General features: G+C 32.8%; 1 protein-coding gene across 1 annotated transcript; it reads left to right on the top strand.

The window, feature by feature from the left end:
* The first annotated feature begins 10,709 nt into the window (after positions 1–10,709).
* Positions 10,710–438,269, top strand: LOC140447206 (uncharacterized). The gene is made up of 6 exons (XM_072539719.1): positions 10,710–11,100; positions 179,094–179,299; positions 182,209–182,344; positions 271,722–271,855; positions 364,056–364,317; positions 437,840–438,269. The coding sequence occupies exons 1-6, from the start codon at positions 11,025–11,027 to the stop codon at positions 437,911–437,913; spliced, it is 888 nt and encodes a 295-aa protein (XP_072395820.1). The 5' UTR covers positions 10,710–11,024; the 3' UTR covers positions 437,914–438,269.
* The last annotated feature ends 22,296 nt before the right edge of the window (positions 438,270–460,565 follow it).

Genomic DNA, 460,565 nt, shown 5'->3' with positions numbered 1-460,565 from the left:
TATTTGGCGACTACTGTATACAAAAATTACTAAAATCAAGAAAATTTAGACAAAACTTAATGTATTGTCTTTTCGACACGTTACAATAATATATTTTTCAGTCTTATTTAAAAAGACTGTCATAGATTGCATAAAATTTGTATAAAGTTAACTTTACATAAAAAGTTATGACAATCTTCGAACGTTACTTAAAAAAAAATTCGAGCTAGCATTTTAGCTGTGTTTTCTACAGAGTAAATTGGAGAAGAAGTCTATAAAATTACAGATTCTTAAAAGATATAAAATTATATTTTATTTATATTTCGAATGTAACTTTACACTTAGACCATCATGAATATACATCAGCCTGTGTCGAATCAAAGTTAGATCAGCCGTATAATTAAAACAAGTAGAGCACTCAGAAGCCCTTTTATCTCCCCTCAAAGAAACCGTGATGTTCAAAATAAAAAGCAATGTATGACATCGATATGAATGTGCTATTTGTAAATTCATAATTATATTCAATATATTTAGTCTGAATGATAAGATGAATTTTGAGAATTAGAAGTGTGTTTTGAGTGTTACAAATTTGGATAAATTGAATAAAAGTAAGCACTATCTTGGCCCGGATTGGCTCGCGGGCCGGTGCTCCTTTCTAAGCATTTATCCATAAAAAACGCGTCATTGGATCACGTGACTTGTATTTTCAAGACAATGACTTAGTTTAAAAGGATTACAGCGAATTCTGTATTTTTATGTGATCTTTTTTTTATACAATTTGTATGCCTTACTTTTATTTATAAAAAAAAAGATTAAAATAAGAAGAACAATTTGCTATGTCTAGCAGAGGGGATTACAATATTTACTGAGAAAAGATTGGTACAATGATTTCAGTCGTGGTCGGCGCTCTCCAGGATACATTTCGCGTAGGTCGCCCAAAATCGGCTGATTACCAGAAACCAACGATGCTGTGCGTGAATTGATAGAGCAAGATCGTCACGTGACAAACCGTACGATTGAGGCATCCTTGGACATTAGTACGACAAGCATCAATAAAATATTGCATGAACATTTGGGTGTAAAAAAGATTTGTTCTCGTCGGATCACACATAATCTGTCAAAATGTCAAAAAACGGTTCGTGCCAATTGGTGCAATGAAATGTTGAAGAAATAGGATCGCGCTGCATCAACTGCTATGTATCAGATCTGTACAGATGACGAAACGTGGATATATGCATATAAGTCCGAAAGAAAACAGCAATCGATCGTATGGGAGTTCCAAGATGAACCAAATCCAACAAAAGTTGTTCGTGGAAGAAGCTCATCAAAACAAATGGTCGCTTGTTTCTTTGGTATAAATGGTTTTATAGCTACAGTGAAGTTACAAAAACGTACGACTTTCAATTCTGAATGATATACAAACATTTGTTTGCTAGCAGTTTTCAGTGAAATTCGGAAAAAGGGTAGGAACAGAACGGAGTTTTTTAACCGGTCAAAACATCAAATTAACGGCTCATCCTCCGTATAGGTCTGATTTGGCACACAATGACTTCTTTTTATTCCTGCACATCAAAAATAAATCGAGTGATCAACGATTTTCGACGCCCGAAGGAGAGGCTGAAGCGTTCAAAACCAGTGTTTTGAAGTTACATTAATCTGAGTAAAAAAAGTGCTTCGAAAATTAGTTCAAGCGCATGCAAAAGTATATTGATTTTCATTAAGAATATTTTCAAAAGCAATGAAGCTATTTCCGACCATAATTACTTGTTTTTTCATTGATTTACTTTGATTTTAAAAACTTTTTGAGCCTGTTCGGCCCTGGGACTATCTATAGAAAAATATCGACTGGGAAGTCAGTCTATGCGGTTGACATTTTAAATTTGGTCAACGGCGCTATAAACAGTTGTACTCATTAAAACTTTTTAAAAGTGTTTAAATAAAAACTTTATTTTTGTTTTTTTTAGGTTTCAGCGAGTTACGCTCAAAACGAAGTTGGTTATTTTTTTTTTTGGTGAAAAAACGCCCCCTTATTAGCACTCCAAATAAAATTATTCGTTATCTCATTACAATTTACTTTATTTATGTATTATTTATATGATCTGTAAATTTGATTGATCCAAATGTTTATTTTTGAAAAAAAAATATTTTAAATTAAAAGAATTTTTTTTTGAAATTAAAAAAATGCATGATTTTTTGCATGTTAAGCAAAACAACTTAAAAAGTATTAGTGATACGAAAAATCTTAAAGAGTAAAAATATTGTGTTACGATAGATATATCACATTAATATATTACATTGTTCGTTTTTTGCAACTCACTTTTACACTCACTCCCGATTAAACTTCCTAAAAGCAAATTTGCAATATATATACTAATACCGGATTGATTACAGCTGTCGCCGCTTCTCCGCCCCTAATTTCCATCTTTTTCTGTCATATGCAGTTGCCTCTTCTAAGTCTCTTGCCACCACCATCATCATCATTTTGGCTTTACAACCCTGTGTGGGTCCTAGCCTCCCCAAGAATTTTTCTCCAGTCGTCCCTATCCATCGCCTTCCTCCGCCAAGCACGTATTTCCATAACGTATTTCTCTTGCCACCATTGCTTCATCAATATCGTTGCGCCAACTTCCCCATGGTCGTCATCTCTTTCTTCTTGCAGGAGGAAACCATTCCAGTAGGCCACTAGGTACTTTTCTAGGCCATCTGTATTCTGGCATTCAAATTGGAAATTAAGAAAATTAACCAATAAACTTGTAGTACTTCGCCACTTTAAAATTAATTTAATATGATATTCTAATTTATTTGCTTTTCACCTCTATTAAAATTTTATATACAAGGCAAAGGGCGATTCCCTTAGCCAATTTTAAACGGACAAAAAACATTAATCAAGCACACTACATTTTTTTATTTTTCTTCAAAAATATCGGAGGTTTTAGTAAAATGTTTTTTATCGTAAAAAAATACCTTATTAATTTATGAAAAAAAGTCAGTGCCAAAACCATGTTTACAACTTCGTTAAAAATAATTTTAAAATCAGCGCATTAAAATAAATAACTTTTTTGTAATGAATGACAATCCTATTTTTTTTTTATTTCAACTTTAACGTGCTCGGCTACTATGGCCACTTACACAGGTACTATAACATAAATTTTCATTACACAAACATTAAGTGTTACATTAAGAATATGTTACAATAATACGGAATGATAATAATATGTTATACAATATCTAAATTAAAATCTAATTATATTTTTTGATATAAGTGTTCATCTCTAAGGAATTGTAGCACAGCTTTTATTTGGTCAGGGTTGTTTAGGATATCTCGTACTTCACTTTTGAGTTTGTAGTGTAATCTTTTGGCCAAATGTTGATGGCATTCAGTGAGAATATGTTTGATTGTCAAATATGATTGGCAGCTTTGACAGGAGGGACGGATGCTAGAGGACATTAGGTAGCCGTGTGTGAGTTTTTAATGTCCTATCCGAAGTCGTCTTATCACAATGAGATCTCGTCTTGAGAGGGCTGAATAGTCAAATGTAGGCTGATTGGTTATTGACGGTTGTATTTCGTGTAAGATCGAACGGTTAGAGTTCCAATGCTGCTGCCAAGGAGTGTGGTTCTTCTTTTAGTATATGATTTTAGGTCCTTACAAATTTGAATTTTATCGGTGATTTCAGGTGATGCTGTAGGAAGTTTAGCATAGTGATCTGCAGTTTTATTGCCTTCTATACCAATATGAGATGGCAGCCAAATTATGGTAACTGTTATGTTTTGGGACAAGATAATTTGGTAAGAGTCTAGAATCTTTTGGACGATTGGATGATTGGTAAATATATTTTTGATAGAATGGATTGATGCTAAAGAGTCTGTGCATATGGGAACTTGCTTATTAGGTGGAGATATATGGTTAAAAGCTTGCAATATATTAAATAATTCGCCAGTATGAACGCTGCTGACAGCTGGTATAAGTGATGACTTAATTAGTGAATGAGAGGTTGTAACAGAGCAGCCTACTCCTGTGTCATTTTTTGAGGCATCCGTGTATAGTATTAGGTCGTATTTATTTGTATTTATAATGTCTTTAAATGCATTTATAAGGATCTCTTTCGGATGTTTATTTTTATCAAAGTTAGTGAGCGAGGTGTTAAATTTGGGCGTGGACATGATCCAAGCAGGGGATGGAGGGGGATAAAGAGGAAGGGTATGTGTAAGAGAGATATCATTAATTGTCTGTGCTACAATTAGTGGAATAGGTTTTATTGGTGGTAAGGAATTGATATTGTGTAAATTATACGTGGACATTACAAAGAAGGAATGCACTGGATTAGAGCGGTTAGCTGATACCGATGCTGCATAAGAGAGTAGCAGTTGTTTTCGTCTTATACAAAGAGGAGGTTCGTTAGCTTCGCAATAAAGATTATCTACAGGACTAGATCGAAAAGCGTCAATACAAAGACGAAGGGGTGTGTTGTGAATTGAGTTTAGAAGGTTAATATATGTTTTGGAGGCGGATATATATATATATATATATATATATATATATATATATATATATATATATATATATATATATATATATATATATATATATATATATATGTGACAACCATAATCTAGCTTGGAGCGTATTAGTGATCTGTATATTTTAAGAAGTGAGTTTTCGTCAGATCCCCAATAATAATGTGATAGAGTTTTTATTATTTTAAAACATACATTTTAACGTAAAATTATATTTACCTTATTTTTTGAGAAAAATATTTAAAAATGAAAACAGTAATTAAATTAAACATAATACTTACCTTAAAACCGGTCATACTGCAGCCAATTAACTTTTTACTAATTAACTAATATTGATGGAACATAACACTTTTTTTCTATGACCCATTTTTCCCGAAATTTATTAACGTATTTTTTATTTCAAAAATACCGAAGTGGCCGGATCAGATTGCAGAATTAACATGAAAAACGGTGGCCTACTAATACAGGAATATTCATGCAAAACATGGTTATTTACCATCTGCCACTCATATGCATATCTGTCAAGTGTCTAAACGCGTACAAGTCTCCCTAGGCCCGTATTTATATTTTTGTTATGAACAGTGATTGATCAGGATAAAGAACGACAATGTACGCTCATAGTTTAAAAAATATACCTTTATATTTCACCAATATTGTGTACACAATGTGTAGAAATATTTTATGCTTAACTTTGTAATATATGTGTAAGTTAGTACTTTTTATTATATTTAATAAATGTTCTGAGGTTTTATAATTGAGTAAAGTCTACAGAGTGAACGAAAAGTCTGCTGGAAACGCCTAATCATCTCTTAAATTATATATACATAAGAAATACTGGATATTATTGACTGTCGATATAAACAAACACCACAGTTTATTAGGGTTGCAGTCAGAAAATTGGCCATGATGTTACAGAAACACTCTTTTGACTTTTGGTCTAGCTTTCGGAATGGTTTTATTCCTTCTTCAAGACATAGTCGTCGAGATTATTTATATGCAGCTATGACACTCAACATTAATAACACACATATAAAATATACCATATAAAATAATGAACAAAATACATTTTAAAATTTAGTTATGATAGTAAAAATTTCGTTTGTCACATCTTTTAATGGTGTGTTTTAACTGGAAATTTAAATCATTTTATTAATGTTTCCACCAGAAAAACAAACACATCTTGAACATGTATTGATAATTTTTTTAGTAGTTTGGACTTGAATAACATAGAAGTAGGTGACTTATTTCTCTCTGATCATACATATCAAATAGGCTCTTTCATTGTCCCATTAATGCATAACTGTATTCATTCCTTTCAAACCCGTAATTTTACTAAATATAATATAGATGTTTTTCGAAATGTATTATTTAGGGAAACCTGGCATGAAACTTATTTGGCTATCACTTTCAACGATAAAATATCAGCATTTTATAGAACGTTTTTATATCAATATATATAACACAATTTTTCCTAAAATACAAAAACCAGCCAAATTGTATAGCAAAAATAAGTTTCCTAAGGACATCAAAGAAATGCATAATATGCTGTGCGAAATGAACGTATCACTTCTTCTTCTTCTTTAGGTGCCATCTCCGCTACGGAGGTTGGCAATCGTCATAGCTATTTTAATTTTTGAGGCAGTAGCTCTCAATAGTTGTTTTGAGCTGCATCCAAAGCATTCTCTCAGGTTCTTCAGCCATAAAATTCGTCTTCTTCCGATGCTTCTTCTGCCATCTATCTTTCCTTGCATTATAAGTCGCAGGATGCCATATTTATTTTTATTTCTTCAATTGTAAGTTCAACTTCCTTCTCTTTACCTATTCTTCTCAGTACTTCATTATTCGTAACTCTATCTACCCAGGAAACCCTCATAATTCTTCTATAGGTCCAAATTTCAAAGGCCTTAAGAACGTATCTGTCCGAGGCCTACCTTTTATCGTTTATAAAATGCCCTGATCGGCCCCTGGGAGAGACGAGTGTAATCCTTGTGTAATCCTTGTATTGTTCTGTTTTTAAAAATTTGTGTCTGGTTGTGTGAATTGATCAATTTCCCAAGACTTCTGTTTTGTCTCTTACAAATACTGTCACTTACAGTAGTAAGTGAGACCACATCTACACATGCTGAAGGTTTAGATAAAATCAATGGTAAGGTTATAAGATATGTTACCAGTCACATATGTAAATCCTTGTCACATTTAATCAACGAATCTTTTACGACACGCCAATTTCCCAATATAAAGGAATCTAAGGGATTTCCAATTTTTAAAAATAAAGGTTCTGCAAGTAATATTGAGAATTATTGTTTGATTTGTATAGCCAGTCAGATTGCGAAGTTGTTTGAACTGGCATTCTGTGAAGGACTAACAAGCTATCTAGAAGCATTTTATTTACTGCCAGATGTCCAAAATGAGTTCAGGAAAGGCAAATCTATTGTAAGTGCCGTTGATCACTGTCTTAATTATATCTATGAAGCTCTTAATGAAAAACACAACACGTTGGATCTTGGTGGTTTTGACATGGTAGAACACAGGCTGCTTCTGATGAAGATGAAAGGCATGGGAGTTCGAGGTATACCACGTGACTGGATAAGATCATATTTGTCAAATCGTTTGCAAACAATAATATTAGATGGTGCACTATCAGACACAATGAAGTCTTCTGTGGAAGTACCACAAGGTTCGGCTCTTGGTCCTCTCTTCTTTATTGTTTTTATCAACGATATCAACCAAGTTTGCACTACTCCTAATCAAATTATTGAATATGCAGATGATACAAGCTTCATTATATTACATCATCAGTTTGATCAGCTTAGCAAGGTCAATACAGCATCTCAGAAATTTAGTACCTAAGTATAGCAAAGACAATGGCCTTAAATTAAATATAACAAAAACCAGTTTCATGAATTTTTTACCAAATAATTTACCCCCTGATTATGATCCTTATCTATATATTGATCACAAGTCCATTCAAAATGCTGAAGTAATAAAATTTTTAAGAGTGATGCTAGATCCAAAGCTAAGTTCAAGTAAAGAAGGAAGATCACTTAGATAAAGTAACCTCGACACTAAGTAGTCGTTGTTATGTAATTAGAAATATAAGGGATACTGTATCCTTTCAAATATTAAAACTAATGTACTATGGTTTAATGCAGTTAGTCCTTTAGTACTGCTTAATATTGGGGCTCATCTCCATATATAAATAGAGCTTTTATATCTAAAAAAATACTACCAACTATATTTAAAGTATCACCAACTACTTCATGTAAGAACCTATTATAAAAGCTAACATCTTAACTCTTCCTAGCCTATATATTTTACAGCTAATAATGTACATAAAAAAACATGAGCAAACATTCCTTAGGAACGCTGATCTACATCCACATAACGCAGGCCTAAAGGATACCATACATAATCCTTTTTCCCGCCTGAGAGTCGCGCAGCATGCTCCTAGTTACATTGGGAACAAATTAATGTTTTAATAAGTTCAGTGAGATAATAAGAGGCATCTTGGCACTATTAATTGCTTTGAACAAAATCTAAAAACATTTATAGTTAGCCATGTTTTTTACAGTATTGAAGAATTTTTAAATTGTTAATGTATGTCTAGACATACATTAACAATATGACGTATGACAAGACGATGTACGGTGGACGCCTACGCAGAAATGCATGGCACCTTAAGAAGAAGAATGTATGTCTTGTAATGTATTTTTTTAATGTAATTTTTAATGTACTAAACTTTTAATGTGTATACATTTTTTGTACAACATATAATATTTTTTTGTATAAAATAAATTTCTAGACGAATAAATTCTATCTATGTAGATAAATCTGTCATAGACTATCTATGACAAATCTGTTATCTTTATTATTTTAGACGATACTAAAAAGTACATACAACAATAGGATAACAATACCAGTGAACAAAGTGGAACAATATGTGTTCATCATAGGATTGTTTAGATACAGAAATTCCACAGTTCTGGCCGTAACATACTATTGGCCAAGCAATGAAAAGATAAGTTAAGTAATAATATATTTGTTTAATGATTTATTAGTACGTCATATTTCAGGACCATTAGTTTGATTACTAGTTGTTTAAAATCCTAAATTGATGTCGGTTCTAGGTTGCTTGGGAGTATAATAAACGATATTAATAATAAAGGCGGTACTAGTAGTACCATCCCACCAGGAGTACAGCACTATCATTTTAATTCGTTAGTTTAACGAAGGCGGAACTGGTTTGTTACTAATTGATTTTTAAGTACTTCCTTTTTATTTTTTGATTTGATTTGACACACTTTGTAAAAAGGTACTACTTTATGATTCACCAAGAATGTATTGGACGAGAGCATTATGAAGGTTTGGTCTGTACTTTTTTTGGTTTTTGTAATAGTTGAATTTATAAAGTAATAAAAATTCTTAATTAGACATGAGTAACGCCTCCATAATGATCGCTCTCCTTCATTCGCTTGGTAGTGGTTATTATTTTTGTAGGTATTAGAAGTTGAAGTTTTGGTATAAGGTAGTCATTTCCATACTTTAAGAGCTCATTTGTGATTTGGTCTTCTCCTGGCGATTTTTAATTTATTGATTTCTTGTTTTTTTTTTTAGATATTTTGGTCTTTTTGTCATTTATTATATTACAATTTTTTGTTCTATATATGTCAGATGGTGGACGTATATATTTATATATTTTTAGTTTTATAAAAAAAAGTTATTCTTTATCATATATTAATTTAATGAACAAAATAAAACAGACTTGTGATCAGTATGGATTAAAACTAAACGTTAACAGAACTAAATATATGATAGTTAGCAAACAAAATTAAATACAGAATGATGGTATAAAAGTCGGAGATGCTACAATGGGCAGAGTAGAGAAACTCATGTATCTCGGCAGTAATATCAATGAAAGCTGGGATCGATCCAACCGCAGAAATTAAAAGCCGAATAGAACAAGCCCGAGCTGCCTTTGTAAAAATGAGAAACGTACTTTACAGTCACGATCTAAGCATTGACCTTAGAGTTCGAATGACATCTTGCTACATCTTTCGTGTCCTGCTGTATAGAGTGGAAGCGTGGACTCTAACTGAGGCTATCCTTAGACGCTTGACAGCCTTTGAGATGTATGTATACGGACGACTACTGAAAATAAGCTGGGTCGACAGAGTTAGAAATGAGGAGGTCCTTAGACGGCTGAACCAAACAACACAACTGGTCAATATATTAAAGAAACGCAAGCTGGAATACTTCGGTCACATTATGAGACACCCTGAAAAATATGATCTTTTACATCTGATCATTCAGGGAAAGATCCAAGGTAATCGTGGTCCTGGTAGAAGAAGAACATCATGGCTAAAAAATCTAAGGCAATGGTATGGAAAATCAACTACATCGTTATTTAGAGCTGCTGTCAATAAAGTCACGATAGCGAATATATGGTAGCCAACATGATATCCAACGATTGATAACGGTCATGGAACTAGAAGAAGAAGATATATTAATTTATTTAAGTCTGAGGTAAAGCCTCGATTTCTTTTAAATTGCATTTTTTTAATGTCCAAGTCTCAGCTCCATATAATAATATTGAAAATATATGCGATAAATATACAGCGAATGATACGTAAGAGTGAAGTACCTTTATTTTTTAAAAATTTTTACAATCGTTATTAGGAAAATTTGATCCTATCTACAAACTACCCAGATGGTTCTAAGCACAAATAAAGAAAAAAGAAAATAACGACCTCACGTACTCACGACACGAGAAATACTAAAATTATTTTCAAAAGGTAATTATGTATATAACGATATAGATAACGATATAAAAATGTATATAACGAAGCAAGCTTAGGTCTAGAATTTGCGATTCATTTTTTGTGTATTATAATTATAACAATATTAGCATTTAACCAATCAGACAAAACTTCCTTTCAAAAAAGCTTTTGTTAAATAGATTATTTGTAGATATAATGTAAACTTAATGGAAAAAATCCTCGAAATAATGGTCATCAGGTGGGTATTTTCCAAGTAAAATCAGTGTTGTCTTGTACTCTGCGGTGGGAGTGGCACGGGCTCGCCTCCACAGACTCCGTTACCATCTAAATTGGAGACGGCTATTTCGGACGTAGAAAATCGGGCGGCGGCGCACCATCCGAAGAAGCATCAGCAGCTCTGTATCGCCCGTGTACCAAACGCAGTTTTCACGCGTTCGTCCCGCAGGAAGAATCTGCGCTTCTCTTCGGGATCACCACGCGTTTCGTCTCGTTCGACACTTTTCGCCGCCCGGCGCTCCCGCCGTTTGCCGCTAATTAAATCAATTAACGACCGGTTATAATTTGTTTAAATTGTTGATTATACGACACACGAAGAAATGTGCTGGGGTGACTGTAAACGATTTGACGCCAGGAAAATGTTTGTTGGCTAATTTAGACATACGATAAAAAAGGATTTGTTTGACGTGGGAAATTGTGTTTTTCAAGTGAGTTTGTTGATTTTGGTTGATTGGGATTTTGTTGTGGATAAACATGAGCAGTATGGATACATTTTTTGTTGGTGGCTTTAAAAGACTGGTGCTGTTAATTGTGTTGATGTATTTACACGGTCAGTAACTCTTAATTTAATCTTTGAAAATTTGAATATTCTTTTATTTTATGTTAATCTTTGTTAAGATAGAAAAATAGAATAAAAGATATATTTCTGTGGTCCATATTTACATACAAATGTTTATAAATATATATATATATATATATATATATATATATATATATATATATATATATATATATATATATATATATTAGAAGTGATTATTTCGACCAAAAAATAATCTATAAATACGTTGGAAATATCGGGTAAAGTGGTCTCTAATAAAAATCTTTCTTTTTTCTAAGATACTCAATATTTCGGTATTTATTTGATAGCTTCCTCAAGAGTAAACTGAAACAATTTGAACATTACAAAAAATGGCGTACAAATATATTTAAGAATTATCATAGAAATTAAAAGATTTCGCAAATAAAAACTGACATTGAAGTATTTGAAATATTGAAGTATTTGAAATATAAAAAATTAAAATTACTTCAAATGTAAAAATAGGTTAGTTGTTATTAAGGTGAATGTTGGCTATTTTGAATATTTATAAATTTTGTTCAATATATTACAATATATGTTACTTAACTGTCCAGTGTTCGTTTTATAATATAAAGTGTTTTTATTTTTGGTAATGTAATACATCTCAGGAAATAATCTACTTTTGTAGTTATCAGTCTGTGCCAAAATGTGAGCTTTGTTATAGTCTAGCATATGACCAGTGTCTTCATAGTGCTCAACTACTGCGCAAGTATTTTTTCCCAAGCGGCAATCACTTTTATGTTGTGTGATGCGTTGTTTTAGCCATTGTGATGTTTGGCCAATGTATCTATTTTGACATCCTAGACATGGTATTTCATAAACAACATTACTTCTATATAAGGTTGGTACTGGGTCTTTGATTTTTGAAAATAGTTGTTTGCTGTTCATGGTATTATATTCAGCTATACTAATATTTAATACTATTACTATACTATATTTAATACTATATTTAATATTCAGCTATACTAAGGTTTCAATTTGATTCTATAATGTCCGTGACCATATTTAGTGGAATTTTTGTAAATAAGTAATTTTAATTTTTTATCGTATTGCTGTAACGAACGTGCTTAAGACAATTTAATCTTGACATTCAATATTTCAAATACTTCAATGTCAGTTTTTATTTGCGAAATCTTTTAATTTCTGTGAGTGTTTTTAAATGTTTTTGTACGCCATTTTTTGTAATGTTCAATGTGTATTGGTGAATGCGCTTTTACATATCTATGTAATGTTTAATTTATAACTAATATTAATGTTATTATTAAAGACTTAATTTAAATATACTTAGTCTCCGGTCTGAAGTATCATTAAGGGGGCAGTTCGTTTTATTACTGTTCTTGCTTCCACTATATATGCTTTGTAGTGTTAGTAATATTAATAGGAAAATAAATTGAATATCTCCAGAAAGCAGGTTGAAAGTGCAACACAACCAAATATTTATTGTATTGCTGCATGAAATCCCTGAATGCTTAAAGTATTTCTACTTTCTCTTCCTCATTAGTCGTTTTCTATCTTTAAGATATAGGGATCTATGGTTGCTCTCCAATTTCCTCTATTTTGGGCTAACCAGTACCGATTTAGCGCTCTTCTTTTTATGTCGTCGTACCATCTTTGTTCCTATGCTTTTTCTTTCTCCTTATCTCTCTTATCTAGTTACATGTTCACTCCAGCTTTCTTGACTTCTACTGGCATATCAGGCCCACTTCAATATTGAGGAACACACTCTTTGTATTATATATTTGACCTTTGACCATTTATTAGTTTTTTTTATCTATTAAAGATATTCCTAAAAGCTTTCTTTGTGTAGCGCTCTAGTGCACTTGTAGTTTAGTTGTTGTCTTCGTGTTTGTTGAACACCTTCGTTTTAGAGCCATATGTGGCGACTGGTAGGAGACATTTATTGTAGATCTTTATTTTCCACTATAGAAGAAGTTCCAATTTTTAGGAAAAGCGCAAAACACGTTAATGAATATTTGAAGAGGGAGATATTATGTCATATGTAAGATTGCTGGGAAATGCACCATTTCACCCCCCGTATCATCCCTTTATTCTTTATAAATTAGTTTACCCTTCTGTTATTTTATATTTTTGGATTCTCCTTTTTGTACTGATTTCAAAAATGTAAAATAGGTACATTTGGCTTAAATAGATTAGTTTATGAGATAGATAATTTATCTTTTGACAAGGTAGTATCTCTCTCACCATAATCGACTGTAATAAAACAGGTTGCAGCATAATTTAAACTTTTTAAATATTTAACCGTACTATTTGTAATAGCTTCAAAAACCAAGAAACAAAAAAACTTCACTTTTTATTAAAGTTTTATCAAAGGTTTTCGATATTATTTAGACATTCATTTTAATCGGTTAATATCATTATCATCATTGGCTTTTACAACTCTTCGTGAGTTTTTGCCGCGTTTACTATTGCCTTTCATTGATTCCGATCCTGTGCTATTATTTCCCATGGCCTTACTTCCATCTTTTCCAGGTCTTCCCTGACTGCGTCTTTCCACCTTTTTCTAGGCCTTCCTGTCGATCTTCTACCATCTGGTCTTTCCCAAAACACATTGCTAATCAGTCTGTCGTCATCACTCCGTACCACGTGGCCTGCCCATCTTAATCTATTGGCTTTTATCTATCTTACAATGTTTCCTTTCCCGAAGAGAGTCTCTATTTCATTGTTGTATCTGCTCCTCCATTCATTTGTCACGCTGTCCCTGCAAGGACCATATATAATTCGCAGGATTTTGCGTTCCCATACTAATAGCTTATTGATTTCTTTCTTTCTCAATGTCCATGTTTCACTTCCATATGTCACTGCTGGTCGTATTATGGTTTTGTACATTTGGATTTTGGCACGCCTTGAGAGAAGCTTTGACCTCAATAGATCTTGAATGGCAAAGAATGATTTATTCCCCGCCAGTATTCGTATTTCAACGTCCCGTTCTCCTGTGTTTTCACTGGTAATTGTTGCTCCTAGGTATTTGAATTCTTTGACCACCTCAAAATTATGATCGTTTATGGTAATGTTTTGTCTTATTCGCTGTCGTTCCTTTTTTGATACGACCATGTATTTAGTTTTTTCTTCGTTTATTTTCAGGCCTACGCTTAGTGTTGCTTCTTCAAAGTTCGATACTATATCCTTAACTTCCAGTGTTGTCTGTGCTACTGCATCTACATCATCTGCAAATGCGAGAATAATCTTTGCTCCTCTGGCAGTTATGTCTGATTTGACTCTGGTATAGATTTTTCGCATTGCATATTCCAATGCTAGGTTAAATAGTAATGGGGACAGCGGGTCTCCCTGTCTGAGTCCGGTGCTTATGCCGAAAGCGTTTGAAGTTTTGCCTCCTATTCTAATTTGTGCAAAGGAATTGTTGACACACATTCGTGCAATCATGGTTAGCTTCTTTGGTACGGTTAATAGCCAATGGCAATTTGTTATAACTTATAACAGACTATTTTGATACGTGTGCAACTTGATCGCTGAAATGGTTTACACTTTGCAAGAAAGAATCGAAATTGTATGTTTCTACTACAAAAATAATAATTTTGCAAGCGCTGCTGCTAGAATTTTTAATAAAACACACCACAATAGACATGCAACTCATAACTATGTGATTGAATTGATGTAGAAATTTACAGGGCCAGTTTGCAATAAAAGACATAACCGACAGGGATTGCAAATAACGAAGCAATATAAGTAGCCCTTTTAGGACAAGTTAACTTAGAGGCTGAACAATCACTGTCAACAATAAGCTGAGCAATCGGTGTTTCATTTTCTACAGTCTTCCGAGTCCTTCATTAATTTTAAGTTCCATCCATACATGATTAAATTGTTACAAGAGTGAAATGAAGATTTTGATGTTAAAAATCTATATATATCTATAAAATGTATATATATATAATATATATATATATATATATATATATATATATATATATATATATATATATATATATATATATATATATATCCAATCGCCATTTCCCTTGGTCCACCTATAGTTTGTCCTCTATTTTTTTATCTCTTATTTTCCGATTTATGCCTTCTCTCCAACTAATATGACGTCTTTAACTTTTCCTTCAACCATCAGGTTGGCATGTTAGAATTTGTTGTCAAAGTCGATCTTTGGGCATTCTTTGGATGTACATACCATCTTAGTTGTTGCGCACCAATATCTTCTACTATTGTATGATATACTTTCATGATTGCTCTTATTGTACTGTGTTCTCTCCAATCTTGATTTCCCTGAAGAACGTCTCTAGAAAACCATTTTCATTGCCTCAAGTTTTCTCTTATATCATTCCTTTATCTGCCATACTCCACTGCTATAGGTGATTATATTTTTAAACAGTGTGATATATTATATCGTACGATTGGTCTTAAAGTATAGTATTTGGGAAGGATATTGTTTTTCTTCCCTGCTTCTTCCTTTCTTCTTTTATGTCGTCTACATTCCCCTTAAATTCTCCTGTCTAAGTTAAGATAGTCCAAGTTCATTTGGAGAGTTAGCTGGTTTGTGATTGGATGGGCATATATTTTTGTGTCACCAGCATAGCACGATATTTTAGTTGAAACAATAAGGAATATTGCTTGTATAAAGTGTAAAAAGCAGAGGTGCAAGGACATAATACGGAGGCACTTCATTTTTCACTTACCTGTAAAATTCGCCAACTGTAACTTTGTAATATCGATCTGTCAGGAAATTATTTATCCAACGAAGTAAAGTACCGCAAACGCCGAAATGTTCTAGCTTATCTAGAAGTCTGTGCTTAGGAACACGGTCAAAGGCTTTGGAGAAATCTATGTTGACATAACGTCTAGTCGTTAACACAATGAAGGGGATTGATTAGAGTAGAGCGACCAAAGAAAAATCCATGTTGTTGTGTTGGACTAACATGTTTTTGGAGAAGAAATTTGGTCATCTGCTGGGATATAAATGTTCCCACGACTTTTTCCAACTACTCTCAGCAAGCAATTGGACATTATTTTTAGGGAATTATTGCCTTTTTTAAAAATAGGGGTGATGGATTCTAATTTCCAACAAGGGGATAAGGAAATTTGGATACAAGAAGTCTGTATAATTAACGTTAAAGGTATTGCAAGCGTGTCGGCGCAAAAGTTTTGGTTTCAAACCATTTAAACCAGATGAAGAATCTGTGCGAAGTTTAACTTAAGTGTTGTTTGACATGGTGGCCACTTAGTAGAAGGTAAATTGCTATCATTCTATTATTTAGTAAAAACCTGTAAAAATGCTAAAGAGAGTTTCGGAAGACTCTTTGTCAGAAGAATATAAAGTCTGGTTGGGTTTTTAAAGTAGAGGAATCGAAACTTTAGATGTCAAGGAGGATCGTATGTATTTGTAGACTTTTTTAATGTTACCACTTTCAATAACATTTGCTTCAAAAATTTATCTTAAAGTTTTTAAAGATGTTTGTAAGATATTTGAAAATATGCGGTGGTTTTGGAAAAACTAAGAAGCTCGATGTGTATAAATTTCCGCCAGATATGTCATTTGTGATTAATTTGTTGAACTGCTATTTATCTAGGGTTTTAGGTTGTTTTAATAAATCTTACGGAAGGTGGTATTTGTAGAAATTATATTGTGGAATCGAGAAATAAAGTCCTCATTAATATGAGGGGTCGTTTAAGTCCACAAAAAATAAATGCCAGTCGATTTAAGAGAGTTTAGTCTCAATTTCAGAAATGATGGTAAAAGTATATTATGTACCAATAATATTTTTATGGTGTCGTATTTGATCAAACTGAATGTGAGCCGTTATAACTGCACGATCTGACTTTCTTATAGGAGAGCTGATTTCGAGAGATGAAATTAGCTGTTCTTCGTTAATAAGCACTTGATCCAAAGTTGAAGGTTATTTATTAATTCTAAATCTAGTAGGTACTGTGATAAGTTATACCATTTTCGGAGTCAGATAATGAAATTATTGGCCTGTGATCTCTAGGAAATTAAAATCTCCAGTAATGATAAGATTATCAAGAGATAATTCTTCAAGTTTTGTAAAAAAAAGATATTAGATTACCATCTAAATATTGTTATGTCTTTATTAATTCTAATTAATTGTTCTTATTTTAATTTACTAAAACACGATAATTTACATCAATTTATTAAACCACTGTACAACAATTTATTTTACTAATAATTACATAATTTATCTATACGGACGATACAATTTAAACGCAAACGCGAGCTTCTTTTCTGACTAACTGTTTTCTTCAAAAAGGTCCTGATATATACCCAGTACCGTTAGACTAGAAAAGTCAATGGCCTTCTGGACTAGGCCGAGCAGCGAATTGGTCTCAAAACTGGTATGTTTACATCGGCTCGTCTCCAGAAAGTTCGATTGTGGTTTTTTTATAACGGAGGGGGACCCATCGTGTGTCAGGTAGGCATTACCTAGAAAATACGTGAATGAATGAGAATATTAGTAATAAATATATTTACGGTTTTAGATCAGAATTTATCGTAACAATATCTTGCACTACAAGTACCTCTTTGTGCTTAGTACATGAAGATAACAACTTGTGTAGGCTCTATATCCAGAATAATTCAATGTATTTTAAAGATTCTACCTTTCGTACTCCGTATTGTACATCACGTAATATTACTGGTTAAATACACAATTTAATAGGACATGTCTTGTTGCAATATTATTTTTATCAGTTTAGCTGTCGTTTTACAAAAAAAACTGCCAAAACATTCCTGATGTTCTACAGAGCTTGTAGCAATAGCTTTCTAGCCGAACAAATAAAGGCTATTAATAGAATTATCATTAACTCTAACTAATGCAATCTCGTTCACTAACGATATTGTAATTTATTTATATAATGATTCATATCGTGTATGTTAAATAATATCAGTGGTAGTATAAAATCCTGTAAATTACTTTCATGATATTAAAACGGAATCGTTGACTGATTATTATTAATTTTTACCTTTGCTATCTGGTTGCAGTATAAATTTGAGATGAGTTTTATTTATTTTCTATCTACACCGAATACTTGTAGTGTTTGTCAGTAAGTCATGCTTGATATTATAAAAGGTATAACCATAGTTAATAATAGTTATTTATTGTACAAGACGATAAAATTGTACTTTATCTTCGAGAGCGTTTTTTAGCGTCGAGACGTCAGTCTCTCAGAAGATAATGCGATTTTATCGTCGTGTGCAATACAACATTTTTTTTCTATAGCAAGACTTCAAGTTCAGGTGAAAAATAGAATTTCAAAGAAAATTGTAATTTTTAGCACAAAAATCGCAATTGTGTTGCTCCGTTGCTAGGGATATGAATTACTCTGTCAACAAATCGCACCCCTGCGAGAAAAGTGACACAAACCAAAAATACTGAAGTTGAGATAAATCAACTTAAAGATTGCTGTAAAACTTATCCTCATATTTTAAAAGGTTTTTGCTCAAAACAGTTATATTGGTTGATTATGTTATATTGTATAGCATTATTATATGCACATGTAGGTCTACTTTTGTGGAATTTGCGTCACTATCAGGTAGATATAGGTAGGGTCTTTGAGTTATGTCACTTTTCTTGCTTTATTTGTTTATTTTTTTTGTTATGACTGTACTGTTAGTTACTTTATAACACCAAACCATTGTATATTTTAACTGACTGTAACATAATACGACTATCAGACCTTATATACCTGGAAAAACTACAGCTTAAGGAAGATTAAAAAATAAAACACGTCGAAAATTATTGATTTATTAGAAAAATACAAAACGCAAAATTAACACAATTTAATAAAGAATAACTAATAAGATAGAACTAAAGTTATCAATACAATTACAACTAAACTAGAACTAAAGTAATTAACGCAACGTTGAAAATTGATTTATTAGAAAAATACAAAACGCAAAAATGAATACAATTTAATAAAGAACAACTAATAAGATACAACAAACTAAAGTAATTAATGCAATTTAAGAAAACAGATTCATAGATGGGCTTATACAATGTAGAAATGCTTTTCGCTGAGATAAGTGATTCAATTTGAGCTTTCTTTAGATCAGAAATTTGCATTTTTTTCTTATACGCTGCAACGCACTCCGGTGTAGAGTTCTGCATGCTTCTTCTGTTATGATTGACGTTGATCTGCGCAAATTCTTTTTGCTCGTACTATGCGTACTTTGCGCGTACATACTTTGTATGTAGTTTTTACAAAAATAATGCCTGGGTTATTCTTCTGCACTTTAAGTATTTTTATGTCACTTGTTCGGATCAGTTCATTGTCCGATAATTTATTATAGTTTGAACCTATTTGCTGAGACAGTGTCTTCAAATCCATAAAGTCCTGGTAACCTAATTCTGTTACTTTATACGGATTTCCCTTTTTTCTTGCAGACTGAACTAATCTGACGTAATCAGTGGGAATATAGATGGGACCTGATTTAAGTGTTCGCTTAATCTGCTTTTCTATGACAGAATGAACATTATCTCCTTCATTTTGCGTATGACCTGCAATTAGAAATGTATGTGTAATAGATTTAATATTATATTTTTGTACAGCGTATAGGTACATTCCCATTATAAACTTGTTCTTTTGCTGACCACAGCAATTGTCTAAATAAAGTATGATTTCAAGATTATTGTTGTTGGTGGCGTTGGCTTTTTCTTCTAGGTATTTCAGAATGCAAGAACTTATCTCTATTGCTCCTCGAGCACCTTCACCTTCGTGCCAAAAAAACACTGTACATTATCTGACTGCAGTTCAATGGCAGTTAAATTGTAGCTATTAATTTTGCTTTTATAATAAAATGTTGATGAATTCCCTCTTGGTGAAGGCAGAACTGCTTGAAGGTCGTAGGTAGCAACTATAATGTTTCCTTCGCTTAGTACTGCTCTTTTTTCTTCTTCCTCTTTCTCTGCTCTGGATAGAACTTTTTCCCTTAAATGTGTATCATATTTCTGATTTAATACCACTTTTTCGTCTTCTGTGGCATTGTTGTAAGAGTTGCAAAGATCACACATATCTTTTTTCGGGGTGAAAAATGATATATTAAAGTTGTTGTTGAAAATTCGTAAATACATTGTGATATTTCCATAAGGAACGTTTTTTTGAATACATTCATTTTTATAGTCGCGGTGTAAGTCAATAAAATTATTATAGTAGCTGTTAATAATAGAACATTTGGATGAAATATAAACCGCACAACTTCAAAATAGCATTAAAATAATCTGCATAAAAAGAGACCTTACTGTATATAATAATAATATAAAAAAGTGATTTAACACCTAATTAGTTTACTATTACTAAGATAATATTACTAATTATGACCGTATACAAAATTACATTAAACTTACCTTATTTAAGAAAAGTGACACAACTCAAAAGTGACGATTTTCTTGATTGGTTTAGGAACACCTTACAGTATTAACGCTGAAGTGACACTGTTCTTGCTGTAGCGAATTACGAACTAGCCTTCGATAAAAGTGACACAACTGCCCTCACGTGGATAAATTTATAGTTAGAGATGTGACGGTTTTCGTGGACGTTGGGACACTTCATTGATACGTTTCCATGGCATAACCCCAAAATTCCCAATTTTTGACTTGTGTCATTTTTCTTGCCGGCGTGCGAAATGTCAAACAAATGTTACGTTTTGGTTTTTGCGGAGAATATTGTTGCGTTTTGTGTACAAAGTGAATAAATACGAAATGGACGAAAAAAAATTGACACAAGAAAAGGAAAACCTGCCATCAGATGTAGAAAATGCAGCGTTCGAAGCAGAAAGTTTATTGTTACCACAAAAATATAGGATGATGTATGAGAAAGAATACCAGTCTTTTAAAAAGTGGAAAAGCATTAAAAATATCAATGGCGTGAGTGAAAAATACTTCTGGCGTATTTTTCTGAAAAGTCGAAGAAAGCGATGCCATCGTCATTATGGTCGTATTATTCGATGCTGAAGCGTTCATTGTTGGTGAATGAAAATTGTGACATTTCTAAATTCAGCAAGTTAACCACCTTAAAGCTAAAAAGTCCAAAATCCTGGGCTCAGATGACATTATTAAATTTCTAACAGAAGCTCCTGATGACGTCTATTTGTTGACGAAGGTTATTGCTATTTTTTTTGTGCATGGAGCGACTAGGTCCAATGAATTATACAAGTTAGAAGTGTTTAACGTGGACGACAGAAAATCGGTGATAATCGTTTCATTATCTGATACTAAAACCGAGCAAAAAAGGTCGTTTTGTATTACTGACAAGAAAAGTGGACTGAGTTTCTTGGAAATTGTGAGAAAGTATATTGCCTTGCGCCCCAAAAACGTACCTTACAGTAAGTTTTTTGTAAATTACCGACAGCAAAAGTGCACTACTCAACCGGTGGGGATTAACATTATATATAATATCCCCAAGAAGATTGCAGATTTTTTGAAACTTGCAAATTCAGAAATGTACACGGGGCATTGTTTCCGCCGTTCTTTAGCTACTATGTTCGCAAATTCTGGAGCTGATCTAGTAAAAGTTAAACGTTTAGGTGGATGAAAATCGTCATTTGTTGCAGAATCTTACATTGAAGAGTCAATAAGCAATAAGGTTGCTGTATCGAAGTGTATACTTGGCGGACCAGAAAATCAATCAAGTACCTCGAATCAAGTGTTTAAGCAAACGAGTACAAGTTGTAATGCTCCAAAAATAGATATTTCTAATAATGTTAATTGTAAAATTTCAGTTGTTTTTAATCCTTAATGTGTTTGAATTTGTAAATTTTATTTAATAAAAAAAAATTAAAACATTTTATCTACTCTTGCTGTTAAAGTGTCACTTTATCTACCCTTGTGGTTAAAGTGATACTTTATCTACTCAAAACAGTTGTTATAGCAACACTTTAACATTAGCTATGGAAAAAAATATATAAAAACATCCTAAGTTCTATAAAAGAGGAGAAAATTTCTCTAGTAATTAGTATTAATAAAACCACGGTGTGTGTTGAACACTTGAAAACCTATCACAAATTGATTTAAGAGGAAGTTACCTTTTTTGCTATACATTGTACTTTAATACATTTTACTAAATGTATTACTGAACTGCTACCAAATGTAAATTTAAAAAAACATGTTTTAAATACTTTCGAATATCACGCTGCATTTAAAAATTAACCTGTTGTAGAGAAAGCGATAAAGAATATAACTTATTTTAAACCAAATTACAGCTCGCATGGTTTAGTTCGGAATGACAAAAATTTGCACTGAATTTAGGTAATTTTTTTAGATTTACATTTAATTGAGATTTATTTTAAAATGTTTTTCTGGCGTGGATCCCACAAAAGTAAATTAAACAAGATAAGCGTGTTGCTTTCTGCACATACGATAACCTCTCATCACGCTGGTTTCTTCCCTTCGAATTGATTATGTACCGGGTGGTCCAATAAGCCGATCTCCCGGCTATATATCAGAAACTATTCATGTTATAACCAGAGAACAACCGAACACAGAGAAGCGACAGTCCTTTGAAGTTACGTGGCCAAGCCGCCAATGACAGCTAACAACCAGAAAATTAATAGTCAGTGGGCATATCACACAATATAAATTCTTAAGAGGAGCGTAGGCGCAAAATTTCGGGCCAATGTTTTTTAAATGCATTCATTTTTTTCGAATCCTGAAAAAACTAATAAGTATTTTTGAAAAATTTAAACGCAGAATGAAAGACTACATTATTACTGAGGGCCAAAAGTCCCTAAAAACTTCTATAATGTTTATTTTAATAAGTTACAGGGTGAAAAAAAAAAAGAGAAATTTTAGTGTGATTTTTAATTTCAAATATCTCATTCAAAAAAACTTTTTGTTTATTCTAAGGGACTTTCGGCCCTCGGTAATAATGTAATCTTTCATTCTGTGTTTAAATTTTTCAGAAATATTTGTTAGTTTTCTCAGGATTCGAAAAAAATGATTGTATTTAAAAAGCATTGGCCCGAAATTTTGCGCCTACGCTCTTAAGCGAAACAAAGAAATTACTAAAAATCTTAAAATTACAACAGAACAAGACTTCAAAATTGCAAAAACATGGTTGCAAATAAACAAACTTACATTAAATTATGAAAAAACTAAATAGGTACTCATCTACTTTTTGTTATATACAAAAGTTGTCTGCCAATCTTTAATTCGTTAAATATAAATAACAAAGATCATTGAAGGTACTACGTCATGTGCCAATGTTTTTCTTCTATTTCCTTTTACAATAACATTATCTTCAAAATGCAGTTCACAAATCCTATAATTATTATAAAGTGAATCCATTTTGAATAACAAATCTTCTCGTCTGCAAGCTTCTATCCACACTTAGGCACTACAAATTTTTAACAGAACATATTTTAAACAAAGAACTTTTTCTGTATTTATAAATAATACTTTATTACTTACAACTATAAGAGTAGTAGTATATTCTAAGTATATTGTATGTAATGAAATATTTACCTTTTGTCAATATCTAATCTTAATAAATTTACAGTTTTCTCCTGACTAAGTCACAAAAATGTCACTAATATTGAGATATGAAACAAATAAAGTTTTAATATTTTTTATTTGTAATTCCCATTTAAAACTCCTAAATATTTTATGTACTTCGATCCATATATTTGATCTTTTTTATTTATATTTAACGAATTAAAAATTGGCAGACAACTTTTGTATATAGCAAAAAGTAGATGAGTACCTATTTAGTTTTTTCATAATTTAATGTAAGTTTGTTTATTTGCAACCATGTTTTTGCAATTTTGAAGTCTTGTTCTGTCGTAATTTTAAGATTTTCCCAATTATCGGTCTAATTATGTTTAATATATGTATAAATTGTTTCCAACAATTTTTAGTTTGAGCATTTTAGTAATTTCTTTGTTTCGTTTAAGAGCGTAGGCGCAAATTTTCGGGCCAATGCTTTTTAACATTTTTTTGGAATCCTGAGAAAACTAACAAATATTTTTGAAAAATTTAAACACAGAATGAAAGATTACATTATTACCGAGGGCCGAAAGTCCCTTAGAATAAACAAAAAGTTTTTTTAAATGAGATATTTGAAATTAAAAATCACACTAAATTTTCTCTTTTTTTTTCACCCCTGTAACTTATTAATAAAACATTATAGAAGTTTTCGGGGACTTTTGGCCCTCAGTAATAATGTGGTCTTTCATTCTGCGTTTAAATTTTTCAAAAATACTTATTAGTTTTTTCAGGATTCGAAAAAAATGAATATATTTAAAAAACATTTGCCCGAAATTTTGCGCCTACGCTCTTAAATCAAAAATATTCTCGTGTATAAAACCCTCTATATATTTTTATTTCCTAAAAATACTATATTCGTATTCTTGTCTTCGAGCGCGCTGACACCCGGCAACCATCTGTTGATTTTTTGACCTGAGCCTTCGGAGACTTGCGTCTTTCAATAAAAGAAATAGCACTGACACCAAATTTAATGTTTTCATTTTGAACTATCCCTTGGCAGACCAAAGTTTATTTTGTATAGCTCGGACAGACACGTCGGCGTCGGCTTACTGTTCGAAAGTCAAACCAATACTATTATGTAATAACTAATAATAATTACAAAGCAATAGTAATTACCTGTTATTATTCTTAGGAAATCTAAATAAACTTATTCCTTTTCCTGTCACAGATGAACATCCGCGAATCTCACAAATATATCCAGACATTTTAAATATAAATTAAACTTTTAACTATAAACTATAACTATAAACTTATATATTTAACTATAACTATAAACTATAACTATAACCTTTTAACTATAAATAAATTATATAAATGGTCAAATGCACTTGTTGTGTCGAGTATTTACCATAGACGCCTACGGACTATCGAAAACAACCAGAATTAAAGAATAAGCACGTGTTTTTGACAGTTAAACAACCAGAATCGGGCATGCGTATACAAAAATGGTACACGCTTTTGGACCGTTGTGTCGCTTCTATGTGTGTTCGATTATTCTATGTTATAACTTTAGGAGAAAAAATTCCTTAGTAAAAGTAGCCAAGAGAAATTGATGGAAATAACTTTCAAGTTTCTGGGTTAATCGCTAGGGGGCGTAACCTGTGAAGAAAAATTTGAAAACCAGTTTTTTGTTAAATATGCCCAATTATACCAAGTGTTAAATAAGTAAACTAGAAAGAGGCCTAAATTCCGCACAAAGTTGTTTAAGTACTCTTTTTTATTTTTTTAAATTAAGGGTGGGGGAGAGTGGGAAAGTATTTGTGGATAAATACCTATAACTTTGGTTTGGATCAACCGATTTTAACGAAATTAGTGTCATTAAAAATAGCGTGGATGAGTTAATTTACATCTACTATAAAATAATTGCATTTATTTTTAATTGTCATAGGTAGAGGGTACTTTCGAATAGAAAAATTTAAAATTTGTTTTTATTCAAAATGTTTAATGGAAACACCTATTTATTGTAAATTATAGTGGAACTGGATTAAATTCGTAACACAATGGCGCAAACCGCATGTTGATAACTTTTGTCGAACTCGAGATATGAATAAAAACGCATAAACATAACCTAGCGGGTGTATATAGAAATGGTCATCGTAATCTAAAAGATAAAAGACCTATGGCGAACAAATGGTACAGGAATCGATATATTTCGTTCAGTGATGGCACTCAATAGATTTACATTTTTATTGCAGTGCTTACGTTTCGATAATGTAGACAATCGACAAGAAAGAAAGACAACAGTCTGATATGTTGGCTCCTATTAGGACAGTTTTTGAAAAATTTGTCGCAAATTGTCAACAAACTTACTCACCAGGACAGCACTTGAAAAATTGACGAGAAGTTGGAGTCTTTTCGTGGGCGTTGCTCATTCCGGCAGTATATTCCGAATAAGCCCGCGAAATACGGAATAAAAATTCAGGCCCTAGTAGACTCCCGTACTTTTTATGTTTTTAATGTGGAAATTTATGCAGGTACCCAGCCAGATGGGCCGTACCAAATAAGCAATAAACCTATTGATATTGTCTAAGAATGAAAGCACCAATTTCTGGTAAAAATCGAAATATCACTTTCGATAATTGGTATACCTCTTACGAACTTGTGAAAATTTTGTGTGAACGGCATAGTTTAACTTCAGTAGGAACTCTGAGAAAAAACAAGCAGGAGATTTCCCCAGAATTTATACAGATTAAGAACAGACAACCACAGTCCTCGGTATTTGGATTTCAGGAACATATAACTATGGTATCCTTTGTACCAAAAAAAGCGAAAAACGTGATTTTATTATCATCACTTCATCACGATGATGAAATTGATAAATCTACCGGCGAGAAACTTTTACCAGAAATAGTAAGTTTTTATAATTTTACAAAAGGAGGGGTTAATACGGTTAATGAGTTGACAGAAAGTTACAGTATAGCTCGTAATTGTAGAAGGTGGCCAATAAGAATATTTTTTTCAGTAATGGACACAGCTGGAATCAACAACCAGGTAATTTACAGAACAAACACTAAGTGACTATTCAAAGAAACGTTGTATGTTCCTGAAAGATCTGGGATTAGCAAGTAATCCGCGACTTACAAAACATTTACGATCCAAAATAGTTCAAGTTTTGGGAGAAAGTGACCAAGCTCCACCGAAAAAGCAACGTACGGGACGTGGACGGTGTCAAAACTGTTCCAGAAACTCTGACTGAAAAACTAAACAAACGTGCGATCAATGCCAAAATTTTTATTATTTATATCACCTTCATCGCATTTGCGACGAGTGTATCCAGTTTCAGGACTCTTAACTTTTTTCAAGCTTGGATATCCAATGTACTGTTTTTTATATTTTTATTTAAACTTTTTTTGGAAAATCTCTTATTTTGAATCATTATCTTTTGTTTGTGAATTTTTTATATAGACCATATTTATATTTTATTTATTTTTTATATATATTATTTATTTATAACATTTATATAACCATAGAGACCTCTAGTGAGGAAAGATGAAGTTAAATGTGTCGATAGCAATTAAAGTAAACTGTATACCCAAGCTTAATCAAGCCATTCAGAGCGATGCTGGGAATATTTATATTCTTCTAGTAGCATACTCTGGTAATTACTTTTCCTATAATTGCCAGAGTAGTTGGTGCGTTTTGATTTAGATTGAATCTTCTTACAAACTCTCTCTGGTGACGGGTAGACCCAGAAACACGTGTTAGGGAGTGGTAAGAGACTCAAATTAAATCGAAACAGAACCGTCTTCGTATATTTATCGTCCTTACTCGACGCAATGAGTACAAGAATGATGGTAATTTATATGGGTAAATTGTTGATGCATAGTGGAATATAAATATTCCCAGCATCGCTCTGAATGACTTGATTAAGCTTGGGTATACAGTTTACTTTAATTGCTATCGACACATTTAACTTCATCTTTCCTCGCTAGAGGTCTCTAGTAGCATACTCTGGTAATTATTTTTCCTATAATTGTCAGAGTAGTCGATGACGGGTAGACCCAGAAACACGTGTTAGGGAGTGGTAAGAGACTCAAATTAAATGGAAACGCAACCGTCTTTGAAGACATTATTGAACTTTCTGAAGTTGAAGATGTTTGAGCTAACCTTATATAATATTTTATTGTTATAAACAAACCTTAGAAGAATCAATAAACATGTGTTATTTTTTTATTCGTTATTAAATATTTTTTTACATAATTTAATTTATTCCTGCCACTACAAATTGTATAATTAATAGATATGTTAAAACATTTGAGTGATTTCTTTGACAATTAATTATATATTGGAGTGTTCCCAAATAAATTTTACATTTATTTTACAGAAAATAACAGTGAAAAGGCGGGTACATTTTATTTTATGCACAAATATTTCTACTCCTGTTGATCACTTGATTGGTGATCGGTAAAAAATATAATACAAAACTAGAGCTTTCCCAACAAATAAATTACGCTGGTTTTTATAGGTAGATCGATTTCATAAGACGACTTAAAGCAAAAGTTTAGCGATTTTCAAAAATGACTTATTTGTTATGAAGGATAGGAGGAAGACAGGAAAAATTAAATGAAATGACTGTAAATGGCAATTTATTGGATTCACCGTCGCATAGTGTCGGGCAAAACCACTAGTATTTATTATAAAATAATCAAGTTTCAGATTTTAACTGTTACAATTCAAACTTTATTTTGTTATTTCTAATTAAACTTTAATACTTTAAAAATCATATGTAATTAATTGAAAATAATGATAAAATCTCATTCATATCGAGTATTTTTTGTTTTTAATTATGAATTCCTTTTGTTTGTATGTTTAAGTTTATTGTATACAAAAGTTTCCCCTTTTTATCTATTGTGGTAGTACGAAGTGTGCGGGGTCAGCTAGTTCCCAATAAAAATAAAAAATTTACTAGTAATATTGTTTCGTGTCTAATTTAGATAAAGAATTAATACGAAAAAAGTTAAGAGACAAAACCTTGTAGATGGGAATTTCGTTATTTTTGTAATAGTAAATCGTTTGTTTACTTTTCATTCCAACTGCTTCAATCCCTAATCCAGAATAACCATTTTCGTTCTACGTGATGAAAATGTCCAGTTTTATTATTATTTTCTCTTTTTCGTCTGGACTTACACATCCTTTACTGCTGTTTTCATTATTATTAGGCTATTGTATTCCCGGATTTCAGTGTTTGTACAAACATAACAGACGACTTCTAGGGCGAACACTTCATTTTTGTTTGGTGAAATCGAGTGAAATAGGAGGAGTTCAGTTAGAAACATTTTACCCTGAATCAACAAACTGTCTATCATGATTTGATTTATCCCTGTTTACACAAAACAAGAGCGGCGTGGCAGGCATTTGGAAGCTTCGTCGAAAATTAAATGTGCCAAGGGAAAATGTAGTGTGCTCTGATGACACATAAACAAAAGGGAAATAATGTATGGAGGACCTTTTCGATATCATCGGATTATGACTTGTGCTAATATCAAAACAAAGATAGATTGCGTTTTTTATACCTGTTTTTAATACGAATTTGATATATGGCTTTAAAAAACTTTTTGTTTACAATCATTGATGAACTCATAATTGATTTGATCAATTATATTGCTATAAACTAGAAAAATATTTATATATTAATCCATATAAACTTTCCGACAAACGTTATTATTAGACTTAGGAAAATATGCAAATAAAAAAGTATGAAGTATGCGCATAAATATGCAGTATTTTATGCAAAAATATGCAGTATTTTATGCAAAAATATGCAGTCTTTTATGCAAAATATGCATATTTATCTCGAAAATATGCATGTAATAAAAAATATTTACAATATTTTTTTATTTACAAAAATACTTACAATATTATAAATAACATGGACAATTATTTTAACATAATATAAATATTATTTTGAATTGTGGTAACAATAGATTATTAAATGTTCAAAATTTTCTAATAAAAACTTATGGCTTCTATCTGAATACATATATTTGTAAAAAGAAAAACTTCTTTCGACATCAACTGATGTAACTGTATTGTTCAAATTGTTTGTATTGTTCATTGTTCAAATTTACTATAATAGATGGCTCTAAATTAAGTGGTTCGGAAAATGTCCCAGCTAGTACTTGAACCACGTCAGAAAGAACCTGGTAACCAGTATTTTTTTCAATGGTTACTTTAAATTTTTGAAAAATTTCCTTTCCAATAGTACCTTTAACGTTTTGACACAATGACTCAAATTCTTTTATTAAAACTGTACTCTCTAACAATGATAATTTGGAGGATTCTAATTGAGTTATAGTTTTCTGGACAAAATTATAATTTAATTTTATGAATGACAGTAGTTGTTGGAGGATGTTATTTTGGAAGGCTTGCTTAGCTTCCAATAAAGATTGGCAACTATCATCCGTTAAAAGGTTAATTATTTTTTTTAAATCAACGAAATGATCAGCATAGAAATTAGCTGCTTCTACCCATGTTCCCCAAAGTGTTAAAATGGGTTGCGGTGGCAGTGGAACAGCAGGAAGCATATCTCTGTAACATTTTATTCGTACAGGTGATTTCAGGAATACCTTTTTGATGCTCGCTATTAAACTGTGAACTAGTGGAAATTTTTTTCTTACTTCCTCCGCAACTCCATTTCAGTAGATCTACTGATTTCAACTTTAATTTACTGATATACTATACGAAACACTATATCGATCTACTAAAAAATATGTAATGATAAAATCATGTTCAAAAAGTGATCATTATGTCAGTGTTCAATTATAAATTTAAAAAAAATTCTACTTATTGATATCTAACCATTATTCTCAATCTACTGAAGAAATAAAATATGACCTGGCAACCTTTCTGGTGCCGATTAGGCTTCAGTCAATTCCATACGATTACGCGTCCCCTCTCTTTCTTGTCTAAGAGTGGGATGGTATGTAAAAAGAACTGCTAGAAAAGTAACGACTTATTTGTTAAGAAATTTTGGAATTTATTAAAAAAAATAATATTTGACATATCATATTAAAACATCCCCAAACAATTTCGTTTCCTTGTCTTTAATCAACACAAAAACGTTTATAAAGTAAATAGAGCAAACCTCTGAAACCGAATGAATAACACCCGTTCGTTAAAAAAACAAGGGAATAAAGTAGATTTCTACAGTTACTCCAGTGGGAAATGCCGTATTTCGGAATTTAAAACGATTTATTTTAAAATTCATTAACCGCATTTTCCCAGAGGAAAAATCCTGATGTCTGCCGAATTTTATTACAACATCGTCCTACTAATTAAAACACAGAAAATTAGATAATTTCTTTTAAAAAGCTTGGTCTTTTTTCATGCAAAATGGCTAAAGAATTTAAACGAACAACAATCAGAAAAAATTTAAAGGAAATTTTTAAGACGCTACAATCTGTTTCCTACTAAAGGTGCATACTAAAGGTTGCAAATATGTAAAACGCATATATTGCATATGTTATGAAAATATGCAATATATATGCATTATATGCGGGGATTTTGCATATTTATGCCAAAAATTGCATATATATATATATAATATATATATATATATATATATATACAAAAAAGTGCACTCGTAAGTGAATCGGATATTTTCGGTCAATTTGGAAATCTAAAATTTATTTTAAAAATATTTTGGATGAACTGATGATGCCCATTGAACAGTGGGCGAAACGTCTTCAATAAATAGATAAAGTAGCACAACACTTGTCTTTTTTATCTCCAAATTGACCGAAAATATCCCATTCACTTACGAATGCACTTTTTTTTATATTAAATTAAACGGTCATATTCCTTAAAGATATATATATATATATATATATATATATATATATATATATATATATATATATATATATATATTCCGAAATAGATTAATCTATTTCGGAATTTATAGTCAAAGTTACCTATAGTCGAAAAATTAATTTATTGCACAATATTGCCCCTCACTATATATTGTTGCTTCTAAGTCTCTTATAGTAATTACTATTATTTTTCTAGTTTGTTTGGCGTTATAATATTTTGTAAGTCCTGTATCATTTGTTTTCTGAATATATTTGTCAAATTCACGTTTGTAATCTAGGATCAGAAGGAATATTTCTACATCATACGTATAACTCGCTTCCATAATTTGTCTTCATTTGTAGCTGGCATTCAGGTTTCTACTATTGTAGTAGCTTCATGTTCAACAATTCTAAACAATTTTTACCTTAAATGATGTTACGAAAACCTGTTTGTTATGTACATAAAAGACATTTCTCATTTTTTAAAAATTAAAATTTTTTTTGTGGAATTGAGTATATAAATTACTCTCTAGATATACCTCTATCGCCTTTTTTTAATTAAATTAGCGGTCCTACATAATTATCTTGAATGTATGGCTTAAAGGTCTACTAAAAGAACTTAATAATACCGAAAAGTGTAACAAAGTTTTTCCATGAGAGGATTAACGTTAATTTCATAAATCATTAGCGCTTGGCTGGAAAATAGATATCAGGATCAGATTTAGCCCATTTAGAAACATTTTTGATTTGTTCTTTTTCCAAAATCTGACACTTTCAAAATAAAAAGAATGGCTATTTTTCAGAGAATGCTTAGCTAAGGCTGTTTTGTTTGATTTAATGATTTATACCCTATGTTTTTGTTCAACAAGCTTTGTATACAGATATTGGTGTGTTTGCCCAATATAATACATGTTGATTTGCAGCCTTCACAATTTATTTTATAAATAACATCTGACTGACGATCTTTATTATAATTGGGATTAAATTTTAAAAATATTTTCCAGATGTTTTTGACGATTTATGTCCAACATTAATATCATATTTTGCCAACATTTTCGACATTTGTTCAAAGAATCCATTAATGTATGGTAGAGAAATATAATGGTCTCTACACATTGGTCGTCTTATCCCATCATTGCGAAATCTCACTCTGCAAGATACTTTTTACGAAAACGAAGTATGGAGATTAAGGTACAACCATGAACTCTACCAACTGTTTAAAGAGACACCGATCTCAGAATTCGGTAAACTTTAGAAACTTCCATGAGTGGGTCATGGAGTGAGAATAAAGACCGAAAGGTTGCTAAAAAAGCCATAGAGAAAAGTAAGCTCAGGGAAAAGGTGGGAGGATGAAGTGGCAGCTGACGCGCAAAATTTGCTAGACGTCAGAACCTGGAGAAGATTAACCAAGGTTAAAGGTATAGTTTGGAGGAGACTAAGGCTCAATTTGGGCTGTAACATCCTTAGAAAAAGAAAAAAGATACTAAAACGGTCAGGTCCAGAAAATTAATTTGATAATGTTTTCAATTTCTAATGTGAATTTTAGTTTTTGGTGAAAGTTATTAAATTCATTTAGTAAAATATCCATTTTATGATCTGGTGCTGCGCTCAAGCAGTCATCTATATAGCGATAGAAAAAAGGTATATCAAAATCTATTTTATTTAAAACAATTTGCTCTAGATGCTCTAAAACTAATTGAGCGATGGCACTGGATATGCTAGCACCCATAGCACATCCATCTGTTTGTTGGAAGATTTTGTTTTTATATAGGAAATAGGTTGACGTTAATGTTGTTTCGACTGCTAGCAGAAATTCTTCTAGAGGGATGTATGTGAACGCTTTGATTTCATTTCACTTTTTTTTTAAATGTCTTTCGCTAAAGCTATTGGAATATTGGTGTATAAAGACACCACATCGAGAGAAACTAATTTATAATTTGGAGGTAAATGTATATTTTTGAGTTTTAATTTCAGGTGATCAGCGTCTTTTAAATAGTGTGGATTTTTATTTATTACGTTGGAAATAATGTTCTTCAAATATTTTGAAAGGTTTTCAAAAGGAGACTGAATGCATGAAACAATAGCCGTCGCAGCGGCACACCCTCTTTATGTGTTTTGGGTAGACTGTATATTTTTGGAATTACGGCATTATGTATCTTGAGGAATTAGCAGTGTTTGGTGAGATGTAGCACATTTTTTCCCATCTGTCGACTAATTCGTTATTTCTTTTTTGGAAAATATTCATGGATCATTTTTCATTTCACGGTATGTTATATTGTCATTCAATAGAGAATCCATTTTACTGTCATAGTCTTCGGACTCCATAATAATAGTCTTGTTAGTTTTGTCAGATTTCAGAACAACTAAATTGGGGTTCTCGTTTAAAAAAGCTTTTGTCTTTTTAATTTTCTTTTGTATTGTTTTGTTTTCAAAAGGGTATTTGTTTTTGTTTTTAAAGTTTGTCAAAATGTTACAACATTTAGTTCTGATATCATCCTGTACATTGGTACTTAAGTTAGAAATTGAACTCTCAATTGAACAAATAATTTCTGATGTTGGGATATCATTTTTATTACGGATAGGAACTGCAAAATTATCTCCTAAACTTAAAACATCTTGTACGTCACTGGGAATTTCTACATTTGTTAAATTTTCTAACCAAGTATCCTGCAATTTATTATTGTGATATTTATTATCTGATTTTGACGATAGCATATTAATTTTTTTGATATTTCTATCGCGAATTTTACAAAAAATACGTTCATTGTATTGTATGGATGTTTCTTTAAATGTATTAAAAGTAGCAACTGGTAATGATTCGATTAGTTTTGTTTCTAGTTTTTCTAGTTCCGAGTCTAAAGTTTTTAATGAGATAGTGGTATCTGCTATGAGTAAATTCAAGGTTTGTTTCGTGAATACAATAAAAACGTTACCAAATTTACGTGCAAGGTTTACAGAATTAAGAATAATGTGTTCTATATTTAAATTTAAAAAGTTTGGTATTAAATTTTCTGTTTTACATCTAAGTAAAAAAATTCTTCGATTTCTTTGATTTATCCTCTTAGTCAATAATTTTTTGTAGAGTTTCATCTGTTGGACGGTTGTTTTTTCAAAGTTGGTTTCAATACCAAGGTAGAAAGGCATATTTTCACCCATGCCTGCATATATTGTTTGAGTTTAGTTCTTAAACCTTAATATACATTTTTTTAGTGAATTTTCTTGGGCTTAGGTTCATAAAAAAATTTGACTTAATACTAAGACATTTTCATATATTTTTTCGACGTTTCGGCAGGAAATCCATGCCTTTTTCAAGAAGTAATATTGACTAAAAAAACATTTTATGACAGATATAATACGGTTAAAAAGTTAAACTTTTGACTTACCAAGCATGTAAAAATTCGGTAATAAGTAGATGTCACAATTAAAATAATATTAAAAACATAGGACGTACCCACTAAGTCACTACATGTAAAATGTATTTTAAATCTAATGTGTTGTTTATTGATGTTAGTTTATCGTTTAAACAATCAGTTATTTTAACATCATAGGCGTTCTGAGATTGTCTTTTTATGTGTTTTTAAATTAAGTTAAAATATATTTTGTTCAAATTTTTGACATCTTTTTTATCATTTATTGCATTATTATTTTTTTTTATTTGTATAGACTCTAGAAGCTCTCTCTTCTTCCTGTTGGGTTCACTTTTTAGAATCTTGGTTTTCCCAAAATCAAATTTATGTTTTTTTTTCGTTTTCATGTTTTGTGAGGGGGTTGAGTTTTTTTTGTCATATTTGTGGGAACGTATTCTTGAGTTAAGTAGCTGACTGGTTTGTCCAATTTAAACTCCATCACAATTCGAGCAATGAATTTCATATACAACATGCGATCTTTTATATTATATATATAAATATATATATATATATATATATATATATATATATATATATATATATATATGTATATATATATATATATATATATATATATATATAAAATATATATATATATATATATATATACCACACAAGTAACATAACTATTCTACAGTGGCTAAGAAAAGACAAAGAAATTATTAACATCATAGACAACAGAAAATTGACTAACTTCGGCCACATCATGCGTAATGATAAATACAGTTGATTCTACAGTTGATTCTACAAGGTAAGATTGAGGATAAGAGAGATCCTAGTCGTAGACGTATATCCTGGCTGGCCAATCTTAGGAAGTGGAATGGTCTAACGTCAACTGATCTATTTCATCTGCTGTGAATAGAATAAGATGGGTCAATGTGGTCAGCAACATCTCTAGAATATAGGCACATTTAGAAGAAGTCGTCTGGATAAAGCTGCTGCGTTTTTGTTACAGTAACATTGCTAACATCTAACTCCCTAGCAATGCTTCTACTTGAACGTCTTAAATCTACCTCGATTGTTGCACAAATTTGTGTATCCCGGTATTCTCTTTTCTTTTTTTCCCTTTTTATGGTGACACTTCTTAAACGTAACATTTTCTGCAACTTTTAAGGCAATAACAACTCTCAAAATTTTTGACAATATTATGAACTGACTGTACTCAAGGAATTGGTCTCCCCCCAAAGACACAGACAATAAATCTACACACTGTTGTCCAGAATTACCACCAGAAAACCATTTTATTATTTGAACCTTTTCTGCTGGCGTATAACCAGATATGTTGTTTACAAAAATCAATTAAGAATTGACGCTCTTATTGCTTTAAACAACCAATGTATAATGACAAATTATTGGCGAGAGGGCAACCGAGGTTCGTGGAAAGTCTAAGGCGCGCAGTGTTGCCATTTATAGTGTGTATATCTCATATAAAACTAAACGCACTGTATATAGTTTATACACAAAGTGTTTTTTGTGATTTAGGATATATGGAAACGTTGTACAATATTGCAATAATATCCATTTCACATTAGATTGTAGTAATGTTTACATCTCTGTATAGAACTGCATAATATCAGATTGTAATAATGTTTGCGTCCCTGTATAATACAATCTTGAAACAATATATGTTGGGAGAATGTAAAATTTAATCGTCGGTATGCGTACACCATCTTAATTATACAACATTCGTGGGCGCTTGCCGTAGTGAGTCGGACCCTGGAGTAAAGGTAAGGAAGTTGTTAAGGAAGTTGTGAAATTTCGGAGTTTATTCTGGCAGATTTATTCGTGAGGAAGACCGGTTGCTAAGTACTGTATGATAAGTCGTTATGTTTGGTTACTTTGTTCAAGTTATATATTATATTTAAGAGCGGAGTTATTCATGTGAAGATTTCCATTTTATATTCATATAATCACTTGAATTATTGTTGTGACATGGTAGTTTAAATTGAGGTTATGTATTTAAGTTACGGACGGTTTGTAACATATTTTAAACAATTAATAAAGTGTTAAATTGGTAAAATTGTAATATTTTTTTAGATCTACATCAATACTGCCGGTAATTATAGAAAAGGGTTCCTTGTTTCCATAGATAGTAACTAATAGTCTGGTAATTTTTAAGGTTTTTTGGTCCATTTTATTATAGCATCGCCTATATTTTTCTGGATGCCCATAAAGAAAGCTAAGTTAAGCCATATAGTCTCCTTTTGCTTATTGCAACAATAATATGATAATTTGTGATGCTTTATAGGGACACATTTTATTTGCATCTTTTCCCCTGTCTATATTTCTTTAGTTGATCGACTATAGTTGCATGGGTACTTTTACTTTTTTATTTTAGCAAAGGGACCCTAAAGTATTGCTTTGGATGTTACAATTTAAATAATGTAAAATATATACAGTTGGGTCCATGGTTCTTTACCCGTTTGTCATCATTTAATGTATAAGAAATAGCAAGTCTACCCGCGGGTAGCGGGTAGGAACTCCTCTAGATAGTTCTATTAGGGAAAATGATTCAATCCCTGCCCTCCGCAGATTTCGGGGGTTTCCTGACCCGGGAAACTAGTACCTGCTTAGGATCCCTTATCCAGAGTCACGGATGAAGTCTACAATGGCAGCCATGGCGGGAAAGAATTCCTTCGGTACAGTGTGGATGGGGAAAGTGGCAATCCCTTGATTTTAGGGTTTATATAGAATCACTATATGTGATGAAGGGCAGCAGCGATCATCAGTACCAGCTCAAGGCGCAGAGGAAATAATCCTGGATCGGCTTGAAACTAGACTATCACAAACATGACTGGAGCAGTTTAAAGGGAAGGCAACGGGAAACCACCCCATTATTATTCTCTAGTTCAATCATAATGACACTAACATATGTTAAGAATAGGTATACTCTAGGAGAAAATACATTTTTTTTACAACACGCACACACACACACACACACATATATATATATATATATATATATATATATATATTTACATATATATATATATATATATATATATATATATATATATATATATATATATATATATTTAAGACCTATATAACAACCAAGATGCTTAAATGTACATGAGCATGAGAGAGAAAAAATCTATAATGATTTCCATAAATTACCATCCCTATTAGAAGAACTGAAGTTTCTTTAAAACACGTTACTGTGCAATGTGCAACTAAAATCAAGAAAAGTGACAAAAGAAGTGGAGTCACAAAGAGCTTACACCAAAAAATACACTTTTTTCACTGAAAATGGCAGAGTTGATGTGTGTAGAGAATTTTTTCTCGATATTTTAAATATTTCAGATTCACTTACAACTTGAGCTCTTAAAAAGGTTAACTCTAGTGGAATTCTCCTATCTGACCTACAAGGGAAAAAAGATCCACCAAATAAAGTAAACCCTATAAATGAAAAATTCATACGAGATCACATTTTATCGTTTCCAAGAATGGAATCCCACTATGCAAGGAAGAAATCAGAATACCAATATTTAGCCAGTGACCTAAATCTAACATTTATGCACAACTTGTATAAAGAAAGGTGCATTGAAGAAAACAAAAATCCAGTATCTTTAGAAAAGTACAGACAAATTTTTCGTGGGTACAAACTAAAATTTCACAAACCTGCTAAAGATTGTTGTAAGAAATAAAGAGCAAAAAGAAGATACAAACTATGATGATACTCTCTATACTTAGTATATTAAACGCAAGGAAGCAGCATGAAAAAAAATTACAGATTAAGACAGAGAGGATACAAAGGACCCATAAAGTGTTTTGGTAATACAATCAGATATCCGAATTTCCAAGCCGTTCTAAACACACCAAAAGGAGCTAGTGGACCATTCTTATACGTCAGAAAGTTGGCTGTATACAACCCTGTCATTTACAATCTTAAAGATGCCAGTGTTACCTGTTGTATCTGGGACGAAATAGAAAGAAACCGGGGCAGTATAGAAATATCGACATGCATTTATACTTATTTTTGGGCCGAACCAATACATAATTTGTCAGAATGATGTCGAATAGCTGCGGGGAGCAGCAAAAAAATTCCAAATTCATTACCAAGTGTATGAATGTTGTTAACGAGCACTCCTCGATCAATTACATTGATCCCATGTTTTTTGAACCTGGTCATAGCCAAATAGGGTGTTACTCTATTCATGCCAAAATAGAGCAGCAAAGTAAAAATGTCCAAATTTTTACTTCGGAGGGGTGGTGCCAAATAATTCGCAATGCTAGAAGTAAGCCAACACAATTTCAGGTAATTCATTGATGATTTCTGTACTGATAAGATTGGTTTTGAGGACCCTGACAGTGGCAATAAAAAATATAACCACTTACCCTTCAACAAAGCCATTTGGTTTAAGTACCTGTCAACTCATCCAGATGCTGTGTTCGTGAAGACGGATTACTCAGATGACGCACATTTTGTAAAGTATATTGCAAAAAGGATAAAAAACAAACGAGGAAGAACTTCTAATAATTCTCCAATCAAAGCTTACAAATCAAGGTTCCCAATTGCTACCAAAAGCTAAAAGACCTTTAAAAGTTTTGTAAGGATCTTCAAATACCACGTGTTTACCATGTTTTCTACACAAATCTTCCCTCTGAGGACAGTATACGAGATGTCCTTTCACAGCCAGATACCTCTGAAGAATCTGAGAGCGAATCATAACAACTAAACCAATAATCTTCTAAATTTTAAAGTAAAATTATAAAAGTTCTCTATTCTGTTCACCCCCTCATGAGAAAACCAATCAATAGGAGATACATACGTACATTCTCCTTTAACACAATTGCAGATTCGCTATTTTTATAGCCTAACATTCTAATAATAGTCACTTAGGTACCTAAACTAACGAATGATTAGTTAGTAACTATGATTACTTAGCTTATTTTCATTATAAACCTTCTTAGGCATTTTTTTAAGGTTTCCATTTCAGGTGTGTATAGACAAATAACATAACAAACAGACTTTTATTCGAAGCCCAAAGTGTTTTTGAGCTCTCCTGAAAAGTAGCGAATAATATGCACATTCGCTACTTTACCAATTTGGTCACGATATGCAATATATGTATCTATAGGTAGTTTGCATACATTATAATCCGCTCTCTAATGACCAGCGAGCCAAATTACGTCTAAAAACATATCTGGCTAGGTATACAAATTTTTTCACTTACTGTGACGTACAGATTTGGTCGTGAAACATGCAAAAGTTGTTAGAAATTAGAAACTTTCATTATTTAAAACGATGCCTTATTTCGATCAACAACGTTGCTTGCAAAATAAAAATTCGCACAGAAAACTTGTTATAACTAGAGCTCGGATTATAGGCAAAATGCCTTTTTTGCCTATTATAATTGTTTTTTGCACTTTTTGCCTTTTTTCGTAAATTCCGCCTATCTGTGCCTTTTTTAAAATTTTATTCTACTACCCATGATACTAGTATATTACTAAACCATTCTATAATAAAATTTTGGGTCAATAATAAAATATCAATGGTTTGTTTATATAACAGATTTCTAGGAAAATGTGCCTGATCGAGACTTGAAGGTTAACTATTTGGAAATCCCTAAGCTTTATTAGTTTATTATCAGTTGTACAGTCGGTTACTGTATCAGAGTTTAGTCACAAATTGCTATATCCTAGTTTAGTTTTGTTGCGTATGCCGAAAAGCAAAGAACACGTTTTAAAACGTTTTAGACATTTGTGTAAAGAGATGACATATAAATTAAGGCTATGGATCGCACCTTATTCGGAACTTTCTCTAGAAGGAGATGGAGCATTTTGTAAACCATGCCGCAAATCGGTAAGTTTTATTTTTTCTCTTTTTTTCTCGTCCCACAACATAACTAAATTCTAAAGCGGTTTTAGAATTCTAATAATTTTTTTAAATTCTCAGATTTCAAGTAGAAAAAAGTACTTTATTGACCAGCATTGTGGAACCCCACTTCATAAACGTAATTTGGAAAAATTAAATTCCTCTAAGTTAGCCCAAATATCTCCGCGGGATAGTTTAAGCAGTTCAAAAAAAAAAGGAGGAAGACGCATTTAAATTTGATTTATGCCAGATGATAATTGCATCCAACATTCCTCTATATAAAGTTATTAACCCTAGTTTTAAATGCTTCTTTTAAATTGCTAAAAATATCTCGTCCTTACCGGACGAGAGTACATTGAGAAAACACACATTTAATGATTAGAATTTTGAACGAAAACTTTGCGAGAAAACCTTATTTAGCTGCCGTTAAATAATTGGAAAAAACAAACAATTTAACAATAAGTCGATTTATACAAGATAGTTTAACATACCTCTTTTTACCCAACGCTATATCAGTGAATAAAATAGTTTTTATGCTTTCAGATGCTGCGGCATATATGTTAAAAGCTGCTGTTAATTTAAAGATTTTTTATCCTAATATAATTCATTGCACTTGTGTAGCCCACGGGGTAAATAGAATTGCTGAAGAAATAAGAAATCTGTTTCCGTTGGTAAATAATTTTATAAATTTTATGAACAAAGTTTTTGTAAAGGCTCCGTTGAGGGTGCAAATATATAAAGAAAGACTTCCCGATGTCCCTTTGCCACCTAAACCAGTAATTACAAGATGGGGAACCTGGCTCGAAGCAGTTTTTTTTACTTTGAACACTGCAATGAAATAGAATTAGTTATGTCAGAATTTTGATGATGATATTTCCGAAGCCATTCGAGAAGCAAAAAAAATATTAAAAAATCCCAAATTGAAACAGGAACTCGCTTATATCAATGACAATTATAAATTAATAGTTACCACAATTACCTTATTAGAAAAACAAGAGTTAAAATTTTTGTGAGTCAGTAAAATTAATAGATAATTTAAAGACGAAAATTAAATCGGCACCTGGAAGTAACAGTCATTTAAAAAAAAATGAAATATGTTTTCGACAAGAATGAACGTTTTTCGTTTTTATCTAATGTTGCTAAAGTTTTGAATGGGACATTTTCCGAGGAATTTCAAATTATGTCAGATTTATTATCCGCTGTGAAATATGCTCCAATTACATCTGTCGACGTCGAACGTTCGTTTTCAATGTACAAATTAATTTTAAGTGATCGAAGACATAGTTTTAAGACCGAAAATATTGAAAAAGATTTAGTTTTTCTATTAATGATAAAATTTCAAGTGGTTACAATGTTTAATTATTAATTTATAGTTATTTAGTTACTAGTTTATTTATACTAATGTTATGATTATGATGTGTAAATATACCTGCCTTAAGTTAATATTACGTTAATTCACTTTGTACAATAAATAATAAGATATATTCCTTTATTGCCTATATTTTGCCTAAATGTTAATATTCCTGCCTTTTTTAATAAAAATCTTTGCCTATATAGGCGCCTTTTTCTTCAATTTTTGTTGCCTATAAATCCGAGCTTTAGTTATAACTAGACTTCGGCAAATATGCAAATAAAAATGTAGAAAATATGCGCATAAATATGCACGTGTTTACCCGAAAATATGCAAATATTTTACAAAATATGCATACAAATAAATAAAAAAATCGTAAAATAGTAACAATTTTATTTAAAAAAAAAGTGTACATAACTAAATATTTCCTACTATTCATTAAGATTTACATTTATTTTAAGTAACTACATCATTTTTAAGTATGAATAAACTTATTTAGAATTATGGTAACAATAAATGACCAAGTGGTGTTCAAAATTTTCTAACAAAAACTTGTGGCTTCTGTCTGAGTACATATATTTATATATGGAAAAACTTCGTTCAACATCAACTGATGTAACGGGAGCATTTTTCAAACTAACCAAAACATTTGGTTCTAAATTAATTGTTTCCGAAATATTTCCAGCTAGAACACTGACTACTTCAGAAAGAATATGGTAACCTTTATTTTTTTCCATAGTAGCTTCAAATTTTTTTAAAATATCTTTTCCAATATTACCTCTAACGTTCCGACAACATGACGCAAATTCTTTTATTAACGCTGTACTTTCGAACAATGACAGTTTTGGTGATTCTAACTGAGTAATTGTTTTTTGAACAAAACTAAAATTTGATTTTATAAATGAAAGTTCTTGTTGAAGCAAGTTACTCTGAAAAGTTTGTTTAGAATCCAAAAGAGATTGGGAACTTTCATCTGTTAACGTATCAATTATGTTCTTTATTTTAACAAAATGATCTGCATAAAAATTAGCTGCTTCTCACCATGTTCCCCATCGCGTTAAAATAGGTTGTGGTGGAAGAGGAATGTTAGGTAGCATTTCTTTATAAAGTTGAATTCTTATAGGAGATTTAAGAAATACTTTTTTGACACTGGATATCATGGTATTTACAAGAGGAAACTTTTTTCGTATTTCCTCTGCAACTCTGTTTAATCCATGCGCTACACAAGTAACATGTATTAAATCTGGGAAAAATATTTTTAAATTTTGTCCTGCTTTCACCATATAAGGAGCAGCATCCGATAAAATAAGCAGTAATTTATTAGAAGGAATAGTTGTCGGAAGAAAAAAAGTTGCTAATGTTTCTTGTATAAAACGCGAAATTGTTAAAGCATTTGTTTTCTCAAGTTGCTGGCATGAAATAAGATGAGATTTTGGTAAGGTATCTTCTTTAAGAACACCAATCAATAAATGAGCAATATACCTTCCTGAAGAATCAGTGGTTTCGTCTACAGATATGTAAAAATAATTATCTGCAATTTCTTCCTTAATATTAATTAACACCGACGAGTATAGCCCGTTCACATTATTTCTTCTTAGAGACCGATCACTTGGAACATTAAGTTTGCAATATTTTTTTAGAAACGAACTAAAATTTACATTTGCTAATTTTGAAAGCGGTATGTTTGCAGACACTAATGCGCGACACAAGTCTTCATTAAAAGTTTCTTGCTCATCTAATTTTTTTGAAGTAGATTGGAAACATTTAGCCATTGAAGTTTGATGTTTTCCTCCTATTTTTCCTTTTTTTGCAATGTGTGAAGCAGTTCTTACATGTTGGTCTATCTGAAATTTCTTCTCACATGCTATCTATAAATAAAAATAAAAACCTTTATTTTAACCCAACCTTTAAAATATAAAAATATACAAGGTGTTTTTGGTTAATCAAATAACTGGTTTGGAAAAAAAACACTCGCTAAGTGTTTTAAATGCAGTATTAATCCACAAATTAGTTTTTGTTACTAACCATTAGTACATCATATAACTTATTTTAAAATTCAACAAAAGTTTTTTTTTTGTTAATTCAATTACAATAAAAATAATTGTGTTTTAGAATAGATGACTTCATAAAAAGAAGTAAAGGTGAAAAATTTTTCTAAATACACACCATTGTATTGTACCATGGAAAATTTTTTCTCACTAAAGGAAGCTATTTTTCATTTAAAAACAACCTACGAGTACTAAATTTCAAGTAAATACGTTTATTGGTTTTAAAGTTATTGTTGTTATTAACTAAAAGAATTTAATTTTTTTTAATTTTAACACCCTGTATCTCGAAAAGTAAATAAGTTTGACCCCTCATTAACTATATCGTTTTGTTCAATTTTTCGAGAAGTATCTACAGTCAAACGTTGTAAGTGTCATTTGGAAACACCCTGTATGTATGAAATATTAGATATTTAATAGAAAATATTAGATACTTACAATTTTGCCACAGACTGAACAGTAGATTTTTCCCATATCCATAGACAGCTCTTTATAAGGTTTAATCCAAGTTGAAGCACTGGTTGTTTTAGGCATTATAAAATCACAATCTTCCTTTTTGTTACGCACAACGAGTGTTTACGCTTTGAATATCAAAACAAAAATGATTTACAAATCTGAGCATCAAATTAGAAATGTTTAGGTACCTAATTCAATAAACTGGGAGATTTTGGAAAATCCCTAAATTAGGAACAAAACTATTAGCCGTTTACCTGCTGTTAAGATACAATAAATTGTAGATAGATTTGGGGATTAGATCATAAAATGCAAATGAGCGAACCCTTAGCGATTATCCAATAACTGAATGCCTCAATGACCGAGACTTTCTAAGAATGTTGAGGGCTACTTAAATTGATCTTCTTTGAAATTGTAAATGTTTTGTACCTGTAGAGATTACGTACTTAGATCATTTCTTGATTAAAATGACTACAAAATTTTATACAAGAATTGAAATAAATTGGTATGTTTAAAAATTTTCAAATACAGTATAAAAATCTGAACTTTTATGCACTTTATGCAAACTTTTATACAAATATGCCAAAATATGAAATATTTGCATAAAATATGCACAATATGCAAAATATGCAATATGCATATTTGCCGAAGTCTACTTATAACATATCTTATTTAAAGTTAGGACATATTTTTTTTTATCATTTGGCGTTATTTAACTGTGAAGTTATTGGACCTATCGCATAGACGTAATTATTTTGCTATCATTTTAGTTTATTATACTATTTACAAATATGTAAATTAGATAAATTTAATATTAATTACATAATTTACAAACTAAGTTTATATCAAATTAAATGATAAATAGCTCAAATTGTTATTTCATGCATAATTAAGTGTTTAATTAACTGAAATACAACAACAAAGAGAACTGGATAATTTAAAATTATTTAAATTGAACACAAACGAACGGAATCTCATTTTGCTTTCAACAATTTTGAAATAATTACATATGACTAGTAAAGCCGTTGTTTTTAATATTACAAATACTATTTATGTTGTTTAAGCTCTCCCTTTGGATACCCACGGCTTATTCAAATTAGTTATTTAGATTAAACAAGTTTAAAATAAGATAAATAAAGCTTAAAATTAATTTTCTCCTATTTAACCTTTCAGTAGACGCAGCTGGTCTAGGAGACCGGTAGGAGTCAAAGACGGTCAATTCTAAAGCCAATCGGAAGCTCTTGAGTTTCTCCGGCTCTGTACCTTCGTTTGATAGGTACATTTATCGACTGTGTATCATTATCATTGCAGTGTTGATGCTCGAACTGTAAGTTTGTAATTTGTAAAACTGCTACAGTGGACCGTGTGCGTCTATACTATAATTCCACTATTTGGAAGAGTGATTTCATTGTATGAATTATATTATATTTTTTAAATATTATTTGTTCGAAATAGGCCACAATTATTTATTTACAGGTTTTTACTAACGTTTCGATCTCTATATCCAAAGATCGTTTTTAAAGATAAAAATGATAATACATTTATTTTATTTGTTTATTATTAATTATTTATTTTCTTTTTTTTTTCATATTTAAAAACGGTTTCCGGAATAGAGATTGAATCATCAGTAAATTAAATATATAAATAGATATATTGTGGCTTATTTTCAACATTATCCCCAAAAATATAGAATCCAACATGCAAAAAGCTGTAGAAAAATAAATATATCTATATTTTGTGGCTCATTCCCTACATTCCCCTAAAAATACAGAATGTTACAATCAAAAAGCTATAAAAAACAAATAAATTTGCAGAAAGCTTATTGATGCTACTGACCAGGTTCTAATTTTGTTAAGATTCTCTTAAACCAACACCCAAATATTTCGGAAGTCATTTCTTTATCATAATATCCTGTTTCTTTTAATTCAAATTGAAGCAAACCATCAGGTTTGCTCATCAGCACACAAGGAATCCTGCATCACTGCCTATATGGCTAATGATTAAACGTCGTCCTTTTCCTATGGAGCTTTTAATCCTGTAAACCAGCCTGCTATAAATGCTTCTAAAATTTAAATCTTGCCAAACCTTTCCGACTGTATGATCTTCGTAAATCCAGGTTTCATCCAAATAATATATTTTCCTTCCAATGCTTCGAATTCTGCGTATTCCTTTTAAATATTTTCTTCTTGACACAATAATTTCCTTTTTTCTTTCTAATAACATACTTTTTCTGTTGCGTTTTACATATCGAAAGTTCATTTCTCCCATAATCCTATCTCACCACTCTACGAGATATCTTGAGTAAGAAGTGATCGTTTTCGAGCTCTTGAGAACTTTTTCTATGTTGGAATTTTACTCCGAAAATAAAATGAATGCATTTTTTGCCGAATAACACTTTTTGTCTCGTCATCCAAAACAATGTTTTTTCTACCTCTATCTTCTACCTCTTTCTTCACATTTTTCTTGTTTTTTTTTGCCATTTTTCTGCTGACAATTCCTTCATATCGTATCACTACTCCTCCGACGTTAACATTTTCCGTCTCTTTTGCAGCTTTTCATTTAATTTTGCTGTCTTCTCTGGGAATACTCGGTTATTCGTCCATTGTATTTCAATATTCACAGAATATAACTAAAAATTCGCTATAAAACGACAAACTCCAATAACACTCAGTTTAACACCACAAACTTCAAGCGCACAAAATATATTCACAAAATACAACACAAGCACTCCCATCAGAACCGCGTATGTAAATGAATGTTTCTTGCTTCGACACGGGCGGTAGTGATACCGTTGCGTTGCGAGTTTTTTAAAACAGAATGGAAATGAAATCTAAAATATCGATTTTTATTTAATAAACATAAATATGTAACGAAACCATGTAAATAAAATTATTTCATTACAATGTTTGCTCAATTTTTTAGTACTAAAAAAACTCATTTTTTGGTATTTTTATGACGGTAATAATAGCTGTGTCGAAGAATTCAGGTTTGTATGACCATAACTACTACTTGTGAACAAGAATCGGCTACACTGTTGTAACGATGCTCTGATCGTTTAACAGTTCGAACCGTGGGAGTGTCAATATTTGCGCATCCACTTCTACAACGTGACGGCGAAGTGGGATTCAGAACGGCTATTTAAGGCGTGTGAATAGCGGAATTAGACAGTCTCGTAGCTAGCTCTCTAGGCTCCCTGACTGGCCGGTGTAATGAACCTGCGAGCCATCCCGGACAGAGAGATTTCCGTATTGAGGATCATACTATGTCCTTAGCCAAGCGGAACCCATCGGTACTGTGTATTGAACATTACCGTGGATCTGCATAGAGCCAAGCCGGACAGAGAGATTTCCGTATTGAGGATCGTACTCTGTCCTTAGCCAAGCGGAACCCATCGGTATTGTGTATTGAACATTACCGTGGGTCTGCCATTTCATTTCTTTATTAGTAATAATTAGTTTCTTTTCTTGTATAGACGTTCGCCGGGGAATTCATTCATCGCGGGACCCAGACGGGAACGTAGAATTCATTTTATTTTTGTTTTATAAGTATACAACGTAGAATTCCTTTTTTTTTATTTATTGTGTATATACTAAATAGATTTATTTTTATTTCAAACCTGTGTTTTACTGAGTCTGTCGCCCCGAAAGAGCTACCCATCACACTGTACGGTAGCTCGTGTCAAGTCCGCTATAGAGAAGCACAAATAAATGTCCTTATTATACATTCTGTGATTTCTTATGAGAAAACGCAAATTAAACGAGTAGTTTTCGACGGCCGCTGTATATATTTAAATTTGAGGATATTCTGCGTTTAAACGATGAAATCACTCTTCCAAATACTGGATCTTTACTATAGAGAAGTAATAGAATTTTGTAACTCGTAAGTAATTGAAGAACTCGTAAGTAAAGAACTAAAAAAGGATACCAAATGGGAGAAAAACAACTTAAAATAATCTGCTATGCAGACGACCCAATACTACTCTCTCAAAGTGAAGATGATTTACAACGTATGCTGCACCAATTTAATATAACCGCCATGTTTAGAAAAAAGACAAAATGCATGGTTACAACTGCAAATTTACTAAGATGTAAATTGGAGCTGGAATGTTAGATAATAGAACAAGTGATGGAGTTTAAATATCTAGGCATCACATTATCTAGCTACGGAAAGCTCGAAACTGAAATGGAAGATTAAGTGTATAGACCAAACAGAGCCGTACGATCGGTTCGCCAATAGGAAGACGATCAGTAGGAAGACCACGAAAACGATGGAACGACAACTTACTGGAAGCGCATTGAAAAACAGACGGAGTCATGTCTATATAAAATGAAGAAGAAGAAATTATTGATTTGAACTTTTTGTTCAATTTTTTCAGTTCCTAAACTTTCGAAAATACGAAGTAACTCAAATTGATTAAATGGATTTTGCTGTACGTTTATAATTGTCATTTTTCTTTCAGGTTAATTCATATTATCCCTTTGCTACAGAAAAGCAATTTTTAATTATAAATAAACCCCTTAGGGCGACACTGTGCAGAGATACGGATAAGAGGTTGAATTCGGCATGCTTGGACGAAATTTCGATTCCATTCAAAGGTAATTTTGAATACTGCCGCTTCCTAATAAAAGTTCACGATGGGACTTTGCGGTATTTTCATCGAAATTGATGTAAAATTACTTGAAAATTTTCTGGAGTATTCTTATTTTCGACACCGGAACTTCACGCTTCACCAAATCTAATCTGTTAGTAAAAACGTGGGCGAAAAAGGTTTTTTCTATTCGCGTTCCATTTGTTAAATAAGTTTTTGGCTGCTTCTTCTCTTCTGTCATGTATTTTAAACCGTACAGCTTTTATCACGAATTTATTCGATTAGTTAGATGTCAGTGTTATTTTTGAAGTATGTTTACAGATATTTTTTTGAAGAAGCAACTTAAAAAATAAAATGCAATAAAAATTCAAAGCAACTGTTTTTAAATTATTGGAATACATAACAATAATCAAGGTATTTTGTAGAAAATTGAGCAGTGTATTTTGAAGGATATTTTTTTTTATTTTCGCACTTAAAAAATCGAGTTCAATAAATTCCTGGTCATCAAAATCATTTTTATATTTCATTGTCTTCTGACCTCTCGTAAATATCACTTCTACCATATTGTGTAGATATGGCCTAGGCTTTGTGTTACTTAACTTGTAGGTTGAGGAACCATCTTGCCACTGATAAAAGTTCCTCATCTCTATTTAATATGACTAAGTTTTTAATAACACGTCTATGACAACAGAGACAAAATCTTGGAAATCGTAGATCGTTTGTTTTCCGATTTTTGCAAAGACTACAGAAATCCTCCATAACTTAAGTCGATTACACTGTATGATTATCGAAACGCTCATCGATTAGAATCGATTATTATTGACAAGCTACACCTTGTTAATTATCGAACATCACAAAATGTTGTGAGTGATAATGTTAGTGAACAATTCAAAGCTTCAAGAGATAGATACATCACTATAATACAGCGAAGATGATTTTGAAACCTTTCAGATTTTTAAAAGATGTGTATGATAATTTAATCCTAGAATCCAGAAGTCAGGAGCCCAAATAAATATGGATTTATAACCATATATTATTGATTGGAATTATATATCATTGATGTTTGTTTAATAACAAATAATTTTAATAACAATGGGGCATAATCGTAAAAATCGATATGAATTGATATCTGTCATATTCTCCCAAACTTTGGCGCTTGGCTACTTATTGAAAGTCAGACGATTATGTATATTTCGGAGATTGTACAGTCTTCTTCTTCTTTGTCAACCATTTTCCATCCACTCCTGAATGTAGGTCTCTCCCAATTGCTTCCATCTTTCTCTATCTTGCGCCAATCTAATCCACTGTTTGCCTGCCACTGTTCTTATGTCATCTACCCATCTTTTTTGAGGTCTTCCCGTGCTTCTTGTTGTCGTCCTTGGTCTCCATTCTAGAATTCTCCGTGTCCACCTGTTGTCATTATATCGGGCTACGTGACCTGCCCAGCGCCATTTCATTTTTGCAATTTCTTCCACAATATCTCTAATCTTCGTTCTACGTCTTATCTCGGTGTTTCTAATCTTGTCTCTTAGTGATATTCCAAGCATGATTCGTTCCATTGCTCTTTGCGTTGTTTCTAATTTTTTAGCAGTTTTTTTGGTAAGGGCTACTGTCTCCAAGCCGTAAGTACAAACTGGTAGTATGCATGTGTTATACACCTTTTTCTTTAAGTTTACAGTAATGGAGGTGTTTTTCAAGATATATGCTAATTTGCTGAAAGCGCCCCATGCCAGTTGTGTTCTTCTTTTAATTTCAGCATCTTGATTTGGTTTTCCTAGTTTGATAACATGACCTAGATATACACAATGTTCAACATTTTCTATGGTATGATTTTGTATTGTTATATTTGTCTGGTCTCGGCTCAGTATTTTTGTTTTGCTGTAGTTCATTTTTAAGCCTACCGCTCCATAAACTGCATTTAATTGTTGTAACATATCATTTAGTTCTTGGATATTATAGGCTATTAAAACTATGTCATCTGCGAATCGCAAGTGGTTTAAGTATGATCCGTCGACGTTGATACCCTTATTGTTCCATTCTAGTTTCTTAAAAACTAAAATTGTACAGTAAAGGGGTACAATGCTAGAAGTGGACATGATTCTCCGTACAATGCTAGGATTGTCCAATTTCGGACATTGCTCGATACACTCTCGTAATATGAATATTACGAGATATGTATGTCCTAATGTACAAGAACACAGGTCAGTAGGTACTCTTTAATTTGGTTTTTAAAAGCTGTTGAATTAATGTTTTTAAATTTTGGGGGAAGTTGATTATAAAGTAGTATACTAAATACATTGTTATTAGAAACTAAATAACTATAAAAGTCCACTCTTCTGCAAAACCACTTCTTAATTCTAAATCAATATATTTTCAAATATTTTTAACCTATACAGGGTCTTAAAAATTTATGTTCTCATGGTATTTTGCATACAAATATTTATTTTATTTTTGACCTACTCTAGAACTACAACAATATATATATATATATATATATATATATATATATATATATATATATATATATATATATATATATATATATATATATATATATATATATATATATATATATTGTTATGATTCATTTTATCCGCCAAAGATAAAATTAAAATTACTAAATAGACCATCTAAATAAATTTTCAAGATATCCTGGAGAGTTGTTATGCTATGTAAAATTAAAAATAATATTGGTTTGCTCTCTAAAAATACAAACATATGTTTGTATTTTGAGAAGTGGAAATTGAAACGTCAATAAACGTATTTTAACCTTTAATTGTGGCTTATTCCCATTTAAATATAAATTAATTTAAAATGCCACAAGAAAATAGCTTCAGAACAATATGTAGTTAAGGTTGTTGTTTATTATCTAAATGGGGATAAATATGACGAACTTTGATTGGCAAAGAGTAAAAAAAAAGTGGGAGAGATAGATGAATGAGAGTTTAGCTAGATTTTAGAGGAAAAAAAGATCATCAGTTGTTTTCCAAGGGTGCAAGGCGAACAGTCGTAGTTCTTTGGCGGTTCCCAAATGATAGTAAGCATTAGAAGTGAATGTTTGTGAGTTTTCGTGGACTAAGTGTATCCTGACGAAAGCTGATCCAGTAAAATATTGTAAGTCATACTTTTCTACTTATATATTCCAAGAGTCACTGTTCAGGCCGGAACGAGAGATTCAGTTTATCGAGAGGAGAAGAAGTTTATCTTTTGAATGATACGTGCATCTGAAGGAGATCATTGAAGACGAGAGGCTCGCAATAATTTGTTGTAAGATTGCTGATTACCTAGGGAACTGCTAAGAATAGATAGTGTAGGCTACAAGGAACAAGGATTTAGACAACTCATCATCAGAGAGATAGTTTTTTTTTTCATTCGTCAGTTTTTCCTTTATCAACAAAGTTTTTTTTTAATTGCTTCAGAAAAGATAGAAATATTCATCAGGAGATATAGAACAAGAATTTTGATTTGAAATTTTAATTTATATAGTATATAACATTAATTTTTGAAGGTTCACGTACGTAGAACAAAATTTTGATAATCATTGTATGAGATATTTTTTGTTTAAGATATTTGAGTGTGAATTTTATTTCAATATATAATTTGTATCATATATGTTCATTATTCCGGTATTCCATTAGACTTTACCTATCATATATAAAGCATAGATATTGAAGCACGAATATAACCCTGAGATAAGAGAATTAAATGGTGTGATAAAATCATAATTGCATCATTTAAATAAGTTTAATTAATTAATTAATTAGCCAATTAATTGCTTGGCGCAGCTCTGACTTTTAATATCACATTAATATATATATATATATATATATATATATATATATATATAAATATATATATATATATATATATATATATATATAAATATATATATATATATAATTATATATATATATATATATAAATATATATATATACATACATATATATATATATATATATATATATATATATATATATATATATATATATATATATATATATATATATATATATATATTTGCGATATGGTTATGCGATATTGTAGCATGTATTTTATTAGATTAAATGCATGTCCTTTTGGCATCCAATCGTAATTAATCCGCATAAATCACGCTTCTCTACGTTTGGTACGATCCCAAAGTTATACCTCCACATGTGTCCTTAATTGACTAGTCTATTATGCAGAACGTGTTGAAGTCACTTATTGAATACAATTTACTGTGTATTGGTTTCCTTGCCAACACACATTGTTGTGAACACCTAATTGTGCGGTAATTGGGAATATTACAATTTCTAGATTAAATTTCACAGAGATGTAGAGTTAGTGTGTGAATATTAATAAGATTTTATGGTAAACCGCATTTTAAACTTGCTTTAAAATAATCTTCGCATAAAATGTTTATATAGAAGATATAAATTATCAAGGTTTCCTAGTAAAAAGGTAAGCAATTAATTATATACTTCTTCTCCACCTCTCCATACCCTTTCAGATGTCCGAGAGTCATTCTGGTTTATCACTTATCGATTTATACAGCCACACTAGCGATAGGAGACACTAGTGAAGAAGCGACTGATAAGTTGCAAGTATCAGTAAATACAATACATACCTGGACCAGAAAATGGCGGATAAAATTAAATGAGACTAAATTTGAACACATCAACTTTACAAATAAAAATATAGAAATATCCCAGTTGAAATTAATGATACCCAAGTTCCTTATGCAACGTCAGCAAAATACTTGGGCATCACCCTAGACGCGAGGCTACGCTAAAAATCCATGTCAAAAAGAAAAGATGGGAGCTTGATATTAGGTATAAGAAAATGTATTGGCTGATTGGAACAAATGTAACATTATCCATTCATAATAAATTATCCATTTACAAGCAAGAACTGAGTCCAGTATGGGTATCTGGGTGCCAACTCTGGGGCTGTATCAAAACTAGTAATCTACATATTATCCAGAGATTTCAAAAGAAAGTACTGAGGAACGCTGTTGATGCTCTTTGGTATATCCGTAACAGCAACCTCCACCAGGACCTGGGTATGGAAACGATGACCAAACTAATCAAGATAAGAGCAGCAAATCCATCTTCTTGACAACACTGAACTAAAGAAAAGACTCATAAAGACAAAACCATTTAAGTTAGTGTAATTGTGTAACAGTTTAGTGCAAAAAGCAGAGTATAGTCGCTGTGATGTTATTGCATGCTAGTTGTAGTGCATTAGTTAATAGATAAAATAAGAGTAAACCATGGGGTAAGCCCTTAGATTTAAGTATTTGCCGTTCAATAAGTTAGGTCAGAAAATAACTTATAATTGGTCATTTGTGACCAGATAGCAGTATACAAACACCGTACAGGTGTTATATAAAAAAACTTATCCATTTATAGGAAGACACCAGAACTCGTAGTTGAAGGACGAGATGTTTTGACTGCTCCTTCGTAAAAATATTTCGTGCAGCAGTTTCTACAGGACCAATTGTTTGGGTTCAGAGTCTCCCTCTCCTAGACGGATTGCGGGATCTACCGCTAACGGATTCCGTCCACCCTTTTAATTTTATACGAACCCTAAAATCTAGGGGGGGGGGGCACTTCCGCCGTACACACCGTACCGAAGATGCTCTTCTCCGCCGTGGATACCGTTGTGGTCTTCATCCGTGACCCTGGACAAGGGACCCTAAGCAGGTACTAGTTTCTCAGGTCAGGAAACTACTGGAATCTGCGGAGGGCAGGGATTGATTCACTTTCCCTGGTAGGACTATCCAAAGGAGTTCCTACCCGCACCCGATTACATCTTATCTTATAAGGTTAACATTTCGTCTTCAATGTGCACCGAACCTTTAAAATATGACGTTATATGAATTCAGACATTACAATAAGTTGAGAATCATCGGTGCATTACAATTAATAGTATAGGTTATTTATGACAGTGGTTAAAATGAAAGACAGAGATCATAGAATAACCATACCTATATTTAAAATTTACATAAAAATCGTATACAAAGTAAGTTTATATCTCTGATAACCATAAAAAGGAAAAACTTACGATTCGAAATAAAAAAAGTTATGTTACGTTTTGTACCGACGCCGCCGGTACAAATAGTTAGCGTGGTGTTCCAAACCCTTTTGTAAATCGTAGAAGTTGTTGATAGATAAATGTGTGAATGTTACAACACACACTATTTACAAAGCTTTTCGTGTATGTCGAAGACATTTTAAAGTGGGCGATAAAGTGGAAGTTTATTTGTCTATAACAAAAGTTATGTTTAAAATATTTACACTGTTATAAAATACATTTTATAACGAGTATATTTTACTGTTTACTCTGTTTAATAGCTTTAGTATTTTTGAGCAAAGAAAAGTAGCTTATTTTGGCCATATCTTTAGAACTGATAAGTATTAACAATGGAAAATCGACCCGATTTAATTCTTACAACGGCTAATTTTCCGCCATAGTTTTGACATTATGTAGCCAATTATTATCAACTTATCTCTTATGGAATACTTTAAAATTACTACATGACAGTGATCATTTCCTTATTCATGTAACATTTAATAAATCTCAATCTCCTAAATTCCCAATATATCAATCTTGGAAATTAAAGAATGCCAACTGAAACTCTTATCAGATCAACATCCAAAACAAAAATTGAAGTTTTCCAATTAAGCAGTAACATAAACTGTGACATTAGGTCCTTAAATAATTTCGTAACAGAAGCAGCCTTAACTAATATCGGTAAAACTAAAGTTTTTAATAGACAACTAGTGCCTTGGTAAAACAGCGAAATCTCACTAGCTCTATCTGTAACAAATCGCGCGTTTAATAAACTTAAAAAACATAATACGGAAGAAAATTTACTCAATTTTAAAGAACTTAGAGCAAGAATGAGATATCTCATAAAAAAAGAAAAAGAAATACATGGGAAAATTATATATCTTCTATTAATTTATCGACCACTTCAGCTGTCATTTGATCCAAAATTCGTAAACTCAAAGGTTCTTACTTTTTTAGACAAATAAACACCTTAACTCTTGGTCAAACACTAATTACTTGTAACAAAGTTGTTGCAGAAATATTTGCTGATGCTTATCAACAAAATTCTAGCAATAATAATACACCTCAGGAAATTTTAACGCACAAGGAAACTATAGAATCCTCTATTATCACCAAAAACGATAACAATGAGAATTAGAATCTGCCATTTCTGATTTAAAAAATGCCTCGGCTGGATCAGATGACATACCACCAATATTTATAAAAAATTTACAATTTACAGCTAAACTAATTACTAGATTTATTTAATATTTGTTTTCTAAACATAAATTTCGTTACTTTTGATCCCTTCTTCTTCTTCTTCTTCTTCTTCTTCTTCTTCTTCTTCGTCTAGCCATTCACGTCCACATCTGAACATAAGCCTCTTCAAGTCTTCCTTTCCATTGTTTTTTATTGTACGCTACTTGTAGCCAATTTTTCCCGGCAGTCCTTTTCAGATCATCTGTCCATCTCATAGGAGGTCTGCCTCTAAGTCTTTTGTGTTGGTATAGTCTCCAGGTTAAAATTTATCTGTGCCATTTGTTTAGATCGCTCCTAGCTACATGTCCAGCGTATTCCCATTTCCACTTTAATGATTTTTGCACCACATCGGTGACTTTGGTTTTCTGTCTTATCCATGTGTTTGTTTTCTTGTCCTTAAGTGATATACCTAGCATTGCTCTTTCCATCGCGTGTTGGGTGACTCTAAGTATATTCATGATCCCAGGCAGTAATAATTCCCATCATCAAGCCAAATAAACCTAAAGATAAGTCCACTCCTTACCGCCAAGCATTGATCTCTCCATCTTTCGTTGTGTCCTTCTCAATTTTTCGGCTGATGTTTTTGTAAGAGTTAAGGTTTCTGTTCGGTATATGAGGACTGTTAGAACGCACTGGTTAAAAGCTTTTCGTTTTAAATGGATCGGTATATTTGTACGTCTCTCATTTTTCCGAATGCAGCCCAACCCAGACTTATTCTTCTGAGTAGCTCGCATGTTTGGTTATCTCGCGTTAACCTTATTTCGTAACCCAAATACACATATTTTTCCACAAGTTCTATGGGCGACTTTTCGATTTCTATTAGCTCATTGGGGACGAGATTGGTCATCGCTTATCGCTTATCTATAGTATGTGTAAAATCTTTAAAAAATTTTAAACCTTCGCCTAATATGGCACTTGGAAAATAATAATCTCCTCTCCTCTTATCAAAGTGGTTTTCGAAGAGGCGGATCGACGTCAGATAACCATGTTACTTTACAAACCTCAATTAATGAAGCTTTTTCAATCAACCAAAAACTGATTGCAATATTTTTTGATATAAGCCAAGCTTTTGAGAGAAACTTCGGACACTGCATTTTGAAAAATCTAAGCGATAACGGGATTCAAGGTAACATACTAGCATTTGTAAACAATTTTTTAAATAATCGATTAATCGAAATTAAGATCATTGGCCTTAAAAGCTCAACAAGAATATTAGATAACGGAATCCTTCAAGGTTTCATAATAAGCCAAACATTATTCTTAATTGCTAACAATAGCGTTATTCATGAAATTAGAGCACCTATTAAAGCCATGCAGATGACATCGTCGTTTATACTAAATCAGACAATATAGAATCGGCAACTAAAATTTTACAAAATTTTTTACTGGGCTTAACTTTTCTACAGAAAAAACGCAATACATAATTTTTAATAAAAACATATCTCGGTATTCAACTGGCCTAACTATGCATATCAACAAACTAAAACATTTCTCTCAATCTAGGTTAAATATACTCATAATTCTGTCTAATAAAGTTTGGAGCGCAGATACTAAAATATTAATAAACTTATATATAAAATATAAATCACTCATTAGAAGTAAACGAGATTACGGTTGCATTTGTTATAAACGAAAAGTACCTTAAAAAAGCTTAATAGTATTCAATTTACAGCTTTGAGATTGGCACTCGGTGCATTTAGAACTAGTTCCACTAGTACTCTACAAGTTCTAGCTAAAGAGCCACCTCTAAACATAAGGCGACAACAATTATCACTAAACTACATTGCCAAAATTTCAATTCAAAAACAACATCCTCCTTTCTCTCAAATTTTCTACATTGGCACCCTCTCTTTTAAAAAGACAACAAACTGTATACCTCTAATAGAAAGAATAAAAGTAACAAATTTAGCATGGATCAACTTAGTCTATTGCTATATACAAATTCAATCTCTCCTCCATGGACAACCCGCCTACTGACCATTGACCTAACACTAAGAAAGTACTCCAAATCAAATACACACTTCTCGATAATTAAATATCTTTTTGCAGAAATCATATATTATTAACCAAACTAAAACCCCAGATGGACATGCTGCTGCTTACTATTCTGATGAATAAAGCTCCTACAGTATACACTTATCTACAAATTGCAGTATACTCACAGGCGAGACCACAACTATATTAACCCCTTCGCTACCATGTATCCACATATGGATACATGAGAGTAGCTCTCCCACATACCAGTGTATCCATATGTGGATACAAAATTTATTTTATGTTGAGAATCTGGTATTACGAAACCGGGGTCGGAGTACTTTCCGGTGACGATTCATTAGATAAAAATGTTAGCTGGAACAGTATCTCTGACGATGAGAACAGCAACCAGTTACCATGGGAGAGTTTTTTGTCATTTTTTTACCCTTTAGGACTGCAGAACATCAAATTTGATACCCCCAAAATTACTTTACAATGGAGTGCATTCAACAGTAGAAATAAATGGAACGAAAAATACTGAAAAATATTTCAAGGCATTTATGCCCGAAAAAATTGTAAAATTTCTCTGCGACTAGACAAATGTAAGGGCTGGACAGTATTTGACAGAGAAAGATACTCAAAAAATTCACTCGATTGTATATAAAGACGTTACTTAGGATGAAATGTACGTATTTTTGGCGATAAATATGTATATATGAGCATAGTACTACTGGAGTAAAGATTTCTTATTTTTTGGGCCAAAAATATTTTGTTATGAAGTCATGAGTCGAAACAAGTTCTTCTCAATTTTAAAATGGTTTCGATTCAGCTCTCCGAATGCATTTGTGAAAGAAAGACCTCTAATACGATTATCAATGTTTTTTGCTTATCTTAGAGAAAACTGTATAAAGGACGCCTTCACTTCAGAGAGTATATAAAAACCAAAAGGTTGCATTTTAGCTTGAAACTTTTTTGCCTCTATCCCAGTAATCCCCAGTTTCATGGCTACACTTTTAATTTCTCATTGTACATTTGGAAAGGACATTTATACAATAGACCATGTCCCTAATACAGAGCATCTAACTATGTCAGAAAAGGTTGTCGTTTACTTGTTTCACACTTTGTTAGATGAGGGAAAAGAAATTATCCTTGATAACTGGTACATGTTATTACGCCTAGCGGATTTTCTCCTTCAACTAAATACTTACAGCTAGAATAGATACTAAATACAGCTAGAATAGATGCTAAATACTTAGAGCTAGAAGTACAGATATACGACATAGATGCAAGGTGGAGAACATCAAAAACTGGGTAAGAAATAGAAGAGTAGAATGGAACGATCATATAAGCCGAATGACAAAAAATAGAGTAGTAAAGACGGCAAGAGACGGTTCCCCAATAGGAAGACGATCAGTAGGAAGACCACGGAAACGATGGAATGACAACTTGCTGGAGGCACATTGAAAAACAGACAAAGTCATGTCAATATAAAAAGAAGAAGAAGAAGAGAACTAAATACTTATGTTAGTGGTACGATTCTTGTAAACAGGGGAGTGCCAAAAGAGCTCACTCAAATTCCACTTGAGACATTTCAATATTGTTTTATTTGAAAGGGCGACATTCTAATAGTACGTTTCAAAGATAAAAGGGACGTGTATGTACTAACTACAAAACTTTTAGAAGTTTTGTAGTTAGTAGAAAAACAGCAGGATTTATCGATAAAGAAGAAGTTATCAAGCTAGAACCAGCATGAATATATCAGTCCTAAAACCTGAAGTGATTGAAAACTACAACCAACATATGGGAGCCGTGGATGCTATAGATCAAGATATTGAGCCCTACGATATTACTAGAAAAAGTTACACGTGGTTCAAAAAAGTTGGTTTTCATATGATCCAGCGCATGGTACTAAATGCAAAAACGTTTTATACAATTGCTCATAATAAACAAATTAGTTTAGTGGATTTTGAGACACAGTTAGTAAATGACTTTTTTCAAAAACATCAAAAACATTCTTACCAAAAACTGAAAATAGCTTATAAGAATCCGGCTAAAGAAAAATCTCATAAGCACGTTATGGCTTCTCAGTCAAAAAAAGAAGGAACAAGACGAAAGAAAAAGTGTTTTAAAGTATGTTACGCAAATGATAAGAAAAGGAAACTAATATCAAATTTTTGCACGATGTGTCCCGATTTTCCATCATTTTGTTCAAATGAGCATTTCAATGAATTTTATGGCTATGAATAAATTACTTGAAAACATTGTTGGAGTAAGATTTTTGTGTGATAAGATTGTGATTTTTTATTTGTATTAGAAAATTTGTTTATTATTTGCCTTCATGAAACGTTTGAAAAATTATTTTATTTTGTTTTATTTCTCATTTCTACGCCACTGATCAATAAGCTTTTGTATCAAAAATGTGTAAAACTAACACAAAAATATGGAATCGCATCCAAAATACTCGTATGGGTAATTAATATTTTTTTTAAATAATAAAAAATGCTCTCCAAGGCACCAAAAATTTAAACGGACCACGCAAAACAATGTTTTAAAAAAGTTGTATTTTTCGCTAAACCTGGTATAATACCATGCAACTCATCTTTAAGCTTGGTGGTGAAGGGATTAAAAGTCTTAACTTTTTTCAAAACGAGTAACACGATATTAGTTACGATTTCAACAAGTTATTGAAATTAAAGCAAATTTATCCTATTAAGACGCGTCCACACTGGAGCAACATTTTCCAACATAATACAACAAAAACTTGTTACAACATAAAATGTTTATATTATTTATTTTGTTTATTTTATATGTTATGTTGCGTTGCATAAAGTTGGTGTTGCGATTCAACACAAGTTGTAGTATGTTGTATAAATCCGTTTCTAGCGGTAAAGATCAAAGGATAATATGAAACAAAGTGAAACATTTGTCAACATTGCTTCGATGTGGACGGATTGTTGCGAGTTGAGACCTGTTGCAAATTGAGTGACTAGACAGTAGACAGACCGCCGCGTCTATATTTAGTGATGGCGTTTAAGTGGACTTCGGAGAATTGTTTAAATTTAATTGACAATTATAGACAACATCCATGTATTTGGAATCCTAAAAATGTTAAATATAAATGCAGAGAATCAAAAAATGATGCATGGAATGCAGTTTGTTCAGCTATAGGGTGCTCATCTCAGGAAGAGGCAAAAAGAAAAATCCGTAATTTGGTGGCTCAGTTTTATAGAGAGCAAAAAAAAATATCGCAGCATGAAAAAATCTGGAGCAGGCGCTCAGTTTCATTCCAAGTGGTTTGCGTACGATGCATTAGTATTTCTTCGAGACAAAAACAAAGTCCGCCCATGCAAGGAAAGTGAAGCTGAGAACGTGGTAAGTAAACACACAATGTTTTTAGATATTAACTTTTCTGTTATTAATTATTCAAACAAATAAATAGGCAATTTCAATTTATACATGAATTATAATTCAATAATTATTCTGCCACGGCACCATCCCCAAAGGTGTAACGAAAAAATCTGCAAACTCTTGCCTAATATCTTTTGCTTCAGTTGATGCATTTCGTGCAACTTTCTTGTATGAAGTAAATGTATTACTCTGAGTTTCTCTTCTCCACGATCCTTCTAAAACACGTCCTGTATCTTTATCTTCACCGTCATATGTACCTGGGGGATTGTAGGAATTTTTAGATCTTGAACTATTCCTTAAAAAATTATGCAAGTAAATGCAAGCCATAACAACATCTTCTGCAGTTTCTGGTTCTAAAAGTAAGGGTTTTCTAAATATTCTAAAAATCGAAGATAACATTCCAAAAACATTTTCTGATATTCTTCTCGCTCTACTGAGACGGTAATTAAATATCCTTTTGGGAGACCCTTTGTCCTGTGCCCCAGGGTAGGGTTTCAGTAAATTTGGTGATAATGGGAAGTGGGAAGGCATCATCCCCTAAAAATACGTGAGGGACTAATTTCTCACGTCCTGGTAAAGAGCTATATTCTGGAAGGTTGAGTTTGCAGCGAGTTAATAGTTTTTTGAATAATGTATTTTCGAAAACTCCTCCATCAGATATTCTCCCTTGGGAGCCTACATGAAAATACAAAAATCGGTAATTAGCATCCATTACGCCGAACAGAACAATGCTAAAAAACGTTTTGTAATTGAAGAAATCACTTCCACTGTTTTTTGGTGCTTGTATTGCAATGTGCTTGCCATCCATGACGCCTACATATTTTGGAAAATTCCAGAGAACACTGAAACCATTAGTAATTGTTTCCCATTCTTGAGCAGTTTTAGGCATCTGAAATACAAAAATATCATTACTTATGCTAAAAATGTATATCACTGTAATATTAGGCGTTTTCCTACTTTGTAGTGTTTACATTTTATACAATGTATTTTTCTTTTCAGGATGACCTTAATGACTCTTCCTCCGAAACGGATTTAGATGATTCACAAGTAACAGATTGTGATGAAAGTGGAAATGAGACCCAAAAATTTCAAGATGCAGAAAATGGCAATGAAGGCATGAAAGACTTGTATAACGATGGTTCTCAAAACCCATCAACATCTAACGCTGCTTGTGAGAAGCCTTCGGCATCTAACAAATCCTCTCAAGAGCCTCGTAAAAAAACCGTGGAAAATCCGAACAGCACAAATCTTGATGAATTTAAACACCCTAATAAAACTAGATGTGTCACACAAACACTTAGAAAAATGAAGAAAAATCGATGATAACGCTCGAAAAGAAGAGGCATATAAAATAATTCAAGACATACAAAATAAACGACAGCGAGACAAATTCGATGTATTTGGAGAACATATGGCGTGTAAAATTAGGGATTTGAATACCACCTGCGCACAAAATATTGTAGAACATCTTATAGGTAATATTTTGTTCGATGCAAGTATGGGTAAATATGATTATGGAATGCCACAATCAACTAACACATATGAGCAAATTTTATCAATGCAACCTTCCACGAGACCACAATCACATTCATCGTATTGCAGCACACCAGCTATATCACCAGCGGAGACATACATACAAAACTCTTCAGACTCCTCTACTGCTGTTGGTTCCTCAAACATTCTCGCAGAGGCATTTCAATTAAGTAACATGTAAAACTTCTAAAGTTATCAATAAAAAAGTACAATAAAGTTTACTTACCTTAACTTGGTCTTTAATTGCATTTACTAGCGCAGCACATACTTCTGGTACTATCTTTGAGATAGCTTGTCTCGAAATCTTAAATAAATACATCAAGCTGCTGTAGGAATCTCCAGTTGCCAGAAAGCGCAATGTTACAGCTAATCGTTCTTGTGGAGGTATAGCCTTTCTACAGTTAGTATCTGTTTTTCTTATCACTGGTGCAATTTTTTGCAGCAAAAATTCCATATCTGAACTACTCATGCGCAAAAAATTTTTGAAGCACCCATCGGTTCGAAGTTCTAATAAAACGTCATCTTTCTTTAAATCCGATAATATTTCCTTTCCACCATATTTTTCCCTTTTCTTCAAACTTGGACGGACCCAACATTTACGCTTCCGTTTTCGTGAATCACCACACAAAATTAGAAAGCACGCGGTAGCAGTTAATAAGTCTTCCTCCACTATGTCACAAAACTACAGCAGTATGGACAGAATGTTGTACTCAACTAAATTTGTGATTCAACAAGTTCAAACATTCATTAACATTGTTGCACTAGTGAGGACAGTTTGTTTTATGTCAAAAGTTTAATAAATTAAACATTTAGCAACTTGTTGCAACATAAAATTGCTACAAGTTGCCAAATGTTGCTCCAGTGTGGACGCGCCTTTATACAAGCAATAAATAATGGATTTTAGAAATACTTCATTTCATGGAAAAAGACACAGCTTTCATTTGGACACCATCGCACACTGGATTCTGGGGAAATAAAAAAGCAGATCAACTAGCAACTACAAGCCGTATACACTTAGAAGATACTACAAAAATTACAAAATATTCTTGTAGTGACATGAAACATCTAATTAAATTTTGGCAAAATTACTGGGAAAATTCAAGCAACCAAATTAAACTCAATATGCCGAAAGGTGAACAGCTCTTTGAATAATCCTACAAGTAGACGAGATTAAGTAATTATAAACCGTTTTAGAATTGGTTATACTGCTGTCACACTCAAATTTTTAATCACTTCATTTACAGTGAAAAAGTTCCTGCTTGACTGTCCGTGTTTCCAAATTCAAAAAAGAATGCATGGACAAACAGTTTAAAAAATTTTCAAAATTTTATTAGAAGCTACATTGTGGGTGACAGCAGGAGAGATAATGGTCTCTCAGCAGCTCTATTTACTTACTTTTTAATTTATCCTTTGCATTTAAATATTTGCACGTCCCTTCCGGGAAGCAAACATGTGTTTGCGTTGTTAATTTGTTTTCCGAAGTATAGCAACATAACACTATTTTCCATCTGTTAGTGTTTAAGGTAGTTATCTACTGGTCTAAAATAGCTAAGGGGCAAAATAACTTTATATGCAATATTCCAAGAGTTTGGTAGTGCGCACAGATGTGGCTAACAACGTAGATGTCTGGTTTATTATTTTGTTAATTAGTATTCGCAGATTTTATAGACAGAAATCTGTTTTGAATATCTACAGAGTTTCTATTTGATCGTCGTAGATATTACTAGTGCACATATTCTCTAAATTAAACATTACAAAGTAAAATAAATACTGAATAATATTTTATATTCAATTTGAATATTGGGTCTGAAGACTAAAAATATACACTTAAAAAAATTAATTCAAAACGTGTTGTTAAAAATTTTCAGCCTACATACAGTATTTCACCTAATGAAAGGGATAGATTGTATTGATCTCATGAGAATTTTCAAAAATTGCGCCACGTTTATTTATTTATCATCTTTATAAAATGTGAGTTTATTTGAGGCAAAATTTAAAAAGTGCATACGAAATCTCTTTAGCTTTAAAATGTGATAAATAAAATAACTATACTGTCCATATAAAAAGTTTATTAAACAATAATTATTAGCCTGAAAAACTGAGAATATCAATTAAAAACATGTGTAACCGTTTTTACATTAGGAAACATAGATTGTTCTGAAGCTATTTTCTTGTGGCATTTTAAATTAATTACTATTTAAATAGGAATAAGCCACAATTAAAGGTTAAAATACGTTTATTGACGTTTCAATTGCCACTTCGGAAATCGTTCTCAAAATACAAACATTAGTAAATTAAACAAGTTTTGTTTTTTGTTACTTAGTGAAAAATTCTTCTAATAATTTAATTTTATCTGACTCATCTATATTGACAATTCAGACATACATTATACATTTTAAAGTAGACGACTTTAAAATGATATTGCCAATATTGTTGAGTTGCGTTCCTGGGACGACTTTACTTATAAGATAGTTCATTCGATTACATGAAATCAACTTTAACTTGAATTAATTTTATTCAATAATAAAATTTTTATTGTTTCATAAAATAAAATAAATAATTTATTTTATTAAAATAATAAAATAAATCAAATAAAATAAAAGTTCATAAAACGAATATACCACTTAGACCCATTTGTAGTACCATGAATTCTCCTTGTAGTGAACTATCAAAATTTTTATTAAATATTTTAAAACCAATTGCAAATAAAAATGACACATTTATAAAAAATACACATTTTTTAAATAAATTATCAAATATTGAATTTAATTCAAATAATACTTTAGTAAGTTTTGACATAAATAGTTTATTTACGAATGTGCCATTAGATAAGACTTTAAATATAGTCAAGACAAAATTGGAGAGTGATGATACATTGGCAACTAGAACAAGACTAAATATATCAGCTATAATGGAGTTAATAACATTATGTACTGATAATACATATTTTCAACTAAATAATGAATTCTATAAACAAAGTTTTGAACTAGCAATGGGCTCTAGTTTATCTCCATTATTAGCCGATATATTTATGGAAGATTTTGAAACAAATATTATTTCTAAACAAAATTTTAAACCCTCAGTATGGTGGAGATATGTAGATGATGTATTCTCAATATGGCCTCATGGATCAGAGTTGTTGGACACAATCCTAAATGATATAAACGATAAAGAAGAGACAATAACATTTACCATTAAAAAGGAATATAATAACACATTACCTTTTCTGGATGTTTTAATCTCTAAGAACGATACTGGATACGAAACTCAGGTATATAGAAAACCAACACACACCAACAGATATTTAAATTTGAAATCAAATCACAATATTAATATTAAAAAGGGAATCATTAAATCCTTATACGATAGAGCCAAAATTACTTGTTCTAACGAAAATTCGTTCTTGGAGGAAAAACATTTGTTAACATCTGTTTTATTAAAAAATGACTATCCTTTATCGTTTCTAAATAAGGAATTTTCAACAATCGATCGAATAGAATAAAACAACTTAGAACGAGATCCTCCAGCATATACAAGGAATAATACGAGGAAAATAACAATACCATACATAAAAGGATTATCGGAAAAGCTTAAAAGGATAGGAAATAAATTCAACATTTCAACAACATTCAAAACAACAAACACGTTGAGATCTATTTTGTCCAAAACCAAACCTAACAATGAACAAGAAAGGACAAGGAATTGCATTTATAAAATAACTTGTGAATGCGATCAGTTTTATTTAGGTGAAACATCAAGGCCATTAAATATTAGAATAAATTAACATTAATCCTATATTAAAAATAGAGAATTTGATAAATCTCAAATATGTAAACACGCATGGGATAATGAACATAGGGTTCAATAGAATGATTCAAATATAGTTCTAAAAGAAACGGATGGTAAAAAGAGAAAAATCAAAAAAGCGGCTCTAATTATGCTAAATGAGACCAATTGTGTCGCGAATTCCTCGGCAGAATGTAGTAGGATCTGGTTACCCATATTGAAAGAGGAAGTTATTAAAAGAAAAATACCAGTATTGGTAAGTCAGTAACATATAGAGAATACATCATTTATGTTTTTTAAATAACAAACATATAAAATCGGAATTTGGTGTTTATTGAAGGTAAACTAAATGCACGACCAAATAATTACAATGTCGGGATAGTATTATGAGGTTTTTTCCTGGGTTATCCCTCATAATTTACTATGGAATCACTAACAGGAGAATTTTTACTGTCATCATGGCATGTATTTGTCTTTTTAAAGACGAATTACATGTTATGATCTTTTCTGACGGATATTCTCAAGTTAAAGTTGATTTCATGTAATCGAATGAACTATCTTATAAGTAAAGTCGTCCCAGGAACGCAACTCAACAATATTGGCAATATCATTTTAAAGTCGTCTACTTTAAAATGTATAATGTATGTCTGAATTGTCCACATAGATGAGTCAGATAAAATTAAATTATTAGAAGAATTTTTCACTAAGTAACAAAAAACAAAATTTGTTTAATTTACTAATGTTTGTATTTTGAGAACGATTTCCGAAGTGGAAATTGAAACGTCCATAAACGTATTTTAACCTTTAATTGTGGCTTATTCCCATTTAAATAGTAATTAAGGAAACATAGACATAACATAACCTTAAAACTTAATTCTTCTTTTTCTTATATCTTGAATATTACATTCGTACGGGAGCTTATATTACCAAAATGCATTTTGATTTATGTCGATATGTTACTTAAATCAAAATTATCGAATTCTTACCGTAGAGCCGATACAAAGTTTGTTGAACATTGTCGCTCAACGTTGTTTCTGACAAAACGGTTCATTCTACACTAAAAGTGCCAATAAACATTTTTATTTAAAATTATCTCAGCTATATTTTTTATTTAAAACATTATTTTACGGCGATCAGATTCGTGGTAAATCGATTTTTTTGCGTTTTTACCATCTAAAGTTTATTCATTTAGCAAATTCCTATCTGTAAACATGAGCACGTGTTGATATTCGCCCTCTCATTCGTCAAGAGGCTATTAAATATAATTTATTGCCTTAAGAAAATAATATATGATATATATTAGAAAATAATATAATCATAATAATAATATGAAAATGTCACAAGAACCATAAGTCTACATTCAGAAACTAATAAAATAAAGCTGTTCATTACCGTTCTTGAGTATGCATTTAAAAGACTAAGATGGCAACAGAAAGGAATATCCATCGATGGAGAAAGAATAAACCATCTTCGTTTTGCGGACGATATCGTGCTTCTGTCAGATAATCTGGGAGAGATCAAAGACATGCTCCAAAAACTGAATGACATACTACAAGAAACTGGGCTGGAGATAAATTTCGAGAAAACCAAAATGATGACCAATATGGTTCCCAGCGAAGAGATACAGATCAATAACAACAAGGTAGAATCAATCGATAAATACACATACTTGGGTCATGAAATTAGAATAACCAGAGACAACCAAACTTGCGAGCTAAATAGACGAATCACGTTGGGATGGGCGGCATATGGAAGGATGAGAGACATTTTTAAAACAAATACCCCAATTCACCTGAAAAGGAAGGCATTTAACCAATGCATCTTACCAGTCTTGACTTACGGAGCAGAGACCCTAACTTTAACGAAAGATACTGCCGAAAAACTGAGGGTAACACAAAGGCGAATAGAGAGATCAATGCTTGGTCTGACCTCTCAATGGAAGACGGAAGATGAACGAAGAGATTATTGGAGTGGAGACCAAGAGCCGACAAGCGAAGTCGAGGCAGACCACCCACCCGATGGACCGACGACCTTATGAGAATAGAAACAAACTGGATTGCAGCAGCTAGAGATATAGAGAACTGGAGACGTTTGGAGGAGGCCTATATCCAACAATGGATGTGAAAATAGGACTGGATGATGATGATGATTGCCTAAAGGCAGACGGATTCTCATGTTACAGATCCAAACTTGCCAGTCTGTTTAATTTAAATTGTAGCGTGTTGCTTTTTTATTCAAAATGTTTACTTTATTGTGTATCTCTCAGTTAATAAATATTTTATTTTAGCACATTTTTCTTCAATGAAACATTAAATTTTACTCACAGTGATTAAATTTCAAGAAATTCTTATACTAATAGTTTCAAAAGTAAATATTTTAAAAAATCATATAATATACCTTAGTAGGACCCTGTTTGGCTTTCACGTGCGTTTGTTGATGGATGGGAATATGTAAAACGAATGTAGTTTACGATCGGGGTTTTAGGAGGAAGCCCGGTGGTAAAAGTGGTAAACTTTTTGCATCTTTTTGGGGTCCAAAAATTAATATTCTAGGCAAAATTCAGCTTGTTCGTATGATTTTTAGAGGTTTAATGGCATTTTCGTCTCTTACGACTAAAGTCATAATGTCGCCTCGGGGGAACAATTAAGGGCCTAACCACCTTCTGTTGTCTCCGGGTGCTCTGTAGAGGGCTTCGAATATACCGTCGAGAGCTCCCCTACTTAAGTCCATTTTCGGGTTATGGACTTGGAAAATATTTATCTTGAAAAAGGCAAGATATTTCTTACATGACAATTTCTTCGTCGAAATAAAAACACCAAGTTAAGTTAAAACAATTCTCAGCCACAGAGTATGGAAAATAAATGCAGGAAGCAGAGCCCCGAGAGCACTAAGCTCTCGGAGAGCCCGTGAGGGACTGACTTGCTGACCTGAAAATCGCCAATATTTATATGCGCTGTTCGAGCGATAAATAGGGATTTCCAGGTCAAGAGCTAAAGGGAAAATTCGAGGCGGGGCGATGCGCATCGAAATGCGTACTAGTTCACAGACTATGGCATTCGATGACAATAAGTCAATTATAATTACTGAATTTATCACACCTATTTTTCTGCAAAAATCAGAATACCATCCTACATCCAAATGTAGTCATTTTTTTCCAGACCGTTCCTAGTCTAAATATTATTTGTGTAAAAACACTGTGCTATCATTCAATATAGATGGCTAGTCATTACTCTGTTAAGTAGGAAACTTTTAGAAGGAAAGTAGGACTCAGAATCACTCCTTCAATATTCCGTATTTTCTATATCATGTTAATGGTGTGAAGTTAATAGGCTTTTATACAGGAAAAACAGGCATTTATGTATTTTATTGCATTTTGTGCACATCTCTAAATTAACTTACAGAACAAATTTGTTTTTCTGAAAGATAGAGATGCCTTTAAAGTAACTCTATATTAATCACCAGTTTTTTATTTCTAATAAAGGGGACACCGATAATTCGAAATCCAGTTACAGGTTTCGTTCAAATATTACTTTATTAAGAAATATCGCAATAAGAAAACTAGTGCCTTATTAAATTATGTATCAAATTTAATCAGAATATTCCGGATACAAAAATTTATCGAAACACATACCTCTTTGCCTTATTTCGCATTCCAGGGAGTGAAAGGTTCATTAGATAACAGAAACAGGCGAATCCTAAGTTAATAAAATATGAAATGAATATTCTTTCAGTCGCTACTTTTAATGAGAATTTTTCTGGGGTGCTTATTTAAATTCCTTTTCATAAAACTTTGAATCGAAGAGGGGTTGAAAATATGAATTTTTTACGTTTGAAATGTTTATTTTTCTTATTATCATCTTTTAGACGAAAAATGTGTACAGTAGACAATTTCTTGTTTAGCATATATATATATATATATATATATATATATATATATATATATATATATATATATATATATATATATATATATATATATATATATATATATCTGTATCTCGGAGGGATACAACAACACTGTCCATTTTGTTTAATTTTGACATTTTTTTCACTAATAATCAACTTTCATCACTTTATTTAAAGGAATAGAGCACTAGGTCCTAAACCATTTGCTAATTAAGATAGTGACCTTTAAAAGAATACCACGTCCACTTTCATTTAGAGGGATAGAATACCATGTAGACTGTTTTATTCCTCTACATATGTGAATTACCCGCGCACATAGTGTTGCATATTTCTATGATGACAGGTAGACGGTTAGTGATCTAATAATAGTACTTTTGCCATTTATGGTGTATTTATTGTTGTTTGTTACTAATAATAAGAATAATGTACCATAATTCTCGTGGGAGAAAGATTCTTGAACTCCTGAAAAGTTCTGCGAATTCTTCTACTGCATTTACAGGTAAGCTGCCTTATTTGCTCATTATTTCTAAATTATTAACAACATAATCTCAAAAAGTTAATGAAGTGATTTAGTACCATAGACTAGCAATAATATAAAATATATTCTACAACCAATATTATAAGCCTAGTTTTATTTCAGAATCAAATAAGTCACCAAGCAATGATGTTTTAAATAAAGAGCATATTATTAGAGATGCCTTGAGTTTTGATGAAAAAGATGAGTTTTATATAAGCAAAAGTTATGATAAACTACTCGTGATGGGACTGAAATCAGATTTGCATTACTGAAATGGGCAGATACCGTCATTCCTGCCAGTAAGATAGAAGAAATCATACTATGGTCGGCATGGCCAGAATAAAAATTTAAGCATTATTATGTGTTTCTTTTGGATACTCAACAAGTATCCTCAAGTAAAAATCACTCAGAAGTTTATTCAACCCTTGTATGAACCTCGGTAGAATATCAGTTCGATTTTTAACAATATATTCAGGGTTGTTTCGTTAAAAGAAAATCAGTATCCAAAATGTTTATGATAAAAATAATCTAATAAAATAGAGTTGCCATATAGGTAACAATACTAGTACACATAAATACTCACAATTCAATGTTATTACAGTTTGATATGGTTATACTTTACTAACAAACAACTTAATAAAAACAAAAACTTATATATAACAGAATGGAAATTCCTATTAACGAAACTTATTTTATATTAGAAAATACAACCAAACAATACAAATATTTTAATTAATATACAAATCATAAAACAACTGTTTCTATTTTCCTTTTTTACCTAATTTACACATTTTAAAGGATAAAGGATAAATATTATAGGATCCAACTTATAAATACAATACATTTTGGAGACGGCCATCGCGCATTCCGTTCTCCTCCGCCAATCCTCCCAGTCCAAGGCATGCTCCTCCTCCAAACTTCTCGATTCCATCGCTCTTCTAATTCCTTAATTCCATGACCATCGAGGTCTACCTGTTTTTCTTTTTCCAGGGGGCTTCCATCTGTGAAGTTTTTGTGGCCAACGTTCGGCAAAGGCGTTCTCAATAGGTGTCCAAACCATTTGAAACCTCCTCTTTCTTCTCTGTAAATGACCGTTTCTGTAGCATTCATGTTATTTCTTATAGATTCGTTGGTCTTCCTTTCCAGCCTTGATGTTCTAGCACTTTTTCTTAAATATTTCATTTTAACTGCCAACAATCTTCTCTTCAAATCTGCGTTAATTGTCCATACTTCAGAGCCATAACAAAGAACTGATTCAAGCATAGTTTGCCCTATTATTTTTTTGTCCCTTTTGGAAATGTTGCGATTCCACCATAAGGAGTTCCGACATCCTAAAATTTTACATCCCTGATTAATTCGATGTTTAATTTCGATTTCTCTCTTATCGATGAGTGCACCCAAATATTTAAAGCCACATATATATATATATATATATATATATATATATATATATATATATATATATATATATATATATAAAATAAAGTTTTATTTTGAGGTTGCAGTCATTAATAGGGCAGGAAAGTAAAACTCTTTGTTCTTAAATCAAGCTTTCGCAAAATTTATTTGCTTCTTCAGGATATGCTAAAATATGGTATCAGTAAATACAACGAAATTAGAACTAAATAGCATTGTATAAAACTAGTAAAAAAACTTACAACATGAGGTTAATCCATTAAATTTTCAAATTTGCAAAACATTAAAACTTAACTTATTTTAAAAATTATACAGTTATGTAAGTACAATATTCCAATTTAATTTAATTTTGTAAAAATTCATTTTGACATTGATTATGTTGATGTTTGATTTATGTCAGAAAGACACTCGTTTCTGTTTATTATATTTTTTGTTGTTGATAACTAGCTCTTGATTGTTATTATGGTTACGTACAAAGTGGCGCCAAATATGAATATTTAAATTTTTTGAAATTCTAATATTTATAGTCAGAAAATCTAATATTGGAAAATTATAGTATTAATTTTCGTAAGACAGAATGTAATTATAGATATTGCTTAGTTTATCAATATCAGTTTTTTTATTAACGCATTGATATTTATTTATGCATACCATTTCTAAGAATTCTCTTTTATTTAATTGATTTTCGCGTCTTAATATATTAGTTTCATTGAAATTAAATGAATGATTTTTATTAATTGCATGATCTATTAATGCACACGTATTTTTATTATTTCTAAGGTCACTTTTATGTGATGTTAGTCTGCCTATTAGATTTCTAGATGTGTGTCCGATGTATGACTTATCACAATTTTCGCATGGTATTATATAAAACTAAATCACCTATTAGCATTATGGAAAGCTCAAATGTAGTTTATATAATACCATGCGAAAATTGTGATAAGTCATACATCGGACACACATCTAGAAATCTAATAGGCAGACTAACATCACATAAAAGTGACCTTAGAAATAATAAAAATACGTGTGCATTAATAGATCATGCAATTAATAAAAATCATTCATTTAATTTCAATGAAACTAATATATTAAGACGCGAAAATCAATTAAATAAAAGAGAATTCTTAGAAATGGTATGCATAAATAAATATCAATGCGTTAATAAAAAAACTGATATTGATAAACTAAGCAATATCTATAATTACATTCTGTCTTACGAAAATTAATACTATAATTTTCCAATATTAGATTTTCTGACTATAAATATTAGAATTTCAAAAAATTTAAATATTCATATTTGGCGCCACTTTGTACGTAACCATAATAACAATCAAGAGCTAGTTATCAACAACAAAAAATATAATAAACAGAAACGAGTGTCTTTCTGACATAAATCAAACATCAACATAATCAATGTCAAAATGAATTTTTACAAAATTAAATTAAATTGGAATATTGTACTTACATAACTGTATAATTTTTAAAATAAGTTAAGTTTTAATGTTTTGCAAATTTGAAAATTTAATGGATTAACCTCATGTTGTAAGTTTTTTTACTAGTTTTATACAATGCTATTTAGTTCTAATTTCGTTGTATTTACTGATACCATATTTTAGCATATCCTGAAGAAGCAAATAAATTTTGCGAAAGCTTGATTTAAGAACAAAGAGTTTTACTTTCCTGCCCTATTAATGACTGCAACCTCAAAATAAAACTTTATTTTACATAACGTGTCAGTCAATAATACCTAACTACTTTATATATATATATATATATATATATATATATATATATATATATATATATATATATATATATATATATATATATATATATATATATATATATATATATATATATAAGAAAAAAGAAGTACTTGTGACTCGTTTGGAACAAATATATAACTATTTTGGATGGGTTGGAGTCAATAATAGGGCTATTGGTTAACTATTTTTTTATTCTCGAGCTTTCAATTGTGTTTACAATTATTATCAAGAGCTAAAAAAGACAAAATACTTACAAGGTTGAACTAAAAAGAAAAAACAATTTTTGTTAACTTACCAAATAAAAATTAGTTTGGTAAGTAAAAATCACTGCTTACATCTTCAAAATATTTAATACAAAAATGTTTTAATCTAATAAATGTTTCTCCGAAAATTTTTATAATTTTGAAAACATTTTACTTTTGGCAATATAATTGTCAAAAATAAAAAAATTTTATGTTGGCATTTATGACATTAAGGCTATTTGTATTTGGTTGCTATTTGAACTTATTTATAAATTCAATTATTTTTATATTAAAAAAATGTTTTCAAAATTATAAAAATTTTCGGAGGAACATTTATTAGATTAAAACATTTTTGTATTAAATATTTTGAAGATGTAAGCAGTGATTTTTACTTACCAAACTAATTTTTATTTGGTAAGTTAACAAAAATTGTTTTTTCTTTTTAGTTCAACCTTGTAAGTATTTTGTCTTTTTTAGCTCTTGATAATAATTGTAAACACAATTGAAAGCTCGAGAATAAAAAAATAGTTAACCAATAGCCCTATTATTGACTCCAACCCATCCAAAATAGTTATATATTTATATATATATATATATATATATATATATATATATATATATCTATATGGGAGTGAAAAGGTACTATGTCACACAACTAAACTTTTTAGTAGGCTTGTTTAAAGTTTTTTTTTAAATTTCTTTGATTATAGGGAGTATGTCTTTAGAAATATTTGGACAAAACTTTTTAAATATAAACTTAGAACTGGTTACTTTCAAAATAATATAACTGTAATTTTTTTAAATTTATTTTTATTAAAACGATTTATATTTTTGATGAATAGCAGACAAAATGCCCTTTACCACTGAGCATGTCCTTTAATAGTAGGACTAGTGGTTTTATTTTATGGCAATATATACACTACTGTATTTATTAGCCTAGTATATAGCTAGAACAATGATTATTATGGATTAATATTAAGAGAAGGGTAGGCCTATTGTCCATTAGATATCAAAGTTTGAACACTTTAAAAGTTTTGTAAAATATATGACATAGGGTTGGTACAAATGGCAATAAGGAAATAATATTGTCATACTTTTGTTTGTTAATGAAATGCAATTGATTTGATAAAACATTAAGATCCTCAGGCCAGGGTAATATGTTGCTTTTTCGGAATCGTACCTAGTCCATGCATTTAAAATCTTGATTAAAAGATGTTTTGAAAAAGAACTTTCCTTGATTTTCTTTTCTTACTTGTATGTAAATAATAATGTAATGTAAATAATAATGTATGTAATGTAAATGAATACATTTTGAGATTAAAACAGGTGCCTTTTCACAGTTTACTTTTCTGGAAAGAAAGGGGCATTCTTTGCAACAAACAGATCATCAAATAGCATACAATCCACCAATTCTATGTTATACACAGAATATTCTCCAACATTCTACAAATGTTTTTCTTCCTTATATCAAAGTTTGGACAAATGTTGAGACAAAATTCCCAAATCCATGGAAATACAGTTAATATTTACACCATCCCAAAAACATTTCCCATTTTTGGTTCGATTTGTCAAAGACGTCATTCCGAATGAACAACACGAATTCTTTATAAGGACTGTACACGATTTTACATAGGCCAAACCAATCTAAGGATCCTGACTGTGATCTATGATCATTCTAATCCCATTCCCAATTGCGATTTAGATTCAGCCGTAGGAAAACATTATCTTGATACAGATCACAAAATTGGTATTCAAAATTTATAGCCCACATCCGTTTTATAAACCAAAAATTACCCGAGAAGCCATAAAGATTAAAAATTGCTTGAATTATCTCAATAAAGAAATGATCGCACCCGGGTGTCTTCAATGACTATAGTGTATTTTTATGTATGAGAGAGTAATAAAACAATAAATTATGTATGCAAATCCCTAAACTGTTGATACGGGTGACTCAATGAAAAACATATTTGTCAACAAGTTTACAGAAGTATATAGGAAAACAATTTTAAATTGAGTATGACCACCAGGTATAAAGGTTGGAGCAGAATAGAATACAATAGTTGTGAGGGTTACTAATCCCTAAATAAGGTTGCCAGTGTCGGAGTGATGGAGGTTAACAGGTACTAATGAATTTGCAAGAAATGTCAGATGTTTATTTTATTGGTTATATATAACCAATAAAAGTTTAATAAGTACCTACCTATTTGCAAAATAAAGTTTAATTCTTTAGATAAAATAAAACGTTTTATTTTATCTATTTGCAAAATAAAGTTTAATTCTTTGCCTATTTGCAAAATAAAGTTTAATTCTTTAGATAAAATAAAACGTTTTATTTTATCTGAAATGAGTGCATTCCACGAAGTAAGGGTTTCAACAATCAAACATTTAATTCTTTAATTCCAGCAATCTACGACAGTAATTGACTAGATAATTACCTTCTAAACTTATTCCACAGACAATGTGATAGTGGGTTTTTCCATTTTGTATATAGGAAGGTCCAAGTGGCGTATTCAAAATTCTTAACAGTTCACTAAAAGTAGGTACTTCAGTTGCAAGGTGCAGTTTATTGTGTATACTAGTGTTATGGAAAATTTGGAAGACCAAAAATTGGTCCTCTAACAGTTAATGAAAAAACATTAATATTTAATTGTTTTAAATCATTTACAGACAAACGTTTATGTGAAAGTGTTGATGAGACCGTTGAGTTAGTTAGCAGTACACTTGGTGTTGGGAAATCTACTATTTACAGAGTTATTAAAGAAGAGAAATGTGGTAGTTTTCAAATGCCACGTAATGCTCCAGGGAAACCAAAATTTCAAATAGAATGTCATTTTAAAGAAGGACTTCGACGGAAAGTGCATGAATTCTTCTTTAGACAAGAATTTCCAACATTGAATAAAGTTCTTGTCTCAGTTCGAGATGATAAGAATTACCCAGAAATGAGTCGAAGTATGTTATGGAAACTTTTAAAAGAAATAGGCTTCCGCTGGAAAAAGAATCCCAGAAAGTCTATTTTATTAGAAAAAAGGGATATTGTCATATGGAGAAGACATTTTCTAAGAACCATAAAGGAAATGAGAAACCAAAAAAGAAAAATATTTTATCTTGATGAAACATGGATCAACGAGGGTCATACGCCAAATAAATTTTGGCAGGATGAAACTGTTACAAGTCAAAGGCACGCTTTTGTAAATAACTTATCTACTATTTTAAACCCACCATCAGGAAAGGGACGCAGGCTGATAATAGTACACATTGGCAGTTCAGACGGTTTTGTTGAAGGCGGTTTATTAACTTTTGAATCAACTCGTACCGGTGACTACCATGAAGACATGAACGCTGATGTCTTTCAAGAATGGTTCGAACAAATGATAGATCTTCTTCCTAAGAACTGTGTAATAGTAATGGATAATGCAAGTTATCACTCCAGACTTATAGAAGGACTGCCCATAACCAAGTGGTTAAAAAAAGACTTGCAGAGTTGGCTGAGTTCAAAAAATATTACGTACCATCCCGGATCTATAAGAAAGGAACTTTATTCGTTGTGTGCCCTTCATAAAGAAAAATTTAAAAAATACGAAATTGATGAAATTGCCAAAAATCGTGGAATGACAGTACTTAGATCCCCACCATATCATTGTGAATTAAGCCCGATTGAACTGGTATGGGAACAGATAAAGAGTGAAGTTTCAAGAAAAAATACCACTTTTAAAATTCATGATGTTAAACAGTTGTTTTTGGAGGCCGTAAATAATGTAAAACCTGAAAACTGGGAAAAGGCAGTAAATCACACTATTAAAGAAGAGGAAAAAATGTGGAAGCTGGACAATATTACTGATAAAATAATCGAGCCAGTTATTATAAATCTTGGTTCTGAAAGTTCATCTTCTGAATCTGATTTGGATTTGTAACAAGTAGCTGTAAGTTTTATATTAATATTTTTATTCATTTATTTAACATACCTTAGACGGTTTTAAAAACTCTTTTTCTCTTTTATAATTTTTAAAAATTAAAAAAAATGTGAATTTTTTAAAACCCTTTTTAATGTAGGCCAGTCAGTTCTAATATAGTGTGTGATAAAAGAGGTAACTTTTGTTTACATACACATAACACTTTATAACACTGAAATAATTCATTTATTTTTTACAATTATTCAAAGTAATTTTTCAATTAATCTTGAGCACGCCCATGGAGTGGTCGGAGCTACCAGTTAAAATTATGCTAATTACTCTCTCGTTCATAAAAATAAACTTTAGTTAGTTTAATAATATATAACTTTTACTGCCTCAGTCTTTTTGTTTCTCGAGCCATGGTTAAAAGAGAAAGGCCACCCAGCATATAGACCGATGACATAAAAGGAATTGCTAAAAGCTGGATAACAAGGACACAAGATAGAAAGGAATGGCAAAAACTCAGTGAGACTTATATTTATCAGTGGACAATTTAGCCTTTTTAATAATAATAACTTATTTTATTAATCATAGATCAATATAATATACTTCTACCAAATAGGTTTATAATTTATTTAATTTAGTGTTAAGAAACAAACTAATAATTAGCATTCGAGCAACAACGTAATGATTTGTAGTGTGGCTTGTAATTAAAGGGAATTAATAAAATCCCTTATTTCGATTTCAAGTTGTACGAATTTCCATTTTAGTCACATAATGAAACTTAAGCCGAATAAACTATTCTATGCATATTCTACCGTCATTAATTTAGTTTCAAATTAGTCAAATTTCAAGTTAGCTTCACTACATGTTCCATACATATCAACACTAGAAATTCCTTCAAGTCATGATGGATTGTTCAGAAATTGTTTCCAAAGTTTTGAGCACTGATTATGCCAAACTTATTGATGATATGCCAATAAGTTTACTTCTACGTTTGAAATTAGTTCGCGTACAACATAATATAATATATTAATAACCAATAAACAGTAATAAGAACCGTTGCATGAGACAACGTAATAAGAAGCAAATATAAAACTAAGCTCAAATAATTTTAGTTCCTCTGATATTTTCCTATACTGAATTATAATGGATATACTAAAAGATAATAATATACTGAATATAATATTATAAGTATATGTGATAACTAGACTTCGGCAAATATGCATATTGCATATTTTGCATATTGTGCATATTTTATGCAAATATTTCATATTTTGGCATATTTGTATAAAAGTTTGCATAAATGCATAAAAGTTCAGATTTTTATACTGTATTTGAAAATTTTTAAACATACCAATTTATTTCAATTCTTGTATAAAATTTTGTAGTCATTTTAATCAAGAAATGATCTAAGTACGTAATCTCTACAGGTACAAAACATTTACAATTTCAAAGAAGATCAATTTAAGTAGCCCTCAACATTCTTAGAAAGTCTCGGTCACTGAGGCATTCAGTTATTGGATAATCGCTAAGGGTTCGCTCATTTGCATTTTATGATCTAATCCCCAAATCTATCTACAATTTATTGTATCTTAACAGCAGGTAAACGGCTAATAGTTTTGTTCCTAATTTAGGGATTTTCCAAAATCTCCCAGTTTATTGAATTAGGTACCTAAACATTTCTAATTTGATGCTCAGATTTGTAAATCATTTTTGTTTTGATATTCAAAGCGTAAACACTCGTGCGTAACAAAAAGGAAGATTGTGATTTTATAATGCCTAAAACAACCAGTGCTTCAACTTGGATTAAACCTTATAAAGAGCTGTCTATGGATATGGGAAAAATCTACTGTTCAGTCTGTGGCAAAATTGTAAGTATCTAATATTTTCTATTAAATATCTAATATTTCATACATACAGGGTGTTTCCAAATGACACTTACAACGTTTGACTGTAGATACTTCTCGAAAAATTTAACAAAACGATATAGTTAATGAGGGGTCAAACTTATTTACTTTTCGAGATACCGGGTTTTAAAATTAAAAAAAATTAAATTCTTTTAGTTAATAACAACAATAACTTTAAAACCAATAAACGTATTTACTTGAAATTTAGTACTCGTAGGTTGTTTTTAAATGAAAAATAGCTTCCTTTAGTGAGAAAAAATTGTCCATGGTACAATACAATGGTGTGTATTTAGAAAAATTTTTCACCTTTACTTTTTTTTATGAAGTCAGCTATTCTAAAACACAATTATTTTTATTGTAATTGAATTAACAAAAAAAAACTTTTGAATTTTGTTGAATTTTAAAATAAGTTATATGATGTACTAATGGTTAGTAACAAAAACTAATTTGTGGATTAATACTGCATTTAAAAAACTTAGCGAGTGTTTTTTTTCCAAACCAGTTATTTGATTAACCAAAAACACCTTGTATATTTTTATATTTTAAAGGTTGGGTTAAAATAAAGGTTTTTATTTTTATTTATAGATAGCATGTGAGAAGAAATTTCAGATAGGCCAACATGTGAGAACTGCTTCACACACTGCAAAAAAAGGATAAATAGGAGGAAAACATCAAACTTCAATGGCTAAATGTTTCCAATCTACTTCAAAAAAATTAGATGAGCAAGAAACTTTTAATGAAGACTTGTGTCGCGCATTAGTGTCTGCAAACATACCGCTTTCAAAATTAGCAAATGTAAATTTTAGTTCGTTTCTAAAAAAATATTGCAAACTTGATGTTCCAAGTGATCGGTCTCTAAGAAGAAATAATGTGAACGGGCTATACTCGTCGGTGTTAATTAATATTAAGGAAGAAATTGCAGATAATTATTTTTACATATCTGTAGACGAAACCACTGATTCCTCAGGAAAGTATATTGCTCATTTATTGATTGGTGTTCTTAAAGAAGATACCTTACCAAAATCTCATCTTATTCCATGCCAGCAACTTGAGAAAACAAATGCTTTAACAATTTCGCGTTTTATACAAGAAACATTAGCAACTTTTTTTCTTCCGACAACTATTCCTCCTAATAAATTACTGCTTATTTTATCGGATGCTGCTCCTTATATGGTGAAAGCAGGACAAAATTTAAAAATATTTTTCCCAGATTTAATACATGTTACTTGTGTAGCGCATGGATTAAACAGAGTTGCAGAGGAAATACGAAAAAAGTTTCCTCTTGTAAATACCATGATATCCAGTGTCAAAAAAGTATTTCTTAAATCTCCTATAAGAATTCAACTTTATAAAGAAATGCTACCTAACATTCCTCTTCCACCACAACCTATTTTAACGCGATGGGGAACATGGTTAGAAGCAGCTAATTTTTATGCAGATCATTTTGTTAAAATAAAGAACATAATTGATACGTTAACAGATGAAAGTTCCCAATCTCTTTTGGATTCTAAACAAACTTTTCAGAGTAACTTGCTTCAACAAGAACTTTCATTTATAAAATCAAATTTTAGTTTTGTTCAAAAAACAATTACTCAGTTAGAATCACCAAAACTGTCATTGTTCGAAAGTACAGCATTAATAAAAGAATTTGCGTCATGTTGTCGGAACGTTAGAGGTAATATTGGAAAAGATATTTTAAAAAAATTTGAAGCTACTATGGAAAAAAATAAAGGTTACCATATTCTTTCTGAAGTAGTCAGTGTTCTAGCTGGAAATATTTCGGAAACAATTAATTTAGAACCAAATGTTTTGGTTAGTTTGAAAAATGCTCCCGTTACATCAGTTGATGTTGAACAAAGTTTTTCCATATATAAATAAATGTACTCAGACAGAAGCCACAAGTTTTTGTTAGAAAATTTTGAACACCACTTGGTCATTTATTGTTACCATAATTTTAAATAAGTTTATTCATACTTAAAAATGATGTAGTTACTTAAAATAAATGTAAATCTTAATGAATAGTAGGAAATATTTAGTTATGTAAACTTTTTTTTTAAATAAAATTGTTACTATTTTACGATTTTTTTATTTATTTGTATGCATATTTTGTAAAATATTTGCATATTTTCGGGTAAACATGTGCATATTTATGCGCATATTTTCTACATTTTTATTTGAATATTTGCCGAAGTCTAGTGATAACAAAACACCAGATAACACCACAAAGATAAAAGTCGAAAGCTTACAGGATGACTCCACAAGATACCTATTCCAAAAAGGAATAACCGAAAAAAGCAGAATATATATCACAGAAAGTGATGGAGTCAAAGAAAGTTGGGCAAAAATTTAGTCTAATATCTTAGCCTCGGCTAAGAAAGTTCCTGATGAAAGAAATATAAATAAAAATAAATCGTTTCCAAGGCAAAGAACTCCAGGGTTTTGTACAGAAGTGAAGGAAAAATATAAAGAAAAGAAAAAGCTTACCTGAAATACATGTCAACCAAAACACAAGAGGCATACCATAATTACAAGACAATTAGAAACGAAATACATGCACTTGTTGTAGCATTTTATATTGAAGTCCCCTCGTATATGTAATATAAATCATTTTAGAGTTGTTTATTATTTTAAAGATGTGTACTTTCTCAGCATTTTCTTTTAATGTTTTATTCGAAGTCGCCTTATAAATTTTTTATACAAAGTGTTTGTTTATTTTCAACTTATATGAACGAATTTTTAAATTCGTCATTCGTACTTGGGTCGCCGTAGGTGCAGGTGTAGAAGAATTCTTACTTGGTTCGCTGTGTGGATCACAAGTATGGATCCGCAAATTCACCGTCGAATTTGTGTTTTCCTGTTTTTGGCCCCTTTGTGTAGAAGTATGTAGCAGTGAAGCCTTAAGTAGTTAGTGTATCCTAATAGTTGTGGGATTTGTGCAGTACACTGATGAAATTTTGAAGCATTATATAGGATGTCCCACCAGTTTTGTTGTCATTTTCCTGTTTGATCCAACTCCATCTACGTCAGATCTTCGTTCCAGATTATGGAAATGGTTTCCTGTTGTTCCAGTAAGTTCCTGTTTGATTTTCAGAAGTTTGAGTGCAAAATTACTAGTGAAAAATCGAGGTAACATTTAATGTTTTAAATTTTATAGTAAAGACAGACATTTTTTTGCTACAGTAATAATTGCTTTCATTGTTTGAAAGGATAATTTTTTTATTTGTAAAATTTTTATATTTACCACAGTTTATACGTCAGTATCATTAGTAAGTTTTTGTAGCATCTCCTGAATCTGTAGAACGCATGTAGGTTTTTTGTATTTTGCGACTATTGTGGTAATATTTTATTTTTTTTTGAGCATTCTTGTGTTGTGTATGTTTTGTAACTGTTTGCGGTAAGACACTATAAATGTTAAATTTTGTTTCTTAACATTTGTTTATTTTTTAACCAACCCTTTTTTTTTGAGTTTCCATTTGGAAAAAATATGTTTTTTATGTTTAATAATTATATCTCCAGTTACAACTAGCTGTTGTGATGGTTATAATTAGGCACCTTGAAGTGGCGCTCTTTATAAATTACTAGAGGTGTTTCCTGTTTCTTTCTGTTTTGTTTGTCCCAAGAGATTTGTATAAGTACCCCTTTATTTTATTTTTTTGTAGTTGCCCCAATTCAACCCCCTTGTCTTTTACTTATCCACGACCAAAGCTCTCCTACCAAAACCTGAGTACCGTTCGCATATGTTTCGATTATTTTGCTTGCCCTTCTCCACCTCCAGTAGTTTCTTCCCCCAATTTTCTACCCCTTGTATTAATGCCCTGTGTAGTAGACAAAATATTTTCGTTACATTGTAAGAAAAATAATAGTTATTAGTAGTAGATCAAATTCAAACTTGTCATTTTATTACACTTCTGTTTATCGTTAAAAATTAATTGATGGTAGTGGGTTGTATTGGTGTAATTTAATAATTAAGAAAAATACATAATCAGAAAAAATCTTATTTAAAACATGTGAAAGGTTTTTGCAATCACAATCAATGCAGTGTTTTTGCTTGTTTAGTATTGGCTGTTACATAATTTGTGTTCCATTGTTTCGTCTCTATTTCTTCCGTATAACCCTCGTCCTTTTTAGGGTGTAGTAGTTGTAAATAAGTACCTATTTTTTTATAGTATAGTAGTGAAGCGGTACTTTAAAGTAAAATGAGTAATTTGGAAGAAAATAAAATACAGTCGAAACGTAGAGTGTTATCTCCAGAAGAACGGCGTTTAGTTCTGAAAGTCGAAAGTTATTTCAATTTGGAAAAAAATATTATGGATCCATTGACATCTGTTATGGCAGTACAGAAACGCACATGCGATGCTTGCGGTATCTCAGAGAGGATATTTCGAAAAATTAATAACATGAGTGAGGATGAAATAAATAAAGTAAGCAAGAGAAATCGTCGACATCCAAAAACTTCAGATTTGCACCAGTCAATTAAACTTGTAATTAAAAATATTATTTATATAATATGTATAAAGCCTAAGAACATGTAACAATTAGTGCTGTGTTACAAAAAATAAAAGACAAGGAACTGTGTGATATTATTTTAACAAGTTTGTGGAGAGTGCTGAATCATTTAGGTTTTCGATATAAAAAGCTGGAAATGATGATGGTTTTATTCCTGACGCTAGTTTAATTTTTTTGTTCACAAAGAATACAGGTGATTACCATGGAAATATGGATGTAAATATTTTTGAAGAATGGTTTGAACAAAATTTGTTAAAAAAATTGGAGCGATCATCCATAATAGTGTTGGATAATGCATCTTACCACTCAAGAGTCGAACAGAGATTTCCTTCAAGCAGCTGGACAAAAGAAGAAATAAAGTTGTGGTTGACAGAAAAGAAAATTTATCACAGTGACATATTTTTAAAAGTCGATTTACTTAAAAGGTGTGAAGAGCAAAAAATTCAAAAGAAATTTGTTACTGACCAAATGGCTCTTAAATGTGGCCATGAAGTTCTTCGACTTTCGCCCTACCATTGCCACTATAATGTAATTGAGTTAGTTTGGGGTATAGTCAAAATTTTTTATGATAAACATGCATCCAATCAACAGATGACGCTAGCGTTCTTAGTTTATGGAAACAATCGCTAGAACAAATAAATGCAGAACAATGGCAAAATTGTATTAGACATCTCCTTTTTCTTAGAGTGCCATATCCCTACGGAACGTCGGCGACTACCATGCTTATAATATTGTTATACTGATCTCGGCCTTGCGCTACGTGTAGCAATTGGTCCGCTGTCAAACCTGTCCACTGCCGCAAATTCCTCAACCAAGAGAGTTTCTTCCGTCCTATCCACTTCTTTCCTTCGATTTTACCGTTGAGAATTAGCCGAAGGAACTCATATCTTGGTCCTCTAATTATATGTCCAAAATATTCTAGTTTACGCCTCTTAATAATATTTAATAGAGTTCGTTGATGTCCCATTCTTCGAAGAACTTCTTCGTTTCTGGTTCTGCTAGTACATGGACTTTTTAGTATCCGTCGATACAACCACATCTCAAACGCCTCGATTTTATTCATGATATCGGCGTTTAAAGTCCTAGTTTCACATCCATACAAAAGTACAGACCACACGTAACATCTTGTAAACTTTTCACGGATTTCCAAATTTAATGAGTTATTGGATAATAGAGGCTTGGATTTTTGAAATGAGTTTCTTGCCTGTTCAATTCTACATCGAATTTCGAAGGATGGATTCAGATTTTGGGTAATACAACATCCAAGATATTTGAATCTCTGAACTCTCTGCAGCGGTTGTTGGTTTAATATCAGTTGGGTTGCGCCGATATCCACTTTATTGGTCACCATGTATTTAGAGTTTTATCGATATTTATCGACAGTCCCCAATTTGTGCTTTCCATGTCAACTCTATTGATTAGCTCCTGCAGATCGTCGATGTTTTCAGCTAGAATCACAGTATCGTGATTATACGATACTCTTTGGCTTCCCTGATTTTTCTTGGAATCAGATTATGCTTTCGTTTATATTATTTTTAAGCTGTCTTCTTTCGTCCATCATTTCGATTATTTCATCTTTCATCCACGCTTGCTTTTTATAATGGGTGACAGTTCCACTTTGCGTTGCTGTATCGATGATACCAATCTTTATGTTATCCCATCTTTCTTCGACTGTTGGTACATTGTATACTTGTGTGATGTTATCTCGAATTTTTTCGTTTATTGTCTGCTCCAAGTGATGTTTAAATTCTTCTTCTTTTAGTTTTTGTCTATCGTATTTCTTTGTAATGGAAGGCTTTTTGATTGTCTTTAATTTTAGGTTGATTCCAGATGCCAGTAAATTGTGATCGGTGGCTGCGTCGGCACTTGGATATGTCTTAGTACATTTACATGAGTTTCGAAATCTATTGTTAATCATGATATAATCTATTTGGTTACGCATTACACTACCATGGCCATCTCTCGGTGATATCCATGTATATAGACGTCTTTTTGGTTGTTTAAAACATGTGTTGGTGATAACAAAGTTTTCCTCTTGGCAGAACTCCATCAATCTATCACCTCTTTCGTTTCTTTCCCCAAGACCGAATCCTCCAGTAATTCCGGGAGTTATGTCTTCTCCTACTTTAGCGTTTCCCATTATTACACAGATTTCGTGTTTTTTTGTGTTATTTAGTGCTTGCTTTAATACATGGTAAAATTCATTAATTTCGTTGTCTGTACTGTTACTTGTAGGAGCGTATACTTGTATTAAGTTTATATTAATCTTACTTTTAATAGTTATCATCATTATTCGCTCTGAAAGACGAACAAATTTGTCAACCAGGTTTTCAAGTCGTTCCTCGAGAATTATAGCAACACCATTTTCATGAACATCATCCGTTTTTCCGGAGTAATAAGTAATATAACCTCCACTTTTTACAGTTCCCGATCCGGTCCATCTAGCTTCGCTAAATCCAAGGACTTGCAGGGCCAGACGTTTTATTTCGAGTTGTACATTTTTTACCTTTCCTGATTGATATAAAGTTCTAACATTCCACGAAGCAATATGTTTTATTAATGATCTATTTTTATTTTTATTTTTCTCTCCGGAGATTCTTAGCACCCCTGTCCCATTAAAGGGACGCCGGAGACTCGGGGCCGTAGTATGATTTGTATTTGTCATGGAGCTTTTCTTGGGAGATTTAGTGCAGTAGTTTCCCATTGCTTTTTGCACCGCAGTATCACAGCCAGTTAAATCATTATGGGATTGCCGCCTGTGGGTGTCTGTCGTCAGTCGTTCTAACAGCCTTGATTCAGTAACGGCATCACTGCTGCGTACTGCCATGCCCTCAGTTGATCCGCGGGTACTTATTTGGCTAAGCCTTATTAGACATACGGAAGACATAATCGATCAGTCTTTTTAAACCGAGCGAGTTATAGATGAGGTCCGGCCTCTAATTATTCGGATAGACAATTCAGATAGTGACGACTCTTATAGTGAAATATCAGACAGTGAATAGGACTAATCGTTTGCTAAAAAGAAGTAACAAAAAAGTGTTTCGGGAATTCAATTCAGACTTTGTGGTGTGCTTTAGTTAAACGATAAAGTACCTTCGGTCTAAATACTGAACTGCATACTCTGAATAGCTTTGGTATTAATCACTGGACTACACGTGTTTAAACCTTTTGTTTTGCTGAAAACTCGGAAGTGATTTAGTGCCAATTTGTTTCAAGTTTATATTTAATGCAGTGTCTGCAGAAAGTAAAGTCTCGAATGTATTTTATTTCAATTTGGACAAACCAGCAACTTGGCAAGTATTTTCCAATTTTACTTCATGCAAATCCATTCGAATCATTTTTACTCTACGCAAAATAGAGACTTATAGAGACCTTGATGAACATTTGATGACAAATAATTTCGAGTATTCGAAATATTCCATCTCACTTCTTTTAACACGCCCTGTATATACATGTTATATACATTTTATTTGCCTTTGATACAGTAAAATCCAATATTATTACTGAATGTTAAATACAGGAAATTAAATATTTTTATCCTCCTCCACTTGCTGATGCTTTCTAAGAAACTAATGAGTATTCTAATATCTATGGCAAAGAAAAAAGATTACCAATATATAAAGCTAATTTTCAGGTAACATTAAATAAACCAAAAGTCATTATACCAAAGTACACAGAATCCCCACAAATAAACTTTGTCTTACTTAGATCCATATTGAGTGACTATAATGATCACGTAATAATGTATACCGATGGTTCCAAAAAAGAGGATGGTGCCACAGGTTGCGCAGTTTACATTCCACATAAAAGCGAATCTTTGAAAATTAAACTTCCATCACATTGTTCAATATATACTGCTGAAGCGGTAGCTATCGAAAAAGCATTAGATTGGCTAGATTCACACAATTTAAATAAAGCAGTAATATTATCAGATTCATTATCGGTCATTAAAGGATTAAACTCAGATATGACTCAACATAAAAGAAATAATATTCTTTGTGCTATTAAAAATAAAACATATAGTAAAGATATTACAGTTATTTGGGTTAAAAGTCACATTGGTATCGAGGGAAATGAACTGGTTGACCAGCTTACTAAAGATGCGACCCATGTTGGACTCTATATTCCCATATTTACATTGGAGGACTTACAACAACATTATTATAACAAAATTTTTATAAATTGGAAAGAAAAATGGAAAAACATAGCAACGAATTCAAATAATTAATATTATACTATCCACCCTACCTTACCACAAGATGTTGACTATATATTCAAATATGCAATGCCAAAGAAGTTAACATCCACAATTACACGACTGAAAACTAATCACGGTGCATTCCCAGCTCACTTGGCTAAGTTAAATATTATCTCTTCTGGGGTATGCTCATGCGATAATATATCACAATGTGACATCAACCATATTCTTTTTAAGTGCGATAAACATAGGTATGAAACAGATCAGCTGTATTCAAAACTATCAGAACTTAAAATTCAGACTCCCATAAACATCACCCATTTACTCTCCTTAGACAGTAGAGAAGTATACGAACTAATATGTAACTTTTTATTTAAAGCTGGTTACATTATTTAAAAACTAATATCTTACATTACAATTCTGTGGCTAAAGGACTAGTTTCCAAGCCAACTCACCAAACACACACACACACACACATAAATATTTTTACTTTTCAAGCGATCGGAATTAAATATTAACGCCCCACTGTTTGAGGCCCACTGATCATATCTTAATTGCATATCGGTCATCATAGGGTAAAAGGACTTTATACGGAAAATTCCTTATAAATTATCCTTCTATTTGCACGTATTATCATCATTACTATTTAAAGCATCAGTCAATAAAATAATTATAGCCAGAATGATTGCCAATATTCGGAACGAATAGGCACTGAAAGAAGAAGAAGATCATCATTACCGCATTAGCTCGAAATATACCTAAATTATTTATTTAGTTGAATGCCTATTACGCTACATTCACTTGTAAATACTTTTTGAAAAGCTGTGTATACGGCAGTAACATAAAAGAAAAGATACACCCTAAAACACTATTGTACCGCAGTATATAACATTTCGTAGGAAAGCATTAGAGAGCATTCCGGATCGCATATTTTTCCTTTTGAGGTTGCATTTTACCGACTCATTATATCGGCTCATGCAACCAGCTCCCGTGTTATGTGACTGCGTCGCTTGATGAAACTTTTGCACTTGCAGATTTTCCTTCACCATCAAAGGATGTAATGAGGATTTCTCTTCCGTAGAATTTAATGAATATTGCTTTGCACATACTTTTGTCTGCTACATTAATTTTTATGGAAAGTTCTCTCTTAAGTTTTAGAAGAGCAAGTACAAACAGATTATAGTTTCGTCTGGTTTTCAGGTTGCATTAATATATCTGTATTGTTTTACAATATATTGAAAATTGCTCAACGATTAAGGCACAATTACAATTAAATGACGTAATATATATATATATATACATATATATATATATATATATATATATATATATATATATATATATATATATATATATATATATATATGAGTCCGCTAGATGCAAAACTCTGTATTTGCAAAAATTGAGTTTTAGCTGACAGTTATTTGTCACATGTTATAGCTATCTGCTGATGTAGAAATTCAGCAGCAAAGTAAGGTATTTACTAAGAAAAAGGCATTAGAAATCTTGAATCAGACGCAAAACTCTGTATTTGTCTGCCTATGCCAGTTGCATAACTGTGTAATTGCAATTGGCCAATCGCTTACATTGTTTGAGTCACATGACACGTCTCATGTGCACATGTCAATTATTCCATCATTCGCCATTACCGGTTTCACTGTTTGTTATTTGAGTACTAAAAACACCAAGTTTATTGCAAATAATTAACGAGGTAAGAGGTGTCTACAATTAACTAGATAGGTTTGGGACTTATTGTCAATATTTTCAGGCATAAACCTAAGGATTTACCCGGTTTTCCCACCTGTAACCATACAAAGAAAGTGTATTGTTGTATAGATTTAAAGATGCGAGACATTCAGCATTTCCATAATAATCTGTATTCAACAACTGACAAAATAAAACAAGATATTTTTTTGCTGAAATTTTGTAAAGGTCAAAGGCCCAAGAGATCAGGTACAAACCTACATGGAATTTCAATTAAATATTTTGTTCCTACAGTAGAGGGTGGACTTTTAAGAGTATGCAAGACAGCATTTCTTGGAATAACTCATTTAAGTTCTGAAAGAATAGAGCGTGTTGTAAGAACGTTTGTTATCCGGGGTGAAATACCAAAAGAGAGAAGAGGGGGAGATACAACAAAAGTTAGATTTGATTCAATAAAATTATCTATCCAAACATTTATGGGGCGTTTGAACGGTGCAGAGAGTCATTATTATAGAGGACGATCGACTAGATTGTATTTACCATGTGATCTGAATTTTACAAAGCTTTACAGAATGTATTGTCAACGTCATCCACATCATTCCGAAAAGTTATCATATTTCCGAACATACGTTAATGAACACTACAACATATCATTCGGCACTCCCTTAGTAGATGCTTGTTCTGCGTGTCTCAGAGCGAAGGAAATTTTGAGAAAAGAAAATTCAGAAGAAGAAAAGTTAAAGGTTATAACAGAGCAGAGAGTTCATACGTTAAGAGCTAAAGCCTTTTATTCTTTGTTAAAAAATGAATCAAATCATAACATACAAATATTTTCTTTTGATTGTCAAAAAAATCTTTCTTTGCCAAAGCTTCCCGACCAGGCGGCTTATTTCTCACAGCAAATAAATTTTTATAATTTCACCATCGTGGCTGGAAATTCGAAATCCCATCTTTCTTCTGCAAATGTGACGTCATATGTGTGGCTGGAGTTTGAACATCCAAAAGATTCAAATGCTGTTGCCTCTGCTGTACATGATACTCTCATAAAATTCAACTTTAAAAATCAAATCGATAAAGTTCACCTATTTGCAGATGGATGTGGTGGACAGAACAAAAATAGCACGATGATGTCTATGATAATCTACTGGTTGGTTTATGAAGCACCTGGTCACATCAAGGAAGTGGAGTTTACGTTTTCTGTTGTTGGTCATTCCTTTTTGCCACCAGATAGGATTTTCGGTATGATAGTAAGGGAGATATAAAAAGAAGAACGTTGTAATAAACAGAAAAGAATATGAAGACATAATTGGAAAACACTCAAAGGTGCTGAGACTTGGTAAAGACTGGCAGATATCAGACTGGAGAAAGACGAGTGACGTTGTTGTTAAAAAACCTTCCCAGTGGCATTTTAAATGTAATGCAACGAAACGATTTATATTTTCTAAGGACAAAGATTATATGGCTACGGTAAGGGGGGAAATATTTTATCGTTCTGACATAGGGTTCAGCAAGTCTATAATACGAAAAGGGAAAAAGATTTCTTTATTGAAACCAAAGTTACAACAGATTGGATGTTCATTGAAAGGAGATAAATCGTCCATAGGCACTCTCCTTAGAAACCATTTTGGTGAAAATTTTAGAGACCAGCCGGATCTCAAATTTTATAAAATTATAGATACTGGCGTACAAGCAAATAATAACGAGAGTGCTGCAGAAAATGATCATATTGATAATGAGAACCCAGAGGAACTTAGAGTTTAGGAATTAATATAAATATATACATATTATAATTTGTAATACCTTTTGTACTTTGGATAAAAATAAACTTCACTAAAAGTTTACTTCCACATGCTTTCTTCCTTATTCCTAACACACTAGGTTTAGAAAACAGACTAATATAACAACCACTAATATCGTTAATGGTTGACTATTATCATGTATTTGCAAATGTTAGTTGCATAAATCTGTGTTTACATAGTTCACTTGCAAAACTCGGTATTTTCAAATTTTTCTTCCTTTTCTAGCAAACCCCATAACTTTTCTAAGAAAAAAATTATTATATTTTACCTAATAAAGCATTTATCTATCACAAAAAAGTGCCATTTATTATGTGTAAGGTTTTTTGCAAAATTTATCAGTTTTTTGCAAATAACTCAGTTTGACTTATACAGTAAATACAAAGTTTTGCATCTAGCGGACTCATATATATATATATATATATATATATATATATATATATATATATATATATATATATATATATATATATATATATATATACAGGGTGTCCAGAAACTCTCTTGACAAACGAAGACCGGAGAAACCCATCGAGCAAAAAGACAACAGAGGGAATCTTATCGTTATGAAAAGGAGACCAAAATTCATCAAAGTGGCCTCTAATATGGCGGACATATCCGGAAATGCAAAGGAGCCAAATTTAAATTTTACGACACTTCACAATAATCTACACAATGGTGTAGGGGTTCTAATTTATCTAATGGAATTAGTACAAAGTTTGAACGTTTTATTATAATGATTGTTTTAATTAGGAAAATGTTTTTTATAAGGTTTATAAGGAAATATTTTTCAGATTATGTCTTAGACGAGATAGTTTTAATTAAATAATAACGATAATAGTCTAAAATGTGACACAATTGTTAAAAAACTTTAATATAAATAAGCTTTCATGTGACAGTTGGGACAAACAATAACATCAGCAATAACATAACCCAACTAAATTTGATTTTTTAAACAAGGAAAGGGACTCTCTTTCCTTGTTTAATGTGACCTCTCAAAATGGCACTTCCCGTCTAACAATATTTTTGCCCCACTACCTTAACATTCCCTTTTCTGTCTTTTTGCTCGAAGGAGAAACCTCAGATAATTTTACAGTTTGAATGCCAGGTGGTAGTATACGACCGATAGTTCAATAAGTACTTAATGCCACGGTGGTCGTATACGACCGATCTGATACGGTCTGTGCTAGCGGTTGTCGCTAGCAGTAGCAGTAAAATTACGGCGGCAGTAAAGCAGTAAAATCATGGCTCCACGAGCGACAGTTTTCAGCGCGTATATCGCCGCGTTTTGGTCTTGTAGTGGCTCTATGAGCGTTAATATGATGCAGCTACAATCAGTTGTATCTTGCCCGTTTATATAATGTCCGTGTATATAGCAGATAAAATAAATAAATAAATAAGTAAAATAAATTCACACCGATAATACAATAATATAGTATGGATAATCTATCATTTCAACAAAAAATTGCTTTAATATTGGCATTGCGCCGTCGACATAGGGTTAAAAAACAACGGAAATGGTGGATTCACCCTGTTCTAGTGGCTAGACAGACAGAGGGAAATTTTTTTCTTTTACACAACAAATTAAAAGAATATCCTGACAAGTTTTTTGAATATTAAAGGAGGTTATTGTCTTCTTTTAATTTTTTATTATGTGAAATAGAAGATGTCATACGAAAACAGGATACATCAATGCGTGAAAGCCTAAGCCCAAAAGAAAAATTAACAATTACCTACCTTAAAGTAAGATTTAAAATTACATATTTTATAATCCTATACATGTATCTACCTAAAAATAAAAAAAAAAACAAAATATTTAACTATTTAACTTTCATTAGAATAAAAAGGGGCCGCCACCACTTCTTACCTCTGCGTATTCTGTAATTAGCTACTGAATTATCAAGTAGATCGACGGCTCCCATATGTCGATTATATTCATTTATCATATTGGGTTGATGTAATTAATCTTTCTTTTCCAATATCTTACTTGCTTTTTTGTGTTACAATAATTAAAAAAATTCTGATGCGACATAAAATCTGCTTTGTTGCATTCTTTTATTTATGAATTTTACGCCAAGCTATCGAGAACGAAACATTAGTACTAAAGGATAATAAAATTTTACTATAAACAATAATTATTAAAATTTTGTTTATATGACATGATTAGACAACCACTTATATAGAAATGAATCACCAGTTCGAAGAAGGAAATCCAAAAAAATAGATTTTCGGGAAATCAATAAAAACTGTTTATTCTCTCCATTCAACTTTTGTTATCTAGAATACCGATAAAGAAAATATTGGATTTATTTCTTTCTTAGAACTTATAATTTTTTGTTATGATTTGAGACACAAAATTGTACGAAAAAACTTTAAAATAATTTATAAAAACAAAGAAACAACTTAACAAACACAGAGAAATAAAAAAAACAAGAACAAAAATATCCGATTAAATGGCAATTACCGCTACAAGCGACAAATTACTGCTAGTGGAGCCACAAACGCGCTGCAAATTACTGCTAAAAAATAGGTCCGGATCTATTCGAACGCGACACGACCTTGACGACGCGTCTCGGTCTCGAAACGAATCGACAATCTACAGCACGTGGAGCCACTGAGTATCACTGCTGTTGTTTTCATTTATCAAGCTACATTTTACTGCTACTGCTAGCGACAATCTGTCGCTCGTGGAGCCATAGCCTTAGTTCCTATTTTGTCAGAGGTCGTGTAGAGAAGCGGAGTTATTGCAGTATTCGACCGCCGTGGCATACAGTCGTCGCATATACATATCAGTTTTCATTTTGGCTTAATAGGGGAGACTGAAATGATATCGAAATTTTGACATATCTTTATTTCGAGTACAAAATATAAAACTGTAAAAAATATCCATTACAAACTAAAAGATATACAAAAGTTAAATAAGAACATGGAAGAAATTAAAAATTATCGGTTATTTGGAGTGTTTGTTAAAACAATCTAAACAAAGGTGTGGTTAATTTTCTCAAGTTTCACAGTAAGTTACTACTTTTTTGACCCGATTTTTTGTTATTTTTCCCCGAATCTTCTCTTTATAACAACCTTTAGAGTATTTCTTCATTTTATCATATGGTACTTCTCTTTTCACCAAAGTATGAGTTTGTATCGATCTCCTTGTAGTTCGTATTTGTTGTTGTTTCCTTTCGGAATCATTCTGTGACTCAATGTTGTCTTCATAAGTTAGGAGCGACTTTATGACATGCTCTCTAAATTCAGTTATTTTTATCTTTTTATCGGCTATTTGGTTGAAAATAATGTGAGAATTTACGACTGATGTACCAAGAAGAAATTCCACAGCGAGCTTCCTATACCATTTTAGTGACTTTCGTAGAGGTTTATTATCACTTGCCATCTGGTCAATTGAGGACTTTGCCTCATTGTATTCCATTACAACCTAAAGTTTATGAACAACACCACTTAGTCGCTGAATTGCTCGAGTGTCGGTAGTGTGTTTAGTAGCAGTAGTATAAGTAACAAGACATCTCTTTTATCCTTTCACTCAAAACGCAGATATCTCTCTCGTTTTTCAACCCAAACGTTTCCCCTTTTTTCAATTTTTTACTTATTACTTCTTTTGAGTTTCCACGACGATTTGCTCTTAGCATCCCAATGTAGTGAGTTTCCTTGTCAAGTAAAATGTTAGCTAATTCTAGGCTTGTATAGTAGTTACCTGCTACTATCGTACGTCCTGAATTCAAAAGGCATTCTGATAGGTTAATCACTACATTTGTTGTCCCCAGACGAAACTTTTGCCATGATGGAAAAATGAGGCCGTATGGTGGCAAAATGCTGTCACACGCAAAAAAATATATAATTACCGTTTATCGTTAGCTCGAAGATATATTGAATGCACGTTCGGAATTATTTGCAACAAATGGCGAATTTTGCACCGACCCATAGTCGTTAAACTTGACTTTGCTGAAAACATTGTTAAAGCTATTTGTGTCTTGCACAACTTTGTCAGAATTAAAGATGGTATTACACACGAGGATACAGTTCATGTCGCCTCATTGTTGAATATGAATAGATCACACACTGGGCGCGCAATTCGAGATGCAGATAAAGTTCGAACTTCATTTACAGATTAATTTTTAAATGACGGAAGCCTAGACTGGCAGGATGGTATGGTCTAAACAATATAACTTCTTCTTACCTATTTTTTTTTTCTCTTCAGTGTCATCATCATTGCAAAAAATCAAAACTAGTTGCTCCCAAGCTGGTTTCCTCAGTATTTTATTAGAATATTCCTTCGAATTTAAGTTCCATATGGCTGGTATTTTTTCTACTTCATCAATAAACAAGTCAGTGTTAAAATCATCGTCCATCTTGACACACTTCGTACGTCTAACCAGCTCTAATCGCGCTAATCAACTGAACACGTCTATGCCTGATTGTTGTACTTCAATACGCGCGACGTCGCGCAAATTACGAGCGAATTAAAATACTGGCGACGAGCAAAGACAATCGTGGGCGATCGCAAGTTTACGCGCGATGACGCGCGACCATATAAATATTTGTATAGGACTACTCTGCATCTTTAATCGCGCGGTTTGTTGTACGCGGGTTCACGCGCGATCATCTAAACTTAGTCTAAATGTCTATTTGATAGACTTATTAGACAAATAGATTTTTCCCATTAAAATAGTAATTATAGTAATTATGCTGTATTTTTGTTATTTTCCTTAGCTACCCCATCATACTACCCTACCCTAAACTTTATGAAGTAGCTTCGTTATGAGTCTTGTAAAAAATGTTTAAATATATAAGGTTGCTATAATAATTAATTGATTTTTACTATCTTGGTATTGACAAAAAATTTGATTGGGACTTACATAACAATAGAATGACGGTTTAAAAGAAAACAGCCATGTTTTAGGTACAAATCAATTTAGTCTTAGTGAAACAAATACAGGGTGTCCCGAAAAATAGTGCGTTCCTTAACGATATGTGCAGATTGCAGCATTTAAAACAAAAAAGTCTTATAACATTTTTTTATGAAGTTAACCGTTTTCAAAAAAAAAAAAATTATTAATTTTAATCCTTTTGATTATTGTTCGCAGAAAAGGAAATACAGCCGGCAACGTTGCGTTCCTTGTTATTCTTCGTTAATTACTGTAAATCAGGTATCATAAATCATCGATCGTTAGGCATAATATGTATTGATACTGATTACAGTGATAGAGAAAAAGCATGTATTTGTTTTTATTAAATATTTAATAATTAAAGTTTGAATACTGTTTTTACTTACATGGAAAATTATTATTACAATAAATGTTCGAAATGGCCACCATTTGCACAGATACACGCGTTTATTCGACGAATCCAATTAGTCTTAATATTATAAGTATGTAAATTATGTCTAATTATTTCAGCAGCATCAAAAATTCGTTGTCGCAATTGAGCTTCTTTTTTAATTTCATCCTGGTTGTCGTATACTAATGATTTTAGTTGTCTCGAAAAATAAAAGTCCATAACATTGCATTCTGGTGTTCTGGGTGGCCACAGAACGTGTCCATTTCTACCGATGCAACGACGAGGAAAAGTGATGTCGAGGAAATCTTTAATATGTCTTGTAAAATGTGCTGGAGCCCCGTCATGAAGAAACCACATTTCAGAGCGTATTTGTAACGGAACGTCTTCAAGAAGTATCGGTAGAACATGCTGCAAAAAATTTAAATAGGATTCTCCATTCAATCTTCTGGAAAGTTCGTACGGTCCAAACAGACGATTACAAATAATCCCAGCCCATAAATTTATACCAAATTGCTTTTGAAAATTTGTCCTACGTATAGCATACGGGTTTTCATCACTTCACACGTGACAATTGTGAAAATTAAACACACCATTTCTCGTAAAACAAGCTTCATCTGCACACAACACTTTGCACGGAAATAAGGGTTCTCTGGCGATTTTGTTTTGAAATCATCTACAAAATCTTAATCTTCGAGGTAAATCGCCTTGGTAATGGTAAGGATGTAACAGTTGTTCCGTAAATGTCTTGTGAACAATGTTTTTTGAAATGCCAACCATTCTAGCCACAGATCGAGTACTTACTCTTGGATTATTACTGACTATATCCAAAATCACATCTTCTGCATTTAGTCTACGGTTACTTCGTGTTCTACCGCTAGTTTTTTTAGGTATCACACAACCCCTCTCTAATAACCTTTGGGACACGTTCACAAAACTTCGGGCATTAGGATGTCGTCGTTCGGGATAGCGTTCAACATAAAGTCTAACAGCCCTATTACTGTCACAGTGGGCTTCACCGTACGTAATTAACATATTATCGTGATACTCGCGAATCGAAAACATGACAATACTATTTATTCTTGAGCTACGGGTAATTACAACTGATTACAAATAATGTACCTTTTCTGTATCAAAATAAATTAAACTATCGCATTCTGCCCATACCTTTTGGAGCGCAACGTTGCCGGATGTATTTGCTTTTCTGTGGACACTAATCAAATGGATTAAATTTAATATAAATATTTTTTTAAAAATGGTTGACTTTATAAAAAAATGTTATAAGACTTTTTTGTTTTAAATGCTACACTCAGCCCATACCTTTAAGGAACGCACTATTTTCCGGGACACCCTGTATAATAATAATTTTAATAAATGCTGCAGTTGCTGCTACAACATTATTCCATAAACATTTTTTTCTGCTGTTTATGTAGATTGTTTACATAATATATAAAAGTAAAACTAATGTAGATTTCTTTTAAATTTTTAATTAAAAATGCACAACAACATCTAAGCATGTTTCCAGTGAACAAACTTAATATATTTTATGCAAAAGTTAACATTTTTCTAAAGTTGTTAGCCAAGCAACTGAACCTAATATAATTTTGTTTGTGCACCTAAAACATTGTAGGAAAAATATTCATTGCAATTATTCCCAACATAATAGAGCTATAAGTAAATTACTCTATTGAGTTAGAAAACTGGGTCATGCAAATGCGCATTTTTATGATAAGCAAATATTTGAATTTGAAAATTTTGTTTTCCATTATTTTAATCAAAAAGTTAACCTAAAAGTTTATATGCGATAGAAGCGGTTTGAAATTGCAATGTTTTTGTGTCAGAAAGAAAAGCAATAAAATACGAACATTTGGAAAATATATTATTTTTCAATTTCTAAAACATGCAAAAATAATAAAGGGTATTTCGTCGGCTCTATGCAATAGTCCGAAAGCAACAAGTGTGTGCTCAAGATTAATAATCAGAAAACAAAAATCATGATTGTGGACCACGCGAATCTCCTCCAAACAACAGGCGCCCTAAATCAATTCGAGAAAGTAGACGAGTTCACGTATCTAGGATCTTCCTTAAGCAATGCAGCCTCCTCCCATACGGAAATTCGCAGAAGAATAGGGATGGCCAAGAACGCGATGAGTCGACTGTCAAAAATATGGAAGGACCGCTCTTTATCCAAAAAACTCAAAATGAGACTGGTACGGACACTCATTTTTTCAATCTTCAGTTACGGTGCCGAAACATGGACAATAAAATCAGAGGATAGGAAAAGGATTGACGCATTCGAAATGTGGTGCTGGAGACGAATGCTACGCGTCTCGTGGACGGAGCACAGATCCAATCAGTCGATTCTCGAAGAGCTAAACATTCAGACCAGACTCTCCTCTCAGTGTCTTGCAAATGTTTTAAAGTTTTTTGGCCACATTGCGAGAAGAGACAATGACAACTTAGAAAGATTAATTGTATGCGGAAACGTAGAAGGACGTAGAGGCAGAGGACGCTCACCTATCCGATGGTCAGATCAAGTACAGAAAGCCACTGGAGAGACGTTTTCCGAGTCCATGAGAGCAGCCCAAAATCGCAAGAGATGGAGAGAATTGACAGCCCGCATTGTAGGAAATCACGATCCTCAGCAATGAGGAAACGACAAGAGAGAGAGAGAGATGCAATAGTGGCATAACACAAAACTGGCAATTTTTCAAAACAGGGATTTAAAGTTTATGGGCCAATAATTTTGTCTTATTTGTTTTACTACATGGATTAGGATTTTTGAAAAAAATAAAGTTTGGTGTATTTGGGAAAGCGTTAGGTAGCCTTTAATGAATTGTTACGTAACAGAAAAGTGGTAGACTATTAAATTCAACCCTTACTTTGAGTTGTGCCACTATTGCAGATCACCATTTTGTCTTTCAAGACCAATTTAGGCAAAGATAAGACTGACATTTGTTTTGTTATTCCTATCAACTGAAATAAAGGTTCAATAAAAAATATTACAAGTTACTTGAATGAGAAAATGTGTTTATTAACAACTATAAGAAAAAATTTTTGCCAAAATCCTTTATAAAAGGTATATAAAATTAAAAAACCCAAACGGGCTATGTCATGAAGACAAAACGTTTTCGGAACACATATTCCATCATCAGTGTCCTAAAAAGTATATAACCACTTTAATTAAAAAGAACATGAAGTTAAAATTTTGACCAAGGTTAATACAAAATGTGGTTAATACTTACTAGGTGTACATCTTTTGAGCCACTAAATATCTGGGTAAAAACCCGTTAAAAGTTATATGTTGTAATTTGGTTTACATTATTTAGTCTGATGTATTAGAATGTTAAAGTTACCAGTGGATATGATAACATGGCAACGTATGACTCCACATGAAGTTGCTGGTCCTGAGACGAAGTGTCTACGAGGACTTGATGATAGCAACTGATTTGAATGACAAAATTGACATGTTAGGGCGGAAGTCCGAACATAGCAGTCAGGGCCGCCGCTAAGGTATTGGCCGCCCGTGTGCAACTTAATATTTGCCGCCCTCCTTCCAACACTTTAGACATACATACTATTATTTAAAGAAATGTGCAGAAGATGCATAATATAACAAATAATAATAATTTATAAATAGATAAATACTTACTTGAATATTTAGACTAATCTCCATGATCAAACGTCCATATATTAACATCCATTATCCTAATTTAATAACCATGATCCAACGACCAGAATATGTATATCCTAATATCCTAATTTAAACGTCCATTTAATTAAAATAAACCGGGAATAGGTGAAAGACTTTTCGGGCTTTCGTCTCGGAAAACTTTTTGACAATATGTTTAATGTCCAATGTCGCACAATCTTCATGTTCTATAGATAACATTGCAGAAAGCAAAAACACATCTTACTACAATTGTTATTTGTTCTACGTGCTCCCCAATGTTTTTTCTCCATTTCATATAATTTTTGATGAGCAGAGTCGACTGTTAATCCTTTTTTTAATGTTGTACATAGTTTAAACAGTTTCTGAGAATATTTTATATGAGCTGCACCGGATTCATTTCTTTTTAAAATAATAGCTAAATGTTGCCAGTCACTTACCCCATTAATTTCACTAAGTAATTGTCGGCTGCTTTCATCACGATAAAACAGTTTACAAGGTGCACAAAAAACCCTATGTAGTGATAATGAGTAAAGTAACCACGGGCGATGAATTTGGTCTTGATTAGGTAATGTGCGATAATAATAAGTTTCTGAAAATTTTATATTATTTGTATCTCTGGGGAAGTTAATTTTTGTAATTTACTGAGGAAAATTTTCAACAACAAATTGAACTTCACTTGGATCCATATTTGCAGCCCATTTTCCGGGATCATCTGAAATCAAGAATATGCTGGAGCCTTCCTACACTGCAATCCAGATTAACTGGAACATTAATTGTTCTGTCTTGGTTGGTGGTTTCAGGTTCAGCCGTTTCAGCATCAGCACTCGCACTATCGCTATTATTATCATAAAATCATCCGTCTCTATCCGCAGGAATATTCAATTGTTTGGTAATTTTTTCTATGGTTTAGACTTCGCTTGAAGTTGAAGGTCCTAAATTTATACCCGAATCTTCTATATTTTCATGTATGTTTTTCATCAAAAATGATTCCAGTGCACCACTAAGTTTTTTTTTCTCAGGTTTTGCCTCTTTTTTTTTCTATATTAAAAACCTGAAAGTCGTTTTCTTTTTCTTTCGGACATTTTGAAATTATCACTTAAGAACGAAGCCGGGCAAATTTAACAAAATAAATCCAAAAACACTGCAAATAAGTTGTAGAAATAATGTTTCTCTAAATAATATGTAGCCGTAACGCGTATACGAATAAAATTGCTCTGGTCTCGACGTTACTTCGAAATACAGTACCTACTGTGCAAAAGAAACCGGTACACTACTATATTTTACAAACAAAATCGTTTATCAAACGCGTGTCTAAATTCATCGAATTCTCAACTAAGACTGAACATAAGACATAATAACCCATCTATAAACATAACCATATGAACAATATTATAATAGAAACTTTACAATTACTTGCCTAAATTCTTGTAAAGTATCTATTTGTGAAATCTCAAATAACTGAAGTCCGAAAGCCGCCAGCCACTTTGAATTAAAAACTGTTCCCACTGCTTTGTGACTGTACCTGCAAAAGAGTGGCAGTTCATACAATAAATAATATTTTCTGAGATTTTTTTTAGATTAGGATGAAAAAAAGAAGTATAAATGATAAATGAAACGCATTTAAGTATTATCACGTACTGAATAATTATTATTGTTTAGAATATTAGAGTTCACAGAATTATCTGAATCATTACTATTTAATTATTTGAATTAATTTTCATTTTAAAAAAGTATTATCATCAGTGGACTGCTTTTGGCCGCCCCTATTGTTGGCCGCCCTGATACCAGTCAGTGTAACTTAATGTCTGTATCTAAATATAACAGAAGCCTGCAATATTTAAAAATTGAATAAATTAAAGTTAAAATGATTTAACAGCAGCAACCATCAACGTTGTAGTTTTAAATTGTGAATTTGTCCTGAATTTATGTTAGGAACATGGAGAAACGTGTTTTATCGATTAATGTATGTGGAATGAATTGTGGTAAAGAATTGTGTGGGTGCTGATAGGCAACCAACTATACATAGGTCTGATAAATTGGTGTGAAATCAGGATTCTAATAAAAAGCCCTTTATGTTTTGCAACATTTGGTAACTGGAAAATGCAAAATAGACATATGTGGTAAGTTGCATGCTTGAGATTTTATTGTTGATGGGTGAAATAGGAAATAATATTTTTGAAATTGCTATTAAGTGACTACAATAAAATACTTTTGTAATGTGGTGTTCATGTGGTATATAACTTATAACTTGAGTATAGAAGGCCCTGTATGTTAAAAAACAACGTTTGGTACCTGGTAAATATAAAAGAAATCTTAAGTTACAAGGTCATGAACATAAATAACTGATTATCCGTAATATCGGATAAAGTTGGTTAGTTGTTGTATTTGTTAACAACTATATGAGACGAACAGAAATTGATGGTTGGAACTTGGTTTTGTAATATGTTGATCATATATTACTGAGCTTATAACTTAGGAAGAAGAAGCCCTATCTGTTATAAAGCAATACTAGGTACATGAGAAATATAAAAGGTAAGTTATAAGTTCATGAGCTAAAGTGGGTAGATAAAGTTAATAAACTATTGTTGTATATCGACAAGATATTTAAGAACTGCAAAAGTAGAATGTTTGTAGGTGGCTCTGTTAAATTTAAGTAAAAAGGGAGAATAAGTAATTTTAAAAAGTTGTGAGAAGAGGAAAGACTCTACAGGAGGCTGGGCTCTCCAGAGATCCGAAACCAAATCCTGAGGGAGATATATGGATAAGTAAAATAAGATGAGGAAAGGAAAAAGATGATCAGCCTCTTTTTTTTTTAATTAATTAGATGGCTTTGGTAAAACAACTTTACAGAAATTTAAAGAAAACTCATCCTTCTTCACAATAACAATGCTTAAAGTATTAGTAGTGTAAAGTTAAATGTGAGCAGTGTATGTTTTTTTTAACTTTTATTTTCTATTTTTTTATGTCTTTTTTGTGTTTGTGTTTTTTGTTTTGTGTTATTATTGACGTGACAACGTCTTAAATTAGGTTGTGGCTCGGAGTCATTCATGAAAAAGTGTAACGCCCGCTCACGTCTGTTACGATGAGTCACCGAACGAGAGAGAGGCCCGCCGGACCGGCGAATGCCTTGCGTCTCTCTCCCACTCAAACATGATCGGTCCGCTGCGCGCGCAGCACTAGAAAATTAGGCGCGTTGAATCGGTGCGTGCTTGTTTCTCTGTCTTTCTCGAGCGTTCTTGGCGTTCAAGACACATTACAGCAGAAACACTTCCTTTCATTTCATATTTCTCCTATCATCGTCCTATCCTCAACAAAATCACTCAAATAGAAATTAGTTAAGTTTGAGTTTACATGTACAATGTTTTAGTAAACAAAATATATTTCTATAGTTAAAATTTGTGCAATTCTTATTTTCATTCAATTTCTTGTTCCTATTGTGCAATTTAATAATATTCATATCAATAAATATTCTACCGAGAAAAAGACGTTGTCACGTAAAATCTTCGCCCGTAAAACCGACTTTACAGGCAACCGATTTTATTATTTTTTTCTTTTTTTTTTTTTATTTTTTTTTATAATTTTTTCGTCGCCCACTTACAAAATCTAACTAGTTGCAGAATTGCTAACAAAGAAATGGTTAGTAATTTACAATTTCATTTTGCACTTTTTGGCGTGATTATATAAGCAGTACAATATATTAATATTTTTGTTGAAAATTATACAATTTAAATTTATGGACAAGCAAATTTTGTTATTAACAACTTCATTATAAAATTTATTTGTGCTTTGACTATTTAATGAACAACCAAGTAGAATGTGTGTTAAGTCTCCAAGTTCACCACATAAACATGAGGAATCATTAATTAAACCAATTTTACATTTATAGCTTGGTGATATTGCATGACTTGCTCTTATTCTGTTTAAGGTAATAATAAAGTTCCTGTTGTTTTGGTTGTGGAACCATCTTTGGACTTGACATGATTTATAATTTAATCCTATTTGTTTGCAGTCATATAGTTCTTGCCATTTAGTCCTAAGTTGAACTTTAAGTGTGGAATTCAAATCTGTATATGGAATAAAATGATTTTGCAAACTTATAAGCAATTTCGTTTCCTTGTATACCCGAATGCCCTTTGATCCAAACTATTAGCAACTTCCGTTGCGAGCTAAGTATTTCGTGATTGGTCTGTAGTATTTCTACTTCTAGATGACTTAAGTTCTTGGCCGCACTTATATTTTTTAGTCTCTCTATGACACCTCTACAATCCGTAAATATGACACTTTTGAGTCTATACGTCCTACGTATATATTTTAGAGCTTCACTTATTGCAAACATTTCTGCTGTATATATCGTTGCCTCATCTGGTAATCTGAACTCTTCATGATATTTTGAGGTGTGATCGTAAATAGTGAAACCTGTACGAAATTTTTTTGATCCATCGGTGTAAATCTGATAATAGTCAGGCCATCGTTGATTGACCGTTTCGAGGAAGTGGTCGTTTTTGTCAATCTGAAACGTCTTAATTTTTTTAGAAAAAAGGATATGCGGATGTTCTGAAAATATTGGTTGGGTTTTTGATATGTACAGTACCGACCTGAATTGGGAAAGAGTGGTATAACTTTCACAAATTAGCGGAGTTTTCTTTCTTAGCCAATCAGACTGTATGAGTACTGAAATTAACAGTTCTTGGATAGGAATTATATAACTTGCGGATTTAGCAAATGCTTTTGTGATAAACTTGTTACTAATTAGTTGCCTTCTTAGTTGTAGCGGTGGTTCTACAGCTTTTGCTTCCATTATATTTATTGGGGTTGACTTGAGATATCCAAGACATATTTTTAGACTTTCGTTTTTTTTGGGTTTCTATTTTTGCCGCTAATCCATACAAATGACTACCATAATCCAGGATTGATCTTATCATGGTTCTATAAAATAAAAAGGCGATATTTGGGTCAGCCCCCATTTTGTATAACAAAAGGCTCTCAGTATGTTAATAGCATTTTTAGACTTTTTTGTTATTTGATAGATACAATATTTCCATAAAAGTTTCCAATCTAGATATAATCCTAAGTATCTCACAACATTTTTTATTATACTGCCTTGGGGAAGTCCTAGGTTCGTAGTTCTAGGTATAGTGGTTACCTGATTTATTTTTATAAGTTTTTTATTAATTTATTGGTTAAAACATCTAGGTTAACGTTATCAAATGCACCTGTAATATCGTTGAAACCTGCCGTAGTCATGAGGTTACTAGTAAATCCAGCTAAAATATCTGTTACAATTACTGTTAATGCTTCCATTGTTGACCTAGATTTTCTGAAAGAATATGTTCTTTCTCTAACCATTGCTCAAGACGAGTTATCAATATGCGTAGGTAATTTGATCCATGTGTGTCCTCTATTGTTGTCCATGTAAGAAACTGTACAATACCTTGAGAGCACAGAGTTAAGTCAATTGCGCTTTTACTACTTAAGGGAACTAATGTTGGAGATCCGCTATTTAGAAAAATAATATTACAATGGTTTATTGCATCAGATAAAATATTCCCATATGTGCCATTAAAATCGCAACCCCGAGAAACATGATGGGCATTAAAATCACCTGCTATTAGAAAAGATTTTGTTACATTAGCAAAAAATTCATTCCACTCTTGCAGTGTTATTTTCTTTCTTGGTTCAATATATACCGACACGGTAATAGCTTAATAGCAATACATTTATGAGAAAAATTTACTTTAGTATTTATTAGTATTTCTTCATAGTAAATGCTTGCTTTAATTAATATGGCCACCCCTCCATAACCGTCTGGACGGTCTTTACGACTAATATTGTAATTTTTAAAATTATAATACTTTTCCTCTTTGAACCAAGTTTCAGATAACATCGCAAGAGCAGCATCATTCTCAGGAAGAAGGAATTCCAAGTTTTCTTTATTTGAAACTGCTGATCGGCAGTATTTTCTGTGTTGAATCTGCGAATTTGATATGTTTTCTGATAGATCTATAGATATATAGCTCTGATATATAGATAGATCAGCCTCTGAAAGGTGCAAAAATAAGGCAAACAGACAAGTTTTCAGAATGTTGTGAAATGGGTAAAAACAATAAAAAATATTGTTCTGAAGCTATTTTCTTGTGGCATTTTAAATTAATTTATATTTAAATGGGAATAAGCCACAATTAAAGGTTAAAATACGTTTATTGACGTTTCAATTTCCACTTCGGAAATCGTTCTCAAAATACAAACATTAGTAAATTAAACAAATTTTGTTTTTTGTTACTTAGTGAAAAATTCTTCTAATAATTTAATTTTATCTGACTCATCTATATTGACAATTCAGACATCCCTTATACATTTTAAAGTAGACGACTTTAAAATGATATTGCCAATATTGTTGAGTTGCTTTCCTGGGACGACTTTACTTATAAGATAGTTCATTCGATTACATGAAATCAACTTTAACTTGAGAATATCCGTCAGAAAAGATCATAACATGTAATTCGTCTTTAAAAAGACAAATACATGCCATGATGACAGTAAAATTTTCCTGTTAGTGATTCCATAGTAAATTATGAGGGAAAAACCAGGAAAAAAACCTCATAATACTATCCCGACATGGTAAGTATTTGATTTTGCATTTAGTTTACCTTCAATAAACACCAAATTCCGATTTTATATGTTTGTTATTTAAAAAACATAAATGATGTATTCTCCATAGGTTACTGACTTACCAATACTAGTATTTTCCTTTTAATAACTTCCTCTTTCAATATGGGTAACCAGATCCTACTACATTCTGCCGAGGAATTCGCGACACAATTGGTCTCATTTAGCATAATTAGAGCCGCTTCTTTGATTTTTCTCTTTTTACCATTCGTTTCTTTTAGGACTATATTTGAATCATTCCATTGTACCCTATGTTCATTATCCCTAATGGCCTCATGGATCAGAGTTGTTGGACACATTCCTAAATGATATAAACGATAAAGAAGAGACAATAACATTTACCATGGAAAAGGAATATAATAACACATTACCTTTTCTGGATGTTTTAATCTCTAAGAACGATACTGGATACGAAACTCAGGTGTATAGAAAACCAACACACACCAACAGATGTTTAAATTTCAAATCAAATCACAATATTAATATTAAAAAGGGAATTATTAAATCCTTATACGATAGAGCCAAAATTACTTGTTCTAACGAAAATTCGTTCTTGGAGGAAAAACATTTGTTAACAACTGTTTTATTAAAAAATGATTATCCTTTATCGTTTATAAATAAGGAATTTTCAACAATCGATCGAATAGAACAAAACAACTTAGAACGAGATCCTACAGCATATGCAAGGAATAATACGAGGAAAATAACAATACCATACATAAAAGGATTATCGGAAAAGCTTAAAAGGATAGGAAATAAATTCAACATTTCAACAACATTCAAAACAACAAACACGTTGAGATCTATCTTGTCCAAAACCAAACCTAACAATGAACAAGAAAGGACAAAGAATTGCATTTATAAAATACCTTGTGAATGCGATCAGTTTTATTTAGGTGAAACATCAAGACCATTAAATGTTAGAATAAGTAAACATCAATCCTATATTAAAAATAGAGAATTTGATAGATCTCAAATCTGTAAACACGCATGGGATAATGAACATAGGGTTCAATGGAATGACTCAAATATAGTCCTAAAAGAAACGAATGGTAAAAAGAGAAAAATCAAAGAAGCAGCTCTAATTATGCTAAATGAGACCAATTGTGTCGCGAATTCCTCGGCAGAATGTAGTAGGATCTGGTTACCCATATTGAAAGAGGAAGTTATTAAAAGGAAAATACCAGTATTGGTAAGTCAGTAACATATGGAGAATACATCATTTATGTTTTTTAAATAACAAACATATAAAATCGGAATTTGATGTTTATTAAAGGTAAACTAAATGCACAATCAAATACTTACCATGTCGGGATAGTATTATGAGGTTTTTTTCCTGGTTTTCCCTCATAATTTACTATGGAATCACTAACGGGAGAATTTTACTGTCATCATGGCATGTATTTGTCTTTTTAAAGACGAATTACATGTTATGATCTTTTCTGACGGATATTCTCAAGTTAAAGTTGATTTCATGTAATCGAATGAACTATCTTATAAGTAAAGTCGCCCCAGGAACGCAACTCAACAATATTGGCAATATCATTTTAAAGTCGTCTACTTTAAAATGTATAATGTATGTCTGAATTGTCAATATAGATGAGTCAGATAAAATTAAATTATTAGAAGAATTTTTCACTAAGTAACAAAAAACAAAATTTGTTTAATTTACTAATGTTTGTATTTTGAGAACGATTTCCGAAGTGGAAATTGAAACGTCAATAAACGTATTTTAACCTTTAATTGTGGCTTATTCCCATTTAAATATAAATTAATAAAAAATATAATTATTACTGCAATTAATTGTGTTTAAATTCCATCAAAAAAATATATAATTTTAAAATTAGTTCCTTTCCGAAACAAATATTATACAAACTATAATCTTAATAATAATTTCCATTCCGAATACCGGCTTTACGTATAATAAAACTTTATAAGCTAGTAAATCAGAAAAGAGCGCGTCATAAATTTTATTAAAATGAATATGGGACATCTTTTAAACAAAGTTCTAAAGCTTTCAACTGAATGCCAGATGCTAAATGCATCAACAATGCAACTAGTTAACAATAAGTCATTTTATGTGCATTGCTCGGGAAAATTAGATTAAATATGAATGGAAGCAAACCGCAGAGCGGAAGAGCGATTTTACTTCTAAATATGTAAGAGCGCCTTATGCACAAAAATTGTTTTCTCTTTAAACGTTATGAAGTGCATTTTAATCCATTTATGCCCAACGGGCCGCTAACAACTGACGTTGCAAAAATATGTTTTAAATAAAAGTCAATCAGGAAGAATCAGAATTAAATGCGGATTTTGGTTCACTACGCTTGCCAGTGAACATTTACTTCGAAAAGTATTTCACTTATTTAAATTGTTTTGTTGATTAACCCTTTGGGTCATCTTTAGAGAACGGAATATATGTAAAAGGCATTTTTTTGCATATGTGGCATATTTTGCATAAATTTCACATTTTTACAAGAAATTGCATATAAAGTATGTCCACTCTATCTTTTCACATGCAAGAAATTATTCATGAATTACTTTATATACTAGGTCTATTTTTTAGTCACAGAAACTAGTATTGCAAAATTAAGCCGCTTGTCCATAGAAATCATAATAAGTTTAACAATGATCAACAATATGGCATGTCTTTTATACCTTGTTTACTGCAAATTTTGACGTTTATAATTTTCATTGGCAGTAACATTAGCTCATTATTACGTTTTACTCACACGTTTTTTAATACTGGTTGGATTATCTTCAGGAAATAGTATTTGCATATATTTATTTATTTATTTTATTTATTTATTAAAACTTACAAACACCACCTAGGTAGTAATTACATGTAAGAGTGCTCATTACTTGATATAAAAATATACACACAAAAAATACAATATACTACAATATACACACAAGTACAAAATAAAAACACATTAAAAAAAAGACACAAGTTAATAAAATTTTAAAATTCAGTCCATTACTTATCTATTCATAACATTTTTTAATATCCCTTACACTACAGGTAAAGAGGTCTATATCACAGATCTTTATTAACTCATTACACTGATATTGCATATAGTTTATTATTGCACAAGAATTATATGGACTACAAGAAAATAGGTCATTACTGTTTACACTTAGGACGGTTGATCTTTGGCACATGAAACCTAATAAAGTTGATCAAACCACACGTCTTATATTTAACATTGTTAATGATATTATGAATAAATACAACACAATGTATGTTTCTTCTTTGCTTTAATGACTGCAAGCCAAATATTTGAAGCAAATCTTTTGATGGCGTAAGGTGAGTATATACATTGTATTTTTTAAGGTATAAATACCTTAGAAATCTTTTTTGTACCTTTTCTATATGATTAATATGAACTTTGGCTTCTGGAGTCCATACCACTGATGCATATTCCAAGTTTGGTCTGACTAAAGCGTTATATAGTTTAATGGTTGTGTTTATACTAAAGTGTTTGGAATTTATTATTACAAATCCCAATATTTTGTAGGCCTTATTAACAATACTTATATAGTGTTCATTAAATTTCATGTTAGCCTGTAAGTATATTCCCAGATCTTTACATTTGGTTTTCCTAGATACTACACAATTACACAATTGTCAATTCTATAATTATTTTGAATGTAGTCGATTTTGCGCTTAAAAGATAGGACTCTACACTTCTTAATATTCAAGATCATATTGTTGTCCCTAAACCATTTCACAGCTGAGGTCAGGTCCTGCTGTAGTAACTGACAATCATTTGAAGTATGTATAGTCTTAAAAAGCTTAAAATCATCAGCATAGATCAAACTAGAAGAAAATTTAAGAGATTGTCGTAGTTAGTTGACAAAGATTAAGAAAAACAAAGACCCTAAGTTGCTCCCTTGGGGGACAACAGATGTAGCCTGAAATTTATCTGATAAACACCTACCAATTTTGACTCGTTGAAACCTTGAATCCACATACGATTTTATAAATGTACAAGCATCATGCGAAAAACCAAACTCATTCAATCTCGATAAAAGAATGCCATGGTCAACCATATCAAAGGCCTTTGAGCAGTCAGGCATTATTAAATCTAATTGGAGTTTATTATTTATTGCCTCACTAGCAAAATTAGACAGAATGCACAGATTACTAGTTGTGGATAACCCAGGCAAGAAACCATGTTGTTCTGGAGGAAATTCATTTTCAAAATTTTTCAGTATATTCATATAGAGAATAGATTCAAATATTTTAGCCAGGGAATTAAGGATACTTATAGGACGATAGTCGTCTATATTGTTTCTATTACCTAATTTAAAAACTGGAGTAATGGTAGCCTCTTTGAGTTTGTCTGGAAAGGCGTTAGTTTTAAGAGATAGATTAAATAGATGTGATAATGGCTTTTGAAATATATCAGAACATCCTTTAAAGATATAGGCTGGGATATTATCACTACCTGTGGCCTTTTTTTGGCTTTAATTTTTTTATACTAACCTTCACATCTTCTTCACTAATAACTGAAAAGTTAAAAGATCCCTGTGAACTACCCTGATGTGTGGATGATACCTGATAAATTGAGCTAAAATGATGAGAGAAAGCCATCGCAATATCCTGAGGGCCTGTATATGTATGATCATTTAAAGACATCTCGTGAGGAAAACCGCTGGTTTGTCTCCTACTTCTTATGAATGTCCAAAAACTATTTGGGTCATGCAAAATGTTATCTTCAATATTATTTTGATGCTGCATAAATTCATTTTTGATTTGCTTTTTAATAGTATTTCTAAAACTCTTGAATTTATTGTTATCGATAGCACTAGCTTTCCTTATTTTTATATGTTTGCTTAATTTGTTTTTTTGTCTGATTTTTTTAATAAGGTCTATACTAAAATAAGCTGGATATTTCTGTTTTTGTCTATTTTTAATAATTTTTTTTTGGGATGGCTTGATCAATGCAGTCATACAATTTATCGTAAAATTTATTAATACAATCTGTAGCAGTTATACAATTATACATATCTGACCAGTCAGTGTCCCTTATTCATTGATACAGAAGACTAAAGTCCCTCCTGGCATAATCATACCTATAAGACTGTTGTATATTACTCTCAGTGTATGAATTATCTTTATATTCTAGTAACATTTCTAGTGCCGGGTGATAATAATCTTCAGGTACCAAAGGAGACCCAGACCTAGTTAGATTGGTTATGGATATGTTTGACAGTATAAGATCAAGCAGTTTATTTTTACAATTTGAAATTGTATTATATTGATTTAAATTGTTTAGATTTTGAAATTCTTTAAGCAAGCTGCTCTTTTCACAACTTAAGTTAATAAATCCAGGAATATTAAAATCTCAAAATATGATAATATTAACATTTTCTGACAATACTTGGTTATAAAGTTCTAAAAGTTCTTCATAAATATCTAACCTTATACCAGGAGGTATATATACACAGGAGACATAAAATGAATATGTTTTAAACCTTACCTTAAGTAACAAGCACTCAACAATTATATTACAATTAACTTTAATACTTTCTACAATAAATTTCTTTTTTAATGCTATCATAACTCCACCACCCAATGTCTTGCCACTGGCCCTATCTTTGCGGAAGACTGTGTAGCGATATTTAAATACATTGTAAACTATTTCTTTGGATTCTGGTGTCAATCTGATCTGTTTACTCGTACTACACTTATTCTACTCGTACATATTTCTTGTTGAAACTAAACAACATAATGAGACTAAATTACGAACTCGTTAGAAATCCAGTGACTAGAAATTCTCAGAAATAATTCTTTGTATGTCCTTAATCAGTTATAAGTTATGGGAGTTTTTTTATTTGTGTCTAATAAAAATAAGTCTATATTGTATGATATTGTATAAAACAATTTTTACACAATATTACAATACGTTTTGCACAATATGTTAATGGTTTGGCTTTACAATTTTTCCCATCGACATCGTCTTTGTTTTTCACGTTTCTCCATAAAATGATTTTTCTCATCGAGTTTTATGTCCGTAAGTACTTTAGATTTTTATATCACTATATCACTTCTTAGCTTTGATTTTAGTGGAATATTTTTTAACAAACTAGTAGTGTTAATCTATAACCCCTATGAATATATTGTATATTTGCGCTTAAGAAATAAACGTTTTCCTTTGAGCTTGTGATTCCATCTACTAGCTTGTGTAAGAGCTTTAATTTTATCAAAATTAAATGCTGTAATAACACACTTATTATCGTTCCATTTACAAAAAGTATTTTCTCATTTACATTAAATCGAAAATTAAACGACCCAGCTGCTTCTTTGCCAAGATTGTTTGTGTCTTGTATAGGACACTTTGCTAATATATTTTCCCACAAGGTTCCTGTTGCTCGGTATTCAAATTTTTGAGGACCCTTAAGCTAGCGGGGACACATGAGCGGAATGCAATTTAACCTACGTAATATTTTTTCACCCATTTTTCACTAATTTATTACCACCCTAATAATTTTTCACCACCAAACCACCCTTAATGGGAGCGATTCTGCTGGCTTAAGGTTCAAGCTAGCAGAATAATAAAATAAAAAATCTTTTTGTTAATGGCATATTTTTTCACCAATTTTTCACTAATTTATTACCACCCTAATAATTTTTCACCACCAAACCAACCTTAAGGGGAGCGATTCTGCTGGCTTAAGGTTCAAGCTAGCAGAATTCAAAAAAAAACTTTTTGTTGATGGCATATTTTTTCACCAATTTTTCACTAATTTATTACCACCCTAATAATTTTTCACCACCAAACCCCCCTTAATGGGAGCGATTCTGCTGGCTTAAGGTTCAAGCTAGCAGAATTCAAAAAAAAAACTTTTTGTTGATGACATATTTTTTCACCCATTTTTCACTAATTTATTACCACCCTAATAATTTTTCACCACCAAACCACCCTTAATGGGAGCGATTCTGCTGGCTTAAGGTTTAAGCTAGCAGAATTCAAAAAAAAAACTTTTTGTTGATGGCATATTTTTTCACCAATTTTTCACTAATTTATTACCACCCTAATAATTTTTCACCACCAAACCCCCCTTAATGGGAGCGATTCTGCTGGCTTAAGGTTCAAGCTAGCAGAATTCAAAAAAAACTTTTTGTTGATGACATATAGTTTCACCCATTTTTCACTAATTTATTACCACCCTAATAATTTTTCACCACCAAACCATCCTTAATGGGAGCGGTTCTTCTGGCTTAAGGTTCAAGATGGCAGAATTCAAAAATAAAATTTTTGTTGATGGCATATTTTTCACCCATTTTTCACTAATTTATTACCACCCTAATATTATTTCACCATTAAACCACCCTTAAGGGGAGCCATTCTGCTGGCTGGCGGTTCAAGCCAGCAGAATTAAAAAACATATTTATAATATACCACAGTGTTTTGCTAGGTTTTTACGAATTTATTACCATTCTAGTAATTTTTCACCCCTTAACTACCCCTTGTGAAAAGTCAATAAATGTGTTAGATTAAAATTTAAGGAAAAATTTCTTTTCAAATTTACTGTCCACTACTTATAACTGAAATAAAAAAGTGTTTTGTTAAGTTGATACTAAACTTTGACCATCCTGATAATTTTGCTCCCATAAGCCTATTCGAAAACTTTCCTACTAGCTGAATATTTGAACCAGCAAAATAAGAAAAAAACGTATTTTTGAAATACCTCAGGATTCTGCTAAGTTTTTACTAATTTATTACCACCCTAGTAATTTTTCACACCTAAACTACCCCTTGTGATAAGTCAATAATTCTGTTAGGTTAAAATTTAACGTGAAAAAAATCTTTTTCTACAATTTCACTATCCTCTACTTATAACTGACATAAAAAAGTATTTTTACCCTGATAAGTTTCCATCTCTAAACCAATCTTATTTGGAAACATTCCTGCTAGCTTAATATTCGAGCCAGCGTAATTAAAAAAAATTATTTATGATATACCACAGTATTTTGCTAAGTTTTTACGAATTTATTACCAACTTAGTAATTTTTTATCCCTCGACTAACCCTTAGTGGAAGTCAATAGTTCTGCTATGTTTAAATTAAAGGTGAAAAAGTTTTGTTTTATAATTTTACTAAATACTATTTATAAGTAAAATAAGAAACTCTCTGGTTAGTTTTTACTAAATGTTAACGAACTTCACCAATTCCACCATCTACACATTTACGCTGGTTGAACGCAAAGCAAATCTTTTCGGAAATATGAGATACTACAGTATTATGCTAGATTTGTACTAATACATTACCATCCTAGTAATTTTTCACCCTTCAACTACCCTCTATGAGGAGTCAATAATTCTACTACCTTAAAATTTAAGGTGATAAAAAATCTATTTTTATAATTTTACTGTATTCTACTTGTAACTGAAAATATAAATTGCTTGCCTAGTTTTTACTAAATTTGATCCACCCTTATAATTTTTGACCCCCTAAGCTTCAGATAATGGGAAACATTCAACAAGATACACATTGACGCTAGGTGAATAAAAAATCTTTTTGAAAACACAAGAGTGCTCTGCTAGAATTTTACTATATTTTTACCAGCCTAGTCATGTTTTTCTCAACTACCCTAATTGAAAAACATTTTCAAATGTTATTCTATACTAACTAATATTTATTTTTTCAATGTTTAAATATTAAAAATATGAAAATACTTTATTCCAAAAACTATAAATTTTACCCGTTTTAAAAAATTGACTCTGATTCGAGTCGTATTACATGGCTAAGCGAAATCGAATCGTTAGTCCTTTTTATGAATATAAAATAACTGAAATCAAGTTGAGTTTTAGTAAATACAATGGAATTTTTATATTTCACAGAATAAATTACCAGGTAAGAAATATTCAAATTGAAATAATTTTATTACGTCTATTTCATTATTTATCTGATTGTAAAGGAGGGTCGTCGGGATCGTGCGCACCTATTGCACCCTATTGTTAAAAGATTTGCATTCATTAGGTAGATGAAAATTTGAAAAATAATTTAGGTATTTAATATTTTAATAATATTTAAATAAGAAGAGTATTAACGATTGGTCAAAACATAATTTTAAGATTAGGTGTATAACATAAAGAATTTATATTGCAAAACATTTTAAGTAGGTATATTCAAATGAGGCCGAAATTACCGGTTGGTCAGAACAGCTGATATAGATTATTTGCGTAGTAAAATAAATTTATATTAGCAGCATTTTAAAAATTTAAAGATATTTGTATTTTAATTCTTTGTCGATTTTTCATTCATTGTCAGTTGAATATAGGTAAAAATTAAAGGTTATTACAAAAAAATATAACTTATTTATTTTGTTTATGAAAATGTTTGAAAGAATCGCCCACGGAGAGATCTGGTTTCTCGGCACAATCCACACACTCATAAATTGGGTTTTTTTCTTATTTTTAGGATAGGACATACTCTGCATCTTTTCGTTTTCGTTTCGCGTTTGTCCGATTTATTAGCAATTATTTATAGGTAAATGTTCGCGTGCGATATTCCGTCTTTCTTTGCTTTTTTATAAATTAATTTACGAATTAATTCTAACCCTGATATCGTCTTTTATGTCTTTTGTTTAGTATATTGTTTAAAACTAAGTCTAACTTTCCACGGTACCATCGATTCATCTAGCGATAATTATTTTACTGGATAACGCAGAGCAGTCATTTTATTATTAAAAAGTCTATAACTGTTCTTATTCTATAAAACCGATCTTCAGGAATAACATTCGGTCCCATTGGATTATGGATGAAGATTAAGCACCTTAAAATTATAAGAAAAAGATCTCTTCCGATGTTCTGCAAAAAAGATTTTAAGCTGAATAGTGGATCTGTTTTCCAATAACCCTTCAATCTTGAAATCCGTATGTGTCAGTATGGAAGATAATTCCCATAAATACTAGAAATTCAAATAAGAAAAGTAGTTTACATCTTTAAATGCTAGAATTTACACAAACACCAACTTCACCAACTTTTTTATATGCTCAACATTGCAATATTGTTGTTTTGTACACTACCTATTTTTTAACAAAATTTTACAACTTAAAAAGGGATCATTCCCGTGAGTTGGCTGTATACCATATAGTTAAAAAACTAAACATTGAAGTAAAACACTGTTGTGATTGGTATATTTAATTAAATTTTAAAAATCCTAAAAGTAATAGGTAAGTAGTAATTTTTAATTAAATATACCAATTATTACAACAGAAGTGTTTTTCACACATACACACACACACACACACACACTCGCACACACACACCGTGTAAATGTATTCAAGTATTTTTGAAAAAACAAATTTATTTAATTTTTGTTAAAGGGGTAGTAAGGGGTGAAAAATTACTAAAGTTGTAATAAATTCGTAAAAACCTAGCAGAACACTGTGGTAGATCATAAATATTTTTTTAATTCTGCTAGCTTGAACCGTAAGCCAGCAGAATCGCTTCCCTTAAGGGTGGTTTGATGGTGAAAAAATATTAGGGTGGTAATAAATTAGTGAAAAATGGGTGAAAAAATATGCCATCAACAAAAAGTTTTTTTTTTTTTTAATTCTGCTAGCTTAAACCTTAAGCCAGCAGAATCGCTCCCATTAAGGGTGGTTTGGTGGTGAAAAATTATTAGGGTGGTAATAAATTAGTGAAAAATTGGTGAAAAAATATGCCATCAACAAAAAGTTTTTTTTTTTGAATTCTGCTAGCTTGAACCTTAAGCCAGCAGAATCGCTCCCCTTAAGGTTGGTTTGGTGGTGAAAAATTATTAGGGTGGTAATAAATTAGTGAAAAATTGGTGAAAAAATATGCCATTAACAAAAATTTTTTTTTTTTGAATTCTGCTAGCTTAAACCTTAAGCCAGCAAAATCGCTCCCATTAAGGTTGGTTTGGTGGTGAAAAATTATTAGGGTGGTAATAAATTAGTGAAAAATTGGTGAAAAAATATGCCATCAACAAAAAGTTTTTTTTTTGAATTCTGCTAGCTTGAACCTTAAGCCAGCAGAATCGCTCCCATTAAGGGGGGTTTGGTGGTGAAAAATTATTAGGGTGGTAATAAATTAGTGAAAAATTGGTGAAAAAATATGCCATCAACAAAAAGTTTTTTTTTTGAATTCTGCTAGCTTGAACCTTAAGCCAGCAGAATCGCTCCCCTTAAGGTTGGTTTGGTGGTGAAAAATTATTAGGGTGGTAATAAATTAGTGAAAAATTGGTGAAAAAATATGCCATTAACAAAAATTTTTTTTTTTTGAATTCTGCTAGCTTAAACCTTAAGCCAGCAGAATCGCTCCCATTAAGGTTGGTTTGGTGGTGAAAAATTATTAGGGTGGTAATAAATTAGTGAAAAATTGGTGAAAAAATATGCCATCAACAAAAAGTTTTTTTTTTGAATTCTGCTAGCTTGAACCTTAAGCCAGCAGAATCGCTCCCATTAAGGGGGGTTTGGTGGTGAAAAATTATTAGGGTGGTAATAAATTAGTGAAAAATTGGTGAAAAAATATGCCATCAACAAAAAGTTTTTTTTTTGAATTCTGCTAGCTTGAACCTTAAGCCAGCAGAATCGCTCCCCTTAAGGTTGGTTTGGTGGTGAAAAATTATTAGGGTGGTAATAAATTAGTGAAAAATTGGTGAAAAAATATTACGTAGGTTAAATTGGATTCCGCTCATGTGTCCCCGCTAGCTCAAGGGACCTAAATTTTTGTACATGGAATAATAAATCTCTACTGGCAAATAAATAACTAAAAAGAATAACCAGTAGCTTGCAGGTTAAAAAATGCAATCTAACAATGAAGTACTATTCTTGATTAAGGTCAAATATTCGCGATCATTTTTGGCGATTGTTTTGCTAATATGAAAGTCAAAATTATAACAGTATCCGTTACTTTCACAAAGAACGCAACATTTGTAGAGGAATCAAATAATCTTTCAGCAATGACATAAAGTTTTAACAGTATGCTTTTGAAGAATAGAACTATAGGAATGAAACATTTATTACAGTCGCCATCTCATGGATCGGCCCAGGACTTTTGACCGACGTATTATATTTGAGTTAATTCGTTTTCATCAAAAATTAACTTGTCTACTTTTTCACACGCAATAGCACTTCATCAAGATTTTTAATACGACTTTTTTTATTTACAAATTCGCATCAACCCGAAGGTTATTAGCGAGAATCGGATTTACAATATTAAATATATTATATATTAACAAAATTAATAGCTTTTAAGTAGTTTAACATATTTGTGAATGAACAATTGGCACCAAGTGCTTTCTCTAAGTTTATTGAGATACCATAATTGATTTTTGCTGTGGAGAAAACTGGACAGTCTACAACAACATGTTTCACCGAGAGTTTAGCGTTATGACCTAATCTAAGACGAGTTATTGTCACTTGATCCCTTCTTTTAGTGGGGTAACATCTCCATGGTTTAATGTCCGGATTAATATTCCAAAGATTGGACACTGAAAATTCTCACCGGTTTTGCCACTCACTTAGGATCCGCGATTTGATAACACTTGAAACATCACTAGCTATCACGTATTTCACAGTAATAGAGTCAGCTGAATTGACGGCTTTACGCGCACACTTATCTGCTTCTTCATGACCTCTAATACAATTATGTGATGGGATCCAAATAAAGATTACCTCCTTATTACAATTTTCTATCTCTATCAGATTTTGTTTTATTTTTTCAAGAATATGATTCTCTGGGTATATTCTTCCTATAGATTGTAGTGAGTTTAGTGAACAAATAGTTTCGTAAGTTTATATTTTGATTTTGTTTAAAATTGGTCTCTTGTAAACATACAAATCTGGATTTTGTTCTGAAAGAATGATCTGTAGCATAGGTAAATTATTGTAATAGCTGTTGATATTCCACTGTATTAATTTATTAAACTCTATTTTATTAAATAAATTTATTTAATGATTGGTTTGTGAGCAGTCACTGTCTGTATCGGATACTAAGTCGTGTGGGATTTGCATCTGTAAGTGTTTTAGAAGAATTTTTCTTAATTTGGTATTTCGTGTCTTTGTAGATCTATCTTGAGTATAGGGATATATTTTGTTTAACATATCGATGAGAGCTGTAAAGTTGTTTGTATAATTTTCAACGGTAGTAAGTGGATCGGGTGAATTCTTTATGTTGTCGAATAGGTCTTTTATCTGAACTTAGCTTAAAATAAATGGTGGTGACTGCTGGGTTATGAATGCTTCTAGAGATTTACCTTTATTTTGTTTTTTCTTAGGATTAAATGGTATTTCTGCTGGGCTGGTAAACTTCTGTTTATTAGTGGAATCATTGGAAGGCGGAGAAGGACTTAAGGTATCGTCAATAGTTCTTTTTGAACTGTTCTCTGAAGATTCAATTTTCATATGTAAGGTAGTTGTTTTATTCGCAGTTTGTTTTATATTTAGTTGATTTTCTGTCGTTGGGGTATCTGTTTGACATGAAGTAGATGTCGGTGTGATGGTTGATATTTCTGGAGGGCTACATGTTGAGATTTCTTCTGCTGTGGTTGGAGAAGTAGGATTTGGGTTTGGATTGATAGGGTTTTTGCAGTTAGTTGCCGTATGCCCATTTTGTTTACAGTTGTAACACGTTAGGTTGCCGCTTGATAAAAAGATTCTATATGACGTATTATCGTAATTAATTAAAAACGATTCTGGAATTCTGAGATCTGTTGGGCTGATAAAGATTTGTCTCCTAAAGCTCATTATATGATTAAATTCGGGTAACGGTGCACCAATTTTTAAAAAGGACATTGTAGATAGAATAACAAGCCCCATGGATCCAAGTTCTCTAATTAATACATCATGAGGAATGGATGGGCAAACATTAGAGAGAATGATTCTTTCGGAGGGAGTTATATACCGTCGAGCTTGTATAATCTGGTTATTAACTTCAATGTTGCCGTTATTTTCATTCATGAATTTTTCTACGATATTTTCAGATGATAAATATAAACATATTCTACTGTTTGATAATCTAGAGCAGAATAGTATATATTTTGGATGGATGATTTCTTCCAGGGGGAGGAGGTAATCTTGTATTTTCGCATCTTCAATGAAATTAAAAATGATGGCTTGCCGTTTTGACGGAAATTTTTGTTGTGTTAGTGCGGTAGAGAAACTTCTTTGTGTAGAATTATCCATTTGATAATTACCTGGTAAATTTATTTCATTGATTTGCGACATATTCATTGATGTTTAAACATTCCTAAAGACGGACCTGTCCGCCGCCAGAAAAAAACCGGCCGGAGATACAGGTCAATGGTGATTAAATGTTTTTGTTTATCGTCAAGCAAATATGGATATGAAAATTTTCAATGATGTTAAATATGTACTAATTATATATTTTCGGTGAAATTTACAGTAAAACTGTACTTACAGACTAGCAAAAGTAAGTTCAGTTGATCACTAATAACTTCACAAAGCGTAGTTAAATTTTAAAAACTTGTTCTCACTTAATTTAAACTATTTTGGAGAGCCAAAAATAAACACACCGTTCCGATATACTATCACTCTATATAATCACACCAGCTGTCACTCTAATATGACTTTATATTATCATATTTTAAAAAAATATGAGTTAATGTTTCCGATTAACTGACTATTATAAAAATATATTGCAATAAACAATCTTATTTAAATAATAATTTTTAAAATATTTACTCTCTTCTTCATTTTACGTAAACCAACCCATAACAACCAATAAATGTCATTGTAAATTTCAAACAGTTTATCTCAACTTTTTGCACTTATAGATCTGATTTTTTTGTCATTTTCTTGTTTTATAATCAATCACTTACTAGATGTGGGTGCAGTTTACAGGGCAAAACCGTCCGCCATCATTAATCAACGTCTTTTGTTTCCACTGATCCAATTTCTAGTTCTATTGTTTGCAGTAATGTTGGCGAGATGTGATTTCCTACTTGACTGATTTCCTTTTCTCGTAATTTAAAAAACTTTTCTGAATTCTGATAGTTTTCCGCGACGACGATTCATCTGGACCTTTATCCAATCACAAGCGTTACCAGGAAGAGTTTATGCTAGAGTATTACTTTTTAATTATTAAGTAAGATACTTTTTTTTCGTTAAGGATGAGATGGTTAGACATGCCACATCGATGAAGGGGATTATTGTAGGTATAATCAACGAATAAAGTTTGAGAAATTTACCTGACGACGCCGACACCCATGCAAATAAAGGGAGAGGGACTGATGATATTTTTTTCGACAAAACAACGTATCCAAAATATCAACAAATTATACATTTATTAATTTTAGCTTTAAATACCTTGTTCAAAATGCGATGTTAAAAATTCATGTGTATTTTGCTTACAATTTTATTATCAAAAACAAAACAAACTGTACTTTATTAATTTTTTTTCATTCTTCGTAAGCAATAAAGCAGTCGTAGTCCTTGGAAACGTTATAAAAATATAAAAATAACAGCCATTCCTTCTAACAAGCTTAAATAAAAAAGAAAAAGGTCGAGATGAGCGATCCACATCAAACACTGTTCTTTTTAGAGCCATTTCTGACGATAATCTCCATCAATATCGAAAGAATTACCGATGACAAGAAAGTTTTACTTTTGAACATGTGTTAAACTTTTGAATGTGACATCTTGTAGCTCCAGGAAACACATTGCGACCAAAATCAGAGACGACCAAATGCTAATTAGATGAACCGTGTCATCGAGATCCCCCACAGAAGACACGACAACGTTTTTTTCATAAGAATCAGCCTAATGTCAAAACAATCGACAGTTCAAAACAGGATGGTGCAGAAATCCTCTTCAGGAACGAAATTTGTATATCATTCTCCCAAAAACTTCCAATCGGTCAGTCCGAACTAAGTCGTAGGTGACTTCAATAGTCATCACACAGCATGGGAATATGCAGGAACGAACAATTGGGGACAGGCTATCGAAAAATGGCCGGAACTTTATGTCCTATTTCTGATTCACGATCCGAAACTGCTAAAATCATTCTTCAGCAGAATATGGAGGGAGGCGTGCAACCCTGAATTGACCTTTGCAAGTGGCATAATAAATGCTGCAGCACAAGGACGATGTTTCCGTTTGATGGCCAGTTTCGATGTAGTTTTAATTTTAAAAAAGCCACAAAACAACACGACACAAAAAAAAACCATTTTTATCATTAAAACAACCTTTTCGATTCAAATACCGGCTTTGTTTTTCGATTACTCGATTCACGAAATAAACTTCTGTAAAAAACCTTGGTTTTTCTACATACCACCATAAAATGTCAAAAATACGACATATAAACTTAAAATAAAGTATGACCACTAAGTTGGTTTATCACAGCTCTACGTCTACTGTTCATGCTCCGAATCACATTGTTAATGTCGGCTTAAGGTAGTTGTGTCCATTGTTCTCTCAGAAGCTCTTTTAAATAAAACTCATTGTAGATATTGCCCATATGTGGAGTAATTCTTCGTTGGAGGATGTCCCATGCATGCTCAATGGGATTCAAGTCCAGTGCTGGCCACGGCAATACATCAATACTCTTGTTATCCAACCAGTTTGTTACAATGTGCGCAACATGTGGTCGAGCGTTACCATGCATAAAGTAAAAATTGTCTCCAACAGCAGCCGCAAACGGGCGCCCAACAGGTTCAAGAATAGTGTCCAAATATTGCTGACTTGTGAGAAAGCCACGTGGGAAAATGAGGTTAGTTCTTCCGTCAATCATGATTCCGCCCCATACCATTAATGTACCACCTCTGTATGCATACACTTCTTGAAGATGTCGTAATCGTTCTCCATTTCCGGATTGTCTCCAAACTCTTATCCTACAGGATTCTGGATGAAATCCATATCTAGACTCGTCATTAAACAAAAATATGGCCCATTAATCTTACAGCGCGATTGCCTCTAGATAGAGGTGGACATATCATCGGTCACCGACTAAGAAGATTGGTTTCATGGAGATGATTCCTCACAGTACTGCTGCTAATTGTTACATTATGTGCAAGCTGTAATTTATTAACCAGCTCGTGTGCTGTGATTGTTGGCTTCTGGCATTTAAAATTAAGTATCGGTATTAAGCGACGACTCAGGTCGACTCAGCCTGAATAAAAATGAGTACCTTGGGTAAAACCAGGGGTAATAATAGACGGTTGAAGCGTAGCACTGGCCATGTTACCTTCCTTGTATACCGTAGGCCCTAGATATAGCAGACTACCCTGCTATACTCCCAAAGCCGCGACAGCGGTATAAAACGGGAGACTATTATTATTATTAAGCGATGGTTGTAGAGCCACCACGTCCTGGATGTTACTCCAATACTTCCGCCTCGGAACCAGACGGAATCTAAAGTACATATTATTCAATAATATACAGTGATGAGTGTCTTACCACCCGGCTTTTTAACATAAGAGATAGAAAACATAGTTACCTTGTGAAATAAAAAGAGATGAAACTCGTAGAGGTGAGAAATAATCGATAGAAACCTACAATTTACATTACATTACATTACCACTATCGATAGTCTCACACCTTTAGACGTTAGCTTCGAGCTAAATTACCTCGGTCATAATTATTATATGTAACGTCGTATGTGTGACGTATTTCCATTTTTTAATTTCGCATAAAGTAAAAACTGATTGATCACAATAAAGCAAAAATGTGAATAAAATAATTTAATTAATAGTGATTATTTAATCTAAAGTTTTAAATTATTAACGAAGAATAATTTCTACTATGATTTGAACAGCAGCAGAACAATAACCGAAACTGTCACTAAATAGTTATAAAAGTCTGATGGATCAGAGTTCAAGACACGATGTTCTCATCCAGGCGCTCAGCGTTCGAATCCAACATGAAGGTTGTACTTTTTTAAAAATTAAAATTTGAAACATTTATTTCAGTCTTTATTAGAAGTGTTTATAGTAAAACATGAAAATTTTATTGAAAAAACAATGTCGTACTTTCGAAAATAAAGTAAAAATTCTTCAAACATAAAAGAACGTTCTAAATAAATGTACTTACAAAAAATGTTTAAATAGGTAGAAATTCTATAAAAATATTCTAAATAAACGTATTTTATTCTAATGAAATGTATTTACAAAAAATGTTCGAATAAGCCTCCATTAGTAGCAGAACAATAACTCAATCTATTATAAAAGTTTCGTCTAACATAAGTTAATGTTTCTGGACTAATACCTTTCATTGAATCAAAGATCTTTTCTCTTAATTGTTGGAGAGAATTAGGCCTATCGTCTTCAATTCCATATATTTTGAACTTGATATATCCCCACATAAAAAAATCACAAGGTGCAAGATCAGATGATCTTGCAGGCCAAAAAATATCTCCGTGACCACTAATCAATCGATTAGGAAAAGTCGCACTGAGATATTCACTGACGATGCGAGAATTATGTACAGGACAACCATCGTATTGAAACCATATGGAATCGAAAGGTATTGGTAAATTACGAAGGGCTGGGACAATTTGATTTTGCAGAAGTTCCAAGTATTTCTGCCCAGTCAACATACCGTCTATAAAAAATGGACCAATGACATGATTCCCTATTATGCCTCCCCAAACATTTACTTTTCGAGGACGCTGGGTACGAGCGACATAAATCTGACGAGGATTTCCTCGAGACCAATACCGAGCATTCATTGAATTGTGACGGCCATGCAATGAAAACGTACATTCATCGGTGAACAAAACGTTCTCTAAAAAATGTTCATCTTGATGTGACATTTCCATTGCAGTTTTACAAAATTCTAAACGTCTATATTAATCCCCAGGGAATTGTTCGTTGGATTTATGAAGTTTATAGGGACGGTATCCATGTCTTTTCAAAATTTTACCTACTCTAAATCTTGAAATTCCATATTGTTCTCCGAGACGAGATGTTACTTGGGTAGGATTTTGCTCAATACTTGCACAAATTAAAGTGTCCCTTAGTTCCAAATCTGGATTTACCTCCCTTCGTCTACGAACTCCTCTTGGAGCGAACACGGATCCATAAGTAAAAAAAAAAATACGTATAATAGACTGAATTGTTGATCGTGCTGGAGCCGGCCTATTTGGAAACATATTTACAAATTGTTGTCTAATCATGTTATCTGATAATCCATTCACATGCCAGACAACAATTTGCACTTTTTTCTCGACCGTTAAAACCATTTTTACGAATTGTTTTTTCAATAAAAAGTTTCTGTTTACCGTGCAAAAACACTTCTCGATATGTTATTATTTGATGGCTGAAGGCTTGATAATTTGGTTAGCTGTAAAGCAGGCAGCTGTTCGCGCGCATCCATTCCAATGTTATCAATTGTTTTGAAAATTATTACCTATACAGAGGAATTGATATTAACACTGAGAATTTAGTGATGGATTTGACAATAAACAGTCTTCACCGGATTATTTTGCATTCACAACTGAAGACTGTAAAACTGGAATTAAATTATTTTGTATTTCTATTTTATAACATTGGAATAAGAATAAATTGTAAATAATGAGTTTTTCGAAAATTTGTTACCTAATAAGTATCATATTTTTTATTATTTTTTGATTAAATAAAACAAAAATTTTATCCTTGGTGTGAATTGAACCCCAATCTTCTTGTCAATAGACCACGACTCTAACAATTACGCCAATTCCACATACAACAATTGTTTTCGGACTGAATATACCTACCTTTAGTTTAGTCAAATATTTCAGTTGAGTTATTTTTATTATTAAATAAACTTAAAGATTTATAATTTAAAATCGCTACTAATTAATGTTTTTTACTATAGTATATCTTAATTTATTCAATCATTTATTCTAACATGAGAAATTATTAAAATAAAATATTTTCGAGGTCATCCGTATAATTATGACTGAAATCAAATAGTCTAAGCACTAGCTTTATCTCGTACTATCTCACAACTTAATCTGTCTTCTATCCTTTCCGCTATTTTGCCGGGTGGTAAGACACTAATCACTGTATAGTAAATCATTATTATCTAAAGTAAGTAATACTCTTATTGAGTAATTTTTTGGATCTAAATAGATAATTATTAGAAATACATAATCTTCTTGGATTTACAAAACATTGCTGTGTGAATTTGAATATCGAAATCTGAAATTCAATATTTCTGTTTTTTTACGTTTCAATGAACTGATTTGCTTATGTTTGGGTTTTTATTTTCAATTGGCTTCCACGAATCTAAATGCAATACATAAGTAAGAAAATTACCAAAACTCAATATTATGTAATATTTTATTTAAAAAAAATAAGCCGTAAGCTAATATTTTTTATTCCACTTTTTTTCCAGCTAGGATATCGGTTATATTTGTTTTAGATCTGCACACTTCCTTTATGTTTATGTTGGCAAAAAATTCGTAACTACTTCAATCGGCACTGACCGTGGCAAATCTGTGCAATCTTGAAAGTTCATATCAAATCCGAGTAACCGTGAATACTGGGAACAAGATTTAAAATTTACCATTGTAAAAATGCGGCTGAAATATTCTAAACTTTTGCTTCGCAAGGATGATCCGGACATAATTTTCCGTGGAAAATTTTAAAGCGAACAAGAAGAATTTCCATGGGTGCCCGTTATTTTAATAAACAAATACTGCCAAAGAGTATACTCCGAAATTAAATTGCACAGAATCGGTTTTGGTGATTTTGATTTTCATTTGGCTTTGGATTTGTCTTTATAGATATTTGATTCAATATGGAAAAATTGAAACAAAAGTATCACACGATTAATTTTCTTGTCCATTATTAAAATTTTGAATACCATTATTAGCCCAAATTTATATTTTTATAAATCTTCTACGGAAAATTAATAATTTATTGTACAATTGAATATCATCATCGTAAGTGGCTCGACAATCCGTTGAGAATCTTGGCCTGCTCACAAAGAGGTCGCCACTCCTGTCGATTCCTGGCAACTTCCTCCCATCTTCTGACCCTTAGAATCTGTAGGTGTTCTTCTATATATATATATATATATATATATATATACGGGTATATATATATATATATATATATATATATGTTCGGATAATTTTCCGCGGTCAGATAAATGAAAATTACTGAGTTCTCGGGAAGAGAAATTTCAAATAAAATTCTCAACGCGTTCTTCCCGAGAACTCAGTAATTTTCATATATATATATATATATATATATATATATATATATATATATATATACATATATATATATATATATATATATATATATATATATATATATATATATATATATATATATACAAACTTGTTAGTAATAAATGGTGAAAATGGTCTCGAATCATGGACCACTATATATATATATATATATATATATATATATATATATATATATATATATATACATATATATATATATATATATATATATATATATATACATATATATATATATATATATATATATATATATATATATATATATATATATTGTTATGCTATTTAAATTGTATTATATTGCTTACTTAGGAAAAATCCTGTCTATGTTTATTAAATGATCTAATCTCCAATTAATCACAATAAATCAGCATTAATTAATTACAATCTCAGGCTATTTAAATTGTACTATTTACCTTTGATCGTGGATTCAAAATATTTTCCAATTGGCTTCCTAATCGGGATAGGTAATATGACCTGAATAAAATACATAGAATTTCAACTGAACTATATATGAGATGTCCTTTATTTTAATGAAATTTTATATAACAATCAATCCTGTAATATTTGCAATATACTAACTTTAAATATATGAGAAGTTGTTTTCTATCATGGACCCAAATGTTATTTTACATTGATTTTTAATATGTGTTATAACTAAGCTCTTTTTATAATTCTTTTTTTTTTTAAGTGATCGCAATATTAACTGTCTCCATTATTTATTCAATTCATTTAATTAATAAATGAAAATCACACTCCGGCTCTAATGAAAATTGACTGACCTTTCCTTCTCTGCCGTTGCAATTCTATGGCCACGCCACAACAAAAAAATCCTTTCTCTGCTTCTGCTCGTATTGTGGTTCAGATGACGTACACCTTTCTCCTATCTGTCACTGTATCTGCAACCCAACAACTCGTGTTAGTCTATGCAGCCTCCTTTTGAGCAAATCTCCGCGCCTGTTTACAACTCCAAATGTTTCCGGCTTCGTCTGCTATTAATATTCTTATACCCTTTGGTTTTCTATCTCTCTGTACCCCGTTCCTCACACTGGTCAGCTTTTACACAGCAAATAAACACACCCGGTAAATTACGTCTTCGGAACTTCAAACAAACACAAATCACAAAGCTCCTTCCTTCTTGGACGACTAAAACTGACTAACTGACCTTTTTTTCTCTCTCCTATCTCATAGCCAAAACCAACCTCCTTGCATTCAAAAATTGACCAATAAAAATCATCCACCTCTGTGACGTATATCGTTACCAACCAACTCTCTCTATAAAACGTCATTCGGGTAATTCCAGAAAACAACCTTCTTTAATTATTCTAACTAAATCTATCTGCTTTACAAATATTTCTTACTAATAGCTACAAACGATACCTGTTTCTCAATTCAATGTCTTTTGTTAATAAACTTTTACGGATATAATCTTTCGGGGAGAAAAACCACCGCAAATCCCGGTCTATTGTTCAACACTTTCTATATACACTTTTATTCCGGGTAAATCCAATCCACAATAACCGACTTATTTAAATTTCTTATCGATAATATTTGAAAGTCTTGTCTCTGAGGCCTAATGAACAATTCTTCGAACAACTTAAAATACATATTTTGTCTTATACAGGATGTTTGAAAATTTATATGCCCGTGTCTTTATGAAATATCAATAATTTTAATTTTTATTTAAGTAATAAAATTTGTATATCGGTTTTTTATTGCTTATGGACATTCAAAAGTACAACAATATATATATATATATATATATATATATATATATATATATAAGAATAAGAAAAAAAAAAAAAAAAAAAAAAAAAAGAAAAAAGAAGTACTTGTGACTCGTTTGGAAAAAAGTATATAACTGTTTTGGATGGGTTGGAGTCAATAATAGGGCTATTGGTTAACTATTTTTTTTATTCTCGAGCTTTCAATTGTGTTTACAATTATTATCAAGAGCTAAAAAAGACAAAATACTTACAAGGTTGAACTAAAAAGAAAAAACAATTTTTGTTAACTTACCAAATAAAAATTAGTTTGGTAAGTAAAAATCACTGCTTACATCTTCAAAATATTTAATACAAAAATGTTTTTATCTAATAAATGTTTCTCCGAAAATTTTTATATTTTTGCTATCAGCAAACTGGAGTGTATATATACATTCATTGCCAAGCTCTATACCCATCCTTGTATAATCTACCTTTCTTTTCCATCTTTCCAATGCCGCTGCAACAAATATCTTGAATAAGGTTGGTGAGATACCGCATCCCTGTCGCAAGCCTTTTGTAACCAGGAATTCTTCCGTTAGATATTTTCTGTGCCTTAGAGTCTTATCGAATTACTTGAAAAAAAAACTCAGATATGAGAGACATCAGGATCATTAGCGCTATTATAATCAGGTCGCTGTGGTAAAAGAGAACAACGTCTTTTCAAATGAAATACAGATTGAGAGGGGCGTCAGGCAAGGCTATGTCCTGTCTCCTACTTTGTTCAATTTGTATTCAAAGGAAATAATCCAGGAAGCATTAGAATAATTAACTATGGGAATAAAAGTAAAAGGCCGACCAATCAATAATATACCTTTTCCCGACGACACCTGAGGATCTCTGTCAACCAACAAATGGTTGACAGAGTGGTGGAAGTCAGTGAAGAAAACGGACTGTCCTTAAACACAAAAAAGACACAATTTATGGTAATTACAAAAGCCCAACAGCGCCAAGAAACATAACAATACATGGAGAACAAATTAAAAAAGTTGAAAAATATAAATATCTGGGTACAATAATTAACGAAAATAATGAGTACACAGAAGAGATTAAGGCAAGAATAGGACAGGCAATAAATTCTTTCAACAAACTGAAAAAAGTACTCTGCAACAGGGACATTTCAATTTCTTTAGAAGATAAGACTTCTGAGATGCTACGTGTTCTCCGTATTATTTTATGGGTTGGAGACTTGGACATTAAAGAAAGATGTTTCGGACAGATTAAAAGCCTTCGAGTTATGGGCCTATAGAAGAATATTAAGAATAAGTTGGGTGGATAGAGTCACGAATGTCGAGGTGTTGAGAACGGGAAAAGATAAAGAGGTTTTAAATACAATTAACGCCAGAAAACTGCAATATGTGGGACATGTTATGAGGGGCGAGCGTTATAACTTGCAATTAATAATGCAAGGAAGATTACAGAGTAGAAGGAGTCGCGAAAGAAGACGCATCTCCTGGTTAAACAATCTGAGAGCTTGGTTTAACTGCACTTATGCTGACCTTTTTAGAGCAGCGGTATCGAAAGTACGAATTGCCATGATGGTTGCCAACCTTCTTAGAGGAGATGGCACATGAAGAAGAAGAAGAATATCGCCTTCTTATCTACAGTGTATTGTCTGGATAAATTAGCACTAATTGTTTTTTACTGTAAGATTCATATAAACTTGTATATCATACTACAAACCATTTGGTTCTTGTAACACTGATTGTAACGATGGGTTAACACTCTATAGTTAAAAAAAAATACATTTTTTTTATAATTTGTAATTTATGTTTAATTCGCACACTCAATAATCGCTAAAAACGCACTTTGTAGCAAAATTAATTCGATACTGCCAGAAATTTCGGACCCGCTTTACATACGTCTATCACATTAGAGTACCCGTGACAGAGTCTATTTAACTCTTGATTTAGCTTAAATTTACATTTATTGATCAATAACTCTTTGGATTAAAAATAACTTAATCATAATTTCTTAAATATAGTATTTTTTCTCCGATATTACTTGACGTAATTTTTCTGTTTACTCAAGTAGATTAAACTGATTTTAATTAAAAATATTAATTAAAACAAATAAAGTTCAAATCCGATCGGCCCCAGCCGTTGGCACGGCAAATTGATTTTCTCTACCACAAACAGAGATTGATGAAATCGTTTCCATGCACTTTCTGGTGTTAAACTGGAAGCCGGTGTCCATAAAATAACACGGAAGTTATATTAAGTTCGTACCGATTTGGTATCTCGTGAACATATAGATTGTTAATATCAAAAAGCAGATTGAGCGAAAACAGGATGAGGATGATGCGCAAGATGTGGGCGAATATTTACCTTTTGTTTTGTAATAAAGCCTTATACCGACAATAATATTTATGAAGAAGATATTATTATTTTTATAATCTACCTATATATGTATATATAAAATTCTCGTGTGACAATGTTAGTTGCCATCTTAAAGACAGAAAAGATTTATTTTTCACGTTGAGAACGCCTATGAATAGCTGTTCTGATGAGCCCTATTAGAGCGAAATACGTATAAACAGATACATAGACGCTTTGTACGTGAAATCAAATCTTGACTGTCTTTTCATTTTATTCGGATCTACTCTGTATGAGTACAAGAAACCAATACGCTAATGATTTCTGCTTAGTTGAGGAGACGTGTCGTGGAATGCAAATTTTAGATTCCCCATGTCTCTATTAACATCTTTATCAACGTCTGCTTTGCCTTGCAATTTTTAGAAGGCTCAGATTAATGCAGAAATCGGCATTGTGTTTCGAAACTTTTTTACGGATTTGTTATCAGATGTCGCTATTGCATCCATTTCGGAGCCATTTTAGTGTTGCTTCTTAAAGACAGAAAAGATTTATTTTTCACGTCGAGAACGCCTATGAATAGCTGTTCTGATGAGCCCTATTAGAGCGAAATACGTATAAACAGATACATAGACGCTTTGTACGTGAAATCAAATCTTGACTGTCTTTTCATTTTACTCGGATCTACTCTATATGAGTACAAGAAACCAATTCGCTAACGATTTCTGCTTAGTTGACGAGACACGTCGTGGAATGCAAATTTTAGATTCCCCATGTCTCTATTAACATCTTTATCAACGTCTGCTTTGCCTTGCAATTTTTAGAAGGCTCAGATTAAAGCAGAAATCGGAATTGTGTTTCGAAACTTTTTTACGGATTTGTTATCAGATGTCGCTATTGCTTCCATTTCTGAGCCATTTTAGTGTTGCTTCTTAAAGACAGAAAAGATTTATTTTTCACGTCGAGAACGCCTATGAATATCTGTTCTGATGAGCCCTATTAGGCCGAAACACGTATAAACAGATACATAGACGCTTTGTACGTGAAATCAAATCTTGACTGTCTTTTCATTTTATCGGGATCTACTCTGTATGAGTACAAGAAACCAATTCGCTAATGATTTCTGCTTAGTTGAGGAGACATGTCGTGGAATGCAAATTTTAGATTCCCCATGTCTCTATTAACATCTTTATCAACGTCTGCTTTGCCTTGCAATTTTTAGAAGGCTCAGATTAAGGCAGAAGTCTGAATTGTGTTTCGAAACTATTTTACGGATTTGTTATCAGATGTCGCTATTGCGTCCATTTCGGAGCCATTTTAGTGTTGCTTCTTAAAGACAGAAAAGATTTATTTTTCACGTTGAGAACGCCTATGAATAGCTATTCTGATGAGCCCTATTAGGCCGAAATACGTATAAACAGATACATAGACGCTTTGTACGTGAAATCAAATCTTGACTGTCTTTTCATTTTACTCGGATCTACTCTGTATGAGTACAAGAAACCAATTCGCTAACGATTTCTGCTTAGTTGAGGAGACATGTCGTGGAATGCAAATTTTAGATTCCCCATGTCTCTATTAACATCTTTATCAACGTCTGCTTTGCCTTGCAATTTTTAGAAAGCTCAGATTAAAGCAGAAATCGGAATTGTGTTTCGAAACTTTTTTACGGATTTGTTATCAGATGTCGCTATTGCTTCCATTTCTGAGCCATTTTAGTGTTGCTTCTTAAAGACAGAAAAGATTTATTTTTCACGTCGAGAACGCCTATGAATAGCTGTTCTGATGAGCCCTATTAGGCCGAAACACGTATAAACAGATACATAGACGCTTTGTACGTGAAATCAAATCTTGACTGTCTTTTCATTTTATCCGGATCTACTCTGTATGAGTACAAGAAACCAATTCGCTAATGATTTCTGCTTAGTTGAGGAGACATGTCGTGGAATGCAAATTTTAGATTCCCCATGTCTCTATTAACATCTTTATCAACGTCTGCTTTGCCTTGCAATTTTTAGAAGGCTCAGATTAAAGCAGAAATCGGAATTATGTTTCGAAACTTTTTTACGGATTTGTTATCAGATGTCGCTATTGCTTCCATTTCTGAGCCATTTTAGTGTTGCTTATTAAAGACAGAAAAGATTTATTTTTCACGTCGAGAACGCCTATGAATATCTGTTCTGATGAGCCCTATTAGGCCGAAACACGTATAAACAGATACATAGACGCTTTGTACGTGAAATCAAATCTTGACTGTCTTTTCATTTTATCCGGATCTACTCTGTATGAGTACAAGAAACCAATTCGCTAATGATTTCTGCTTAGTTGAGGAGACATGTCGTGGAATGCAAATTTTAGATTCCCCATGTCTCTATTAACATCTTTATCAACGTCTGCTTTGCCTTGCAATTTTTAGAAGGCTCAGATTAAAGCAGAAATCGGAATTGTGTTTCGAAACTTTTTTACGGATTTGTTATCAGATGTCGCTATTGCTTCCATTTCTGAGCCATTTTAGTGTTGCTTCTTAAAGACAGAAAAGATTTATTTTTCACGTCGAGAACGCCTATGAATATCTGTTCTGATGAGCCCTATTAGGCCGAAACACGTATAAACAGATACATAGACGCTTTGTACGTGAAATCAAATCTTGACTGTCTTTTCATTTTATCGGGATCTACTCTGTATGAGTACAAGAAACCAATTCGCTAATGATTTCTGCTTAGTTGAGGAGACATGTCGTGGAATGCAAATTTTAGATTCCCCATGTCTCTATTAACATCTTTATCAACGTCTGCTTTGCCTTGCAATTTTTAGAAGGCTCAGATTAAGGCAGAAGTCTGAATTGTGTTTCGAAACTATTTTACGGATTTGTTATCAGATGTCGCTATTGCGTCCATTTCGGAGCCATTTTAGTGTTGCTTCTTAAAGACAGAAAAGATTTATTTTTCACGTTGAGAACGCCTATGAATAGCTATTCTGATGAGCCCTATTAGGCCGAAATACGTATAAACAGATACATAGACGCTTTGTACGTGAAATCAAATCTTGACTGTCTTTTCATTTTACTCGGATCTACTCTGTATGAGTACAAGAAACCAATTCGCTAACGATTTCTGCTTAGTTGAGGAGACATGTCGTGGAATGCAAATTTTAGATTCCCCATGTCTCTATTAACATCTTTATCAACGTCTGCTTTGCCTTGCAATTTTTAGAAAGCTCAGATTAAAGCAGAAATCGGAATTGTGTTTCGAAACTTTTTTACGGATTTGTTATCAGATGTCGCTATTGCTTCCATTTCTGAGCCATTTTAGTGTTGCTTCTTAAAGACAGAAAAGATTTATTTTTCACGTCGAGAACGCCTATGAATAGCTGTTCTGATGAGCCCTATTAGGCCGAAACACGTATAAACAGATACATAGACGCTTTGTACGTGAAATCAAATCTTGACTGTCTTTTCATTTTATCCGGATCTACTCTGTATGAGTACAAGAAACCAATTCGCTAATGATTTCTGCTTAGTTGAGGAGACATGTCGTGGAATGCAAATTTTAGATTCCCCATGTCTCTATTAACATCTTTATCAACGTCTGCTTTGCCTTGCAATTTTTAGAAGGCTCAGATTAAAGCAGAAATCGGAATTATGTTTCGAAACTTTTTTACGGATTTGTTATCAGATGTCGCTATTGCTTCCATTTCTGAGCCATTTTAGTGTTGCTTATTAAAGACAGAAAAGATTTATTTTTCACGTCGAGAACGCCTATGAATATCTGTTCTGATGAGCCCTATTAGGCCGAAACACGTATAAACAGATACATAGACGCTTTGTACGTGAAATCAAATCTTGACTGTCTTTTCATTTTATCCGGATCTACTCTGTATGAGTACAAGAAACCAATTCGCTAATGATTTCTGCTTAGTTGAGGAGACATGTCGTGGAATGCAAATTTTAGATTCCCCATGTCTCTATTAACATCTTTATCAACGTCTGCTTTGCCTTGCAATTTTTAGAAGGCTCAGATTAAAGCAGAAATCGGAATTGTGTTTTGAAACTATTTTACCGATTTGTTATCAGATGTCGCTATTGCGTCCATTTCGGAGCCATTTTAGTGTTGCTTCTTAAAGACAGAAAAGATTTATTTTTCACGTTGAGAACGCCTATGAATAGCTATTCTGATGAGCCCTATTAGGCCGAAATACGTATAAACAGATACATAGACGCTTTGTACATGAAATCAAGTCTTGACTGTCTTTTCATTTTACTCGGATCTACTCTGTATGAGTACAAGAAACCAATTCGCTAATGATTTCTGCTTAGTTGAGGAGACATGTCGTGGAATGCAAATTTTAGATTCCCCATGTCTCTATTAACATCTTTATCAACGTCTGCTTTGCCTTGCAATTTTTAGAAGGCTCAGATTAAGGCAGAAATCTGAATTGTGTTTTGAAACTATTTTACGGATTTGTTATCAGATGTCGCTATTGCGTCCATTTTGAAGCCATTTTAGTGTTGCTTCTTAAAGACAGAAAATATTTATTTTTCACGTTGAGAACGCCTATAAATAGCTGTACTCATGAGCCCTATTACGGCGAAATACGTATAAACAGATACATAGACGCTTTGTACGTGAAATCAAATCTTGACTGTCTTTTCATTTTATTCGGATCTACTCTGTATGAGTACAAGAAACCAATTCGCTAATGATTTCTGCTTAGTTGAGGAGACATGTCGTGGAATGCAAATTTTAGATTCCTCATGTCTCTATTAACATCTTTATCAACGTCTGCTTTGCCTTGCAATTTTTAGAAGGCTCAGATTAAGGCAGAAATCTGAATTGTGTTTCGAAACTATTTTACGAATTTGTTATCAGGTGTCGCTATTGCGTCCATTTCGAAGCCATTTTAGTGTTGCTTCTTAAAGACAGAAAAGATTTATTTTTCACGTCGAGAACGCCTATGAATATCTGTTCTGATGAGCCCTATTAGGCCGAAACACGTATAAACAGATACATAGACGCTTTGTACGTGAAATCAAATCTTGACTGTCTTTTCATTTTATCCGGATCTACTCTGTATGAGTACAAGAAACCAATTCGCTAATGATTTCTGCTTAGTTGAGGAGACATGTCGTGGAATGCAAATTTTAGATTCCCCATGTCTCTATTAACATCTTTATCAACGTCTGCTTTGCCTTGCAATTTTTAGAAGGCTCAGATTAAAGCAGAAATCGGAATTGTGTTTTGAAACTATTTTACCGATTTGTTATCAGATGTCGCTATTGCGTCCATTTCGGAGCCATTTTAGTGTTGCTTCTTAAAGACAGAAAAGATTTATTTTTCACGTTGAGAACGCCTATGAATAGCTATTCTGATGAGCCCTATTAGGCCGAAATACGTATAAACAGATACATAGACGCTTTGTACATGAAATCAAGTCTTGACTGTCTTTTCATTTTACTCGGATCTACTCTGTATGAGTACAAGAAACCAATTCGCTAATGATTTCTGCTTAGTTGAGGAGACATGTCGTGGAATGCAAATTTTAGATTCCCCATGTCTCTATTAACATCTTTATCAACGTCTGCTTTGCCTTGCAATTTTTAGAAGGCTCAGATTAAGGCAGAAATCTGAATTGTGTTTTGAAACTATTTTACGGATTTGTTATCAGATGTCGCTATTGCGTCCATTTTGAAGCCATTTTAGTGTTGCTTCTTAAAGACAGAAAATATTTATTTTTCACGTTGAGAACGCCTATAAATAGCTGTACTCATGAGCCCTATTACGGCGAAATACGTATAAACAGATACATAGACGCTTTGTACGTGAAATCAAATCTTGACTGTCTTTTCATTTTATTCGGATCTACTCTGTATGAGTACAAGAAACCAATTCGCTAATGATTTCTGCTTAGTTGAGGAGACATGTCGTGGAATGCAAATTTTAGATTCCTCATGTCTCTATTAACATCTTTATCAACGTCTGCTTTGCCTTGCAATTTTTAGAAGGCTCAGATTAAGGCAGAAATCTGAATTGTGTTTCGAAACTATTTTACGAATTTGTTATCAGGTGTCGCTATTGCGTCCATTTCGAAGCCATTTTAGTGTTGCTTCTTAAAGACAGAAAAGATTTATTTTTCACGTCGAGAACGCCTATGAATATCTGTTCTGATGAGCCCTATTAGGCCAAAATACGTATAAACAGATGCATAGACGCTTTGTACGTGAAATCAAATCTTGACTGTCTTTTCATTTTATCCGGATCTAGTCTGTATGAGTACAAGAAACCAATTCGCTAATGATTTCTGCTTAGTTGAGGAGATATGTCGTGAAATGCAAATTTTAGATTCCCCATGTCTCTATTAACGTCTTTATCAACGTCTGCTTTGCCTTCCAATTTTTCGAAGGCTCAGATTAAGGCAGAAATCTTAATTGTGTTTCGAAACTATTTTACGGGTTTTTTTAATTTGGAAAATAAATAAAAGATCAGTTTAACATTTTATTCATTCCACAAGAAAACCAGTGCAAATTACTGTGCCTTTTACTACAACGTCAGGTTTTCTGCGAACTCCGTTAATCGTTTAAATGTGTAAGTTGGTTGAGTGTACTGTAGCTACATGTTATGTCAGCGGTTTGTCTATGGAAAACTTCAAAAAGTAGAATCTAGTGAGATGTTCAGTAACTTTTTTGTATAAAATAAAGTTTTTAAAGTTTATTTTTTGTTTTTAGTTCATGTATATAAGTTAAATATTCAGCAGATTATTAGGCAGTTTCATTTTTATTGACTTCTTTTGGTATAATATACAACTGAAATAAAGGTCCGTACTATGTTGACACAATTTGTAAGTGATCCAACGCCGCAATAAATATTGTATGGACCGAGTGAAATAAATCGGATAGTTACGCAGCTAATGGAAGTTCCTGCTAACTCCCTTTTATTACATTGTTTTCGAATTAACGATCACTATCCTCGCTTGTCGACTCGTAACTTTTTCCATAATTTTTTATTGCCCCACTCGTACTGTGAACGCAATAATCTTGTGGAGAGACTAATTATACTATAAACTCAACTATCACAGTAATAATTCTGAAAGTTCACAAATAAAAGAAGCTTGGAACTTTTATTAACTAAAACTTACCGGTGATTAAAAAAAAATGTAATCTGATGAAGTTTACCACACTAGTCCCATTTTTATTGTAAAAAGAATTTATAAACTTCAAAAAATGTATCACATTATTCTTATTTACACTTATTTTTTAAAACGTACAATGGACTATATCTCATGAACAAAAGCTGATATTGAAAATGCTTGAAACCGTTTTTAGCATAGTAAGGGGAAACTAAAATGGCATGAAAGAGAACTTACCCCCATCAACCCCCTAGGCCCAACTCACAACAATCAAAAAAGCTTAAATTGCAAATCTCCACTTGTGATACATCATTGAAAAGACTATAAAAATGCTATCCAATGGTATAAATAATTATTATACAGAGTGAAGCAATAATTGTAAAACTTTGGCTTCAATGGAAAATCTAATATGGTTTTTTCCCTCCATTTTTTTGGTTCCGTGCTTTCTCTCGCCAATTCCTCACGTATATTTCTGACAAGTCTTGCTTTATTACTTACAACCACTTCTCCTTTGAATGTCCTCTTCTTTTTTTCCCCATTTCTCCCTTCTTCAATATTGTTTTAACATTTCATTCTGTGACATTCTTCTCAATCAATATTTTCCTAATAATTTTTGCAAGTATTTTAAAGACTAATAACAGTGCTATACCTCTATCGTTTTCGCACTCACTTTTCCTTAAAAATCTCAGCTGGATACCACTTTCTCCTGCACTCTTGTTATTTTTTAGGTCTCGTATTATTTCTTTGACTTCATTCAGAGTTGGTTCCTCGCACGTCCCTTCTTTATCTTCTTGCCAATTCTTATTTTCCTCAAGTTCCTCTTGTTGGTCTGTATTTAATAGATCTTCGAAATATTCCGCCCATCTGTTTAATTTCTCTGTTGTTTCACCTAGAAGTAAGCCTTCTTTGTTTCTGCAATACTGAAACAAAAATTTTTCTGAAACTAAGACAAAAATTCTTTACCTCTTTGTTTATGTAGGCTTCTTCTTTGTTTTTCAATTGATTTTCTAGCTGATCTCTTTTTTTTTCTGTAAATTCTTTTTACTTCCCTTTGTCTTGCCACATATTTTTCGATCGCATTTCGGGTATTTTCTTTATCTCTTTGTAGTTTTGCCCTGTATCTTCTTGCCAAAACATTTCTACATTCTTCATCGAACCAGTCTTGCCGTCTTTTTATATGCTCTCTTCCTATACACTTTTCCGCTGCTTCCGACATGGCTGTCTGTTTGGTTTCTTCATCTATATCCTGTTTTACTGAATTCTTTAGTTTTTTATTTATTTCTTCCTCTAGTCTGTTTACAACCTGCTTCTCTTGAAGGCGCTCTAATTGGTAATTTATCTATCTCTAACAGGTTTTGGTAATATTGGTAGTTCTTGTTGTAGTTTTGCTATTATTAGTGTATGGTCATTGTTGGTATCTGCCTCTCTGTAACTCCTGCAATCGGTTATTACCTTATCATGTTTGCTTTCAATTAGGACATAATCTATGAATGTCTTTGTGATCAAATTTTATGATAGCTATCTTCATTTTGTTCCTGTAACAAATTCTATTAATTTTTTCTGTTGTCATTTGATTCCTTATGTAAACTTCACCCTCCTGTTATTCTTAGGGTGGTTAGCTTTTCGTAGAACTCGTTTATTATTTTTCGTTTGTTCGTTTCTTCTCTTCTTTGCTTTATTTCATTCATCATTTTTTCATTTTTTTCCATTAGTTGTTGCAATATTTTAATCATGACATCCTCTTTCTTTTTCTACCTCTCCGTGTCACTTTAAGAAGGTGTACGCTTTGTCATTTTACTTCTAAAATATTCATCCTGGTCTGTTATCTAGCGTTTCGTTTGTTCATCTGTATCTATTTCGCTTCCTGTTCCTTTGTCACTTTTATTCATTTTCCTATATTAATTAAACTTTTTTGTTACAATAACAATTATTATTTATTTTTTTAATTTAATTTAATTCTAATCCTAACATTATTCTAATTTATTTTATGGCCGGATCTGGATTTTTGTAATAAAATGTGGCTTTTATTTTGATATGTAATTTCTTGTCGGCACTAATTACTTTCTTATCTGCCAAAAAATTGCAAAAAATTACAAAAAAACAAAACGTGTAGCAATGCCTAAGTGCCGTTCCACATGTAGCCGACGTTCAGCGCTGATCGTCAGTGATGATGAATATATGCATAAACGCAAATTAATCATTTCACATGCTTTTCGTATGATGTGCTCATCACGTATCGTCCATCGGGTGTCAGCTGAGCCCGAGCTGATACGTAAGATCAGCGCCAAGTAGAGCAGCGCGAGGTAGAGCCATTGTAGATTTGGTATATTTCACATGCAAGCAATGCTATTGTTCATATCAGGCAATTTAAGTGACTACATTTATCTCGATATGCTGGAAAATACCATCGAAACTTTAATTGTGCACGAATTAGAGAAACAAAGGGACGATCAAGGCAACCTAGCTCTAGACGAAGATTTGCTGCAAATTCAACAAGATGGAGTACCTCCTCACTAAGCAGCTCCAGTTAGCACTTGTTGGATACTAATTATCCGAACAAATGGTTTGGAAGGAGAGGTCCTATTGAGTGGCCACCGAGGTCAACAGACTTACCGTCACCTGACTTTTTTCTATGAGGTTACCTCAAGTCATTTGTTTATAAAACTCAACCTGCGTCATTTGGGGAATTGCGAGAAAAAATTATACAAACATGTCGTGCTATTACTAGAACAACATTTGCCAAAGTTCATGCAGAATATGAAAATAGGCTGTATTATTGTTTACAAAACAACGGACGAAACCCACTTTGAACATTTACTTAATTGACATTTTTAACAAATTTGTAGTTCAACAAAAACCTTATTAAATCTTCCATTTAAGCCAAAGTTTCACAATTATTGCTGCACCCTGTATAATTATTATTTATGCCATTCGATAGAATTTTCTATAGTCTTTTCAATGATGTATCACAATTAGGGGATGCAAACTTTTGTAGTTGTGGTGTGTGGGGCCTAAGGGGTTAATGGAGGTGAGTTCTCTTTCATGTCATTTTAATTCCCCTTACTATCCTAGAAACGATTTCAAGCATTCTTCGATATCAGCTTTTGCTCGTCAGATATAGCCCATTGTAAGTTTTAAAATTGACATACTGTATAATTAACAAGGTATTTAAAACTAAAACATTTTTATATGGCTTATGATAAAATATATTTGTCTTAAAATCTCTTGTTATCATAATATGAGTCTTACACCATTTATTTTACATAATCCTGCCAGTTTGTCAGGAATGATTAGTCAGGTTTTTGTTATAATAATTTTTTCTTTATTTTGTTAACTGACGAACATAAAAAAGTTATTGGTCGTTTAAAAAAGCTGGGTATCTAAATTATTATTAACTCAGTATGAATGTTTTATAAAATTGAGAGCTTTTTCGTGTTCTAACGACGTTGCGAAGATGCTCTTTCACGGCCTTCTGGGATGTCGCAATTAATTTTTATTATTTAATAAGGAGTTTGTGACAACGCACTACTGCTCTCCAAATAATTTCGTCAATTTGTCTCGCCCGGCTTTTTTCATTATTTATGGGGAGAAAATAGGGTAAGAGAGGAAAAGAGTGCGAATGATGGGGACTGAAATATTTATGGGCGAGATTATGTTGGGGTTGGATATTAACCGCCTCGTACTAAGGAATTATGCTTGCGATTAACGAAATTTTTTATTTGATTGGAATTTCTTGGGTTCGTGAAGTTTTCGCGTAAAATAAATGGGCACTTTTATATTTTAATACCTGAAGGTGGTTGACTAATTGCAATACGAGCTGGAAAGGGAATGTAGATTAAAACAAGCGATGTATATATATATATATATATATATATATATCTTATTTTGGCAATTAAATACAACTTTTATCGTTGCAAAGTTTTAACAAAAACTATAAATGTTCTGTTCTAAATTTTAAAAACTAAAAAAATGTATTCGTTGGGTTAAATATTATTTCATTTAGTCTTTTTTTTACTAAGTTGTTGTTATCTAGAGGATATTTCTATATTTTCAGGTCAACAAATATTTATTTCTTCTTCTTGTGAGTTTCGGTTAGTTCCATTGTCCTTATTTTTTCTTCTTCTTTTGGTGTGTATCCTCTGTGGATGTTGGCAATCACGTTGGTCTATACAACTTTATTGACTGCTGCTCTAAATAGATGTATGATAGTCATTCCTGCCCACTGTCTGATCTTCTTCAACCACGATGTCCTTCTACGCCCTTGAGATCTTTTGCCTTCTATCTTGCCTTGTAAAATTAGTTGAATTAGTTGATACTTCTCATTGCGCATTACATGCCCTAAGTATGTTATCTTTCTGATTTTCGCGATACGCATAATTTCCAGATCTTTATTCATACGTTGGATCACGGTGTTCTTTGTAATATGATGGATATAGGAAATTTTGAACAAGCGGCGATAGCACCACATTTCGAAGGTTTCTAATCGTTTGGATGTTGCTTCCGTCAAGGTCCAGGCTTCGACTCCATATAAAAGGGTAAAAATCTTATTTCCTGTAAGTAGTCCCATTCCTTATTTACGCTGCATCCAAGGTATGTAATTTTGTCGATTATTTTCAAGGGTTCATTATTAGCTGTGAATTGGTGCTGTATTACGTCGTTTTTACTTACTACAAAAATTTTGGCCTTCTTACAGTTTAATTTCATGCCGTATTTGTCACAGGCTTCCACTACACGGTCTAATAATGTTTGCAGATCCTCCGTATTATCAGTAATCAGAACCGTATCGTCCGCATGTCTTAAATTGTTTTTGATTTCACCATTGATTTTTATACCTTCTCTTAAACCATCAATAGCTTCTCTGAACAGCATTTCCGAGTAAGTATTGAACAACGTCGGTGATAAAATGCAGCCCTGACGTACTCCCCGTTTTATCGTAAATTCTTGTAAGGTTTCGTTGTCTACTCGTACAGTTGCCCTTTGCTGTAAGTATAAATTTTTAATTAGGCGTAAATCTTTGTCATTAATACTAGATTCTGTCAGTATCTGAAATAATTTTTGATGTTGTACCTTGTCAAATGCTTTTCCATAGCCTATAAAGCATTAGTAAACTTCGCAATTTTCGTCTCGAGCTCTTTGTATCAATACTTGTATGAAAAATAGGGCCTCTCGCGTTCCCAGTCCGCTTCTAAACCCAAACTGAACACTGCTAATGTTTTCAAGTTTTCTATATATGCGAGAGTAAATAACAGAAAGTAGGATTTTGAGTGCATGGCTCATTAAGCTTATAATTCTGTAATCAGGTGGCATTTGCCTTTTTGGAGAGAGGAATGAAGGTGGAAACTAGCCAATCTGTAGGAAATTCTGCAGTTTCACAGATTTTGTTCAGTAGACTCGTTAGGAGTTTGAGTTGGTTGTTTTCAAATAGTTTCAATATTTCAGCTTGTATGTTATCAGGTCTAGGTGCTTTGTTGGTTTTTAGTCATTTTATTACATATGTTACTTTCGCTGAGCGTTATTTCTGGTCCTGAACATCCAGGAACACTGCCTTCTGTTTCTTGCTCTTCCTGGAATAATTCTTCCATATATTGCCTCCATCTCTTAAGTATTTTCTCAATTTTGTAGAGCAGATTAATTAATAAATGCAAATTACCGACAGCAATATTGACACAGTTTTGCACTGTACCGCCATATTGAAATCTTCAGAATAGAGTGTTGTGATTGGTCGAAACAAATGTAACGGGATTTGGCAGTAAGTACGAAAGAAACTGGCGGGTTTTGGAACAAATTCGTAAGTTTGTTGTCAAATTTAGTTGGGAGCTGGCGGTTCTAGGCACAAAAAGAACATAATGACATCTAAAAAATTGCACGGCTATCTAAAAGCAAAAATAGTTCAAAATTTGTAAAAAGTGGAGTTAGCGGATATTGGAATTATACGACTCATATTGCAAAATCAAAGTGAAAGAATCTTAAAGATCAGTTCGGACGTGAAGTTCAAAAAATTTCTGTTTTAAAATCCGGATCACAAGCAATACCAACTAAAAGCAAATGGCAGTAGTTTGAAGTATGCAATTTTTAAGAAATTATACCAGACCTGTCCAGACTCAGGGTAATTTAAATGATGCCAGACATTCGCAAGTCGATGAAATACGACGAGATGATAATGAAATTACGGATGATAAAATAGAAAATATGAGAGAAAAACACAAAATATCCACCAGCAATACTTGGAGTTACAAAAAAGAATGTTACCTTGTTGAAAATAGAAATTAACCGAGGTGTAGAACCAGATAGTGCAGATTAGCATTTTTTCAAAAGTTTACTGCCATATATGGAAAGTATGTCCCTTTTTGATAAATTAGAACTCAGGAGTAAAATACAACAATTAGTATTTGACACATTTAAAAAAACCGTGAACCAAAAGCAGCACGAGCAACAGAAACAGCAATTTTTAATTCATCAGCAGTCACTGGTGCAAGAGAAACACCAGTTTTTAACGCCACAGCAGCCACTGGTGCAACAGACACAGCAGTCTGATGAGCCTTTTTTTATCTGAATATGATAAAACATTAACTATCATGAACTTTTGCCCTGTCAGCCATCACAACAGTCACTACCACACAACTACTGCTCCATGCATACCGAAGAAGAGTTCAACGCAGGTCTGACCGTATGTCTTTAAAATAATGTTTTACTTACTATGTCATTAGAATAGTTTTTTATTTACTATGTTAATAAAATAGTTTTTTATTTCCTTATTGTAACCACTAATCTTTCTTCAGTAGAAATTGGTTTTCCAAAATTGGTAGTTTTCTTTCCAATACTTGTTTTAATTTTATTTAGGAGTAGGTCAAATGTGTTTATGCTCATTTTAACGTACTGGAAAAATCTCTCTGGGTATTTTCGCAACTGTTTGTATAAGTGATGAAATTTCCCGTATGCTTTCCTATATCTATTAATGGAATGTACACCATACTTCCTTTTGCTTTTTAACAAATACTATATGAATGGATTATCTTCTAAAAGAAGAGCAATTCGACGTTTTCGTGTGGGAGGCATGACGAAAACTGATATTTGAATCGCTTTTCTGTGGACAGCTTCTCGCTTGTCTCGCATTTGAATCGCTCGCAAGCCTGGCCGTACACGTATATGCTGTGCAGTAGAGTGGACCTTTGGCTATCGAGTGTCTAGCGATAATCCAAAACAATCATAAATTCGTGAAATAGTTAACTATCTAACCAAAATATGGTTTAATGCATATTATTATGCTATAATTGCGATATTTTAAAATGATAAAAAAATATTACGAACTGTCGTACAAAGCTTAACTTGTTTATTAACAATTTGTACTTGTAATATTCTATTTTTTATATGTAATTTACATAAAAATATATTCATATTCATTTTTAATCAGATTTATATTCATATTTTTTTATATAAATCTTAATTTTAAATAATTTAATAAAAAACGTTTTAGAACGCACTTTGCCAGATTAACAGTAAATAAATTTTGAAAATATAAACAATCCAGAGTTCTGAAAAATATAAACCTTTTAACGATTACTACGATTCCGATTTTTATGAACTATATATTGTTGAATATGGGTAGGTAATTTAATACCATTGTTTGCGAAATTATTTGACATGGCACATTTGTTTTGTATATTTAAAAAATGTGTAAACACAGTACTATAGAATTTCCAGTTATTGTTATTTACATTATAATATAACATGCTTTTTTAAAACAACTGAATAAAAGCACCTTTTGATAGTTTTTCGAGCTATCAGTGATGTCGTTCAATTTGTAAAATTATTTTATCTCATTAGGTACATATGATACACTAAACATCTCCATAAATGGAGTCAAGCTCAATAACCTGCGGTATGCAGATGATACAATAGTGTTTTCCATTACCATAGAAGGGCTGCAAAACTTAATGAACAAAATAACGGAAACAATTAGAACATATGGACTGGATAAACACCAACAAAACCACGGTAATGATTAGACTTAGGCAAATATGCAAATTGCATATTTTGCATATATTGCATAAAAAATGCCAAAATATCAAATTTTGCATATTTTTATAAAATTGAGCATAAAATTCATATAATTTGAAAATTTGGTGTTAACTATATATTTTTATATTCAAACTTACAGATAGCATGAAAATGCCAATATTAAATTTTGTTTTATAATCACTTGGTATTAAAATTTTTGATATAGTAACTAATAAAAGACAGCGGCTTATAGTTTTATCACGTTTTGTCTTGGAATTAAGGGTTTGTGTTTGCCAGTTTATGTCTCTAGGTAAAAATTTTTATTGTGACGGTTAGTTTCACTTGGTTTCACTTTTAGTGTAAAATTGGAGGCGTAAACAACGTGTATTTCTAATTGGGAATAATTATTGTGCTTTGAAAATGCCGAAAATAAGTAATGTTTCAACTTGGATAAAACCTTACAAATCTATGGATATGGATAAAGTTTATTGCTCATGTTTGGCAAAACCGTAAGTACATACGTATTATTTTTATTTTATTTTAAAAATTTACACGGTGGTACAAACAAAGAATTTAAAATTGGAGATTATATTTAAGAAAACTACCGACACAAGGCTAATTCTCAATAAATCGATAAATTTTTTCTTTTTTTAAGCATTTTTTAAACTCCTTGCGATAAAAAATAGGATACCTATTTAAAATTCAAATCATTCAATAGTCTACTGAAAGGTCGCTAATATTTTTTTTTCTAAGAATAGCATAGTTTGCTTTAATTTTGCCAAAAACAAAAACATATCATACATTGGACTTAATTAATAAAGTGCTTTTAATTTATGCTCACAGTATTTTTTCTTTAAATGTAAACAGTTTAATAGCGAGCGTTAAAAAGGTATTCCTGAAATCACCTGTAAGAATACAATATTACACAGATATGCTTCCTGCTGTTTCACTGCCACCGCAACCCATTTTAACATGTTGGGGAACATGTTTTGAAACAGCTAATTTCTATGCTGATCATTTTGTTGATTAAAAAAAAAATAATTAACCTTTTAACGGATGATAGTTGCTAATCTTTATTAGAAAACCATAACTCAATTAAAATCCTCCAAATTATCATTGTTAGAGAGTACAGTTTTAATAAAAGAGTTTGTGTCATTGTTAAAGGTTCTATTGGAAACAAAATTTTTCAAAAATTTAAAGTAACCATGGAAAAAAATAGTGGTTACCAGGCTCTTTCTGAAGTGGTTCAAGTACTAGCTGGGACATTTTCCGAACCACTTAATTTAGAACCACATATTATAGTAAATTTGAAAAATGGCCCAGTGACATCAGTTAATGTCGAAAGAAGTTTTTCTATTTACAAATATATGTATTCAGATAGAAGCCGTAAGTTTTTATTAGAAAATTTTGAACATCTTTTGATAATCTATTGTTAACACAATTCAAAATAATATTTATATGTTAAAATAATTATATATGTTATGTATTTATAATATTGTATGTATTTTTGTAAATAAAAAAATTTTATAAATATTTATTACATGCATATTTTCTAGATAAATATGCATACTTTGCATAAAATACTGCATTTTTTGCATAAAATACTACATATTTATGAGCATATTTCATACTTTTTTATTTGCATATTTGCCTATGTCTAGTAATGATCATCAGCAAGGAAAACATAACTGAAGCAAATAGCGCCACCTAGTGTCAATAGTAAAATTAATATAATTTTTATATTAAGCATACTAAATAGTAGCAAGATACCAAATTTCATTTAAATCGGTTAAATAGTTTTCAATATATCCCTAAAAATAATATAAAAAAATATGAATTAATCACCCTGTAGAACGAAAACTAGCAACATTTTGTACAAGCAATTTGAGCTCAAACGCTTGATTTCAATGTCAGCTATCACCCATTAGCTAATGTCTAATTAATTATGGGACACACTGTATTATTTACAATCACTTTATTTTCGAGAAAAACGCTAGTTGGTTCCTTGTTGCAGAACGGGGTCAGTTGTTCATAAAGCTTGTTATTTCCATGCTAATAGTTTATATGTATTTCCCCTGGTCCAAGGGCTCTTCCAAAAATTTAATCTGTTTTACCTCTGTTTTTATTTTACGTAAAATCATACGATTAACCTTTGTCTGTGTAATAAATATTTTTCTGATGCTGCAATTCATGATTCGATGTGTTTGCTCAGTTTATTCTTTGTAAGGTAAGATGGGGCAAGTGCATTATCGGGGCAAGTGCAGAACATTATCATAAAAACCTATCACTTTTGAAATATGGGCTGCCATCTATTATTTGGTATCTTTAATACCCGTGACAACAGTCTTTAACAACAGCGAGCTGCTTTATTACGTTTCACTGATGTTATAGGTACGGTAGTGTCACTTGTGTTTTGCAACTTCTCGAGCAAGGTCACTGATAAAAATTAATCCATTTATATCTACCGAATCTGTGAACATCTTTATATTATTTTTGGTAGGTAAGTATCTTAGGCACAATAGTTTATGATAAACATAATATATTTTTTAAATATTTACTTTTTGACAGTTTTTATGGTTGTACCGCTCTTGCCCCACGTATTTTTAAAGTCGGGGCTAGTGCGGATAAAACTGTGGGGTAAGAGCGGCACATATTACGCACTTGCCCCAAATCTCACACAGTTTTTCTTTATGCTTTTAGTTCCACCATGGTGAGAAATTACATTCGCAGAAGTAGCAGGGGCAAAGGATATACGAAAGAGAGTTTAAAAATTGCACTGTCGGCAATTAAATCTGGGCAAATGACTTTATACCGAGCTACTAAAGTGTACACAATTCCAAGAAGTACTCTCCATGATCACCTTAAAGGTAGGAGAGGACAAAAAAGTTCCAGCTATGGAAGAACTCCGGACATTCCTCAACAGGAAGAAGAAAAACTAGCAAATGGCCTTTGTACTATGGAAAAATAGGGTTTTGGCCTTTCTAGAAAAGAAGTGTTGCAGGTTGTAGCTGAGTTCGTCAAAGAGAATAACATTAAGACACAGTTTAAAGATGGTAAACCAGGAGAAGATTGGTTTCTTAATTTCAAGCGTAGACATAACCTCTCTATTAAAAAACCCCAGAGTGTTGAATTTGCTAGAAAAAAAAAACTTTGACCCATTCCTGATCTACAACTATTTTGATTTACTTGAAAACGTTATAGAAGAACTTGGTTTACAAGAACGCCCGTCGCAAATTTGGATCTTAGATGAAAGCAGTTTTTGCACAGATCCGTCAAAAACAAAAATTGTCGGACAAAGGGGAGCACCATCCACAAGAACTATTAGTGGGCCTGGCAAACAAAATACAACTGTTCTTATGTGCTGCAGCGCAAGTGGCAAAAAAGCACCTCCGCTTATTGTCTTCTTCTTCTTCTTCTTTAGATGCAAATCCACTAATGGATGTTAGCGATCACATTTTCCATTAATTCTCTATTTCTTGCAATATGTATCAGAGATTGTATGTCGTTAATCCCTGTCCATTGCCTTATGTTTCGGAGCCAGGACATTTTCTTGCGTCCCATTCCTCTCTTGCCTTCAATTTTACCCTCGATTATAAGTTGGAGGAACTGTTATTTTTCATTTCGCATGATGTGACCTAGATACGCCGTTTTCCTTTTCTTGATGGTTTCGAAAAGTTGGCGTTCTTGGTTTATTCTTTTAAGGACATCTATATTTGCGATTTTCGCTGTCCATGGTATTTTTAGGATACGGCGATAGAGCCACATTTCGAAATGTGGCTCTTTATTATCGTCTTATCAAATTATTGTCTTCAAAGGTAAACATGTTTGGGACCAGTGGACTGCTCCGCGTGGCACGGAGTTTTTAGATACTACCTACGCTGCCACTCCTAAAGGGTGGATGGAGACAGCTGTATTTAGAAATTATTTTGAAAACAGTTTTTTAAAGTTTATTGGTTCAGAACGACCGGTATTAGTAATTTACGACGGACACGCGAGTCATCTTGGAGCAGATGTCATAAATATAGCTGTTGAAAACCATATTACGATACTTAAGCTCCCTCCTCACACCAGTCATGTACTCCAGCCCTTAGATTTGTGTGTATTTAAATCACTGAAGACCCGTTGGGATGCTAAACTTGTTGAATGGCAGAGAAGAAATGTGGGGGCCGCTGTAACAAAAAGTATGTTTTCCAAGATGATAGGAGAAATATGGCAGGAAACCAGGCCCGAAATATTAGTGAGTGGTTTCATTAAAGCAGGAATAGGAATTCTGCTGAATAGGAATATTATTCAGCAAGATTTTTTTGACCCAGTGGCTCTACAACGTTGGCAAAAAACCCGTAACGTGGCTAGGTTTGATGGTCCTGACTTAACTTTGCCTAGTACATCAGCAAAAAATAATGAAAATCCAATCACAGTCGAAGCACAGTCAACTTCCAGCTCGACAGATATACAAACATTTCAAGAAACTGAGAAGATTCTGGATGTTTCATTCGAAGAGTTGTTATTGAGGTCAACCAAACGTGAAAACAATTCTAATTCGAAGAAAAGAAAACGCATGTGCTTGGGTGCAGAGGTGATAACAAGAGCCGATGTTGAAAAAATTTTAAGTTCAAATACAACAAAAAAATATAAACCAGAAAAAAAATTAAAAAGATTTACAAAAAAAAAATTGCTGAAAGCAGTTCCGAAAATGATAATAGTTCTTGGTACAGTGATTCAAGCGAAAACAGAATTGTTGAATTTGACGAGCTAAGCAAAAGTGATTTGGAAGAGTTTGATGAAAAAAACCCTACCGACAAACTTACATTTACCAAAATACAAATTGGGGATTTTGTATTAGTAAATTTTCCTGGAAAAAAGAAAATGTTCAAATATGTTTGTTTGGTGAAACAACTGATCAATGGCGATGAAGCCGAAGTAACAGGCTTGAAAAGGCTCACAAATAAGTGCCATTTTATTTTAAAACCCAACGATGTCTGCACTATTCTACTGTCGGACATAGAAACAAAACTACCTGTTCCAAAAATATCAATAACTGCTGATTACGAAAAGTATATTTTTGAGACTGCACCTGAAGTGTTTGAAGCATAGCATAAGTATTTTTTCCAATTATTATTATTTTTTGTTACTGTTAACAGGATTTATTCATTCTGGTACGTTTAGTTTATGTTTTTATTTTAAATAAATATTTTTCAGTCAAAATATCTGAAATTGTTTTGACTCTCTCCTAAAAGATATTTCGTAGCATTTTTTTCTTAATATATTATTAAAGTTAAGCATAAAGAATAAAAATAACATATATGTAGGATTTCTGCACTAGCCCCGTATGGAACACTTATTATTATTAGCAAAAATAATGGCACATTCTGCTCTTACCCCGGATCAGTGGGGCAAGTGCGTAACATGTACTTGCGAAAAAAATGTATAGGCAAATTTGGTAGGTAATGTATTTTTGTTATCTAAATAGTTTTAATTGGTCGGTTAATAATCACAATTATACGACAGAAGTTTAAAAAAATCTTAATTTGAAAGAGGCAATTTTTGTAGTTAAACGAATATTAACTATGAATTTTTTCGTTCGCACTTGCCCCATCTTACCTTATTTTAATAACGGCATTTAATTGGTATTTACAAAAATATGTTGTTCGACTGTTATTGTATTCATAATCGAGTGAAAAATGTAAAATTCTACAAAAAAATAGCTGCTTTCGAACATAATAAAGAAGTATTTTGAAACCAAATTATGATTTATTTAATACGCTCCCCTCAATTTCGACCAACAACATCTGAGGACTTTCGTTCAGTATAACCTTCTTACCTTTTAACCCAAAAGGAAACGATATTTCCTAAAATGGGATTAAAGGAAAGCAGATATTATATAAAGAAGGGTCCAGAAGAGATTATCATAAGGTTTTTAGGAATTCCGAGCGGAAACGAAAACCGGAAACGCCAAATCGCCAAATGTTGAACATATTACACAAGAAAATATTATACTAAAGTACGCACTAGGAGAAAATCGTTTCTTGAATTTTTTATCTTTATGAATGTATAGAGGCCTAATGGAGCAAAAATTTTGAGGATTATGTTGAGCTACGAATAAAATGTCAAATATACAAGAGGATAAAATATAAATAGCACAAAAATTGGAAAATACGAGCTACACTTACACGTAGTCACTGAAGTTTTAAAAACATCTACCATAATTTAAAAAAGATATTATTGAAGATAAAACATACCTATTTATTGTTATTGAATATGTAAAAAAATAAAATATCTAGACATTTTCGGAATATTTTTTACATTTATATTAGTTCTTAAATTTTGGCCTTTTGGTAAGAAACATGGACAATGGAAGAAAGATGAAATACATACAGTAAAGTAATAAAGACAACAGCAAATGAAGTGTGTGGAATCAAAAAATATAATAAACAGTTGAAAAGGACAAGATGGTGGAATAAAGAAGTGAAGACAGAAATAAAAAAGAAGAAAATAGCATGGGAAAAATACATCGAAACGGGATTAGAAGAAGATAAAGAAAAATAGGAGAGACGATTGGCAAAAAAGACAGTCACACAAGCAAAAGCAAAAACATGGAAAGAATTTGGAGAAGAACTTCAGGAAGAATATATAACAAATAATAGAAACTTTTGGACGACAATACGACACATAAGGCAAGGAAAACGAAAGGAAATAAACGCAGTAAGAGATACTTCAAACCAAATACAAATAAGCTCAGAACAAATAGCTAGGGTATGGAAAGAATATTATAAGAAAAAATTTGATACATTTGATGATTATTGATCATAATAGTAATAAACGAATTAATAAGAAACACTAGAGTCAGAACAAATCAACTAAAGACAATAATAGGTTACCGCAGATTACAACCGGTAACAATAGAGTCCTTAATGTATGCAGACGACATAATACTAATAGCAGATTCCGAGAATAAAATGCAGAAGTTAATGGATATATGGGTAGAACAAATAGAAGAACTAAAAATGGAGATAAACGAGGAAAAAAGTAAGATAATGATAATCAGCGGCAAAGGAGATAAGGAAGATAATCAAATAAAGATAAAATGTAAAAACTCAAAATTGGAAATAGTAACAACTTACGAATACCTGGGAAGTATAATAACTAATGACGGAAAAATAGACTGGGAAATAACAAATAGAGCAAAGAAATCAAACAAGTTATATTATGCGTTAGCCCCAATAGTGGGAAAAAGAGAACTTGCACGAGAAACAAGAATAAAAATATATAACACAATTGTGATACCGACTGTGCTCTATGCAAGTGAAAACTGGACAATTCTGGAAAAACATAAGAGCAGGATAAACGCAATGGAGATGAGACATCTAAGAAGGATAGTTGGAAAGACAAAATGGGATAGATTAAGCAACGAGACTATTAGGAGAATGGCCAACCAGGAAACGATAATGAACAAAATAGCAAAGAGACAAATGAACTGGTATGGACATCTGATGAGGATGCAATCCAATAGAATAACAAGAAAAATTTATGAAACAAAAAACATCGGAAAAAGAAAAAGAGGCAGACCAAGAAAAAAATGGATACAGCAAGTAGTAGAGGCGGGAAAACTTACACAAAAATCACTCGAGGAATTGAAAATAATGGCAGAAAACAGAAAAGAATGGAAGAGGTGGGTAAATGGAAATTAAAACAGCTAGCCCAGATCCGACACCCTGATAGGGTAAAAGGAAGGGGAGAAAGAAAGAAAGAAATTTTGGCCGGTGCAGTATACGTAATTAAATATGGATATACAAATATACTGTAGCATAAGAATCTAGTGACAAGGCGGAGTTCCCAGTGTGCAGAGAGAGAAAGTATTCGGCCAGAAAAGGACGGAATTTACTTACAAACATTGTACTGCTTGATAGATACTCGCTCCGTATCAAAAATTTTACAATGTTGTCAATATGTGGATGAAATAACTTTCAAATAATTTACACAACAATATATTGACTAAAAGGATAAGGGAATGATTTTTGGAGGGGAACAATATACAGGGAGTCCCAAAAATATTTATACAAATAAAGACAAAGTTTATCCTACATTTTACAAAAAAACTAGTCATGATAAAAAGCTCAACATAGAAGGAAAACAAAAATAATGATTTGGAAAGTAAGTAAGCAAATAAAGTAAGTATTTAAATTTTCAAAATAAACATTTTATTAAAGCAATAATTATAGGATAAAAAACTGTAAATATATTACTGCATAAAACTGTAAATATATTATTTCTAATTCTATTCTATTCTAGTCATTTCGCCGCTCAGCTGAAAGAACTGTTTGCCAACCTAAACTCTGATGGGTCACCCACGATTCGAAATTTCCAGAAGCAGGCGGAACAAAACCAGTATGAGTGACCTTCTCGTCTATTCAAAGGGAATCGCCGGAATTCTCGAATAACGGCATTTTATATTTAAAGAGGGATCTTTGCTGAGAATAGTTAGCCGAAAATAAATTGTTGTATCGAATAAGTTGTGTAATAAAGTAATATAAATTATTGTGTTTTTAGTGAATTGGAATAAGTGTAGAAGACTGTAATAAATTAGAATATATAGAAATAAAGATTAAATAAACTAGGTGTTAGAACATTTTAATAATAAATAAAGACGATAAATTAGATTTAATAAAAATACTACATGATTCTAAATTCTTTTAATGTTGATGAGACGGGTATCAGTAATATTCATATTCCTTGTAAAATTGTTGCTGCCAAAGGCCAGAAACAAATTGGTGCAATTACCAGTGGTGACCGACGCCAAACCACGACGCTAGTATGTGCTTTCAGTGCCTCAGGTCAATATATTCCACCTATGTTTATTTATAGAAGAAATCGGACGAAAGAAGGTTTGGACAAAAACGGTCCTATTGGGGCAATATAGAGATATTCCAAATCAGGGTAGATAACGGAACCACTTTACTTGGAATGATTGAAACATTTTCAGCGGCATCTTAATGCTTCTAAAGACCATCCAGTTCTTTTACTCCTAGATAACCACACAACGTATTTAAGTCTGGCTTCCTACAATTTTTGTCACGACACCGGAATAAATCTCCTTTCACTCCGCACACCTCCCACCGTCTCCAGCATCTAGATATCACGTTTTTTTCTCCATTCAAGACAGCTTACTACCAAGAATGTGACAAGTATATAAAACAAAAGAACTATTAGAAAATCAATACAACAAGACGTTGCGGAACTTGTTAAAAATGCGTTTAATAGGGCTGCGTCTGTTGAGAAGGCTGTAAATGGTTTTCGAACCACAGGGATCTTTTCCTTCAATTTCGATATTTTTCGTGAAAGAGAATTAATATCTATACCAATAGTTAGACAATGTCAAGATATGATGAAAAAGACAGCAAAGATTTGATTTCACGTACAAAGCGTCTATGTATCTGTTGATACGTATTTCGACTTAATAAGTCTCATCAGAATAGTTATTCATAGTCGTTCTCAACGTGAAAAATAATCTTCTATGTTTTTAAGAAGCAACAATAAAATGGCTTCGTTATGGACGCAATAGCGACATCTGATAGAAAAATCGGTAAGATAGTTTCGAAACAAATGCAGATTTCTGCTTTAATCTGAACCTTCTATAAATGCAAGGTATAACAGACGTTGATAAAGATGTTAATAGAGACATGGGGAATCTAAAATTTGCATTCCACGACATGTCTATCAAAAGACAGAGAAGATTATTTTTCACGTTAAGAATGGCTATAAATAACTGTTCTGATGAGACTTATTAAGTCGAAATACGTATCAACAGATACATAGACGCTTTGTACGTGAAATCAAATCTTTGCTGTCTTTTTCATTTTATTCGGATCTACTCTGTATGAGTACAAGAAACAAATTCGTTAAGAATTTCTGCTTAGTTGATAGACATGTCGTGGAATGCAAATTTTAGATTCCCCATGTCTCTATTAACATCTTTATCAACGTCTGTTATACCTTGCATTTATAGAAGGTTCAGATTAAAGCAGAAATCTGAATTTGTTTCGAAACTATCTTACCGATTTTAATATCAAGATAATGTGTCTTCTCTGCCCAATACATATCAAACAGTTCCCCTAGATGAACTACCAGGACCCAGTCAGTAGATATATAGTCAGTATATACTGTATATGCTTTTATATATAAGGAAATACAGCGGAAATTTTGCCAAAATTAAACTGATTATATAAAATAATAATTCTTTCAAGTTAAAGATCTACGTATTGTTATATTACTACAATAATGGTTTCGAAATACACAAGAGAGGATTTAGGTAAATTTAAAAAAACCGTTATTTACGTAAACTCAACTTTCTGATCACCAGTGTATAAATAAACACGCTAGATATTAATACAATTATTGGCAAATGTTTACTCTCCGTTTATATCTCTGAGTATAATATATTATACTAAAGAAAAAGTTCGTCAAAACAATATACAGTAATGTATACCATCAAGAACACTTTAATTTTGCCATAAAACTTGTACTTCGGTCCGAATCTTTCGTAAACTAAAATCTAACTCAAATATATTTGATAAATTATGGACCATTTCGATTTCATTGCTCTATAAAAGCTGTATTAAGGGGATGAAAGAGTATTTTAGTTTGATATAAATACATAAAATACTTAGTCATAGGATATTGCTTAAACTTTTTATGGTTACCTATTTGCCAACTTTTTTTATATAACACGAAAAAGTTTGTGGGCTTTAAAAATATGTACCCATCATTTCTTGGATAATATAAACAGAATAAGGGATGTACTTGATTATAAATGGCATCCCCTTTTTGTGGTTTCATTGCATATTATGTTAACTTTAAATATACCGGATTAAGTAAAACAAGCTGAATTTTGTCGAGAATTTCAATTTTAGGACACCAAAGAAGATGCAAAAATGTTTACCACTTTTATCCTCGGGCTTTCTCCTAACACTTCCCTCGTAGGGGGTAAAAACACAAAAAAAAATCCATTTAATACGAATCTGTACACCATAGAAAAGAATGTTTAGAAAGAAAAAATGTATTTAAGACAATTTTAAACAAAAATGTTTATTAACACTTTTTGTGTAGAATGAACCGTTCTATCACACAAAACGCTTAAAGCGGCAGTCGATTTTGAATGTTAGTAACGCGCGCGAAATCAATGTTAAATGAGATGTATCAGCTCGACGGTAAAAATTCGATATCTTTCTATTGACAACAATGACGTTGTTATCAGTTACGTTATCTTAATCTGAGACGAAACTGTTGATCTCGGACATTATCGACAGTTAGAGAAAGATATAAACCACAACATATCATGCAGATAACTTCGAGTAAAATTATATTCGCTGACAACGTTACATTTTCCGTAGAACTCAAATCTTTATGCCAAAACATTTGAACAGTTTAAAAGTAGGCCTATGATTAATAGTATATTACTTTATGAGGCGGAGAAGCATGACTTTTCTTGACGTGCCCGATATTACGCGCCGAACGAAGTGAGGCGCGTAATAGAGGGCAAGTCAAGAAAAGTCGCTTCTTTGCCAAATAAAGTATACTATTTTTTCTTCAAACGTAATAATTTTCAACCATAAATAGTACAATTCATACGCTATTTTTACTCGAAATTAACTGTGACAACTATCAAAGTCGTCTAGATGTTAGAAATTAAAATAATTAAGTCGTCGGTGGGATTTGCGTCTCCCTGGTTACAGTTGTTTGACAGTTGTTTGCAATTATTAAAGACAGCTTATTGTTGTTGCAACCGCAAGCGCAAATTTAGTGCGAAAATGGAAAACCTAAACGAAATTAAGTCCGCGGCTAATGATGCAGTAGCACGTTTGGGGCCCTCCAAGTCCGGAATAAAGTATCGGTTAGCGTACAAGCACTTCCAAGAGTGGTGCGATACAAGAGGAGTACGGCAAGTTACCAAAGACGTTTTACTGGCATATTTTAATATAATGAAAAATGAAAATAAATGGAAATCTTCTACAATGTGGTCACGATACTCTATGATAAAATCCGAGTTAGGTATTAGAAAAAATGTGGATATAAGCAAATTTTTAAAGTTACGTGCCTTTCTGAAAAAAACAAGCGAAGGATATACTGTAAAGAAGTCTAAAATTTTCACCAAAGACGAGTTTGATACATTTTTGTTTGAAGCACTAGATAAGTTGTATTTAGGATTAAAGGTAAAAAAAATTATATTGCAAAGCATGTAGTATACTCTACTAAATTATAAAAATATTTTAGATTATTTTGTTAATTGGGGTTACCGGCGCCTGTCGATGCGACGAAATGGTAAAAATGAAGACTGTGGACATTGAGGATAAAGAAAATAATAATTATTAAAATCCCAGACAGTAAAACACGACAAATTAGATCTTTTACGATAATTGGTCAAAACTACATTAAACTGTATAAAAAGTATGCATCACTGCGACCTGAAAATTTCACAGAAAACCGATTTTTTATCAAGTACCAAAATGGAAAGTGTTACCGAAGCGTCATGGGAATATATTCGATCAGCGCAGTAGCCCAAAAAGTAGCTAGTTATTTAAATTTAAACGATGCAAGCGCATACACGGGTCACTCTTTACGACGAACTTCAGCAACACTTTTAATTGATGGAGGCGGAAATCTAGAATGCCTCAAACGACATGGGGGCTGGATATCAAGCACGGTTGCCGAAGGATATATAGAGGATTCAATAAGAAATAAGAACGATAATGCTCAAAAAATTTTAAACCCTCATGATTCGCCAACATCGGGAATGATTGCTGAAAGTTGTTCTCGACCATCAGTATCATCAACAATTACCAATGCGTATCAAGAGTCGGGAACATTTTTGCACGGTTTCAATTTTGAAAATGCCTCATTAACTAATTGTACTTTTAATATTACTATAAATAAAAATGATGTTTAATTGTTGTTAATGACATTTGTATTGTTGCTTTGTGACATGTTTCATATTGTTGCCATGACAACATTTTTCCCTCCGCCGTAAAGAAATGGGCAAAAAACTGCTGCTGGCGGAGTCATCAGACTATGACAGCATCAAGTTAGATAAGTAATGTCATCATTATTTGACGTTTGAAGAAAAAATGTATTTCATATAAAATGAGATTTCTTCTATCTGAACGTATATTCTTTGAACAGTCAGAAAATGAAAGTTTTTGTCAATTTTTAAGAGATGAAATAGATACTGCAATAATCCACTGATTTGTTTATTAAATATTAATTAAATTTTTTGCTTTAGTCGGAAAAAAAATATTTCTTTCTTAAGGGAAAACTTCCAATTTTACCGGCCTATAAAAACTATTCAAACATGAGTCAGTCGGTACAATTGTGGTACTTGAAAGGAATATTGAGCAGACTGCATCCTTCGACAGCGACTGGTTCATTGGTTTTGTTCCATTTCACTGAATTTATTTGTTACATTTTGTTTAAATATTTTTGTGAGCAATTATTCCACCAAAAATGCTAATAATTAATTCTGTTATTAAATAAAATCTGTCATAATTATTATTGTTACAAACTGTAACATAATCTTTCATTAATTAGTGTCAAATAAGTGTTTACCATTTTATAATTACTGCTTTGGCAATCAGTTTATCAATTTTGCTTTAATTAGAAAAGCAATTACTCTACTCGTGAAGCAAAAAGTTGTACCAATTTTCTGGGATCTACATGAGCCTGCGGAGAAGATCTAATTTATTTAATATCAAATGTTCAATTTCCTGTGGCTTGGCCAAGATTGATTACTGAAGTAGGAAAACAAGTGAATCAATTTTAGCTCCACAAAGAGGTAAGATTTAAATTGCATTTCTTGTAGACGATGTCGGCTTAAAACTTTTCTGCTGTCGATGCTACAATTTGCGTAATAGGGATATTTATGGTTCAAGGGATCTAAAAGAAGCAAGAATTTGATTAAGTTGCATTTATACTGATATCTGCAAGTTATACAGTGCATTCATAAATACAAACATTAGTAAATTAAACAAATTTTGTTTTTTTTTTTGTTAATTGGTGAAAAATTCTTCTGATAATTACAATTTATCTGACTCATTTATATTGACAATTCAGACATACATTATACATTTTAATGTAGACAACTTTAAAATGATATTGCCAATATTTTGTTAGTTGCGTTCCTGGGACCATTTTACTTGTAAGTTAATTCATTCGATTACATGAAATCAACTTTAACTTGACAATATCCGACAGAAAGAATCATAGCAACAAGACAAACACATGCCATGATGACAGTAAAACTCTCCTGTTAGTGATTTCATACTAAATAAGGAGGGAAAAAACAGGCAGAAAACCTCATAATATTATCTCCACATTGTAAGTATTTGGTCGTGCATATAGTTTATATTCAATAAACACCAAATTCTGATTTTATATGTTTGTTATTTAAAAAACATAAATAATATATCTTCTATATGTTACTGACTTGCTAATACTGGCCAATTTCCTTTTAATAACTTCCTCTTTTAACATGGATAACCAGATCCTACTACATTCTGCCGAAGAATTCGCGACACAATTGGTCTCATTTAGCATAATTACAGCCGCTTTTTTGATTTATCTCTTTTTACCATCCGTTTCTTTTAGGACTATATTTGAATCATTCCATTGAAACCATGGATGTATAAACACATATGGACACAGCAATAAGGTACCTTAAACACACACTGTTTTGAAGCTTCGATATTCCTGGACAAGAGCAAAGGGTCCAGGGCAAAGGGAGTAAAACGGGTATCGATAGAATGTGATGCTTCCTCAATGAGCATAAGCGTACTTGAATTTGTACGGGGATAATTATTCAGTGGATGTCGACCTGGAGAAGATGTAGCTGGTGAAGATTATGTGAACGAATTGCGAAGAAAAATATATACACGAGCTGGTCTGTTGCCATCTTCAGATCACTAGCGACCGAATGAAGAAAGGATGCGATACCCAAGCCAAAAAGGGATATTTTAAGAAGAACGACAAAGTCTGGCTTTATAACCCAAACAAGCCCAACAATGGTTGTTCTTCCAAATTGCAGCAGTTCTGGGAAGACCCTTACCTCATTATGGAGAAGATTAACGGTGTTATCTACCGAATAAGCAAGATTCTGAGGAAAAAGTCGATGCAACTTGCAAAAGTCAACGTTCAAAAGTTAGCCATGTCAAAGCTAGAGTGCCGTCAATTAGATTGGAGGGTTGTCCAAAATATGTTCGAGGAGATCTCTAAAAACATCTAAGTCCAGGACTAGTCTGTTGCAATCCGCATAGCTATTGGTGCGGAAAGGAAACCGTCCCTTGTCACTTTTATATAACTGGTAGTTGTCTAAGATGGTCCAGTTGCTGATAGTAGCAATCAGTTCCAGTCTTATTAAGCTTCCAGGAAAAACCATCTCTTAAGGAGGGTGCAATGTTATATTAGCCGCCGGTCATTGATGTTAATAAAATCGTTACAATATAGTAAAAATGCGTATAAAAAACGTATATGCACAGGCAGTTTCGTGACGATTTCTGGTCCGTACAAAAATTGCATTTTGGAACTAACCTAGTATTACAGGTAGGACAAATAGGAAAGAAAAGAAGGGGCTAATCGCAAAAGAAATGTTTGGACAATGGTTAGTCAAGAGAGACATCGAAATGGAAATACAGGACTAGAGAACACAAGCGAATAGGCCAAGAATCGGCAAATTATTGAAACCGTTTTGTCCAATTTAACATTTGGAACAGGAAATTTTTTACCCTTCGATGAGTAAATAGACCTGTGCCACTCCAACACACGCACAAAACTCTTGCAAACAGATTTCAGCCATTATACACTACAAAACAAGAATAATAGTAGCATAATTAGAAATAGCAGCAATAAGAGGCCCCAACAATAGAGACAGCGCCCTAAATCTTTACTTCAGATATAAATCACTATAATCAGTACATCAGCAGTTTCCTTGTTGGCCAAGGAAGTTATTTCGGTCCATACTACAAAACCAGTTTCTTTTCCAGCATGAAGAAGAACCGAGGGTCTTTTTGGGTTGGAGCTCTCAGTCCAGTAGACAGTCCTTTTATGAAGGCACCTCGTGGATTCTTGATCATTGTGTCCCTCCCTTCCTTTTTAACTGAAGCATCGACGTTAGTCCAAGACTCATCGGTATAAACAAGGTTTACATTATACTCCTTTATCAATGTTTTTATTTGTCTGAGGTACTTATGTCTCCAGGATATTAAATCTTTTCTTTCCATCATTATCGAATTTTGAACTGTTTTACCATATTCAAACCCCATGTCATTTAGGTAGTTTAATAAATGTGGTTTTTAAAAAAGCTAGTAGCTCCTCATCATCCTTAACTCTCATCGTTATGCTGTCGACGGTTGGTGGTATGTTTTCCAAAAAAGTCATGAACAAGTTTCCTTATTCAAGATTTCACTCCCTTATCGTAAGTATTCTCTATACAGTCTAAGTGAATTGGACTGGAAACTGTTTTTTTTTTGTACCGGTTTTAGTTCGCTTTGCTGAAACTTTTCGTGGATGTCATCAATTTTGCGAACACTTACACAGTTTTCGAAAAATTTTTCACAGTAAGAGTAAAACAATCTAGATAAACTCAAAACGGTCCCAGGAAGACATATGTTTAGAGAGGAACTTCAAGTCAAAACAAGAGAACGTGAAATAAATAGCTGGGAAGATTTCGCAGATGTTTTGACAGAAATAGCTGAAGACAAACTGGGTAAAAAGAGAAAGATAGAAAGGAATGGATATCAGATGAAACATGGAATCTTATCGAGGAAAGAAAACAACGGAAAAAAGATATCCTGCAAGCAAGAACTGTAGAAAGAAGAGCACACCGACAACAGGAATATCAAAAAATAAATAAATCAGTTAAAAGAAAAGCAAGAAGAGACAAAAGAAGGTGGGCCGAAGAACTGGCAAAACAAGCAGAAACAGCTGCACAACACAACATAAATTACTAGACCACTAACACAAAAAGGGTCCAACTGTTCGAACATTGTAAGATCCAGGACAGGCGAATTACTTACTACAATAGATGACCAAGTATAGAGATGGAAAGAGCATTTTCAGGAGATGCTAGGTATTTCCAGAGATAACGCAGACGAAATTGTCGAAAACCCGCAGAATATAGACTTGCATATTTCTTGCGAAGCCCCTTCCAAAACGGAGATAATAGCAGCTATCAAATCTCTGAGAAACAACAAGTCACCGGGAATCGATAACATTGCTGCTGAAATACTTAAAGCTGATCTGCATCTAACTGCTGAACTTTTGCTCCTCATAATCCGAGAGTTGTGGGAAACAAACCACATTACAGGGGGCTGGAAAAAAGGTAACATTATCAAGCTTACAAAAAAAGGCAACCTCACACTGTGCAAAAATTGGAGAGGAATAACCTTGCTTACTGTCACAAATAAAATTTTCACGACCATCATACTGAAAAAAATAACAAACAAGGTTGAGTTTCGAGCTAATCAAGCAGGCTTTAGACCAGAATCCTGCTGCATAGACCACATTAATACTGTGAGGGTAATAATAGAATAATCGGTTGAATGCAACACACCCCTATACATTCTATTATAAAGTCACTATATACTGATGCAAAATGCAGCGTGACACACAATAGGATCAACAGTGACGAATTCGACGTACTTACTGGAGTTAGTCAGGGATGCGTGCTTTCTCCGTTTCTTTTTTACATAGCTATAGACTATGTTCTCTCCAAACTAGACTCCGACACAAGAGGGATACAATGGACGTTAACCTCACGCCTAAACGATCTAGAATATGCGGACGATATCTGACTATTAGGTCAAAGGTTCCAAGATCTGGCTTACCAATTGGAAACACTTTCCACTGAAGCCAATAAAATAGGTTTGAAAATCAATATTAGTAAATCCAAGTCCATGAGAATAAATGCAAAGAACAACACGCTATTTACTATCGACAATATGCAGATTGAAAATGTGGAAAACTTTACGTATCTTGGAAGTGTCATAACCGAAAACGGAGGTACAGAAGACAATATTCGTATGAGAATACGAAAAGCCCAACAAGCTTTCAGCACGCTCAACCCTGTTTGGAGATCTGGCGAGTATACTACAAGGACAAAGATCCGAATATTCCGATCAAATGTCATGTCTGTTCTACTCTATGGATGTGAAACCTGGAAAGTGACAAACACCCTCACAGACAAACTGCAGGTCTTTGTTAACAAAGGTCTACGAAGAATTGTTCGTATATTCTGGCCTAACACCATCAGAAACGAAGATCTGCTACACCTGACCGAACAAAAGAGGGTACAAAATGAAATTAAGTCCAGAAAGTGGGGTTGGATCGGTCACACACTCCGAAAAAATAGTTCCAGTATCACAAAGTGCCCTAGAGTGGAATCCTCAAGAAAAAGAAAAAGAGGTCGCCCAGTACAAACTTGGAGAAGATCCATCATGGACGAGATAAGAGGCCAAGGAAAGTCTTGGAATGAGGTGAAGGCCTTAGCGCAAAATAGTACCCGATGACTCGTTTTCACTGAAGCTCTATATATATATATATATATATATATATATATATATATATATATATATATATATATATATATATATATATAAGAGTAAAGCTGTCACCATTTTTTAAGTTCAGATGATAGTTCAATACATTTAACACCACACGTTTTACTTGCAAACTAAGAGTCATATCCTGTTTGAAAGTCACGACAGATACTGGCAACGGCTCCATAATGTAGGTACTTTCATCTGCTTGCGAAAATGAAATAGAACTATAGAACTGCTTGAGAATATAGAATTGCTAGAGCTTTCTTAGTTTTTGCCAACAAGTTTTTGTATAATGGCCAGTAACCAAATCGACAAAGAGAGACATTTGCTTTAATAATGCACTTTTTTTCTCAAATAATGTTTACAATGGAAGTTATTAAAAATTGATAAATATAGATAAGCTATCGACAATGAGTTTTTGATATATTATATTTTTTTTATAGTATTTGTCTTCATGTTATTTGTAGATAAAATTAGTATCTACACAATAGGACAAACATGAAGAATGTCCTAAAATGAGATAGAGAGTCTAACATAGATTGCTAGTTACAAAATATGAGAGCTCTTACCTGTAATATAAGAATGTCTTAAACACTAATGGTTCAAAAACCTATCCAAAGGTACAAAACGATTTATTAAAGTGAAAAAGAGGGAAAAATAAATAGCATAAATAAAATCAGTATAAATACACAAAGAACTAAACAAAATTCCTACTACTAAATACTACTACTAGTTACCAAGTCTTTGAAAAATGTATGTGCACTATTGTCTATCCAAGTTATTATCACGAAGATTGTGAATGTAAAGATGTACCAACCACGTGGGTCTAAGGCTACCAATCCAAAAACTTTAAAAACTTATTATTGACTGCTTTTATACCATAAGCTGGACAAACCTTTCATAGATTCGGAGAGCACTATATAAATGTGCCAAGGAGTAAATCCTTGATGAGATGTTGCACCGTGCGGGACTAAATTCGCTCGGAGAGTAGGCGGGGTGCCTGATTTTTCGGAGTCTTTTTTGTAAGAGTTTTAAGTGCACAAAAAACTATAATTCTAAAAACTGTTGACAAATGGTTAACAATCGTTTGACATTTTTCTTTTTTTTTTAGAGTAGGTGCATTTTTGTCAAAAGTAGAGTTAAATACTAAATTAAAAATATTGATAAATAGTTTTACATGCTCGAATGCATTTATTCGAACATACTTCCCGCCAGGGGGATAAAGGCTTAACATATGAAACTAGAAAGGAGAAAAGAGAAGAAAAAAAATTAACTCTAAGACTATTGCTACTTCCCACTTTAGCGGGGGTAGGTGGGCGTCTATTATGAGTACTATATCATCGACTTGTACGGAACTTTAAGTAACAGTACACCACTTGGATCGAGATTGTATGGTTTGGAGGTAAGAGACACTTCATTTATTTTAGAACAATAATTGTATTTGAGACAATTTCTGGTAGAGGGACAGTCTGTTGTCTGGGATCTCTAAAATATTACTGGGCTCCGGTGGGGTTAATAGAGATTGGCCACCAGAAAATGGGCAAGGCAAAGAAGGGAAAGATCTTCTGGTCATTCTGAGACCCTAAATAGTGGTCTAGAGTTAAGAATCGCCTAAATTTGGCATAGTATTGTATTGAAGGATTCGTAAGTGAGCACTGCGTTTCCGATCACACGACGGAGATGAAACTTAGCTGACTAAATGCCTCTTTCATCTACACTTGCAGGATTAAGAGGAGTAGCGAACTTAAAAGTAATTTGGTTCTGAGCTGCGAAGTCTTTAATGGATGAAGACCACAGTCTTCATTCATAAAAAATTTATAGAGTTCATGGAGCTCGTTTTTTGCCCCATACAAATTAGTCGCATTGTCAGACCAGACACGGTACAGTTAATATCAGATATAAACTGGGTGACTGGTTTTTTTTTCTTTTTTTTTTAATGGCATAGACATTAGTCATTTAGCCAGTTGCAATAGATTCTCCAATCAGACAAATACACAACTCTATCCCTAATAGAAAACTAACAGATAACAGTTTTGCTTTAAACCTGTGGCATACCATGCAGTTGTGAATTACTTGTTTTATTTGAGTTTAACCCGACAAAGGCCAAAATTTCATTCTAAAATGAGACAGACACACTTGTGGGTCACTGTAAAGTAGGTAGGAAGATACAATTCGATTCTTACTAGGAAGAATTATGGGATATTTCTCATTGTAAGAGAGATGGGGAGCATTGAAAAGTCTACCTCCAATACTTCTGATCATAAAAAACATTTAGTTGCCTAAGCGATCTGTTCGAGAGAGGTTTTCCACTTTTTAATTCTGATAGTTCCCTGTGAAATGATCGTAATTGAAGGTATTGTACAATGCTTTAGAGTTGCCTTCAATTTTTTCATTCTGTAAGGAAGACGAGAGCAATGGGAGATTAAAGCTTTTATTCTTCAGATTTTTGATAAATCTAGAAACATAGGCCGATACTCTTTGTATGTGAGAGAAAGTCGAAGAAAATGAATTTTAAGGTTTCATTTACTTGTATTTCAGGGGAGGCCGTGGTTAACGTAACTTGTGTTGACCGAATCTCGGGTAAGTTTTTCGTGATGAGAATAATCTTAAACTGAGAAACATCGAGAGGGTGCTTAATAAGAAACTCTGGACCTGACAACCATACCATTGAGAGTGTGGAATTGAGTGTAATATCAATGAGACGAGTCGAAACATCTGCTACGTTTAGTTGAGACCGAATGTGATGAAAAGAGTAATCCTTACTTAGGGCAATAATCTTCTGCACACGATTATGAACATGAGAATTCAACGACAGCCTCGAAAGCGTAACTCTCTTATTTAAACATCGATGATTAAATCATGCTTTAGTTGAAACAATAAGGATATTCTTTTATACAACCGTATTCAATTGTTGTGTGCGTGTATATTTCAGTGCTGTGATTTTTAAATCCGGTCCTGATGCGCCGCTCGGGGCAAACCGGTAACGTGGTCAGCCATTCTTCCGTAAAAAAACATTGCTTATCTTACCTGTATTGCACTCTAACTGTGGCTTTTACTATAGTTACAAAATCAATATCGAAATTCATACGAAGAATATCGTCATGCCCAGAAAACCAAATCGTAGAGGCCAACTCTGTATCCTACTCTAAGTACTCACTTTTCATTTTCTTCTTTCTAGAAAAGGTAATTTGTAATATAATATAGGTAGCATGACAAAAAAAAACTTAGTTCTCTTACTAAAAGCAAATCAACTTTTAGGTTTCATTTTTAAATCTTATGCTTAAACGCCAATCGATAAGCTCTACTTCTTTTAATAATAAGTTAATTCTTAGCTTGTATAGAACTGGAAATGATTTTAATGAAATTAAATTAGAAGCCAAGCACTTCAGGTTTCTTGCATATTATAATATTCTTCCATTAATTTTAGATTTTCTGGAAGTTTCGCGAGCTAGAAATAGAGAAGTGAATAATTCGAGCTGGGGCGGTATACCTGAGAGAAAAATACATATTTCAGGTGAAGAGATTAGGGGATGACAAGATATTATACGAAAGTTTCAGGATTTTATCTGCTTCGGGCTTTAAGCCCAGTGAAGTTCCAGTTCCGTTCGTAGCTCTCAGCCAGCCGTTGACGAATGTTTTATAGCTCTTGGAGACAACTTTTATATTTTAGTTTTTAGTTTTTTATTTTTGACTTGAGAGTACTATATTTTTATTATGAATTCGAGAATTCGTAGAAGTAAACATGCTTGTACTTGTATACCATGTAAAATATACAATCCCCAATATGACTGAACATGGAAAAATTTGGAAATCTGCGATAAATATTTACAGCAATAAAATTTAATAATAAGTAAACTTTGTGGGTGTTTATTTGTGTTAAAATCTTTTACACATTTTACTTTTCACGTAGATTAAAGTTATCATGTTTTTTGTTAATCTTTTACTTCATAGTTTTCCCTTTTTTATGTCTTCCTTTTTTTGTTGCGCGAGTGTGTTGTAATTTTTGTCGTTTATACTTTTTTCTTGCGGAGAGAAAAAGGGAGAGAAGCGAAAAAGGAAGAGAAGCGAAAACATAAGAAGTGCATGCAATATAGAAGACATAAATGGATGGGTGAAAAAACAGAAACAGGAGTGGAACGAACACATTAGTAGAATGGCAGAGGATATGATAATACGAATAGTACGAGATAAGTCACCAAATGCACGAAGAAGTGTTGGCAGACCAAGAAAAAGATGGTGCGACAATTTAAACAACTTAGGAGGCTAATATTGACGAAGAGACAGGCTTTAAAGCCTACATAAAAGAAGGAAGATGAAAAAGAAGATACTTTTTTTATTTGGTAATAGATATTGTTTTAATATTTTTATTACCTCCATGTAGCATTTTTTCTTTTATAGTATCAATTTTATCCTGCTTGGTTCTTCTCTTCTTCTTTGTCAACCATTTTCCATCCACTCCTGAATGTAGGTCTCTCCCAATTGCTTCCATCTTTTTCTATCTTGCGCCAATCTAATCCACTGTTTGCCTGCCACTGTTCTTATGTCATCTACCCATCATTTTTGAGGTCTTCCCATGCTTCTTGTTGTCGTCCTTGGTCTCCATTCTAGAATTCTCCGTGTCCACCTGTTATCATTATAACGGGCTACGTGGCCTGCCCAGTCATTTTTGTAATTTCTTCCACAATATCCCTAATCTTCCTTCTACGTCTTATCTCGGTGTTTCTAATCTTGTCTCTTAGTGATATTCCAAGCATGATTCGTTCCATTGCTCTTTGCGTTGTTTCTAATTTTTTAGCAGATTTTTTTCTAAGGGCTACTGTCTCCAAGCCGTAAGTACAAACTGGTAGTATGCATGTGTTATACACCTTTTTCTTTAAGTTTACAGGAATGGAGGTGTTTTTCAAGATATATGCTAATTTGCCGAAAGCGCCCCATGCCAGTTGTGTTGTGTGCCTGCTTGGTTAGAGTCTCGAATATAATTTTGAATTTCGTCTTTCAGATTTTTATGATACAGACGTCATCTTTTTTCAGATTTTTTCTTACAAAAGAAAATTTCAATTTTCTTATATTTTTAAATGTACAGGTTGTCCCAAATTGGTATGTTTTGCAGGGTATACCGAAAACTAGAGGAGGTAGCAAAAAAGTAGTTCATATGTCATGACTTCTTTTTTCGTTAAAGTAATGATTGCCCAATCAAATCATCAATAGCACCTCACAGTAGCGAGATAGAGAGCGAATATTTAAAAATGTCGAAAAAGACAATGTTAAATATCAGGAGCTTGGAAGCGCAAAGGCGAACTGCAAAAACATGTTTCTGGAAAACTGACTATAAAGTTTAATAACATGTTATAGAATATAGAATAGTAAGGGCGAACAAGTTTTATTTTATTAACAAAACTTAAAAGAGGATAAGTTCTGAAGCTATTTATTTGTGGCATATTTGATAAATGTATAGTTTTCTGGGATTTAGCCACAATTGGCTGTAATGATAATTACATTTTTTTTTAAACTAAGAAAAAGTTTTTTTTTAAATGTAATTATTACTACAACCAATTGTGGCTTGATTCCATAAAACTATACCCTTATTAACCTTTCCGTGACCGTGCGGGGTATTTTAGGTACCCCAGATGCGGTTTTGTTATTATACCTTTTTAAAATATTTTTATTTTTTTTGTTCCTCCAGGTAATCTAAGAAAATACATTACTAAATCTTTTTTTTAAGTTATTAGATTTAATTTCAATTTTCTACTAAAATTGAAATTGATTACTTGGGGTACCTCCGTTACCCCGCACGTCCTGCTATGTATTGGAATCATATACGTCTATTCCTGTCGTGGGCCAGATAAATACATAAACAATATTCTATTTTTAGATTACTATTAGTCTTTACTTTGCTTTGCTTCACGTATGTGTGTATTTCGGAGAAAATGGCGCGACGTAAATATTATACTGAAGAGGAATTACGTAGAATTTTAGAAGAAAGTGACAATAGTGACGGTGAATGCGAGATTAGTGATAGTGAATCAGAAAATACGGACAATGTCGAAGAACAAGAAATAGTTCTAGATGAACTTACAGTCCTTGAAAACGAAATCGAAAAATCTACTTTTGAGCCAGTTGCCGAAATACTAAAATCGAAATCTTGATATGAATGAAAAACACAACCACCTGCACCTACAAGGCGAAGTGCTCATAATATAGTAAATGGTCGTGAAGGTTTACAAAATAATAGGTGAGTATACATTTTGAAAATAAACAAGCGTTTTAATAAATTCGCCATTTGTTTTAGCATGGCTCTTACTTCAATAAAACAAGCATTCCAATGGTATGTAAATGAGAATATGCTAGCTGACATATGCACGCACACAAATCAACACGGATAAGTATTTAATGAAAAATGATCCTGCTGATCAAATGGTTCGGAAAAATGTTACAATTACTGAATTATACGCTTTCATTGCGGTACTTATAGTCAGTGGAAGGAATCACGGAAGAAAACTTCACTTCGCGGAAATGTGGGACGAAAATTAACAACCATTTTTTACTGCTGTAATGTCTCGAAATAGATTCAAGATGATCTACAGACACATAAGATTTGATGACCCCTCCACAAGAACAAATAGAATAATAGAAACAACAGATAAATTACAAGCAATTCGCAATACATATGATCAATTTGTAAAAAATTGCATTGATAATTATTCACCTAGTGAAAATATCACAGTCGATGAGAGGTTAACTACATACAGAGGAAAATGTCCATTTAGAGTTTATATACAAAGTAAACCTGGTCGATATGGAATAAAAATTTGGGTTTGTTCGGATTCGGATACTGCTTATATTTTGAACAGTCAGATATACACTGGAATGATAGAAAATCAACGAGAAGTGAATCAACGAGAAGAAGGTTTTAGGGTAGTTTTAGATATGGTTAGACCCTATTTTGGATCGGGGCGTGGAGTTACTACAGATAATTCTTTTACCTCAATTCCCCTAGCCGAAGAACTACTAAGATATCAAGTGACAATTATGGGGACTCTAAGGGCTAACAAAAAAGAGATTCCTGCCGAATTTGCTCCGAATTCTGCGCGAAGAACGTTCCTCTATTTTTGGATTTTCCAATGATCTCACATTAGTGTCCTATGTACCTACAAAAAAAAAGCAGTTATTCTTTCACACACATATTCTTTCATACACACTTTCACAGCAACGAAATATCTTCTGATGAAAAAGCAAAACGTAAGCCTGAAATTATTTTACACTATAATAAAACCAAAGGGTCAGTTGACACCGGAGATAAAATGACCAGAGAATATACATGTGATTGTTCAAGGAGTCGATGGCAAAAAGGGAATAGGTAGAAAGAGGAAGTAATGGCTGGGAAATATTCGAGACTGGGCAAACATGACTGTAGACGAATTATTCTACATTGCAAAAGACAGAGAAGCTTTTAAAAATGAGGTCGCCAACCTCCGTTAATAGGGACAGCATAAGAAGAAGAAGATTGATATGGCTGCACTCAATGCCTATATTATATTCACTAAAAAGTTTCCCGATTGGAAAAGTAATGACCAAAGTAGGCGAAGAATTTTTTTACAAAACTTGACGTTCTAAACCGGAAACAAAATAGCAATAATTTTCACAAAACTGTAAAAATCGCGATAGATGTATTTCTTTCTAACAGTAATGCCACAGTATCAGAAAACCCAGTAATCAGACCTTGATATCGAAATAATTAGACTGCGCTCCAGATATCCTCCATTGTTAAGAGCAAACTTCTTACATCAGGAATATTTCAACCTCACCAATGCTTGAAGAAAATAATGGCAGAGCGATTCACCACAGGAAGCACACCAAATGGCCTGTATCGATCAGAAACCGACAGGAGTCGCAATACATGGACAACTCTCAACAGAATAAGAACCAGCAGCGGTAGATGTGCTAACAGCTTATATAAATGGGAAAAAGCTCTTATTCCTGAGTGTGACTGTAGTGCGCAACGACAGACCGTTGCATTGTTGACCGAAGGCGATTCTCTGGAGTTTTCGATGAGTTCCCGAATGCGACCGAAAATGTTTTACATTATTTTAATAATACATTAGATGTTCGTTTGTAATATTTTATGTAACGTTTTATATTGATTTTTAATTATATGTTCTTATTGTATGCCATACTATAAATAAATAAATAATAATATTTTTTTAAATAATGTCGAAGATAATGCAGATTATTCCTCAAGAATTTTTTTTCTTAAAGTGCTATAACCGTTACAGAGGTTGCTAATCACCACAGCCACTCTAAATTTTTAAGCAACTGCTCTAAAGGGTTGTTTTAAGCTACGACAGTATAATTTTCTTAGGTTTATAAGCTATAATATTTCTTGTTTTTCTATACTCGTTCTACACTTTTTTTGCCTTCGACCATTAGCTGCAAGTTGTCGTATCTTTCTCGGCACATGATATATCTAAGATATTGCAATTTTCTCTCACTTATTGTCCTTTCAACTTATTTTTCTTAATTAATTCCTAACAATCTAACGTACTTTAGACATGGAAAGAAGGATAGATAATATCGAACAAGAAAGGGAGAAAACAAGACCCAAATAATTACAGAGAAATACCAAATTCACGATAAACAACATTTTTTGTATAATCCAAGTAATAGAAAAAAGGCTTTCAAGAGCACAAGAATCAAGACGTCCAGTTGGTAGGTGTCTAAAACGTTGGTATGTCAGTCAGGTTATAAGATAGCAGATGACAAAAATGACAGGACCTCTTTCTATTTCAAGAATAACAGGGAAAGCAAAGCGCGCTGTAGCAACCGCTAAGGAAAGATCATCTGCACAGCTGTATGAAGAGTTGAAAACAATTAAGGGGATGAAAAGGTTATACAGCATGGCTAAAGCAAGGGAAAAGTTTTGAAAGGACTTGATCCACGTGCTGCAGATTAAAAATGTAAATGATAGAGTGTTAAGAACCGATGTTAAAATAAAGCAAAAATGGTATAAGTACTTTAAAAAATTTCTAAAGAAAGAACACCAGAGGAGAGACAGAGAACCTCAGTAATAAAGAAAAGTATCAGTAATGCTAGAGGTACTCAACGTTATACAAATCAAAGATGCAGCTTTTGTGCTAGATCACGGGATAGAAAGACTAAAATATTATGTAGTATATGCAGAAAACCCATTTGCAATATACATTGAGAAGAAAGTAAAAAAATTGTGTGCCCTGACTGTAAAAATAATGAATATAAAGATTTTAGTTAAAGGTAAAAATAAAAACAATGTATATTTTTTTAATAATAAAAACAAATTATTTTAGTTACTAGTGCTTGATTGTATAACTTCCCAAACAATATTAAAGTATTTTAGTAAGGTACTATAGTTACCTCACACGGCCTGAAGCGTAAGTTTTTGTAGCACGGTTTCGGAAAGATTAAAAGAGGATTTTGCAAGATTTACAAGATTTTAATAAAATGAAGAGAAAAATGGTTTAATATTTTTTATTCTACAAAAATAAACATAATTTTGTTAACAAAGTATTGTGGAAGCTAATAGCAGTAAAATAATTTGCAAAATTCACAAATAATGCTTCAATTAAACTTAATTCGTCTACAGTTTCTTCAACATCAGTTGTATTAATTCCTTCACTAATAGCTTCTTGTAAAGCACGCTTGTGAGACATGGGTACATAATCAAGAAGATCTTGTAAGTCCTTTTTCTTTACTTCTGTAAGCTTGAGAGCACCCTGCTATTTGAGAGGAAGTTCTATACTATTCAAGTTTAAATTTCTTAAAATCATGAATGTGTTGCTTGTGTGAGTCCATTTCAAATAGGTAAAAGAAATAAATTAGACTTACTCACAATCAATTTAATTTTACTACCCAAAACGACCGGTTTCGCTTTCTAAAATTTGCAAGCATCTTCAGGTCAAGCGGTACAAAGTAAATTAAATGCTGAAATTATAAAAAAGACCATATTAGGGTGCTGTCTTATAAAGATATAGATCAAAAAAGTTATAGTAATTATGTCAATATTACATGTCTGTGTTTCTCAATATGCATAAAATTGATTTAGCAGACAAAGTAACAACAAGAAATAATCTATTAAATTGTAATAAATTAGAAATAAACAAAATACAAGAATTTTTATATAATGATTGGTTATACATAGTTCAAAGTATCCCGTATTGCTGATAATGGGTGATCTTCGGTCAATGTTGTAACTGTCTGACAATTAACGAGGAAGTTTCTTGAGGGGAGAGATGTTAACAGATGATATAGGAGTAAGGTATATGTTATTGTTTGTTGAATGAAAGAGTGATCTTTTATATTATTTAAATTATTAAAGTTATTTATATTTATTAAAGGATTTCATTACATCACTCTTTCATTCAACAAACAATAACAGATTCCTTACACCTACATCATCTGTTAACATCTCTCCCCTCAAGAAACTTCCTCGTTAATTGTCAAACAGTTACAACATTGACCGAAGATCGCCCATTATCTTCTTCTTAGCCATACTATGTAAGCTCCATATACTCCAGTAATTGACGAACCCAGTGGCATATATTTTCGAAAAGAATGTTTGGCTCTGCTATAGTGACTGGAAATGGTAATAAGTGAATCAATGTGATCTCTGACCAACTACTTTATATATCCAACCATTTTATTTCTTGGACTTAGCTTCCCTCTGTTATCACCCAGCACAGTTCCTGTGGTGGTGTGCTTGTCTAAAACAAGGCGCATTCTTTTTTTAGGGGATTTCACTGAAGAAATATAATACCAACAACTTATGTTTTTTTTTATACATGGACACCCAATATATTTTGACATTTTTGATTTACATTTTTAATTCTCTTTCACCTGATTTGACATGCTATATATCTATTTTTAGTTTTTGAAGCTTCTATGCAGATATTATGTTTATAGTTGACGTTATGTTATAGGCACTTAAAAATAAAACAATCGCAACAATAATACCGTATTTTAACATTTTATTATAAATGAATTATTATACACTCAAATTATTCATGATTACTGTTCATTTTTTCATAATATATGTCTGCAACAGTAAGTTTATTATGGCGATAAAAGTCAGAGGTAGGAATTTTCGTGTTGTATGTTTACGACACGGTTGAAATGGACTACCTAAGAAGAGCTTGCCGTATATCAAGAGTAGAACGTATACCTAATTCTGAAATTAGAAGAAAAACAGGTAGAGTACATACAACTTCTGAAAGAATAGAAACTAGACAGTTAATATGGTATGGAGACGTACAGAGGATGGACGACAACAGATGGCCAAAAAGAGCTATGGAATACAATCCAAGTAATAGAAGGAAACGAGGAAGACCAGCCAAGTCTTGGATACAAGGTGTTATGGAAACCATGAAAGATAGAGCAATTGATGAAGACACCTGGAGAGATAGAAAAAGATGGCGATCGAAATGCGGGAAGCGGCAGAAGCTGTAGGATCCCCGCTTATATATAATATATATGTTTACGACAATGAATCTCTCAAAATATTCCAAAGTTGAGTGAAAAGACTATATCTTACTTTTTTAAATATTGTACTACCATAATTTAATAAATAAACGTTTTTTTTCAGGATCAAAAGCCACCAGGCATGTCTCAGTTACCATACCCATTGCAGCGAAGACGAGAGATACTGTTAGCCTTCAATGTAGATATGACCTTGAAGGAGAACCTTTATACACGCTAAAGTGGTATAAGGGACCCAAGGAATTTTATAGATATATTCCAAAAGAATTGCCCAGCACGCAGATTTTTCCTCTCCCAGGGATTAACGTTGATGTAAGTATAAAGACTCTACTTGATATATTTGTTTGATTCGAAATTATTGGTTTATGAAAATATACATCAAGCAATCTTATCATGTGATAAGTACTTCTATGATACCAATCCTCTTTGTGTAGATTCCGTCACAATCTTTGCAGCTCTTTGTGTTAAGTGAAATACATGGCCATATCACCTTAGGACCCTTCTAGAAAAAGAATGTAAAAAACTTACCTCAACATAATAATCAAAAAGCTTAGAATATTTAGGTGTAGAATGTGAAAAGTAGCGTTAAACAAAACTGCCAACAATGTCGAAAAAAAGTGTCATTGCAAACTCTATTACCCATGTTTGAAGTGAAACTAAAAAGTCCTGTTACAAAGAAAATCAAACAGCCATTTTAATTAAAAAATCAATAGAGAAAAACGTAGTGTTTACAAAAGCAAACAGATATTAAGCAAAAACTACTATTGCTTAAAGTTAAATTGAATATAATAAAAAACAATAGAATTTTTAAATAATTAAAATATTAAAACAATAAACAAAGATCCGATGGAAAAAAAGTATTAAAAACACATTAAACTGATGTTAGAAAATTCAAAATCAATATTAAATTCAATAGAACAGACATACCTCAATATTATAAACCCACTATCTCCCAAATTGTACTATTATATTAACTACACAAACCTGATCACCCAATAAGACCTAAAGTTTCTTTTTATACAGATCCGTCTAAAAAAATTTTCCAAAAAAAAACTTTTAGAGGTTATTTTAGAACACTATAATTTTTTACCTAAATTTACCGTAAAGATACAATAGAACTACTTAATAAAATAAAACATTTTCAGTTACCTAATAACTCCAGTTTAATTTCATTTCATTTGACGTAAAAAAATCATTTTCCTGTAGTAGTATTTCTCCTGCAGAAACTTTTGTTTTAGTAAAAAACCTTTTACATCATAATATTACAAATTGTAACAAAAAGTAATGTAACAATTTAAAATAGAGTGCCAATGTAACAAAAAAACAAATAAATTAAGTAAGGTTGTCTTCGTGCACCACTAAGGGTCAACTATATAATGTAACTTGATATACTAATGAAAATACTAATCCTCACAAAGGAAGAAATTAGATCAGTATGATAAACATAGGAAAATGTAAAATATAAATTATATATATTAACGGAGACCGTAGAATGAAAAAATAGATGACAAGGTAATAAAAAAATATATAAATAGATGTAAATGTAAGTGATATAATATGGTCTAAGATGTGAGTGGGCGCCAGGAAAGTATTAACATATACCTTTCAAGGTATCTTGTAATGCTGTATACCCTTTTTGTATCAATGATGTATTAATTGAATGATTTAGTCTAAACAACAAATTTAATACCTAATCAAATATATACAGTCGATCTTAAGTTTTTATGCTACCCATCACCACTTATGTACAGTTAACCTAGTTATATACAAAAAAAATTCCCCGATTATACAAAATTCATCCCTGATTATATATGAATTTAAATTTACTGAAAGGTAGGACCTAATACTATTTAAGGAATTTACAAATAATAAATATAAGTAAGAAAATTTATTAATTCTACCTAAAAATTTAATTTACTCGCCTAATAGAAATGTAATTATGTACTTATGCTTTTAAATAAAAGTGTTAATAAAGTAATATGGACACTCTATCCTGATGGGAAAGGTGCCAAAGGTTTAAATATATATTAATGAAAATATTAATTATAAACTCTCTGATTAAATGTATACACAAAAAACCGTACAGCAGACTCCCTTAATAGGGAGGATTGAAAACCTCAACCTGTAGTCAACAATTAGTCTTTAAATATTCTTCACTATTACTTACAAAAAAATGACGGCTCTTTATTATGATAAGAAATAGTATGATTTAAAGTTAAAAAATTATTATAGAAAATTATTAAAATTGATGGATAAAAAACAGTACAAATTGACAGTGTTCCACACTCTAATCAATGAGGGAGGTCCTTCCGGCTGGTTTACTGAAGTTGTCCGGGAATAGTCTGGTAGAGATCTGGACCTCTGAAGAAACAGCTAAGAATGACGAGAATCAACCCTTGGGATCAGGTGTATAATCCACCTAGGGAATAACTTAACCCTCTTTTTTAAAATAAACCCAAAAAAAAACCAAAATAATGAATCCTTCCGTTTGACTACTGATTAACTCCTTCTGTAGGCTAAAAAGCATATTTGTGTTAGCGTTCCTTCTTACTCTTGAGAAACAGTAGGAAAAAACACAAGGTTTATTCATCTTGAAAGGTAATACAAAAAGTTACTAAGGAACCTTATATGAAGGCAAAAAAACATACAATAGCAGCCTACCATAGCTTGTTACATAGATTAATAGAAATTTTCATGTCAAAAACCAACTCCGAGATAGAAGGGAATATTATTGAGGAAATAGCACTAAACCAGAGCCAAAAGAAAAAGCACTCACACAGTAGTGTAGACAAACTTAAATGTGTCCACTGCCCAAAAACTTACATAGGCCAAACAGGTGGAACTTCTAACAAACGGATAACACAGCACAAAATGGCTTTATATAATAGAAAAACTGCTTCTACGTAAGCAGTTTACGTTCTACACCATAAAAACAAAGGCCTTAAGTTATCTTTATTGGAATCTATGGAAATTAACAAATTAAAAAATAAAGACATTATCCTAAATGACCAACTTGAGACAAACAGTTCTACCCTCCTTAACTTATTTAGTTGAACACATTGTAAGTAGCTGTGAAATCCATAAGTTATATATCTTTCTTTTTTAAATTAACATATTGACCAATGAGTGTTATGCAAAGTTTCTGAGATGAACTACTGTTCATCTTCTTTAATTAAAAGGAATTAATAAACATTATAATTTATTGCTATTTTTCTGTCTAGACTATCAAGAGCAATCCCAACAACTTAGTGTTAACAAATATTCAACCAGAAGTGACTGGTAGATATAAATGTGAAGTATCGTCAGATGCACCGAATTTTTATACTTTTATGGAATCTGGATATATGTATGTTGTAGGTGAGTACTTTATTTTTAATAATTTCAATTTTTCAAAAATTAATATAATATGATACAATATATTCTGACTTAAATTTCAAAAGCTGCAGTTATATCTGATGGGATTTAATTGAGAAATAATTTTTCAATTAAAATCAAGGAGTAAAATAAATGAGAGGTCTAGAAGCAAAACCAGTAATCTTCACTTTGAAAAATATTTCATGAAATATAATTTTTTAATAAAATTTTAGCGTTTTATTAAAATTTTATTTTTTTTGGTATCTATATTTATTTGTACATTGGCTTTAGTTATTCACAAAATTAACCTAATTATTTTATTAATATAATTAATGAAATTCATCACCAACTCTTTTCTACTCTTAAACTTAAAGCTAATTCGCTCCCCTCCTCTTTTTTCCGATGGTGATTGACTCGTCGTAAGATAAATGTTGCTTGATAAACGGGAAGTAAAATACCATTTTGCGCGCGAACGAAACATTTAACTGTGGATGTCTTAGGAGCATGACAGTCATTTTTTAGGAGTCTTCTTTCACAAGGTGTAACTTTAAAAAATCTAGTAAGAAATAGAGCCATAGATAACTTTATAATATAAATATAAATTACTTCATCTAGAAGAAATTGAACAATTTTTGTTACTGCAAATTGAATAAATACTCAATAACTAGCAAATAACATTTTAAGTTTGCATGAGATATCTACACAAAATATGTTTTTATGTTTCCTCGTATACTATTATTTCTGTTCATTGGACAATACCAGGTTCGTTAGCAAGGCAATAAAAATATTTCAAAATTATAAAAATATCAAAAGCATGGGCGATAAAGCCAATAAATTTGTTTTATTGCTAAAATCTCAATTTGTAAAAAAGCAATATATTGGTGGCCACATTATTAAAAAAATAAAACACCAGCTTTGATATTGAGTTTTTTCTAGTATAGAGAAACATACATTTAGGCCATACCAATATATTTATATTGGACTAATTTTCAATACCATGTCACTCGAAGTTGAGTGTCGAGAATTTTAAACATTTTTCGATCTTTCGCCTCGAGTCTTTTTAAAAACAAAAAGCTCAAATCCGAATATTTCTTAGCTTTAAAAAGCAAGTTCCAGAATATTGCCTAAGTCTATGTATTCTACAATTTTCAAAGCAAAACAGACGATGAATGGACCGACATGGAGAATCTAAATTTGAATTCCAAATCAATTCAGTTAAGCAAGAACCTTTCGTAAACTGTTCGTTATCTTTTGCTTTGATTTGATATATGATACAAAGATACCAACAAACGTAAGTTTGTACCCCAAGGAACAAATAATAGAACAGGTAACTTCCATAAAATATTTGGGAGCAAATATCATAGGCAGTGTAACCCAAAAAAAGAAAGAATCGAACAAGCGAGAAAAACACTTATGAAAATAAACATAAAAAATAATTTACAAGATCAGACCTTACTCTAGAGCTCAGAATTCGAATGATAAGATGTTACGTTTTCTCTGTTTTGCTGTATGGCTGTGAAAGTTGTACAATAGACTCTGAAATAGAAAAAAGAATAGATACCTTAAAGGTCGATACAGCAGTGCCCGGCAAAAAAAACAATAGTTTATTCTTATGAGTACTTATATATACATTGGCGTTTTACGGACGGAGTCCATCCGTGCCCGGCTTGAAATTAATCCCAAACGACATTTTTGTTTTCGGCACTGGCGAAGCACGGAAGTGACATGGATTATACAGACTTGTATAAACACAATTTTATTGTTTTGCGATTTGTGAACGCAACTGCTGGTAAACAGATAAGCAGGAGATGTTGTGTAGTTAGTATGTTACGGTTGTCTGCATTAAAGAAAAAAGAAAAAGAAAAAAAGAGTACTGGACATTCTAAAATATTCATGAAATTTTGTTTCGTAAAAAATTTTTCTGTATATTTTAAATTCTACTTTGGTTTGTCTTTTTTTCCCACATAAGATGCACACTCCATCTTCATTGTTTCCGAATTTTCTGCTCTTGCTCTTCCTCTTCATCAAGTAATAATGCTAACACGGTGAGACCTTCTATCCAAGCCTCCATATTTTCAACTCTCTTTTACACAGAAATATTTAATAACGTTTTCTTCTCTATTTGACCCGGTACGCTCCCTGATACAACCAGGTTATTTGTAAATATAACATTAAAAATACCCGGACTCGGCAATGGCACGGAACGGACATGGTATGGAAATGTATAAATAGATCTTTAAAATGTATATATACTGACGGATGCTGAGAATTCCATGGATACAAAAAGTTACTAGTGGTACTTTGGAGCATGAGTGAACAAATTATTTAGCATAATCAAAGAGAGAAAAATAAAGTACTTTGGTGATGTGTTGAGAGGTAAGATATATGAATTACTCCAAATCATATTGGAAGGAAGTACTGGGCAAAAGATCAATTAAAAGACGCCAGAGCTCGTGGTTGAAAGAACTGAGGAGATGGTTTCACCGCTCATCCATAGAAATCTTCCGTGCAGCAGTTTCCAAAGATACAATTGCCATTTGTATCACCAACCTTCGAAAGGAGACGGCGCAATAAGAAGACGAGTTAAAAGATTTGACTGATAAATTGTCAGATATAGAGGATATAGTGGATTTTAGCGATTAAGAGAGACGTGGGACTGAAGCAATTATAGAACAGGACTTAGAACTAACCGAAGACTTTCCAAATCTGGATTCAATGGAAATCCAGGAGTTTAATTGTTTATTCTACATTGCCAAAGATGTATTTTATTTTGGTACGTGCATAAAGTGCCATCCGCCCGCCCACTCTTGTGATTTTAAAAAGGGCGTCCGCCGGAAGGTTTAGTAACTTTCTACAATATGTGCAATTTAATTTTTATAAAATTAGAGAGTAATGATATATTGGCAACTAGAACAAGACTAAACATATCAGCTATAATGGAGTTATTAACATTATGTCCTTATAAGACATATTTTCAACTAAATAATGAATTTTATAAACAAAATTTTGATCTAGCAATGGGCTGTAGTTTATCTCCATTATTAGCCGATATATTTATGGAAGATTTTGAAACAAATATTATTTTTAAACAAAATTTAAAACCCACAGTATGGTGGAGATATGAAGATGATGTATTCTCAATATGACCTCATGGATCAGAGTTGTTGCACACTTTCCTGAATGATATAAACGATAAAGAAGAGACAATAACATTTACCATGGAAAAGGAGGATCACAAACTACCTTTCTTGAATGTTTTAATATCTAAGAACAATATTGGACATGAGACTCAGGTGTATAGAAAACCAACACACACCAACAGATATTTAAATTTCAAATCAAATCACAATATTAATATTAAAAAGGGAGTCATTAAATCCTTATATGATAGAGCCAAAGTTACTTATTCCAACGAAAATTCGCTCTTGGAGGAAAAATATTTCTTAACATCTGTTTTATTAAAAAATTATTATCCTTTATCTTTAAAAATAAGGAATTTTCAACAGTCGACTGAATAGAAGAGAACAACTTAGGACGAGACCCTACAGCATACATAAGGAATAATACGAGGAAAATAACAATACCATACATAAAAGGATTATCAGAAAAACTTAAAAATAACAAACATATAAAATCAGAATTTGGTGTTTATTGAAAGTAAACTAAATGCACAACCAAATATTTACCATGTAGGGATAGAATTATGAAGATTTTTTCCTGGTTTTCCCTCATAATTGACTATGGAATCACTAACAGCAGATTTTTAATATCATCATGGCATGTGTTTGTCTTTTTAAAGACGAATTATATGCTATGATTTTTTCTGACGGATATTCTTATTAAGTTAAAGTTGATTTTATGTAATCGAATGAACTATCTTACAAGTAAAGTCGTCCCAGGAACGCAACTCAACAATATCGGCAATACCATTTTAAAGTCGTCCACTTTAAAATGTATAATGTATGTCTGAATTATCAATATAGATGAGTCAGATCAAATTAAATTATTAGAAGAATTTTTCACCAAGTAACAAAAAAAAAATACAAAATTTGTTTAATTTACTAATGTTTGTATTTTGAGAACGATTTCCGAAGTAGAAATTGAAACGTCAGTAAACTTACCTTAACCTTAAATTGTGGCTTATTCCCATTTAAATACTAATTAATTTTTTTCGTTACTAAAATCTGTCTGAAAATGTCTCAGAATAAAAATTAATCAATTTTAAGAGAATATTGCAGTATATTGTAATACACAAAAAAAACAAACATAATATTGGGTTATTCCGTTTTTTAATATTGAGTGAGTAAAGTATCGCAACAATTTCGATCGGGTCAATCATTAAAGCTTCCAATTTAATTTTCATATAAATGAAGCTTTAATTCCGGGGACTTTGAAAAATATTAAATGGTAATTACGTTGCTCATCACGGTTTTAAATATTTCCAAAGGGTTAAATAATTGGGGCAAACTTGATTCGGAATGATTTGCTGTATACAAACAAGTTATTTTGTAATATCCTCACTGTTGATAAATTTGGATAAAGCTTAGTTACGTGGGAAGAATTTTTAATCCCCAAAATATTATAAAGTATTTTGACCACAAATAGTTATGAACCAATCAATTTTACGCGTGCAGTAAAACGTCGGGCACAAAATATCGACGACCTACGCGATCGTTAATAATAGGCTAATCACTATTGCCCAATGAGATGACATATATAACTACTTTATTTCAGCACAGCACTCAGACATTTAACCTCTAAAAATCCTATGAACAATCTGAATTGTGCTAAGAATAATTATTACAATTTTTTTTTATTTCAAACTGCTTCAACCACAAGGGTTATTAGTAGAGACTGGATTATATGCTCTAAAAAATGGTTAAAATATACATGTAACATGCACTTAAAAAGTAACCAAATATGCCTTTATTATATGCAATATGCATTTATATATGCACTTTAAAAAATATATTTTTTAATTTTTAGGGCTTGAGATTTGGTGAGAAATAAAATTATAGTATAACTTAGAAAGTGTTTATTTATTACTACATTTAATAATATGTGTTTATATGAGGAAAACGATCTTGATAAGATTATGGGGTATAAAATTGGGGACAGAAACTATGGGGGCGAAGATAGGGCAAGCAAAACAATCGTTACTTGTGCGAACGGCACTCAGGGGGTTGTTGGAGAGCTGGGGTCGTGGATAAGTGAACGACAAGGGGGTTGAGATTGGGGCAACTACAAAAATATGAAATAAAGGGATACTTACATAAATCTCCTGGACAAAATGAATAAAATTGTCAGACATAAAATACCTCTAGCTATTTCAAATGGACGCCGCTTCGAGAAGACTTCCTGCTGGAGGAAAGAAGGGTTCTACTTTCCTAAAAAATAAACACACAAAAAAGGTTAGGAGATTTTCTAAAATAAAATAAACAAAATGGGTGGAGCAATAAATTAAACATTTATTTGTGTCTCTAACAAACAGTTACAAAAATACAGATTGCACAAGAAGAATATACTATTTAAATAGTTGCAAAATACAGAATAAAAAAAATTACATGTGTCCGTTTACAAACTCCAGGGATTGGAGATACTACAAAAACTTACAAATGTTACCGCACAGAGATTAACCTTTTTTTTAACAAACAAAACAAATAAATATCGAAAAAAATAAAGCTAGCTGTCATATGTTCACATTAAATTAAAAAAAAGCAGTTAAAATGACAGCTAAGTTAAACCATAAAATTTACAATTTATTAATTATTACAAATCCTTTTAAATTTTAATGAAAGCAATTATAACTTTTAGCAAAAAAATGTCTAATTTGCAAAAAAAACTTGCTACTATCTCTGGAATTGGAACTAACCGGACAAATCCTCCACAGGAACAAAGGAAACCATTTCCGTACTTCAGGAACAACGATCTAAGACGTAAATGGGGCTGGATCAAGCAGGCAAACGACAACAAATCTGGTGGTCATCCTATACAATCATTTTCGAAAATTTCTTCAGTTCCGGCGTACTGCACAAATCTTATGGTGATTACTCTGTTCTAAACTGTCATTATGCAAAGAGTATTATCACCTTTCACCGGTCTTAAGACATAACAAAAAAATGAATCGACTTCCGATTCACAATTACCCAAATATCTCTTGTGTCTCAGATCTCTTGCTTGACTATTATGCGTTAGATTTTACAAATTCAACCAAAATAAATTTTCCTTCACGTCTCCAGCCAGTTTGTCTACAAACTTAAAACAAACATAATACCCTCGACACTCGTTTGTCGACAACCTTGAAATATTCCCAGCTTTATGACGTTTTAGAAAAATGGTTTACCTGGCAATAATATATTAGGGGACTCGAATCTAAACAAATCGTTTTCAACGACAAAAAAAACATCTTGATTATTTACTTTTAAATTGGGTAACTGGAAATAAATTCGTCGAAATAACGCATAACCCGTATTATATTGATTTTAGTTTTAACCGGAATAATTTAACCTTACAATGTAACAGAGACAAAAACATCTATATTTTGAAACAACTGAATACAAAACTTAAAACAGAATTTATATTATTATATAGATACTAAATATTAACAAATTTAAAACGCTACAACACTAGCGATGGATACATATTAATAACTTCGTTAAAGCTTCTATTGATTATGTTATTTATTGATCTCAATAAAGAAAACCCTTCACTCCGATTTAAAACTTCACTACATTTATCTCTAATTTTTTTTCCAATTGTCCCTGAAAGGTTTACTATTCTTTCTTTGACAGAATCAACAATGCAAATACTATCATTTAAAGATAATTTTTGACTCTAGTTTTAATAAGTTCTTCATTTGAGGTAATTTCTGTTGTTTCCGGTTCTAGCGTCGTTTGTTCTTCCTTTTCATAGAGCTTTTTTAGTTAGTCAGTCCCATCTATCTTTTGGTTCTATTGGTTCCTTTACCTCCGTTCTTTGACCTCTTTTGAAGCACCATATTTGCTTTTGCAGACCATAAAAATCATGTTCCAATTCTTTTGAAAAGCGTTCCCAGTAATGTTTTTTTTAATTTTTTTTCATAGCTAATGTTAAAGTGTTGCTATAACAACTGTTTTAGTAGATAAAGTATCACTTTAATCGTAAGGGTAGATAAAGTGACACTTTAACAGCAAGAGTAGATAAAATGTTTTAACTTTTTTTTATTCAATAAAATTTACAAATTCAGGATTAAAAACAACTAAAATTTTACAATTAATATTATTAGAAATATCTATTTTTGGACCATCACAACTTGTACTCGTTTGCTTAAACACTTGATTCGAGGTACTGGATTGATTTTCTGGTCCGCCACGTATACACTTGGATACAGCAATCTTATTGCTTATTGACTCTTCAATGTAAAATTCTGCAACATATGACGATTTTCATCCACCTAAACTTTTACTAGATCAGCTCCAGAATTTGCGAACATAGTAGCTGAAGAAAGACCGGAAACAATGCCCCGTATACATTTCTGAATTTGCAAGTTTCAAAAAATCTGCAATCTTATTGGGGATATTATATATAGTGTTAATCCCCACCGGTTGAGTAGTGCACTTTTGCTGTCGGTAATTTACAAAAAACTTACTGTAAGGTACGTTTTTGGGGCGCAAGGCAATATACTTTCTCACAATTTCCAAGAAACTCAGTCCACTTTTCTTGTCAGTAATACAAAACGACCTTTCCTGCTTGGTTTTAGTATCATATAATGAAACGATTATCACCGATTTTCTGTCGTCCACATTAAACACTTCTAACTTGTACAATTCATCGGACCTAGTCGCTCCATGCACACCAAAAATAGCAATAACCTTCATTAACAAATAGACGTCATCAGGAGCTTCTGTCAGAAATTTAATAATGTCATCTGACTCCAGGATTTTGGACTTTTTAGCTTTGTATCCTCCACTCAGGTTTTTTAGTAAGGTGGTTCACTTGCTGAATTTGGAAATGTCACAATTTTCATTCACCAACAACATAAGCTTCAGCATCAGATAATACAACCACAATGACGATGGCATCGCTTTCTTCGACTTTTCAGAAAATACGCCAGAAGTATTTTTTTACTGACGCCATTGATATTCTTGATGCTTTTCTACTTTTTAAAAGACTGGTATCCTTTCTGATACATCGTCCTAGATTTTTGTGGCAACAATAAACTTTGTGCTTCCAACGCTGCATTTTTTACATCTGATGGCAGGTTTTCCTTTTCTTGTGTCAATTCTTTTCCGTCCATTTCGTATTTATTCACTTTGTACACAAAACGCAACAATATTCTCCGCAAAAACCAAAACGTAACGTTTGTGTGACATTTGTTGACAGAGTAATTCATATCCCTATCAACGGAACAACACAATTGCGATTTTTGTGCTAAAAATTACAATTTTCTTTGAAATTTCATTTTTCACCTGAACTTGAAGTCTCGCTATAGAAAAAAATGTTGTATTGCATACGACGATTTTATCGTCTTGTACAATAAATAAATATTCTTACAAGTGCATATGTTTCGTTTCTAATTGTCTGGTAATTATGGTATGACTCTTGTTTTGGTTGAGATGCATTTTAGGTAAGCTGTTTTTTTTTACATTTTTTCTTTACTTCTGTACAAAACCATGGAGTTATTCGCCTTTATTCGGGAACGAAACCGTTTATTAAAATAAATGCATTAGGTATAAAATTAACACAATGTTGTTTAAGGATCGATAAAAAATTTATCTTTGAATATGTAACTTTTTTAGAGATATCTTTCCATTCGGTTTTTTATTCGACTTTTGTAGCTTAGGTATAGCTTAGGCATATTATTTTTTATTTCGGTAAGTAATTGCTGCTTTATTTTAGCTCCTCATTCGGCCACCAATTTCATGCATACAAAAATTAAATCTTCTGGATTTGAGAGATTTTTTTTTATGAAAAGCTGCTGCCTCAACTTGCCCCAAGTATTTTTAATTAAAATTTTAACATTCAGTCGACGAGTTTTCCTCCCTTCAAAATTTTTCACCTTACCTAATAAGGCCGAAGCAAAATTTCGGTTGTCGAAAAACCCCAAATTTATTTCCGTGGTCAGCCGAGCGGAAGTTATACGAGCAATTCGAACATATGTGACCACAAGCTGCTTTCCACTAAATCAAATTTAAAACATCAAACAAAAATACGCAGTCAGGGAATATTTATACACGTTTCAGACTGTCGGGTTGTCGAAAGTGCCTTTTTTACTGTCGTCTTGCCTCGTTCCGGTCAGTGACGGGTTACCTGGAGTTTCGAATCTTATCAAAATTCATTTTTAATGAACAAATATCCAAATTTACCGTAAAATAAATAACCTTTATAACATGCAAGAAAGTGTTGTCACTGTCTTTTACACAAAAACCAACACGCACACACATTATGGTATGCAATAATTTTTGCATTTTAATTTTTAAACCTGTCTTAATGGTATGCAACATGTTATGCATATAAGTGTAATTTATGTAGGTACAGGTAGATATTTATTTTATTTTGGATGTTTGTCCAGTAAGTGATAATAAACACATAAACATAGAAAAACATCCAAAATAAAATTAATATCTACCGGTTTAAAAATTAAAATCACCTAAGATGGACCTCTAGTATTTCTTAAAAAGAAATATAATATTAATTACACCTAATTACTTTTTAATCATAGGGTTTTTTCTTTTTGTTCTCTATGTGTCAGAGTTAAAACATACCAGTTAAAAATGACAAACTAAGTTTTACTATCTGTACCTAAATTTTAAAAATTTTAGAATGTATTTTGTCCATTATTTTATATTTTATATGTGTGTTATTAATGTTGTGTGTTAATGCTTTTACAAATAATCTCAACGACTAGTAAGTTGTACTGAAGAATTGTGATATTTTATAAATATTTACATATTTTTCTTATTACAGTGTCTTGAAAACGGAATAAAACCATTCCGAAAGCTAGACAAAAAGTCAAAAGAGTGTTTCATTAATATCCCGGCCAATTTTCTGACTGCAACCCTAATAAACTGTGTTGTTTGTTTATATCGACAGTCACTAATATCCAGTTATATATAGTGTTGGATAAAATTCTCGAGAATGAAAAATCGGAAAAAATCGAATCGAGGGTATTGTGGATATGGAGATTTTCTGAGAATGAACCGTTTGACGAGCTTAGGGATATTGTTTAAAAATCATGAAATTATATACAAAATTATGAGACGACTAAAGTGTTATTTATATAAAAAAAATACAAAAACAACAGAAAACATAAAATATATTTGATAAAAATTAAATTTTCTTTTCTTTTTCTTTATTTTTTGGTGCCTATCCTCTGTGGATGTTGGCAATCACGTTGGTCCATACAACTTTGTTGACAGCTGCTCTAAATATATGTATGGTAGTCATTCCTGCCCACTATCTGATGTTCTTCAACCACGATGTCCTCGTGCGCCCTTGGGATCTTTTGCCTTTTATCTTGCCTTATAAAATTAGTTGAATTAGTTGATACTTCTCATTGTACATCACATGCCCTAAGTATGTTATCTTTCTGATTTTCACGATACACATAATTTCCAGATCTTTATTCATACGTTGGATCACGTGTTGTTTATACCATGATGGATATAGGAAATTCTGAGCATGCGGTGGTAGCATCACATTTCGAAAGCTTCTAATCGTTTGAGTGTTGCCTCCGTCAAGGTCCAGGCTTCGACTCCATATAAAAGGGTAGAAAATGCACAGCATCTCAAGACTCGTGTTCTCATATCAATGTTCAGGTGCATATTACATAAAATATTCCTGAAGCGATTGAAGACAACTCTCGCCTTTTCTAAACGACATCTTATTTCCTGTCAATGGTGCTATTCCTTATTTAGGCTGCATCTATGTTATGTAATTTTGTCGAATATTTTTAAGAGTTCATTACTAGCTGTGAATTGGTGCTGTATTACGTCGTTTTTACTTACTACAAGAATTTTGGTCTTCTCACAGTTTAATTTCATGCCGTATCTGTCACAGGCTTCCACTACACGGTCTACTAATGTTTGCAGATCCTCCGCATTATCAGCAATCAAAACCGTATCGTCCGCATATCTTAAATTGTTTAAGACTTCACCAGTGATTTTTATACCTTCTCTTAAACCATCAATAGCTTCCCTGAACAGCATTTCCGAGTAAGTATTGAACAACGTCGGTGATAAAATGCAGCCCTGATGTACTCTCCGTTTTATTGTGAATTCTTGTGAGGTTCCGTTGTCTACTCCTAGAGTTGCCCTTTGCTTTAAGTATAAATTTTTAATTAGGCGTAAATCTTTGTCATCAATACTAAATTCTTTAAGTACCTAAAATAATTTTCGATGTTGCACCTTGTCAAATGCTTTTTCAAAGTCTATAAAGCATGCGTAGACTTCGCAATTTTAAATTTTCTTCTTAACAGCAAATAATGAATGAGGTGATCTAATCTGATAAAAGTGAAGCCTTAGATTCAGAATCTATTTTTATCATTATCTCATCCTGGTCATCTACATTCTTTATTTCAATGTACTGATGAGAAGTGGTGGGATTTTATTTTTCACGAGTCGCCAGCTCAGTCATGGATTGGTCTACGTCTAACAACTTAAAATTGTGAGCAATAAAAGTTACCTTACCAGCCCGTTCAGCAGTAAGCCGGTTTCTTTTAGAGGAATTGATAAAATCATAAGTACTAAAACTTCTTTCAGTCGCTGCACTGGATGAATGCATGCTTAATATATTCACTGCTATTTTAGTTAATTTTGTTCCGAAACCTTTCCACCATATGAAGCTCTCCCAGTCAGTTTTTTTATTAGTTAATATTGAATTGATCACTGTATCAGTCATCGTTAAAATTTTTTATACTTTGATAATTTTTTGTATCCATTTCTTTCTCTTTTTTTGCTTGCCTTATATATTTCGGTATGTATTGTGTATTGGTGAATAGTTATTGAACATATTTTATATACGGACCCAGCTATATATAATCAAAACAAAAAATTTCTAAATTTAAAAATGTATGATGTTTAGTCAACCAGCGAGTCGTCGCTGGTCTTTCATTGTCCGTATATATGTTCGAAGAAACTTCTTGTTGTCAGCGATTTCGAGATATTTCGCTTCACTTTGACTCCAAATTTTATGTTCTGAACCTTAGATGGACTTTTTTGTATTTTGCATATAAGACGCTGAAGCGGACAGTTTTGCGCGTTAAGGGGGATGTATCGTTTTGTTTGGCAAAATACAGATTTTATTCGTGTTTCTAAATCAAACTGTTTTCTTTGAATGCTTCTCTATTCGATCAAATGTCGCTTAATTCGTTAATGATTTTTTAAGATATGTATGATTTAAGATCGAAATACCGGATTAAAAGACGTATTTGGCGCTTAATCTGATGTTTCAAAATAAAAAATACATGTTATAATAACGTTTTATGCAATTCTTAGCTTTAATATATATACAAAGTTATATCGTTTACAGAAAATACTATGATGAGTCTTCAATATCGAAGTCTAATGATTCATTAAAGCCGTCAATATCATATTAAATGCCTTCATTCCCTACTATATTTTCGTAGAATTGTTTGGCATCCAATGGAATAAGCTCCACTAATGACATTATGTCATTAAGCTTTGGAATAAAGACAGGTTTCCAATTAGGACACAGAATTTGCAGTTTGGAGGAATATAAAAATTCTGTAGTCCTGGTTGCATTTCTTTTGACTCTTTTACTTATGTCTACTTCTTGCAAATTACCACCGTGATTTTTGCTGGAATATATTTTAAACGGATTTTCTTCCATGAGGAGTATTTCTTTAGTTTGAAGCCAGTTAATGGAATTCCCATTTATATCTTTCTTTTTATTTACAATATGTTTTAAAATATCGCAAACTCCTTTGGACTCTTCTTTTTTTACCATTTGAACCATTAATTTGTTTCATTTTTAACGTTTATATAATCATCTAGGGTATACAACCGATTTTGGAGCTTTAATATCTCTTTAGAGACTTTATGTCCTCAAATTCGGAGTCGCAGATTTTAAAAGCATCACAACTTTAATATCGCGGTTTTGTCCTTCGCAACTGTCAGACCATAATCTCAATTCAGTTACTTAAGGTGTTCAGTTCTCTTGCAAATTTTTTAATAAAACAGAATCTACCTCTTGTGCTCCTTTTCCTGCTGTGCCTTTTTCCTGAATATACACCGCAGTTGCCATTTGTAAAATACAATGTTGATTGGAATGCGTGGTAGAGGTATGGTTTTTTTCAAATCAAAAGTCAATACCTTTAGATTTTCTTCATTTTTAGCTTTTTGAAGATCTGAATTCATTTCAGATTTCTAGCTGCTTTTGCTTCATCTTGATGAGTATCTCTTAGTCTCTCAAATTCTTTTTCTCTTGCTTGGATGTAGAGCTTTGGATTTTAACTGCAAAGTTATCGCATTTATTGCATGTGTCCTTTTTAAGTCATTTCCTTTGCAAATTAAAATTGTTATAAAATATGCGATTATAGGAAGAAAAAGAAACACTATCCTGATTTTCTTCTTTATACAAGTTAAACAGTATGTCTAGGGTTACATCACTGTTTAAAAAAAGTCGTTCACTTTGGTTTCGATGGTTTCGAAGTAATTCGATCTATTGAAAGCTAGACAATAAATATGATGTGTTTTGTAATAAAGAATTAACCTACTATTTGTGGCGCTTGATTCGTTATTACACTTAGAAAATAACCATTTTTGTTTGTCACACTGGGTGTCATCAAGTGCCACCAATCACGCACTTCGATGTTCATCGCCCTTCCTTCTGGAACATATAATTAAATTTAATTGGTTGAGAAATGAAAAAGTTTCATATAAAAGTTAATTTATCTTTAAATATGGGACATTTTCGGATCTCAAGTCAGTAGTGATAGTAGTGTCTAACTCATGGTTTTACCCGTGTAGGGTAGCTCCCTAGAGCACTTTGCTCGAAGGGCTCTGTTTCTTTCTAAGACTTGACTTCTTGACTAAGACTCTGAAGCTGAGTTTTTTTCTTCTTAGAAAGAATATGTTTTATTTCCACCACCTAAATAAAACCATAATGGCATTGTCTCTTCAAGATAATGCCACAACAAGAGCGTACCGGCAAACTACGCAATATAACACCATATTGCGCAATAGTTGGACAAATTAATAAACATGGAAACTTGCACCAAGTTGCAATCAGTTTTTCATACGTTTATAAATTACACCGGAGACGATATGGATTATCTACTAATATTGGCGCTTGATTTGATATTCCAATTTTTGTTGTAAGAGTTTTTAATTTTGTAAAATCAACTTGGCTTTTAATTCGATATTACAAATCTCAATGTGAGATTTTTCTTAATAAAATAATCAATGTCGCTTAATACGGGTTCTTAAAAACCGCTTTATTTTAAACTTTTTTACAAAAACATATTTTTATACATAGATTTGCATCCCATCTGCTAGATGGCACTATTATCTCGATTTTGAACTTTTGGCACTTAATCTGACATAACGTGGTCCAAATAGCATCTTGAGCCCAAATTCACCTCTTAACTTAAAAAAATTCGACATTGAAGACTACACGCCGAAAGCTATCTCTTCCGAATTTAAATACTACTGAATTCCCGAAAAGAAAAAACGACTAACGAAAAACCATCATGAATTTAAAAAAGAAAAATCCGAACAAAACAATGACCTGCCTCCTAACGTGGTCCATTGTAGAGTGATTTCATCATCCTCAAAAATAGTTTCCCTCCTCGCATACTTTTCCCATCAACCTAAGTGGATATTTATTTGACGTGCAATATTAAGCGGAATCAACATCAAAGAAATACCAATCTGTGTTATATAAACAAAGTAAAAATCTTTTTATTAAAAAAAATATATAGGGCGTCCCATTTAAAAAATTGTATGTTTGCTATACCACTTAGTTATTAATCACCCTGTAGAATTCCCATTGCCTACATTTTTTCTATATAAGTTTGTTGGATATTCTATACCATAATAGAATTATTGACCGATGTCGCACTAAAAACTCACCCTGTATATATAATTATTAAGTATTACAGTTTTGATTTATTATATAAGTTCAAAGCAAGTTTGTCTATAAAATGGATACCTTTCTTATAGACTTCGTCTATAAGACGAGTTTAAAAGGCTTTCGGTGCATTATATTGCACTTTAAATAACCCGTAAGTAGGTCTTAAGGTAAAAAATTGGAAATACTTCTAGAAACCCTTACATCTTCCCACACTCCAATCCATTTTTACGTCACTAAAGAACTAACTTTCATATTCAGATAAATATCTTTATCGACAAGAATCTTGAGTCTCAGAAAATAACACAGTTCAATAAATTCAAAGAAGCAACCTACTAACGGATCCAAAGTATTTCAACAACAAGCGTCTTACGGTATTCGTAAATACCTTCCCTAAAAATTGAACGTAAAAGGAAAGTTAGCAAGGGTCTGGAAAGATCTTTGAGGTCGGAGACGTATGTGAATGTGTCAGAGGATCCGTCTTATTATAAGTTTTATTTTGGAATTTCACCCACGCAAGCTGTTATTTTCATATAAGCTGATAACGTCAGTTTACTGTAAATAAGTTAATATGTAGAATAATGGTTTTTTCGTCTGGTGCTAATACATATACACAGCGGTACGAAAAACGGGTACCTTTGTAATAATAATTATTATTTATTCATCAATGATACAATTTTTTTCAATAATTACAAATGTCTACTATGTGAATAAATTAATCTTAAGCTCTCCAAGAGGTGTAAATATACCTGTTTCGGTAAATATAATAAATTGTACAATAAATAATAACAATACAATATACAGGCATAAAAAACAATTATCTGACTATAGGGCATTAAGGCCGCGGCGGCGTTGAAAGCGGTCTCTCGTCTATGGTACTTTGGTACTTATGTTGTGCAACACAGACAAGCCGTCGTTTGTCAGCTCGCCGCGTCGGCTACGCGCGGCCTATACTGAGTACCATGCGCCCATGGTACAATGAATACACAAGGTATGATACATAATGTTCCAAAATCGGTTCGCTTTCGCGCATGACGTAGTCAAGATCGCTTATTTCTGCAACATTTGAATGTAGTTGTATAGGAAAGACTTTTAATTTTAAGTTTTTTTATATAATTTGGCTAATTTAATTATAGTAATTATAAAGAGATGATTAAATTATGTTATTATAATATTTATCTTCTATAAAACATAGATATCCTTTATAAGACAAGTTTTAATTATCTTTTATTACACGTAGGTACAGGTTAATTAACTTATACTCCAGAGTTCGATATTTCAGATGTTTAAAAAAATACAGAAAAGTGGTAATGGGGGTACACAAAATTTGTACGTATATATACCTACTGAACTAAACACAAAATCAAAATAAATAATGACAAAGTAAACTTTATTTATATCGAATGAGCTAGCTGGCCATCGAATATGAGTGTAGTGAGGGCACACAATATTGCACAACATTTAAAATGACATTTTTGTAATATTCACACATAAAATTATCTTGGTATTGTTTATAATAATGATAACATTGTATATTTTAATAATGATAACATGATTTAACAAAGAAAAATATGTTATTTTGGAAGATGCTAAATTGATTTCCTCCGAAACAGTTCTTATTGCAAATTGCATAGCAGGCTGAGGCTAATTTCTTACATAACAAATCTATATGAAAAAACCATTTAAGGTTTCATGACTAATAATTAATAAAAATAAAGATTTAGACTTGAGTCGTTGACCTAGAAGTAGTAAGAAGCTGCTCAACATACTTTTTGGACTCTCTGTGTTCGCCTCCTTGTACGCGTTTCTTTTGGTTGGTTAAAAGGGTAGCCGATGTTGATTTAGGCAAATAAAGACTAGGTACTGCCTCAGGTTTGAGTTTAAGACCCTTTTTAGAAACGTAATTTAAAAGTTCCTGTTGTAGATTTCTTTGGTAATCTTCAGTTTTAAAATGGGTATAACAAATTCTTGCAGTATTACAATTAAAATTATCCTATCTACAACAAGATATAATCCACAGTTTTCTGGTCACACTATCTTTAGGAAATGTATAAAACCTAAAGATTTTATCTTCATTGTCACTATTGCAACAAGCAATTGCACAGCGTACTTTGAAAAAGGTACAAAACCAGATATACAATGGCAAATAAAAACTTTCAGTTTTACAAAAAAATACTATACAGTATAAATAAATAGTAACTAAACACCATTTGTATAAAGACACATATATAAGCATAAATCTAAATTATTTTTCTATTATAAAATACATGACTCAGTCAGTATTGAGTTACTTTAAAATATATTTATTATCTCATAACTTGCAATTTGCAATAGTCACCATTGATAACCGATATTATTGTTGAACTTTTGTTTTTATACAAGCTTTCTGTCTTGCCGGTGTAAAGTCGTCTGAAGTCGATATTTATTGTGTTTTGCGTTTGAACCAATTTGTGTCTTATTTTCATATTATTATATTGTTTGATAAGTAAATTTTACATATAGTAATCGGTAGGTTATAGTAATGTGTATATTTTTTATTTTACTAAATTTCATTATAACTCATCTAAAATACCATATTGAATTGTAAAACAGATTTTTCTCTATTGTACTCTATTTTGTTTTTATTTCAGTAAAACTGCTTGGAAGTAAGTGACAGTGAATCAGAATAAGCAAATCTACTACTATTTACCTACTCACAGTATTTCCTCTGCAGAAAATTTTTAAATTTCAAGGGATTTGCATACAAAAAGAGTACTTATATTATTAGTATATGTATGAAAACAAAAATAAATATTTGGCCTGAATCTCTAGGAGAAGTAAAGGTTTTACGCTACTGAAAATATATTTTTTATTCAATTATAACCAAAACAAAACATTTAAAAAAAAATTAGATCACTTTTTAACCGTAATTTCAAAATTAATGTGTACGTTAAGCTGTAATAATGGGTTCGAGGTTGTTCAGGCGATCTTAACTACGTCACACTCCTGGGCCAGCTGTCAAATGTCATGCGCAATATCATACCTTGTGTATTCATTGTATCATGCCATGCGCCGTCGGCGGTTTTATGACTTCTGGCGGCACATCAGTAATAGATATCTCTTGCTTCAATACAGACGTGTGACTGTTTTGCAACGGTTTTATTTGATTAATTTTGTGATTGTTTTTGCCAAATTTTGTATATATTATTGAAGCTATAGACATCGATAAATTAATTACCGAAATTCACTCACGGCCAGCAATTTGGGATTTGCGCTCAAATGAATATTCGAATAAAATAAATGAAAAACATGCTTGGAAAGATTACCCACAGTTTTATTTCAGAAGATGTTTTTCTGGGCCATCTTTAATTTCGTTAACTTACGTGTAAAACATTCCTTTATTTTTTCATTCATTTACTATAGGATGTATCCAATATCTGCGTTTCTTCTTTTTCTTTGATCTAATATGAAGTAAACTTGCACTTATTAGGAAAAACAAATCGTCGTCACTTTCACTGGATGATTCTAGAGACATCACCATACCATTCTACGTCCAAAACTGGACTAAATTTGACAACAACGAATAAAATGACAAAACTACTGCCACTGTTAAACCGCCTCATGTGTTTTAAGCCGCGCGGCAGCCGACGAGGCACAGACGCGGTGCAAGCCGCCCTGTCTGTGTTTAACCTAAGACAATACAATGAACTGAAAAAAATATTGTATAGACCTGTATCATCATCAGTGGTGCTACAGCTCTAGTTGAGCCTTGACCTTCCATAGTCTATTTCGCCAGTCGTTTCTGTTCATCGCCAACCGTTGCCAATTTGCCGCGCCGATTTTCCTTGCGTCCTCGTCCACACCGTCCCTCCATCTCAGTCGTGGTCTACCTCTACTCCTATTTCCCACTGGGACCGATAATAGAGTTCGTCTGGGTGGGTAATTTTCATTTGCTCTTGACACATGTCCAGCCCATCTAAGCCTACCTATTTTTATGAAGGATATTACATCGCTACCATTTACTATTTTTTTATACTTCTCGTACAATTCGAAATTATATCGCCTTCTCCAAATACCATTCTCACAGAATGCGCCCATTATTCTTCTTAGTATCTTCCTTTCGAAGACGAGCAGAAGATTTGCGTCTGTTTTGGAGATGGTCCATGTTTCTGACCCATATGTCAGCACTGGTAGGATGAGTGTTCTATATATTATTAGTTTGGTTTTCTGGCTTAAATGTCTGTTTTTTAGCTGCTTGCTTAGTCCAAAATAACATTTGTTTGCTAGCAGTACCCTCCGTTTTACTTATTCAGATGTGTCATTATCGTTTGTTATGAGAGAACCCAAATATGTAAACTTATTTACTACCTCAAAATTATATTGGTCTATACTGAAGTTTTCTTCGGCGTTTCTAGCTCTATCTCTGTTATTTGGAATAGATGCTTAAGGCCCATATTTTGTGCGGCTGTCAAGAAGGTGGAAGTCATCTCTTTAAGTCCTCGTGTAGTACGTGCGATAAAATCCAGATCGTCAGCGTAAGCCATAATCTGCGTTGATTTATTAAAGATTGTTCCCCTATTGTGTAACTCGGCATCTCTTATAGTCTTTTCTAACGCTATATTAAAGAGAAGGCACGCCAGCGCGTCTCTTTGCCTTAACCCTGCATATGTTTCAAACGCTTGTGACATATCGTTTTGTATTTGCACTCTGCAGATCACTTTACTCATATTTGTTTTTACGAGCCTTATTAATTTATGGGGAATGTTAAGTTCATTCATGGCTTCGTATAATTTACCTCTTAGGACGCTATCATACGCTGACTTAAAGTCCACAAAGAGATGGAACGTGTCAATATTAAATTCATTGGTTTTTTCTAAGATTTGACGTAGCACAAAAATCTGATCAATTGTTGACCTACCTGGCCTAAAACCGCTTTGATACTCACCAAGGATTTCTTCCACGTACGTACTTAAACGGCTGTACAGGGTGTTGGAGAATATTTTGTACATTGTATTCAGAAGAGTTATACCCCTATAATTTTTACATTCCAACAAATCTCCCTTTTTGTGCAGTGGACATATGATTCCAGTGCACCATTCCTCTGACATTTTTACTTCTTCCCAGACTTTGACTATTATGTTGTGAATTTGGTGCATAATGCTGTTACCTCCATGTTTGATGAGCTCTGCGGGGATACAATCCACTCCTGGGACTTGCTATTTTTGAGTAGTGTGATTGCGTCTTTCACTTCAAATATTGAAGGAGGTTCTACGTGAGTGTTGATTCTTGGTTTTTGGGGTGACGCATCATTTTCCACTTCGGTACCAAGTAGTTCTTTGAAGTGCTCAACCCATCTGCTTTGTACTGCGTCAGCGGTACTGACTATATGTCCATTTTTGTCTCTACACATCGTCAGCCGTGGTTTAAATTCTTTTCTTGTCTTATTTAGTATATTATAAAACTTTCTAGTTTCATTTTGCCCCTTTAATGATTGAAGCTCTTGAATAATCTGGTTTTCGAAGGTCCGCTTTTTCCTTCGATGTATGCGTTTTTCCTCCTTCCTAAGATCTTTGTACATTTGCTTCTTATCCCGTGTTCTTCTTTGTTGCATAAGTTTATATGCAGGTATAGACCTGTATGCCCGAGAGAATAACACTATCCACATGTCTGTGACAGATCCGTAAGCACTATGGACAGTCTTGTCTGTACATTGTTGCCGAAAGATAGTTTATTTTTTAGATGGTGTGGGAAAATATTTCAACGATGTGATTACAGCACGATCAGATTCACTTTGTATTTGAGATGCGCAAAAAAGAATGGCAACAGTGTATCTCCTAAGAGAGTCAGGAAACGAATGTACACTCAGTGCAGGTATTTTACTTAGCGAGACGTTACCAAAATAAAATTTAGAAAATTCTGTTAAAAATATGTTTGCTAAATAATACATCATTTTAACATTAACATAAAAAGCTTTTACTTACATCAATATAATTGTAGATTTAAGTTTATCTGTGTTTGTTCATTACGATAGACAATCCGTAACTTATTTCTTTCAATATAGACAAACGTATTGCCACAAAAGTGTGTCATTAACTATTTCATACTGTTATTTCTAAGAATAATTATAAATAAGTAAAGTAATTACGATTTAAAATCCTTTTAAGGTGGTGTTATACAAATAAGGGTGGTTATACCGCTACATATTCCTATGGTAACCAAATTCTCCTAAGTATACTCAATCCATATTATCACTATCCTCAGATTCGCTGTCACTCTCAAGATCATCGTCATATTCCTTTTCTTGAAGATTAATAATTATTTTATCAATTGCTGCATCAATGGCAGGTTCCAAGTCACGAAACTCTTTTTCAAATTTGATAGCATCTTTGCAGCGATTCTGCCAATCTTTTGAGGAAAAATTGCTGAAAAATTCATAACACAACCTTTCTACGTCTGACAATAAAAATCACGTCATGTTTTTAGTTGCAACATATTGTTTTAGAAATGCCCAAAGAAGTTCAATCGGATTAAGATCCGGATGATAAGGTGGCAACCTTAAAGTATTGTGTCCATGTGCTTCAAGGATTTTGTCAACTACGTATGATTTAAACCTCGGTTTATACATTTTTGTAATATTATATAAATCTATCTTTAACATATCATACGAATAGTGAATATTTTTTCTTCATAACCAACATTTTGTTTCATCCTTTTGAGATGCAGATGTAAGAGCTTTCTCTGATTGTACGTTGTGGTACAGTGCATTGTCAACAACAACACTACGTGGTGGTAAATAAGATATTAGTTTAGTTTCAAGCCATGAAAATCACCCGACTTGATTTTTGATTTAAGCAAAGCATTTGGTATGAAACTATTTTTCCATCCAGCATAACCTATTACTAATCGTTGTCTTTTGATACTGGTTTTCGTAATCCATTGTTACTGTGATCGGTCCAAGCTTGTTGATTAGTGCGGGAAGAATGAATGTATGTTTCATCCATATAGATAATTGGTCGCTCCTTCTCATGGTTATGCTTAATATGTATCATGTAGTACGTGTCAAGAAAATTGTTCTTAGCTTTCGAATTTTATGTCGTCTTATAAGTAACTTTCGATTACTTTGAATTTTGCTGCATAAAAAACTCAAATAATGTATAATTAAACGCAAACTCTCTCTACCACCGTCAAACCGTAAATCGTCTTTAAATTTTGATGTAAGCGTTTGAGAATGGGTGCTGTTTTTTCCTATAAATACTAGTTGTGAATTTATCTTCGAAATATTCTCGAATCAACATCATCTAACTTGAATTTTTTCGAAGTTCTATTTCGGTTATGTTTTGTCTTAAATGATGAAACTTCCCCCTTTTAAATATGTATTTTTGAAGTTATACTTCTATACGCGCGCTCCACGTTGGAAATTTGTATGGGAGTAATCTGTGAAATCATTACATATGTAAGATAATTAGTAAGAGAGAGACAGAAGATATATTTTCTCTCTCTTCCTCTCTCGAATATAAAAATGTTCCTTTTGTATATATAATTTAATATTATATATATTATATAAAGATATATATACATATAATATTATATATATCATAAAATATTTATTAATATTATGATTTATATGATATGTTTTGTATTATTTATTAAATGTTCATAATTATATTAGTATTCTGTATTTCAAAATAATAATCTCAATAAATCACTGTATGACCCAGAACTGTCAATTTTGAAATACGTTTGTGTCATGTCCTCGGTAGTATAGTAGCCAGTATCTCCGCCTGTCACGCGGGAGACCGGGGTTCGATTCCCAGACGGGAAGGACTTTTTTATTAATATTATTACATGGTAAATTAAACATATATGCGTAAGTAGAAAAGTTATGTATATTATTGTCATTTTTAAATACTTATGAATATTACATTTTAATTTGTATTGTATTATTATATTGAATTATGTTGCACTGTATTGTAGTGTATTTTTTTATGTATATTATTGTCATTTTTAAATACTTATGAATACTGCATTTTAATTTGTATTGTATTATTATATTAATAACAAAATAAACAATGAATTTTACTGCAGAGTATGTGTAAAAAAAATTTCCATTCAACTCCTTTCATACATATATGAAAATAAAACTATACATTTTCATCAAAATATTAATTCAATCCTTCATTTACTATACTCCTATTACAGGTCAAAAGTTGTTTATTAATTGTTAGTAAGTTGTTATTAATTCTGTTTCTCTTTCTGCTATGTCTTACCTATAGCATTACATATGTAATGATTGTGCGCAGATTGACTCCCAAATAAATTTGTAACGGCGAATGCGTGTATAGAAGTGTAACTTCCACCGTCAGTCCCACTGGACTGCCACACCCGTTTTTTCTTTGCTTCACAATGTTGGTTACCGTACCCAGACTAATACCAAATGCTTGTGCAACCCGTTTGTGTACTTTTGACAAAGGAACTAATGCCTCACCACGCTCCGCTTCTAATTTCATAAAATTTGATACACTATTTACTATTTCATGACTTTGTGCACTTAGAATTTTGTTTTACTAGAGATTTAAAATCCATATTCAAAAAAATAGCTGGCCTACGACTGATCGCTCTGGGTTTACTAAGTGGCAGCACCATTGCGCATCCAAATCTCAAATACAGTTAATCCGGTCGTGCTGTACAAGATTTAAAAGCAGGTCCATATCTTAGATTAAATCAACCGTTTCTTTAATCTCAATTTATAAAAAGTAACATAATAAATTTTTAACGGCATTAATTGAAACAATTTATTCTAAAAAATAATAATTTTATACTTTTAATTCAAACTATTTTAAATTATGTTTTCAAACAGTCCTCCACTTTGAGCCTCCCAATCTATTGTATAATTGTCTTCGGGCGTTCGACAACATTTCGGGTTTTATGCTTTGAAAGGCCTGAATGATTTTTTGACGTAATTCGTCTAAATTTCCGGCACGTTCATGCTCATGTCGGTCAATTTATTGCTTCACATAATCCCATACGAAAAAGTCAAAAGGTGCCAGATCAGGAGAGCGAGGTGGCATTTTTATGGTACTTTTTGTACTAATAACTCTATCTGGAAACGTAGTGTTTAAAAAATCTAACATCTCTGTTAAATTGTGAACCGGACAGCTGTCTTGCTTCAACCAAGTTTCATCCATATTGATAGGTAATGCTCGAACTGCTGCAATTATGTGATTTCTCAGGAGATCTAGGTATTTACGGCGACACAAAGTGCCCACAATGAAAAAAGGGCAAATTACGTCGTCACCTCAAATAATAGCTCAGATGTTTTCTTTTTGATGGTATTGTGTTTTGTAAGTACACAAACAGCAAAACCTTATTACCAGAGAGTAAGCATACCACTCAATTGTCTAGATATTAGTTTCTCAATCGTTTTCTCAACAAATCTTATCCATCCTTCCCTCTGGATAGTAAAAGCTACCAGGTGTGTATCTTTTCTTACTTAATTCGACAAACGGAGTACTAATGTTACTTTAATTAAAAGCTTAATAAATGAAACTGCTTAGAAGCACATAAAAATTTTATGCCATCACCATCACAGAAAATATTGCCAAAAACCGATTGCTGTTTGCTTGCCGTAAGGCCAAGCGTTTATCCTTCGCGGCATAACAGAGCTCGCCAGTGTTATTTATGCCTTTAAATGTATATTCTATTGCATTATATTTAAAATCATAAGTCCTAGTTATTATTTCCAGATAGCGTAAACAATCTTCTATCCTCTTTATTTGCAATAGTATACATATTTAAAATTAGTTGCAGAATAATTAAATAATTTTGAAAGCGTATTATCTGAAATTACTAGCTTAGTTTTGCTTTTACTATACAACGTTATGCTACAAACTCGAAACATTTGGTATTAAGAGAATTAGAATATTTTGATTCTAAATCACTATTGATTGTAATGCAACGAAAATACCAAAATAGTTCGTAAGAGATTAAATATTGTGTTTATATAAGATTAATCCATAATTGATTATAATTAAAATTAAGTGATTTATAGTTTCGGATATGTGGTAATAATTTTGTGAATTTGTGTATCATGGCATCATACATAAGTCTATTGGACACAGAATTGTGTAAATATAATCGGCATTTTGATTTTACTACAATGTTAATTAACCAATATTTCGTAAACCTTATTAAAAGAAGCTGAAAGGGTTAGATATTTACTGGTTGAGTAAACTTATAGTTTTTACATCCACCTATTATTTGCTCTATAATTAAGTTCTATGACTTATGATGAGGTATTTTGTTACAGTGGACGCTAAATCTGAAGAACTAGCGCACAAACCGGATTTACTACTACTACTACTTGTCGGTTTATAACGTTCTCCGCCGTTTTCCGACTTCCAATCGCCACTTAGACCGGTTGTTCCATAGATCTTCTTCTATGGCCCTCTCTCTCAGTTCTTTATTTATTCCTTCGCTCCAACTTTTCCTCGGTCTACCTCGTTTTCTCTTTCCTTCTGGTTGCCACTTTAGTATTTCTTTTGGCATTCGTTGTTCGTCCATTCTTTGTAAGTGTCCGAACCAGATAAGTTGTTTTGTTGTTAGGTCATCTGTGATTGTTCGTTTGATTCCCATTATTTCTCTAATGCGTTCGTTGGTAATCCTTTCTCTTCTAGATCTTCCTGCGGCTCTTCTCCAAAAATCCATTTCCGTCGCTTTCAGCGTTGACGTTGTAGAACTTTCTTTCAGTGGCCATACCTCACAGCTGTATAAAGTGATACTTTTTACTATAGTCTCATATATCCTCTTTTTATTTTCTTTGCTGATGGATTGGTCCCATAAAATGGTGTTTAACATTGTGATGGCTTTTCTCCCTGACGTATTTCTCTCTCTTATGGCTTTGTCTAATGTTCCATCTTGTGAAATAGTGATACCTAGGTATTTGTAGTCACAGCAGTGCTTTATCGTAGTGTTATCGTCTAATATGAGATCTTTTTGTTCTGCTCCAATGCACAGGTATTCGGTTTTCTTTTTATTTACTTCTAGACCCCATATATCATACTCTTCAATTAATTTTCGTGCCATATAGTTTAAATCGTCATAATCTTGAGCCATTATTACTTGATCGTCTGCAAAGTTAAGCGTATATACCATAGTATTGGTGAGCGGTATCCCCATTGTCCTGCATTTTTGTTTCCATCTTTTTAAAGCACTTTCGAGGTATATTTTAAATAAAGTGGGAGACAAGCAACATCCTTGCTTTAATCCTTTTGATGTTATAAATCCTGTTGTTATTTGTGTCCCCGCTTTTATCTTTATTATTGGTTGGTTGTATAGCACTTTGACGGCTTTTATTAATTCTATATTAATATTCGTGCTTTCCATTGATTGCCACAGCTTCTTCAGTGGAACGCTGTCGTAGGCTTTCCGTAGGTCGACGAACAACATATGAATCTCTTGATTCCTTGCCATCTTTTTTTCTATTATCTGGGTTAAGGAGAAAATGTGGTCAATAGTGGATTGACCCGTACGAAATCCTGCTTGTTCTTCTGCTTCATAATACATTCACAAACCGGATTTCCTTTACTTAAAAGTCAACACGTCCACTTACACTTTAAACCTTATTCTGGCTTACTGTCAGTAGCGTAACTATTTGTCAGTAACAATTGACATGTACAGATGTAATTGTTTGTTTCTTGTGTTTGTATTTGTAAAGTGACTGGTGATTTGGATAATTTCTGCCATTGTGGAACAAAAGTGAAGATCCGTGATATCAGGACAAGGTCGTGAAATCATATTTAATGTATTTCAACATTTTGGTAAAACAAAAAACAATTGGGTACTTTAGAATATAGCAAACGGTAAATTTCATAAGCAACACAGGTAAAAATATTGATATGGTTCACATGACATCATTGATATGGTTCTTTATCCAGACAATCTGAGCATATCAGACGACGAAGATGACGACCCAAGAGGCAACAGACAGCACAAGACCGTCGACGAGATTTTCAATGCTTTAGAGGAAAGAATTTTATACAGTAGGCCTAATTAGTTAGGGACATAACTAGGTTCTTAATTTTTGTTGTCATTGCCTAAAGTTTTGTCCTTTTCAGATTGCTTTACGTTTCGTCGAACAATCAAATGAGGCAAACTCATGACGTTCTGCAAATGATCGATGGAGGGAGAGAGAAACATCGTTGTCAAACGAAAACGCAAAAAAATAGAAGATTTTAGAAGAATTTAGAAAACGTTACGAAATCAACTCATAGTATTTTTTAATACCAATACTTTAATCAAGAATATTATAAAAAACAATGTTATTTTTAACCGAAATTCTTGTTATCCGAAACGGCCTCCCCCCCAATTATTTCGGTTAACGGAGGTTTTACTGTAGATGGCATGTAGGTGGAGATTGAGGGTTAGGAATAAGTTAGGTTAAGTGTTATCTGGGCATGACCGGGAAGTTATAGTTCTATATAAGTTATAAAAACTTATATAGAAGCTGGAATAAAGATAACTTAATCTCAAGTAATAGTTATTATTCGAGAACACAACTAAACAATACGTGTTACATATTTTACTCATCATAAATTAATCATTATTAGAAAACACCATTTAAGGCAATTCAAATTATTTTGTTCATCTCAATGTCAATGTATTTTTTCTTCCATCTCCTCAGTTTGGATCATAATGTGCTCACTTTTTTTCTTAAATAACACAATGATATTTTTCCCAAACAATAACCGTTCGGCCTCTTTGGCAATACCCATTATAACAAGAAACCTTCACTTTCATTTGTAGGGTAGACGAAAACGGGAAAATCCAATGACTTAATTTCCTCAACGTGTTAGTGAGTTTCCGAGATTTTTACGCACAACGCATCTCCCGTTTCAAGTCCTTATCCACTTTCCAGGAGACAATAATTTCCTTCGTAAAAAAACGGAGATGAATTCCATTGTCAGTGGAAGACCCTATCCCGCGAATATTTTTCACGACGTGTCATAAAATTTATCTGAGTTTATGAAGTCCTAATGATTTTGGTATCTTTCGTTCGTGTCGGTTTTAAAGTTTTTACAAGTGATTTTGTTCGAAACTTTTGGAACATTCAGAACGGTTGTAGACAAGAGATTATTTGCTTTATCGTAGGAATTCAATTAAAGTGCTTGAGAACATCTGTTATAAGTGAAAATAAACAGTATCGAAACATAAACTACCAAACAAATATCTTAATTAACACTCAGTAATCAATACTCAGTTGAATTTACCATCTTAAAGAAAATTTTTGTTTTAGTAAACTATTATTTGCAATCATATGTATAGACTAGGCGGGATCTGTAGAAATTCAGACCATAATGGACATTTTCCATAGGAAGCTATTTTTTGCTAGAATCCCTTAAGGATGTGCCCAATATCGATAATCACGATATGCGCCAGTCGCAAACCCTGTGCTAAATTTTTTATTTAACAAAATCTGAAAACAATTGAAAATTTCTCATTTTATTGCTCCTATTTTCGTTTATAATTCGGAAAATATTGATCCTAGAAAAAAAATTATAAGAAGTTAAAAGTTTCGTTATTCAATTTTACACAATATTTCGTTAGCTAGAAATTGAAAATTTAATGTTTGTTGTTGAAAAAATACCAATAATTGGAAAAAAAAAGTACAAAAAAATGAAGTTAATCCTTTAAATGTTTTCGACTTTCTAAACTTGACTTACAAGCTCCATATTCCGCCTAGAAAAACTTTTTAATATGTTTAAAACGTGTGCTTAAGTTTGTTAAGATCGGTCTTATAGGTTTTGCATAATAATTTTGCAATCCAGCGTACTGGAAAAAAATCGCAAATTTTCAAATTTATAGTAGGCCCTAAATAAGCTTCTCACATAGTTGAAATTTTTTTTTACATATAAAGAAAGGCTCAAACTTTCAAACGCTTTTTGTAAAATTCAAATCGGTTTACTAGGAGAGCCTAGAAATTTGTTTAAAGTTTTAAACATTTTTTAGGCTTATAAACAAATTGAATAACTTTACGAGCTTTAAACATATCAATTTCAAAATTTATAAGGTTATGATACAACCTCAGCATTTTTTTATCAAGGAAAAAGCAAAATTTTTAAATTGCTTTCAACAAATAATGATATATCGCAAGAAGCGACCATTTTTAATGAAAAAAGTGCCACTAAGGAAGAAATTAAACGCAGCAGATGTAAAATTATATCGGCATTGTATATGGGCCACTCAAAGTGCGATTTTACATTGAATAAAATTCGCTACTTCTGCTTTAAAAAAGGTTGCAAAAATAAAAATTTTCAATTGTCCATGCTCCACCAACACAATCTGCAGCTGAGCAACACTCGCTTCGTGTATATTTCCAAGTACAGCAGTGGCTTGGAAATAACCTGAATACTACTTTTTTTTAAAGATGCGTCTTGTAATGTTCTTTAAGTGTATAAATTTTGAAATTGGTATGTTTAAAGCTCGTAAAGTTATTCAATTTGTTTATAAGCCTAATATATATAAAAAATGTTTAAAAGTTTAAAAAATTTTCTAGTTTCTTCTAGTGAAGTGATTTGAATTTTACAAAAAGCGTTTGAAAGTTTGAGCCTTTCTTTATGTGTAAAGAAATTTGCAACTATCTGAGGGCCTTATTTAGGGCCTACCTATCCGACCGATCTTAACAAAATTTAGCACACGTTTTAAACATATTAAAAGGTTTTTCTAGGCGGAATATGGAGCTTATAAGTCAAGTTTAGAAAGTCGAAAACATTTAAAGGATTACTTCATTTTTTTGTACTTTTTTTTCCAATTATTACTATTTTTCAACAATAAACATTAAATTTTCAATTTCTAGCTAACAAAATATTTTGTAAAATTGAATAACGAAACTTTTAACTTGTTATAATTGTTTCTCTAGGAACAATATTTTCCGAATTATAAACGAAAATAGGAGCAAAAAAATGAGAAATTTTTAATTGTTTTCAGATTTTGTTAAATAAAAAATTTAGCACAGGGTTTTCGGCTGGCGCATATCGTGATTTTTGATATTGGGCACATTCTGAAGGGATTCCAGCAAAAAAATAGCTTCCTATGGAAAATGTCCAATCCAAAACAGATCCCGCCTAGACTAGTAGGAGTTAGAAATTAAATACTTGATTTAAAACAAATTTTCGGAATATATCAACTGTACACTTACGTTTTTAATAATATGTTTATTTATATTGCTCAACAGGTTACTTGATTGCTTAGTCCTACTGATAAAAAGTTTAATTTTCCATTTATTTTTCATTTTTTAACCACTTCCCTCCATGGATTTCTCATCAAAAGTAGATAATAAAACGCTTCTCGTTCACCAATACTTAACGAAGACCACGTTGCTCATTTTGGGAGCTTCAAGGATCTCAAGATTAAATAAATTAAACAAACATTCCTCTCAAAGAGATTAGCAAAACACGTCAGAAAACATATTAAAGAATGATCAACGAAAATCATAAATATATTGCACACCTATTTACTCATAAGCTTCTTCTTCTTCTTCTTCTTCTTTTTATATAGACATGACTCTGTCTGTTTTTCAATGTACCTCCAGTAAGTTGTCGTTCCATCGTTTTCGTGGTCTTTCTACTGATCGTCTTCCTATTGGGAAATCGTCTCTTGCCGTCTTTACTACTCTATTTGTTGTCATCCGGCTTAATTGATCGTTCCATTCTACTCTTTTATTTCTTACTCAGTTCTTGATGTTCTCAACCTTGCATCTACGTCGTATATCTGTACTTCTAGCTCTGTCCCATAGTGTCTTACCATTAATTTTTCTAAGTGTTTTCATCTCTGCTGTTTCTAACATCCTTTTTGTCTTCTCTGTGTCAGTTCTTGTTTCTGCCGCGTATGTCATTATTGGTCAGATGACTGTTTTGTAAATTCTGCCTTTCGTTTCTTTCTCGATTTTTCTACCATTTGGTATCCTCTTTTAGTTTTTACTTTTTTTATTATTTCATCTTAAAAAAGTATGTTTATTAAAACTTTCAAATTTAAACAAACATAACTTTATTAAGTACTCAAGTACTACAAGTAAAAATGAACAATAAACATTGTTGTCACTAGATAACTGAAATAAACTTCATTCGCAAATTAATTTAATTAAAACTCTATTTCAAGACAAAAAATTATAATTAAATAAATATTGGACTAAAATCCAATGCAATAGCCATTGTTTCTTTTATCTTAAAATTATGTTTATGCTAGTAGAAAAAAAAACAGGAATTTCCATAAATCTTGTACTTAATTACTTTTGCTAAGAGACGTAATATATAGACAAGTCTGCAATTACCCGTAAAAAACAAATATAGTCAATAAATTAGTCAACACTCACATTATAGTTCGATTAAATTCGTAGAGAACATCTGTTACTTGCGAAAAAAAAGGGCATTTGGGATGACCTTTTCTAATTGCCAAACTAGCCGTCATCTTTCGACAAAATAATGCGATAAAAGAATGACAAAAGGCAGTGATCGTATGGAATCTGGCATTGAATGTGTGGGAGTGTGTGAAACTCCTCAGTCCTAATCAATTTTGGGATGTGGTGACACCATCAGGCCTTTACAGTTTTTTCACGATTTCCTTCCATCCTTCCCTGTCCTGGGCTACTCGTTCGGCTTCATGAAACCATTGGTTAATCAATATTTTTAATATAGCAAATATCTCTGTTGTATTTGTTTAAGCAATCTATCCTTTACTTTAAGTTGTTCTAATATCGATACGTTAGTGCGATGATCAATCCAGGATATTTTTAATATGCGGCGGTATACCCACATTTCAAAAGCGTCTAGTTTATTTTTATCCGCTTTCTTTAAGGTCCACGTTTCGGATGCATATGTGGCTATGAGAAAAATGAGTGCCCTTACCAGCCTTAATTTTGTGTGTATTTTTATGCTAGAATTTTTCCAAATTATTACCAGTTTCATCATAGCTGTTCTAGCAATAGTCAACCTTCTACGTATCTCTCTGTCACACCCTCCGTCCTTTGTTATTAGGGACCCCAGGTATATGAAACTATTTACTACTTCAAAGCCCCCAATTAATGGGTTAAAGATTATTCCGTGCTCTGACTACTATCATGATCTTTGTCTTACTCTTATTTAGCTTTAGTCCATATGTTTTGCTTTTCTCCTCCAGACATCTCATTATGTCTCCCATTTCTTCTTGATTTGCCGCAATTATTGAAGTGTCATCAGCATATTTCAAGTTACTGATTTTTTGACCTCCTACTGATATTCCACCCTTTCATTCGTCTAGTACCTTTCGCATAATGTGTTGGCTGTAGATATTAAACAGAGTTGACGAGATTATGCATCCCTGCCTAACACCTGCCTCTGTTGTGAAATGATCGGAATGGGTGTTGTTTATTTTTACTGTGTACTTATTGTTTTCATATAGACTTCTAATTAGTTGAATTAAGTGGTGGGGTCTTCCCATTTCCGCTAGTATGGACCATACCTGCTGCCATTTGACTTTATCGAAGGCCTTTGTGTAATCCACAAAGCACATAAGCATAGGAGTATTTAATTTTAAGAGTTTTTTTTCTATTAGCTGTCTGACATTAAGGATGTGTTCTCTTGTGCCTTTTCCTGGGACAAATCCCGCTGTTCTTCTGATATCTGAGGCAACAGAAAAGCTTGTAGTCTTCCATGTATTACATGAAGTAGAACCTTGCTTGCATGGGATACTAGGGTTACCGTTCTGTAGTTGCTGCAATCTAGCGGAGTTCATTTTTTTAATATAGGGATGAAAGTGGATGTTGCCCAGTCGTTGGGGTTTGTCCAGCCACTCTCCGGTTTCCCAAATCTTTTTACAGCTCATATGCATAACAATTACTCCAACATCTCCAGTCTCTTTTACCCTATATTAATTGTATTTATTCACGATAATTTGTCGCAGAATAATTATTTAGCTTACCGCATTTTATGCAGGTTTCACCATTGAACTTAAAATAAAAAAAATATGTAGGTCAAAATGAAAATTTTGGTCGAGGATTAAAAACGAAGATAACTGAAATTGGATTTTGGCTTTTTTATTAGTTAGCCCTAAGCTAATTAATTTTTGAGGAAGGTGAGTGCAGTTTTGTTCAAAATATTTGTTTCCTTGAGAAAATAAAAACGCTTTAAATAAATTGTAGGAAAAAATCAATAAAATTGTTTCTGCAAGATTACTATTTGAATAAAGTAGTTTAAGAAAGAAAACGTGCTCCTTTATAAGAAGGTATGAATACTCTAATTAAAATATATAATTTATTACGAAAAGTGAACTTTTAAGTACACACACTTATACGTATTCGAAATAATAAAATTAATAATCTCTAGACAGAGTTAGCTGAAAATACGGTCTCGTCAAAAGTTTTAAATTCAAGAGAAATTAACATGCCACAATATTACTTTTAGTAAGTTTTTCATCTCTTTTTGGTCTACCTATTCTTCTTTTTTGTATTGAAAAATGTAGTAGTACCATTTTCCCATTCTTTCAATGTGTCCTAGATATCGTATTTTCTGTGCTTTGACTACCGTCTTTAGTGTTCGTTCTTTATACAGTTCTTTATCTTTATCGTTGCTTCTTTTCTATTGACCATCTATTTTCTCATCTCTATAAATTGACCATTATGACGGTATTATCTGCATACGTAGGAATCATAGTATTATTTGTGGCAGGGATGTCAGCTGTGTACAGTAAATATGGGATAGAACGGACTGCATTACCTTAAGGGAACTTTTCAGCCACTTTCCGCTTATCATATAGTACTACAGTAAAAATAGCGCTGAAATACATATTTGACTTTCAAATCAGAAAATCGGTAAGTATACTGAGTTTAACAAGACTTTTTATTGAGAAAAAATGTATTTCTGATGATAATAACTTGTGTTTAAACTTATCTGTAGCAAAGCTTCAAAAATCTCGTACATAAAATTCTTTGAAATAATAAAAAGGCTAAAATATGACCAACCCATCCGTTCAAGTAAAGGACCTTTTTCAATGAAATTCTCGTGTTTATAGAACAGAGATTAAGCTTTGACGTCGACTCGGCGTTCCGCACGATGCAAGCCACGGTGTATGGGGAATTAGCTTTGAGGTTTCTCGTGGTCTTGTCTCGACGTTTGTGCAGCTCTAGGTACCTACTTTATCGGCTTTGTACGCCGACCAGATATTCAGCGTTCTCTGTTATGCTTGTATTTACTTTACACATCTAATGCTACTATTGACACGTAGATACGAACTTCGTTTAACACCTTATAATACAAAGCATAATTTGGTGAATTGGGTTCAAAAGGATTATGAATTTTTCAAACGTATCTGATAGTATTTTCTCGTGACATGTTTTCACAGGATATTTTATAAATGGAAATAAATTACAATAAATTGTAACGAAAATTACATTTATTATTGTGTTCTAAAGTTTTTGTTTCCAATCCGGAGATCGCTTAAAAACATCCTAAAATAATGTTCCGAATAATTGCTATCGTATTGATGATCCCATTGATGATAAGCGATCCCGTATCCCTTTCTATCCCATTATTGGGATAGAAAGAATGATCGGAGTCTTATTGTAGGCATCTTATTTATGATGGCACATGTTATAAAGTTTATTCGTTTACCAAATTCCCATCAGTAAACATGAGCACGTGTTGATATTCGCCGTCTCATTCGTCAAGAGGCTATTAAATATAATTTATTACCTTAAGCGAAACAGATTCTCATGTTACAGATCCCAACTCGCCAGCATTTTAAATTCAAATTGTATCGTGTTGATTTTTAAGTTAATATATTGTGTTATATTTATGTTATAGTTATTGTTAAGTTATTTACTGGTCGTGTTATTTTTTAGAGTTTAGTTTAATTGTGATATAATGATTAAATTTTAAGAAATTCTTACACTAACAGTTTCAAAAGTAAATATTTTTAAAAATCATATGATACATAGGTTGTACATCAGTACGACCCTGTTTGGCTTACACTTGGTTCTATTGACGATTGGAAATTTGTAAAGTGAATATGGTTTAGTTGCGAAATTATCAGTGACGGCGGAATTGTAATATACAAAATATTTGTGAAAATTATTGTGCTTAAATAAAAATATTTGTCTAGAAGAAAACCTTATGCTTAAGAAATAAGTGTTGGTTTTTTAATTATGTTTGGGTATTATTGCGAGTCGTTAGTATTTATTATTTTTAATTTTTTTAATTTGAAAGTTGCATGGGCAAATTAGTTGAAATTTATCTAATTTTAGCCTCGATATCAGGTTATACCTCGATTATATCACTTAATTTACCATTTTAAGGTACAATACTAAAAAATGTCAAACCAGCCTTTTGAATTTTGAGAAAAATTTGCTTTTTCTGTACCATTATTCTGTATAATAAACAGAGTAAGGGTATTATTCAATATTATCACAATATTGGTAATTCATATTTAGAAATATTAACATTTTTGTTTTCTTATCACTGAGTCTAGTTCTTCTTTCATTTAGTACTTGCCTAGCTTTTGAAAATAGCCTTTCACAAGGTACTGAGGAAGCCAAAGCACATAATTTTTCTTTTGATATTGTTGATAAAGTGGGATAGTGGTATTTGCGACCAGTTTCATTTATTTCATTTATGTCATTTATTGGTAAAATTTCATCCTCCAAAAATCTTTGTAACTCAATAATGGCACGAGATTTGCTGGTTACCCGAGGTTGAGCTACTGTCACAGACTGGTCGAAAGAGCTCCAGATTGAGAGTTCATCACTATCAGTGGAAATAGTGGATGTTGTTTCAGGACATAAATCTGTTGCTGAAATATTTTGTTTTGCGTATATAAGTTCTTCTGCATATTTTTCTGAAACTGCTGCTATAATACATTGTTTGGCATTCTCACCTGAATTTTTCCAGAAAATCCAAACGTTTTAAATTTTGGATCTAAAAGTGATGAGATAATTAAAGTTTTACTTTTCTCTACATTTCATAGCCGCTCAGTTAAGCCAGTCAGAAAAGTTCTTAAATCTTAATCGGTTGGGAAAAAACTTTTTTATTAAATTTCTGTAAACACTTATCAAACCATTAGACATGGGAATTAATAATGATGCAGTGTAGTATGGGCAAATATCTAAAAAATGAGCAGTTACACCAATATAACTAATGGTATTAATATATGTCCAACATTCAGTAGTAATACAAAACTGTTGAATAGTGCTATTCGATTCGCATATTCTTATAAATAGCTATATTTAGAATCGCGGCTATTTTTATTTTTCCATAACAGTTGCTAACTGCGATTTTCAAATAGCAGCTATAAAATCGCCGGTTGCAATATATTGCTCATCACTCATCATCCAGCCTCAAGAGTCCACTGCTGAACATAGGCCTCTTCCTCATGTTTCCAACCCCGTCTATCTTGCGCCGCTCTCATCCAGTTTTTATCGAGTCTTCTTAAATCGTCAGTCCATCTTGTAGGTGGTCGACCGACGCTTCTCTTGTCTTCCCTTGGCCTCCATTCCAATAACCTCTTTGTCCATCGCCCATCTGTCATTCTGGCTATGTGTCCTGCCCATCTCCATTTTAGTCTGGCTATCTTCTCGATGATGTCAGTCACTCCGGTTCTTCTCCTGATGTCTTCGTTGGTTATTCTGTCTCGCAGAGTTATTCCTAACATGGACCGCTCCATTCTTCTCTGCGTGACTCTCAGTTTGGTAGCTGCTGCTTTTGTTAAGGTAGGTGTTTCTGCTCCGTACGTCAAGACTGGGAGGACGCACTGCTCAAATACCTTTCTCTTTAGGCATGTGGGCAGCTCACTTTTAAAAGTTTCTCTCAGTTTTCCAAATGCTGCCCACCCAAGGCCGATTCTTCTCTTCAGTTCATGAGTCTGGTTATCCCTGCCAATCATAATTTCATGTCCCAGGTATTTATATCTATCTACGAGTTCTATTTCTTTTCCACCAATACTGATGTTCTGGTTGGGTACCAACTAGCTCATCACTAGTTCAAACGTATCGCCAGAATTATTTTATATAGGCGAATAATATCCAATTTAAAAAATATTTTATAAAATTTAATTATAATTCATTATCATAGTCAGTTGGGGCTACAACCCTTTATAAGACGTAGCCTGCCTTAAAACATCCTTCCTTACTTCTCTGTCAAGCGTCCGTCTTCTCTATCCCCTTACTTCAAAATCACTTCAAGCGTACTGCACATCGTCCAAATATTTGAGTTTAGGTCACTCCTTCTTCTACTTACAACAGGCCTATTTATTTTATTTTAGGAGGATCAGTTTCATCCATCCGCATAACATGGCCCAGCCATCTTAGGCTGTTTATTTTGATGATTTTCACAATATCTGCATCACCAAATAATCTGTAGAGTACGAGATTATATCGTCTTCTCCACAGACCGTGTTTTTTACCTTGTTCTTAATGTTTTTCTTTCAAAGATTCATTAGTGACCCTTCATAGTCGTCCTTTAAGCATCTTTGTCAAAGTTTAGTATGCCGTATTGAAAAGGGAAATCCCTCTAAAGTTGAAACAGTCAAACACGTTTCCTTGTTTGTATATAGGGCATATAATACCAGTATTCCAATCTTATGACAAAGCCAGTTCTTGACCTACCTGTATTAAAAGTTTGTGAAAGAGGGTTACAAATGTTTGACCGCCACATTTAAAGATTTTGCGGATAGGTTATTTACTCTGAGTGATTTGTTGCTGGCTAGAGTTTACTTCTATTTCAGTTCTATACAATCTCTACCGTAAGCTCTACTTTCTCTATTAAGTGGTTGACTTAAATGTTGATGAAACCTTTTTAGTACTCCTACTCTGCCCTTCCTGTGATCTGTGTAGATCACAGGTATTCATATATTATTCGAAATATTTATGAAAATGCGACAACAACCGTTAACCTCCATTGCATGACTGATAAGATAAAAATTGGCAAAGGGGTGCGGCAGGGAGATACCTTGTCGCCAAAACTATTTATAACAGTTATGGAGTACGCATTTAAACGGCTAGAGTGGGAATAAAAGGGTATTAGCATCGATGAAAAGATATTCAATCATCTCAGATATGCCGATGATATTGTTCTCATAACAGATAACTTAGGAGAAGCCAGAGTTATGCTACAACAACTACAGCAAGTAACCCAGAAAGTCGGTTTAAAAATAAACTATGAAAAAACAAAAATGATGACCAATCTCGTCCCCAATGAGCTAATAGAAATCGAAAAGTCGCCCATAGAACTTGTGGAAAAATATTAACGCGAGATAACCAAACATGCGAGCTACTCAGAAGAATAAGTCTGGGTTGGGCTGCGTTCGGAAAAATGAGAGACGTATTTAAAACAAATATACCGATCCATTTAAAAAGAAAAGCTTTTAACCAGTGCGTTCTACCAGTCCTCACATACGGAGCAGAAACCTTAACTCTCACAAAAACATCAGCCGAAAAATTAAGAAGGACTCAACGAAAGATGGAGAGATCAATGCTTGGAATAAGCTTAAGAAATAGAATAAGAAACGAGGAAGTTCGTAGACGAACCGGAGTGGAAGACATTATCGAACATATTACAAGGCAAAAATGGAGATGGACAGGACATGTTGCAAGAATGAAAGACGACAGTTGGACAAAAAAATTGCTTGAGTGGAGACCACGGGCTGACAAGCCAAGCGAAGCCGAGGAAGACCCCCAACGCGATGGACCGACGACCTCAAAAGAATCGTGGCCAATTGGATAGCAGAGGCGCAGAACAGAAGCAGATGGAAAAGTCTAGAGGAGACCTATGTTCAACAATGGACAACTCAGGGCTGATTGATGATGATGACTCTGCCCTTCATAAGAATTTCATGATGATCCTTGTTTTGATTCACTTGTGGATTGAAAACTTTTTTTTTGTGTTAACTTGTTTGTTAAATTTTTTGTGGTCGCATTCTCTATTTATATTTTGAATATATGCTTGAGAAGTTTTATCCCATTTTGCCCGTGCTACAATCCCTGGTTCTCGCAAAGTTATAGTATCAGAATTTCTTTACCGAATGCGACGTTTTACAATGTGCCACAAATACTCGATCGGATTTAAAACCGGGCTATATGGTGGAAAATATAATCTTTCAGATTTAACCTCAGCAAAGTAAGCATTCACTATTATAGTAGATTATCGCGACATGGAAATGTGGATTATCGTGAGTTAGTACAAATTTGTCATGTTTAATATAGCCAGCAAATATAATGTTTTAAAATGTTTCTAATGCATATGTCAGCTGTCACTTGCTAAATCACCTTCCTTTCAGTATGTCCTTTCCAAATGCTCTGTATGAGGTTACAACTGGCATATCGTTCGCCAATACTTCTGTAGACGACGTTTTGTCCACCTGGCTTCTATACTGAATTGAACATGTGCTCTGGCAAATTCTAATGGAGACTTTCTGTCATTTAGAAAGATTGGTACAAATTAAGCAGAGCGTCTTGGTTTTAGTCCGTCATGTGAAAACTACATGTTTCGTCTAATTCCCAAGCCAACATCCTCTAACAACCCAGCTCACTAGTCTGTTAAAAACCTACGATATCCATTGCCAGTGACCGTTTGGTCGAGAAAGTAAGGTATCCAGTAACGTATGGTCCAATAATGGCTCACCATTCAACTACAACATGTTCTCTGACTTTAATCGAAATATTATTATGATTATGTACTAACGAACCCATTGTAAAGAAATATCAATTTGACAGAAATAATATATATGTAGATATATATATATATATATATATATATATATATATATATATATATATACAATATCAATCTCCCACTCAATCTCACTCCAAAGACTCAGACGTTTATTATACGAAAGCTTTTCTTCCTTACATCAAATGTGTGACTGACAAAATCGACAAAATTCTTAAATCAAAAGGAATAAAAACAATATTTACCTCCCAATAAAAACTTTCATCTCTTCTCTGATCAATCAAAGACAACATTTCAAATGATCAACACGAAGTTTATGAAATTCGTTGTGCAAACTCTCCCCGATCCTATATAGGCCAACTAATCGTAGAATCCAAAATAAAATTTATCAACATTTCATTTCTGTTCGCAATTCCGATTCAGTTTCAACTCTAGGTCAACCTCATCTTCATACAGGTCATAAAATTGATTTTGAAAACTCTAGAGTCATAGCCCCCATACTGTCCTATAAACCAAGAATTATCCGAGAAGCCATAGACATTGAAAAAAGGCCAAATTGTCTCAATAAAAGAGATGACGCCATTTGGTTACCTTCTACATGGAGACCTCTCATAAAAAAATATCGCCCCTTCCATCCTCAAATCAAAATCCCAATGTCAGGAATATTCGCGCTAACTCCCGCGCCAATCCTCACCCTAGCCCCCACGCCAACCTCCTCCCAGGGTCACCATCGACGATATAAAGGAACCGTGCCCTGTTCCCAGTGGCGGTAGTGAAGTGAATATTGATCAGTGTAGTAGTGTCTGGGGGCTCGGGAGACTGAGATCTCGAAATCCCTGAAGTAGACATCAGAGAGGACGTCGAAAGCTCGGCGCAATGAAAACCAACGCAGTTCAACCCGGAAGAAAATTCAAATTTTTTGACAAACCTCTTATATGACTGACAAAATTTAATATTTGATGATTGTATTTTACGTTTTAGACCATGGTGAATATTTTATAGAATACATTTTTTTTCATAAAACTAAAAATAAAAAAGTTTCCCCTATGGTGCTGACTTAACTGGACACACTAGTTATATATGTATGTATAAATTAGTTTTTAATACAGCTCTATAATGTAAACATATTAAAAAGAATAAAGTGTTCCATCCTTGAGGTTGGAAATAAATTTCAATAACCGAATATCACAATATAATACTGTAGTAGATAAAACTACAAAATACCGACATCAAGAAAGTCATCATTTTTAACAAGTATGTCTTATAATATAATAAATATTGTATGTATGTCAAAAATGAACATTAAACAATACAAAAACTTTCTTGTTTTCGTTTGTTTATAGGCCACTTTATTCAATTCTCTGAAACAAAATAAATCCTCCAATTAAAATGTTTCTAGGAGAGATAAATGTTAAACCTTTTTAAAGGAAAACATGATACCAAAACATGTATCACATTGGCGAAACAAAGAAAACTAACAAGCGAACTTTAAATCAAAATAAATGATGATGCTATGTCGGTCGCAGATTTCCAATTTTGCAAAGTAATAACAAACTGCACGAGAATTAGGGCAACCAATAGTTGAAAATAGAATAATTAATTGTTAACTCTAATATTTAATTTATACGCTGGAGTATAAAAGTTTAAAATATTTTCGTTCTTAATATATATTGAAACATATAGGAGTGCATCTTAAAAAAAAAGGTTGCTTTTAACCGTTTGATGTACAAATTCATGCAGAATTTAATTCACAATTATATTTTTAATTTTTATAAAATACAAATTCAAATAAATCATAATTTAATCCATATTTTTTGTTATTTTTTTTTATAGATGTTAAAAATATTCAAATGCTTAAATCAATTTGAACTTTTCCTAACTTTTTAAAAAAACAATTTTTGTCGTTTTATGGAATTTTAAGGTTATGTTGGGCTAATTAATAAACTATAAGCAACATAGAGTATATATAGAGTGTGACCTAACATTAAAAGAGATAGAGATACAAAGAAATCTTAGGAAGATAGCAGCAGATGAAAAGACTAATGGGAAAAGGACAAAAATTGGATATGGTTTCATAGTTATTAAAGGCATTAAGTGGAAATGGAATCAAAAAACAAGCCGGATAGAAAAAATAACATACAATACAGAACCAACTGGTTCAAAAAACTAGCTGAAGAAAACACAATGACGAACCGAGAAACAAAACAGGCACAGAACAGGGACATGAGCAGATCTAAAGATAATAACACAAACGGAAGTAAAAACAAATTGAAGTACAACTTAAACACAGAAAAGAACAAAACAATTTGGAAAATGGCATCATGAAATGTGAGAGGTATAAATGGGAAGGAAATAGAACTGGGGGAAGAAATTAGAGATAAGAACATTGAAATAGCAGCTATAACAGAGACAAAGAAAAAAGGAAACGGATCAATAATATTAGAAAACGGAATGTTACTAAATATACAGTGGAGTGGAAGAAACGAAGAGAGCTCAGGCAGGAGTAGCGTGCATGATAAAGAAGGAGAGGAAACCAATACAAACCTAATCATATGCTATGGACCACATGAAGACGCAACAAAAAACGAAAAGAATGAATTCTGGGACAAATTACAAGAAGTGATAAATGATTGTGCAGAGAAAATTGTGATCACAGGAGACATGAACAGTAGAGTGGGGAAAGAAACAGAAAAATGGACCAATGTCATCGGACCTTATGGGGAGGAAAAACTAAACAAAAATGGAAAATTACTACTCGAATTCTGTCTAGACAATAACCTGGTGATTATAAACACACACTTCCAACATAAAAGGATACACAAGATTACAAGAGAAGTCAAATCAAGAGACGAACAATCAATTATAGACTATACTATAGTGCAAAAAACAGAGAAGAACTGGATAAAAGACGGTAAAAAGGAGTTATGAAATTGGTAGTGACCACTATCTACTAGAAACCACATTCAACAGCAAAAGAAAAGAAATAAAAAGAAATGAGAACATAAACAGAAAACACAAAGAAATAATAAAAATTTATAAACTAAGGGAAGAAACAACGAGAATAAGATACTCATAAGGACTAAAGAAAGAGATGGAAAATGAACATGAAATAACAGAAACAATAGAAGAAGAATGGGGAAAATTTAAAAATGCGATGATAAAAACAGATAAATTAATATGTGGAACCACAAGAAATAACAACAGAGAGAAACAAACATCTTGGTGGAACGATGAAGTGAAAAGAGAAATAAAAGAAAAGAAGAAATTATGGAAAGAATACATCCAAGACAAAACACAACAAAAATATGAAAATTATAAGAGACAAAGAACAAAAGTTAAAGAGATAGTTAAGAAAGAGAAAAAAAATTGGGAAAAATTCGGGGAAAAAATGGAAGAAAACAGCACAGAAAACGTAAAATTATTTTGCAGAACACTGAAAAACCTAAGAAGCAACAAAGAAACGAAACTGAAACAAATAATTAACAAGGAAGGAACAATAATAAACGACGATAAGACAATAATGGAAAGGTGTAGGGAACATTTTCAGCTGATACTGAATGGAAATTAAGCGAATACAATGGAGAAGGAAAGCCACAACAAGAGAGTATCCATAAAAAACACGGAAAATCCAGAAACTATAGAAAAAGAAGAACTGGAAGAAGCAATAAGAAAGATAAAGATTGGAAAAGCAAGAGGAAGCGAGCGATGAAGTAGCACCAGACATGATGAAATATATAGGAGTAAAAGCAAAATAAAAATTGATATACATATATAACCTAATATGGAAGAGAAAAGTAATACCCAGTAATACCCAGAGAATGGACAAATGCAGTAATTATACCTATATACAAGAAAGGAAACACAAGAGACTGTAGGAACTATAGAGGTATATCACTACTATGTGTAGCAGCAAAAGTATACGAAACCATAATAGAAAAGAAAATTAAAAAAGAAATAGAACATAAATTAGAGGATGTACAAAGTGGATTCAGGAAAGGACACAACACACAATACCATATATTCAACATGCAACAAGGAATAGAAAAAGCCTTAAAGAAAAATAAAGAAATATATCTGAGCTTTATAGACATGGAAAAAGCATTCGACTCAGTCAAAAGAAAAGATATATAGGAAAGCCTAAAGAAGAAACAAGTAAGTGAAAAACTGATAGAAGTAACAAAGAGTATATACATGAAAACAACAAATACAGTAAGAATGTTAAATATACAGTCAGAACCATTTGAAACAACCCAAGGAGTTAGACAAGGGGAAGTCTCAGCCCAGTACTATTCATAAACGTAATAGATGAGATAGTGAAAGAATGTAAGAAAACATTCAAGAAATACTGCATCGGTTGGAACAGAATGCAAATGATAAATGCTGAGATGTGTATATTTGCAGACGACATAGTATTAATTGCGGAAACTGTAGAAAAACTGAAATACAACTTAGAGAAATGGAACCTAGAAGCAAGCAAATACAACTTACGTTACAAAAACGTAAACAAAGAGAAGACTCAGAAAATGAAAATATCAAGGAAACAAGGGACGGAAGATCAAATAGAAGTAATGATAGACCAGCAAAAAATAATACAGACAAATTCATACAAATACTTCGGAACAGTAATCAACAACAAAGGAGACATCGAGGATGATCTTAACAACAGAATGGAAAATACAGGAAAACTATTCCAAGCACTAAATAGAGGATTCTTTAATAAAAAAGAAATATCAACAAAGACCAAGATGATAATATACAAAACAATATATAGACCTACAGTGACATATAAAGCAGAAAATTGGATATTAAACAAAATACATCAGAGCAGAATTCAGACAGCAGAGATGAAATACCTCAGAAGAACGATAGGAGTAAAAAGAACTGATAGAATCAGAAACGAAGAAATAAAAAAAACACTCAAAATCAAACCGATACTCGAGTCAATAAAAGAGAAAAAATCGGCATGGTTCGGACATCTAACCCGGATAGACAATAATAGACAAGTAAAAAGAGTGTGGGACGCCAAACCAATAGGGAAGAACAGAAGAGGAAGACCCATTAAAGAATGGAACAGTGACATCTCGCAGATACTGCAGAGTAAGGGTAAGACTTGGCAGGAAGCAACACATATGGCATCCAATAGGAAGGATTGGAGAAAGTTCGTTAAGAGCTAGGACACCTCAGAAGACTGTCAAATATTGTAATTTAATGAATTGTATTTTAAACGGCCCAACACGGTACAAATGGGTCTACTGATTAAGTAAGTATTAAGTAAGTAATTTGGGCTAAAATTTGGCGAATCTTCATGATTTGTAACTTCGAACATTATCCCAAAATGTGGGGTCAAGTTTCTGCTAGTTTTGACATTCCTATCTGGCAAAGCTGTTTAGTCCTAATAAAAATGATACCGATAGTTCGCGGCAACTATCGCTTTGAAATAACTTTTAAAATGATAATTAATTCTTACAATTATTGAGTCTTTTAAATAACCTTAACAAGAATTGTTGTTTTTTATTTATTGAAATTGTCAGCTTAAGTAAAATATAGTAAAACCTAGGTTATTCTTGAATATAAAATGGATTCAAATAATTGTTAGAGAGCTTGCCAATCCTTTGAAGTAGTTTATTGTATCAGCTAACCTCGACAAAAGTACATTGTGCATCTCATCATTTGCATCCTCCGGACCACGAGCCCGTTCATGTGAGAAGTGTATTTCAAGTTTATGAAATAAAATTGAAAAATAAATTATGGCAAGCCAGAGTCACTTGTACACAAGAGCATAATAATCTGTGAGCTTAAGTGCTGGAAAGTTTTATTTCGAGCGCGCGGGCAAAGTTGTTTCCTTCTTTTTGTAGTTGGGTACTCTAACGGGATGTGCTCTTTCTTAAATTGAGCTCTAATTCGAATAAACTGTGTTCGTGTTCACGACAACCGGAACTTCAGAGTTTCCAGGGTTTTTGCTCTTCCCTTGCAGGATCGGATTTCTTTCAGTTCATAGCTGGTATACATTTTTATGTAAATGACATGATGCGAACATTTTTAGATGTAATTTGAGATCTCGTCAATAATTTTAATGTGATATAAGCATAAAAATCTACATAATATATATTCTTTTTCCTTTTAGCTGCAGACAGTCACATGATCTGTAAAAATACTTTCAGATATAATGCTACTGTAGATATATACATATATATATATATATATATATATATATATATATATATATATATATATATATATATATATATATATGTATATATCGAGAAAAGGAGTACGACCGTCAATCCAAAATAAGCTAAGGTACACTCGAAGAGTGGTGGGTTTTTCGGCCAAAGTGGAGAAATAAAAGACAAAGAAGGTGGCTACTTCATCTATTTATTAAAGACGTTTCGCTTTCTGTTTAGAAAGCATTATCAGTTTATCTAAAAAGAACAATGTGAAAAAACCGGACATCCAAAGAGAAGTTAAAATATGTGTGTTACCTCAAAAAGACATGTAGCAGTCAACGATATTAAATTTGTAAAAAAGCTTCCAATGATGGAACATTCAGAGATAAAGTTGTATAAACAATTAATTAAAACTAGGTACAGTTTACAAATTAACAAACTTAGCTTAGCAAAAGAACATGTGATAATAATACTTGTAAATAGAAAAATTGTTATAAAAAACTTAAGTAAAAAACATTAAAATTTGATGTGTAAAGAACTAGAAAGATCATAAGATGCACTTCCAACAATGTATTATCAGTAAAATTTAAATTTGACTTTAGGAAACATTATTAATTAGTTGAGATTAAAATATAATATTTAAAAGTAAAATGAAATTACCAGTCTTTAGCTAACTGAATTCAGCAGGTAAATAAATCCACAGGTATAACACCTACGCTAACAACGTGAAAATACAATGGCCTTGAGGTCAACAAGTGACAGAACAGCAAGGCGAAATACCAACCCCTAATGTAGTAGAGCGGTATATTTAAAGATTATAGTAAATTTGGGTGACAACTTTTTCACCCCATTTTCCCCCCAGTGATTGGTTCAAAAACTCAAAAACAAAGCAAGCGATGTCAATCCAAAATATCATATATTATAATAACTACGTTGTGACTGGTTAGCCAGCCAACAGGTGAAGATTAATTTAACTTCCACAGATTTTACACATCAAATTTTAATGTTTTTTACTTAAGTTTTTTAAAACAAATTTTTTATATACATGTATTATTATCACATGTTCTTTTGCTAAGTTAAGTTTGTTAATTTGTAAACTGTACCTTCTTCTTCTTCTTCTTCTAATGGCGCTACAACCCTTTGTGAGTCTTGGCCTGCTTAACAATGTTCTTCCATTCTGCCCTGTCGGATACTTTCCTTCGCCACAGCCTGATGTTCATGGTTTTAAGATCCCTCCCTACGTCGTCTATCCATCATTTACGGGGCCTTCCTCTTGTTCTATTTCCTTGGGGCTTCCATCTCTGGACTACTTTTACAGCTCGATTATCTGGCATTCTTTCTAGGTGACCAAGCCAGTTTAGTCTTTGTGATTTTACAAATCTGACAATATCTGCGCTCTGCATTAGTTCATCCAGCTCGTGGTTCATTTTAATTCTCCACGAACTATCGCTGCATTGGGTTGGTCCAAATATCTTCCTTAGTATTTTGCGCTCAAATATTCTTAGTTGATTTTCATCAGTGGTTGAGAGGGTCCACGTTTCACATCCATATGTGACCACTGGTCTAATTACTGTTTTATAGATTCTCAGCTTAGACTCACGATTCAGTAACTTACTTTTCATTAAGTCTTTGTATGCATAAAAGCACTTATTACCGCTAAGAATCCGTGCTTGTATTTCTTGACTAATGTTGTTGTTGTCATTTATTATTGAGCCTAGGTAGGGAAAAGTGAAGGCATATTTGTAGGTATGGTTGTCTACCTTCAGATTCTCATGTTCATTCGATTTTGTGCACTCCATATATTTTGTTTTGTTTTCATTTATATATAGACCAAACGTAGCAGCTTCTCGTTTCAGTTCTATGACTTTTTCGCTCAATACCCTTTTGTTGCGGCTTATTATGGCAACATCATCCGCATATGCGCATATTTGCATAGATCTTGTATTAATACAGCCGTTTACATCCAGTTTTCTAACAACAGCTTCTAAAGTTAGATTAAAAAGTGTTGTTGATAAGGCATCCCCTTGTCTAACTCCATTTTCAATATTAAAGGCCTGCGTCATATCTCCATCTATTCTCACCATAGCTTTGGAACCCTCCAGAGTCATTCGTATAAGTTTAACCAACTTATTGGGTATCCCTAACATAGATAGTTGATTTAACATCTTTTGTCGATCTACTCCATCAAACGCCTGTTTGAAATCGATATACAAGTTGTAAATAGGTATGTTATATTCAACACATTTTTCATGTATACCTCTTAACATATGTATTTGGTCTATAGTTGACCTCTTTGGTCTGAAGCCACATTGGTATTCACCAATAATCTCCTCCGAAAACGATTCCAGGCGGCTATATATAATTCCTGATAATATCTTGTAGATGACATTTAAAACTGTTATGCCCCTATAATTTTTGCAGAGTCGTTTGTCCCCCCCTTTGTACATAGGAAGTATGATTCCCACTTTCCAATCTTCTGGGATGACTTCTAGTGTCCATATGCGGTCGATTAGTTTATGGATACGCCTCCATAGCGCATGTCCACCATTCTTTATCAGTTCTGCAGTTATTCCATCTGTGCCAGGTGCTTTGTTATTTTTTAGATGTTTTATGACGTTTATCGTTTCTTCCAATGTTGGTTGCTCAACTAGTTGTTCTGCTGTGTGGTGAATTATCTCTTCATCTTCGTTTTGTTCTTTTTCTGGGTTTAACAGCTCTTGAAAATGCTCCTTCCACCTTTTCATTATTTCCTCTTTCTCGCTGATAATTGCCCCATTTTTGTCCTTGCAAACTGTTGATCTTGTTATGTATCCTTGGGTGCATTGCTTGATTTCCTTGTAAAATTTTCTAGCCTCTCTTCTGTTATTATAATCTGTAATTTGTTGTATTTTTCTATTCAACATTTCTCTCTTTTTCCTTCTGCATATTTTCTTTGCATCTTTTCTGAGTTCTTCATATGCCTTTCTATTCGATCGGGAATCCCTTTGTAGACATTTCTGTCTAGCTATATTTTTGCTATTTATTACTTGTTGGCAATCTTGGTCAAACCATTCCTCGTTTCTTTGGCTTGAGATTTCACCTAATGTTTCCTTTGCCATATTTGTAATTGTCGTTTTGATGATATTCCATTCTTCTTCAATGTTGTTTTGTTCTCCTCTTTCATTTAATATTACTTTTATTTTCTGCTGGTACTCATTCTTCTTTTTAGGATTTTTAAACATATATGTATTCCATTTTCTTTGTTTGGCGCCTTTCTCTTTTCTTACCATTGATATGCTTTGTTTTATCTTCGATATAACTAAGAAATGGTCCGAATCGCAATTTGCGCCTCTATATATTCCAACATCTGTTACGGAGGTTGCCCACCGCTTAGATATTAATATGTGATCAATTTGATTAAATTTATTAGTACCAGGTATCATCCAGGTTCCTTTATGAATATTTTTATGAGGAAAACACGTACTAACAACTCTTAGTTTGTTTGCCATTGCCAACTGTGCCACTCTCATACCGTTGTTGCTGGTAATATCATGTAAACTATGCTTACCAAAGGATTCTGCATATATTTTCTCTTTTCCCAGCTTCGCGTTCATATCACCCAGAACTATAACTGCATCTCTCTTCTGTGCGTTTTCACATTCTACTTGTAGTTGGTCATAGAATTGGTCGGTTACTAGTTCATCTGCTGCTTCTGTTGGGGCATGGATATTAATAATTGTAACATTATGAAATAAACTGTACCTAGTTTCAATTAATTGTTTATACAACTTTATCTCTGAATGTTCCATCATTGGAAGCTTTTTTATAAATTTAATATCGTTGACTGCTACATGTCTTTATGAGGTAACACACATGTTTTAACTTCTCTTTGGATGTGTGGTTTTTTCACATTGTTCTTTTTAGATGAACTGATGATGCTTTCTAAACAGAAAGCGAAACGTCTTAAATAAATAGATGAAGTAGCCACCTTCTTTGGCTACTGTAACTTATTTATGTGTTCTTGCTTTAATGTTCAGCTTTCAAGTCCATATTGCAGTATCAAAAACACGTAGCATCTCCGTGCTCTTAGTCTCAGTTCTAATCTAAGGTCTTTGTTGCAGAGAATTGTTTTCATTTTTACAAACGCATTTCTTGCTATTTCTATCCTTGCTCTTATTTCGGTTGTTTGATCATTATTGTCTGAAATCCAGGTTCGTAGGTATTTGTATTTATCACCCCTTTCTATCGGTACATTTCCCAAATGTATGTTTGTTGGTATATTTGTTTTCTTTATTATTATCGTGTATTTGGTCTTTTTATATTCATTTTTAGTCCATATTTTTAACAGAAACTGTTTGTTTTGTTAAGCAGTAATTAGAGATGTTCAGAAGAGCTTGCTATAATCACGGTGTCATCTGCATGTTATGTTGTTAATAGATCTTCCGTTAATTGTTATTCCTTCACTTTGAGATAGTAAGGCTTCTTCAAAAATGGCTTCACTATATACTTTAAATAGCTGCCTAACTCCTCTCCTGATTTTAATTTCTGGACTGGGTTCGTTATCTATTATATAGTTCGTTATTTATTCGATTGTTGGGTGTGTTTAAAAGCCGGTCTTTATCATTATCTACTAAAGTTATAATAGTTGCAAAAATATTTACATACACTACATTCACATATTTACAAAACTTTATCATTTCTAAATAGAGTACAAAAAGAACAGAGACAAAAATATTTTAGAAAATTATTTTCAATATAATATACATATTATATATATATCATATATAATATATTTATGATTATTACTGTAAAGATAAGCACTCGATGTTCTATTCATTACTGGCGCTCACAAAATTTATTTTTCTCCTCGTTATACCGTACACATATGCGATACTATGTTATCTTTATAATAAGGTCGAATGGAATATTTGCAGAATGTACAAAGTAAATAAACAGAACAATTATGTATGCCGATGATGTACCATTGTTGTCAGTGTCCTAAGAGATTACCCCGACGTTAGATAAATTTTATAGCGCTAGGAATAACAATGGCTCTTAAACTCGATTTTGGAGAATGAAACAAAACTTTTGTGCTTCCTCACGGATACGGAAATGAGAATTAGTTGTTTATCTTCGCATAAAATAATGTAAAAATAAAAAAATATCCTACAATGAAATGAATGAGACGTCTTAAGTAAATTCAAAGGTCCATTACTGTTTTGTACAGTTTAGCTTTCGCAACAATGAGTGTAACAAATCTTTCGCTACTTTATTTAAGTGCTATAAAGTACGTAATGAGTAACAATAGTGGTAATAATAAATTATGGAGGAGAAATAATACAACCAAATTTAGTATTTTTTTTGTTAATCGCTTGTCTTACGAATTAATTAGAAAAAATCTGTAAAAAATGTGACAATTTTTTTTTATTGGCATATTTTAATAGATAAAAGTGGTAACGTTATAAACATCACATTTATTAATTTATATTTAAATAATTATTTTATTTTAATTAATTCCTTTAGCTTGAGTTTCGTTTTGACTATTTTTTCTTTAAAAAAGTAGTTGGGGCCTTCTTTCTCTTTTTGTCCTGTAGAATGAATATTCGCCCTCTCTCTTTCTGTTCGGTAGACTAAATATTCTGTTCTATGTTGACAGAAGAGCTAATTCCGTCATAGGCATACGTCCTATGTCATCTGTGCTAACTTAATTTTATAACGAAATATTTTGCCTACCACATAGGGTTGTAGGGGTTTGAAACTTGGGATAGAAATTACTGGGTGGAGATAGGGCAAGCAAAATCAACGATACTGTACGAACGGCACTCGGGGCTTATTTGGAGAGCTGAGTCGTGGATAAGTGAATGGCAAGGGGGTTGGATTGGGGCAACAACAAAAAATTTAACAAATACATACTTACATGAATCTACTAGACAAATGAGTTACAAAAACAACAAGAAAGACCTCTAGCAATTTAAAAAAGGAAGACGCTTCGAAGAATCTTAATCTTGCTGGATAAAGGAAAAAAGGCTCTTCTTTCCAAAAATAAAGAACACAAACAGGGGTTAGGAGACTTTTCTAAAATAAACAAAACAAAAATGATTTAGAGAAATAAATCAAACATTTATTTTTGTGTCACCACAAATAGTTACAAAAATACAGATGGCACAAAAAAAACTATATTAATAGGTACAGAGATTTATTCCAAAAATAACAAAGAAAACTTACATGTCATTATCCTTTTACAAACTCGGGAGATGCTACAAAGCTTACAATTGTTACTAGGCTATAACTGTGGCAGAAATAAATTATTACAATTAAAAAATATCTTTTTAAATAAAACTATTCATAAAGAGGTTAACCTTTTTTAAAAGACACAACAAACCAATGTCAAAAATGATAAAACTAGCTGTCATAAGATTTACAATATTAATTATTGAAATTTAAATTGTTATGAAAGCAATTATTATCTTATCTTATACTATACTATACTTTTACTATCTCTAAAAATTTAAAACAAAAAAAGTTACCTTGGTTTCACTAAAAACGCACTAAAACTTCTGGGGGTGGAAACTGAATTATTAAAATTTCCGGCACTGAACAGCCAAACTATATCTCACACTTCGGTAGGACTGACCATTTAAGGTTGAAACTGACACCGAACACAAAACTTGGAAATCTGCCACTTAAAAGGACTGGAACAATGTGGGTATATTTCAAATTTGTTTTAAACGATACAAATATCTTAGGTACTTAAAAAATAGAAATAGTGTGACTCTTTTCTAAACTGACATATTACATACAATCTAGTCCATTATTTTCATCAAATTTTGCCGGTCTCTGCAAAACTACATAACGACGTCTGTCTTCAATGTGCCATCTTCCAAACCTAAACTTGAATTCATTCCCCTCGATATCGGCTGGGGCCAGTTTTGCGTCTTACTTTTCCACCGTTCATACCACGGAACCAACCTAAAAATCTTGTTTTTAAACAGGCCTCAACTATCTCGCAAAGCGACCTTGAAACAAACTACTTTTAAATGTGTAGAAATAACACGTGTTAAATTGATAGTTTTAACGTCCTAGTTATAACCGGAATTCGGAAATCTTTTCTTTTTACATCACAATGTAAACACAGAATTGGGGGATTTGAATGTAAATAAAGACAACAAGATTTATATATAGCTTAGGAGTTATTAGAAAATTTTTATACTTGCTTATCGATATTTTAAGTAATTTCAACATGCTACAATTTTAATCTCCCTACTTTCTGTCAATCAACTTTTCTAAACGTAGTGGGATTATTTTTTGTCTGTAATTAAAATTTATAAAAGAAGGTAGGAATTATTATAAGCTTCATTTTTATAATTTGCAGAATTCTCTTGGGTTTATTCGCATTATTAGAGAATTTATTGGCTGTATTGAAACCTTTTATTAGAGAACTTATGGAATAACTGCAGCTGTCAGGAGAACCTAACCACCTAAGTGGGACCAACTGGAACCACCAAATATAATATGGAATAACTGAAGCTGTCAGGAAGACCTAAGCACCTAATTGGGAGGCTACACACATTTAGTAGCAAGCAGCCCATCGATGCTATAAATATCGTCCAAATTAATTTACTGCAAAGCATTGACAGGGTTGTTTTTGCTTAATATTACTTAAATATTATTTTTTATTTTTAATAAATATGATTAGTTAAATAATTGTTTTATTTGCTATCAGCTAAGGGTTCATGGTTTAATTCATAGTTTAAGACAAGACGAATTCACACTTGAGAGACTGAGCTAGGCCAAGCATAGAGGATAAGCTTCCATGGTTGATTGAGCTATTACTTTTATAATAGTATTTCAATTCTCTTTGGTAGTCTTATGGTTGCAAAGTAATGCAAAAAGTAAATAACAAAAAAATAAAAAATAAGACATTTTAAAGAAAAAATTAACCCTTTAAAAAAACCAAAATTATTATCCCGAGTTATCTCGTCACAGAAAAATTAAGTGCTAAAAAGTTGTTTTCCAATAAAAGCGTAGGTATATTTTATATATTTGATTTAGTGTGATAGTCTTTGAAGCATGGCACAACACTTAATGGCACTTGACAGTTAGGATACATCTCGTTTCTTTTCGAACTCTTTTTCCGGTGTTATCCCTTTTTCTGCTACACTTTGCACATTGACATGTATAATTTTTTGCTTCTGTGCTGGAGGAACATATTCTGGAAATGTCTATTAGATATACTAAGAGGCGCTAGAGTCGATCCAGGGCGACCAGTTTTTGGCACGATTATACTGGAGTGATAGGTTTCACATATCATTTTAATCACATTCATGCGATTTAAATTGTAATGGTGTGTATTGTCCTCTATTTTCTTGTATAACAAATAAGAGTTACAACGACATAACTCTATAAGATGATAGAATATTTTCTAGTAGTATACAATTATCTAGAATCTTATGTGTACCTTGGCACCAACGTAAATACAAAATGGGAACAGGCCACAGAAATTAAGGCGAGAATAGAGAACGAGCTAGAGCAGCATTTAACAATATGAAAAAGCATAAGCAAGGATTTGTTCCTTTCCCTAAAACTACGTCTAGTTAAATGCTACACTTTTCCGATCTTACTATATGTTATGGAGGCTTGGACGCTGACAGAGACGCTCACGAGAAAATTAGAACCATTCGAAAAATGTGGGTGTACCAACGCATTCTTCGTATATCCTGAACCGAACATGTCACCAACTAAGAGGTACTCCAAAGAATCGGAAAGGAGAAAGAAATCGTGAGCACAATCAAACAAAGAAAGCTTGAATATCTGGGCCACATATTGAGAAACGATAAGTACCGTATACTGCAATTGATGGTCCAGGGGAAAGTAGACAGTAAGCGAGGCCAGGCAGGAGAAGACATTTGTGGCTCCAAAATCTGCGGAAGTGGTTCGGGCTCACATCGGTCGAACTATTCAGAAGCGCTGCAAACAAGATCAGAATTGCCATGTTGATAGCCAACGTTCGCAACGGACAGGGCACTTGAAAAAGAAGAAGTATACAATTAAGATGAAGTTAGATTCGTAAATAACCTAACAGATGCTTAGTTGTACAAATAATGATATCATCATCATCATCACTGGCTCGACAACCCTTTTTGGGTCTTGGCCTGCTCTTCTCTGATTCTTCTCCATTCTGATCTGTTTCGTGCTTTTTTTCTCCAGTTTTTTATTTTTAAGGTTGTTATATCATTTTCTATTTGTTCTAAGTATCTCAGTTTCGGTCTTCCTCTTGTTCTTTTTCCTACTGGCATCTGTTTGAATATTTTGTTTGGTATTTCGCCTTCTTCCATTCTTTCTACATGTCCTATCCAACGGCTAGGACGGCTGCGTTGGATGGACAAATATTGATATACCTACATATTATTTTTGTTTGAGAGTCTGAGATTTATTTTTATTACAGTCACAAGCAGTAGTGGAGACACCCGAAAGAGAAACCAGAGCATCATTTCAACTATGGCAAAATTAAAGAAAAGATGTAATAACGAAAAAATGTGCTTGGGTGCAAGGAGACTTACAGTCTGCAAGTTTTTCGTTTCCAGAAGAAGATTATTCTAGGTATGAAAATCTATCATGTCTTGATATCTTCAGTATATTTGTTGATGATGAGACAGTCAACTACTTAGCGGAAGAAAGCCAACGACATGCACAATTTGTAAACCAAACTGATTCATGCCTTACAACTGGAGAACTAAGTTGTTTTATAGGTATTCTGCTATCGGGGTACAATCCATTACTATCGAAGAGAATGTATTGGTATACCCATGATGATGTAAAGAACACTTTAGTTTCTAATTCAATGAGACAAAATAGATTTCTGCAAATTCAAAGGTGTTTGCATTATGCAGATAATACAAAGCCTAATGTTAGTGACAAAGCATGGAAAATTCGGCCGTTGATTGACAGAATAAAAACAAAATGTCTTGAAGATTTTGTGCCAACAAAAAATCTATCATATGATGAGTCTATGATAAAGTATTATGGTCGCCATCAATGTAAACAATTGTACGAAATAAACCAATCCGCTTTGGCTATAAAATGTGGTTTTTAAATACTTTTACTAAATATTTGGTAAACTTTGACCTATACCAAGAAAGAAATCCACGTTCAAATGAATAATATGATAAACTTTTTAGCAAGTGTTCATCCCCGTTGAAGAGATAAATCCGTCAGATTTACACTATAACTTACATATTGACAACCTATTTCCAGGACTTAATTTATTTGATTACCTACGATTTTTGGGGAACGGCACAATTGAAACAATAAGGGAAAACAGAATTCCACATAGCTGTTCCATGGAAAAAAAGAAAGAGTCTTCTAAAAGAAATCGTGGCTATTCACAACATGCAATGGAAAATAAAAAACAGGTGTGGCAGTCCAGTGGGACTTCCGGTAGAAGTTACACTTCTATACACGCATTCGCCGTTACAAATTTATTTGGGAGTCAATCTGCACAATCATTACATATGTAATGCTACAAGTAAGACATAGCAGAAAGAGAAACAGAATTAATAACAACTTACTAACAATTAATAAACAACATTTGACCTGTAATAGGAGCATAGTAAATGAAGGATTGAATCAATATTTTGATGAAAATATATATTTTTATTTTCATATATGTATGAAAGGAGATGAATGCAAAAATTTATTTACACATACTCTGCAGTAAAATTCATTGTTTATTTTGTTATTAATATAAAAATACAATACACTGCAACATAATTCAATATAATAATACAATACAAATTAAAATGCAATATTCATAACTATTTAAAAATGACAATAATACACATAAAAAAATACACTACAATACAGTGCAACATAATTCAATATAAAAATAATATACAAATTAAAATGCAATATTCATAAGTATTTAAAAATAACAATAATATACATAACTTTTCTACTTACGCATGTGTTTAATTTACCATGTAATAATATTAATAAAAAAGTTCTTCCCGACTGGAAATCGAACCCCGGTCTCTCGTGTGACAGGCTGGGATACTGACTACTATACTATCGAGGACATGACACAAACGTATTTCAAAATTGACAGTTCTCGGTCATACAGTGATTTATTGAGATTATTATTTTGAAATACAAAAGACTAATATAATTATGAACATTTAATAAATAATACTAAACATATTACATAAATAATAATATTAATAAATATTTTATTATATATATAATATTATATGTATATATATATATATATATATATATATATATATATATATATATATATATATATATATATATTATTCAATATATATACAAAAGGAACATTTTTATATTCGAGAGAGGAAGAGAGAGAAAATATATCTTCTGTCTCTCTCTTACTCATTATCTTACATATGTAATGATTTCACAGATTCACTCCTATACAAATTTCCAACGTGGAGTGTGCGTATAGAAGTATAACTTCAAAAACAGCAATGTGTTTCTGGTGCGATGGAAAGATAACTCTCTTGTTACAATGGCATCTACGAGTTGTGGTGGTTCAGCGTTGGGCATGGTAAAAAGATTTTCTCGTGAAGAAAAACGCCACATTTAACTAAGTCGGCTCCACTCTATTGCTGAATACAATAAAAATATGGATGAACCGACTTGATGGATCACGTTGTTTTAACCTACCCAGTAGCAATTCGCAGTAAAAACTGGTACTGGCCAATTATAAGATGGTTGTTGGATGCTGCAGTTCATAGTCATAGTCATAGTCATAGTCATCTTTATTGATCCTTTAAGACATTCAAAATAAATGTATAGGATACGTCACTACAGAATTTGGTATAAAAAACATTAATGTGTATAATACAATATTCACAGTGTAAAAAAAAATTGACAAAACATAAAATATATAAAATAACATGATATCCTCAAGATATTCATTTATAGAATAATATGCTTTTCTTAAGAGTAAATCTTTAACATTTTTTTTAAATTTAGAGATAAGTGGTATTTCTTTCACAGTTTTTGGCAAATGATTGTATAAGGTCAGTCCCATATATCTGAAGCAATTTTGAAATTTGGATGTTCTGTGTTTAGGAACTCGTAAAGATTCAGCACTTCTTGTATTGTAGTAGTGATTGTCTGAATTTACTGGAAATGAATTGATTTCCTCTTTGACATAAAGTAAACATTTATAGATATATAGGCAGTAGAAAGTTAAAATTTGATGTTTAATAAAAACTGGTTTACAAGACTGTTGATAATCCAAATTAAAAATTTTACGGATAATTTTTTTTTTGGTTAATGAACACTTTGTTACTATCTACTGAGTTCCCCCACAAAATTACATTGTAGCACATGTGGCTGTAAGCAAGGCTATAATAAACGTTCATTAATGCCGAGATGGGTAGTGTGTTTGTAATTCTAGATATAGCATAAAAAGCTTTATTCAATTTCATGTTCACTGAATTCACTTGCTCTGACCATTTGAGATTACAATCAATGAATACACCCAAAAACTTTGTAGAGTGAGTGGAAGATAACATATTGTTTCTATCGTGGATGGTTAAGATATAGTCATATTTAGATGAGTTGTATGAATGAAAATAAATAATTTGCGTCTTGTCAGTGTTTAATATTAGTCTGTTGGTATTACACCAGCGTATAAAGCAGTCAACAACAGTCTTCATTGTCATTTTTAATTCCTCTAATGTACGTGCAGAGACTATTAACGAGGTATCATCAGCAAAAATTGATATTATAAGGGCCCTTATGTGATCTGGTAGGTCATTAATAAAAATTAGGAATAATAATGGTCCCAGCACGGATCCCTGTGGTACTCCTTTATTTGTCGTTTATGGTTCTGAGCTTGATTCTTTCATCTTAACAACACTCTTCCTGTCACTTAAGAAATTTATTATCCATTCTAGAAATATCCCTCTAAAACCAACGTTATATAATTTATTGCGAATAAATGTTATGTCTAAGCAGTCAAAAGCACGTGATAGATCAAAAAATAGTCCTGCCACGTGGTTTCTACTATCTAATTCATCATAAATACGCTCAAACAAGCTGCATGCAGCCGTGAGTGTTGACTTTTTTGATCTAAAGCCGTGTTGGGTTGGAGTTAATAAATTGTATTCTTCTATAAAATTTAACATTCTGTTGTATACAACCTTCTCTATTACTTTTGAAATTATGCTAAGGACAGATACTGGTCTATAATTTGAAATATCATGAGTGTCATTCTTTTTGAAGATTGGAATAACTTTTGCCATTTTAAATATGGATGGAAATTGGCTGGTTGTTATTGAGAGATTAACTAAATGGGTTAAAGGAATCGATATATGATCACTTATCAGATAACTCATGGCATTTATATAAAAAAATATATATCCTTGTTATCGTTTAGGAGAGAATTGGCCCAAGTTCTTCTCACAAGATATGAAAGTCCTCTCTTATATACAGGAAGACCCACTCTGCATAGACAGAACTTGCCAGATCTTCGTTTTGATCGCATTGACCATTTCGTTACACCAAGCGTAAGAAGGCGATGTGCTGGTGACGGATGTATATCTGGACGAACAATGTGCCAAAAATGCAACGTTGGTTTGTGTGTTAATTGTTTAATAGGATACCACACCAGACGATGAAAATATTCTCAAATAAATACTTAAAAAAAACTAAACGATCTTAAAAATTCCTTAAGCCCCCAGCGTTACCATATGGTAACACCACATATGTTTTTTAAAAACAGTCATGAAACCGAAAAACTTGTGTTTTTGGATTAAATTATTAACATTTTTATCTAATTAACTCTAAAAGTAAAGATTTTCAAAAAAAAAAACTTAGGCGCTAATGGGTTAATATTATTCAGAAATTTTCAACGATTATTTTTAATTAAGCTACTGAAGGAATTAAAATACCTTTTCTTTTTGCTTGTATTAAAAAAACATATCTAAAATAAAAAGCTCATCAATTTTGCTAAAATATCTCATTCATCAAATCAGCAGAAACCATAAAATTCCATTTAATAGCCGCAAACTTTAATTATAGCATCCATAAACGTCCTCTTCGCTCGGACTACTCGTGTAATTTCAAATAAAGCAACACTAGAACGTTTCCCAGATTTTTCTACATCTGGCAACTAAAAATCTCCACCCATTTTTCACCCGACGGAGTTATACGTTGCAATTTCCAAGCCGTAATCCTTCTTTTTCGTTCCTTTCTACGGCAATCTACAGCTCGGCGGCGGCATATCGTGGTTCAAATAAGGCCACTATCCCTATTAAACCCTGGCTCTTCTTTCCAACAGACCAATGGGACTAATCAACCGGAGTTGCTCTTGATGGATCGCCCACCGTTTTAGATGAAAACGACCGACTGGAAGTGAGCTGCATGTTGTTGTGTGAAAGAAAGGTCATTGAATAACGTAATGGCTGGCTCAATACGCACTATACACGTTTCGTGCGGAGAATGGAACTAAATAACGCGGAAGTATTAGCAGAGAGAGTTTCACAAAACGTCTATAGAAAAATGTTTTAGTGAGTATGTGAGGACTGACACCAGATACGATGAGTTTCTGAAGAGTAATGCCCACTTAAGGAAAATGGTTTAAAAAGGGCTTTTTGTTCGCCTGGTTTTGTTCGATATTTATATGCTTTTTATACTACTAGTTAGTAGGTTATTCAATATTAATTAATTTATTTTTAACTTTATTATAATAGAAAAAAAGTACATTACACACAAAAAATTAAAACAAATAATTTTTTAAACGAATTAAGTACAATTAACTGATAATTTTAAACTCACTTCTACAACTTCCCTTTTTATATGACTTACTTATACAGTGTGTCAATTTTAAAACTTACAATTGGCTATATCTCACGAACAAAAGCTGATATCGAAAAAATGCTTGAAACCGTTTCTAGGACAGTAAGGAGGAAGTAAAATGACATCCCTTGTTCACAAGAGAACTCACCCCCTTCAACTCCCTAGGCCCCACCCACCACAACCAAAAAATTTGTTATTCTTTCTGACACTTCCCCAAGTGGCACAGGTTGAATTTTATAAACAACTAACTTGAGGTGACCCCATAGAAAAAAGTCAGGTGGCGGTAAGTCTGGTGACCTCGGTTGCCACTCAATAGGACCTCTCCTTCCAATCCATTTGGTCGGATAATTAGTATCCAACTACGGCTAAAGCTGCATAGTGAGGAGGTGCTCCATCTTGTTGGAACTGCAGAAAATTTTCGTCTAGAGCTAAATTGCCTTGATCGTCCCTTTGGTTCTCTAATTCATGAACAATGAAAGGTTTTATAGTGTTTTTCAGCATATCCAGATAACATAAATTGCCTGCTATGAACAAGGGATCAATTATAGCATCGCCTAAATTAAGTGTGACCTTCTCTGAATCGATGTGGGTTCACATCACTCCAGTACTGACAGTTTTGTTTATTTACATTACCACTTAGCATAAAAGTACATTCAGCAATGAAACAAATATTTTTTAACATTCTCGGTTCAATGCGAATTCTTTCAGTCATGAGTTCACAAAACTCAATTCGTCGGTCTGGATCATCATCGCCTAGTTCTTGAAGAATTTGTGTTTCTTACGGGTGAAACTATTGTAATTTCAACACCTTTCTAATCGACTCATGTGAAAGTCCGTCCTGTCATTGCAGATATTTGACGTGTTGATGCAGTAGGCTCTATTGCAAAATTTCTAAGGACCTCAATTTGGGATACTTCATTCAGTAATCTTGGAGGATCCCTTTTTTATTTTGCACCCTTTTATATATATAAATAAAAGGAGTACGACCGTCAATCCAATATAAATTAAGGAACACTCGAATAGTGGTGGATTTTTCAGTCAAAGTGGAGAAATAAAAGACAAAGAAGGTGGCTACTTCATCTATTTATTGAAGACGTTTGATCTTCTAATCAGAAAGCATCATCAGTTCATCTAAACAGAACAATATGAAAAACCAAACATCCATAGAAAAGTTATTATAAGTGTGTTACCTCAAAAAGATATGTAGCAGTCAAAGATATTAAATGTGTAAAGAAGCTTACGACAATGAACATTACAAGATTATGTTGTATAAACAATTAATTGGAACTAAATACAGTTTACAAATTAACTCAAACTTAGCACAGCAAAAGACATGTGGTAATTGTACATGTATATAAAAAATATGTAAAAAACTTAAGTAAAAAACATCAATTTACAGAGAACTAAAAAGATCATCAGATGCACTTAAAACAGTATATTATTAGTTAAATTTAAGTTTAACTTTAGGTAACATTATTAAATTGATTAAGATTGAATTCTGGTAATATTTAAAAAAATATATAATGAAGTTACCACTCTTAAGCTTCTCAGTTGTTGTCGGTAAAATGAGACTAGCAGGTAGGAAACACGTCAACCAACGAGAAAAGACAGTGGCCTTGAGGTCAAAATATGACAGAACAGCAAGGCGTATTTAAATAGTCTACGTTGTGGCTGAATAGCCAGCTAACAGGTGAAAATTGATTCAACTTCCAACAGTCCAAGGTTCATAACATTTAGAACTGAGACTAATAAAGATTCTATGAATCAATTTTAATTATAAAATTTTATTAAACTAATTGACCAGAAAAATTATTTCACATAATAATATGTAAAAATAACATTGACAAAATAATCAATAAAATATAAGTTGAAAGTTAAAAAAGTAAGAAAATATTTTAATTTATTTTAATTTGAAATTATTTAATATGAAAATATGATAGAAAATACACCTTAGAGGACAATTTGAAAGTAAACAACATATTAAGCCTAATTCTGCAATATTAATGCATGATAAATTTGGCTCAAGTTACTAATGTCCGTTCTCTTATTAAGAGCGTTAGGGTGTTTAAGTATTGAACACATTTTCAAAAACTGCCTTTTGACGAGATTACTTTCATTGCCAAGAATCTTAACTTCATTAAAGTCGAGTTTGTGTTTCGTGTTAAAATAGCATGCTGGGCAAGAGCACAAGTATGCTTAGATAAGTTGATATCACTGCGGTGTGTCGTAAGACGCCATCTCAGTGATCTTGTAGCGTTTTATATTTAATATCTATATAATAATATAAATTCTGTTTTAAGTTTTGTATTCAGTTGTTTTTGTCGTTGAAAACATTTTTTTACATTCGAGTCCCCTAATATTCCGCTTGAAAAAGAGGTTCTTAGAAAAAATATTGCAAGTCAGGTATTCAATTTTACTAAAACGTAATAAAGCTGAGGATATTTTTTTTTGTCTTTATTTACATTAAAATTCTCCTATTCTCTGTATGTATTATGAGGTAAAAAATTTCCAGTTACCCAATTTAAAAGTAAATAATCAAGATGTTTTTTTGTCGGTTCGTTGCTAAGAACGAGGTCACGATAGGTATTTTGTTTGTTTAGGTTCATAGACCACAAACTGGCTGGAGACGTGAAGGGAAATTATTTGGCGTTGGATTTTGTAAAATATAACGCAGGGAGTGAAGCAGAAGATTTTAAACGGAGAAGACGTTTTGCGGACTTTGAATCAAGGGTCGATTCAATGTTCTTGGTGGTAATGTCTTAAGACCGGTAAAGGTGATTAATTTACTCTTCGCAAATAATTGCAGTTTAGAAAAGAGTACCCACCAAAAGATTTGTGTAGATACCGGAAACTGATGAAATAATTAAATAGGATGTCTCCGTCGTCAGCTTGCTTCCTCCACCGAACCCAATTTACATCTCTTGATTGTTCGTTCCTGAGTATAGAAATGGTTGCCTTGTCCCTGTTGGAGAATATGTCCAGATAGATGTCCCATAGATGTTTAACAAGTTTTTTTCAAAGTGCGAAACAGTGAAATTCAGGTAACTTTTTAAGCGATTAAATTTTAAAGTAAAGACAGACATTTTTTGCTAAAGTAATAATTGCTTTCATAACAATTAAAAAATTGTAATATTTAGCAATTTTAATTTGATTATTATATAGAAAAGATATTTTATATATAAGGTTAAATTTTAAGATATTTTCATAAACAAGGATATCTTTAATTTTTAATAATCTAATTTGGCCATATTAGGAACCTAGGACCTAGGACCTAGGAACCATTTCGAAAATTTTTGTAGCAATCTCCTTTGTAAACAGATAGACACGTAAGTTTTTTTTTATTCTGTATTTTGCAACTATTTATATAGTATATTTTTTGTGCCATTTGTATTTTTGATAACTGTTTGTGGTAAGACACAATAAATGTTAAATTTTGTTTCTTAACATTTGTTTCTTTTTTAACTAACCTTTTTTGAGTTTCCGTTTGAAAAAGATATGTTTCTTTATGTTTGATAATTATTTCCCTAGTTACAACTAGCTGTTGTAATGGTTATAATTAGGCACCTCGAAGTGGCGCTCTTTATAAATTACTAGAGGTGTTTCCTGTTTTCTTTTGTTTTGTTTGTCCCAAGTGATTCATGACCCTTTCTTTCATTGTGTAGTTACCCCAATCTGACACCCTTTTCGTTCACTTATCCACGACCCCAGCTCTCCAGCTAACCCCTGAGTGCCGTTCGCACATATAACGATTGTTTTGCTTGCCCTATCTTCGCCCCCATAGTTTCTGTCCCCAATTTTCTACCCCTATGTTCTTACCCTGAGGTAGGCAAAATATATCGTTACAATCTCCCTGTCTGCCCGATGTAGCATGAGTCACACTCAGCACAAGGTATGTGATAGATGATGATTTACTTGTTCCAGAAGGGACAAGGGTGTTTTTTTGGAAAAATTTTCTATGTTTTGGAAAACATAGAAAAAAATTCCTGTCAGGAATTTGTATATACATATATATACAAATATATATATATATATATATATATATATATATATATATATATATATATATATATATATATATATATGTTGTTGTGGTATGCAAAATTGAAGAATAAAAATATTAAATGTACGATGAAATCAATATTATTTCAGAGATTATAGAAAATAAAAATACTCCGAGCTGCCTGGAAATAACCAAAGGTAATCTTAGTCATAAATAATCTTTTGTATAAATATAACAAGTGAATAGTGCGGGTACAATGAATAGAAGTTAACGATGGTTTTTCCCCATAAGCCATAAAGTGTTCCGTAATTTGGGTTTGCGCCATGAACAGGACAATAAAAATAGTTAATAAGTAAATGATTTTTCGGAATATGTAAATACCCAGTAGAAATTAAGTGTCCTTGTAGAAATAATATGAATTAGGAAAGTTTGTAGGTATTTCTGATTTTATGTGGGAGTGGTATGCAAATCCAAAGCGAGAATTTGGAAAGTCGTGAAATGGGTGTGTATAATGAGAGGTTGGATGGATAGATAGATGAGATGAGATAGTTAGTTAGTTCCAGTTTCTTGAAGTGAATGGTTGGTTTTCGAGTTGGTCTCCAAAGGTAGTAAGTGATAAAGAATAAGTTGTGAGTTGGTGAAGTAAGTGTGTCCGACGGTAGTTGATCTGGTACAAATTTGTAAGTAAACTTTTCCTACTTGTATTCTACGTATCGCTGTTTATTTCGGAACGAGAGATTAAGTTTGGCGAGAGGAAAAGAGGCTGGCATCACTGTAAAGATACGTGCATTCGAAGGAGAGCATTGAGGACACTCAATTGCAATATCTTAATATTGCCAATTACATAGGAGGCTGCTGAGAACTGATAGTTCTTTTTGCATAGATCGAGAAATTGGACAACTCAAGGCAGAGGAAGCGTTTCAACAGGAGAAACATTAATAATATATTCAATTTGAGAATTTTGGGTAAAAAAATATTATATCATATTAGTAACGTGTGAATAAGTTGTCGATAGTCGAAGGAGATCAAATTTGTTCTGAGAGGGGACACGGAGCTGTGGAGAGAATTGGATAATTCATACAAATTTTTCTTGGTACAATCGATATATCAAAATTGCATTAGGAAGTACACTGAATATTATTTGATTTGTTTATGTAGAATAATAAGCTGTATTTTAGATTGTAATTGTATTATATTATCCATGCATTATTGAAGGTTCACGTACGTAGAACGAATTTTGTTTGATAAACATTGTATGCTAATAATTTTTGGAGGTATTTTAATCAGTTTATTTTATTTCATTATTTTCATATCATAATATTATGTTCTTTTTTTCCGCTATTCTTTGGACCTAACCCATCAGCTGTAAAGTATAGATATTGAAGCACGAGTAAAATCTGAGATAACAAAATTGAAAGGTGTGATATAAATCATAAATCAAAAATTTAAATGTTTTATATATAATTTTTGTAAAGTTTTAAAATTAAAATTCTTGATATCACATTAATATATATATATATATATATATATATATATATATATATATATATATATATATATATAGCAAACTTTTAAAAATCAATAAACTGGAATTATAGCGAAACACATCAGAAAATAATATCCAATTATTTCTTTATCAAAAAACCTCGTCATGTTTAATGGTCGAAAATATTAAATTATTAACGCTCTTCTGAATTAATTATATTTTCTGAAACATGCCACAAGAAATTGGTTCATTAATCTTCTACCTTATATTCCCGGCGTCAACAGAAATCCCTATACAATTTTGAAAAATGAGTGACTTTGAATTCTTCATGTCGCGTCGCGAAAAATATATAAAAAACACTGTTCCACACTACTTGTCGTAAAAAATCCTTGGGCCCTGCGGATGCTACATAAATTAGGTTAATTCTGCTGAAAACTTTGGCTGCTGCGTCAACCGAATGTTTCCATTCAAGTTTGGACTTTTCCCAATGGCGCAATTTCTTCGAGAATATTGAAAGAAAGCCACTTTACTCGTTGGCAACTAATAATAAATGGCTGAACATTCATCCGGGCTGATACTTTAGACAGGTTACCCATATCTCAGGGACGCCAAACTTGCGCTCCATTTGTCATTTTGTTGTAGGCCATTGTGGCCGTCCAATGGCGGAGGGAAAGGATTCTTGGTAAATTGGGCGTTAACATTCATACCGTGATTCTTGAAATGGGTAATAGATATAAAATTTAGGAGGATTTCGTTGGATCAGACAGTAACGATTTTCAAGAAAATGAACATTTATGCCAGAGATTTAAGTTAAGGATACTACATATTACAATGCAGTTATAGTTCAGTATATTAATTAAGGAGAAATAAAATTTATAAGTGACATTGACTAAAATATGCTCCTATGTAGGAAATAAAAAATAAAGTATAAAAAAGTCTATCCGAGCACATATATCTAAATAAAAGGCTATGAGAGAGAAAGCAAGAAAAAAATAACGTGCTCGGCTAGTATGACCACTTACACAGGTACTATAACATGAATTTTCATTACACAAACATTAAGTGTTACATTAAGAATATGTTACAATAATACGGAATGACAATAATATGTTATACAATGTCTAAATTAAAATCTAGTTATATTTTTTGATATAAGTGTTCATCTCTAAGGAATTGTAGCACAGCTTTTATTTGGTCAGGGTTGTTTAGGATATCTCGTACTTCACTTTTGAGTTTGTATTGTAATCTTCTGGCCGAATGTTGATGGCATTCAGTGAGAATATGTTTGATTGTTAAATATGATTGGCAGCTTTGACAGAAGGGATGGATGCTAGAGGACATTAGGTAGCCGTGTGTGAGTTTTTAATGTCCTATCCGAAGTCGTCTTATCACAATGAGATCTCGTCTTGAGAGGGCTGAATAGTCAAATGTAGGCTGACTGGTTATTGACGGTTGTATTTCGTGTAAGATCAAACGGTTAGAGTTCCAATGCTGCTGCCAAAGGAGTGGTTCTTCTTTTAGTATATGATTTTAGGTCGTTACAAATTTGAATTTTATCGGTGATTTCAGGTGATGCTGTAGCAAGTTTAGCATAGTGATCTGGAGTTTCATTGCCTTCTATACCAATATGAGACGGCAGCCAAATTATGGTAACTGTTATGTTTTGGGACAAGATAATTTGGTAAGAGTCTAGGATCTTTTGGACGATTGAATGATCGGTAAATATATTTTTGATAGAATGGACTGATGCTAAAGAGTCTGTGCATATGGCAACCTGCTTATTAGGTGAAGATATATTGTTTTTAAATGAGTTTACATTTATAAAACACAACATGGTATACTACAAACAAGGCACAAGATACATTAAAATACTAATTATTAAATTTCCATAATTAAAAAACAAGAACAAAAATATATAAATTAGCGCAACTGTCCTCAAAAATTCCTCTATACTGTAGTAACATTTCGATAATAAAAACTTCTTTATAGTTTTTCGGAATACAAAAATTTTGCACAATTCCTCCACATTTTCCTCCGCTTCCATACTCTCTCTTTTCTCATTCTTTTATCTCCTATACTCTCTTACAACAGTTTCAATGCTCAGATTATCAATATTAATTTTGTCTTGTTTCATCTTTATCCTTCTTTAGGATTGAAATTGATTCAATTGCAGATTCAATATGATTCAATTGCAGACATTCTTTAAAAAGATAAACATTGTACAAATATATGCACCAACTGCCGACAAAGATGAGACCGAGATAGAGAGGTTCTACATGCAATTGAACGAAATCATAAGATCCACAAAAAAAGATGATATATTGTTGGTGATGGGAGATTTCAACACCAAGGTTGGAAAAGGAAAAGTGGACGGATGTGTGGGGGAATTTGGCTTAAGAGAAAGAAATGAAAGAGGAGACAGACTTGTCGAATTCTGCCAAAGCGAGGAGATGGTAATAATGAATACAAATTTTAAATTACCTAAAAGAAAACTTTATACTTGGAAATCACCTGCGGATTCAGAAGACAACATTGTTCGAAACCAGATATATTACATTTTAATAAAATCTAGATATAAAAATGTTATAGAATCTCTGAGAACATACACCGGAGCTGACATAAATTTAGACCATAATGCATTAGTAGGCGTAATGCAGATAAAATTAAAGAAGATCCAAAAACAAACAAATATACCACGGTTTGATGCCTCAAAGATAAAAGAAGAACCTATACGTCAGAGCTTAAAACAAGAAATAAATGATAACTTAAAGAAAATCAAACATGACGTGATAAAAACAACAGATGTTAATGACAATTGGAACATGGTACAGGAAACTTTAATAAAGGCACGAGAAAAGCTACTGCAGACAAAAATAAGAAAAAAACAGAGATGGATGACTTCAGAAATCTTAGATCTAATGGAGGAAAGAAGGAAACATAAAGGCAGGAGTAAGGCAAAATACAAGGAACTACAGAGATTGATAGGAAAGAAAATAAAAGAGGCCAAATCCACCTGGCTTGCTAATCAATGCAGTGAAATAGAGGCATATGCTAAACAGTATGATAGCTTTAACATGCATAATAAAATAAAGAAAATGACAAATACACTAAGAAAAAAGAAAGATGCCCTTCTGAAAGACGCAAATGGAAAAATCATTATAGAAATTATAGAGAAATTAAAAAAATGGAAGACATACATAACAGATCTGTTTGAGGATAATCGACAAGAACCGGAAGAAATCGACAGCGAAACGGGGCCAGAGATCATAATAGAGGAAATCGAACAAGCAATACGAAACGCAAAAAACGGAAAAACTGTAGGTCCAGACGAAATACCTGCGGAACTACTGAAATGTCTAGACGATGAAACTCTACCTGTACTTCTGGACCTATTTAATGAAGTATATAAAACTGGTATTGCTACAAAGTCCACCTTTGTAGCAATACCAAAAACAGTATATGCCAAAGATTGTTCAGACTATAGGACAATATCACTAATAAGCCATACCTTCAAAATATTTCTAAAGGTGATTCATGGAAGATTATATAGAAAACTAGAAGATGATATGGATGATACTCAGTTTGGGTTCCGCAAGGGACTGGGAACGAGAGAGGCATTGTTTGCTTTTAATGTCCTCTCTCAAAGATGCTTAGATATGAACCTAGATATTTATTCCTGTTTCATCGACTTCGAGAATGCATTCGACAGGGTCCGACATGAAAAACTAATAGAACTACTGAGAAACAAAGATATAGACAGACGAGACTTACGAATCATTATCAGTCTGTATTGGAATCAAAAGGCCAATATAAAGATAGAAGAACAAAAGTCCGAAAATATAGATATAAAGAGAGGAGTGAGACAGGGCTGTGTTATGTCACCATTACTGTTTAACGTGTACAGTGAAGCCATATTCCAGGAAGCGATAGCGGATCTGGGTGATGGAATCTCTGTAAGCGGAAGAATAGCAAATAACATAAGATTCGCTGATGACACCGTTATAATGGCAGACACCCTGGAATCACTACAAGAATTGGTAAATAGAATTAACGATTATTGCATTAGATACGGACTAAAAATAATTAAGAGAAAAACTAAATTTATGATTGTCTCAAAAACGCAACATAGAAATGAAAGATTAATGATAGAGCAAACCCAAATAGAAAAAGAAGAGACATACAAATATCTGGGAACCTGGGTTGATGACAAAAATGACCAAAGCAGAGAAATCAAAGTCCGAATTGAAACTGCAAGGCAAGCATTTGTGAAAATGAAGACAATGCTTACCAACAGAGACCGTCAGTTGCATCTCAGGTTGAGGGCTCTAAGATGTTACATATTTTCTATCTTACCATACAGAATGGAAGCTTGGACATTGAAGAAACAACACATAAGGAAAATAATAGCGTTCAAAATGGGGTGTTACAGAAGAATATTAAAAATTCAGTGGGTTCAAAGGATTACCAATGCTGAAGTACTACGACGTCTAAATAAGGAGTTAGAAATTATGAATAGCATAAAAAGAAGAAAACTAGAGTATTTGGGTCACATAACCAGAGGAGAAAAATATGAGCTGCTGAGAATTATTATGCAAGGAAGGATCCAAGGAAGAAGAAGCATAGGAAGAAAACGCACCTCCTGACTGAAGAACCTTAGAGCATGGTTTAACTGTAGTTCACTACAACTTTTCAGAGCAGTAGCCAACAAAGTGACCATAGCCGTTATGATATCCAACCTCCGATAGGAGATGGAACTTTAAAAAGAAGAAGGTTTGAAATGCTTCTTCTGATTTTTGCTATTACAAGAAAGTGGTCGCTATCTATGTTTGGACCTCGATAGCTTCTGACATTCATGAGGTCGAAAGAATACCTTTGTGTATTATTTTATGGCGAAATATTGTTTCTCCTTCTATCTATTTTTGGTGCTTGCAAAGTTTATTAGTCCCAACCCGTTATCATTTGACTCTTCATGTAAGCTCTCGCGTCCTACAGTTGTCTGGAAAAATTGCTCTTTGTCAATTTTTGCATTAAGGTCCTTAGCAATAATAATTATGGGTGACTTTAACGCTAAAGTTGGACAGAAGATGACGCAGGGCATCATAGGAAAGTTTGGCTTGGGGGAGAGAAATCAAAGAGGTGAACGTCTAACAGAATTCTGCCAAGAAAATGACTTCGCCATTACAAATACCTGGTTTCAACTTCCAAAAAGGCGTCTCTACACGTGGAAATCCCCTCAAGATGGACATCAAGGCAGAATAGTACGAACCAAATAGACTACATCCTAATAAACACCGATTTTGAAACAATATTGAAGATGTAAAAACTTACCCCGGCGCTGACATAAACTCAAATCACAATTTACTCTGCTCCAAAATACAAATTAAATTAAAGAAATTAACAAAGCCAACTAAGCCTTGTAAGATATATCTCGACCCCCTGAAAAACCCTCAAACGCGCGAACACATATCACAGCAGATAAATAGTAAAATACACAGAATATCAAATATACCAAACGAAAACAGAACCATTAAGGAATGTTGGTATGATATTCAAAACTCGATTTTAGAGAACGTACAAGAGTCTTTGAAAACAACTACCATGTTGGCAAAAAATGAGTGGATGGCACAAGAAATTCTAGACCTGATGGAAATTCGACAACACAAGAATATAAATATTATCGAATACTGTGAAATCAATAAACGCATAAAAAGAAAAATTGAGCAAGCCAAAGAATCCTGGCTTGAGAATTTATGTAAAGAAATAGAAGACCTCCAAAAAAAGCATGACAGTTTCAACCTCCACAAGAAACTTAAATATACTGCCGGAATTAGAAAACAGAAAAATGCTCACATACTTAAAAGCGCGGACGGAAAAATTTGTGATGACGAACAACAGTGCAAAGAATGGGAGAGATACATCACTGACCTTTTTGACGATGCTTCTAGAGAAAATGCTCCAAATACTGCCTGTGACAACCAGTTAAACAGAGGTCCCAGTATACTGCATTCGGAAGTCAAAAAGGCAATACAGCAAGCCAAAAACAATAAAGCACCTGGACCAGATCAAATCCCTGCTGAGCTACTTAAACTTTTGGATGAGGAAAGCATTGCCTACTTAACCACTTTCTTAACAAAATTTACAACGAAGGAAAAATACCAGATGATTGGTTAGAGTCACTGTTTATAACATTACCAAAGAAAAGCAGGTCCACCAAATGCAGCGATTTTAGACTAATCAGTTTGATGAGTCACACACTGAAGATACTCTCACGAATTATACAAAACCGAGTATTCCTTCTATGCGAAAGTAGGATGGGTAATAAGCAATTTGGATTAAGAAACGGTCTAGGAACTAGAGAGGCACTATTCTGTATGCGCGTTCTATTACAAAAAAGTTGTGAATTCCAAAAGAATGGTTATGTTTGTTTCATCGACTTCGAGAAGGCGTTCGACAGAGTACAACACGATACACTTTTCGATTGCTTACGGGCAGCAGGACTTGACCACTATGATATAAGACTGCTGAAATACTTATATTACAATCAAGTAGCCTCTATCCAAATTAAAGACAGTCCGACTGAAAAAATATTCATCAAACGTGGAGTACGGCAGGGTTGTGTTTTGTCACCCACTCTTTTTAATCTGTACTTTGAAGAAATCTTTATAGAGGCTTTGAAGAAGAACATTATTAGATACGCTGACGATACAGCTATTCTTGCAGAAAATTTACAAGATCTCCAAACATTATTAAATCTAGTCAGTGAAGCAAGTTATCGGAGAGACCTAAAAATCAACATTTCAAAGACAAAGTGGATGGTAGTTGGAAAGATCAATATAGTTCAAGGTCTGATTTCTCTTAATGGAGAGGAGATCGAAAGGGTAAATCATTTCAAATACCTTGGCAGCTGGTTAAATGTAAATTGTGTCTCTGATGAAGAGATAATAACCAGGATCGAAATATCACGTAAGGCCTTTATGACCTGGAAACCAGTTTTATGCAACAGAAACCTGTCGATGAATATTCGTAAGAAGGTCCTGAAATGTTATGTGTGGTCCATCCTATTGTATGGTTGTGAGACATGGACGTTAAAAACCACAATGCTAAACAAGTTAGAAGCATTCGAATTGTGGTGCTATAGACGAATCCTAAAGATATCGTGGGATTCGCACACTTCCAATGAAGATGTTCTTCAAATGATCAATTCAGAACGTCTGCTCATAAACACCATAAAGAGGATAAAAACAGAATACTTCGGCTATATAATTAGAGGACCTAAATACCATCTACTTCGCCTTATAATACAAGGAAAAGTGGAAGGAAAGAGATGGATTGGTCGAAAGAAACTTTCATGGCTGCGTAATGTTACACAATGGTGTGCTTCCACAGTAGAAGAATTATTTCGCGCAGCAGCCGACAGAGAAAGGTTTCAGGAAATTGTAAACATGATGACGGCCAACGTCTGAATACGGACACGGCCCCCAAAGAAGAAGAAGCAATTATTTTTACGTCATGACGTTGACATCGATCATATTCTTTGTTTAAGGTGTCGTAGAATTCATCTTTTTCGTTCGTCCTCTTCCTTTTCTTCCCTGGGCGCGTGTACACTAAGTAAGCTATAGTTAAAGAATTTTCCTGTAAGATGCAGATAACATATTTTCTTGTTTATGGGTTTAAAGTTAAGGATTTATTGCTTTACTTTTTTACTGACTAGAAAACCACTGCCAAACTCGTGTCGGGTGCTATGTCCGCTATAATTGTAGTCTTTTCTCTCGATAATTCCTGAACCAGTCCATCTCATCTCTTTAATTGCTATTTCATCGGCTTTTATTTTATTCAGTTCATGTGTTAGCAATGTAAGAGCAATTTAGGAACAAATAAAGAAGTTGCTTAATCTTATTTCACCTTCTAAAACTAACAGTACAATATTTATTAATTTTAAAATTATTTAACACAAAATTGATAATATTTTCCAGCTAGTGACATATATTCACTCAGTTTTCTTTTAACAGATATCAAATTTTATTCTCGTAGGGTTGAAGATAATTGAGCGCTAAATAACGTCAACGGTTCAATGACAAATGATGCAGAAGTGAATCTCGTTGAAAACAGTTCAACTGTCGCCTGCAAAATGGATGGATCAGTCATTGTACCGACCGCAAAACAAAATTTGGTTTTTCAGTAATGGCCTCTGTCCCGTCAGGAGACTTCATAAATTTCAAATTTGACTACAAAGGCGTATCTGGGCGGTCGTACGATATTGATTATTTGTATCTGTGATAGTTCTAATATTTTATAGAGTGTTTCATTACAGCTTAATATCAAACGCATGCTGTAAACACTTCAACAGCGACGGTAATGGGAAATAGTTTACAATGTAGATGGAATAATAATACAATAATTGTCGTTGTTTGTATGTATTAGTCGAACGATTATCAAAAAAATAATTAAATCAGTGACTTGACTAAAACATGTTTAAAAGTCTCTAACACTAAAATATACTTAAAGTGTGAAGACATTTGATCTATTCTCATTACACTTAATACAATTATTCTCAAAAAGCACATCTACTCATCCAAAACTATCGATCTTTGGAACTAAACATGCATTTATGTTTCCTTTATCTTTCTATATCCTGAGCTAACTGCTCGTTGTCTCGACCTAATATATTTTTTATAGCTGTTGTCTGATCTAGCTCTTTAAATATACCTTCGAGACATTTGATTTTAGTTTAGTTCGAGTATTGACACTCTTTATATCATTGTTCCATCGCGTTGGAAGTCTACCTCTACATCTATTTACATCAAACCTAGAACACCACTACACCATGTATTAAGTCGACCTACCATCTTTCATTATCGCCACGTGTTCATCCCAATGCCTCTTTTCTAAAATATCTTTGATCTATTTTCTGGCATGCGAACCTAGAGAGGTAGGTAGGTAACACCCGTGTCCAGTGAGCACCTGAGTCAGGAAATATTCCAGTCACCTGTGGCTATAGTCCACCCAATCTCTTATGTTCGGGATCAGCATTTTCGTCCACTGTGCCACATCCTTCGTGTTGTTCCATTATTTTTGCCATCTTTCAATTGACCTTTCCCTTTCCTGTCTTCTCTCGGCCGTAGTAAGGTTTGGGCCTCTTCTCTCATAGAGCTCTTTTCTTTCCACCGCCAAAACATACAACGGAACCCATCCAGTGATGGTCCTCAAGGCTGCCGCAGACACAGTCCTGTAGGCGCGTCTGTCACTCGCAACAGACTTCTTCTGTCCACTTGTGTCATGAGCCTCCTATTCGCCGTAATTTTTACCGCCTCGCTCCAAACTGGTGCCGCGTAGTGGACGGTTAACTGTACAACACGGTGCACAACCAAAAGAATAGAAATACTGACCAGTTTTGTCCTGGTATAATACCAAAATAGAGTCAGTACTTATGGATCGGCAATAATGCTCGACATTTCCCGTAAAATATTGATTTGTCTAGGAGAAAGGCTCTATCTCGTTAAAGACTGGAAGCCATTGAAGTGGAACTATTTCAAGTATTCAATAATAATGTGGATCCTGAAGTTTTTGAAGCAAAAAATAAAGATGCACAAACTTGTGAAATCGATACTATTGATACGATGATGATGATAAAGTAAAGTTTATTAAAGTTTATTATTTTTATGGTTTATTTTTATGATTTAGGTAATATCTTAGTTTATTTGTCCCGGCCAAGCTTATTTTTAAGATTTACATTTAAAGACCTTCTCATACTTTGGAGACTGAGTAGACGAAATGTGAGTTTTATTGTTCTACATTGGCTCCCAACTTTCGAAGGTAGTTATAGTATTACTCATTAGCACCCATTGTTTCTTATGGGTCATTCGATGGTTACATATTGGCGCCCAACGCCTGAAACTAATATCTTGAAGGTAGCAATATAAACCCTTAGTAACTTACGAAAATTTAAATTTCCTAGTAACTAAAATATATTTTGTAATTAATTTAGCCGGAATAATTTAAATATCTTATAATTAAAAAGCTTGAAACTAGCCGTGTTTACTGTTAAGAGTCATCCATTATCATTATTTTACTCGGATGACGTTTTATGTTCCAAACTTGTTAAAAAATGTGACATGAGTGGGAATATTTTGATAAAAGGAAATGAGAATCTTTTGATCGATTATTAAAAATTTAAAAGGTAAAATATGTAGGGTATATACATCGAGGAAACACATTTAGATTTTGTGGATATTGTTTTAAGGAAAGAATATCTGTTTCTGAAGAAATAATATACAAAAAAAAAGGAAGTGTTTTAACATTTTTTATTGTTATTATTTGCATATAATATAAATGAATATTGTGGTTACAGAATAACAATAACAAATAATATAATTGTTTAGATTGTTTCCTGTTCCATAAAAGTTAATGGCAACAATCACAGATCATCTGAAATCAATTCAATAAGGCAAACACTCTTACAAAACGGCTACCACAAAACACAAATCAATAGGAGTATTTAAAAAAAATCTAAACCCCATTCCATCCAAAAAAAGAATCCTTGCCGCCTGATCAACCCAAAATCTTTCTACTTTTTATTAAAGGTGTCACTTACATGATCAGTAGAACTCTCTACCCTGTAAATATTAAAACCATCTTCATAACCACTCCAAGTTGTGAAATCTCGTCAGATCCGTAAAAGAGTTCCAGTTGTTCCAGTTAGCCACACCTACATAGGACAGACAAACCGACGAATCTACAACCGTATTTACGAACATTATATATCTGTAAAACATTTCGATATTACTTCAGCCCTAGCCTAAGCTCATATCCAGACAGGTTACAAAATAGATTTTGAAAAGGCAAAAACCACCGCTCCTATCTCCTCCTTAAAATCAAGAATTATTTATAAAGCCATCTAAGTTAAAAAAAAACCTTACAGCTTAAACACGCATGGTGACGCTAAAAGACTGCCGGAAACATGGCGACCGCTGCTTCAGCGACCCCCTGCCCCAACTAGTCCCGCTCAGACAGTTTCCACGCTTACCGTTCCCATGCACATTGGGAGTATAAAAGCAGCTACACTGGGTAAGACCGGTCATCACTCGACACTGAGGAGTAGGCAGATTGAGACCCCTGCGCCGTTTGACGGTTCTTGTATTTCTACAGAACAAAACACTGGCACGTCACGAGTGAGGGGAATAGGCAGATTGAGACCCTGAACTCGAACGGAACCATTCCCTTTTGATAATGGCTACAAAATAGATGCCGAAACGTTGAGTTTAAAATTTTTAACGGTTTTTTCCGAGAACTTGATAATTTTCATTTACCTGACCGCAGATTTCATTTTCATTCTTATTAAATCTTTTTCTAATATTCTTACACGCAAATACCGTCTTTTCTGGGACCTTGCTTTCCTTAAATCATGTGTTGACCATCCAGGCATTCCAAATTCTCTATAAATTAAACATCACACTAAATCTACAAAAAAACTAAATTACAAAATTCTTAAAGCAACGGGGTTTTCGCTTTTTCAAAATTCAATTCATTTCACCCAACGCAATTTAGACACAACAAATTCCCAACTTTTTAAAACCTACAATGACATCTACTCTTATAATATCCATCCATTATTATTGGACATTTTCGATCGTCTTTCTCACCAAAAAGCACAACACATTTCTGACAACAAAACTCAAATCCAGAAACGCAAACTGGACCAACTTATCTGTCAGCAAAATCCACAGCCCATTTCGAATCAACAACCATATACTTTTGCACGCAATTTCTCAGATATTTACGTGTCCAATTCAGCAACTACAGCTCTGCCAACGAGCTTCAATTTTTCTGTCACTCCTCTTTCCATCTCAACTGAGAAAATTATTTGTCAATTAAAGAAGCTATTTCTCATCTTCCTTCCGACCAAGCTGAAGTTGCTAGAATTCTGCATACTTTCAAACCTCCACAAATATCAGTCTTACAAAAAGACGTGCCATCAAAGAACTTTATAACAATCTTGACATTGTCATCCTTCCGGTCGACAAAGGTAATGCCATCGTCATTCTCATCTCTTCTTCCAATTATTTCGACAAAATATTGGAACTCTCAATTCTACAAAATACAAACCTCGTTCCAAACGATCCCATCACCTATCTAGAAAAAACGGCCAAATCTATCAGAAATAAGTCTACTCTAGCTCTAGATGTCAAAAATCTCTTATACCCATAGAAAAACCATCCCAAATTCCAAGAATATACGGGCTTAATTCCAGGTGTTACAGTTATTCCGCTAATACCCGGTCGTTAGAGCCTCGTTTGTGATAACAGGGTTCACCAACGTGAAGGTGACGTTAACTGTTGAGTAGGGGAGGCTGTTTGAGACGCATCACTAACTTATTAAAACTCTCCAACAAACACCTAGGGTTCACCCTTAAAAACACTATATTTTTTTATTCTTTACGCAAAAAAAGAACTTAAAATGAAAATAAAAGATTGTATTTCATTTCAATTTGAATTTAACCATTGTTCTACATGCGTTTCGAGTCATTCAACTCCTCATCAGAAACACTTAAAACACAAATGAAAATAAGAGCTTGGATTCTATTTCAATTTGAATTCTACCTTGTTCTACATGCGTTTAGAGTTATTTTACACCTCATCAGGAACACTTGTCGAGGTGTAAACTAAAATAAAGTATCTAGCAGTCTAGTATTTGGTCATTCTATTAAAAATAACTGCCTGATTACGCAGGGCATCTATACGAAGCAACAATAAGCCGGGAGACCTTCCTTCGATAGCCACGAGAGCAGTTTTAAACCTTTCTTCACAAAAAAATGTTATTGCTGCATCTATTTATTGAGATATTTTAACAATCTTTTAACATTACATTCTATTTATTGTTATCTACATAATACGTTTGTTATAATTAAAAAACAAATTTATTCTGTGTTTTTTAACCGTTTTAATGGCCATGGTGTTGTACCTCTCCAATAAAGTTATTCTGGTGTAAGACTTACTTTGGGGTATTCAATAACAACTACAATACTATTTGACTTACAAAATTTATTTAACCATACAATTCACCTTTACAAATACAAATAATACATCTATGTATTTAACCAAAATGGTATTTTACGTTAAAACGACTCAGTCATCGTCAAGTAAGTCTCCTTCGGGATAATCACTATTAGCATTACTAGTATGCTATAAGTTTTTATTAAAATCATGGCAACTTTAGGAACAGACGGCAGTAATGAAATAAATCATTATACTTTTATTATGATATGGGTATTGGACTTTGTGATACCAGTTGCAAATCTTATGGCAATGTGAAGTGGCACCTTCGAAACATAACAAGGTCAATTTCCTGTTAAACACAATTTGACAAAAGAACTTGTTGTTTGTTAATGTCTCCTTTTCTATTAATCAAAGGCGGATTTTGGAATGTTTTCATATCATACAAAGACCTAAAATTTTTAAAATCTTCTATATAGTTCCGTATTATGTACGGTATATTTCATTGAGTTTTATCTGACTAACTGCTGCCAGTACTAGGGCGTTAAAATAAAAATTCTGTTTTTTTCTCTTTCTCTCTATCAGCGCATGGACAGTGTCCGCCTCCATGTGGGTGTGATCCTTTAGTAGAAACTTCTGACGTATGATGATTCATTAATTGATCCACCTATTTCATTTAAATGAGTCAATTTACAGCAGGTAATTGGTTATTTACTCGACCAATTACTTCCTGATATCGTCTATAATACTTTCTATATGTTTTGTTGTCAACTAATTAAATCCAAGTATTTGTGATTCATCGCAAGTATTTAGTTAAAATAATATTTTAAAGGCTGGACGTTTTAAATTATTGCTTTTTGTTATTAGTCGATAACGAACCTGTCTTTAAAATGTATAAACTAGGTAAAAAAGGAAAATAGAAACAGTTGTTTTGTGATTGGTATAATAATTAAAATAGTTGTATTGTTTGGTTGTATTTTCTAATATAATATGAGTTGCATTAATAGGAATTTCCATTCTGTTTATAATTAATATAATTTTGTTTTTATTAATTTTGTTACCGATATTTACCAGAGATTTACTTTGGTAGCTAGGTATACATAGAAGTTTGGAGTTTCTTTTTCTTAGATATTTCGAATCCTTATAGTTGTGTTTTTTTTTTATTAGAAAAGCTGTTTATGTTAGTAAAGTTTAACCATATAAAATAGTAATAACATTGGATTGTGAGTATTTGTGTGCACTTTGCTAGTATAGTTATATGGCAAGTCTATTATATTGGATTATTTTTATCATAAATATTTGGTTTTGGTTTTTCTGAGCTATGAGATTGTTCACTAAATAAATCTCTGGCAACTTCTTGTGCTTTCGCATTGATGTCCTGTCGACCTTTTTTTATTGATACTTTTAACTCCGGTGTAATCAGCCAACCACTGAAACTAAAATGTGCATTTAGTTCTTCACATGGCTCTGTCTCACTTATTTTTGCAACCTTATTTTTATCACATTTATCTGACGTGTAAACTGCATCACTATAATCCTCGCTGGAAGCTGTACCACTTGTGTAAGACCCAGATGAGTCACTCTCTTTTTCTGAGATGTAAGTTTAAAAAACTTTGTTCAGTCTTTTTTTTGGTAATTGTCCTTTTCTTACTACCCGAGAATACTTTGGTTTTATTATTTTTGTTTACACCGCTGCAGGATAGCTGTTTATTGAAATTTGTATTCTTTTTGCCAGTTGTTTTAGTTTCCGGTTCAGTTGTAGGATTTTCTTGAAAATCTTCGGCGATTGTTTCAATCTCTCGTTGTGTCAGACAACTAGGTGAAAGGAATAGCATTTGGATTTCCAGTTGCTTCGAAACTTAAACTGTTAACGGTAAGTATACCTCGATGCCATATCTTGCACTAAGAAGTCATAACTAGTTACTTTCTGTGAAAACGTGGTTTGAAAATTATTAAGTAATTTGTAAAATAATTAAAGAAATATATGAATCTTCAAATTGATTGTGTGTATTACAAACAAAATAGATATTGCTACAAAACATAAATTAAATATAAAAGGCCGGTAAAATGTAAAGAACTTGAAACATAAGGAAAAGCAGGTCATACTTCAGACTTTATAAATATCATTTAGACATTTATTTTACAATCTTCGTAATTTTTCTCTTGCGGATATTGTAATTATCTTTAATATTTTTAATTAGAATTAGTATTTTAAAATACATTCTACATATAAAAAAAGTAATTTTACATCTTCGCTAACATTTACATATTTTGCAGCTTCTATTAGGTTTTTTAAATAATTTTTAGTTATTTTTAATTTGTTGCCATTATAACTACGAAAAATATGTTCCAGTTCACTACATTTAGTTACAAATTCCAGTGTTGGTTTGAGTAAACCACCCTTAGAAACGTGGTTTACCCAAGTAAACGATTTATCGTTAGCGTTCGGAATATATCCAAGTATTTCTTATTTTTTGTAACTTAAATGCAATGAAACCGGCTAAATTTCCCAATCCATCTTATTCCAGTTCTTTTATATTCGAATTAATAAAATCTCGATGACTGTCAATTAAATCTTCAGGGTTAATTTTTGTATCGCCACTAGGAAGGTTTAGCGAGGAAAAGATCTCTTTAGTGACAATTTCATAATTAATTATACTATTAGTAGTAATATTCCACAATAGTTTTACTTTTAACCAATAGTCAGCTTCTGTAAAATATTTTGATCATATTCTCGCGGTTTCTACCTTAAATTTGTCTCGCTGAAAACACTTGAAGACCCATACTTTACGCATTTGTTTGCCTCTAGGAAACACAAAAAAACGACACTTCGAAAAAGATTAACTTTTTTTTATTTTAATTGTTTAAACAACCCACCACCGCACAATACATTATGGCAACCAAATAATTAGTCTTCTTTATAAAGTAGCTACAGGTAGTCGAGAGGAAGTTGCGTACGATAAATAAATTAGGTGATATTAACATAGTAAACTGAATGTTTTCACCACAAAATTTATATAACAATATAATATACAAAGTCTTTACTACATCAATGAACAAATAAAAATCTCATTCACTTCGTTTTGAAGTACACAGGATAGCAACAGATAGAGCATTTAACTTGGCATCATTAATGTTGTCTCGGGCTTACGTCACAGGTGTGCGAGAGAGATGCAAGAACATGCGCGTTGACTTATCTTGTTATGTTATAGTATCATAATCCGGACCTATTTTTTAGCAGTAATTTGCAACGCGTTTGTGGCTCCACTAGCAGTAATTTGTCGCTTATAGCGGTAATTGCCACTTAATCAAATATTCTTGTTCTTGTTTGTTTATTTCTCTGTGTTTGTTAAGTTGTTTCTTTGTTTTTATAAATTACTTTAAAGTTTTTTCATACAATTTTGTGTCTCAAATTATAACAAAAAATTATAAGTTCTAAGAAAGAAATAAATCCAATATTTTCTTTATCGGTATTCTAGATAACAAAAATTAATGGATAGTTTTTTTTTTTCAATCCCAATTAACCGTATCAAACTGTACTTTATAATAGATGCCATTATTAAACAAGAAAAAGTTGAATAGAGAGAATAAACAGTTTTTATTGATTTCCCGAAAATCTATTTTTTGGATTTCCTTCTTTGAACTGGTGATTCATTTCTATATAAGTGGTTGTCTTATCATGTCATATAAATAAAATTTTAATAATTATTGTTTATAGTAAAATTTTATTATCCTTCAGTACTAATGTTTCGTTTTCGATAGCTTGGCGTGATTCATAAATAAAAGAATGCAACAAAGCAGATTTTATGTCGCATCAGAATTTTTTAAATTATTGTAACATAAAAAAGCAAGTTAGATATTGGAAAAGGAAGATTCATTACATCAACCCAATATGATAAATTAATATAATCGACATATGGGAGCCGTCGCCGTCGATCTACTTGATAATTCAGTAGCTAGTTACAGAATACGCAGAGGTAATGAAAGGTAAATAGTTAAATATTTTGTTTTTTTTATTTTTAGGTAGATACATGTATGGGATTATAAAATATGTAATTTGAAATCTTATTTTTAAGGTAGGTAATTGCTAATTTTTCTTCTGGGCTTAGGCTATCACGCATTGATGTATCCTATTTTCGTAAGACATCTTCTATTTCACATAATAAAAAATTAAAAGAAGACACTGACATCCTTTAATATTCAAAAAACTTGTCAGGATATTCTTTTAATTTGTTGTGTAAAAGAAAACAATTTCCCTATGTCTGTCTAGGCACTAGAACCGGGTGAATCCACCATTTCCGTTGTTTTTTAACCCTAGGTCGACGGCACATTGCCAATATTAAAGCCACTTTTTATTGAAATGATAGATTATCCATACTATATTATTCTATTATCGGTGTGAATTTATTTTACTTATTTATCTATTTATTTTATCTGCTATATACAGATACATTAGATAACCGGACAAGATACCACTGATTGTAGCTGCGTCATATTAACGCTCATGGAGCCACTACAAGACCAAAACGCGGCGATATGCGCGCTGTAAACTGTCGCTCGTGGAGCCATGATTTTACTGCTTTACTGCCGCCGTAATTTTACTGCTACTGCTAGCGACAATATGTCGCTCGTGGAGCCATAGCCTGAATGGTGTAGACGATTTTGACGAGGAAAGCGATTTACAGTGACATCTATTATATGATATTTTTATTTAAGGAAATATTTACAATTGGCCTTACAAAGACACTGGCCTTATTTGGTGTCACTACCTTGTAAAATAATTTTAAAACATACACAACAAATACTTCGTTACGAGCAACAAATATTATACTACAATAGTCATAAGCAAACAAACACATAAAATTATCTTCTCAAAAACAAATAAAAGAAGTTACTACAAAACACGCAGTTTCTATCTAGTTTAACGTTGAGCGCTCGTATATTTTCAGCTCGTCGTTTCTTTGTATGAAATCTAGTGAAATTCAAAATACGTGTGTACGAGCTTTAATGTAACCAGGATCAACAGCGAACACTTGTATTTGAAAAAATGCTCTCAACCCATGTTTATTCAAGATGGATACATCATTAGCGCCATATTCCAAACTTTAATTAAAACATTAATTAAAAGCAACTTTCGTTCTCCGTTTCGCAGCCCTCCCGAGCAGCTTTCCGTGAGTCGAGTGTACAGGGTCTCTATCTCATTCGTCGTTACCAAAAAATAAAATTATTTGAAGGTTTATTAAAAGTGAAAAAAGAAGACTGACAAATAAAATTGCAGCCCGTGATTTTATCCACCCGGATGAAAATTTTAGGTAGGAAAATCAATACATATCATTAACTTTTTAAATATAAATATGTTTTCTTCGATTTTTGAATATCTTCGATTGTATGTTTCACTAGACGTAGAGAAAAAGTCACAGGCAAATGTCAGATAGGTGATTATTAGACTTCGGCAAATATGCATATTGCATATGTTGCATATTGTGCATATTTTATGCAAATATTTCATATTTTGGCATATTTGTATAAAAGTTTGCATAAAGTGCATAAAAGTTCAGATTTTTATACTGTATTTGAAAATTTTTAAACATACCAATTTATTTCAATTCTTGTATAAAGTTTTGTAGTCATTTTAATCAAGAAATGATCTAAGTACGTAATCTCTACAGGTACAAAACATTTACAATTTCAAAGAAGATCAATTTAAGTAGCCCTCAACATTCTTAGAAAGTCTCGGTCACTGAGGCATTCAGTTATTGGATAATCGCTAAGGGTTCGCTCATTTGCATTTTATGATCTAATCCCCAAATCTATCTACAATTTATTGTATCTTAACAGCAGGTAAACGGCTAATAGTTTTGTTCCTAATTTAGGGATTTTCCAAAATCTCCCAGTTTATTGAATTAGGTACCTAAACATTTCTAATTTGATGCTCAGATTTGTAAATCATTTTTGTTTTGATATTCAAAGTGTAAACACTCGTTGTGCGTAACAAAAAGGAAGATTGTGATTTTATAATGCCTAAAACAACCAGTGCTTCAACTTGGATTAAACCTTATAAAGAGCTGTCTATGGATATGGGAAAAATCTACTGTTCAGTCTGTGGCAAAATTGTAAGTATCTAATATTTTCTATTAAATATCTAATATTTCATACATACAGGGTGTTTCCAAATGACACTTACAACGTTTGACTGTAGATACTTCTCGAAAAATTGAACAAAACGATATAGTTAATGAGGGGTCAGACTTATTTACTTTTCGAGATACAGGGTGTTAAAATTTAAAAAAATTAAATTCTTTTAGTTAATAACAACAATAACTTTAAAACTAATAAACGTATTTACTTGAAATTTAGTACTCGTAGGTTGTTTTTAAATGAAAAATAGCTCCCTTTAGTGAGAAAAAATTGTCCATGGTACAATACAATGGTGTGTATTTAGAAAAATTTTTCACCTTTACTTTTTTTTATGAAGTCAGCTATTCTAAAACACAATTATTTTTATTGTAATTGAATTAACAAAAAAAAACTTTTGTTGAATTTTAAAATAAGTTATATGATGTACTAATGGTTAGTAACAAAAACTAATTTGTGGATTAATAATGCATTTAAAACACTTAGCGAGTGTTTTTTTTCCAAACCAGTTATTTGATTAAATAAAAACACCTTGTATATTTTTATATTTTAAAGGTTGGGTTAAAATAAAGGTTTTTATTTTTATTTATAGATAGCATGTGAGAAGAAATTTCAGATAGACCAACATGTGAGAACTGCTTCACACATTGCAAAAAAAGGAAAAATAGGAGGAAAACATCAAACTTCAATGGCTAAATGTTTCCAATCTACTTCAAAAAAATTAGATGAGCAAGAAACTTTTAATGAAGACTTGTGTCGCGCATTAGTGTCTGCAAACATACCGCTTTCAAAATTAGCAAATGTAAATTTTAGTTCGTTTCTAAAAAAATATTGCAAACTTAATCTTCCAAGTGATCGGTCTCTAAGAAGAAATAATGTGAACGGGCTATACTCGTCGGTGTTAATTAATATTAAGGAAGAAATTGCAGATAATTATTTTTACATATCTGTAGACGAAACCACTGATTCCTCAGGAAAGTATATTGCTCATTTATTGATTGGTGTTCTTAAAGAAGATACCTTACCAAAATCTCATATTATTTCATGCCAGCAACTTGAGAAAACAAATGCTTTAACAATTTCGCGTTTTATACAAGAAACATTAGCAACTTTTTTCTTCCGACAACTATTCCTTCTAATAAATTACTGCTTATTTTATCGGATGCTGCTCCTTATATGGTGAAAGCAGGACAAAATTTAAAAATATTTTCCCCAGATTTAATACATGTTACTTGTGTAGCGCATGGATTAAACAGAGTTGCAGAGGAAATACGAAAAAAGTTTCCTCTTGTAAATACCATGATATCCAGTGTCAAAAAAAGTATTTCTTAAATCTCCTATAAGAATTCAACTTTATAAAGAAATGCTACCTAACTTTCCTCTTCCACCATAACCTATTTTAACGCGATGGGGAACATGGTTAGAAGCAGCTAATTTTTATGCAGATCATTTTGTTAAAATAAAGAACATAATTGATACGTTAACAGATGAAAGTTCCCAATCTCTTTTGGACTCTAAACAAACTTTTTAGAGTAACTTGCTTCAACAAGAACTTTCATTTATAAAATCAAATTTTAGTTTTGTTCAAAAAACAATTACTCAGTTAGAATCACCAAAACTGTCATTGTTCGAAAGTACAGCATTAATAAAAGAATTTGCGTCATGTTGTCGGAACGTTAGAGGTAATATTGGAAAAGATATTTTAAAAAAATTTGAAGCTACTATGGAAAAAAATAAAGGTTACCATATTCTTTCTGAAGTAGTCAGTGTTCTAGCTGGAAATATTTCGGAAACAATTAATTTAGAACCAAATGTTTTGGTTAGTTTGAAAAATGCTCCCGTTACATCAGTTGATGTTGAACGAAGTTTTTCCATATATAAATATATGTACTCAGACAGAAGCCACAAGTTTTTGTTAGAAAATTTTGAACACCACTTGGTCATTTATTGTTACCATAATTCTAAATAAGTTTATTCATACTTAAAAATGATGTAGTTACTTAAAATAAATGTAAATCTTAATGAATAGTAGGAAATATTTAGTTATGTACACTTTTTTTTAAATAAAATTGTTACTATTTTACGATTTTTTTATTTATTTGTATGCATATTTTGTAAAATATTTGCATATTTTCGGGTAAACACGTGCATATTTATGCGCATATTTTCTACATTTTTATTTGCATATTTGCCGAAGTCTAGTGATTATATTTTACCCTTAGCAGAAGAGTATAAACATCTAGGCATAATCCTAGATAAAAAAACTCTTGTGATCCAGCAATGTAAAATATGTAATGTAACGTATGTAAAACAAAAATGCGAGCGTGGAATTAATCTTCTGCGTTTCGTTTTCAAAAAAATATGGGTTGCAGATCAACATGTCTCTTTAATGTTTTATAGATCCGACATACGATCCATTCTGGATTATGGTTGTAGTCTTTATGGATCAACATGCAAAACAAATCTTTTAACACTTGACAGAATCTAATTTAAATCAATAAAAATTTGTCTAGGAGCTATGATGTCTTCACCTAACCAAGCAGTTCTAGCAGAAGCCCAAGAACCACCTTTACACATACAGAGGCAAATGTTAGCCAACAAATGTCATTATATACAGATCGTTTAATACAACTATGGTTCACAAAATAGGTTTTTTTGACAGAAAATTTAACAAATTCTTACTAGAGAATAAAAAATTTTCGTCCTCTTGCAGAATCTTTTATTGATACGAAGTCATTTCAATCTTATATCATACAGCTACCAAAATTTCCTTTTTACGAACAAGACCTTGAAGTAATTACTATTTAAATGGGAATAAGCCACAACTAAAGGTTAAAGTACGTTTATTGACGTTTCAATTTCCACTTCGGAAATCGTTCTTAAAATACAAACATTAGTAAATTAAACAAATTTTTGTTTTTTTGTTACTTAGTGAAAAATTCTTCTAATAATTTAATTTTATCTGACTCATTTATATTGACAATTCAGACATACATTATACATTTTAAAGTAGACGACTTTAAAATGACATTGCCAATATTGTTGAGTTGCGCTCCTGGGACGACTTTACTTATAAGATAGTTCATTCGATTACATGAAATCAACTTTAACTTGAGAATATCTATCAGAAAAGATCATAGCATGTAATTCGTCTTTAAAAAGACAAATACATGACATGATGACAGTAAAATTCTCCTGTTAGTGATTCTATAGTAAATTTTGAGGGAAAAACCAGGAAAAAAACCTCATAATACTATCCCGACATGGTAAGTATTTGGTCATGAATTTAGTTTACCTTCAATAAACACCAAATTCTGATTTTATATGTTTGTTATTTAAAAAACATAAAGGATGTATGCTCTATATGTTACTGACTTCAAAGAAAAGACTGCAGTGGTTTGGTCACATTAGATGTAAAAATGGAACTATATGGCGACAGATAGCGCTACTAGAAGTTAAGAAAAGAGAGGGGAAAACCGAAAAGATGAAAGAATTATATGGCAGAGTACTTGAGAGGAAAAGGTTTACATGAAGAACATACGATAAACAAAAATAAACGGCAAAGCAGAGTAAGGAACATTGACCTTTGAAAAGAAAAAGCTGAGGAAGATAAAGACACAAGATAGCTTTTGTTATTATTCAATGTTTTTTTTTTCAATTACACAAAAAATTACCTTCAACTGATCTTTTCAATTTTTAATGTTCGGGTAACTTTTTATATGTACCCCGTACGTCTTTATATTTACAATTAAACTATAGTATATTTGTCTGTACAAAGTCATTATAATTTTATTGTCGTCCAAATGCATGTATGGTAATAAAAATTTGAATAAAATTTGAATACCGCATAGAAAATGCTAAATAATTTTTCCGTCGTATGTTATGCACATACCACTAACGTTGTCCTCAGTATTTATGTCCCAAAGGTATTTTTAAAACTCGCGTCAAAAATTTCAACACCGGAAATTCATTTGAAAATAAATAGTTTATATTAATATAAATTTATTTCATTTTAAAAACCAGTTGTATACCTATTAAATTTCTTATTACTTTTTTAGATGTACCAGAAGATGATCCAACAATGGTATTGGAGAAAGATTTAATGGAAATTGGACATGTTTTGAAAGGCAATTGTACAGCACCTCCTTCATACCCCCCTGCAAATATCACGTGGTTTCTTAATGGCAAGAAAGTAAGTTAACTTAAAATGATGTTATAAGACTATGATTTATGGATTGATATGATTCCCTTAATGCTATTTTCGTAACTGATTCATTTAGTTAATATTATAACTTCCTGAGCCTGATCTTTTTTGTTTTCTTTTTGATTAAATAATAGAATTCGTATGATTTTTAGTAAAAACGTATGTAAATTTTTCTAAATGTTTATTTTTTTGCTAAATGTGAATAAAAAATATGTCCATTTAAAAGGAAAACAGGATCGCATCATTACAAAATTACTCAAAAGGAAATTGTTTATAACAATTGTTATTTCGCGTTAAACATAAAAATATGTCACATGATTTACAATAAACTTTTGTTTTACCCTTATAACCTGGAAGCTTACATCTAACAGAATTTTTTAACGCAGATGCCATTGCAGGAATGTCTTGTATCTTTCTCTTAGTAGACGTTTAAAGTGATGTTCTAGGTTTGTAACTTTTTCTAGTTACCTGTGTTTAAATGTTCCCAAAATCAGAATTTTTAGTAATATTATCTTTAAGGACCCACTTACATGACCAAGCTGATGGTGGATGGATGTAACTCCAATAATTGGCAATCGCAAGGTAAAATAAGTAAAAAATGGTTTTGACTGTCCATTTTTTACTTCTAGCTCCCATTCGATAATAACCGATCATCCTGTTAATTAAATCTATTTCCCATATGGATTTCTTGTAGTTTTTAACAATGTTTGATCTAGATACCTGAGCATATTGGGAGTCCTTTTTTGACCATCGCTTACATTCACTTGAAGGTTCTATTTGCAACGCAGTTGACGCTAGCATAACTGATTTCATATCCTACCATTGGACTATGTTAATTTTTTCATCAGATCATCAGACATCTTGCTCAGAAGAACCACGTCCTAATCGACTCATCATATTATCCAATGGTACATGAACTGCTTTGAGTATTCTGGATCTCATTATTGTACCAGCTAAAAATATTTTTTTTACCATGTACTCAAGTAAAGGTAAAGTGAAGGTGAAGGTGAAGGTGAAGTGAAATATCTATCAATAAATACATGTGTTTCTTCGAATAATATTGTAGATAACTTAATAACGGCAGATAGACCAACTCCTAACTTCTTAACATCATTATCATTCTGCAGAAATGTATTTTGAACTTGATAAATATCGAAGTTTAATTAGAGAATAACCGAACACAGAGAAGCGACACTCTTTTGAAGTTACGTGGCCAAGCCGCCAATGACAGCTAACAACCAGAAAATTAATAGTCAGTGGGCATATCACACAATATAAATTCTTAAGAGCATAGGCGCAAAATTTCGGGCCAATGCTTTTTAAATGCATTAATTTTTTTCGAACCCTGAAAAAACTAATAAGTATTTTTGAAAAATTTAAAAGCAGAATGAAAGAATACATTATTACTGAGGGCCGAAAGTCCCTGAAAACTTCTATAATGTTTATTTTAATAAGTTACAGGGGTGAAAAAAAAAAGAGAAAATTTAGTGTGATTTTTAATTTCAAATATCTCATTCAAAAAAACTTTTTGTTTATTCTAAGGGACTTTCGGCCCTCGGTAATAATGTAATCTTTCATTCTGCGTTTAAATTTTTCAAAAATATTTGTTAATATTCTCAGGATTCGAAAAAAATGATTGCATTTAATAAGCATTGGCCCGAAATTTTGCGCCTACGCTCTTAAATAAAATTGAGCATTTATGTTGACTTTCAATAAATACGAAATATTGCACTGAAAAAATAGTTACCTGCAGGGCCGGCTTTTGTTGATATTCTTAATGGTGTAATTATTTTTGATTTACAAAAGGTGATTTACTGATGCCACCCGGCTGTCGCGGAAGTTACGCTAAAACGTCTTTTTACGTGACCCGTCTTTAAAGAGTTACACAATAAAAAAATTTTAAAACAAATTTTAAGACAGTTTCCACGCCAACCCAGAGGTATGTCTTGTGGCGCGTTACTTTTTTTGAATGGGTGTTCACAAATCCTATAATTATTATAAAGTGAATCCATTTTGAATAACAAATCTTCTCGTCTGCAAGCTTCTATCTACACTTTGGCACTAAAAATTTTTAACAGAACAAATTTTAAACAAAGAACTTTTTCTGTTTTTATAAATAATACTTTATTACTTACAACTATAAGAGTATTAGTATATTCTAAGTATATTGTAAGTAATGAAATATTTAACTTTTGTCAATATCTAATCTTAATAAATTTACAGTTTTCTCCTGACTAAGTCACAAAAATTTCATTAAATATTGAGATATACAACAAATACAGTTTTAATATTTTTTATTTGTAATTCCTATTTCAAACTCCTAAATATTTTGTGTACTCCGGTTCATATATTTGATCTTTGTTATTTATATTTAACGAATTAAAAATTGGCAGACAACTTTTGTATATAGCAAAAACTAGATGAGTATTTAGTTTTTTCATAATTTAATGTAAGTTTGTTTATTTGCAACCATATTTTTACAATTTTGAAGTCTTGTTCTGTGGTAATTGTAAGATTTTACCAATTATCGGTCTAATTATGTTTCCAACAATTTTTAGTTTGAGCATTTTAGTAATTTCTTTGTTTCGTTTAAGAGCGTAGGCGTAAATTTCGGGCCAATGCTTTTTAATCATTTTTTTCGAATCCTGAGAAAACTAACAAATATTTTTGAAAAATTTAAATGCAGAATGAAAGATTACATTATTACCGAGGGTCGAAAGTCCCTTAGAATAAACAAAAAGTTTTTTTGGATGAGATATTTGAAATTAAAAATCACACTAAATTTTCTCTTTTTTTTCACCCCTGTAACTTATTAAAATAAATATTATAGAAGTTTTCAGGGACTTTCGGCCCTCAGAATAATGTGGTCTTTCATTCTGCGTTTAAATTTTTTAAAAATACTTATTAGTTTTTTCAGGATTCGAAAAAAATGAATGCATTTAAAAAGCATTGGCCCGAAATTTTGCGCCTACGCTCTTAAATCAAATATTCTCGTGTAGAAAACCCTCTATATATTTTTATTTCCTAAAAATACTATATTCGTATTGTTGTCTTCGAGCCCGACCACCAACTGTTGATTTTTTGACCTGAGCCTTCGGAGACTTGCGTCTTTCAATAAAAGAAATAGCACTGAAACCAAATTTAATGTTTTCATTTTAAACTATCTCTTGGCACGTCGTCGTCGGCTTACTGTTCGAAAGTCAAACTTATACTATTATGTAATAACTAATAATAATTACAAAGCAATAGTAATTACCTGTTATTATTCTTAGGAAATCTAAATAAACTTATTCCTTTTTCTGTCACAGATGAACATCCGCGAATCGCACAAATATATCCAGACATTTGAAATATAAATTAAACTTTTTACTATAAACTATAACTATAAACTTATATATTTAACTATAACTATTTTAACTATAACTATAAACTATAACTATAAACTTTTAACTATAAATAAATTATATAAATAGTCAAATGCACTTGTTGTGTTGAGTATTTACCATAGACGCCTACGGACTATCGAAAACAACCAGAATTAAAGAATAAGTACGTGTTTTTGACAGTTAAATAACCAGAATCGGGCATGCGTATACAAAAATGGTACACGCTTTTGGACCGTTGTGTCGCTTCTCTGTGTTCGGTTATTCTCTGGTTTAATATTAATCCTTTGAAAGTGGCACGGACAAATTTTTTTAATCCTTCTGGATTAGGTTTACCTCGAACAAATTGTTTCATGTTACACACGCCCGTAAAAGGTACCATTTGTTCGTCCACAGCAGCATCACTGTATCTTAGAAGTATCAAGCAACCTCTTCGTATTCGTTCAACTAAAGGCCGAATCTTAAATAATTTGTCAGCGTTCCTTTGATCTTGAGGTACATCAGTAACTACTTTTAAATTGATTCTAATTTAAAAACATCTATCACGTATCATGGCTTGTGCAATACTGTTGACTTTTGCTGTCTTAGCTCAAAACATTCTAATTTGTGAATACTTTAGACAGGATATTAGAATAGATATTCCAAAAAATGTTTTCACCTCAGTTGGAGTAACGTTCAAAGGTTTTCCTTTTTCTTGCAAAAATTTAATATTTGTATAATTATAAATATTCTCAAAATCTGAATCATCACAATATATACCGACGTAGTTTTCAACTTTCCAATTTTGCCTCCATTGACTGTATCGACAATTCCAGTAAAGTTTACATGCTGAGGGATAAAGCACCCATTTTGTTCCATGTATTTCGGTTGTCAAGCCTTTTTTTTGTTCATTGTGTGGCACGTTATCTAATTCATCTTCGGATGGTATTTCTGAATCTTGTTCATCATCTGTATATTGAGCTAAATCTGATTGCTGAGCCTGATACAATTCTTCATTTGGATTAAAGCCGTCATCAGAGTTTTCAGAATCTGAAACGTCTATATCCGAATTTTCCAGATATTCAAGAAGTCTTTCATAGTCAACTTTTTATTACCAAAGACAGCTGAAACAAAAAAGTCTAATATAATATTGTATATAATTTACTTTTTTTTGGAAACTAAAACTACAACGTTTGTGGCTACAATTGAAGTTATAAATTGATTTATTGACGTTGTATGCATAATAGTACATAATATTTTATGTATAGCTAAGGACCTGATGTTCATAAAAATGGACATCCCTGTATTAAATAAAAAACAAACTCAAAATAAGTTGCTAAGACAATTACATCATATAAATATATTTATATTATCGTATGTTATTAGACTAAGCAACATTTCGGTTAATAATCTAATAAAATTAGCTATTTACCATCAATTTTTTTAATAATTTTTAATAAGAGGTTAACTAAGCAATACGTAGCGCTGTTGGTGAAAATCTAATTTTGTTTCCAGTCTATTTGTGATTCTTTTATGGATAACTTGTAGAGGTGGTTTAATAGGCTTATGGGTCGGTAATTTTCAATGTTTATGTGTAATGAAATGGTAAGTACAGCAAACGCCAGTTAACTTGGCGACGGAATACGCACAACGTAACTGAGAAATAGATTATGTTTAGGTCCCATGATTCTCCTATTGGTTTACTATTTCTGATAAGTAGTTTCAGTAGCGTAACGGTATTGTTCAAATAATTATTACACAATTAAAAAGTAGTAATATTTTTTCGCAAGCTTTAATATATCATTGAAAAGATGAAATTGTTATTTATTTTTTTAGTCAATTTAAATAGAATGCCCCTGGTTTATAAGTTTATAATATCTCTTTAATTTAACGTACAAACACAAACATAATTATGACTGAATTTAATTAACAAATAAAACTACGTTGATATTGTCTTTCATATTAAATGGAGGGTATTGTATAAATAAATGTAACACAGTAATTATTTAATTTTAATATTTTGGTTTTATTATAACACTAAAACGAGTACCAAGTGTAGAAAAATAGTAACTGAAAATAATTTTCTAATGGTTAATTTTCTTCATCTTCATCATCAGAAGAAAACTCTGTACTCGTAGATTCGCTGTTAATATTTATAATATTAGGAGCTATTTCCATGGCGTTATCAACCACTATCTCGCTGTCCCTGTATTCATCTTCCTTCTTAATGACATGGTCACATCGTTTTCTCCACTTATTTGCATACATTTTACTGAACTCTTTCTCAGCCAGTTTTGTACGTCAGCTAATTTAAATGTAACGTTTTTCTGGCTTACATTATTTTTGACAGTAGCCCATATAAGTTCAATCGGGTTTAGGTCAGGATGGTACGAAGGTAAACGCAAAGGAATGTGGACATGCCTTCTCTGAATCCTTGCTTCTTCTTTAAGTGCCATCTCCGCGGCGGAGGTCGGCAATCATCATTGATATTCGGACTTTTGAGACGGCTGCTCTGAAAAGTTCATTTGATGTACATCCGTACCACTCTCTCAGGTTGCGCAGCCATGACATTCTACGCCTCCCTATGCTTCTCTTTCCTTGGATCTTTCCCTGAATAATTAGTTGGAGTAAGGTGTATTTCTCTCCACGTGTAATATGTCCGAGATATTCTAATTTTCTTGTTTTTATTGAATTTAAAATTTCCATTTCTTTGTTCATCCTTCCCAGAATCTCTTTGTTTGTGATGTGTTCTGTCCATGATATTTTTAGAATTCTTCTGTACACCCACAGCTCCAATGATTCCAGTTTTTTCATTGATGTCGCATTCAAGGTCCAAGATTCCATTCCATAAAATAAAGTCGAAAAAACATAGCACCTCGCCAACCTAAATCTTAGTTCCAGTTTTAAATCCCTGGTATATAGAACTCTTCTCATTTTGTTGAAATTTGCTCTAGCCTTTTCTATTCTTATTTTTATCTCCTGATTGTAATCATTTGTAGAGTTCATCATTGTTTCCAGGTATGCATATTTGTCCACTTGTTCAACGTTGGTTTCGTTTATTAGAAGATTCTCATTATTTCTTTGAGTTTTCGATATTCTCATAAATTTTGTCTTCTTCACATTCATTGTTAAACCATACTCTTTTCCATACTCTGTTATTCTGGTCACCAGTCTCTGAAGATCTTCAATGTTTTCGGCTAAGATCACAGTGTAGTCTGCATATCTAATGTTGTTAATGGGAACTCCATTTACCTTTATTCCAGCTGTTTCACCCTCAAGAGCTTTTTTCAGGACCTCTTCGGAGTAGGCATTGAAAAGAATTGGCGACAATACGCATCCCTGTCCTACTCCTCATCTAATTTCAATTTCTTCTGACAGCTGTTCGTTAACACAGCTGTTCGAATCCTTGCTGGTAGTCCCCAAAGTTTTTCTCTGTGAATTTAGTGAGTTTTTGCTTGATGAGTGCTTTTAGAATTTTATATGCTCAGTAGAGATATTGCTTTATACAGTCCCTGCTCAATTTATTAGACTCACCATAAAAATTTCAGTTTTTTTTAATTTTAATGGCATTGAAAGTATGTTCACTTGGATACTGAGGTGCTGTTTGGGTTGCATAACTATTGGGAACATAGTTAAGTAGAAAATGGTACACTTTTTCTTAGAATTGTCAAAAATTTACAGATGACAGTAGAATGTGCTCAAAGTGTGGAGCAACTAATTATTTTACATTTTGATTTTTTTTACTTAAAATATAGATTTGTGATCAGTTTATTTAAAATTTGCACCAGTAAGTATTGACATTATTAAATAATAGTGTTAATATTATTAATATTACATTATTACATAATATTGGTTAATTCTTAGTTATAATACAAAACGATTAATCTGGGATTGGAATTTTTCAGATGGGTAAATCTAAAGATCTTTGTGTTGAGCAAATCTCTTCCATTACTGCTTTACTACAAAATACATCACTTAGTCAGAGAGAGATAGCACGAAAATGTGGTGTATCCCAGTCGTCAGTGAGAAGATTAAGTCAAAAACTCAAAGAGAAGCGACCTGTAACGTCAGTTCGGAAGGGCCGATGTGGCAAAAAACCTTTAGTCACCCCCAGGGCGCAACGAATTTTAAAAAATTTAGCTGTAACGCACAGAAGGGCCACCCATAGAAATTTAAGAAATAAGTTGGAAGAAGCAGGGTGCTCAGTATCGGTGGCCACTGTACGCCGAAATTTGTATAGCATGGGCTTTAAATGTCGCAGGCCTGTTAAGAAGCCAAAACTAACACCACAAATGCTCAAAAAACGCTTAGCTTGGGCCAAGATCCATAAAGACTGGTCTATTGATGATTGGCGTAAGGTAAATGATTATAAATCATTTTATTTTCGTTCTTTATAATTTTATTCACATTTCCAGGTTTGCTTCAGCGATGAAGCCACGTTTCAAATAATGGATGACAAGGCCCAGTTTGTCCGAAGACGTCCAGGGGAAAAATATGAAAAGGGGTGTGTAATTAATACAATTAAACATCCCGCCTCAGTAATGATATGGTCGGTGATTAGTGGCAAAGGTATGGGACGTTTGTATGTAGTAGAAGGAACCATGCGACAAGACCAATATAAAAGGGTTTTGCAGACAAGATTGGTTCCACAAGTAAACGAATGGTTTGGTAACAGCCATAAGATATTTATGCAGGATGGAGCACCTTGCCATACGGCTAAAAGTATTAAAAAATTTTTGTTGGAACAAGAAATTCCGCTCTTACCATGGCCCGGCAACTCACCAGATATGAACCCCATTGAAAATGTCTGGGAGTGCCTAAAAAGAGAATTAGCCAAGGAAATTATTACCAACAAGATTCTGTTGATAGAAAGAATCATTTTCCATTGGAATCATACCGAAAATTTAAAAGAAATCGCAGAAAAATGCATAAACAGCATGCCTAGGAGAGTGGCTGCACTTATTAATGCCAAGGGTGGCTTAACAAAATATTAATGTTATAGTAGAATATTGTAATAATTTACTTTATTTTTGTTCAATAAATATGCAAAAAGGTTACTACTATCATCTGTGTTATGTTTCTTACTTATAGTTAACATAGTTATAATTATAATTGATTATAAAACACAGAAAACTTGAATTTGCTAAGTGAGTCTAATAAATTGAGCAGGGACTGTAGTTGTTACAGTTTGTTACTTCTCCTTTCTAGTTTAATCTTGAATGGTAATAATGTGATAAGCCACATTTAACAAAAAACTACATAGCGCTGTATTTTCATCACTTGAGTCACTTCTAGATTGTACCTAGTCAGGATCACGGTAACTGTCATCAAACGTCGACTCAACTTCAGTATTTTTCTTGCTAGAATCGTCAAAACTCACAGAAATAACCGAATCGCTTTCGCCCATGATCGCCATTTTGATGTGGCTTGTCATTATGTCGATTAAATACTAAGACAAACTATACATGTGCAATAGTGTTACCAGAGGTTTATCGCGCCATCTATTATCGCGTCATTATGAAATAAATTTTTAGTGGTTTATTATACTTTTACTTTAACCAAGCATAGCACTAACTCTTTTTGAACTCCTATATGGCTTGTCATTGTTTCACATTAAGCCCTTCAATTGTTATATATAACCAAATTAAATATAATTTTTAAAAGTCCATTTATAGTTTGTTTCACGAAAAATGGTTGAGTACTTAATGGTTACCTGAGTTGATCCTATTGTGTATACAAGAGTCTCTCAATAACCTACGGAAGTACACAGGGTCGCACTTCAGAAAGTTTGTTATTTAATATATTTCATTGGTAGCTGTGTAATACTGTGTAAGCTGTCAGCAAAAAACTGGCGTGTTTAAAAGTTTTTGCTCTTCCTAATCGGATATCGTTAAAAATGTACAGTAATAATAGTTCTATTTACAGTATATACATACAAACGAATACATAATGTACAAAAAATAGATGAATTGAAAAAAAATATAGAAAAATATATACATATAAATAGATATAAATAAAAAAATAAGTTAATATTTACAAAAAAAAATACCCACAATAACTAAAACATATTTATGAATTCCTAAATACCTAATTCTGTTTCGCTGTCGCTATCCTCTTCAAGATTAATAACAATTGGTTTAATTATGTGATTCAAAGTAACATATGAATTTTCTACGTTCATTAAATGACGTACTGAATTTTTCCAACTTTCTGGGGAGATATCATCAACACATTTCCTTATTAATTCGACTACACTACCACTTAAAGTCGAAGAAACATTTTGTGACCTAATATTTGACTTTAGTTGGTGCTACATATGCTCTATGGGATTAAATAAACAATAGTAAGGCGGAAGCCGTAACACTGTATGTCCCATGTCCTCGGCCAATGCGTCACAAACATATACTTTTTTAATAGAAAATGATTTTAATACTTCTAACAGTTCATTTTTTAAATAACTTTCTTCAAAATATATATCGTTTTCTAACAGGTAGTTTTAAATTTCAATTTTCGTGTTATTTGCACTTGGAGACTTATGTAATTGACGACTGTGGTAACTTGCATTGTCCATTACTATCACACTATTTTGAGGAAGGTTAGGTATAAGACAATTCTTAAACCATTGCTCAAAAAGCTGTGCCGTTGTATCCTCATAGTAGTCCACGCAGGAGTCTTTAATGTTCTTTGCAGAAAGCCATTAGGCATTTGGGACCCAACCATTTTCTGATCCTGCATGTAAAATTGTTATTCTTTTCCCTTTGTTTGATGGAGCTTTTGTTTGACACCTGTTGGAAGAAACAGACCATCCTTTGGTTGGTGTTTCATGAGTGTCAAACCATGTCTCGTCCATATAAATTATTGGTCGATCTTCTGCACGGTACTTTTTTATGGAAGTTATATATTCAGTACGCCACTTTTTTAAACGATGGGACTCCATAAGCACTTGCCTTTTGTCAATTGTACGATATCTGAAGCCCATTTTAGACAAAATCCTCCAAAGACTAATGCGGCTACAGTTTATTTGTGTATTATCATTAGTAAGCCGTTGTTTTAAAGCATCTAATGTAGGTATCCGTTGCTCTTCGTACATTGTGTAAATTTTTTGTCTTATTAAGTCCTTATCACTTTCGTCAATACATTTGGTAGAACCGGCATTCTTACGCTTCCTTCTTGACTTAATGGGATTTGATGTAATTCTTTTCACTGTGGTTAGAGGTATTTTCGTTAAATCAGATATTTCACTGGCAGCAGTATTAGCAGTAAGTCCTCTTGTAAGTAAAGAACTATATATTGTTTTTACGATTTCTCTAGCGTCAGCAGATAAATGCTTTTTCTTTGCTGGAACACTGGAAGATGCACCGTCAATGTTTTTCCACGGACGCCACATAATGCTGTTTTATAGGTATAAATAGGTATAACACTGGTAACACTTGTAACACTTTCAACTAAATGAAACAAAATGTATATTTAAAAATTTCTCATCGGTTTTATATACTTTTACAAATTAAGAATAGAGGGAACCTGTATAATTATTCCAGGAAATACTTAACGATTAACAAATTTATTGTGGTCATTAAAAGATCAACCATTGATAGTGAAACTCACTGTTAAAATGTTTACAATCTTATGAAATAAAATGTATTCTACTTGTTTTTATAATTTTATACGATTTTTTAATCGTTTTTATATTACCAGGAATTTATTATACAAACAAGATAACGACACTCCACAGTAGCTTCAATTTTACGTGAATACTTACCTGCTCAACTAATGTTGACTAAGCTGGGGTACTTGCGGTCGGGTTTTATTGCAATCATTAAGCACTCAACCATTTTTCGTGAAATAAACTATACATAATTTTATAGACATATTATTTTTTTTAACATATTGGAATCTGAACGTATAACTTTCAATATCTTTTATCCTTAAAATTTTATGACTTAATAAAATTCAAAACCGAAGGAAAATATATTAAAAACCAAATCACGAAAACGAATTACTTCATTCTATACTTAACTGTTCAGCGAAATCAAATTATTCGAGAAATAATCGCACAATCACTCTCGGAATCCTAGAATATTGCCAATCGCGCTTTAGTTATCAGATATGTGCATATGGTCGGCCAAATAGAGTTATCAGTTTTATGAGCACTTACATTTTATGGCTAAAATTATGCAAATGCACTGTTCATGTCTGTAATTCGAGGAAAGTGTATTTGAGTTGTAAGTTTTGGTTTTATCTAATTCAAGGAGTTTTCAGACTGCAAAAGTGTACATTTAGGCATACCTACTATTAAATTATCTATTAATTTTAATGACTCATACATTTACCTACTGTCTTTCTTATAATTGTGGTAACTAGTAATGAACTTTGCCTGGATTGGTACGGGGTGAATTGAGTAGCTCTATAACCGATGCAGCCGCTCCTAAACCCGGATAAAAGAGGAGGGATATAGGAGTAACACCTCTAAAAAAAAAAACAGGGTTCAGCTGACCCGGCTTATAGCACCCTGTGAGAGTCCCTGCCTGGGGTACAGGTAAAAATCGGTCAACGGTCTTGAGAGCAGAGGATGGCTGGAAAAGTCACAATGGTAGAGAGGGCTAAAGAACCAAGAGCGTCTGATCCAGAATGGGTGGCTGAAGAAAAGTTCCTCCAAACGGGGGTTGTGACGTTAGGAATTAGCAATCTAACACACAGAAAAACATAAGGGTAAGAAGAACGAAAATCGCAAGATGAAAAAGCCAAATACGGAAACACATCCCCGGGTGGAAATACACACATCTCATCGGAATAGGGGGGGGGGGGGCGAGGGGGCAATGGAGCAAGAGTTCGCTCAACCAAAAATCAAAACGAAGAAAAAATAGAACATTCATATGTGCAACAAAAGGCAACGGAAGTGATCAAGAAAATCGAAGAATTTCAATATGTATGTCGATGTTGCTTAGAGAAAGCAACATCGACATACTAGTAACAACAGAAACCAAAAAGAAAGGAAATGAAACGAAAACAATAGAAGACCATATGCACTGCTGGAGCGGAGTTAATAAATAATGTAGAGCAAAGGCAGGAGTGGGAATACTAATCAAAAATAAGTGAAAGAACAGGGTTAGAACATGGGAACCAATCAACGAGAGAATAATTTAAATGTATATAGACATATACGATAAAGAGACAGTGATACTTGGAGTATATGCACCAAGAGACGAGTCCCCGAGAGTAGAAAAAGAACATTTCACGGAACAACTTCAACATAAAATAGAGCTAATTAAGAAGAACGTGAAGATAATTATAACAGGCGACCTTACCAGCAGAACCGAAAGGAAAGAAAACAATAAAGTAGTGGGGATATTTGGAGAAGATGAACAAAATAATACCGGAGAACGTCTGATTGAATTATGCGAACTAAACAACCTAAAAATCACCAACGGATTCTTCATAAATATACATAAAAACATTCATAAATATACATGGATGCAAGAAACACGAAAGCTGAAATCGATTATAGACTACATAATAAACAAACCAGATACCACAATAAAGATCAAAGATATGCGAGTCAGAAGAGGAGCAGAATGTGGAACGGACCATAAACTACTGACAGCAAAAATGGGCATTAATTGGAAACATAACAAGATCCCCTCTACAGAAGAACCGTTGAACACTATAAGAGAAAAACAATACAATATAGAACTACTTCAAGAACAATCAATAAGAGAACTATACCAACAACGTCTAGACCAAAAATTAATAGAATTTAGATACGGCAACATAGAAGAAATATACGAGCATATAAAGGCGAGTATACAACAAGCAGCAGTCGAAGCCCTTGGAGAAAAAGAACATATAACAAATAAACAGCACTATTATGAAATAAATGAACCAACAAAAAGAATAATTGAAGAAAAAAAGCAATTTTACAAAAAATGGCTGGCTACAAACAACGACAAAGTTTATAAAGAACATAGAGAAAAACATAGAAAAGTGAAAAAACAAATAACACAACAAAAGAATGAAGAATGGGAAAGAACCTGCTTAAATATTAAAACATACATAGGAGGTACAAGAACTTCGGAGTCATGAAAAGTACTGAGAGGATTGAAACAAAACTCAAAAAAAAATAAATTGGGAAATACACGGGACAAATAATGGAAGGACTATTACAAGGAACTGTTAACAGAACAAAGACCACAATTCATTGGAAAAGAAAACAGGCGAAGAGGAAGCAGATCCCCACAATAAGAAATAGAAATAACAGATAGGGAAATGAGAACGGCTATAAAAGCAATCAAAAATAAGAAAGCAGCGTAACTGGAGGCATCTCACCTGAGCTTATAAAATACGGATCAAAAAAATTATAATGGGTGATACAATGGATATTTCAGAAAGCCATAAATGGAGAACAGCTCCCAAAGGAATGGACGGAGGCATATATGACATCTATATTTAAGAAAGGAGATAGAAAACGATGCGAAAACTACAGAGGAATAAGCATAATATCATCAATAGGAAGATTTTATGGGAAGATACTGGGAGAAAAGATAGAACGATAAGCGATAAACGGCAAAATCGGGGAGGATCAGGCAGGCGTCACGCCAGGAAGATCATGCATAGACCACATATACACACTGGACCAACTGTTGGAAAAGAAAAAAGCAAAAATTAGAGATATGCATTTGGCATTTGTGGACCTTAGAAAGGCGTATGACTCTGTACCAAGGTCAGAACTATGAGAGGTAATGTACAAATTAGAAATACAGACGGAACTCATAGAAGCTACAAAAGCTCTGTATAAAGAAAATAAAGTGTCTATTAAAATGGGAACAAGAATCATAGGAGACTTCACCACAACAAAAGAGCTCCTGCAGGGTTGTTCCACATCTCCAACCCTATTTAAAATATACTTAGAGAAAACCTTGACTACATGGAAAAGAAAATGCGAAGGCATGGCAGTACCGGTACGGAACAAATACCTATATACGTTAAGCTTTGCAGACGATCAAGTAGTGATTGCACAAGACCAAGACGACCTCAGCTACATGATGAAGAAACTACAAGAAGAATATACCAAGGCTGGCCTAGATATTAACCTCGCGAAAACAGAGTACCTATCTACAAGTGAAGAAGACATAGAAGATCTACAGATTTTTGACAACGTAACAATCAAAGGAAAGGAGAAATTAAAATACTTGGGGTTTATAATTACGAAAAAGGCAACAACAGAGAAAGAAATTACACAAAGATTAGAACAAACAAGAACAGCAATCCGACAACTTAACTCAGTATGGTGGGATAGAAACTTAAATATGAAGACAAAAACACATATTTATAAAACATTAGTGCGAAGGATTATGAGACATGAGGCTGAAAATTGGATAATAAACAAGAAAAACAGCAGTAAGATAGTAGCAACAGAGATGGAATGCCTGCGAAGATGCTGCAAAGTAACAAGAATGAACAGGAGAAGTAATGACGAAATAAAGCAAAGAACATCAATAGAAACAGACATACTAACATATATAGAACAAAAAAGACTAAAGTGGTATGGACATGTAAGAAGAACTAGCGACTGCAAATGGATAAAGAGAATAACCGAATGGAGCCCCATAGGAAAGAAAGGACTACCTTAAAAATCCTGGAGGAACGAACAATGGAAACAATGGAGAATGGGACAACAGAGAGAGATGGAAACAGTTGAGCGAGAGAAGACAGTGAATACTGTAGAATCCCTGAATATATAAATATACTATTAATGTATAATTTCAATTTCAGATTTTTTAATATTTTTGTTCTCGAATAGCTTTGGAAATGTGATCTTTAAAATCTGTAAATAAGTGCATATTCCTGCGCATATTTTTCACTTTATTTTGCATATTTATTCAAGTCTAAAAATAGAAATTTCAGTTAAAATTCACAACTCACCCTGTATATTATTCAACAGTGGAAGTAGAAATTTTTTAAAGGACATTATTTGTTATTCCTCATATGAGCTTTTATACGAGGATGGAATATGTACTTGATTTACCCTGTATATATTTATATTACAATATACTGCTGTAGGATCCACATCATGGAATATGAATCATGTGGATCATAACATCAATAAGAATTATGACTTTATTTGGTGGTTCAATACCATTATTCTGGGCCAAAACGTCTGTAATTCCTAACTGATATAATCTGTTTTTGTCTAATTTTCATTCCATTTTCATTAATATAAGTGTTCATGCGTTGCAATATTTAAATTTCTATCACAATTTTGTGTAATAAACAGAAAAAATTAACATTTATGTTTGAAATGTAAATTTATTACTGTGAACAACCCACTTGTAGTTTGCAATTGATAAATTCGAAAATTATGCAGTTATTAATTACTCTAGCTATTTGATTGAAATGTTAGCATGGAAATACATGGTTAGTTAAACATCAATTACAGATTTAAATAAAATAACTTAACCGAAGAGAATTTATTTACAATTTAAAATACTTAATACAAATAAATAAACATTTTTGATTCACGTTTATTAATTTTCATTTCATCAATTTAACTGATACCAAATATCTCTATTAAAAACTCCAAATCATTTCATATATAATATATATATATTGTTATGCTATGTAAAATTGAAAATAATATTGGCTTGCTCTTAATATATTTCAAAGTATAAAATATAATAATTCAAAATATTTCAACTGATAAATCATAAAAGATATTTCGAAGAAATGAAAGTCCATTATCTTTGGATTACCTGTAGTAAACAAAATTTAAAGATATGCATAAATTATTTTCTTTGTAAAATATATTTGAGTGAACGTAGTGAAATAATGGAACAATGCGAGTGGATTTTCCAAATAGACTTGTACGCCGATACGGTGAATAAGACAATAGAATCGAAATATTTAAAATGTATAATTCTCCGTTAGTTTTTAAGAATTTGTAGAACCGATGAGCATGTTAATAGTTTTTAGGAAATTTATAATTGTAGGTAAAATTGTTTGTTTGTTATCTAAATGGTAGATGGGGATACGTATGACGAGATTTGATTGGAGGAGATTAAAAAAGGTGCTATAGCTATGTAGGAATGAGAGTTTAGCTAGATTTTTGAGGGAGAAAAGATAATCAGTTTTTTTCCAAAGGTGCAAGGCGAACAGTCGTTGTTCTCTGTTGGTTCCCAAGTGATAGTAAGCATTAGAAGTGAATGTTTGTGAGTTTTCTTGGAGTTAGTGTATCTGACGGAAGCTGATCCAGAAAAATATTGTAAGTTGTACTTTTCTACTTATATATTCCAAGAGTCACTGTCCAGGCTGGAATGAGAGATTCAGTTTATCGAGAGGAGAAGAGGCTAGCATTTTTTGAACGATACGTGCATCTGAAGGAGATCATTGAACACGAGAGGCTCGCAATAATTTGTTGTAAGATTGCTGATTACCTAGGGAACTGCTAAGAATGGATAGTGTAGGCTACAAGGAACAAGGATTTGGACAACTCATCATCAGAGAGATAGTTTTTTTTACCATTCGTCAGTTTTTCTTTATCAACAAAGTTTTTTTTATTGCTCTAAAAAAGATAGAAATATTTATCAGGAGATATAGAACAACAATTTTGATTAGAAATTTTAATTTATATAGTATATAACATTAATTTTTGAAGGTTCACGTACGTAGAACAAAATTTTGATACTCATTATATGAGATATTTTTTGTTGAAGATATTTGAGTGTGAATTTTATTTCAATATATAATTTTGTATCATATATGTTTATTATTCCGGTATTCTTTAGACCTTACTTATCATATGTAAAGCATAGATATTGAAGCACGAATATAACCCTGAGATAAGAGAATTAAATAGTGTGATAAAATCATAATTGCATCATTTAAATTAGTTTAATTAATTAATTAATTAGCTAATTAATTGCTTAATAATATTTATAAATATATATATATATATATATATATATATATATATATATATATATATATATACATATATATATTTATAATAATAGTACCACAGACTAATCAGAGGAGAATACTTGTTTTGGATCTGAAACTAGATAGAACAAAATTAATCACAAAAACAAGAGTAACCATTATAAATTTTAAGAATCTAAAATAAAACTCAGATCACCAAAGGACAATTGATGAAAGAATAGATGACCAAATCGACAGCTCTCAATTAATGGAAATCGTGCTTGATAGTGCCAAAAAAATCGGAGGCCCCCAACAACAAAGCAACTGTCTGATAAAACTAAAATAATGTTAAAACAAAGAAGGGAAATACAGAGAATACAATAGACAGAACTTTGTTAGACAATAAGAAAGACTTAGAGTATTAAGAAAGACATAAGAAAATACAATGAAAGACCGGTAGAAAATGCAAACGAAAACAGGAAAAAACTATAAGAAAACATAAAAAGTATTAGTTATTGGGAAGTAACAAATCGTTGTGCTCTCTCTTTCTTAATCAACAAAAAATCAATAATATATTTCCATTCACCTGTGAGTGGTTATCTACCAACTGGTTGTATCGTTTTTCTCAAATTATCGTCTCTTGGAAGAAACTCAGAAAGAAAGCAAAACATGGATAATATTACTCAAAATTCTTCAAATGTCAATATTTCTTCACAGAATCTCAACAGCACGGTTAAATCATACTCAGCCATACTCAGCAGCGTTAGCTAAAACTCCACTCCATTACCAAATAGAGATCAAGCGATAGTTTTCTCATTGATAGAAGGTTGCAAAATTCAAGACTATCTCTTACAGATTGGACCAATAGTTAACCCACTAAATATAATATACTGTTATTTTGTATATCTAACAATCGAGTTTGCATATATTTAAGAGATAAAAAAAATTCTCGACGATCTTCTTAAAAATAATGAAGCCATCACAATTAACAACACTCGTCTAGTTGCTCGGCGACTAATTACCCTATCAGAAAGATTGCTAGTATCTAATGTAAGCCCCACAATTTTTAATGAAGATATTACAGGACATTTACAAAACTTAGGTTTAACATTGTTATCGCCAATGACTTCTCTGAGAATTGGCGCTACAGCCCAAATCGGGCCTTGGCCTCCTCCAAACTATGCCTTCAACCTTGTCGGTCCCGCGCCGATCTTCTCCAGGTTCTCACGTCTAGCAAATTTTGCGCGTCCGCTGCCACTTCATACTCCCATCTTTTCCGTAGCCTTCCTTTTGGTCTTGCGCCCTACATTTTACTATCTATCCTCTTCATAAGCTCCCATAGATTTTCGATCGGATTGAGGTCTGGGGAATTACCTGGCCACTTCACTACTTTAATTTCCTTTTTTTCCAGGTACGATGTTACTGTTTTTGCCTTATGGCACGGTGCTGAATCGTGCATAAAGGTAAAATCCTCCGATTTGACAAACCAGTCTTTAATTTGTGGCATGAGGTTTCTTTCTAGTACTTCAATATACTGATGTTGATTCATCATTCCATTTACAATGTACAGCCTCCCTGTGCCCTTACTGCTGATCACAGACTATACTATGATCTTGAGAGGATGCTTTACTCGTTCTACTATGCAATCCTTGTGATATTTTTCACCCACTCGCCTTCGGTCGAATGCCGACTTATCCATGAGTATCTCTACTGTAGACTCATCAGAGAAACAAACATGTAAATAAAAAAAACTATAAGATAATTTTTTTTAGGATAAAAACAGCGGTTATAGGGATTTAAACTTTAGTAGTGACGTAATCCTTATTCCAATCCTCAATTGTCCAATTTTGGGTGTTCTTTGGCCCATTCCAGTCTCTTTTTCATGATTGCGATGGTCTACTTTGGTTTTTTGGCAGGGCGACATGATTTGAAACCTTGCTCAGCAAGCCTTCTGCGGACTGTCATGTCAGAAAATGGCATCCTAGCTTCATAAATAAGTTCCGTGAGGATTTTTCTTGGCTTCCTTCTATTGTTTACGAAGATATCCCTGATTTTTCTTTCGTCTCTGGGTATAATGACACGCTTTTGGGCACATGACGACCACATTTTTTAGACGACTCACTTTGCTTGCGCTACTTTGCATTGTTAAGCTATCTGACATTGGGAAAGCTTTGTAGTCAATAAAACTGTCTTTATCTTCACCATTTTATACACAGGGACGTCTTTAGCCTTACCCATTATGATTTTCTTTTAAAAAATTGAAATGTTTTGAAAATATTTATAAAATTAAAGCTGATAGTTTTTTTTCACTCACAATCACCACCCATACATTAATAAAATATACTACAAAGATAAAACGATACTAATCTTTTAAAAACAATACAAAAATATACAAATTCAATTGTAAACTCCAAGCGCAAATTCAGCACAATGTGTATGTTGTCACGTAATTTGACACAAATGACAGTTCTAGAGCTGTAAACGTCAAAAAGTTAAGGTTATTAACTTTTGTGACTGATCATAATAATTTGATTTTCCATTGTATATACATATATATATATATATAGTAAACTCTTAAATATTGGGGAAATCTGTAAGAAAGACTCTACACAAAAGTGATTCTCGACTTCACCCTGACCGTTGTGCATTAGCCAAACATGTCCATTTCACTGGTCATCTCATGGACTATACTAATACCACAATTCTCCACCGGGAGAACAATAAATCTAAAAGAGAGTTAATTGAAATGTCTTATATTTTCCTTAACGATTTCTCCATTAATGTTAAGAGTGACATCAAGAATCTAAGCGATATATACCACTTGTTACTTAAATCAGATACCAAGAACAATACTATATCACAGATAACTAACTTGACTGATATATCCATTAACAACTAACATACCTTTATAATTAATTTTCATTAACAAAAAATATATAACATTTCCTTGCTTTTCTTAGATACATCTCAATAAGATGCAATAATACATGAACAATATAATATAATAAAATAAAAAAAATCAAAATAATATTTCCCTTTACTGGGATTTAAATGCATTCGTTTTTTACCAATGAACCTTAACGACATAAAGATTCATAAGAACTAATGAAGTTGTCAGCGCTTGCGTTCTGGCTAAAACAGAACCTCACTTTTAAACTATCTAAAAATCAAAAATTTAGTTATTGCCGACAATTCAAAGAATTACCTCCTTTTAAATGTAGTTACATTGGGTTTTTCGATTAACCTTGGGTAAGCCTTTACGTGTCAAGTTCAAAGCTACCATACATTTCAAACCTTAAAAAAAACTTTTTTTGCACATAGTAACAAAAAACACCACTATGTTACTAGCAAAGTTTTTTAATATTCTAACTCTACAATTACTAATTCTAAGTAAGTTACGGTAAGATCAATAATGTTTTAATAGATAATATATGGTAGCTAATTATAATTTATTCTCTTTCAGCCCTGAAGAAGCCAAATTAATTCTCTTTGGCGAAAACGTTCCGCGAAACAATTGATACACATTAGAGTCTTTCTTGCAGATTTCCCTAATATTTAAGAGTTAACTATTTAACTAATCTGCAAAGATTAAATTCCTTTTCTATATATATATATATATATATATATATATATATATATATATATATATATATATATATATATCTGATTTAGTTCTGCAGTTGCTCTCCAAGCTGCCTATTGAACGATTGATGTAAGGTGATGGACTGCTTCCTCAATATTTTCATTTGTTTTAAAGGGGACTACTTAAATTAATTGCATTTTGAACATTAACTCTGAATAGACTCCAATTTGTTTTATGATTTAAAAACGTGGCATATTTATTTGTATTATATACATGTTCCATCACATCAATATAGAAAGGAGAATGGTCCGACGAAAGGTCAAAGGAAGATTTTTTATTTAAAAAGTTGTTATTAATTCTTTTTATAATAGCAAAATCGATGAGATCGGGTATTTTATTTCTGTCTTTAAGCCAGTAGGTGGATTGTCCAGTTGAAATTGGAGTCAAATTATTCTCGTTTAAACTTTTATTAAGTTCTTTTCCGCGTGTTGCTATCAATCTTGAACTTCATCTTGTATTTTTTGCATTAAAATTATCTGCTACAATAAAGTGATGATCAAGCTCATTGAAATAACTAGACAAAGGTTCCTCTTTAAATATTTTACCAGGAAGACAATACGCAACTAACATCGTTTGTGATGTTTTATTTACTTCTAATAATTAACGCAGTTTCACCATGACCTTTTCTCAGTGGGTATGGTGTGACATAGGTGCAGAAATCTGGCATACTTGAGAAAAGCACTCTCCCGAAACAGCTGTAGTGATAATAGAGTTATAATTAAATTTGTGGAAGTCTTAAAAAGAAAAGTTTTCAGTATTTTATTGCTAAAATGAACTTCCATCAAGTAAAGATCGAATTCATCACATCTTCCAGTCCACTTCGTAAGATTCACCATCCAGGATATACTTCTACGTAGAGGGCCTCTCTTACTCTCAATCTTGCCTTGTAAAATCAACTCTAGAAGTCGGTATTTATGATTACGCATGATGTGGCTGAAGTAAGCCAATCTTCTGTTTTTTATGGTCTTAATAATTTCTTTGTCTTTTCTTAGCCTCTGGAAAATAGTTATGTTACTGTGGTGTATATATAAGGCCCTTAACATACGTCGATAGCACCACATTTTAAATGCCTCTAATCGTTTTATGGCATCTTCTGTAAGGCTCCAGCTTTCTAGCTTTGTACTTCATAGACATAACATCTAAGAATTCTTTATCGTATATTGATACTTAAAGATAAGTTGCAGAGAATCTTCCTAAGGCTGTTAAAAGAGCTTTTGGCTTTTTCAATATGAGTTCTTATTTCGTAGCTATAATCTCAAGTATCTTTAATATTGAAGCCCAAATAGCAAATGTTTTCCCTCCTTTCTAACGGTATATCGCTTATTGTAATTTAGGCATTTATGTTGGTGTTCTTGCCCGTCTTCTTGGTATGATAATAATAACTTTCTTATGTTTTTTAATCAGTCTGATTTTAATCTTTGTATAGGAAATTTGATATTTATTTTTGTATAGGAAAGTAAAATAAATACCTTAATTTATGCAATACAAAATTTGTAATTTTTATTCAAATAAATCGTATGTACAAATTGTACCGGAATGGAACTACATAAACTATTAGTAACGACTTGGGAAGCGTCAAAATTAGTGGAAATGTCAATTTAGTAAAAGTAAAAGAAAACCAAGGAGAACCTTTTTTTACAAAATGTGATGTAACCTTACTATACAATAATAATAAGTATCCAATATTAAACATTTCAAAATTTTATTGTGTTTGTTAAAAAGTGATATGATACGATAAATTTTATAATAAAACTACAAAAAGAAAGAAATATACTGCCTATGGGTTGAGTATGTCTGTCATAACCTGTGAAACTCTCAATTATAAAATCTGTATAATATTATTCCGCCAAAAATCTTACTCCGCTAATGCAAAATAAGTTTCTAAAATCCATTTTGTGACCTAATTACAAGTCTTTAATCTAGAGTCATATTTTATAGGTAAATAACTTTATAAAGTATATTGCATTGTGTTATAAAAATTAAGTTAAACTTTAAAGCTGCCCCTACAAAGGTAAATGCATTACTGCCGTAAAACTCTAAACGAGGTCTTGTATAAACTTTTATTTAGTTTTAAAATGGAGTAAACTTCGTCCAATTAAAAGTTTTACTAATCATATAGGATAGACCGTTAGAGTTTAATGCAGTTTAAAATGCATGATAGGACTTCTAGAAAAGTATTTTTACATATTTTTAAAAGTAAGTACCTGAATATCTTGAACTTATTTGGCTTAATTGAACTAGCAACGCACAATGACATTGGAATATACATCCAACCAAGGAAAGAGCCAAACAGGAAGATAAAACTTAAAGATAAACTTACCAATATTAATTTTACGACATAAAAAGATTGTTAACGTAAACAAAATATTAAAGTTTTAAAGTCTTTGTAATTTAGGCACCAATAAAACGCTCCCATTAGTTTTATAGCTTTGGGAAATTCAAAACTATGCTAGAATTCCTTTACTGACAGTAGAAGTACAAATAAGTAATTGGCTCTAAACTAGTAGGCTTTGTTTGTGTGTAAAAAGGGATATTTATTTTATAGAACCCTTTTGGAATATATCACAAAACGTTTTCGGAATAGCTGTTCCATCATCAATGCTGTTACCGTGATTTTAAAATGCCAAAAATAACAAGTGTCTCTACTTGGATTAAACCTTACAAAGAGTATAAACCTATGGATATGGACAATATTTATTGTTCAGTTTGTGACAAAAATGTAAGTACTAAATATTTACTAAATATTTAGATTCCAACCTGCCTGATGTTAGGTCGTGAAGTTCGTTTGCCCTGCGACCTAGAGTTTGGCTGCAGAATTTCCGAAGCGAAGATTATGTCGACCGCCTGAAGTTAAGAATGAACAACATTTATGAACTTGCCCGACAACACATCCAGTTAGCCAGTGACAGAATGAAAGATCAATATGATTGTCGTTGCAAGAATGAAAGCTATGAAGTAGGTGATCTTGTTTGGCTTTGTCTCCTAAACTGCAAAGACAATGGGAGGGTCTGTATGAAATTAAAAAGAGAATAAATGACGTAATATACCGAACTAAGAAGTTGCCGAAAGGTAAACCAAAAGTAGTTCACATAAATCATCTTGCACTATTTGCTGGCTCAAATGAAACAGAGGAAGCATGAACCCCTGGACATGAGATCAAAGATGACCGGCGACTTAGCTTTAATGAACTTATGTCAAATTACGCAGAGAGAAAGAGTGCTAGATTCGACGTGACCACAGAAGTTCAGCAGGATCTTTTTAGTTTTCCGCAAAACGTCTCTCTAGCCCATTGTGTTGCCCAAGATCTTGAGATAGCTATAGGAATCTCATCCGTATTTCATAAGAAGTTCGGTCGCTTGGACGAGTTAAAAAAATCAGTAGCCTAAAGTTGGAAGAGTACTGAGATTAGAAGATGGTCCTCGATATTTGCTGTATATGGTGACCAGGACGTCGTACACAGACAGGGCAAGCTACGAAGATATAATTTGAAGAAAATCGTGTGCAATTATGACATCAAGAATTTGGTCTTACCCAAGTAAGGCCATGCACTAGATAATATGGATTGGAAGATTGTCAGAAGCATGCTTGAAGTGATTTTCCGAGAAACCGGCGTATGAATTACTGTGTGTTTGATTAACCCAAAGAAATCGTGTTTTTTAAAGTCAGTAGACTGTTATTTCTTCTTGAGGGGTTCATGCAGAGCTGGGGGGTTCTGTAGATTCCGCCATCACTAGCTCTCTAGCTCACTGTGTTGCCAAAGATCTTGAGATGTCTAAAGGAATCTCGTCCTTATTCTATAAGAAGTTCTGTCGTTTGGACGAGTTAAAAAATCAGCAGCCTAAAGTTGGAAGAGTACTTACTGAGATTAGAAGATGGTCCTCGATCTCTGCTGTATATGGTGACCAGAAAGTTGTACACAGGCAGGGCAAGCTACGAGGATATATGGCGTGTTCTAACTAATTTAAAGAAAATCGTGTGCAATTATGATATCAAGAATTTGGCCTTACCCAAGATAGGCCATGCACTAGATCATCTGGATTGGAAGATTATCAGAAGCATGCTTGAAGTAATCTTCCGAAAAACCGGCGTACGAATTACTGTGTGTTGCATTAACCCGATGATATCGTGTCCTTCAAAGTCAGTAGACTGTTATTTCTTTCTGAGGGGTTCATGCAGAGCTGGAGAGTTTTATAGATTCCGCCATCCGCGGCCTACATATGAAGTTGCTGATCGGGACGCTCAGATTTAAGAGTGGAGCAATGTTACAAACATGCATTCGACGTAGCTCATATAACGGTTGCATCGCGAGACGACGAGAAGCTTTCAGATGAATCGAGCGCGGGAGAGATCGACCCGTCAATCAAACGAATTAGAGGTGGACTACTCCAGAATATTCTAGTACATAATAACTTTTATATATAAGCAGACCTTCTATGAGTTCAGTTTAGTCGATAAGATATTTTCGTGCTGTAAACTTATAAATAAATATATTTAAATAAATTAAGAACCGCTCGCTTTATTTAATCTCGCTACAATACTTTTATTTAATATGTTATTTAAGCATTTAAGTTTTGACACTACAGCCTTTCAGGCTGTAGTGTCAAAAGTTAGAATAGCAGTGACGATTGCCAACCTTCGTCGCGGAGATGGCACGTAAAGTAATAGAAATAAATTTATAAAACAAACTATAGATTGATTTACTGACACTAAAACTTATGAATTAAAAATGAAAACAACTACATAATAAACAAAACAAACTATCATCTATTACTTCGTTGATCAGCTGGATAAATAAAGCAGCGAAATCCAATTTTGTACAATCCAGTCGTTTCCCAATTCAACAAGTCGCAATATTAAAATTCCTATTTCCATATAAACGGCGAACGGCAAAACATTTTCAAATCAGGAAATGTAATTTAAAGCTAGCAATAAACTAAACTACGTCATATAATTGAACAACAAATAAACATGATATCGGGATTGTTCTGCTGAAACTACTACAGTTCGATATAATTATACAACATTGTATGGATGTAACGCAGTTTACAGTTAATGTAGTACTTATTTCAAAAACGAACTCTAAACAAGTAACCAGTATACATATTTATGTTGTATGTATATTTGCTAAATAGTGTAATTATATTTTTGAATTACGAGATTTACCTAAATACGCTAGGTAGATTTCAGATACGTAAATACTGGAGTATTTATTGGTTTATTTAGACCAGTGTGTCTTTGCATACTTATGTTATTAGTTACTAATTATTTTATTATATTCCGTCTCTGTTCACTCATAACTAGACTTCGGCAAAATTGCATATTTTGCATATTGTGCATATTTTATGCAAATATTTCATATTTTGGCATATTTGTATAAAAGTTTGCATAAAGTGCATAAAAGTTCAGATTTTTATACTGTATTTGAAAATTTTTAAACATACCAATTTATTTCAATTCTTGTATAAAATTTTGTAGTCATTTTAATCAAGAAATGATCTAAGTACGTAATCTCTACAGGTACAAAACATTTACAATTTCAAAGAAGATCAATTTAAGTAGCCCTCAACATTCTTAGAAAGTCTCGGTCACTGAGGCATTCAGTTATTGGATAATCGCTAAGGGTTCGCTCATTTGCATTTTATGATCTAATCCCCAAATCTATCTACAATTTATTGTATCTTAACAGCAGGTAAACGGCTAATAGTTTTGTTCCTAATTTAGGGATTTTCCAAAATCTCCCAGTTTATTGAATTAGGTACCTAAACATTTCTAGTTTGATGCTCAGATTTGTAAATCATTTTTGTTTTGATATTCAAAGCTCGTTGTGCGTAACAAAAAGGAAGATTGTGATTTTATAATGCCTAAAACAACCAGTGCTTCAACTTGGATTAAACCTTATAAAGAGCTGTCTATGGATATGGGAAAAATCTACTGTTTAGTCTGTGGCAAAATTGTAAGTATCTAATATTTTCTATTAAATATCTAATATTTCATACATACAGGGTGTTTCCAAATGACACTTACAACGTTTGACTGTAGATACTTCTCGAAAAATTGAACAAAACGATATAGTTAATGAGGGGTCAAACTTATTTACTTTTCGAGATACAGGGTGTTAAAATTAAAAAAAATTAAATTCTTTTAGTTAATAACAACAATAACTTTAAAACCAATAAACGTATTTACTTGAAATTTAGTACTCGTAGGTTGTTTTTAAATGAAAAATAGCTTCCTTTAGTGAGAAAAAATTGTCCATGGTACAATACAATGGTGTGTATTTAGATAAATTTTTCACCTTTACTTTTTTTTATGAAGTCAGCTATTCTAAAACACAATTATTTTTATTGTAATTGAATTAACAAAAAAAAAACTTTTGTTGAATTTTAAAATAAGTTATATGATGTACTAATGGTTAGTAACAAAAACTAATTTGTGGATTAATACTGCATTTAAAACACTTAGCGAGTGTTTTTTTTTTCCAAACCAGTTATTTGATTAACCAAAAACACCTTGTATATTTTTATATTTTAAAGGTTGGGTTAAAATAAAGGTTTTTATTTTTATTTATAGATAGCATGTGAGAAGAAATTTCAGATAGACCAACATGTGAGAACTGCTTCACACATTGCAAAAAAAGGAAAAATAGGAGGAAAACATCAAACTTCAATGGCTAAATGTTTCCAATCTACTTCAAAAAAATTAGATGAGCAAGAAACTTTTAATGAAGACTTGTGTCGCGCATTAGTGTCGGCAAACATACCGCTTTCAAAATTAGCAAATGTAAATTTTAGTTCGTTTCTAAAAAAATATTGCAAACTTAATGTTCCAAGTGATCGGTCTCTAAGAAGAAATAATGTGAACGGGCTATACTCGTCGGTGTTAATTAATATTAAGGAAGAAATTGCAGATAATTATTTTTACATATCTGTAGACGAAACCACTGATTCCTCAGGAAAGTACATTGCTCATTTATTGATTGGTGTTCTTAAAGAAGATACCTTACCAAAATCTAATCTTATTTCATGCCAGCAACTTGAGAAAACAAATGCTTTAACAATTTCGCGTTTTATACAAGAAACATTAGCAACTTTTTTTCTTCCGACAACTATTCCTTCTAATAAATTACTGCTTATTTTATCGGATGCTGCTCCTTATATGGTGAAAGCAGGACAAAATTTAAAAATATTTTTCCCAGATTTAATACATGTTACTTGTGTAGCGCATGGATTAAACAGAGTTGCAGAGGAAATACGAAAAAAGTTTTCTCTTGTAAATACCATGATATTCAGTGTCAAAAAAGTATTTCTTAAATCTCCTATAAGAATTCAACTTTATAAAGAAATGCTACCTAACATTCCTCTTCCACCACAACCTATTTTAACGCGATGGGGAACATTGTTAGAAGCAGCTAATTTTTATGCAGATCATTTTGTTAAAATAAAGAACATAATTGATACGTTAACAGATGAAAGTTCCCAATCTCTTTTGGATTCTAAACAAACTTTTCAGAGTAACTTGCTTCAACAAGAACTTTCATTTATAAAATCAAATTTTAGTTTTGTTCAAAAAACAATTACTCAGTTAGAACCACCAAAACTGTCATTGTTCGAAAGTACAGCATTAATAAAAGAATTTGCGTCATGTTGTCGGAACGTTAGAGGTAATATTGGAAAAGATATTTTAAAAAAATTTGAAGCTACTATGGAAAAAAATAAAGGTTACCATATTCTTTCTGAAGTAGTCAGTATTCTAGCTGGAAATATTTCGGAAACAATTAATTTAGAACCAAATGTTTTGGTTAGTTTGAAAAATGCTCCCGTTACATCAGTTGATGTTGAACGAAGTTTTTCCATATATAAATATATGTACTCAGACAGAAGCCACAAGTTTTTGTTTGAAAATGTTGAACACCACTTGGTCATTTATTGTTACCATAATTCTAAATAAGTTTATTCATACTTAAAAATGATATAGTTACTTAAAATAAATGTAAATCTTAATGAATAGTAGGAAATATTTAGTTATGTACACTTTTTTTTTTAAATAAAATTGTTACTATTTTACGATTTTTTTATTTATTTGTATGCATATTTTGTAAAATATTTGCATATTTTCGGATAAACACGTGCATATTATTGCGCATAATTTCTACATTTTTATTTGCATATTTGCCGAAGTCTACTCATAACCTAAAACCACGTAATTGAGCAGCGTGGCTCTATATAATGTAACGAAATAATTTTGCCTACCACATAGGGTATTACTATAGGGGGTTGAAAATTGGGGACATAAATTACTTAGGGGAGATAAGGCAAGCAAAACAAATCGAAACTTATGCGAACGGCGCTCAGGGTTTATTTGGAGAGCTGGAGTCGTGGATAAGTAAATGAAACAATGGAATTGGATTGGGGCAACTACAAAAAAATGAAACAAAGGACTACTTACATGAATCTCCTGGAACAAATGGACAAACAAAATAACAAAAAAGACCTCTAGCTATTTAAAAGGGGACGCCGCTTTGAGAAAACTTCCTGCTGGACAAAAGAAAAGGTTCTTCCGTCCTAAAAACACAAAATAGAGGTTAGGAGACTTTTCTAAAAAAATAAACAAAATGATTTTTTATCTGCTGGTAAATTCTGAGGCAAAAGACCTTAAGTCACAATATTATCCAATATGCAATCAAATTTTTCATCACACTAGGACTAGGACAATATTGTTTAACTAATATACAATGTTACAATTATTATAAATACATAATTTCATATGTCTTCAGATTTAGAAAGATTCCAATAATTTTCTGGAATTCATCTTATTAACTCATTATCTCAAAACTTTACTACATGGCAGTGGCGGCTCGTGGCTTGAGAGACAAGGTGGGCAAGATATTTTTTGTCTCCTCAGATAGGTATACCGTCTAATAAAGACTTCAATCATCATAGGAGATTTTTTGTTTTCTTTTTGTTTTTTCCTATAAATTTAGAACCTAATCATGTTTATAAATTAACTCTAGTCTACGTTGTTTGGAAGTAGCAAAATGAGTTATAACGTCATCGTAAAATTTTTAGAGTTTTGAAGAGATTTTAAAAGTTTTTTTTTCTATTGACATTTGAGACAAGCTTGACATTCTTTCTTGTTTCATGGTATTTCGACAATACGTTTTGATTCTTTTGAGGCAAGAGAAATCTCGTTCATTTGAGGCAGACGTTGGTGGCAATGAGAGAATTAATGATAATAATTTATTAATTTCGGTAACAGTTTGTTGTAATAAATTGAAATATATAAAATTATACATATCTTGTAACTTATCCCACCTTTCGAAAATATTTGGATGAGCATATAAAACTTTTAATTCATTTTCTAATTTTATTTTTTTAAAGAATGATGGATAATTTTTAATTAACCTGTCTAATAAGTATCTTGGAAATTCTTTGGCGTAACTTTTAAATTTTGAATCGTCAAAGAGGTCAAAAATTTGCAAATCTTCAAAATTCGAAATACGAGTACCTATTTGCATAATAATAGTATCCAAAATTTCAAAATATACTCGTTTCTCGAGATCTGCTTCTATGTCATGCCTTCGGAAATATCAAGCGAGTCCAAAACGTCACTGCGTATATACCTACTGGAAATTACTATCATTAAGAAAATCCTGAGATTTTGCACCAGTCTTGTTATTCTATTTTTGAAATGAATAATGTCAGTTAACTGATTTTGAACAACATTGAATATCAAATCGGTTTGGGTAAACACTTTCTTAAAAATATTTGAAAGTATGTTAAAAGTGTAATCATTTAATAAAGTTTTCAAACCGATTGCTTCACGGATCGAGATATCATCACTTTCAAAATCGTCGCATTCAATAATAAAATCAAAAACTTCCAAAAGCTGTTCACGAAAATCTGCTACAGTGAAAACTAACCGTTTTTCGAAACAAACCGTTCTAAAACATTAGTCTGTTTAGGCGAGCTTGAGAAAAATGAAGCAAATCCGCAAAAAAAGACGACATTCTTTAATTTTTTAACACATTCTATGCGCAAGACAGTGAGTAAATAAACCTTGCGGTGCAATAGTTTTAACTTTTGCCTGCAGACCATTCAATTCACCAGACATGACGGCAGCGCCGTCATAAGTTTGCCCTACCAATTTATTTTTGATATCAAAAAATTTTAATCTGTCCTTTAAAACACCAAAAATATATTCTGCCTTATGGCCTTTACTCACGTATGTAAAACCTAAAAACCTCTCATAGATGTTACCACGTAACGCGTATCCAACAACAATTGATAATTGTGAATGACATGATATGTCGGTAGTTTCATCTACTTCTAGTGAACAGAAAATGGTTTCCTGAATCTCAGATTCAATAACGTTACTCAAAATGTAACTAATTGATTCTATTAATTCATTCTGGATTGTTTTAGTTACACCGCTAAATGTCTTCGAATCAGAAAGTAAATTAGAAAATTCCAAATCGTTTTTCTTAAACATTTTTATTAGTTCTCTATAATTACCTTGATTTAACAAATGCTCCGATTCATCGTGTCCCCTAAAAGATAATTCCTGATAACTTAAAAAAAATTACAATATCAATTAAACGACGTAAAACTGCGTGATTATTTTTTACAATTTCGTTATGTTTAATGGCATTTTCACGTTGGGCATTATCTAATGAAACATAGATATTTTGTTTTCCAAATAAATCTAATTTAATTTGGCTGTATGTATGATCTTTCGAAATATCATGTTTATGTAAAGCCCTAAATAATTCCTTTAAATTATCATAATCAGATTCACACCACGGATTTTGATGTTTGCCCCTATTTGTCGAAAATAAAATGCAAGGCAAACAGTAAAGTTTGTTTTTTATTTCACTCCCGGTAAGCCATCAGTACTTGCTGTACCAATTATCTGAAAATGATCTATTACTTCCCTTACCCGCACTAATATTGATAAGCCGGGACATTTTAGCAAAGGACGCCCCTTATTTTTAATAACCATTTGTTCTTCGTATGGAATAGATGAAAACCCATTTTGCAAAATATAATTTACAATATCAGACTTATCAATACTTATAGTTTCTCCCATAGCTTGCATTTTTTAGGTTAATTTCAGTATAGTATCACAGTATTACTTTAAAAATAAAAATAAATCACTGAATATCGCTTCACTTTACTGCTTACGTTCTTATATGAAATAACATTTCATCCCGCTCCCGCAATGTACAGTTCGCGACCAATCACCAATCCAAATGAAGCATCGGCAAATTTAAATTTTCCGTACTTGGTAATTAAGTTCATATGGAAAGAAATCTATGTTTGGTTGCTATGGATGAAAATAACCTTATTCTAATATTTGATGCAAAAGACCGGGAAACATTTAGATCCGAATCGTGGAAAAAGGAATACAGACCTCTATTTCTTAACTCAAAATTCTTAAAATCGACCTGTTCATATAACAAGAAAAGTCGTGAAGAATTTCTTGCACAGCCAACATCGATCAATAATATATAAAGTAAGTATCCAGATGGAACTTCCAGAAGTCAGACTGGATAAAATTCGCTACTGAACTTGATAAAGAAGGGTCCCAATTACACCTAAAAGAAAGGATAGATTTATATGTGCGGTAATGTTAACTGCAAAAAAGTGTATACCAAGGGATTACGACAAATAGTATATATCCCCGGCTGGAATAATGAAAGTAAAGAACTTTACAATGAGTATTTAGAGAATGGTGACCCAGATGTATTTAATTACCTATTATAAACGTTAAATAAAGCTCGAAAGATAAGTGGATAAAAACAACGAAGAAAATGGATTTTAAAAGGTCGAGCAGATAATATTGAAGCCTACTTAGAAAACAAAGGGTAAGCGTTCCTTCTTCTTGCAGTACCGTCTCCTATCGGAGGTTGGCTACCATCACAGCAATCTTTACTTTGTTGGCTGCAGCTGTGAACAACTGTATTGAACTGCACCCATACCACTCCCTTAAATTTCGCAACCAGGAAATCCTCCTACATCCCACATTTCTCTTTCCCTAGATTTTTCCTTTGATTATGAGTCTAAGCAGAGACTACTTTTCTCCTCTCATTATGTGGCCCAGATATTCCAGTTTTTCCCCATTCCTTCCCCATCTTCAGCAGAACATCTTGATTTGTTACTCTTTCTGTCCATGGTATTTTCCACATTCTCCTGTAACACCACATCTCGAATGCCTCAATATTTTTGATGTTTATCTTTTTCAGTGTCCAGGCTTCCATGCCGTACAGCAGAACGGAGAAAACATAGCACCTTAACATTCTCGTTCTTAAGTTTATATTTATGTCCCGGCTGCATAGGAACTTTTTCATTTTGACAAACGATTGTCTCGCTCTCTCTATTCGCCTTTTGATTTCTCCAGTCTGGTCATTAGTATCAGTGAAGCAAACCCCTAAATATTTGTAGGACGTAACTCTTTCAACTGGCTGATTATTTATGGTTAAATTCACATTGGTGTATAGCTTCTTTGTTACAATCATGAATTTAGTCTTTTTGATGTTTAGTTTTAGACCATACTTTTTGGTATGGGTGTTTATGTTTTTCATTAAAAACTGTAAATTTGCTAGGTTATCTGTTACTATTAGCGTGTCATCAGCGTATCGTATATTGTTAATTAACTCTCCGTTAATGTTCATACCAATGTTTTGTTCTAGGAGCGCTTCCTGACATATTGTTTCGCTATATATATTGAATAATAGCGGAGAAAGCACACAACCCTGACGTACACCGTAAGCGATCCGTTCGCTCGAAAACCCCACTGTTCATCCTTCGACCAAATAGCTAGCAGAATAGTGACCTATTTAGGGTTCCACGTGATAAAAAAACACACAAAATATATAAAAAATTAACCCAATAATTAACGCTAAACAGCCCGACATAATTCAAAACTCTCTCACGAATTCATTGCCGAAGAAATAATATTAGACATCCGAGACACGAAAACTGACAAGGCATTTGGTTTTGACGGGATTTATCCTGAGTTTCTACTACAATGCATCCAAAGGACAATAAAATGGTAGGCTGCGTTTTACTCACCGATCTTAATAACTGGAAAGATACTAAAAGCTTTTAAAAATTACTGTATTAAAACCCAATAAACCCCATAATAGAGTTGAAGGCTATGGTCCCATAGCACTTCTCAGCTGCTGCGATAAACTGTTGGAACGACTTCTCTTAACCACCATAGGCCCACATTCTTGAAAATATCTTACTCGAACAAGGTTTCATAGCTAATTAAAGTTGTACAGACTAGATCCTAAGTCTAATATACATATATATCATTTTTCAAAGTAAAACACTTGCACATCACGATTTATACAAAGTGACGTCACTTGTATTTAAAATTTCCAGAACGTCAACCTTGGAGTTCAAATGTTTCTAACACAGCTAATAATACGAAACCCATAGGCGTCAACATGGTGTAATAATCAGAACAATGTTATCATCATTATATTGGGAATTTTAGAATTATATTGATTAAATAACCAAAAACATTTCTTATTATTAATAATATAAATTTTATGAAATAACTCTTCAAGTCTAATATTGCACAAAATAATAATTTTAATTAAATAGATTAGATAATTGTACGCAACTGATACCGGAATACTTCAAATTTTATTGACAGTTCAGCGTGTGGCAAAAGTGTATAAAGTGTTGCCGCTTTTTTAGAGTAAGAATTTTGTTTATGTTTTGATTTCTTACACAATTTGGTCATAATATAATATATAATAATAAATTATATTTATAAATACATACTAAATTTAGACTAATAGCTTTAAAAACTAATTATTGTTGTGTATTGTGATTGTGCCATGTCAAAACAAATAAATAGTCTAGTCTAAAGATAGATAATTTTGAACAAGAAATAATGGCGGGACGTCTTTACTATTACAGCCCTAAAAGAGGTAAGTTTAAAATTTAGAATATATAATTTTGTATTAAAATGTTTTCTTATGTATTTTAGTGTGTTGCAGTAGGCTTAAAACTAAGTGTATTTACTGTTAATATAATAGTTTGACAAATAGTTGACATTTTAAAAATTCCTCACTTACTAGCTATTCTGATATTTTGGCAACGCTGTGGGGTTCTGACGCCGTAAATCTTGAGTGACGTGCAAGCATTTTTATATGAAAAATGCTATAGAAGCGAGTTTCCAAAAGCAACAAAAGACGGCTGTAGTTTTTGTGGACCTGACAGCTGTCTACAACTCATGATGGAAGGAGGGGAGCTTATACTCCTGTATAAGCTAAACAAACTAATTTCATAGCAAAGAATATTAAAACTAATAAACAGCGTACTCTCTGATCAATACTTTTATAATTAAATGAATATGAAATGTCGATAAGTGAAAATTTTAAAACAGGAAGCCGCCTAAGCTTGGGAATTAAAGCAAAGTAAACGATAAAACATTGGCAGTCATCTTTTATTGTTTTCGAAAATTAGCAATTTCCGTTTGTTCAGATTTCCTTGTTGAAGCTATTTTCCATATATTCTCCATAACCGTCCTAATCTCTTTTAGAATGGCACGATATTACAAGAGCATTAGTATATACTAGCGATATGCCACAGTTTATTATTTGCACATACTCCTGTAGTACTTCTGCCACTGGCTAAAACATCGCATCACATCGCTTTCCAAACTCAGCTTTCTAAATCTAGTGAACCATAAACTGGCATCAATCTGGGTTATGCTTCCGCTTTACGATAAGTTTTACGATAACAACTGTATGCAGCCGGATTTTACATGGTAAATACACCGGGTCACATTCAAAGCTTTTACAAATGTAGAATTCCTGCTCTTTAATAGTTTTGAAAACTATTTTATTTCATTGTGGATTACTAATTAAACCAATGGCAAATTGCAGATAAGCTAAACCAAATATTTTCCAGTAAAAATAGTTTACAGGAAACATGAGGCAATAAATACAGACTGCACTTTTTGTAAATTTTGATTTGTAGACATTTGTAGATTTGTAGAGAGAGAGAGATGGAAACGGTTGAGCGAGGGAAGGCAGTGAATACTGTAGAATCCCTAAATATATATATATATATATATATATATATATATATATATATATATATATATATATATATATATATATATATATATATATATATATATATATATATATACACTCGCGATCATAAAATCCGGGTCATCTTGAAAATTTCAAGTTTCTTAAATATTTTTGCCTCTGGTGCAGTAATAACCTTTTTTTTAGCTAATGTATTTTTTATTTGTCATCAATGTTTGTTTTGAAAGAAAAAAAAAATGGTTTTTTATTATTTTTATTGAACAAAACAAAAAACAAATCAAATTGTTGATAAAACAGACATACGAAAAAAAATGGAAAATACAGAACGTGGCAAAAAATCAGTGAAATTTCAATGACCAATATCGTGTATTGCCTCCCCTTGCTCTAATAACCTCTTGCAGACGACATGGCGTACTCTCAATTTTTCTCCGGATTACATGTTGTGGTATGTTATTCCACTCTCTCACTAACAGATCCTTAAGATCCTGTGCGTTGTTAGGAGGAGGTGTATGGGTTTGAATACGTTTTTTCAAATCGTCCCAGAGATGTTCGATGGGATTCAGGTCCGGAGACCTAGCTGGCCAGGGTACCCTCGTAATTCCAACTTCGTCCAAGTATTACATACTGATCCTGGCAACGTGCGGTCGCACGTTGTCCTGCATAAAAACGGCGTTTTCTCCAAGCCCTGCCATGTTGGGCATAACATGTTCTTCTGGAATCTCCGTACTGTACCTTCGTGCAGTTAGGGACCCATTTTCGATGAAGGGTAATTCTGTGTGGAAGTCGAAAAATATACCTCCCCAAGCCATGACCAAGCCTCCACCAAATAGCATTCTTGGAGCAATACAAGCTTGTGAAAATCGTTCACCGGTTCTCCTCCAAACTCTTACACGTTCATCGGATCCAGTTAGGCAGAAACGGGATTCATCTGAAAATAACACTTTGCTACAATTGTTAATTCCCCAATGCGCGTATTGTCGAGCAAAAGCTAGTCGTGCAACTCGAGGCACCCGGCGAAGTGGCGGTCCTCTAGCCATTACCCGAGAAGATAGTCAAGAAGAACGAAGTCTTCTTCTGACTGTTGCAACACTAAAATTGCGATTTCGTACTTCCGCTAGACGATTTTGATGCATAACCGCAGTTGAGGTCCGGTTTCGTAAAGCCTGAAACACAAGGAAACGGTCATCTAGTGCCTTGGTCGTTTTTTTTTCGTCCAGAGCCAGGTCGACTGGTTAGCAAACTTGCCTCCTGAAAGCGTTGAAGCACTCGTTGAACCGTAGAAAAGCTTACGCCAACAGTTCTTGCGACTTGCCGTTGAGTGTGACCGTCTTCCACAAGTGCAACAATTTGTGCCGTTTCAACAACAGTCAAAGGCATTTTTGTCAAAAAATAAACACTGATAATGGCACTAATAAACACTAATGGTGGCAATAATAAACGTTTTTCCGTTGCATTTGAACAGAAAGTCGAAGTACAAACGAGACATTTAAAACATGCAGAGTTGCAGGTAGCGTTCGATTTGGGAAGTGTGCATTTTACCTCGAAATCGGCACTATTGGAATTCTTTGTTACAAAGGAAACCGCAACAATTCTCAGAAACATGCATAAGTTTATATTTGTGTTATTATTATTTACGATAAAGCTCGTTAAAAATAAAATATCGGTGATTTTCAAGGTGACCCGGATTTTATGATCGCGAGTGTATATATATATATATATATATATATATATATATATATATATATATATATATATATATATATATATGATTTGTAGACATGTTAAACTGTTCTTAAAGTTCGATTATTAATGCTAACTTATTGCAAAAGTTTATATCGTTCACAGTTTTTATTGATTTACCACACAGTACCTTCATTTTTTATTTAAAAAGAGAATTATTCTCATAATTTTTCAAGTGATTATTAAATTAAAGCCCCCTAGTAGGGGTGGGAAGAGAGTAACAAGAAACATTGATTTAGCAAGAATCTGTACATCGTAGAAAAGAAGTTTTAAATAAAAAATGTAGCTGAAATAATTTTGAACAAAAATGTAAGTTGGAATTTTTTGTGTAGAATGAACCGTTCCTCTCAGAAACAATGCTTCCAGCGATCTTAAAATGCCAGTTACGCAAGCGAAATTCATTTTTTAAAGTTTTTTTTATTATAACTAATAAATTAACAATTAGAATAAAACAATGTATTCTATAAGTTAATGTGATGAGTTTAGGTCCTGTCCCTTGGTTCTGGCGTGATGTGGTCCCCTCCAGTGAGAGAACCACGAGTCCATGTTACTTTAGTCTTCTGATAACTCGATGTTGAGGTATTGCGGAAATTAATGGATTGGAAAGTGTGTTCACTTTTTGAATGTATTGTAATTTCTTTTGCTGGTATACTTCTTTCACTGTTGAGATATTGAGATCCTCATAGATTCTTTGGTTGGTTACGTACCAGGGTGCATCAACAATTGCTCTTAAGATTTTTTATTGGCATCTTTCCATAATAGCAATATTAGATTTACTACTACAGCTTCATAGCTCTATGCCATATGTCCGTATTGGTTTGATAACTGTTTTATAAATTAGAATTTTATTATTTATTGACAGCTTGGAGTTTTTTCCAATTAACCAATTGATTTCTTTTTGTCTTAGTTGTATTTGTTTTCTTGTTTTTGGTGATGTGTTCTTTCCAACACAAGGTTTGGTCCAGGTGTAGCCCTAGGTATTTGGTTGTTTTAGTCCTGGGTATTTCCTCATTGTTGTTATATATATTGGTGGTGGTGTTTCTAGTCGTAAAGTGAAAGTTACGTGGGTTGACTTGTTTTCATTTATTTTTATTTTCCATTGTTTTAGCCAGTTTTCAAGCTCATACAAATAGTCTTGTGTCATCTGCAAATGTGCCAATTGTTACGTTATGTGAAGTTGGTTTTTAAAGTTAAGTAACAATTTTTTTTGCTATTTCGGTGCATTTTTCTGTTATTCACACGGGCCAAACTTCGTCGACGATAGCGACGTTGCCACACCATATCGTCGTTGCGGCGATAGTAAGCGCCCCGCGCGCGCTCCCTGCCGCCATCCGCAATGTTCTTTCGGTTTTAACTTTAACTCACATTTCACTCAGTTAAGAGCAGCCACCGATGAGTACGGACGTCATTCTTTTGTTTTTTTTTGCTTTATCCTCGCGTTTGTAAAATAGATAAATTTCTCAAAAGATCGCAGCTTTCAACATCTGGTACGAGCGTCAATAGCGTTGGTGGTCTTTTCAAGCAATCTTTCGTCTGAATTCTGGTTGGGTAAGCTGTGTAATCTGGTTTAGGAAAATCCCTGCTCACACTTTTAAAGTCACCTTCAATCCAGGATATTTTTTTAATTCAGGGCGAACGATATTTAAAACTAGCTCTGATTCAGATACGTCGATAAAAGATCTGGCAGCACGAGGATTGACTAATTCAGCTGCTGGTGTCAACTGTCGACCATTCAAATTTCTCAGAAATCCGCAACCATCTTCGTTACCAGAATCCTCGTTGGTCAGGACGTTAGAGAAGGCTCAAGAAATATTTCGTGAACGTCTAGGTTTTATTCATGAACCATTTGCAGTGCTTCCTCCAACGTAAACCCACGCCTGAAAGTATCAAATGAAAAAACTAGACAATAATTAACCCCCAAACAAGTCGCCTAGCTTTTCTAATGGCGTATATACCACATAGGCAACATGCAGGACGTTTATACACATAAAATATTTTTTGTCTCTCTGGACCAGCTAGTGGTACCATACGGTAACACCAATATTTTTAAGGTTGTATTACCAAACTTAAAATAATTTTATAACAAAATTTGTTCTAGAAGTAAAGAATCTATAAATATCTTTTTCTAAGTATTTTTCATAACAATTCAAAAACAAAAAATTAATAACAGTTACTCTAGACGCATGTCCATGTTCGAAAGCATGTAACTCTTTCCACAATTTTTAAAATTTGAATAAAACTTGAAACAGATTTCACCTGGACGATACGACCAACAACGAGTTCTTTAATTTACTAAAAGCATGTTCACAAATGAATCGGTAAATTCGAAAACCGTAAAAGTCCAAAATTTGACATTTTAAAGTAAAACAGCCATTTTTTTTAAAATTTGTCCTTTCTCGATCGGGCATAAAAACCGTACTACAAGCTCAGCTGTTAAAGCAGCACAGCTGATTGTAGTCGTGCGTGAGGAGAAAAACCGTACATGTCCGGGACTTATACATGTTTTCACCTCAAAAATAAAATAGTGCTCAGTTGGATATTGACACTTAACGTTCTCTTCGTGTGTATGTATATTGTACAAAATAGCTTAATATTTGCGAATTATCAAAAATGTCAAGTACAATTATGTAATCCAGTGATAGTGAAGAAGTTACTGATACCACTAGTGATAGAAGAAAGAGAAAAAGAAATGTTGCTAGTTGGACAAAAAATGCAAGAAAAATAGCCTGTTTACAAGATCAGTCATATCTGCGTGTAGGTAAGTAAAAAAGTCCTGCACTGTAACTAGTAGTACATAGAGTGCCTGTGAATTATACGTACATCGGTTTATAACTTTTAGCACGAATCCATTTCATTTGAAAACAAATTTTCACATATAAGTATGTTAGCATAGATGTACCCACTTATAATGCGCTTACACCCAATGTACTGTTAGTTTTAAAATTAAGTTTGGCTTTAGTTTTAAAATGTGTTTTAACTAAACTATTTATACGGACGTCGAAAAACGAGCGAGACACATATTTACAAGGATTCATGGAAGCAAAACCAATCCAAAAACATCGCGTAAGAAATGGAAGCAAGCAAGCAAGAAAATCAAACTTTTCATACTTTGTTTTGAATTTCTGTATGCAAACAGGCATTTATAAGTATTCATGCCCTATCTCACCGTCAAGTTCAGCGCCTGAACACTCTACTTTTGGCAGGTAAATCATCAAACGATCTTAGAGGCAGACATAATAATAGACCTCGCACATCATGCGATGAATGAACTGATAAAATTAAAGAGCACATTCAGACGTTTCCGGTCAAAGTTTCACATTATTTCTCCAAAACCATTCGGTATTTAAAATCATGCATAGCCTTTTTGTCGAAAATATCCAGAGTTAGAAAACTTAGTTAAATACGAATTTTATTTAAAATACTTTAACGAAAAATTCAATCTTAAGTTTGGGAGACCACAGATTGATGTATGTTCGAATGTGAAAGATATGGAACGAGACTTAGAGATAATAATCTTAACGATAACGTAAAGAGAGCAGTTGCAGCGGAACTAATGGTTCATAAAATGAGAGCGAAGAAGTTTTATAATAAAATTAAAGACGTGCAAACCCTGGGATTAGCTTTTGATTATATGCAGAACATACCACTGCCGCAAATTCAAGTCCAGGAAATCTTTTATTTTAGGCAGCTCTGGGTATTTGCATTCCAAATAAATAACCTCAAAGAGAATACTGGTTATTTTTATACCTACCATAAAGGTAAAGGTCCGAAGGGACCTAATGAAGTTTGCACATTCCTTAATGACTACATTATGAAACATATACCTCCTAAAATCACTGAACTGCATTTGTTTTTAGATGGATGTGCAGGGCAGAACCGAAACCAAACAATGATTCGTTTCCTCTTAGCATTACAGGCAACCAAGAGATTCAACAAAATATATCATTATTTGCCAATAAAAGGCTATTCGTTCTTGCCTTGTGACCGGGATTTTGGTTGTGCAAACCGGAATTTCAGAAAACATGATCGAATTTATACTCCAGAAGAATACGATGACTTAATAAGGACTTCCAGAACAAGGCAACCAGTTACTGTGAGGCAAATCCGATACACTGATATTACTGATTTTAAGAACTGATGGCCTGATTACTATAAAAAAACGTGTAGCTCTCGAGGTAGTAGTTTCAACAAAGAAACATTTGCTGTGTCAAACTAAAGGGAGTTCCTGTATGACAGTTATGTCCTGTATGACAGTATGACGCACACAAACGCTTAGGCGTCACGGTCACTGGTCTATACTCCTAGTATCCGAGACGAGACTCTCGTGGGACCACTCTACTCTCATGCCAAGAGAACCAGGCGAGGTTAAACGAGCTGGGCCCGTACACACCTCTCTTGGCCTTGCGTCAAGCGTGGTATTGGTGTCGCGGCACGTACCCGCCAGGAGATTTAAGAGTGGTAGAGGAGAGATCCTCGGCGGCGACCTGTCTACGTGCGAGGTGGAAATTCCTCTGCCTGCGTCACCAATCCGCCTGTGGGAGGGGATAACGGGTAGCTGAGGTAATCGCAACACAGGTACTACGGGGAAGGTGGAGACCCACGAAACGTGCCTTGTGTACGTGGCGTGGCACCTTCATTTTGGTGTCGGAATCGTAGGGGCAATGGATTCGTTAACGGTCGTATGCCGAAAGGCCAGGTAGACCAGGGTCCTGCCAGTTTTATAATTGGAGGGCACAAAGCTATAGTAATGTATGACAGTTGAAAGCCGGGATATATTAAAACGTGGGAGTATACAGATGGTTTATACTCCTTACTTTTAAATTGCTCAAAGAACATAAGAACAGTCCACCTTTACCCACTAGTAAGGCGTATAAAGGACCCGTTCCAATTAATAAAAAAAAATCGTGGACATCAAGAAGGTAATGACTTATACCCAAGGTAAATTATTGGAATTCTATTACCACATTACATCATGGAAAACCACAAGTTATTGAGATAACAGTTTTGATATGATGTATTGAATAAATGTTAAATAAATCAAGAAATGTTTAATTTTTTCTTTTCGTATATAGGGTTCAGTTCAAAAACAAATAAAAGTCCATTTTTCATTTTGATCTGTCTTTGGTAGTTTATTTTATTTTCTGAAAAAACTACCATTAAAAACAAATTGCAAAGTAAGAGACCTAAAACTTTTCTATGCATGCCGATAGTCTATGTTGAGTAGTTTCAGGTGTTAAAAGGTTTTTATTGATTTAACCGGTGTACCCTCTTTAATGACAGATTAGAGGTTACACAAAGAACGGTACTAGGCTCGGGTTTCAGTCTGGTAGAGGTATCTTGGTCGGGGCTCTTATTACAACTCAAATATAAAGAATAAGTTAGAGAAGTACTGAAGATACAGAGACGAGAAGTTAGAAGATAAGAGAAGAGAAGTTAGAAGATAAGAGAAGGGAATTATTTGGGCACTACCCTATTTTTAGAGGAACAGGGAAACTTTAAGACATATAGAATAAGATAACAAGAAAGGTAAGATACAGTTAAGATACGCGAGAATAAAGTAAACCGTGAGACTAAAGGTACTATGATTGTTTGGTACACACTTAATATTTCAACACATAGACACTAGTTATATGATAAAACAAATAATAATATAAATCAATAAAAATGCCTGAAAGAGATACACCTTGCACAAAAATATAAATTCATATCATAGCAAAAAAATAAAAAGCAAATATATCGTCAACAAAGTTATATTGAGGTATATTAAAAAAAAATGTACTATAACAATTTTTATGGCACAGTTAAATGGCACGAGATAAGTGATTACACAATCTATTATCGAATACAACAACAAAATGTCTTTTTTGAAAAATTATACTGAATAATGTGGTATTCTCAATAATAGAAAAAAAAACAAGGAATATTATAATTGTCAATATTCGGCAAAATAAAATATTATTATGCCTTGAGAATACGTAAACATTTACTAAATTTTTTTGAATGTGATCACCTCAAATCTATTCCTAAAATGGATTATAAATATAACCTACTTTAATATCAAACAAATGGTTAGTAATTAATACGTATTTATGATATCGTAAGTTTATACCCGTGATAGTTCATTAGGTTATACTTAACCATAAAGCAAAGTCACTGAACTGAATGTTGTAAATCAATTTGTTATTATTTAGGTATTGAAGTTGAGCTTTAATTAATAAAATTTATGGTTACTCACAATACCGTAAACAACAGGTGGACACAGGTAATGGCGTTACGTCCTCAATACAGGCACTTGTCACTGGGTCCTGGCAACAGGTATTGGACTGCAGGTACAGCAACGAATTACGGTATTCGATACGTAATCCCTCGAATTGACTTAGGTAGTCGAAAAGCTAAACAACCAGACAGGAACAGCACAGGTAGTCGTAAGTAGTATAGATAAATGAAGAAACAAATGACCGTAAAGTTGAATGAAGGCGTCGAACAGCAGAGACGAATGAAGGTAGAGATGAACGATCGGCAAACTGAATTGACTTCGTTATTTCAAATTGGAACACGTCTGTTTGAAAAAAGAGAAAATAGTTAATAAAGGACTCACTGTGTAAAGATATTTTATATAGATAAGAGTGAATTGAAAATACACTTACCGCCGTGTGATAGAGAACAAACCGTTTGCCACAGGAACCAACTTGAAAATGAATTCGAATTTTGATCTTAGGCAAGCTAAAGATAAAAAAGGAGTGGGAGTGTTGGCTGAAGAGTGCCACGCGAAATTGATATTTAAATGACAATGCTAGTGTGGTCATTTTTGTAACCTATCCACCATCTCCTGACAGGAATTATACGTTCACCGAAAACCAACTTTTCTGCTTTTCTGGGAAGGTAGACCGGGGATTTCACAATAGGCACTGATTCCTTTATTACTAGGAAATATTTCTGTTAAGCAAAGGATAGATAAAACAGATCAGGGAACATTTGGCAAAATATTTCATTGTTAAAAAAAAAGCGTAGCGAATTGCTCGTTGCTGTTGGGTTATTTTTAAGGCTTTTAACAAAATATATGGACATAGGCGGCGTGAAATTAATTTTCTAAGGGGAATAATTTAAAGGAATTTTAAACATGCTTCACCGGAACGCAGATTTTGGACATTTTCGAACTCACCGATTGAAATAACCAATGCATTCCGGTCATACAAGTCATATCCTTGCCACCAAAAATGCTTATTGTCACTGTAATCATAGTAATTATTGACAGATTGCCGAAAAGATAAAGGAGATATAAAAAAAAAATCTTTCATGATATGGGATTAAACGTGCCTCGTTTTCCACTTTATTGAAAAGTGAAAAAGAAATGTCATTATTTTCTTAATTTTAAAAATCAATATATTAAATTATTGAGATTTTGAAAATTGCTCATATTTATTTCATATTTTGATGTTTTGGCCACGCTGTGGGGTTCTGACGTCATAAATCTTGAATGACATATTAAAAGATATAAAAAAATAGTTGTATTTAAAAAAACATATAAATTATTATATTTTTAGTATTAAACAAAAAAATTTATTAATGAAATGTTTATTGTTATTAATAATATGATTTGTGTAAGTCAAAACAATTAAATATTTCCAAAATTATTGTTAGTTAATTTATAAGCAGACAGCTTTACGTGAAAATGTTTCTAATAGCGTGCAACAAACTTAAAAGGGAAATAACGTGTAATTACAATTTATAGAATTTTGTATCTAAAATGAATTAGGGGCTTTTCTAAAAGCTTCGGATTAAATCTACCGCAAATTTAGCCGAAACTCCTAATTTGGTCGCTTTCACTAACAGACAGTTTCTTTGTTTAAACAATATATTCCTTTACCATCTCGCTGATAGACCTTTGTCCCTTATGTTTTTCCACTAACCGCAGTCCTCCATTTTCCCTGGGCGCCCGTTGCATTGATGAAAAGTTGTCCGCCATAATTTTGTTTGTGTTCCCGTTGAAGTGATGTGATGAATGGTTGTGGAGATGTTGTCACTTTTAGTGATACGAGAGGGTTTATCGTCCCTTCATGACTGTGTAGTCGACTGTTGACATTACTTGATAATAAAACATGCTTTCCCAGCGGACGTAATTTTACAGGACATGTGGCTGTTTAATGCATGACAAGGAAGCTACTCCCTATTCGGTGCATAATTATTGTGATGATGGTAGAAGTGTATTGAGTTGGAAGTTGGTGTTTATAATTCGATGTGTTCTAGGTGTTGTGTACGAACGTCAAATTTAATGTTAATTACCTAATGAAATTTACAACAATGGAGTCTCGCGATCGCTTGGTGTTTATCAGCGACAAGTTTACAGAATGCAGAAACCGCAGTTTTGCCTTAACGCGCCATAGCTTCATGTAGTTAGAATCTAATAATAACAACACATGGTTTTCATAAGTCGCCAAATATTCCATTAGATAATAATACTACTGTATAACTTACAACTATCTTTGAGATAAAAAAATAAAAAGAAATATTATTAGATCTATATTTAATATTTTTCTAAATATTTTTCATAAAGACTTCTTCTTCTTCTTCTTAGAGTGCCGTCTCCCTACGGAGGTTGGCAATCATAATGGCTATTTTTATTTTTGAACTTACTGCTCTAAACAAATCAATCGATCTGCATTAATACCAATCACGTAGATTTTTCAACCATGAGTTCTGCCTTCGGCCAACAGATCTTCTTCCTTGAATCTTTCCCTGTATTATGAGTCTCAAAATTTCATATTTTGGTTCCCTTATCACATGGCCTAGGGATTCCAGCTTTATGGTTTGTATAGTGATGATTAGCTCTGTTTCTTTACCAATCATCTCCAGTACTTTTTTATTTGTAATTCTATCAGTCCATCTTCTTCTTAAAGTGCCTATCCGTTCCGGATGTTGGCGATCATTACGGCTATCTTTACTTTATTTATTGCAGCGCAGAACAGTTCAGTGGTAGTCGTGTTATACCACTTTCGTAAATTTTGAAGCCAGGAAATGCATTTTCTTCCCGGTCCTCTCTTACCATTTACTTTCCCTTGGAGAATCAGCTGGAAAAGGCAGTAACGTTCTTGATTTCTCATTACATGTCCTAGATATTCCAACTTTTTAGTTTTGACGGTCATGAGAATTTCACATTCTTTCCCCATTCTACGCAGGACCTCCAAATTAGTAACTCTGTCAACCCAGGATATACGTAAGATGCGCCTATAACACCACATTTCGAAAGCTTCGAGCCGATTCATAGATGCAACAGTCAGTGTCCATGCTTCCATTCCATAGAGCAGAACTCTGAATATGTAGCAGTTCAATAGACGGCATTTTGTTTTTAATGATATGTCTCGACTGTTGAAAATGGTTCTCATTCTAACGAATGCTGCTTTTGCTTTTATTATTCGCTGTTTAATTTCTGTTGAGTGGTCCCATTGGCTATTTAAATTGGTGCCTAGATATGTATATTGCTCGACTCTTTCGATATTCTGTTGGTTGATTGTAAGATGAGCGTTTAGTATTGGTTTTTTACTAATTGTCATAAATTTGGTTTTCTTTATGTTAAGAGCTAGTCCGTATCTGTTGCTGACTTCTGTTATGCGATTTGTTAATATCTGTAAGTCATTCAGATTATCGGCAAAAACTATAGTGTCATCTGCATATCTAATGTTATTCAATCATTCACCGTTTATTAGTATTCCTTTCGCACAACCGTATAAAGCTTCCTTAAATATCCATTCAGAATAAATGTTGAACAACAATGGAGACAAAATACAGCCCTGTCGTACTCCACGTTCTATTGCAAATTTATCAGTTTATCGGTCTTCTATTTTGATTTTGGCCGTTTGATTGTAGTAAATGTTTTTGATAATTCTAAGATCTTTGTTGTCAATTCCAATTTCTTGCATTAGAGTCATTAATTTGTCATGTTTTACTCTGTCAAATGCCTTCTGGTAATCTATAAAGCATACGTATATGTCACAATTCATATCCCTGCATCTCTGAAATAGCACCTCTACAGCAAAAAGGGCCTCCCGTGTTCCCAGAGCATCACGAAATCCGAATTGTGTTCTTGTTAGTTGTTCCTCACATTTTGTATATATTCTTTTGTGAATGACCTTTAGAAATGCTTTAAGTAAATGGCTCATAAGGCTTATAATTCTATAGTCTTCGCACTTTCTCGCATTGGGTTTTTTTGGAAGATTTATAAAAGTTGATACTAACCACTCTTGGGGAACCACGCCCGTATCATATATACTGTTAAATATATTTGTCAACCATTTTATGCCATCATAGTCCATAAGTTTTAAGAATTCTGAGTGAAAATTATCAGTCCATATTTTTAATACTCTGCGGTATAACCAGAGTTTGAAAGCCTCGATTCTATTTAAATTGCATTTTTTTAATGTCCAAGTCTCAGCCTAATATAATAATATTGAAAATATATAACAGCGAATGGTACGTAGACTGATCTCCAAATTTAGTTTTTTGTACGTTAGGAGTGGCTTCATTCGTATAAATGCTGATCTGGCAATCTCTATTCGCCTGTTTATGTCTGCAGTATGATCATTGGTTTCATTGATCAAAGTTCCCAAGTACTGACATTTTTCAACTTGTTCTAACACGTTACCATTGATTGTTAGTAGGTGATGTATATTTTGTGGTCTTTTTGTAATTAGCATGTACTTCGTTTTTTTAGCGTTTATAGTAATTCCCATCTCAGCACTATTCATACTTAAGCTTTCGATAAGATGTTGTAGATCTTCTATACCCGTTGCTATGATCACAGTGTCGTCTGCATATCGTAAGTTGTTAATTAATTTTCCGTTAACGATAACTCGGTAAAATTTCTTCAGAATATAAGTTAAACAAAAGTGACGATAAAACACATCCCTCTCTAACTCCTCTACAGATCTTCATTTCTTTTGAGTGTTGCCCATCAATTTGAATTATGACACTTTGGTTGTAATATATTGGTTGTACAATATTTATAACTTTACTGTCAATGCGCTTGTTCATAAGTATTGATATTAGTTTTTCATGTCTTACTTTATCGAAAGGTTTTTCGTAATCAACAAAGCACAAGTGTAGATCAACGTTTACATCCGGACATTGCTGGATCAATATGTTGATGGCAAATAGTCCTTCTCGAGTACCCATTCCATTTCGGAACCCGAACTGCGTCTGGCTAATATTTTCCTCTAGCCTTTCGTATATTCTCTTATTTATTACTTTCAGCAGTACTTTTAAAGTATGACTCATGGGGCTCAGTACTCGATAATCAGAGCACTCTTTTGCTTCTTGTTTTTTAGGTATGGTGGATGCTGACTCCAGCCACTCTTGTGGTATTATTCCCGTATCGTACACCGTGTTGAATAAATCTGCCAATACATTCAAGTTATGCTCTTCCACTAGTTTTAACAGTTCTACTGGTATTTCATCTACTCTAGCTGCCTTATTGTCTTTTTTGATAGCATATTTAATTTCGTATATCGTGATCTTTTGTCTTTCTGAAGAATTTCATTTTTAATTCTAATTATTTCTAATTCTCTAGAGGATTTAATTCTTGTATTTTCTGCCCTGAAGACTTAAATAAGAATTATTACTACAGACTGAAAAATAAGCACCAAAAAAGTGTCTAAAATATGCATGCAATATGCATTTTAAACCAAAAATATATTGAATATTACCGATAATTGTTTAATCAATATAATCATTCCAAAACTCATTTTAAAAATTGCCCAAGATTCCTCTTAAATACGTGGTACATTTTGAAAATGGTATATAAAGTTTAGTACAATATCTAGTATTTAAATTATGCATATCACCACTCGTTTTAAACTGATGTAAGTTATTAAAAATAAAAACACATAATTCAAAAATGTATAGACATGCCAATGTTAAAATTTTGTATTTTTTAAAATATTCTCTACAACTAGTTAGTCTGGAGACACCAGAGACACAACGCAATATTTTGTTTTGTATGACGAAAATACCATTTGCATAACCCAAAAACATATCCCGTATCTTAGCCTGGACTCCACGAGTACATAATATATCATAATTAGCTGATTTTCCGTCAAAATATATTTTAAATTTCTAATTAGAGAGTTAATGGAACTCAACTTCGAAACAACCGCTCCACAATACAACTTCCAATCAAAACTTTCGTCAATCGTTATTCCCAAAAACTTGCCTGACGACACCATAACCATTTGCATGTTGTTAAAAATAAACTGAAGATTTTCCAGGTATTTTTGTTTATTGTGCAAATATAACTTGCGTTTCATTATTACTTTGATGTTGTAGGATTACGTTGGATCTGTTAGATAGAATAATTGACGTATCATCCGCATATATAGTGAAATTTACCGCTCTGTCCACTTGTCGTTACGATGTCGTTAATGTAGACTACAAAGAGAATTGGTCCTATTATAGATTCTTGGTAAACACCCATGTTTGTAGTAACAAGACTAGATCTACAACTGGTCACACAATTCTTGATCCTCATCTGCAGGCTCACATATTGGTCTATTGTTTAGAAATGACATAGTCCATACCAAATTAAACGTTTTTCTTCGATGTAGCTGAGTATGTCTTATTCTACTGCCATTCTTCGTTTTATCTCCTCATTTCTGATGCGATCCATTTTTGCGACTCTGCAGCTTCTTCTCATGAACTCCATTTCAGTTGCTGTGTTTTTGGACCTGTTTCGTTTATTTATTACCCAATTCTCTGCTCCATAGGTCATTATACTGCGTACCAAGGTGTTATAAATTCTCTTCTTTGTATTTCTGGTAATCTGTCTATCCCACACTACCCTGTTCATTTGTTTAATATGTTTATTTGTTTATCATTTTGATTAAGCACCATAATTTAGAAAATATCCCAGTTAAAAGTCAACAAAAAATCTAAAAAAATACCTTCAAAGCTAAATTTTTCCCTGTAAAGTTCACAGCCGCTTTGTATAACAAAAAAGCTTAAAACGCCCTTTTTCTATCTCACGCACGCCTAGATATAAAAACGTTCGTTAGGTTTCAATGAAGCATCTAATCAAATCAAGAAGCGAGGAATCAAAGTTAAATCAAAGCTCGATTTTCACGAAACAAAATAGTCTTGTCTGGTGTTATTTAATCAACAATATTCGAAAATTTATTGGAAATGTGATTGTTGTTTACATAAATGAATTAGTTGGTTAACTTTTCCTTGAAAGAAATTTTATTCTGTGCAATAATTTTACTTTTACTTTATTAATAAAATAAATTTAAAAACATTTTATAAATTTATTTTTATACATATTAGAAATATAATGAATGCCAGAAGGTTGAAATAGCTATCAATGGCTTCAGACTTACTGGAATTTTTCCTATTAAATATATTCACAGAATCTGAATACATTGTGGAGGTACGTAAGAATCAACAGCTTACTCCAAATTCTACTATTTCTCAGGAACTAGACGAGCAGAGAGAATTAAATCCTAGTGAAACTGAATTGAATGGTGTTGAAGTTGATCTGGCTGTACCATAAACATCAAGAGCATCTGAGGTTAATGGTGCTGAAGTTGACCTGGCCGTACCATCAACATCAAGAGCATCTGATTTAGTTGCTCGTCCAAAGTCATCTGGATCCTGTCAAGCTAACCTGTCATCCTCAGAGAAACAAAATTCTACCCAGAGAAACCTTAGAATGAACATGGAATACAGCAAAATTCTTCCCACTATGCAGCCAAAACGTGCCTAACAAGTGCACACCATGTGAACACTATATAAACGTTTAGCGCGTGCTTAACGTGCGTTAAGCGCTTGTCATGTGAACCTTCTTAAAGAGGCTCACATGACAAGAGGTTCATAGTACTGATTTGATTAAAAATTTTTTTTGTGGTGTCATACATGCTGTACTTTGTTCACAGTATCATCATTCAATCTTCGCTTTTCCACTGCTGGACATAGATCACCCTCATAATATTCCATCTATTTCGATCTTGTGCCTCTTGCATCCAATTCCTATGACAACGTTTTAGATCGTCAGTCCAGCGTGTTGGTGGACGACCTCTGCTTCGGTGGGCATTATCTCTTGGTCTCCATCTATTATCTGTCATTCGAGCCACGTGACCTGCCCAGTTCCATTTCAGTGTTGCTACACTCTCTACTGCATCAGCCACTCCTGTTCTTTGTCGTAGCTGGCGATTTGGGATCTTGTCTCTTAGTAAAACGCCCAACATAGCACGCTCCATCGCCCTTTGACACACACAGATCTTTTGAACTGTTCTCCTTGTCATGGTCAACGTTTCCGCACCGTATGTTAACACTGGCAAAACACACTGATTCAATGTTTTTCTTTAAAGGCATATTGGTATATCAGACGATTTGAAAGTATGGTTCAGCTTGCCGAAGGCTGCCCAAGTCAGTCTTATACGACGGAGAAGCTCAACGGTTTGGTTATCTTTTCCTATGCGATTCTCATGACCTAGGTATTTATAGGCCATTACCTGGTCTATGGATCTTGTTCCTACGCATATATCTTCGCTGACTACAAGATTTGTCATCATCTGGGTTTTAGATATATTTATTTTCAATCCCCCTTCTAGCGAGGAAAGGTAGAGCTGATTTAAAAGTTCTTTGGCCTCATCTATCCTATTAGCTATTAGTACAATATCATCTGCAAACCTTAGATGGCTTAGCTTTTCTCCGTTTATGTTTATGCCCTTGTCGGTCAGTTTTGCCCTTTTACATATATATTCCAAAAGCGTAGTGAACAGTTTCGGCGATATGGTGTCCCCCTGGCGTACTCCACGTTACATCGGGAATTTCTGGGTTTGACGATCACCCACTCTAACACTGGCTGTTGCGTTTTGGGTTCACAGTATACATTATTGTTATTAAAAATTAATATTTTATAAATATTTTCAGAACAAATTGTTATCAGTTTGTTCGTTTATTATTTGGGAAATGGTTTAACAGAAAAACTCCAATATTACATATTATGCCAATCCCAGTAAGATTATTCTAGAATGGAAATAATTGTTTACGCTTCAAATGGGTGCATATTACTAACAATCACAATAACAAGCCCGAGCCATTCATTACAGCAAATCTGAGCCGGTTACAATACTATTATCAAAATTAAATCCGCCAAACGCATCGCTTAATATTTGATTAAGTCTCTTATTCACCTGTTTAATGAAAATGTATTTATTCATAGCGGAATTATCAGCAAAATCTGAAATCAGATTACGTCAATATTCAGGCGTTAACAAGTAATGTTCATTAGCAACATAGTGTGTATGTAAACTGAATAGATTAACTGTTAACAGTGTACTGTGTTTCACTTGATTCAATGATACTCCTGCATTTTAATGTTGCTGAATTTTATGTGTCGCTGAATGTCCAATTAATGCATTGTGCTCTATTTCGAAACCGGTGTTGATAACAAGTCTTTTTATTTTACTGATAGATTTAATTCGTGACAAAGGCATTTTTAATTTTCACTTTATGTTCAAATTCAATTTTTATTTCGCAATGTACTGCTTCACTGGTTTTTTATTGAGCTGACACCGTTAAAAAAGGAACAACACACAAATAATAAAGGATTTTTTTAATGTCGCAATAAATTTACCATCTGTACAAGCAATAATACAATGAGTAAAGAATTTGAAGTAAAAGGAAAGCAATATGTTGGAAGCTATACTCTGATAGGCGAGCGGCAAAATCCCAAAAAGATGACCATGACCAAAATGATATTTTGTACCACAATGTTCGTAACAAAAATCTGCAAAACTTTTCTTAACCCGTAATAGCAGACGTCATACAGGCGGAACTACTAAAAAAAGGGGGAGAAAAGCTCCACCTTAAGATATATCATCTTATAAGAGAAGTCTGGGAAAGAGAAGAAATACTAAAACATTGGCATTAAAGCCATATAGTACCTATCCACAAGAAGGGAGATAAACAAATATGTCGCAACTATAGAGGAATATCGTTAATTAACACAACGTACAAAATTATATCCATAATACTGTCTAGAATGCTAACTCCATACGCAGAGGAAATAATAGGCGACTACCAAAGTGGATTTAGACCGGGAAGGTCGACCATAGACCAGATGTTCGTACTACGCGGGGTGTTGGAAAAAAACTGAGAATTCAACCGCGATGTACACCAAATTTTCGTGGACTTTAAACAAGCTTACGATTCTGTTAGCAGAAAAGCATAGTGGGTGACCATGGTAGAAATGGAAGTACCTGGAAAGCTGGTACGATTAGCACAGGTGAGCACATGGAACGCTTCCACACGGATCAGAATTGGCAGCACCACGTCGAAGGAATTCCTCGTTGACACCGGGCTTAGACAAGGAAATCTTCTCGCCCCCCTGTTATTTAATTTTGCACTAGAACATGCGGTAAGGAAAGCTCAACCACAACTGATAAATGGATTTACCGCCCAAGGATCAAAAATATTATTGGCGTTTGCGAATGACGTGGACACAATTACACAATCCACCAGAGATGCAAAAGAAGTTTTCACCTTATTCGAAAACGGAGCCAAGGAAGTTGGTCTGAAGGTCAACGAGGACAAGACCAAGTACATGGTGGTTACGAAGAACCCAAAACCAAGGGTTAGACAGAACGTAACAACCAATGAATACAACTTTGAAGTCGTCAAAGAATTCAAGTACCTGGGAGCGATTTTAACATCTGCAAATAAATATGAAAAGGACGTGGCAGCCAGGATCATTGCAAGAAACAGGGCATATTAGTCATTATTGACCGTACTTAAATCAAAAATACTTTCAATACCAGCAAAAATAAGAGTCTACAAGACAATAATCCGTCCCACGATAACGTATGGAAGCGAGACATGGACTCTGAACCAGCGGGAAACGACAAAATTACTGGTACTGGAAAGAAAGATACTGCGGACTATCTATGGGCCTTGCAGAGAAGAGACAACAAGAGAATGGAGAAGAAGACACAATGATAAACTCCAGACAGTATATGGAAATGAAAACATAGTACGCTACATTAAAGCAAACCGAATAAGATGGGCGGGCCACGTACTAAGACCGAGTGACGAAGGACTCCTGAACGCCACATTCTGAGAAAGGCCCAATGGCAGAAGGTCAGTTGGTCTCCCAAGAAATAGATGGAAGGACACAATAGCCAGTGATCTACGCAAAATGAGAATACAGCACTGGGAAATAGCTGCTCAGGACCGACAACAATGGAGGGAAATAGAAAACGCGGCCAAGACTCACATAGAGTTGTAGAGCCAAATGATGATGATGATGTAATAGCAGAGGATCCGATACAAAAGATATTCACCGATCTGTTTAAAATGATAAAATTTATTTGATATGTAATTTGGTATAGTAAATGCCGAAAGGTTTCTTCTGGTATACTACAAACTTCAACATTTCAAATGTAGATTTAGGATAAATGATACCCTAGTTATGCAACATCAGCAAAATACTTGGGCATCATCCTAGATGCGAGGCTGCGCTAAAAAGTCCATGTCAAAAAGAAAAGAGGAGAACTTGATATCAGATGTCGCTGACTTAGAACAGAACTAGTATATATCCAAAATTGGCTGTTTGCTGTTTTTTTGATCAAAACTTTCCTTGGTACAGTGGGTACTTACTGCAGAAATTTAAGCATTTCAAATAATATTAATGTCCATTATCTTAATCTTGTTGGTGCAGAAGTAGTGTATGTCAACATTTATTAGTTATCTTCTCATCTGAGTTGATTTAAATCAAATATACTGAGTGCAGAACTAGCCTATCTGGAGATAGACTAGTTCTGCACTCGCTAGATCGTGGCAGCGCTAGTCTGGTTTTTGTAAATATATTGCGAACAATGGTTTTAAAATTACATTTTGAATGTGAAGAATTCTTCACATTTAAAATAAAGGCCTTTGTTGGTCTAAAGGTGCTTTCTGTGTTAGAATCTATGGAAATCAACAAATTAAAAAACACAGATACAATTCTGATTGACCAACTTGAGACAAACAGTTCTTCCCTCCTTAACCTAATTCATTAGAGACTGTAAAGTGTAAACGTATGCCAAAAATAGACCACTTGAGAAAGGCAAATCAGCCGAAATAGCTGTTTAAAATAAATTTTAGTTTATATTTTTAGTTAAAATAAATAAGTTTTGAAAACAAAGCTTTCAGTGTTTTATTGTTACAAAAATAATTCTTTCTAAAGCAGATGTCCATCTTTTTTTTTCTATTTGAAATAAATTCTGATTCATATAATCGACAGTTAAACCTTTTTCAATTGATTTTTTTAATACAACCCATTTCTTAACACTTTAGAAATGCCCCTTACTAGTTTCGTGTCTTTCTAAAGCCCGAGACAAGAAGTGTTGCCAGTCCCTAAAACCACTATTATCGCTAAAACTGTTAAAAAAAACTTCAAATAATTTGCAGGAAAAGCAGTATACTGAATCTTTAGATTTTGAGTAAATAAGCCAGTTTCTAGGTACTATTTCATTACTTGTTAACTTTTTTACGAACTAAGTAGAGCTAAATGGATCGGTATATACCGGTCCATTTAAAAAGAAAAGCTTTTAACCAGTGCGTTCTACCAGTCCTCACATACAGAGCAGAAACCTTAACTCTCACAAAAACATCAGCCGAAAAATTGAGAAGGACACAATGAAAGATGGAGAGATCAATGCTTAGAATAAGCTTAAGAAATAGAATAAAAAACGAGGAAGTACGTAGACGAACCGGAGTGGAAGACATTATCGAACATATTACAAGGCAAAAATGGAGATGGGCAGGACATGTTGCAAGAATGAAAGACGACAGTTGGCCAAAAAAAAATGCTTGAGTGGAGACCACGGGCTGACAAGCGAAGCCGAGGAAGACCCCCCAACGCGATGGACCGACGACCTCAAAAGAATCGTGACCAATTGGATAGAAGAGGCGCAGAACAGAAGCAGATGGAAAAGTCTAGAGGAGGCCTATGTTCAACAATGGACAACTCAGGGCTGATTGATGATGATGATGATAAAGTAGAGCTAAAAGATCTGTTTTATTTACAGGATAAATAATATTTTTTAATTGTACTGGACCTATGTCTAAAATTATTAGTCTAACAGTATCTGTCAATACATCTGGCCAATATGCTGGATCTTTAAATTGCTCTCCACTTACAACAGTATCTGCGGTTTCGGTTTGCGTTTAGTTAATGAGGGAGTACTCGTTGTATTCTGGTCCAGTGTAATGTTTTCGGCGGTCGATTTATTTTGGTCCTGTTTTTCTGCATTGTTTTCACTTCATTTAAAAGGTTGAACATCTAGGGCTTGGCTTATTGAAGGTTGAGGTTGCGTAGTCGTCGTGGATACAAAAAACTTTTTTAGTGAGACAGCTAATCGCTTGTGGTCTTCTTTTTCTATACTACTTTTTCGATATTCTGAACCAGAAAGTCTCTTTCTACCATCAGCCATCTAATCAGTAAATAACAGTTTATAATTAGAACAAAAATAAAGACCGGAAATTTTTTATGCTAAAAAAAATTAAATCAGTAAAAAGTGCAAAATACTACATTAACTTTATATAATTTATGTAGGTATAAAAAGCTATTTGGAATAAACTTACCATTCACAATACACTGATAACAGTAATAACTAAAGCTCGGATTTATAGGCAACAAAAATTGAAGAAAAAGGCGCCTATATAGGCAAAGATTTTCATTAAAAAAGGCAAGAATATTAACATTTAAGCAAAATATAGGCAATAAAGGAATATAACTTATTATTTATTGTACAAAATGAATTAACGTAATATTAACTTAAGGCAGGTATATTTACACATCATAATCATATCATAACAATTAGTATAAATAAACTAGTAACTAAATAACTGGAAATTAATAATTAAACATTGTAACCACTTAAAAGTTTATCATTAATAGAAACAACTAAATGTTTTTCAATATTTTCGGTCTTAAAACTATGTCTTCGATCACTTAAAATTAATTTGTACATTGAAAACGAACGTTCGACATCGACAGATGTAATTGGAGCATATTTCAGAGCGAATAATAAATCTGGCATAATTTGAGAGAATGTCCCAATCAAAACTTTAGCAACATTAGATAAAAACGAAAAACCTTCATTCTTGTCGAAAACATATTTCATTTTTTTTTTTTTAATTAATTGACCGTTACTTCCAGGTGCCGATTTAATTTTCGTCTTTAAATTATCTATTAATTTTACTGACTCACATAAATTTATCTCTTGTTTTTCTAATAAGGTAATTGTGGTTACTATTAATTTATAATTGTCATTGATATAAGCGAGTTCCTGTTTTAATTTGGGATTTTTTAATATTTTTTTTTGCTTCTCGAATGGCTTCGGAAATATCATTATCAAATTCTGACATAACTAATTCTATTTCATTGCAGTGTTTAAAGTAAAAAAACTGCTTCGAGCCAGGTTCCCCACCTTGTAATTACTGGTTTAGGTGGCAAAGGGACACCGGGAAGTCTTTCTTTATATATTTGCACCCTCAACGGAACCTTTACAAAAACTTTATTCATAAAATTTATAAAATTATTTACCAACGGAAACAGATTTCTTATTTCTTCAGCAATTCTATTTACCCCGTGAGCTACACAAGTGCAATGAATTAAATTAGGATAAAAAATCTTCAAATTAACAGCAGCTTTTAACATATTGTATGCCGCAGCATCTGAAAGCATCAAAACTATTTTATTCACTGGTATAGCGTTGGGTAAAAAGAGGTTTGTTAAACTATCTTGTATAAATCGACTTATTGTTAAATTGTTTGTTTTTTACAATTCTTTAACGGCAACTAAATAAGGTTTTCTCGCAAAGTTTTCGTTCAAAATTCCAATCATTAAATTAGCTATATACCTGCCTCATACATCTGTCGTTTCATCCACGATAATATACAAAAAAATGCCCTCTAACTCCCGCTTAATTTTTGAAATACATTCCACATAACATTTTTCCACAGTATGTTTTCTCAATGTACTCTCGTCCGGTAAGGATTTATTAAGATATTTTTCGAAAATGCATTTAAAACTAGGGTTATTAACTTTATATAGAGGAATGTTGGATGCAATCATCATGTGGCATAAATCAAATTTAAATGCATCTTCCTCCTTTTTTTTTGAACTGCTTAAACTATCCCGCAGAGATATTTGGGCTAACTTAGAGGAATTTAATTTTTCCAAATTACGTTTATGAAGTGGGGTTCCACAATGCTAGTCAATAAAGTACTTTTTTCTACTTGAAATCTGAGAATTTAAAAAAAAAATAATTAGAATTCTAAAACCGCTTTAGAATTTAGTTATGTTGTGGGACGAGAAAAAATAAAACCTACCGATTTTCCGCATGGTTTACAAAATGCTCCATCTCCTTCTAGAGAAAGTTTCGAATAAGGTGCGATCCATAGCCTTACTTTAGATGTCATCTTTTCACACAAATGTCTAAAACGTTTTAAAACGTGTTCTTTGCTTTTCGGTATACGCAACAAAACTAAACTAGGATATAGCAATTTGTGATTAAATTCTGATACAGTAACCGACTGTACAACTGATAATAAACTAATAAAGCTTAGGGATTTCCAAATAGTTAACCCTCAAGTCTCGATCAGGTACATTTTCCTAGAAATCTGTTATATAAACAAACCATTAATATTTTATTATTGGCCCAAAATTTTATTATAGAATGGTTTAGTAATAGAATAATATCATGGGTATTAACATAAAATTTTTAAAAAGGCACAAATAGGCGGAATTTACGAAAATACGAAAATTACGAAAAAAGTGCAAAAAACAATTATAATAGGCAAAATAGACAAAAAAGGCATTTTGCCTATAATCCGAGCTTTATTAATAATATAATGTATAACAGAAATAAATTTAAAAAAAATCACACGCTCCATACATATTAGAATTAAATTTGTAAATAATAAATGATGACGTTGCTACAAATAACCAACAGACAGAGTATACTATAATCTATTTTTAGTTCTACAAAGTTTTAACTGTAGAAATATGTTAAAATATTTATGAACTTGTCAAATGTACATGCTGCAATAACTTTTTAGAAATGGATGTCTTAAGCTACGGTTTGTTAGAACAGTTAGAAAGTTCAGAAATTAGTTTCACATTTATTCTCTCAAAGGTTGTACGTTTAAAAAAATGAATTCTTGCAAACTTAACGCAATAATTTTATTACTCCAAGAAGATGAGGAAGAAGCAGAGTTGATAATGTTAAATTTAAATAAAAGAAATAAAAATGTTAACGAAATTTTTTCATATCTTAATACAGAAGGTACTTTTAAATTAATAGTCGAAGAAAGATTGTTTCAAAACGAGGAAAAATTTCGAGAACATTTTAGAGTTTCCAGGGATTTGTACTAGATCCACTAGTCTTTCATCTTCCTCGGGAGAAAATTTAGTAGACATCACTTAATTTACAATAATAATACCTATATAAAAATACAATTATAATTACGGTATAGATGTGTACGATGTGAGCTCAGCTGAACGTTTGCGTAGAAATCAAATCGCAGTTGATTCCAGCGCACACCGTCGACGTACACGGCTATCGGTCTGCAGTGCGCGCAGCTCTGTAGAACCTAACAAACCGTTCTCATAGAGAACCATTACTTTGATTTTGACGAACGTGCGCGGCGTTCGACTGACTGTGAGTTATGCGTCGCTCACTGTTCTAACAAACCATAGCTTTAGCAATCGACAGTATTATTACGATAAAAAAGACAAAGTCGTTATATTATCTAAGTATAAAGTAAATCGTAAATCGAGTTTATTATCTTTTAATTTCCTATTAAAAGACTCCATAAATAATGCCTCGTACAAGTTGCTGAGATTTAAGTTAATTCCGCTATAAATTAATTTATCTACCTAAGCGATTTGTTTGACTAAGGTTTAATAGATAATGAAAAGAAGTCCCAATGTCTTCATAAAACAAGAACTTGCTCTGAACTAAAAGTAATAAAAATTCAAATTTATGTAGATATCCTCTTAACTAGGTAACTCGACCCATTTATCGAATAAATCTCCCGTCATTGTTCGCCGCCATCTTGTTGTGTTCCTCGCCGGATGTGTATGCGCTTCAGGTAGCTTTCATTTATCTGTAACAAAGTTTTAAAGTTTGCCATTGATTGTCAAAGTTTTGGGTTATTTACTGAAAGGTATTTTTTTCAATAGGTTTACGGGAGAAAACAAATTGGTAGAAAGTCGAATTTACAGAAGTTTCCCGTGTCCCGCGAGAATCAGCTTTTTAGGACTTTTTTTTTGAAAAGTTGTTAGAGAGATTAACTAATGAATATGGCCGAAAGTTTCTGATCCTCGATCGTGACTCAAAATTTTAAATACCACCGAAAAAAGTAATAAAAAGGAACTTTGATGATTTATATACTTTTTTTATAAAAAAAATAATTGTCTCTTTTCGTTTGATTTTAAAAAAATACAACGTATTTATAACCGTAGAATCGAAAAGCATTACAGCTTAAATGAATAGAAAGAAGTACTTTTGTGCTAAGAATAGAATGTTAAATTTTTTAAAAGACAAGCAAAGGTAAGATAAAAAATATCAAGACAAGGTTAGTTCCCGTGATAGGAACTAATATTATTTAATAAAAGTCATACAGGGAATATTCAAGACGTTGCCAGATTGTGCGATATATTTGGTTTTTCCAAAAAGGTATAAAATAGAAGAATATATAGTTAGATACAGATAGATAATCCCCTCCACTTTCGCTGGATAATAGTTTTCATCTTTATAAGTAATTCTGCTTGTTCATTGGCGGAATAATACCTCTATGGAAGGTTGTCACTCCATCTTTTGCGCGGTCGTCTCATACTTCTTCTGCCGATTGGTGACTTATCTCTTGGTATTTTGACGACACAGGTCTCCCCCATTATGTTTATGTGGTTATTCCATTTTTTCCTAATTCGTGTCCATTCATTTATACACTGTACGTTAAATTGTCTTCTAATGTCTTCACTTCTCTTTCGATCTCGATTTCCTGTAATTCTCCTCAGTACTCTCATCTCTGCCGTTTCCAGTAGCCTTTGCGTTGTGGCTGTGTCGGGTCCTTTTTCTGAGGCATATGTCATTATTGGTATTACACTGGCTTTATACATTCTTGACTTCATCTCACTTACAATGTGTCTGTTTTGCCATATAGTGTTAGCCATCTTGCCAGTCTATTTGCTTTTTGTACTTGATCTCTCAATTCTTTGTCCAGGTCTCCATAGCTAGACAGTGTATTTCTTGTTTCTATTTTTTTGGTTAATTTTTTGGTGACTACTATTGTTTTTGTTTTCTGAAATGAAATTGTCATATTAAATTCTTTTGCTCTTATATTAACCCATTAGCGCCCAAGTTTTTTTTTGAAAATCTTCACTTTTAGGGTTAATTAGATGAAAATGTTAATAATTTAATCCAAAAAAATAAGTTTTTTCGGTTTCATGTCTTTTTTTTTTAAATTACATGGTGTTACCATATGGTAACGCTGGGCGCTTAAGGAATTTTTAGGATCGTTGAAATAAAAATTTTTTTTTAAATATTTATTTGAGAATATTTTTATCGTCTGGTGTGGTATCCTATAAAACAATTAACACACAAACCAACGTTGCATTTTTGGCACATTGTTCGTCCAGATGTTGTACATCCTTCACCAGCACATCGCCTTCTACTGCTTGGTGTAACGAAATGATCGATGCGATCAAAACGAAGATCTGGCAAGTTCTGTCTATGTAGAGTAGGTCTTCCTGTATATAAGGGAGGACTCCATATCTTGCGAGAAGAACTTGGGCCAATTCTCTCCCAAACGATAGCAAGGATATATCTTTTTTATTTTTTTTATATAAATGCCATGAATTATGGACTGCAACATCCAACAACCATGTTACAATTGGCCAGTATCATTTTTTACTGCGAATTGCTACTCGGTAGGTTGAAACACCTTGATCCATCAAGTCGGTACCCCCCATATTTTTATTGTATTCAGCAATACAGTGAGGCCGACTTACTTGAATATGGCGTTTTTCTTCATGAGAAAATCTTTTTACCGTGCCCAATGCTGAACCACCACAACTCGTAGATGCCATTGTGACAACAGAGTTATCTTTCCATCGCACCAGTAAGATACCGCTGTTTTTTTCTATTGTATGTTGTAAATAGCCTCGATTTCTTTTAGAAAACTCCTTTTTTTCCAAGGGACAGCTAGATGGAATTCTGTTTTCTCTAATTGTTCCAATTGTGCCGTACCCCAAAAATCGTAGGTAACTAAATAAATTAAATCCTGAAAATAGGTTGTCAACGTGTAAATTGTAGTGTAAATCTGAGTGATTTATCTCTTCAAGCATTCGCACCAAAGGGGATGAACACTTTCCAAAAAGTTTATCGTATTGTTCATTTGAACGTGGATTTCTTCCTTGGTATAGGTCAAAGTTTACCAGATATCCAGTAGAAGTATTTAGCGACCACATTTTATAACCAAAGCGGATTGGTTTATTTCGCATAAATTGTTTACATTGATGGCGGGCATAATACTTTATCATAGACTCGTCATATGATAGATTTTTTGTTGGAACAAAATTTTCAAGACATTTTGTTTTTACTCTGTCAATCAATGGTCGAATTTTCCATGCTTTGTCACTAATATTAGGCTTTGTATTATCTGCGAAATGCAAAAACCTTTGAATTTGCAGAAATCTATTTCGTCTCATTGAATTAGAAACTAAAGTGTTCTTTACATCATCATGAGTAACCCAATACATTCTCTTCGATGGTAATGGATTGTACCCCGATAGCAGGAGAATACCTATAAAACAACGTATTTCTCCAGATGTAATGCATGGGTCAGTTTGGTTTACAAATTGTGCATATCGTTGGGATTCTTCCGCTAGGTAGTTTACTGTCTCATCATAAAAAAATATACTGAACATATCAAGACATGATAGATTTTCATACCTAGAATAATCTTCTTCTGAAAACGAAAAACTTGCAGACTGTAAGTCTCCTTGAACCCAAGCACAGTTTTTCATTAATACATCTTTTCTTTCATTTTGCCATAGTTGAAACGATGCTCTAGTTTCTCTTTCGGGTGTCTCCACTACTGCTTGTAACTGTAATAGAAATAAATTTTAAACCTAAGCAAATTAAAAAATTACTGGTTATACTTACATCTGTCTGCACTTCTTCATTGTCAGTACCGATCCTTTCGTTGCTAGAAAGTTGTATTTCTGCTTGCGCTCGTAGCTGCCTACCTGTAAAAATAAACAATTATAATATGTACGTATATCATTATTTGTACAACTAAGCACCTGTTAGGATATTTATGAATCCACCTTCATCTTCATTCGCAGAATCCTCCTCTGTATCAGCACCATTTACATCTGGCGGTGTTATAAAAATATTATCGACTTGCTCAGCTAATTTTTCGTCACCGTAAACCATATCTAGCGCTTCTGCTAACGAAAATCCACGACTGAAAAAAAAATTAAATTATGACTCCGTAAGCGCCCACCGCAACCATATGGTAACGGCGTACTTTGACTATTCCTACCAAATTCGCTACATTTAATTGTTGATAAAATACAACAATTTATAATAAGTTAAAGTATAATAAACTTAGTTTTTTTTAAATATGCAAATATAATTACTAGAAGACTGTCAAAAATTACTTACGCAAAACGGACGTCCATCTTTTTCTATAAACTCAAACCACACTGTCATATGATTATCTCTCGACGGTTGAGAGAACACTAAAATACGAATCCGTTACGTTTTATAGGTGCCTGAAGTATTCCTAGAAACGATAGTTTTCAAAATATGTCGCTGACTAGTTCCATGGGCGTACCGCAGAATTTTTAAAAATCATGTGTTTTACGTTACCATATAGTAACGGTGGGCGCTAATGGGTTAAATCTGTGGACCAGTCTTTGCAGACTATCTTTATCTTGGGCGATCAATATTGCGTCGCAAGCGAGCAAGTTTTTCTGTCAACCCCAACTTTATTTCTTGTTTTGTACAACTGCTTGAAGGAAATCTCTCTTCTACTCTTGAGTGGTAGGATGCATTATCCAACACTATTATGGATGATCGCTCCAATTTTTTTAACAAATTTTCTTCAAACCCTTCTTCAAACAGATTTGCATCCATATTTCCTTAGTAATCACCTATATTCTTTGTGGATAAAAAAATTAAACTAGCGTCAGGAATAAAACCCTCATTGTTTCCAGCATGAAGTATAATGAAGCGTTTAGCATTACCGGAACGACTAGAAGAATTACATTTCGTGGTGCCATCTTGCCAGGATGATACTGACATCCTCCACCCCACAAATAGGACTGCGTCTGTCGTACTATATGCTGACGATACTGCATTCCTCTAAGGTACCGCCTATGGGACGCTGAAGCATCATTCTTTATTAGATAGAGCTTCTTATCTTGATTTTTAGGAAAGAAGTGTTATATTTTTTACTTGAGTGATCTTCATCGAAAGCAGTTAGAGTATCTGCAATTTTTTGTGAAGAAGTTATAATGTTGCCGTTAACCTTCAGTATAACTGAGTGTAAAGGAAGAACTTTTGATAGTATTAATTTTATAATAAAAAGAAGCTGGTAAAAATGTAAAATCAATGTTTAATCTTTTTCTGTTCCAAATGATTGCATGCAATAAAAATGTTTCTGATTTTTAAATCCACTAGTTTTAAATATATATTTAATAACACATTGTGCAAAATATAAATGTTTAATATCATTCTAAAGTTTAATATTAGAGAATTTTTGCACATTTGCTGAATATTTAAATAAATCGGCAGTTACAGCGGGTCGGTTACGTGACAGGGTTATAACTTTGGTATTAGAAGTGATGGAAATTTTCCGCTCCACTTTCGGGGTGGTTAAATATTGGTAATGGTGGAATATCGATTTTGATTGTCTACATACATTGTATCCTTAGTATGAGAAATCGTATATCTTAAATTTCAAAATCTTGTAATTTGTTAAGTAAAATTTGCAAATATTTATATTCTGAATAATTGATGGATTCGACCGTTACTTGATGGAAATTCATTTTGTGTACCAATAAAACACTTAAAACTTTGTTTTCAAAACTTCCACAAAATTTAATATAAAATCTTCAAGTGAAGTGCGTATGTAGAATCTGTTTATTCTATTATTGAAAGCCCTTTTATGTTCTGCTATTCGTTTATTAAAATTTCTACCAGTTTGACCGATGGAAGTTTTTGGAGTCGCCACATTTAAGTTTGTATACACCACTGTGTAAGTGCTTTTTATTTTGGCTCTTGTTGTTTTTAATATATTTGCCTAAGTTGTTGTTTTTCTGAAGGCTGGTGTTTGCCTGTATATGTAGTCGAGCAGAATGTACTGGGTTTTTTCTCTGGTGGTGGAAATACTAATTTCAGGGCTTTCTTGTGTAGTTTTTGATTTAAAATTTTATTAATTGTTTGTTCGTTGTATCCATTGTTTAATGCTATTTGCTTAATGATATTTAATTCTGTCTCAAAGTTGTATTTTGACAGCCAGTTTATGTTGTGTGCGATGAGATGGTGAATTGTGTATAGTCGTGTCAGTATGGGTAGGTTTATGAAATATGGAGAAGTCATGTTTGTTTTTAAGTCTGATAATTTTTGAATCTAAAAAATTTATGGATTGATTTTGTTGTGTTTCTATTGTAAATTCAATATAACTATGAAGTGGATTAGTATACGATAAAGATTGGTCGAGTTACCTGTTAGTTACTATACCAGTACGTCGTCTACGTATCTCCACCAATATAAAAATTGTTTGAATATGGGATGTTTTGAAATCTTTGTCTCTAGATGATCCATAAAAATATCTGATAGCAATGGGCTTAGAGGATTGCCCATTATCCTGCACTGTTATTTGTATATATTTGATTATTAAATTCAAAGTAGTCCTGGTTTATGCAAATTTCAAGAAGATAAATTTCAGATGTAATGATTGGATTTGTAATATTTTGGTCTAAAAGGTTTTTTACTAGAATAAAAGTTTTTGTAGGAAGAATACTAAGAAAAAGATTTTTTACATCAAATGAAATTAATCTGGAGTTGTTAGGTAGTTGAAAATATTATATTTTATTAACTGGTTTTATTATATTTTTTTATGGTAAACTTAGGTGAGAATTTACCACAAGAAATACAATAAAACTAGTTAATAAAATAGTATCTGATTTTCTTTTAGGACAGTGCACCCGGTGACTTTCTTCTAAGGCGTTTATGATGCAAGTCGTTAAGGTCGTTTTCGGAGGTTTAATGAAATAGTAGCTTATTAATGCTATTTGCCTGATATTGGTTGATATCTAATGGGGGTGTCCAGATACCATGAGATTTATTTTTAATCATTACGTTTCTTTCTATTTTTGTGTTGATTTGGACTTTCGCTAATATTATTCTGTGGTCACTGCTTCTGGTAAACTTGTTGAGTACTGTTTCATCTTTTATTATTTGTTTTTTGTCCCTTAGAGCCATCTTCTGTGCACCTTTTTGTAAAAGAAGCTGTTTGTGTTGAATAAATTATTCTGGAGTAGGAATCCTAGTAGCGTTTCTACTCGGTCATTTCTTTCTTGGGAACCGAATTGTTCCAAAGATGTTTCTGGCTCGTCTTCTTTTACACCTATTTTTGCGTTGAAATCGCCACATAAAATTGTAAATTGAGTACGACAGTCATTATGCGCAGTAGATATATCGTCATAAAATATTTCGATCTCTTCTCTTCTGTTCTTGGAGAGCGTATACTTGGATAATTTTAAGTTGATATCTATTGTTCAACTTCAAGGATAAGATACGCCTCTCTAGATAATATACTTTTAATGTTTATTATCTTGTTCGCGTGGTTTTTATGGACAAAGAAACTAATGCCTCCAACTGATGTAGTTTCATGGTCAGTCTGATAAAATATATGCCCTCATTTCAGTGTTTTTAAAATTACATCTCTCTTTCTAACTTCGCTGATAGCTGTGACATCTCATTTAATTTTGTTCATTTTAGTTTCCATTTTTGTGAATCTCTCTTTGGACAGTAGACTTCTGGCATTGTATGTACTAACGTACAGAGTTATAATTTATCAGACAAACTGATAAATCAGTGTGAGATTTAGGACGCATCCTACTCATCTGGGGTAAATCTGAATTTGTTTTAAAATCTGACATCGCGGTTTTAATGGGTATATTGGTATTAAAACAGCACGCCTGCCAGACGAGTTGGTGAGTGTTCGTTTTATCATAGCCGGTTAAATCAACTTAATTGCCGCCTGCGCTTTTGTGGTGCCGCACCAGTCAGGAATTGTATTCCTCAGCTACGGGCCACTAATGACACAGCTGCTGGCCTGTGTCTTGTCCTTAATTAATCCACGGGTACTTAATTGGCTAAGCCTTATTCGTACCTGCCCTGCATATCTACAAGAACTTCCCTGTTAGCCATTGGGACGCGCCGTATCGGGGTTGAGGACTTCCTTGCCCAGTCTATCTTGCTTAGAGTACTGAAGGACCCCTACTTAGTTCAGAGTCCCTCCTTTATGCAAGCTAAGACCAGCACGAATTTGGTAGGGTTCAACCTGTAACAAATCCAGAAGTTTCTCGATGGCAGCAAAAGAAAATTGTTAGATTTATTCATAAATATAAATTAAACAGTTTTTTTTCCAAGATTATATTGTAATATAACTGTTTCACTAATACCATTTACTGAAATAACAAAAGCTCACATTTATTTTATTATAACCGTTTAAATATTGTTGTTTAAAAATCCAAATTAAATTTTCCACTTTACTTAGGATTAGGTAAACAAGAGGTAGATTATTTTGCTTACTTTAGTTTTTTTTTTTAAATATAATTTCTTGTTTAGCTCTAACACCGAGATCCTGAGAGACCCATTTGGAAAATGAACGACAAAATTTAAAGTAAACCAGAAAAGAGAAAAGCTTTAAAAGCGCCGCCACGTTTAACGAAAATAATGAAAATGGAAAATATTCCACAGTCGAATAAAAACCAAAAGCATATTCTGTAGCGTGAAATAGACGTTATTGGTTGGGTTTTGAGTACCTTTTGTTGTTATGCTGATATTACATGTCCCGATTGTTTTCTGTTCGTTGTAGTTACGGATATATTAATTAGAATGTGAGAGGATTTATTACAAAGGGAGTGTCAAATTAAACTTAGAGTTCTATACGAAAATGTCTTTATAATCCACAAACAATAATCAACTTTTTATATTTGTTAAAAAATAAAAAAAATATATATCCCAAACTCTATTAGAAAATTAAAAATCTAAAAAAATTTTTAATATCAAATAATGTTTATATTGAAACGGCATGCCTCATTTACATAGATACATCTATACAATATTATAAACATAATTACTGAATATTTAGAGAGTTTGTCATATTTGCAGTAACTTCATTTGGAAACTATATATATATATATATATATATATATATATATATATATATATATATATATATATATATATATATATATATCTATATATATATATATATATATATATATATATATATATATATATATATATATATATATATATATATATATTCATAGATTCTACAGTATTCACTGACTTCCCTCGCTCAACCACGCTCAACCGTTTCCATCTCTCTCTGTTGTCCCATTCTCCATCGTTTAGGCCTCTCTTACTCATGGCGTCGTCTACTTGGTTCCTCCAGGATTTTCGGGGTCGTCCTCTTTTCCTCCTTCCTATGGGGCTCCATTCGGTTATTCTCTTTATCCATCTGCTGCCACTAATTCTTCTTACATGTTCATACCACTTTAGTCTTTTTTGTTCTATGTATGTTAGTATGTCTGTTTCTATTGATGCTCTTTGCTTTATTTCGTCATTACTTCTCCTATCCATTTTTGTTACCCTGCAGCATCTTTGCAGGCATTCCATCTCTGTTACTACCATCTTACTGTTGTTTTTCTTGTTTATGATCCAATTTTCGGCCCCATATGTCATATTACTTCGCACTAATGTTTTATAAATCTGTGCTTTTGTCTTTATATTTAGGTATCTATCCCACCATACTGAGTTATGCTGTCGGATTGCTGTTCTTGTTTATCCTAATCTTTGTGTAATGTCTTCCTCTGTTATTGTTTTTTTCGTGATTATAAACTCCAAGCATTTTAATTTATCCTTTCCTTTGATTTTTACGTTGTTATCAATCTGTAGATCTTCTATATATTTTTCACTTGTAGAGAGGTACTCTGTTTTCACGAGATTTGGAAACTCTTTTAAACAAAAAACCAACCGTTATAATATTCAATCAATCTAGGCGATCAAAAACAATAGTTATAGGCTCATGCCACAAAATTCAACAAGTAGACATTGTTGTTTTCATATAGAGCTACATTCACATATTTTTTATGCAATTTGAGACTATCAGATAAAGTACTATAGGTTTACAAATGATAAGAATGCGATTTTTAAAAACTGTCTGTTTTAAAAGACTGTATCTTCGAATATAGGAAATAGATTGTAATTTGCTTATACTAGTTTAAAAGGTACTTATTTAGTAATCCATTAATTTACCTGTTTCTACAATTTTTTTATCTTTTTGCGATAAAATAAAACCTTTATCATTTTCAAAGAAAGTTGTTTAGAAGCGATGCTTGGGTTTTTCTGATGTAAAATAAGAGGAGGGAGATAGGAATTTTCTGATTGGTTAGCGAGTTTGGAATGGGGATGAAAGAGAGTGAATATTTTGAAAGTTTAAAATATTTTGAAAGTTTGGAGTAGAAAAGTTTATTAGGTGATGTTCATCCGAAAGAAGCAGTTAAAGTTTTAAGTAGTCAGTTAAGAAGCAAGTGGCAGTGGTGTTAATAGTTAGATGTGGGTGGCTGAAAGGTGGAACGAGAGATATGTCAAAATTGAGAAGTCGAATACCTCCTTGATTCTATAAAGTCCAAGTGAGTAAGTCACAAGAACTATAACTATTAAAAAATTATTTGCGACACAAAGTAAAAAAAAAATACTTGGGTCTCAGAAGATCGTTAATATATGAAAGAGAGGAGAGAATTTTGGAGTTTGTTGAACGAGTAATAGAATTTTTTTTTAACATCAAAGAATAATTATTAATATTGCTTAATACATTTAAAAAGTTTCTTTTTATAATATTCAGAATTGTATTTTTTTTGAGTATAAAAACATATGAACAAAGATTCCGATATTTCAAAATTTTAATATTATTTCTTTTGATAATAGAATGTTACTTCTATTTATTTCCTTTCCCTATTTTATCGCGATAAGAAACAACTAAGGAGATACTGGAAGCCACGAGAAAAGAAAAGTATAACCTAAGCTGATTTATTTTTTTTTTGTATAACAAAATGGCACCCTGAGATTGTTTTTTTTATGTATGGTTTGCGACACTTACATAATTAATTAAATAATTTTATATATATATATAAAATATTAAATCTTCTAGCAAAAGCTGCTATCGCTTTGTTGAATTAAATGGCCAAATATATATGGCCTAAGAGGACAAAATCGTTAAACTTCCCGTGCTCTAATCGGTATCAATAAAGTGTTGTGAATCATTTCGGCCTATTCCAGTCTCATCAGACACTTGGACTGATACAAATTTAAACTCGAAAAGTCCAACAAATGTCTCCTAAAGCCTCACCACCCACAAAAATTTTTGTGTTAAGAAAATGTTTTCAAAATTATATTAAAATTTCAGAGAAACATTTATTAGATAAGGGCATTTTTGTAGTAATTCTTTTTGAAATGTATTAGCAGCAATTTTATTAACCAAACTAATTTTAGATTAATATTATTTAGATTAATATAATATAATAACTAATAAAAGATTATCTTGGATATTTTTTAAGAATACTTTTTATTTTTTCCATTTATTGTTCTTCTTTAACTTAAAGCTTAATTCTTTTCATTAAACAAATAATTCATCAGGAAATCTCCAACTTTGATAATGAAAGCGACGTTTTAGTGGATTTGTAAGTTTGGATAAACTCGCTCGCAATGGACTCCTTTTCAAAACTACAACTTCAGTTTCCAGAAATTTTTTGTTCCATTTTCCTTTTTATTAAAGCGTTTGTCGTTAATCCTTTCAATTGTGTTTCAGCTTCAAGATTCCAGTGGAAACCGAATCTCTTGAAATGCTTTTTAATTAATTTCATTAACTCCTTTTTATTGGCGCGGTATTTGTTGTTTTTATTCTTTAATGTTTCTACTAGAGAGACTATTGTAAGAAGATAGGCATCTTAAGAAAGCTAAATAATATGAAAATTCTTAAGAAATTACTTTTTTTTTGTTTGTGGTGCAATTAAAGTTTTTTATTCTTTATGTTTATAATACGAGATATTGTGTTATAGGAAAAAGTTTGCTCATAAATTTCATAAAACTGAATTTTATATAAATTTTATTTAAGTGATATGTGAATTGTTGATAGAAGACATTAAACATTTTTAAAATTTAATGACATTTAAGAGCTTACTCCTTTTGTGCTGTGTTTTGTAATAATGGTGTATTTTATATTTGTTTCGTAATGTATAGGCTTTTTTTCTGCGAAGTTCCTCTTACGGTTCGTCTACAACTATTGCAGAGAATACCAAAGTAAATGCTGTAATACTCATAACAATATTTCACTCACTGATTTTGTCTCCTATAAACAGCGAATGTTAAATGTAGCATTGTATTATATTAGCAGCTTAATAATTGTGTATGTTAGTTAATGGCAAAAATAAGTATAAATCCAATGCTACAAATTCCTATTCTGGTACTAAGTTTAAGTCTTAATTATCATTCAATGGGTATTAGTTCTGTGTAAAGTTATCTGTTTCCCATTGGTTGCATCTCTAGGTGGCAGATAGGCGACTATTTTCAATGGTATTCGCCTCTGGGTACATGAAAAATAAAACATAATCTGTGGACTCAAATACGCTGCGCTGGTCCAGAAAATGGCAAAAAATAATTATGTTTTAGCAAGACCAGCAGCCTACTAAAATAGTTCTCGTATATGCTCATAATACGAATAAGAGGTAGTCATAATAGCCAGGCGGCATTAAAGCATTGAAATCAAATTAAATTAGTTTGGAAATGTCTTTAAAATCTAATTCTGTTATACTGGTATTGAAATGGACGACAAACCAGACCTACATGCTGGGGAAAGGGGAAAGAAACATATGTATATAGGCCAGAACCTGCCGTTATAATATCAAGAAGTATAGACCAAAAAACGATATCGGACTAGGTGGAAGAAATGCAAACGTAACCACTGGTACGAACAAAGGAGTCTTCAAACATTCGAAGGCTTTTATATATGAATTTTTGAATAAGAGATCCCAAGATCTATTAAATATGAATAGGAGTGATCTGCGAAATATCGTAGTTCTCCTAATAGGACCTACATAGGGGCATATAATTAAAATTGGACTAACAGAAAGTGCGAGTTGTAAATTTAGTGCGAATTTGATGTTTCCTTGGGGAGCTGATGTTGGATCCCACAAGTACTTGTAACATTTTATCATTAAGCATATTTTCTTTCAGTCAAGCTTTAAGTTTTTATGGAATTATACGATGAAACTTGTACTCTGTACGATGAAACTCTCTTCAAACTACTAAGTCAAAAAATGCAGCTGAGATTTCGAGTTTTCTTTGAAATCCTGCCTTGAAGTGGGTGGTGAGTTATATAACTTACAGCTGTAGTCTGTACAGCTTCTTTTTGGTCTACTTGTTAAACAGGAATCATCTCGAAGAGTCGCGTGCTTATTTTAATATAGATTAGCCGTTCTAGTAGCTTGTGTGTTGTAGACAACAGAGCTATTGATCTGTAGCTCTTGGAATTATCGGATAGTTTACCTTGTCTTAGGAGAGCAGATATTTTTGAACGCTTAAATTCCTGCGGGACATAACCAGTTTTTATAATGTCTGTAAGGGATCATGACAATCAGACTTTTATCTGTTTGCGGTTCATTAAAAAGTCTGAGTTGATACCTTTGAAATTTAGAGCTTTTTCTGATTTATAATATTTTAAAACATTTGAAACATATTGGTACGTAAGGGAACTAAAGTAGTCCATAGATCTAGCTTTAAAGAATATAAGATCTCGTTTGGTGTTAGATATATAAACTTTTGGCGCTATGTATGATGTTACTATATGTAAAGGGACGACGTCTGGATTAACAGTTATCAGTTGTCTTTGCTAAAACAGCAGTTTCCAGTTTTCGTAGTATTATCCTAGCCTTTCTGCTCGATGTTGGACAATTTAGGTTTTCAACAGTTTCCATCCACATTTCCTATCTGGCTACATCTAGTTTGTCGAGTAAGTGGCCTACTACATTTTGATCACCGGTTTCCAGAAAAGCTTGGTACATCTCTATACCGCAAAGGAATACTTTCGTTGAAATGTATTCCTTGCAGTAACCTCTTAGTATACATATCTTAGCAGTTCTTATTACTGCACCAGCAAATATTGTGTAGTTTTTGCTAGTGGAGGTATCTACCTTAAGGGCTTATCTAGTTCTATGGAGAATTTGGTGCAATTAGTATTTTTACGATTCCATCTTGTTCGTGGAATTAAAGAGGTATTTGTGCACATCTCTTAACTATAACTGGGCAATGCTGACCGTGTCTTAAGTTAGAAAGAACTTTTCGTGAAACTTCTAGGAGTTGATCGTTGTTATCATTTGTTACAAATCAGAAATGCATTTATGTTTCTAGGCTGCTGATTTAAATATTAAATGATGCTTGGCAATAAAAACAAGTGGGAGATTTTCGTTCTCTGTCCATTTAACTAGTGGGTTTCCATTAGCGTCGCAGTCTCTGTACTTTCATTGCTCATACAGGCTGTTGTAATCACCTATATTTATTAAGGGGGGTGGTGTGTCAGATAACATGGGCTAATCAAAGTGTGGCTGGGTCATTGTAGCTTTCCTAAAATAGTCTTTGAGTAACCTAACTAACAAAATTTTTGCTTGAATTGTCGTTAATATTAATCCCCATTAGGTAATGTTTTGTAAAACTTAGAGCAAGCTGGTTAAATGATATTAGAAATAATAATTAAGAAACAATGCAATATTTTGACTGTAAATAAATTAGCGAAAAATAGCAACTACAACTGTGAATAAATTACGAGAATTAACAAGCTTTAGCTCAAAATATTAGCTGTACAAAGAATATAGACTCACCTTTTGATATATTGATGTATTCGTAGCCAGTGGATTACCGTTGGTACCACGTCACGACGTTAAGGGACGCCCGGTGCCCAGGCTTAAAAAAGGACTTAACCGATACACTCGATATGCTTACTGTACGCTGTGTCGTGATGAAGTGTTTTGCCTTTAGATGGTCAGAAACCCTCTGGCCACACTTCGAGATGGGCCGTAGGAAGAGGGTATACCAATAAATCACTCTATTGTATTGCGATTTTGAATGGGGGTAATTTAAGTTAATTGTCATGGTAATACGATACTTTACATGTCCTTTACAAATTCTCCTACTGTTCCAGAAATGAACATATCATTTTAAAATATAAAATAAAAATATAGTTCTTTACACTTTTCTTAGTGTAGAATAAGTAAAATAGTCACTTTATGAAGTTTGCTCGGGATAGCCGACTTGTTGGCGCCACCACAGCCTCTTAAATAGGTTTCACACCTAAATACAAGAGGGGTAATCTACACTTTTACGCACCAAGTATTATTTTTTAGTTCGTTCTCACAGATCGCCCTTGAGGCATCGCATTTTAAATTGACTCTCAATTCATATACAAATATTTCTCTACGCCGAAACGCGGGCATTTTTCTCATAAATACGGTTTTCTCTTTTACGTGTGATAAAGAAAGAATTATTTGATACTGTATAGTCAGCTAGAGCCGTGTTGAGGCTTGTCTACTCTAAAAATAAGTTAATTATAAATCGATAAACTAAAGGTGATTTTATTTCTCTGGAGCTATATTTGCTCATATTAACAATCCTTATCCTTCAACGGTCACTGAAGAACCAAACCTATGGAGATACATCCATTCACAAGTCCTTTGAAGTAAGGCTTGGAATCAAAAGATTTCCAACCCTCTCATATAGGGAGCCAGTTACAAGGCTCCCCTCACCTACCTTAAAACAGAATAAATGAGCTAGCCAGTTTAACAATGCGATTTTACGAAATAACAGGGAACAATATATTTTAAAGCAAAGTCGTTATAGTATGCCATTGAATTAGATCACATTATTGTACAGTAAAAAATAATATTAAATGTAAAAATATGAAAATAATTACTACATACTTTCCCAAACAGGTATATTTTGTAATAAAATCCTCTCCAATGATAAAATCTTTTTCCTAAGGTATCCACATACTCCAATCTTGTTATTTTTTAATACTATTCCTCGCTGGACTACGAATTGAAATTTATTTATTTTTTAAACATACAAACAAAATAAATCCATTTTTATTTACATATTATGTAATTCTATTTATTTTAAAAACATTTCGCATGGCGAAAAGCAATCAAGTCCCAATGACTACATGGCTTAAACGAAATCCGAATTTTGTGAGCAGACTTCTGATTAGCAAAGAGCAAGTATTTTAAAACTCTTGGGAGTTTAATTTAAATTTAACAGTTCGGGGCAAAGAGAAGACGTCGCACGTGTGACATGCTTATAAGATCGTTAAGCGTAGGATGCAATGTAAATAAAAACGACATAAGGCTGAAGATTTAAAATTGTTTACTGCTAGAGAAAAAAGTTTAAGAAGTAGACAAGACACTAGGGAAATAATGAACTACGCGCTACTTAAAAACAATAAAACAAACATTTTTAAAAGCTTGATTTCTATGCAAAATGGCTATTATTAAAAATATTACTAGGTTCTACTTTTTTCTGTCAACTTTAGTTAAATTATTATATTTATATGGGATTAACCCAGGAATACACGCGACTAATAGTTTCTGCCCTTTGGGGACGATTTTTAAAAAATAGTTATTTAACCAACAAGTGTATTAATAAGGCCGATTAAGAATTGAGATATTTTAACGCGTGAGCGGAGCGAGGGCGTTAATGTTCGAGATTGTTAATCGCCATTTTAACTCACGAATTCGTTACAAAACTTTTCTGTCTACCGTACTTTTCAGAAATAAAGATATCTTAGTTTAAATTTTTTATTTACTTAACGATAAACAACAATTTTTCAGCTTTCATTAACTTTATTCAAAGTTTAATTTTCCTTAGTGGTAGTTTTATTATTGTAAACATTAATATTCGAAATAGTACAATTACTGAAATTAAAGGAAGGTATTGATAAATGATTAACTGCTGTATAGCATTTTGACAAATGTATATTTAAGTCTTCTTGGACCTCTGTAAATTCTGTGATAGAAGAAGAAGCGGTGGTGCTGAAGGAAGTACTTTGACAAGGTTTAGTGGTATTTTGTCCCAAGAGTTTTTCAGTCGTCTTAAGTTTATTCTGCATAGAATTATCTATATAACCTTCTGCTACAGTAGTCGATTTCCAGCTACCTAGTCTTTTAATAGCTGAAAAGTCCGCACCACTGTCACACAGTATTGAGGCAGAGGAACGTCTAAAACAATGCCCAGTGTAGAGATGCGGGTGCTCTAATTTTAAGAATTTAGCAATAACGAAAGGAATTTTGGAAAACGTATTTATGCCAACTGGCTGTGTGGAACATTTATTTTTATAAAAAATGAAAAATCGTTTATGTGGTGTGTGTGCCGGTCTTAACAAAATGTAGTTTTTGATCGCATTGAGAATGATATTTGCTTCGTTATCTACTATGGTAAATATTCTATTTGTGTGTAAAACTTTGACCCCAAGTCTTAAACGTTATTTGTTTCTAATTTCAATAGTTCATCCTTTCTTAACGCACCAGCCACTCTGAAAATCAGTGGAACCTACAAAATGAAATGTTATGAAATCATCATCATCATCAGTGGTGCTACAGCTCTAGTTGAGCCTTGACCTTCCCCAGTCTATTTCGCCAGTCGTTTCTGTTCATCGCCAACCGTTGCCAATTTGCCGCGCCGATTTTCCTTGCGTCCTCGTCCACACCGTCCCTCCATCTCAGTCGTGGTCTGCCTCTACTCCTATTTCCCACTGGGACCGATAATAGAGTTCGTCTGGGTGGGTAATTTTCATTTGCTCTTGACACATGTCCAGCCCATCTAAGCCTACCTATTTTTATGAAGGATATTACATCTCTACCATTTACTATTTTTTTATACTTCTCGTACAATTCGAAATTATATCGCCTTCTCCAAATACCATTCTCACAGAATGCGCCCATTATTCTTCTTAGTATCTTCCTTTCGAAGACGAGCAGAAGATTTGCGTCTGTTTTGGAGATGGTCCATGTTTCTGACTCATATGTCAGCACTGGTACGATGAGTGTTCTATATATTATTAGTTTGGTTTTCTGGCTTAAATTTCTGTTCTTTAGCTGCTTGCTTAGTCCAAAATAACATTTGTTTGCTAGCAGTACCCTCCGTTTTACTTCTTCAGATGTGTCATTATCGTTTGTTATGAGAGAACCCAAATATGTAAACTTATTTACTACCTCAAAATTATATTGGTCTATACTGAAGTTTTCTTCGGCGTTTCTAGCTCTATCTCTGTTATTTGGAATAGATGCTAACATTTTGGTTTTTTCCTCGTTTATTTTAAGGCCCATATTTTGTGCGGCTGTCAAGAAGGTGGAAGTCATCTCTTTAAGTCCTCGTGTAGTACGTGCGATCAAATCCAGATCGTCAGCGTAAGCCATAATCTGCGTTGATTTATTAAAGATTGTTCCCCTATTGTGTAACAGCGCGTCTCCCTGCCGTAACCCTGCATATGTTTCAAACGCTTGTGATATATCGCCTTGTATTTGCACTCTGCAGATCACTTTACTCATAGTTGTTTTTACGAGCCTTATTAATTTATGGGGAATGTTAAGTTCATTCATGGCTTCGTATAATTTACCTCTTAGGACGCTATCATACGCTGACATAAAGTCCACAAAGAGATGGAACGTGTCAATATTAAATTCATTGGTTTTTTCTAAGATTTGACGTAGCACAAAAATCTGGTCAATTGTTGACCTACCTGGCCTAAAACCGCTTTGATACTCACCAAGGATTTCTTCCACGTACGTAATTAAACGGCTGTACAGGGTGTTGGAGAATATTTTGTACATTGTATTCAGAAGAGTTATACCCTATAATTTTTACATTCCAATAAATCTCCCTTTTTGTGCAGTGGACATATGATTCCAGTGCACCATTCCTCTGGCATTTGTTCTTCTTCCCAGACTTTGACTATTATGTTGTGAATTTGGTGCATAATGCTGTTACCTCCATGTTTGATGAGCTCTGCGGATACAATCCACTCCTGGGGACTTGCTATTTTTGAGTCGTGTGATTGCGTCTTTCACTTCAAATATTGAAGGAGATTCTACGTGAGTGTTATTTCTTGGTTTTTGGGGTGACGCATCATTTTCCACTTCGGTACTAAGTAGTTCTTTGAAGTGCTCAACCCATCTGCTTTGTACTGCGTCAGCGGTACTGACTATATGTCCATTTTTGTCTCTACACATCGTCAGCCGTGGTTTAAATTCTTTTCTTGTCTTATTTAGGATATTATAGAACTTTCTTATTTCATGTTGCCCCTTTAATGATTGAAGCTCTTGCATAATCTGGTTTTCGAAGGTCCGCTTTTTCCTTCGATGTATGCGTTTTTCCTCCTTCCTAAGATCTTTGTACATTTGCTCCTTATCCCGTGTTCTTCTTTGTTGCATAAGTTTATATGCATAATTTTTTCTTTTAGTGATATCTTCACATTCATCGTCGAACCAACTGTTGCGTGGAGTGGATTCTTCTGGTCCTAGGACGTTGTTTGCCGCTTCCTTAATTGTTCTTCTACATATCCCATTGCTCGCTAGCTGTTAAATTCTCATCTGTTGTGCTTTCATGTTCAAGGTAATTTTGATACCTTTCTAGTGCACGGGGCTCTTTCAAGAGTTTTAAATTGTAGCGAGTACTTTTCTTGCCCTTTTCTTTTTTTGCATTTGAGATTCTTGCTCTTATTTTTGCGCCTACTAACAAGTGGTCTGAATCTATATTAGCTCCACGATAAGTACGTACATCCATTAGATTAGAGAAGTGCCTGGTTTCTATTAGGATGTGATCTATTTGATTTTTGGTTGTACCATCAGGCGACGTCCATGTTACTTTATGGATATTCTTATGGGGGAAGTAGGTACTTCCAACGACCATGCCTTTGGATGCTGCAAATCCTATTATTCTATTTCCATTGTCGTTGGTGACGTCATGAGCACTGCATTTTCCGATGTATGGACTATATATATTTTCTTTCCCTATTTTTGCATTAAGATCTCCAATTATGATCTTGATGTCGTTTCTGGGACATCTATCGTAGATGGTCTCTACTTCCTCATAGAATTGATCTTTGACATCCTCTTCTTTGTCTTCGGTTGGGGCATGTACATTTATGAGACTGATGTTAAAAAACTTACCTCTTACTCTAAGGTAACATATTCTTGGACTTATTGGTTTGAAGTCCATAATAAGATGTTTTACTTTTTTGTTAACAATGAATGCGGTCCCGAATTCGTGATTATTCTTGTGACAGCTGTAATATATATCGCATTGTCTCTTTTGGATAATTCCTTGGCCAGTCCATCTTACTTCTTGCACAGCAGTAATGTGTGCTTTATATTGAGTTAGTATGTCTATTCATTTTTTAAGATTTCCAGGTTCATAAAGTGTCCGCACATTCCACGTGTAAATTTTTAAATCTTTGTTCTTATTTCGTTGCATTGGTCGTCGTCGTAAGTTCCGTCTGGTTTCTTTAGCTGTAGATCTCGTAACGATATTTTTTTTTTACAGGGTAGAGTTGTTAGCCCTAAGCCCAACCTCCAACCTGGAGGGCCAGGGACTCTTCTGTTAGGGTTACCATACCTTAGTCCGTTTTGGTTCACGGGTGGTATTTTATTTCCCACCTACCCGCCGGTCCTAGAACCGGTTAGGGCGTTCCCCTATCCACCATCTGGGGACGCGTCCGATGGGAGACAGACAACTCCACACGGAAATAACCTTCTGCTACAGTAGTCGATTTCCAGCCACCTAGTCTTTTAATAGCTGAAAAGTCTGCACCACTATCACACAGTATTGAGGCAGAGGAACGTCTAAAACAATGCCCAGTGTAGAGATGCGGGTGCTCTAATTTTAAGAATTTAGCAATAACGGAAGGAATTTTGGAAAACGTATTTATGCCAACTGGCTGTGTGGAACATTTATTTTTATAAAAAATGGAAAATCGTTTATGTGGTGTGTGTGCCGGTCTTAAAGCAATGTAGTTTTTGATCGCATTGAGAATGGTTTTTTCTTCGTTATCTACTATGGTAAATATTTTATTTGTGTGTGAAACTTTGACTCCAAGTCTTGAACGTTATTTGTTTCTAATTTCAATAGTTCATCCTTTCTTAACGCACCAGCTACTTTGAAAATCAATGGAACCTACAAAATGAAATGTTATGAAATACGAGTATTAAATTTATACACTTAATTTACTGGTTTACCTTTATCATTAGAAACACGTCGTTACGAGCATCAGAGATGAATTTCTGGACTTGTTCTTTTTCAAGTGTTTTTGATTTCTTCGGTACATAACCTGTTCTTTTTTTCTTGATAAACATAATTAACTTATTATATTTAGATATATCAATGTTTGATTTTAAACTTAAGGTTGATTTTAGCATCGAATATTTGGGCCACAAACTTGCTATTAGTCCTTTTTCGGCAATGTTTGAAAAATATGTCAACAATACAGATTCTGAATGCCGTATTATTTTTCTTCCGTCACACCATGCAATAAATTCAGCGTATGTATTTTCGTACAACACTCTGCTTTTTTCAGGTAGTAAACTTAAAGATATTTCATTTGCAGTTTTTGCCACTTCTGGTGGAGTTAAATTAAACTCTTCGTCAATATCCATCTTTTGATTTTTCAAATACACAGAATTTTAAACAATAAAGCAAATAATGACATACAATGACAGATAGTACTAACAGCGGCTACTTCATTTTAAATTTTTTAGTGGGAATATAAATAGGTATATGTTTGGTTGCCTACAACACAGGTTACTGCTAATCACAGAGCGTTTAATTAATTTGTGCAAGCAATGTATGTTGTGTTGCCTATAATAAAATAGTTCATTAATAGAAAATCATTCATTAATGGGGGTCATTAATCAATGATTTTGAGGGTGTTAAAATTGATCATAAATGGACAGTCGACGGAAATAATAATTTAATTTACAAATGCGAGAGAATGAACTTTATTACGTTCTTAAAAGGTAGAATATTAAAATATGACTTTACTGTACTCAAATCAGACTGAATAATAACTAATTAAAAATAAAATACATTACACATTGGAAAATAAAACAATAATTCACAAGTTGCACTTTTGGATTTAGGTCGATCATAGTTCTGGTGCATTAGAGCATCAGCTTGTGGGGTCAACGACTATAGCTCCTTCACCCTTAGTTTCTGGAATTTTTCATGGAATTGAAAAATGACCTAGGTTGGGCTTGTGGTAGGTTTTCTTCGGGATCATCTTGGATGTGAACACTCTAGATGGGACTATCATATTTTCTCTGTCAATTCGTTGTTCTTATACATTTTATACCAAAATATGCAAAAATTATTATACTTAATAAAAAATATTATTGATATTTTCCAAAAATTAAAAAGCTTTTGAGTTTTTAAGTATCAATGTTTTAATTTCTTCCTGTTTCTTCTTAACTAAGTGAATCTTGTCAAATTGGACATCTTCGATATGAACTTCGGGAATCTCTTCTTGATGAGGACGAGGAAAAACTATATTCGGAAGCAATAGTGGCTGACTTTCAGAAATGAGACAATTATTGCTAAATGTTTGATCTTCTGTACTAAACTGGCATTGGAAAGGAACTATGATGAGATAATTTTCAGAATTAATTGAAGGTCTGTGTTAGTACAGTTCATTTGGATTTTGGATGTAGTGAGACTCATCTACTTGTTGGATTATATTTTTTTAAATGTGAACTTCTATTCTTTGGCATCTCGTAGAATTAGATTTTATTTGAAGAAGTTGAAATAAACAGTCTTCTTCATTTTTACCTTTCAGATGATTCTCGGGACAAAGGAATTTGGGCCTCAGATTTTAGCATTCATTATCAAATAGGTGTTAGTGGGCAATATGGTAGTTCGATTTACAGTAGGAATTGAGTATAAATAATAGTAGGAGTATTCGTTGGGATAAGGAACATTGGAACTATTGGAACATGGACAATGAAAATAATTGTCAACTTATTGTAGTACGCTTCTGTTTCTAAGATTAGGTAGAATGAAATCTCTCTATAGATCCTTTAGATTAGGTACTGTTTGTAGTAACATAATGAGTTTTTACTTTATGTACGTCGAAGAATTCTTTACAACAGAGTTTTTTAATTCTGTGCCTCGGTCCATAGTTACGAGATCAGGAATTCCATGATGTGTCATGAAAAGAAAAGTTCTTACAATTTCAGTACTTGTCAAAGCTGTAAGTGGGTATGCTTGGCTGTATTTAGAAAATGTCTCTATTATAGTGGAAAACTTTTGGCCTTGAAAAGTGTCTACAAATATGATTTCAAACGGTTTTAAAGCTGTGGATCTAATCATTAGTTTTTGGTTTGGCGGGTTACGATCATATTTATTTATTTGGCAAAAATTACAATTATTTATAAAATCGGCTCTAACATCTTGTTTTATTTCTGGCCAATAGTAGGCGCGTTTGATCCTAGTTTCTATTTCTAGAATGCCTAGGTGATTGGTTTTTCCTTCATGAAATAACCTTATTTTTTCATGCTGTTCATCTTTGTCTACTAAATCTTTTAAGATGCTGATACATTTTATTTGCAACTGCAACTTGCAGGCAGAATTTTTAAATGTGTTTTTTAACGTTTCTAATATTTTTGGTCTAAAGGTGTCTTCTTTGAAGTACACAGCATATTTGTATTTGGGGTAAATATAATTTCTTTAAATATAATATATTAATAGTTTCTTCTACAACATTATTTTATTGAGATTTACATATAAAGTCTTTTCCTGTTGGGAAATATCTTTTCAATGCTTGGTTTGGCAGCTGAGTGTAAAACAAAATCAATTACAATTTGGTGATTAAAAATTGATCATTGATATGTTTATCAGAAGTTCCAGAACATTCCTAGTATTGGATCCTCTATACTAGTATGAACAGCTTCTCCATCATCATTATCTTCAATGTTGTTATCTTGGTCATTTCATTGTTCTAAGTTTTCTTCGTTAATGTCGTCGTCGATATTTACAGCCATCGAAACGCTATCATCATCGTTCCATCGTCTTATTGTGTTCTTCCATATATTTTAAAAATTCATTACAATTCTAGATACTGAGTCTGCATTTGCATTGCAACTTCCTTTCTTCTATTCGATTATGTAATCAAATTCGCCTAATTTTAAACGCCATCTCACTAATCGTGAATTTGGTTCTTTCAGAGACATAAGCCACTGTAAAGGTTTATGGTCTGTCATAATTTTTAACTGTCTTCCAAATAGGTAAGTTCCAAATAGGTAACACTCTAGTTTTGTTCGGACTCGTTTAATGTTCTCGAGGCATAACCTACTGGTTTGTCTTGAGCATTTACAATTTGAGATAATACGGCTCCTACTGCTACATTACTAGCATCAGTAGTTAATATAAAATCTTTATCCAAATCTGGATACTGAAGTATAAGCTCATTAACTAATGGATTTTTGCAATGTTCGAAACATTTTACAAACTCTGGAGTGTGTTCTATCTTAGCATCCTTTTTTAAGCATTTTGTTAATGGTTTAGTTAATCTGGCAAAATCTCCTGTAATATCCTAGCAATCCTAAAAATCCTTTTATTTCGCGTGCTGTTTTAGCCTTCTGTAGTTACAATGTGACCAAGACAGACTACTTCTTTCCTTAGAAATTCAAAATTATCTAGCTTTATTTAAAATTATTGGCTTGTAAATGTTTAAAAACTTTTTCTAAATTTACAATGTGCTCTTAAAGTGAGGTAGAAAAAATAATTATATCGTCTAACTAAACAAGACAGATGTGATCTTGAAGACCTCGAAGAATATCGTCCATAACTCTCTGAAAAGTTGCAGGAGCATTCTTGAGTCCAAATGGTATACGAACATATTCATAATGTCCATTTTCAACATTAAAATCTGTCTTGGGATATCGTCTGGGTGCATCTCAATCTGATGAAAACCACTAGCTAGATCAAGTTTACTAAAATAGTTGCAACTGCCTAATTTATCAAGTGTATCGATAATATTTGGTAATGGGTATTTGTCTGGAATTGTTTTCTCGTTCTGTTTCCTTTAATCTACTACAATTCTCCATTTCTTTTTTACTGATGCATCTGCTTTTTTTTGGTACTATCCAGATAGACGAGGACCAAGGTGAGTTGCTTGGTCTATAGTATTTTTAGAGTATAATATAGTCACATATATGGTGATTTGTAATAGTATTTTTTATTTGCAGGTTATGTGTTCTTACGAGAAATAAATAAAGCGTATTTTAGTCATATGGGCTGAAATTGAGAGCGACGATGAGATATATGGACCTCCTAATGACCAAAAAGACGTTTTGGAAAACAATGATCATGACTCTAAGTCAGAGCAATCAGAAGAAGAAGAGCTACCAGATTTTAATGAAACAGAAAAATCTAAACACTCGTCTGTCTTTTATAGGAAGGGACAAAATGACGCTGTGGAATAAATTTTCCGTAGTTGTTTCAAGAAAAAAGACCCGGAGCAGAAACATAGTGACTCAATCTTCTGGAGTAATTGGAAAAGCCAGAGAAGCAAAAACCATTATTGATGCTTGGCAACTGTTTTTTTCAGACTCCGTTATCAGCGAAATAGTTAAACACACAAACAAATATATTTTTCTAAAGCTTTGGACAAATTACAGTAGAAAAAGAGATGTGTGTGTGTGAGAGAGAGAGATGGCATTAGACAAAAAATCTTTTTGCCACAGAAAATTGTTATAAGGATGTTTAAATTTTTATTTTAGAATCGTTTATAAACTTGATTAGAATATTATATATAGATTTGTCAGAATAAGATAACAGATTGCTGATGTTCACTGGTAGGCTAATATTGAGATCAATTAAATCTAGATATAGGCTTCGAGTCTGTTCCCTATGATTAGGACAATCGAAAAATAAGTGGTTCAAATCTCCGACAGATTTACCATCACAAGGACAGAAAGGGGTTTCATAGATTCCAATCCTATGCAGATGCTCTGGAAAGAGGCCATGGTTAAGTTTTAACCGAGTTATTAACGAAGAATGTACTTTATTATAGTTAAAATTAAAATGGGGAATATTTTTTGGTAAGCATGGATGAATAGAAAAGTAATGGTTTCTTGAAGACTTCTGAACCTCTTTATATTTTGACATCCATCTTTCCCTGCCAATACTCCTGATAATAGAAAAAAGATCTTTAAAGTAGTAAAAATTTGTAATTTCTGATATCTCAGATGTATTTTTTGCCATACCATCCACTAATTCGTTTCCAATTACTCCATTATGTCCTTTAACCCAGAGTAAAGTAACTGTTTTTTTTGTGAATTTTAGATCATGTAATAATTTTTTGATATCAAGTATAATGGAGTTTTGAAAACTATCCAATGGATGGCTACGAATAGCTTGTAATACTGCCTGAGAATCTGATACTATTACGATGTTCTCACAATAATTAGTGACACACCAAGTTAGTGCTTTCTGTATAGCAGCAGCCTCGGCTGTAAAAATAGAACAACATTCAGGAATTCGATATTTCTCAACATAATTGCTGTTTGAAACAAAAAAAGCGAAACCAGTACTTTCAACAGTTTTTGAACCATCTGTATAAATTATTGTTAAATCTTCCCCTAATTTGCTTAGTATGGATTTGAATATAATATTAGTTAAAATTGGCAAATCTGAATAAGAGGGCATTATAATGGTTGGTTTGTCTATCAGAACTTCAAAGTCTTGTATGTAAAAAGGAAATTTTGGGAGCTGTAATATATAAGATTGAAATGAATTCGTATCGATAAAAGATTCTGCAAGAGGAGGAGAATTTTTTATTCTCCAATAAGAATTTGTTAAATTTTCTGTCAAAAGTAAACCTATTTTGTGAACCATAGTTGTATTAAACGATCTGTATGTTATTAGACGTTTGTTGGCTAACATTTGCCTACGTATGTGTAAAGGTGGTTCCTGGGCTTCTGCTAGAACTGCTTGGTTTGGTGAAGACATCATAGCTCCTAGACAAATTTTTATTGATTTAAATTGTATTCTGTCAAGAGTTAATAGATTTGTTTTGCATGTTGAACCGTAAAGAACACAGCCGTAATCCAGAATGGATCGTATGTAGGATCTATAAAACATTAAAGAGATATTTTGATCTGCACCCCATCTTTTTTTAGAAACGAAACGCAGAAGGTTAATTCCACGCTCGCACTTTTGTTTTACGTACTTTATATGGCTGGACCACAAGAGTTTTTTATCTAGGATCATGCCTAGATACTTATACTCTTCTGCTAAGGGGAAATTATAATCACCTATCTGGCATTTGCCTGTGACTTTTTGTCTACGTCTAGTGAAACATACAATCGAAGATTTTTCTTGTGATATACTAAAACCCATTTGTTTCACCCACTTATCTAAGTTACTAAAGCTAAGTTTTAGATTCAACATACAATCTTCATAGGATTTATGGCTGGTATATAAACATATATCGTCTGCATATTGAATTATTTTGCATTTTTCATCCGTCAAACCATGCAGATCTGCAGTATAAACATTAAATAATAAAGGACTTAGAATTGAGCCTTGTGGGAGACCGTTATATAATATTCTTGGACCGTGTAATACATTTCTATGGTCCCGTAAGTATATTTTTCTATTCACATACAAATTTATTATATTTACAGATAATCTTTTATCGATACCACACCCCACCATTTTTGAATATAATATATCCAAATCAACCACGTCATATGCACCCTTTAAATCTAGAAACAAACATAGCATAAATTCGTTTTTTGAAAAACAGAGTTGAATATCCGTAACTAAATGTATGAGAGCATCAATGGTACCTCGACCTCTACGAAATCCATACTGTGAGTAGGGAAAAACTGAACTACTTTCAATAAAATGTTCTAATCTAAATTTTATAAGCCTTTCAAAGGATTTTGTCACACATGATAATAGAGAAATGGGTCTATAAGATGATGGAAGTTCTGGGTTTAAGTTAAATTTGAGTAAAGGGCATATGATAATATTTTTTAAAGTATCGCAATATTCTTGTTTCAACCACCAACTATTAAAGATTTGTAAGAGAACATCTTTGGCATTTGACGGCAATTTGTCCAATATCTTATAAGTAAAACCGTCCAAACCGGGGGCTGTATTTCTGCTTTTTTTTAGTGCGAAATCAAGTTCTGAAGGAGTAAAAGGTTTTGACATGGAATCTACACTAGTATTAAAACGAAAAAATTCTTTAATCCTACCAACATTACCAGAGGCAGATGAAGGTGCAAGTTGGTCTAACATTTGTTTAATGAGATTTTCAGAAAGTTGAGGTTTTTTGTTGTACTGATAGTTATTGGAAATTGATCTGACGGTTGACCATATTTTTGAAAGAGGTGTGCTTTTGTTTAGACTATTTAAAAAATTTATCCAACTACTTTTTTTCTTTGTTTTAAATAATCGTTTGGTTTGGGCTGCTATATTTTTATAGTTTATGTAATTATTATAGTTACTTTGGGTTCGATACGCTTTCAATGCTTCTGATCGTTTTTTTATTATGAATGTACATTCCTCATCCCACCAATAAGGCCTTGGAATTGAGGGAGTAAAAGGTTTTTTTATGGGCATAGATTTGGAAGCAGCTAGAGAGATAGTCTGAAAGAGTAGGGCTGTCTTCTCATCGTTAGAAAGATTATTAGATGATAAAATTGTGGATAATTGTTTGTCTAAATCTGTCTGAAATAGCTTCCAGTCAGCGCGGCAATCGTTCCATTTTGTTGATGGATTAATTAGAAAAGAAGTAGGATTAATTTTAAGCTCTATTTTAATAGGAAAATGATCGGATCCCAATGTGTCGGGATATACTGACCAGTTTATACGATTTGTTAATGAGGCTGAGGTGATAGTCAAATCAACGGCAGAATGATTGCCACTCGCGGCGATTCTAGTAGGTGATCCGTCGTTTAGAGAAACTAATTCGAAAAAATCCATGCTTTCGACTAATATTCTACCATTACGGTCATCCGGGATCGGACCCCACATGTAATGGTGGGCATTAAAATCACCACAAAAAACTGTATTATTATAATCGAATTGTTCAAATAAATGTATCCAATCAGTCTTTTCTACTCTGATGTCAGATGGTTTATATATAGACACAAAAGATATATTAATTTTGTTAAGTAAGACTGCACACACTTCTATTCCGGTATTAAAATTATAGTTAATGTTAATTATTTGATAATCAATGCCGTTTAGTATGAAAATGCCTACACCGCCATAGCCACTTTCACGGCATTTTGAAACAAAATTATACCCTTTTAATTTAAAGTCTATTTGGTTTTTCAACCAAGTTTCGGATAAAATTATAATATCTACATGAGAATTATTAATATAATTTATGAGACTATCCCTATTACTTACTAACGATCTACAATTCCATTGTAAAATATTTAAGGAAGATTGAGTAAGTTGACTGTGCATTTGGAAATTAATAATACGAGTGAATGCTTTCATTGTCACTCGTCGCTAAATTATCCGTTTCTCTGTTATTACCTGTTTCTTCTAAATTATTAGAAATAAGTTTTCTTAATTCATTTTCTAAATTGCATATAGGTTGAGATTGATTATTGGTATACATAAGTTGATTAATATGAGATGTGACAAGTAATATAAGTTTCTCTTTATAGTCAATAAATTCGTCCCTGTAGGGATTGGGTATTATAGGATTAGATTTAGGGGTAGGTCTTTTGATAGAAGTTGACGCAGAGGTATGGGGTAAAATTGGTGGAGAAGTTGCTTTACGTTTATTATTTGTAGAAATATGAATAGTTTTCCTTACAGGTTTATTTAATGTGAAATTAGGGACATTGTTAGACGAGGTAGGTAAACTGGGAAAATTGGAAGTGTTATTTAGAATAGAAAATCTATTATTAGTTATTATTTTTGCGTAACTTGGATTGTTATGTAATTGTTCTGCTTCTCTGAATGTTATATTTTCTGATGCCATTATTGCTTTGATTTTCTTCTGTTTTTCGTATATTGGACATTTTCTAGACAACGAGGTGTGATCGTTGGTTTTACAATATATGCAATGATTATTTTCATTACAAGTTTCTACAGTATGGGTGGTGTCTGTACATTTTTTACATCTACTGTCCTTAGATTTACATTGTTTTGAGGAGTGACCATATCTGAGACATTTATAGCATTGCACTACCGGGTGTATGTATGGATCTACTGAAAAGTTGCATAAATTAATTATTATGTTTTGTGGAACCTCGTTTCCCAAAAATTCTACAATTATCATTTGTCTTGGTACTAATTGAGTTGTGCCATCGTTGTTCGTTACTTTTCGTTGCATCCTTTGAACATTTACCACTTGTCTCTCGGATATTATCGCATCCTTTAAATAATTCTCCGAAAAGAAAGTATCAACCATACGAACTATGCCTTTTCTATGTGTATAAAATTTTGGAATATAAGCTATAAGATCATTTTTATTTATTAAATCATGATTAATTATTTTATTTGCTATAGAATAAGTTTTAAAAATGACTTTTACCCTATTAATGCCAACTGTTTTTATATCAAGTACATCATTTTTAATGGACGAATCATTTAATAAAAAATGTCCTACCTTCATTGGAAATAACCTACCGATATTTTTATTTTTGTGTTCAATATATACAAAGAATGGGGCCTTATCGCTGGGTTTATACCGGTTTTCAAAATCAATTAAAGTATTTACAGACCTGTTATCATCAATATTAGTTTTTTCAGACGTGTTTACGGAATGTAATTCATCGGGCGGTCTATGACCTCCAATAGCATCTTCTTCCATACTTAGATTTTTTGGAATACCAAATTATGGGCCTAATTTGCACTAAACAAATTCACAAAATAACACAATAGCGATCACTATCAAACTCGCACCGACAGCAATATCAAAACAAACCGTTCTCTACGGCTATCGACTCGGGTATGTAGAAAAAGAGATACCAAAGCACTTATTGGTATTCTATATTTTGCTAGAGTCTTGCGGTCATCACACATATATTTCAGAGATCTGTGGGCACAGGACGGAACTGGCGTAGAAATTTTTCGTCTTACAATGGGAATAAATCGATTTCAATTTTTGTTGTGAGCGTTTGGCTTTGACGATCTTGATGATAGAGAGGAACGGAAACAGTACGATAAGCTATGTCCTATAAGAGAATTTTTTGATGGATTTGTTGAGCGATGCAAAGCCAAATATGCTCTAAGGGAATTTGTGACAATTGATGAAATGCTTGAGCCATTTCGCGGCAAATGTGAATTTCGGCAATATATACCAAATAAACCTGTAAAGTATGAAATTAAAATATTATCGGTTGTTGATTCTACGTCGTATCGATCAGACTCTTCCAGATGGGCCTTATAAAGTTGATAATAGCGCCTCTTTGGTCGTACAAAGATTAATTAAACCTATTTCTGAAACTGAAAGAAATGTAGCTTTCGATAATTGGTTTACGTCGATACCTCTGACCTTAGATTTGCTGAAAAATACAAACTAACTGTTACGGGCAGAATATGCAAAAATAAAAAAGAAATTCCTAAGATTTTTACCGCAAAGTTAAAGGAGCGTAAAGTTACTTCGAGCATTTTTGCTTTTCCGACAGAAAGTTGCGATGCATACAAGCCAACAATGATTACATTTTACAATGTAACAAAGGGAGGTGTTGATACCGTTGATGAGCTAAAAGGAACTTACTCTGTGTCACGAAAAAAGTTGCCACTGGCTTCTAACATTATTTTTTACTTCCTTGAATATGTCTCCTTGTTACTGTTACTTTCTCAATGTATACACACAACCAAGAAACTAATGAAAAATTTGAAATACAGTTAATAAAAGCCAAAACCTCACATTCCAGTTTTATTGGATCTTGGATTCTAAATTTTTTTAGCTACTTATATTATAAATCCCGTTTTTCACTTACATAAAAAAAACTAGTATATTTTCATAATGGTTTTATTCTTTAAAATCATATAATTTTCTCGCCAACTTATGTCACTCTAAAATTAATTGTTTCAGATAAACGAAAGTATCAAACGCACTCTACCAGCAGCAGGCCAGACAAAGTTAACACCGTCAACTTCAAAGAGGGTTCCTCAAGTAACCTTCTCTGGAATTGAGGTGGAAGTAGACGAGAGGAGCTTTTATGGTGGCAAGGCTAGGTTTTTGTGTGAAGTCACCGTTTTCGATTTGTATAAAAGGCAGAAAGAAATTGAAGTTGAAGAAGACAGGCCAAGACCAAGGCCTTCGTCTGTGCTAGGAAATAGAGATACATCTGCGGGTGAGTTTGTCAAGTTTTTATTTAATTTATGTAAAAGACCCTTAAATCTATGTAAATAAAATACTCTTAATTATAAGAGTTACTATCCAAAATATATGTATGATGTAAATTCAAATCTTTGCATTTCCCTGTGGATGCGTAGTTTATGATTATCATTTTCCTCATACATAAAGGCATTTTTCAAATTTTGTACATTTGTTAATAATTTTGCCTCAACTACTTTTCACGTTATTCAAAAATTTGTAATAACAGTAATAAATGTAATTACTATTTAAATGGGAATAAGCCACAATTAAAGGTTAAAGTACGTTTATTGACGTTTCAATTGCCATTTTTTTTAGAACGATTTCCGAAGTGGAAATTGAAACGTCAATAAACGTACTTTAACCTTTAATTGTGGCTTATTCCCATTTAAATAGTAATTACTTTAAAATGCCACAAGAAAACATCTTCAGAACAGTAATAAATGTATTGCATTAGATTACCATTTCATGTAAAGCTAGCATAATAAAAAAGAATAATCAATTTTAATTAAAAATAAATTTTGTAATTTTTAATTAAAAATAAAAAAACCAAGACAAAACCAACCTAAACCAAGTACATGCTAGTTACTAAGGATGCTACCAACTGAATGTACTTCTGAGCTATGGGAACTACTAAGTTAAGAAAACTAAGCTAAGCTAAGGTAGCTTAGCTAAGGAAACTATCGACTGATTTCACTGCTCAGCTGTCTATAAAATGTTGGAAAGTTTAATCCAAAACAGAATTAGTAGAAACGTATTTAAAATGATACCCATTGAACAAGCAGGCTTCAGATCTAACCACAGTTGCACAGATCTAATCCTATCCCTAAAAATATACATATTAAAGCACTTTCAAAGAAAAGGAAAATGTTTATGAGAAATGTCAGCGTCGAACCACCCGAACTGTTCCCCCTACATCCAGAACGATCTAATGGAATGAACCTGGACTGCAGAACCTGGCGGACACTCAATCGCATACGCACAGGTGTTGCCCCTGTAAAACAGAACCTCATTAAATGGGGCATCAAGACAGACAGCGATGCACTTTGTGTATGTGGGGAAATACAAAACGTGGAGCACCTGACAGTATGCAGGCTTTGCCCATCACAGTGCACCCTCGATGATTTATGACTCGCAAATACAAAGGGTGTAGACGTAGCCCGATATTGGGTAGAAAAACTGTAGTCGGATCCAGACACGAAAAAGTAAAGTTCAAAGAAAGCTAGAAATATCCATTATTTTTATTAATATGCAAACTACTCAGTGCTATTCCGTGTCAAAAAATAACCAAACTCATTGACAGCAGGCTCACCGACAGACTCTTTTAAGTCACAATGGGCAATTTGAAAAGTTTTGAATAATGCTCAGCAATGGAAAGGCTCTGTGTTCGAAAGGTTTTTAAGTCGCTATAATAATATGTCGCAAAAGAGGTTTAAATGTAATCGCCGAAAGTGAAAAGTTGGCCGAAAATATGGGGTTGGAAAAATTCAAATTAACGATATTATAAAAATAAAATAAGTTAAAAAAACTGTGAAAGTTAATAAAGGTGTTAAATTGTTATTAATAAGACATTAGCTTTAAAAAATGTAAAATTTGTAGGGAATAATGCAGCAAAACAACGTATCATCATTTGACTATTTTGCTATGTATATATATTACTTCTAATAAAAAAGTTTGCATAACAACAGAAACTATGACAAGATGGCTACTCAAATTTGAGAATCAAATAAAAAAACAAAATAGAAAATTGCTTTTTCTGGATAATTCCGCGTCATATTCTATAGTTCCATTAAAATATATGTTTAAATAGTCTTTCTGTCACCCAACACCACTTCACATTGCCAGCCATTAGATAAAGGAATAATTGAGAATTTTAAATTTATTTACCGAAATTTTTTCGGTAAAGGGCTAGCGTTTATTGACAGTGTATGTGATTTTAGGAATTAAAAAAAAAACATAAATTTATCAAATACACTTATCTGGATTACAGCTGCTTGGAAAAAATTATCTCCTGCTACACCTAAGAAATGTTTTTTTAAAGCTAGCTTCTCTAATGTTATCTAAGTAGATCCACATTTGGTAAAGAGAACAATATACCTCTTGCCCATGTCTTTTCTACATTCCATAACGAAATTTTAGATTTGGATGAATTTGCTTCCATTAACAGCGATATAGCTATAGAAAGCCAGTGATATACATACCTTCATTATTAAGCCGCGTTTACACGATGACAATTGGCGAGACAATTGTCATTGGATAATTGTCATCACGTGGTTGCGGATTGTCGGAGGCCAGTCCAGTTGAACGAGAAGATGTTTATACGGGGTTAACTATTGCCATGTCAGTAGACAGCTAAAACATGGCCGACTGCTCGTCATCTGTTGTGTCCGGTGAGGGAACTGGCAAAAAACAAGACAGCACTACTGGCCTACACCGTTCACACAGCGCCAATTGTCGCGACAATTGAGATTTCGAGTGTGGGGGGGCTCACTGGGCGCAGCTCATTGTCCTCAGTCTACTCCCGGAGACAACTGAATTTTGGGCCAATTGTGAGGGCAGTTGGCAAGACAATTGGCCTGAAGTGTTTAGACGAAGACAATAATTTCATGCCAGTCAGTTGTCTTCTGAGAATAGTCTCGCCAATTGTCATCGTGTAAACGTGGCTTTACGGATATCGTTAAAGAACTGCGCGAAAATTATAAAAAAGAGAATTCTAACAATAGTAATGCGGACGAATGTGAAACGTGACAATCCACTTGATGTAATATGAGCGAAGTGTATGCAAAAGTGACGGACGTGGAAAATTATTTATTGTGCAAAAATAATGGTCAAACTTTTATGGATTTGTCTCCAATTTGACTTAAGTGTGAAGCTGAGGTCCTTAAATATTCTTATTTTTCTTCTTCCTTCTTGTATGCAGGCTTTAGAGCCTGTTTCTTTTTTAATATTAGCCCCCTAAATTGTTTAAATCATCGCACTATCTTTTTCTTGATCTGCCAATACTTCTTCGTCCATTTGGTGACTTATGTCGTGCTTTTCGTACTGTCATATCCTCTGCCATTCTAGTGTGTTCGTTTCACTTCTGTTTCCATTTTGTCACCCATCCATTTATGTCTTCTATACTGCATGCTCTTCTTATGTTTTCGTTTTTTCCCTCTTCAATAGACTTTTCCCTGATATTTGTCAAAGTATTTTTATCTCTGTTGTTTTTATTAGTTGTCTCGTTTTAGATGTGTCCAGATGTGCAGCAGGTCCAGACCAAATCCCTATAGAAACCTTAAAATACATAAATGATGAAACCTTAGATATTATAGTAGACTATTTAGTAGAGTAGTATAGTAGATTATTTAACTCAGTATACAAAACAGGACAAACACCGAAAAAATGGTTACTCTCCACCTTTTGTTCTATCCCTAAAAATACAAACGCTAAATATTGCAGTAAATACAAAACAATATCACTAATAAGTTACATTCTCAAATTATTCCTGAAAATAATACATGGTCCTATAAATAAAAAACTGGAAGAAGGAATAGATGATAGTCAGTTTGGGTTCAGAAACTAGGAACCAAAAAAGCGTTATTTGCTTTTAATGTGTTAGCTCAAAGATGGATGGATATGAATGTTGATGTGCATGTTTGTTACGTTGATTTTGAAAAAGCATTTGATAAAGTAAGACATGGAAAGTTAGTAAAATTCTAAGACAAAAAACATAGACCACAGGGACTTACGAATAATAACAAACCTTTACTGGAATCAAAGACACAAATCGTAATAGATAACAAACCCAGTCCAGAAATTAAAATCAGGAGAAGAGATAGGGAGGGATGTATTATGTCCTCATTACTATTTAATGTATATAGTTGAGCCATTTTTAAAGAAGCATTACTATCTTAAGTGAAGGAATAATAATTAACGAAAGATTTATTAACAACATAAGATATGCAGATGACATCGTGATTATGGCAAGTTCTGCTGAACAACTCCAATTACTACTAAACAAAACAAACAGTTTTTGCGAAAAACATGGACTAAAAATGAATATAAAAAAGATCAAATACATGATATTAACAAAGAAAACAAATATACCAACAAACATACATTTAGGAAATGTGCCGATAGAAAGGGGTTGATAAATACAAATACCTAGGAACCTGGATTGCAGAGAATAATAATCAAACAACCGAAAAAAGAGCCAGGATAGAAATAACAAGAAATGCGTTTGTAAAAATGAAAACAATTCTCTGCAACAAAGACCTTAGATTAGAACTGAGTGTAAGAGCACTGAGATGCTACGTGTTTTTGATACTGCAATATGGACCTGAAAGCTGGAGATTAAATACCTAGGAACCTGGATTTCAGACAATAATGATCAAAAAACCGAAATAAGAGCCAGGATAGAAATAGCAAGAAATGCGTTTGTAAAAATGAAAACAATTCTGTGCAACAAAGACCTTAGATTAGAACTGAGTGTAAGAGCACTGAGATGCTACGTGTTTTCGATACTGCAATATGGACTTACAGTCCTTTGACATGTGGCGTTACAGGAGGAAGCTTAATGAGAATAGCATGGACACAGAAGAAAAGTAACACGGAAGTATTACGAGAAATGGGCAAAGAATGCGAAATAATAAACAGAATAAAAATAAGAAAGTTACAATATCTGGGACACGTAATGAGGGGACAGCAATATGAACTGCTCAGGCTGATAAATACAGGGAAAGATAAGAGGAGGAAGGAGTACAGGAAGAAGGAGAGTGTCGTGGTTGAGGAATTTAAGGGACTGATTTAAATGCAGTTCTAAAGAACTCTTCAGAGCAGCAGTAGATAGAGTAAAGATAGTGATGGTGATATCCAATTTCCGATCGGGAAACGGCACTTAAAGAAGAATATACAGGATAAGTTTAAAATTTTGTTGATAAGGAGACAAATAATTTGATTCTTTAAAATATTTGTATCTTATTAAGCTAGAAATTATGCTGGTTGAGCATATTAAATAAATGACCCAAATAAAACTATCCGGTTTATGTTCTCGACAAATATTCAAATTGGTGAGACGTAAACTTGAAAATGCATAAAGCCGTTAACGGTCACAATATTGTATTATTAAATAATTAGTGTTTTTGTGGTCGATGTTCCTGGTTGGAAATTTGGTTTTACAACTATGTAATTATATTTTGATAATATAGTCAGAAAATTAGCGGTGGATAATATTAGCACACGCGGTTTTGTTTACAGGTTGTTTAAATTATATACGTAATAGAAATATCGGTGCATGTTTATTAACACATTCATTAACACAAATATTTTCTTCTAAATACATAATTAGTAATTTTATGAAAAACATGAAACTATAGTTGCATTATACATCACAAATTTTTTTTGTTTATACTAATCTTAGTCCAGTGTACCACGAATTCCATTAATATACATCGATTTTACTGCAATTTTCATAATAGGTAGGGAATACCTAAGGAAAGAAAAACACTGGATGACTGATGAGACACTAAACCTAGTAGAAGAACAAAGAAAAATTAGAAACAATGCTTCAAATCCAACAGAAACTGAAAACAAGATAGCAAAATGTAAACAGACGCATAAAATCATCAAGTAGAAGAGACAAAAATAATCATATTAAAGAAATATGCAAACAACTACAAGAACACGCCGACCGTCAAGAATCTAGAGAACTGTTTGTCAAAGTAAAATACTTAACTAAAGAGGTCAAACCACAAACGCAGATAATTAAAGATAACTTGGGAACAATCATCACCAATCCAGAGGACATAGCAGCGACATGGAAACAATATTGTTTCATAGTGACCATGACGACGTGAAAGGAAAGATGGTATAGTGACAGATGCGAAGAGATTGAACACTTGATAGAGAAAATGATAACTTAAACATTCATAAAAAATTAGGGAAATAACAGGCACTAATATTAAGAAAAAATCAAACATACTGCTGGATAAAAACGACAAAATAATTATACACGTCGGTGAAAGGCTTAAAAGATGACAGGAACATATTCAAAAGCTATTTAAAGACTAACGGACTGAGATATTACTAGAGCAGGAAAAGTTCGAAAACGGCCCAGATATAACAGAAGATGAGGTATTAGAGGCGATAAAGCGAACAAAGAACAACAAGGCAACAGGTCCTGACGAAATACGTGTAGACATAATACGGTTAATAGAAGAGCAACAAATTGGACTATTGGTCGACTTATTCAATACAATATACAGTACAGGAATCATTCCCAGAGATTGGCTGATGTCAACATTCATAACACTGCCAAAAATACCAAATGCAAAAGAATGCCAAGACCACCGGATAATAAGTTTAATGAGTCATACGCTCAAAATATTTTTAAAAATTATACACCGGAGAATACATAACAAATTTGAGCAGGACATAAGTGACCCACAATTTGGATTTAGAAATGCACTGGGAACAAGGGAAGCCCTTTTTGCTGTGAATGTACTTGTACAAAAGTGCATGGGTGTTAATCAGCCAGTATATATTTGTTGTTTGGATTACAACAAAGCCTTCGATAAGGTCATACATAACCGTCTTATCGAATTACTTAAAAAGAAAACTTAGATATGAGAGACATCAGGATTATTAGCGCTATCTATTATAATCAGATCGCTGTGGTAAAAGAGAACAACGTCTTTTCAAATGAAATACACATTGAGAGTACTTTGTTCAAATTGTATTTAGAGAAAATAATCCAGGAACCACAAGAAGAACTAACTATGGGAATAAAAGTAAATGGCCGACCAAACAATAATATACGGTTTGCCGACGACACTATTTTATTAGCGGAATGTCTTGAGGATTTACAACAAATGGTTGACAGAGTGGTAGAAGTCAGTGAAGAAAACAGACTGTCCCTAAACACAAAAAAGACGCAATTTATGGTAATTACAAAAGCCCAACAGCGCCAAGAAAACATTATAATACATGGAGAACAAATTAAAAAAGTTGAAAAATATAAATATCTGGGTACAATAATTAACGAAAATAATGAGTACACAGAAGAGTTTAAGGCAAAAATAGGACAGGCAAGAAATTCTTTCAACAAACTGAAAAAATTACTCTGCAGCAGGGACATTTCAATTTCTTTAAAGATAAGACTTCTGAGATGCTACGTGTTCTATGTATTATTTTATGGCTTAAAGGCTTGGACATTAAAGAAAAATGTTTCGGACAGATCAGAAGTCTTCGAGTTATGGGCATACAGAAGGATATTAAGCATAAGTTGGGTGGATAGAGTCACGAATGTCGAGGTGTTGATAAGAATGGGAAAAGATAAAGAGGTTTTAAATACAATTAAAGTCAGAGAACTGTAATATCTAGGACATGTCATGAGGGGTGAGCGTTATAACTTGTTGCAATTAATAACACAGGTCTGCGACATAAAAATTGTTTAAAATTGAATAAGTGATTTTTATAGTATTTTCAACGCTAATTTTGGGAAAAATAGTGAAAACATTCCATCACGTACAGTTATTCCACAAACTGCTTGTCTATTTTTTAGCTTTTTTTCGATATTTTTATACATAGTTCCGTACTCTAGTGAGTTTGAATTTTTGTTTTTTGGATCTTTATGAACTGTTTATTAAGCCCATAGTACTTTTAATAAGTATAAAAAATACTTTAAGGTATTTTCAGTTACTTAGCTGTTTTTTTACTATACAAGTTGTATGTAAAATAAAGAGTTGATTAGGAGAAACCAGCATTATTTTCATGTCGGTACTTGTCCATTGCCTCCCCTCCCTCGCCATCCACTTACTGACTCACTGAGCATCTTTTATGTCAGCGCCTGTCTGCCACAGTGCCCATCCCCCTCTCCATCTCCAAGCAGTGAGCTTCTGCTACCTGTTCTTCAGTTCACAGTATCTCTTTACTCTGTGCTGTTCACGTGCTGTGGTTACTAGTGATTTGTAGTAGTGATTGTGAGAGTAGTATTAAATGATATCTCGTGACACACGGATAGTTGGCAATAAAGTTTGAATCAAATAACTTTCAGTGATTTTTTATCGAACTACAAAGAACATAAATTCAAGGCATCAGCCTAAACAGATTGTTTTCTTGTGGTGTGAAGTTGTTTTATGAAAAATGGCTACCAGAGGATGTATCAACTCACCAGATTGCTTCTGCTACATTTGTGGTAACTATACAGTTAAAAAGTAACAAAGAAACATTTCCGATTTTGTTAAAAAGGAATATTTTGCCTATTTTGGTATAAAGTTGGGTGATCAAGACAAGTCTTGGGCCCCACAAAAGTTTGTTCAGTGTGTGTTGAAGAACTGAGACAATGGTTTCAAGGTAAAAAGCAGTCATTTCGTTTTGGAATACCAATGGTTTGGAGGGAGCCCAAAAACCATAGTGATGACTGCTATTTTTGTTCTTGCAATGTTCAAGGTTTCAATTTGACAAACAAAAAGGATATTTCTTACCCTAACATCAAATCAGCCATTCGCCCTGTTCCTCATGGACCTGAAGTACCAATACCCTCTCCTATAGTTTCTTTGGATGGTATTTTAGATGACCACGAGCCATTGGCTCAGCTAGGTGAAAGTGAAGAAAATAGTGAAGGCTACGATCCTGGCACAACCGATCCCGTTCCATTCTCACAATCTAAACTGAATGATTTAGTTAGAGACCTAGGTCTTCCTAAAGACTCAGCAGAACTTTTAGGGTCTAGATTAAAAGATAAAAATATGTTGGCTCTGGGTACGTCCTTTTCTTGGTATCGTTCCAGGGAAAAGAAGTTTGTATCTTTTTTCTCTCAAGAAGGTGACTTGGTGTTTTGCAGTGATGTTCCTGGACTTATGGCACGTTTTAAAATAGAATATGCTCCTGATGAGTGGAGACTTTTTATAGATTCTTCAAAAAAAAGCCTTAAAGCAGTGCTTCTACACAATGGCAATAAGTATGCTTCTATGCCAGTTGGACATTCTGTTCACTTGAAAGAATGTTATGAAAACCTCGAACTGGTTTTAAACAAACTCTGCTATTCAGAACATAAATGGACACTATGTGGTGATTTGAAAGTGATCTCAATGCTGCTTGGTCAACAAAGTGGTTATACAAAGTGATCTCAATGCTGCTTGGTCAACAAAGGGGAGTGTTTCAAGTATCTTTGTGGACAGTTTCCTGGTTTATCCGAGGGAAAACTAAAGGAAGGAGTCTTTGTCGGACCAGACATTAGAAAACTGATGAGAGATCCCAATTTTATGGACAAAATGGAAACAAACAAAAAAGCAGCATGGTCATCTTTTAAACTAGTTGTTACCGGTTTCCTAGGAAACAAAAAAGATTCTAACTACAAGACAATCGTCGCAGACATGCTCGACAACTTTAAGAAGCTGGGATGTAACATGAGCATTAAAGTTCATTTCCTCCATTCACATCTAGACTACTTCCCTGCAAACCTTTGTGATGTAAGTAAAGACCAGGGTGAAAGATTCCACCAAGATATCAAGGAAATGGAAAGAAGGTATCAAGGAAGATGGAACGTCAACATGATAGCGGACTACTGCTGGATGCTAAAACGAGATGACCCTCAACGAGTACACAGCCGAAAAAGCAATAAAAGAAGCTTCGACGGAAAGCAAAAGCGTTACTATAAGGACTTATGAGCTTAAAGAGAAATGTAAGTGTACTAGATATGTAGTTTATAACATGTATTATACATGAAATAAAATTCTTTAACTTAAGAAAAAATTTGAAAAATTGCTAAAATTTTGTTATTATATCAAAAAGTAATTCCTTTTTTGTGAGAAAACCTTATGTGATAGAAAAAAATGGATTGCATTTTTGCAATCAGCGCTGAAAAATACATCAAAATCAGTTATGAAATTCCAAACAATTTTAAAAAATATTTTTTTTGTAAACCTGTGATAATGCAAGGAAGAATACAGAGTAGAAGGAGTCGCGAAAGAAGACGCATCTCCTGGTTAAACAATCTGAGAGCTTGGTTTAACTGCACTTCTGCTGTCGAAAGTCCGAATTGCCATGATGGTTGCCAACCTTCTTAGAGGAGATGGCACATGAAGAAGACGAAGCTCCTAAACGTACAGTTTTTCCATTTTATTAACTCACTCTGTATAATATAATTATATTAAACATCCAGTATATTCTACCTCCCGTTGACGTGATAGAAATCTCTAATACTAATTTATAAGTTATGATAATATGTGATGGTAGATTTGCCATCGGCAGAGAATTTATACGAGATATGTACCATGCACCGATTCACTATACTTTAAAAAATTCTTGAATATTGTTCGGATGCTAAATTATGCGAATTATATTTTCTGTTGAATATATTTCACTTCTCCCTCATGTAACAAAATCTTTCTTCCTATAAAGCGTGTTTAAGTAAAGAACTTTTACTTTGATATTATAATTTTCCAGCAATATAATTTACAAAAGCATTTCAGACTCATCGTGATACCATCTACATTAGTAAAATTTGGCGTGTATCATTTCCAATGAACAATAATTGGCCCTGTGCACCTTCAGGGTGTACGCCATTGTTTTGAACTCTGTAAGCGTATATGTGAGAGCTGAAACATACACTCAACAACAAAGTGCATTCTCTACGTCCTCGAAACGGAGCTCTCATTCAGCTATTTCCTTTGATTCGCATTGTTGATCCAAAACATTATAGTTAATATCGCTACTTATAGGAAAACGTTTTAGATTGAATGGTTCTTGTAGTGCACGTATATTAATGTAACATATACGATTACAAAGGTGTGGTTTGGTCTAGTGTTTACAAAAGAATAACCCCAAATTCAATTTTTTAACTATTTTTATTTACAAACACAAAATATATTTTACATAAAATATGATCTAACATTCTACAAGTTAAACCAATACCTCTAGTTTTTTGTCTAATATTTTCTTTTTGTCAGATATGTCTAACAATTTTTGCAATTTCTTCTAAGTTCTTGATTCTTCCTAGTTAAAAACCAAGTCCTGTTCTGGTGTCACTTACCTCTCTTATTCAGTTAAGATTCTCACTTCCAAGCTGACGAACCTTGGAAAACTGAGCAATCCTATCAAAGATTGTAGTAAATATATATATATATTTAGGGATTCTACAGTATTCACTGCCTTCCCTCGCTCAACCGTTTCCATCTCTCTCTGTTGTTCCATTCTCCATCGTTCAGTCCTCTATTACTCATGGCGTCGTCTACTTCGTTCCTCCAGGATTTTCGGGGTCGTCCTCTTTTCCTCCTTCCTATGGGGCTCCATTCGGTTATTTTCTTTATCCATCTGCTGTCGCTAGTTCTTCTTACATGTCCATACCACTTTAGTCTTTTTTGTTCTATATATATTGTATGTTGTAGTAAATATTTCCAGTAGAAATCAGGTTTTTAGATAAGGGGATTGGATTACAGGCTGGCTAATCCTTGCATCCTTAAAAAGTACCTTACTACTACTTCTTCTTCTTCTTCTAGTGCCGTCTCCACTAATTAAGGTTGGCTATAACCATTGCAAATTCATCTCTATCTTCTACATTTTTTAAGGGCGTATGTGTGTTTAACTTGGTCCCCTTTTTCCTTCTATTTTACCCTTCATAATCAGCTGTAACAACTCGTACTTATCATTTTTAAGTATGTGCCCCAAATATGCTGTATTTCGCCTTTTAATGGCGGTCAAAAATTCTCTGTCTCTTCCAATTCTGTGCCACGCCATTTCGTTCGTAATATGATCGGTCCATGATATCTTCAAAATTCTCTTAAAAGCTTCCAGTTTTCTCATTAAGTCAACATTAACAGTCCAGGCTTCGACACCATAAAGAGGAACAAAGTGGATATAACATTTTACCATCTGATATCGGATTTGCAGATTGAGTCTTTAATTATTCAGAAATTTCTTTATCTTCAAAAAGGGTGCTCGTGATTGCTCTATTCTTAAGCGAATTTCTAATTTCGGATTCAGATCTTCCGTAATCCAGACTCCTAAGTATTTTATTTTGTCCACTTGCTCAATATCTTCATTTTTTATCTGGATCCTTGTGATGACTTTTCCCCTCTTACTGATAACCATGGTTTTTGTTTTCTTTATGTTTATTGTTAAACCGAACTGTTCCCCAGTATCACAAATTGTGTTTAATAATGTCTGTTTTCAATAGCATTTATACATCAGGAAAAATACCACAAGAATGGCTTTTATCCACCTTTGTTACTATACCAAAGAAGATAAATGCCAAACAATGCAGTGATTACCGTACAATCAGTCTGATGAGCCATGTACTGAAAATATTTCTGAAAATTATACACTCTAGAGTACACAGAAAACTGGAAATGGACATCAATAATACCCAGTTTCGATTCCGAAATGGACTTGGAACAAGAGAGCCGTTGTTTGCACTGAACGTTATGTCTTAAAGATGTCTTGACATAAATCAAGATGTATTCATGTGTTTCATAGATTACAACAAGGCCTTTGATAAAGTGCGGCATGATCACCTAATCAGACTCCTGACAGAAAAGAATTTAGATAAACGAGACATCCGACTAATAGCAAATATGTACTACAATCAGAAAGCAGTAGTGAGAGTAGAGAATAATACCACTGAAGAAATTGAAATAAAGCGAGGTGTGAGACAAGGGTGTATACTGTCACCAACCCTGTTTAATCTCTATTCCGAAGACGTAATGATTAGAACACTCTCTGTGCAATCCGTAGGTATTAAAATAAATGGTGTTAGATTAAACAATCTGAGATTTGCCGACGACACCGTTCTGATCGCAGAAACACTTGAAGAGCTACAGACATTGGTGAATAAGATAGCAGACTGCAGCGAAGAATATGGACTATCTTTGAACATAAAGAAAACTAAATTTATGGTAATATCGAAATCAACACAAAATGTCCAAAATTTATATTTACGCAATGAAATTATCGATCGAGTTAGCAAATACAAATATTTAGGCACTTTTATAAATGAAGACAACGATAGCCCAGCAGAAATCAAAATAAGAATAGAAAAAGCCAGATCCATATTCACTAAAATGAAGAGAGTGTTCTGCGGAAGAGATTTGAGCCTTGAAATGAAACTTCGCCTGATGAGATGTTACGTACTTTCTGTGCTGTTCTACGGAATGGAGTCATGGACGTTGAAAAAGATTGATACCAAAAAATTAGAGGCATTTGAACTGTGGATGTATCGCAGAATCCTGAGAATATCATGGACCGAGAGAGTCACAAAAGTCTTGAGAAGAATGAATAAAGAAAAGGAAGTCATATTTACGATCAAAAAACGAAAACTGCAATACTTGGGACACATTACAAGAGGCGAAAGATATGAACTGCTTCGAATAATTATGTAAAGGAAAATAGCAGGAAAAAGGTCCATAGGAAGAAGACGAAACTCCTGGCTAAAGAATCTACGGGAATGGTATAGCTGTAGCAGCAACGAATTGTTTCGGTCAGCAGTTTCGAAAATACGTATAGCCCTGATGATCGCCAACCTTCGGAACGAAGATGGCACTTGAAGAAGCAAGTTTGTCAGTCTGCACTTTCAGCGATAATGACCGTATCGTCAGCATAACGGATGTTATTTATGTTGTGTAACTGTTCAGTGGAAAATGGAATTTTGAGTTCTTCCAGTTACTTGTTGCTAACTATTATTTGGACTTTCCGTGGTTTTAGTAAAAAACTCAAGACCGTAGATGAAACTATTTAATACTTTAAATCATGAATGTGTTGCTTGTGTGAGTCCATTTCAAAAGGTAAAAAGGTAAAAGAAATAATAAATTATTATATAATATAATAATTTATTATTTCTTTTACCTTTATTTAATACTTCTATATAAATGTTATAATATAAAAAACTGAATTGTTTGTAATAATGAAAATAAAAATATTACAAATATAATTAATATACTACATGTTGTTACAGAATGCAATGCCGAATGAGAGTTAATTTTAGCCACAGATCTTTCCGTTAAGACGTAACGGGACTTCTTATCTTCCCCTTAGCGACAAGCGGTTGCCAAGCCATGCTTGCGCCGTGCAGGGCCGTCGTCAGGTCACTTAAAGTTTTAATATAAACCGCCCCCTTTAAACGCCATAAGGGGGTTCAAAAATTCAAATGTATAAAGTCCGCAAGTCAATATTGAGCTAAAATAGTAAAGTTTATCCAAGCACAAAACAAAAACTAAAGTTGTTCGTTCTGTAGCACACATGACTTCACAACTGGACGTTTGTTTATGCCACAGTTTGTTTTTAGCGTTACACTACGCACAATTCCATCACTGCCGGAATGGATGTCAGTTACTCTATCTAAGGCCCATCCAAGAGGTTCCAGTCCATCTTCTTTAACAAGTACTAATGAACCAATCTTGAGAAAATTGATTGCGGTCAGAAACTGATATGAGAGGTGATCCAACCAGAAAATGTGCAGGTGTGAGAGGAAGTAGGTCTGAGGGTCATTAGACATAGGAAAAAGAGGTTTGGAATAGAAAATTGCTTCAATTTGAATCAAAACAGTGCAAAACTTCTCATAGGAGAGAACCGTATTGCTAATGATTCGTTTAAGATGGTATTTTACCGATTTTACCCCAGCTTCCCAGATACCACCAAAGTGAGGTGAACGCCGCGGAATGAATTTCCAATCGATACCCTCAGAAGAGAGTGTGTCATGTAAGGCAGAATTGTTAGTCTTGAGATAGTTGAAAAGTTCATTGTTGGCACCTTTAAAGGTGCTCACAATATCGGAAAGCATAGAAGCGCATTTACCCTGTCGAGAAGTAAAACGTAATAAAACTGCTATAAAGCATTCCGTAGTCAGACTACTCAAAACCTCCAAGTGTATAGCCTTTGTGGCCAGACAAATAAAACTTGCTACATAACCCTTATTAATCTTGTAGTGTCTCGTAAGACAATCCTTTAAAGGAAAAGGTCCTGCATAATCAAGTCCCGGGTGGGTAAAGGGTCGTGAAGAAATAAGACGTGAAAAAGGTAATTTACCCATTAAATATATTTCGAGTTTTGGAGCTGCCTTGAAACATGTGATGCAGTTTCTTACAACATTTCTAACGACATAGCGTCCATTGAGAGGCCAATATTTCTCCCGCAAGGAAGATAAAAGTAGCTGTGGACCAGCAAGCTGTAATTTCACGTGTTCATGCCGTACAAGTATGTCTGTAAAATGATGTTTTTGTGGAATTACGATGAGATGCTTTCTCTCGTATGAGATGTCAGCGTTGTGAATTCTTCGACCAACTCGAATTATATCATCTTGGTCAAGAAAAGATCGACCTTGCCATGTTTTTTGAAATGTGTGAAATCATCAGACATAGACTGATTTTGCACAATGCGAATGAGACAAATCAGAGAACAGACAATTTATTCACTAAAGTTATGTAAAGTATGTTAATTCATTAAAGGTTCCTTCTGGCACGGTTAGTCTGGAATTTTTGCAAAAACGTAATATGTAGGCTACAATTCGTTGTAATTTAGTTAAGGAAGAAATTTTGTAAATAATGTCGAGATTCGTGCAAATTCTTGCGGATAAAATAACAGTAGATTAAAGTTCAGGAATTTTAACTTATTTGAAGGGTTGATCAAGCCAGAAATTTTCAGACAATAAAAGCCATGAAGGGCCATGAAACCATAGATCAGAATTTTGTGAAATACCACGTGACAATAAATCTGCAGGATTTTCCGGTGTGTTTGTATATCTCCAGAAATTAGAATTAGTCAAGGATTGGACCTGTGAAATCCTGTTTGCCACGAAAGGTTTTAACAAGTTGGAAGGTGTATTGATCCATGCTCGAACAATGCTGGAATCACACCAACAAACAATTTCATCAAAATTAATTTGTAGTGATTGCTTTACTTTGTCCATCAATTCGGATAAGAGTAGGCCTCCAGAAAGTTCAAGTCAGGGAACTGTAAAAATAGGTTTTAAAGGAGCTACCCTGGTTTTGGCACATAGTAAATAACAAGTTATATTTCTCTGAGTATTTCTCAGTAGACGCATAGGAAAATTCATGTAATTGTATGGATGTAAAATTGAAAACAGTAATATATCTAGGGAATTTTAGTTTATTAAGATTGACTAATTGGGATTAATAATTTGACCATTTTGTATGAATATCCATGGGTACAACTTCATCCAAGGAAATTTTTAGATGCCATAAGTCTTGTAGAATGATCTTAGCGGTTATTGTAACTGCTGCTAAGAGACCAAGAGGATCAAATATTTTTGAAATTGCCAGAAAGAATGTGTCTCTGAGTAATCTTAGTTTCATTGGAACCTATGTCCAAAGGAGTGTTATTTATATCATCGATTTTTAATTCGGTTGAATTTGATTTCCATTTTTTACTTAAATGAAAGCCATGTTTTGAAATTAATTTAGTGTTTAAAGATTGAATATGTTTAAGTCCGTTTAAGCTGGAAGCACCGGTATGGAGATCGTCCACGTAAAAATCGCGTAAAATGATAGACGAAGTATCAGAAAATTTGTCAGAGTAAATGTGAGCTACTTCTTACACACATCGCGTTGTTAAAAGCTGACAGAAGCAGTGCCATAAGTTACAGTATTTAAAGGTATAAGTCTCAATAGATGAATTTGGATCAGATTGCCACAATATGTTTTGTAAACAAGGATGATTTTCTATTATAAGAATTTGTCGATAAATTTTAACGATATCAGCAGTTAAAGCAAATTTGTGTTTTTGAAAACGTAAAATAATAGTAAAAAGATCGTCTTGTAGTGTAGGACCTACCATGAGTATATCTTTCAACGAAAAGCCAGTGTCAGTTGGCTGGAAAGAAGTCTGGATGAGATACTAAATTTGAAGGAAGTTTAGTCATATGATTCAATGATGGGTATTCACTGATGAATTAAGTATAATCTATTTTTAAACTTGGGATAAAGTTTAATTTCTTTTCCAAAAAGAAAAAACGTTTGGTAGCTGAAATCTCTGAATTACCAAGATTTGATAGAGGTAACTTTAAAGGAAGAGAGACAATGAATCTGACTGTAGAATCAAAGGAAGTAGTTTCTTTAAAGTGTTTCTCACATTGAAGTTCTTCTTCAGAAAATAACTTGGTTTTTGGAAATTCTTCAAGTTCCCAGAATTTCTGTAACTGATCTTCGAGATTTCTGTTCCTAGAAAAGTAACAATTTGTTTTGTTACGAGAAAGAAAAGGTATAAGACCAAAGCCAAGCTTAATTGACCATGTGTTAGCTTAATTTGATCAACGCATGAAAGATCCCAAAATGTGTCTGCACCGATTAAAATGTCTATATAGGAGATGAAACGTTAACGTTTGGATCCGTGAGTGTAACATTAAAGGGAATGTTTAGAGATTCCCTGTTTAGTGTGACAAAAGGCAGTTTACCAGTTATTTCAGGCATTATTAAACAAGAAATTGTACTTGTGAAGTTGATTGTATTTGCTTTGAAGGTAAGAAAAGTTTTAAGATAAACCACAGAATTTGTTTGATTTATGTCATAGACAGAAAAATCAATTGCAGTTGTTGGTAATTTCAAAGTATTAAGTAAACGTTGACAAAACACTGTCAACAGTGCACGAGCTTCATGCATATTGCTTTTGTTTGGAGTCAAAGACCTTAATTTAAACAGTAGACAGTAAAATTTGCGACGAACTAGCAAAATGATTGTGAGTTGTTAAGGAGTTTGATTAGACTTCCAAGACTTCCAAGTTTAATAAGGAAAGCCCAAAATAGGGAAGCCTTTGCAGAGGTCATCGCCAACCTTCGCTAAGAAGACGGCACCTAAAGAAGAAGAAGGAGTTTGATAGGAAGGTGTTTGAGAAGATGATACTTCCAAATTTGGAGTGTTCTGATTGAAAGTATAAAAATGAAAAAGCGTATGATGAGGTTTACCATATTTGCGACAGCCAGAAGACTTGCAGTTTTTAGTAGGATGTCCAGAACGTAAACAATTAATGCAAAGTTTTAAAGGACAGGAATAAATAAGATCATTTTGTAAACATAATGAACAATTTAAAGTTTTGCTGTTATTGTTAGTAGATACAAAAGATTTTGCTTTTTTTATTAAGAAGTTTATTATCAGTAGTAATATCCCTAGGACATTGATAACAGACGAGATAATTTCATGACAATCGAAAGCTCGTTCCTTGGTAACAGCATGAAGCCGAAGGCTGAGTGCTGTTACCAAGCAACGAGCTTGAGAAATTTGTCATAAAATTATGAGGCATTAATCAATGTCCGACGGATATTCGGCGGATAATTTTTCGAAAAAAAAATAACTCAACATAACGAAACATTTATTTATTAAAAGTACAGTTAGTGAAAGTACAATTATTAAAATTTAAGTTAACATTAGATTCGTTGCTGTTCTCTACTATAGAAGATCTATTACCACGCATAATATTTATAATCTTGTTGTGGTGTTCTTGATCGAGATTCAAGTATGGTTTTTGAATTTTAAACTGGTTTAAAATTATTTTGTATTCAATTGTATTGATCGTGTTGTCATAGGGATTGAAAATTGCACTGAATGCAATTATCAGTCTAATGTTGACATGATTGGGTGAAATTGTTCCACATGACACAAAATGACGAAATTTGAATGGTTGTTAGAACAGTCGAAAAATTATCAGTAGTAATATCCATAGGACATTGATAACAGACGAGATAATTTCATGACAATCTAAAGCTCTTGAGAAATTTGTCATGAAATTGAGGCATTCATCAATATCCGAGGGATATTCGGCGGATAATTTTTCGAAAAAAAAAATCATAACTCAACATAAATATATTTGTGACTGTAGGTTGTATTTCTGGGAATTTTTTCTTTGATTAGCGCATTTATACTTTGAACATTCTCATTGCCGAAACGTGACATTTTGAAATTTATTTGGATGAAGTTGTCAAACTCGATCGTGTTGTCATAGGGATTGAAAATTGCACTGAATGCAATTATCAGTCTAATGTTGACATGATTGGGTGAAATTGTTCCACATGACACAAAATGACGAAATTTTAATGGTTGTTAGAACAGTCGAAAAATTATCGTGATTATTAAGAGATTCCAGAACTCTACATTTTCCGTTTAAGAATTGTGTGAGTTCATTTAATGTGGGTAAATTTGTAGCGTTATCTTTAAATGATTGTTTTTATTCGCGGTTACATGTGTTGTCCAATTTTGTAGTGACTAAGTAGATAATAAGAGGATCCCAATCTATAATGTCTATTTGTAAAGATTCAAGAGATCGTAGATGTCGTTGTAAACCGTCTAATAAGGCTCGTAAATCATTATGTGAGTTTCTAGAAATTTTGAGTAAATTGAAGAGCTTTTTGATGTGGTTATTAACCAGAAGTGACCATGCTATGGCATATGTTGCATCAGAAATATCTAGATTGCGTATTGTGTCTGCAGCAATGCCCTTTAAGGATAGTCTTAAATAGTAAAATTTATGTATGTTCGAAAGTTCGGAATTTGTGTGGATGATAGAGTTGAAAGTGTCTCGAAAAATAACCAGGTATCATAATCGCCTTCAAACGAAGGTAAATTAATAGTAGGTAAACGTATATTTTGTTGAGAAATGTTAACTTCACTTGTGGAAGGTGTAGAAGTGTATGACGGCAAAAAAGCAAGTAATAATGTCCTGAGGATCCGTTTTAGCTTAAAATTACAGTCTGTATCTCATTAAAGAGATGAAGAAATAGATGAAAGAATTATCCTTATGGAAATTAAGAAAAATGGCCATGAAATAGTGGTAATTGGAACATATGCACCGACGGATGACTCAAGGGTTGACAGCAAGGAAGAGTACTTCAACAAGTTAACAACTGTTCTAGCCACAATTAATAAGAAGAAAGATATTTGGATCTTAGGTGATCTTAATGCAAGAACCGGAAAGGGCTCCAACAGTGAAATAATAGGGAGATATGGAGAAGACATTCTGAACGACAATGGTCAAAGATTAATAGATTTTTGCGAGGCACATTCTTTGAAAATATTAAATGGTTTCTTCCCCCATAAGAATATACATAAATTTACATGGACGCAGCCTACCAGGAATTTAAAATCAATAATTGACTATTTCATTCATCGTAAAGATTCTAAACTAAAAACGAAGGACGTGAAGGTGTTTAGAGGGCCAGAATGTGGAAGTGACCACCATATGATTATTGCAAAAGTAATGGTGACATTTAAGAGAGAACAATCAAGTCACAAAAATGATGAAGTAACAGACATAGGAACAACCATAGAAAACATAAAATATAACCTGGAAAGCTTTAAACAAGATTCGACAAAGTTCTTATATAAAATTAGAATAGCTCAGAAAATAAAAAATATAGAAACAAAGGACTTAGACCCTGAAAGTCTGTATTAAGGTAATTAAAAAATATATTCATGAAGCGGCAAATGAAGCACTGGGAAAAGTTGAAAATCGGAAAAAAGGAAAACCTGAATGGTTGTCAACGGAACTAGAAGAGAAAGTTCTCAGGAAAAAACAAGCATATCACATATGGCTTCAATCCAAAGATCCTCAAGACAGAGAAATATACGCTAAATGGAATAGATGAGTTAAAAAAGACGTGGATAAGGCGAAAAATATAAACTGGGAGGCTAAGTGTGATGAACTGGACAGATTTATGGGTGGAACAAAAGTGGCACAAGCTTGAAAAACATTAAAGCAGTTTAGGAAAAATGAGAAAAATGAAGACAACATTTCTCTCATAAAGTTAAATGAATGGGAAGAATATTATACGAAACTGCTGAAAGAGGATAGAGTAGAGTACAGATGGGAAAAGATAAGGGAATTAATAGACAACAGAGACGAAAGACAGGAAATCCCTATAATAACATTATCTGAATTGACGGAAACCTTAAAAGAGGTTAAAAACGGAAAAGCCGCAGGGCCTGGAGACATTCCCATAGAGCTGGTTAAATATGGGCCGACTGCACTTTTAGAATTAATAGTAGACCTTTTCAATAAATGTTTGTGCGGAGACCAGGAAATTCCTAAAGATTGGAATAAATCTTATATAAGCTCCATATATAAGAGAGGGAATAAAAGAGACTGTTCCAATTATAGAGGTATTAGTGTGACGAGCTCTGTGGGCCGGTTGTACGGCAGAATATTAAAGAAGAGGGTTGAAAGACAGATACAAGATATTGAAGAACAAAGCGGCTTTCGTACCGGGAGATCCTGCCTTGATAATATATTTATCCTACGACAAATAATTGAAAAGCGTGTCGAAAGAAGTAGAGAGACCCATTTGGTATTTATAGACCTTGAGAAAGCATATGATAGTGTCCCGTTAAAGAAAATGTTTGAGGTCCTCAAAAGGTCCGGATTGGATTCGACGTATATCCGAGCGATATATAAATTGTACGAAAATGCAGTTAGTTGTGTAAAAATTGGAACCAGAACCTCAAATGAATTTAAAGTCACTAAAGGCCTAAAGCAAGGATGCTGTTTGTCACCGACACTCTTTAAAATATACGTCCAAGAAGCATTGAGGAATTGGAGAAATAAATGTAGATTTATGGGCATCGAAGTGGGACAAGAAACTCTGTATACATTGTTGTTTGCAGATGATCAGGTGGTGGTTGCAACCGATGAGGAAGATATAAATTATATGAATCGAAAATTATTTGAGGAATATGCCAAATGGGGGCTTACTGTAAACATAAGCAAAACAGAATATTTAAAAATTGGAGGAAATACCACAGATCTAAGGCTTGAAAACGCAGTCATAAAAGGCTGCAACCAGTATAAATATCTAGGAAGCATCATATCAGCAGATGGCAGAGTTAAGATAAATGTACAAAACCGAATAACCCAAGGGAAAAAATGCATCCGAATACTGAATTCATTACTGTGGTCTAATAAAATAAAGATACATACCAAACTTCGCATATACAGAGCAATTGTAGAACCAATTACCACATATGGTGCCGAATGTTGGACGATGACAAAGAATGAACGAGATAAAGTAGACGTTGTGGAAATGGATTATCTTAGAAGGTCATGTCGAGTATCGAGAATGGAAAGAATCAGGAATGAGGAAATACGAAACCGTACAGGAATTAGAGATACTCTTTCAGATAGAATACAAGGAAGGCAATTACAATGGTATGGTCACGTGATGAGAATGGAGGAGGAGCGGTGGCCAAAGAAAGCCTTAATGTATGTTCCGCCAGAAAGAAGGAAAAGGGGAAGACCACCAAATTCCTGGAGAAGAGAAATTACAAAAACAATGCAATCTAGAGGCTTAGAAGAGGGAGATTGGAGAGATAGGAAAAGATGGAGGCTGAAATGCGGGAAGCGGCAATCGCCGTAGGACCCCCGTTATATGATGATATGATGATCTCATTAAAAATGGTAACATTTTTATTTTTTCTCTCCAGGACAATTTAATAATTTTGACTTGTGCCACTTTTCTTGCGGGGGTAAAAAACAAGAATGTCACAAAAATTGGTACTGATAAAACTGATAAAAATATATTTTAAAAAAAATTAAATTAAAATAAAATTTTCCTAGTAATTTAAGTACAAGAATATTTAGTTGTGTATTTATATATTTAAATTTATTACATACTGGTAATGTACCCTTTCTTAGACATTTCGTATAAAATCCTCTAGAGGCAATAATATCTCCTCAGACTTATTTTGCCAGACTGAACTTGTGTAAATGGGTTATTTTAAATTCAAGATCGTGTACTCGTTTTGGAAATAATTGTATATAGAATAGCTCGAAGCTACTGGCAAATATTTAGAAGTTTTCTGGAAGTCGTGTAGCGGGAGTCTGGGTTTGTAACATGTATTTAAATAATTTTAAATTCGCTTTTCTTAGTTTTTGTTTATTTTAATAAACAAAGTGTTTGTCGTTTCAAGAATAAATGATTTTCATAATACATTTCAAGACTATAGCAATATAAACACTTTGAGAATATTTTCACAAATGAATAAAGTCGAAGATTCCTACATATTTATATATTTAATGTTAATTGCTTCTTCGAAAAGCATTACGAAAATTTACCTGACCCTTTGGACGAACTTGTATACCTCAATTCTAAGTGCTTGGACGAAAATGATTTACCTTCTGTTATGACACTTAATATTTTGGACGAAAGTGTAATCGCCGGTTAATCTTCTTCTTCAGTCTTCAGTAATCCAACTTTGGACATAGGCCTCCCCCAAATAAATCCAGTGTCTTCTATTTTGCGCCACTTGCTTCCAGTTGTGTCCTCCGATCTTGTTAATATCATCAGCCCATCTCATTTGTGGTCTTCCTCTGCTTCTCTTTCCTAATCATAGCCTCCACTGTTATATTTCGTGGTTCCATCTCTTTCCATCTCATCTCCATCTTTTATTCGGGCATTGTGTCCTGCGAAGCTCCATTTTAATTTGGCAGCGTGTTCTTCTGCGTGTTTTACTTTGGTTTTGCTTCTAATCCATTTATTCGTTTTTTTGTCTATAAGTCTCACCCCGAGCATTGATCTTTCCATTGCTCTTTGTGCTTATACTATTTTATCCATATTGGACTTGGTGAGTGTCCACGTCTGTGAACCATACGTGAGTATAGGTAGGATACACTGCTCGTAAATTCTGGTTTTTAAATACTGTTCTCTTTTAGTGCTTTTTAAGATCCAACTCAGTTTTCCAAATCCTGCCCACGCTAACCTTATTCTTCTGGTAATTTCGGCAGTTTGATTTTCTTTGTTAATTTTCATTATCTGTCCCAGGTAGTTGTATTCGCTTACTGTTTCTAAATTTATGTCGTTCAGTGTTATTTCTGGAATGTTCGGTGTATTTGCCATTATTTCTGTTTTTTCCAAGTTCATCTTAAGACCTACTTTTTCCGAAGCTTGAAATAGTTTCATCAGCGTATCTTAAATGACTCAGTTTTCTTCTATTAACACTTACTCCCTTATCTGCCCAGTTAATGTCTTTGAACACGTGTTCAAGTCCAAGTGTGAATAGCTTTGGTGAAATAACATCTCCATGGCGAACTCCTCTGTTGATTGGTATAGCTTTGGTTTTCGCATCAATTTGTATTTTCATTGTAGCTTTCTTGTAAATATTGTATATGATTATTCTGTATCGAGAGTCTATCCTGCAGTTGTTCATAGCTCTCTCTATTGCCCAAAGTTCTATGGAGTCAAATGCCTTTTCATAATTAACGAAGCCAATATATAAGTTCAAATGATATTCATTGGCTTTCTCTATAAGAGTTCTGACTGTGAGAAGATGATCCGCTCTGCTGTAACCTTTTCGGAATCGTGCCTGCTCTACCGGTTGATAGCTATCGAGCTTCGACATTAACCTGTTAGTTATTATTCTCATAAACAGTTTGTACATTTAAGACAGGAGGGATATTGGCCTATAGTTCTTGAGATCTCCCCTGTCTCCCTTTTTGAAAAAAAGTATTGTCAAACTTTCATTCCAATCATCTGTGACTTCTACACCACAAATCACCCATTCTGATTATATATTCATCATTTGGGGTTTCGTTTATTACAGTCTGAAGGTGTTCGTAGACATTTTCCACTGTGGGACTATCTCTGTTGTTCTCTGGTGCATAGATTGCTATCACATTCAGGGGTTTGACATCCAGTTTAATTTTTATACTTACTATTCTTTCAGAGGTATATTTACATTCTTGTACTTGGTGTAAAAAATTTTTGTGTACTAACAGAGCGACTCCTTCTTTGGCTTTGGTTTCTTTCGCAACACCACTGTAAATCATCAGATAGTGCACATATATGTCTATATTTTTTTCTATTCGTTTTTTTGTAATTGCCTGCTCTCTTGCGTTTAGACTACGTTTCAAGTACCGATGCGAAGTATATTTTCCGTTTTCCATAAATTCGTTGTCCTCTTTCTCGCGTTAGTCGTCGTAATGAAATCATTCCTGTTCCGAGGCATAAACCTGTTTCTATGAGCTGTATGGTTTTAAAGTCTATCAGTAGGGTGCTAACTGGGCTATAGACCCCCTTCTCCTTTATCCGGGCTTGGGACCAGCAACAGTTCTGTCGAGCTACTCGATCCACCCAACAAAACTGCAGACGGAATTTAATATATAAATAAATAAATCAATAAATTCAATAAATATTTATTGAACTACAAAAATAGGTAAAATATTTATATAAAATAAATTGCTGGTAACTCAAATGAGTATCTTTTTAACCAAAACACATACAAAAGGATACGTGGATTGACTATCTAAAAAAGCTATATGCAGAGGAAGAACAAACGACGCTAAAACCGGAAAAACCAGAAATTACCACAAACGAAGAATAATTATAATAATAAAAAAGGAAATAAGAAAAGAATAATAAAAAAATTAATATAAATGTACAGATAGTTCGGAAAATACTTGAAAACCTGAAGAACAGAAAATCAGCAGGTAAAGACGGATCACCAAATGAGTTACTCAAATATTGTGGAGTAGCAATGACATAAAAATTAACCACATTAATTATTAAAATTATAAACCACCATAAAATACCGTAAGAATGGAGAACGAGCGAACTAATTCTACTATTCAAAAAAAGAAGATAAAAAACAGCCAGAAAACTACAGAGGTATAAACTTATTAAATACTAAGGTAAAACTTGCCATTAAAATTTTACAAGTGTTAATAAAACAGTGGATAAATTTAGTAGATGAACAACAGGGTTTTCGTAGTGGAAGATCGTGTACAGATGCAATTTTCGTTATACAGCAAATTAGTGAGAAATCAGTAGAGTATAATAGACTAGCATTTCTGTGTCTGATTGACCTAAAGAAAGCGTTTGACAGAGTAAGACTCAAAGATGTTATCCATCTTTAGTATAATAGAGAAGTTCCCCTAAATATTATAAAAACTATCAATACCATCTACCAAAACAACAAAATGGAAGTCAGAATAGATGGAAAACTTACAGGACCTATAGAAATAGTCAGCGGAATAAGACAAGGGGATTCATTGAGCCCCACGCTCTTTAATTTGATCATGGATGAAATCATCAAAACCGTTAACAGAAGAAGATGATACAGAATGGGAAATAATGCAAACAATATACTCTGTTATGCAGACGACGCATTATTGATAGCCCAAGATGAAGATAGTCTGCAAAAACTGATCCACAGATTTAACATAAGAGCAAAGGAATTGAATATGATAATCTCATCTCACAAAACTAAACTAATAGTAGTCAGCAAAGAACCAACCAGATGTAAAATAGAAATTGATAGCATCAGTATTGAACAAGTAATGGAAATAAAATACCTTGGAATTACACTGTCTAGCTATGCAGACCCGGACAAAAAAAGTGAGAGATCAAGTATAAAAAGCAAATAGACTGGCAGGATGCCTTAATAACGCTATATGGCGAAACAAACATATTGACACTGAGATGAAGTCAAGAATTTATAAAGCCAGTGTAAGACCAATAATGACATACGCCTCAGAAACAAGACCCGTCACAGCCATAACGCAAAGGCTACTGGAAACGGCAGAGATGAGAGTACTGAGAAGAAATACGCTGAGAGATCGAAAGAAAAGTGAAGACATTAGAAGAAAATGTAACGTACAGTGTATAAATGAATGGACACAAAATAGAAAAAAAGAATGGAATAACCATATAAGCAGAATGGAGGAGATCCGTGTCATCAAAATAGCATGAGATAAGTCAGCAATCGGCAGAAGAAGTATCGAACGAGCGCACAAAAGATGGAGCGACAACCTTCCATAGAGGTATTAATCCGCCAATGAACACAAGAAGAATTGCTTTTAACGAATTTCCAGAAGAAGAAGAAGAAAAATTTCCAGAAAAATTATTTAAAGTTTTCTGGACAAAAAGTCGATTTCAAAATAATACAATATCATGAAACGTTTAGTATGGACAATATTATATAGTTATATTTTAATATTCAGATTTCGTCTATGAAGCATGATTCGGGAAAGTTTTCAAAGTATCAGCTTTCTCTTACTCGATTAATAGTCCAGTCATTAGAGCTTTGAACTTCAAAGATCATATGAACAAGCTGAATTTTGACAAAAGTATCAACTTTGGCACACCAAAAAGATGCAAAAAAATTTACCACTTTTATCCCAAGGTTCTCCCCAAAAACCCCCGGCCTATGTGGGGAAAAACCGAAAAAAATCGATTTACCAAGAATCTGTAAGCCGTACAAAAAAAAATTAATTACCCTTGTGCAGTTTGTAAAACAATTTATTTAATAAACAAATACAAAAATGCATATATAGGTGACAAAACAAATTTAGGTCTCAACTCCAGCAGTGTTAAACGATTTAAAACCATTTTTTTTTTGCATAAAGCTACTTGACAATAACTACATATAATGTTAGTTCGTTTTTCTTCTTTTTGCAATGCAATTACAAAATGCAATATTTGCATTTTGTATAATTTTTTTGAATATCTAGTACACCAAAGTTTCCCGTTTTTTACTTTGTAAATATAACAGGTTAAGATACCTTTACTATAAAGTTACCTATGAGAGTTCCTTCAAGGCGAAGCCTAAAATTCTTGTGGGAAGTATTTTTTCGATCATTAATTCTTGTGTACATAATATATGCAAAAATCACACTTACGTCTAAAAAAAAGGACAATCTAATCAAAGATTTTCTAGACTTTCTACTTATCTGATATGATGCCCTAAAGCGGTTAAAGTGATCAACACCTCTCGTGTTTAGTTTATAACCTGCAATAACTTTTGGGCACATTATATCTTTCTTTGTGCCATTTCTTTGTGTACGTTTTATCATGGTTACTTTATGTGGTTGACTGGCAGTTGTAATAACCGTAACTTCTTTGGTATTCAACCACTTTATTGATGTTATAGACCCACTGCTCATGCAATACATTTCATTATTTCGAAGTTTTTCATTTTTGGTTTGCTTTTTCCCCATGAAATCAAGGCGATTAGGTCTTACTGTACCTATAGCATACAGCTGTTTAGCATATAAATCTTCCAACAGTTTGCAACTTGTAAAAAAGTTATCAAAAACAACCAAAGATTTGTGTGGTATATCTTGGCATAATTCCGTAACTACCTTGTATCCCAAGCCATAATTTTTAATACCTATAGTTTTTCCAGTGTAGATAATAAACTGGTACAGATACCCAGTAGTAGCATCACACTTTGTCCAGATTTTATAACCACGCTTATTGGCTTCTTGGGCGTATACTGTTTGATATAACTAAGATCTTTAAATTACACCATAAATTCATTAATAGAAAATCGACTTCCAGGATTGGCTTGTTCTTTGAAAATTTCATTTAGTCTATCTATACATGGTCTTATCTTATAGAGTATGTCAAAGTTAGGTGAACCACTCTCTGCAGCTGCTAAATTGTCATTTAGATGGATATTTTCTATTAATTTTTTGAACCTGGTGATTTTAAAAACTTTGGAGATAATAGAATTATTATAGAAAGGATCACTTGACCAATATGTCTTTGTCTGGTAAAGGGTGCAGTCCTATTAAAATAAAAACACCTAGCAATGCCTTTATTTTTTTCTTGGCTAATGTTTTTGTAAATTTTGCTGTCTTTTGTACATCATACAAATTCGTTTGAGTAACAATTTGTTCTATTAGATCACCACGGAAAAAATTCGCAAAATAAAATATTGTTTGGCTTTTATGGGCAAATTAAACATTTGACTGTGAGAAAGACTTAAATTTTGGTATTTCTGGAACATCTGCTTCAAAGGTTCATTGTCCAGTAAAATTGGTAAGCGTAACCACTGAACTCTGTTCTACCAAGAGACTTTGATTTTCTTGTGGGTCATTCCCAGCTGTTCTTTTAGTTGTGGAATATACATCAAGGGATGAAGAAGGAACAGCTTCATTAGCTTCATCAAGCAATTCTGTTATTAATAACATCTTCATCGGGCTTACCGCAAACAGAAGTAGATGGGGATGGTATAAAAATGTCATCATCGTCATCAGAGTCGAGATCAACATCAGATCAATCTTCTTTTAAGGCAGCAAAGAGTTCACGTTCTGATAATCCCCTTATTTAATTAATATTTCTAAAATATAAAAGAAATTTTAATGTTTTACGCATGACTTTTGCGTTTTTTTGTGGAATTGGACAAGAGAAATAATTTTCCCATCAACTTTAAAGACAAAAATCACTTCATAAATTTGTATAACAAATTACAATGTATTTAACTTGTCCAAGCAATATATATCAAAAATACAATTACTTTTTACTTACCAGAATTTTTGGAGCAGATTTACCAAAAGATTTACTAAATTCTAATAAAAATCAACTTTTAGCGGAGAAATATCATAACCTATCAACATCTAATTGTCGATTGTCAACTAAAAATCAGATTCGTCGAATAACTGTCTGGATAATTGGTGTATTTATCCATAAAACGAATACTTTAAATCACAATATTTAACATTCTTTGTATTGACAGCGACAATCGAAATGCGGCAAAGTAAAGTTCATATGTTGTCGTTATCATATTAAGGGTTTATAAAAAAATACTATTTTGTGAGCTGTTGTAATATATTAATAATTTTAAAGATTTTCGTTAATTGCTTGCCTTATATAAAATCTTTGCTTTAGACTTTCTAAACTAGCTTTATTACAATATAAAAGTTTCATAATGTTTATTCTAAAGAGTACCTTTCTTATAGTTCGCGCAGATAGAGACCTAACCTCAATTAAAATCGATAACTTGTATTTTCATTTTGAATATCCTACATTATAACTCTATCTTATTGCTAAAGTCTCAAGCTCTAGTAAGAAACTTGGATATTAGTTATGGCGCAGGTGAATATTCTCCAGCCAACGCATTTTGAATGGCAACATAAAATCATCCCGCTACATAGTTAAACAAGAGACTTAAATTAAATCCAGAAATGTCACATATTAAATAACGATAACCATATTCACGACGTTCGTAATAGTAGACATTATCTAAATTTTAACATGTTTCCAGACACTCCGGATTGCCATAAAGAAGACACGCCGGTTGGAATCTCGACTATGGAAATTGCATATTAAACCCCAACCACATTCTTGAGATATTAAATACTTTAGTACAAGGCGGATGTTGCGGACCTCCAGTAACGGACTCCGTGATTAGATTGACATTACGCGATATGGTTTTTAATTTGATCATTCCTTGGCTCAACTCGAAACATTCTTTTGCTATAAAAGTTTTATCTAATATGTACTGCTTTATTCACTATGTAACAAATATATAGAAAGAACGCAGCATATCAAAAAACTATCGACGTAGGTTGTACACAGAGAAAAAAAGAAGAGTATAGACGTCTTAGAAGAGATGATAAACGTATCCATCGACGTAGAAGAGGGAATACGAACAGAACACTCTCAATGAGATACAAAGTTTATTTGATGAAAATGAAACGAGAAAATAATACAAATCCTTAAATAATAGCTGTCGAAAATTTAAACCACGATTAAAAATTTGTAAAGACACTAACGATGAAAATATATATGATAAAAACTCAGTTCTTAACAGATAGGCACAACATTTCAGCGAACATCTAAATATAAACGATATTGAAGGAGGCTACAATATAGAAAAACAAACTCTACAACGTTAACTACACTGTGAAGACCCAACAGGAAAAGAAGTGTCAAATGGCATCCTAAAACTCAAAGACAATAATACCCCAGGAATCGATGAAATCTGTTCGGAAATGTATAAAAATGGTAGTGATCAACTTTTTGCAGCAGTAGTTATATCGCAGAATGAATTGGTACCAGAAGATTGGATAAAGGGATAAAGGGTGATCAACTGCAGTGTCAGAACTACAGAACTATAGAGGCATTACTCTGTTAGCATCTGCGTATAAAATCTTCGGCAATGTATTGTTTGAAAGACTTGAAACATTTTACAAACGATATTGTTGGTCAATATCAATGTGGATTTACTGCTGGAAAGTCAACTACACATGAAATTAAAGCAGGTAGGTTCTAGAAAAGTCACAAACGATATTATTTGAAGTATGCATTGGTGACACCTAATGGACAATTTATACCGAGCAAAACTAATTAGTGGTAAAAGACAGATTGGCAAAAAGAAATAAAAAAATGGGCAGTCTAAGATCACTGATGCAATCCAAGTATGTGTAAAATTTATAAGACGGTTACAAGATCCGCAATAATATACCATAACAAAATATGGCAACAAAATTATCAGATGTTAAAGAATTGGAAATGTGGAACTGACAAAGGCTTAGAGCTCTATATGGAGGTTAAAACATTGTGGAAGTTTGAGCTGACAAACAAATAAGAAGCTAGAAGAGATATAATAATGAATCTGGCATCAGGAGCTTGAAGAGAAAAAACAACAAACCCTAATGAATTAAAGAGAACAGTGCATTAATTCAGCAGAAAAAAGCATACCTAAGCCAAGTAAATCGACAATATGTATATTGTTTAATAAAATATGTAATCAAACCCTATATTCCTGATGTATTTTCTCAAAGATTCATGCGATTTAATGTAGTTAAATTCAATTACAATTATTCTGTGTATTTACCGTAGAGTTGGAACATTTTTTCCGTAGTACAGCTGACCTTTTTCTTTTTTTATTTGGAGAACTAAATTCTAACAATATTAAACAACATTTCTTGCAAATCTCTTGCTATTGCGACTATTTTCTGCACTTGTTTTAAGTCTAAAAAAGGTCAGTTGTTCTTTGCTTCTTGTTGTGTTAAATGCATAGCATTCGGTATAAGGTCTAGGCTCTGTCCAGACAAGTCTTTTTAATTCAATTTTGATTGATAAATATATAATAATTATGGGTGATTATAACGCCCGTGTTGGCAATGATATAGTTTCAGAAATAAAACACCGATATAATGAAAATATCAGACATGAAAACGAAGACCTTCTGACGGACCTCTAGTGCATAAACGAACCATTTATTAATAATACATTTTTCCTTCCAAAGAACAATACAAATATACTTTTGAAAACAGTAGAGGACGAAGATCTATCTAGATTATATTCTGTCAAACACAGAGTTAGAGCCCTTTCAAATTTTAGATGTAAGAGCACTAACATCAGTAGAAATAGGAAGCGATCATAAATTGGCATTGTGCAAAATCCGAATAAAAACACAAATATGTGATAACAAAACACCAGAATACAACACAAAGATAAAAGTCGAAAGCTAACAGGATGACTTCACAAGATACCTATTCCAAAAAAAGAATTACCGAAAAAAGCAGAAACACATATATATCACAGAAAGTGATGGCATCGAAGAAAGCTGGGCAAAAATTAAGTCTTATATCCTAGTTTCGGCCAAGGAAGTTCTTGGTGAAAGAAATTTAAACAAAAATAAATCGTTCTCAAGGCAAAGAACTCCATGGTTTTGTACAGAATTGAAGGAAAAATGTAAAGAAGAGTAAAAAGCTTACCTTTACTATATATCAACCAAAACACAAGAGGCATACCATAAATACAAGACAGTTGTTAGAAACAAAACATATGCACTGGTAAGAAGAATAAAAAATGATAAAATGATCACTGATCACATAAACAAGACCCAATACAGCAACAACGCAAAGGCTTCTGGAAACGGCAGAGATAAGAGCACTGAGAAGAATTACAGGAAATGCGCTGACAGATCGAATGAGAAGTGAAGACATTAGAAGAAAATGTAACGTACAGTATATAAATGACTAGACACAAAATAAAAAAAAAGAATGGAATAACCACATAAGCAGAATGGAGGAGACCAGTATCGTCAAAATAGCAAGAGATAAGTCACCATTTAACAGAAGTATTAATCCGCCAATGAACAAGCAGAATTGCTTATAAAAAGGAAGAAGAAGACAAACTGTATATCCGTAAACCCTTTTTATCTCTGCTGTCAATTTTTATTTGTTAAGTTATGGAGTAGTTACAATGTAAAATGTTTACATAAAAATGTACAACACTAGTTGCTTCAAATCATGTTTTGGCAAATTCTGATACAAGTTTATAATATAGACATCCTGCATTGAGCAGTAAACATGATCTATATAATCAAAACAAGATGTTTTCCATAAACATAAACATATGTATAAGATTTATTACTTTAAGATAGTGTCTTTAGTCTCCCGACAGTTTTCATTTCGTTATATTGTCGCCAAGATAGAAAGTTGCTTTTAAAACAAATCGATAAAGTTGTAGTATTTCACGGAAGGATGAGGGGCAAGACTTAGCGAAAAGAGAGAGGAAAGAAAAGACTGGTAGCAGAGTTATCTGTTGGATAGTGGTGTTTGCCGGCAAGACTGGAGCCATAAATTCTACATTTCGCAGCGCCAAAACTTCAATAAAACTTATAAATTCATGAAAGCATTTTTATGAGGATCGGGGCGGCATTTTGTGTCTCATATTTTCATTGTTGGAGAATGTTTTGATTTTTATTTTCGCGTTATACGCAAAGATATGCGGTGAATTTTAAGCGGTGAAATATTAGATTTGTTCAAGTAATTTATACCCGATGTTGATGATACGAAAAAAATTGTTGGGATTTGTTTGGAATTTTATTACGCGTAGAAAGAGTAGTTTGTTAAAAAAAACGCCGCCGGATGTGGCGGAAAAGATGTTTTAACGGTTGATTTATAATATACATTAGTGAAATGATTCACAGAAAAATATATAGGGTATATGAAATATATTTCAATTTGGCAAAGTTGTGTAAAAACCAAAAGGGAAAGGGAAATAGAACTTTATTCTATAAATATTGTGTTCATATCGAATTAAACTACAACTCATTGTAATAAAAATTACGTTTTACGTTTGTTTTTGACGCTTCCATTTTTATTCGTAGTTTATTAACCCATTAGCGCCGAGAAAAGAAAATTCTTTTTATATGCAATATATTTATTTAAAACTACGTAAAAACAACTTATTTTTGTTAAATTTAAGCCGAAATAAAACAAAATCTTTTTTTTTTTAGAAAAAAAAGGTGGTCCCATAATATTGGCCAGTACCATTTTTTGGAACGTATGCCGGCTCGGTAACTGAAAAAAAATTACCAATATATTTTCATTTATGTAAATATTGCTCTTTATTTCTTACCAAGATATATTACTGTCCATGAGATCAGATCATGCTGTTATTATACTGCGAAAGAAGATATGGCGTAGGTACTTGTATTGTCTTGCTATCCTTTTTGGAATATCTTTCCACATTTTTGACCGGCTTTCCAAAACATGTGCTTGCAGCTGTTACAACTTTGTTGTTACTCCAGCGAACATATTGAATACGACGTTGAACAGTATTCCCCTCGTGCTCTCTTTTCCATCGTCTTTTTGGAAACAAGTAGACAGTTTCTAGGAATTCTATTATCCTCACAGTACCTGTAACCTCGTACCCATTAGCTTTTAGAGTACTTAACAAGTTTGTACTGGTAAATAAATTATCAACGAAACAGTTGTATCTCAGAGATCCTTTGTCACCCAATTCTTCGATCATCTGTACCATGGAAGCTGCAGCTTTTCCGAAATATTTTTGATATTCTTCATTAGATCTAGGATTTTTTCCCTGATATACTTTAAAGTGTATCAAATATCCGCTAGGTGTATTCATACACCACACCTTATAGCCAAACCTTACAGGCTTTCCTCTGATAAACTGTTTGCATCCATGATGCCCAAAGTAGCGTATCATCGATTCATCATAAGCTATATTTTCTTCTGGGACAAAATGCTCTATGAACGATTTTTTTAACATATCTGTAAGAAATCTTAGTTTGTACATTTTGTCATTTTTATCTATATTATTAATATCTGAAAATGAAGTAAACGACAAATTTGTAAAAACCTGTCACATCTCATGGCATCAGACACCAGAATATTTTGCATGTCAGGGCTTCTTTCCCAGTAGCTTCTTTTAGATGGTAGCTTATCATATCCGCTTACTAAGAGAATTGCCATAAATACTTTCAATTCAGGAAGTGTCACGTTAGGGTTCGGTTGATTTATCAGTAGAGCATATTTTGTTGTTTCAGATACTATCATTTCTAGCAACTTATCAGTAATAAATAATTCAAACAGTTGCACACATCTCATCTCTGAATATTTACTGTAATCCCCTTTTGGAAAGTTGCGCGGCATATAATGAAGGTCTCCGTCAATATAAGTTGTAGGTTCTGGCAGATCAATTACCATTCGGGGATTTGTATTAGTTTTTATTTCATAAGAACTATTTACGTTCTGCAAATCCTTATCATAGCTTGCTTCTAGGTCTGATTGTACACCTCCTAGACGTTCAGAATCTGCAAATACAACTTCCTCACCTGCACAAAGTTGACGAGGATTCAAGTTATCCGGGTTACCACCTTCGTCTTCGTCACCTGAATCATCATCCGTAAGGAAATTTGATTCAGGCGGCTCAATAAAATGTCTGTTACATCATCTTCTTCATATGCGATATCTAAAGCTTCCTGTAGTGTAATTCCACTGAAATTATAAAAAGATATGTTTTGACTACATAACTGCCTAGTGGGTCCATATGTGTACAGTAATATTTACATGAATTTTTAACTGCCCCTTGTAATTTTGATACAAAAATATGCACACTACGTTATATTTTAAGATCTTTTAAAATAAGTAAAATTGATTTGATCCTAGTATTCCCAAAACAAGGTACTGAAAATTTACTTACATAAATCGGATGTCCATTATCAAACTCTTTTTACTATAACACGATTTTCTAACTTCCTTAGCTTGTGAAATCTAATAAAACTGATGAGTATTCATCAACGCAGGTTCAGACAAGTCTAAATAAAGTATACATGCGGTATATGTAATGTTGGTTGCCTGTTTTATTATAATTTTATTGTGTTAAACAATACCTTTACAGCTGTGTCCATATGGTGACTGTAGGCGCTAATTGGTTAACTAGTGCTTTGTTTTGTCAATTGACAGGTGAATTATTAAACAGGTTTTAGATAAAAAATTCTAATTGAGGTATTATACTCTTCGGAGGATATTGATTTCTGATTTTTTGTGTATTTATGTATTATATGGTCATGTATTCTTCTTCTTTCTTTATTTGTTGGCTTGCATCCTAGTGCATCTGCCAATACATTTGGTAGTATTGCAGCTCCTCTTGCTCTAGACAATGATGCAACACTAAAAAACCTAAAAAAAAACTAAAGTGTCAATGTTTTGTTATTGTTTATTTATGTATTTTTTCTACTTGGTGTTTAAATAAGGTTAGGCAATTGTGTACTGAATAAGCATGGGGCCCGTATAAATAAAGAATATATACATATACTAAATTTATTTCACTGGTGGTGAGAGGTATTAGTTTGAAACAAATAGCACAATACAGGAGACTTTTCTTACTCCGGGGCAACGGCGGAGCTTTTCACAAACCGAAATGTTGCCTCGGTTAAACAAGTACCCAGGAGGGAATTGGAGGATGTTTAAAAGATGTAGAGTCGGCATGAATTATGTCATAAATTCAGTTTGTCAACGTTTAAGTGGTTAATCACTGTAGTTGTTCAAAAGTAAGGTTTTGTTACATATTTTGAGCATTTGAAGTTTTTGATATTCCTAATTTTGTAAGTTCACTTCTCAGATTAAATTGTTTGTATTTTCTTATTGGACATTGAAGAAGAATGTGGTCAACAATGTCCTGTTCTCACTCTTATTATATTTGTCAAATGTCTTCTATCTACGTATACTGAATACCATTTTCCTTTAATTTGAACTTTTGATTTCTAATGAGTGTTGTGTTGATTTTTTATATATATTTTTAGAGCTGGCCAGAATTCTGTGTGGTTTACTTTTTTATCTCCGAAGGTATCTTAAGACACGTGCCAATTTTTACCAAATTATCCGGATGTTCATTTCCCTCTATTCCTGAATGACCTGAAATCCAGCACAGTCTATACTTTTTACCAGTAGAGTTTGTCTCAATAAATATTTTTTTGTTTGTAGTGCAATATGATCACTTTAAGAATTAATACATATGAAATTAAATTTTTGTATAGCGCTTTTAGAATCGCTAAAGACAATACAATCTGATTCCTCTATTTAGACATGCAGTTACTCCCTTATTAATGGCTACCATTTCTGCTGTACATATATTCATAATTAAAGGCAGCTTAGATGAAAATGAAAAATTTGTGTCAGGAATATACACTCCATAACCAGTTTGTGTTTCCTAATCAATTTTGCATTTTGGTACATCAGTGTAAAAAAAAATATATTTTCTAGACAATTTCTCAGTTACTATTTTTAAATATTGTATTTTAATTGATACCTGTTTTATTGATGTTCAATTGAATTATGGGGATCTGACCATATAAGGTATCATAACTTTGTATGAAGTCAGCTATCACATCTGATTTGTGGACTAATTTTTTATATGGTTTTAGATAATCTAATGCTTCTACTACGTATGGACGGTCTTTCTGTCTCCAGTAACCAAAGTTGTGATTACATGCCTGGTTTACTTCATGTGTTAACTCCAACAGTGGATGCTTTTGGTAGCTATAAATTTTTGACATGAATTTTGTTGCTAGCCATCTTCTTCTACATTCTCGGATCATCTCCCTTGTTTCTGCTAACAGGGCTGGTGGGGTTTGACTTCATGCATCCTAGAATTAGCCTTAGTGCTTGATATTGTATGGTGTCCAGTTTTTGTAGGGCTTGCTTGATGGCTTTACCAGTCCATAATAGGCTATAAGCAATGTTGTAGGGTATGCAGTATCCAGTAGGGTATTGTGTGTTTACGTATTGTGCATTTATGTAGTTTCTTCTTCTTCTTCTTATTTTTTTATGTAGACGTGACTCTGCTGACAAGATACTAATATATGAAACTTCTATTAAAATTAATAGACTAAGGTGGCTAGGACACCTTGAAAGAATGGACACTGGAGACCCCCAAAGACAGATATTATATCAAAAGCTAGTAGGAACCAGGTAGAGAAGCACGCCAAGATCTAGATTTAAAACTCAAGTCGAAAATGACTTGAGGAATCTGGCGGTCAGAAATTGGAAAGCCAGGGCGAAAGATAGGGGGGAAGGGAGACTAATTCTTGAACAGACCAAGACCCACACAGGATTGTAGAGCCAAAGATGATGATGAGTACATACAACTCAAAGGTAATCCTGAAAATAGCTGCAATGATTAAAAAATCATTAGAAAATACACTTAATTTTCTTTTCGCAATTGTTGAAAGACATAGAATGAGCAGAAGGAATTGATTTATTTAAAAGAAGAAATTGTACATACTTGAACTTCCTCGTAGAAACTGGCAACGGCTGTTAATATACAGATGTCAATTCATGGCCTGCTATAGATGATGATGATGCTTGTCTCTAGTGTGACGTACTGTGCGAATGCTAACTGATTTAAATGTAGCTTGGCTGTACGACGTTTTATAAAAGAATGTCTCGAGATGCTCTTTTTTGGCCAGAACTTTATATATACAATTAAAATTTAAGCTTTTACCCTCGTTGTTTTTATTGAAAGGTGTTAGTACATTCTTTGTTAATTGTTTCAGGTCAATAAATTCAGTATGATCCAATGCATTCACTCTAAAACGACTACCGCTTTTTCTGACACCGGAAATTATACCGCACCGCTGCATAGTGTGCTGGTACATAGATTGGTCCACTTTTCAATGTTTTTTTATGCTTTTCTTAAACACTGAGTGTGTGCAGTCTTCTTCGTTTTGTCCGTGACCCACAACAAAAACTTGAAAGTAGTGAACAGCATACAACAATATTGTAATAATAAATTTGTTCTTTCCTTGCCCACCGCCAATTTTTTTCCAAGAATTATAGTAAACAAGTTCCGATTTCGATTGAACCACTTTTTTCTTCGCCTTCGTGCCAAAAATAGCACTCGACATTACCAATTTCTTTTTTTGCATTTCACAAACTGTAAAACTATAACAGTTTAATTTGGATTTATAGTGAAAACTAGAAACGTCTCTCCTGGGAACTGGCAATGTTGCTTGCAAATGAAAACATGCAACTACGTATTTATGATTAATTTTGGCTTTATCGTTGCTTTTTTTAGTTCGGGTTAATTCTTTCTCTTTAATATGTTAGATTATGTATTTTTGTGTTAGAAAACGTCCAAACGTAACATTATATGTCCCCACAGTAATGAAAGGGTTAAACAATAGAGGACTCATAATCTTCCTATCTTACCCCATTGCCTGCTTTAATAGAGTGAGTTATTTCAAACTTTAAGTAGCACAATAAAAAATTGAAATTGGAACTCGAAAGTAATGATTTTTTTGAGGTAAGATATAACTGCTAGATGTCAACTCGGTTCATTTATTTGTGAAATTGTTCTTCTACAAATTTTTGCATTAAAGGGTTAAGTAAATTTCAGAAAAATATTGACTAAGCTGCTTTTTCCACTAACTAATTAAATCGTTCTTCTCTTTAATATTATCTTTTTGCTAATGTTCTTTTCGTAGTTTTACAGCGACCAAGTGTTGCATATGGTTATCTTGTAAATGATATACTTGGCAAAATCGCAACATCACCCGAGAGTTCAGATCTCCAACATAAACTTAAGGCGGGTTGACACTATCCAAGTGTACTTGCTTAAGGTGTGCTTAGAAGATGTTGCGCTCGCAACACTTGGAAGCTACTTTGATCGTGTCATCTGTTTATCCAAGTACACTTGTATCAACAGATTGTATCCAAGTTAAGGAGGACGCTGGCCACCGTCCTTGGTTCTAAGTAGTGTGATATTGTAAAATTAAAATGGCGTCGGTTTTAAAAAACTCGAATACGAGAAGTAAATACAAAAAAAAAATGGTCTGAAAGGACAAGTGTTAGATTCATGGAGTTATACGAAGCTGAGGAACATTATGGAATGTATGGATAGAGAAATATAGAAATAAGGATACTAAAAGTGCGGCATTTTTTCTTTTTTATTCCTTTTTTCTGGATTTTAAGCTCATGTATCAACATATCAGCAACCACTAGAACACCGTCCATAATCACTTCCTCTATCTTTAAAATGGTTAATTGACATTCAAGTCATTTAACTGTGGTAACCAACTTGTACACTTGTACAAGTCCACTTGGTCCAAGTTGGAATCCAAGCATTCTTGGATTGTGTCAACCCGCCTTTATGTACAGCATGTACGTATTATATTGTTATAATTATATGTAAAGACGGTTAATATATAAAATCTATCGTACTGTAACAAGTTATGTGATGGTTAATCTAGACTTCCTGTTAATCCTAAATGCCTAAAACATGCATACATTACATATGTATGTACACTACATTACATTGTTTTAACTTTCGTAAGTTTTCCTTAAGCGTTATCCTCATTAATGATATCACACTGATTTCTCCATAATTTCTCCACACATAACATGTTTTTTACTCGTTAAATAAAAGACTCTGACCTAAATTTGTGGCGCAGTCATTATAGGTTGCAGGAAGTATATTGTGTAAATAATTTAAAATAACTCCCAAAATACCAGCACGCTACCCATAATTTAAAGTTGTGCTTGCGTTATTTTCTAGAGATAACTGAATTTATAGTTAAACTGCCACCATTAAGTTCTCTAACGTTTTAGCAATTTATCGACATACATTCTGTTAAGTGTTTTGTGTTAGCAGTTAATATTTTATCGCTTTTGTCGTTAGTGCATCAGCTGATATAATTGTGTAAAAATTACAGTTATGAGCTTTATCTCGATATTTGTTATCTCAAGGTTAGGGTTAGATAAAATGCGGTATTATACACCTATACGTTTACTATTAACAACGGGAGTCGCATTTTAAATAATAATTGTATATTTTATACGAAACTCTTAAAAAAGGACAAGCTTCTTCAAATAAATCGATAGAAAATTTTCGTGTGTTTTTCAGACCAAACAATCTTTCATTTAATTTCATTCCAAAACTATTTTATTGTGTAATTGTATGTTTTTTTTTTAAATTTATTTTGCATCAATCACTGAGGACTATTAGCATGAAAAGGAACACGAGAAATAATATGTACAAATATTCAATATACAAATTTTTATTTAATAAGTTCAATGAAAAATTAAATACGGATCAGCGATATATAAATCAGCTAAGAAATCTGTTCTTAACACTTTCGTACCTGACTACCACTCTACTGGTAGTTTGAGTTTTCCTTAATACACTGACTACCACTTTACTGGCTCACAGCTCTACTAATTTCAATGTTTTATATTATTCGCACAGACCAGGAGTAAAGGAACGAAGTGTAGATGCGGTATATGTATGTAGTCTCTAATATTATAATCTTTGCCAGTAGATCGTTCTTAAACAATAAAATTATTATCGATATATTTAGAGCACGTGATAATTTAAGGGTTATATGGTGATATTGGCGAATTTTATTCGGATTGGACTGAAGTTCTTTCAGGGCTTTCTTCTCGGATTTGCTAATGTTCGCAGTAGGGTTCTTTAAGTTTCTAAGAACTCTAGCCATGTCTTGTCTAATTATTTTAGCATCTTCTTCTTTTTTTTGACAGAAAGTTGTCCTAATTGTAATGTGAATTAGGGTAAAAGAGTAATTGCAACAATTTGCTAAAGCTTCAGTGGCCGTGATCGAAAAAGAAAAAGTTGTAAACCACTGTATTGAATTTCAAAGTTGTAGGTTAAGGAATTTGTTCGGCAATTAGATGCACTAATTTGCGTTTCTGAGTTTCAGTCTTAGATTCGAAAATATTTGGAGCTGTCTGTGTGTTGATACGGTCCAAACACTGTCCCATAATGTAGGTTGTGCATTGAAAGAATGAATAGATGACCAGGTATTAAAAATATTGTAATTTGTCTAATTTTCGTCTAGTGGAATGAATAGCTTCACGGAGAAGCGCAAAACTGGTCTCTCTAAGAATTTAGAGACAGAAAAAGCAGAAGTATGGGGTTTGCGTTTTAGAAATTTAAGAATGACTTAATTATGGTCAAGGCAGGCTTTAAGGAATGTTAAATCAAAAATAAGACAATTCTTATGTAGCAGCAGGTTGCTGTATGACTTAGTGAACTGGTGAAATTCCTCATGTAGAGGCGAATAAAATGTTCCGAAAGATTTTCGTGGTTCTTCTTCTTCTTTACTTGCAGCTATTCGGAATAGTTTGGTTGTAAACGTATTAAACCACTTTTTTGGCTTTTGAAGTCAAGATATTCTTCTTCTTCCTGATCCTCTCTTTCCAAATACCTTGCCCTAAAGAATGAATTGCAATAAGCCATATCTGTGTTCATTTCTCAAAACATGGTCAAAATTCGTGGTTAGTATAATAATTAAACCTAAAGCTAAGATTAATACTATTTGAAGAATTAATAATAAACTCAACAGGCTTACGGGTTATCTGGGTATATATATATATATATATATATATATATATATATATATATATATATATATATATATATATATATATAATATATCTTCTTCTTCTTCTTGTGCCATTCCTATTGGATATTGGAAATCATCAAGGCTATCCTGACCTTGTTTACAGCTGACCTAAAGAGTTCATTAGTGGTACAGCCAAACCACTCTCTCAAATTACGCAACCATGACATTCTTCTACGGCCTGGATTCCGTTTTCCTTCTATTTGTCCTTGCATTATATTTTGAAGTAATGCTTATTTATGTCCTCTCATCAGGTGACCCAAATATTCGAGTTTTCTTCGTTTGATCGTTGACAAAAGTTCTGGGTCTTTTCCTATCCTTCACATTACTTCAAAGTTTGTAACTCTTTCAACCCAACTTATCTTCGGCATTCGACGGTAGCACCACATCTCGAAACTTCTAATATTTTATATATATATATATATATATATATACATATATAATTTTTTTATCCCGATTTTAATTTCCTACTGATCTGCTAAACAAGCTTTGAAAAATTCTAGATTTAAAATTTTATTCAGCGCTTCATAATACCGAAATGAAATTTTTTATTACTCTTTTTTAATAAAAGTTCAAGTTTATATTGTACAAAGCTTTTTTAAATAACCTGTCGATTTATTGTTGTTCGGTATTTACACAATACCTAAATGTATACAACAACTCATAGAAACTAAAATTCGTTTTAACTGCTTGTATCCAGCTCATCGCGATATTGCGTTTACGCTATTAAAAAAACTACAAAACAATACTGATGAATAGAATGCATGTGCTTTCAATAAAACTGCAACAAATTCCGCTGTTTGATAAATTGCTTCTACCAGCCTCTGAATAGGCCAACATTAAAGTGGCTACCGTTGAAGCAATAATTAAAAATGTTTATAAAAAACAGTAGATAGATTATAGATTTTCTAATGGGATAAAAAATGAATTCTTGCACAAGTTCCATATTTTAACCCTACAGCAGGCGCGCCGACTACCGTTTCATAACCGGGCGCGCTGTGTATTTTGTACACAAAACAAATTTTAGTTGATTTTACCAAATATAGTGCGTTTTAACAAAATGACAACTACGATTTACAAAAATAGTTTATTGTTACATAAAATAATAAACCTAAAACATGTACCTACGGGTTACTTCACTCGATTTCTTCTGATTGCTGCCGTTCATTGTTCTTACATTTTACGCAGGTAATTGTGGTTTCTGAATGCATTTTACATACAAATATTCTACATAGCTCACATCTTACTGTTGTGCTGGAATTTTTTGAGCCTGGACATATTGCACAACGTCCACGTTTTCTAGAGCTTTGCACTTCTGTTCTAGTAGTTTCTTCACATGATTTATATTTCATTAGAAAACCTTGAATATCCTGAGGAAGATATCGCATTGTCGCTCTTTCTGAAATATGTACTTTCATTAAACTCAAGCTTAAATTCTTTAGAAAAATTCGGCGACATATTTTGGGATTTGTTTTATTGGCACAAAACAACACCTGCGCGTTGATACCCGCCATATCCATTAGAGAAAAAAATATAATTAGTGGCCATCTTCTGGTTATTCTTTTTACAGAATATGATGCACACATTTCGTTAATAGTATCCACACCGCCATTTGTGGCATTATAATCTAGAATAATTTCTGGTTTTTTAGTTTTGACGTCTACGGTGGCAGTGTCATGCATCGTGGATAAAAGTATGACCGACTTACTTTTTTTAGAACAAATAAAACCAAAGAACCATTTTTTTGGAATCCAAAGAGTGACGTTCCCACTTCTTTTTGTTTTTGGGGTAAAAATTCAATAGGTATTTCCCTTTTGTTTTTTCTCAAAGTGCCAATTGTAGTTATTTTATTTTCCAAAAGTGAAATAGCTAAAGGATAACTGGTATACCAATTATCGGTTGTCAAATTGCGATTTGAACCTTTTATTTAATCAATAAGCCTATCTACAATATCACTGGGAGAGTTTGATACAGCATAATGCCCCTCAGGTTGCCGTCCACAATAAACCTCTAAATTTCCAACAAAGTAAGTTTGTGCATCGCCCAAAATGAACAGCTTGATACCGTATTTTGCTGGTTTATTTGGTAAATACTGGATGAAACTACAACGTCCTCTGAATCCCTCTAGTTTTTCGTCTATTGTAACAAATTCACCAAGATTATGGGAATTTTTACAGTTACTAACAAATGCGTCCAATATTTTTCTAATTGGCGCAAGTTTGTCATATATTTTCCGTTCATGTCTTGTGGTTTTGTCATCAAAGTGCATTGAACGTAACAAAAATAAAAATCTTTTGTAACTCATTACAGCTCTAAGAATTTCTATACCTGTTCCATCAGATGTTCAAAGTTCAAGTGTGTTAGTATGGTTAGCCTTTTTAGTGCCTAGGAGGTAAAGCACTCCCAGTAACGCCATTATTTCACTTTTTGAAGTATGTTTCATATCTTGTTCTCTTTTATATGGAACAGATTCTTTTTTACTACAAATTAGTAAATTGTACGATGTTCTCTAATATATCAGAATCTATAATTTTTTCAAAAGCTGAAAGTTCTGAGGTCACTTTTGAAGCCACTGCCTTTGGTCCTGGAAGTATTTTGATAATATTTTTCTTTTTAATTTTTGATTGCGACGACAGCGGAGTCTTACGCCATGCAGTTTTTTTTATCTTTACATTGAAAATATTCGAAAGCAGTCGTACTTACTGCAGTATTATCCTCGAAGTTACTGGCTCTGTCGTGGTCATTCTATTCTTGTTCAGATTCAGAATTGTGGTCATCATGGTGTATTATTTCTTCATCTGTCTCAGATTCATCGGAATATTCTATTTCACTAGTTTCTGTTTCTGGGTCTTCATTAAGAATTTTATATAACTCAGCCTCAGTTAAAAACTTTCTAGCCCTGCAAAAATAAAAAAAGTAACACACAAATAATATAACAATGCAACTAATATCTTACATAATATTCTCTCAGCGGAGCCGTTATATTCCTTCTCTATTATGTTACAATATCCTGTTCAACCTAAAATAAAGTAAAACTAAAGTTAATTTGACTTTAATTTCGAATTACAACTTTTTATAAAGTAAAATAATTAATGGATAAAATACTTACACTAGAATGCGCGCCGTGTATTATGTACACAAAACCGTCACACTCTCGTATTTCTAAGAATTCTCACAAAACTCAGCTGTAACAAAAAATATTACTCAACTATTCGAACGACAGATCTCTACTGGACGAATAGACGCGACGATATCGCCAGATTGACGACACTTCTATTTTTAGGCGACTTTTTCTATTGGACGTGTACAAAATACACGGGCGCGCCCGCTCGAGGGTTAAGAGCTACCGCTAAATCGTTCTGCCATATACAGGAATCAATATTTTGATTTTCTTCTTTTTCTCTTTTTGTTTTGAGATTATTGGACTTCTAATATCAATTCATTTCTTAAGATTTAGACTGCCGACTATATCTCTATCTCTTCGGCAGACTTCTTTGATTTACAACTAGCATTCCCTCTATCATCATCATCATCGCCTAGTTCTTAAACAATTTTAGTCCAATAAAATTGTCGAAAATAAACAAAAAAATTGCGAAGGGGCTGTAACTTGGTACAGACCTTTGAAAATGTATATATTTTAAGAAACCAAGGAGTCCCTAGCCATAAAGGGTGTGATGGAGTGACCACGCTTAACCTTTTGCAGTACAACGGGTCTCTTAGAGATCCACAAGTAAATAGTATAATTTTTTTATTTCTTTTCATGTAAATCACTATGAATATCGACAAGTTCGGTAAATTTAGCATCCTAAGATCTAAAATAATAAGTAAAGATACAGTACCATGATTTTGTTTGAACTGTACCCACAACTTTGCAGTAGGACTATTCTCTTCCACTTTATCCAACTGTTGTTTGTAATGGTGTAGTGAATCTATTTCTTCGATCGTTTTTCTTACTGAAGGGTTGTCTCCGAAATTCAAAAATATAGCTGCGATAGCATTACATTCTTCATCGTTAAAATTTATATCATTTAATACACATTCTGCAAGAGACAATTGCACTTATAAATGTCCTCTAATAGCTCGAGCATAAGCATGTCCTGTTAACATTTTGTCAACTGAATTGGGTGCGTAGATAGTACTCACTAATTCTTTCAATCCACTACCCCTTATTATAAAACCAATGCAGCCTAAAAATGACATTACCAAATGAAATCCTCCAAGTCTGATTATAATATTACTTAATTCAGAGTCCGGCTCCGCGATAAGCACTATGTCAACAGCAGTTATATACAAGGGTTGATCAAACGTAACAAACGTGGTCTGAATTTGCAGTTCCTTGGATTTTTCAACAACCATCGTTAGGGACGTATAAATGGTGTTGTAATCACTTGGTGGAGCTATTATAAACGGCAATAATTGTATTTTCGTCTGATCAAAAGACTCAGTAGACATGATTGTTTCCATATATCCTTGCCATCCAGCAATATTTTCTATTTTCCGCACATCCACAATACATCATACACACTTGGAACTTCATTGTATTTTTTAGAATGAAACAGATCATCTAAATTCTCAAAAAGAAGGTTCTTTAATCCCGTTCTGTCTTTTTTTTCAAACACACCAAGTTCAACAATCCTTTTTTATCGACAATTGCTGACTTCTTTACCTTTTTGCGTCGCTCAATTACATCTGAAGAGTATGCTATCGAGGTAGCCAGGGAGGTTATGCATTGAATACCAGCCAGTGGCGCACCCAGGGGGGGTTTTGGGGGTTAACCCCCCCCCCCAAGACCCTATTCCGACACTGTTACTCACACATTTTTGTAACGATAATATTTTGCCTACCATAGGGGTATTACTATTAGGGGTAGAAGATGGGGGATAGAAATTCTTGGGGCGAAGATAGGGTAAGCAAAATAAACGCTACTTGTGCGAACGGGCACTCAGGCTTTGGGAGGAGAGCTGGGGCCGTGGATAAGTAAAAGACAAGGGGGTTTGGATTGGGGCAACTACAAAAAAATGAAATAAAGGGTCATAAATCTCTTGGGACAAACAAAAACAAAACGAAACAGGAAACACCTCAAGAAATTTAATATAGGGCGCTACTTGAGGTGCCTAATTATACCTATTACAACCAGCTAGCTGTAACTGGAGATATAATTATCAGAAATGCAAAACATTCAAAATCTTTTTCAAATTAAACTCAAAAAGGGTTATTTAAAAAAAAAATAAACAAAATGTTGAAAAACAAAATTTAACATTTATTTTTGTGTCACCACAAACAGTTACAAAACATAGAGAACACAAGAATGCTTAAAAAAAGACAATACAAAATATTATAACAATAGCTGCAAAATACAAAAAAGACTTACATGTGTCATCTGTTTACAATTTCCAGGAGTTGGAGATACAACAAAACTTACAATTGTTAATGGGCGACAATTTGTAGCAGAAATAAATTATTACAAATCAAAAAAATATCTTTTTACGTGAAACTATGCATAGTGGTTAACCTTCTTTAAAAAACAAAAACAAAATCTCTAATATGATTAGGTATTTACCAAATGTCAAAAATAGTGCTAAACTGTCATATGTTAATACTAAATCTTATAACTGAGAACAATTAAAATGACAGCAAGCTAGGCCCCACCCTAACACCTACAATTTTAGTTATTACAATTTCTTAAACTTTTATGAAAGCAATTATTATTAGAAAATGTTTATTTTTCCTTTAAAAGTTCAAACAAAAAAATTTACCTGGGTTTCACTAACATTTCTGGGGTTAGGAACTTCACCTTACACTGGAGATTTACTGCCACCCAAAAAACTGCATCTATAGTCTGGAACGACGACCAAGGACAAACAAAATTGAGGCTAAAAGTTGGCAGTGGACACAAACTTCGAAAATCTGCTTCTTTAAAAAACTGGAACCATGTGGGTATTTTTCAAACTTGTTGGAAACGCCGCAAATCTCTTAGATACAAATCTTTTTTTTTCAACAAATTTGCCGGCTTCTTCAAACCACACACACCGACGTCTGCTCTCAATGACCAATCTTTTCAACCTCATTTTAACTTCACATACAACTGCTACTATACTATACATTTCCCATGAAAAAAGGCGAAAAACACAAAACATTACGAATTTGAAGGAAAATTCGGACTCCAATAAAACTAAACACACCTTTAACAGCGGCCGGCCTTACCGAGAGTGACGAAATTATCTAAAAAAATTGCTCACATCAGTTAGAATAAACAAACCACTTTGGGTATAAACAAAACACAACGGAAATTAAGACGTAGATTAATTTGAAAACGCAATATCGGGCGGCTTAAACAAAGAAATATCGAAGAATTTGCCCCTGTGACATAAATAAACAATAAAATGATTCATGATCGACGGCGGCGACCTAAAAAAAGAACGAAAGATTATATGGGTTTTAAATTGAAGGATACGAACTAAGAAACATTGAAAAAATTCTTCGTTATTATAATGCATATATAAGGGGATTTCAATTAACACATATACGAGGGGATTCCAATAAATTTCAAATGCTACATTTTGAGGACTCAAAATGGAGTTAACATCATAAAAAAAATTTCGGTTACCAACCAAAACCCCCCCCCCCCCAGAGTCAAATTCTAGGTACGCTACTGATACCAGCCATTTTATGGAACGTATTGTAACCATCAATTGAATTAACGTTGAAATCGCAGTTATCAAAAACAAATTGGCAGAATGCTCTAGGTTCAATTACTTCTGGTGAAGCCATTATTAGTGATGCTTCGAGGATTAGCACGTCATTATAACTGGAGCAAATGCCCAGCTTGGATAGCATTTGCACGTAATTTTTGGAACCCATATTTTTATAAATTAATGACGCAATACTTAGTTGTAAAGGAGAATTAAAAGAACGGGGCTTAACTGCAGATATAGAATGTCCTATCGTAACACATTTTTTTCTAGTAACTGCGAATTCGATTTACGTTTATCCATGATGACTTTTTCCAAAAAAACATTAGGGAATCAGGAACGCTGCCTTCAATGTTACTCAAAAATTCGGTGCTCTGAGGATAAGCTTTGTTCTCGTAAATACAATCAACGATGTCAGATTTTATGATTTCAGCTGCTTTTTTAACAATTCTTTTTTTTCTTCAGTTGAGTTTTTCTTCAATTTCATCGACTTTTCGTGAATTATACCAATGGTCATTTAAAATAGCATGTTCAATATTTCGGAAGCAGAGTGGGAGTTTGTTTACGATTTATTGTTATAATTATGTCATCATCATATTTTTCTTTCAATTTATATTTTATAGTTGTTTCATTCTTCCAATGGAAGAATGAAACATTATTTTCTTCCATTGAAAGAAAAAACGTCCACAAATTAAAAAATGAACAGGGACAAATCATTGAGGATAGAGTTCAAATTATGAACACGATAGAGAGTTTTTAGAGACAAGTATACAAAAAACAGCAATGTAACCGGAGTGGATCATTACCAAAGACAATCAATCAGGGATCTGAAATTTTACCGGACGTAACACCCAATGAAGTTCGAAGGTCAGTGCAAGAAATGAAAAACAATAAGTCCCCCGGAGGCGATGAAATAGTGGCAGATGCCTTGAAAGTGGCTGGAAAAAGATTATGGCAGGTCCTTGCCAAACTATTCACTAGATGTTTGCAGGAAGCAATAACACCAACCCAGTGGTATAACGCAGAAATTATCATACTTCATAAAAAAGGGGATGCTACCGACCTCAGGAATTACAGGCCCATAAGTCTACTTTCGCATATTTATAAACTATTTACAAAAATAATTACGAAACGACTAGAAAATAAATTGGAATTTTATCAGCCCATAGAACAGGCGGGTTTTAGAAAAGGCTATGGAACAAACGATCACCTACTGGTAATAAAAAATCTTATAGAAAAATGCACTGAATATAATAAACCACTAGCTTTAATATTTGTCGACTATGAAAAGGCATTCGACACCGTAAATCAACAAAAAATGTTGGAAGCCTTGACAGAATGCTGAATTGACTATCGGTATATAAATATAATTAAACACATATACCAAAACGCAACAGCCAGTGTTAGAGTGGGTGATCGTCAAACCCAGAAATTCCCGATACAACGTGGAGTACGCCAGGGGGACACCATATCGCTGAAACTGTTCACTGCGCTTTTGGAATATATATGTAAAAGGGCAAAACTGAACGACAAGGGCATAAACATAAACGGAGAAAAGCTTATCCATCTAAGGTTTGCAGATGATATTGTACTAATAGCTGATGGGATATATGAGACCAAAGAACTTTTAAATCAGCTCTACCTTTCCTTGTTAGAAGGGGGATCGAAAATAAATATATCTAAAACCCAGATGATGACAAATCTTGTAGTCAGCGAAGATAAATGCGTAGGAACGAGATCCATAGACCAGGTAATGGCCTATAAATACCTAGGTCATGAGATCCGCATAGGAAAAGATAATCAAACCGTTGAGCTTCTCCGTCGTATAAGACTGACTTGGGCAGCCTTTGGCAAGCTGAACCATATTTTCAAATCGTCTGATATACCTTAAAAACCTTAAAAGCCTTAAATGCCTTAAAAGAAAAACGTTTAATCTGTGTGTTTTGCCAGTGTTAACTTACGGTGCGGAAACATTGACCCTGACAAGGAGAACAGTTCAAAAGATCCGTGTGTGTCAAAGGGCGATGGAGCGTCCTATGTTGGGCGTTTCACTACGAGACAAGATCCCAAATCGCCAGCTACGACAAAGAACAGAAGTGGCTGATGCAGGTCACGTGGCTCGAATGACAGATAATAGATGGACAAAGCGGATACTGGAATGGAGACCAAGAGATGATGCCTACCGAAGCAGAGGTCGTCCAACAACACGTTGGACTGACGATCTAAAACGTTGTCATAGGAATGGGATGCAAGAGGCACAAGATCGAAATAGATGGAAAATTATGAGGGAGATCTATGTCCAGCAGTGGATAAGCAAAGATTAAATGACCGTTACGTAGTTGGGGAGGGTAGTGCCGGGGTCTTTATACCTGGATTTCGGGTCGAGCACAACATTTAATGCTCGGGACTCATCGGGTTTTTCAAAAGAATGTGTTTGTTTATGAGTGTAGAAAGTTACAGCCACTTCGCAATTTTTTGTTTATTTAATGATTTACGGCTTAATTTGCCTGTATTATTTATATTTTGTACGGGTGAAACTTATGTAATTTTAACACCTTTCTAACCGACCCATGTGAAAGTCTTGCAGATACTTGACTTGTTGATGCAGTAAGCTCTAAACTTTTCAACTAAATCTCGCACGTACACGTGACTTATATTTTTGTCCGGATGCCTTTCATGAAATAATTGAGCTGTTCGTTAATAACACTGGTTCTGGGAGGCAAATATGAAAATGATCTCCAAGCGTTCAGGTATACTGTAAGCTATCGTGACAACTACAGCTGAATGACAGTACTAATCGTACAATCGATGAAAACTAATGATATTTAAAATTCTCAAATAAACCAAAAATTATTGAATCTCACAGAGCCCAAAAAACAGATGTTTTCAACTTGTTTTACAAAAACAGCAAATTAAGTTTCTATTTAACAAAAAAAAAAACTCCGACGGGCACTTATCATTAAAAATAATAGTCCAGGAGATAGCATTACAAATACAAAAGTCAAGTCAAATACAAAGTATAATTATTAAACAATAATTATACAGGGTCATCAACAGATTTAACAAAAACCTCATTAAATTTTCCATTTAAAGCAAAATTTCACAATTATTGCTTCACCGTGTATAATTATTGTTTATACCATTGGATAGCATTTTTTATAATCTTTACAATGAGTCTTCATAAGTGGGGGTTTGCAATTTAAACTTTTTTGGCTGTGGTGGGTGGAGCCTTTTATGTTACTTTAGTTCCAGCTTACTATCCTAGAAACCAGTGCGTTCTACCAGTCTTCACATACCGAGCAGAAACCTTAACTCTCACAAAAACATCAGCCGAAAAATTGAGAAGGACACAACGAAAGATGGAGAGATTAGACGTCATTATCGAACATATTACAAGGCAAAAATGGAGATGGGCAGGACATGTTGCAAGAATGAAAGACAACAGTTGGACAAAAAAATTGCTTAAGTGGAGACCACGGGCTGACAAGCGAAGCCGAGGAAGACCCCCAACGCGATGGACCGACGACCTCAAAAGAATCGTGACCAATTGGATAACAGAGGCGCAGAACAGAAGCAGATAGAAAAGTCTAGAGGAGGCCTATGTTCAACAATGGACAACTCGGGGCTGATTGATGATGATCCTAGAAACGGTTTTAAGAATTTTTTGATATCAGCTTTTGTTCCTGAGATATGGCCCATTATAAGTTTTAAAATTGACACCCTGTAGTAAAGTTTTGTTGTTTTAATAAACGTAAAAAAATAAGATTCATTAATTATAAGACACTTTCTATTTAATATTTATAACACTACAAAGTTTGGTAAAAATATAAGTTTAATATAGATATTTTATTTTTTAACCTTCAGAGTAAAAAGGGACGATTCAAATCATCCGAAATTACACCGTAAATAAAAAGTTCCATCTTATCCCGCTAATCTTCTGCATACAAAAATCGACCATCCAATTAAATTTCTCCAGCAACCCGTTTCTTTGGTCTTATTAAGCATTTCTTAACTTCGGATCGAGTTTCTGCAGACCCTAAATTCACTAATTGAGACGTTTTCAACCCGGTCCTGCTTTTAAGTAGATTGACGTTTCTAGAAGCATTACGTTTCACTTTCACCGCGAACGAAGGAAAAAAGGGTAATAAAAAAGAAAAAACGGATCCATCGAAAGATTCCTACGTGATTGCAAATTAATGTTCATTAGATGAGTCAGCACCTGATAGTACGGAGATTAAAGAAAGAAATTTATTTCAATTGAATACAAAGAGCCTTGAAATTTGGTCTTCTTTTATTTTCGCGTTTTTATCATAATCATTTATTTGGATTACGATCTAGAAGACAAGGTATAAAACAGTGGTGTGGTTGCTTGCAATGTATCCGTCAGAGTATTTGTAAAATTATGATATATATAATTTATTTTATAACTTAATCCTTTTAGTCCCAGACGAGATTATAATTTGTTAACCTTTAAGTCCTACCGGTACACGTAAATACCACTTCATACCAAAAAGGTACACACAAATACCACTATTTTACATTAAAACTAGTCTGACTAGCTTTAACCGATTATTTCTTAGCGGTAAATTTAGGTCTAGCCTTGAACAACGCGATTTCATTGATTGTAGTTACTCATAGTGCTCTTTCAAAGTGTATTTTTTATTGAAATAACGTCTACGGTGTTTTGTTTATAAAAAATGGCCGGGTAAGTAAGTTCTTTGTTTAACTAATTATTGTTTTAAATGGTTTTGAATGTTTAGTCACTAAAAATGACATTTCTTTCATTGGTACTTGAGAGTACCCTTGAGCATAATTGTAATAAATTTTTTTTAATTTCAGACATTGTCCACAGTGGCGAAAAAAAAAGGATTTGACTGAAGCCGAATGGTTAGAACTTACAGAAAATGATGATTTTGATGATTTTTTGCCTCCATTAGATATAATGCATAAGATATAATGAATCGATATGCAGATGATACTGTTATACTGGCCGATAACATCGAAGATTTACAGATGATGCTAAATAGAGTAAATACAACTGGCAACCAATTTGGATTGAAGAGCAATAGAAAGAAAACTAAATTTATGGTGATCAGTAAAAAGAACATTCAACATATCGACCTGAATATTGAAGCCGGACGTATTGAAAGAGTACACCGATTTAAATATCTGGGATACAGTAAATGATAAGTGGGACCCAGACGTAGAGATTAAGATCCGAATTGAAATAGCAAGATCCAAATTCATCAATATGAGAAAGCTCTTAAGCAACCGCCACCTAAGCGTTAACCTCCGATGGCGCGCCACGAAATGCTACGTACTCTCTACGTTACTTTATGGAGTTGAAGGGTGGACGTTAACAGCAGCAACTATAAAGAAGTTAGTGGCTCTAGAAATGTGGCAGTACCGACGCATACTGAGAACACCTTGGACAGACAGAGTGACCAAGACAGAGGTATTTAGACGAATCGGTAAAGAGGTGGAATTGTTAACAACTGTTAAAAGGAGGAAAGCGTTATACCTGGGTCATGTGTTCCGTAATAAGAAGTACAGTCTGCTACAGCTTAACGTGGAAGGCAAGATTGAAGGTAGAAGAGGTTTGGGCAGAAAGAAGAAATCCTGGCTGAGAAACTTGAGAGAATGATTTCAAATACCAGAAGCTGTGAACATAAAACATGCGACACAAAACAGAGAAACCTATCGTTTGATGGTTGCCAACCTTCGGTAGAAGACGGCACATAAAGAAGAGTAATGAATCATATTTCGATGATGATCTGGTCATAGAGATGTAATGTAGAGAAAACCATAGAAATTCGTTAATATACAGAAGCTGCCTCTATTTGGGAAGAAGTTTATTTTAGAGAATGTGAGACCGCTTTAGATATTTTTGTTAAGCTTTTAGATAAAATTATAGAAGATATAACTTATCACAGTAAAATTTATGCCACACAAAAGGGAAAATAACTGAATATGTCCAAGGAGGAACTCTTAGCATTTATCAGGATAAACCTTTTAATGGGCTACTATTAGTTCCTGGAGTAAGAAATTATTGGTAAAGTCAAGAAGATCTATCTCTTTCATTTGTTGCAGGAACTGTGCCAAGGAATACGTTTCAGACCATTTTAAGATTTTTTCATGTAAACGACAAGTCGCTAATACCAAAAAATAATACGATCGGTTATATAAAATTAAACTTTTGCTGGATTGCCTAAATTGTCAATTTGGTAATTATTGTGTGAACAGAAAATGTGTGTCGATGAGTCAATTGTAAAATTTAAAGACCGATCATCTATTAAACAATATAATCCGATAAAATCGATAAAAATAGGGTAAAAGCTCTGGTGTTACTATGACGTAAATGGTTTTGTAAAAAAAATTCAAGAATATCAAAGCAAAAACGATCAAATTCAAGAGAAATACTCTAAATATAACTTAGGTGAACGAGATGTTTTATTGTTGACAGAAGCAGACTGGGGAAAAATGCTGGAATACAGCAAATATCATTCTTATTCATAAGAAAGGTAGCAAAGAGGATATCACAAACTATAGACCTATTCTTAATATATTCTTTAGTCTTCTACCAATTGTATACAAGATATTTACAGAGATCATCAACAACAGATTAACAAACGCATTAGATGCTGCACAGCCAAGAGAAAGAGCTGGCTTCAGGAGTGGATTCAGATCATATTCATACACTTCGAGAACTAATGAATAGAGGTAAAGAATATGAAATACCGCTAGCATTAACCTTTATAGATTTCGAGAAGGCTTTCGATTCATAAATTTCAAGGTAGTAATAGAAGCTTTGACCAACCAAGGCATTGACAAACTGTACATAGAAACTTTAGCAAATCTCCAGAGACAAACAAAAGCTAAGGTAAAAATTTATGAAAACACTCCAGAATTTCCCACTATCAGAGGCGTCCGACAAGGAGACGCTATATCACTAAAGCTCTTTACTAGAAAATATATTCAGCAAAATGAACTGTCAAGTGTCCTGCAGAACTACAAGAACTTATAAGCATCCTAAATGCAGCTAGCAATGAAGTTGTCCTAAAAATGAAATTGACAAGAACAAAAACCATGTACAACGAGCTAGTCGATGTCCAAGATGTAATAATAAACAACATTGCACTTGAGACAGTAGACGAGTATGTATACCTGGGACAATTAATACATAAATTTGGCTACTTACTTCCAGAAATCAACAGAAGAATGAAACTAGCTTGGACATCTTTTGGTAGAAATTCAGTTATATTCAAATCAAAGATGCCAATCCACCTAAAGAAAAAAGCATATAAGTGGTCCACTAGAACTACACTGTGGTATTCAAGAGGCGTCAAGAGACCAAGAAGACAGTCAAATTTAAGATGGCCTATGACATAAGGATACAAGCCGGTACAACATGTCACAGAAAAGCGAATTTTAGACAATCGTGGGCAGATATGGAGAATGAATATGTTAGGGAGGCTACACCATAATCGGTAGAATATGCTGAGAATGATGTTGATGATGATATCTGCTTTATAACTTAACGCAATTCCTCTGATTTCTTAAATTATAAAATTGGGAATATTTTCAAGTTCGGTAGTGTTTGGATTTTACTGTAACTGTTTTAAGGTGTTTTCTCTTAGAGACTTATCAGTTGTACATTATTTGAACATGAGCGATGAATACTGTCAACCTTCAACCTACTAAATCTTGATCCAAGTGACAGGTATTTTAATCATTTGATGACATAGTTTTTTTTTATTTAGAAAAAACATATAATCCACATCAACCACGCAGGGTTATTAGTGGAGTAACGTACTCAAGAGTTCATTTTATTTACATTAAATAGATGTATATAAAAATAAATCTTTTAAATAATTTATTACATGGTCAATGTTTATGGTTAAAGTGGTTTTGATGTCATCTGAGATACCATATTTTCTTCTTGTTTCTTCGTGGTACTGGCAGTCAATCAGAATATGCTTCACCGTCAATGGGAGAGAACAGTTTCTGCAGGTTGGAGAACATTCTTTGTTGATTAAAAATTTATGGGTTAGTGCAGATTGTCCAATTCTGAGTCGGTTAGTTATTACTTGGTCTCTTTTATTGGATGGATTATTCGAGATGGTCTTCACAAGGGGATAAATCTCATATAGTTTGGTTCCTGAATCTTTTCAGTAGTCTTGCCATATGTTCATACAATGTTTCTACATGCGACGATATCCAGATAAATGCTATTTCTTTTCGAATTGATTATTATATTTATCTCATTTTTTATAGCCTGAAATATTGGATTTGTAGGGTATATTTAGTTTATATACATTTATTCTCACTACGCGTTTTGAAGAAAATTAAGGCTTCCAAAATGGCTGTGGTCTCGCCTGCGAGGTTGCAGCAGTTTGTAGGTATGGATATAGTGTGAGTAGTATATTTACAGTAGTATGCAGCAGTGTGTCCGTTATGAGCTTTAGAGGCATCACTGAAAATTTGGAGATAATTAGGATAATGAGATATCACTTCGGAGTACAAGTGTTTAATAAAAATCATCCCTTGATTATCTCTCAACTAGTGACGATTCGTCAGTTTCGTCAGCTGAAGAAGGGTTAGGGTTTATTTTTTCCGCTAGTCGGGTGATATTATTTCTTAACCTAGAATTTTGTGTGTACAATAAATAAAATTAAGGATCTGAATTAGTTCCTCTGGTTCATTGGAGTAATCTTTAGAAGTTAATTCAGGGTTATGAGAGTCTAAAACATTTTCCATAAAATCACATATTTCATTGAAATTTAGTATAAATGGAGGTGATCTATTTTCGATTTTGTCTTTGATGGATTCTAGGGAGTGACTGACATCTTCGCGGGGGATTTTGGAAAAGGTTTTGGGTTTCTTTTTTGGTTTATATTGTTTAGGGGTATTAAAAACGGATGAGTCGGTTTTTGGATTGTCATCGTTAATTTCAGAAGATGATATGTTATGTCTTTTTATCTGTTTAGAATTGACTGCATTATTTAAGGTTATTGGTATTTCTGGTGTCGTAGTATTTTGTTGTCGTAGTTGTTTTGGAAGAAGAAGACGAAGTGTTTGGATTATCTTTAGATATGTTTCGGATTAGGTCGGTTTTCGTAGATTGATATATTTTATCATTAGGTTCATTAGGTTTAGATAATGACGATGTAGTTTGAGTTGAATCTGAGAGGGGAGTTGAAGGGGTATCATTAGGTTCATGACGTTTAGATAATGATGATGTGTTTTGGGATGGATCTAAGAGGGTAGTTGAATTAGTTTGGTTTGAAATGTGAGCGCATTCTGATTCTTGATGACCAATGGTTTTAGATTTGGAGCAACTGAATTCGTCTATTAAGAGAAATAACCGGTAGGAAGTATTATTATAAGTTATGGTAAAAGAGTCATGAATAGACATATTTTCCAGCGGTGTAATAAATGATTGCCTTCTAAAGCTCAGAACATGACTGTACTCGCTTTCAGACATACCTACTCGAAGAAAAGTCATTTTGGATACAGTGTGAATACCAAGTTTTTGTAATTCTTGTTCAATTATTTCGTTCGGGATTTAAGGACATGCATTAGATATTAGAAGTCTCTGGGCTGGAGAAATTAATCTTCTTACTTCGACTTGACATCCATTTATTTCGATATATTTATAAGAATGAAGAAGAGCATCAACAGTGTTTTTTGAAGAGAGGTATATGCATATCCTATTGTTAGCAATTCTAAAAGCAAAAAGTACATTCATTGGTCTCCCTAGTGATCCAACAGCTACGACGTAATCATGGATTTTTGTACCTTGACTGCTGGAAATGACTATTGCTTGTTGTTTTGTTGGATGTTTAAAATAATTTACGACGACAACTAAGTAACTGTGTTTAGTGGAGTTGTGCGTAGTATTATTGTTGTATAAAGTCATTTTATTAATTTTCTTGATCAGAAGTTGAGCCGAGCCTGTGGCCGGTCCAAAAAACTGGTCAAGACCCAACTGGAATTTTTGTTATCTCTTTACGTAGGTATTATTTAGAGGTTATTTTGTTATTGTTTCAAAAATAATACGAAAAGAAGTGCCACTCACTTGAGATAATATTGTCAGCACTAACTAATGCACTTAAATTTGCATTAGAGGTAGAAAATATTAAATTATGGCTTGCTTTTACCATTTAAAATGACTATATTTCGGGACAGCTGATAACGTGGTAGATTTGATCGCTATCAGGGCCCAATGACATAGTTGTACTTTTAAATATTCATTTTTAAGCAAACTTTCTATAATATTGATATATTCCAACCTTTTGAGCAAGAAACTGAGTGATGCCAAGCTTTTAAATCCAGTTTATATTCTAGTAACACTATTTTCGAATGTTGAACCGCTATTGAAACACGAAGGTTAGGGAGGAATTTGAATAATTCCATCCCTTCGATAGGGATGGTCTTAAAGGCAATCGAGAATACTTTTAAGAGTTTCCGGGAATATCTGTTCTGACTCTTTCATTATATCGATAATCCCTTTGCTGAGTGATAAATTAGAAGCATGCCGAACACGAAAACGATCGAAGACAAATTAAAAACCCGATAGTAAGAGATGATTAAAATATGGATTGAAACGAAATGTCACATACTAAAAAAGAATTGAAAAAATGATAATATTCAAGAGTTAAATTTCTAAAATTTAAAATTAATTAGTAAACAATGTAACGAGAAGAAGGAAACTGAAGTTTTCCTTTTAGCTGGTGCTAGTCTAGGATTACGTAAATAAAAATATATGTTTATGGCTTAGACTAGGTTTCAATCTGCTAGTTACATGACTAATATATCAAACATACAAATCATCATAAATTCCATATCACATCAACAATAAATAGTTATCTCATACTAGTGATTTTGCCCGTCACCATGCGAGGGGGGATCCAATCAATTGAATCTACAATCACTCTACTTAATTTTTCTGTCTTCCTCCTATTTAAGGCTAGGACGACAACAGAATAATATTTTAATCTGTTGTACAACTTTCATAACAAATAAGACACTTTTGGAGAATCGCTGAACTTTTTGTAAAAATCGTTTTATGAATCGACCTAAGTATAAAACTATTATTGGGAAAGCTCGAGTTTTGTATTATATTTCTTACAGATCACCAAATTCGCAGCCAATTTTTTAGGATCAACAATATTTTCAAAATAATTAAAAACAAATTTTTTAAAATAATTAACTTCTTGCATGTCTTTTCACCTCTTGGAGATCTTTTCACCTCCAGATAAATATTGTCCTATCTGACGGATAGTGATCTGAAGGATATACATTTATTTATAAAATAAAATGTACCCGTCTTTTCACGTCAAATTATGTTGCCGTTACTTATCTGTAAGATAAATGTAAAATTTATTTCGGAACACACCAATATTTAATTAATTGTCAAAGAAATCACAAAAAGGTTTTAATATCTCTTTTGATTATACAATTTTGTAGTCATCATCATCATTTGGCTCTACAACTCTATGTGTGTCTTGGCCGCGTTTACTATTTACCTCCATTGTTGTCGGTCCTGAGCAGCTATTTCCCATTGCTGTATTCCCATTTTGCGTAGATCACTGGCTACTGCGTCTTTCCATCTCTTTCTTGGACGACCAACTGACCTTTTGCTATCGGGCCTTACCCAGAATGTGGCGTTCAGGAGTTTTTCGTCACTCGATCTTTGTACGTGGTCCGCCCATCTTATTCGGTTTGCTTTAATGTAGCGTACTATGTTTTCATCTCTATATACTGTCTGGAGTTGTGTCTTCTTCTCCATTCTCCTGTTGTCTCTTCTCTGCAAGGCCCATAGATAGTCCGCAGTATCTTTCTTTCCAGTACCAGTAATTTTGTCGTTTCCCGCTGGTTCAGAGTCCATGTCTCGCTTCCATATGTTATTATGGGACAAATTATTGTCTTATACACTCGTATTTTTGCTGGTGTTAAGAGTATTTTTGATTTAAGTACGGTCATTAATGAGTAATAATATGCCTTGTTTGCAATGATCCTGGCTGCCACGTTCTTTTCATATTTATTTTCAGATGTTATGATCGCTTCCAGGTACTTGAATTCTTTGACAACTTCAAAGTTGTATTCATTGCTTGTTATGTTTTGTTTTTCATCATAACGATCCGCCACCAGTGCGAAGCACCTAAAAAATGTTTAGTTCACTATCCATATTAAAGGAACAAGGGCAAATGAAGAGAAATTTTTCTTTTCGCATAGTGTTGGGTACCTATCAATAGAATTTTGTGGAATTCCCAAATAAAAACGAATGAACTACATATGCATTTAATGCATCTATTTTAAATTTAAATTTCTGTCAAATTACCAAATCTTATAAAAATAGTATATATCAATGCAACTGTTTTCAAAGGTGTATATAGCTGTGTCGTTTATACTAAATCTGTCAGTCAATATTTATGACGAAACTTTTAGCTATATATATTTATAAGAATCAAAATTTAAAGACTTTATAAAGATTGAAAAAAGGTACAAAAATATTCCGTCGGACAAATCGCTCTTTAGCGCTCTCAGTTTTTTTCCATCATCGTCTGCCGTTTTGTGGAGTTTCCTTCGTCTTTAAGACAGTGATAAAGGCAGTCGGGGCACGCCGTGAATAAGTAAAATTGCCCAGTCCACGCACATCACACGATAATGATTATAAATTGCACCACTTCATCCCCTAAAACAGACTAGGCCAGGACCGGTCGCTTTTAGCGCCAACTTTTCGTTAACTGATTCCGATTACGTCACTTCCGAGTGCGGCAAAAGTCTGCGAAACTTTGTATAAGTTTCTGAATCTAACGTTGACAAAGTTAGAGGTAACTTTGTGAGATGCACTTTTTGCTAAAATTGTAAGTTGGCGCTAAATCTACAAAATGTATTTGAAAGTTGAAAGATTGAAGGAAACGGAAAGAAAATTTATTAAAAAACTCTATCCTTTATAACGTTAAGTTAATTAACAAACTATGTAGAAAATGACACTAACGAAAAATTGAAAGGTATTTCCATTTTCCAGTGACTAAGGGTAAGTTTATTAAAGTGGTGGGTACATAAGAAACCATTAACAAAAATCACAATAATTGGATTAGACTGTTAAATTTAAATGTTGACAGTTGACATACTAAAAAAAAAAGTAGTAGAGTAGGCGGTACCATAGACTAACGCGAAGCTTCGTGCTATACTTTCTGTGGTTTTAAAATTAAATACAGTAATTTAATTGGATATTTATTTATTATTTGTTATAGATATTTATACATTATTTTGTGTTTGTGTATGTGTGTGTGTATTTATGTATGTTTGTGTGTGTGAGTGTGTGTGTGTGTGTGTGTGTTGGTGTGTGTGTATAAGTGTGTGTGTGTGTGTGTGTGTGTGTGTGTGTGTGAAATTAAACGCTCAATGTACGAGGTAGACATACTATAGTAAATTTAGGAGAACTACAGAGGTAATTTTCTATCAAATGTATATAGATGGAGCACAAAGTTATTAACAGTAATTACATGTTCGGTCGGATCAGGCCTGTGAGCATCTTCTTCTTCTTCAAAAGCCCTTTCCTCTAGGGAGTTTGGCAATCATCATTGCTATTCGTATCTTTGAAGCTGTTGCTCTAAATAATTGGTTAGATGTGCACTGGAACCAGTCTCTTAATTTGCGCAGCCATGATATACGTCGTCTCCCCACGCTTCGTTTGCGCTGAATCTTTCCTTGGATAATTACCTTTAGCAATCGGTACTTTTTCCCTCTCATCACATGACCAAGATATTCCAACTTTCTTCTCTTGATGGTGATCTACAGCTCCCGTTCTTTGTTCATTCTTCGAAGAACTACACTATTTGTTACTTTGTCTGTCCAAGGTATTTTCAAAATTCTTCTGTATATCCACATTTCGAAGACCTCTAGTTTATCGGTATTGCTCTTGTTTAAAGTCCAAGTCTCTACTCCGCACAGCAGTATCGAGAAGATGTAGCATCTAACCAATCTCATTTTCAGGTTTAAGTTAATGTCGTGACTTCCCAGAATGTCCTTAATATTAACAAAAGCAACTCGAGCCTTTCCAATTCTAGTTTTTATTTCTTCTATGATGTCATTGTTGTTATTAACGCTTGTTCCCAAATATTTATATTTGTGCACCCGTTCGATTTCGTTATTGTGAATGTACAGGTTTGCATTCAATCTTTGTTTTTTTGAAATAATCATGAATTTCGTCTTCTTGACGTTCATTGTTAACCCTTTCTCTTCACTAGCTGTGACTACCTTGTTTAAAATGGCTTGCAGGTCTTCTACTGTCTCCGCCATTAAAACCGTATCATCTGTGAATGAAGTTAATTAAGTTCTATAAGAGAAGCACTCACTCATAATTGTTTTTATATAGGTGCTGGTTTAGTTTTAATATGAAAATAAGTTATATGTAAATTTATCAATTAATATAAATACTATGTGTGTATGTAATCAAATTACGGTACCTGTGATGCTGTGATGGATACTTCTTCTTCTTCCTCAGTGCACTGGGCGATTCGGGAACAAAATCTCACAAGGTCACGTTGTCAGGTTAAAATACTGGAGTGTTTAGCGCGACGATTTATACAGGACTATCTCTAAACTAAGACTGAAATATATGCGTGTCGTCCCGTCGCTTGCTCCCTTAAGAGTAGGGGGGGCTGTACAGGTCCGTATTAATTTACGATGACAAAACATACACACACGTTAAGTAAAGAATTAAAAATATAAAATAAAAATAAAATAATAAAAATTATTAATAAAAACTGAGAATATGTGGAGGGACGTAACAATCTGCGTATCTAATATTATTAATTGGTTGGCCGTTAACTTTTCTCCCAATCTCTTATTTCTCCAATGCTTTCTTCATAAGTTCTTCCGAATAGAAATTAAATAGTATTGGTGACAGCACATATCCTTATCTAACTCCTTTTTTAAATTTAAATTTCATTTGTTGTGCTATTTTCGATGCATGCGACTGCCTTCTGATTATAATACAGAGTAGATATTGTGAGGATCATTAGCTGAGAAATTATATTTTTCATGTTCTTAAATTGATTTTACAGTTTAACAATAATTTACTATTGAATATATTTTAAACTTAATGTGTTTAAAATGTTTAAGTACTGCTGATAAGCTTAACGAAAAAGAAAAGATATTGAGCCAACGAACGCTGATGTATACTTTTTAGAAAAAATAAAAATTTTAATTGCTTAAAATATATATCCTTCAACAATGTTCTTCATAAGAGTCAGTACTGCAAAGTGAGCGCAAAACACTGAATAGATGGAACAAAAATTCGTTTGATTAACATCACAGTTATGCTGGAAGCTAGCTCTACACTTAGGTCATAGATACATTTTAGGTCTTTAATCATCTGGAAAATAAACTGTGTTGATTGTAATTCGTTATTATGTTGTAAGTTATCGCGAAATCAAAAATATAACCTAAATATTGTTGTTTAGCGTAGGTTGGAGATATGGCTATTATAAAACAGCACGTTGTTACTAGCGTCCCTTTCTCACCGCTGGTGACAATATTTTCTGCGTTTTTTGCACCGTTGTGTTTGCAATTTATTACAGCATATAAGTTATCAAAAAAGCGAATAACATTATCTCTGTTAAATGATGTCGCACGTGCCAGGCTGCACGGCTCTGGTTTTCTCAGTGACAGATCTGTATGCCTGTTCCTAATACTTCGGAGCCATTCCCTGCTAGCCATTTCTGCATTCTTCCAGGAATCAGGGATTTTGATAATATTTCTTTGAGCCATTTTATATGCAACCTTTCTACATTCAGTAGACGTTAATCCATAAAACATAAGTGCACAAGTCTTCAAGTAGGTCTTAAGAGCATCTTCTTATGTTTTCGTTTGTAGCAGATTTTCTTTTTTCAACGTATCGCCTTAATATAGGATACGCCAAATTACTTTCTACTGCAGCTTTCCAAATACTCATACCCCTGGTTACTAAATCCAATGCTGCCTATATTTGATCAACAGTATGTGCGCCTTTCTTTCTTTCCATTTTCTTAATGCGACCTGTCCTGAAAACAAAAATCAATCTAAAAAATTGGAAGGGTACACAATGAACCATGGTTCATTGTGTTCCAACATAGTTTGGTCCATTGTGTACGTACCGTACCTTTTACCAATCAAAAACCAGTAATTCATTATCTACAACAGTGTATTTTAGAGTTAAATATCCAAACATTAACTAATATATCAATGTATAGCACCACAGAAAATTCAGATAATTCAGGCATGTACGAAAAAAAGCAAAAAAGCTTACCTTGAAAATTTTACTAGATGCGTCCAAATTCTTATCTAGTACATTCGTACAGTGGAGCCGGCGTTTTTTTTAATGCGTATTACTAACTAAAAATTGGTTGGTTCATTGTGTACGTGTGGTTCATTGTTAAACACATGGGCCTAGGTACGAGAGATGCACTGTTTAGTCTACAGGTAATATTGCAAAGATGCAGAGATATGACTTGCGATATCTACACCTGCTCTGTGGACTACCAACAAGCATTTGATACAGTTCAACACCGAAACATGATGGATGTTCTAACAAAAGTCCAAATACATGATAAAGACCGGGGTATATTACAAAATTTATACTGGAACCAATGAGCGACAATAAGAACTAATCTTGAAGATGAATCGACGGAAGCGATCCAGATTCTGCGAGGCTTTAGACAAGGATGTATACTTTCACCTATATTATTCAACCTATATTTAGAGAAAATATTTAGTGAAGCCTTGGAAAATTGCGAACATGGAATCCTTTTAAATGGAGAACGCCTTAACAACATCCGCTATGCAGATGACACCGTTATTTTTGCAGGTAGTTTAAACAGTTTACAACAACTAATAAACAAAGTAATTGAAGTAACTGAAAGATTTGGACTACAAGTAAACATATCTCAACTTGAGAAAAAACTTGAAGCCTTCGAGATGTTGCTATACAGAAGAATCCTAAGGATATTATGGACGGACAAGATAACCAACGAGACTGTACTACGAAGAATGGGAAAAAATAGAGAAGTTATGTATACGATTAAAAGAAGAAAGTTAGAATATCTCGGACACATAATGAGAAATGGCACTAAATACGTATTACTGAAAATAATCCTTCATGGCAAAGTATTCGGAAAACGAGGAATTGGGAGAAGAAGAATATCATGGCTAGAAAACCTGAGGAAATGATTCTCCACAACAATAACTAATCTACTTAAATCATCAGTTATTAAAATAAATATAGCCAGAATGATCGCCAATATTCGAAACAAAGAGACACCAAAAGAAGAAGAAGAATTTTAGTCTTTTATTCGCCTTTACCTGACTTCCGTCGTTGGCAGGTAAAAGAGCAATAATTTTTTAGAAAAAAATGCACATTTTGTCCTGAGTTGTTATAAAGAGGTGTCCGTTGCTCGGAGGTGTCTTCCTATTTACCCACATATGAAATGTTCGGTGACCTAAACACTGTCCGTTCTGCAAAAGTTTTACTGTAGTTTGTTAAAACTCATGCTGCACCTGGTATGCACAAGAACATTCTACAGGAGACGAATGTGTTTTAATATAGTTTCATGTAGTTAGCTGCCAATGACGATGAATCAACTCCTAGACTATAAACGCAACACCACAAGTCTGCATTACCCCCAAAAAGTATCGGTTTCTTTCCTCCGGGGAAATCAGGACTTTGCGACTCCAGGGAGCGATTCACATACTGAACGTATGGCCTAATAATTGAATTACTTTGGAAGTATATCACATTTTTGGGGTCTAATGGAGACAATATTATTAACTAATGAAACCCTATATCGAAAGAATTGTCCAAAATTGACAGAAGTTAGGATGGCGGGCTCTTCTGAGAATTCTCTTGATAAGATTACGTAACTTTCAAAGTGTTTTTTGCTTGTCCCTATGTTAGTTACTTTGATATTAAATTTAGAAGTTTATATAAGTATCAGTATAAGGTTTGCAACAAATTTGAAATTATGTAATAGAAAATATAATTGAGAAACTCTTGATAATTACTTATCAACTTTAATAAATGTAATAATTTACTAAGCTTGTATAAGCGACTATTTTTTTTAAACTAATTATAGCAATTTAACCCCTAACCTGTGTGGTTTAATCATTTTATGCGATTCTCGTTCTGTGATATAGTCCAGTATTCAGAAATTTGATTGCTAAAATGAGACGAACACGCTGAATTCTGCTAAAAATGTGAATTTTTGGGACACCAAAAAAGATACACAAAAGAGACACACAGAAAAAAGAAGTTTACAACTCCTACTTCCAGCTTTTCCTCAAAATCCCTACTCCTAGAGGGGGAACGAAAAAAATCAATTTACCAAGAATCTGTACACAGTAGATAAAAATGTTTTAAACAAAAAATGTAGCTAAGATAATTCTAAACAAAAATGGTTATTAGTAGGGATGGGAAAAACCTACCGGTTTTAACCGAAAACCGGTTTTTTTACTTCGCAATAACCGGTTTTATCGGTTGTTTTTTTGTCCCGGTTATAACCGGTTTTTATTTTTAAAGTAAAACCGGTTATTAGGTTTTTACGGTGATTAGGGTTAGGTTAGGTATTATTTTGGATCCCAATCATAATTATTATTTTCAAGTAATTATTCCAAACAAAACCATAATTCAAATTTTATTTTATTTTATAAATACAGAAGCCAACTGAAAGTACAAACTCTCATCAGCCAGAAACAATTAAGTTTTATTATAATATTTCGTTGAAAAGGTATTTGTAATCATAATGTTTACATAAGAAGTGATCTGGTACATCATCTATTTTTCACACTTGACTCTTGACATTGAAAGTGGGTGAATGGCTTTTTCTGATTACCAAAAATAATGTTCTGGCTATAAATATCGAATTACCGATTACGAATACGAATCTCCAAGGATTTCCCTACGTTTTCAAAACGATACACTCATACAGGAAATATTAAATTAGTTAAAATGTACATATTATACAAATATACAAACGTGTTAAAAGTAATACATGATAATTTTTTTTGATGGTAGCAAAAATAAAAGATGAATTGCATTATTCAATTTATTTTTACTAGGAAATTTTTTATAAGTTGAAATGGTTGGGGTGGGGAATTTTTTGGGTTTGGGAGGAGAGGAAAATTGGTGGGTATTTTAGAGGATTATATTTTTAAATGGTAAATTAAATTTGCATCATTAATTGAATACAATAATTGCATATTATATTCTACTCTCATTATATTCATTGACAATAGAACCTGAATTATTTTAGCGCTCTCTGTTGAGCAGTAGTATAATAATTTTGGTTTACTGCTCTCTGCATCTGACTACAACCAGATGGAATTCTGTCTACCATATGCTTAAAAGATTCACACTAATGTTCCCATATATAGCTGCAATATTGGCAGATCCCTCGATTAAAAAAGCACCAAGGATGATTTCCGGTTCAGATATAAAACTAATCACTGAAATTGTAAGCATTTTATCGCCTTTCGATGAGGCCACAAAGGAGATCTCGGGTTTCCAGTAAATTACTGCTAGCCTTGTTATCCCCCTTGTGTCTATTATCGAAAGATTTTTAAAAAACCTCAAGCCAAACCTTAGTACAGCTCAAAAGTTATGCCAAAAGCTTATAACTAGCCTTCAAGAGAGGGGCACTAAGCTTTTACGAAATCCCCTGCTTTGCCATGCTACAATCACTCCGTATATAGCGGAGACAGTCACATCTAATTTAGGCTCGGAAGTTAGGCGTACCTTACCGAAATCAGAAAACTTTCTCCTTCCTGCTCCTTCCAGAATGAAGAAGCCAAAGTGAGTTTAAAATCAAACCCTCTTTGGTCTTCACACGATCTGGAGTTGGTGAACAGTGGTTTCAGTTCAAGTTCTCAGGACACACAGATACAAAGTTCTTTTTCAAATGAACTGACTCTGTATCTGCAGCGGCCTTTGCTGCCAAGTGATCCGTTTTCATTCTGGGATCAGAACAGAACCTGTATGCCCGGCTTGGCTTTTATAGCTATAAAAATACATGTCGTTGGTCGGAAGTTCGGTGGCATCAGAGACTGGTGTCATCATTGAATGATATTGTGTCAGATGAGAGAAGCCGCTTAACCGACCAACATATATATGAACGAGTTTTTCTCAATAGGCTTCTTGAAAAATACTGGCCAACATAATGCTAAATCCATTTCATATAATATAACCTATTTGTAACCTTCTAACCTATACTTTTTTACTTAAAATATTACTTCATATTCTTTTATTGTATATTATTGCAATATGTATATATTAATCTTATGCTATATTATATTTAATAATAATTACTAAATATATATTGATAATAAAATAATAAATAAATATAATAATTAATAGAAAAAAATGGTTTTATTAAAAATTGTGTTTTATTTATATTGATATTGATGTTCTTTCGATAGTACTAATTTTGATCATATTGATATCGAGTCGAATGAAGTATCGCAAACTAAAGTGCATTGTAAATGTAACTTTGTAACTATTGGATTAAAAAAACCGAAAACCGGTTTTTGGAAAAACCGGTTTTTTTTGGCCGGTTATAACCGCCAGGTTAAACCGTAAGCAAAAAAAACCGGTATAACCGAAAATCGGTGTTTTGTCAAAAATCGCCACCCCTAGTTATTAGCATTTTTTTTGTAAAATTAACCGTTTTCTTAGAAACAACGCCTGAAAGACCGGAGACTTTATATAATAGAATAGAATAGAATAGAAATATGTTTTATTGTCAGTAAAAATTATTGTACAATTTTATGGACAAATCGTACAAGAAGTCAAAAAATGCTAATAACAATTTAAAATTTACTAAAATTACACAATTCGTCAATATCACAAAATACAAAATAAAAACATATACAATCCATTGCAAAATTTAACTAAACTGCAAATTTCATAATAAAACCGTACAAACTAAAAGTTTAAGTTGCTGCATGTGATACCTAAATATCGTCTATATAGAGATAAGTCTCACTAAATAAGTACAACAGAGATATTCAACATTTTGTTAGTTTTTTGCTTTATAATTTTATTGTTGAATACTCTAGATATAAGTGATTTTATTTATGGAAGTTAGGTGTTACTTTACTATCCTGTTTTAAAAGAAATGATCAGAACTCAATAATTTTAAAATTAATAAGCGAAATGTACTTAATGAATTTTAACTCAAACTGTCATATTCCTGATTTGTACTTAGGGATAAAGTAACTAGATAGAAAGTGATGAAAAATGTTATTATATTACCATGACCATAAGTTGTACACTGTAACGAGAAAACTGAAAAAGAACAAATTCGAGCATGGTATGTTATCGGCAACAAATTATGTGCCACAGTCTAATCAATTTTTTTTATGTTTTATGAAGCAGTTCGAAATTATCATCAGAGTGTCTTACCAGACAATAAGGAAACTTCGGTACCAGAACTCAGCGAAAATAAGCAAAGAAAAATGTATAAACTCTACCCTAACATTTAGTTGAAACTATGTTTTCGTTTATTTCATTTGTTAATCGACTAGGAAATAATTTTTTGAATATCAAATTCTATTTTGTTTTATTGTTCCCCACAAAAAAAGATGGATAATTTGCATAATCCAGTTAAGTCCAATTCTTTTTGCCCTATAATTTTTTTCTTCTTTAACTTGTTAGTTTAAAGAAATAATGTTAACAAGATGATCTTCAAATAACAGAAAATACAAAGTTTATAAGAATTTCACAGTTTAACCTCAAAAATGTTTTACTTCGCCTTAACATTTTGCTTTATGTGACTTGACCGGTTTATGCATTGGACCCTTCAATTACAGTAGACTTAAATGTGATTAACAGTACTTACATGGTGGCATTCTGTGAAACATATTTATGCTAAGATGTAAATTGGTACTGAAAGGTCAGATAATAGAACAAGTAATGGAGTTAGAGAAACGCGACCTGACACAGAGAGGACAAAATAAGTGTTAGAAATAGCAGAGATGGAAGAAAATACTTGAAAAAATTGATGATAAAACACTATTGAACATATTGAGAATTACAGATATACGACGCTGACGTAGATATAAGGTGGAGACTATCAGGGACTGGGTAAGAAAGAGAAAAGTAGAATGTAACGATCACAGAAGCCAAATGACAACAAATAGAGTAGTAAAGACGGCAAGAGATGGTTCCTCAATAGAAGGATGGTTAGTAGGAAGACCACGAAAACGGTGGAACGACAACTTCTATTTATACTACTAAATTTATACTACTAGGTACTATTTGTACAAGATTGATAGCTTATTAGTTTTTTGTAGTCAAAATTCTATCCTACTATTTGCAGGCTATTCGGCATGTCATATACACGTCTTTTATTGGTGTATTAGGATAGTCAATTTGGAAATAATCTACACTCCCAAGTACTAAGTCCCGAGCACTTCTATGACAGGCAAATTCCAGAAAATAAACACATAATACTCTAGCGACCGTTGGGCTATAAGTAAGAAAGGAAGCGTCTATTTTCAGAGAGATTTGGGGAGAAGATGAATGACAAAGAGCTATATTTATTTCCAAATAAGTTTATTAACTATGAAGCGTAATCACTAAGAAAATCCTGCATACCATATTCCAAAGAGAAGTGTTTACAGCATAATTTTCAGCTTATCCAGAATGTATACCTACAATGTATTAGTTTCTCATATCAGAGTAATTATAAGTTTCAATTAAAACTTTTGATATAATGTGCAAACTAGTTTCTCTATTGTTTGCTACATCAGCGTAGTAAAACAAAATTTGAAGGGATAATGTTGTTAAATTTTAAATGGGAATTAAATATTTATATGTTTATAGTAAATATATATATACTCTGTGATATAAGTGTTACACCCAGAAGAAATACTTTCTTAAACCTAATTTTTTGACAACATGTTAGATTTATATCAAGAATGAAACGATTACGTTGACCTAAATTTTTATTAACATGTAATCAAAAAAAAATTAATAATATGTGTGGCGACCCCATAGCTGAACACATTCCTGTAGACGTCTTCTTCTTCTTCTTATGGTACCATATCCAATTAATGAATGTTGGCGACAATTCTGGTATACTACGGCTCAAAGAGTGCATGGGCATCGAGGTTTGTCCAATCCCTTAAGTTTTTAAGCCATGAGTATTTTTTTCTTTCGATGCCCCGTTTTCCTTCTATCTTCCCTTCCATAATAAGCTTTAAGAATTGCTACTTGGAATTTCGAAATATATGACCCAGATAAGCAGTTTTTCTTCTTTTTATTATTGGCAGCTATTCTCGTTCTCTGCCCATTCGATTTAATACTTCGACATTTGTGGTGTCATTTGTTCAGGGAATTTTAAGTAGCCTTCTAAATACCCACATTTCAAAGGCCTTCAATTGGTTTATCACGTTAATTGTGGTTTATTCCCATATAAATTTGAGGACTAGCGTGTAATGAGTTTCACACCGCTTCAATATTCTGTGGTGTGCGAGCTGTTCTGAAAACTCTTACCATTTTTATAATAAGTTTTCACAGCAAATGCGCTTTGTTCACCCTATCACTTCTTCATGATAACTAAACCAGAGTATATACCCCTGTAGTAAGGTAACTTCCATAGAAAGTTTTGGGAAAGAACTTCTATCGCCAAATACGGGCCGAAACTAATTTTATTTGGCGGTAAATTCAAAACGGAGGTTCTGAATTTTACCCGGCAAATTCCAAAAATATTCTCTGAAGTTTAGCCGCCAAAATTCAAAAAGTATGCTTTTAATGGAAAGTAAACATAGTCATAATAAATATCATAAGAAATAAAAATTATTCTATGCCTAAAAAATATATTCTTTCTGTCCAAAAATATACTATACACTTACACATTTTTATATATAAATGTATAACATAATATCTGATACAGAGAGAATATATATTATGGTACAGGAAAGTTTTTAGCACTTACATCAACGTCATAAGTCTTTTGATATGTCATACCCCCCACCTAACGTGACTAGTAGCGCCGCCGCCATTACCAACGGCTGGGCGCATGCAAATCACTCTCCCCACCCGTCCTATTCTACTTATGCTACTATTGGGTATATACTGTGAACTAAACTTCTCCGTGTCCAGATTTACAATGTTTACTTTGCAAGCCCACGGCCTCTCTATTTTTTCGGCAGCAGCGTTGTCAAATCGTGCTATTTTACTGAATCACCTGTTATTATGTAACTTTAATGTACTGAAGCAAAATTTAAATAGGGCGTAAACTAGTTATAAGAAAAAAACACTAAGTTATCAGTATCAATTAATGTCCTGCTTTATATTGAAGTCTTATGGCAGTTATTGTCCATAAATAAATAAATATTTAAATATTTTGATATAATACACAAAATTTAATCTTTAAACTTTTTTTTTCAGGTTCCATTTATAGGCCTGCAACCGTCAGTCTCATCATCTGCCTATTTTTTGTGCTGAATTTGTGCCAGCGGTAACAATTAAAAGGACTTAATGATATTTTTTATGTAGGTTAAGTGTAACATTACGTATGTACATACTTTTATATGTAAATAGTATGAAATCAAAATTAGTGGTGTGATATTCAATATAAATAATTATTATATGTTAAATGGAAAAGTGTATAGGTAATAGTATATTAAATACAGTAATATTGTGATATGCTTCATATGAGAATTTGGAAAGTTAAGTAAAGCTTTTGAAAAGTATGTTTGACGCTTTTATCTGTACAGGATGAGTCATAACTATTGGGACATAGACTAAGGACAGGTTATTTGGACCAAAATATGGCTATTGGGCCAAATATGCCTTAACAAAATGTTGCTGAGAAAAAAGATACAGTGTGTTAAAGTTAATTTTTGTTTTTCGTTTTTTGCTTATAGTTTCCCTGTATATTTATAAATTGCTATCAAAATTGGCACAGAGGCATAATATTAGACAAGAAATAGTATTTTATTTACAATTTTACGTTTTGTCATAGAGGGCGCCACGTAGATAATTCCTAATGATCAAATTGAGTCTAAACTTTTTCTGATAAAACTTTTTAGTAATTTTTATTACAAAATATGACGTAAACATCATTTTTACGTAAAATTCGTACTCTTGTTTAAACATGATAATTTCAACCGTTTTCGATAAAAACGCAGTCGAACTGCTTAGAGTCTTAAAAAAGGATTTCAAATATTATTTCATTTATGAAAAGTATGCTTTGGACTGTCAGATAATTGTTGTTGCTAAATGTCATTTGTTCAGGGTAAATCATATTTGATGTGACAGTGTAGTGTAATGTTGCATGTTTTAAAAGTAATCATTAATTTTTTTTATTGGAATGCCTCGTCACAATCATTTTACTAATGAAGAAATGCGATTTAAATAACTATTGGGACATAGACTAAGGACAGGTTATTTATACCAAAATATGGCTATTGGGCCAAATATGCCTTCATAAAATTTTGCTGAGAAAAAAGATGCAGGGTGTTAACGTTAATTTTTGTTTTTCGTTTTTTGCTAATAGTTTCCCTGTATATTTATAAATTGCTATCAAAATTGGCACAGAGGCATAATCTTTGACAAGAGATAGTATTTTATTTACATTTCCACTATCAAATACCAAACTAATAAACAAAGTTGCAGCTAACATAAGGTTTCTGTTTTGACGATAAATCAAAACTAAACACACTTTAACTTAAAAGAACTCACAAAAACTCAAACATAATGTTCTACATGGTCTCCTCCGATTTCTATGCCTTTTCTATTTCTTTTTATAAAGGATTTTCGGACGTTAAAAAAATATTATTCTATCCCCTTATAAGATTAGCTACATTTTGAATGTATGTCCAAAGTTCGTCTCGTATATTAATTTCATTGGCATAAAAAACTTCATATGTGCTCAAAAATTAAAATCTAGCGGCTTGTACTCAGGACTTCTTGGTGGCCATTGAAAATCACTGCCTCTGCCAATCCATCGTTGAGGAAATACGTCATTAAGATGATTTCTAACAGCTAATGAAAAATGAGGTGGCGCTCCATCCTGCATAAACAAATTTTTCTTCTTACATCCAGTGACAGATCATCTAAAATATCACTAAGAATATTTTCCAAAAAGAATAAATAAGAATCTCCATTTAAATTCGGAGGAAAAACATAAGGCCCTAGTAGTTGGTCGCCTATAATGCCACACCAAATATTCAATTTAAACTCATGCTGAAAATGTCTAGCTTTAATAGCATGCGGGTTTTCATCTTCCCAATAATAACTATTTCACCAATTAAAAACTCCTTGTCTGGTAAAAGTTGTTTCGTCGGTGAACATAATATTCTTAATAAAGTGTCTGTCATTGCGATGATCATTTAGAATATGTTGGCAAAACTGTAACCGTCGTGAAAGATCTGTTGGAAGTAAATTTTGAACAGGAGTGAATTGGTAAGGATGGAGGTTCTCTTTTTTTAGAATTCTAACAATAGACGACTGACTCACCCCTGTTGCTGCTAATAGATGTCGTGAACTTATTTCAGGATTTTCATTTACTCGAACCAAAAGTTCATCTTCTTGATTTGGTGTGATTTGTTTCGGTCGATCACCCCGATTTTTAGTGTGAAATGACCCAGTTTCACCTAAACTACGATATAATCTTGCAAAAGATTTGTGATTTGGTTGCCTTCTGTTTGCGTATAACATTCCATACCTGCTGGCTGCCGAGTGACCACAAAAATCTTCTTGTGCGTATACGCAAATCATATCTCGCATTTCTTCATTAGTAAAATGATTGTGACGAGGCATTTCAATAAAAAAAAATAATGATTACTTTTAAAAAATGCAACATTACACTACACTGTCACATCAAAAATAATTTACTCTGAACAAATGACATTTACCAACAACAATTATCTGACAGTCCAAAGCATACTTTTCATAAATGAAATAATATTTGAAATCCCTTTTTAAGACTCTAAGCAGTTCGACTGCGTTTTTATCGAAAAGGGTTGAAATTATCATGTTTAAACAGGAGTACCAATTTTACGTAAAAATGATGTTTACGTCATATTTTCTAATAAAAATTACTAAAAAGTTTCATCAGAAAAAGTTTAGACTTAATTTGATCATTAGGAACGATCCACGTGGCGCCCTCTATGACAAAACGTAAAGTTGTAAATAAAATACTATTTCTTGTCTAAGATTATGCCTCTGTGCCAATTTTGATAGCAATTTATAAATATACAGGGAAACTATTAGCAAAAATTAACTTTCCCTGTATCTTTTTTCCCAGCAACATTTTATTAAGGCATATTTGGCCCAATAGCCATATTTTGGTCCAAATAACCTGACCTTAATCTATGTCCCAATAGTTATGACTCACCCTGTATAGCTGATACAATTTTCGGCAAAATAAGAGGTCCTAAGAGTTCAATTTAATTTCTGTAATTTAAGCAACTTTATTGCAATGAATAATAATATTCTGAATATTAATATTTTCAACTTCTATGACGAAGTCAAATCATCGTGTAGAATAGATTTATTTAACGTAAAAAATACTAAAAAAGCAATTTTTACATAAATGTATACAAAGACATAGAAATTTTACAAAACTTAATATCGAAAAGTGTTGTTTGTTTATTAATGGTGACATTTAGTTGTATTTTAAAATCAACTATTTACATAGCTTTAATATTGAATGAACAGTTTTATGGAAAACTACACTTTAGTGCAAAGTAATTGACTCAAAATTATTTTACAAAAGTATGTCTCCTTTTTCAATCTAAAACGTGTGAATTTAAAAATATTTAATGTACAAAAACATGTATTTAATGTGAGGTTAATGTTCATTAACCTCATTATTAAGTTTCAAAAAAGCTGTTGGGTGAATCGGATGACGAATTAAAAATAAAGATTGCAACAGGTAGAGAGGGGGTCAGAATTTGACTCATTCTAATCGACACGCACCGACTTGTTTCAGTTAACATCAAAAGAATCAATTTTCATAGCAATCAACTAATACAGCAGTCCTTTTTACGAAGTTCGCAAGTACATTACAAATCGATACCACATCCGTCAATGCAGCTCAAGCATTAGCATTATTGAGAGAAGGCCTGAGCCAAAGAGCCGTGGCAAATCGACTTAATTTAAACCAATAAGCTGAGAGCATATTTGAGCGCAAAATACTAAGGAAGATATTTGGACCAACCCAATGCAGCGATGGTTCGTGGAGAATTAAAATGAACCACGAGCTGGATGAACTAATGCAGAGTGCAGATATTGTTAGATTTGTCACAAAGATCACAAAAACTAAACTGGCTGATCACCTAGAAAGAATGCCAGATAATCGACTTGTAAAAGTTGTCCAGAGATGAAAGCCCCAAGGAAACAGAACAAGAGAAAGCCCCCGTAAAAGACGGATAGACGACATACACGTTCATTGGCGCATTACTACCTCCATGAAAGGTTGTCACTCCATCTTTTGCGCGGTCGTCAGATACTTCTGCCGATTGGTGACTTATCTCTTGCTATTTTGATTACACCAGTCTCCTCCATTCTGGTTATGTAGTTATTTCATTCTTTTTTATATTTTGTGTCCATTCATTTATGTATTGTACGTTACATTTTCGTCTAATGTCTTCACTTCTCTTTCGATCTCTCAGCGTATTTCCTGTAATTCCTCTCAGTACTCTCATCTCTGCCGTTTCCAGTAGCCTTTGCGTTGTGGCTGTATCGGATCTTGTTTCTGAGGCATATGTCATTATTGGTCTTAAACTGGCTTTATAAATTCTTGATTTTATATTAGTGTTAATGTGTCTTTTGTCGTCATATAGTTTTATTAATCTTGCCAGTTAATTTGCTTTTTGTGCTTGATTTGGACTTCTTTGTCCAGGTCTCCATAGCTAGACTATGTAATTCCCAGGTATTTTATTTCCATTACTTATTCAATACTGATTCCATCAATTTCTATTTTACATCTGGTTGGTTCTTTGCTGACTACCATTGTTTTAGTTTTCTGAGATAAGATTGTCATAATAAATTCTTTAGCTTTTATGTTAAATCTGTAGACCAGTCTTTGCAGACTATCTATATCTTAAGCTATCAATATTGCTTTGTCTACGTAACAGAGTATTTTTATTTCTTTTTTTCCCATTCTGTATCCTCTTCCTTTGTTAACGGTTTTGATGATTTCATCCATGATCAAATTGAAGAGCATGGGGCTTAATGAATCCCCTTGTCTTATTCCGCTACCTATTTCTATAGGTTCTGTAAGCTGTCCATCTATTCTGACTTCCATTTTATTGTTTTGTTAGATATTTTCGATAGTTTTTATAATATTTAGAAGAACTTCTCTATTATACAGAAGATGAATTACATCTTTGAGTCTTACTCTGTCAAACGCAGACACAGAAATGTTGGTCTATTATACTCCAGTGATTTCTCAGTAAGTTGCTTTATAACGAATAGTGCATCTGTACACGATCTTCCAATACGAAAACCCCGTTTTGTTCATCTGCTAAACTTATTCTCTGATTTATTAGCACTTGTAAAATTTTAGTTGTAAGTTTTAGCGTACTATTTATCAAGTTTACACTTCTGTAGTTTTCTGGCTGGTTTTTAACTCCTTTTTTGAACAATAGAATTAGTTTGCTCGTTTTTCATACTTCCTGTATTTTATTGTATTTAATAATTCTGGTATTGTGTTGTTAATTGTTCTGTCATTGCTGCTCCACAATATTTCAGTAACTAGTTTGGTATCCCGTCTTTACCTGCTGCATCCCCGGTACATCCAGAGAATTTAAAAATTATTTTGGATAACTTACGGCTTGGTCTTCATTAACAATACTGTCGATTGATTTAAAAGATACTAGATAACCTGGTAAAACTGTTGAATTTGGAAATTAATTTGGTGAACATCAACATTCTTTGCCGCCAAAATTGCGCGCTCACGGAGCCTATTATTATTGAAGTAATTATTCAGTATAGCCGGAATATAATTAATTCGTGTTTGGTCTCAACAAAATTGCAGAAATTATCTAGAAGTTTGATGCATTGTGGATTTGGATACAGTTTTATTTTACCGTTTCCAATACTTAGTTTCCAATAGATCATTTTGAATTTGTACTCTTATGTTAATGGTCAATCGAACTGTTTTGAGATTTCGCTATAAAAACGATTATTTACTACTAATATATGCAAAATAAAACTGCGTGAAACAATGAATTAAAACTTTTTTGTTTATATTTTTGAATTGTATAATTTGAAACATAAAATCGCAAAACAGTGTTGCTTGATTTTCAGTAAATAATGTAATTCAGTTAGAATCATTGCTATAAATTTGAGATGATAATATTCAATAATATTGAATTTTATTCGTTACTTTAAGAAAATATTAAGTGAAATGATATCTTAGCTCTCCGCATTGCTTAGAACAACTGGAAGTTGTCTACATTTGGCGGCAACTTAATCACTTTAAATTAGTATAAATTTTTTTATAAAATATACTTTTTTCGAGATAATAGCGTTTACTTAGAGATTAAATCTCTGACAACTGGACTAGTACACACAGTTAATGTGGTTTATAGGTCAGATTTGCCTTGAATATGCATTATTTTAATCAAAGCTTATTTTAAATACATTGGGGAAACTACCCCGAGAATTAAATCAAAAATCCTATGTGTACTGCTTAAAAAATGGCATCATGTTAATTTTTTAAAACACAATATAATTTTGATTTTCTACTGTTCTCCTTAATAATTAAAAAATTGTGAAATAAACTATTGTAAGTTAAATAAAAAGTAAGGATATTTTTTTTGTAACACTCTAATGAATTGAGTTTAATGGTTTCAAATATAAGTTTTCTTTGATATATTAATCATCTTTAATAGCAGGAAATGTTTCAGTTTAAAGCTATGTTCTGTAAAAATATTAACTATCTGAATAATAAAATAAATTAAATTATTATCTATAAAATTACCATACAAACTTAATCAGGAAAAAACACCTGAGTAACTTATAATAACGAAGAAAATATTTACCTACACGTTTTCTTCTTCTTCCTTTTTCTATGTAAGCTTTAAAGCCTGGTTCTTCTTTAATATTAGCCTAATACATTGTTTAAATTATCGCACAATCTTTTTCTTGGACTTCCAATACTTCTTCGTCCATTTGGTGACTTATATCGTGCTATTTGTACTATCCTATCTTCTGCCATTCTACTAATGTGTCTGGTCTTGTCTCCGCCGTATATGTTAATATATAGGTCTAATTGCTGCTTTATAGATTATTGTTTTTGTGTCTTATCTTACGTCTTTGTTCTTCCAGATTGTGTCATTAAGAGATCCCGCCGCTTTACTTGCTTTTAAGCTTTGTTGTCGTACTTCTTCTGCAACATTTCCGTAACTAGTTATATCTATCCCCAGATATCTAAACCTTGCTTCCTGCTTTATTATTTTTCCATCAATTTCGATTTTACATCGCAGTGGGTTTTTAGATGTTGTCATACATTTGGTTTTTTCTGCTGATATTATCATTTTGTATTTCTTGGCTAGAAGGCTATACACATGGAAATCACTTGCAGACACAAAAGACATAATTGTTAGAAATCAAATTGACTTTATTTTGCTCAATTACATCTTTAAGATGTACATACAATCTCCGAAAACATACCCTGGAGCTGATATACATAGCGATCACAATCCAGTTATAATGGATTTTAGATTAAAAAGATTTCTCAAAGTTAAAAAGAAAATAGTGACAAGAAAAATAATCATCTCACAACTCAAGAACCCTGAACAGAAAAAAGAAATAAGTTTCAAGCAAGAAATAAAAACGATCAAAAACTTGATACAGGCACTTGGTAAAAACAAAAATAACAAATATACAAGAAGAAGATATCGGGTTTATAAAACACAACAAAAAACAAGAATGGATAACGCAAGAGATCATGGACCTCATGGATGTGAAACGAAAACATAAAACAAGCCCAGTAGAATACAAGCGAATCAACAAAATCATTCGAAAAAAATGCAGGTAGGAGAAAGAAAACTGGATGTCAATAAAATGCCTAGAAATCGAACAACTTTAGGAAAAATACGACACCTTTAATATTCATAAAAAAGTAAAAGAAATGACAGGTAGACACAAAAAGAGACAAGCAACAATATTAAAAAATGGTAATAACGAAATAATATTGGGTACAAAAGACAAACTAGAGACATGAAAAGAATACATATAAACTCTTTTTGACGACGATAGACCTTGTTCTCCACCATCCTCAGATAATCAAATAAATGAAAAAGTCCCAGAAATAACCAACGAAGAAGTGATCCACGCAGTAAAATCTCAGAAAGATGGAAAAGCCACCGGTCCAGACAATATCAATGCCGAAATACTAAAATTAATTTCTGATAACGATAGTAAAAGCCTAGACTTAATAAAAGCACTATTCAATAAGATATATGAAACAGATAAAATACCAACAGACTGGCTAAAATCAACATTCGTAGCATTACCAAAAAAATAAAATTCATCACAATGCGATGATTATCGAATATTAAGCTTGATGTCTCATGTCTTTAAAACTTTTCTCAGAATTATCCATACACGAATTTACAAGAAGTACGAGTTTCAGATGAGTGACACTCAATTCGGCTTTCGAAACGGATTGGGAACACGAGAGGCTCAATTTGCTTTAAATGTGTTAACCCAACGATGCATAGACATGAATGTAGATGTATATGCATGTTTTATTGACTATAGAAAAGCATTTGACTACGTTAACTATCAAAAGCTGATCGAAATTCTGAGAACAACTGGAGTTGACGAACAAGACTTGCGAATTATCTCAGAACTATACTGGCACCAAACGGCAACAATTGAAATAGAGCACACAACATCCGAAGATATACAAATCCGACGAGTAGTGAGACAGGGTTACGTCTTATCACCACTACTGTTTAATTTTTATTCGGAGTCTATATTCAGAGAAGCATTAGACGAGGTCCAAGGCGGAATTAAGATATTAAGAATCAGCATAGACAACATCAAATATGCTGATGATACCATCTTAATAGCAAGCAACGCACAAGAACTACAAAATATAATAAATGCGGTAGTTCACCACAGCGAAATGTTTGGTTTACATCTAAATGTTTCCAAAACTAAAACTTTAGTATTTTCAAAGACACCAATAAACGTACATGTGTATGCCAAGGGTCAAATAATAGAACAGGTAGATTTCATAAAATATTTGGGAGCAAATATCAATAGTCAGTGTAATCCAAAAAAAGAAATCCTATCAAGAATCGAACAAGCAAGGAAAACATTCATGAGCACGAAAACATTTTTTACAAGGTCAGACCTTAGTCTGCAGCTTAGAATCCGAATGATCAGATGTTACGTTTTTTCTGTCTTACTGTATGGCTGTGAAAGTTGGACAATGGACTCTGAAATAGAAAAAAGAATAGATGCCTTTGAGATGTATATATACAGACGAATGTTAAGAATTCCATGGGTACAGAGAATTACTAATGTTGAGGTACTTCGTCGCATGTGTAAACAAAAAGAATTATTAAGAATAATCAAAGCGAGGAAAATGCAATACTTGGTTTATGTGTTGAGAGGCGAAAGATACGAATTACTTCAAGTTATACTGGAAAGAAAAGTACAGGGCAAAAGATCAGTAGGAAGACGCCAGAACTCGTGGCTGAAAGACCTGAGGAGATGGTTCGACCGCTCATCCGCAGAAATCTTTTGCGTAGCAGTTTCCATAACTACAATTGCCATTTGGATCGCCAACCTTTAAAGGAGGCGGCGCCATGAGAAAAAGAATTTCTTGGCTGTAGTATTAAAACATAATATTTGGATTTATTTGTTCCCCATTCTGTAACCATGACCTTTACGTATTGCTTGTATTATATCTTGCAATACTTTAATATAGAATAGTGTGCTTAACGAGTCACCCTGTCTGAGTCCGCTTTGTACTGGTATACATTATGTTAGTTTTCCATTTATCTTTGCCTGTATTCGATTATGTAAGTGGATGTTTTCGTGTTTCGTGGTATGTTTCGTTTATACAGTAGGTGTCTACTGTATTAACTAAATAAAATAGTATAAATTAAATTAAAGTTTAGCAAGATCCAAATGTCTCAATTTATTTATTAACAAAATATTTTTTATGGGATGTAAGTAAAATGTTTTATCTAAGAGTGAAATTGTAATGCAACCAAGTCATTTTAAATAATTTATAATAAATGCTGTAAGATGTTTTGGATCTGTTGTTCTAAAGCATGACTGTAAGTTAATATTCAACTAGTTAATATTTTAAATATTTAAATAAAAATATTGTATAACCATGTATATCAAACTGTAAATCTTCTAAGTAGTTTATTATTAAATGTAACAATAAACTCTGGACTGTATAGAATAAAACTCATAAATGTGAAATATTTGTTATCAAATGTCTAAAATAAAGATTTGTTATAAAATCGCCTTTCATTTTTTATGCTCGTCATTTTTTCTTTAACACGGCTGAACACGCGCAGAAAAAAAATACGTGGTTGCGCGTGAACAGTCGAAAAATGACTTGGTCGTTATTTAAAATCAGACATCGGCAAGTTTTCGCAAGGAACAAATTATTTCAAAGCAACAAAGCAAAAATAAAAGAAAACGAATATATCAAAACCAAATTTATGTATCCATAAAAATATTAGGTATATGTAGTACTAACATTGATAATTGATAACAAGAAAATTTTGACTATGAATCTGCAATCAATAATAATTAAAATTCAGTCTATTTTAATAATAAACACAAGCAATTCTAGCTAATTGGCTCTGTTTTCAGAAAAGAAAAAAAAAATCAGTTACCAGTTATGTTATTTAAAATAAAGAAACAATAAATATAAAATATTTAAATTAAATCTTATTGAGAAAAATTTGTTTGAAATTTAATATGCGAGGTATATATTTTCATGTGTACTTTTTTTAAAAGTTCATAATATAACTGTTATATAGACCATAAAATATGGAATATATACTTTTATGACCAGATAATATCATAATTTCACAAAATATAAAACTTTGGTAAAATACCATCAGACTTGTTCTTCTTCTTAACGTGCCCCATCACTAAGGATATTGGCGATCGTCATTTGACTCTGCACCATTCTGAAAAGTTCCATTGACGTTTTCCCACTCCATTGTCTCAGATTCTTCATCCAGGACGTGCGTCTTCTCCCCGGTCCTCTTTTGCCTTCCACCTTCCCTTAGTATTGCACCATCGTGCCAAAACTGTAAAGGCCTGATGGTGTCACCACATCCCAAAAGGGATTAGTAGTGAAAAGGAGGAGGAATATGTGACCAAAGTAGCTCATTTTTCTTTTCTTTATAGTGTTGAGTATTTCTTTATCTTTTTTCATTCTTCGTAGCGTTTCCGCATTTGTTATGTGTCCAAGATATTTTCCACATTCTTTGATAACATCACATTTTAAAGTTAATGAGTTTTTTCTCTGTCGCCTCTGTAATTGTCCAGGCCTCAACTCCATACAACAGGGCAGAAAATACGTAGCATCTCAATACTCTAATTCTAATTTCGATGTTGAGTTTTCCATTGCATAATATTACTTTCATCTTAATAGAAGCACTTCTAGCTATCTTAATACGCCGTTTTATTTCCGTTCTTCTATCCCATTCTTTATTTAGTTCACCACCTAAGTACTGATATCTGTGCACTCTGCCTAAAAGTTTTCCTTTAGTATAAACACTGTCTTCCTTATTCTTGTTCTTGCTTACCAACATGATTTTTGTTTTATTTGTATTAAGTGCCATTCCATAACTTTCGCAGTATTGGTAATGCGATGAACCAAGATCTCTAGTCCTTCTCTGCTGTCCGCAAGGAGTATTGTGTCATCTGCGTATCTAAGATTATTCAGAAGTGCTCCGTTAATAAATATGCCTTCATTTATGTCTTCTAATGCCTCTTTAAACAATTCTTTTAAATACATATTAAAAAGTAAAGGGGAAAGCACACATCTTTACCTTACTCCACGATTTATAGGCATTTCTTCCGATTTTTGTTGGTCTATTCGTATTATGGCTTTCTAATATCGGTATAGATTGGCAATGATTCTCACGTCTTCGTCATCTAATTCTGTGTTCTGCAGTATTTTTGCCATTCTTCGGTGTTGTACTTTGTCGCAAGCTTTTTCGTAGTCGACTAGACATATGAATACGTAGCAATTGACATCTCGACATCGTTCTATTAGTGTTTGTACAGTAAATAATGTTTCTCTGGTGCCAAAGCCTTTTCTGAATTTCAATTGGTTTTCAGCTATTCTATCATCTAGCTTTTTATAGATACGTTCGTGTATCACTCGTAAGAACACTTTTAGAATATGGTTCATCAAGCTAATTGTCCTGTGCTCTTCACACTTCATTGCGTTTGATTTTTTGGGCATTGGAATAAATATTGATATTAATCATTCATTCGGAATCTCTCCCGTATAATAAATGTCATTAAATAATTCTATTAGTGTGCCCATATGATTTTTTGTTAATATTTTTAAGATTTCTGTAGGTATTTCGTCTGGTCCCATGGCCGTCTCATCTTTTATACGTTTTAGCGCTTTCTCAATTTCGTCTTTGGTGATTGGTGGCCCATTTCTTCCTCTTGGTTCAATGACCTCAATTTTTTCTCGTCATCTTCGAATAGCTCTTTTATGTATCCTTCCCATCTGTTTATTTTATCTGTACATTGCGTTATTATCTTGTTATTTTTATCCATGATATTTCCGATACCCTTCTTGGATATGCCAGCTGTCTCTTTAATTTTCCGGTGTATGTTAAAACTGTCATGTTGTTTATCTAACCATTCTATTTCTTCACACTCTTCTGATAGCCACAGTTCCTCAGCTTCTTTGATTTTCTATTTGATTATTTTATTAATTTTTTTTGTACTGTTGTTCGTTTTTATTCTTGTGTACCCTTCTTTTCGTCATCAGTTCTTTTATCTCTTGTGTGATCGATTGTTTATTTTTTATCAGACTTGTTAAAGTTCATATTCGTAACACAACAAAAAACTTGGGAGAAGCATGTTAACTTGGGAAAGGATCACTACGAAAGGAGCAACGTGACCAATTTGTGACATTAGAGTTAGAAACTCCTGATGGTTTCCAGGGCAATTACTAACAATATCCACGAAGGAAGCTACAGCTACCTGAGGAAATAAATATGCGAGTGAATAATAAAAGTAAAATGTAATGACATGTCTCGCAAAACACATATGTACTACTGTGCTCACACTTTGAAAAAATCTTTGATTAACTTTGATCAGATATCGAGCACAGTTTATTAATTAAATCTTACCCAAGTACTTTCGCAGCCTAGAGCATTTTCAGGGACATTTCGTCAATTTTGGCCTATCCAACAATCATCTTCTTCTTTGTGTGCCATGCTTGTATTCAAGCGTTGGCTATCATCATATTGACAAGCTGATGAAATGATTCTCGGTCGGCAGCTAGATGAAACAGTTCCTCGACCGTTCGACCTGTCCATTGTCTAATGTTGCGCAGCCAGGACAGTTGTTTTCTTCCGACCCAACGTTTTCCTTCGATTTTGCCCTGAATGATTAACCGGAGTAAGCGATATTTAGGTCCTCCCATTATATGACCGAAGTATTGGACCTTTCTCATTTTGATGATGTTGATCAATTCTCGCTCTTTGTGCACGGTCTCTAGCACGCGTTCGTTAGATATGTGTGCTGTCCACGGGATTCTGAGCATGCGACGGTAACACCATAACTCAAACGCTTCTAATTTGTTGAGATTTTTTAGTTTTGTTGTCCAGGTTTCACATCCATAGAACAAAGTGGACCAGACGTAGCACTTCAATACTCTTAGACGTGTGGTCAACGACAGACTTCTACTGCATAATACAGAACGCCAGTTAATAAAGTTTTTCCGTGCGAGTTCTATTCTGGTCGAAATTTCCTCGTCACTTTCAACCCTGCAGTCAATCCAGCTACCCAGATATCTAAAGTGTTCCACCCTTTCCAGAATTTTGTTATCTAATCTTAGTACTGAGTCTTCGATACTAATTTTTCCGACCACCATCCATTTTGTTTTTTTTTGCGTTGATTGTTAAGCCCTTTTCAGTGCATTCGTTGTTTACAGCATTCGACAGGATTTGAAGATCTTCTAGACTCTCTGCCATTATTGCGGTGTCATCGGCGTATCTGATGTTGTTGATAATTTCACCACCGATCTTAACACCTTCGCGGCGATTATTTAACGCTATTTCAAAAACTGGTTCAGTCTAGGCATTAAACAACATCGGTGACATAACACATCCCTGTCTGACACAATCATGTAATGTCATAAATATAAAATTGTACATTACACTACACAACACAAGGACAAACAGTTTAATTAAAAAAAAAACGGCGAAGCTACATTGGTAGCGAAATTATATTACATACTTCACTCTTGATGAGATAATGATATTTTGTTTAATAGTTAGATCCTTAAAAAAAAAAATAACAGCCTACCTACCCTGCTGTTTAAACAGTGTATTTCTATTTCAGATTGTTTATTGCGAACTTCTGTCAAGACCACCAGCGAAAATTTAAGAAAAACAAAAAATACAATAACCTCTCGCCAAAACAAAACATAAAAGCATTTCAGACTTCGATTTTGGAGAGCTTGTTGTATCCACTTCAAGTTCAACGAGAATCTCTTTTTTGAGATCGTGAAGGACTGACAATTGGAAAACGGACACAAAAGTGACTTTCGACATGAAAAACGGAAAAATCTGAGTTGGCGGAAATGTTACTATTATATTCTTAATTACAATTAATACTGTTTTAGGTAAAGAAAATGAGTTTTTTTAACTCGGTTGTCTTCTGGTTAACCATCAGATATTATTGTAATAAAATAAGATGAAAAGCTCAAAATACTTACCAACACAATAATATATTAAGATAATAATACTAATGAACTATTTTAGTTACGCAGATACAGATAACTTGGGCTTTTACTACTCTAGTACAATTTATGAGTTTTTAAAATTAAGGGTAACTGGAACATTGACTGACCGAAAGTATTTTATTTATAAATTTGTGTACAATTTCTTCTTTGTTCCATATTTTAGGCACTTTTTTTGTACTTATGTATATCAAAGATGTTTTCAACTTGGAATATTGAAGACTTTCTAAATATATTTTGGTACAAGGTTTTATAACTACTTGTTTTCACTTTTTACTATTGGTTATTAAAAAAACAAAGTAAATAGGGATGTTCACTAATTTTTAAATATAGTTAAATTCAATTAAATTCAATAGATTATAAAATATATAAAAATATAGTAAAGATGAAATTGTTTAAAAATATATATCTTTTAAGATAAATCAATTCTTAATTTTAATTTTGATGGAGGCTAGAAAAACGGCTCCTCGCAGCGAGGCTACGGTGTGTGACGTCAGCAGTCGTATCGACAACTTGTTGTGTATACGTATTTACGAAGTGTAACCAGTTCTTTAAGTATTTATACAGTGATAATGAAGCCAAATAAGTGGTGTTTGCTACAAAGAAAGGGAAAAACTAGAAAAGGTAGTTATTATGCCAGTTAGAAAAAAATAAATGCAAATATCTGTACCTCGGAAGGAATCAACACTATGTTCATTTTTAAAACTTTACAGGAGAGCAGTTTTAAATTTTTTTTCACCAAAAAGTATTATTGCTGCAGCTATTTATTGAGATATCGAAACAATATTTTAATAGAACATTCTGTTTATTGTTATTTACATAATACATTTGTTATAATTAAAAACAAATTTGTTTCTGTGTTTTTTAAACCTTTTAACGGACATGGTGTTGTACCCGTCTAATAAAGTTATTGTACTGTAAGAATTAGTATGGGGTATTCAATAAAAACTACAATCCTATTTGACTTTTACTGATAAAATTTATTTAACCATACAATTTACCTTTACAAATACATATAATACATCTATGTATTTAACCAAAATGGCATTTTAGGTACAAACCACTCAGTCATCCTCAAGTAAGTCTCCTTCTGGATAGTCACTATTAGTATTACTAGTAGGTATGCTTTAAGTTTTGATAAAAATCATGGCAAAATGTAGGAACATATGACAGTAATGCCAATAGATCGTTATACTTTTGTTGTGATATAAGTATTGGACTTTGTAATACCAGTTGCAAATCTTTTGGCAATGTAAGGTGTCGCTTTCGAAACCTAACATGGTCAATCTCCTGGTTTTCGTCATGAAAATTACTTTTTAAAAACAGAGTTCCAATGCTGTTTTATTTAACTTGCAGTTAAACACAGTTTGACAGAAGAACTTGTTCCACACAGAGTGCCACACAGACGTATGTCACAGTCAGGGTAGAAATATCTTGTTTCTCTTCTAATCTTCTTTCCATGCGCATCTCGAACTTCACATTGACGAGTACTCATTGTACCACATCGTATCGTTATAGTCGATAACAACTGGTTGGAATGGAGAGTTGAAATCAATTATATATCCTTTTTATCCTTCCATTTGAGAGCACACACCTTGCCTCTTTAAAAAGCATAATGTCACCTTTTCACAACTTTGTATTTTTTAATTCTGTTAGAACTTCTTTTCTGGATACATTCAATGTCCTGTACACATCGATTTTATTGGAAATAAGTATATCAGCAAGTTGTGGTGAATTAAAAAAAATGTCCGTAGTCAAACAGTATTCTTGATTGAGTAATGGCTTCAACATAGTCACGACTACTTAAGCTGAAACTGGAAGGTCTGCGTAATCTGGATCAAGATTGGTCTGTTTTCCTATGTAAATGAGAAAATTCCACACGTAACCACTTTTTGATTCACACAATAGATAGGTTTTTATTCCAAACCTGATTGTTTTCATTGTACTATACTGGATCCATCCAAGTCGACCTTTGTATAATAGTAGGCTTTTATCCATGGTTGCATGTTTTTCAATTGTCACTAGGTCACGAAACTTGGCACATAATTTTTCGTACACTGGCCACATTTGGTTCAGCTTAGGATTAGGATGTGTTGCGGCTTCGAAATTATCATTATTGCTAAAATGAAGGTTTTGATTTATTGCTTCAAACCGTTTATTACTTTGAGAAAAAAGGTGTCGTCATCAGTGGATTTTTAGACCAACACTATCGTCTTTCGGTTTCTTGATTATGCTTTGCAAAATATTGAGGCCCAAAAAAACTCTTAGTTCCGCCGAAGTTACCAGCTACCAACTACTGTCTTTATTGTTTTGATCCGCATATCAGTTAGTTTCTTCTACAATGGAATTTATTAGATCATCATCCAAGAAATGTATAAAAAAATGCAATATATTCCAGTAGGTAGCAGTAAAATTTAAAGCCGAAACAGCAGTAAAAAGAAAATATGGGGATGCAGGAGCATTTGGCTTGCAATTTTCGATTGACGAAAATTTCCAATAACTTGCTTTGTGTTGATATTACGTTACATGTGTTTGTTGATTCGTCCCGAAAGCACCACGACGAACACTTCTATCACATTTTGGACAAAATCGACTTAGTAGAAATTTCACCTTTTTTCGAAATTTTTGGGACTTTTGGGAAAAATTTTCACTTTTTTTCATGTGACAACTGATAACTTTCTCTTACAGATTCTTAGTCCTAAGACTAATTAACACTTTATTTGCAAATTCTTAGTTTTAGTAAACATTTATGTGCATTTATTTAAAAAGGTATTTTCCCTCTACCTTGTAGGCATATACGACCTATATGTCCACGGACCGTGACCCTTACCTGCTATGGTCCATTTCAGCTATGGATAGTGCGACTGGACCACCTTCTCTCATTCCTGAGGGTTCAGGCCAGCGTCAAATCGAGGAGTTAGACAAACTACACCCGCAGCAGCAGACGGTGGTTCAACGAAAAATTATTTTTGAAGAGGAGCCAGAATTGAAAGAAGTTTTCTCTACATGAGATATAAAGGAGATCCTGAGAATGTGGAATAAAGTTGCAAAGTTCGTAAAAATCACGCCGATAAAGTTACAACTGGTCGTGCATCGGTGTTGTTCAACAAAACTTGAATAACACATTTTTGCAATATTCTGAAAGGGAGGAAGAAACAAACCTCCTTGGACAGTTTTTTTAAACGATCTGCAGATGAAAATGAGCAAAGTGTGACGAAAAAAGCGAAGACCACTGACGAAAATTAAGCGCTTCCATAAGTACTTCACTTTTTCTTATGTGTTTACAGAATATGTATGTATTTTTTGTTACTTATAAATAAATGTTTCTTCTTTTAAATACATTTTTCTTATTTAAAAACACTTTAACACTTAAAAAAAACAAAAATAACTAACGTTTTTTTTGGAGATTGGAACAGATAATGACATTTTAGTTAATTTCAATGGGAAAAATTGCTTTGACATACGTGCAATTTGACACACGAGCAACGGAACGAATTACACTCGTATGTCGAGGTACCACTGTACAGTGTTTCTACTTGGGACAGCTGTAAGGATCCAGCATGCTATTCTTAATTCGTTCATCTTTTTTGTAGTCCTGTTTTTTGCTATATATAGCAAAAAACAAGACATATATAGTTAAGATATATAAAATGGTTTATTTTATGAAATTTTTAAGATATAATACCAAACAATTTATTTTCCGACTTTATTAGCAGCCTAATCTATATTTCAATTGATTGATTTTATTCCCTTCCAAGTTATACATTACCAAACCTAAGTGATTGAAGGTAATCTGGACCTAAAGAAAACAGATAAACCGATTTCTCGCAGCATCCCGTCGCCATCTTATATCCCCGTTGAATCTTCCAGACGGTCAGAAAAAAGAATTAATTCAGCCATTTTTCACAAGAGATAACCGTTTTAATTAAGCTCTCACAAACAGGAATCAACACTTAATTTATTAACGAAACACTAGAGGTGGAGGTAATTAATGGAAATAAAATGATAATCGAGTATAGTAGTTGTGCCGAACAATAACATGTTTATCTCCAGTCGGCAAAAACAGGAATGCCGAATCGGATAAAGGCACGTCTAATTTGCTCGACCGGCATGTTTAATATTCAATAACCAAAGGCGTAGCTGCGATACTAAAGTGCCATATTTAATAATAAAATACCTCAGATGCAAAAAAAACGCAACGGAGAAAATTTTGGTCAAAATCAAAGTATTTCAGTTTTTTTATTTGTAGCCCTATTTTACTGAGTTTTTTAACACACTGTGTAAAAATTTATAAATTTCAATTCAATATAGTGAGTCTTTTAATAAAATTTTGTATTTGACTTATTATTTATACGGGGTTAATCGAAAGGTGTTTTTTTATCCTAACTTTGAAACATCCTGTGGAAGAATTTGGTTAGCGGATTTTTGTAAAACCTTATTTTTCTGTTGCAACCATGTCTTCTAAATATTACGTTTTTTGTTTCATGTGAAAATATGGATTGGTTCATTTTTAGGAGCAAAATGACTTTGCCACCCACAATTGACGACTTTTCCTATTATTACCATTATCTTTTGTATTAATTTGTAATACGATGATGGGGACTTTGGTGACTGAAATCGATGTAATAAAATATTGACATCCTAGAAGCACTGTATTGGGTGGAAGATTTCAGATAATTTGCCAACATTAGACATTTGCTATTTCGTAAACAGGAATTGATGTCGTTAACGAAAATATTAAAAAGAAGTGAGAAGTGTGGCCTCCTTGAGGAACTTCAGATGTTACTGAGATACTGTCAGACAGATGACAACCTACCTTGACTCTTTGATTTCCTCCAGACGTAGAGTTTTTAATCCATTTAACAAACTTGACATGAAAGCCTTCTTCTTCTTTAGATGCAAATCCACTAATGGATGTTAGCGATCACATTTTCCATTAATTCTCTATTTCTTGCAATATGTATCAGAGATTGTATGTCGTTAATCCCTGTCCATTGCCTTATGTTTCGGAGCCAGGACATTTTCTTGCATCCCATTCCTCTCTTGCCTTCAATTTTACCCTCGATTATAAGTTGGAGGAACTGGTATTTTTCATTTCGCATGATGTGACCTAGATACGCCGTTTTCCTTTTCTTGATGGTTTCGAAAAGTTGGCGTTCTTGGTTTATTTTTTTAAGGACATCTATATTTGTGATTTTCGCTGTCCATGGTATTTTTAGGATACGGCGATAGAGCCACATTTCGAAAGCTTCTAATCTGTTTATATCCCTCGTTTTGAGTGTCCAGCCCTCTACGCCATATATCAGCACTGACCACACGTAGCATTTAGTAAACCTTAGTCTCAGTTGAAGATCGAACTCTGAACAAGTCAGTACCTTCTTGAATTTTACGAAAGCTTGTCGAGCTTGCTCAATGCGACATTTTACTTCCCTGTCCGATGCCCAGTCTTCAAAAAGCCACGATCCCAGGTATTTAAATTTACTCACTCTTTCAATTAGTATTCAGTGTTATGGTGGAGTTTTCAAGTGCATCCAAGTTTCTGGAGATGATCATAAATTTGGTTTTTTTGGTATTAATCTCTAATCCCATTCGCTTACTGTATTCTCCGATTATAGTGACAAGTTGTTGAAGATCGACTATGTTGTCACAAATTAAGACACCATCATCAGCATATCGTATGTTGTTGATCAGTACTCCATTCACTTTGATTCCCATCTTTGCATCCTCCAGAGACTCTTGAAATATGGCTTCCGAATAAATGTTAAATAAAAGAGGGGAAAGCACACATCCCTGTCGAACGCCCCTTCTTATATGTATGGGTTTGGATATAGAATTGTCTATTTTTAACTGTGCCGTTTGATGCCAGTACAAGTTTTCAATGCATCTTATGTCTTTTTGGTCTATATCAACTTTCTTGAGGATCTGCATTAACTTGTGGTGTTGGACACGATCAAACGCTTTTTGGTAATCTAAAAAGCATAGGAACACATCCTTCTTCTGATCGTAACAATTTTGGACCAGCACCTGTGTTGCTACTATTGCTTCTCGTGTTCCTAAACCTTGCCTAAACCCGAACTGGGAGTCACTGATGTCCCATTCACATTTTTTGTATAATCTTTGATGTAGTATTTTTAAGAATATCTTTAAAGTGTGACTCATCAGGCTAATGAGTCTGTGATCCTCACATCTTTTTGCATTGACTTTCTTGGGCCATGAAAGCCTACATTAATTAATTTGTCCAAAAATATTTGGTGATCTACACGATTAAATACTTTGGAATAATCTGTGTATATTGCATCTACCTATTTACGGTCTTCCATATGAGATAATATATTAGATTGATAGCACACCAAGTTTGTTGCAGTGGATGTTTGCTATGAAAACCATGTTGTGATTGAGATATTAAGCCTTTACATAAACAAGAAAGTAGCTTTGCTATAAGACTGTCGATGAGCTTAGGGATTGCAGATTATATACAAATCCTACGATAATTTCCAATATTGTCTTTCTGACCATTTTTGATAATGATAATGTTTAGTATGTAAATGACGGGCAACGTGGCATTAGACAGAATACAAAGTGTTCTAATTTTCGCCTGCATTTTACCCAATTATCGCGTGGTGCTGCAAATATTGAATACTGAGTGAGTGAAAAAGGTAAGGTATAAACTGTGCCCTACCTAACGCAAGAATAATATATGTAAAAACGGTACATTAATAGTATAAAATACTAAACGGACAAATAAAAGTGAGGTTATCAGCTAACAGATAAGCTTATAAACACGGGCGAACGCTGGCCAAATTTCGAGTGGTGTTGTCGGATTTAAAAAAAAGAAGTAACCTACCGAAAAGAAAAGCAATTTTGGTGCGTGGATGATTGGGCATACTTTCGAATGATTGAAACGGGTGTGCTCAGTTAACGCTACGTATAAAATGGCTAAAAACGAGTATAGTGTGGACGATAAGACAAGCAAAAGAGAAGATGAATGGGAAGATGAGGCAGACGATAGCAGAAGTAAAAACATACATAGGTCGCCTGGGAACGATAGGCAACTAGAAAAAATATTGGAGAGCCTAAATATTATCACAATGGAAATAAGGGAACCAAGAGAAGAGCAAAAAGAGTAGAGAGCAGAAATGAGGGAACTCTAGATAACCAAAACAGAAACCAAAAGAACTAAATGACGTAAATGAAATGGTAGCAATAACAGCAATGGACAAGGAGACGATTGGGATTAAAAACAACAAAATGAAAACAAATTTGGGAACATGGAACGTAAGAGACACAGATGAAACGGGAAAACTTAAAGAGTTAATTAGAGAAATAAAAAAAATATGAAATAGATATATATTATTAGCTTTACAAAAAACAAAACAATTAGACACAGAAATAGTAGAAATAGATGATAGTATTTTTTAAAAGTGGGGGAGTAACAGATTGCTAGAAGCAGGCTTTATCATACAGAAAAGATGGAAAAACAAAGTGATGAATTTCAAGCCGATATCAGATAGAATGTGCACAATCAGGTTAAAAGGGAATCAACGAATCATAAGCATAATAAATGTACATGCACCAATAGAAGACGCCACCGAAGAAGACAAAGATGCATACTATAAGCAACTAGAGAGAGAATATGACAGACTACCAGAGTCTACCACTAAAATATTAATAGAAGACTGCAATGCTAGAAAAGTAGTAAACACGATGTATCAAATGATAACGGTCAAAGAATTATAGGTCTTGCAACAGAAAGATAAATGGTAATAAAAAGCACACACCAACTCAGAAAAGATATATATATATATAAAGGAACGTAGATTTCCCTGGATAAAAGGACAATAAATCAAATAGACCACATATTAATAGAGAAGAAGCACGCCTTTCTTCTTAGGTTCCTTCTCCTATCGGAGGTTGGAAATCATCATCGCTATTTTAATTTTATTGGCCGCGTTTCTGAATAATTCTAATGAGCTGCAACCGAACCACTCTCTCAAATTTCTTAGCCAGGATATTTTGCGTCGTCCTGGGTTTCTTGCAGCACGCCCATAATATAATAAATATAAAAAGCACGAGTGGAGTGGAATGTGACTCAGATCACTTTTTGGTAAGAGCAGGTTATAAAATGAATGCTAATATAAAGAAAGGTAATCAAAGGGACAGAGAAATCAAAAAACA

The sequence above is a fragment of the Diabrotica undecimpunctata genome, chromosome 8 (genome assembly GCF_040954645.1).
Source record: "Diabrotica undecimpunctata isolate CICGRU chromosome 8, icDiaUnde3, whole genome shotgun sequence".
Lineage (NCBI taxonomy): Eukaryota > Metazoa > Arthropoda > Insecta > Coleoptera > Chrysomelidae > Diabrotica > Diabrotica undecimpunctata.
The sequence above is the reverse complement of the archived record's forward strand: the minus strand, read 5'-3'. Positions and strand labels throughout refer to the sequence as shown.

Excerpts from the sequence above, each read along its gene's own strand:
- LOC140447206 (XM_072539719.1), top strand. The coding sequence starts at position 11,025 with ATGAGCAGTATGGATACATTTTTTGTTGGTGGCTTTAAAAGACTGGTG. Across the intron at positions 11,101-179,093 it reads TGTGTTGATGTATTTACACG|GATCAAAAGCCACCAGGCAT; the intron begins GTCAGTAACTCT and ends GTTTTTTTTCAG. Across the intron at positions 179,300-182,208 it reads TCCCAGGGATTAACGTTGAT|ACTATCAAGAGCAATCCCAA; the intron begins GTAAGTATAAAG and ends TTTTCTGTCTAG.